Here is a 413623-nt window from a genome sequence, read left to right as displayed (position 1 = left end):
GGTCTGGGAAGATCCCACATGCTGTGGAGCAACTAGGCCCGTGAGCCACAACTACTGAGCCTGCGCGTCTGGAGCTTGTGCTCCGCAACAAGAGAGGCCGCGACAGTGAGAGGCCCACACACCACGATGAAGAGTGGCCCCCGCTTGCCACGATTAGAGAAAGCCCTCCCACAGAAATGAAGACCCAACACAGCAAAAAAAAAAAAAAAAAAAAAATAGAAAGTAGCCTACAGCTTATGTGAACAGGCTCAGTATGCTATCAGTATTGAAAACAGCCTTTAAGAGGGGAAAAAACTGCAGCAAATACAGAAAATTGGTGAATGAATGTCAATTGGAAGTGCTTCTATCAAATTAATTGGAAATCTGGATCATGACCAAGAGAAAACAGGCCTAATTTACACCTTTCCCAAACATTGTTCCAAATCCATCATTTGGGTGTTTCCAAAAGTCTTATTTTTCTCTGGGGGTGGGGGTGGGGCAGGTGGGTTGGTGGGGGTAAGAGGATATTGTGTACTGTCTACAAGTGCTCTAGGAATGTTTTTAAAGCTTATTTTTTTATTTGGCAACTTTAAAAATTATGTGAATATATCCTGCATCATCCAAAAAGCCACCTCAAAGCTGAATCCTGCCTCCCCAAGAATAATGATCATGGGAGCACCAAGGACCACCTAAAGTCACAGAACTTAACTTTGTATGTGGGAATAAGTATGGCTAACTGCTATTGTTTGGTAACACCTAATGTCAAGCTAACTGTTCTGCACTGTTTTTGTACTGAATTATTTTTATCAGTTATAAAGACAATTTCCTTTTACCAAGAGAATCTATAGTTGAAAGGCATGTCTTTCACAGAAACAGACTTCAGTTTAAGGTACTAACATTGAAGCCAATTTGATATAAGAACACCATGGTATGGTAAAGAAATGTACTAATTTAATTGTCACAAATTATGAGAAATAACATAAACATGGACTTAAGATCTAAATGTACTCACATCCAGCAAGGGACAAATAGAAGTTTTCAACAGTTTAAAATTTCTAGTTAGGGATTAAGAAAAGGAATAGGGAAACCTGAGTTACAGTCATGTCATTTTTAAATGGGGTGTACAAATCACTTCCAGTATTTACAGATAGGCCTCAGTCTGAGAGCAGGCTCAGTGTTTGAACTATTACTATTTTAAACATCTGCAAAAATCAAGAACTTCAGATATTTTTCTTCTCCAGTAATTTGATTAGATGCCATTGTAATATAGAATTCAATAACAACACAATGCTAATCTTGTTTTGAATAATCATGGAAGCTTTAGAGTTAAAATGATATATTATTGACAGTGACATCTAGGATTGTTCCTTGGTAGAGTTTTGATGAAGGGTGAACTGATTATAATGAACTATTTTAAAAGCTTTGAAATTATTAACGCTATTCTGTACAACATACTTATATAAGCAGGCATCCTCTGCCTCTGTAGAACTGAAGCTCAAACACACAAAGTAAATATATTACACCTAACAAAAGGTAATTTAGTTTCAACAAAATATGCATATTAAAACAGGTCCTTGACTTATATTTGATTTTATAATATTATTTGCTTACTTGCAGATTTGTTTCACATTTCTGTAAAGAGTCACAGATACAAGGACTTGATAAATATGGACAAATATAAAATAGCTAAGTAATAGTAAAACACAGATAGTTTAAGTCCAGTGGGAGACCCTCCAGGTAGCTCCCATATCCTTTGGGGGTCCCACCTGTCATTGCACACATCTCAGCCTGCTGGCACCACAAGGTGTTTAAGGCTCACCTGTGCCCTCCTTTCCCAGGACTGTAATCAGGCATTTCTCAAAAGCAGGGATTCAGAAGACAAGATCTGGGCACAAGTAAACTCATTGTTACTATGGTGCTATTGCTTCTATGCCCTTCTACTGGACAGAATTAGGAAATACATTTTTAAAACATTATAAATTCATATTGATTAGTTCATACTTATATCTCCAATTCAACTTCATTAAAGCACAAGATTCTTCCTCACCTTCCCAATTCTACATTTGTCTCTCCTTTTTCTTACAGCAAGAACCCTTGTTCCCAACATCAATATTTTTACTCACTCTCTCAACGTGATACGCATACAGGTTTCAGAATTAACTCTTCAGTACTATAATAAACCTCAATACTTATACATAAAGTTCAAGATTTCTGTTCTGTCCTGCTCTCGCTTCTTCCCAAACACCTCAGTCCTAGAGTTATTAGATGGAGCAGAGTAAGACAAGCACCTCTATGAGATGGGGGAGCCATCGTGGCTCAGTATAAGGAGTAGAAGCCCAAGGTCCCTGAGACCTGTTCATGTGATCTGGCAGGTCAAGACTATCTTTAGAATAACACTGAGATATTATTTGCTTTTGCACTTTTATTGTCTGACAAGAACACTATGGAGTTCTTCAAAAGCTACAGGACTTCACAGACAGAAAAAGAGAAATATCATAAGATATCGCTTATATGTGGAATCTAAAAAGAAATGAAAAAAATTAATAAAAAATTTTTAAAAAGAAAAAGAAATGATACAAATGAACATATTTACAAAACAGAAACAGACTCACAGACTTAGAGAATGAACTTATGGTTACCGGGGGGGAAGGGTGGAGGGAAGGGATAGGTAGGGAGTTTGGAATTGACATTTACACACTGCTATATTTAAAAAGGATAACCAACAATGACCTACTGTTTGGCAAAGGGAATTCTGCTCAATGTTATGTGGCAGCCTGGATGGGAGGGGAGTCGGGGGAGAATGGATACATGTATATGTATGGCTGAGGCGATTTGCTGTGCACCTGAAACTATCACAACACTGTTAATCGGCTATACTCTAATATAAAATAAAAAGTTAAACAAAAAGAATAAAATGGAAATATGAGTCAAAAAATAAAAGTAAAAATAAATAAATATCCATTTTAAAAAAAGCTACAGGACTTCATAACAGTATGAAGCCTAGATTTTCTTCATATATATATATTTCTCCATATATATGTAGTCATATGTATTTCTTCAATCAAATTAACATAATGCAGTAGTTTGAATGCAGAAGCAAATGTGGAATCTAGCTGCCTTCTAGTAAGCCAGACATTAGTGATTTGTAGAAGTGTAAAACAGTGCTATTGTACTTCTCACTAAATCAGTTTTGTTTTGGAAAATAATTATTTTTCATAAAACTGTTTTATTTATGTTAACATGCAATGGGTTTACTATTATTATTTTTAATGAAAAAAATTATTTAAAATATTTTTATTAATATATTTTTTAAATTTGTTTTATTTTCTAATTGGTAAATATTAACTCAATAAATTAAAAACAAATTAAATTAATAAATAATTCACATAAATTACAGCTCTTTGGAGCCCCCCATAATTTTTAAGAGAGTAAAGGAGTCCTGGGGCAAAAAAAAAAAAAACAACCCACAAAAACTGAGAACCAGTGCCCTAACACAACACTGATAAGGAAAAAAAACAAGGAGTCAGAACTCCGAAAGATAGGAACTTACATAATAACCAAATGTAGTGAATGTGTCTTGTTTGAATCCTAATTCTAAAAAGTAAAAAAAGACATTTCTGCGATACAAGGAAAATTGAACTATGTACTATTTATTTATTTATTTTTTTTTTTGCGGTACGCGGGCCTCTCACTGTTGCAGCCTCTCCCGTTGCAGAGCACAGGCTCCAGACGCACAGGCCCAGCGGCTGTGTCTCACGGGCCCAGCCACTCCACGGCATGTGGGATCTTCCCGGACCAGGGCACGAACCCATGTCCCCTGCATTGGCAGGCAGACTCTCAACCACTGCGCCACCAGGGGAGCCCTGAACTATGTACTATTAGATGACATTAAGAAATTTAAATTTTGTTTGGTTTGAAAATGGCATAGTGATTATGAAGAAAAAAAAAACAGGTGAAATGAAATGATGACTAAAATTTGCTTTAAAATACTCCAGAAGAAAAAATGTAGCAGGGAGTAGAAGCAACAAAATTGGGAACTGTTGATAATTCAGGGTGATGGATATTTAAGTTAATGATAATACTCTCTACATTTGTATTACGGAAATTTTCCAAAATAAACTTTACAAAAAAGAGAAACAACCATAAAAACTTAGAAAATACTGATTTGAAGATTTCCAGGGGTACATGTCATATAGAGATTGAAACTAATTTTTAACCGATAAAGTTCAATTTCTAAGTACAGTTAATGAGAATTTCAGTAGATGTTCAAGTACTCCTTCTTCTACTTCAAAAATTTTCCCAGATTATTCTGCAGATATCTCTGACTCTATGGGAAATCCCAGGAAACTCTGAAGTTGCAAAATAAATTTAGCTACTGGAATGTGAAATACCTAAGCTAATTAGGGGATTCTAATAAGAAAAACAACTTAGAGTAAAACTGGAAGTGAGTTTTTTTTTATTCTTAACCAAGTAAGATCAGTTAACATTTTCTAGCAAGAAAGGGAAGCTTGCTCAAGTATTAAAGTCTTCTAGCAACAGGTTAATTAATCAATTTAATTACACAACTGTCTTGGGCAAAGCAGAATTTTGCGAGGTAAAGTATGTATATAATAGTGTTCCCACACTTTAATGTAGTTAGAGAGCTAAGAGACAGGAAGATTTAACTATACAAAATAATAAAGTGTCCAGTGTGCAACAGAAAGGATAAAAAGTTTCCCATATGTTTGAGTAGGGGCTATTCCATCCTCAGCACTAACCTTACTCCATCCCTTGATCTTAAAGCAAGACAGGTGATGAAAACTACTCACTCCACATAGACTCTTGGTAAAAATGGCCATTCAGAGAAGACATTTAACTAGAAAATAAAGCTATTCATAAAATAATAAAGGAGGCACATGCCAGTTATCCTATACTTTAATCATGAATGTAAATGGAAAACCAAGGACTACCAGGTATATATACGAGGAGAACCAACATTATAAAACAGAAAGACCTCCCTGCCTCCCGAAAAAAAAGGGAAAAAATATAACAATTTTAAGATCTTGGTAGAAACAAATAATTCAAGGTATAGAAGAAAAAAATTTTAAGACAAAAGAAAATTTATAATTTACTCAGAGTTAGAAATTACATCCATAACACTAAAATAGAAAGCAATGAAAAAGGAAGAGAACAAGAAAGTGCTTTTAGAAATTTTTTTAAATAGCCAAAATAAATATTTGGTATAATGACTGGAAAACAAAATTTTGGTAATCTCCCAGAATAAGAAGACCAAAACATGGACTCTATGAAAGACAGGAGACACGCAGAACAAATCCAGGAGATTCAATTAATGGGAACTTCAAAGCGTAAAAAGAAAATGATGAGAAAAAAAGTTATCACGGGATAATTTCAGGGTTTAGGGACAAATCTTCAGATTGAAAGTATCCACCAAGTATACATTAAAATTATTTCTTAGTAATATTTTTAAAACGTACCTAGATGCACCATTTTGAAATTTTAGGTCAAGGATAAAGAGTAAGTCCTAAACAAAAACAAAAGAATAAGAATGAGACTGGCACAAGACTTCTCATCAGCCACATTATATACTAGAACACTGTAATAAATTAAGTGCATTACTGGCTCAAAATAATAATCTCACCATATCAAACCCTTTGCCTTATAAATTTGTAGTCTTCTCTCATCTGACTCTTAGCTTAACTACATGACTTGCTTTGACCAATGAGTTATTAGCAAAAGAGATTTGAAAAGGAGCTTGTATGTGTTCAGCCTTTCTCTTGGATCCCTGCCACTGTCATGAGAACATATTCAGGCTAACATGGAGGGAGAATAAGAGAGTGATATGGAAAATAGCTCAGTTACTCCAGATGAAGTCATCCTAGACCAGCCTACAGCTAGCCAATTCCCAAATATGTGATTCCATTTAAAATCAGCAGTCACAGAGCTACTCTTAACAGATCACACTCATAAGTATCCCAACTGAGACTAAAAGAATTGCCCAGATAACTCATAGAATTGGGAGCAATGATAAATGTTTGGACTTATTTAAGGTACTTTGTTATTCATCATTGTTGTGGCAATAAGTAACAAACAGAAACACAAAGGACCAATGCCCTCAAATTTTCTGAGGAAAAGCTTTAAAGCTAAAATTCAATACCTAGCCAAACTATCAATCAAGAGTGAAGGCAAGAACAAGACATTTCAAACATGTAAGAATACATACCTATTTCTTTTCACATATCACTTTCTTAAGAAATTACTTACAAAAGTTTTCCAGGAAAATGAAGGTTAAAGCAAGACAGACAAGGCACTGTATCTAGAAAACAGTGAATCCAATCCAAAATGTTTAGGATAAAAGCCATGCTGTAGGCCCAGGGAGAATGTCAAAAGACTGGATAAGGAGGACACAGACTCCAATCTTTAAGAGGGGTGCAGGGCAGGGACTCAATAAAACAGTAAATATGACTGAGAGATTAGAAAATGGTGAGAATGTAACATAGAAATAATAGTGCAGGGGTGACATCAGTGAAAATGGAAGAGTAAAGACATCTGAAAAACCTCTCCTTCATAAAAGCAATGAGAACACCGGTAAAACTTGCCAAAATCAACTTTTATAGAACTCTGGAAATTAACCAAAGGCTTGTAGCAATCCAGGGAGCATTTGTTCAAAACAAGTGACTGAATCTCAGTAAATACAGTGAGTTCTGTGGCATTTTAATTTGTCCTATTCTCATCCCCCACTCTCTAGCTCTGTAGTGTCCTTGGAAAGCAACAACCCATGATCATGGTGAAAACCAGCAGCTTGGCAGCCACTCTATGGGGTTTCTCTTCCCCAGAACACTGCCATTATTTGACCTGTCTGGTCATCTCCTGGAAGACCCCACTCACAAAGATATCTTTATTTGATCTTCTTCAAATCTCATCCAAAGACAACCCACAGAATGGGAGAAAATATTTGCAAATGAAGCAACTGACAACGGATTAATCTCCAAAATATACAAGTAGCTCATGCAGCTCAATATCAAAGAAAACAAACAACCCAATCCAAAAATAGGCAGAAGACCTAAATAGACATTTCTCCAAAGAAGATATACAGACTGCCAACAAACACATGAAAGGATGCTCAACATCACCAATCATTAGAGAAAAGCAAATCAAAACTACAATGAGGTATCACCTCACACTGGTGAGAATGGCCATCATCAAAAAATCTACAAACAATAAATGATAGAGAGGATGTGGAGAAAAGGGAACCCTCCTACACTGTTGGTGGGAATGTAAATTGATATAGCCACTATGGAGAACAGTATGGAGGGTCCTTAAAAAAGTAAAAATAGAACTACCATATGACCCAGCAATGCCACTACTGGGCATATACCCTGAGAAAACCATAACTCAAAAAGAGTCATGTACCACAATGTTCATTGCAGCACTATTTACAATAGCCAGGCCATGGAAGCAACCTAAGTGTCCATCATCAGATGAATGGATAAAGAAGATGTGGTACATATATACAATGAAATATTACTCAGCCATAAAACAAAACAAAATTGAGTATTTGTAGTGAGGTGGATGGACCTAGAGTCTGTCATACAGAGTGAAGTAAGTCAGAAAGAGAAAAACAAATACCGTATGCTAACATATATGGAATCTAAAAAAAAAAAAAGGTTCTGATGAACCTAGGGGCAGAACAGGAATAAAGACACAGACCTACTAGAGAATGGACTTAAGAACACGGGGAGTGGGAAGTGTAAGCTGGGACAAAGTGAGAGAGTGGCATGGACATATATACACTACCAAATGTAAAATAGATAGCTAGTGGGAAGCAGCCACATAGCAAGGGGAGATCAGCTCAGTGCTTTGTGACTACCTAGAGGGGTGGGAGGGAGATGCAAGAGGGAGGGGATATGGGGATATACGTATACGTATAGCTGATTCACTTTGTTATACAGCAGCAACTAACACAACGATGTAAAGCAATTATACTCCAATAAAGATGTTAAAATAATAATAATAATAATAATAAAAACTCATCCAGTGTGACAATTAGATCCTCACATGCAAAAGAATGAAGTTGGGCATCTACTTCACACAATATACAAAAACTAACTCAAAATGAATCAAAGACCTAAGAGATAAAACTGTAAAATTATTGGATGAAAACAGATATAATTTCTGTGACCTTGGATTAGACAATGGTTCCATAGATATGACACCAAAAGCACAAGCAAAGAAAAAAAATAGATAAGTTGGACTTCATTAAAATTAGAAACTTTTGTACTTCAGAAGACACTATCAAGAAGGTGAGAAGACAATCCATAGAATAGGAAATCATACATCCAGTAAGAGTATAGTATTCAGAAAATATTTTTTTAAAAACTCTTAGCAACTTATCAATAAGACAACCCATTAAAAAAGGCACAAAGAATCTGAGTAGACAAGTCTCCAAAGAAGATATACAAATGTCCAAGAAGTGCATAAAAAGATGTTCAATGTCATTAGTCATTAGCAAAATGCCAATCAAAACCATGATGAGATACCACTTCACACCAACTAGGATGGCTATAATTAAAAAGAGAAACAATAACATGTGTTGATGAGACTGTGGAGAAATTGGAACCCTCATACATTCCTGGTGAGGATGTAAAATGATGCAGCTGCTTTGAAAGCAGTTACAGTTACTCAAAGGTTAAACACAGAGTTATCATATGAGTCAACAATTCCAGTCCCAAGAGAAATTAAAACCTATGTTCACACCAAAACTTATAAAAATATTCATAGCAACAATGTTCATAATAGCCAAAAAGTGGAAACAATCCAAATTTCCATCAACTGATGAATAGGTAAATATAATATAGTATATTCATAGAATGGAATATTATTTAGCCACAAAAAGGAATGAAATACTTATTCATGCTACAATATGGATGAACATGACAAAACATGGATGAAAACATTATGCTAAGTCAAAGAATCCAGACACAAAAGATTACATATAGTATGATTCTATCTATACGAAATGTCCAAAATAGACAAATCCAAAGACAGAAAGTAAATTAAATGTTGCCAGCATCTGGGGTAGAGAGGAATGTGGAATGACTGCTAAACAAGTTGCTTTTGGGGAATGATGAAATTATTCTGAAATTAGATAGTGGTGATGATTGCACAACTTTGTGAATGTACTAAAAGCCATTGAATTGCAGAGTTTAAAAGGTTAAGTTTTATGATGTGTGAATTAAAACTTAATTTAAAAAAATAATGCAGGATAAGAATCCCAAAGCTCCATCTCTTCAAAAAGTCACTTTCTAAATATGTAGCAAACTGAAATGGGAAATAATGTTAAGCAATTGATACAGTATAAGAAAACAGAATTCAAGACTTCTGGTTTCTGGTACAACATAGGAGTTTAGAATTCACCACTCCATACTAACAACAAATAAAAAGCAGACCACTCCATCCTAACAACAAATAAAAAGCGGAACAAATTGAAGTATTCACAACTTTTCTTAGATGCAAAAGAGAAGTAAAGTCATGAGACAAACTGCTGCCCCCCAAATTGGAGAGTCTGGTAAGTGAATTCAAACAGTCACAACTTACAAGGTAGAAACTCACAAGCTGAAATCTTTACAGGAACCACTGCTATGGTAGAAAAATCAGAACTATAATTGGTGAATTTTTGGAAGCTCAGAGTGAACAAATCTTACAGTAAAAAAACTTTAGGAAGACCTAGTTGTAGGAGAGCCTCATTCTTTTATGGCTTTTATCTCTAAGATATTGTACAGGTTCTTACAGTAAATATCAGAGAAAAATCCCCTAATGCTTCCAGCAAGGAACAGGGAAAGGAACTAATTTGAATACACTGGAACACACTGTTCTTCTTAAACAAGGTCTGCCCTCCGGAGAAATTATTTGACCAGAGCCTAATCTGCTAGAGTTTTATCAGAGTCCAGCTGACCTGGAGGAAGGGAAATGCACAACTCCAGCCCTTTCTAGCCTTCCATGTGGGAAAAGGGAAATAGCCATCTCCAGACCACTCAAGCCATACTGTTTCACCTAAGGTGGGGGGAAAGAAGACAGAAGCATTTGCAAAGTTCACAGTCCAGAGGGACAGACTGACTAAAAGCCTGAGACGTAATCATAGGGCTGTAGAACACTTCCCCTTTCCCCATACATTATCCCCATGTTACTAAAGGCCTACTTACATAAGTTCCTTTCATCTAGTACATCTATGCTTGGCTATTTTTAAAAATTACAAGACATACTAAAATTTTAAAAAAAAGTTGGAAGGGACAGAGCAAGCATTAGAAACAGACATGGCAGGGATGTTGGAATTATCAGACCAGAAACTTAAAACCACTATGATTACTATGCTAAAGGCTTGTGATGAGAAAATGGCTATTTTGAGTTGCTGTGTAGGCATTTTACAGTATAAGAACCATGCTCACACCCAAAGTCTGGACATTTAGATAAGGATCTGAGCTTAGGATTCCTGCCACAAGTTCCTACTTTGTTTTTCCCAGGGCACCTTTTAAAATAACTACTTAGAGTTGAGCCCACAAAAAGTTAGTGACCTCAGCCCCAACCCCCTTATAAATAATAGGTGCTGTCTTCTATCTCTTGCTTGTCTGTAACCTGGGATGGAGGACCACCCTTCTCCCAGCTCACTGCACAGACTGCCTCCCTTGTTTCTGGGATTTGTAAGTAATAAATCTTGTGACTTTACTTCCTCTATGTGAGCGTTTTAAACTGCATCTTCAATCAAAATGTCCCCATGGTTTTCACTTCCCCAGAGTGGGAGCCCAGATGATGAGGGAGTTACCTGTTATGTGGATGGCTTGTGCCTCCTCATTCAGCAGGTCATAATCTGTATATTCTTAATTTAATACACCAGCTACAGGCCTACCAATACAAGGCTTTAATGAATAAAGTAGACAGCATGCAAGAACAGATGGGCAATGTAAGCAGAGAGATAAAAATTCTAAGAAAAAAACAAAAGGAAATGCTAGAGATAAAAAACACTGTAACTGAAATGAAGAATTCCTTTGACAGGTTTATTAGTGTACTGAACATGGCTGAGGAAAGAATCTCTGAGTCTGAGGATATCTCAATAGAAACTTCCAAAATGAAAAAGAAAGACTGAAAAAAAAACCCCACAATGCTCAAGGACTATGGGACAACTATAAAAAGTATAACACATGTATAATGGGAATATCAGAAAGAGAAGAGAGAAAGGAATAGAAGAAATATTTGAAACAGAAATAAGTGAGAATTTCCCCAAATTAATGACAGACATCAAATCACAGATACAGGAAGATCAGAGAACTCCAAGCAGGATAAATGCCAAAAAACTATACCCAGGCATATCTTATTCAAATGGCAGAAAATCAAAGATAACTAAAAAGTCCCAAAAGAAGCCAGAGGAAAATATATCTTACCTGTAGCAGAAAAAAGATAAGAATTACATCCGACTTCTCCTCAGAATCCATGCTGGCAAGAAAAGAGCAGAGTGAAATATTTAAAGTGTTGAGAGAAAAGAATCAAAAACCATAATTCTGTACTCTGTGAAATTATCCTTCAAAAATGAAGGAAAATAAAGACTTTCTAACACAAACAAAATTGAGGGAATTTGTTGCCTCCTTACAAGAAATGTTTAATAAAAAATTCTTCAGAGAGAAGAAAAATTATACATCAGTAATTCAGATCAACATAAAGTAGCCACAAAAAAACTTACAGCTAACATCATACTTAATGATGAGAAACTCAAAGCTTTCCTATTATGTACAGGAATAAGGCGAGGATGTCCCTTCTTACCACTCTTTTTCAAAGTTATACTGGAAGTCCTAACTAATGTAATAAGAAAAGGAAATAAAAGGTATACAAATTGGGAAGGAAGAAATAAAGCTGTCTTTGTTGGCAGATGACATAATTATGTAGAAAATCCAAAAGAATTGACAAAAATCTACTAGAACTGATAAGCAACTAAGGCAAGGTTTCAGGATACAAGGTTAATACACAAAAGTCAATCACTTTCTGTATACCCACAATGAATAAATGGAATTTGAAATTAAAAATACAAAACCATTTACATTAGCACCCCCAAAACTGAAATGTTTAGGTATAAATCTAACAAAATATTACAATACCTTATAAGGAAAACCACAAAACTCTGATGAACAAAATCAAAGAACTAAATAAATGAAGAGATTTTCCATGTTCATGGATAGGAAGACAATATTAGTAAGACACCAGTTCTTCCTAACTTGATCTATAGATTCAAGGTAATCCCAATCAAAATCCCAACAAGTTATATTGTGGATATTGACAAACTGATTCTAAAGTTTATATGGAGAAGTAAAAGACCCAGAATAGCCAAAAAAATATTTAAGAACAAAATTGGACTACTGATATTATCCAACTTCAAGATTAATTATAAAGTTACAGTAAGTATGCCTGTGTGGTATTGGCCAAGAATAGGCAAATAGATCAATGGAACACAGTCCAGAAATAGAACCACCTAAATATAGCTAACTGACCTTTGACAAAGGAGTAAAGGCAATACAATGGAGAAAGAATGTCTTTTCAACAAATTGTACTGGAACAACTGGACATTCACATGCAAAAAAAAAGAATCTAGACACAGACCTGATACACTTCACAAAAATTGCCTCAAGTTGGATTAGAGACCTAAAATAAAATGCAAAACTATAAAACTCCTAGAAGATAAAATAGGAGAAAACCTAGATGACTTTGGGTGTGGCGTTGACATTTTAAAAACAACACCAAAGTTACGATACATGAAAGAAAGAACTGATAAGCTAGATTTTATTAAAATTAACTTTTTCTGCTCTGCAAATGACACTATCAAAAGAATAAAAAAAGACAGGGCCAGAATGGGAGGAAATATTTGCAAAGGGCATGTCTGATATACAACAAACTCTTAAAACTCAACAATAAACAGAAAACCCAATTTAAAAATGGGCCAAAGACCTTAACAGACACCTGATCAAAGAAGATGTACAAATGGCAATAAACATGAGAAGATGGCCATATCATATGTCATCAGGGAAATGCAAATTAAAACAACAAGATACCACTACACACCTATCAGAATGGCCCAAATTCCCGACTGACACTATTTTTATGTCACCAGATGCTGGGAGGATGTAGAGCAACAGGAACTCCATTCATTGCTGGTGGGAATGCAGAACGGTACAGCCACTTTGGAAGACAGTTTGGTGCTTTTTTACAAAACTAACATATTCCTATCACATGATTCAGCAATCTTGCCCCTTGGTATCTACCCAAATGATTTGAAAACTTATATCCACACAGAAACCTGCACACAAATGTTTACAGCTGCTTTATTCCTAATTGCCAAAACTTGGAAGCAACCAGGATGTGTTTCAGTAGGTGGATGGATAAATAAACTGTCAGACAATGGATTATTATTCAGCACTAAAAAGAAATGAGCTATCAAGCCATGTAAAGATGTAGAGGAAACTTAAATGCATATTACTAAATGAAAGAAGCCAATCTGAAAAGGCTACATACTGTATGATTCCAACTGTAGGACATTCCAGAAGAGGCAAAACTATGGAGACAGTAAAGTGATCAGTGGTTGCCAGGGATTAGGGAGGAGGGTGAGATGAATAGGAAGAGCACAGAGGATTTTTATGGCAGTGAAACTACTCTGTATACCATAATGGTGTATACATGTCATTACACATTTGTTCAAATCCATAGAACGTACAACACCAAGAATGCACCCTAATGTAAACTATGGTCTTTGGCTGATAATGATGTGTCAATGTAGGTTCATCAATCATAACACATGTACCACTCTGATGGAGGAGGTTGATAACAGGGGAGGCTATACATGTGTGGAGGCAGAAAATACATGGGAAATCTTTGTACCTTCCTCTCAATTTTTCTGTGACCCTAAAACTGGTCTAAAAAACTAAAGCCCTTAAAATACAAATACACATATATATACTATTATACATAATTATATTAAATTATATAAATAAACCATATAATAGTATATATATAAAACACCATAATATATACTATTATTTTTATTTCCTCATAATCATTTCTTCTTAACAAACAAACAAAAAACCAGAAAATTCAATAGGCCTAGAAACAAAGCACATGTTCCTTCAGGGCCTGGGGATCACAACATTGCATCTCTAGGGAAGGAAATGTAATGGGGATCCAGCTGTGGAGATAGATAGATATATAATAATGCTATAATAATATAGCCAGTATTTATTGGGTTTGAACCTTTAGAGAAAACCAAACAGAAAACTTAGAAGTGGTTGCAGATAGAAGGTAACTGTGGACTACAATAAAGATAGAGGAAAGGGTAAGGGCACTGATATTCTCATTTTACAAGAGAAGATCAAGAAATAATACTAAAAGTTGAAGGACAAGAAATAGATGCTTACATAGATTAAAATTTCAAAAGTAAAAAAATAAAAGAATTACAAATATAAATACTGAAACATCAGAAGAAGAGGAGGGGTAATGAATCCAAAGACATATTATGTTTTATGTTGGGAAGTCAATAGACATGAAGTTGGTAGATCAATAAATAAATACAGTTATAAGCACATTACCTGAAGTTTTTTTTCTTAAGTGGCCACTTGGAGAATAAAACACAGTTAAAGTATATTTCCTCTGAGAACAGAAGTGCAGGTGGGGAAGGAATAAACAGAAAACTACTGCTTTCAGAAGTTGTTCTCTACTGCTCTGATGCCATGTACTTGAAGTAGTTTAGTTTAAAGGAGTTAATGGGAGTTCACGACTCACTGGATCAGTGGTGAAGGAGAAAGGAATGAAGGCTGACCTTGTTAGAGCCCAAGTGATTGGGAAAGGGAAGTCAAAGACACAGAAAACCAAGATATGAAATTGGTAACTGATTTGAGGGAAGAAGATAAGGACACTGGGAGATGCAGTAAGAATACAACAAGTGGTTAAATAAGTGTCTGGAAAAAATCTGGAGTAAAATATGAATTTGAGAGACATTTACATATATGTAAGAGTTAAACTGATAACAACAAAAGTTTGAAGAGGAAAACAAAAAAGAAAGAAAAACGTTTAGAAGCATCTCAGTTAAATTTAGAGCACCCTGGTGAAAGTGCAGGAGGAAGAAGAAAGAGAAATGCCATACTGTTAATGGGGTCCAAGGAATGAGAAAGTTCACCAAAATGTGTCCACAATTATAAACACTGACTCCATCAATGATAATCAAAAGAGCAGAAAATACAAAGATGCCTCTGGCATTCACAGACAATACTTAAAAAAGGCTCATGGAAGTTGAAAGCTGATCCATGGCTTTCCTCACTATTTATAATTGGCTATCTCACAACACAGTTGAAAAAAAACTGCTATTTATGATTTTAACTGCATAACACATTAAACAAAACAAAAACATTCTGCCAACTCTATTCTAAATCATACTCATCTATTGTGATTGGCTCCAAAAGCATACCATTTGGGAGAACAAATACATGCAATCACAAGAAGCTTAAAGTTAATTTTTCTTCAAACCCAGTGAGGTAATCTTTGGGAATCACATCAGACAACATTGCTATGAAAAAAAAAACTTGGAAATATTCACATTTTGCTTATTTTTATATGAAACTTTGTGCACCATTCACCTAGGATCTCCAGAGAGAAGGCATGCAATCATGAGTGTCATGGAGTTAGTATGAAAAGAATGCTTACTATGGTAAAGGTCTCAAGTTACAATCTACAGTTTGAAGGAAGAGTGCATTTGAAGATGAAACCAGGGGGCCTTATGCATAAATTATAAACACAAATATTTTTGTTTCTCAGTGATCATATCAAAAGCTCTGTTTTTTGCTTCATCAATCTAAGCTTCATCAGCTTAAAATTCTGCCATGCCCATCCTCCTCCAGCTATTGTCTTCTCTCTGTAAAGGCCACACATATTTAGAGCTGCCCAAAGTGGTCTCATTTTCCTACTTCTAACTGACTCCCCAACCCTTCCAGTTTTCTTCTATTCCATCACTCCATCCAAGTAGCTCTTGCTAATATGAGTTAAAGGCCCTGATGTTTCAGCGCTTCCTATTTCATCTATTGTGCTACATTCAGCACCTTGAATCAGTCCTTCATTCTTGAAATACTTTCTTCCCTTTGTTTTCAGGACATAGCACTTCTCTGTCTGCCTTGCAGGAACATAGTCATCTACCAGGTTTCAATTACCCATCTATAAGCCCAACACTGTAAAATCTCACCCATATGTACAACTATTTCCTCAACACTTAACACTTGCATGACTGGGGCATCTCAAAATTGATCTTACGTTATTCACCCCTGAGCCTGATTCTTCGTTTCCTGTCTCAATGAATGGATCCACTATCCATTAAAGTATGCAAGCCAAAAAACCCAAAACTGTCTTTGACACCTTCTCCATCCCCCTGCTGTATTCAACGGGTCACAGATTTTGCTTTCTAAATGTCTCTTGAATCCACACAGCTCTCTTTCTCCACTATCACCCATTAATCCAGGCTGCCATGGTCTCTTACCTGAAGAATGCTAGGGTAGGTTCCTTTGTTATCTCTTCCTATAGGCTTTTTCTTTCTTTCAGAGCATTTATCTCAGTTTGTAATTACACAGTTAATTTATGAATCCCACCCCCCTGCCCCCGCTATTGTTTACAATGCCAGCCTCCTAACAGGTCTTTCTACAATCACATAGTATTCCTTCCAAACTACAACATTTTCCCCATTTGCAGGGAGAGTCATCTTTTACAAAGTGTAAATCTGACCTTGCACACAACCCTAGTTCTATCAAGCCCTTGCTAAATCTCCTTCAGTGTTTTTGCAGTGTTTCTAGGCTGCAGACCAAAATTCTTAACATGTTCAACCAGGCCCTGCATGGTCTGCCCCTGTCTATTGCTCAGTCTCACTTCACAAAACTCTTCTCTCACTCTGAGCTCTGCCACGCTGACATTCTAATTCTTCAAATGGGTCACACTTGCCCCCACCCCACCACAGTGCCTTTGCACATGCTTACCCCTCCTCAGCCTTGTTTACCCAGTTACCTACAGAGTCTTCAGCTGTGGCTCAACTACTACCTTTCAGAGAAGCCTTTCCTGACATATGCTAGGGTAGGTTCCTTTGCTATCTGCTCCCGTAGGCTGTTCCTTTCTTTCAGAGCATTTATCTCAGTCTGTAATTTCACATTCAATCATGCAGTTATTTTATGAATGCCCTTCTTGCCCATTAGTCTGTAAGCTCCATGAAGTCAGGAGCTTCTTTGTTTGCTTGCCATCTTATCTCCAGCTCCTGGCAAAGCTCCTGATGTATAGGGTGCTCAGTAAATATTTGTTGAATGACTATATGCATGAGTAAATAGATTGGGCTTAAAAATAAGTATATGGCTCAGAAGTCAATCCCTCATACCAGTTCAGACCTGACTTTCCCCATCTTTTAGCTTAAAATAGGTTCTGTTAATTTTTTTCTTATACATCTACAGCCATAAAGATTGTTCACCAAAAAGAAATGTTACAGTGCCCATGAATATATTATCTTAATTTCAGACCAACAGAGAATAGTGATGACATGAATACAAGGTTTTTCATACAAATGTTTTAGATAATGCCAAATAAATCCTATAGCTAGACTAAGGGCCTGCTTATATGACTTTCAGAGACATCTGGGTAAATTACTGATCCTTGTTCTGGTCCTACTTCATAGAATTCAGGAACATATTTGGGGTCAGTCCTCTTTTGCCTGGGGCTAGAGGAGGGAAAATAGAAGGCTTCAAAATAAAGGGTGAAATGTCTGTTATGACTTGAGTAGACTTTAGTCTGGCAATCAAATGTTCTAAAACTCCAAAACTGATGACCTATCCCTAGCCGAGATGCAGAGCCAGCACCATAACTTGTAAGGCCCAGTGCAAAATGAAAATTCAGGGACCCTTGTTCAGAAATCAGGATAAAAACGTTTTCTTTCTTTCTGCAGTCTCTCAATTGACCTGTCATTTTGGGCTTTTGTTGTTATTTTGCTATTTAATGTTACTCTCCCTCGGACACAAAGGGGTATCTCCAGTGCCTAGGTCCCTCCCCTGTGACTGGGTGAGGCACAAATGCCCTAAACTGGCCTTCTCCACTCCCAGGTCTCCACCGGGGATGGAAGGCAACATCAGTCACTGAATGGGACAGGAGAGCAGGTGGCAGAGAACCCAATCTGGGGAGGCAGGGAGGTGACAGGAGATGGGACTTCACATGAGCCAAAGCTCCATGTCCCCAGTGCACGTTTCATCATCCTATCCAAATTTACTTGTAACACACAAATTCAAAGATAAATTATTAAGAATTTTAAGATTGTGCCTATAGAGCATTAAATCCCAAGTGCAGAGTCCCATTCTGAGTTCGGGCCCCATGCAACTAATTGCACTTGTCACACATCCATGAAGTTGGCCTCTTGCCCAGGTGAGATGGTATCTAGCCTAATTTAACATTACAAAGAAGGGTGGAACAGAAGGGGAGGAGTGATGCTCCCAGAAAGTACAATATACCCTCAGACATTCAGACATCACCATCTGAAACTCTGCTCATAGGTGCTTCCTGCCACGGGACAAGAAGATTTGTGCCTTTTGGGGAAAATATTTTGGATCTCTGCTGAGTAACCTAACTCTACTAACTTTGTCGTGTATCACTCAGATAAGTGCACCTTGTGTAATTTATCCAAGTGTTGTCAGTGTCTGGTGTTTCCTCAAATCTAGCAGACATGCAGCCAAGAACCTGTTTATTTAAGAATTAATCTAGAGCATATGCTCTCTTAGGGCAGGAATGATCATCATCTTAACTTTAATTTACAGTATTTTGCATAAGCTGATGTCCAATAAATGTTTCCTGAGTTGAAATAATGGTGACTGCTCTTCAAATTACTCTATACCTAAGATAAAAGTCAACTTTTTTAAAGTGGATGGTAACTAGAACTGTCAGACAAGTCAATCTATTTGGTGTATGAATGTGTATGTATGTGTGTGTGTACACACACACACACACACACAGAGTCTTAATTCTATACATTTGTTCTCAGAAGTTCAGTGTGGCTATCAGGACCAATCCTACAAATAAACAGATTGAAAACTCCCACAAAGTCTTAATCAGAAGGAAATCTATTTCAAGGAAGTCCTGGTTAAAATGCAAAATAACTAAAATAATATTTACAAAGAATATTTAAATAACATGAAGAAGAGTTTATGGTATAATTAAATGAAAAACCAAGAGGAGCTAATATAATACTTCAAGTCTTCAAAAGAGACCATTTACTTACATACACAAAGTAAAAAGATTGGAAGGAAATGTTATCCAACAATACTAGCATTTGTCTCTAGGTGTATAAGATTATGAGGGACTGAGGGGATTTTTTAAATTTATTTTTTGTATTTCTTAAAATACAAAAAATTTCTCCCTCAATAAGCATATGTTGCTTTTATAATCAGAAAAATATATAAAAAGCAAAGCTTTGAAAGAATAACTTTGTCATTTAAACCAGTAGCTAAAAAATTTTTTTAATAACAAAGGGTGTTTGTCATCAATAACATGGTCCCCCAATATATTTGAAAAACTAAGTGGAGACCAGCTTCCTTAGGCAGTTTAAATCTTTATCACCAGACAGAAAATACTTCATCGTTTGGAAGTAGTCCTGAAGGGTCACTTAGAAACTAGCTTATTTGAGTCCAAATCCCATCCAGTGATTGTGAAATAGGCATGTAAAGTGGCCTTTTATCCCATTTCTCTGATTCATATTTTATTCAAGATATTGGTACTATTTAAGTAATTCTTGGTTGTGCCTCAGTAGCAAATAAATTCTGCAATCTCAGTGGCTTAACTGCAAGGGTTATTTATTTATTTATTTATTTATTTATATCAATCCAATGCAAATCGGTTGGGCAAGCAGTGACTTGGGGCCCCAGGCTCTTCAATCTTGCAACTCCAGCATCTTGGATTTCTCCAGTTACAGAGATAAAAGAGAGAAAGAGATGGTAGTGCCACATTGGTCCTTAACTGCCCTGGCCAAGAAACCATCTCTTTACATATATACTTTTTTGCCTGAAGGAGTCACATTGTTCCCACCCTAACTGCAGAGACTGGGAAATGTAGAAACGTGCAAGAATATTTGGTTATTATTAACAGTGTCTGTCACAATATTTAATTTTAAATTTCAAATAACGTTAAAAAAGGACATAAGATTTACCACAATACGACAAAGTTTAAGAGAGGTTATAAAACACTATATTAGCAAAAAGTAATTTTTTAAAGATGAATGTACTTGAAAAACTTCTAAGAGGATATGACAAGACAGATTATTGATATGAAGTGGGGTTGAGGGTGAGATTAAATAGAGTTAAAAGCATGAAACGATACCCTAAGATCTACTTACCATCCTCTGATTTCCAGAGGTCCTATGTTGAGACAAAAGAAAAAAAGTGGGGCTTTTAAAATGTCCCACCAGAAGCTGAGAGTTGCCACAGTTTGTTACAAGATTTTATTTGATTTATGCTGCTTACAATAAACTTCAAAGAGATTCATGCCAATGATTCCTAAATGTCACATAAACACAACTGCATATAAACATCAGTCTGGAACTCTAGCAACCTGTACAGATCTGGTGGATATTCAGCAGAACAAACTAGCAAAGGACTTTACTCTCAAGCCTTCACAACTGAGCATAACTTTGTCCATTTTTCTACTTATTTAGTAGAGTGCCCATTTAATGTTTCTATTTCCAGGCAGCAATGTATGTTCTCCATAGTTTTACACATCAGTTTAGATTTCTCAAGAACACTGTGAATTTACGAGAAAGACTGTTTTCCAATCAAGTACACTGTGCCTAGTATTGTGCTCTGTATACTCAGCGGTCTTCTATAAATGTTGGAGATTGATGCATAAGTATGGTAAGTAAAATCAATGGGAGACACACTTGAAATAAGATTCTGATAATGCATGTGCATGAAATAATTTTTAAAATGTGGCCTCATTCCTATTACTTGGATTAAGTGCATTAGCACCAAAATGTGAGATAAGTGGTTCCCATATCATATTGTCCTATAAGTGGCCAAGAAAGATTTAAGGTAGAATAATGCTTAACCAAGTTATATTTTTCAGATATTTGTAAAGGATGATCCTTGCTCTTCCACTTTAACAATAGGAGGGAGGGAGTGAGGGAGGGAGGGAAGGGAGGGAGGAAGGGAGGGAGGGAGGAAAAAGTCTGTTTTGCACTATTTAAAGAGCAGTTGGTACTGTCTTTAGATCATGGGTCTTCAACTTTGTTCTCCTTATTGCCATCCAGACAGTATAAAACCATTGAGAGCAAACTACAGAATTCTTATTTGTTGTTAACTAGACAATGTGAAATCAATAGCTTTATTCATTAAGGGATGGAACCTCTGAATAAATGATTTTGTTTGGCTCTTATTAACTTACTAGCCTCTTGAAAAAGAATGAATCATCAGTTTACTTCATCAAGAAATCTCTAAGAAAGTTTAAGTTTAAATAGCTTTTGAACCTAAAATGGCCAAAGATGTAAGCCACCTGAGCACATCCTTTAATAATTTTATCTTGGTTCAGAATGACCCAAATTAGTATATGAATGAAGGAGTTGCTCCATCATTTCAACTCCCTTATCTTGGACACACTGCTGAAACAATTAAATTTAACTTCCAATCGTGGGGAATTAAATAGGCATGATTTGGTAAGAGCCCTGCTCCAACTTTTTTTCTTTCTCCTACAATAAGTCAGTGAAGTTTATAACTGAAACCAGTCTCACAGACCTTTGACTCTGCCATTTTCTCAGCACAAATGTTCCTGCACTATTGCTCCGCTGTTCTGGAACAGATGACGTGCCACTCACAGGACAGTCTTTACACTGCTAAACCTCTCATAACTGTGTGGCAGAATTAAGAGCTTCTCTGACGTCCTAAAAGCAGAGAGGGCTGGGGCCAATTACATGCTTGGGGGCTGTATTTTAAGTGTCTGTTTACTAGTCTGTTTCCCACATTAAACTGTGAGCAACAAGAGAGAGTCCCTTGTAAGCATCATTGTGTTCTATTTCCAGCATGTATCTCAACACTGACAAAAGTTTAATTCCTTCTTTTTTTTATTTGAAAGGTGCTCATGGAATACTAAATTTTAGTTAAATCAATACATTCAGAAGCCATGGGGCAGAAACAAGCATGTAATTAAGTTATTTGAAGACTTTCTCCCTTCTATCCAAAATTTTTTCCAAATGCTAGTCATCTAACAAAAGGATCTCCTCCTTGTGTTCTTGGCCTTAGCTAATGTTGAAAAATAGAAAAGGAGATTATCTCAGATAAACCATTGCCATGAATTCAAGCTGCATGAAGAAAGCTAGGAGGAGCTGAAAAGACTTGGAAATTTTAAGTTATTTTACTCAAAAAAAAAAAAAAAACTACTAATACGTGACAAACCGCAGCAATGCATTTGATGCTAAAATTCCTACTCATATTTGCAATCCACATTTAGTTTTTGGATAGCAGTCCTCTCCCTCTCCTAGTCTCCTTCCTGTCACGCACTTTCCTAGATGCAACAAGATTTCTGTTTTGAAGTTTTCTACTATGGAAGGAGCTAAGTCCACTGAGTTGGGAGCATTAAAAAAAGAAGAAGAAGAAAAGGGAAAAAAACTGCCACAGCCTGTCACTCAAAACAGGAATGAAACCTGGAAGTGCGTTAATTAATTCTAGATGTCTGTTTCCCTTGAACATGTCCTCTTGGCCAGTTTCCACATCGTTCATACACATGAAATACATAACACTGTAAGATACGAAATAAGATTGACAGAGAAAATAGGAATTGAAAAAGAAAATATTTGTCCATAAGACATTTGACTGGAAATAGGGAGACTCACCTCCTATTAAGAAGCTGCGGCCGTGATCTCAGCCTGGAGCGATGCCCGCCAGCACTCGACTCTAGCCCAGTGGTTACTGAACGCCACCACGCATTAGACTCAGCTGGAGAGCTTGCTAAAACACAGTTAAAACACAGATTGTAATTCAGAAGGGCTGGGATAGGACCAAGAATTTGCATTTCTAACAGGCTTTCAGGTGGTGCTAATGTTGTTGATCCATGGACCACGCTTTGAATCGCACTGCTCTAGACTACAGAGTTAAAAATAACAAAACCAAAAACTATTTTCACTAAGAATCAAAAGGATATAACAATGCCTAGTTGTAAGGAATAAGATGCCAAATTTTTTAGCTTAATGGTGGTGTCATTGACCTGCTTGGAAATTAAAAAGAAAACCAGTAAGAAGAGTGAGAGATGAGTTTTGTTTTTATAAATGCTGGATTAGAGGTGACATCAGGATATCTATATGTCCCTGACCTGTCAGAGGGCAGGAAATAGATGGCTGTCACAGGCATAGAGTTAGAATTCAGGTTTAAAGATAAATATTTGTGAGTCTCATCAACTCAGTAGCTAAACCCAAGAGCCCATAAAGACTGGGGTCTGGGAAGAAACCAGAGAGCTATGCACAGAACCTCAAAGAATTCAATATTATGGGTTAGGAGAATAAAAGACATCAAAGGAGGGCTTCCTTGGTGGCACAGTGGTTGAGAGTCCACCAGCTGATGCAGGGGACGTGGGTTCGTGCCCCGGTCCGGGAAGATCCCACATGCCGCGGAGCGGCTGGGCCCGTGAGCCATGGCCGCTGAGCCTGCGCGTCCGGAGCCTGTGCTCCGCAGCGGGAGAGGCCACAACAATGAGAAGCCCGCGTACCGCAAAAAAAAAAAAAAAAAGACATCAAAGGAGAGAGAAGGGCTGGTTACAAGGATTATGATGGAAGAAGAGGAGCCAGTAGATGAGTGAGTGCTGCAGACATTTAAGGAAGGGAGTTATGTTTATTAACAAGTGGTCTCTGCTGAGTGTTTCAAAGAGAATGAGGAGGATGAAGACCAAAGAGAGACGCTCCAAGATTAGGCTTTACAGTCCCTGAAAAACTCCTGAAAGCATTGTATCAGCTGCCCGGAGCAGAATCCAAACTGCAGATGGTTAAGAACAAAACGGGAAAAGAAAAAGCAAGGCAGTCAGCACGATTAAAAGGGAGAATAGTATTGAACATAAACTTTGTTTACAGAACTAGGAGTCGGTGACATGTGTGATGTTTACAACTTCCTTTTTCTTTTTCATTTTAAATTTCCAAAGAGCCATGTATAGGTTGCGGTAGGCTAGAAAATGGTTCCTTGAAAGAGAGCCACATCCTAATCCCTGAAACCTGTGCATGTTACCGTCCATGGCAGAAAAGGGTCTTTACAGATGTGATTAATTTAAGGGTCTTGGGGAGAGTAGCCTGGATTATCCAGCTGTCTCCTAAATGCAGTCACAGGTATTGCAATAAGAGGGAGACAGAAGGACATTTCATACACCAGAACAAGAAAGTAATGCGACAAGCGAAGCCAAGATGTTATGCTGACAAAGGCTATGCTGATGGAGGAAGAGGCCACGCAACAAGGAATGCAAGGAAGCTTGCTCCAGAAGCTGGAACGCACAGAGGGAGAGTGGTCCTGCTGACAGGATGTCAGTACCTTGATTTCGGCGTCTGAGCCTCCAGAATTGTAAGGGAATAAATTGTGTTGCTTTAAGCTACCAAGGTTGTGGTACCTTGTCACAGCAACCAGAGGAAACTAATATACAGGTCAATACTCAATATTATCTGGCAATAAATTTAGTCCATTCAGTCACCTACTCAGACCAAAAAAAAAAAACCCACTCTGAGAAACTATGAGATATTTCTCAGTGGAGGGTCATGATATTTTATTCCTCTTCTCTCACCCAATTTGGTAAGAAATAGATTTGCTCTGTTGCATGAACTTGGAGGCTATCACTATTTAAATAATTTGAAAAATTAGAAGATATGGATTCTATCCTCTAAAATTTTAGCTTTTTAAAAAAACAGGGTAGCCAAAACGGGTTGTCCAACTAGCAATTTAATCAGAACACATGCCAGAAAGTACAGTCATCAGTATTTCATAACACAGATGCTGAGATGAAAATCTCATTTTCCCAGGAACCATTTTTTTAAAAAATCAATGAAAACAATTCTGACAGGAAAAAAAATGAATGTTCGCTTCGGCAACACATATACTAAAATAGGAAAAAATGAAATTTAAGCATAGCTAGGAAATTCCAGAAAATCAATGTTGTATGGAAACTGAGAGTTTTGTCTAAAAAAAGATACTTTGTATTCAATAGTACTCTTTAAAAAAAATCATCACTTATAGCAACTCAACAAAAAAACAACTCAATTAAAAAAATGGGCAAAGGAATCAGATAGACATTTTTCCCAAGATATATTAATAGCCGATGAGCACATAAAAAAATGTTTGACAGTACTGACCATTAGGGAAATGCATATCAAAACCATAATAAAATACTATTCACACCCACTAGTTATTATTAAAAAAAAAAAAGAAATGTTGGCAAAAATGTGAGGAAATTCGAACCCTTGTGCATTGCTCATGGGAACATAAAATGGTTCAGTCACTATGAAAAACAGTATGGCAGTTCCTCAAAAAATTAAACATAGAATTACAGGTTAAGGCTCAGCCCCACAAGACTGCCCCCCACTTCAGATGCCAGTCACAAGTCTGGGCCTCCCCTACTTCTGGACGACTGGCTATAAATCAGAGATTCCCACAGCCCTTTCCTTAGGTCAATAATTTGCTAGAATGGTTCACAGAACTCGGGAAAACCCTTTACTTACTATTACAGGCTTACTGTGAAGGATAGAACAAGATAGCCAGATGGAAGAGATGCACAGGGTAAGCCACAGGGGGTGGGCAATACAGAGCTTCTATGCCTTCTCCAGGACTGCCACCTCCCAGCACCTCAATGTGTTCACCAACCCAGAAGCTCTCCCTTTGTTTAGGGGTTTATGGAGGCTCCATTGCATAGGCATGATTGATTAAATCATTGGCCATCGGTGATTAACTCAATCCCCAGACTCTCCACCCTCCCAGGAGGTCAGGAGTGGGGCTGAAAGTTCCAACCCACTAATCACTTGGTCAGACCCTCTGGCAACTTGCGCCCTCCTCTGGGAGAAACCTCATTAGTGTAAAGTTAGGTGCGGTGAAAATAACAAAAGCTGCTTCTCCTCACCACTAACACTCTAGAAGGAAGGGTTTCACAAGATTTGCTCCAGGAACTGGGAACAAAGACCAAATGTATATTTCTTATTATACATAATATCGAGAGGCAACCGGAATCCAGATGTCAGCACTATTGTCATTTACTCCCATGATTAAATCAATATTTCTCATGCCGGAGTTCTCCCTGGTGAGCATGATTTTGCCTGTCTCTGACAGTGAAAGCATTTAATGAGTGCCTGTCCTCTGTATATCTGAGTAAGATGGAGATAATGATTCTTTCTAGGGTTTTGATCATTAAATGGGAGAACACAAGGCATACAATTAGAATACAAAGGCATTCCATAAGTTAGCTACGTGTATGTGTAAGGTATTTTTAAATTTAATTTTTATTTTATTGGAGTATAGTTGATTTACAATGTTGTGTTAGTTTCAGGTATATGGCAAAGTGATTCAGTTACACACATATATATACATATGTATCCATCCTTTTTCAGTTTCTTTTCTCATATAGATTATTACAGAATATTGAGTAGAGTTCCCTGTGTATACAGTAGGTCCTTGTTGATTATCTGTTTTATATATAGTAGTGTGTATATGTTAATCCCTAACTCCTAATTTATCCCTTCCCCCAAACCTTTGTATAAGGTATTTAATTGGACATTTTCTGTGTGCAAAACTTAATCCCCCAGCAACCCTATATGAAACTTTTATCCCAATTTTACTGACAAAGAAACTGAGGCTTAGAAAGGTTAAATAGATTTTCCTAGGTCACAAGACTGATTTTATCCCAAATCTGTGGAATTCCATTCCTTCATTTACACCATCCTTTACCCTACAGCTAACAACCTGAGAAAGATAACACTGTTGGAAATATCTGATGTGCATTAAAACCAAAAATCTTTTAAATGTTAATATTACTTAAATGGAATAATAAATTGGTTTGCCCTCTACAAAGGTTATTTTAGTAATACATAGCAAAAGACTCAGAGTTTTGTGCTTTCTCTTTACCTGAGTCCATTAATTGGAACCTAAAGAAAAATAAAAGATGTTTGTGAGGATTTAGGCACAAAAATCTTCACCAGAATTGTCAATAATTGTGAAATATTGGAAAGCAATCCAACATACCTAATAGGAATCGATTAAAGACTCTGACAGAATGTTATGCAATTATAAAAGTCTTATAGACATATATTTGACACATCAACACATAAAAATAACATAAACAGAGTGGACTTCTATGCACTCATAAAATAATCTAGAAACATATATCCCAAAAAGTGAACAGTTATCTCTAGGTCAGATGGGATATAAGTGGTCATTTTCTCTTTTGCTTATCTGTATTTTCTAATTTTTCAAAAATAAATATATACTACTTATCTACTAAAAGCACGGCTTAAAATGTTTTTCCTAAAGGGATGACTAGTAAGATATTAAATAAAGAAAAATTGGGGGAAATGATCATTCTGAGAAAATAACTGATAGAATTATAAGTATTTATGGGACGTTTCTATGATCAATAAAATTCTATATTGACATTCTTTTGTTTGTTTGTTTTGGCCACACCCTGCAGCACTCTGGATCTTAGTTCCCTCACCAGGGATCAAACCAGTGCCTCCTTCATTGGAAGCATGGGGTCTTAATCACTGGACTGCCAGGGAAGTCCTGATAAAATTCTAAAATGGAAATTATGGAAGGGAATTAACAAGGAAAGATCAATAGGGTGCAATCTGAGAGAAAGCTCAGAGATCTAAGTGGGATAAGTTGACAAGAAGGTGGCAGTCCTTCCCTAGCTTTACTTGACTTCACGTATAGCGCAAGACAACATCCTAACCAATCCCTGAGCAGCAAAGTGGTATAAATCAGTATTTCCAAAGTGTTTCTGAGGAGAACACAAGTCCTACCAGACAAATGGGAGTGATAATAGTCTATAGTCAGATAAGACTGTGAAGTGCTTGGCTTTAAAAAGTTAAACCACTTTCTTTACTGCAGGACTCCTCAAACCCTTGGATATGCTTTATGCATTGTCAGTCACCAAAAGACTGATCTAGCATGCATGCAGCATTCACCAAATAAATGGAATTACAGAACATTGTTTTTGTGGCTTCTTTCTCAAGAATAGTATTCCCAGAAACACTTTGGAAACCCAGATTTAAGAAACAGGAAAAGGAGCTGCTTCAGTAAGAAAAAGACTCACCAAGAGGAAAGTGAAATGGATTCATAAAGTTTAATAGAGATGTTTTCAAAAAGTGTCAGGCAAAACCCAATAGAAGAAATGAGGAGGCTGTGACTGTTAAAAAAGAAGAGAAAGATCCAGTGCAGGTTAAAACCACCAGATTCTGATGTGGTTCAGGGAAGACTTTATTGAGTTGGCTCAGAGCTTCAAAGCCTGTGTCCTTGACTGACCCGGACTGACCCTTTTCTTCTCTTCTCTCTAGGCTGTCCTTATTCAAATACCTAATACAAAGTAATATGATAAATATCCTGTTGTGTAAACAGGATATTAAAATAGGACTCCTAAGTCTGTTTTGGCTGACACCTCAGAGTGATAGGTGTCCACTATTGCCACACCCAAGCAATAGAATAGCAAGGTTGTGGGGGGCCTGAAAAGAGGTAACAAAGAACCAGTTGTGTAACACTTGGCTTACCAAACACTTCTAGCCTTTTAGAAAAGAATAGGAAGCTAAATGGCAAGAAGATGTCTTTAGAGAGAACTGTTGGTGGCTTATGAGCCTAGGGAAGTGGGTCCTTAACTTTCCTCAAACCACATGAGAGGATCTTCAAGACCATTTGAAGGGCTTGATATGGATGCCTTTAGTTTGGGATACACAGTAGAGTCCCCAGCTAAGTGTCAGACACCAGGCTAAAAGTGCGAGGCTGTGGCTGGAGCCCCTGCTCTGAAGACAAAGCAGACATGAGAGCTGCACTTAGCACAGTCTATCTTAGCTCATGCTGTTATAACATAATACCATAAACTGCATGCCCTAAACAATAGGCATTGACCTCTCATAGTTCTGAAGGCTGGGAAGTCCAAGATCCAAGTGCCAGCCCAGTCCAGTTCTAGTGAGGGCCCTCTTCCTGGCTTGTAGATGGTGCCTTCTACTGTGTCCTGACATGGCAGAGAGGAAGAGGAAGCAAATTCCCTGGTGCCTCTCCCCATATAATCCCATCATGGCAGCTCTGCCCTCACAACCTCATCTAAACCTAATTGGCTCCCAAAAGCCAGGCCTCCTAATACCATCACATTTAGGGGTTGGGGGGCTGGGGGACACAAGCATTCAGTTCCTAGCAGTCTGCAATCCCAGTGTTAGCACTCCTCCTGGGCTAGAGATGGCCAGGTGTTAGAATCTGACCAAGAGGGCTGCCTGGAAGGATGAGGACTTCAGCACAAAAAGACTAAAGTTGTACTGCCAGGAGTTTAAAAGACGAGGAGGAATTTTACGTAACCAGCTGGAGAAAATGTATTGATGTTAGTTATTGAACCACAGATAAGGCGTTGCTAGCGTTTGGTGGGGAGGAGGTCCCTGACACCCACAGAACTGCCTCCCCCACCCTGCCCCCGTGAGGGGCAGCTTTATTCACCATGGCTAGAGGAAGCCAACGTCTTCATAAATCGGGACCAGTCAAGTAAAACCTTCCTTGCTCCTTACCCTTTTCTCCACTCCTCGTATTTCAAACCTGGAAGGATTCGAAGTCTAGGCTACAAAGTGAGGGGAAGGAAAAAGAAGCTGGCATGCAGAAGACAGAAACAAAAATGAACAGATCCTACCCCTCTGACTGAAGTCTGGAGCGGAGGTAGAGGAGAAGTTTTAACTTAGTTCTGACTATTTCATGACTCTCCGTATTTTATTCACTGAAATGAGAGTCTTTGAATAGGAATAGAAGGCTTACTATCTGAGCATGAGATTTCAACTAGAGATAAAGAGAAAACTATCTTCACAGAATGGATGAGGGGTGGATAGTACACGAATAAAAGTACTTTTGATTACACCTTAACTGTTTTGCTCCTTCAACGTACAAGTTCAACTTATAACCCTTAAGAAGGATTAAACTGGAAGTTCATTTTTATTCCTAACTTGTTTTGTAAGGCCAACTGCCTTTGTCTCCTTACTACCCATTACTACTTATAATCTTGAAACTCATTTTCTGTAGAAACTGCCAATACCAGTTATTGGTGGGGTCTGTCAAATAATGTTTAAATTCCATTATAATGTACACTGTTTCAGAAAAATCAAATCCAGCCCCATGTTAGAAGAATGATATACGGTGACACAGTTGGTTTTATCCAAAAAAAAAAAAAGCAAGAATGATTTCATATCAAGGCATTATTAATGTAATTCATCACATCAGGTGGTCAAAGGAGAAAAAAATATTGTAAAATTCTTTAAATCATTATAGATTTTAGCAAATCTTGGAAAATGAAGAAGAGTAATACCTTCTTGTGATAAAAATCTCAAACTTTCCATGTCATCAACTTATTCAATGATTGAACACTAAAGTCATTTTCTTCAAAGTCAGAAACAACTTATGGTTTGGGAATCAATAAAAGATTAAGGGGCTTCCCTGGTGGCGCAGTGGTTGAGAGTCCGCCTGCCGATGCAGGGGACGCGGATTCGTGCCCCGGTCCAGGAAGATCCCACATGCCGCAGAGCGGCTGGGCCCGTGAACCATGGCCGCTGAGCCTGCGCATCCGGAGCCTGTGCTCCGCAACGGGAGAGGCCACAGCAGTGAGAGGCCGGTGTACCGCAAAAAAAAAAAAAAAAAAAAAAAAAAAAAAAGATTAAGGATATAGAATAGAAAGCCTAAAAGAAAGATTCAAATATAAACAAAGAAATCTGGCCAGTATCATTTCAAATCAATGGGAAATTGATAGGGACATTAATAAATGGCATTGGAACAATGGCTAACTTTTCAGGGAAGAAAACAGAAGACCACTTCAAATACTTTTCCCACAGATTTAAGATATAGATAAAAAATGATCATAAGTACCACTAGAAACTATAGGACCATATTATCTTGGGGCAGAGAAAGCTCAGCTAATAAAAGGTAAAAGTCGCATACACATAGAAGGATATATTTGACTATAGAAATTTTTTTCTATACAACAAAAGTTACCGTAAACAAATGCCCACTAGGGGGCATTCCTATGAAAGAGGGCTAGGGACAAGTAAACCACAGCAGATCTATTCTCTGTCACAAGGTAGAATCCAACCATTTCAGACTCCATCACTCAAAGTAGAGGACTGAATAGTCATCGGATTCTGCATGTGGACCTGGCCGGGTGTTTTGCTTCCACCCACCTCTGATAAAGACTAGTGTCTGGGTTACACAATCATGAGATGCTGTGATAAAGAGCTGGCAACACAACACCCTAATTACTTCCAAGACAATTAAGTAAACATAGTATCATTTCATGGTGTAGCTGGGGTAGGGAAATAATTCTCTACTATGGTTGAACATTAAAAGCACCTAGAAGACTTTTAAGACATGTGATATAGGAAGAGCAGGACCTACCCCAGACCTACCCCTAATCCAATTCACCTGAAGTGACACAAAGGCCCTTTTTTTTTGAAGTTTCCCAGTTATATAATCTTTCATCATAAAACAAAGGGGATGTATTTATTCCTCAGCAGCAAATCTGTGGCATAGGAAGCCTTTAAAAAAAATGATGATTGGGCTTCCCTGGTGGCGCAGTGGTTGAGTCCGCCTGCCGATGCAGGGGACATGGGTTCGAGCCCCGGTCCGGGAAGATCCCACGTGCCGCGGAGCGGCTGGGCCCGTGAGCCATGGCCGCTGGGCTTGCGCGTCCGGAGCCTGTGCTCCGCAGCGGGAGAGGCCACAGCAGTGAGAGGCCCGCGTACAGCAAAAAAAAAAAAAAAAAAAAAAAAAATGATGATTTATTCTCTAATCAGAGATACACAGAGTCTTCTAACCTGAACAGCCCTACTCAATGATTCTGAAAGTAGAGACACACCTTCCTTCATGACAGATCTGGTTTCTGGTTAGAAATGACTTAAGAAGCTACAATTTAGAGTCCCCTGAACCCTAAAAACCTCTTACACTTCAACATCTTTTCCTCCTTGTAACTTCATATTTAATTGTTATAATTTTAAATCTACCGTTCTCTGTAGTGAGAGACTGCAATGCAATGATTAATTAGCTAAAGAAGCTTCATATTTGTATTTTTGAAGACAGGCATAAAGGACTTACAAGATCAGACAAGACATATGGCACACATTCATGTTGACACAATGAGAGCTCTTGAGTTATTTTTCCAGGTCAATACATTTGCCAGGCAAAACAAAAACAGCAACAACAGAAACCTGTCAGGGAGGCAGGAAGACTTCAGCATGAACTCCTAGATATTTTGTACATAAGTACACAAACATCTTCACACACAGTACATAAACCCTACTCGATTTCTCTCTGGAGAGAAAAACACGCTTCGATTTCAGCGTTGTCTCTAGTGACTGAGGAACGTGATCCCTAATCGTCACTGAAATCTAACAAATGCCTTGGGCTAGGTTAACATCCTACGGCATTTTGCTCAATTTCTTAGGCTTTGCAAAATTATTTGACCTTTTAGTATATTTATCCTACCTACACTAGATAGTTTGAACTAGTTTCTTAAAGGCCAAGAATGTTTCTTTAAAAAAAAAAAAAAAAAAAAATCTTTATCCTACAGCACCTGGTACCAATTAGCAGTCAAATAACAACTGAATAACATTTGTTTAAAATCTTCTTTACCCTAAAGCAGGAGCTCATGTGCATGTGAATCCAAGTACACATCCTTGAGTAAATGAAGTCTCCCCAAATTCTATTTGTCATACGGACCTGTCCTGTTAAGATACTCAGATAAGGGAGGAAAAGGGGACAGGCAGCTGGAAGTGGTGGCAAAGACAGCTTCTTGGCTTTGGGGTCTCAGAAGCAAGTTCCCTCAGTTTCTCCATTCTCCAACATTCTCCACTGCCATGGGGTGGTTTCAGAGGGCATCAGGGGCAGCAAACATCACCAAGGGAGAAGCCCAAGGACCAGAAGGAGAATAGGTTAGGGTAACTGTGGTTGTCATATTGATCTGTGGTCAAATGGGCACTCCTTCGGGGGAAACCCAGAAATATTGTACGTTGAAGGAGCAAAACAGTTAAGGTGTAATCAAAAGTACTTTTATTCGAGTACTATCCACCCCTCATCCATTCTGTGAAGATAGTTTTCTCTTTATCTCTAGTTGAAATCTCATGCTCAGATAGTAAGCCTTCTATTCCTATTCAAAGAATCTAACAAGGGAGAGGGTCCCTTGTTAGCAGGGGTAGGAAAAGTTCTACATAGGCAGTTGTAGGCACAAACAGAAACTTGAGCTTCCTGGTGTCCTTGTGCCCATTTGTATCCTCAGGCTGGTGAAATATGGTCATGCTGAGTTGTTGCCATGTGAGAATGCCAGAGACGTGCCACGTGTGCTTTCTCCTGATGCTCCCAAGCCCTCCATCTATTTTTGTTGTGCCTCCCTGCTATCCCAGACCCCTCCTCTAACAGCACAAACCATATATGGATGAGGGTTGGGCTTGGAGAGTCAAGGTTCAAACCTTAGATTGTGTGAGATATTCAAAGCTCATGCGCTTTCCTCTACACCATGCCATGTGTGGGTCAGACATGCAAATAATGGAAACATAAAGTAGACGGTACCTTTTACAGAATTTACTAACATTAAGGAAAAAAGGTATCCAAAACAAAGAAATCTGGCAAAAGGAAACCTGCATATCTTTTCAAAGTCATCCTTGAACATCATCTAAGAGGCCCACTCAAGGATTATTTCTTTCCCTGGGAGAATATACCTGTCTCTAACTTACTATTTAATATGATTCTACAAGGTTATGTAAAAACTTGTCAACTTTTGCCCAGAAGAGATGCAAATCATTTCTGTTCAATAGAAAATAATAACCCCAAATATTATGATTTTATTGCCCTTTAGGATATTAACCAATTTGTCTCTAACTTAGCCAATTTATTTTAGCATGCCATCCCCAATAAACCGTAAAATTCTCTGTTCATCAAACAGAATTTTTTGAACCAGCTTATCCTGCTTGTTCCCTCATTCATGAGTTAAGTAAATCTTTGACAAGTGCTCACTGTGTACTTACAGAAGTGTCACGATAAGTTTTTGAAAATCATGCTTTGATACTACAACACACTGTGAAGATCTAGCGTAAGAAGTGCTTTTATGCTGTAGCGGCCAAGACAAAGGAAAGGCTTCACAGATGAAATGGCACTGAGGTGACCCTTGAGGCATGGACAAGATTTCACCAGTGGCCATAGGAAGGAAAGCCAGTGAAGGCACAACTTCAAATATTAACAGGTTTACATGGAAAGCTGACAAAGAGGTTCTAACCTAGATCATTTAGAAATACTTATTTTAGACCCATTTTATGTAATCTTCTAAATTAAATATTATCAAATAGAATCCATCAATGAAAATAATACATTATGACCAAATAAAACTTATTCCAGGAAGAGAAGGGATGTTCAATATCTGAAAATCCATCGACATAATAAAGTATATCAAGAAATTATAGAAGAGGGCTTCCCTGGGGGCGCAGTGGTTGAGAGTCCGCCTGCCGATGCAGGGGACACAGGTTCGTGCCCCGGTCTGGGAAGATCCCACATGCTGCGGAGCGGCTGGGCCCGTGAGCCATGGCCGCTGAGCCTGCGCGTCTGGAGCCTGTGCTCTGCAACAGGAAAGGCCACAACAGTGAGAGGCCCGTGTACCGCAAAAAAAAAAAAAAAAAAAAAAGAAAGAAATTATAGGAGAAACACCATGTGATGTCAATAAATGCAGGAAAAAAGATTCAAAATTAGATCACCATTTCTAATAGAGACAGTAAGTAAAATGGAAACTTAAATATAATAAAAGTTATTTATCGAAAATCAATGGCAGATATCATAAATAATGAAAAATAAAGCCATTTTTCTCTGTCTCTCTCTTTTTTTTTTTTTTTTTTTGGCCACGCCTCAAGGCTTGTGGTATTGTAGTTCCCTGACCAGGGATCCAACCAGGGCCCACAGCAGTGAAAGCGCATAGTCCTAATCACTGGACCACCAGGGAATTCCCTAAAGCCATTTTTCTTAATACCAGTACTAGACAGGGTTGATGGCTACAACCATTATTATTCACTGTTCTGAAAATGTTAACAAATGCCACACAAGTTTTAGAAGAATCAAATACCATGTAAAAATCACTGGAAAACAAGTTTAATCCCTTTGCAGACAAGACTGTTTTTTAAAAAAGGAAAATAGAAAAAAGAAAGAATTTACATGAATTGGTGAGGTGGCTAGGTACAGGATAATTTGTTTAAATCAATAATTTTCCCTGTTTAGCAATAATCACTGAGAAAGGGAAATGAGAAAGAATTTTCCTTCTTTATGACAACAAGGAAAAATACATAGGAGTAGATTTAACAAAAATTTTATATGAAAAAAATTTTAAATCCTATTGAAAGACACAAAGTAAGATATGAAGAAATGGAAAGATGTGTACTATGTTCCTGGATAGGAGAAACAGTATTATGGGAACACAGATTCCTCCAAAATTAACATAAATCTAATGGAACTTCAATTAAAAACCTACCAGAGATGATTAAATTATACATTAAAGTCTTTATAGAATCTTACTTCCCCTACAACCTATCTTGTGTTTGGAAATGTTCACAACTTCAGTGTATAGCCTTTTTTTTCCTCCACCAAATTTCCACCAAGGGGAGGGTTATGCTATAGTCCCAGGTTTTCAGCTATCTTTCTACCTCTTCTGTGTGGTTGCTGTCCTACAGAAAACTCTATTATGTACTAAAAGAGGCTGAGAAGGGACATTTGCTCTGGTTTAATGCATGGAGGAAGGCGGGGGGCAGAGAGGGAGGGATGAACTAGGACCAGTAGTGTTCCTCTTTGTACTAAAGTTTGTTTATTTTTTCTAAAATATTTCTCGGAAGGCATCTCACTCTTTACCATGAAGGCCCCGTCTCACTTACATGATAAATGTACACTCCTTTTAACATAACCTAGACCTCGTTTCTTGTGCACAAATAACTTTAGCCTAAAAGAGCATGTGCCCATTTCTGCCCTGGGCACTTCATATCGAAGTTTTCCTTCCTCAGTGAACAATGAAGAACACCTTGTTCACATGGGCTCTTTCTAATTCCTATTTTTCTCCTCTTGGTCCACAACTGGTTTGCAGCATGACAAGAGTGTGGCAGCACCTCAGTTCATGCAGCCTGAATAAAATCAGCTAAGCAGGAGAATGGATATTTGGAGGTCAAGTTGTCCCCAGAGGAGTTTAGAAGGACAGAAGCCGTGTGAAATCTGACACTGCCTTCTTCATACCCCAATCTGGGGCATTTTGCCCACAGCTCCTGGAGACCCCTCTGAGGTCCTCCCAGAGAGATCCCAGAACCTCTCAATGACAATATGCACTCTTCTTGCTTAGCTGAAGTAATGCTATGTTAAGCTCTATTTCCTCTCATGAACACATTGCTTTTTTTAATGGGTAGAAAACATTGTTTCATTCAAAGACTTTGCTGTGTTGATACTATAATTTAAAGTTTTATAGAAAGACAGCTACAATGAATTTATGATAAGTCTGTCATTTCAACTTCCTAAAACCACAAATAGTATACTCCCCTGGGCGTCAGTTTATTTAAATTGCAGGGATTTGTTATTGTTGTTTTTAAATAAAAGAGCTTCACGGCTTCAAGAATCTCTGTTGAAAATTAGTCTTTGGAAAATCAGCCATCTGCACAGAACAGTTAAAAAGAAGCCAGACCACTTAATTTGCCTAATCGAGAACTTGAAACCTTCATCCTCAAACTCATAACATTTTCCAACTCATTAAAGGAGGAATTGCTTGTGCCTGTCATCTACAAACAGCACCACTGGACACGACAAAAGATAGCAATCTAAAAGCATCCTTTTGGGTAATAAAACCACAGCTGCTGTCCAGGCAACAATACTGTTTATTATATTCAATTACCAAAACAAAACAAAATATAACGTGTTTAAAATGGGCCAGCTAATAAACACCCATTACTTACTGCATAAGCACTGTCAGGAAATATTTTACATCATAAACATCAGCTGACACGGAGGACATTTTTGTTATTCTCACTAAACACAAAGCTACTTCTCAGTCAATAGTTACTCAATTTGTTCTTCAAATCCCACTCCTCCTTCAACGATAATCATTTATGAGCATCTATGTGTCTAGCACTAATCCTTCCTAAATGATCTGTATTAGTTAGTGAGTTTTAGTTTTTCATATCCCAAAATGTACCTTTCACATCTGACAGTTTTAAGTGAAAGGCAACTCCTTGTGATGCTAAAAGGTTATTCTTTAAGTTTATGGTCACATTTTAAACCTAATCTCCTGAAGTGAATTCATTTTAAGCAAATATGAATTCACTCCTATGACAGATTTCTCTAGAATAGCTGTCTCCTGGAGTCTTCTATTAAAACTAACTCCAAACAAAGCTCAAGGCAAGAAAAAACTCCAAAAATCTTTCTACCATTCCAAAAGCAACTTTAAAGTTCCAATGAGTGAAATAGAGTTTGACTAGTTAATTACACTCTATTAAACACGCCAACAGCTTTATCAAAATATCTATGTTCACCAGCAAAGGAAGGCAGGTTGCTTACCTGCTTCTTGACTTTGACTTGCTCTGCCAGCAAGTTTGTTGGAAAGGTCAGGACTTTTAGCGATGACTCAGATGGTGACGGGATCATGTGGGCTCTGAATGGTCCCCCACTTCTTCATGACGCATTGCAGAAAGCCATGAAAGCTGTTCAACCACGGGAAATGACTGGGGAAAGAGGAACTCGGCTGACAAATGAATATCATTCATCTCACCCCACAATAGCGTGTCAAGCCAGCTTCCACTTCTGATCTGCTTCGCCATCTCCTTGAAACCTATTGCAAGCTGAATTCATCTTTTTTAAGACAAACCTGAGCCTAGCCAAGTTCTAAATTCCTTGAAGCACAGGTTTTCAAAAGCTCTGGAGTGTATTAAGAATTACCTGGAGGGTCTCATCCTAGCTCCTCTGAATCAGTATCTTTGTGGGGGTGGGGATTGGGAATGTGTTTGTTTATATGCTGCCCAGATGTTTCTGAAAGAGTTGGTATTATTTTAGGAACACTGGTTTAGGACAAAAAGAAAAGAAAAATCCACTCCCTAATGGACAAGTATAAGAAATGACTGCTTTACTTTATAGTGAAAAGAATTCAGATTGGTGTTTAATGCCTCCTGGAATAAAAAGCTACCAGGAAAAAAAAAAAAAGAGTTGAAGTCTAGCTGAGGCTGAGAGCTAGATCACATCTCACTTAAATCTAGATCAGGTTATATCAGTGTATCTTCAAAAGTGATACTATCCACTCTACTCAGATAAACCACAAAGAGATGAAAAGGGAAAGAGATGACACCAGCATAACAGTGATTCCTACAGTATTAAGCTCTTTGTGCAAAAAGAGCTTGGACTAAGAACATAATTATGAGAAGAGCAAAGGAACTTGTGTTCCACAGAAGCAGGAGCTGAAGCACTTAAAAGCAAAGGCTCAGCACTCTCTCCAAAATGGGTGGGGTGAAGGCATGGATACATAAGATGCCAGCTGTGTCTTTCATATCTCGGACCTCAGCTGAGTGCTTCTCTTAATGCGGGAAAGCCCTGTGCAGCAAGAGGCCACACAAATACATGCCTTCTGTAAACCAAGGGGACATGAGCTCACTGTGTAACCCTCCTTCACCTTTCCCAGCTGTCTTCCCCTTGATTAGCTCCTTCTTGGAAAGGCCTAGCATAAGCCCATTGTACTTTGCTGGATGATAAAACTGCGAATGTATTGAAGTAGATGTAGGCATTAACTTCACTTTGGGGAATCTAATCCAAACACCAAACTGGCCTTCTAACAAGCATCTTAAGGAAGAGGTAAGACCAACATTTCGCCCTTTCAGTCACCTTTCCAGGAATTCCCTTGGAGGCACACCAATGCTGAATCTCTATTTTTCTTCAACACTGGTTGTCAGGAATGGCATAAATCTCTGATTGGTCTGAAACCAAACCTGCACCAAGCTGCTATAAGATAAACCTGAGGCTTCTGAGATCTAGCTAAGACTTCTTATGAAGAGATCAGGAACTCAAACCAAGGGCTTCCCTGGTGGCGCAGTGGTTGAGAGTCTGCCTGCCGATGCAGGGGACACGGGTTTGTGCCCCGGTCTGGGAAGATCCCACATGCCGCGGAGTGGCTAGGCCCGTGAGCCATGGCCGCTGAGCCTGCGCATCCAGAGCCTGTGCTCCGCAACGGGAGAGGCCACAACAGTGAGAGGCCCGCGTACAGCAAAAAAAAATAATAATAATAACCAAGGCTGAGACTGGGCCAAGGAGAAAATACCCAGGAAAGGGCTAAGCCTTGGCTCACCATGGGTGGGCAGTGACAAGGCAGTCACCTCAACATGTGAGATGTCCTTGTCTATTAGAGGCAAGCCATCAGGTTGGGAGACATCTAGGAAGGACAGAGGGAACACATGATCAATGGAAGGGTCAGAAAACATTTTTAGGAGCATGTGATCCACAGGAGTCAGTGTAAGCAAAGAGGGCCTTGATAAAACTACCGTGTAATTACCCAGTAAAGCTCCTGGATCCTTGCATTTGAAGAACAAGAAAGCTCAAATGGTGAGAGTGAAAATGTTTTGGTATTAAGAAACCCCCACCGAAAGCTAACTTATAAAGTTATGTATCATCAACTAGGCCTATCACCCATACAAGACGAGTCCAAGGAAGGCAGTGGCCTTGTGTGTTTCAGTGTCTAATTAGTTGAAACATTAATTAATTTAGTTTTATCATACTTAGATTGATCAGTATAAATCTATGATGAGTGTCTATCCCATATTTCAGATACTTCCAGGAGTGATGAAACAGAGATTACGTCAACCAAAAGTGAGCTAGACAACACTGTATCCAAACTTACTGTAGCCCCCACTATCTTTACACTGACTCTAAACTTCTAGGCCTGACTTCCAGACATTTTATGAATTGACCCTTCTTTCAATGTCCAAGGTTATTTCCCAGCATCGGCCTCTGCTCCAAGCATGAAAGCCTCATTGCATTTTTACAATATGTCACAATCTCAAGGTCACATTTCTGCTTCCCTCTGCAGAGTTTCCAACCACCTTCCAAGTCCTCCTTGAGACCTGCTTTGCCCACATTTGGGGGGTTGGACTGTATTGTGAATATCATAGTTGGAAGTGAAACTGGGTCCTGACTCTCTGCAAAGGCATTGTTATCTATCTTAACCAGTTCCTTGAATCTAGTGTGCACCCAGTCCCAGCGTACTTCCCGTTCCTGGTATTTCCATTAAATAGAAAAAACAGACAATTGATGCCAGGTCTCTCTCTCTCTCTGTCTCTTTCTCCTACAACTAAAATACTTACACCAACTTTTCCAATAGTACATTTTATTGAGCAATGGGAACAAACTGTTAAACCAGTGGGAGATCACAAGAAATCCCAGGGACCTAGTAGCCTAAGTTACTTGGACGGCAGATACAGGTCCCAGACATTATTTGTATCTTTTGAATCTCTTTGGAACTTGAAAATACTATTTAAGCATATCAAGCTATTTTCTTAAGTGTTAATGATGATAGGGGATCAAATTGCAGATTGAGTAATGAAAGATTTGGAGATTTAGAAATAAAGAAGAGGGAAGAGCTTCAAGATGGTGGAGGAATAAGATGTGGGGATCACCTTCCTCCCCACAAATACATCAAAAATACATCTACATGTGGAACAACTCCTACAGAATACCTACTGAACACTGGCATAAGACCTCAGACTTCCCAAAAGGCAAGAAAATCCCCACATACCTCGGTAGGGCAAAAGAAAAAAGGAAAAACAGAGACAAAAGAATAGGGACAGGACCTGCACCTCTGGGAGGGAGCTGTGAAGGAGGAAAAGTTTCCACACACTAGGAAGCCCCATCATTGGTGGAGATGAGGGTTGGGCAGGGGGGAAGCTTCGGAGCCACTGAGGAGAGTGCAGCAACAGGGGTGCAGAGGGCAAAGCAGAGAGATTCCTGCACAGAGGAATGGTGCCGACCAGCACTCATCAACCTGAGAGGCTTGTCTGCTCACCCACCAGGGCAGGGAGCTGAGGCTCGGGCTTTGGAGGTCAGATCTTAGGGAGAGGACTGGGGTTGGCTGCGTGAACACAGCCTGAAGGGGGCTACTGTGCCACAGCTAGCCAGGAGGGAGTCCGAGAAAAAGTGTGGAACTGCCTAAGAGGCAAGAGACCATTGTTTAGGGGTGCGTGAGGAGAGGGGATTCAGAGCACCGCCTAAATGAGCTCCAGAGACATGCGCAAGCCACGGCTATCAGCTTGGACACCAGAGATAGGCATGAAATGCTAAGGATGCTGTTGCAGCCACCAAGAAGCCTGTGTGTAAGCACACGTCACTATCCACACCTCCCCTCCTGGGAGCCTGTGCAGCCCGTCACTGCCAGGGTCCCATGATCCAGGGACAACTTCCCCAGGAGAACACACGGCGTGCCTCGGGCTGTTGCAATGGCATGCTGGCCTCTGCCACCGCAGACTTGCCATGCATTCCATACCGCTCCTTCCCCCTGGCTTTAGTGAGCCAGAGGCCCCCAAGCAGCCGCTCCTTTAACCGCCTCCTGTCTGGGCGGGGAACAGACACCCTCAGGCGACCTACATGCAGAGGCAGAGCCAAATCCAAAGCTGAACCCCAGGAGCTGTGCAAACAAAGAAGAGAAAGGGAAAATTCTCCATGCAGCCTCAGGAGCAGCGGATTAAATCTCCATAATCAATTCGATGTACCCTGCATCTGAATTCCTGAATAGACAAAGAATCATCCCAAAATTGAGACAGCAGAATTGGGAGCAACTGTAGACTTGGGGTTTCCTGCATGTGACTGAGCAGTTTCTGATTTTTATGTTTATCTTAGTTTTTAGTGCTTGTTATCATTGGTGGATTTGTTTATACGTTTGTTTGCTCTCTTCTTTTTTCTTTTTCTTTATTACTTTTTTATTTTAACATTTTTTTAATTTTTTATTTTAATAACTTTATTTTATTTGATTTTATTTTTCCTTTCTTTCATTTTTTTTTCTCCCTTTTCTTCTGATCCGTGTGGCTGACAGGGTCTTGGTGCTCCAACTGGCTGTCAGGCCTGAGCCTCTGAGGTGGAAGAGCAGAGTTCAGGACATTGGGCCACCAGAGGCCTCCTGGTGCCACATAATATCAATTGATGAGAGCTCTCCCAGAGATCTCCGTCTCAATGCTAAGACCCAGCTCCACTCAAAGACCAGAAAGCTACAGTGCTGGACACCCCATACCAAACAGCAAGACAGGAACACAACCCCACCCATTAGCAGAGAGGCTGTCTAAAATCATCATAACATCACACATACCACAAAACACACCACCAGATGCAGTCCTGCCCACCAGAAAGAAAAGATCCAGCCTAATCCACCAGAACGCAGGCACCAGTCACCTCCACCAGGAAGCCTACACAACCCACTGAAGGAACCTTACCCACTGGGGGCAGAAACCAAAAACAATGGGAACTATGAACCTGCAGCCTGTGAAAGGGAGACACTAAACACAGTAAGTTAAGCAAAATGAGAAGACAGAGAAATACACAGCAGATGAAGGAGCAAGGCAAACACCCACCAGACCTAACAAATGAAGAGGAAATAGGCAGTCCAGCTGAAAAAGAATTCAGAATACTGATAGTAAAGATGATCCCAGATCTTGGAAAAGAATGGAGGAAATACAAGAAACGTTTAACAAGGACCTAGAAGAACTAAAGAGCAAACAAACAGTGATGAACAACATAATAAAGGAAATTAAAAACTCTCTAGAGGGGATCAATAGCAGAATAACTGAGGCAGAAGAAGGCATAAGTGACCTGGAAGATAAAATAGTGGAAACAATGACCACAGAGCAGAATAAAGAAAAAAGAATGAAAACAATTGAGGACAGTCTCAGAGACCTCTGGGACACATTAAATGCACCAACATTCGAATTATAGGGGTCCCAGAAAAAGAAGAGAAAAAGGGACTGAGAAAATACTTGAAGAGATTATAGTTGAAAACATCCCTAAAATGGGAAAGGAAATAGTCAGTCAAGTCCAAGAAGCACAGAGAGTACCATTCAGGATAAACCCAAGGAGAAACATGCCAAGACACATAGTAATCAAACTGGCAAAAATTAAAGACAAAGAAAAAATATTGAAAGCAACAAATGACATACAAGGGAACTCCTATAAGGTTAACAGATCGCTCAGGAGAAACTGCAGGCCAGAAGGAAGTGGCAGGACATATTTAAAGTGATGAAAGGGAAAAACCTACAACCAAGATTACTCTACCCAGCAAGCATCTCATTCAGATTCAACGGAGAAATTAAAATCTTTACAGACAAGCAAAAGCTAAGAGAATTCAGCTCCACCAAACCAGCTTTACAACATATGATAAAGAAACTTCTCTATGCAGGAAACACAAGAGAAGGAATAGACCTACAATAACAAACCCAAAACAATTAAGAAAATGGTAATAAGAACATACATATCAATAATTACCTTAAAAGTAAATGGATTAAATGTTCCAACCAAAAGACATAGAGTGGCTGAATGGATACAGAAACAATATCCGTATATATGCTATTTACAAGAGACCCACTTCAGACCTAGGGACACATACAGACTGAAAGTGAGGGGATGGAAAAAGATATTCCATGCAAATGGAAATCAAAAGAAACCTGGAGTAGCAATACTCATATCAGATAAAATAGAATTTAAAACAAAGAATGTTACAGGAGACAAGGAAGGACACTACATAATGATCAAAGGATCAATCCAAGAAGAAGATATAACAATTATAAATATATATATATATATATAGGAGCACCTCAATACATAAGGCAACTGCTAACAGCTACAAAAGAGGAAATCGACAGTAGTACAATAAGAGTGGGGGACTTTAACACCTCACTTACACCAATGGACAGATAATCCAAACAGAAAATTAATAAGGAAACACAAGCACAGATTCAATGCAATCCCTATCAAATTACCAATGGCAGTGTTTATAGAACTAGAACAAAAAATCTTAAAATTTGTCTGGAAACACAAAAGATCCCGAATAGCCAAAGCCATCTTGAGGGAAAAAAATGGAGCTGGAGGAATCAGACTCCCTGACTTCAGACTATACTAGAAAGCTACAGTAATCAAGACAATGTGATACTGGCACAAAAACAGAAATATAGATCTATGGAGCAAGATAGAAAGCCCAGAGATAAACCCACGCACCTATGGTCAACTGATCTATGACAAAGGAGGCAAGGATATACAATGGAGAAAAGACAGTGTCTTCAATAAGTGGTGATGGGAAAACCAGACAGCTACATGTAAAAGAATGAAATTAGAACACTCCCTAACACCATACACAAAATAAACTCAAAAAGGATTAGAGACCTAAATGTAGGACGGGACACTATAAAACTCTTAGAGGAAAACATAGGAAGAATACTCTTTGACATAAATCATAGCAAGATCTTTTTTGATCCACCTCCTAGAGTAATGGAAATAAAAACAAAAATAAACAAATGGGACCTAATGAAACTTAAAAGCTTTTGCACAGCAAAGGAAACTACAAACAAGACAAAAAGACAACCCTCAGAATGGGAGAAAATATTTGCAAATGAATCAATGGACAAAGGATTAATCTCCAAAATACATAAACAGCTCATGCAGCTCAATATTAAAAAAAACAAACAACCCAATCCAAAAATGGGCAGAAGATCTAAATAGACATTTCTCCAAAGAAGACATACATATGGCCAAGAAGCACATGAAAAGCTGCTCAGCATCACTAATTATAAGAGAAATGCAAATCAAAACTACAATGAGGGGCTTCCCTGGTGGCGCAGTGGTTGAGAGTCCGCCTGCCGATGCAGGGGACACGGGTTCGTGTCCCTGTCCGGGAAGATCCCACATGCCACAGAGCGGTTGGGCCCGTGAGCCATGGCTGCTGAGCCTGCGTGTCTGGAGCCTCTGCTCCGCAATGGGAGAGGCCACAACAGTGAGAGGCCTGCGTACCGCAAAAAAAAAAAAAAAAAAAACTACAATGAGGTATTACCTCACACCAGTTAGAATGGGCATCATCAGAAAATGTACAATCGACAAATGCTGGAGAGGGTGTGGAGAAAAGCTACCCTCTTGCACTGTTGGTGGGAATGTAAATTGATACAGCCACTATGGAGAATAGTATGGAGGTTCCTTAAAAAACTAAAAATAGAATTACCATATAACCCAGCAATTCCACTACTGGGCATATACCCAGAGAAAACCGTAATTCAAAAAGACACATGCACCCCAATGTTCACTGCAGCACTATTTACAATAGCCAGGACATGGAAGCAACCTAAATGCCCATCAACAGACAGATGGATAAAGAAGATGTGGTACATATATACAATGGAATATTACTCAGCCATAAAAAGGAATGAAATTGGGTCATTTTTAGAGATGTGGATGGATCTAGAGACTGTCATACAGAGTGAAGTAAGTCAGAAAGAGAAAAACAAATATCGTATATTCATGCATATATGTGGAACCTAGAAAAATGGTACAGATGAACCGGTTTACAGGACAGAAATTGAGACACAGATGTAGAGAACAAATGCATGGACTCCAAGGGGGGAAAGTGGCTGCGGGGGGGGTGGGTGTGATGAATTGGGAGATTGGGATTGACATATATACACTAATATGTATAAAATGGATAACTAATAGGAACCTGCTGTATAAAAAATAAATTTAATTTAATTTAAAAAAAAAGAGAGATGTACCACAATATTCATTACGGCACTATTTACGATACCTAGGACACAGAAGCATCCTAAGTGTCCAATGACAGATGAATGGATAAAGAATATGTGGCACATATATACAATGGAATATTACCCAGCCATAAAAAGAAATGAAATTGAACTATTTGTAGTGAAGTGGGTGGACCTAGAATCTGTCATACGGAGTGAAATAAGTCAGAAAGAGAAAAACAAATACCATATGTTGACACATATATATGGAATCTAAAATGAAAAATCGTTCTGATGAACCTAGGGGCAGGACAGGAATAAAGACACAAACGTAGAGAATGGACTTGAGGACACGGGGAGGGGGAAGGGTAAGCTGGGATGAAGTGAGAGAGTGGCATGGACATATATACACTACCAAATGTAAAATAGATAGCTAATGGGAAGCAGCAGCATAGCAAAGGGAGATCAGCCTGGTGTTTTGTGACCACCTAGAGGGGTAGGATAGGGAGGGTGGGAGGGAGATGCAAGAGGGAGGGCATATGGGGATATAAGTATATGTATAGCTGATTCACTTTGTTATACAGCAGAAACTAACACAACAATGTAAAGCAATTATACTGTAATAAAGATGTTAAAAATTTTTTAATTAAAATAAATAAATAAAAATAAGAAAGAATGACCTCATGTGTATTCTTTTTTTATCATTTGGAAAATGTTTACCTAATTCCTGCTGTATGTAAGGCATTGTGATAAGAGCTGGGGCTACAACAGGGAGCCAGTCAGGCATGAGGAGTTGCCCAGGTAGTAAAGGCTTTATCCGGAGAGCTCAGAAAACAAGATACACTCTCTCATGCCCAGCATGGGTTTGAGCTGGGTAAACACACTAACCCTTCAGATTCTTGCTGGAGCCATGACGTTGAAGTACCCACACACCCCAGGCCCAGATCCACCACAGCGCTGGCTTAAAGAAACTCCTCTGGCACCATAGATTGCCATCAATGACCGAGGTCCCTTTCCAAGTTTTCAAGGGTGACAGCTTCAGTTTCAAATCAGATAAGGCCATAAAGTGGGACATTTTTAGGGGAGTTTAATTTGTCAGACTGCAATTTTCTGAAGGACTTGCCTCACTGTTAAGATAATATCTGGTAAGTGTGTTACTGTCTTCAGAAGAAAAGTATAAATATAAATACCGAACTCCTGGTGTGGTTTTTTTCTCATTGTCTATATTCTAACTATTTGAGTTGCCATTCTTAGACTCTTTTGATTTGCAGGATCCTGCATTCTTGCCATTGGTATGTAATCTGTCTACAGAGTTGGGGGAGGGGGGGCAATTTCGCCATAAGGCAGGGGTCTGAATGCTGCATTCCTTCCAGTTGCATGATTGGATGAGGAGCAGACTGGATATGGGGAATTACATGTAGCTGAAACTGTGTCTCATGACATATAATTTTCCCTCAGGGAGAGTAGCACAGGCCCAGCATAATGGTAGTGGGATTCTGGGGTCCAGGCCTTTATCGTGTCAATAAGTGACAAATCCTAAGGTGAGTTCAAATCCCAGGAGATGGATCAAAACCAGGAAAGCATCACAAAAAGACAAGTACTATATGATTCCATTTATATGAGGTACCTGGAGGTATCAAATTCACAAAGACAAAAAGTAGAGAGGTGACTGCCAGGGGTTGAGGGGGGGGTCGGGGAGTGGGGAGTTATTGTTTAATGGGTAGAGTTTCTGTTCTGCGAGATGAAAGGAGTTCTGGAGATTGGTTGCACAACAATGTGAATGTACTTATCACCAATGGACGGTACTCCTAAAAATAGTTAAGATGGTAAATTTTACATTATATATGTTTTACTACAATTGAAAAATGAAACAAAACAGGAAAGCTAAGTGTACTGGTAGATCAAAAATATTTAGTAAAGACAAAAATGGATAGCAAAGCCCCAAAACAGACAGGATTAGGACAGACATTGGCTCAGAGCAGGGGCTGCAGGGAAGGGACAGTGTCCAGGACTGTTTTTGAAATCAGAGTTTTATATTCAAAATTTGCCTTTGTTAGAAGCTGACTATGCAATGCCATCTGGTTGTCCTGGTTTAGAGGCACCAGTCATGGTGAGCCTATCAGACAGTAGTAAACACCTCCCAGCTGGAAGTAGACAGCAGAGGAATATACCTCAGAGATACAGGGTCCTGAACCTTTAGATCCAGCTTAAGAACGGGGCAAAACTTTTCAAATTGTACCTAACGTATTGTCCCTTTGGACCTCACCAAATTGGGCAAAAGCCTCAGAAAGGAAAGCATTCCTTCCCTGGTTAATGGCCTTCAGGAAGCAGCAAGAGGAGAAGGAAAGGATTTGGATGGCGTGGCAAAAAGAATCAAAGAAAAGTATCGAGGGTTATAATGTCCCATAAAAATTTTACTACTTGTTTAGAAAGTCTTTGTAATGTTCGCAATTTTGCCACTCAAAAATAATCTGGTCACTCCAAATTTAGACCAGATGAGATTTTCAGGCTGCAACCCATAATATCACATTCCAGAGGCCCAGATTCAAATTTCCAACTGCCCGAGGGCTATGCACACTTAGTTGTGCCCTCTGAACTTCAAGCTCAATTTGCAAAATTGAAGACAGACCAAACATGTTTTTCCTTTGAGTCCCCTTTCTCAGTAATGGCACCAGCATCCTCAGAGTCACCCCAGTGTGAACTATTGGCGTCAAAGGAATTCTCCTCAACCCACACCAATTTGGTTACCAAAGCCCTTCAACTATGCTTCAGTGATACTTGCTCCCCACCCCATCTCCTCCTATCCCCTGCCTCCGCCACTGCCCTAATCTGGCTCTTAAAATTAATCTTTTGCTTGGTGTGTTGCTAAAGCTTCCTAACTGGTCCCAGCTTAGGCTCTTGCTTTCCACTCCAACTTTAAAATAGCCACCTGGGTTACATGCTTATATTCCCTCTTTAAATGCCTTCAGTGGCCCCCAAGTGTTCACAGACCAAAGTGAAAACTCCTCAGCCTCAATTTCAGGTTCCCACACAACCTTTCTAAAACTCCTCCTTAGCCCTATCACTCACCATGTCTCTTTAGGTACCTATGTTGTGCCATATCCAGCTAGTCACGATTACCCAAACGTGTTAGGAAATTTTACATGTCCATACTTTAAGTTGTTCCCTCAACTAGAAAGCCCTTATTATCTTCCCCATCTTTTTCACTTGTTGAAATTTTACCCACCTTTTTCAATTCAGCCCAAATACCATCTCTTCCATAAAACTTACCATATGTCTTTCCATTAGAATGAATCATTTCTTGTTCACACTCAACTGTTATTAAATATCTAATACTATGCGTTGGGTATCAAGCCACAGATCCTGTTCCCAGAAAGCTTACAGTGAGCTATAAAAATATACACTCTAGTCTCTATGCTATTCTTGCCTATATTTTTATTTACATTTATTAACATTTTATCTTCCCAGCAAAATCATAAATTTTTTAATGGTAGAAATCATGTCTCATTAATCTCTTTAAGCACCATTGATTGACCTAGTATTAGTGTTCTGATGTTAGCAGGAACTCAATAAAAGTCAATTAAATGAATGATAAAAATAAGTAAATAAACACCTGGAATAATTCATCTTACCATGCCAATTTACCATATCATTACATTCTGGCCTTTAAAAGCAACAAAACAAATATTTTCACCTCTGGGTTTAATCCTCAACCAGGAACTCAAAGTTACTCATTTTCACATTTTAAAAATCCAGTGTATTTGCCAAGTTATATTTGAAATCCAGGCATATATGCATCCCAAAATTTCATGTACCTTCCTAAAAGGTCCTTTTTATTTTTTAACAGCAGTGCTAGTGGATTTATTTGCCAGCTAGAGAATATTATATGTGTCCATGTGTTGTGGACATCTCCAAGAAGAATTCAGAAAAAAAATTGCTCTTCTCCTGAGTGTTGAATTATATTTTAATTTAGGTTCTGTGGAGATACTGAATGTGCAGGAATTAGCAGCAGAATCTACTGCTAATATATTTAATTTTTTTAGGTAGATAACTGTACAGCTTTGAGGAGAGGCAGTGCTAGAGAAAATTCCACAAAATCCATCAGAGAATTTTCTATCATTTGTGAACATTTCCCTTAACCAATATTCAAAAGGTTAATAAGAGGATAATCACATGCTTTTTCTAGCCCAGATTGGCCATGTGACTTGTTTAGACCAACAGAACATTTTGAGGCATGACATGACTAAAAGCTTGTAAAGCACTTGCACAATTGGCCTTGGTCCCTTGCATTTCTGCCATCTCTGTGGGAAAAGCTTCCATGGGGGAACTTGATGGTCCCAGGAAGTAGAGACACATGGAACAAGCTGCTCCAGTCAGACCGCCCCAACTGGGCCCAACCTAGAAAACGCACAGACGCATAAGCTAAGTAAATGCTTGTTGCTGTAAGCCACTTAGATTTTGTGGTTGTTTGTGATGCAGCAATAATATAGTGAGTTAATAACTCCCTTCTCCATATCCCTCTAATCTGGCAAACAGCCATCTTCATCCTCACTTTTTAGACTCAGTCCCATACCTGATGTCTTGTGCTGGCCATCTTTTATTTCTCCTCCAAATCCACTCTCCATCCTTCTGCATCCTGCCTTCTACCCTGGGACACTGACCTGGATGAACTGTTATCAACAGCCTTCCTTCTCTCAGACTTCCAGTTGTGATGAGCCAGTGGAGAGCCACAAAAAGAGATTGCTGGGAGGGAGGAGAGTAAGGACAGGGCATTTATTCCCCTGAATCCCTGCCTCGCTGTGCCCCTTGACCAAGGGTCACTTCTCTCAGGAAGGCCTCCACTACATAACCCTTTCTGAATTCTGGGAACAGTTCCCACCCTTATCTATTTGGGCCGACAGTGGTAACAGCCCAATTGTCACGAATCCCAGGTTACTGCACCATCTCCTGTGGTGCCCTACACTCCAGAACATTCACCTTTACAGACAGTCCCTTTATAAATAAATCTTTGTGGAAATATCCTAATTTGAGTGTTCTGTCTCTTTCCTGTTAGGGTCCTGACTGATATATGTCTCCTCTGGGCCTCTTACACCTTCTGCCAAGCATCACTTTTCTGAGGGCAGCTTATCGATTGGATCCTTCACCAGCTGTCGTCATTTAGACCCCTGCTTTATTGGTCCACCCTGTCTGATTTAAATTCTCTGATCTTGGACATTGTCGATGAGTCAGTCATTGAACCAACGTTGACTGAGTGTGTATTAAGCATTACTAGACATTAAGAAATCCCCACCTTAAGGACTTTATCATGTAGTGGGAAAGACAGGCAAATCAAATTAAAATTCAGTGTGGCAAGAATGTGATAGGGACATGCATAAAATGCTTTCAAAGCCACAGAAGAAGGGAATCTAACACGGGATGTCATGAGGATAAAGAGCGCTAAGCTTGGAACATCAGAGTTAGAACAGAAAATGAACTCTGCAATCACACTTATACAAGAATAGACAGAGCTAATGGAGATTGTTTGCTAACTGCACAGTCTGGCTATTTAACTTCACAGCAATGATCTATTATTATCTCTCAATGTTCAGTGGATTGCTAGAGGCAAAGTTTAGCATGTATCAGAATCACCTGGAGAGCTTCTTAAAATACAAATTTCTGAGCCCCATCCTTAAAAATTCTGGTTCAGTTGGTCTTGGGGAATTCTTGGATCAAGAATTCCCATTTCTAAGAAATTCCTAAGTGATGCTTGGAGGGACCACACTTTGAGCACCACATCTTAGGGGTTCTGGGGAGGACTGAGTAAAGGAAGAGAAATGCTTGTAAAGGAAATCACAGGAAAAAATAATATTTTTCTGAGCTGAAGAAAAACTTCAGTGTTCAGAGCAAAAAAGCACCTTGATAATCAGAAGACATAGTGAAAGAAAATATATCTAGAATATGTTCTAGTGTGATTTCTGAATTTCAAAAATAAAGAGAAAAACCTAACAAATGAAAAGACAAAATAAACATATTACTGACAGGAAATGAGCAGCTACATAAAACATACTACTAGGCAGAAATGGTATAATCTCTAAAGAATTTATCAAAGAATTGTGACCTTAGAATTAAATATAGAACCAAATTGTCATTTAAATGGGAGGACAAAGGAGAAACACTTTTGAATGTGTAAGGACTCGAAAAATTCACTCATTCTTTCTGAAAAATATTACTTAAGGGTGTCTCTCAGAAAAAAAAAATGATTTAAAATTATCAAAAAGTTTTTAAAGGGCAAAACGGTATATAGTAAATAGCAGAGAACAATGAGACCAGTGGGGAAAAAATACTTAATTCTAAATAATTATTGAATAATATGGCTATAATTTTAATATAATGAAGAAAGGATACCCCAATCTAAAATATGACACAAATGAACTTATCTAAGACACAGAAACAGACTTGCAGACATAGAGAACAGACTTGTTGCTGGTGGGGAGGGGGGTGGAGGAGGGATGGATTGGGAGTTTGGGATTAGCAGATGCAAACTATTATATATAGAATGGATAAACAACAAGGTCCTTCTGTATAGCAAAGGAACTATGCTCAATATCCTGTGATAAACCATAATGGAAAAGAATATGAAAAGAATGTGTATATATGTGTATAACTGAATCACTTTGCTGTATAGCAGAAATTAACATTATAAATCAACTATACTTCAATAAAATAAATTTTTAAAAAAGATTCCCCCAATATACAAGGCACAATATTTTTTAAAGGCACAAACTGAAATTCCAGATGATTTCAACAAAACGTTTAGTGAGGGGTGGCAGTGGCAGGGAGCTTCTTAAAGCTAGAGGTTAGCTGCATGCTACAAATCAGATGTGCCCACTCTGGACTTTAAATTGAGAGATGGTGACACAAGGGAATAAGATCCATGGGCAACTCTCCCTCATGGAGTGGCAGTTGAAGAAAGATGGACTTTCTGGGGTAGGAGAAGTAGTCGTACTGGTTTTGATATCCAGAGTCAGCAACTTTGGTGCTGCTAATAGAGATTCAGTGCTTAAAGCTTGGCCCTCATGATGATGGAGCAATATTCTCACTGGGCCTCTTTCTCAGACATAATTCAGGGGCATTGTCCTTGACTGCTTAGCCTCTGATGACCTAAATAAAGAGGTAAACTGAGGCAAGCTCAAAATTATCAAAAAGATAAGTTTATTTGGGAATAGCAGAGGAATTGCAACATGTTAAAGGTAAGGTAAAAGATGGTAGGAAAACTAGGGAAAGGACAGTTGAAGGCCTGATTGACATGATTTAATTAAACATAGAGTAAAAAGAAAAAAAAGATTTTAAAAACAATGAAATTTACACAGGCCCTGGATATCTTGGGTAAGCTGTCTACTATAGATGCTGTCTACATCAGTCCCTAGAAATTTTCAGTTTCAAGTCACCAGTTGGTACACAGGACCTATCAGTTTTTAGGACTTGCTTTAGATATGATACATGAATCCAGGAATCTATTCCTTGAAGACTGGCTGCACAGGATTTAGTTAATAGCACCTGGTAGGGGCCTTTCCAGTGCGGTTGAAGAGAGTCTTTTTGGAGATGTGTTTTCCAATAGATGAAATGTCTGGCTGTGAGGTGTAATGTTTGATGTCTTCATCTCCTGGGAGCACACTGTGGAAAGCTTGTTCTACCAAAGCATAATTATTTTCTATGGACTTGATCAGGTCTTTGCAAAATTGAAGTATATCCCCCTTTATTAGCTGTGGGTGAAAAGAAGCAGGGACTAAGTGTATCGGCCCTCCTGTAATTATTTCAAAAGGTAAAAGTTTATGTATCCTGAGGAAATAGATCTAAGATTTAGAAGAAACAGTGGTAATGCTTTTGGCCAGGGTAATTGGAGGGTTTCAACTAATTTAGCTGAGTCTTAATAATTCCATTTATAACATTCGATCACTCCTAAGGACTGAGGAGGATAAGCACAATGCAAGTGCTGCAGAACTTGCCAGACGGCACAGAATTGCCAAGTTTTGATCAACAAAGTGGGTTCCTCAATCACTATGAAGTTCAAGGGGGTGTTCCCCAAGTGGGAATAATTTTTTAAATAGGATTTTACCTACAGAAGATGCACTCACCTGTTTACATGGGAAGCCTTCAGTTCAGTGTGAAAACATGCAAACCATTAATAAAACATACTTGTATTCATGAGATGGGGGCAACTGTATGAAATCCATTTGCCAAACCTCAAAAGGTCTATTAAATGGTAAATTAAAATATCCAGGGGCAGTACAAATAGGTTCCCCTGGGTTAAATTCAGGACAGATAGAACAAGCAAGATAAGCACTTTTTGCAGCCTTGCAGTGTTGGTTTCCCCACCAACATTGATTCATGAACATTATCACTTTATCAGTTGACCAATGATTTAACTCATGTATGGTAATTAATAATAAAAATTTTAGATTTTCTGACAGCACCAGTTCATTATTGGGTCTGATCTCCAAATTTTAGATCTCCAATTTTGCTTTTTCCTTTTCAGGGGCTATTTGTTGGATTTCCCTGGTTAATTCTCTTATGTTGTTGCCAGAGGAAATAGTTTTCTGGACCATAACAAAGGTTTGGTCCATGGATCCTATAAAGCAGCATTTTCTGCATAGACATCAGCGAGGTGGTTTCCTTTGGTTTCCAGAGAGTCAGACTTAGAATACCCAAGAACGTTAAATAATAGCCAGAGCTGCTGGCAGGAGTACAGCGTTTAATAAGTTTGGGACATAAGGGCCATTTTTAATTTTGTCTCCACTGGAAGTAAGAAAGTCTTGTTTCCATAATATTCCAAAATCATGGGCTACTCCAAAGGCATATCAACTATCAGTATAGATGTTTGCAGTTTTACCTAGCTAGAATACATGCTCAGGTAAGAGCATATAATTTGGCTTTTTGGGCTAAAGTGGTCAAAGCTAAGGGTCTTTGCCTTAGTGATTTCAAAAGGAGTTGATGTTGCATATCCAGCATGATATTTACCATTTTCATCTTTCAAGTAAGGGCTATCAGTACTCCATGGGAAATTAACATATGTTAAAGGGGGTTTCTTGTAACTAGGGGTTACTAGGTGATCCATCAAAGTTAAACAGTCACGAGGGGTTTTGTCCATGGAAGAAGGAGGAAGGGTAGCAGGGTCAAGATTGTTACAATGAACAAGGGTGATATGGGGGACATTTAGCAAGAGAATTTCATAAGAAGTAAGATGGCTTGCTGAAAGGTGTTGGGTGTGGTGTGAGTCCAAGAGAGCTTCGACAGCATGAGGTAGAAAGACGGTCAAAGAGGGAGGATCCCTTGACTATTTCTTCAGTGGCCTTTAACAGAAGGGTAGTAGCAGGGATAACCCTGTGGTATGGAGGGTAACCTCAGGCTACAGGATCTAAGATTTGTGACCTAGAGGTCAGTGGTAGCCCCCATGTTTTACAATAAGTACTCCAAGGGCATCTCCCTCTTTTTCATATACAGAAAGAACAGGATAGCTTGGATAGCCAAGAGCAGGTGGATTTATTAAGCTTTCCTTCAAGGTTTTAAAGGCTAAGTCATCTTGGTCTTCCCAGATAATGGGATCAGGTTTAGTGGTTTTTAATAAGACATTCAGGGGCTGGGTGATTAAGGAGAGGTTTAGAACCAATTGTGACAATAACCAGCTAGCCCAAGAAAACCCTGTAGCTGACTTCTGGTTTTAGGTTTTGGGAAGCTCAAGATGCTATGAAGCTTATCAGGATCTAGGTATAACCCTTCTCCTGAGATTAAATTTCCTAAATGCCCAACTTGAGTTTGAACAAATTGCAATTTTTCACTTGAGACCTTGTGTCCCTTAGTGGTTAAGAGTTTTAAAAAGTGAATACTGTCTTCTTGTGAGGAGGCTTGAGAGAATGAGCAGAAAAATAAATCATCTACATATTGTAGTAAGGTGGAGCCTCCAGAAAATTTTATATAATCCAGGTCAGCTCTTAAAATTTGTGAAAAGCAAGAGGGGTTTTCAGTAAAACTCTGGAGCATTACTGTCCAGGTATATTGTTGTTCTTCCCCAGTAAAGGCGAAAGGATATTGGCTAGCCTTATCAATTGGAATACTAAAGAATGCACTGCATAAATCAAAGTAAAAAATTTGCTTTCAGTAGGGATGGACGCTAAAAACACCACATGGGGATTAGGAACAACAGGATGGTGAAGAATAACAATATTATTTATTGCTCAGAGATCTTAGACAAATCTCCATCCTTGACCATTAGGTTTTCTTACAGGTAAAATAGGGGTTTTACAAGGACTGATGCAAGGGATAGTAAGTCTCTGTGCTTTATGAGTCTTCTATGATAGGTCTTGTGCCCTGTAAAGCTTCTTTGTTTATAGGGTATCAATTCTGGGGAGAGGATTTAAGGAATGAATTTGGCTTTTAACGAGGAGACTCTATAAATTCTGCCCATGTCTGTGGAGGAGTTTGCCCACAAAATAGGGGACACTAAATCTAATAATGGGGATAAGTCTGAAGTTTGGGATTCCCTGGTTTGTAAAGTAATATGAAAGAAAAATGGTTTGGATTTTCTTGGGGATGAGATTCTGAGATTCAAGGGCTTTGAACTCAAGAGTTATATCTCCTTTCAAGAGAAAGAAATAGCAGCATGATATTTTTCTAGGAAATCTCATCTTAGTAAATGGACAGGAGATGATTCACTGAGGAGAAATGAATGTTTATCTTACAAAGATCCCAAGCAAAAGGGTATAGGTTTAGAAATACGGACATGTTTTCATTTATTCGAGGCCACCACTATTTGAATAAATGTTCTACTCTGAGAAGAGACTGTTTAATTGTAGTAGGGTTGGAGCACAGAGAGAGCAGCTACCTGTGTAGATGATTATTGTAAGGGATTCATCCCCAATCTAGAGAGTAGTTTCCCACGGCCTATGTAACAGTAGGATGGGAAACAGTCCCTGTCTTTCCTCGGAGTCCCATCATTGGGATGAGTCTGACCCTCGGCTCTTGGAAAGCTGCAACCAGCTAGACCTTTTTGATCTGTAGCAGTCCTTTTTCCAATGGCCAGTTTTTTTTTTTTACAATAACGACAGAGCCCAGGAGGGAAAGTTTGGGAGATTCCATTTGTTGAAGTTGAAGATTTAAAATTTTAGTTGCCCTTCTTTTGGAATCATCTTCTAAGGTGCAGGCTAACTGATTAGCTAGATTGACAAGATCAGAGGTGGGCATTGTTTCCCATTCTATGCGAGTTCTCTTGACTAACAGGGATAGATCTGTTTAAACCATTTATAAACATTGATTTAAAGGCTACCCTGGTAGATTCAACATCTATAGCAAGTCCAGAATTTTCTCTAAAGACAATTTGGAGTCTGCTGTAATAATCATAAACAGATTTGGCAGGCTTTTGGGTACATGTCTGAATTTTGTTCCAGTCTACTGGTTTAGGGAAAGCTCTTGGGATGGCAAGATGTCACCTTTTGGGTACGGCATGAGCTTGGTCATATAAAAGAGCCAGTGGTTGACTTACTTGGAATTCTAAGGATTGTTTGGGGCTTTCTCAATTAGCAGTTTTCATCCAATGCTGGGCTTAACCTTTTCCAGAAAGCAAGTGCATGAATTGATAAAGACTGGAGAAGCCAGGTTGGTAAGTCTGAATCACAACACTGAATTCTTCTGCAAATCTATGAGGATCTTCAGTTACCTTAGGAAAATCTTTTATTATAGCTCAAGATTCAGCTTTGGTCCATGGAACGTAAGAAATTAATGGTTTAGCAGGATCCTCAAAAAACCTAATTTTTGAAGGGAGAGTTGGTAAGTTTCAGCATTAGAGAGGAAGGAAAGTTCAGATAAAGGAAGGGGGTTAGAAGAGGGCAAAGGTGTACACAGAGGAGGTGGAGCAATAGGGTGAGGGAAACCTCGGCTCATGCTGCGCAGGAAGAGACCTCAAATGATTTTTTATCTCCTTTCAGTTGTTTATTTGCTTCAGCTAACTTAGAAACAGTATTTTGTAAAGAGGCAATTTTTGAACCCTGAACACATTTAGAAGCCTCTATGTACCAATTAAAATAGCTATCTCATTAAGTTTGTTTAGTTCTATTGCCACAGTCTTCTAATTTACTCTGGAGAGAAACAAGTTTGGGGAGATCAAAAATTCCCCAAAATGGCCATTGAATTTCTAAACTATCTTTACTAAGGTTGGTCCATTTAGTCAAAAATGCACGTGAGGGGCTTCCCTGGTGGCGCAGTGGTTGAGAGTCCACCTGCCGATGCAGGGGACACGGGTTCGTGCCCTGGTCCGGGAAGATCCCACATGCCGCGGAGTGGCTGGGCCCGTGAGTTATGGCCGCTGAGCCTGCACATCCGGAGCCTGTGCTCCGCAACGGGAGAGGCCACAACAGTGAGAGGCCCGCGTACAGAAAAAAAAAAAAAAAAAAAAAAAAAAAATATATATATATATATATATATATATATATATATATATATATATATATACGTGAGGAGAGACCATAATTCTGTAACGTACAACTGGCTAAAGTCCCTGAAGGAGGGCCACCCTTAGAGCATTTAAATGACTGGAATCCCATACATCATTGGTTTTTTTGAGAGCAAAAGAAAAATTCCTAAATAGCTTGATGGGTATGCTTTCAGAGTTGAGAGTTATGTTTTGTTCTAGAGTGTGCCTTTCACAAGATTCTTTAGATTTTTTTTCCAGGGGATGGCCTTTGTCCTGTTTATCTGACCCATGACCAGGTGCCCCTTGTTGCATGAAAATTGTCTTGCAGTTGGGGGGTGACTTAATGTCAATCCAGCCTTATCCTCTCACGGAGTCTTTTGTCTCAGAGACCAAAGTCTGTCATAAGGAGGTGGAAGTGTTCTAATAGCATTTATTTGCTCCACTCACATCCACTTATATTGTTTTTAATTGTTGCTCTCAAGAATTCCAAAGGAATTAAACCGAAATTCTAGCGTACTTCCAGTAAGAAAACAAATGAGTATTCATCAGAGGATAAAGACTTCAAACAGATCCCAAATAAAGTCAGAAAGCTCAGCCAAAGGGGGGGGAGCTCAGAATCTGAGAACAGACTTTCCAAACCGAAAGTAGATGGTAACTCAGCGGAGTGATGAGGGCAAGGGACTTGGTGTGGGCACCTTGGTGTGGCAATTTTGAGGCCAAGGAAAAGCTGCCTGTACCTTGCTACGGTTTGCCTGTCCTGATTTGTAATTCCTCTCTGCTATTCCTGAATAAACTCATCTTTTTGACAATTTTGAGCTTGCCCCAGTTTCCCACTTTATTTAGGTTGACATCTCCAAGCCTGGTTCTCCAATCCTCATTACAATTCTAGAAGACGGCCAATCTCATTTGTAAATTGGACCATTAAGTTGGCAATAAAGACTGAAAAGCACCAGAAAACAAGTGTCGTAACATTCTGAAGTGAGAAACCAAATCAAATCGCAGAAGTTTCCAAGCAGGCAGCAGAGAAATGTTTCCTCTGCTTAAGTTAACCAGATTTAATTTCTACTCTTTGAAGTTAAGATACCTGACAGATACAATCTTAACCCCTGACCAAAGCTGATTTGTCAAAGGATAGAAATCTCATCCTAGCTTGACTTTCTGGTTATGCAGTTTTGAAAACAAAACCTAGTGGCCTTAAACAATAATTTATTTCCTCTCAATGTTCAGGTGGTTGCTGGACTCAGCTGGAAGTGTCACTTGGCATCTCTCATGCAATTGCAGTCACATATCAGCCAGGCCTGCAGTCATATGAAGGTTTGACTGAACTAGACGTCTAAGAAGTCTCACTTATATACCTGGTAATTGTTACTGGCTATCAAGGGGAGCTCAGCTCAGGCTGTCAACCAGAGCCTCTGTACCTGGCATCTCCATGCGGTTTGAACTTCTCACAGCATAGGGGCTGAGTTCCAACAGGGAGTATCCAAAAACTAGAATTGTAAGAGGCTCAGGTAGAATTATCAAGGCTTCAAAAGCCACATACCATCATTCCTATTTAAGATAGAGTCACAAAGACACCTCAGATTCAGAGAAGGAGCTTATATAAGGGCATTAGGATATGCAGCAAAAAGGCCCTCCAGTGATGTCTGTATTCTAATCCCTGGAACCTGGAAATATGTTACCTTACATGGCAAAAGAGACTTTGCAGATGTGATTAAGGATATGGACATTGAGGGACTTCCCTGGTGGTCCAGTGGTTAAGACTCCATGCTCCCAATACAGGGGGCACATGTTCGATCCCTGGTCAGGGAACTAGATCCCTCATGCATGCCACAACTAAAAAAAAAAGAAAAGAAAAAAGAAAAAGATCCCTCATGCTACAACTAAGACCCGGCGCAGCCAAATAAATAAATAAATATTTTTTTAAAAAAAGGATATGGACCTTGACGTAAGGAGATTATCCTGTATTATCCAGGTGTGCCTAATCTAAGATATGAGTGCTTCAAACTGGAGAAACTCTCTCAGCTCCACAGAACCAGAGAGACGGCAGTATGAGAAGGACTTGGCCTGTCATTGCTCACCTGAAGATGGAGAAAGGGAGCCATGAGCCTTGCATGCAGGTGACCTCTAGAACCTGGAAAAGGCAAGAAAATGGATCCTCCCTTAGAGCCTCCAGAAAGGAGCTCAGCCCTGCTGACATACTGATTTTAGCCTAGTGAGACCTATGTTGGACTTATCGCCTACAGAACTGTAAGATAATAAATTTATGTTGTTTAAGCCACAAAATCTGTGGCAATTTGTTATTAAGTATAATAATAAGAAACTAATACAGCATGGGACTTCCCTGGTGGTGCAGTGGTTAAGAATCTGCCTGCCAATGCAGGGTTCGATCCCTGGTCCGGGAAGATCCCACATGCCACAGAGCAACTAAGCCTGTGTGGCACAACTACTAAGCCGGCGCTCTACAGCCCGCAAGCCACAACTACTGAAGCCCGCATGCCACAACTACTGAAGCCCGTGCACCTAGAGCCTGTGCTCCACAACAAGAGAAGCCACCACGATGAGAAGCCCGCGCACCACAACGAAGAGTAGCCCCCACTCACCGCGACTAGAGAAAACCCGCACACAGCAACAAAGATCCAACACAGCCAAAAGTAAACTAAATAAAATAAATAAATTAATTTTTTAAAAAAGAAACTAATACAGTGTGAATATCAGGAAATATAGCTCATTGGGAGATCATCTTTGGACACCAGCTCCCCCACCTGATCTATGAGTCCTTTCTTAGGAATGTAGAATTAGAACTATAAGACCGCTCACCCTCTCAGATGAAAAATACCTAAATCCAGAAATTGCTGGTAGTAGCCCATTTTCTAACATGCACTCTGTAATCAGAATACACCATTTAGTGTTTAAAAAATGAATTGATGATATCAACACTAATTGAAAAGTGAAAAATCTCAGACCCTTAACATTCTGTATTTCTTGTGTTGTGCAAAAGAGGTTTTATTTATTTATTTAAACAATCAGTCTATTTCCTTCAACAATGAAATCATTTAAGCCTAGAAACAGTCAATTTTGCCTTAACTAATAAGTTCCTTGGGCAAGAAGGAAATGTATACACATGACTTGGTAGATATAAAATGAATATTCCTTAAGCAGGAGCTAGAATAGAAAGATATCCTGTGCTCTTGGATTGAAAGAATTAATATTTTTTAAATGGCCATACTGGGGCCTCCCTGGTGGCGCAGTGGTTGAGAATCTGCCTGCCAATGCAGGGGACACGGGTTCGAGCCCTGGTCTGGGAAGATCCCACATGCCGCGGAGCAACTAGTCCCGTGAGCCACAACTACTGAGCCTGCGCATCTGGAGCCTGTGCTCCACAACAAGAGAGGCCACGAAAGTGAGAGGCCCGCGCACTGCGCTGAAGAGTGGCCCCCACTTGCCGCAACTAGAGAAAGCCCTCGCACAGAAATGAAGACCCAACACAGCCAAAAATAAATTAATTAATTAATTTTTAAAAAAAGTGTCTTAAATGGGCCATACTACCCAAAGCAATCTAAAGATTTAATGAAATCCCTATCAAAATACCCATGACATTTTTCACAGAGCTTTACTTATATTGAATCTTGGTGAATAACTTTTGCTGGATTGAATCCCAAAAGGCCAAGCTAGAGAAAAAACGGTTTGGGGCAGGGGAGTGATATTGTATTAAAATAGAAGGTTAACATTCTTAACCTGACAAATTCTACAGTCATTTACACCACAGTCTACCCAATAGCTACTAAGTAGGCAAAAGAAAAGTGAATCTCTGAGCTGAAAAGGTTAATGACAAAACCAATTCTATTCTTTTCATAATTTTTATTTCAAAATCTTTGGTCTAACCTCCTGAGATTTTGCCAAGCAAAAGCTGGAAGACTGGCTAAAACCGTGTCACGGTGTCCACATGCTTGATCTTTAGCACACTGTCCAAGGCAGTATGAACCAGAAATATCCATGCACATGCCATTAGCCACAGAGAGCCTACTTGTGACTCACCTGCCATGAGCTGACAGACTGAGAGAGGGACAAGAGGAGCTGAGGTCACCATGTGACCGTGTTGATGATATCCTACGACTTCCATTCCAAGAATATCACGCAGGAAATTTATTCTATTTATTATCATCCCCTTGACAATGTCCATTATGGATCTCCACAGTATGGCAGCTGACAATACCCATACAAGCCAGGGGTAAAAAACACCATGTGCTTTGCCCACAAGTGAATGGCTATACAGCCTAACGGTGACGGGAACATGCTCTGGATTTAAATCCTGACTATACCTCTTACTAGCTGTATAACATTGGGAAAATGACTAAACTTATCTGTGCATCAGTTTCCTCACCTCTTCTAAGGGGATAAGAATAGTACTCACCTTGATTTTCCCCACTATTGTAAATATCTTAAGGATATTACTCTATTTACATAAAATAGGATAGTTACTGGCCACTGTGGTAGTAAGTACACTAAATAAATGTTAGTTTTCACTGTTATCATTATTACTGTTTTAATTAATGAAGAGACATACGCTGAAATGAACAATACCAAGAAGACAGACAGATACTCTAATTGGGACTATCTGCACACATAATCATGAAAACTCAAATAAAATTAATAAAATCCAGATCTGTACTTACCAGATTCATCTGGCAAAAGTTCCAAATATCTTTATTCGTAAAAGTTAATGTATGACTTTTCATGTCACCCCCAAGAAGAGCTCTTTAACATTTAATTTATCTAGTATTTTCATCCTCCATCATACTCTGGACAGGCTAATTAATATAATATCAATGGCTGGCCTGGCATATTCTCCTCATTATACCAACAGTCTTTTAGGGAAAAATGAAGAGGTGAGAGGGGAATATTGGGGCTCAGAAACAAACAGTGGTAAGTATGGGCAAACGATGAACAGCCAAAACCAGGCAAAACCCCAGATAATTGTCACCTGATCACTTTCTAAATAATTGTGGGTTGAGTTTAGTGAACAAGAATATGAAGATATATTTAAAGCTGTATGTTTTCAACTACACAGCATAAGAAGTGATTTGAATTTCGTGTAGTTAAATTTCTACAGCTCTTGAGACTACATCTCTATGCCCAAATGGTAAAATAATCAGCAGATTCCATAAAATAGTATTGCAAGAAGTCATTTGATTTCTAGCAAAAAAATATATATATTCTTGGCTTTCATAGTGGTATTTGGAAGGCTGTTTTAGAATAAATTTTATTAGCCTAGAAAAGACAGTAAATGAACATCCCAGCTGTTATTCCATGAAATAAAGCAATGTGATTGTCCTTCTTGGGTTTTTTTCCTGCTTCATTATATATATATATATTTAATTATCAAATGTCAACTAGTCCTTCCCAAAATTCAATTTTTAAACTATATTAACTTTAAAGAGTTGGACCTGAGGGGAAAGTGGCAGTGTTCCTAAAGGGACAAGATATAGTAATACATCTTATTGACTGTCTTTACATGGTTGATTTCCAGAACTATTGTTTTTCCACTTCTGGAATTCATATCAGCAATGTGGATCTTCTTAAGAAAACCATTTTTTAAGCACAACCAAAAAATTGCCTGTTGATTCTCTAGGTGTCTCACACTGACTGTGGCTTTGTCTTGTTTGGGTTTATACAAAAATTTGGCATGCTGGCAATATTTATGTGCAGAGGGTTAGAGCTGAACAACCTTGAGTTAGAGATGAACAACACTTGAAAGCTTGTAGCTCATGTTTGATGCACTGTCACACCTTTATGACCTCCACCCTAGCAAGCCACAGGAATATGAAGAGTCAAGGAATCTGTGCTCAGTAATTCATTATTACCCAAGGGGTTATGAATTATATTTCATCCTCATCAGGTGAGATGATACAAGAAGTGTCAAGGTGTGCACTAGGACACAGGTTTTCTCCATGTCTCCTCATATTTGGGATTTCCTCATACTCTCAACACTGAGCCCCACTATGTTAGAAAAAGCTAGATTCCAGGGTTTTTCAACATGGTAAACATTAAGTAGTTTACAAATAGTGAGAACTGAAAACTCCTTAATTTGTTTTCTAACTTGTAATGTCTAACAATATGAAATTGAGCAATTAACTTATGCTTGTCTGGCTGCTTTACTTTTTCCAGGAAAGAGATATTAGGAAAGGTTGTGAGAGCTAATAAAACCATGATAGTCTACTTGGGAATGTTTATGAATTATCCCTTCTCTAAACGCAAAAATTCTAGTCACATCAGACTCTAATTGTCCATTGCACAAAACAATGAAAATATCTTGAAATTTTTATCAACTTAATGTCTGCGAATATTTTCTTAAAAACAAGCAGCTCACACATACCTGTAATGGTGGCCAAATGATTTTTCTAGTGTGAATTTTGTCAGCAAACCCTCTAGAATAATCTGGGACCAGAATGTTCATCACAAATGACCTCATATCCTCTTCTCTATTTCTAAGAACAGGACATACGTGTGTGTACATGTTTAGGGCCACAATACAGTACTGTCAGCACATGAAACAACCTGAGATTTCTTAATTTTGCTAAAATGTGATGATAATTACAAAAAAAAAGATGAGAAAGGGAACATGGTGTTCAATTTTACTTTTGATCTTCTAGTTAAACATCAAAGCAACTCTGTACACGTTAGAACTTTACTTTCCCTCATGAGCTAATAAACTCCTCCTAAGACGTGGAAATTGCTCTGCAAAGCATACTATGAAACACTTACCAAATCGAAGTAGCAAAAATATTTCAATAACTCAACATCCTTAGACACTTTTAGTGGGAAAAATAGTTGGAAATGTCAAGCCACAGTATTGCCAGACTTTACACGTGGACATAAACATTTGTTCTAATGTCAGAGCTATTTATTGAAGCTGTGGAATAAAAATGAAACACTTTTCATATTAAATGCAATGAATCATGTACATGTACCTAATGGTGAAAATTCTAAATATTGTGAAATGCAAATTCCCATTCCAAATTTAAAAGATGTGTATTAAATACTACCTTGTTTGATATGTATGTTTTAATGTATGATTGTTTTATACAACAATTCTATAGAAAACACAGTATTGAGTAGTAATAGGACAAGAATTAAAATATATTTTTTCCATACTCAATGAATTTGCTAAGTTTTTATTTCACTCAAATTGTATTTGAATTGAATTCTAAAACACTTCTAGAATAGGGGAAAAAATCCTCCAGCTCTTAATAAATATTTTGTGAATAAATGAATGAATAAACAAAATCTAAAAACGAAAGTTAAAAAATAATAACTGTAAAATTTTAAAATAAATTAAATCTTTATATTTGTTAAACTAGTTAAGAAGGAAGATGTTACAGTAACCTATTAATGTGTCTCATAACCTTCCTCAGTCTCTCTCCAGAGGCTGTGAAGGAGCTGAAATTAGGCTATACTCCAGAAAGGTGTATCAATTTATAATCCACCCCAACCTACATGAAATGGAGCATATCCCTGAAAACTCACTTTACTGTTACAACTGACATAGAGTATATTATAGAGAAAATTTGAAGGCCCTGGAAATAGTATTTCAATTAAGATACTGCCAAATATATGTAAAATAGATAGCTAGTGGGAAGGAGCCGCATAGCACAGGGAGATCAGCTCAGTGCTTTGTGACCACCTAGAGGGGTGGGATAGGGAGGGTGGGAGTGAGGGAGATGCAAGAGGGAGGAGATGTGGGGATATATGTATATGTATAGCTGATTCACTTTGTTATAAAGCAGAAACTAAAACACCATTGTAAAGCAATTATACTCCAATAAAGATGTTTAAAAAAAAAGATACTGCCAAAATTTAATTAATAGCCACTTAATGAAGACAGAGTACTTAAAAATTCATCTTAGGGTACACTTTTACTCAATTACATGATAAGAGGAGAAGGAGCATCTTGTGCATCTAAAAGAGTCTGTGACTTGATTTAAAGGAAATCTTCCTCTAAATTTCAATAAAAATACAGTTTCCTGACCTTGAACAACAGGGTTTGAACTGAGCAGGTCCACTTATACTTGCATGTTTTTTAATAGAAAGACTGAAAAATCACACAATCTGCCATTGGTTGAAGAGTGAATACGGAACTATGGATACGGTGGAACTGTGTATACGGGGGATTTTCAACCATGTGGAGGTTCAGCACCCCTATTTCCCCACGTTGTTTAAGGGTCAACTGTACGCTTTTAAACAAGCACTTTTCAAATTTTATTGTGTTTACAAATCACTTAGGGATCTTGTTCAAATGCACATTCTTCTTCCTGCAGGTCTGGGAAGTGACCTAAGTTTGTTTGTTTCTTTTTCTTTTGAACAAGATCCTGGTGATGGTAATGCTGATGGCCCTTGGACCACACTTTGAATAGCATTTTGAATAGCTGACAAACCACTTTAGAGTATCTTAAAATCACCAGTGTCTCTAGAAACTTTTACTTCAACTCAAGATCCTGGTTTCTCAAGTGAGGGAGCTAAATTTTTATTTCTGATTCTATTAATTCTATTTTATAAAACCAGTTATTCATGTAAAGTACCAGAAAGACAGACCCAAGACATTTAGCAGGTTTTCTACTAAAAAAAAAAAAAAAACTGGGAGCTCTGCCCACCAGAGCAACAGCCAGCTCTACCAACCAACAGTCCCTCCCATCAGGAAACTTGCTCAAGCCTCTTAGATAGCCTCATCCACCAGAGGGCAGACAGCAGAAGCAAGAAGAACTACAATCCTGCAGCCTGTGGAACAAAAACCACATTCACAGAAGGTAGACAAGATGAAAATGCAGAGGGCTATGTACCAGATGAAGGAACAAGATAAAACCCCAGAAAAACAACTAAATGAAGTGGAGATAGGCAACCTTCCAGAAAAAGAATTCAGAATAACGATATTGAAGATGATCCAAGACCTTGGAAAAAGAATGGAGGTGAAGATCGAGAGGATGCAAGAAATGTTTAACAAAGATCTAGAAGAATTAAAGAACAAAGAAACAGAGATGAACAATACAATAACGGAAATGAAAACTACACTAGGAGGAATCAATAGCAGAATAACTGAGGCAGAAGAACGGATAAGTGACCTGGAAGACAGAATGGTGGAACTCACTGCTGCAGAACAAAGAAAAAAGAATGAAAAGAAATGAAGACAGCCTAAGGGACCTCTGGGACAACATTAAACGCAACAACATTCGCATTATAGGGGTCCCAGAAGGAGAAGAGAGAGAGAAAGGACCCGAGAAAATATTTGAAGAGATTACAGTTGAAAGCTTCCCTAACATGGGAAAGGAAATACCCACTCAAGTCCAGGAAGTGCAGAGAGTCTCATACAGGATAAACCCAAGGAGAAAAATGCCAAGACACGTAGTAATCAAATTGGCAAAAATTAAAATCAAAGAAAAATTATTGAAAGCAGCAAGGGAAAAATGACAAATAAAATGCAAGGGAACTCGCATAAGGTTAATAGTTGATTTCTCAGCAGAAACTCTACAAGCCAGAAGGGAGTGGCAGGACATATTTAAAGTGATGAAAGGGAAGAAACTATGCCCAAGATTATTCTACAAAGCAAGGATCTCATTCAGATTGGATGGAGAAATCAAAAGCTTTAAAGACAAGCAAAAGCTAAGAGAATTCAGCACCATCAAACAAGCAAACAAATGCTACAACAAATGCTAAAGGAACTTCTCTAAGTGCAAAACAGAAGAGAAGAAAAGGACCTACAATAACAAACGCAAAACCATTAAGAAAATGGTACTAGGACATGACATATCAATAATGACCTCAAACGTGAATGGATTAAATGCTCCAACCAAAAGACACAGGCTGGCTGAATGGATACAAAAACAAGACCCATATATATGCTGTATATAAGAGACCCACTTCAGATCTAGGGACAAATACAGACTGAAAGTGAGGGGATGGAAAAAGATATTCCATGCAAATGGAAATCAAAAGAAAGCTGGAATAGCAATACTCATATCAGATAAAATAGAATTTAAAACAAAGAATGTTACAGGAGACAAGGAAGGACACTACTTAATGATCAAGGGTTCAATCCAAGAAGAAGGTATAACAATTATAAATATATATGCACACAAAATAGGAGCACCTCAATACATAAGGCAACTGCTAACAGCTAGAAAGGAGGAAATCGACAGTAGCAAAATAATAGTGGGGGACTTTAACACCTCACTTACACCAATGGACAGATCATCCAAACAGAAAATTAATAAGGAAACACAAGTTTTAAATGACACAATAGCCCAGATAGATTTAATTGATATTTATAGGACATTCCATCCAAAAACAGCAAATTACACTTTCTCCTCAAGTGCGCACGGAACATTCTCCAGGTTGGATCATATCTTGGGTCACAAATCAAGCCTCAGTAAATTTAAGAAAATTGAAATCATATCAAGCATCTTTTCTGAGCACAACACTGAGATTAGAAATCAAATACAGGGAAAAAAAGTTAAAAACACAAACACATGGAAGATAAACAATATGTTACTAAATAACCAAGAGATCACTGAAGAAATCAAAGAGGAAATCAAAAAATACCTAGAGACAAATGACAATGAAAACACAACAATCCAAAACCTAAGGGATGCAGCAAAAGCAGTTCTAAGAGGGAAGTTTATGGCTATACACATGTACCTCAAGAAACAAGAAAAATCTCAAATAAACAATCTAACCTCACACCTGAAGGAACTACAGAAAGAAGAACAAACAAAACCCAGAGTTAGCATAAGGAAAGAAATCATAAAGATCAGACCGGAAATAAATGAAATGAAACAAAGAAAACAATAGCAAAGATCAATAAAACTGAAAGCTGGTTCTTTGAGAAGATAAAAAAATTGATAAACCATTAGCCAGACTCATCAAGAAAAAGAGGGGGAGCATTCAAATCAATAAAATTAGAAATGAAAAAGGAGAAGTTACAACAGACACCACAGAAATACAAAGCATCTTAAGACACTACTACAAGCAATTCTATGCCAATAAAATGGACAACCTGAAAGAAATGGACAAATTCTTAGAAAGGTATAACCTTCCAAGACTGAACCAGGAAGAAATAGAAAATATGAACAGAACAATCACAAGTAATGAAATTGAAACTGTGATTAAAAACCTTACAAAAAACAAAAGTCCAGGACGAGATGGCTTCACAGGTTAATTCTACCACACTTTAGAGAAGAGCTAGCACTCATCCTTCTCAAACTCCTCCAAAAAACTGTAGAGGAAGGAACACTCCAAAACTCATTCTAGGAGGCCACCATCATTGTGATAACAAAACCAGACAAAGATACTACAAAAAAAAAAAACTACAGATGAATATCACTCATGAATATAGATGTAAAAATCCTCAACAAAATACTAACAAACAGAATCCAACAACACATTAAACAGGATCATACACCATGATCAAGTGGGATTTATCCCACAGATGCAGGGATTCTTCAATATATGCAAATCAATCAATGTGATACACCATATTATCAAATTGAAGGATAAAAACCATATGATCATCTCAATAGATGCAGAAAAAGCTTTTGAGAAAATTCAAAACCCATTTATGATAAAAATCTCCAGAAAGTGGGCATAGAGGGAATCTATCTCAACATAATAAAGGCCATATATGACAAACCCACAGCAAACATCATTCTGTGAAAGAGAAAGGTGAAAAACTGAAAGCATTTCCTCTAAGATCAGGAACAAGACAAGGATGTTCACCCTCACCACTATTATTCAAAATAGTTTTGGAAGTCCTAGCCATGGCAAACAGAGAAGAAAAACAAATAAAAAGAATACAAATTGGGGACTTCCGGGTAAGATGGCGGAAGAGTAAGACGCGGAGATCACCTTCCTCCCCACGGATACACCAGAAATACAGCTACACGTGGAACAACTCCTAAAGAACACCTACTGAACGCTGGCAGAAGACCCCAGACCTCGCAAAAGGCTCGCCCAGCACTCCGTGCCCCTCACTCCCGCCCGGCCTGAGTGAGCCAGAGTCCCCGAAGAGGCTGCTCCTTTAACCCTGTCCTGTCTGAGCGAAGAACAGACGACCTCCGGCGACCTACACGCAGAGGCGGGGCCAAATCCAAAGCTGAGACCCAGGAGCTGTGAGAACAAAGAAGAGAAAGGGAAACCTCTCCCAGCAGCCTCAGAAGCAGCGGATTAAATCTCCACAATCAACTTGATGTACCCTGCATCTGTGGAATACATGAATAGACAACAAATCATCCCAAATTGAGGAGCCAGGAGTCAGTGCTGTGCCTCTGAGGTGGGAGAGCCAACTTCAGGACACTGGTCCACAAGAGACCTCCCAGCTCCACATAATATCAAACGGCGAAAATCTTCCAGAGATCTCCATCTCAACACCAGCACCCAGCTTCACTCAACGACCAGCAAGCTACAGTGCTGGACACCCTATGCCAAACAACTAGCAACACAGGAACACAACGCCACCCATTAGCAGAGAGGCGGCCTAAAATCATAAAAAGTCCTCAGAAACCCCAAAACACACCACCAGACGTGGACCTGCCCACCAAAAAGACAAGATCCAGCCTCATCCACCAGAACACAGGCACTAGTCCCCTCCACCAGGAAGCCTACACAACCCACTAAACCAACCTTAGCCACTGGGGACAGACACCAAAAACAACGGGAACTACAAACCTGAAGCTTGCAAAAAGGAGACCCCAAACACAGTAAGATAAGCAAAATGAGAAGACAGAAAAACACACAGCAGCAGAAGGAGCAAGATAAAAACCCACCAGACCTAACAAATGAAGAGGTAATAGGCAGTCTACCTGAGAAAGAATTCAGAACAATGATAGTAAAGATGATCCAAGATTCTATTTCCAAGATCCAAAATCTTGGAAATAGAATAGACAAAATGCAAGAAACAGTTAACAAGGACCTAGAAGAACTAAAGATGAATCAAGCATCGATTAAAAACACAATAAATGAAATAAAAAATACTCTAGATGGGATCAATAGCAGAATAACTGAGGCAGAAGAACGGATAAGTGAGGTGGAAGATAAAATAGTGGAAATAACTGCTGCAGAGCACAATAAAGAAAAAAGAATAAAAAGAACAGAGGACAGTCTCAGAGACCTCTGGGACAACATTAAGCGCACCAACATTCGAATTATAGGGGTTCCAGAAGAAGAAGAGAAAAAGAAAGGGACTGAGAAAGTATTTGAAGAGATTATAGTTGAAAACTTCCCTAATATGGGAAAGGAAATAGTTGATCAAGTCCAGGAGGCACAGAGAGTCCCATACAGAATAAATCCAAGGAGAAATATGTCAAGACACATATTAATCAAACTGTCAAAAATTAAACACAAAGAAATCATATTAAAAGCAGCAAGGCAAAAACAACAAATAACACACAAGGGAATCCCCATCAGGATAACAGCTGAATTCTCAGAAGAAACTCTACAAGCCAGAAGGGAGTGGCAGGACATAATTAAAGTGATGAAGGAGAGAAACCTGCAACCAAGATTACTCTACCCAGCAAGGATCTCATTCAGATTTGATGGAGAAATTAAAACCTTTACAGACAAGCAAAAGCTGAGAGAGTTCAGCACCACCAAACCAGCTTTACAACAAATGCTAAAGGAACTTCTCTAGGCAAGAAACACAACAGAAGGAAAAGACCTACAATAACGAACCCAAAACAATTAAGAAAATGGGAATAGGAACATACATATCGATAATTACCTTAAATGTAAATGGACTAAATACTCCCACCAAAAGACACAGATTGGCTGAATGGATACAAAAACAAGACCCATATATATGCTGTCTACAAGAGACCCACTTCAAACCTAGAGACACATACAGACTGAAAGTAAGGGGATGGAAAAAGATATTCCATGCAAATGGAAACCAAAAGAAAGCTGGAGTAGCAATTCTCATATCAGACAAAATAGACTTTAAAATAAAGACTATTAGAAGAGACAAAGAAGGACACTACATAATGATCAAGGGATCGATCCAAGAAGAAGATATAACAATTGTAAATATTTATGCACCAAACATAGGAGCACCTCAATACATAAGGCAAACACTAACAGCCATAAAAGGAGAAATCGACAGTAACACAATCATACTAGGGGACTTTAACACCCCACTTTCACCAATGGACAGATCATCAAAAATGAAAATAAATAAGGAAACACAAGCTTTAAATGAGACATTAAACAAGATGGACTTAATTGATATTTATAGGACATTCCATCCAAAAACAACAGAATACACATTTTTCTCAAGTGCTCATGGAACATTCTCCAGGACAGATCATATCTTGGGTCACAAATCAAGCCTTGGTAAATTTAAGAAAATTGAAATTGTATCAAGTATCTTTTCTGACCACAATGCTATGAGACTAGATATCAATTACATGAAAAGAGCTGTAAAAAATACAAACACATGGAGGCTAAACAATACATTACTTAATAACGAAGTGATCACTGAAGAAATCAAAGAGGAAATCAAAAAATACCTAGAAACAAATGACAATGGAGACACGACGATCCAAAACCTATGGGATGCAGCAAAAGCAGTTCTAAGAGGGAAGTTTCTAGCAATACAATCCCACCTTAAGAAACAGGAAACATCTCGAATAAACAACCTAACCTTGCACCTAAATCAATTAGAGAAAGAAGAACAAAAACATCCCAAAGTTAGCAGAAGGAAAGAAATCATAAAAATCAGATCATAAATAAATGAAAAAGAAATGAAGGAAACGATAGCAAAGATCAACGAAACTAAAAGCTGGTTCTTTGAGAAGATAAACAAAATTGATAAACCATTAGCCAGACTCATCAACAAAAAAAGAGAGAAGATTCAAATCAATAGAATTAGAAATGAAAAAGGAGAAGTAACAACTGACACTGCAGAAATACAAAAGATCATGAGAGATTACTATAAGCAACTCTATGCCAATAAAATGGACAACCTGGAAGAAATGGACAAATTCTTAGAAATGCACAACCTGCCAAGACTGAATTAGGAAGAAATAGAAAATATGAACAGACAAATCACAAGCACTGAAATTGAAACTGTGATAAAAAATCTTCCAACAAAGAAAAGCCCAGGACCAGATGGCTTCACAGGCGAATTCTATCAAGCATTTAGAGAAGAGCTAACACCTATCCTTCTCAAACTCTTCCAAAATATAGCAGAGGGAGGAACACTCCCAAACTCATTCTACGAGGCCACCATCACCTTGATACCAAAACCAGACAAGGATGTCACAAAGAAAGAAAACTACAGGCCAATATCACTGATGAACATAGATGCAAAAATCCTCAACAAAATACTAGCAAACAGAATCCAACAGCACATTAAAAGGATCATACACCATGATCGAGTGGGGTTTATTCCAGGAATGCAAGGATTCTTCAATATACGCAAATCAATCAACGTGATACACCATATTAACAAATTGAAGGAGAAAAACCATATGATCATCTCAATAGATGCAGAGAAAGCTTTCGACAAAATTCAACATCCATTTATGATAAAAACCCTGCAGAAAGTAGGCATAGAGGGAACTTTCCTCAACATAATAAAGGCCATATATGACAAACCCACAGCCAGCATCGTCCTCAATGGTGAAAAACTGAAACCATTTCCACTAAGATCAGGAACAAGACAAGGTTGCCCACTCTCACCACTATTATTCAACATAGTTTTAGAAGTTTTGGAAGTTTTAGCCACAGCAATCAGAGAAGAAAAGGAAATAAAAGGAATCCAAATCAGAAAAGAAGAAGTAAAGCTGTCACTGTTTGCAGATGACATGATACTATACATAGAGAATCCTAAAGATGCTACCAGAAAACTACTAGAGCTAATCAATGAATTTGGTAAAGTAGCAGGATACAAAATTAATGCACAGAAATCTCTGGCATTCCTATATACTAATGATGAAAAACCTGAAAGTGAAATCAAGGCAACACTCCCATTTACCATTGCAACAAAAAGAATAAAATATCTAGGAATAAACCTACCTAAGGAGACAAAAGACTTTTAGCTCAAAATTATAAGACACTGATGAAAGAAATTAAAGATAATACAAATAGATGGAGAGATGTACCATGTTCTTGGATTGGAAGAATCAACATTGTGAAAATGACTCTACTGCCCAAAGCAATCTACAGATTCAGTGCAATCCCTATCAAACTACCACTGGCATTTTTCACAGAACTAGAACAAAAAATTTCACAATTTGTATGGAAACACAGAAGACCCCGAATAGCCAAAGCAATCTTGAGAACGAAAAATGGAGCTGGAGGAATCAGGTTCCCTGACTTCAGACTATACTACAAAGCTACAGTAATCAAGACAGTATGGTACTGGCACAAAAACAGAAATATAGATCAATGGAACAGGATAGAAAGCCCAGAGATAAACCCACGGACATATGGTCACCTTATCTTTGATAAAGGAGGCAGGAATGTACAGTGGAGAAAGGACAGTCTCTTCAATAAGTGGTGCTGGGAAAACTGGATAGGGACATGTAAAAGTATGCGATTAGATCACTCCCTAACACCATACACAAAAATAAGCTCAAAATGGATTAAAGACCTAAATGTAAGGCCAGACACTATCAAACTCTTAGAGGAAAACATAGGCAGAACACTCTATGACATAAATCACAGCAAGATCCTTTTTGACCCACCTCCTAGAGAAATGGAAGTAAAGACAAAAATAAATACATGGGACCTAATGAAACTTAAAAGCTTTTGCACAGCAAAGGAAACCATAAACAAGACCAAAAGACAACCCTCAGAATGGGAGAAAATATTTGCAAATGAAGCAACTGACAAACGATTAATCTCCAAAATTTATAAGCAGCTCATGCAGCTCAATAACAAAAAAACAAACAACCCAATCCAAAATTGGGCAGAAGACCTAAATAGACATTTCTCCACAGAAGATATACAGACTGCCTACAAACACATGAAAGGATGCTCAACAGCTTTAATCATTAGAGAAATGCAAATCAAAACTACAATGAGATATCATCTCACACCAGTCAGAATGGCCATCATCAAAAAATCTAGAAACAATAAATGCTGGAGAGGGTGTGGAATAAAGGGAACACTCTTGCACTGCTGGTGGGAATGTGAATTGGTACAGCCACTATGGAGAATGGTATGGAGGTTCCTTAAAAAACTACAAATAGAACTACCATATGACCCAGCAATCCCACTACTGGGCATATACCCTGAGAAAACCATAATTCAAAAAGAGACATGTACCAAAATGTTCATAGCAGCCCTATTTACAATAGCCCGGAGATGGAAACAACCTAAGTGTCCATCATCGGATGAATGGGTAAAGAAGATGTGGCACATATATACAATGGAATATTACTCAGCCATAAAAAGAAATGAAATTGAGCTATTTGTAATGAGGTGGAAGGACCTAGAGTCTGTCATACAGAGTGAAGTAAGTCAGAAAGAGAAAGACAAATACTGTATGCTGACACATATATATGGAATTTAAGAAAAAAAATGTCATGAAGAACATAGGGGTAAGCCAGGAATAAAGACACAGACCTACTAGAGAATGGACTTGAGGATATGGGGAGGGGCAAGGGTAAGCTGTGACAAAGTGAAAGAGCGGCATGGACATATATACACTACCAAACGTAAGGTAGATAGCTAGTGGGAAGCAGCCGCATAGCACAGGGAGATCAGCTCGGTGCTTTGTGACCGCCTGGAGGGGTGGGATAGGGAGGGTGGGAGGGAGACGCAAAAGGGAGGGGTTATGGGAACATATGTATATGTATAACTGATTAAATTTGTTATAAAGCAAAAAAAAAAAAAAGGTTCTGAAGAACCTAGGGGCAGGATAGGAATAAAGACACAGATGTAGAGAATGGACTTGAGGACACGGGGAGTGGGAAGGGTAAGCTGGGATGAAGTGAGAGAGTGGCATGGACATATATACACTACCAAATGTGAAATAGATTGCTAGTGGGAAGCAGCCGCATAGCACAGGGAGATCAGCTCGGTGCTTTGTTACCACCTAGAGGGGTGGGATAGGGAGGGTGGGAGGGAGACACAAGAGGGAGGAGATATGGTGATATATGTATATATATAGCTGATTCACTTTTTAATAAAGCATGAACTAACACACACACACAAAAAAAGAATACATATTGGAAAAGAAGAAGTAAAACTGACAATGTTTGCAGATAACATGATACTACACATAGAGAATCCTAAAGATGCCACCAGAAAACTGCTAGCGCTAATCAATGAATTTGGTAAAGTTGCAGGATACAAAATTAATGCACAGAAATCTCTTGCATTTCTATACACTAATGATGAAAAATCTGAAAGGGAAATTAAGGAAACACTCCCATTTACCATTGCAACAAAACGAATAAAATACCTAGGAATAAACCTACCTAGGGAGACAAAAGACCTGTATGCAGAAAACTATAAGACACTGATGAAAGAAATTAAAGATGATACAAACAGATGGAAAGATATACCATGTTCTTGGAATTGGAAGAATCAATATTGTGAAAATGACTATATTACCCAAAGCAATTTACAGATTCAATGCAATCCCTATCAAACTACCAATGGCAGTTTTTACAGAACTAGAGCAAAATAATCTTAAAATTTGTATGGAGACACAAAAGACCCCGAATAGCCAAAGCAGTATTGAGGGAAAAATATGGAGCTGGAGGGATCAGACTCCCTGACTTCAGACTATACTGGAAAGCTACAGTAATCAAGACAATGTGATACTGGCACAAAAACAGAAATATAGATCTATGGAACAAGATAGAAAGCCCAGAGATAAGCCCAGAGATAAATGTATGGACACCAAGGGGGGAAAGCATGTGGGGGTGTGTGTGATTAATTGGGAGATTGGGATTGACAGATATACATTGATGTGTATAAAATGAATGACTAATAAGAACCTGCTGTATAAAAAAATAAATGAAATAAAATTCAATAATTCAGAAAACATAAAACAAACAAACAAATGTTTAAAATGTCACATTGCATTCAGCTCCTCCTAATTGATCTTATTTAGAGATTTCTGCAGCCCACAGTGTATTACAGAAAAATCAAAATGAAATATTATGATGGATGTGTGTATTTTTTTTTTTTGTGTGTGCAGTATGCGGGCTTCTCACTACTGTGGCCTCTCCCGTTGTGGAGCACAGGCTCCGGACGCGCAGGCTCAGCGGCCATGGCTCACGGGCCCAGCCTCTCCACGGCACGTGGGATCGTCCCGGACCGGGGCACGAACCCGTGTCCCCCGCATCGGCAGGCGGACTCTCAACCACTGCACCACCAGGGAAGCCCCCGGATGTGTGTATTTTTATGGAGCAGGGAATTAGGGTGTCATATTCATCTCCTGGACGACATCCATTGCCAGTTGGCTAAGCTTAAGAAATTCTGAACACTAGTCTTGCCAGAATTCTGCCCCCACAACCTGGCTGACAGCTTTATCAACAACTAGGAGGCAGAATAGGCCCCAGTCTGGCTTCCCATCTCTGTAGTGCCAACTGCAGTTCGAATGTTTGGGCTTCAGCAGTAACAGAAGCAGACAGGCCCTAAAGATCTAAAGTGAACAGATACTGCTTTTACTAACAACAATAATGAAAAAACCAATCTCTGACATTCAGAACGTGCATGCACTTTTAAGGCAATGATGGCTTAAGCACTCAGTAATACAAATTCCTCAATGATATTTACTGAATATTGTATGTGAAATATCAATAATCATTACATTAGGAAATAAAAATCACCTTCCTCAAACAAATATACCTTTTAAGTTTCTAGAAGGTAAACCATACCAAGAAGAAGAGAATAATGAACACAGCAATGGATCAGGCCAGATATGTCAAATCCCTCTTCACCTGCATGAATAGTCAAAGCTGAGTAAGATGACACACTATAGAAAGATCCTGTAAAGAAAGTTGATGCAAACTTATTATTCCTTAACTCTTTTTGTTGAATGAAGTAATGCTAGTTATTCCAAGTTGTCCAACAAGCTTCTCTATTATTCATCCATCAGTTTCCCAAAGAGGTTGGCTGGAGGTGACAAGAGGGAAATGACATCAGCAAAGACCCCCCAAAGAGACAGCTGAGCAGTTCAGTCTCGGCAGTTCTGCTTCAGGGGCAAGGTTGTTCCAGAGGCAAGACTGGCCAGAAAGTTACAACTAGCTGCTTGTAGGAACAAGCTAGTAAGCAGTAAAATATTATTAAATTTATTGTTATTTAATAATGAGACTTGGCTAAAAGATAGGTAAGACATCCATTAGGTAGCAATCATAAAAAAATACTAGAAAATAACAAGTGTTGGCAAGGGTGTGGGGAAATTGGAATCCTTGTTGCATTGTTGGTGGGGATGTAAAATGGCATAGCCACTGTGGAAAACAGTATGGCAGTTCCTCAAAAGTGAAATATAGAATTACCATATGATCCAGCAATTCCACTTCTGGGTATATACCCAACAGAACTGAAAACAAGGACTCAAACAGATACTTATACACTAATGTTTATAGCAGCATTATTCACACTAGCCAAAATGAGGAAACAACCTAAATGTCCATCAACAGATTAATGGATAAACAAAGTGTGGTATACATGTAAAATGGAATATTATTGACCTTTAGAAAGGAATGAAATCCTGATACATATTACAATATGGATGAATATTGCAAACATTATGCTAAGTGAAATAAGCTGGACACAAAAGGACAAGTATTATATGATTCCACTTACATGAGGTGCCTGAAGTAGGTAAATTCATGAAGACAGTAAGAAGAATAGAAGATACCAGGTGCTAGCGCTGGGGAGTTATTATTTAATGCCTATAGAGTTTCTGTCAGGGATGATAAAAAAGTTCTGGAAATGGATAGTGATAATGGTTGCACAACAGTGTGAATGTTTTTAATGCCACTGGATTGTACACTTAAAAATTAAAATGGTAAGTTTTAAGTTATATGTATTTTACCACAATAAAAAAATAGAAAAAATTAATCTATTGAATATTTAAAGAACCTGATTTAAATTTTCCTCTTTTATTTCATTTTTTATTCTTCCCCATAAATTAAAATTTTTAACAAGAGCTAAGTATAGCAAGTGGATCTTAGAAGACAGGCACATGTACTTGGTACCATTTTCTTTGTTTTCTTTGCTCTATTTGATTAGTGCCTGTGCTAATACAAAGGATTAGACTCACACAAATCAAGATCTTACCCAGTATCAAGCTTTCATAATGACGTAAAAGAGTCAGGTAATCCATGGGCTCAGACAAAGCAGAGAGGATTTGGGGACATTGAGGTGGCCCCCCTTCTTATGATGAGAACTCACTCTCTGGTCCAAAATGATAGATGAGCTCTCCAACGGAGGATATATAGGGTTATCTCACAGAGTAAGGGAACATTTTATTTATGATACATCTGTTTTATACCCTAGCTTTCATGTCAGTTTTCAAGGACATCTTACTAAGAGCATCCTGCTAGCATAGATCATTAGCCTAATTACCTAAAGGTCCAGAATCACAGTGTCTAGGATTGGGTTACCTGCCTTCTTCCCTCTCATCCTAGGTGAAGCATCCCCTGCTAGTCAGGGGCAAACTGGGTCACAGTCCAGTTACATTAACTCCTTCCTTGTCATTAAAAAATTTATTCTGATTGCACACATGAACTAGTATGTACATATTTGTCTTTAGAAATAATCATTTAATGTACAAACCTGCTATGATATTTTCATGGGAGTTTCTACTCCTAAAGCTTGATGTCTAGACCTCTACATTAGGAACACTCGCCAGACAAGTGCATCAAATATCCCCTGGTGAGGGTGAGAAGGAAAAGACTGGGTTTCTAAGTACTCACATAGCTCAACAAGGTCTCAGATCCAGCAATTCAGAGGTAAGGAGCTACAGGCAATGAAAACCTAAAGTAAAAGGAACATTGCTTTCACATCAATCACATTTCAGGCCAAAAGGCATTGAAGGAATGCATGCTTTGTTGTCTCAGAAGGGTTTTCCAGGGTCTGCATAGTTTATTCCATCTTTCCCATTCTCTGCTGTTAACCTTCCACATCAGAGTTTTTGTTCTCCACCTCCCTGCTTGGACTGCAGGATTCAGACATTTCTGTGCGTCCCAGGTCAACCTTGCCTTTAACAAGAACATAAATTTCTCCTTGCCCACAATTCTTGGTTTGGCCTCAGCCCATTCCATCCAGGTCCCACCTCTCGAGACATAAGGCTGGGTCAGAGGACTAGGTCTCCCACAGATCTGGGAAGAAAACCTGGATAAAACTGGTGGCAGGAGCAGCTTCCACCCCAACCTGACCACCATGCAGAAAACTTGACCCTTTCACCATCACTTGCCCTCAGTACAGGGCTTCTCTCTGCTCTGTTTCTCCTACTGAACCAAATCTTTTGCAAATGTAGGCAAAACAGCAGTAGCAGGGAGAAGCCTAGGCCCTTAAAACTCTCCTCAAAGTGTCTTAAAACTCTCCTCAAAGTACCTTGATGGTGGTGCTGAGTCTGGACTCTACCATCACTACCTAAAATTCTGAGATTAATAGTGGCACCAGGGAGCCACAGGAATGGAACCAAAGCTGGTGCCTCTGTTGTGAAGAAGAAGAACTGGCTTTAACTGGGAAGAAAGAGTTAAGATACTCCCTCTCATCAAGAAATAACAGGGGAAATAAATAAGAAGACAAACAACTAACCTAAGACCAAACTTCAACATCAATTTTATATGTGCCCCTGTCAAGGGGGCTACAATATGTAGTCCCAACATGCTTTGTGGTAGGATTCATCTGGGTTCAGGTATTTCTGGAATTCTGATTATACAGGCTTTTCAGAAACTTATACTGCCAGACAATTCACTCATGGGAAGAAAACGATTTGGTTTAAGCTATAGAATATGTTTTCAAGAACTGCTATGTTGTGATCATACCTGTCCCTTATAATCTTTACATTTCAGTTTCTGAAGAAAGAAAAGCAGGATTTTCACTTTATTTATATGCGTCAGAGAAGTGCAGGAAAACATTTCCATGAAACTTACTGTGGCTGACAATCTGCTCAGTTGCAGCAATGTGTTTGATATGGGCTCTGGACACAAAGCAAACCCCCATAGTAGAAAATGACAACTGATGCTCTTGCGAAAGCCTGCCAGTGGCTGGTGACCATGACCTGCCTAATCCTGAGTGCTTGTCTCTTAGTGGTGGTTCCCTGTGTATGTGTGTGTCCCACCAGAGTTATCTGGGTGGGTGGTCTATGAAATATTTGGAATTTATGGACAACCTTGCCTACAGACAGGCTACTACTTTAAATGCTATTGCTTTCTGTTTGATTGTGGAGTGGTACCTGGTTAATTCTCCACAGAATCAAATCAAACACTAATAATGCTATGAGATTCTGGTTACTATTAGTATAATTCATTTATGTGCAAGAGTAAGACGTGCCAACACATAAAACATATCCTTCAGAGCCAAGGTGAAAAGGGAATCATTCTTTGCCACTTCTTCAAAAAAGAAGAGGAAAGAAGAAAGTGAGATACTTTCTTTCTTTCTGTGTAATCCCATAGATAGCTTCTCTTTTCTGCTAACAGTTATATTCTCTCTCCAGAGTTCTAATGTATGTAAAACCACTGCATAATATTTCTCAAAATTTTAAATGTCAATAAGTATTTCAAAACAAAACAATCTATTTTTGAAAAAGAAATATTTTCTCATTGTGAAAATAATTATTCAAATGCCATACTAAGCCATTATATCTTCAATTTAGAAAATGTAAATACCCTTGGAAGAATAATACCATAATGTATTTGACATTATTTACACTTAGTATGAATGAAGGCTATGAGAATTGGCTTTTACTGGGAAGAAGAAGGAATTAAGACACTAACTCATCAAGGAAGAACAGAAGACTGAAAGTAAAGGAATAGAAAAAAATAACCCATGCAAATGGAAATGAAAAGAAAGCTGGGATAGCAATACTCGTATCAGAAAAAACAGATTTTAAAATAAAGTCTGTAGCAAAAGACAAAGATGACCATTATATAATGATAAAGGGGCCAATCCAAGAAGAGGATATAGCATTCATAAATATATGTGCATTTAATATAGGAGCACCTAAATATATAAAGCAAATATTAACAGACATAAAGGGAGAAGTTGACAGTAATACAATAATAGTAGGGTACTTGAATATACCACTTACATCAGTGGACAGATCAACCAAACAGAATATTAGTAAGGAAACAGTGGCCTTAAATGACACATTACACCAGATGGTCTTAACAGATATCTGTAGAACATTCTACCAAATAAACAAACAAAAAACCCCAGCAGAATACACATTCTTTTCAAGTGCACATGGAATTTTCCCCAGGATCGATAACATGTTAGGCCACAAAATAAGTCTCAATAAATTTAGAAAGTTGAAATTATTTATATTAAACAACTTTTCCAACCACAACAGTATGAAACTAGAAATCAATTACAGGAAGAAAAATGGAAGAAACACAGACATGTAGAGACTAACAACATCTTACTAAGAAAAGAGTGACTTGACAAAGAAATGAAAGATGATATCAAAAAATACCTTGAGATGAATGAAAATAGAAATGCAACTTTCTAAAATCTATAGGACACAGCAAAAGCAGTTCTAGGAGGAAAGTTTATAGTGATATAGGCCTACCACAAGAAACAAGATAAATCTCAAATAAACAACTTAACTTTCCATCTGACAGACTTAGAAAAAGCCCAAAGTTTACAGAAGGAAGGAAATAATAAAGATCAGAGTAGAAATAAATAGAGACCAAAAAAGAAAAAAAAACACACAATAGAAAAGATCAATGAACCTAAGAGCTGTTTTTTTTGAAAATATAAACAAAATTGATAAACCTTCAGCCAGACTCACTAAGAAAAAAAGAGAGGCCAAATAAACAAAATTAGAGGTGAAAAAGTAACAGAAAAAGCCATAGGTACCGTAAAGTGGCCAGTCCATCATGGTATAGTTTAAGGCTGTCACCTAATGGAAAGGTTTATAGAGCAAATGTTCTCTCAATACTTAAAACACAACCTGAATGTCATTACTTTCTTTTGATTAAATCTCCACTAAATGATCCTGAAAATAGAATATACTACTGAAATATGGTTTGAGTACTTCAATATTCCAGGCTTGTACATAGCCATGCAGGCTGTGCTTGCATTAACAGCATCCTGAGCAACAATACATGTAGGAAAACTGATAGTGACTGGTATTAAGATGCTGTCACTCCTGTCCTTTCTGTGGCTACAGGACATGTGATTGGCAGCAGAGGTAAGCACATTCCAGTTACAAGGTGAGCTGTACTGTATTTCATTCAGCAACTGCTGAGAGGACAAGAAGTATGAATTCCTCTAGGGCAATCCCTGGAAACAGCTATGGAAGTAAAGGAGTGCTACAGTTATGTCTGCCCAGATTTAGTAAAAGAATTTAACAAGTATGACACAGAGGGGCCAAGCAGATTAAACAGTATACTAGAATCAAGGCAATCTCAAAGAAAGAATTTTCATTGACGTTGCTTACGGCAGACCCTTGGAACCTGAAATCTTTTTTCATCCAGAATTTGCTAATCTAGGATTTACCTACCTAACAAGTAGTAAATGAAGTAATTCAGCATTATCTTATTGGTGTCAGAGTTCTCTCTACAAGGATACTGACCTCACTTAACTGGATGTGCAGAGACTTTGTCACTCTTATATTTTGAAGGAAAAAAATGACCAAGTAAAAAGTACATTTCAAAAAGTAGCTTCAGGGCTTCCCTAGTGGTGCAGTGGTTGAGAGTCCGCCTGCCGATGCAGGGGACACGGGTTCGTGCCCCGGTCCGGGAAGATACCACATGCCACGGAGCAGCTGGGCCCGTGAGCCATGGCCACTGAGCCTGTGCGTCCGGAGTCTGTGCTCCGCAACGGGAGAGGCCACAACAGTTAGAGGCCCGCGTACCGCAAAAAAAAAAAAAAAAAAAGTAGCTTCATACACAACAATGTGAATGTATTTAATGCCACTGATCTGTACACTTAAAAATGGCTAAAATGGTAAATTTCATGCTATATGTTACCACAATAAAAGAATTTAAAAATTTTTCTAACTTTAAGAGGCTTCATGACACTTGCCCTTACTCATTCATGGGCCAAGGAATTCCAGTAATTAGGAAATGCTACCCTCCACACAAAAAGAAAATTGGTTTTTGTTGCAAGTGCTTTAGAACTAAGAAACTAGTACAGTTGACCCTTGAACAACAAGGGTTTGAACTGTGCAGGTCCACTTATATGTGGATTTTTTTTCGATAGTAAATACTACAGTTCTACACAATCTGTGGTTGATTTAATCCATAGATGTGCAACCACGTATAGGGAGGAACCACATATACGGAGGAACTATGAAGGGCTGACTATAACTTATACACACATTTTTCATTGAGTCGAGGGTCCACGCCCCTAACCCCACATTGCTCAAGGGCCAACTGTCTATTGGATTAAGTTTAATTCCTTGGACTCTTTTCCTTGATAAAAAAAAATTTTTTTTTAAATAAAAACAGCCTGTTGGATCTTCTTTTTTTCTTTTAAAGAAATGCTAGGGAGATCAGCTCGGTGCTTTGTGACCACCTAGAGGGGTGGGATAGGGAGGGTGGGAGGAAGGGAGATGCAAGAGGGAAGAGATATGGGAACATATGTATATGTATAACTGATTCACTTTGTTATAAAGCAGAAACTAACTCACCATTGTAAAGCAATTATACTCCAATAAAGATGTAAAAAAAAAAAATGCTCACAATATTCAGGTATTACCACACCAGTTTCAGCCTCTGTTTATTGAAATTTCTTCCTGGTTCACATGTCTAAGCACATGCCACTGACCCAACCTGTGAGAGGCAGACACAAAGTGGTGTTGCAGGTGCAAACGGTTGTCTACTTTGACTGCTCTTCTAACCCCTCTCCTACGACAGAAATCACTGGCAATGCCAATTAAATCTCTATCAGCTGATTTTCGGGTGGTTCTAATGCACCTGTTCCCTCTTTGTTCTTTTTTTCTTTTCTCTTTCTTTTTTACTTTATTTTTTTCGTGGGCTTTGTGTCTGGCTTCTCTCACTTAACAAGGTTTATCCACGTGTAGCATGTATCAGCACTTCATCCCTTTTCATGACCTTAGTCATTTCAGGTAGCTATAACAAAACACCATAGACTGGGTGACTTTAACTACATTTATTTCTCATCGTTCTGAAGCCTGTGAAGTCCATGAAAAAGGGGCTAGCAGATTGGAGATTTGGTTCTTGGTGAGGGCCCTCTTGCTGACTTGCAGATGGCCAACTTCTCACTGGATCCTCACATGGCAGAGAGAAGATGCTTTAATGTCTTTTCCTTTCCTTATAAGGATACCAAGCCTATTATGTGGGCTCCACTCTCATGAGCCCATGTAAACCTAATTACCTTCCAAAGACCTCCTCTCTTCATATCATCACATTGGGGGTAATGGCTTCAATATTTGAGTGGCGGGGGGGGGGGGGAGTAGGGGAGACAGAAACGTTCAGTCCATAACATGACCCAATAATATACCATTGTGCAAACAATACTACATTTCATTGATTCATTCATTAGTTGACAAGCATTTAGGTTATTTCCACTTTTTGATTATTATGAATAATGCTGTTATGAACATTTGTGTACAAGTTTTTTGTGGCCACATGTTTCAATTCTCTTGAATGTGTACCTAGGAGAGGAATTGCTAGTTCATGTGGCAACTCCATGTTTAACCACTCAAGGAACTGCCAATCCGATTTCCCGAATGGCTGCACCATTTTACAATCCCATAAGCAATATACGAGGGTGCAATTTCTCCAAATCCTCACCAACACTTATTGTCTGCCTTTTTTATTATAACCATCCATCCTAGTGGGTGTGAAGTGGTATCTCGTGATTTTTGATTTGTATTTCCCTAATGTCTAATGATGATGATCACCTTTTCTTGTGCTTGTTGGTCATCTGTATATCTTCTTCAGAGAAATGTCTATTTGAACTCTTCATCCATTTTTAATTGGATTATTTGCCTCTTTTTTATTGAGTATAAGAGCTCTTTATATTTTAGATAAAAGTCCCTTATCAGATATATGATTTGCAAATATTTTTTCCCTTTTTGAATTGTCTTTATCTTCTTGATAGTGTCCTTTGAAGCACAAAAGTGTTGTTTTTTTTTTTTTAATTTTGATGATAAATTGCTTTTTTAAAAAGCTTTTGGAGGTCTGGATCCAGAATAATGTTTTCCTAACACCTAATGAAAAGTTTCATAGAATTTTATACCAGGTAGGAAGGTAATTCAGGTGTATAGTACAAGAAGAACAAGAGAGTTTAATTGATAATTAATTAAAGGGGAAAATATTTTGATGCATAGAAAATTAAATTTCACATAGTTAATATATAAGAATAAAGGCTCTGTAATATATTTTTACTTCTTTTCATATGTGTAAATGCACATTTTGGGGTGGTGCATTAGAACCACCCCAAAAGGAGATATTAATCTCCTTTCACAGAAAACTGATTGAAAGGAGTTATTTTATAAACACAAGCCAGAGGAAAAAAATCTATGCTTGCCCCTAACACTGACTAACTGAAACTGAAGGGGAAACAGAGTCGTTTACTCAGGTAAATATGTTGGGGATCTATAAATGATGAATAGCTTTATTAAAGAAGTTATTAACTTTATATCCTGGACTACTGCTAATGACATTTTAATAAAAGTTGCTTTTGAAATAAACTTTTCTGGTTAATTTCTCCACTCTCTTTGGAATCTTTGGTAGGTAAAAAAATAAGCTAAATTCACATCTGAAAATTTTATAACAGTTTATGCAGAGCATACAAAGTTAACAGCTTATAAATTCTCCTTACCTCAAGAAAGGAAATGGGCAGAAGTAACCATGAACGACTTCTGTAGTCGCTCCTGCTAAAATACTTCTCCAGTGTACTTTTAGCTATTCATTTCCTTCTTTTTTCGAGTTATAACAGACATATAGCATTATATTACTTTCAGGTGTACACATAATGATTCAGTATTTTTATATATTGCTAAATGATCACCACAATGTCTAATTAATATCTATCACCACACATAGTTACAAAAAATTGTTTTCTTGTGATGAGAACTTAAGATCTACTCTCTTAGCAATTTTCAAATATACAGTATAGTATTATTAACTATAGTCACCATGCTATACATTACCAGGACTTTTTTATAAGTGGAAGTCTGTACCTTTTGACCATCTTCATTCATTTCACCCACCCTCCACCACCCTGCTTCTTCCACCCACCAATCCATTCCCTGTATCTATGAGTTCAGTTATAATTTTTTTATATTCTACATAAAAGTGAAATTATATGGTATTTGCTTTCTTCTGTCTGACTTATTTCTCTTATCATAATGCCCTTAAGGTCCATTTGTGTTGTCACAAATGGCAAGATTTCATTCCCATTTATGGCTGAATAATATATAAAGCACATTTTCTTTATCCATTCATCCACTGATGGACACAGTTCTTTCCATGTCTTGGCTATTATAAATAATGCTACAATGAACATAACGGTGCACATATATCTTTTCAAGCTAGTGTTTCGTTTTCATCAGATAAATACCCAGAACTGAAATTGCTGGATCATACTGTAGTTCCATTTTTAATTTTTTGAGGAACCTCCATATTATTTTCCATATTGGCTGCACCAATTTACATTCCTACCAACAGTGCACAAGGATTCCCTTTTATTCATCTTCTCACCAATACTTGTTATTTGTTGTCTTTTTGATAATAGACATTCTGACAGGTGTGAGGTGATATCTCATTGTGGTTTTGATTTGCATTTCCCTGATGATGAGTGATGTTAAGCACCTTTTCATGTACCTGTTGTCCCTTTGTATGTCTTCTTTGGAAAAATGTGCGTTCACATCCTCTTCCCATTTTTTAATCAGATTGGTTTTTTGCTATTGAGTTGTATGAGTTCTTTATATATTTTGGATATTAACCCCTTATCAGGTATATGATTTTCAAATATCTTCTCTCATTTGGTAAGTTGCCTTTTCATTTTGTTGATGGTTTCCTTTTTTGTGCAAAACCCCTCTGCTCTTTAATGATAATATTAAACAACAAGATGGCACAATTTATGGACAAATATTTTTCATAATAAAAAGTATCCTTTGTATTGCTCCATTGTTGCAATAATATGAAATTTAATTTTGAGAAAGATGCACTTAGGTTTTGGTGGTACTTTCAAGAAAACACTAGTTCTCAAAAAATTTGTTATTTCTAGTTATTCCCAAGAAAAATGCTGAAACATTAAATGAATCTAAATATTAAGGGCCCCATGTGAAGCCGCATGCTAAGCCTCAGCTCTAGTGAGGCTGTGCAACACCTTGATTTTAAACTTCTAGCCTCTGTGAGAGAATACATTTCTATAGTTTTAAACCACCAAGTTTGTAGTACTTTGTTACAGCAGCCCTAGAGAAGAATACTCTAGCTAACAGTCTCCTCATTGTTCATGAAATACATCAACCTGTTTCCCACCTCCACACCTTTGCTTAACTATTCCATCACCCCAAATGCCATACCTTTCACCTTTCCACTTATCCTTCCTAGCCTTCAGGACCTCTCTCAGTCCTACTTATTCCAAGCAATTTTCTCCAGCTCTTCCTACCCACTTATGCTCTTAACTGTTCATCGCAATATATATTATATACACTCTTCTCGTACTACTTAAGGTTCTATGTCTTGTTTCCCTAAACAAATTGAAAGTTCCATGAATGCAGATTCTTATGTAACCTTAAACTTAGCAAGCATGAAGACATATTTAATTACTGCATAGCGTCGGATAGACCAAGATAATGGGCCTCACAGCTGTAGCACCACCGATATTAAAAACCAAATCTCAGTGACCTTGCTGCAGACTCCTCCCCAGATTCTACACCTCACAGGCTGAACTGCTATAACCCAGTTAGAATGGAATGAATGAGAGCCCAGGTCATTCCCCTGTTGTGCTGTTCAGAGCTAAAATTCCACCCGAAAAGCTATTACTGTCACCTTGTCGTTGTTTTGTGAAATAAAAAGGGGATCTATGAAAGGTTACCACAGCAAAGCTAAAATTCCTACAGCATTATAGTAATAGTGTTATCAAAGATCTTTGATGCATTTAGGTTGCATAGGTCTGAGGTTGCTGATCTTGCTATTAATCGAAGAGAAGACTAATAGTAAAACAAAATGAATGAAACAGACCTCAGGAAAAATATTCCAATCTTCCTTTGTGATCCAAGCATGAAGGAAACATTTTCTCAGAGTGGAATGGCCTTGAATGGATATTTGCAAATTATCTTTCTTTTCTTCCTTCTTTGTTCCCAGCCAATGGCTTTAGATAAACTCTGTTATCATATCTTCTTATGTACCTATTTTCAGGAGTCTCAGGTAAGAACCCATGACCCAACGCCTTGCAAAATGTAGGAAAGCTAACTTGCTGCAGGGAAGAACCTTGAATGCAGTTATGGACCAACTGTCAAAGATGCTGTTAGGACAAGGTACACACAAGACACTTCCTCCTCTGGCCTCTCTAAATACAGTATGAGTTTTAATGGGACTAAGTGGGTGGAACTGGGAAGTTACATTATCAAGACAAAGTCTTCATGGAAGTTCCCCTCTCTGAGTCAGACTTGGGCCAGGACACTGCCTGCTTCCCATGGAATAGTGGAATCCGTGTGATCAAAAAAATCTTAGGGATTCTCCAAGCCAAGAAGTCGTTGCCTCCCCTAAATTATCCCACAATCCAAAGGGGAATGGCCACTAGATCCTGATGAAACAACTCTTTAACTTACCACCAATACTAGCTGAGCAAAGATTTCACACCCAGCCACCATGAGTCCCATAGAGAGGACTCCACAATTCATTAACCCTCTTCCGCTATCCTCCCCACCACGGGTCACAGCCACTGGAGCTACAGAACTGCCACAGTGAGAGTTTTCCCTCTCTTCTATTTTATACTTGGTCAGCATGATTTCCCAGAAAACTGAGTTTCAAAAGACTCTCACAATTTCTCCCTTTCCCTCCCTCTCCTTCTCTCACTCTCACTCTGTGTGTCACACACACACACACACACACACGCACGCACGCACACATGCATTTGAAGGGCTTGGTTTGGCTCATTATTTCCTTTTCCATAATTTCCATTCATTCAATAGGTTACCAAGTATCAAAAAAAAACCAAAAAAACTTTCTAAGACACTGGGAAAAAAGCTTTGGCTTCATGGTGTGTCAATGTTTATGATATGCAGGGCCCTCTTGCTCTGTCTGTGGGTATAGCACACACACGCACAGAGCTGGCCAGATGGCTGACAGGCACGAATGCCACCAGCCACCAACATGCTGGGCCTTCAGGCCTTCACAGTGAATCGTCTCTCAGGGACCTACAGTCTTTCCTGAAGTCTGATCGTTATTGTCAACACTCCAGGTCTACAAATAATTCTGTACATTCTAGAATAGTGGTTCTCAACGTGGGTGCACGTTAGAATCACCTGGAAATTTTTATTTAAAAGGTGATGTCTGCCCATCCTAGAGATTCTGGTTTGACTGGCTGGGAATGGTCTAGGATCAGTGGATTAGTCACCAGGAGGCTATGATGTATGGCCCAGGTCAAGAGAACCTGGGGAGGTGGGGAGTGGGTCAGTGTTCCAGCCTCTTTTTCCAAAAGGCCCACAATCTCTATATAAATTCATATTTGCAAATAAATTGGGGAGGAAAGTGAGATGCTGACTAATTCCTCTCACCATAGGGATTTTAACCCTCTCTGCCCACCTATTACAACTATTTCCCTTTCAATTATAGCCAAAAGCAAATATAAAGAATTTTGTTGTAAACAACATTGTTTCTCCTTCCATTTACTGCCTCAGTAGGAAGATGTAACTGTTGGCATTGCATTATTATAATAAAGAGAGAAAATACACCATTCCAAGTGACATTAGAATGTGTTGATCATGCAATCTTGTCCTCTATTCGCTCATTTTTATCTAAATTCACAGCAGGAAAAGGGGTCATAATTTTCCTATTTTGTGCAACTATAGGCTATTTTAATAAGAAGCAAGCATAGATAATTATCTGAAAGGTCTTCTATTATAAGAAGCAAATCACTTCTCCTAAAAATACTAGTAAATAACACCCTTATGTGACATATAGTCATAACCCTGCTCCAAGGGAGGACAAGGCCAATTTATCAGATTTTCATCTGCCTCATTAAATTCTCCACTCGTTTCAGAGCCTGCAATTTAATTGCAGAGAGAAACTATAAATGACCCTGCAGAGTGCATGTGGAAGAGTTAGCCATCATCTTTATTTATAAGTTATTCTAAACAAAGAAGCTAGCAAATATGAACACAGTCGATATCTCCCAGGCCACACCAACTGGGGGTAAAAATAGGGTCACATATGTTATAAACAGGAGTTGTTGATTTTGTTCTCCATCAACTCTGCCAAAACTCTGGTCCCCTCAAAATAACTCTCAAAGAATTCTGGGAGTCTTAAGGGGCTATGGGAACTAAGGCTTGTATTTGCTATGGATGTCTGCCCTTTTCCTCTGTCCTGCTCAAGCTCACTAAAGTGAAAGTGTCTCAGACATAGAGAACAAACGTATGGACACCAAGGGGGGAAAGCGGGGATGGGATGAATTAGGAGACTGGGATTGACATATATACACTAATACGTCTGAAATAGATAACTAATGAGAACCTGCTGTATAGCACAGGGAACTCCACTTTGCTGCACAGTAGAAACTAACACAACATTGTAAAACAACTATACCCCAATAAAAAATAAATTAACTAACTAAATAAATAAAGTGAAAGTGTCTGTTTCGGAGGACTCCAGAGTTGTGAGCTACACCATCACCACCTTTATGCCTGGAGCGGTTACTATTACACAGCCGATGCTGACTGACACACTCTATACCTGTGGAGGTTTCTCTTTTGACTCTTTGTTGGAGTCACCTTGTCACAGGACTTAAGTGTGACTCCATGGAGTCTGAGCTGGAGAATTATATGGATGAAAGGCATTTGCTCTGTGTAAGATCATCCCTCCTCTCTGGCTTTGCGCCATTCTCCCAGAATCAAGCATTTTTGCCTTCATTTTCTCCTATGAAATTTTTTATTGGAGACTCTTCAGTTTACCTATTCACCCCTCCCCACCCCAGTCCTCCAGATGTACTCATTCATTCATTCACTCAACAGTTAGGCACTGTTGAGGACACAACAATGGCCTGGACGGGTACAGTCTTCTCTTCATAGACCAAATGCCATAAGCAGGTTCTCTGGTGGGGAAGTTGAGGATTCTGTGAGCACGCAAAGGACAGGCGCTTCCTCCCATATGTGTGTAGTCAAAGAATGGTTCTCAGAGGAAAGAAACGCCTCAGAACGGAAACTAAAAGAAGGAGTAGGAGCTGGGCAGGCAAGGCAGAGCAAGAGCCAGGGCGCAGAGAGAGAGAGTACTGGGAGGTGGGACAAGGAAGGCGCAACTCCAGACATAAAGAGCATCATGTACAGAGACTCAGAGGGTAGGCAGAACATTGCAAATTCCAAAGATAATCCCAGAAGACTCACTTCCATCAGAAGTTTTACCTTTCTGCGCCAATAACTTGTAATCAGAAAGGGGAAAAAACAGCTGATTGGGCTTGCTCTTCTGAGTGGTTTTTTTTGAGGTGTTAATTAAGTAGGGACAGGCTCTGAAGTCAAATGGAAATAGAGTTGCCAGATAAACTACAAAATGCCCAGGTAAATTTGAATTTCAGATGATATATATATATATATATATATATATATATATATATATATATACACACATACATATATATTCAAAAAATAATTTTTAGTACAAATACCTCAAATATTGCATGGTATATACTAAAAGTTATTTGTTGTTTATCTGGAATTCTAATTTAACTGGATGTACTATATTTTTATTTGCTAAAGCTGGCAACCGTAGACCATGAAAATGACCAAAAACTTGGTCACATTCACTGGAAAATCAATTGGAAAAAGAAGAGATAAGATTACAAAAGCAGACATCAATGGTAAAAACATAAAAAAAAATGCAACTCACAGAAAAAAAGATTACAGCAGGTCAAGCAAATTTCCTTGTCTGAATTCTAAATAACTAAAACCCATGGAGAATGTCTTACAATAGCATATAGAGGGTTCTTTGCCACAAGCACTCTATAAGAACAGGATTGCAGAGGAAGGACCCCTAAGACTGAGTCCCCAACTCACTAGAAATTATCATCCAGCCAATGAAACTGACACCAACAGAAATGAGACCTGCAGTCATCAAGCATCAGGGTCAGCCAGCCTTGGACTCCCGGTCACACACAAACAAGGTGGTGACCTCATCATGGTTCTTGAGAATTCTGGTGGATGAAAGCACATCTAAATGCATGTGTGTTTGTCTTCTGGCGGCTCATTATAATAGAGCCTTGTGCCCATGTCTTGTGGTCCAGTCTCCATACATAGGCCCCACCTCTGACTCTGAAGAAAATGGATGAGAAACAGCATGTCCACTGGGAGGAAGAAAGTTTACAACAGCAGAAAACAAACAAAATAGACCGGGAATGGGGAGCAAAAAGGATTTCTGCTTTCTTAGTCCTGATATGAAGAACAGTAGTGTTTGATGAAGAAAATGGGAAGAATAAATAAATTTATTCATAAATAAATTTTCCATAGATAGGCTTGTAGCAAATCTAAGTTTTTAATGGACACAAGAGAAAGACTGAAGATAGAATATTTTTCTTCTTTTGCAACTTGAATAAACTGTTGACCTTAAGTGGAAATACACTAAGTTTGAGGACAGATGAGAACAAAACCAATAAATTTCATAGGACTGTAGTGAACACCAGATGGTGAAAAAGTCTTACCAAACCAGACATCTGCTTTCATCTCTAAGAGACAAGAGAGATGTACAAAATATTTTTAAAGGATACCAAAAAAAGAGGCATTAGAGATGACAGAGTGCAAAGGCGCAGCCTCAGATTTCAAATCTAGAGGTACCCGCATGGTCATTTGTCCATATACTCCTTACCCCCAGCCTTCTGCCCCAGACCCCTGAGCTTCCACAGTAGCTGGTAGTCTCAGTTCTTCACATTCAATCCCAATCTGAAATTATAGTCTAGAGTCCAGCTTTGAACTATTCAAAGCTGAAATGCCTAAAACCCCCTCTTCCTATTCCCTACCCCTTTCAATCCATCCTCCCCTGCAATAAAACTAAGTATACTCATTCCGGGTTCCAAGATGGAGACAGCCTCTTCTTTCCAGAAGCAGGCACAGCAGTGGGGTGGGTCATGTAGGTTGATCTTCCCACCCAGTTCTTTACATCAAGTTAAAATAAAAAGTAGTTTTCACTCATGAGGTTCATATGCTACACTAGACTTGAATATATATGTTGCATTTTTTTTGCAATTAAAAAGTAGGGTTATTTGGAAACATTCCAAAACATATAATAAAAAAAAAGGAAAGTTAAGCTTTGCTTGTATGAAACAATGTACAATAGAAGTGAGCCATGTTAAAAATAATCTCAGTTGGATGTTCTTATGAACCAAAGCTTCATTAGAAACCATGCTTTCGGATCAAATCATCTGCTGCAAAGTGAACACAGCCTTAAAACAGGTGATTAATTCCTATTCTTTCTTCTTTTTTAAGAAATAGTTTTTTTTATTTCAAAAATAATATCAAGGGACTTCCCTGGCAGCCCAGTGGTTAAGACTCCACACTTCCAATGCAGGGGGCACGGGTTCAATCCCTGGTTGGGTAACTAAGATCCCACATGCCCTGTGGTGCAGTAAGTAAGTAAGTAAGTAAGTAAGTAAATAAATAAATAAATAAATAAATAAATAAATAAATAAATAAGAAAGAAAGAACAAAAACAAAACAATATCAAAAGTTTGGGAAACCAAAAGCACAAAGAAGAAATTTTAAATCACTCATAATCCTATTACTTAGAAGTAACCACTATTAATTTATGTTGTTATTTAGCCTCCTAGTCTTTGTTCTGTATTTACATAATGTTATTATAAAAATGAAATCATCCTGTGCTTATTGCTTAGTAACAAATTTACCAACAAACATATACAGGCGACACGCTTACATCATTAAATATTCTTCTAAAACACATAGGTAATTTTTTTTTATTAAAGTATAGTTGATTTACAATGTGTTAGTTTCAGGTGTACAACAAAGTGATTCAGTTATACATACTTCTTCAGATTCTTTTCCATTATAGGTTATTACAAGATATTGAGTATAGTTCCCTGTGCTATACAGTAGGTCCTTGTTGTTTATCTATTTTATATGTAGTAGTGTGTATCTTTTAATCAAGCACCGTAAAATATTGTACACTGAACGTAAGTGAAAAGGCACTAAATCTGAGAAGAGATGAGACAATACATTGATTTTATCTTACAGATGTGCCTTGATTTATTTAACCAATCCTCCTCATTTACCAAGAATTTAGATTATTCCCCACACTAGTTCCCTCGCTCTCGCTCTCTCTTCCCTCCCCATTAGCAATAATAAATATGACATCCTTGTAGCTAACCTTTTTGCACATCTAGTTATTTCCTTGAGATAAATTCCTAGAAGTGTAAGTGCTGGGTCAAAGGGAATTTACTATGCTTCCTGAACCAAATGTTTCTGTTTTCCTCCTGAATTTTTCTAGAATTAAGCAAGATCTCCACATGGGCCATTTTGGTGATGTATGCAGTTTACAAGCATATTTCTTCTTGCATAATTCATTTACAATTTCTAATTTCATTGTACCAAGTGGCAGATGTTAAACACATGTCTATTAAACTTTTTAAAAAATCAGTCACCATAACTTTCTTATGCTGACAACTCCAGTCATTTCCAGTTCATTAAACTGTGTCGCAAAATTAAATCAATTCACGAAAGCAACTAAACCTTGTAAAAGCAAGAAAGAGCTCATTTCTGTCCCAAGTAGTATAGAGAACTGTATTATTCTTAAATCTGAAATCACTGCAGGCACACACAACAACATGAATAAATCAATAGGCATTGTGCTGAGCAGATGAAGTCAGACACAAAAGAGCACATATTTATGATTCTGTTTATGTAAAGTTCAAGAATAAGCAGAACTAATAGTGAGGGAGAGAAGTCAAAATAGTGGTGACCTCTTGAGGTCATGGAAGATGACTGACTGGGAAGCAGCCCAAGGGAGCCTTCTTGGGTCCTGGAGATATTCTATCTATTGGCCCGGATGACAGCTGCACAGGTATATGGAAGAAACTATTGAAATGTACATATAAAAAATTAAACAATATATTTAAAATTTGTGTACTTTTACTTTATGTACTTTACTGTTGTATGTTGTACTTTGATTTTTTTTAAAAACTCCAAAAAAATCAAGTTCTAAATCAGTGGTTTATGTATTCGTTTCCTAAGGCTGTCATAACGAAGTACAACAACTGGTCAGCTTAAAACAACAGAATTTTATTCTCTCACCGTCCTGGAATCCACGAGCTGAAAACAAGATGTCAGCAAGGCCATGCTCCCTCGAAAACCTGTAGGGGGAACTCCTTCCTTGCCTCTTCCTAGCTTCTGGTGGTTTGCCAGCAATCTTTGGCATCCCTTGACTTACAGATGCATCACTCCAATTCTCTGTCTTCATATGATGTCCTTGCTGTGTCTCTTGCCTTCACATGGCCGTATTCTTATAAGGACACCAATCATATTGAATTAGGGGCCCACTCTTCCCATTTCACCTCAACTAATTACATTTGCAACAGCCCTATTTTCAAATAAGGTCATATTCTGAGGTACTGGGGGTTAGGATTTCAACATACAATTGGGAGGGGCATGAACCCCATAACCCATAAAAGTTTACACTCTTCTTGTACATTTTCTTCCAAAAATTTAAGTTCTGCAAAAGGAACCAAAATGAAGGAAATGCTGTCTGGAAGGTTTTATATCAGTCAGCAGTAAATAAACTCTATTTGCAAGGAGATTCCTCAGGAAATCCTCAGTCAGGGCTACAGATCTGTTCTTAGTTTCCAGAGTATGCATCAGAGGGAGGGAAGACACTTGTGAAAAATTACACAAGGGGAATTTGAAGATATGAAGAAAGAGCTCACAGGCATAGCAATTCAGTGCAGTACTTCTGAAATACTAAGATATGTTATGGTTCATTGTTGTCCCAGTATCCAGCCAGCTGGCTGCCTCAAGGAAAGTTTTTTGGCAGCACAGAAAACAGCAGTAGACAGTCAGCCTCTCTGGGTTTTGTATTCCAGAATGAGAAGAAGGTTAGGTGTGTAGCCACAATACCTTGGGCAAAATTTTGGAGGCAGAATCTCATCTCTGTCCCTTAGACGTGAGAAGGATTCTTTTGGCATTGGGATGGAAGAAAAAAGAGAAAGGGGGCTTACTTTCTGATTCCTAGTAGACCTGCTCAGGTTGGGAGGGGGTCAGATGCTGGTGAGGGAAAAACTGCAGCAGAAAAGACCATGGACAGCCTCACAGGTATTTCTGTCCCAGGTTTGGCCCAGCATCAGCAGAGGGCCCAGGGCCATGTGAACAGCTAAGGGTCACCTCAACAGAGACCTACAAAAGCCAAGAATTGAAGGAGCTTCTTGCCCACACGCAGCAACAAAAAAAAGTGATTCATTAAATTGATTACTAAATCTGACATAGTTTGTCCCCATTTATAAGACATTTCAAATAAATAAATGCACAAATCAGAAAAATACATCCCTTGTCAGATCACAAATTTCAATTTTGGGTTCAGAGATCATAGTCACCAAAAAAATCCAGCAAAAGGGAAAATTATTCAGTGTTTCTAAGAGCACCAAGAAGGACAGGAACTAAAATTGAATTAGAGCTGAAACTTGGAACCAATGATTCAACTTTTATCAACTGTTTAGTTGATATCTAAAGAAGAAGAAACCAAAAGTATCTGGCATGCTGTCCAGGATATAAGAGCATAAAAGGGACTCAGACCAACAAGAGCTGGTCAGTCTTGCCCACAAAAAGGAAACTGGCAGAAGAAAGCAATAGGTGGGAAGCAAAGCGAGATCCGTGAAAAGGATTCCAATGGTAGCTGGGCACGCCTTGCTGCTTCTCTTAAATCCATCTGCCAATATTATCTTAACCATGAGCGGCTCCCCAGCTGTAAAAAATGTACTCTGCTAACAAAACCACTTTTAGAAGAACATCGACCAAAAGCAGACGTATTTATACATACACAAATTGATGCTGTCTTTGCAGACAGGACTGGCCTGTATCCATTTGATATGTTCATTGTTAAATAGTTCTACCTACGCATTTTAGCAACACTGAGTATTTCTGCCCTTCACCTGACCTCTTAGATGACCGGGATTTCTGAACCAAATTTGGAAAGTCTGATCTGACAAGGGAATCTTTTTTTTCTGACCTGTGAATTTATTTGTGTAATGTATATATATTTATAGTCTTATAAATGAGGATCAATTATGTCAGATTAAATTAGAGGTTTATTCATTTTACTGAAAAGAATAAAATTACATGAAACTGAGTCTTAGCAAGAAAATCCAGGACATATGGTCATCAGACAAGGAAAACTGGGCTTTGTAGAGGAGAGAGCAGCAGTCATCTGGAAACTGTCCCTTGTTTCTGGCAGCAGAGGAGTTTACCTCCAGAAAATTGATCACTCTGTGAGTGCAAGGTCCAGCTCGGCCTCATGTGCCAAGGAAGACCTAACTATCATCTGATGATGATAATGAGAAAAGAATGATTCCACAGGCTGAAGCAAAGCATGTGCTCGGATCCAATTTCCTTTGACTGCATTCAGACAGTCCCTGGTCTACTGTCAGCAGGCCCCTATGTGCTCCTTTCCAAGCTAAGCATACTTGTGCTGCTCCATGGATGTCTGAGGTCTCTTTCTAACAGACCTAACCATGAGATGGACTTTCCTGCATGTTTGCCGATTCTGTTAGTTACATCTCGTGCTTTGCATCTCAAATTAATTCACCAGCAGATGAATATTTTGGCCAGAGCCAAAATAGTGAATATTTCCATTTCTAAAACATCATTACAGAAAATAAAAATTACTTCCATTCATTGATTATTCTCCACCATGGACCTATACATTTAATCTTTAAAATAAATAAGCTGATATCTTGGTTGAGGGTAAACGTATGACAGTTCTGAAATCATGAAAAAAAATAAGTGAAATTGATTCTTCTGATGCTATGCAGGAGACCTGACATCTAATAAAACATGCTCTTCTATAGATGAGGACCTTGACTCACAAAGCGCTTAAGGCAGCAGCTCTCGAACTGAACGTGTATCAGAATCTCCTGGGACATGTCAACTCCAGCATCAGAGATTGCTGCAGTGGGTCTGGAGGGGAGGGCCAGGAATCTGCCTGCAGGAGGGTATAACCTACATATTTAACAATCACCCCAGGTGATTCTGTTGCAGGTGATGTCCAGAATGCACTATGAAAAGATATTGAAACCACCCCCAGAGTCATGAAAACAAAACCAGCAGAGTCTGAGCTTAGAATGTGGGGACTGAGATGAGGGATAAGGAAGGTGTCCGGGCTCTTGGGCCTGACTCTCCCTCCTCTGCCCTGCTCCTCACTGCCAGGCTGTCCTTGCACTTGCCCTGAAAGCTCTGTAAGTTAAGATTATATTGGAATTAAAATTTGAACGACATGGTGCAATATATACTTCAATGTATACCACTAGATTATTATGCCCCCATAATAAACATCAGGTAATTTTATTACCTTTATATCACAGGAGATTGAAATGACACTCAAAATAGTTAACTGTCCAAAATCACATAGCAAGAAAGTAGAAGAGCCAGACACAAACTTACTCTGTAGGCACACAATCCTACTGCTTCCCTGAAGGGTCCAAGGGGGATGAATCAGCTTTTCCTACTTAAAAGTTTGCCACCATCAAGTGGCTCCAATTTCTCTCCTAGTCCTTCCATCAGTCAGTTAGTGACATTTATTTGGCACCCGCTGTCTTCAGAAGGCCAAATACAGGAACTCAAAGGCCCCCAATTGCTCTTACAGGAGCTCAGGACACTCTAAGGCCTGAGAGTACTTTTCATTTGTACCAGTTGACTTTTTCACTTCTGCAGGAGCACATCTGGCCTTCTGGATGGAGCTAATAGTGGGTTATAATAAAACTTTTTTCCAAATTGCTTCCTGATTTGTATTCAGTTTTTAAAGCACAACATGGTCTGGAGTATTTAACTCTTACTAAAAGCAGAACTGGGAATTCTCTTGAAAATAGAACTGCCACTTGTAACTTAAGCCCCAATGCAAAATCCAGAGCCTTTAGAACTGACTACTGAGTGACCTCAAACTTGAGAGAAAAGATATTCTGTACCCTTGAGGCACAAATGCCCTCTCCACGGCCAATCCTGTTACCCTCAGCCATCAATCCAGTACCACTCCCTTCCTGTGGGTATAAAAAGACAGTTGGGAAGGAGTGGGAATTTTCTAGAAGTCTATGGAGAGGTTTTTTGGCTTTTCCTCCCCTTCCTTGAGAGGTAGGAGTAGTATTGCTAAAAGTGAATGTCCTGTAATACGAGGATTAACCTCAGCAGTCTTCACACTGTGGGCCCCTGGCTGTCTCCTAAACATTTTCAGGGGGTTCACAAGGTCAAAACTCATTTCATAAGAAGCCTAAGATATTACTTGCCTTCTCACTGTTTTGATTTTTGCACAGATAGTACAAAAGCAGTGGAGAGTAAAACCCACGGGTGCCTTAGCAGGAATCAAGGCAGTGGCACCAAACTTAATCATTGTATTCTTAACCTCCACCACTCACAGTTAGGAGAAAAATGATACCCACAAGTAGTAAATGATGTAAATGTAGTAGTAAATGATGAAGTAGTAAAAGTTATTAATTTTATTATACCCTGTCACTTGATTACCTGTCTTCTTAATATCCTGCAAGAAAATGAAGGGAAGTACACGTAAAGCACCTCAGCTGCATACTGAAGTACCCTGTTGTCTTCAGGGAAAGTATTATGTGATGGAGTTGTGAGCTGAGGTAGCTGATCTTTTCATGGAATACTGTATTAGTTTCCTATTGTTGCTATAACAAAATGCCACAAACTTAGAACAACACAAATTTACTATCTTACATTTCTGGAGGGCAGTAGTCTGATGTAGATCTCACTGGGCTCAAGGTGTCAGTAGTAAATTCCTTCTGGAAGCTCTAAGAAAAAAATCCCTTTTTTTGTTTTTCTGGGAGGCCTTTTCCAGCTTGCAGAATCCATCTGCTTTCTTCAGCTCATGGCTTCTTCTTCTAATTTCAAAGCCAGCAGGAAAGCATCTCCAAATTCCCTGCCTCCCTCATTCACCTATAAGGACCCCTGTGATTACACTGGGGCTCAGACTGGTCATCCAGGACAGTCGCCCTGTCTTCAAATTCTTACCTGAATCACGTCTTCAATGTCTCTTTCACTAGCAAAGTAACATATTCACAGGTTCCAGGGATTAGGACACAGACACCTTTGGTGGACCATTATTCTGCTTTCCGTAACATTATTTTTACTTGAAAGAATGAATAATAGACAAACTATCATTTTTCAGACTTGGGTATTTGGCAGATACTTTCTCAAAATCATCAAGGTAAGCCTCTCACTTCTAGGAAAACAGCTCATAGTATTTGTTACCAAAAATAAAATTCAAGTTCTCAAGTGAAAATTAAAATTTTGGAAAATTTGTGTCTACCACAATGACCCTGAAAAATTCCTGATACTTAAGGACTTTTCTAATGAGATTGGTATGTGACACTTTGGATATTGCATAATGAAATATGTTCACAGTTGGAAGATCTGATTAGGTGAACCAATATTTTTCAAATAGTCACTGCATATTATGAAATCATGCATGGCTTAATGATTATTCAATGTGCAAGAGGGATCAATGGATTTTAATGCAACATAGTATGAAAAGTTTGTTGATATGCTTTTAAATTCCACATTGCAACCAACCTCTAAGAAACTACCACTTTCAAATTTTGGTATAGTATTTAAGAAGATTACTCACATCTGTAATAATCTATATGGGAAAAGAATCTGAAAAAGAATAGGTATATGTATAACTAAATCACTTTGTTGTACATCTGAAACTAACACAACATTATAAATCAAATATACTCCAATATAAAAGATAAATAAAAAAGAAAAAAAAAGAAGACTACTCAGAATTACCTGAAGACACTATCAGAATATTCCTCCCTTTCCAACTGTGTATCTGTGTCATGCCAGTTTTTTTTATATCTCAATTTTAAAAAGATCACAACTTTAAAGACTAAATGCAGAATAAGATATTAGAATCCAGTTATAATCTATTAAGCCAGGCACTACAGCTATTTGCAAAACTGAAAAACAATGCCACTCTTCTCATTGACGCTTGTTTGGGAAAATATAGTTATTTTTCATTTAAAATAATCAAGTTGATAACAGCCCCAGACGCACTAAACATTTGGGGACTTCCGGGGAAGATGGCGGAAGAGTAAAACGCAGAGATCACCTTCCTCCCCACAGATACACCAGAAATACATCTACACTTGGAACAACTCCTACAGAACACCTACTGAACGCTGGCAGAAGACCTCAGACCTCCCAAAAGGCAAGAAACACCCCACGTACCTGGGTAGGGCAAAGCGGAGAGATTCCCGCACAGAGGATCGGTGCCGACCAGCACTGACCAGCCAGAGAGGCTTGTCTGCTCACATGCCGGGGCGGGCGGAGCTGCGAGCTGAGGCTCGAGCTTCGGTCGGAGCGCAGGGAGAGGACTGGGGTTGGCGGCGTGAACACAGCCTGAAGGGGGTTAGTATGCCAAGGCTGGCCGGGAGGGAGTCCGGGGAAAAGTCTGGACCTGCCGAAGAGGCAAGAGACTTTTTCTTGCCTCTTTGTTTCCTGGTGCGCGAGGAGAGTGGATTAAGAGCGCTGCTTAAAGGAGCTCCACAGAAGAGCGCAAGCCGCGGCTAAAAGCACGGACCCCAGAGACGGGCGTGGGACGCTAGGGCTGCTTCTGCCGCCGCCGCCAAGAGGCCTGTATGCGAGCGCAGTTCACTGTCCACGCACCCCTTCCGGGGAGCCTGTGCAGCCAACCGCTGCCGGGGTCCGGGAATCCAGGGACGGCTTTGCCGGGAGAGCGCACGGCGCGCCTCGTGCTGGTGCAACGTCACGGCCGGCCTCTGCCGCCGCACGCTCGCCCCGCCTCCACGCCCCTCCCTCCCCCCCGGCCTGAGTGAGCCAGAGTCCCCGAAGCGGCTGCTCCTTTAACCCCGTCCTGTCTGAGTGAAGAACAGACGCCCTCCGGGGACATACACGCAGAGGCGGGGCCAAATCCAAAGCTGAGCCCCGGGAGCTGTGAGAACAAAGAAGAGAAAGGGAAATCTCTCCCAGCAGCCTCAGAAGCAGTGGATTAAAGCTCCACAATCAACTTGATGTACCCGGCATCTCTGGAATACATGAATAGACAACGAATCATCCCAAATTGAGGAGGTGGACTTGGAGAGCAAGATTTATGATTTTTTCCCCTTTTCCTCTTTTTGTGAGTGTGTATGTGTATGCTTCTGTGTGCGATTTTGTCTTTACAGCTTTGCTTCCACCATTTGTCCTAGGGTTTTATCCATCCGTTTTTTTTTTTTTTAATTTTTTTCTTCATAATTATTTTTTATTTTAATGACATTTATTTTATCTTACTTTATTTTATTTTACTTTATCTTCTTCTTTCTTTCCTTCCTTCCCTCCTTTAGACAACAAATCATCCCAAATTGAGGAGATGGACTTTGAAAGCAAGATTTATCATTTTTTCCCCTTTTCCTCTTTCTGTGAGTGTGTATGTGTATGCTTCTGTGTGAGATTTTGTCTGTATAGCTTTGCTTCCACCATTTGTCCCAGGGTTCTATCCGTCCTTTTTGTTTGTGTGTTTGTTTGTTTGTTTTATCTTAATAATTATTTTTTATTTTAATAACTTTATTATACTTTATCAAACTTAATTTTATTTTACTTTATCTTTCTTTCTTTTTCTCCTTCCTTCCTTCCTTGCTCCCTCCCTCCCTCTGTTCTTTCTTTCTTTCTTCCTTTCTACTTCTACTAATTCTTTTTTTCTGCCTTTTATTCTGAGCCGTGTGGATGAAAGGCTCTTGGTGCTGCACCCAGGAGTCAGTGCTGTGCCTCTGAGGTGGGAGAGCCAACTTCAGGACACTGGTCCACAAGAGACCTCCCAGCTCCACATAATATCAAACGGTGAAAATCTCCCAGAGATCTCCATCTCAACACCAGCACCCAGCTTCAGTCAATGACCAGCAAGCTACAGTGCTGGACACCCTATGCCAAACAACTAGCAACACAAGAACACAACACCACCCATTAGCAGAGAGGCTGCCTAAAATCATAATAAGGCCACAGACACCCCAAAACACACCACCAGACGTGGACCTGCCCACCAGAAAGACAACATCCAGCCTCATCCACCAGAACACAGGCACTAGTCCCCTCCACCAGGACGCCTACACAACCCACTGAACCAACTTTAGCCACTGGGGACAGACACCAAAAACAATGGGAACTACGAACCTGCAGCCTGCAAAAAGGAGACCCCAAACACAGTAAGTTAACCAAAATGAGAAGACAGAAAAAAACACAGCAGGAGAAGGAGCAAGATAAAAACCACCAGACCTAACAAATAAAGAGGAAATAGGCAGCCTACCTGAAAAAGAATTCAGAATAATGATAGTAAAGGTGATCCAAAATCTTGGAAATAGAATTGACAAAATGCAAGAAACATTTAACAAGGACCTACAAGAACTAAACATGAAACAAGCAACAATGAACAACACAATAAATGAAATTAAAAATACTCTAGATGGGATCAATAGCAGAATAACTGAGGCAGAAAAACAGATAAGTGATGTGGAAGATAAAATAGTGGAAATAACAACTGCAGAGCAGAATAAAGAAAAAAGAATGAAAAGAACTGAGGACAGTCTCAAAGACCTCTGGGACAACATTAAACGCACCAACATTCGAATTATAGGGGTTCCACAAGAAGAAGAGAAAAAGAAAGGGACTGAGAAAATATTTGAAGAGATTATAGTTGAAAACTTCCCTAATATGGGAAAGGAAAGTTAATCAGGTCCAGGAGGCACACAGAGTGCCATATAGAATAAATCTAAGGAGAAATATGCCAAGACACATATTAATCAAACTGTCAAAAATTAAATACAAAGAAAACATATTAAAAGCAGCAAGGGAAAAACAACAAATAACACACAAGGGAATCCTCATAAGGTTAACAGCTGATCTTTCACCAGAAACTCTGCAAGCAAGAAGGGACTGTCAGGACATATTTAAAGTGATAAAGGAGAAAAACCTGCAACCAAGATTACTCTACCCAGCAAGGATCTCATTCAGATTTGATGGAGAAATTAAAACGTTTACAGACAAGCAAAAGCTGAGAGAGTTCAGCACCACCAAACCAGCTTTACAACAAATGCTAAAGGAACTTCTTTAGGCAAGAAACACAAGAGAAGGAAAAGACCTACAATAACGAACCAAAAACAATTAAGAAAAGGGGAATAGGAACATACATATCGATAATTACCTTAAATGTAAATGGACTAAATGCTCCCACCAAAAGACACAGATTGGCTGAATGGATACAAAAACAAGACCCATATATATGCTGTCTACAAGAAACACACTTCAGACCTAGAGACACATAGAGACTGAAAGTAAGGGGATGGAAAAAGATATTCCATGCAAATGGAAACCAAAAGAAAGCTGGAGTAGCAATTCTCATTTCAGACAAAATAGACTTTAAAATAAAGACTATTAGAACAGACAAAGAAGGACACTACATAATGATCAAGGGATCGATCTAAGAAGAAGATATAACAATTGTAAATATTTATGCACCCAACATAGGAGCACCTCAATACATAAGGCAAATATTAACAGCCATAAAAGGGGAAATTGACAGTAACACATTCATAGTAGGAGACTTTAACACCCCACTTTCACCAATGGACAGATCATCAAAAATGAAAATAAATAAGGAAACACAAGCTTTAAATGAGACATTAAACAAGATGGACTTAATTGATATTTATAGGACATTCCATCCAAAAACAACAGAATACACATTTTTCTCAAGTGCTCATGGAACATTCTCCAGGATAGATCATATCATGGGTCACAAATTAAGCCTTGGTAAATTTATGAAAATTGAAATTGTATCAAGTATCTTTTCCAACCACAATGCTATGAAACTAGATATCAATTACAGGAAAATATCCGTAAAAACTACAAACAAATGGAGGCTAAACAATACACTACTTAATAATGAAGTGATCACTGAAGAAATCAAAGAGGAAATCAAAAAATACCTAGAAACAAATGACAATGGAGACACAACAACCCAAAACCTATGGGATGCAGCAAAACCAGATCTAAGAGGGAAGTTTATAGCAATACAATCCTACCTTAAGAAACAGGAAACATATCGAATAAACAACCTAACCTTGCACCTAAAGCAATTAGAGAAAGAAGAACAAAAACACCCTAAAGTTAGAAGAAGGAAAGAAATCATAAAAATCAGTTCAGAAATAAATGAAAAAGAAATGAAGGAAACGATAGCAAAGATCAGTAAAACTAAAATATGGTTCTTTGAGAAGATAAACAAATTTGATAAACCATTAGCCAGACTCATCAAGAAAAAAAGGGAGAAGACTCAAATCAATAGAATTAGAAATGAAAAAGGAGAAGTAACAACTGACACTGCAGAAATACAAAAGATCATGAGAGATTACTACAAGCAACTCTATGCCAATAAAATGGACAACCTGGAAGAAATGGACAAATTCTTAGAAATGCACAACCTGTCAAGACTGAATCAGGAAGAAATAGAAAATATGAACAGACCAATCACAAGCACTGAAATTGAAACTGTGATTAAAAATCTTCCAATGAACAAAAGCCCAGGACCAGATGGCTTCACAGGCGAATTCTATCAAACATTTAGAGAAGAGCTAACACCTATCCTTCTCAAACTCTTCCAAAATATAGCAGAGGGAGGAACACTCCCAAACTCATTCTACGAGGCCACCATCACCTTGATACCAAAACCAGACAAGGATGTCACAAAGAAAGAAAACTACAGGCCAATATCGCTGATGAACATAGATACAAAAATCCTCAACAAAATACTAACAAACAGAATCCAACAGCACATTAAAAAGATCATACACCATGATCAAGTGGGGTTTATCCCAGGAATGCAAGGATTCTTCAATATACGCAAATCAATCAACGTGATACACCATATTAACAAGTTGAAGGAGAAAAACCATATGATCATCTCAATAGATGCAGAGAAAGCTTTCGACAAAATTCAACACCCATTTATGATAAAAACCCTGCAGAAAGTAGGCATAGAGGGAACTTTCCTCAACATAATAAAGGCCACAGATGACAAACCCACAGCCAACATCATGCTCAATGGTGAAAAACTGAAACCATTTCCACTAAGATCAGGAACAAGACAAGGTTGCCCACTCTCACCACTCTTATTCAACATAGTTTTGGAAGTTTTAGCCACAGCAATCAGAGAAGAAAAGGAAATAAAAGGAATCCAAATCGGAAAAGAAGAAGTAAAGCTGTCACTGTTTGCAGATGACACGATACTACACATAGAGAATCCTAAAGATGCTACCAGAAAACTACTAGAGCTAATCAATGAATTTGGTAAAGTAGCAGGATACAAAATTAATGCACAGAAATCTCTGGCATTCCTATACACTAATGATGAAAAATCTGAAAGTGAAATCAAGAAAACACTCCCATTTACCATTGCAACAAAAAGAATAAAATATCTAGGAATAAACCTACCTAAGGAGACAAAAGACCTGTATGCAGAAAATTATAAGACACTGATGAACGAAATTAAAGATGATACAGATAGATGGAGAGATATACCATGTTCTTGGATTGGAAGAATCAACATTGTGAAAATGACTCTACTACCCAAAGCAATCTACAGATTCAATGCAATCCCTATCAAACTACCACTGGCATTTTTCACAGAACTAGAACAAAAAATGTCACATTTAGTATGGAAACACAAAGGACCCCGAATAGCCAAAGCAATCTTGAGAACGTAAAATGGAGCTGGAGGAATCAGGCTCCCAGACTTCAGACTATACTACAAAGTTACAGTAATGAAGACAGTATGGTACTGGCACAAAAACAGAAAGATAGATCAATGGAACAGGATAGAAAGCCCAGAGTTAAACCCACGCACATATCGTCACCTTATCTTTGATAAACGAGGCAGGAATGTACAGTGCGGAAAGGACAGTCTCTTCAATAAGTGGTGCTGGGAAAACTGGACAGGGACATGTAAAAGTATGAGATTAGTTCACTCTCTAGCACCATACACAGAAATAAGTTCAAAATAGATTAAAGACCTAAATGTAAGGCCAGACACTATCAAACTCTTAGAGGAAAACATAGGCAGAACACTCTATGACATAAATCACAGCAAGATCCTTTTTGACCCACCTCCTAGAGAAATGGAAATAAAGACAAAAATAAACACATGGCACCTAATGAAACTTAAAAGCTTTTGCACAGCAAAGGAAACCATAAACAAGATCAAAAGACAGCCCTTAGAATGGGAGAAAATATTTGCAAATGAAGCAACTGACAAAGGATTAATCTCCAAAATTTATAAGCAGCCAATGCAGCTCAATAACAAAAAAACAACAACCCAACCCAAAATTGGGCAGAAGACCTAAATAGACATTTCTCCAAAGAAGATATACAGACTGCCAACACACACATGAAAGAATGCTCAACATCTTTAATCATTAGAGAAATGCAAATCAAACCTACAATGAGATATCATCTCACACCGGTCAGAATGGCCATCATCAAAAAATCTAGAAACAATAAATGCTGGAGAGCGTGTGGGAAAAAGGGAACACTCTTGCACTGCTGGTGGGAATGTGAATTGGTACAGCCACTATGGAGAACAGTATGGAGGTTCCTTAAAAAACTACAATTAGAACTACCATATGACCCAGCAATCCCACTACTGGGCATATACCCTGAGAAAACCATAATTCAAAAAGAGTCATGTACCAAAATGTTCACAGCAGCCCTATTTACAATAGCCCGGAGATGGAAACATCCTAAGTGTCCATCAACAGATGAATGGATAAAGAAGATGTGGCACATATATACAATGGAATATTATTCAGCCATAAAAAGAAACGAAATTGAGCTATTTGTAATGAGGTGGATGGACCTAGAGTCTGTCATACAGAGTGAAGTAAGTCAGAAAGAGAAAGACAAATACTGTATGCTGACACACATATATGGAATTTAAGAAAAAAAATGTCATGAAGAATCTAGGGGTAAGACTGGAATAAAGACACAGACCTACTAGAGAATGGACTTGCGGATATGGGGAGGGGCAAGGGTAAGCTGTGACAAAGCGAAAGAGAGGCATGGACATATATACACTACCAAACGTAAGGTAGATAGCTAGTGGGAAGCAGCCGCATAGCACAGGGAGATCAGCTTGGTGCTTTGTGACCGCCTGGAGGGGTGGGATAGGGAGGGTGGGAGGGAGACGCAAGAAGGAGGGGATATGAGAACATATGTATATGTATAAATGATTCATTATGTTGTAAAGAAACTAAAAAAAAAAACTCACTGAAAGCTGTTATACACATGGTTTTGTTTTGTTAGTGTTACAGTGTTAATCCAGATTAAAATAGCATTTTAATAGCTATTGAATAGATGCATGAGACAAAGTCCAGGAAAGCTCCACACACAGAGCTTCCAGTTGTCCCCTCCAGTGCATTCACAGACAACATTAACTTTCCCATTAATAATGTGTGACAATACACACTGAGTATTACCAACAGGCAAGCTCACCCAAACCTTGGTGACCAGAGCCTTTACTGAGGCTCACATGGCTGACCTCCACCTCCAGCCCCTCTCGAGAGTCAGCTGATACCACACAACCCAGAGTCCCCACTACAAACTACATTGTTAGACTATCTGGTGTGGCCCAAGGTCCCCAGACAAACAAAGAAACTTTTATCAGGCAGAATATTTCAAAGGCTTAGAGATTACCTCCCAGGAGTCAAGGTCAAAGGCCAGACCTCTCTCTGAGCAAAGTTAAATTCTTTACTACACAGCAGGGAAGGGAGATTCAATTCAATGAAGCTGGTGGAAATGATGGGTAAAAAGTAAAAATATTTCTTGTTTGTGCTCCACCCACTGACCACAGGGATGTGGCCTTACCCTTCTTACCCATGACCTGAGCTTTCCTCCTTTGAGCCTCTCTTGGCACTGGTATGAGTGACTGTGCATTGGTGTAGCCTGTATATACCCCTCGCCATCTGAGAACAGAAAATACCAACTAGACAGAATCAGGCAGGAGTTAATAAAAAAACACATGGGATGGAATTCCAGCATAACATCCTCTCATTTTTATTAGCTCTTCTTAAAATGCAAATATAGTGGGAAAGTTAGGACATCGGTATCTATCATTCTAGCTTCCATATGCATTAGTTTTATCCTACTGCCTTGCATCCTGAAAGCTGAATTAAAAGAGTTGTTTGGGAGAAATAGAGATTAAAATATGGTGAGTCATGGAAGGCCTTTCATTCAAGCAGATGAGTCTTTGAAGCCACTTCTGTTGCTAACTTTTCTTGCTAATAGTGTCCAAAACTCCTAGAATTTCTCAAGAGTTACCCAGAAAGAAACTTCTCAAGTGATCATCATTTACTAGTGTCTACCCAGAGCATCATATTGAGAAGGATTCTGAAGCCACACCTGAGCTCTGTTAAAAAAAAAATGTGTGGTAATCCATTAGTAAGGTCTGTAAGACCACAGAAGAGGAGAGTAGCAGGATCTGTGCCTCATATTTCTTATCCTGATCTAATCCTTTGACTTCAGCCCCATATGCTGCTCTTGAGGGAAGCAGCACCATTTGTAGATCCTCAAACTAAAGACTTTGATGCTTCATCCTTTCCCCGCTCACTGACCAATCCAGCCATCCGGTCCAAGTTTCTCTCTTTGTGATAATGTTTAACTCCTAGTGGCCCAGAGACTATGTACCATCCAGCAAGCACCACTGACTCTGAATTCAAGAGCAACAATTGTCTCTTCACAGTTGTGCTTAGGGCTAATTCCTCAGCATGTTCTGAATGCCCAGACCCAAAAAGGAGATGGCAGAAGTGGGCTTAATTTCTCCAGAGCAGTGCTGCATATCTACCCCTTGTGACTGAGAAGCATCAAGTTTTAGCTCCAAGGCTCTGACCATGTCACCAGCAGCAGCACAGCTAAAATTTGTGTATTTACTATGTGCCAGACATTAAGCTAAGCACCTTTAATGTTCTACAAACTCTGTAAGTTGCATATGACTATTAGCCCCATTTTATAGAGGAGGAAACTGAGAGGTAAAGAGGTTAAGTAACTTGCCCAAGGTCTAGCAAGGTTTTAAGTGGTTCACATGAGTCCAGAATTTCTACTCTAAATATTACATTTTATTGCTTATATCTTGGAAAAAAGCAGTCAGGCACAATTGTGTTCTATGGTTTTAAGTCATGCAGATTACATATTCTACTCCATAATAAATCTGAGTGTTTTAATATAAAAATTATATTATTTCCCAAACATCTTAGTAAAGTTGATACTCCAACAAGAGATGACATATTTATCCTGAGGCTCTGTTCCCTGAGGAATTTCCTCCTGGAGTTTGGGTACAGTGTGAGAGAAACAGCAACAGGGCATTTGATTTTGCTCTACCTATACCAAGTGATAAAATCTGTGAACTCAGAAAGCGGATGACGTGATGATGTTCTCCATCCATCCATCCAACCATCCATCCATCCATCCCACATGCGTTTCTATGAACAATGGGGTGGAGGGTTCAAAAAAGAAAGAAGGGCTAGGATACTCTAGGCAAAAAGAAAAAGAGAAATAAATATTTTCACTTGTAATAAATATACAGATTGACAGCATTTGAAAATCACTTCCTACTTTCACAGAGAAAATAAAAGAAATAGTCATTAATTATAGGGAGCCATTAAGTTGGGTCATATAAATGGTCATGAAAGTAAATAGTTTTTTTAGAGCTCTAGGCCTCACTTCTTACTCCTCAGCTCAAGACCCTCGAGCCTTTGTCCTGTCACCTTTCCTAACATCAGTGACATGTTTCACGTCTAAGTACTTGGAGGTAAAAGTTCTACATCATCTCAAATCCCCATAACCCAAAATGTTTAGGGTTAATAGCAACAAAGCATGGTGTAGCAAATTACAGATAATTACAAGCATGAAATAACACAGAGCATATGTCAGTAATATACTCAATACTGAGGCCAAATTCCATAAAGATCAATTCCCTGGAGATTTCTGGGTCAACTCTCTAGAACTGAATTGTGTCTGCCCCATGATACAACATTGCATACTTTCAGTTATGTGTCATCTCCTAAAGTATGTGATCTTAAACTCCAGTATTTGATGAGTAAACTTCTGAGATGTATATAATTAATCCTATGTGAGAAACTTGGCCAATATAAACTGAAAACCTAAAGGCTGACCTTTAGTTGGCTTTAGCAGGTGATATTCTATATATAGACAAAATAATCAAATAAACCAACTAACCAACCAGAATAACATTTTTTTTTCTTTTTCTGTATCCAAGAGTGCAGGAATGTTGTCCCATGAACAGACGGTAGCATTTTGACTGTCATACCAGCAACATATTGTTTACATGTGGTTTTGCTCCTCCATCCAAGTGCTGAGCCAATGCCAGACCTACACAAACCTGAGGCCTACAGCAGGAACCCAAGCTTGCTCACATAGGAGGAAAGTAAAATGACATGTGGAATCCCTGCTCCCAGCCTTTGACCAGCTGCAGAGGCCAGGCCTGAACACCATCACAAAGAGAGCTGGCTATCAGCTTTGACCATCCTCTGGCGCCTTGTCAGCAATGGGCAAAGGCAGGCCTGCCACCAGGGAATGCAGAGGAGGAACAGGGAGCGACAAACTCAATACTAACCAGGTTGTTCCCAGGCAGAAGTAAAGAAGAAAATGCAGGTCTTCAGGTCACACCTGCACTCCTTCCAGCCCCTTTACTACACCACTTTCCACTGTTGGAGACCAAGTAGTACTTGACCAGTAGATAACTGAATACCTGACATCTACCTCTAATACAGTGTATTCGTTTGCTAGGGCTGTCACAACAAAGTATTACAAACTGAGTGACTTAAACAACAGAAATTTATTGTCTCATAGTTCTGGAGGGTAGAAGTCTGAGACCAAGGTGTTGCAGGGTTGGTTCCGTCTGAGGACTGTGAGGGAAACTCCGTTCCACGCCTCTCCCCTGGACTCTGGTGGTTGGCAGTTCTGTTTATGGATCCATCATTCTGATCTCTGCCATGATGTTCACGTGGTATCTTCCCTGTGTGTTATGTCTGTGTGTGTCTGTGTCCAAATTACCCCTTTTTATAAAGTTGTATTAGATTAGGGCCCACCCGAATGATCTCATTTAAATTTGATCATCTGCAAAGACCCTATTTCTAAATAAAGTCACATATTCAGGTGTGTTAGGACTTCAACATCTTTTGGGGGACATAATTCAATCAAAAACATGCGAGAGGGGCTTCCCTGGTGGCGCAGTGGTTGAGAGTCCACCTGCCGATGCAGGGGACACGGGTTCGTGCCCTGGTCCGGGAGGACCCCACATGCCACGGAGCGGCTGGGCCCGTGAGCCATGGCCGCTGAGACTGTGCTCCGCAGGGGGAGAGGCCACAACAGTGAGAGCCCTGCGTACCGCAAAAAAAAATAAAATTAAATTAAAAATAAAACATGCGAGATAAAAATATCTCGTAAAGAGGTGAACTGGACTCTGTGACTCAGCCTAGAGCCTAAAGGCTCCCTTCTCACAAAATAGAGACTGCCTGCAAACAGGAAGGGAAGAGTGAGTCAGAGCACGGGTTAAGGTGCAGTTATCTGCCCTCTAGTAGTAATAAGTGACCCAGTCAATGCCTGGGTTCTAAAAGGCAGGGTGAGGATTCTTGGGAACATGTTAAATTTAAGTGGCCACATCAGAGAAGACGTTACCCATCTCAAGTCACAAAAACACTCGTTATTTGTTTTGTTCAAATGGCAAGGACCAGGATGCAAGGATGTATATATTTTTGTGCGAGTCCTGGACCTTTTACCCTCAGTTCTATTTTTATCCCTTCCACTCCTCTACATTCCGTCTCAGGGGGCTGACTCTGCAGGCTTTGTTTCCCAGGATCCTATGACAGGTGGATTCTGGCCAAGTCAGGCCAACGGGAGGTACTGAGAGTAGATGGGAGTGGAAGAGGAAGGGAAAGACCTCTCCTCCTCAAGTGGCTTCTCTTGTAGCAGCTGCACATCCTCCATGGCTCAGGTTCCCTCCAGACAGACCAGTATTTCTCAAACTTCTTCCAGATGACCTGACCTCCTGAACATACTACATCCCCCTTTTGGCCCTCTAGCCTAAGGGTGTTAGTGGTTTCTCTGGGTTGCCTTACTGACCCCTATTTGTCTCCAGCTTCCCCATCAGCAGTTTAATCTATTCCCTGAATTAAATCTCCTCTGTTAGAATCTGAAAGCAGCAACACCCCAAAGGCAATGAGCACACTCAGAGCCAGGTCTTGATCTCTATAAGTCATTCTCCACTAAAAGGAGTCAGAGATATTTAGAGATATGGCTAACTTCAGCGCTGTGGTAGGGAAAGATTAAGACGAGCCTGGAATATCTTTTGGGATCATAATGTAAGAAAGTAGTCAAATAATAAAGGGGTCATGTCAAAAGGACACAGAAGCCAGAATGAAGTGGCTCCCTCTGGACAAAATAGGGACAATTTGAACATCAAGGTAATGATAGTAACATTATAATTCATTAAACAAATTATGAAAACAAGACTTTGTACTGATATGAATGTATTAATTAAAGTTTGATGAGGAACAGGATATTCACATAGTCTCAAAGTAAACTATCTCTTCAAGTAGTAGCTATAAAGGGGGAAAGATTAGCTTTATGGTAGAGAAGTCTGACAGACTACAAGAAAGTGATCAAAGGGAACATGATCAATAACAGGACAAACCAAAAATGTGTGCCACCTGATGGGATGCACTGAGAACACAGCATCACTCCTATGTAACCTGAATCTAATCATGAGGAAACATCAACGCCAAATTGAGAGATATTCTACAAAGTAAATGGCCTAGAATCTTCAAAAGATCATAAAAGTTTATGGTTGTTTCAAAGTAAAAAGAAATAAATAAACCCCTCTGTTGAAAGCTTAAAGTGATTTCTGTTTTCTGTACACTTGATTGACATCCTTACCTTCTAAATAGTAAGCTCTTATAGGCAGAGAGCTTCTTTATATCTTCCACAACACAAGCCCAGTGGCATGCACATAGTAAATACCAAACACATATTTGTTGATTTGACCAATGGAAGAACTCGATAGTCCATTTTAGTGAATTTGTAAACTTCAACTGGCAAAGCTAGTCAGTCCAACTGACTAAACTGGTCTGAAGGTTCCAAAGTCAATTATCCATCCTTATGATCTGTGGTAACATGCTGACTGTTGGGCTTCATTTTAACCCCAGCCTAAGCATTGGTTATTTGGGTTTAATAGCATGCTTTTATTTAAACCCTCACATTGTCTTTTTGCCTACACAGCAACCCTGTGAGACAGGCAGGGTTCGTATCTTACCTCTACTCTATAGATGAGGACAAAGGAGAGAGAGTGAAGTGATTCAGCCAAAATTACCCAGTTAGGAAGTAGCAGAGCAGAGATTTAAACTCAGCTATTTCCACTCCAAATCTTCCACACACATCTCTGAGCGTGTAAAGAACTAGGAAAGGAGTGTTCCTGTAGGTGACTCGTCCAGCCAATTGTTCCAAACAGGATTTGAGTAGCTAAGGGTGTCAACAGCTTCAAATCCACATATGAAGGGTCACATGGTTAGATGATAATGTCTACCTCTTAAAGTAAGCTCCCTCTCTCTTTGACAGAGAATTTGAGTAGCATCTTACCAACACAGACGTAAAGACCCTTCAGATGATATAGGCAATAACACATTTATAAATAATTGTACTATAAAACCTCTTAGACATCAGAAATGTGGGGCATAAAAAACTAAACAGTGATTTTCAAATGCTTAAAAAGGCATCTTGCTAATAAATATTCTACAGATTAACAGTAAATAAATCAAGAAACACAAACACTAGGCTTGATATTGAAGCATGTCAGCTACATAAATATTTACATTTTGAAAAAAGAATGCATGGGTACAAATACTTAAACTAAATTAGGTTCTATTTTACACTTTGCTCTGTTTTCCAAATTTTTCACAGTGAGCAACTTCTACTTAATCATCTGCTTTATCATTGCTATATTCCCAACACTAAGTAGATTACTAAGTGGATCTTTGTTAGATTAATGAATCAAAATATCAATCAAAAACAGAATAATAAACTAAAATGTGGAGTCAAACTGTCTATAGTATTAAATTTTTACTTCACATACTTCTCTTCATGTTTACGTTTTGGAAATCAATACTGCTTCAGATTACCAGACATTCCAACAAGATGTTAAAAGGCAAAATTGTAGACATTGCTGAGTTAATATTTAGTACAACATTTAATAACTCTACTGCAAAAAAAAAAGAGCTTGTCAAAAAAGGCAGGTATAGGAATGTAGTCAAAATGGAGACTTCAAAACAAGAAAAATATAGTCCTGCTTAGCTAGAGTTAGGAAACTAAGCACTGACCTTATGCTTTCCCTTTTTCTCTTAAGTGACATTAACATAATTTCTAAGGATACGCAGGTGTGGCACCAGACTTCCCTGATGTATAGTGCAAAGTGGCCCAGTCATCTGACAAATCCTGTGGGATTAAAAGTGGAGCCTGGAGAACATAGACCAAGAAAAATGATGCCCCCATAAAACAACTTGTTCATGGGACTTCCCCTTCCATGCTCCCAATGCAGGGGGCCTGGGTTCAATCCCTGGTTGGGGTACCAGATCCCGCACGCATGCCACAACTAAGAAGTCCACACGCCGCAACTAACAGCCCACATGCTGCAACTAAAACATTCCCATATGCTGCAACTAAAAGATCCTGGGTGCTGCAACTAAGATCTGGCACAGCCAAAATAAATAAATAAAGTAAATAAAATAACAATGATTCTTTTAAAAAAAGAAATAACTGTTCATTTAAAAAAAAACTTTAAAAATAAAACAACTCGTTCACTATATAGCATATTCATGTAAGAACAAAGGCAACTAAAAAAGTCACAGAACTCTGGAGCTGGAAAGGATCTTAGATGTTACCAAGTTCAACCTCCCCCACCCCCACTCCTACTTGCAGATGAGGACTCTAGGGCTAGAAATGGTGAAAGACCCACCCAGGTAGCAGAATTAGGAATAGAAAAATAGTTGTCGAAAGTCCCAATCCAGGACTCCTTCAGCTTCTCCATATTTTCCATAATTTAAATTTAAAATGCAAATATGGTGTAGAGTAAGGTTAGGAAACTTTTTCTGTAAAGGGCAAGACAGTAAATAATTTAGGCTTTGTAGGCCATATGTTCTACTATGGTCACTCAAGTCTGCCACTGTCGCATGAAAGACACCAAAGACAAAACATAACGAATGTTGTGCTTGTGTTCCAATAAAATTTTATTTACAACAACAGGCACTGGGCTGGATATGCCCTGTGGGCAGTAGTTTGATGACCCCTCCTGCTCTAGAGGAACAGCACTGCACTTCCTACAACTTTGGATTCACTGTCTTCAGATTCATTGTTCAGTCTATGCATGTGTGAGTGTGGAATAAGAGTTGCATTTTGACCCATATCCCCAAAGCGTCTAGAAAAGACAAAAGACTCTCCCCAACCAATGTCATAAATTATTAAAATCACATACTTATACACATATCTCAGAGAAAGTAAGTGTGAAAGGGTGGGGAGACAAGCCAATGAGTGAAAGTTCTGGTTATGAATCACCTGACTCTTTTTCCTCCTAGCCATTTAATTAATGAGATCAGATCAAGTGGCCAAGCTTCTGTGTTTTTTGGTATTTAGGGTACTCATTAACTACCTATAAATCTCTGCTGCTCTCTGGTGGTAACATGAAACTGTTAGAAGACATTCCAGTTAAGTTGAGTACAGTAGAATTTAGAAACTGAATTTATAAAATACTCTAGGAAAATTAAAGAACGAAATAAGAGTGAGATGGAGAATTTTCAAACTTACTAGACAGAATTATAACCAAATCCCTAAAATACTTCTATAAATGGTTTTCCTTGGTCTTAAATCCTGATTTTTTACTATCAGGACAAGAACCAGTTTTTCGGACACCAGAAGTTTCTGTATTTTTTTCTTTCTCTAAAGCAGGAGCATCATAATTGATAAACCATGGCTCAGAAGCAGCTTTAATTCTTTCAGAATTTTTGGATAGGGCACAAAAAAGTACAGCATAGAGTCAAAGGAGATTAAGTGTCTACCTGGCAGTTGGCTGATAGCAAAGGAGTTTTTAATGGAAATTACAATTCCAGGTGACATGTAGCTAAACGACAGCAGATTCTACTTCTCTTTAATGCTGAAAAAAAAGATACCTTATTTCTAATGGCTTAATCACACCAGAGGAGCAGAGAACCCAGCTGCAGTTTTCTCATCACTGAAAACTGTCCTTTGGTGAGGGATTCACATTTCATATCAGAAAACAAAGTCAGACCACTATATTCATATCAGCACGTTTGTGGTTCCTAGTGACTCAAGCCAAACAAGGAGGAAAGGGATTGCAGAAACCAGGGATAAGGAATAGTAGGAACAGGATAGCTTGAATAATCTGAGCACCAGGGTCATGCTCTTCCACACACTGCAGTTAATGCATTCCAGCTCCGGCACAGAGACTAATACATTGTAGGGACTCAATACACCATTACTGAATCGGTGGAGAAATAAATGAATTAACCATTAGTGTTTATGAGAGTGGTTTATAAACTACATAGTACTCTACAAATGATCATTTTATCCATATTAGAAGTAGAGAAGAGGTAAATAACAAATCAGGACATAATGACAGAAAATGGCATGGCTAATATGGAAGGAAGTTTTTTCCAAACTCATAATTCCATGACTCATTTCTCAGTATCACAATATCACAGAACATTGGAGTTGCAAGGGATTTTAAGGCTTTTCTTGTCCAAAAATCCATCTGATGGTCTTTATTCACAATATTCCCACCAAGCATTGGTTACCCAGCCTCTGCTCAAACACTTCCAGAGACAGGGAACTCAACACCTGCAAATACATTTTGTATTTTGGGTGGGAAAGGGAGTTGGAGCAGCCAGCAAGGGTAGAAAAAGAAGATTCCGGAGCTGTGCTGTTTAATATGGTAGCCAGTAGCCACAAGTGGCTATTGAGCATCTAAAATGTGACAAGTTCGAACTGAGGTATGCTATGATTTTGAAGACTTAGTACAAAAAAAAGGATGTAAAGTATTCCATTCATTCTTTATAATGATTACATGGTGAAATCATACTATCCTGTGTACCTTCAGTTAAGTAAAATACATTATTAAAATTAATGGCACCTGTTTCTTTTTATGTTTTTAATGTGATTGCTAGAACACCTAAAAGTACATATATAGCCCACATTATATTTCTACTGGATAGCACTGGTCTAAGAAACACATTTTGTCTTTCTCTCAGTTTAGCCAAATAAAAGTGATGGCTTTAGGAGACACTGATTTGGAAACCCTGGTCCACTTTTACTATGGAAATCAAAATCTTTACTTTACAATTTAAATCCTGTCCACACTTTTGTGGTGCTTTTGTCTATGTATGTTCCCTTGGCTATGAAATAGAAATAATATTTTCTTCTCTACCTCCACAGAGAGCCATAGACTCATTATGAGCCTCTCATAATTATAGACTCCCATTATCCTGGAGATGGTGTATAAGAAGAATTGCCTCAGCTCAGTAAAAAGAAGAATCTTGTAACAGAATAAGAATGGTCAACTTGGCTAGACACTATCCCAGACAGCAGGCAAATCCTACATTTTATAGTATCTAAAATGTCATAGCAGCTAAAAATATAAAAGGAAAAAAAAGTTCTTAGAAGCTCCGTGATAGAATAAAACAATAAATCTTAATCAGTTATTATAAAATGTACTGTTATTTTACTATATGACTATAGCTTATACATGTAATCACGAGTAATAACCCTTCAGTTAAAAATGCATATGATATTTAGGACAAGCATAATCCTTAGGTAATACAGTGATAATTCAGTTCTTAAAAATCCATTTGAGTAGCATTTGACAGCATATCTGTACTTTAAAAGTTTAAGCCCTTTAATTTATTCCAGGGATGCAAGAATGGTTCTATATCTCCAAATCAATCAATGCGATAGACCACAGTAACAAAAGGAAAGGTAAAAATCATATAATCATCTCAATAGACACAGAAAAAACGTGACAAAATTCAACATCCATTCATGATTAAAAAAAAAAAAACCTCATCAAGGTGGGTACAGAGGGAACGTATCTCAACATAATAAAGGCCATTTATGACAAACCCAGCTAGCATAATACTCAATGGTGAAAAGATGAAAGCCTTTCCCTTAAATTCAAAAACAAGACAATGATACCCACACTTGCTATTTCTATTTAACATAGTATTGGAAGTCCCAGTCACAGCAATCAGACAAGAAAAAGAAATAAAAGGCATCCAAATTGGAGGAGGAGAAGTAAAACTGTTAATATTTGTAGACGACATGATACTATATATAAAAAACCTTAGAGTCTCTACCAAAAAAAAAAACTATTAGAAATAAGTGAATCTGGTAAAGTTGCAGGATACAAGATTAATATACAGAAATCTGTTACTTTTCTATACACTAATAATGAATTATCACAAAGAGGAAAAAAATCCCATTTAAAATTGCATCAAAAAGAATAAAATACCTAGGAATAAACAACCAAGGAGGTGAAAGATCTATACTCTGAAAACTATAAAACAATGATGAAGTAAATTGAAGATGACACAAAGAAATGAAAAGATATCCCATGTTCATGTGTTGGAAGAATTAATATTGTTAAACTTTCTATACTACCCAAAGCAATCTAAAGATTTAATGCAATCCCTATCAAAATACCCAGGACATTTTTTACAGAACTAGAACAAATAATTCTAAAATTTATATGGAACCAAAAAGACCCCAAATAGCCAAAGCAATCTTTTTTTTTTTTTTTTTTTTTTTTTTGCGGTATGCGGGCCTCTCACTGTTGAGTCCTCTCCCATTGCGGAGCACAGGCTCTAGACGCGCAGGCCCAGCGGTCATGGCTCACGGGCCCAGCCGCTCCATGGCATGTGGGATCCTCCTGGACCGGGGCACGAACCCAGGTCCCCTGCATCGGCAGGCGGACTCTCAACCACTGCGCCACCAGGGAAGCCCGCAATTTTTTTTTAAAATATCTTTATTAGAGTATAATTGCTTTACAATGTTATGTTAGTTTCTGCTGTACAACAAAGTGAATCAGCTAGATGTATACACATATCCCCATATCCCTCCCCTCTTGAGCCTCCCTCCCACCCTCCCTATCCCACCCCTCTAGGTCATCACAAAGCTTTGAGCTGATCTCCCTGTGCTATGCAGCTGCTTCCCACTAGCCATCCATTTTATATCTGGTAGTGTATTCCAAAGAAATCTTGAGAAAAAAGAACAAAGCTGGAGGTATCATGCTCCCTGACTTCAAACCTAACTACAAAGCTACAGTAATCAAAACAGTATGGTACTGGCACAAAAACAGACATATAGATCAACAGAATAGAATACAGAGCCCGGAAATAAACCCACAAACTTATGGTCAATTAATCTATGACAAAGGAGGCAAGAATATACAATGGAGAAAAGACAGCTTCTTCAGTAAGTGGTACTGGGGAAATTGAGCAGCTATATGTAAAAGAATGAGATTACAACATTTTCTCATACCATATACAAAAATAAACCTAAAAGGGATTAAAGACCTAAATGTAATAAGACCTAAAACCATAAATATCTTAGAAGAGAACACAGGCAGAACACTTTTTGACATAAATTGTAGCAATTTAAAAAAATCTGTCTCCTCAGGCAAAGGAAACAGAAGCAAAAATAAATAAATGGGACCTAACTAAACTGAAAACTTTTGCAAAGGAAACCATCAACAAAATGAAAAGAAAACATACTGAATGGGAGAAAATATTTGCAAATGATATGACCAATTAGGGATTAATACACAAAATATATAAGCAGCTTATCCAACTCAATATCAAAAAAAAAAAATTCAAAAGTGGGCAGAAGACCTGAATAGACATTCTTCCAAATAAGACATACAGATGGCCAACAGGAACATGAAGAGATGTTCAACATTGTTAATCATCAGGAAAATGCAAATTAAAACCACAATGAGATATTACCTCTCACCTGTCAGAATGGCTATCAACAAAAGAACACAAATAGCAAATGCTGGCAAAGATGTGGAGAAAAGGGAACCCTAGTACACAACTGGTGGGAATGTAAGTTGATATAGCCACTATAAAAAAACAGTATGGAGATTTCTCAGAAAACTAAAAATAGAACTACCATATGATCTGGCAACTCCACTTCCAGGTATATATCCAAAGAAAATAAAAACACTAATTTGAAAAGATACATGCACCCCAATGTTCATAGTAGCATTATTTACAATTGCCAAGATATGGAAGCAACTTAAGTGTCCATCAACAGATGATTGGATAAAGAAAAAGTAACATATATACCATACAATGGAATACTACCCAGCCATAAAAAAGAATGAAATTTTGCCATTTGCAACCACATGGATGGACCAGGAGGGTATTATGCTTAGTGAAATAAGTCACAGAAAGACAAGCACTGTATGTTATCACTTATATGTGAAATCTAAAATTGAAACAAACAAATGAATTTAATAAAACAGACACAAACTCACAGATATAGAGAACTAGTTATTACCAGTGGTGAGAGGGAAGGGGAGAGGGGCAAGATAGGGCTGGGGGATTAAGAGGTACAAACTACTATGTATAAAATAAATAAGCTACAAGAATATATTGTACAGCACACGTAAGATAGCCAATATTTTATAAATTTAAACAGAACATAACATGTAAAAATATTGAATCACTACGTTGTACACCTGAAATTAATATAATATTGTAAATCAACTATATAAAATTTTAAAATACAAGAAAACTTACATATTTTTTAAAAGTTTAAACCTTTTAAAATGGTTTGCTGAATAGTCTGGAGACAGTGAGTTAAATATGAAATCATTTCACTTTACTCATTTTACTCCATCATGAATGTGTGTAGGCTTTATGAGTGACTCCCACTAGCTTTAGAGAGGAAGCACCACCTCCTTACACACACACACACACACACACACACACACACACACACATACACAGGCTAATGACCCAACTCCAAGCATTTCCTCTTTCCCACTCTTCAGATTAAAGAGATTTGGGTTGGGACCAGAGGGGTCTATACTGATTTGGGAAGGGTCACTTCTCCCTCTTCATAAGCTCTGGAGGGTTATCTGCTCCCAAGCCTGGAACAACAGAATTTAGCAACTGATGTGTCAGAACTGCCAACTGTGAAAAATGATTTTAGACAATATTTGAATTGCCATGTGATCCTAACATTACTTACACAGGAAATGTAAAAATGCATTTTCTGACATTTATGGCTATTAACTTCAAATTTAATAACAAAATGATAATTAATTGTGACTATCTTTGTCTTTGGAGGTCTTTAAGATCAGAGAAAAACCTTAACTATTTGAGCAGAATATTCCTTTTTAGGGCAATGAAATAAAAGTTCTCCCAGCTCTATCCAGCTACACAGACCTAGGTCACTAAGCTATTTCATGCAGCCCTTCAAGGGTAAGAATTTCCTCATCTTCGGGGGTCTTTTCTTGGGGTATTTCTCTTTATTTTAGGGCAGAGAGTTTGACTGAACTACCGAGTTAAGCATTTTTCTATCAGGATAAGTTCTAGGCATTCCAGGAAATCTAGTTTGATTTCCTAAAGAAAGAGAAAATAATTCATTCTTTTATATGAGTGAGGGAACAAAACAGCAGTGAGATTTCTCCTTGCCATTCACACATCTCTTATATGGACCAAGTTCTCTGACCACTTGTAATAACTGCAGTAAAAGTAGAGGCTTCTCCTCATTCCATTCTAACAGAATTTGGCCATCACATGGAATATTGAATAATTCTACAAAGCTTGAAACAATCTAGATCAGTGGTTCTCAAACTTAGCAAGCACCAAAATTAGCTAGAGGACTTGTTAAAACACACAGTGTGTGATCCACTCTCCTAGTTTCCTATTCAGCAGGTCGGGGGTGGGGGGATCTGAGAATCTGCATTTCTGACATGTTCGTAGGTGGCACTAAAGCTACTGGTCCAGGGACTACACTTTGAGAATCACTGATCTAGAACAGATTATTCCAATAAAGAAATGCAAAAATAAACATGAGCAAGAGCTGTTCTTTCAGAATTCAGATAGAAAGCTCCCCTCTAAAATACTTTCAAACAACTTATTAAGGTCATTTTTCAAATTATTAAACCTAAGCATCAAAATCTGCTTCATAAAGATGGTTTTCCTATGCTTGATCAAATAACTTGTGAATGCAGAGCATAACATTTGATATGAAATATAGTCATTTTCCATGGTGATTATTTCTACTAGGGAAAGCCCTGGAAAAATGAACTATATTCCTTAAATTTTAAACAGTGTAAAACATTGCCATTTCATTATTACATGGCTTTTTTGTTGTTGTGCTCCTAATACACACTTTCATGCTTAAATCCACTCAGTTTCAAGTAACTGTAAAAAAGTCTTTGAAATATTATCAAACGCACCTAGAGTTTATTTAAAATCTAGTTCACCTTGAAAAATCTAATAATTTTCTAAATTATCTAAACTTTTCAGTGGCACTTCAGGATTACCAGAGGCCCCGCAACTTTTAAAAGACTAGATATCCAGGTTTTCAAATATTAATTACCACTAAAACATTTATACAAGCCACTAATGAACATTAAGATGACCGAGGCCACTAATTAAGCCTCTAATGAATGGTTAAGCGATCTTTCTAAAATAGTATTTGGACCAGGTCTTTTAGAACACTTAGCCAAGGTCTTCCTGCCAGAAGAACACACTCCCTCATCCTCCAGCTGCCCTATTCTCAAGGAGCTCAAGAAGACAAGATCCCATGGGACAAGAGGAAGAGCCTGAGCCATGTGCCTGGGGAGAACATATCCTCTCCTCCCTGAAGAGCACAATGACCCAGGCTCTCATCAGGAGTCGACTGGATGCCCTCTTGTATGTGAGAAAAACTCACGGGGGTTGAGGGGGTGAAGGAAAGCCCTTGCAAACTGCTTGGCCACTGCCTCTTTGGAGTGTACCTACCCAGCTTCTACCTATGTGAAGATGAAATATTTCTGGCTGTATCTCTTTTCAGATCATCATGTGACCTGAGCACCATTCAAAAAAAAAAAAAAGAGCTGCAAATGAGGCATGGTTATAAATAAATGTAATTAAGGCCAAAAAGGGGGGAGAAAAATAGACCTATCAATTTTATGGACAACAAACGAAGCCTGAGCCATAAAAGTGATGCAGCTGCTGCTAATATGAATACGTCTCAGGTAAAGAGATGTCATGCCTATCTTCCTCAACGGGAGACAGGCTACTTCTGCTTCTACTTCTTCTACTGCTGCAGGAATGCTGTGGTAATGCTGCAAACTCCATCTTAGGAAAGTCATCAACACACAGGAGAGCCCCCAGAGGTGACCAGGATGATGGAAGGTCTGAAAAGCATGTCTTTGGGGGAACATCTGAAAGAACTTAGAATGACAGGAAAAGAGTTGGATGTGGGGGGAAGGGACACAGGGACACATACACGTCCTCTGGAAATATCTGAAGAGCTGTCACAAGGAAGAGAAATTACACTTGATCTTTTTCTCAGCAGGTGAAAGAATAGGAACCTACGAGAGTATCAGGTAGATCAAGAACACAGATTTGAAGTCAGGCAATAGATTTAAGACCTTGTTCCAGCCACTGCTGAACATATAAACTTGGACAAACTGGTTAATTTCTGTAAGCCTCAGCTGTTCATCTGAAAAGAGGGATATTAGAAGTACCTACTCCTGGGTAAGGATTAAATGAGATAACAGGTACAACAGACTCAGCACAATGCCTGATAAGTGTTCACATAATATTGGTTTGAATCAATTAATTAAACAGAGATGCCTGAAAATGCAATGAGCTGCCTCTAGAGGGGGGTTTGAGCACAGGCTAAATGACCATCTGCCAGGGAAGCAGCGGTGAGAATCCTGCACTGGGTAGAACTAGGTAACCCGTAAGAACCGTTCCAATGCAACAATTCTTCACCGTTGTTAACTAGCACTTCATTTTCTCTCTCCTGTGCCATGCAGCACTTCATTCATAACCTTATTGCAGGGTTGCTCAGTTTCTCATCATTAGTTATAAACATATCCATCACCCACCTAGTGTGTGAGTGCCCCAAGGTCAGACTATGGCTCATATGTCTTTGTTCCCCGTGCACCTCGCCCAGCACCTGGCATAGAGCAGGCATTCCATAAACACCTGCTGAATGAAGATACTCAGGGCTAGGCCTGTTCTGGGCTCGTGGCTCCTTCTCTACCTGTGTGGCAATTCCTCCAGGAAAGGGTCTAGCTAATAGTTAGTCCTGCAAGTTTTAGAATTCTTGTGATTATACTGGAAACATCACTCAGTGGACCTTAAGTTTCTGGGTGAATACAGTATTCTAAATGCATAGTATCAAGTTTGGATAAGTTCCTCGTTCCCAGCATGTGACCTCCCCTCCTAGGCTCCCAGACCATGGCTCTGTGAGTTCTCCTGCACATTCTCCACAGCCACATTTTCCATATGAACTACTTTCCAGTAGTTCAGTTCATACCCATGGAAGAGGCATAATACTGCAGTCCAGCGTGGTATGTCAAAATTAACAACATCTGCTCATTTATCAGAAAAGCATGTTTGCGTAATTACCAACTCTGATTCTTCTAGTGCCTAAGCTCTTCCCTGGATAAAACTGAGGTATCTTTCAGAGCCCCAAACTTATTAACCTTTAATATATTTGTCCAAGTACTTACCAAAATATTAATTTTCCTTTAGTTACTCAATAAAAACTTGATGAGCAAGTAAACAGTAACCTGATGGCACAACAGAAATAAGACAGCTTCCAAATGTGCTTAAATTATAGCCATGGCGTAGCTTAGGCAATTAGAGAAAGTATGTCAACTATGATTCGTTGCAGGAGAAAAGTTTTAATACTTTATACTCTGAATAAAACCTGTTCTGAAAGAACCAAAACTCTCCAAACCACCTAAAAACTCACAATGGGATATAAATAAAAGCAGTCCATGAACTGCCAGTCCTGTTAACCCACAACACATTGTCATGTGATCCTAAACATCCTGCCAGTGGGTCGGTTCCAACACCACATGCTCTCTGCCCTGGAATGTGGTGAAGGAAAGTCTAAAAGCAAAGTCAATCTTGGCAAAATCTCTTGTTCTTCCATGTCTTCCAGAGACATGAGGCTCCGGGAGCACTCAACTCCCCACCCCTGCACATGACTAAATCTGACTCTTTTAAACTTCAGAACAACAATTTCCTTCTGCTTCAAACAGTACGTGCAGTACCCAGAGCACAGAACCTACCCAAACTGCAAAAACAAGAAAGCATATATTTTCCATCAGGATTAATTTCCTCAGCAATAATTTGTGTGTGAAGCCCATTCTTCTTCTATAAACTGTGTATGAGGTTTTTGGTGAGGAGATGAGAAAAAAAACACTTTTCCTAAGACAGTGTCTGTCTAGATCTCCATATAACTTTCTAATTCTTTGTGTCATTTGTTGTAATTCTTTGTCATTTATGTCCTTACTGAGGAATCATCTACACCCACATGCGTATCTATATATAGTCTGTTACATTTGGCCAGTGACAATCAAAAAATCTTTTATATGCTTTTCTGACAATTACTGAGAGAATAAGTTAGGAAATGTGAGACAAAATGGTAACCACTCTAGTACCTATTGACTCTGTTGATGTTTATTACTTATTATTACTGTGATATATGTGGTGAATCATTAGTAGGCTCAATAGTTTTGTGTTTCTGTTCCTCCGTGCCATGAGTTTAGGGTTGCATGGGTTCAGAGTAATTTTCCAAAATGAGAAGAATTTCCTAGATAACATGGTTAAGAGAGTATCTTGTACACAGAGTTCATTAGTCAGGGCCACTTGGCGAAACCAATTTGACAACTGTAATGACCAAAGGAAAGGCCTGCACAATCATTACACCTCATAGAAAGTAATGGGGAAAGACCTGACATAAATGCTGCCCGCAAAAGCCAGCAGGGTGAGCAGAACACAGAGTATCTGAATATCATTTAAGAAACACCAACCCTCAGTCACACTGAGCAAGGTCATACAGTACTCTGCTTACATATGCAAGGAAGTTTAAAAGAGGAAGGAAAGACCTGACAGAGGTATGCTCTTTACAGTCACCAAAATAATGTCAAGAATTTTCACAGCCCTTCACCTGGCAGTGAGGGATCTTGAATGTAGCCAAGCAGACTGCCTAACATAAAGCTGAATTTGGAACAGTACTTATAAATGTCCATAAGTAAAGTGGAAGTCACTCCAGCAGTGATAAAACCACACTCAATAAAGACAACTTTTACAACATTTTTTCATAAACCTGTATATCAAAGATGCTAAGATCACCAGCCATTTTCTTTGTAAGGGATTACAAAGCTCTTACTGTTCACATGGCTAAAACCAGAGGTGAGATTATACAGTATGGCTCCTCCAGATGGAAAAGACCCCTTATAAGAGGTATTTCCTTGAGAGAAACAATTACGCAGTACTAGTAATTAGTGCTGCTCTGTGCATAATAGTGAAATAGTCTAGCTATAGAAGCTGTTAACAAATTCCCCAACATATTCTAGAAGAATTCCAAACATACAAAAGAAGGAAATGGTGTCAGCCTACCTGGATCAAGCCTTTTCTTCAATTCACTTAATCTTCTCAAAAAGAAAAAGTAAGGGAAGGAGGGAGGGAGGGAGGGAAGGAGGGAGGTTGGTTGAAACAGAACCTGGATATCAATTGTATGTACCCAGAGGATCACACTGGTTACACCATGAACAAATAATGATGGTAAGCAAGACTGAGGGGAAATGAGCCATGAGAATGAGGCCCTAAAGTAGTATATATTCCTAATGCATCCACTCTGTATTGTTCTTCTTAAGATCCTTGCAAAGTGTGACCATGCCCAAGTAGAACAACAAATACAGGACACTATAGTGAACAGACAAATATTTCTCAATCTGTGAAGAGCATTCCCAGTTAAGGAATTCTTCACTTAGAAATTCCCTTTGCCCCTTAAATATTCTATTGCTTTATAGAAACCTTGCTAAGATTCCAGATTTGCTAATGATATAATCAATAATTACTATTATATAGTTTTTGCATTTTGTGATATAATTTTTCATAAATATTATCTCATTTAATACCTGTGAGGTTGGTCTTACCATGATTCCCAACTAACAGATGGGGACACTGAGGCTCACAGGGGCAAATTTTCTTCCCCAATATCATGCAGCCTATGAAGAAGTCAAGACTTGAACTTGGATTTTCTGAGTATGACTTCTTTGACCTTTTTTCTACATCATGTTCTCTGACCAATGATGAAGAGATCAAAGTTTAAATTTTAGAGGCAGCCATACAATATTTCAAAATACAAGTGAAAGCAAGAGATATATAAAACCATAACTATGCAACTTGTACTCATTCTCTCAAAACAAAACTAGTTTTCAGGCTTCCTGCTGCTACTTTATTTCTACTGTATTCTCCTTTCATAAAAGTCAGGTACTGCCAAGTCATCATTACCTAACAAGAAAGGCTCTCCTTGGGAGATCTTTGCTGGAGGATGATTTCCAAAATGTCAAGAGACTTTTAACTTCAATTTCTGGGCTAGCATATTAGTATGAATATAAATTTCTATTTCTTACTACTGACATTCCATCTAAAAATGTTGGAACTGAGCTTTGCCACAAAATACCAGCTGTCATGGAGCCCTGCTCATAAATGATGTCCCATACCGAAAAGAACTGCACTCAAATTGACAAAGGAGCTTTTGTGGTTATCACAGAAGGCAAGAATTTCCAAACTAATCTTAACATCATGCCAAGCTGTTGGTAGGTCTTTTCTCTAAAAATAAGCATTTTCTGTCACTTCTATTACTATGGAGGCTACTGTGAGTCTTTTATTCAGTACCCATGACCCCTACTTACATATAAACCTCAAAGGACAGAATTGCTCGCTGATACCACTAACATAACCATATTAAGTGCAGCCCTTTGCTGGAAATTTTTATGTAAGAAAAACTATCCAACTCACCTTTGCAAGCTGATCAAATCATTAGTTAATTGTCTCATATCTTAAGCTGGGTGTGGATAGAAAAACGGTGGAGAAATTTAAATTTTGACAAAGACTGAGCATGAATCACCTTTCCATAAAGGATGTCTTTCACGGGAAGTTACATAGTTATCCAAAAGGCTGTTGTTTCTAGCCCATTATGAAAGTGTTCACATGAATATATTACCTTCAAACTATGTCTGCAGACTTGACATTGATTTTGATACGAAAAGACTATAAATCACTATAAAACATGCCAGGCCACTCAGTATAGCCCATGAAATACACATACATTTCTATGTAAATTGACCAAGGAAGGATAATCAAGAATGTAACATTGACTTGGAAAAATCATTCCATGGAAGACATTTTTGATGGCATAAGACTCCTACTCAAAACAGCTTGAAACAATCCTGGCTCCATCTTGCAGTACTAGAAAATGAATCACAGACTTTAGAATACAAGAGACCTTATCATCTGGTTCAACCTCCACAGTTTAGTTGGATGGGAAGGAGGCAGGATGACATTTGTGTCTTTTTTATGTGCGTTCCAACTTTTTTTTACTTTTTATTACATTTTTTAAACACACTTAAAGGTAGGGAGACAATAAACTCTGTTGTATGAGTACCAATCAATCTAATTGAGTTGCCAATCTTTTAACCTTCTTACCTTTTTCCATGAGGAATTCAAACCCAAAGAAGTGACTTGACCAAGGTCACTTAGTTATTTTGTGGCTGATCCATGGCTGAAAGTTAAGTCCTAACCAGCCCCATTCCCCAACTGGTGCTTTTCCCACTCTTTCCTCATAGCTCTTGCCATTTGTAATACATGGATTGGTCAGATACTTTCATTTCTATTTTTATCACCACACACACAAGGAAAGTACCAGTATGAATGAATGATGTAGAAGATGAAGGACATCCTGGTCTGGACTGTGAGAACACCCTGGCCAACTAAGTTATTCAAAATGCCTCGCCAGGGGCTTCCCTGGTGGCGCAGTGGTTGAGAGTCTGCCTGCTAATGCAGGGGACACGGGTTCGAGCCCTGGGCTGGGAGGATCCCACATGCCGCGGAGCAGCTAGGCCCGTGAGCCACAACTACTGAGCCTGCGCGTCCGGAGCTTGTGCTCCACAACAAGAGAGGCCGCAATAGTGAGAGGCCCGCGCACTGCGATGAAGAGTGGCCCCCGCTTGCCACAAATGGAGAAAGCCCTCGCACGGAAACGAGGACCCAACACAGCAAAAATAAATAAATTAATAAATTAATAAACTCCTACCCCCAACATCTTAAAAAAGAAAAAGAAAAAAAAAAAAAACGCCTCTCCATGTTCAGCAACAGGAAGAAGTTCCACTGACTTACAATGGAACAGTTTTCAACAGCTATGGTAACGGCCTTCTCCCAGATCTGGCTGAGAACGTTCCACAAACTATAATATACTGTCTTAGTTTTTGGCTACATCTACTATTGGCTTACTTTCAACACAAGAGACCAGAATCAAATCAGTGTAAAGCTTTATCATTACAATTAAGTTGCCAGATCCTGTGTCATCCACTCTATCCTTTAAATCAAACCAAACTACCCATGCAGCATTCAGCCGGCAGTCTATAAAAACAAGTCACAGGTGATCCTACTCTATAAACCTGGTATCCCCTTGTTTTGTTCCTTAATCTTGCTCTTGCTCCACTCTATCCCAGTTTGGGCATTTCCAACCCCCCTCTTACCACTTGTACTCTGTGATTAACTTTGTCTTAACCAATTTGGTATCTTTGTTGCACTTTAAAGAATCAATTCACTGCTTGGTTTCTCTTGGCCCTAAGTGCCTTAACTCACCCTTTCTCTTGCCATTCCTTTGGAATCCAAACCCCTACAGAGAGGGATTTAGGAATATATCATATGAAGCCAAGGCTGCTGACAGGTATGTGGCAATTCCATGTTTATGGGCTGGGAAGTCATTATTCCCTCCCAGGGAAACTTGGCTACCATTACTATTTGTTGATACTTTTTCACATAGACCAACCAAGAGATCATCTCACCCACAAATGTGAAGAAAGAAATCATTGTTTTCTGCCTTTTACAACTGGTGACGGTAATAGAAATACTATACTCATCTGATAACCTAGGAACAGCCTCAAAAATAGATTCCAACAGGCTTATTAAAAGAATTAATCTTATTACTTAATTTCTTTGCCAAGGAGTTCAAAATTTCTTTTAAGTGTGTGCAATCATTTGTTATAATGTTTGAGGTAAAATTCCCCAGAGTAACGTCTGCAGCAAAAGAAGACCTGTTTATCTCTATCCCATGCTCCACAACCCAACCCAACCCAACCTTTTAAACATTAAGACACTATTCTATTCATTTCTAAGGAAGGAACGTTCTAAGGAGTGTTTCTTATTCCTTCTTTGACATCTATCGTTGAAGAGTAAATAAGTCAATAAAGAAATATATGGTCAAGGCTCTAAAAAAATACACTAACCCACTATAGGTAAGGCATAGATCTGGATTTGTGTATGTATGTGTGTATGTGTACACACATGTAGTGCGTGTGCACATGGGGGTGCATGGATGCTCACATACATGTTTTGGAAGCAAATTAATTTGCATTTATTCATTCTCTTAAACTCCCAATTTCCCCCATTTCAACAGCATAAATTTGAAATTGGTGAGTTCACAATTAGAAGCAAAGTCTGTTGCCAAAGAGCAGAGCAAAGCTAACCGGTTCACATGGGAACAACACAAAAAACAAAACTCATGATGTTTGTCTTGGTAACATTATGAGGCTGGAACATAAATAATTCATTAATCTTAGAAGAAAGCCTTATATTCTTCAAGACTAAACTGTTAACCTACCATTTATTCTCTTCTCACCTTTAAATTTGCCACCTAGCATTCTAATATAAACAAAACCAAACCAAACCTCAAAAGAATGGGCTGATGGACAAGCAGAAACCATTTCTAAAGCTGGACATATAACCCTTTCTGCCATAAAGTAGTACAAAGTCTAAGCATTTCTGTTTCTATTTAAAGACTCCATAATGCTCTTTGTGCCTAAAACTTGAAATTTTAGTCACCTGACTTTTATTTTTCTTTTTCCTCTACTCCATATCCAACTATTCTTTAAATATTGCCAACTTTGCCCATATAAAATTTCTTCAATGCATTCTTTTCTCTAAAATATTCCACATCCCTACCCTCTTCACATTATGCCTAGACTATGGCAACAGCCACTTAACTGTCCTCCTTGCCTCTATTCCTTTTCTATTCTAATAGAAAGGGAAAGAAAGTCCCAGGAAAGGGAAAGAAGAGTCCCCCAAGTGCTGCCATCAGCATGTTTCTTACTTCCAAAGGCTTCCCAGTGTCTGTCGGAGTAAGTTTACAATGCTCTGTCTGGTGCTCCACATCTTATAGCCACCGCCCCTCCTACCCATCTGAATGTATCCTCCCCAGCTTCCCAGCCTAAATGCTCTGCCCAGGTAGGCCAGTCTCCTCACCTGCCCTAAACAGCTACTCTTGTACTACTCGCCCACAATGTCCACTAGAACCTAAATTCAATCTAGGGCCATGTTCAGGACTATCCTCCCTGGTTCAGCCTACTGACCCCACAATGAATTCTTTCTTCCTCTGACTCTCCTGAGCACTAGAGGTAGTCTGCTACACCCAATCTTGTACTTGATTTTATTCTGCGTTTGTGCCCTGTCTTCCCAACTAGATTGCAACTCTTTAAGAGCAAAGGTTGTGCTTCATACATCTTTGCCTATCCCACAACAATATGCTGAGTGTGTAGAAGTATTTAATAAATAGTTGCTTTTAAAAATATTCTTGAAGCAATGAGTTGGGAAAATCTCTGAAGAAAGGTGAGTCTTGAGATATAATCTAAAGTAATGGAGATGAACTGAGGGAAAGAGATAAACATAGTTTCTCCTTTAATAAAAGTATCAAGATCAAATGAATATAATTCATCGCTCTATACTGATATTTTACATATAATTTTTACGGGTTTCTCATTTTGTATAGAGTGTTTATAAATCCTAGTTCAAAACAAACTTTTATCAAATAAAACATATATTTTTCTAAACATTAAAGTATGGCCATACACTCAACACCCAAAAGTTTGTAACTCAGAATAAAAAATTAAGAATATTTTTAAATAACTGAAGTAAAAATGCATTTTTTAACAATGATCTTGGGACTTCCCTGGTGGTGCAGTGGTTAAGAGTCTGCCTGCAGATGCAGGGGACACTGGTTCGAGCCCGGGTTCAGGAAGATGCCACATGCCGCGGAGCAGCTGGGCCCGTGCACCACAGCAACTGAAGCCTGTGGGCCTAGAGCCCGTGCTCCGCAACAAGAGGGGCCACTGCAATGAGAAGCCCATGCACCGCAGCAAAAGGTAGCCCCCACTCACTGCAGCTAGAGAAGGCCCCTGCGCAGCAAGGAAGACCCAATGCAGCCAAAAATTAATTAATTAATTAATTAATTAACTTTAAAAAAAAAAGATAACTAAAAAAAAACAATGATCTTATATTCAAGTAAAAAGTAAGTCAATATCACAAAACTGACTTATACTAATTCACCTCTGATTTTAAAAATAACAGATTAAAGGACGCCCTGGCCAAATTAACTTGCACCAAGCTCTTAGCAAAGAGGTGAATGGAAAGTCAGGCCTGGACATGCTCTCATGCTGGCCACGGAGAGCCCCTCCATGCCAGCAGCAGGCCCAGCCTGGCCAACGCCCATGCAGGCAGTCCAAGACCCTGCTTACAGACACGAGGAGACTGGTCAATGGAAAGAACGTTCTGTGTTTGATTGCCAAGAAAATGTGATAAGAAAAGCCTTGAAACCTCAATGAAATAAATCTACTTCTAAAAATCTTTCTTAAAGAAACATTCAGAAATACAGAAAATACAATGGTATTCCTTCCATTATTCATTCTGACAATTTTAAAAATCAGAAATAATCTAAAAGTAATCACAATACGTGAATGAATGGCTAATGTAAGTTTTGGTAAAGCCATCCGAGAACTCTCAAAGCACGTGCTGAAAGTGGCCAGACAGGTCACCTAGACAAGTGAAGTAGGCTAGGTGACGTGAAGTCTCCTGTTTAAAATATATTGGCAAGTAATTCAAATATTTGTGAACATCACAAAGGCCAAACAAAATATGTCTATGGGCCAGACTTAGCCACACACCACCAGTTTGATCTCTGTGGTGAAATGTTTTTGAAAATTATGTGATTAAAGAATTTTTAATGAAAATGCTCTTTGTATAATATTAGGTTAAAAGGAGGAAGGGGAGTGTAGTCCTAATTACTTAAGAGACATGGGAAAAAAGACCAGCAGGGAAAATATCAAAATCACGATAGCTGTATCTGGAGAGAGACTGTGGGATGATTTGTTTTCTTTACACTTTTCTGTATTTTAAAAATTCTCTTCAAATAAGTATTTATTACTTTATAATATTTTTTAAACTATCTTAAAAAAACAAAAACATGCATTTTCTCAGCCTTTCTTTTGGTTCAACATTAATGTTGCATCACTAATTGGGCAATGTCCCTAAAAGGGGGCAACTCAGAAAGGTTGACATTTATTCTTTTTCCCAACCCATCATGTTAAATTTTGTATGTAAAGGGCTGTTTGTGAGGCCCTAAAATTTTGAATTGCTATAATGCTGAATAATTTAATATCATTAATGGGTTGGAAATACTGCTGAAGGCAGTTATGAAAATAATGCAAAGAAATAATACATATAAAGCACTCAGCCCAAACACACTCAGTAAATGGTATTCCGAAATACCTGCCTTTGGTATTTGCCAAATACCTCGTCTTGCTTGTATGCTGACCTCAGCTCACCTTGATTCTGAAACCATTATCTACGGCTCAATTACTAGCTTTTCTGAACATACTCCTCACCTCCTTCCTCTGCCCCCATCACCACCTGTGTTTCAGATTCTCATCATCATGAGTGACAGGAAACCATGTTCCTGATCCCTTCCAGGTTCTCCTTGACCAAGCCCCCAACCCCTGGTTATCATAATCCAGTAATAAAAATGTGATTCTAACATCTTTAGGGAAGCTTCGTTCAAATATTGGCTGGAAGTTTGTAAAGTGTGTGTTTATCATAGCCTGCTTTCCCTTCTTCCCTTTTTGCCCCCAATTAGCCAATGTTTATGACTTATTCTAATCTTTATTTTCCACTCTGCACCATTCTGGAACTCTTTGGAGAAAAGGTATTTGGAGATTTAGAAGAGCATGTTCTCTTATCCTCAGGAATAAATGAGATGAGACAGTGGATTAATCCTACCTTTCTGTTTTGATTAGACAAATATAGAAGTTATTTTGCATTTTCCAAACCCATGTCAGGAAGGTATAAAATTTTACCATGGGTCAATGAGGGTTGCCTGTGGTCATATTTTTCAATAATTCCAGAATCACATAGGACCCTCAAACAAGTAGTAGACCTTCAAAGACAGGCATATCAAAGAGAACCACAATATTGTTACAAAAAACTTAATTCCTTTGGGAATGTAAATTTGATGATAATATTCACGTGTAGACCAGCTGATTTTTTTTTAGTGTTCATCTTAAGAAGAGTGTCTAGTTTAGGGGCTAGGAGGAAAGATGTCATTATTTATCTGCCACATCTTTACTCACCACTTTTAACAACAGAATGTACTTTTAGCCTCTGTTTGCAGCCACTTAGCCCAAACGCTCTCCCATCTACCCGACACTGTGCTGCACAGCCTCAGACACAAGTTTTCTGTGAAGGTGATGACTTTGAAGCACAGATGCTGAGCTCACATAGTAACCATGAGTACACACAGGTCACTACAGCCAGGGCAGAAGAGGATGCCAGAGCTACAAGCCATCAGAAACTCAAAACATGTGGAGGGACAAGAAAGCACAGTAAGGGGAAGGGCAAGGTAGAGACATTCCATGTACCCATCAACATAAGAGCACCTCCCACCCCACTGATGGCTGAAACAGGAGTTAGGTTTCCAGGCCCGGGTGGCTTGTGAGTTCTGTATGACATGGTCTAAGTTTTGGCAAGTAGACTAATACTAGAAAATCGAGTCTCATGACACCTTTGTTGGCTAGAATTACTGTATTTTCCAGTCTCCTAGAAAATAAAAAGGCAACTTGAAGCAGGAAAGTTCTCAAGATATTTTACTTGCTGTTTCTGCTTCTGATGAATAGTTTTATAACTTGGGAATGAGATTATCTGCCCCTTAAATCCGTATAAAAGTTGAGAGGTTAAAAACATCATCTTTCGATTGACATAGTTTAGTAATAAAAGATGGCCTCAACAATGAACATTTTAGGTAATAATTTAACCCAACCTTCCATTCCAAATCAAACTGTACCGGGGACAAAACTTTCTAAGACAATTAGATGTAAACCCTGGAGCAACCAAATTGCAAGTTAATGTGTTTGTCTCTGCAGGTTGCCATGTAACTCTCATCTTTCCCCAGTGAGTTCTGGAACAGACAGCAAGGACCTGGTCCTCACTTGGTGCACTGCTGAGCCCTCCCAAGTGGGGGTCAGTGTGAGGTCCTGATGTAAACGTGTACGTGGAGAGCAGCACAGTGTGTCACAGGCCAGAGACAAGAAGAAACAATGAAATGCCATCAATCAGTGTGGCTCCCACCTCAGCACTGAAGAAATACTGCCAAAGCCAGTGTTTTTATAACATGTTCACTAACATTATCATATACCTGCTCTCTCCATCTTGGTTTAATAAAACTGAAAAGAATCACCTGACTTTATAGACCTTTCCAAACAGTCAATTTTATATTTTAAGCCAAAATTAAAGGCTGTCCTCAAAATAGAATAATGTCTAAACCTGTTCATTAATGGAAAGTCCATTTAAGCTTGCAGCTTCGCAATTCCAAGTTAAATTCTGATCTTGAAACATCACTGGCAAATATGAAAGTAAAATAAGAAAAAGTGGAGCAATGGAAAAAAATCTTCCCTGGCTCAAGAAGGTATTTCCAATCCTCAACATGTGTTTTTGAACTTTCTTTTATGAGGAAGAGAGATCATTCCACTACTGTCATGGACAGCACTTCATAAGGAAAATAAATTTCTCTAGAAATAAGTTATATTTACATTTACATTTTTAAAAGAAACAGGCAGCATTTTAAAGGGGCAATTCCAACCCAACAGTCTCCTTATCTATATACTTTCAAGAGTATCATGTGCCCTGGAAACAGGCCATTAAATCCATTTTCCTGGTAGTAACTGCAACATGAACTATTGATGGATTATTCATCTAAAATGAAATTGTCACTAAATGATAGAATTGTCTACTAAATGGTAGAATGGTAGAATGCTCATTTTATCTGTGGCATTCCAAATCCAAACAGTATTAAAAGAGAAAAGGTAAAGAACTATTCTTTCTTTAATTTAGATCATCAACCTTCTCTCATAAGGTACTAAGACACCAGAAACCACAGATTCTTTAAGAAAAAAAATATTTCACAAAAGCTTTCTGTATAAAAACTTTAAAAACGTGTCCATAGCAAAATAAAAAAGGCAGGGAGAGGTTCACCTTGACCAATTATCGCTAAAAAGCAATTAGAAATTACATCAGTATCTGTTTTTAGATCAATACAATTTGGTCTTTCCTCAAACTTTGAAATCTTTCTAACCTATTTTTCTGTACCTTCCAAGCAATAGCAATTTAAAATCTGAATCAAAAATGAGTTTCCCTCATTCATGATAGGAAAGAAAATATTTAACATTTGTTTTGTTATCACATAAACTTTTTTTTTTCGGTACGTGGGCCTCTCACTGTTGTGGCCTCTCCCGTTGCGGAGCACAGGCTCCGGACGCGCAGGCTCAGCGGCCATGGCTCACGGGCCCAGCCGCTCCACGGCATGTGGGATCCTCCCAGACCAGGGCACAAACCCGCGTCTCCTGCATCGGCAGGTGGACTGTCAACCACTGCTCACATAAACTTTTGATGGTTTCATAGTAGCAGCAATACCACCCTCACTGAGTATTTGACAATTATGTGACACTGAGCAAAACTAATACCCATCCCCTAGGAGCATGGAGCCAAATACATGCTTCCAAGCACCTACATCACAGAAGGGGAAGGATGGAACCTTCATCCTGGAGGAACCTGACGTGATGCCTTCTCTTTTCAGGGCCTTTCCTTTGGGGCACAGGGATACCAGTCACTCTGCTGGGATTAAGTTACTTAAATAGGAAGACAAGCAATCTTCCCCTCATGGTAAACGTTGGGAAACTGAGAGGTAATACCAACATTGGTTGCTGCTATGTACAGGATGAAGAAGATCAATTTTGAAAGTGTATCATCTCTAACTTTCACAAAACTTAATTACTAGAACTTAAATAAAACGGACAGGTTTAACCAACTACTCATCCTTCTTCGTGGTAGTGTTTTTTTTAAAAAATGGGAAGAACTGAGTCACACCTTCCTCTGTGCCCTGCTCCCTCATGCCTTTATTTTATTCTGCCCTGCACAACAAAGAAATAAAAAAGGAATAAAATTACTTTTTTTTAAAAAAACTGTTTTTTAAGATTAAACGATGTCTTCTATATGTGTCATACTCCCCACTCCAAAAGAAAGTAGAGTTGAATTTCTTCCTACAAACCCACCTGTCTCCACAAGCTCCCCAGTCTTCGCTCCTCTGCCAGCCACAGCACCTGAAGCTTTCTCTACCATCCAGCACCATTCCCCACACTATTCCACCTCTTCATCCTGCCTTCCTCCATGAGTCTGTGGTTAAGAAATGCAGACAGTTTATTACATCTCAATGTAGCAGTCCATACATTCTAATAGGATTTTGTAAAACGCTTACTACTTTATGATCTGCGAATTACTCAATGAGAATAAGATTGATATAAATGTATGAATCTGATCTCTTGAAACATTTAGGGTTCTTTTTAAGTCTCTATAAACTATTTCTTTAAAAATGGTTTGTAACTTCCGGGGAAGATGGCGGAAGAGTAAGACGCGGAGATCACCTTCCTCCCCACAGATACACCAGAAATACATCTACACGTGGAACAACTCCTACAGAACACCTACTGAACGCTGGCAGAAGACCTCAGACCTCCCAAAAGGCAAGAAAGTCCCCATGTACCTGGGTAGGGCAAAAGAAAAAAGAAAACACAGAGACAAAAGGATAGGGATGGGACCTACACCAGTGGGAGGGAGCTGTGAAGGAGGAAAGGTTTCCACACACTAGAAGCCCCTTCGCGAGCGGAGACAGGGGTGGCGGAGGGGGAAGCTTCGGAGCCACAGAGCAGAGCGCAGCGACAGGGATGCGGAGTGCAGAGCAGAGAGATTCCCGCACAGAGGATCGGTGCCGACCAGCACTAACCAGCCCGAGAGGCTTGTCTGCTCACCTGCCAGGACGGGCGACGGCTGGGAGGTGAGGCTCGGGCCTCGGTCGGAGCGCAGGGAGAGGATTGGGGATGGCGGCGTGGACACAGCTTGCAGGGGGCTAGTGCGCCACAGCTAGCTGGGAGGGAGTCCGGGTAAAAGTCTGGACCTGCCGAAGAGGCAAGAGACTTTTTCTTCCCTCTTTGTTTCCTGCTGCGCGAGGAGAGGGGATTAAGAGCGCTGCTTAAAGGAGCTCCAGAGACGGGCGCGAGCCGCGGCTAAAAGCGCGGACCCCAGTGACGGGCATGAGACGCTAAGGCTGCTGCTGCCACCACCAAGAAGCCTGTGTGCGAGCACAGGTCACTATCCACACCCGCCTTGCGGGGAACATGTGCAGCCCGCCATTGCCAGGGTCCCGGAATCCAGGGACAACTTCCCCGGGAGAACGCACGGCGCGCCTCAGGCTGCTGAAACGTCACGCCGGCGACGCAGGCTCACCCCGCACTCCGTACCCCTCCCTCCCCCTGGCCTGAGTGAGCCAGAGTACCGGAAGCAGCTGCTGCTTTAACCCCATCCTGTCTGCGCAAAGAACAGACGCCCTCCTGCGACCTACACACAGAGGCAGGTCCAAGTCCAAAGCTGAGCCCCAGGAGCTGTGAGAACAAAGAAAAGAAAGGGAAATCGCTTCCAGCAGCCGCAGAAGCAGCGGATTAAAGCTGCACAATCAACTTGATGTACCCTGCATCTGTGGAATACATGAATAGACAACAAATCATCCCAAATTGCGGAGGTGGACTTGGAGAGCAAGATTTATGATTTTTTCCCCTTTTCCGCTTTTTGTGAGTGTGTATGTGTATGCTTCTGTGTGAGATTTTGTCTGTATAGCTTTACTTCCACCATTTGTCCTAGGGTTCTATCCGTCCTTTTTTTTTTTTCCTTAATAATTATTTTAATAACGTTATTTTATTTTATCTTACTTTATTTTACTTTATCTTCTTTCTTTTTTCCTTCCTTCCTTCCCTTCCTTCCTTGCTTCCCTCCTCCCGCCCTCCCTCCCTTCTTTCTTTCTTTCTTTCTTTTTCTCTCTACTTCTACTAATTCTTTCTTTCTACTTTTTCTCCCATTTATTCTGAGCCATGTGGATGAAAGGCTCTTGGTGCTGCAGCCAGGAGTCAGTGCTGTGCCTCTGAGGTAGGAGAGCCAACTTCAGGACACTGGTCCACAGGAGACCTCCCAGCTCCACATAATATCAAACGGCGAAAATCTCCCAGAGATCTCCATCTCAACAACAGCACCCAGCTTCACTAAACGACCAGAAAGCTACAGTGCTGGACACACTATGCCAAACAACTGGAAAGACAAGAACACAACCCCACCCATTAGCAGAGAGGGTGCCTAAAATCATAATAAGGCCACAGACACCCCAAAACACACCACCAGACGTGGACCTGCCCACCAGAAAAACAACATCCAGCCTCACACACCAGAACACAGGCACTAGTCCCCTCCACCAGGAAGCCTACACAACCCACTGAAACAACTTTAGCCACTGGGGAAACACACCAAAAACAACGGGAACTATGAACCTGCAGCCTGCAAAAAGGAGACCCCAAATACAGTAAGACAAGCAAAATGAGAAGACAGAAAAACACACAGCAGATGAAGGAGCAAGATAAAAACCCACCAGAGCTAAGAAATGAAGAGGAAATAGGCAGTCTACCTGAAAAAGAATTCAGAAGAATGATAGTAAAGATGATCCAAAATCTTGGAAATAGAATAGACAAAATGCAAGAAACATTTAACAAGAAACTAGAAGAACTAAAGATGAAACAAGCAATGATGAACAACACAATAAATGAACTTAAAAATACTCTAGATGGGATCAATAGCAGAATAGCTAAGGCAGAAGAACGGATAAGTGACATGGAAGATAAAATAGTGGAAATAACTACTGCAGAGCAGAATAAAGAAAAAAGAATGAAAGAACTGAGGACAGCCTCAGAGACCTGTGGGACAACACTAAAAACACCAACATTCGAATTATAGGGGTTCCAGAAGAAGAAGAGAAAAAGAAAGGGACTGAGAAAATATTTGAAGAGATTATAGTTGAAAACTTCCCTAATATGGGAAAGGAAATAGTTAATCAAGTCCAGGAAGCACAGAGAGTCCCATACAGGATAAATCCAAGGAGAAGTATGTCAAGACACATATTAATCAAACTGTCAAAAATTCAATACAAAGAAAACATATTAAAAGCAGCAAGGGAAAAACAACAAATAACACACAAGGGAATCCCCATAAGGTTAACAGCTGATCTTTCACCAGAAACTCTGCAAGCCAGAAGGAACTGGCAGGACATATTTAAAGTGATGAAGGAGAAAAACCTGCAACCAAGATTACTCTACCCAGCAAGTATCTCATTCAGATTTGATGGAAAAATTAAAACCTTTACAAACAAGCAAAAGCTGAGAGAGTTCAGCACCACCAAACCAGCTTTACAACAAACGCTAAAGGAACTTCTCTAGGCAAGAAACACAAGAGAAGGAAAAGACCTACAATAACGATCCCAAACCAATTAAGAAAATGGGAATAGGAACATACATATCGATAATTACCTTACATATAAATGGATTAAATGCTCCCACCAAAAGACACAGATTGGCTGAATGGATACAAAAACAAGACCCATATATATGCTGTCTACAAGAGACCCACTTCAGACCTAGAGACACATAGAGACTGAAAGTAAGGGGATGGAAAAAGATATTCCATGCAAATGGAAACCAAAAGAAAGCTGGAGTAGCAATTCTCATTTCAGACAAAATAGACTTTAAAATAAAGACTATTAGAAGAGACAAAGAAGGACACTACGTAATGATCAAGGGATCGATCCAAGAAGAAGATATAACAATTGTAAACATTTATGCACCCAACATAGAAGCACCTCAATACATAAGGCAAATACTAACAGCCATAAAAGGGGAAATCGACAGTAACACATTCATAGTAGGGGACTTTAACACCCCACTTTCACCAATGGACAGATCATCAAAAATGAAAATAAATAAGGAAACACAAGCTTTAAATGAGACATTAAACAAGATGGACTTAATTGATATTTATAGGACATTCCATCCAAAAACAACAGAATACACATCTTTCTCAAGTGCTCATGGAACATTCTCTAGGATAGACCATATCGTGGGTCACAAATCAAGCCTTGGTAAATTTAAGAAAACTGAAATTGTATCAAGTATCTTTTCCGACCACAATGCTATGAGACTAGATATCAATTACAGGAAAAGAGCTGTAAAAAGTACAAACACATGGAGGCTAAACACTACACTACTTAATAACGAAGTGATCCCTGAAGAAGTCAAAGAGGAAATAAAAAAATACCTAGAAACAAATGACAATGGAGACACGATGACCCAAAACCTATGGGATGCAGCCAAAGCAGTTCTAAGAGGGAAGTTTATATCCCACCTTAAGAAACAGGAAACATCTCAAATAAACAACCTAACCTTGCACCTAAAGCAATTAGAGAAAGAAGAACAAAAAAACCCCCAAAGTTAGCAGAAGGAAAGAAATCATAAAAATCAGATCAGAAATAAATGAAAAAGAAATGAAGGAAATGATAGCAAAGATCAAAAAAACTAAAAGCTGGTTCTTTGAGAACATAAACAAAATTGATAAACCATTAGCCAGACTCATCAAGAAAAAAAGGGAGAAGACTCGAATCAATAGAATTAGAAATGAAAAAGGAGAAGTAACAACTGACACTGAAGAAATACAAAAGATCATGAGAGATTACTACAAGCAACTCTATGCCAATAAAATGGACAACCTGGAAGAAATGGACAAATTCTTAGAAATGCACAACCTGCCAAGACTGAATCAGGAAGAAATAGAAAATATGAACAGACAAATCACAAGCACTGAAATTGAAACTGTGATTAAAAATCTTCCAACAAACAAAAGCCCAGGACCAGATGGCTTCACAGGCGAATTCTATCAAACATTTAGAGAAGAGCTAACACCTATCCTTCTCAAACTCTTCCAAAATATAGCAGAGGGAGGAACACTCCCAAACTCATTCTACGAGGCCACCATCACCTTGATACCAAAACCAGACAAGGATGTCACAAAGAAAGAAAACTACAGGCCAATATCACTGATGAACATAGATGCAAAAATCCTCAACAAAATACTAGCAAACAGAATCCAACAGCACATTAAAAGGATCATACACCATGATCAAGTGGGGTTTATTCCAGGAATGCAAGGATTCTTCAATATACGCAAATCAATCAACGTGATACACCATATTAACAAATTGAAGGAGAAAAACCATATAATCATCTCAATAGATGCAGAGAAACTTTTGACAAAATTCAACACCCATTCGTGATAAAAACCTGCAGAAAGTAGGCATAGAGGGAACTTTCCTCAACATAATAAAGGCCGTATATGACAAACACACAGCCAACATCGTCCTCAATTGTGAAAAACTGATAGCATTTCCACTAAGATCAGGAACAAGACAAGGTTGCCCACTCTCACCACTCTCATTCAACCTAGTTTTGGAAGTTTTAGCCACAGCAATCAGAGAAGAAAAGGAAATAAAAGGAATCCAAATCGGAAAAGAAAAAGTAAAGCTGTCACTTTGCAGATGACATGATACTATACAGAGAATCCTAAAGATGCTACCAGAAAACTACTAGAGCCAATCAATGAATTTGGAAAAGTAGCAGGATACAAAATTACTGCATTCCTATACACTAATGAAAAATCTGGAAGTGAAATCAAGAAAACACTCCCGGAGCTTCCCTGGTAGCGCATTGGTTGAGGGTCCGCCTGACGTTGCAGAGGATGCAGGTTCATGCCCATGTCCAGGAGGATCCCATGTGCCGCATAGCGGCTGGGCCTGTGAGCCATGGCTGCTGGGTCTCTGCTCCGTGGCGGGAGAGGCCACAGTGGTGAGAGGCCTGCATACCTCAAAAAAAAAAAAAAAAAGAAAGAAAACACTCCCATTTACCATTGCAACAAAAAGAATAAAATATCTAGGAATAAACCTACCTAAGGAGACAAAAGACCTGTATGCAGAAAATTATTAGACACTGATGAAAGAAATTAAAGATGATACAAATAGATGGAGACATATACCATGTTCTTGGATTGGAAGAATCAACATTGTGAAAATGACTCTACTACCCAAAGCAATCTACAGATTCAATGCAATCCCTATCAAACTACCACTGGCATTTTTCACAGAACTAGAAGAACAAATTTCACAATTTGTATGGAAACACAAAAGACCCCAAATAGCCAAAGCAATCTTGAGAACGTAAAATGGAGCTGGAGGAATCAGGCTCCCTGACTTCAGACTATAATTACAAAGCTACAGTAATCAAGACAGTATGGTACTGGCACAAAAACAGAAAGATAGATCAATGGAACAGGATAGGTAGCCCAGAGATAAACCCACGCACATATGGTCACCTTATCTTTGATAAAGGAGGCAGGAATGTACAGTGGAGAAAGGACAGCCTCTTCAATAAGTGGTGCTGGGAAAACAGGACAGGTACGTGTAAAAGTATGAGATTAGATCACTCCCTAACACCATACACGAAAATAAACTCAAAATGGATTAAAGACCTAAATGTAAGGCCAGACACTATCAAACTCTTAGAGGAAAACATAGGCAGAACACTCTATGACATAGATCACAGCAAGATCCTTTTTGATCCACCTCCTAGAGAAATGTAAATAAAAACAAAAATAAACAAATGGGACCTAATGAAACTTCAAAGCTTTTCCACAGCAAAGGAAACCATAAACAAGACCAAAAGACAACCCTCAGAATGGGAGAAAATATTTGCAAATGAAGCAAGTGACAAAGGATTAATCTCCAAAATTTATAAGTAGCTCATGCAGCTCAATAACAAAAAAACAAACAACCCAAACCAAAAATGGGCAGAAGACCTAAATAGACATTTCTCCAAGGAAGATATACAGACTGCCAACACACACATGAAAGAATGCTCACCATCATTAATCATTAGAGAAATGCAAATCAAAACTACAATGAGATATCATCTCACACCAGTCAGAATGGCCATCATCAAGAAATCTAGAAACAATAAATGCTGGAGAGGGTGTGGAGAAAAGGGAACACTCTTGCACTGCTGGTGGGAATGTGAATTGGTACAGCCACTATGGAGAACAGTATGGAGGTTCCTTAAAAAACTACAAATAGGGCTTCCTTGGTGGCGCAGTGGTTGAGAGTTCCCCTGCCGATGCAGGGCACACGGGTTCGTGCCCCGGTCTGGGAAGATCCCACATGCCGCGGAGCGGCTGGACCCGTGAGCCATGGCTGCTGAGCCTGCGCGTCCAGAGCCTGTGCTTTGCAACAGGAGAGGCCACAACAATGAGAGGCCCACATACCGCAAAAAAAAAAAAAAAACTACAAATAGAACTACCATATGACCCAGCAATCCCACTACTGGGCATACACTCTGAGAAAACCATAATTCAAAAAGAGTCATGTATCAAAATGTTCATTGCAGCTCTATTTACAATAGCCACGAGGTGCAAACAACCTAAGTGTCCATCATCAGATGAATGGATAAAGAAGATGTGGCACATATATACAATGGAATATTACTCAGCCATAAAAAGAAACAAAATTGAACTCTTTGCAATGAGGTAGATAGACCTAGAGTCTGTCATACAGAGTGAAGTAAGTCAGAAAGAGAAAGACAAATATCGTATGCTAACACATGTATATGAAATTTAAGAATAAAAAAAAATGTCATGAAGAACCTAGGGTTAAGACAGGAATAAAGACACAGACCTACTAGAGAATGGACTTGAGGATATGGGGAGGGGGAAGGGTAAGCTGTGACAAAGAGAGAGAGGCATGGACATATATACACTACCAAACGTAAGGTAGATAGCTAGTGGGAAGCAGCCGCATAGCACAGGGAGATCAACTCGGTGCTTTGTGACCGCCTGGAGGGGTGGGATAGGGAGGTTGGGAGAGAGGGAGACGCGAGAGGGAAGAGATATGGGAACGTTTGTATATGTATAACTGATTCACTTTGTTATAAAGCAGAAACTAACACACCATTGTAAAGCAATGATACTCCAATAAAAATGTAAAAAAAAAAAAATCATCTGGTGTTGAGACACAGTTTTTCGAGGCAGAAGCCCAGTGTGTCTCCCTTTGCCTGGCAGAGTATTGAATTGTAAAGCTATTCTTTTCTACTTCACCCCACCCCCCCAAAAAAGGTTTGTAAACCACTCATAGTTGCACCTAATCTGCTTGCTATTCATTAAATACATATGACCCATTATCTCAAGCTAATTGAATAAATATTGTAGAACAACTCTGCATCAAGCACTCTTTGGTTTCGTGAATAGTAAATGAGCAAGATATGGCCACAACATCAAAGAATTCAGTTTAGTGGGAGGTCAATGACATAAATAAAAAATTACAACACAGCCTTGGTGAATAGCAGAGTGGAAGCATATAAATGGTACAGAAAAAGGCATAAAAGACAGGGGTTTTTTTGTGGAGGCTTCTTCAAAGGCCCACCTGCTTAAAATATGCAGATTCCCCAAACCTGCCATGGTAAGTGCAATATTGACAATTAGAGTTATTCATTTGGAATAATAAATTACTCCCAGAAATCCTACATACAATATTCATATTACTAGGAAAAGCATGGTTCCTTAATATTGATTATTATATTAGCATAGCTTCATTTGTACAAAAAAAAAAATGGAACACAATATATGTGTGTGTTTTGGTGAGAGGATAACTTAAACGTCATGGGACACAGTCCATCAAGGACTAGCTCAGAAGAGACATACATTCCAAAGAACCTAGAAAGTGGACCAGTGTGGTGAACACATGACCTAAGAGTAACTCGGGCTTGTCCTGACTAGACTTATTAAAAACAGGGTTATTACTCACTGTTTCTTCTAAAATTAGGTCACTAATTAATCTATCAATAGGTATTTATTGGACACATTTCTCCAACTTTGTGTTTTTTTAATACAGTCTTTAGAGTCAAATCAAGACCATCCTTCTCTTTCTTAAGACTGATTTAGGACTTCCTCACGGCCTCTTGCCAGCAAAACAACATGCAAATGTAGGGAAAAAAACATAAAGTTGAGGTTTCTGATGCTGATGCTTAAGTAAGTGGTAGCTGACCTTCCCATGCAAATTTGCATCATACTGCTGTTATACCATGTTTATGTCTTCTTGTTCTCTTTTAGACAGGTCACCAATTCCATCTCTTGTTACAGGACAGCTGGTGCTAGCTACTCACTCCTAATCTTTCTTTAATCAACTCCATCAGCTTTCCTTCCACCCCTGCCTTAAGCAAATGAGGAAAAAATGAAAGTTTCTAAGACTTTAAAAGACCTTTCAAGAGAGGCCAAATAATAACTCAGCATTATTAACTATCAACAAAATTTGGGGCAACAATCGGGCTCTGGGTTTGTCTCCAATTCTCCAAGATCCTCACTACACAAAGGTTAATCGAAGAATGATTACCTTTCCCACACCATGCTCATATTGGGTGGGTGTATCTTTGAGTGGTAATTACAACTGAACTACTGCTACAATCTACAATGTTTTATTCTAATTGACAAAAAAATGTAGGGAAATTCTTGAAAGAGAAGTTTATTAATAATGAAAATGGCACAGTTATATACATGAGAAAAAAGACCTTTCATATACATAAAGACTGTTACATTTTTATTTCTAATTAGCTAGTATTAAGACTAGAGCATTTCAAGCAAACAGTACAGTAACATGAGCTTATCTGACCCATACTTTATGTACAGTATCATTATAAACAAGATGAAAAAGAAAAATCCTTCATTATCCATACTCCACACTGAACATATATTATGGTCACTTCAGAATCATCACATAGTCTGAATACATAAATAATTATACCTTTATTCTCTGATATCATGGTTACATTTTTCCTATTTATTCCCTTAATCACTAAAGAACCAATTATATATAAGTGAAGAAAAAAAAGTCAGGATAAGGAATCATTTAAACCTGGCTGTAGCTACAAATTGTGTGTTCTAACTTGTGTCTTATTACCCTGAGGGGAGTGATTTAACCTGTATCTTGTTAACTCATAGGGATAGTATAAGGTTTTACAAAATGCACGGCTCAAGGAAATTTCTAGGTAGATTCGTTACTTCAATTACTTTCTAGTACCCTCCCACCTTCCCACCTCCAGCCAGGATCTTCTGTGAAACACAATGCAACTGATTTTAGGATTGCGACCGTCACATCATTTTTCTGCATTCATTGCACGCTTGGGAATAGAATGAGCTAGGATGCATAACTCACTGCAGCTGGATTGTAAATCTGAAAGGCTGGCCCCACCCATCTTACTGGGAATTGTTACAAACATTTTAAGAGAAAAAAAAAGACCCATATTTTTCTTGGCTAAAATATCTCATTTAATAAAGATGTTATTCTCCTAAATCACCAGTTTTCTTATGGAGTAAATATGTTACCTTCTTTTCCCATTTCAAAATGAAAATTCAATTAACGGGCTGATAGATGTCAAAGTATCCATTATTGAAAACATGGCAATGACACGAAGACACCAGCTGCCTAAAACTCATGAAATGGAAGAAGGCAAACTTATAAAACAAGCATGCAAGTAAATAACTAAATCAGGTATCGTATTTGAGCCAACATGGTTTGAGAGCCTATAAAGAATATTTATGCAATTTTCATCTTTTTGTCAGAAGTAATATTGAGTCACGGTCGTTCAACTATATTAAAATTTACTATGTGGTAAAAAGCGGGGGAAGGGGAGCAGCCAAGCCATGATGACCAGGTACTGCAGGGAAAAAAAAAAAGAGGTGGGAATAAAATCATGTAAAACCTGCACTTGTTTTATTATGTAAAGTAAATGGGACTTTAGGGCACATAAATGTGAACAAATACCCTTAAAACATTGCCATGGTGGAAATGGAGTCCTATTTATCAAATAAATTCCCCATTATCCACAACCCATGAAAATAAGAATCAGGTTGTACACTCAACTATAAAGGTGATATCTATGAATCCAAAAAAAAAAAAGTTTGAGTCCTTCACCATGCACTGCATTATATTATTTTTAAATAAGGTGACAATTGTATTAAATATTATATTGCTAGATCAATAAGAATGTCCTAATAATCAGAACATTTCATTCCTCAATCACACAGCCTAAATAAGAGCTTATCCTAATACTTTTAGATGACTACATGCCATTAAATTACCTTGGGGAAAGCTTTTTTACAAAGCTCTTAACCCTGGAGGCACAGTGGTTAAGAATCCGCCTGCCAATGCAGGGGACACGGGTTCGAACCCTGGTCCAGGAAGATCCCACATGCCGCGGAGCAACTAAGCCCGTGTGCCACAACTACTGAGCTTGCACTCTAGAGCCCACGAGCCACAACTACTGAGCCCATGCGCCACAACTACTGAAGCCCACATGCCTAGAGCCCGTGCTCCGCAACAAGAGAAGCCACCACAATGAGAAGCCCACGCACCACAATGAAGAGTAGCCCCCATTCGCCACAACTGAAGAAAGCCCATGTGCAGCAACAAAGACCCAATGCAGCCAAAAATAAATAAATAAATAAAACAAAAAGAAGCTCTTTTGGGGTAGTTTTTTCTGTCAGACTGATAGCTCTTTTAGCCCTTTAAATGTGTTCATCTGTGGACCTTCACCATAGAAATGTCATTCTCTGATGTTTCTCACTATGGTTCAGTTATAACAAAGTTGGTCCAAAGTCTTTATTCCTGAACTGAGGCCCTCAGGTCTCTCCCTGAGAGTTCAGGAGTTCCTTCCATTTAATAGACGTGGAGCAGACATTCATATAGAGCCAAGAGATTTGCTCTTGCATGAAAAGTTCATACAAATGGATATTAGAGACAGAGACGTGTCAGCATTCTCAAATTCCCACTAACTACACTGCTTGGCTTCTGGAAAAGAACAATCCTCCTTCAGCCCAGTTTGTGCTTCTCCTAAGTGCTCCACGTGGTGACCTGCTCCATATCCACTTTATGTCAATCTAGAACTCTGCCAGCAAGCATTCATTCAAAAGGTTGCCTTCTAGGGTTAATTTATGATAAAAACAAATGTTCTTTTTCATCTAACACAAATAAGTTTAGGGAAAAGAGTTTAGAAACTTCAACAGAAACCTTAGGAAGTTTTACAAATAAAATTAAGCATTAAGTAGTGACAAATGTCATTAATATTTATGACACTTTAAAGATAATTATCAATTCCCTTTCAAATGGGCCCAGTAGAAAATGCCCCAGCAGTGGTTTGTACCTATGCTGCACTTTTAGAGAATCCATTATATGAGCAGGGAATGAAAGAGAATCCTGGGAAAAGGGAACTATCTACCTATACAAACACACATTCACAAAACCTGTGACCCATACATACTTTGCAAAATACCTGGATATCTTCAATACTTTTCAATAGCTTTACTGTGGCATGTACTCATCCCAGAGATTTAGTTTCTGGTGTCTTCATAATGAGTGAAATTGGCAGTCATCAAGTTGAGGGAAAAAAAAAAGTGAACCAAGTATTTTAGCTTATGGTCAATCTATCCCTGGTTAGTTATATCTGGTCAGAAAGATATCAAAATGTGTAAGATTGTCTTTGACTAACATGAAGATATCTAACATAAAACAGCTGTATCAATAATAACCTATTTGCATACACGACTTAATATTAGGAGTGATAGTCATTTTATCCTCTCTGTGCCCCCTCCAAAGCTACCATTCAAAAAGTACAAGGAGGGCTTCCCTGGTGGTGCAGTGGTTGAGAGTCCGCCGGCCGATGCAGGGGACACGGGTTCGTGCCCCAGTCCGGGAAGATCCCACATGCCGCAGAGCGGCTGGGCCCGTGAGCCATGGCCGCTGAGCCTGCGCGTCTGGAGCCTGTGCTCCGCAATGGGAGAGGCCACAACAGTGAGAGGCCCGCGTACCGCAAAAAAAAAAAAAAAAAAAAGTACTAGGAAAGAGGAAAACTTCCATTTTCAGTTAAAATTTATATGAGATATGGCCTTTTCCAACCTATAAAGGAAAAAAGGAAAAAAAAGTTTTTAATTGCAATGAAAGTCCTGCCATGTTTCATACAAGCAGGAGTGAATTTAGACACAAGGTATTCACAATGGAGAAGCTAACCTATACTACATGAGGAAATTCAGTGCTGTTTTCAAAATTAATACACCAGGAACTAGAGGAGAGCCAAGATTTGCCCAGGACCTGGTCAGGTATCAGCAGCAGAGTCAGGGAACCCATTAGTTCTGACTCAGCCCACCCATCAATCAGCAAAGTATATTCTTAGCACTGTGCTCTTGACCCGATACCCACTCCTTCCCTGTCCACTTGATTAAATTCATCTGTAGTCTTAAGGAGAACCCTCTAAACTTTATACATATGTGTTGACCTTCACAGCTAAAAAAATAGGAGATTAACATGATTAACATAATAATGTGGTTTTGATTAATAGGTTCAGGAAATTTTAAAACTCTGGTAGAAGCACAAAGCGCAGGCCTAAATCTATCCTCCAGCAAAAAGGTTGCTTTTTCTTCAGCAGTTTGATCCAAAAAAGCCTTTATATTTTAGTTAGGTGAATGTCTGACCATAAACTATGTTAAAACTACTTCAAAGTCTTCTCATTCCACCTGAAAATAACAAACATGCTAAAAAATATTCAGCTACTAAGCCTACCTCCTCCTGTAAGTCTCACCTTATCTTCCTGCTGGGAAACCTGAGGCGCAGTTATTAAGAGACACCCTTAGAGACTCAGAAGCAGACAGCATATGCAGCCCCAACTCCCAGGCCCGGCTTTTTCCTTATAGAACTTTCCAGAATTCATACAGTTTTTTTTTTTTAATTTATTTCTTTTATTTATTTATTTTTGGATGCATTGGGTCTTCATTGATGCATGCGGGCTTTCTCTAGTTGCGGCAAGCGAGGGCTACTCTTCCTTGCGGTGTGCAGGATTCTCATTGCGGTGGCTTCTCTTGTTGCGGAGCATGGGCTCTAGGTGCGTGGGCTTCAGTAGTTGTGGCACATGGGCTCAGCAGTTGTGGCTTGCAGGCTCTAGAGAGCAGGCTCAGTAGTTGTGGTGCACGGGCTTCATTGCTCCGCGGCACGTGGGATCTTCCCAGACCAGGACTCGAATCCATGTCCCCTACATTGACAGGTGGATTCTTAATCACTGTGCCACCAGGGAAGCCCCATACAGTTTTGATTCCCTTTAAGTACAGCTTTTGGTCTTTGTGGGTATAAAAACCATCACATCTCTTACTATATTCTAAAATTTAAACTAGAAAAAAATATTTGTGTCCCAAATTTAATTTTTTTGATAGAAAACGCTTCTTCCAACAGAGTTCCAAACTCAAGTTAATTATATGACATAGGGAATGAGTGATCTCCATCTTCTCTAGGCTTCTAATCAGTTGCAAAATAGGAGTTTTGGTTAAAGCTCTTCCCTGCCATGAAAAAAACAAAGAGCAATTAATTGAAAAAAATCCACAATGTACTGAAATGCCCTTTTGTTGTAATATATCATCAAGCTATAGTCCTAAAATCACCAATACCTTCTTTCTTTGCAGGAAAGCTGTCCTGTGCTTTGCTAAATTAAAAAAAAAAGAATCCAATCTACAGAGACTATGTAATACTTTTACTGAATCCTAAATCAAGTCCATTAATATTTTCTTGAGCTACTGGTAGATGAAAACTCCAGACTATGTGAAAGCTGAAAATGTTGTATGGATTATGTACCTTACATTTTTTCAATGCCATCTTCCCACTATGAACAACCCCCTTATAGTGTCTGTGTGAACATTCTTTTGTTTCACTGGATCTTCTTGTTTAAATCTTCTTTGTTACATGAATTTTTTAATATGTATTTTAATGCCAAACAGTTTACCAGAAGAAAGTGAAACATGCAGTCCATCTGTCTGTCCCTAATTAGGCTCTCCTGGATCCTCTCTTTGGATTTCTTAGCCTAGATGAGATGCATTTGTAATTCATGGAACGCAGATGGCTCTGAGGGGCTTATAAAAGGGTCTTAGGAAAGATAAAAAACATCAGTCATGTTCTTTCTATTGGATACCACAGAAGTGGAGCCATAGGCCATCTGCTGGCTAGAGATGCAGAGATTAGCAGGTATCCTGGTCTAAAGGGCAGAGTCCCAGTAATATTGCTCTGATAGCATTCAAGCAAGGTTGGCAGCAACTCCCATGGGCTAAGTCAGATGTTTAAAGGAGTCTCTACCATGCAAATGGAATTAGAAAAGCATCTTCTTTAGTTTCCTTTGATGTCAATTTGTCCCTTCCTATCAGAGGAACCATGCGTGAGGGGCTGCCTATCAGAGAAAGGGGATTTGGAGCAAAGGGGCAGAGGCTCCAATCAGAACCACATGTGTTATCCTGACCCTTTACCAATTTCTTCTATAAGCAGGCATGAATTGCTCTGGTTTTTCTCTTCTAAAAACCTGGTGCCATCATCTGGCCTGGGTGGGACCCATCCATGAGGAAGCACCTTTGTGAGGGCAGCTGTAGGACCAAATATCAAAGCCAAATTATAATCCCACCCACTACACTCAAGTAACATCTATAAATGTTCTCTTTACAAGATTATTGTATTTTTGTAACCTAAGTCTGGTTATGGATCCTGAGGAACAAGGGAAAAAAAACTACAGACATTTGCCCAAAATGCATGCTGAAAAAAGTAATGGAAAAAGGTAGATTGAAAAGTAAGATGAACCTGCTGTATAGCACAGAGAACTCTACTTCACTTCGCTGTATAGCAGAAACTAACATAACATTGTAAAACAACTATAGCCCCCCCAAAAAAATTTTTTTTAAAAGAGAAGATGAACTTAATAAAAGCAAGAGACACACTTTAATGAGATTTGTCTCATTCAAAGCATACTTAAAAGTATCTACAGAGATGGAAAAGGAAGTATATGTTAAAATATGTGAGAATTTATGGCTACTCAAATGGGTGGCATATATATTAATAAGAAAATATGACAGAGCCAGGAAGCTCTAGGCCAGAACAGAGTGTCTTTGTTTTCAATCTTCTCCGGCATTTGCCGTCATCATGATCTTGAGTAAGTCCCTCCATCTTTCTGAGGTTTCCTTTCCTCATTCATAAAACTTAAATAAGAAACATTCAACTTACAAAGGCATTAGGAGGAATAAATGAGGTAATCTGTGTGGATGTGTATTAACTGAAAATAACTCAGCAAATATTGGTTACCAACAAAACCCATGTAACAGGGACAGGAATTAAGTATTCATGCTTGTGGCACTAACTCTAAGGCAAACTTAAGAATCTGGGTAGGGGCGCTCTCTCAAACGCTTACATTTGATGTTCTCTCACAAAAGCTGCAAACTCAGGATCCCTGGCATACAGTTCCAAAATTCTCATTCTTTCTTGAATTTCCTTTAAAAAAAAAAAAAAGAAGAAGAAGAAGAAAGAAAAGGAAAAGAAAGTTTTTCTACATTGCATCAGAAAAACTTTAACAGCTTTTTAAAAAAGAGGTCTAATTTTTATAAGAGATTGTGGCTTTCTGAACTATCCAGGGAAGAGCTATAGAAAACAATGGCCTTTTCAGAAAAATGGAAGGTGTGGCTACTACATGAACTGCTCTGAATAACCCAGACATATATTTCTAAGGAGGTGGGGGGTGGAGGGAGAGAGCATTTGCTATTAATGATAAAGGACCCACTGGGTGGGAAATAAGGTACAGCGCAGAATTGTATACCCTCTACATATCACATCGACTGGGAGATAGCATGAGGTAAAAAACTAATCATGAAATAATTTTCAACCTTTCTTGCAACCTACTGTACACACATGAAAACACACACACACACACACACACACACACACACACACAGCAGAGCAGCAACTGAAAAACCAAGTTTCCTACCTCTCTGGAAAGCTCACTGTTCTCATACATTTGTCTGATTTCTTCCCTGCTCAGACCAGCAATCATCTCTCTGCCTGTGGAGCTGTAGAAGGGCCGTGGAGGGTAGGGTCCTTCGTACTGCTCGAGATCAGCCCCGTGACTTTCAAACACGGGGTTGTGCTTTACAGCTCTTTCCATAGATGAGAGGCTGTCAGGCTGCCTCCTGGAGCCACAAAAAGAAAAGTATGATTGAATCAGGTTCTTCTTTGGATGCTCAACTACTTGGAAGACTATTTACCTGGAGCAAGATTTTTGTTGAGGAAGAAAAAGAGGCTAACTGGATACAAATGGGGGACGAGGAGAGGTGACTGTGGAAAGTATCCAGATCAATCTCAAAAATTATTTACCAGGTGTTATCATTATTATCTCCTCAACTATCTGGTAAGTGCCTGTGGAACTGTTCCATGTCTCCTTCATCTTTATTTGCCCCACAGTGCCTGGCACCCAATAAATGCTGATGGGGAAATATGTCTGCCGATAGTATTTCATTAAATGAATACAGCTCCATTATTCCCAGGGTAGACAAATCAAAATCAGTGTGTAACCACACAAAGAATCTACTAGAAATAAAAATACAGGGGAGAATGGGCTTCAATTAAATTCAGTTCAGGTCTACAAATATGTGCTGAGCATTGATTATATGCCTAGGAACATTCTAGAGGCTGATGATACAAAGCATTGTTGGAATCTCTCCAGAAATGAGACTGCGGTCCAATGTAAAGTCAGACCCAATAAAAAAGTATAAGAACAATATGGAATTATGTCCTGGGTGCTCTAGGAACCTAGGAGAGGTGCCTCCTGGGCCTAAGCCAGAGGATGAGGGAGGTAACCTAGACCTGAAGCAGACCTGGAAGCACAGAAGCAAAGTACAGCCCGGGATTGTGATCACATTACAACCCAAAAGGTCCTTGGATCGCTAGTCTAGCAAGTAGAACCAGTTTTATTTCCTTGTTAATGAAGCTATGCTTAACTAAAAAGAGAACCAGATTCCATTTCTTGTCAGATTCTTATCTAGATTTAAAGTCTGCCTAATTACCACTGGAATGAGCCAAAGGGGAACGAACTAACAGATCTGGTCCTCACATAGGGCCTCCCCTCATCTCTATCACCCTTCCAACCCCTCCCCCACCGTGACCTTCAGTGTGCAGTGAGATTCATGCATGCCTCCCTGACTGTGCTAATGTTCATTCAACTAGCTAGAAAGTTTCCCACCCACTCCCTGCAGCAAACATCTACTCTTTGGTCCAGCTAAATACCATAGCCATCATTAAAACTTCTAAGATGTCCTCCCCTAGGCAAAACAAATTCATTCTTCATCTAGGCACCCTAGCAGCTTGTTCAAACTGTTGCTTATGTTTGTTTCCAATCTGACACACTTTGAGGACAGGGACCCTGTCTTTATTCAACTTTATAGCCCTCTCCCCTCCACGCTGATCCTTTCCAGTATTTGGCACACAGGAAGTACAAAATGAATGAATAAAAGGAATATTTTAGTCCATCAGAGAGCAATTGTCCTTACTTACCTGAAGGGTCTCTCTCTTTCTCTCCTAACATATTGAGCTTGAAGAGTCCTGATGAGGAAGAAGACGAAAGCAGCTGAAATGAGGACAAGTCCAACCATGGAGGCAATGGTGATGCCTATCACCAAGGGCTCGGACACAAACTCCTCACAGTGTTCACCTCGATACCACCAGTTCTCACCCACCCGGCACCTGGAACGAGAAGTGGCCAAGCCCCAAAATGGAATCACTCTGCTGAAAGTACCAAGTGACAGCAGAACCTACAGTGGGACTGGGAACAGGCAGAGAAATAAATGCTGACCACATGAAGCTTCAGTAAAGAGGTAAATATACAGGTTAAATGGTAAGATTTAAAGCTATGCATGAGACCTGGCACAGACCCAGGAAGTCCTCAATGACTACTTGTAAAGACTGATTAAAAGACTGACTAGACTTAAAGAAAGTCAACTTCCTTATTTATGGATAATGAAAAACAGGCTCGGGAAGGAAAAGGACTGGTGTTGGATCACACAATTAGTCAGCAACAGAGCTGGTCTAGAACCCAGGTTCCTAGACTCCTCACGTCCTTTCATCACACTGCAGAGATCCTCCAAACCCCAAGGCCACCCACTTGTGCAAAAATATCTTCAATTCCCAGAGCAGCAATCACTGCTTTTCAAAATCATATTCATTTCTCTGGAAATCAAGAGACTATTTTTCCTTTTAGTTTTCTAGCTAAACTTTACACATAGAAAAGTGTGAATCATTTCCACCTATTTCTTCTCTTTTTGGCATCTATACCAACATTTGCCCTTTTTGAAATTCACAAATTGTCCTCTTATTGATGTTTCCCCGGCTTATTCTCAGCATTCGCTCCTTTCACACCATGTGACTTTGGTTGGATGTGGTTGGGAGGTTGATTTGCTCTGCTCTTTTTAAGGGGAGTGACCAGGGAAGGCTACCTGAATCTGCTCATTTGCCTGCTGCATTTTCTTTGGTTCTACCTTTAAAAAATAGATCTTAGATACTTAAAATATATTTGTCACAATTTTAAATACTTGCTTTTCTTTATTTTTGAATATTCAGTAGGACCAAGAGCAGCCCAAAGCTGTTAAGGACATAATTCAAATAGAACAATAAAACTCCTCTGTTTCAGATACAGTGTAAAGTGTCAATCATATGCCTAAACCTAATTTGATCACCAATTGCCTTGTTATCACCACTAAGAACCATAACACAAAAATCCCCAACTCCTCTAAGTACTCTCCGTAGGACACTAGGCAATGTTTTTCTTACAGCTCCCTAAGAGCATAAGATAAAATAACCCATTGAACTGTGTATAATTCAGGCCTATGAACTGACTCAGTCCTCACAGGAGGACTAGATGGCACCCATCTATTTCCTAGATATAACTTCTATAATAAATATTGTTGTGATCATCCTAACATCATAGGTGCAGATCTCTTTTCTTCAGAGGAAGTATTTCTAATCTTGTGAAGCCAAAATCTCTAACTATAGCATACCTACAAATGGCCCCATGCCCAGGCATGATGTCACACTTTCCATCATTCAAGCAGAAGTCAGGCTGTAGGTCACAGAGACTCTGACAGGGCAGTTCTTCCACACTCAGGTACCCAGGGTAGCATCTGCACTCTGCTTCTCCACTCCAGGTGTTGACCAAACACTCGGAAAATTCATTGCATGCCTGAAACTTGCAAGGGTTGGCTTGATCACCTAAAACATCAAGCAAACCAGAAAACGATACAAGGAAAGGCAAAACACGGGAATTGGGGTACATGAAACCCCTCCACTAAGGCTCCCCCATCCAAAGTACCGTGAACATCCAATCCCCTTCCTGAATCACTGAAATACAACACCACCATCCACACCACAAAAAATTTCTGATTCATCCTTGATTGATGAGCTTTTGTCAAATTTCTCTGAAACTCAGAGCCAAACCATAAAACCCAATGACCTGGTGAGCCTCTACCTGTTTTACGTAGGAAGCATGTAGAAGCTTTAAAATCCACGTAATTGTAGATCTAAATTAAACAGTTTTCATGTACCATTCATTTCCACCAACCCTATCCTTCTGTCATCCTCCTCCATGCTGCACATGATGCTACATGCCCCACTCCCAGCCCACCCCACCGAGAACATGGATGGAGAGACAGTATCCAGAGAAGAACTGGTGGAAGCCTCAAGGATGGGTATAGCCCAATAAGAGCAGCCTAAGAACACTGGAGATTAGCAAAAGCTAATGTCAGAAAAACAAATCAGCCCTGCACCTCCTCATCAGGCCACCCCCAACAGTATTTTAGCTTCAGTAATTTCATTTTTCATTGATGGGATGAGAGAAAGTGACATTTTTTTAAATTAATTAAGACACAAACCAGTCAAAAATGATAAAAGACATTGACCATGGATGGGCCTTCCATCCTACCATGGTTCCGCTGTATGTTCTTCACTGGTGAATGACAATCTCTGAATTGCAAATGGTGACAAAGATACCACAAATAGAGGAAATAACTGTAAATGACCCATAAAATCATCTGTATGAAAAAGCATAAGAATTAGCCAGAAGACAAAGGGGAGGTTAAAAAACAAAGAGCATAGTCTCTTAGTTTCCAGATAAATTAATATTGCTCTCTGAGTCAATGATTTCCTTGCTACTGTGAAAATTAAAGACATTTTGCACAAATCTGTGGCCTTGCAGTTTGTAGGATCTCTGCAGCTGATCTTTCTTAGCCCTATGTGAGAATGGGGAGAGATACTGCGTTGAATAGTATCCCCCCAAAATTCATGTCCACCCGGAACCTCAGAATATGACTTTCTTCGGAAATAGGGTCTTTGTAAATGTAATCAGGTTAAGATGAGGTCATACTGGATTAGGTTACTGCTAGTCCAATACCTGGTGTCCTTATAAGAAGAGGGAAATCTGGACACAGAGACACAGACACACAGTGAAGAAGGCCGTATAAAGACAGAAGCAGAGATTGGAGTGATGCATCTATAAGCCAAGGAGTGTCAAGGATTGCTGGTGAACACCAGAAGCTAGGAAGAGGCAAGATAGGATTCTTTCCTAGAGCTTTCAGAGGGAACACGTCTCTGCCAACACTTTGATTTGGATTTCTAGCCTCCAGAACTATGAGAGAATAAATTTCTGTTGTTAGAAGCCACCCAGTTTGTGGTCCTTTGTTACAGCAGCCCTAGGAAACTAATACAGGAGACCAATAATAAGATGCTCATATAACAAGAAGAGCACACAAATGTGCTGACAGATGGCAGTTTCTACAAGGGAACTACACAGCAGGATTCGACTGTGTAGTTCCTAAGTCTTCACATCCTTACCCTGGTATTCATTCTGTGACTTTTTAATCAGAAAATAATCTAATCCTGGCCCAGCAGTGAGGTATAGAAGTGTATATAGGGGGTGGGAAGGATGATATTGCACAGTCCCCCTTTGTTGATGGAAATTCAAGAATTTCTGAGACACTACATGTTAAAACAAATTAAGCAAGAGACAAGTCAATCTTATCTTTAGCCAACCTTCAGATAAAATAATAGTTTAATCTGAAGGCTTTTAACTAAAAATATACAAGAATAGGAAAATTCTATTAAAAATTCTAAAACTTTGTGACCATTCCATGGGTGTGGGTGAGTGTCTAGGGAAAGGAAAAACAGAATCCATAAGAGGAAAAAGATACATGTTGCTCCCTTTTGATTCCAGATCAAGGAGAGAGGCCAAGACCAATATTTTAATCATGTGAATAAAAGACTGGAGTTTTAAAGTCGATTTAAAGTTTTAAAGTCTTTTGTGCAGGTTAAAGGTGGAGGCCCAGAATAGATAGCTCTTTGTTTGGAAGAGTACTTTAATGACTTTATGGGAAAACAAAGGTAGACTTGGAGCTAATCTTGGGATGGGAGACAGGGATCTAAACTGTAGAATGAATTACACTCTGGTTTTCCAGGGACAGGCTAAGAGAAGGATTGATGGGTCCCGGAGAATGAGAGTAGAGGAAATGTGAAGAAGGTCTGGAAATACAGCCAGAGTGGCCAGAGTAACATGGTAGCTGACTTAGTCCTGGAGAAAAAACTGGCCATTAAAAGACACCTTTGAAAGGGTGGCTGAGAAATTTTTGGATATTTACGCCTAACAGTAATATTTTTAACCCATCTCCTGTGCTACAATAAAAATTCCTCCATCACCCTCATATCATCAACAAATATCTGATGGAATCAACTGCCTTGTGTTAGAGGTACTTTGGGAAAGTAAAAACATGGGACCATGATCTGTGTTGGATTAACATAAAGAACAACCACAAGGGTCAAGACAAATGTGAGACTGGAAATTCAGCAGAAGGAAATCAGAGCTGGAGATGATTAAGAGACAGTTAAGTTCCCTGATAATTCCTAGAGATATTAGGGGTTGAGGGCCATGGATGCAGGTTTAACACAGCACACGGGAGGGACTAATGCAAATTCATTTGAATATTAAGGAAAAAGGTGACCCTATAAACCTGGATGATTTGGCATACAGCTGACATGTGAGTTACATACAAAACTGAGGTAAATGCACTTATTTATGTACTTCCCTTTAAAAAGAAGTGGGTAGACTTTTGCAAAAGTTTTATAATCATCACTGCTTGCATTTGTACGGCTAGTCAAATGTTTTTATACATGCTATTTGTTTAATCCTTAGAATAGCCCCATGAAATACATAGGCCAGGTAACATCATCCCCATTTGCTATATGAGGGAGTAAGGCTCAGAGATAAAACAGCTCATCTAGGATCACACAAATGATAAATGGCAGAGCAGAGGCAAGAAACCAGGCCTTCCAAATTACAATTAATTGCTTCTTCCACTACACCACATGGCAAAGAATGTGCAAATGTCCTTAAAGAACTCAAGTGGCAAGAGATTTGGCTATAGGGGGATTAGCTAAATCATTTTCCTCACTTTCAGTGAATAACAGTCCTTCAAGGATTTCAAAGGAAGGAATGTTTGCTTCTTTCCCGGTTAAAGAATAGGGCTGACTTCCAAACCAGTTTGAGAGTGAAAAGCACTGGAGAAATACAAACCCAGACATTCCACCTTACTCCTACTCAAAATCACTGTCCTCCGGTATATAGAAGGTAAAAAAGAACAAAGGTTTGAGGATCCAGCAGTACCCTCTGCATCCAAGTCTTCCAAACAAAAACAATGGTTCATTTCACTCATTCACAGTATTTTTGAGTACCTTCTACATGCAAGACACTGTGCGAGGTTTTGGCTACCAAGTGGTTAATAAAACAGACAAAGTCTCAGTCCTTGTGGATAGTTCAACTGGGCAAAATAGCTATTTAGCAAGTATGTGCATAAGTTACCATGACTACAATAGTTATAAACTCTACAGAGGGAAAAGAACCAACCTAGATTATGGGTGAATCAGTGAAAGTCCTGAGGAAGAGTCATTTGAACTGAGGCATAAAGGGTAAGTAGAAGTCAGCCAAGAGGGGAAAGAGATTCAGGCAAAGAAGACAGTATGCGCAAAAGGCTTCAAGTCAAGAAAAGTTTTGGAAATCTAAGGAACCCAAAATGAGCTAGTTTGACTAGAACATAGTGAGGAAAGAAGTTAGTTTCATTGGACGATACTGGGGAAGAAGATAGGGACCAGGCCTGTGGCTACTGAACCAGGCAGCCATTGAAAGTATTTCAAGCAGAAAAGTGAAATAATCTGATTATTTAGAAAGAGCACTCTGGCTACTGTCTGGAGAATGAATGGGAGGGTATGGGAGTGAGAGAAAAAGAGAGGTAGTGGAGAAACTGGTCCAAATGAGAGATGATGATGGCTTGGCCTAAAGTAGGGGAAGTGAAGACAGAGAAAAACACACAGATATATATACACATATATTTAGAATTCAGAATCAATGTAAGTTTGGTGAGTGACTGAAAGTTAGGGGTGATGGAAACTGAGATATCAGAATGACTTTCCAGGTTTCTGGCTTCAGTAGCTGAGTGGATACAGCTTGCATTTATCAAGATAGTAAAGCTGAGAAAGGTAGATTTAGTTGGAAGTTACAGAGATATGGAAAACAAGGGCTCAGTCTTAGCCTAAGGGCTTAGTCTAAGCTTGATATACATAGAATATATCCAAGTTGAGATAATCAAGTACATAGTTACATATTGATTCTGGAGCTCAGAATGTAAGTCTGATCTGCATATAAAAATGTGGAGAGTTATTGACATTTATATTAGGCTTACAATAATGGAAATTGATGAAACAACGTAGGAAAAGAACATAGAAGGCAAGAAAGGCCAAAGCTATTGGGCTTGGCAGCGTAGAGATGTAATAAGAACAGATCCATGGACAAGTAAAATAGAGAGCCAGATACAGCAGGTGGAAAAGGAAATGGGAGGTAAACATGTAAAGACAAGTGTGGACAATCCTTTTGAAAAGAGAATGATATTGACATCCTTGGAAGAAATATTTTACTAATTATCAGGATGTGGAAAATTTGTCAGACATAGTAATCTTTTACCTATAAGTATTGAATTCATCTTGATTCAGTGTAGAAGAAAATACACAAGAATAATAACTAGGTTCCACTAAGAAACCACCATAGTATTTAATATCATTACCTGATTCCACATCGAGGGAGTATTTATCAATAGCCAAGTTCATGGTTTGGTAAGCAGTGGTGCAAAAGTCTTCCAGAATCACGTATACAGCATTGGTGACATTAGGAGGGACAGACTTGGCGAACTTCATTCGGCTGTTCACCACAATACTGCCATTTCTGAAGTTCAGGATTTCTAAATTCTGGAACCCAGTGAGATTTGACTGGAGATAGGGAACCAGCTACAATACACAAAAATTGGTCAGTTTATTGACAAAATTTTGCATTTTGTTCAATACATACTGAAAACAAAGATGAACCCCTCCACTTTTCCAAATTCTATTCTATTTACGTTATTTAAACTGTTCATCAACAGAAGTATGAATTGTGAATTATTTGTGAGTCATGAGGTTTCAGTGTTATTTAGGAACCCCATGGAACTCACAGACAGTTTTAGACATCAGAGAGTTTATTCTCTCTGTTTCACTAAAGGATCGTGACAGTGAAGGCATTACAGGTACCCACAAAGCACTGGTCTCACAATAAAATGTGAATATAAATCTTAAACTTGTATCAGTCCCAGAAATTATAGAATACAATATCCAGTATCTAAGTTACAATATCCAAGAATACAATATCCAAGTGTGGCTCATACCATTTTGTGTTTTCCATTTCTTGTATCCACCTGTCTCATTATTTTCCTATGAACCCTAGGCCATTACAGTATTTGTAGATGATAGGAAATGAAAATCCATAGCAGACCACACTTTTCTTGGCTCAGATCTTATGCTCTGGGGGGAAAGAGGGGTGGTTCATACACAATTATTCACTAATGCCTGTATTTCATTTCTTATGCTTACCAGTTCTAAGAATCTTTGCTCCAGGGCTTTATACTCCAGAGAGTTTTTATTAAACAGATCTTCAGAAAACATCATGTTAGTCACTCTGAGGCTGAAGAAAACCACCAAAGCTCCTGCGGCTTGGGTATGACTCAAGTCATCACTTTTCGTTGGCTGAGCCACAATAGCCATCTCTGTGGAGTGAATACTTGTAGACATTTCCACATAACCACCAACCTTGCCATTTTCCTCTGGGATTAGCTCAGGATGATAGTAATCTGTGCCTATCTGGTCCAATTCTAATGAAATATCCTGTACGCCCATAACAACTTCATCTTCCAGCAGGGTGGAACTTGTGGTTGAAGGCAATTTGGTAGACTGTGTCATGGAAGCTTTCAACCAGAGCTTGTCAGTACTCTGTGGTGTACTTGCCAATGTGTCTCTGGGCAGTTTCCCTAGGGAAGAAGTTCTTACCCAAACTATATCTGATTCTGGCAATATGGTCCACAAAGTTTGCACATCTGGCTTCACTACTGCAATCTTGCTGTCAAACCATTCACGGCTGGATGATTCTGTAGTTTGTTCCATATCCTCCTTTAGAAAGGGTTCTTCTTGAACTGGTTTATCAGTAGAAGCAGAGATTGCTGCAGATGTCAGTAGAGGAGGTGATTTGGTAATTGAATAATAGTCAATGTCAGGTACTTCTGATGTGTGCTTAGATAGAACTGGAGATGCAGATTGAGTTGTGGTCTCTGCAAAGATGGACACAGTAGGTCCACCAAGGGTCTCATCCTCTGCAAAGTTTCTGGATCTATCAAAATGCCCATATGTTGAATGCTCAGTCCTTTGATCTATGGAATCTATTCTGTCATCTATAACTAGTTTCTCATCTATATCCTCAGTTGGCAAAAGTAAATCCTCTGAATCCTCAACTTCAAGCCATGACTTGGACAGTGGTTCAGTGCTCTTCTCTAATGAAGTCTTGCTCCACGGCCAAGTAATCAGACCTACCTTTTGCCCAGACCCTGAACCTAAACCACTCTCAAATATGAACTCTTTCTCCATAGATGTGTCTGGCATCCAAGTGTTCACTTCTAATTGGCCTTTGACTTTGGAGGCCAAAGAGTCCATGCCAAAAGGTGTAGTTACTTCTTTAGCAAGAATATCGAATGTGACAGAGGAGACTGGATATGGTGAGGATGTCAGAGACACCCCAGAGTCTTCCATGGATGGTATTATTTCTTTTGGCACAGGACGACTAAATGGGCTTGAAGGCAGTGGATCAATAGAAAGAAAATCTTCTGACCCTTTAACTTTAGTTAATCCTAAAAATAGAGTTTTCCATTAATTAATCTATATAGATGCCAAAATATATTCCCAGTCCTCCTAATAAAACCAGCTACCCATTTTTCCCCATTAGATTACTACAGACAGTTGCTGACTTTTACTTTGCCAAATCCAGCAAACAACAAGAAGATATGATTATGTTTTTGTGATATGGTACAGTCACTCATGATTATAACCCCCTTAACTGAGGATAACAAGACAACAGGTACTGAAAAAATTCATCTTCAAACACGTAATTTTTTTTACTCCCTGAAAATAAAGAACTGCTGGTAGCCATACTGACAACAAAGAGTGAATCTAGTAAAAACTTAGGAAGAAAATTCCCTAGGAAAATCCCCAAGGAATTCCCATCTCCTTGTTATGTTTATTTTTTTTATTTTTGGCCTCGCCATGCAGCTTGTGGGATCTCAGTTCCCCGACCAGGGACTGAACTCAGGCCACAGCAGTGGAAGTGCTGAGTCATAACCACTAGGCCACCAGGGAACTCCCCCTTGTTATGTTTATTATCCAACAGCCTTCAGGTTCACCCAATGTTCAAAATCCTAGACTCATTACTTATATCTTTGTTCATCTTCCTCTTTCACATATACTCCATCCCTGAGTCACATCCCACAACAGCTAAATCAGCTTCTTGACTTTCATTTCTTTTTTTTTTTTTTTTTTTTTTTTGCGGTACACGGGACTCTCACTGTTGTGGCCTCTCCCGTTGCGGAGCACAGGCTCAGCGGCCATGGCTCACGGGCCCAGCCGCTCCGTGGCATGTGGGATCTTCCCCAACCGGGGCACGAATCCATGTCCCCTGCATCGGCAGGCGGACTCTCAACCACTGCGCCACCAGGGAAGCCCTTGACTTTCATTTCTTAATCTCTGCTGTAGCTGCCCTAGTTCAGGTTTTCCCCTTCTCAAGCCTGATGAAAGCTAAAAATCTCTACTGGCCCCCAATTAATCCTATTAAAAGATACTGGAATAATCTTCTTTGAGGCTGTTTGTTTACCACTCAAATATTCAAGTAAGTAGAGTAGTTCTTAAATAGTAATATAATTAAATTATAAATTCTTTAACAGGACCTTCAAAATATCTATTACGTGATCCCATCCCAGTCCACAAGTTCATTTCTAATTATTTACCTATTTGGACTCTCCCTTCCAACCAATTAAAGCTGATTGTTCCCTTTCTCACGCAACTTTCCCAAGACATTTCCTCCTAATGAATGCTGCCATGCTTTTCTCCTAACCCTAGTCTCTCACTCTCTTCAAAACCTTTGTCATCTGATACAATAAAGAAGTACAAAAAGTCATTAGAATTCCTTACCATCTTCTAATGAGTGAGACCCAGAAGTCCTTTCTTCAGAAGCCACAGGCAAGCCAGTCTGAAGCACTGCTGGGGTGACAGAATGAAGAGTCAAGCTGCTAACCTCTAAAACCTCTGGGGAAGAACTGAGGCTCACCTTCGAGGGAAAGGCTAATTTGGGTGCAGACACTAAATCACCCAAAGGGCTTTCTGACCAGAGTTCCCTGCCAGTGGTTGAAGGAGGACCAGAGCTGAAATCAAGTGGTGAAATACTGCTCATGGTGAATTCATCTGCTGAGGGCCATTCAGCTTGAGGGGTATTATCCTGGAGGGGCAAAAAGAGGCTAAATCATATCATAGATAAAAGAAACACATAAAAATAATTTCAAATACCATCTATCTATCTACATTCCTGGATTTTCTAGGGACAAAAAGGCAATGTAATATTGGGGGAGGGAAGGGGAGTATAGGCTCTAGAATCAAACAGATCCATAATTAAATCCTAATTCAACCACCTACTGGTTGGAAAATCTAGAGAAAAATCATGTATCGCTTGAATCTCACCTGGAAAGTGGGAATAGATGAGATAATATATTTAAAAGATCCCAAACAAAGTGAGTCTGTGAGAGAAAATATTGTTTGCCTTGCTTTAGATGGCTCCTTTCCCTCTGTCTGATTAGCTTAAATACTTTAAATACATAGATGTTACTAATACCTGTAATTTGTTGTCAAAGACCTAAGCACGTTGCCCACAGAAGAAAGAACAATCAGTAATTTTATTCATCATTCTGAAAGGTATTAAATTAAGGTCTTTTATTTTGATAAGAAATTAAACACAGCCAAATGTGGTCTCTTACCTCGAGCAAATAGGAACATCTGTGAATTGGTATCACTCTTACAAAATAAAATTTTCTCTTTCCAGTGACTTTTTACTAACGTAGTACTAATCATATCTCAAAGTTTGGCTTCAGGAATAGAAAAGTAGACACAAACACAACCATTGAACATAGTAATTATTTAATGCTGTGAAGGTTAGTCCATGTAAAAAAGTTTAATGATGTTAATAGGTAAAACAGCCATAACACTGGATAGGAGTTTATATATTCCAACCTATGCTGAATAACAAAAAATAAGAAGTGTCATATGCATAGAAGGAATTCACAAGATATTTCCTAGATAAAAAATGAAAAAGGAAAATAGAAAAAATCAATCATTCTCTACTCTAAATAGCATTAAAATCACATGCAAGGACTTCTCTGGTGACGCAGTGGTTAAGAACGCACCTGCCAATGCAGGCGACACAGGTTCGAGCCCTGGTCCAGGAAGATCCCACATGCCACGGAGCAACTAAGCCCGTGGGCCACAACTACTGAGCCTGCGCTCTATAGCCCGCGAACCACAACTACTGAGCCCATGTGCTGCAACTACTGAAGCCCACGCGCCTAGAGCCTGTGCTCTGCAACAACAGAAGCCACCACAATGAGAAGCCCACGCGCCGCAACGAAGAGTAGCCCCCGCTCGCCGCAACTAGAGAAAGCCCACGTACAGCAACGAAGACCCAACGCAGCCAAAAAAAAAAAAAAAAGTAAATAAATAAATTTTTTTTTAAAATCACATGTAAGCTTTTTAAAGACACCAATGCCCACGCCCCACACCTCAGAGATTCTAACTTAACTGGTCTGAGGGTAGGACCTAGACATGGTACTTTTAAAAGCTCCTCAGTAGAGGATGCAGCTTGATCATGTGTTGGTTGTATTATTCCAGCCTGGGTTTCTAAAATACTTCTTTAGTTGTTAAATCATTATATTTCTCATCAACTGGAACCTTTAAGAAATTTTCCACAAGCATAAACCTGCCTGAAGACTAGAATTCATGGAATAGCTATAAACAAAATGAAGCCCATGAAAACCAAGAAACTCTGAATAGAATCCTCTCCCCGCTCTTCCAGGAGATTCCTGCCAAGGGTAGTGAATTTTCACTGGCATATACTCTCAAGCCTAATGTGATTTTTAAACAAAAGCATACAATTTTAAGGTGGCTACCTACACTTCAGTCCATGGCCAGGAACTAAACAACCTACTAGCCTATGGAGGGACTCAACCCACTGTCATGACCTAATTAGTCTTTTATGCTTTGCCTACACACTTCCCCTTGTCTCTCCATCAAGGGTCCATGTGAGGAAGCCTTAGACAGCACACTCTCCCAGTCACAAGGGAGGGAACATGAGGCAAGAAATCACTGAGCATGACCCAATTTATCCCCTCTTCTAGTGACAAATGCATAGTAGACCACTGCATATATATGGAGATACTCTCAGTTTCATCTACTATTTCTAAACTAAAAGCACTAAGTCAAGTAACTAATTTTCTTTTGTGGAACTCAGTGACACCAACACTTCCTACCTTGTTCATGCTCTTTTAATTAGGTCCTATTTTAAGTGGGCCACCCTGCTGGCTATTTTCATCTGCCACCACCCTAGCTCTTTCTCTTCCCTGATAATTTCATCACGCTGCTCCCTTACCAGCTGTCTTCTGTCTGAGTTTACACTTTTAGAAGCAGAAGATCAAAGGACAGGAAGAGTGAGAGGTTCGGGTATTTCTTCCCAGTTCCCTCCAAGCCTCAATACTGCGGACGTAGCTGCGTCCCTCTACCATTGCAACTTCAGCTCTCACTGGGCTCTGGTAACTGTAATCCAATGGATGGGAATGGCTTCTCTCTGTTATTAGTCTCATCATACTTCAAGATCCCTTTTTCACTCCCTTAACCCCTTAACAGAACAGGTGGTTCTGTTACTATTGAAACCCTGGCCGTGCCATGTTTTGTAGTGCAATGTATTTTTAAAATCCATAAAAGTTTGAATCACTTCTGTCAAAAGATGATTACATAATTTGTAATGAAATACAAATAGCCAGAAAAGAAGAATGAGAATCAATTAAAGTAACAACATGAACCAAAAATGGTATCATTCTGCTAAATTTGATTAGAAATAAAGAATCTAGAAAGTTAAGAGGGAAGTGATGAAAAGTGGATGGCACAATACTAGTGAATATTTTTGCCAGTGTAACTTTGATCAAAAAATGGAATAGAGGAAGACATATCTGAGCATTAGACTGGAGTCTGTGACCAGAGTCTGAGGAAATGAAATATATAGAGAAAGTAGAGAAAGGCAAGATATACGTCAAAGAAAGAGGAAGACCATCCTCAAAAGACTGGATGTAACTGCAAATCATCTATTAAAAAAAAGAGAACCATTTCAGGATAAGAAATTACCTCTTGGGAATTCTCTCGTCAGAAGTGAACATGAGGATATCAAGACTTGATTCGTGAGTAAGGCCAAAAAGATGATCTAATCAGGGGAAAGATTTCTGGCATTTTTCTAGTAAATTTTAATATTTTAAGAGTACATCATCACAAGGAGCGAACTTAACCTTATATAACTCTATGTAGTGAAGGCAGCTTGCAATCACTGACCTGCATACACAGTGCTCCTATATAACCCAGCACCAAATAGACACACAAAGTTGCTTTATATTTCTGACTAGAGGGTCTAAAACTTTCTGGGTCCTCAAGAATGGGCCAGAGTGATGTCAGCTGAGTAAGACATCCCCCACTTGTATTCCCCCTTCAACAGTAACAATTTGGCATCCTCCATGGACAAAAGTGCCTTTGTGGGAGCTGTGGGATCCAGCATCATACACCAAGGGACCCAGAAGGAGTCTAGCCCACTCATGCACTAGGTAAGAAGCATACAGACCTCAGTCCTGGCTGTGGACCCTGAGGTGGCCCGTGAACTGGCTCCAGCCCCTCTTGGACACAGTCTGGGAGCCCCTGGAGAACAATGACTTAGACAGTCACCCATGAATGACACAGCCTTTGTGGAAGTCAAGGAGTCCAACAGAGAATCTCCAAACACACCATTTGAGCAAAAAAGTCCAACTTTAGACACATTGGCGAGTGTAAGAGGAACAGTTTCCCTTTACCCACCTCATCCCTCCCTAAGGCAGCACAGCTCAGGGCCAAGAGAAACCCTCTCTGAACATGATTTCTGCACAGCGGAAAGGGAGAGCATGTGAGTGAGTCTCTGGCCTCCCCAGCTGTGCAGGACCTTGCTAAAGAGGTCTGTTTCTCTCTCACTCTATCCAGAGAACTGAGTTGTAAGCTGCATGACCAGGGGATGGCAAGTGGCTGAAAGACAGCGGCCAGGACTCTGAACATATCACAGGGATGCAGATCCTACTAACTGCATGACTGACTCCACCAGGAGGCCTGACCACGAGTTGCCAAGACACCTTGCCCATGGATACCCCTCAACTGGCCCATGGGCACCTCACCCCCACAGGCACCTCCTCCACCCCACGGCCAGCTTCTCGTGTGCACTCCCCATGGCAGGGAGAGCGAACTTTGGCAGACAGCTAGGGAGCAGGCCCAAAAAGCCAGCCTGAATCTATCTATAGGCCAGGGAGAGACGACAAAGTTAAGCTGTTGCACTTCCTTTAGGAAAGCTGTCAGTACTTAGCCTAGTGCACCGCAGGATCAAGAGAAGGCATACAAGCTTAAGAATTCTACCACAACAGGCAGCAAGAAGTGTGGAGAAGGTGTATCCATAGGAGGTCTGAGAAAAACAGAAAGAAAATATTCAAATGGCCAATAGCTACATGAAAAGATATTCAACATCACTATCATCAGGGAAATGCAAATCAAAACCACAGTGAAATATCACCTCACACCTGTTAGAATGGCTATTGTCAAAAAGACAAAAGTGCTGGCCACGTTGTGTGGAAAAAAAAAATTTTCCTCATAAAATTAAAAAAAAAAAAATTAAAAATACAACTACCATGTGATCCAGCAATCCCACTTCTGGGTATATGGCTAAAGGAAATTAAATCAGTGTGTCAAAGAGATATCTATAGTATTCCCATGTTCACTGCAGCATTAGTCACAATAGTTAAGATATGGAAACAACCTAAGTGTCCATCGACGGATGAATGGATAAAGAAGATGTGTTACATATATACAATGGAATATTATTCAGCCATGAAAGAGAAAGAAATCCTGCCATTTGTGACAACATGGATGGACCTTGAGGGCATTATGCTAAGTGAAATAAGTCAGAAGAATACTGTATGATATCACTTATATGTAGAATCTGAGAAAGCCAAACTCATAAAAACAACTGTAGAATGGTGTTTTCCAGACTTTGGGGATGGGGAGATGGAGAGATGTTAGTTAAAGAGTACAAACTTGCAGTTATAAGCTGAATGAGTTCTGGGTAGCTAATGTACAACGTGGTGGCTATAGTTAACAGTGCTGTGTTATAAACTTGAAATTTGTCTAAAGAGTAAATCTTAAATATTCTTACCGCCAAAAAAAAAAAAGGTAATTATGTGAAGTTACGGAGGCGTTAACTAACTCGATAGTGATAAGTACTTCACAATATATGTGTATCAAATCATCATACTACACACCTTAAATTTATACAGTGTTGGATGTCAATTATATCTCAATAAAGCTAGGGGAAATAAAAAGAATTGACCAGATGGAGAGAGCAACAGCTCAATTCCAGATAAATGAAAAGACAACAAACTGAGGTCCAGAATGTAGAAGTAAAACAAATAGAAGCTTTTGTTTTGCCAAAGGCTCAGTGCTTTATAAGGCCATCCTTTGGTTTATAAAAATCTTATGTTAGGAAGTGGGGCTGAGCATGCACATATGTTTGAATGTAACAAAACTATCAAATTTTATAACTAGAAAGACTCTTAAGAATCATTTAGTCCAAACTTGCCTATTAAAAATAAGGAACTGAGGTTCATATAAGTGAAATGTCCACAGTCGCAAAAAATAGAGAAAAAAAAGTCAGAACCAGATTCTAAGTTTCTAGATATAGTTCGTCCCCGTGCTTCACTCACTATACCAGACTGTTCATTGAGGAATACATACAAGTGTATAAACCCAGAGGGCAAAAGGATTTCCAGAGGAGAAACCGGAGCTAGCAGACTTGGCAGTCTATTCTCATTCAGGTTAGCATATATGTACAAATCTAAAAGACCCAGGTGAACACAAAGGAGAGAAAGGAGGAAAAACCATTTTCTAATATTTAAACATCTGCTATGTTGAATATGGAGGCTGTTTGTATATGAGGAAAAGTTTCTTTCTTTCTCATTCTTTTTCTATTATCTAAAACTATATATGTATTCAGTGAACAGTAAGAAGGTCATTTACTCAATACTCAATACTAAGTTCTGTCCCTCAAAAATGTTGGTATGATGATGAGAGTCATATCATACCAGGGAATTCACTTGTTTTCCTCTGAATTACCTAAAACCACTTATAGAGATGTGTTAAAGCTACCTGTGCTTCCAGCTGAGTCAGGCATATTTACATCCTTGTAAATTCTAAGTGTGCATTTTTTCGAAATTCTAAGAGAGATGGCTAAGCTCTTCGACCTATACTTAAGAAACCGAGTTTTATCAGACAGAGCCTATGATCTGACACACATTAGAAAAGCAGCTGAATCCTCAATGAAAAAGAAATCCTCAAGTAATATACATGATTTCGATATACCTATAAACTCCTTTTCAGTTCATAAAAGTTAAAATACACAATATCTTTAATAAAAATTAAGCCACAAGTAAACAACATAAATGTGAAAGTAAACAACTTGACTTTTTAAATAAAGAAGGAAGACCATCTATTCCAGACAAGTACCCAGTAAAAAAGAAAAGGCAGGGCAATGAAGCTCTCTCATATATTTTGAAAGATGAACACATACATGCCAGGAATAGCACTTTATTTATTTTTATATGAATAGATGTTCCCATAGTAACAAATTCAATTCATGAATTCTTCTTTTAGTTCAATGTAGTATATTAACAGGTTCAATATTATATTGGCCAGTTTCACTTCTGCTAAGGCCAACTGAAAAGTTTGCTAAGTGCTATAGGAAGCATACTGTGCAACAAGTGATTTTCCAAACCAGGAGGCCAAAAGGTGTCAAATTCAATATCCCAACATTCTTACCTCTAAAATAATTTCTAAAAATAAAATCTGATAAAAAAAATCTCATTTCTATTAAAGAATAGAGAGGGAGGAGTGGGAGAAGGGCGAGAAGAGAGAGAAGGGGGAGGAAAAGGAGGAGGGGGAGAAAGGGGAGGAGGAAATGGGGAGGAGGAAGGGAGGAGGGGGAGGAGGAGAAGCAATAATCAGCCACCTCTAATTAATCATTCTTTTCTTTCATTTTTTTTAATCACCCATTAACATTGCAATGTCTCCTCAAATTGAAAAACTAAGGAGTTGGCTTAAATGCAAATAGAACCACAGAAGAGGCAACATAAATGAACAAATGAGTCCAGGTAGTCAGTGTTTGCCATAATTAAAGGGGTAGCTTCTTTCAGCCAAGCTCTAGCCACTTTCTGCAATGGGAAATGTAAACCTAATGATATCAGATCTTCCGGTTTTCAAAAGAAGTTGGAAATTGCATTTTTATGCAAAATCTCCTTACTTTTAAATAGTGGCTTTTTAAAAATTTGGGGGGCTTCCCTGGTGGCGCAGTGGTTAAGAATCTGCCTGCCAATGCAGGGGACACGGGTTCGGGCCCTGGTCTGGGAAGATCCCACATGCCACAGAGCAACTAAGCCCATGTGCCACAACTACTGAGCCTGTGCTTTAGAGCCCATGTGCTGCAACTACAGAAGCTCGTGAGCCACAACTACTGAAGCCCACGTGCCTAGAGCCCGTGCTCCACAACAAGAGAAGCCACCGCAATGAGAAGCCCACGCACTGCAACAAAGAGTAGCCCCCGCTCGCCGCAACTAGAGAAAGCCTTTGGGCAGCAACGAAGACCCAACGCAGCCAAAAATAAATAAATAAACTTATAAAAATTAAAAAAAAAAAAATTGGCCCCAAAGCACATGCCTATAGCTGGATCCAGTCAGCTGGTCGCCAGTTTGCAACCCCTGGCTTATGCAGAAATTCCTGTCTTTACATCGTTCTAAGATATCATCACAGATCTGTAGATACAGAAGCCCTGAGTAGAATGCGATTAGAAGGAACGGAAAGTGTCATGTTTGCAGTGGATCACCACTCCCTGCCACCACACCTTGGATGAACTCCTATGACAGCACTACTTTATTTTTGTAGAAGTCTGTCTACAACCACCAGACTGGAAACTTCTTGTAGGCAAGGCCACACCTTATTCATCTTAGTTTCCCCAGCACTTGGCACATGAAAAGCACAAAATAAATATACTTGAATTAATAAGTGAATGAATAAACAAACACCAAATGAATGTAATCTCTGATGTCAATCCCCCTCTAACCCTTTTTCTCCAACATGGAACTTGGTGAAAAAGAGTATTTCCAGTGACTCCACATTTCAAAACTGAGTTGCTCTATACCTGAGCAGAAGTAATGGCTGTATATATTGGTTAAGCCAATTTGGGGCAGACTTTCTAAATTTCAATTGCTGGATTAAAGCCAGGAAACAAGTATTTGAAATTAATTAACATTAATTTCTTCTTTGCCATATGAGACAGAAAAGAAGTCTCAAGAGGGTAGAAGGAGCAGGGAATGAAGAAGAAGGGAGTCTCCATTCTGTGACTATGTGATAATAAAAGATTGTGTAGTCGTGTTGTAGACAGCTTAGTCTCTATAGGTGTTGTGGTTGTTGTTTTACCTGCACTTGAGGAAGCCACTTTCTTTTCTACTGGATGCCTCCCTGTAGATGACATGGCAAGTGGAGGTTTGAAGGGGGCAGAAGAGTGTCCAGGGGAGTTAGGTGGTAAGAACAAAAGGGAAAATTCATTCCATGCTGTTTCTGCGCAAATGGGAATGCTTTCTGCCCAAGTTAAAAAGAGGTCTGATTGGAAGGTGGGAGTGGGATAGATTGGGGTTGACATATATACACTACTATGTATAAAATAGATAACTAATGAGAACAGACGGTATAGCACAGGAAACTCTACTCACTGCTCTGTGGTGACCTAAATGGGAAGGAAATCCAAGGAAGAGAGGATATACGTATACGTGTGGCTGATTCACTTTGCTGTACAGCAGAAACTAACACAACATTGTAAAGCAACTATACACCAATTAAAACAAAAAAGAAATTCTACAACTTCAAAGTGCAATTTAAAAAAACACACATGTAAGGATAAATAACATTAGAAATAAATGGACTTAAATATGAAAAAAAAAATGCAGGCCTGATATACCATCCCTGTCAACTAGCCAATATTTCTACTCTGCCTTCTCTCCTTTCCATACACACACTGTTCAATATGCTTTGGAGTCTAAACTTTTTCTTCAATACAATCCTTGGAACAAAAATGTATACTCTGTATCTATGTACATCAAATTTATAATCTTGGCTATAAAAACTATTTCTGGGTAACTTTTAGAGAACAACTCAGTGGGCACTTATAGCTTAATTATCACCAAGCAAGTATGAACCATAAATAAGCTTTCTACCATGTGTGGACTCTGGCACTGCCAAATGTGTGGACTTCATTTAACCACTGCGGAAGGCTTAAATTATCTGAACCAATACTTGGGTCCCATGAGCTGACAACTATGAATAATGTCCCAAGGATGATGTAAGAGAATATGTGTAATAGGAACAGCTTGGGAAAGTCATGATGCCAAAGTAAGCAGGTAAGTGTACAAAGAAGAAAAGCTTGAGGGCCAGGTTCTAGGAGTAAAACACAGAAACATACTTACCAGAATAGATGGTAAGGTTTCCTGAAGACTTGAACTTTGGGTGTTCCAAACTTGGTCTTCACCTTGGGGAAGTAAAACTCCTCTCACTGAAGAAAGAGTAACATTAAAGAACATTTTTAGTTGAGACACAATTGTATTTGAGGTCCAGGGACAACTAAAAACCAAGTTTTTCCTTTTTATAGCTTACATTTGGGCAGAACAGATGGGGAGTCGCTCAGAAAATGCTTGATACTTTATTCAAATATTTTACTTATATTAGCACAATCTGTCTAAATTATAAGACTCCAACATAAAATAAATATTCTCCTCACCATTACATTTAGGACACTCCTATATTATTTTCTTTCCTTTCTCAAGCAATTTTTTACTCTTTTCAAGATTCCTATGAAGTAGTTGCTCTAAAACTGATTTTTTTTTCATTTTAGTAAGAAAGTTGAACTGAAATTCCAACTCATTTAGTTGATGCTAAAAATGGAGAAAATTATGCAAAACTATTTCCTTTTCTGCAGAAAGTGCCTTTGAAAAATGGGGTAAGACACCAGAGAATTTATCACTATACCAATACTAAGCCATAAAGTTAACAGAGTAGATTGTATAATTTAATTCAATAAGATTTACTGAATCCTTGCTAGTTACCATGGACTTTGATGAGATTGAGGCTATAAACATTAATAAAGCCAAGTTTCTTTAGTGGAAGTGTTCCCTATGTCACAGATAAATACATATTATAAAACAATATGAGGGGGCTTCCCTGGTGGCGCAGTGGTTGAGAGTCTGCCTGCCGGTGCGGGGGGCGCGGGTTCATGCCCCGGTCTGGGAGGATCCCGCGTGCCGTGGAGCGGCTGGGCCCGTGGGCCATGGCCGCTGGGCCTGCGCATCCGGAGCCTGTGCTCCGCAGTGGAAGAGGCCACAGCGGTGAAAGGCCCGCATGCCGCAAAAAAAACAAAACAAAAAAACAATATGAGGGGGCTTCCCTGGTGGCGCAGTGGTTGAGAGTCTGCCTGCCGATGCAGGGGACATGGGTTTGTGCCCCGGTCCGGGAAGATCCCACATGCCGCGGAGCGGCTGGGCCCGTGGGCCACGGCCGCTGAGCCTGCGCATCCGGAGCCTGAGCTCCGCAACGGGAGAGGCCACAACAGTGAGAGGCCTGTGTACCGCAAAAAAAAAAAAAAAAAAAAAAAAACAATATGAGGGACATTTATATAATGTATGTGAACACAGACAAAAAAGAAAATGATTTTGCCTGGAGGAGAGAAGGAATCAATAAAAGCTAAAAAGAAAGGACTGTCAGAAAGGTGATCTGGTGCATACACCAAAAATAGAAGCAGAATCTCTCTTTATTCACCTGTTCACTGACATAAAGGGATCAAACAGAAGTCAAAGACCCTATTTTTGGAAAATATAAGTATTTTCCAAAATTCTTTTTCAACTGTGTATTCAGTTATCTTGTCTTCTATGGAAAACAAGTAGCATGAGATCACAGATGAACATATCTTTTAAGGTGATTGAGTCACCTAGAAAGCTGCAGCCATTCAGAACTCTGAAGCTGGCATAACAAAGAGAAATGGATTTTAGGAATACAATTCTGAGCAACTGAAATGTACATCTACTGAAAGGTCAAAGCACCTGAATTAGTTTGTACTGGATATCCTAAAACTTTTGTTAAACTTGCTTGGAAATTCTGAGAGAACTGACCTCTTTTTTAGGACACCTTCTAGAAAGTAGCTTTACCCCAGGCTCCACATAAAAGGGAGACCTCACTACGTTGTTTATGGAGTGAGTTTCCTAAACAACCTCATTTTGCCTATGGCTTATCTTAATCCTCATGCCATTCTTCCACCAGAAACCCCTGATTGATCTACCCAAATTATCTGCATGGCTAAAGTGCCATTCATATCAGGATGGCTTCTGTCTCATGCAGTCTAGAGAGTGCCAGAACCATATATATTTTTGGAAATTAGTTTTCCCAGAATATACTGGAAAAGAAACTAAAACTGTACAAGGACTTAATGGTTATCCAACTTACCATCAATAAGCTGAAGGGAGTCAGGATCCAGATTCAAAGAGGAGGTCCCCAGCAAAAAATTCTGGTGCAGTGTCTCAGCAATATAATCTCTGAAGTTACTAATTGTATAAACAGCAGTGGGCTTATCATCCAATTCCACAAGACCATGGTTCTCCACCTTGTTGGAGTGAAGGCTAATTAGGTCCCAGGTGGTATTGCTGATGGCATCACCATTGAAGGTAACTGCGTAGTGAACATCTATGCCACTATGGATGAAAAGAGAAACAAATTAGGTCCCGCCAAGGAAACACAAAGAAAGGAGCTTTGAACCCACCAAGAACAAACATTAGACCTAGAGAGAGAGTCTCAAAAAGCATGGATTCCACCACCATTCTCTGAAGACTCTGGGCAACCTTTAGCCATCCCCTTCTTCCCAGAAGAACATGGAAAGGGGTCTAAGGAGGCCACAGAGTCAACCCTGCACAATACCTGAGCATATTCTTCCCCCATGTTCTCACCCCTTCAAAGCCAACTGCTTCTTTTCCCTATCAGCCTGTTTCCTTCTTTCCCTATTAGCCTTTTTCCTACCTGATTTAAAAAAACAAAATAAAACAAAACCCTCTAACTCTACTCAACAATGGGAAATCCTTGCATATCTCTTTATTACTGTTGCTGGATGAATTATGTACTCCACAATGGGGAGTGAAGCAATGAAGAAGCTTAATTACTATGAACTAAAACATAGTTGCCTATTGTGAAAGGAAAATATGAAATATTTGGAGATACAGCAAATTGATGACTTTTTTAAAATATCATGCTAGAATATTTTCTAATATGACAGTTATCTAAGTCTCTCAGGAGACATACTTTTGTTTTATAGCACAGACAATTTACAGTCCTATAAAGTTTAATAGTGAGTTGTAAAAAAAAACTACTAAAATGTGATGGGATTTTTGGCCTGATAGGAATGATAACTCCAAAGTTTATGATTTTACTAACCTGTAGGGCATTTAGCAATGTTGTATCTAACTTAACAATCCTTTCCCAATTAACTACATATACTTCTTTCAAATGCTCTAGAAACTAGCTCTCATTTTTCTGCTGGTTCCCTCCTTAATGTGCTGAATAAAAGTTTGACAAGTACTAAGAAATAACTTTGTCTGGGAATGGGGCCTTTTCACTATCTTTCCACAAGCAAACAAAGAGAAGATTTCTTGGAATAAAGGATAAAGTGAAAATAATTAGTAGGAGATGATATGTCATTTGATATTTTCTTAAATAGTCATTTTGAAGAAACATCAGAATATAAAATTTTTAAGCCAATAGAATTACTCCTTCTAGACACTCAGATTTATCTAACAGCTAAAAACTAACATTTTTGTAAGTGCTTACAATGTGATAGGTATTTCACAGGCTTTAATCTCACTTAATATTCATAATAACCTTATGAAGGTTTTATTACCTTCAGATTATTATTAAGAAACCGAGCTTTAAAGAAGTTAAAGGACTTGCCTAAAATTTCACCATATATAAGGGATAGAGTCAAGATTCAAACACGGATCTGCCTGACTCCAGCACCTGTATTCTGAACTACTTTGCTACACTCTCAGTAACTTTAATTAAACTATTACCAGAAAAAAGTCATTATGAGAATGGCTTTGCTCTACTCATCATTCTGGCTTCCAGCCAGTCTATGAGACACAGCCATCAGAGGCAGTACCCAGCAAGCCACACCAAGATCCCTCCAGAGGAAAGGAGAATACCACCCTCCCAAAGATAAACCACTGAAGGCAGATGTGCAATGGAAATAATCTGCCACCTTCAGACATTCTATAGAAGCAAAATGATGCCCAAAGCAAAGCACTCAAATAAATTAAGCACTTCCTCCTCTGAGCTCACTTATATATTCCTTGATTATAGCCTTTGCTGTTTTGTAAAAAGATTCTGTTTATAGTGACTGCCTTGCAGTCTCTCCTTGAGTTTCTATCTCCAATGCTTGGCTTGGTACCTTGCATTAAGTGCCTATCAAATTAACAGAAATCTATACCTGCCTGAATATAAAGAGAAAACTGCAGCCTAATTAAGGTATTCATATATCTCAAAAACAAGTGTCAGGATAATGAGAAGTGTCTCATAGAGTCTAGAAAAAGGGTTAGTCAACTAATTTATGCTACCATTAGTGAAAAGTTTCTGATCAGTGTATTGTGGCTTCTTTGTAACACAGATCCCTAGATTGGAGACAGCTACAACAGGCTAGCATGACTTTGATACTGGCCATTAGGATCACCCAATTTCCTTTCTCTGATCTCAAGCTTGCAAAAGGAACTTTTGATTATAATTCCCTACAGATTGTCCTATGGGGAAAGAATGCATGAGCTAAGCCAATGCAATAATTAGTCAGTTGGCAGATATATTTCTTGCTTTAAATAGATCAATCTGCATTGTATTTTGTGCTTTGGTAAGCATAAATTGGTCTCAGGAGACCTCTCCTTCCTGGGAACACTGGCAGTTCTGGTCTTGTCCAGGGCCTACAGGGGAAGCCATGAAGGTGTTACCCCTCACCTGCCACAGAAGCAGCCAGGCATGATACGATGTTCCTGTCCCGCTCTAAGGTCAGTAAGGTTTTCCTCCCAGATCTGATAAGCTACCACTTCCAACAGGGTGGTTTAGGGAGCTTTAAAGTGGTAATTGAGCATTTTGACACCCGGATGCCCTACTAAGTGGTGAGACATCTGCTTGTCATCTGTAAATTCCCTCAAACCCTTAATTTTTCATATCACAATATGTTGATTCATGAGTAATTCCTGATCTCCTTTTGTAAAGAAATGAATTCAGTAAAACATGCTAAAATAACCAAATGATGGCCCCAATGTGAAATAAAATAGTATTAGGGACACTTACTGGTCAGAACTTACTACATCACATGTGTCCCAAGCATTTAGGACACAATGCCTGGCTCATAGCAGTTCACTAAATACTTTTGAAAATAATGAAAAAACAAGCAGTCAATTTTATTCAGTAATGCAGGCAGATAAGACCATTGAATTTGTGCCACTTAAATGACAGTATGTGATACTCCTGACTTAATCTGAAGGGTTTTTAAGCCTCTAAATATGAAAGAGTAATTTTTCACCCTAAAGAGCACACATATTATCCTCATACATTTGTGTCTTCTGGGTAATGATTTTAGGGACACTGTTTCACAGCCAGAACCCAACTCTGTGAGGATGTGCATGCTCTTTCCAAGCTCTGTGGGATGGACCATGCCTACATCTCCAGAAAGGTGAGCTTCTCCTTGGGATCTATGCCCAACCTATAACATGTTAATATGGCTCTAAGACTCTAAGGCTCTAAGGAAGCAGTGATAAGGGAAAAAAATGGAGAAGAAGAAAAGGCTATGCCAGTTAGCACTTGAGCTACAAAGAAAATCAGACAAGGCTACAAAGAAAATCAGACAAGGAGAGTCAAGCCTTTACTGAGAGCCTACCATGTGCTTTGCGTGACTTTTAAATAGCATAGGGAGAAGACCAAGAGAAATGTTCCTGGATCAAGAAATCTGTGCAAATCAGGCAGTCTGGGTTAGATCACTAGCCTTACTCTTACTGGCAAAATATAATTTGTCTCCCAATGTTTCCCTTGGACTTCTAAAAATAACACTTCTAATATCATCTACCTTGTCTAGTAAGGATAAATTCTTTAAAGAAGATAAAATGCCTCACAGAGATACCGCAATTTATTACCAAGTTTTTGTCCTGGAAAGAGAACTCAAAGTAATGCTTGAGGTATCAGAAAACCATCTATTCTCAGATCCCAGAACTTCAGCATGACCCAGAACAGACTTAGTTCTGGCATGGTAAATGGAATAGAGAGACATCTCAGGATGAGGAACAGAATAAAAGACAGCCAAGAGAAAAAGAAAGTACATAAGACGCAGAATGCACACTGGTGACAAAACAGTATCTGACTGAAGAAAGCTATGCTGGCTCTCTGCACTCAGCAACTCCAACTCCAACTCCTTTTTTCTTCTAAACTGAAACAACTGCTATGTAGAGGAAAGTTTCTCTGTCTGACTGCTATTTCCAGAGACATCAATCATGTGGAGGTGAAATTTACCCTTATTCCTCATCTCTAACGCCCTGATTGGCTGTTTGACGTGAACAGGTTTTAAATAGAAAAAATAATGATATCACATCTCATGACAACTGATCAAACTAAAGATATTTCAGAGAAACTCAGACATCCCTTCTTCTCTCATACTTCTATTAGGAAGAAGGTGCATACTTACAAGGCCTGGAGTTGAATTTTTGAAGTGTGTATACCAGGCAGATATTTTGTTGATTCACTTCAAATGGGTCCTACTAACTTAAAATCATGTGTGCATCTTGAAAGAGGTACAAAGCAAATAGAAAATTTCATGTGTATATAAATACTTATGGAGAGAGAAAGGGGTGTTACATATTATATAAATAGACTATTTCTGCGCCACACATTCATTCACACACAGCTCAAAATAAAAGTACACCAGAAAGTTATGAATAAACTCCACCAACTGGTTAATATCTGACAATACTGAACAATTTTGGAAACTGTACTTAGGTTAACAATTCTATCATAAAATCTAATGGTTTCATATTGAATTGTTGTCTGTGTCCCGATAGAAAACTTAGCACTCAGCAACTGAATACCATTCTTTGATCACAGGATTAACATCAGAATTCGGGTTGTTTTAACATTCTAATCTCCCCAAGAGGGCAGCAATTAAACAATCTTTTGGTTGAATATTGACCATCAACACATATACCTATAATATAAACATACAGAGCAGTCTGCATATACTAAGAGTAGAGAAACCCAAATCCTGATTACTTTGGGCAAAATATCTGATACCCTCTAGTCACATAAGTTACGGCAAATCAGTTTGCCTCTCTAAGGCAAAATTTCCTCACCTCCAAAAGGAGAATGAATAGTCTCATTTTCACTATCTTACAGGGATATAAGAAAATAAAATGAAAAAACGAAAGAACCCGTACTTTGACATATCTCTGAAAGCACTTTTAATTAGACTGTGTCTTCCTAGATGATGGAGACCAACAGTTATTCATTTTTGCAGGCACAAGGTTTGCCCAATTAGCAGACACTTAGTGAATATTTGCTAAAATAATATAAAAGAAAATGAGGAAGTCAGAAAGCCCTTTTCAAATATAAGATATTATAATTATATCTTATATAAATGAAGGCATAATGACATGGATTGACCTGGAGTGTATTACATTTAGTGAAATAAGTCAGATAGAGAAAGATAAATACTCTATGTTATCATTTATATGTGGAATCTAAAAAATAAAATAATCGAATGAATATAACAAAACAGAAACAGACTCACAGATATAGAGAACAAACTAGTAGTTACCAGTGGGACGAGGAAAGGGAGGAGGGGCAAGATAGGGGTAGAGGATTAAGAAATACAAACTATTATGTATAAAATAAATAAGCTACAAGGATATATTGTACAGCACAGGGAATATAGCTAATATTTCATAATAACTTTAAATGGAATATAATCTATAAAAATACTGAGTCACTATGTTCCACACCTGAAACTAATACAATACTGTAAATCAACTATACTTCAATAAAAAGATAAAAATATTTTAAAAAGATATTACAATGAAGAAATATTACCGTATCTCTAAACATCTCTGTACTTAGCTTATGAATTTGCTTCATGTTTTCTATATTATGGTTATCAATCTTTCAAGAGAAAGTAAATTTTAAATAAACTTGAGTTCAAAGATAAAATGACAAGCAACCTTCACAAGGGGGATTGACTATGTTTTTATATTATGCTTCTAAGAAGTTCCAGAGAGCAGCTGTTTTCACAAATGAACTATGATAGAGATCAGCTTTCTCCCTTTCATTTACCACTTAAAATGACACTTGATTACATTATTCAATGACAATAGTATACTTGAAAGTGTTTTCATTAATGCCAGTTTTTATTCCAATTTTAAATTAAGTATAACTCAATATTTTAAAGTATTTGTCATAGGCTATATTGTACAGCACAGGGAATATAGCCAATATTTTACAATAACTATAAATGGAGTATAACTTTTAAAAACTGTGAATCGCTATGTTGTACACCTGAAACTTATATAAAATTGTAAATCAACTACACCTCAAAAATTTTTTTAATTTAAAACTAAAAATAAATAAATAAAAATAGATTAAAAAATAAAAGTACTTGTCAGTCAGCAGCCTATGACAGAAGTCTGTAAACTACAGCCTGTGAACCAAATCCAGCCCACTGTCCATGAGTTAATGGATTTTATATATTAAATGGTTGAAAAAAAATCAAAATAACAATATTTTGTGACGCGAAGATCACATGAAATTGACATTTCAGGGTCCATGAATAAGTTTTATTGGAACACAGCCATGCTCATTCATTTCCAATATATTGCTTACATCTACTTTCATCTGATAGTGACAGAGGTGAGTACATGCGACAGAGGCTGCATAGTGTGAAAAACTTTGAAGTATTTACTATCTGACTCTTAACAAAAAAATGTTGGCCAACTCATCTGTAAGGAGATGAACAGTGATATTGGAAGTAATAAAGGAATTAAGCCACGCTCCCTTGGACCTCGGGCTACCATATTTTCTGAACTACCTCCTCATTAGGTGGACAGTATAGAAAGTGCCAAAAGTTACTCTACCTGCCATTTTCCTTAGGGGATCTGAAAACAAAAATGGAAAGTGTTAAGCAGAGTTTAAGAGCGTTATAATTGTCATATAATTCATCAAAGTACAAGTTCTTAATGCATTTCCTCTGAAGTGTTTCTTTAAATGAAAATCCTTGTATATACTAGATAATGACAAATTCCTATACATTGAAGGAAGATAGCAAAGGTGGAGAAAATATTCTATTTTAAAATCGATAGTCTTTACTGTCTTCAAACTTGTTAAAAATACTTTTAAACAATTAATATATGGTTATCTCTTTATAAATAAACTCTTTTTCAGTAGATCAGCAGAGAACTCCAGCTGTTGGCACTAACAAAATTGGGAATACTTTTGGGGGGATACAATGTGTTATGTGGTATTAAAATGAATAAAAGAAAATCAGATGGTATATAGTAAGGTTCTAAGGGGTTGGGAAAGGTCAGGACTGACTAACTTATAGGATATTGCATAGCCTTTAATATTTATTTATTTAATATTTATTTATTTAATGTAGTAGAACTTCCCATGTGCTATGCATTTTACAAAAATTAATTCATTTAATCCTCATGAAAACTTATTAAGGACCATGAACATCCCCATATTACAGGTAAAGAAACTGAGAAACAAAACAACTAAATAATTTACCCAAAGCATTTAAAAGTATTTTTTAATAAAGCAGGATTAATATAAATTGTATAAATTATCTTTTTTATACAAAAGAGAAGATAAGGCTTGTTAATTTATCCAAAACCATCCAGTCAGCAGTGCCAAAGGCAGGATTTAAACCTAGGCAAGTTGATCCCAAAGGCCAAGTTGCCTTTCAAGTGCTGCCAAATGAGAAAGGACTTCAAAAGCGTCGCCTTCTCAGGCTCTCATGTGAGCTTTAGTCACAGCTGGAGGCGAGTATCCTGTGCAAAGGGCTAAGGCTGAACTGGGAGACAGGTCATGGTGTGAGAGTAGGTGGAGGGTCAATTTACCATGCTTGCCCCTGCCCCTGCACCAATAATTAGCCGAGTGTCCTTAGATAAAATACTTAAATTCCCTGTGCTCTGATTTCCTTATCAGAAAAAAAAGGAGGGTAACAGTAACTATTTCACAGCATGGCTGTTGGGATTAAATGAATTGATATAAATACTGGCACACTGTGCTCATAAGTGCTTGCTATTATTTCTGGAAAACCCAGAAGTTGTGACAAGACTATGCCAAAGATGCATACACTGTTAATTATGCTCATGCTCGCCTGCATCCAATAGGTGGGCCACAGCTACCACCCACATGCTCCAAACCTTCAGAGGACTCAGTCTAGCACAGAGGTTAAGAGCAAGAGCTATAAAGTCAGCCACTTTGTTTCAAAATCCCTCTTGTGCTCTAACTTAAAAACTCTCTGACCTTGGGCTAGTACTTCATCCTTTTAAACCTGTTTGCTCCTCTGCAAAATAAGTATTAATAATGATATTTTTGCTGAAAGAGTTGACGATTATGTGAGCTCAGGAATGTGAAGCGGCCAAAAGTATTCACTCAATAAATGTTCACAAGTATTATGCTGCAGGTCGTTAAGGAGGGAAGAAATGTCTTAAAAAGAGGTGTCTGATTTACCCAGAACTGTTATGTTGATGAACACATCCCTCCCAGAACGGCCATACACTGAGACGTCAAAGTCACCTTAGTGTAGCACTGACGAGCTTTAGGAGCATGCTGAGGTCACATCTAATCTGAATTCAGGCTCCCTTCAGTGCCAAATAAAAGCAGTGTGACTTGTCAGCAGCAAGCTGGGGACATGAATTCCTAAGTTCTTACCCTGGCCCAACTACAATTTAATATATCTCCTTGAATATATTATTTTGCCTTTTTCTGACTCAGTTTCTTCATCTGAAAAACCAGCATTAGGAATATGAATTTATAGGATTGACATATACACACTACTATATATAAAACAGATGACTAGTAAGGACCTACTGTATAGCACAGGGAACTCTACTCAATAATCTGTAATGGCCTATATGGGAAAAGAATCTAAAAAAGAGTGGATATATGTATATGTATAACTGATTCACTTAGTGGTACACCTGAAACTAACACATTATAAATCAACTATACCCCAATAAAAATTTTAAAAATAAATTTTCTTAAAAGGAATATGAATTTAACAAAATAGTATTGAATTACAGTATTCACATCATTTTGAATCATTGTTAGAGTATACATAATAAACACAAAAGGATATTCCATTTGAAATAAAGAGTTCCACAAAACATGTGCATTTTTAAAGTCTATTTACCTAAAGTCAAGTACATGAATGTCCTTGTAGCCCAGTAGCCCAGTAAATGCATCTTCCACCTGTTAAAAATAAAAATAAACTTTATAGCTATGTAGAAATGTAAAAAAAGTACATAGAAAAAATGCTTTTCAGAGTCGAATATAAAGTGCACTGTTTACAACCATTAGAAGCTTGTACACACACATGGATATATGTGGATCAGAAAGTTAAGAAAATTATAATTGTTACAATGTTAGAAAATAGTTTGTACATCACTGCCACATTTTCCTTTTTCATGTTGATTTTTAAGGTTTTGATGTGCTTTAATATTAAGTTTTTCCAAATTATAAAAAACACACTTTTATTGGCAAAGCACTGTTTTTTCCCTTATGTGATGAAATGTGAAAAAAGGGCTGGTTTCAAAGAAATTGTAATAACATTTTTTAATGTAATTATATGGATTAGAAATCTGGCCACACATGGACATATATACACTACCAAACGTAAAATCGATAGCTAGTAGGAAGCAGCCACATAGCACAGGGAGATCAGCTCAGTGCTTTGTGACCACCTGGAGGAGTGGGAATAGGGAGGGTGGGAGGGAGGGAGATGCAAGAGGAAAGAGATATGGGGACATATGTATATGTATAGTTGATTCACTTTGTTATAAAGCAGAAACTAACACACTATTATAAAGCAATTATACTCCAATAAAGTTGTTAAAAAAGAAAAAAAAGAAAGAAATCTGGCCACAGCACACACTCTAACACACAGTCAGGTGCTCATTTCCTCTAAATGTAAAATGTCTGGTGGTCTCTGTTTCCTATTCCTACAACACAAGGGACTGTGAACACAGCTAACATAAGAAAGAAATCTGCAGACCTGGGCTTAGGCCTTGTTGACTGCTTGTCACGAAGGAGTTTATAAAGCAGTGACTGGTCAAAAGATCAATTTATGAGCATCACAACTGCAGGAACCAGTTTTATCACTGAGTTTTTAAAATCAAGCCACATAAATCAATATAAGCTTAGTGACTAGAGAAGGGGGAAATGCTAGATTGGACCAAATACCTAAAAAAAATCAGTTATGCATAAATACATATTTAACAAAATCGAACATTTTATCCACAACATTTCAGAAGGTGACAATCTCACCAGATGAGTCACTAGGGGGCCGACACTAGAACAAGAGAAGTTGTTAGTGGACTTTGGGGACATCTCTGGGCATCTGCTTTTAAAACCAAGTCCACATATAATCAGGAGAATGGGATTTTTTAAAAATCTTGGTTCACCGAAGATATTCATGCCTTGCAGATAAAGAATCCAAACATGTGAAACTTTTTAGCTATAATAATTGCCTTGTTTCATTCTCTGAAAGAAAACTTAGAAGTACTATTAATTCTTGGAGGATGGGCCTGGGGATAGAATCTGCAGGACTAGGAATCCAAAGACTGAGGGTTGGTCCCAGCTGTTTTTACTGGCAGAGTGGCCAGGCACAAGTCTTCTTTTGTATGATTAATGCTGCCCTGCCCGCCCACATTAGTTTTTGTAAGATTAAAATGAATGTAGCTGAAAGTACTCCATTAATTGCAAAATGCTGTACAAGTGCATGTTATTATTAATACTAAACCCAACTCATCTGGGGTTTTGCCATCTCTTGATTCAAACGCATATATGTACTCTAATTCATCATACCCAGTTAGCTATGTACAGGTACCCAGTTGTAATAAAGTCATTCCACTTTATTAACATCAAGGTTAGTAACAGGTACAATTTACTGAGTGACTGCTATGTACCTGGTGCTTTGATAGAGTATTACTTCTAATCCTTTCAACAATACCAAGAGATACATATCTTTCCCATTATGTGGTTGAGAAAACTGAGACTCTGAGATGTCAACTAATTTGTCCAGATCATGCATTTGGTAAGTGACTGAATCCAAATTTGTTCAATCCCCAATCTTTCTACTGAATTACATGCCTCATCCTCTTTCCCCTGATAAATATGCTTTTAAAATTGGGACCAGGACTGGGAAAACTGTGAGGCTCACCACAACTTCTCACCTGAATTAAAATGAAGGGGACTCTGTATTGATATAAAGGAAGGAACACTTTCAAAGGAAGGAGGAGACCTGATTTTCCCTTCTACTCCTAGAAGCTGAAATGACCATGAACAAGTTACTTGCCCTCCTGGGTTTCATCTATAAAATGGAGATGATTACCCACATGGCTGCTGTTAGCAAATGGACATACAGCAGGCTGCAGAACACAAAGCACTATGCGAGGACACTGTGTTGATTCCGTGTCTGTTGTCAGGTATCCACACTCCCAAGCCTATCACAATGACCTTTCCCTCTCTGATGTCATTCTTGGTGATATCCCAAGTTTATCTTACTCTTCTCCTCATTAAAAAAAAAATAATAATAATAACAGCTCCCAAACCTCAATCCTCCCAAGCAGGCTTTATTTTTCCCTGTGTCTTGCAATATTACCTAAGAAATAATATTGAAGGAACAATTCCTGGACTGTGTCCTGAAGGGAGAGAGCTTGAGGGCCTCCTTCAGTTTGCAGTAAACATGGAGACAGGAACTTTCAGAAACATGACCCTGACTCTGCAGTTCCACACAAAGAAGTGGCTATTCGTAGACATTTTATTCCAGGTAAAAGGACAGGGATATAGAAAAAGGCCAGAGAAGGGATGGATTCTTCATCACCCTCAAATCATCTCAAGCCAATAGCTACCTATACCTCATAAAGTCCCTGCTGGAAATGTTTTTTCAGAGTGTTTATTAGACTTTCTCTAAATATGCAGTCATTCAGCACAATTGTTTACCCAAACACTGAGGCTTATTAAAGGTTGCTTAATCCAAGGGCAGAGAGAACCAAACAGCTGATCCAAGACACTATCTGATGCCAGGTGGCCACTGGCCTGGCTGACATTTCTTCCACACACCATACAGCCTCACAACTTGGCCACACAGCTAGGAAATTAATCGTCTGGCCTATATTCTCTGTGTCTGATGGCTGCAATAATGCTGCTTGGCTGAGAGATGCACATTTTTGTTTCTCGTCTAAACAGTGTAAAGAGAAGGAAATTAGTCCAAGGTAATGGAATTGAAAAATTTAGCCAAAGAGAACTCCATCAAGAGCAATGGAAAAGAAATAAACAGGAAGGAATGATGTGCCCTCTCACTGGACAGAGAGAGGAGATGGGCACTCAGTGCCTTACAGTCTACACAAGAGCAAAGGCACGCAAGAAGGGGGCCAAGAATGGGTCATTTTTGACTGAAAGAATCTTGAGTTCAAGTCCCTATATAGAATTCTTCTAGAAAGTAAAGTTGTGGGATGGTCTAATGCACAATTCTTTAAAGAAACCCCTTTTTTAAAATACTCCCAACCAAGGAACAGAGATAACAGGAAAATTTACTTTTCACTGGATGTCCTTTTGTCCTTTGAACTTGGTGCCTCATACTACCTATTATTAACAGTTCAAAATTTTTCATCTTAAAAAAAGAACAAATATTAAATTTAAAAAATTAAATTTAATGTTCCCTCAAGAAAAACCACACACTAAATACAGTTTCTCAAAGATACTCATTTCTCCAATATTGCCAAGTTAAAACCATGCCATAGAACACATTCTTCCTTGGCTGTGCAGCCAAAGTTGGAAATAGCATTTATTTGTTAGCAGATGGCAAACACATATAAAATTTTGTTTCAATGAAATAGTTCATCTTTCGGTGAACTTTTCACAGAGCTTTCTAAAGAAATGGCTAAATCACCACTCCCTGAATCAAAAAGATGGAAAGCTTAAATCTGAAATCTACCTTTAACCAGTGTTATTAATATGGGAAATTTACACCCCAGCAAACTATCTTGTATACAAAAAGAAAAAAAAGAATAAAAACATACAAAAAAATCACCCACCTCTGAAATAAACTCTTCTACAAGGCGCTGGTGGTGAAAGCTGGAAGGATCCTGTAGTTCTTCATTGAATTGTTCCCCCAAAAGGTGGATACTGAATTCTGCAACCTGCTCCACTGCTGGTTTTGTGGATTCTTCTATCACATTCTCAATTTCATTGCTAATCTGTATTTTTAGAGAAAGAACAATAAATGTCAATGTTCACTCATTCAGTCAACAAATATTTATTGATCACCCATGATATGCCAGACACTGTGCCAAAGGCAACTTCTGATGACGACTGTTTATATAATATTTGACTTTGAAACTAACTGGTGGACTTTAAGACATAGGCTAATATTAAAATTACTGTGTATCTGTACATTCCTTTGAATACACAGTGACTGGTTCAGGGAAGGATAGAAAATTTTGTTAGTAAATAAATAAAAGGAAAAAATTTTTAAAGAAGAAAAAGAGTTGAAATCATCATCTAAAAATAGTCTAGGGCTTCCCTGGTGGCGCAGTGGTTGACAGTCCGCCTGCCGATGCAGGGGACAGGGGTTCCTGCCCCGGTCCGGGAGGATCCTGCATGCCGCGGAGCAGCTGGGCCCGTGAGCCATGGCCGCTGAGCCTGCGCGTCCGGAGCCTGTGCTCTGCAACAGGAGAGGCCGCAACAGTGAGAGGCCCGCATACCATGAATGAATGAATGAATGAATGAATGAATGAATGAATGAATGAATGAATGAATGAATCAATGAATCAATGAATGAATGAATGAATGAATGAATAAATAAATAAATAAATAAATAAATAAATAAATAAATAAATAAATAAAAATAGCCTAGAAGGGTGGTTCTCAAATTTTTTGGTGTTAGGACCCCTTTAAACTCTTAAAATTCATTGAGGAACCCAAAGAAGTTTGGTTTTTGTGGGTTATATCTATAGATACACACCAAACAAAAAATTAAAAGAGAAATTTTAAATATATATATTAATTCATTTCAAAATAAGAAACTCATTACGTGTAAAAATTAATAACATATGTTTTGCAAAATAAAAAAATTAGTGAGAAGAGTAATGTTTATATTTTTACAAATTCTTTGAAGTCTGGCTTAATAAAGATGGCTAGATTCTCATATCTGCTTCTGCATTCAATATGTTGTTTTAGTTGAAGTACATGAAGAAAATCCAGCCACACGGATATGTATTGGGTAAGGAAGGAATACATTAATAGCTTTTTCAGATAATCATGGATAATCTTTTCTGATACTGTGCCAAACTCAATAAGTGGAAGTTTTTTAAAGGTTAGTTTCTATGTGGAATCTGAAACCACACCAACAAACATTTTGTACTCTGTAACATCAAAATCCAGGTCTTCCACAAGCCAAAGCTGGAACAATTTGAGCAACAAAATAAATAGTGGATTATAATCCAAAGAATAAAAGAAATATCCATGAGTCTGTACTGATATAAATAAATAATTTAATAAATAAACGCGAGAAGTGGCAATAGTTCCTTACCAAAGAATCCCAATTAACAAATGTAGAAGGAATGAGGAAAATAGAATATCACTACCAGAACACAACAGTAATAACTGTTGCATGCAAGATACACTTGTGCTCATCTAATCCAAGTCCCTCCATTTTAATACACAAGAAAAACAGGGATTGAGATGGAAGAATGTCTAGCCTAAGGGCTAACAGCAAGCCAATGGCAGAGTCAGGAAGAGAATGCCGGGCTTTTTCCACAGTATCATCTTTCTTCCCTGATGGATCATATAACCACAGACCTTCAAAACTTCACAACTGGAAAGAACCTCGAAAATTTCACCATCCTTTCTGATGCCTGAATTCTCTCTACATTATCCCCCCAAAATATCTATTCATCCTCAGTTTAAATGGCTCTGATGAGAAAGTCTTGGAAAGACTTTCAAAGGCAGGCCATTACATTTCCAAAAAAGGTCTCTCATGGTTGTAAAGTTCTTAATAAAACCCAAATATATTTCCCTGTAAATTCCCACTGATCTCAGTTCTGCAACCTGGAATGCATATAAAAAGTGTAGTCCCCAGATAGTCCTTCAAATAAGTATAGGCAGCTGTCATCTTCCCTGATTTTTCACTAGTTCCTTTCCTCTAGAGACTTCTCAAGCTCTTAATGTCTTCCTTAGAGTGTGGTACACATAAATGAGGTTTGATCAATTAAAATATGGTACAATTAAAATATGGTACAACTATCACCTTCCTTATAGTAAATTCTAATTTCTATTAATGCAGCCTAAAAGTATACTTGCTTTTACTAGTTTTTTTCCCCTCAGTACTCAGCTTTTTTCCCCAACATACTGCTGAGTCATGTTGAAACTAACAAAAACCTTTAGTCTTAAGGAATTTTGTACAAGACTTTGTCTTCTTCCATATTAAATTTTCTCTCACTAAATTTGAACAGAAACTTCTACTTCTATTATTACTATAAAAGAAATATCCTTAGTAACCTTACTGCTACAGAATGCCTAAAATGCTAAATAAATATTTTTAATGTTTTTAATGCATAGCTGGTTTGTAAGAAAATAAAGAAAGCCCAAAGGGATCAAAAAAGACAGGTTAGAAAAATCCAGAGAGCTGATTCAGTAATCTATGTGTACATAGTATATCTAGTGATCCCTTGTGACCTAGGCTTTAGTTTTAAATACCACAAAGGGATAGAATATAAATAGCAGGTCCACACATGTTGAAAAGTCAGATCAAAGACTCTTACATAAAGCAAGGATTTTAAAAACTCAATAGACAGTTTGAACAACAAATTAGACTAAGTTGAAAGAAGAATAAGTGAACTGGAAGACATTTCTGAATGCAACACAGAGAGACCAAGAAAGTTATGAAACAGTGGTTAACTGACAGAAGGTATAAAATGAGGAGGTCAGACATATATCTAATCATACGAGGTAACAGCTGAAAATTTCTTCTATATACATTTTTGTGAAACTGCAGTATCCTCAATACTGTATTATATACTATTATATCATAGTTATGGTTAGAGTAGTATATGATACAGTATTTGGGATACTATATAATACTAAATGATATAGTATTGGGGATACTATATACACAAGCATACCCTTTATTGCACTTTGCAGATACTGAATTTTTTAGAAATTGAAGGTTTGTGGCAATCCTGAGTCAAGCAAGTCCATCAGCGCCTTTTTTCCAAAAGCATTTGCTCACTTCATGTCCCTGTGTCACATTTTGGTAATTCCCACAATATCTCAAATGTTTTTATTATTATTATATTTGTTATAGCGATCTGTGATCAGTGATCTTTGATGTTACTACTAGACTTCCTCAAGGCTCAGACGATGGATAGCAGTTTTGAGCAATAAAGTATTTTTTAATTAAGGTATATACATTGGTTTTTTTTAGACATAATGCTATTGTACACTCAACAGACTATAGTAGAGTTTAAACATAACTTTTATATGCACTAGGAAACCAAAAAGTTTGTGTGACTTGCTTTATTGCAATATTCACTTTATTATGGTCGTCTGGAACTGAACGCACAGTATCTCTGAGATATGCCTGTAGCAGTATACTATACTACAGTATACCTTCAGTAGTATACTATATAGTATATGGGATTCTGCTGTTTCACAACAATGGGGATAAGAGTGTGATTATGTTTGTTTATTTTGCTTTGGATTTGTTGTACTTCCTTAAAATGAAGCTTTATGACTATTATAAATTTTGAGAAATTCTCAGTCATTATCTCTCATCATGAGATATAGATAGACAGAGAGAGAGCAATATCTTAAAAGTAGGACAAAAAATAGTAAGATTACTCACAAGGGAATAAGAACTAAATTGTTAGTTGAGCTCTTAGTAGCAACAATAAAAGTTAGAAGACAGTCAAATAAAACCTTGAAAATAAAAAACTCAATCTAGAATTTAATATAGATTTTAAGTATCTTTCTAGAATAAGAGGATAATAAAGAAATTTTCAGGTGACCAAAAACTGAGATTGAACCAGTGAGATATTCTCACTAAAGTAATACCAGAAGCATATATTTCAGAAGGAAAATTAGTCCAGAAGAAACGTCTAAAATGCAAAAAAGAGTTTTAAGAAAATAAAGTGATAAACATCTGGGTAAATGTAAAACAAACTTTAACTGTATAAAATAAATATAATAAAATAAATTTGTGGGATTAAAAAGAGAGAGAACTAAAAGGGAAAGAACAAAAATACTGAAAAATAGCATATAAAATAGTAGGGTGATCATTTGAATCATTCTAATGTTCCAATGTTCCTGTATTACTCAGGGTAAGGATAAAGATTCTAAAAAACTTAAATTTTTCTAGATTAAATACACATAATAACACACAGGGTAAATACTAACAAAACAGAAATAAAGTATATAATTTCTAAAATGGTATCTGGAAAATGTATTAGGAAAAAACTGAACTGTAAAACTGTACATTAGGCTTCATTTTGAACTAGAGGTATAGGCAATCTAATTCCTGTCATGTATCCCTATACTATTTTGTTTTCCTACTGATTCTATAAATCACCTTCAAATCACCCTCTCTGTTTTAGAATGTTCCAATTGATTACACACAATGTCTTCATTTCTATTATAGTGAATTCTATCTCATTCTGTAAATGTTTCCAGACCTAAATCATAACTATTCTGCCTCAAGTTCAGAACTACAGTATAACTTTTTATTCAAATATTTATCAAATGCCAATATTTTCTAGTACCATCTAATTTGGACACAGTTGTACTAAGGGTAAATATATTGATTCAAGGAGTCCCAAACTACCACCAGCCTTGTTCAGTGACAGGGAAAGTGGTGGGGCAGAGTGGGGTGACTTAACCTGAATTCTCAGAAGTTAAAATGTCCAAGTTGGTAAGAAAAGGTGTAAGGTAACAAAATTGTACCTTTCTAGTGAGTACGTTCAATCAGAGTTTGCTTATATTAAGTAATCTAGGATTTATGCATATTTAACAAAATTTCTAACAAAATGTTTCTGTCTTCCTGGAAGTGTATACTTTTTAAAAAATTTTGAATGTGATAGAAAGCCAACTTAATGTTTAGTGGACAGATTACTATTAATAATGATGCATTTAAAAAGCATGGTATTTCTTTAAACTACATAAAATCTATCTACTTCCCCTCTGAAGAAGACTAAGTCCTGATTTATTAAGAGACAGAAGAACATAAGCAAAAACCCTCAAAGTAAATTATGTACACAGCCCACAAAAGACAGTGGGCTTACCATGATGACAGCTCCCCAGGCCCCTAATCATTTCACTTAAAATTTGAAGCCATTCCTTGCCAAAAGCAGATTTACTTGGCTCTCTAAGGAATCGCAGATTTTTTGTACTGGTTTTAGAATCTACATTTCCATAAAGGGAACCACCTGAAGTTTTGTGTAGTCTGGCAATGGACTATAAATCTCTCTTAATCCCTATTCTCCATGTTAGAAACTAAATAACAAAACAGAACATCACTCACACTCTCTTCTGGCCGCTCCAAGCTGCTCTCTGAGATACCTTCATAGAAGGTCACCCCTGGATATGGAACACTGAGACTGGCACCTAAGTAGAAAAACAAAGACATGTGCATGAATTCAGTCCATGACTAAATCAGAATTCCTATCAGGAAACAAGAAACTGATTTCCAAGGCATTTCTAGAAGTCATTTACTTTTTCATCCTAGAAATTCTGTGCATTCTAACCTCAAGACACATTTATCCAGAGTCTCCTCAGCACAAGAAATAAATATGACTCATTCAACAAGCATTTATTGATACGTACTATATGTCAGGCTCTATGCAAGCCTCCAGGCTTGCATAGCCCCTATCCTTAAGGAGTTATCTAATAAAACTAACACTCTCAGACAGGGGAAGTGGGTGAAGGTTGGAATTGGCCATAAGTTATAATCTTTTTTTAATTGGGGTAGAGTTGCTTTACAATGTTGTGTTAGTTTCTGATGTACAGCGAAGTGAATCAGCTACATGTATACATATATCTCCTCTTTTTTGGATTTCCTTCCCATTTAGGTCACCACAGAGCATTGAGTTCTCTGTGCTATACAGCAGGTTCTCATTAGTTATCTATTTTATACATCGTAGTGTATATATGTCAATCTCAATCTCCCAATTCAACCCACCCCCCTCCCATAAATTATAATTACTGAAGCTGGGCCTCATTGTGCTATTTTTGTATATGTTTGAAATTTCCAACATAGAACAGCTTTTTTAAAAAAAATTAAAAATAAAGAAAGCAACTACTAATTTATAGGAAATATAGAGGTCAAAGTAAATGTTAAAGTACACCACAGAATGCAATCAGAAAAAATTCTTACTCTGGAAAACTCTACAAGACAAATGACAAATGGTGGAGCTAGAAAGGTCCTACCTTTTGACATAAGCAGTGATCACAGGGTGTTTGCCATAAAACAATTTTTTAGGTTGTACATTTCTTTTAAGCAGTTTTCCGATTTTGTATTATACTTAATAATTAAAGATTCTTAAGTACCCACATCATAATGTCATAAAATAAGTGAAAAAAGAATTAATTTTTCTTGAGACTCTTGAACAACACATAGAGAGAAACACATGGTGTTTTTAAAATGTGAGCTGACGGTGCTTTGTGACTGCCTGGAGGGGTGGGATAGGGAGGGTGGGAGGGAGACGCAAAAGGGAGGGGATATGGGAACATATGTATATGTATAACTGATTAAATTTGTTATAAAGCAAAAAATTTAAAAAAAAATGTGAGCTGAAAAATTTGCTTCCTTTCAATTAAATAATAAATTTTAGAAGAAAAGTGAATAAAGGCACAAAAGCATACCTCCCAATGTTGAGGTATCACCAACAGGAACTGGAGATGACAATTCAGGGCTAGGAAAAAAATTGTTTGGAGTTATTAAATGATAGAAATGTGAGGGGTTATTTTGGGGTTTGTTTTCCAAAAAGGATTCACCAGATCTCCAAACAATGATTCCCAAACCAAAGTACCGAGTAGCAAATTAAAAAAAAAGTCTTTACAATTGATTTATCTTACATTTTTTGATGCTACTCAACTAGAATCACCCTACATAAAGTACTCCCTTACTTACTATTTCATAACACTGTTTTGTTTCTTCTCAGTTCTTATCACTATGGGAAATTATTCTGCTCTTTTATCTACTTTTTGGTCTCTGTCCACGCCCTAATCCTCTAGAATGGCATTGTCTAATATGGTAGCCAGTGGACATATGTGGCAATTTAAATTAATTTAAAATTAAAGTTTAAAATTCAGAACTTTATCCACACTAGCCACATTTCAAGTGTTCAACAGTCACATGTGGCTAATGGCTACTTTATTGGACAGCCCAGAACATGTCCATCATCACAGAAATTTCTATTGAATAAGACTGCCTCAAGAATCTAAACTCCATGAGATTAGGGACCTTACCTGCCATATTCATGCTGTATCTCCACCCTAAAAAAGAACCTACCATTTAGTAGGCACAGAATAGATATTTTGGGAATAAATAAATAAATACTATTGGCCAACCAGTGTAGTGTAGAAGGCACTTGACATACAGTTGTGAACAAAACACCCATGGTCTAAGAAGGTTACTGTCTAATAGAAAACAGATAACAAATACATGATTACAAACTCAACAAGTGGTACAGACACGAAAGCACTGGCTGCTAAGGCGAACATATAAGCCCAAATCTCATCTCATTTGAGAGATCACAGAGTCATGAAACTTTTTAATATAAAACCAGTCAAGCTTAGAGAAGTGATTTGCTATAGGCCACATTGCTCTCAGGTTTCAGGTCCCCGACTATCTTTTTACCATGTTGCCCTGCAACTGCAAGCAAAGATCAGAAGATATCAGAGGATAATCTGAGAAAGCCCTTGCTCTAAAGAAAAGAAGGTGGGTTTCTGCAAGTCCAAATTTCCATATACCCCCAAAATATACAATTTAAATTATAGTAATTGAAAACTCTCTTCAATTTTCCATAAGTCAGCTTTCGAAGGTGACTTAATCACAGTCAAAATGCCTCCCTCTCAGACTTGCTAATGTCTCAGTGAGTCCCATCTTCACTTCAGAACCACCGCTTTAAATTGTTCCCCTGCTCTAAACTAGATCATGGTGGGGCGGGGGGAGGGTTGCTCTCAGCCACCAGATAAACATGGCACACATCTTGAAGCATCAATTTTTTTACTCGAAAGTAAAAGCATAGGCAGGGAGCTAAGTAAAAACTGATATGGAATTTAGAACATCTTAATATTAAAACAAGTGTGGCTATAGAGTAGAATATAAAGTTTAAATGAATATTAAGATAAAATATGATAGTTTCAAAGACATTTCAAGACTGGAATTGGAGTGGGGGAATCAACTAGCGCCATGTTCCCTAAAGCTCCAGGCTTTGGTAGAAAATTTGAGAAATATAGGTTAAAAAAAATCTCACCATAAGGATTCTTTTGGTTTTAGAAATGCTATCTAGAAAGAATAACATATTAAACCAGTACACCAAACCTACCACTATTGGTTATTTTTCATCCACTTGCAGGAAACTGCTTACTAAGTGAGCTGTCATCCAAAAGAACCCAAAGGAATAGGACATCTGGATAAGTCATTTTGATGAATGATGAGTAGAGGAAGACCTGGATGATGAGAAAGCACCAAGAGGCTTCTTGGGTTGCAGGAGACGGAGCTTAAAAAACTAGGATTCACATGCATTTGGAAGAGACATTAACATCATCAGGCTTGAACAGGATTTATCAACTGTCCACAAGGCAGAATCCCTCCCAATACCTTCACTTTATAGATGAAAAATCAAGGTGCAAATGGGTAAAGCAATTTTCTCAGGGTCACACAAAGACTTGATGACCCAAGGCCATACCTAAAATTCCTAACCATATCCAGTTCGCTTTTCAATGATAATAATAGCAAGAATGACTACAACTAAATTTATGTCAAGCATTTGTGTCAAACATTGTGTTAAGTGCTTTATCTTGGTTAACTCACTTAATTCTGGCATCAATCTTAAAAGGAAGACACTATTATCCCCATTTATGCATATGAGGAAACTAAGGATAGAAGAGATTAAGAATTTGCTCAGGGTCACACAGCTAGCCAATGAAGGAGTTATGATGTAAAATAGGCCCACTTGATTCCAGAAACCTCACTCTTACCCATATTAATTCCACATCACATGGAATTTATGTGACCCATATTCCCTAGAAAAGCAACCAAGATGGTTTTACTTGGTCTTAATGATAGTGGTGTACATAAACTAAAAGACCTAAAAGTCAAAATGTGTAAGGACCAAGAAGGAGGAAGGGAAACCCAGTCAAAGCTGGAGAGCAATCAAGTATGAAGAACAAAGAGGTCAAAGTAAAACAAAGCACAATACTACAGTAACTAGAATAGGAAGTTGGGATGGCATGGCAGAGAAACCAGACCTCACCTGGGGTTGGTCAAATTGTCCCCCAAATTAAAATCAAATTTAAGCTAATTCTCTAAGTAAACACTCAGAATGGAGAAGTCTGCTCACTTCAGTAGAACTAGATTTCACTTACTAAATTCAAAATAACATTATTTTAATGATGGTAAGTAGGCAACTCTCAGTAACTCAAATCGTTTGTCTAACACTTAATCCCTCATCCTCCCACACTTCCTTCAAAAGACAGTAACAAGAATCCTTTCACATTTTCTCATTAGGTGTGCTTCCTGCAGGGATACCCTAAAATGTGACTCACAACAGAACTAGAACACAGAGTAGTATTGAGTTTGGAGACAGAAATGCTTCATTTCTAGGCCAACCCACAAATTTGAAGTTGGTCAGCTAAGACCTTTAGCTTAATACCAGCAGCAAACGACCCCCTACTGTCTCATTTTCTCAGTTTATCCAGCTCATAATTTATTCCTCACAACTACTACCTAATCATGTCAGTGGAATTCAGATGGAATTGTGTCAAAAGATATCATAGCCACATGGAATATATGTTTAAAAATACAGTAAAACAAGCCACCAATACTTTCATATCTAGATTACTACTCCCCTTTACAATTTACTATACTTTGCTTTGCTCTAGAATCTGTTAACTGTAATGAGCATGTGACAACAAAAGAACATAAGGTAAGGAATTAGGAAATCGGGGTTCTAGTCCCAGATGTATCACCAACTTTGTGTATAACTTGGGAAAATACCTCAGTTGCTCTGGGCCTCAAGAATTAATCTCTAAAATAGGAACATCTCCTGCCCTACCAACTTCACAAGGGTGCTGATGAAAACTAAATAAAATATTATATGCAGAGGCATTAGGAAAAGAGGCAAGGTGCCATTGTTGGGGGGGCGTACCACAGAGGCAAGGTGCCATTGTTGGGAAGCGCACAAGGAGAGGGGTGGGACCGCCATAGAAGCTTCTTTCTCTGCAGCAGGGCACTGCCTACACGAGCTCCAGGTGCAAGCTGCTGCTGCCATCTTGGACTCGAGAGGCGGCTCGGACCCACTGCCCCCGCCTTCCTCAGAGCATGTGCATAGGGCCACGCACCTGCACACCCTCTATCAAGGGGATAAAGGACAGCACATGCTGAGGAAAGAGACAGCAAGCATTCAAACCAAAAACAGCCCTCACACCAAAAAAATATTAAACCCACACGAGCTATGCAGGGATGATCTGGCATATAAATAGCCCTCCAAGACTACAGTAGATGATTGTTTCTCCTAAGCTCATAGAATGAGAGAAATATAAGTAAAATGAAGAAGCAGAGGAACCACTCCCAGTTAAAAGACCAAGAGAATTCCCCTGAAGGAACAAACAATGAAACAGACCTCTTCAGTCTAATAGACACTGAGTTCAAAAAGGAGGTAATGAAAATGCTGAAGGCATTAAGAAAGGTTATCGACAGAAATTCAGATTACCGTAAAAAGGAACTAGAAACTATAAGGAGATACCAAGAAAAATTAGAAAATTCATTTGCTGAGACAAAAGCTGAGCTAAAGGCAATGAATAGCAGAATGAATAATGCAGAAGAAAGAATAAGTGATCTGGAAGATAGAATAATGGAAATTACCCAATCAAAACAGCAGACAGGAAAACAAATGAAAAAAATGAAAGCAATATAAGAGACCTATGGGATAATACAAAGCATGCCAATCTATGCATAATAGGGATTCCAGAAGGAGAAGAAAGAGAAAAGGGGATGGAAAATGTATTTGAGTAAATTATGACTGGAGCTAAGGGGAGATGTTTTCAAGATGTCTGGCTGGAGACAAGTGCTGGAGGAGGGCTTTTTGTAAAACAGGTAACCTGGGAACACTTGAGCATGTTTAAATGCTAATGAGCAGTTAGTAACAGGAGAAGTTGAAGACTCAGGAGAGAGAGAGAAAAACAATGACAGGTTGGTGTCTAAAGGGTAAGATGGGATGTGAGGTCCTGAGTAAGGTGGAAAATGCTTTTTTTTAATAGACTTGCCAGATGATAGTAGGGGGAAGGTTAAATTGGTACACAGCAGACTATTTGGTACAAACCATATGTTAGCAGATAGGTTAGAGTTCATGTAGAAGAAGCAATTTAAATTACAGACAAGTATTGTGGTAAGCAGAATAATGGTCTCCCAAAGATGTCCACACGCTAATCCACAGAACCTGTGACTACTGTTAGGTTACATGCAAAGGGGAATTAAGGTAGCAGATGGAATTAAGGTTGCTAATCAGCTGGCCTTAAGGAAGAGGGTGTATCCTGGTTTATCTAGGTAGGCCCAATGTAAATGTGGAAGAAGGAGGCAGAAGAGTGTCAGAGTGATAGAATGTGAGAAAGTCTCGACCAGCCACTGCTAACTTTGAAGATGGAAGGGGGTCATAAGTCAACGAGTGTGGGCAGCCTCTAGAAGCTAAAAAACACAAGAAAACAGATTCTCCCCTAGAGCCTCCAGAAAGGTAACGCAGACCTGCCAACACCTTGAGACTCATGTCAAACTTTTGAACTACAGAACTGTAAGATAAATTTGTGGGGTTTTGTTTTTGTTTTTGTTTTTGTTTTGCGGTACGCAGGCCTCTCACTGTTGTGGCCTCTCCCGTTGTGGAGCACAGGCTCTGGACGTGCAGGCTCAGTGGCCATGGTTCACTGGCCTAGCTGCTCCGCGGCATGTGGGATCCTCCCGGACCGGGGCACGAACCCGTGTCCCCTGCATCGGCAGGCGGATTCTCAACCACTGCGCCACCAGGGAAGCCCAAATTTGTGTTTTTTTAAGCTACCAAAGCTTGTGGTAATTTGTTGCAGCAGAAATAGAAAACTAGTACCAGAATCTCAACACAGAAAATGAGAGTAATCTCAAGAAAATCATAAAAATAAATTTAAATATAGAAAAGTGACGGGCAAATTAAGGGTTTTAAGGGATGACTATAATATTCAGCTTAAAGAAAGAGGGGCTTAGTGAATTCCTACACCACTCCTATGGTTTCATTCCCAGTGTTACCTAACTCCAGGTCACCTCATTTCAGCAAGTACCATTTCAGCAAGTACCACAACTTTTCATCCCACCCCAACCTGGTCTGCTCTAGTTTCATGGGAAGGATACCAACTTTTAAATTCTCAAAATTCAGTTATATTGTTGTTCATCTGTATTGCTATTTTTACTCATGCCCTATTTTCTAAGGATGGTGCATAGTATTTTGAGTCTCCTCGTTTATCTAGGACATACAGTGACTTATCAATAAAATTATGTGACACAGCCAGTTCTCTTATGATGTTTATTTATGAATGGTTCAACATGATTAACACATCAGGAAAACTAAGCATAATAAGAATTTCTCTTCTACACATACACAATTTCATTACAAGAAATAGTAGGTGAATGCAGAAAACTGCACCCAGTTGAAGTGAGCTATGTAGGAATACACAAACTACACCTCAAACATCTTCCAGCTACCTCTGTTCACCTCATGTGTTATGACACCAATCCCCATATGGTATTACAACTTTCCATCCTATTTCAGATAACCTTCCTTCCACCACTTTATAATAACTCACAAGCTACAATCTTTCCAATGTCCATTTTCACAGGTAAACTCCAAGGCTTCTTCCAGGTTAAGAGCCATATTTATTATGGTTTTTATATACTTCTTAACCATATAAGATATGTAAGATGTGCTATCATTTTTATTACGTACAGCCATGAAGATTACTGGCACTGGTAGGACCCACAAGATTATTTAGTCTACTGCATCATGTGTTGCAATGGCAATCACAAGTAACCTCCGAGCTCTGGCTCTCAGAGGTGAAGAACACACATTTAAAGCACCACATGGCCCCACATCTAAGCAGGAGCTCAATCCCAGGCCCCAGCATAGACTCAGTGGTACTGTTAGCTGTATGAAGTGAGACCACAAGGAGTCCCACTTTCCTCCTGTTTACTCATGTTTGATTTGAAACTTACATATACCCCACTACAACCCACAGCTGTACTCCAGCTATGCTTTTGCCTGGACTCTGCTGCCCAGGCTAGACCTCCGGACACTGACTCACCTAGTTGGTTTTTCAATCTAATTTGAGGCAAAATTCTGGACTCTGACCTGAATTGCATGCCCTAGTGATGTTTTTCAAAAAAAATCACTTACATGCCAGCATAATCTAGATATTTTGAGTATGGATAGAATTGGAAATCTTTAGTCCCTGTAGGCTCAAAATCCCTCACCTTCCATGATCTGCTTTGTTCTGCTACTGTTCAGGAGCCAGAAATGACCTTAATCCTAAGCCTAAAGGCCCACAGAGCCAAGACTCATACCACTGGAGGATTCATCAAGGCTGCGCTATTCCTATGCTTCAACATCATAATCGTCATTACACAATAAAGTGACCCACACCACAACCCATCATTTAGTACACCATCCTCCACTGAGGTGTACCATTTTAGATCAATATTATCATTAGCCTGTAAGCCTCAGCAAGAGTAGATCATTTGGTATTCCATTTCCAAAAATGTATTTTCTCACCCAAGAGAGAGGACCAAGTCTGCCTCCTGGGAAGGTCAGACAAGGTCAAACTAGCACAGTGGCTGCAGAGGTGGTCTGGGAAGGGAAGTTGCCTCAAGATGAGGAAAAGCATTTGAGACTTACCCACAGGCCTGGTCATTGCAGGAATTGGCAAGAAAACAGGAAGGAATCATCAAATGTGGGGTGAGTCTGGGAATAGGTATGATACATGTCTGTTGCCAAGCATGAACTTAGGCAAAAAAGACACTCACCTGCTTACAGTTTCCTTTGTGTATGTCAGTCTCTAAGGAAAACAAAGATACAAAAATGACCATGTGAATTAATGACAGTTAATAAGCAGTAAACAAAATGTATCGCATCTAGAACACTAATGCCATAACACAGAATCTATGTTATTATCTCTATGGCTAGAGAAATAGTTAAAGCAAGGTACTAATGATGCCAAGTTTGTTTTGTGACTGCAAGAATGTCCTGACACTCAAGTCTCTGTGTATGTGCACAAAAGTCCCTGTGCTGTCTTAATGGGCACAGATTAACAGACTTCACCTGCTAATCATTCCAAAAAGATCTACAGGTAAGAGATTGGTAGAGTTTTACATTAACCTTCCATGGACTTAGAACCAAACTGTTTTGTGATCTTATACATTTATAGAAACTCTCATCACAGACCAATATAATCATGTGGATAAAATAACTATGAAATCTGATTCTCTAGAATTCAGACAAAAAGATAAATTGTCTGATAAACAGTTGGATTATTCCTCTGGGGCATTCCAAAGCAAATTGTCTCCAAGTTTCCTCTAAATTAGTGGTTTTATTTTGAAACCAATACGATAAAAAGAACACTAATTTGGAATCAGAAGAATTTCATTTTCTCTTTCTTAGCTATGGAGGTAAATTCCGAAATCTCTCTGGTGCTGGGCCTCAATTTCCTTATCTGTAAAATGGAGACACTATTACTCTAAATAATTCCCAAAATATTTATAAATAACTCAGGCTCTTACTATACAGACTCTCCTAGAATGATCTCAGCCACTCTTTTTTGCTTCTTTTTTAATTTCAACCATACAGCAGCTTCAACTATGATTTTATTTCCTTTAATTAATCTCTCTCAAGATACATATAAAAATATAGCAAAATCATCATTTTATCAGGTTATACTATTAGCTTTAAAATTTTATAGGCCAGCATGGTGGTTATTTGTACAATTGCTGGCATTCTGAGTTCTGATAAAGGGTGTCAACCACATAAATTCACCACCTATGTGTAAACAATTGTTGTTATATTTAAAATCAAGCTAAAAAAACCCCAGAATGTATATATATATAAAACTGAATCACTTTGTTATACAGCAGAAATCAACACAACGCTGTAAATCAACTATATTTCAATTTAAGAAAAAAAAAAAGGTAAAATCAAGCTTCCTTCAGATTTTGAACAGCCAGTGATTGCTTAAGTAATGTTCTCAGCCACTCTTATGATTTCAATTACTACCTCAAGGCTGGTGATCCCTAGAGCTCTATTTATAACCCAGACCACTCTTCTTGGCTTCATGCCTAAATATCAAGCAATTCACATTTCACAAATGGCTCAAAACAACACATTAAAAAGCAAACTCACTCTCCCTGTCAGCATCTACAAGCTGCTTCTCTGCCTGAGTTCTCAGTTTTAGTCATCCAAGCTAGAAGCTGGGAGGCTTCCTGGGCCATTCTTTCATCCTATCCCACTCCCATCCAATCCATCACAGAGTCCTACTAATCTTTTTCCTACTTACATCCCCTATGCTCCCTTTCTCTATCTCATGGTCTAGTTAGGAATCTCATCCCCTCGGCCCTGGAATTGTGACTGATCTCTGCTCATCTTGTCCCCTCTAATCTATCACATGGCGTATAGAAACCATAATCATTTTACAATTCAAAACTGTCCAATCAGCCCCCATGACTTACCTACTTACAACCCTTCAATGGTTTCCTATCAGCTATAAACTTGTTAAGTTATCCACCCCTCCAGTCTGGTCCCCTGTCAATTCTACTCTTCCGATATATTGGCCCACATATACATATACAACTAATAATAATAAAATGTAAGAAGTACAACATTAAAGAATGAATAAAGAATTATGGAGTTCAAAGGATTATGGGAGCTAAATCTGCTAGGCTGGGGGTTGATTCCTCACAAAGGAGGTTACATCTGAGCTGAGGACATGTAGGACTTGAACAAAAGGAAGAAGGATATAAAGGGCCTATCACACAGCATGAGCAATCTACCACATATATCTAAACAGTTTCATTCTCTTGTCATGAATACATGCATGCAACATGAAAAGGGGAAGGTGGGCAGATAATTTGTCTATATGCATGCTTATTTATCCTTTGCTAAGAGTAAACTAAATCTAAAACAAGGAAAACAAGTAAGAAATTCATTAATTAGAATCACATTTATACTTTACTAAACATTTATCCAATGACCTATATCCTCTATCTTAATTAGAGTCGTTTGCACCACTCTGAATTGATAAGATGAAAAACCCTGGCAAGAATGTTTGACTCTCACAGATTTATACTCTTAGCCTAAATCTTTGCTGAGTATTATTTCCAAATATTTACACTTATAAACAAGCGTGAGGCTCTTGCTGGGTTAACAATGCTTATTATAATGGCCAGAGCTAGGGATACCAAGACTAAGCCATCCTGTGGTAGGTCACTTGAACAACCTAATTCAACAAAAAAGAGTAATGCAGGGATTTGGCATTTGCTCTTTCTTCCTTTAGGCCTGAGCTATGTGTACGCGCTCCTACAACAGTCCAGTAATTTCTTCCCTTGTTACTACATTTACCTTCATAATTAAGCTTCTATGTTCCACAGACTGACTAAAATGTGTGCCCATTTCAAATATAGTTGTGATTCCATCCTCACACAAATTCATCCAGTAATGATATTCTTCACGCCCAGGAAGTCGATCCCAAAAAGTCCTGAAAGCTTCCCAGACAGCTTCCTGGCATACTGAAAAACAAACAGAGAGGTATTTTTACAGAAAGCACTTCGGGGTTCTCACAATAATAGGGGAAAATATGTGTGTGTGTGTGTGTGTGTGTGTGTGTGTGTGTGTGTGTGTGTGTGTAAGGGTGGCAGTATACGTAACTCTGGATTTTCTGCTCAATTTTTCTGTAGACCTAAAACTTCTCCAAAAAATAAAATCTATTAATTTTTAAAAAGATGTGAGAACTAAAAAGAAAAGAAAATGATATTCAGAAGAAACATACTGCTGTATTAAAATGAAAGCTAATTTAATGTATCTGCTAAGTTATTTCAAAGCATCAACTCTGAAAGGACACTAAACAGGCTGTCTGCACATTTTATACAGCACTAAGTGTATTGCTATCCTGTAACCATTTCAGTGTCCTGATGCAGGGCACTGCGCACAACAGATGGGATGAGAGAGAAGAGGAGGAGGGTGGTAAGGGAGAAAGATGGATTTAAATGGACAGAGATCAAGGAAATTATTTTTCATCTCAAGAGGACTGAATGCTAATCCACCAGCATATCGAGATAGAGGCCCTGAACTCACTGAGTCAGAAGGATCTCAATTCTAGCGCTAGCCTCATTGTGTATTAGCTTGATAACTGAGAGTAACTGACCTAGCCAGTCAACATTTCAATGTACTCATCTCATTTTTTTAATGAGATGAATAATAACTGCTTTACTTAATTTATCTGTGAGAGTATTTTATAAACTACATAGTGCTACATGAATATTAAATGTTACTATCATATTGGATTCTGGTTGTCCAACAGTTATTTGATGGAAGAAGAATCTCAGACTAAAAAAAGCTCTTAGGCTTTAACAGAGATTAAAATATATGAATATTGAAAGTTTCTCTATCAACTGATTTTTCAGGGTTAAATTGAATGAACCTTTGGTTGCAAACTTAGTTTCTTTTTCAGTGAGCTAACTACATTCTTAATCCTGTTCTTTAGAACTTTTGACCCTACAGCATACAGAAGACTCCAACAGAGACTGACTGAGGCAGAGGTGACCACTTGTAGATTCAAGTTCTTCCTTTCTTCCTCTTTAAACTTCCAAATGACAGCTTAGTACACACCAGAAGACAATGCAAAGATGAAAGTCTGGGTTGGTAAAAACAAACAAAAAGCGAATGTTTACAAGATCTGGTTATGAGATGAGATGATTCAAAGAAAGTATTAAAAGTACTGTAAGACCAAATAACTATATATCTATGAGAAAAAATAAATCTCAATAATGTCTTCACAATATACATAAAATAATTTGAAATATGAAAGCTAATACTTTGAAGGTCCTAAAAGAAAACACAGAAGAATATATACATGAGCTGAAGATAAGCAAAGATTTCATAGACAGGACTCAGAAAGCAACAACTATAAAAGAAAAAACAAAAAACCGATATTAGAATTCATCAAAACTAAAAACTTCTGCTCATCAAAGATGCTATTAATAAAAATGAATAGGTAAGCCATACCTCTGGCAGAAAATATTCAAAATACATATATCTGTAAAGAACTAGTATTTAGGATATTTAAAGGATTTCTACAACTCCCTAACAAAAAGGCAAACAATCCAATTTTTAAAATATGGAAGAGACTGAAGCAGACACTTTACAAAGGACGAGATACAAAGAGTCAATGAGTATGTGAAAAAGTGCTCTGTCATTCATTCTTCAGAGAAATGGAAATTGAACCACCCACACATGAACCAGAGAGGCTAAAATTTTTTACATTGACAATATCAAATTTTGGAGAGAATGTGGAACAAACACAACCCTCATTTTTGGCAAGAATGAAAAATAGTACAACCACTTTGGAAAAAGTACTGGTAGTTTCTTATATAACTAAATATACACCAAACCTATGACCCAGTAACCCCCCTCCTAGGTATTCCTTCAAGCAAGACGTAAGCACATATCCACAGAAAGACTTATGTTCAATGCTAGAGCAGCTTTATTCATAATAACTTAAAAAAGAAAACAACTCAGGTATCCATCAACAGGAAAATAAACAAACATATGGTCACATAATGGAATCAAAAGGAACAAATTACTAATTCATACAAAAACATGAATGAATCTCAAAAGGCTGAGTCAAAGAAGCCTTACACAAAAGAGTTCATACTATTCTACTTATATAAAGTCCTAGATAGGTGAAACTAAGCTATGGTTTAAAAAAATTAGAAGAGTGGTCACCTGGTAGTTGGGGTTGAGAAGGGAGGACTGTCTTGGAAGGGGAATAAGGGAACTTTCTGTGGTGGCACTATCCCCAAATTTAAGAGAGGTTTGGATTACATCAATGTGTGCATTAGTCAAAACTCACCAAATGATATTCTTAAGATTTATGCATTTCACTCTATGTAAATTCCACCTTCAGAAAAGTAAACAAATATTAAGCTCTAGTTAATGATATTCATGCTGAAGTTCTACAGGGAAATGAAATGATATCTTTAATTTATGAAATACATCTAAGAAATAGGATGGTTGGATAGATAGATATGTGATAAAGCAAATATAAAATGTTAACTGTAGAGCTAGGTGATAAGACTATGGTGTTCACTAAACTATTCTTTCAACTACTTTATATGTTTAAAATATTTTCATAAAATCTTAGAAAAACATTATTGTGTGAGGAAAAATGCAGCTGGAGCATCCAGAAGTGTAGAAATCATACCAGGTTTCATAGCAGGCCTTCCCTTGGCATCTCTCATGAATTCACAGAAGAATAGCATAAGCTGCCTCCTACAAATTATGCTTTGGGGGATGTCATTTCCTGAAAAAATCTCCTAAGAAATCCACTTAAAAACTTACAGAATAAACAAGTTTAGCAAGGTGTCAGGATACAAGGTCAACACATATAAATCAGTTGTATGTCTATACACTAGCAATGAACAAACAAAAAATGAACCTAAGAAAACAGTTCCATTTACAAAAGCATCAAAAATAATAAAATACTTAGGAATAAATTTAACAAACAAAGTACAAAACTTACACTCTGAAAACCAAGAAACACTGTTGAAAAAAATTAAAGACGACATAAATAAATGGAAAAACTTTCCATGTTCATGAATTGGAAGATTTAATTGTTAAACCCCCAACCCCTGCAGATACCAAAACCCTCAGATACTCAATTCCCTTATATAAAATGGTGTAGTATTTGCATGTAACCTATGCACACACCCCCGTATATGTTAGATCACCTCTAGATTACTTATAATACCTAATGCAATGTAAATGCTATGTAAATAGTTGCCAGCACACGGCAAAATCAAGTTCTGCTTTTTGGAACTTTCTGGAATTTTTTTTCAAGTGTTTTTTTGTTTTTTGTTTGTTTTTAAACTTTTTATTTTATATTGGAGTATAATTGAGTAACAATGTTGTGTTGGCTTCAGGTGTAAAGCAAAGTGATTCTGTTATACATATAAATGTATCTATTCTTTTTCAAATTCTTTTCCCATTTAGGTTGTTATATAATATTGAGCACAGTCCCCTGTGTTATACAGTGGGTCTTTGTTGGTTATCCATTTTAAATATAGCAGTGTGTACATGGCAATCCTAAATCCACAGTTGGTTGAATCTGTGGTTGCAGAACCCACAGATACAGAGGGCCAACTGTATCTTCAAAATGATCTGCAGGCTCAATGCAATCCTATCAGAACCCTGGTTTCTTTACAGAAATTAACAAGCTAATTCTAAAATTCATATGAAATTGCAAGGGACCCAGAAGAGTATAAACAGTTTTGCAAAAGAATAACAAATAGATAAAATGGACTTCATCAAAATCAAAACCTTTTGTGCATGGTGAAAAATAGACCTTTTGTCTTTTGTGAAAGACACCATCAAGAAAATGAAAATACTTTCAAATCATTTGTCTGATAAGGGTCTTGTATCGAGAGTGTATAAAGAATGCTTACAACTCAATGAAAAACAAGATAAATAACCCAAATTTTTAAAAGGCAAAGGATTTAAAGACATTCTTTGAAAGAAGATATTCAAATCCAAGAAGCATATAAAAGGATGCTCAACATTATTAGTCATTAAACAAATGCAAATCAAAACCACAAGATGCCACTTCACACCCATTAGGATGGTTGTAATTTTTTTTTTTTTAAGGAAATTATAGTGCTGGCAAAGATGTGTAGAAATCAGAACCTTCATACACTGCTGGTAGGCACAGTACATCTATTTTGGAAAACAATCTGGAAATTCCTCATGTGGTTAAACATATGACTCAGAAATTCTACTCTTAGATATACACCCAAGAGAAATGAAAACAACCCAAATACCCATCAGCTGACAAATGGATAAACCAAAAGTGGTGTATCCATACAATAGAATGTTATTATTTGGCCATAAAAAATAAACTACTCATACATGCTACAACATGGATGAACCTTGAAAACATTATGCTAAGTAAAAGAAGCCAGTCACAAAAGACCATATATTATATTATCTCATTTATATGACAAATCCAGAATAAGCAATTCTATAGAGACAGAAAGTAGATTAGTGGTTACTTAGTCCTGGGGGGAGGGGAAGGGGAGACAGAGTGGTAAGAAAGTGATATCTAAAGGGTGAGGGTTTTTTTGAGGTGATGAAATCTTCTTAAACTGAGTGTGATGATAGTTACTCGTTTCTGTGAATATACTGGAAAACCATTGAATTCTATACATTAAATGAATTAATTGGTATGTTAATTATATCTCAGTAAAACTATAAAAAATGCAATTCCCTCCAGAAAGGTAATACAGTTGACCTTTGAATAATGTGGGTGTTAGGGGCACAGACCCTCTGCAGTCAATTCACATATAACTTTACAGTTAGCCCTCCTTATCCACAGTTGCACATCCACATATTTAACCAACCCTGGATCATATAACACTGCAATATGTATTTACTGAAAAAAAATGTGAGTAGAAGGGGACCCTCACATTTCAAACCCATTTTGTTCAAGGATCAACTGCACACCCTTAATGTATCCAATGGTTTTCCAATTGGGAATAAAAGAATTCAAAACACTTACATTCTGATACAGGAGGAGAATTGGGGGGTAGTCTGGAGTATTCATGCAGCTCAGAGAGGGGAAACCTAGATAGGACAGTACAGGCTCTACAGACAAGAGCAAAACCAGCACTATTTCAAGGAAAGAGGTACTAAGGTGGGCAAAACTCCACCACAGACAAATGCCACATACTTCACTATTTGGCCTATTTGTTCAGAGGTCCTTGTCAAATGATTTTCATGTAGCCTTTAGTTACCACTGGAGATAACTTTCTATTTTTGAGAAGATAACTAATCTACAAAAGCCTCTCTCTGGCAGAGAAACTTGTCCTGGAAACGGGTGGAGGAAGGGTAAATGTAATGACAATATTCTGAAGAAGGAAATGCCGGCATTTAATCTGTCTTTAATCCTGTTACTAGGACTCAGGCTGTGCATCTTATCTAGTACACAGAAATCTAGAATGGAGCAAAGTCTTTTTTTTAGGGTAATATAATTTCCTTTCAGAATCGTGGAGCCCAAAGCATGAGAACAGTTAATTTGGTGCAGTAAGGCAAGAAAAAGAAATAAAAGGCATACAAATTGGAAGATAAGAAGTAAAACTATATCTTTATTTGCAGATGAAATAATCACCCATGTAGAAAACCTTAAGGAGTATATTAAGAACCTACTAGAACAAATAAGTGATTTTAACAAAGTTACAGAATAAAAGATCAATACACATAAATCAGTTGTATGTCTATATGCTAGCAAGGAACAATCAGAGACCAAATTTTTTTAAAATAGTGTTAACAATAGCATGAAAAAAGTGAAATAAATCTGACAAAAAGATGTGTAAGATCTATACACTGAAAATTACAAAACACTGTTGAGAGAAACTGACAGAGATCTAAATAAATGGAGGGATATATCCACAGATCAGAAGAGTCAATATTGTTAAGATTATAATTATTCACAAATTGATCAATAAATTCAACACAATCCCAATCAAAATCCCAGTAGCCTCTTGTATACAAATTGGCAAGATGATTATAATATTTATATGGAAGACAAAGGACTTAGCATAACCAAACAAATTTAAAAAAGAACAAAGTTGAAGGACTTGCACTATCTTATTCAAAGACTTATTATAGAGCTTACAGTAATCAAGACAGTTAGGTATTGGCATAAAAACAGACAAAGAGATCTGTGTAAAAGAATGAAAAGTGAAGTAATAGACCCATCATATACAGAAGACTGACTTTCAACAAAGGTTCAGTGGCAAGGAAAGATAATCTTTTTAATAAATGATGCTGGAACAACTGGCTATGCAAAAGCAAAAATATTTAACTTTGATCCATATACATCAAATACAAAAATTAATTCAAAGTAGATCATAGACCTGAATGTAAAACCTAAAAATTATAAAATTTCTATCAGAAAAAACAGGAGAAAGTCTTTGTGATTCTGAGCTGAGCAAATTTAGATGTAACACCAAAAGCAAGCATGATGCAAAAAAACCCTGATAAACCGGACTTTATCAAAATTTAAAACTTCTGTTCCTCAAAAGACATTGTTAAGAAAACAAAAAGACAAACCAAACATCGGAAGAAAATTTATGCAAAACATATATCTGACAAAGAACTGGTATTTGGAACACATAAAGAACTCTTACAACTCAATAATAGAACAAAAAATCCAATTTTTTTTTAAAGGAGCAAAATATTCGAATAGACTCTTCACCAAAACAGATATACAAATGGCAAATGAGCACATGAAAAAGTGCACAACATCATTAGCCATCAAGAAAATGCAAGTTAAAACCACAATAGATGTTACTTCATATCTGCTAGAATGGTTACAGTTTAAAAAGACTGACTATACCAAGCATTGCACAGATGTGGAAAAATTGGAATCCCAATATACAGCTGTTGGTACAACTACACTGGAAAACAGTTTGGGCAGTTTCTTAAAAAGTTAAACATAGAGCTATCATGTGACCCACCCACTACACTCCTATTAACCAACAGATATAAAAAGCATATGTTCACACAAAAAACTGTACAAAAATGTTCATGACAGCTTTCTTCGTAATCCCCAATAACTGAAAACCACCCAAATATCCCAAGATGCAGTATATCCATAAAATGGAATAATACCCAACAGTAAATGGTAACAAACTACTGATACACAAAAAAATCATGGATGAGTCTCAAAACAAACTGAGTAAAAGAAGCTAGACAAAAAAAAAAAAAAGAGTACACAGTATGAAGACAATGAAAATGTGTAGAAAATGCAAACGATACATAGTAGAAAAAGTGTAGAAAATGCAAATGATACATAGTAATAGAAAGCAGATTAGTTGTTGCCTCAGCACTGAGGTCAAGGGAGGTGCTGAGGGAGGAAGGGATTATAAAGGCATATGAGAAAATGTTTGGAGGTAATTGACAAATTCATTATCTTGATTGTAGTGATAACTTCAAGGATAAATACATGTGTCAAAACAAATCAAATTCTATGTTTTAAATATGTGCAGTTTATAATCCACCAATGTATACCCTAATAAAGCCATATATTTTTTTAACATCTTTATTGGAGTATAACTGCTTTACAATGGTGTGTTAGTTTCTGCTGTATAACAAAGTGCATCAGCTATACATATACATATATCCCCATATCTCCTCCCTCTTGTGTCTCCCTCTCACCCTCCCTATCCCACTCCTCTAGGTGGTCACAGAGTACCAAGTTGATCTCCCTGTGCTATGCAGCTGCTTCCCACTAGCTATCTATTTTACTTTTGGTAGTGTATGTATGTCAATGCCACTCTCTCACTTCATCCCAGCTTACTGTTCCCCCTCCCTGCGTCCTCAAATCCATTCTCTACATCTGTGTCTTTATTCCTGTCCTGACTCTAGGTTCTTCAGAACCATTTTTTTTTTTTTAGATTCCATATATACATGCTAGCACACGGTATTCGTTTTTCTCTTTCTGACTTACTTCACTCTGTATGAAAGACTCTAGGTCCATCCACCTCACTACAAATAACTCAATTTTGATTCTTTATATGGCTGAGTAATATCCCATTGTATATACGTGCCACATCTTCTTTATCCATTCATCTGTCGATGGACACTTAGGTTGCTTCCATGTCCTGGCTATTGTAAATACAGCTGCAATGAACACTGTGGTACATGACTCTTTTTGAATTATGGCTTTCTCAGCGTAAATGCTCAGTGGTGGGATTGCTGGGTCGTATGGTAGTTCTATTTTTAGATTTTTAAGGAACCTCCATACTATTCTCCATAGTGGTTGTACCAATCTACATTCCCACCAACAATGCAAGAGGGTTCCCTTTTCTCCACACCCTCTCCAGCATTTATTGTTTGTAGATTTTTTGATGATGGCCATTCTGACTGGTGTGAGGTGATACCTCATTGTAGTTTTGATTTGCATTTCTCTAATAATTAGTGATGTTGAGCATTCTTTCATGTGTTTGTTGGCAATCCGTGTATCTTCTTTGGAGAAATGTCTATTTAGATCTTCTGCCTATTTTTGGATTGGGTTTTTTTTTGTTATTGAGCTGCATGAGCTGCTTGTAAATTCTGGAGATTAATCCTTTGTCAGTTGCTTCATTTGCAAATATTTTCTCCCATTCTGAGGGCTGTCTTTTCGTCTTGTTTATGGTTTCCTTTTAAAGCTATATTTTAAAAGGTCCAACTACTAATACAATTTTTAAAAGGGGGATACTATTACTTCCTACTCCAAGCACCCTAAATATCTCTTTAATTTCACAAATGATTAGGTTAAATTCAGTTGCTTCTTGCTTAAATGGAGATATTTTTCAAATGTGTTATACCAACTAGCAACTGATACCAAATTATCTATGAAGGAAAATCTGGGCAAACCATTACACTAAATTAGCTTGGTGGAAAGACCAAAGATTTCTGGTTGGACAGTGAGTGGATCTTTTCCTCCAATCTCCAAACAATTGGTTTTAAGGGCATAATCCAATTATCTCCTCCAAATCTCTTCAAAATCAAGACCTATGTTGAAATATTCATTTTTCCTAAATTTCAAAACAAATAAAATATTTACTCTTTATCATGACAGTAACAGCTATATCAACATTGTTATAATCTTGATGTGCAGTGTCAATCATTTTAGCTTTGAGGTCCCTTTCCAATGATCTCATCACAGAATCTGTATTTTAAAGTCAATTATTCAAGGAATGCTTTATTTTTCTTTTGGTTGGCTTCTTTTTCAATAGCATCTCTTGAATGTATAAACACAAGGGCAAAGAAATTAAAAGGTATAATCATATTCCTTAAATGATTGATTATTTCCTCTTCACTATTTAACCAGAAGCTATCTAGGTATTCTCGTATTCTTACCTATTTTAAAGTAATATTACATAAAAATCCAGGTAGTAGAAATCATATTTTGATAAATTAAACACTCATTCTCATTCATCTTCAGTTCCTTTTTCTCTTCCCACTCTCTTTGGAATTTCCCACTTCTGGTATATGCCCTACTCACAAAAGGCCAGGTCAATGGATTTCCATTTAAAAAGTGAAAGAAAAGTTTATTGCTTAGTAAGTTTGATAGTCCAAAATACAGCTAAGAGATATAAATACACTCTGAAAAAAAAAGTTCTAACATACTGTGCCACTTTAAGAAACTAAAAAATCAAACATATAAATATATGTAATATCTGATATTAAATTTTTTATTTTAAAAGCATTTGCTTTGATAAGGAAGGAGGGCAGAAAGGACACGATAGAGGAAAATAAAGAAGAAGACAAAGTAGCAGCTCAGACTGAAGGTTTATATAGCCCAGTCCCTGGAAAATAGTAAATGATCAATAAACATTTGTTGAATACATGCATGAATGAACAAGCCTGATTTCACTAACATTTCATTATCTATATCCACTTTAATTTACTAGCATCGCATCCATATTATGGCTTTTTATTGGCTCTTGAGCAGCAAAAAGCAAAGTTTGGGAATCCTTCAAATATCTAAGGGACATATTATGGTCAATTAAGCAATTCTAGTTAGTAAATATGAGGAACAGAGAATGAATTAATATAATAAAAGGGTATGAGATCAAGGATAACACTGTTTAATTGAAAATAAAATAATTATGTAACAACCTAAATGGGAAAAGAATTTGAAAAAAGAATAGGTACATGTATATGTATAACTGAATCACTCTGCTGTACACCTGAAACTAACACAACATTATTAATCAACTATGCTTCAATATAAAATAAAAAGTCTTCCAAAAAACAAAAGTGCAGGACCAGATGGATTCACAGGCGAATTCTATCAAACATTTAGAGAAGAGCTGACACCTGTCCTTCTGAAACTGCTCCAAAAAATTACAGAGGAACACTCCCAAGCTTTCTACGAGGCCACCATCACCCTGATATCAAAACCAGACAAAGATATCACAAAATAAGAAAATTACAGGCCAAAGCGCTGATGAACATGGACACAAAAATCCTCAACAAAATAATAGCAAACTGAACCCAACAACACATTAAAAGGATCATACACCATGATCAAGTGGGATTTATCCCAGGGATGGAAGGATTCTTCAGTATATGCAAATCAAACAATGTGATACACCATATTAACAAACTGAAGAATAAAAACCATATGATCATCTCAATAGATGCATAAAAAGCTTTTCACAAAATTCAACACTGATTTATGATAAAAACTCTCCAGAAAGTGGGCATAGAGGGAAACTACCTCAACGTAATAAAGGCCATATACAACAAACCCACAGCAAACATCATTCTCAACAGTGAAAAACTGAAGCGTTTCCTCTAAGGTCAGGAACAGGACAAGGATGTCCACTCTCACCACTATTATCTAACACAGTTTTGGAAGTCCTAGCCACATCAATCACAGAATAAAAAGAAATAAAAGGAATCCAAACTGGAAAAGAAGTAAAACTGTTGCTGTTTGCAGATGACATGATATTATACATAGAAAATCCTAAAGACACCACCAGGAAACTACTATAGCTAATCAATGAATTTGGTAAAGTTTCAGGTTACAAAATTAATGCACAGAAATCTCTTGCATTCCTTAACACTAACAATGAAATATCAGAAAGAGAAATCAAGGAAATAATCCCATTTACCATCACATCAAAAAGAATAAAATACCTAGGAATAAACCTACCTAAGGAGGCAGAATCACATCAAAAAGAATAAAATACCTAGGAATAAACCTACCTAAGGAGGCAAAAGACCTGTCAGAAAACTATAAGATATTGATGAGGGCTTCCCTGGTGGCACAGTGGTTGAGAGTCGACCTGCTGATGCAGGGGACACGGGTTTGTGCCCCGGTCCGGGAAGATCCCACATGCCGCGGAGCGGCTAGGCCTGTGAGCCATGGCCGCTGAGCCTGCACATCGGAGCCTGTGATCCACAAAGGGAGAGGCCACAACAGTGAGAGGCCCGCGTACCGCAAAAAAAAAAAAAAGATATTGATGAAAAAAATCAAAGATGACACAAACAGATGGAGAGATATAGCATGTTCTTGGATTGGAGGAATCAATATTGTGAAAATGACTGTACTGACCAAAGCAATCTACAGATTCAGTGCAATCCTTATCAAATTACCAATGGCATTTTTCACAGAATTAGAACAAAAAATTTTACAATTTGTATGGAAGCACAAAAGACCCCGAATAGCCAAAGCAATCCTGAAAAAGAAAAATGGAGCTGGAGCAATCAGGCTCCCGGACTTCCGACTATACTACAAAGCTATAGTAATCAAGACAGTATGGTACAGGCACAAAAACAGAAATATAGATCAATGGAATAGGATAGAAAGCCCAGAGATAAGCCCACACACCTATGGTCAACTAATACATGACAAAGGAGGCAAGGATATACAATGGAGGAAAGACAGTCTCTTCAATAATCGGTGCTGGGAAAACTGGACAGCTACATGTAAAAGAATGAAATTAGAACACTCCCTAACACCATACACAAAAATAAACTCAAAATGGATTCAAGACCTAAATGTAAAGCCGGACACTATAAAACTCTTAGAAGAAAACATAGGCAAAACACTCTTTGACATAAATCGCAGCAAGATCTTTTTTGACCCACCTCCTAAAATAATGAAAATAAAAACAGAAATGAACAAAAGGGAACTAATGAAACTTAAAAGCTTTTGCACAGCAAAGGAAGCCATAAACAAGATGAAAAGACAACCCTCAGAATGGGAAAAAATATTTGCAAACAAAGCAATGGACAAGGGATTAATCTCCAAAATATACAAACAGCTCATGAAGCTCAACATCAAAAAAAAAACAACCCAATCAAAAAATGAGCGGAAGACCTAAATAGACATTTCTCCAAAGAAGATATACAGATGGCCAACAAATACATGAAAAGATGCTCAACATCACTAATTATCAGAGAAATGAAAATCAAAACTACAATGAGGCATCACCTCACAGCAGTCAGAATGGCCATCATCAAAAAATCTACAAACAATAAATGCTGGTGAGGGTGTGGAGAAAAGGGAACCCTCTTATACTGTTGGTGGGAATGTAAATTGATACAGCCACTATGGAGAACTATATGGAGGTTCCTTAAAAAACTAAAAATAGAACTACCATATGACCCAGCAACCCCACCTCTGAGCATACACCTGGAGAAAACCATAATTCAAAAAGATACATGTACCACAATGTTCACTGCAGCACTATTTACAATAGCCAGGACATGGAAGCAACCTAAATGTCCATCAACAGAGGAATGTATAAAGAAGATGTGGTAGATATATATACAATGGAATATTACTCAGCCATAAAATGGAATGAAATAGTGCCATTTGCAGAGACGTGGATGGACCTAGAGACTGTCATACAGAGTGAAGTAAGTCAGAAAGAGGAAAACAAATATCGTATAATATTGCTTACATGTGGAATCTAAAAAAATGATACAGATGAACTTATTTACAAAGGAGAAATAGAGACACAGACGTAGAAAACAAATGTATGGTGGACACCAAGGGGAAAGGGGGAGTGGGATGAATTGGGAGATTGGGATTGACACATATACATTACTATGTATAAAAGAGATAACTAATGAGAACCCACTGTATAGCACAGGAAACTCTACTCAATGCTCTGTGGTGACCTAAATAGGAAGGAAATCCAAAAAAGAGGGGATATATGCATACGTATAGCTGATTCCCTTTGCTGTACAAAAAAAACTAACACAACATTGTAAAGCAACTATACTCCAATAAAAATTAATTTTTAAAAATGAAAATAAATAAAAATAAAATAAACTCCTAGTTTTGTTGCTTTAGGGTCCATTGTGAGAACTGCCACCATTTGAGAGGTAAAAAGTTTTGTGTATACCAACTAGAATAGCTTGAATCTGTAGAATGGCTAAACTATAAAATATAGAAATTGATCATATTTCCATGCATATAAAATAACTAATTAGCCAAGTAGGTAAGTATATCTTAGTTAATATCTAGATATTTAGATATATTTAGACAAATTACTGTAATGCAGAAGTAAAAGTTATAATTAATTTATCCAGCAACATAAACTGGTATTTTTGAAGTGCTTCAAAAATTTTAAACCATGTCCTCTCTTAAAATAATGTAAACTTTCCTCTGAAGCTGTATAAATACTATACTCTTAGCAAGTCCTTTTTCCATGGCTAGTAGAAAGACAATATTTGGCTCAGTCTCTATCAAAAGCATCACAAATTTTGAACTATAATGTTCAAATACAATAACTGTTTTAGAACTATGTTTGAATTTTATCATAAAGCCCAAGGGTTTGAATGTTTGCTTACCTCGGACTTTAAAATATTTCACATGGTTTGCCATAGCCTCTGTAACATTTTCATCTGGGCAGGTTTTCACACCATTAGGAAACAGAGTAGATCGCTTTCTTCTGAGCAACCACTGTCTCTCAGTTTCTCTGTGGTCCATAGGTTGTTTCTTTTCGATAGACAGAGAAGAGTCTGTGGATTCTGAGTCAGTCAGGAGAAAAGAAACTGTACTCTTGGGTTCTTGGCTCTCTTCTAAAGATAAGTAGGTTTGTGCTACAGAGTGAAAGCATAAACAAAGCTTCTGATGATGAATGGAGACATAGAATGAAAGGTAACAAATGAAGAAAAACTGACATTTGCACCACATTTGGATTTTGAACTCAATGCTCGAATTATAGACATGTGTGCTTAAGGAGGGGAGAAGTAAAGCATTCAATTTTATCTCCATTTAATTCCTAGTCCTTTATTTCAAGATTGTTAGTTATTGAAATCAAGTATACATCCAATTTCAACACAAGAAATAAGAGGAAGTAAGCTTTGAACCAAGAATTACTAATGAAGAGGAAAACCAATATTATTGGAGAGATTTTCATACAGTTTAAATGAAGCAATATCAAAGACTAGAGTACTATTTGATTCAATTTCTTACAGCAGTCATATCAAATAATGTTATTTTTAGAGAAAATATACTGCAGATCTAAAGATCTAAAGATCTAAAAAATAACGTAGATTTTAAAATACCTGTTAATGATGGAAGGTTTCCTTCTATCAGGACAAATATCAGAATACCCAGAGAAATCTTCCCAAAATGAGGAAACATAATCATTTGAGCCAAAACCAAGAAAGAGGCCAAAATCCTTAATTGAGCACCCAAAGGCCTGAAACTTCCAGTAACAAATTGTTACAGAAAAGGTCTAATATTTAAACAGTTTATGTTCAAAAACTGACAACCATTCCAAAATCATTATAAATTGGCTAAATAAAAATGGTGTCCTTTCAAAGTACCTCTCACTTCTTTTCTGAAATAACCAGCATGCTATGAAAGCAGGAGAGATAAGCTAATTAGGACAGATGGGGAGAGACAATTTCTTTACTCTAATCTAGCAAGCTAAGCTCTTTATTAACACTCTCCTTGCCTTTAATAAGCACTCCACTTAAAAATGTTTCCAAAAAATATAATAATGTTACACATGTAATTCACTGAATTTTACAACTTTTCTCAGTCTATTAGTCAAACCTGATAGACTCACATGTTCTCTGGGTTCTTCTACAACCTATGATTTTTAAGCATAAAATGCCCAGACTGACTATACCTGTCTATGTCCGAAATACAGAGCTACATACAAAATAAAGTTAGTTTTCTTGGTGCCGTTTCTTGTAAATTTCCCTCGATTAAAAAATTTGAAAATCTTTCACTGTAACCACTTACGTCTCCTTCCTTATCTATAAAATAGGATAGGAATAGTAAAGCTAACTCATGATAGAGATATTGTGAGCATTAAACTAGTTAACACACAGAAAATGCTTAGAAAAGTACCTGGCACCTACTAAGCATACAATATAAATGGTAGCTACATAATAATAACTTTGTTGCTTAATTTGCTACTACACATGAGGGCCAGTGTCTTTATCAACATGAGTAATTCTTAACCAAGAAAGGAAACTTTTTTTTATCTTTACCACAATGGGGGACCAGATAAAAATTTTGTATTAGGGCAGTTGTTTTTATCAAATAAATATAGTAGAAAGGAATTAAATTAGTCAAAAACCCTGTGGAAGCTATTATTTACTATCAAATAGCAATGAATTTATATCTTATGTACCTCTGGTGAAGTTCTCTGGAAAAAACAATGTTTTGTAAAGATCTAAAGGACATTTCTCTTCAGAATCCTAAACTAGCCCTGATCCTGATTTCTCCAGTTCCCAAAAGGGACGAACTCAGCTGTAAGAGAACAGACCACCTGGGTGGGTGCAAACCACACCAGCATACGAAAGCCTCATACACATAGAACCAAGTCTTTTAACAGCCCCTGGGCAAAGTTTGCAAATTTCCATAAGGACAAGGTTAGTTACAAGAGACTCTACAGAGGGAAGAAGGGGCCCAGGTTTTCCAAAAAGAGTTTTAAAAAGTTCTGGTCAAGGAGGGCTTCGGGGTATGCATGTCTACTCACAGTTCTCCCAGTCCAGACAGTTCAACAATTAGAGGTCATTTTTACAATAAAAGATATATATATATATATATTGAATACAACTGACATTTCACATTCATTTTAGCTTAGTACTTTTCCAAAGAAATAGTATTATTGAAAGAAAGAAAACACAAGATAATTTCCTATTAAGAAAGGGCTTAAGCTTGGTGTTAAGCTAAAAGTAATTAAAGCATAAATTAATAACTTTATACGGCTAAAAAGTAGGTGACAGTGGAAAGATGATAGAATGTAGATTGGAATCAAATGAAAAAGGGCTCTGTATGATAAGTCTAGACCTATTTTCTCCCTAACACACACACACACAAAAGCTGATTTTAAGCGGTATTAAACTTTTTCTTAAAAAAAAAAAAAGAGCTACCATTTTTTTATCCCAGGAGTTGTGAGAAACAGTATTATCTTCTCTAAGAAGGCTTTCCCTGTCTAGTGACAACCCTCTTACTACCTCTCTACCACCTCTCACTATCTCCTCCCTCTCTCTCTCTCTCTCTCCCTCTCTCTCTCTCTCTCTCTCTCTCTCACACACACACACACACACACACACACACACACACACACACACGAAGGCTGAACACCCTCCTGTGCTCCCAAAAAACTCTATGATTGTTTCTAACAGGCATATTAAAACTGTTCATATGTCCATTTCTCCCATTAGACTATAAATGACTTAGGAATAAGAGCTGTCATTCCGTTTTTTCTACCTTGTACATTGCCTGCTAGTAGTAGATGCTCAACAATGTTCCCTGAACTATCAAAATTACCACGTCTGTTAAAACAGTTAGAAAAATTAATCTAAGCAACAATTATATGACATGCACTGAGTAACATACAATTTAAAATCTATTTCTAAGACTGGCTCACGTTTCTTAACGAAAAAAATTACACCTCAATTTAATGAATTGGAAACATGTTTAATATAAAATGTTGATATTCTCAAAGCATTATTTCCATATGAATTTAGGAAAATGAATTTTAAACAATCTTCAAAACATGGTAAAGGATAGTGGTGTCTTTGAAAAACATACAAACAAAAAAGTTAAGAAGTCACAAGGAGATGTATTAGATACTTGCTTTCCCAAAATTAGATATACAAAATAATTGTCATCTAAAAAATCCCCTCCCCCCACACAGAAATTCGGAATGAAACATGTAATTATAACCATCTTTATAGGAAATCTCCAAAGGACAAATATCTTTAACAATATAAAGATGATGACAAGATTAACAGAAACTTAAGGACACTAAGGCTTAACTGACAACCTCAATTCACAAGATTTTGAAATAAAATGTTCCAACTTTTAGCTTCATCTTAAATTGCCTTTGCGTCACTGCTTTATATACAGTAACAATGTAAATCTAAGAGATGCTTAAAACAGAAGATTAAAAAACATTTTTCTTATCTGAGAAAATACAATATAATCATCCCCTCAAAATATTCCTGATAACATTAGAAAGTTATGAAGTGTTTAATCATATGTAATACCACCATCATCACATTAATTCAGAACTGCTACCTGAACATTTAATAAAAACTTATGCTCCATGGGGATCACAGGTCCTGAAAAATTACAACTGAAAAATACAAAAGCAATGAGAGCAATCTGGCTTTTGCAGATGAATACTGGGTAAACAGCTATAAAATTATGTATTTAGTCCTAACAATTAATATAGAAGACTTTGAGGATATTTTTTTAATTAAAGTTATGAAGTCACTAATTTTATCTTCTATACTTACAGAAACTGTGTACATATATTCTGGGATGTCAAAATAGGACAGAAGTCAATATTTATATAGCTATACCTCAAATAAACTAAGTTGAGCTACATATACAATTTTTAAAAACCTATTTTGGATAGCTAAATTTTTCTTCCAAATTTCACTCTGAATGAATGAACTAAATTCTCAGATCCCCACACATGACATCAAAAGAAATGGAAAACAAACAACAATTAGAATAATGGTTCCACTTAGCAACTGAGAAAAATAAGCCGCGCATTGAAAGAGTGAATTTTTATCACCTTCCTAACATTATGTCTTCTCTCACACTATACAGAAGGGATGCCGTAAATGGCATTTTCTGAAGCCTTGATACTAAATTCTTTAAAAAAAAAATACACAGTATTCATATTGCATGCTTGAGCTGCAAAGAACAGAATTACAATATAATGTGACTTGTCAACGAATTTGACAAGCGCTGGGGCTGGCACCAGGGAGGACCTAACTCCCTTCAACTCCCAGTTATGTGGAAGTACAGATCACATCGTTTTATTATCTATAAAAACATTCCCACATTACATATGCTATTGCATAATCCAAGCATATTTAATCAGAAAAATATCAAATATTTATGAAATTTTAATTTCTATCTAATGACTTTATCTATATCACCCCCATTTCCACTCCATCTATGAGATCCTAACAATTCTAATATTATATCTTATATATTTTAAATAATGTACAGTGACTTATAAAACTACTGCAAGTTATTTGCTTCTCTGTGAGCTGGCTAACACAAATGCTGATAAGCAGCTTTCCGGTAATCGTATAGAACATCTGTGTCATGTTTGTACAGATTAACTAGCTACTGCTGCCCTTCTGTTGCTGTAAATGAAGTTTCAAAATGAGCTCTCGAATATCTTCCCGTTTGGTCTTTATTACATGACGAGGAAACCATTTCTCCAAATGAATTGGAAGTTCAAAGTTAACAATAGGATCCTAATGAGAGAAAAGACAGAGTGCAATCACTTTAGCAGTATAATTCAAATTTGTTTTAAGCTCAGTTTTGTAAGAAATGAGAAATTGCTAACTTTTTTAAATAACAGCTTTACTGAGACGTATTTCACATAACATACAATTTGCCTAAAGTATTCAACTGAATGATTTTCAGTATATTCAGAGTTGTGCAACCATCACCACAATCAATTTTAGAACATTTTCATTAAACTGCTAACTTCTGAACATCAAAATTAAACACCATATGTTCTGCTACAATGCATGTTTAAGTGAATTAGTGCAAAGAGAATTAGTAAACAGAGAATGATTCAGTACAATGCAGAAGTCAGGCTGGTTTGAACACAATCTTTTCCAACATGTTAATATTTTGAAACTATTAAAACGAAGAGGAAGCCTTAGCAGTAAATGAAGAATCTCACATAAAAAATAGAAAATCCTGCAGAAGTACCTTCTTTTAGTCCACGAAATAGCCAATTTAGTGGCTTAAGGAACTGATATATTTTCCATTATGTTAAGCTTAATAAGGAAGTTGCAAGTTGCAACTGCAAAGACAATTCTGCCTGTGTTTAAAAAAATAAATGAGTAACTGCTGAATAAGACTACCCCTAGATCATGTTTATAAATTTGATGAAACTATTAGAAGCCAGATGTAAGAAGGACTTACATCTTAAAGAAGAAATTAAGAGTCCCAGAATATAAAGCTGAAATGAAGGACTAACTGTGATTCTAGGGGCAAATCTCAGTGGAGATTTAACTGTGTAAGTATTTTTATTAGAATTAAAATTGTTTTTCTTATGGCCTAGTTACAAAGTTCCACAGGTTTTGAATGGTCAACCTGAAACCTATTTTCTTCAATCCACACTCTGTTATATTAGTGCACAAATTTGTGAAACACAAGATTTAGTGTTCTGAGGTTTTCCCCCCAGCAATCTTAAGTGGTGCTACCACCTATATTAGAAGTATGTTCTACTGACTGAGGCTACATAATTATATAACAGACTGAATTACATAACAGACTCAGACTATGTTATGTAATAAGGCACTTTGGATATCTAAAAACAAAATCAAATCTGTTTGAAAAGAGTATTAGAAGGCCAGAACTGTCACCCTATAATGAAGTTCCAGTCTAGAATAAAAAAGGAAAAAAAAAACAGCATAACATGTTTAGTGGTTTCCATAATGTGTACCATGTTCTACTGTATATTATCAATCCTCCCCAATTATACCAAAAGTTATAACTGCATACTATAACCCTCATGCTTTGAAAGTACCTTTAAGGATTCTCCAAACAAGCTTCTGGTCAAAAATACCTTTTGCTATACCCATCTTCATAAATAATACTGGTTATGACTGAAGTAATGAGCTAACAGTTCAAAAAGCAGAGTGATCCCTTGCTATTTAAAATTTCTTTTTAACGTTGCTACAGTTCCTATAGAGTCTCTGATGAGCTAGAAAATAATACCCATACTTCTCATTGTACTTATGTAGCTTATGGTTTTCTGAGCTTCTTCAATACACAAGTCTTTTAGTTTTGAAAATTTTTCTTCCAATTTGTGTCTGCCTTATTCTCTCTCTCCACCCCTAATCCTTCTGCAACTCCAATTACATGTAAATCAGACTTTGTAACTGTATCATACTTGTCTCTTATGCTCTGTTCTCTTCTTTACATTCTTCTTCCTCTCTGAGCTACAGTGGGATACTTTCTATTGTCCTTTTTTAAAGTTCCCTTATCTGTCTTCTGCTTTATTCAGTCTGCTATCAAATCCATACAGTAAGTTCTTAATTTCAGATATATCATTATGCATTTTCAGTTCTAGAATGTCCACTTGACTTTTTTTTTAGCAGATTCCATTTTCATCCATTTTGTTTATCTTTGACTATTTTCTCCAACATATTAATCAAATCATTTTAAAGTTCTTATCTTCTAACTCCAATATCTGGGTTATATATGGTTCTATGCCTTTTTTTTTCTTATTTCTTGATTACCTCTAACATTTTCCTGCTTCTTTGCTTGCCCAGTAATTTGTGATTATATGCTGGTAATTGTGAATAAAAAAATGTATTTATGTCTTTACATACCTTAAAGAAGCTTTCCACATATTGCAGTAAATATACTCCACAATCACTGCTATTATCTTGTTTAGGAACTTTAGGGCATAGGTCCACCATGTTTGTTTTGCTGAATTCACGATGAGTTTTTCGTTTAACTTCCCACTCTACCTCTAAATACCTTAAACCATCAAAAAGTAGAGTGACTCGAGTAGAAATTTCTTTACTATTATGCAACACTTTCACAAAAATGGAAAAACATTTGCTGCCAAATATATTGCCTCCAGCCACATTTCAAAAGACTTTAAACCTTAACAGCACAAATTATAATATGAGGCTTCAAAAGTGCTACTTTAAATAAAATCATCTTAGTTTCAAACTAAAAGCCAGACTTTTTTCAACAACTCAACTTTCACAACTCATATACATAAGTTACTTATATTACAAAGTAAACTAAACAAATTATTTTTAAACTTTAGATGCTAGTTTTTTCCAGATCCTGTAGGAAATTTAAAAATTACAAACACACATGCACACACAAAATAAGAATGTGAAAGAGTTCTTATTTTTTTCTAAAGTGTTAACTTTTGACAACCACTAATATTTGCAATGCTCCTTTGTAAAATTATGTCTTTTGCTCAATTGTGAATACAAATTCCAAATTTACTTTTGATATAATCCTTGAGAAATATTTTACACATAATGGGGATATTTGTTATTAATTAGATTTACAGGCCTCATCTCAATAAATAATAAAATATAATTCCTGATATAATCTTTTCAGTAATTCTTAAGGCAACTTAAAAATTATTGAGATTTTAGTAAAATTGTCATTACTTACTCTCGTAAATTCTGAACTGTGTTTTGTATAGAAGCAGCTTTCAAGGAGTCTAGTATGAGAATGCATGGCCTATGAAAATCACAGGAAGAAATCAAGATGTATATATTCATATATGAAGTAAACCTATGTATCTGAAAAGACTATTATTATAGCATGTACATACCTTTTACACATTTTCTTTGGTACTGACATATTCATCTCAGGACTCTGAAATAACATGAATTTTTACAACTTTGCAATTAAAGCTCGTGTGAATAAATTAATATTCAGTTACTCTTTAAAATGTTTCAAACAGGGACTTCCCCGGTGGCACAGTGGCTAAGACTCTGTGTTCCCAATGCAGGGGGCCTGGGTTCGATCCCTGGTCAGGGAACTAGATCCCACATGCATGCCGCAACTAAGAGTTTGCATGCCACAACTAAGGAGCCCGTGTGCCGCAACTAAGGAGCCAGCAAGCCGCAACTAAGGAGCCCTCAAACCACAACTAAGGAGCCCTCAATCCACAACTAAGGAGCCCACCTGCCACAACTAAGGAGCCAACGAGCCACAACTAAGGAGCCCACAAGCCACAACTAAGACCCAGTGCAACCAAATAAATAAATTAAAAAAAAAAAGAAATAGAAAATGTTTCAAATAACTTTAAAATTAAAATTTCAAATAAGAGTTCTTTTCATCATCTAAAGTGAGCCAACTTCATTTTTTTTTAATTTATAGATTTCTTTTCTTATACTGGTGAAACAGTAGTTTATGCACTTTTACATGTGACCTCAAGAAGTTATGGAGCTTTAACATGGCCTAAAAAACAACCTGGAACTTGAATTACTTCTATTCAGAGTTGCCATCTTAAGCAAAGATAAAGAAGTTAACTGAACCTGTCCTTATACACATTCTCTTAACTGAGTATATGATATCAATAGAGACAGACTTCTTCCCTTTGAAGCACAAGAAGCAGATTATTAATGTATACTAAGGGATAAGAGATGGGGTATTTTGTTATTTTTGTTGATTAATTTAAGAATCAATAGATCAAACTTTCTTTAATATGCAGAACTTCTCAGCACCTTTATTATTCTAATATAACAGTGAATCTCTAAGAGAGGAATAGGACACAGGTTTTACCCAACTTAACTGACCTTAGAATCCTTTTTATCATAAACTGCATCTTAGAACAAGTATTCCATGGAACCCAATTTGGGAAACCTGGCTCTAGAGGCAAGAAGGAGCTCCCCTATTCTGCGGCTGTGACATAAGAAAAGGAAACCTCCTTCCTTCTGCCCACCCTGTACCAGTGACAGTAAAGACACAGGCCTATGCCAGGGAGGCTGCTGCTGTCTGTATGTATTAAAAAATAATTAGGTGGCTACCTTAATCAATTAAGATACCAAATCTAGGCCATGAATATCAGTTTAGAGGTCCATTTAAAGAAAAGTTAACCGTAACTATCTTAGCCTCAGGAGTCATATGGATTGACCATGAGTCTACTTTGAATGATTTTTACCAACAATTTACAATAATAGAAAGTGGAATATAAAATATAGGTAGTTAATTACTCTGAGTGCAAAAACTGATGACATAATGAAGAATAAAAGTACATTTTTCCATAGAAATTGAAAAAGTAGTCGACCAAAATGATCAGATAAACTATAAACAAACCTAGGGAGTTAAAGTAAGCTAAACAGATGCAAAAAGAATAATTTCTCTTGTTTTCTTTTCTACCCCAACGAAATACTCCAAAAAATCATAAAACAGCGTAATTTAATTATGGTACACCAATATCCATCATAGCCCACCTAGCTATGCCCTATTTTCCAGATAAAACTGTTATATTCATGAGTTTTCCTTCTTTCACATTTATAAAAACACACTTACTTGAGAATCTTCTATACCCAAGGATAGTGCTGAAGAAGTATGCAGATCATTATCTAGTTAGAAATAACAAAACAGTTATGTGTGTTTATTTTATGTCTAATACAAAGTATTTAGATAAGTTTAAATTGTAATTTGTATGCATAGTAGTAATTAAAAGGAAAAAATACCTGGGAACTATTTTCTTTTATGGTTAATGTTACAAAAAAATTCAATCGATGGATAAAACTGACAATGCTTAATTGGCTGTCATCACACAATACATACACCCCAGAGCCAGAACCTGAAATACCAGTTAGCTGGGGCCAGTTTCCTGTAAAAAGACAATCTTCATAGATTGCTTACTTATCAAAATCTCTGCTGTTTTAATGTGGAGGAGGGTTAATTTGCCTAGTAATAATTCTTCTAACAAATGATCATAGAGTGTTGCATAAATACACTTTTGCAGCATAGGAGGGTTAGACAAAATAGAAAGTAATCAGTTGCTTTATCAGTCTTTCTTTTTCCCCCACAAGAGATAGGTTTTGGCCAGTATTAATGGTAATGGCTATTATTAATTCTGCTTGCTGCTTAGGCTACAGCTATAAAATACAACTTGATTTTTTTTTCTCAAAGAAAGTAGGCTTATTTGCTTACTTAAGATTTGGGCTGTAACATAAGAAAAATCATGGAAGAATTATAAGAGACCTGATATTACCTAGCCAAATTACTAGTGTCAACAGGAATTGTGTTAATTTATATTAAGAAAAAGAAAAAAGGGGAGATTTCAAGCTATGCCTGAAGATTCATGGCATGAATTCTTAGAAAGATTATTTTATAAAAACTGCTATGATAAAACTTGATATAACAGTAAAACCTGACAATTACATTTTGTTTATGCATGAGTCTTGGGTATCGTATCTATCATGAAAATTTCAGACATTTCTTCTAATAAACTAAATGATAAGAAATAATTATACTATCCTTTAACTTCATATTGTTCTCTATAATCATTTTACTGTTGCCAACATTATTAAAAACACCATCCACATTAAGTTTATCACCTATTGTTTTGTTGTCATGTTGGGATTGCTGAGCCTGGGAGTGCTGGGATATAGTCTGTGGAAAATCTTCATACACAGCTTCTTCTAACCATGGAAAACAAATGACTGCAAGATACCAGTGAGACCTGTTGAAAAGAAATATAATCTTAATAACACAAAATCTAAACAATGTAGAAGAATACGTTCTAGAACTATAGCTGAGAAGGTGGGTAAAACAAACATCAATTTTGAAGAAGTCCACTGTAGTATCTGAACACGCATTCCAAAACTAATTTAAAAAGCACTAAGACTTCTTAGGGTAAAATCTGAGTAAGTCAAACTTATTTACTTTTATATTAGTGTTTCCTGTTGAGAATCTGCTTTAATAAACAAACAAAGAGACTTATAGCATCACCTTTTTTCTGTTAGTGCTTAAAGAGCTTGTTCTCTTAAATATTTGAAAATTTATCCTAAAAGCTTTTGATTTTTTTGTTTAGAAAATCTTTTCTTGAGTCCCACCTCAAAATAAACTGAATGTCTAAGCCATTATAGTCTTGTGGGCATTTGTCATTTTTTCTTCCCACTATTTACAATATAAGTACTGTCAAACCAAAATCCAAGATAAACTCATTATTTTAGCTACTTCTTTAGAAAAAAATTAAAAATAATACCTGGATTTATCTACCCATACTTTTTACTGATTATTAATCTAAAAATGCACAAAGTATTTTTCTGCACTCTCTGATTTTTTTTTTAATAATCTGAAATACTCACGACTCATTTACAGGCACAAAGATGTAATCTTTATTAAAGATGTTTATGTGACGAGTCCATGTTCTTACTCTCTTATGTCTTCTCTGAGCCATTCTGGGAACAAAAAGATAGACATATTTGATAGATAAAAAATTAAAAATTTAAGATAAGGATTTCAGGGGTCTTTTTTATACACTGAAAAATGCTAGCTTTAGTTTATTTAACCATCTTCTTCAAGGTACATAATATTTAACAGACTAGGAAATTATCTCATGTTATTAACTCCTGGCTGTTTTTAAATATGATCACTATTTATAAACAATAAAGTTTATTGTTTAGATAAACAATAAAATGCTTTACAGATTCCAAAAGTGTCTCAGCAACTGAATATAAATAGCTATACCTATTTATTCTATTTAGTTCCACCTGGGCTGATATAAAATATTATCATTAAACCTTAACAGAATTGTCTAAATGTTATATCTGTGATAAGGGAGGTGTTAAAACTTAATGGAAGAGGAGGGATGAGGTATATAGTCTTAGATTTTTAAAGATGAGACTCATCTCCCTTTATTTCATTTATAAGAATATTATAGGACAATGAGTTAAGCATACCCACTATCCATCCTTTATTTCTTTGACAAATATTTATTAGGTTCCTAAGAACAAATAATGAAAATCACTCACACTACCCTAAAAGGATTTACAAAATAATGAAGGCAGAAAAAAACTACAACAAATAATTAAAATATAAGTGTCATAAAGGATACAAAGGAATTATGGTGATGGCATCTAGGAAAAACATGAAGAAAGGGGTTGGGACACATGAATAAAAATTCCTTTTCTTTACCTCATTAGGGAAGTTAAAGAAGGAAGATATCAAACCAAATTTGGATGTCAAAAAGGATTCTAGGAAAGGGATAGCATTTCACAGTGGCATAAAGGAGATGGTGATATGTGACTTCTGGCTCAGTCCCACGAAGGACCTCTTTTTAGTCAGAAAATTAAACAAACCATTAAGTTCTTATACATTTACATACCAAGTAACACAAGAAACAGACGTCTTTGCCCTATCCTTGTCCAAGTGAATATCTAACCAAACTCACAGGAGTAGACATTGGGAGCAAGATGGGGCTAAAAGATGTGGTAGGAATTAGTCACTATGCAAAAGATAAACTTCATAAAATAATGAGTCATATGTTTACCAAATTTTCTTATTTCAAAATGACCCAACCATTACAATGATTATAAATTATTATTTTTACCTAGTGCAGAGTCTCTTAATTTGTTTTCCATCTGAAAGATCTTAAGGATAGACACCTGGTTTTCTTTTGTCTTGTTATGTTGCTGTTTGATAGATTTCCTGATTCTGCTAACCTTAGTTGATTGGGAATACATTAGATATTGGATGGGGTAAGGATGACAGGAGAGAATACAGGGGCCGCAATATAATCGCTTATTCTCTGTTCCTAACTGTATGGAAAATCCTCAACTAATGTCTAACAGTTCTCTCCCCATTCAATAACATACATTATTATCTTTTATTTTGAGTTCCTAGTATGTTCTAAGAACTGATGAGCAAAATGCACCAGGCATAGAGTAGAAAATAAGACAGATGAAGTCCCTGACCTCATGGAGCTTGTATTTTAGAATAAGAAACAGAAAATGAACAAACAAACAAAAAAATGATTAGAGATCATGTTGTAAAATAAATTAAAAAGTGCCAGAAGAAGAAATTTCTGTCAAAAAACGAAAGAGCTTAAGCATATTTGAAAACTGAAAGGAGGTAGGCTGAGCTGAAGTGTGGTAAATGAGGGGAGAGAATGCTGTGAGATGAATTTAGGGACATGGACAGAAGCAGATCTTGCAGGATCTCAGTAATGACTTTGTGAATCATTTAGTCTGCTATTTCCTAACACTAGTAGTTTGAGTTTCCTGTAGGATTTATTGGCCATAAATTATGCTTTGTATCCCTTGTCACTTTGCTTCTGGGTTCTTTTTTTTTTTTTAACCGATGCAGGGATTCTTTGTGTGAATACTAATTGTATACATATCAGGCTAAGCATTAGTATGAGTACTTGTGTGTGTGTATATGTATGTATGTGTTCATATGTATATGTGTATGTGTGTATATAAATATATATTATGCATAAGATACATATAAGATCTATCTCACACTGGAAGATGCCACTCATCTAACTCAGTTTTGTATTATGTTTATATATGATCATTCATACAACATCTAAATTTTTTCTAATTTTTTAATTAAAAAAATTTTTTTTAATACAGCAGAATCTACCTTTTCATTTCCTCAGTTTCTACGTGGGTATGCCAAATGCATAATCTCCACACTGACTAGTAATCTTAAAACAAAATGTGGGATTAAGTGCATGGTGCCAACCATCTGTTTCTATACTCATAAAATAGAAGAGGAGGGCATCAGAAATGTTAAATATCAAATTTATTTAATAAATCTTCCCCTTCCATATATCCCTCTCCATTAACCCTGATTATCAGGAATATTTTCAGACTGTGATTTTCTCCTTAGTTGACCCTGGCAGGCCTTGTCTACCAACACAAACTCCAAATCCACAAAGACACTCAAAATATAGATGACTACACATCCCAGTTTGTCTAGGGCAGCCCCAGTATACATGGGTTGCCCAGTGTAGCTATTAATAGAGCCTCCTTTTATTCTCAAGTGTCCCAATTTAGGCCATAAATTATATAGTTGCAATACTAAAAATAACAGACAAAGCTTGAACTTTGAAACTGGAAAGCTATATCTAACTTCGGATAACTTATCTAACTTCTTTAAGCTTCAATTCATAACAATAATGGCATTATGTCATAAGACTACTGTAGAATCAAACAAAATAACTTTATGTTCACTGCCATGGCTCCAAGCAGGTACTCAATAAATGTTAATACTCTCTCTATTCCTATCCTCCTTCTCCAACAATACAACAAATTCAGACAGTTTACCCATTTAATCACCTTCTTACTTGCTTATTATTCCTATTATTTTAAAGGGATGAAACAGCTCTCACAGCCATTTTTTCAAAGGCAGTCCAGTACAACAAAAACATCTCTGGATTAGAGGTTAAAAGATAAAGATTTAAGTACCAACCAGTTCTGTCACTTACCAGAGTTCTGCCAATCTTTATTGGCCTGCTTCCTCATTTGAAAAATGCCTTACATACCTAAAAGCACTGTTATGGGAAGAAATAATGTACAAAAATGTACCTTGTAAAGTGGTAGACAAATGCTTACATTAACTTTTAAAAAAATAAAAACTCTTAATTTTATCATGGGCCTACCATATAGATTATCACATGAATTGTTAGGGGCAGGGAGAGGGATGAAGTGGCTCCAGGCTCACAACTATCCAAGTTACTGCTAAGATACAAAAATTACTCCTTCCTCCTTTTTGCCTAGCCCCATCCACTGCTCTATAGGTTTTAGAATTAATCAAAAAAATACCTGGACAGAAATTCAGCTGAATTGTGGGAACATGGTATTTTTATAATGTTACATCAGTTTAATTAAATAGTAGTATGTTAGTGAGGGTCCAACCAGGAAAACATAAACCTCCCTATATATTTAAGACAGATAAAATGTAATGCAAATAATTGGCTACAGTGATGATAGAAAAAGCGCCATGCCACAAAAGGCAATCAGTGAGGCAACCAGAGCTTAGCATAGTAGGATAATGCTACACCCTTATGCTGAAGGGCAAAGTGAAGAAGTAGTACCTCCAAATGGAAGCTGGAGCTCTATCAGGTCTGTCCAGTGAAAGAAGGACCCACAGAGGAACTAGAACCACTACCAGAATAACTGCCCAAGGCAAAGAGGGTAAGGAAGAAACATCCTGACTTCTTCTTTCCTTGCCTCCCAACCTCCAATATCCCCCACAGAACATGCAATTGGAAATGCAACCTGTAAGAGTCAGCCTCCCTGTGATAGGGAACAGAACAGTGGAAGGGTAAGAAATGCCTCTCAGAGCAAACAGGCCCAGCACCTGCAAAAGTGGTAATACTGTTCACTCTAGGAAATACTGTAAGAAGTTATTTCGCTAAGTCCATCAAAATAGTATGTTTTCCTCTTTAAACTTAAGTACACTGAAAGACTGACTTACGAAAGATTTGGATTATCTTCTGTTAAATTATTTTCCTTTCTTGTCAAGCATTTGTAGAAAAAGCTACTAAAAATGTGACTTCGTTCAACAAGTTCATCTGACACCTTCTCCAATATAAGATACCTGCAAAGTAACAACACCACAAAAGTAAATTATTTTTAGATTTTATCCGGTCTTCCTCCAATTATCTGTGTTCAGAAAATCTTCATTTTTATGTTCTATTAGAGTCAAAGCAATCTTGCAGTTTGCTCTGATTTCAGCTTTTTTTTGTTCTTTAGTTACCTCACCTTCTATCAAGATCAATTAAAGCAGAAATTTTCCACATATTCATTTACTTAACAAATATTTCTCAAATTCCTAATATGTGCCAAGTACCATATTTATACTAGCGACATAAAATGAGAGGGGGCAAAAAAAGTTCCTGCCCCCGTAGAGCTTACAATCCAGAAGAGTGATGGTACAAGGAAATATTAATCAAATCATCATGCAATCAAATACAAAATGGAAACCACGACGTTCCTAAATAAATCTAGAGAAATTTTAATAACTCTGAGACATGACTAATCTCTAAATCCTTAGTCCATTTCTTTACTAAAACAATTCTTCAACACAAGTTTATAATTCAATCACTTAGTGATTAAATCTCTCATAATTAGAGAACTCTACTATTAATAGTTTATAAAGGTTAATAGTTTATAAAGGTTCAAAATGATCTTGGAATTGCTTTTAAAAAAAAACATAAAAGACAAACACAACCCGAATTTTTTTTTAATGTGGTTATGTGGAGGGTATACTATGTGGAAGGCGACACAAAGAATGCTTTTGGTGTGCTGCAAGTGTTCTTTACCTTAATCTGAATGGCGATAACAGGGGTACACACATATGTGAACATTCATGAGCTATACACTTAAAATTTGTGTACTTTTCTATTTGAAAGTTATTCATCAATATTAAAAATAAATAGAAAGTAGTTTAAAAAATAAAGTAGAATCCCCTCTGAAAAGAAGTCAAAGAGTCAGAGATACAGGCAGTTCAGTGAAAAGGAAGTATAGAAAAATACTCTTAGAACTGAATTTGAAATAAAATTTTATTAGTTAATTCCAATAAAACATATCAAAATTAACATCAAAGATGATCCAATTCATCTCACAAAATATAAATTTGACACTATTTAGGAATACAAAAATAAGTAAGATATAAGATGCTCAACCTTTAGAAGGAAAATAATCATAATGCTACCCAATAACTTTAAAATAGGGCAAAATATTATATGAACCATAAAAGAGATACAAATAAGGTATTATGAGAGTTAATAATATCTGTTTAAAATCAGGAAAAGTTTTCAAGAAGGTAACCCTTGTGAGAAACCTTGATAGAGGAATAAAATTTCAACAGGTTAAGATAAAAAGAATATTCCACGAAGCAAGAGTAACACAGAATTAAGGCAAAAGAGTGAATAAGGATGGGCTTTGTTTAGTAAACTGTTTATAATTCAGTTTTGCTGGACTATGTAATAGGTGCAGGGTTATAAGTAGATGGCAGAAAAGACAAATTAGTGTCATATTATCAAGACACTCAAATGCCTGACTGTGTTTGAACTCATTTTGACAGGTAGTGAGAAATTAATAAAAGTTTCTAGTGAGAATTGCATTCGTGGAGTAAAGAATAATAATGGTGGTAATAATATACTTAACAGATAGGAAAACAGAGACAAAGGATATAGGAGACTGTTTTAAAAGAATAACAATTTATGTAAGATAAGTAGTACTAAAAAGATCATGATGACAGAAGAAAGAGAATAAATAAATTTGAGAGACCGAATCTACTACTCAGGCAACTGAGTATGTAGAGAAGGAAGGGAGGGTGAAGAGTCAATAATAATGAAAACTTTACTCCCAGCCAAGATGGAATAATAGGGATCAGATTTACACTACTATTTGAAACAAGCAAAAAATCAGACAAAACACATGAAACAATAGTTTTTAAAACACTGGACATCAGGCAACAAAGAACAGTGACCCTTGAGAAATGGTGAGCTCTGTAACTGCCTCAGCTTACTGCCTTGATAAGTTTCCAGGCTGCAGCACAGAAAGGAATAACCCAGGTGGAATATGGCAGATTCCTTGAGTTGAGGAGATGCTGAGAGTCAGGAGAGACTAAGGCAGCGAGAGTTTGCAGATCAGAATACTGCAAAAGAAAAAGCACTATAGACAGAGAACTCCAGACATCTGCAGAGAGTCCTCCTCAAGAATTTAGCAGAATATTGATCACTGCATGTACGTAAGGAAAATACCTAAGACTGGGGAAAGAACTATCTGAAAAAAGTAGAGGGAATGGTACCCAGCATTCACGCAGGTTGTGGGAATACTGCCTGCTGCTACCAGCCAGGCTGGAAAACCTCATTATTCATGAAGCACAGAGTACAGTATTCAGAAGGGTCTTTCCTCAATAGTGGGGATTAATTTGTTGGTCTTGCTTAACAAATCTTAAAAAGCAAGATCTTTAAAAGCATCAAACTGTTTCCAAATAATCTGTCTCAAAACACAATTCAAGAATATTTATAGGAATATACCAGCACCAGTAAAAAAATCACCAGACATGCAAAGAAGAAAAAAAAAAATACCACTCATTATGAAGAGAAAAATCAGTCAATTGAAACCAACCCAGAACTGACAAGGACGCTAGAATAAGTAGAAAAAGACATTAAAACAGTTGTTATATAATAATTATATTCCATATGTTCAAAAAGTTAGAGACATGAAAGATATAAAAAAGACCCAAACAGAATTTCTAGAGATTAAATCTACAATGTCCAAGATGAAGAGTAGATAATAACGTGAGATTTTTGAGCCTATCCTTAGTAGAATAAGGATAGCACTATTAGTAAAACGATAGGGCTGAATAATATGATAATAATAAATTGGTTTGGGAAGGGTCAGTGAAATAATTAGGAGACATCTTGAAATGTTAGAAATGTAGGTATAGGGATAGAGTACAAAACAAGGGCTAGAGACAAATTACCGCTGCATGAAAGTTTCTTTCTTACACATTCCTTCAGCTTGGCTATATAAAAAGTTGAAAACTATTTTTTTTTTTTTTTTTTTTTTTTTTTGCAGTACGTGGGCCTCTCACTGTTGTGGCCTCTCCCGTTGCGGAGCACAGGCTCCGGACGCGCAGGCTCAGCGGCCATGACTCACGGGCCCAGACGCTCCGCGGCATGTGGGATCTTCCTGGACTGGGGCACGAACCTGTGTCCCCTGCATCGGCAGGCGGGCTCTCAACCACTGCGCCACCAGGGAAGCCCGAAAACTATTTTTAATGGAATAGTAATATGGATTTTTTAAATGACAGTTAACTTTTACAGCACTTAAAGACACAATAGAGAACTACAGAGTTGTTTCTTTCTGGTTCCCAAAGTGGTCTGAATTATATAAGTACTTCCTTCACTATAATAATACTATAGTCCAAGAAGTATTAATCAGGGACTTCCCTGGTGGCGCAGTGGTTAAGAATCTGCCTGCCAATGCAAGGGACATGGGTTCGAGCCCTGGTCCGGGAAGATCCCACATGCCATGGAGCAACTAAGACCATGCACCACAACTACTGAGCCTGTGTTCTAGAGCCTGTGAGCCACAACTCCTGAGCCTGCATGCCACAACTACTGAAGCCAATGCACCTAGACCCCATGTTCTGCAACAAGAGAAGCCACCGCAATGAGAAGCCCGCACACTGTAACGAAGAGTAGCCTCCGCTCACCGCAACTAGAGAAAGCCCACGCACAATAACGAAGACCCAACACAGCCAAAAATAAATAAATAAAATCTAAAAAGAAGTATCAATCAATAGCAAGCAAAAACAGAAACAAACAAAACAAAACAACAGTAACTCTTCTGAAGTATATAGTATCTATGGGAAGTAAAGGAATGAAACTGAATTAGTCAACACCAGAAAACTTTGGTAGACAAAAATTTTCAAATCTGAAATTTTGGCAGGTTATTTTTAGCTAGAGTTAAAATACTTCAGAGATAAGGATATTTAATATTCACATCAAAACCTGTAAAACAAATGACAAGATCATTTATCATTGTACTTACTTAAGGTAGAAATCAATGATTACATCATTAAGAAACTCTCCTTCTTCTAAGCACTCCAGATCTTCATTAGTTACTCCTAAGCCCCCTTTAGTAGGTGGTGGAGGATATACAATCAACCTTAAAAAGTAAAAATAAAATTAAAATATACTAATATTGAAAACTCTAGTGTCAAAGGGATTTGTTATATAGGACAATAACAGGGCAGTAGTATTCAATAACTAAAATGTGTAGGGTAAAAAATATTTGACATGATACAAGCAATTATATTTTCCTTCCTTTGTTTTCACAAGCTACTAATAGTACTCTCATTGAGTATCTTTTCATTTCCAATCCTTCCCATGTGGGCTAGTCTCAGTATTTGTCTAATCAATAGGTTATCTCACAGTCAATTACAATACAGTTGAGGATGTCTCTCTTCTGTACAATTTTTAACTTTCAACAAACTGAAGTAATAAACCATAGAAGATTCTCCTACACTCCAGTTTCCAATGCTAAGTTTGAATCCCCAAGACTAAAAGAGTCAACAGTCAAAAACAATGCTCTCCTACTGGTGGCTAGTCTACACCAGCAGGTGGACAATGAAGAATTACCATGGGAGCTTAGGAGGCAACTTTCTCATAAAAAAGTGCTTATGATGCATAAGTTAAAGAGAACATAAAGGATATAAATAGAGCACAAACAGAAAGAAATGGAAAACAAAATGACAACTAATTGGCATTATTCCTTTGGCATCCTCTCTTAAAGCTCAGAGATAAGAGCAGTGTGAGTTCTGACTATAATCTTGGAACAGACAGGGTGGTACTCATTGCACAAATATAGTCAATAATAAAGGTATAATATGTACTTGTTGAACTAGAAAGATTCGAGAAGATAAGAATCATCTGCAGTTGATTTAATCTTGGTAACCATGGCACCTAAATCAAATAACACAGGAAAATTTTAAGTGCTAAAACGAAAGTTACTATTTTACTGGCTATTTCCCTATCCTGTGCTTTCCTTTTTTTTTCTTTTTTTTAACAGAGAAAAGGTATCTTGTAGAGGAACAGAAATCACTCTCAAGTGCACAAACTCCCTTATGCTGCCTTACCACCATGAGAAGACACATAAAAGACGAAATATGAACAAAGAAGTAACTTCTGAAAGGGAAGTTCTGATAAAGTACCCTAAATTGAGGCACACATTAATAAGCAATTTCACTTTTCCTATTATATATTCAGATACGGAATATATAATCTTAAAAACCATACACTTCTATTCAAATATTTTCAATAAATGCTTTAATCTTATCACATTTGACATCTTGGCTACCATTTCTGTCTTATTAACATAAAACTAAATGATAGTTTTCTTAATAATTTAACTTTTTAATAATTATTTCTATTATTAACTGTCAGCAAGAAAGTAAAACTCAAAACATTTAAAAAGGAAAAGTACTTAAAATCAGCAATGTAAATGAAAACTACTAATTTGCCCACCTATTACAAACGGGATATGACACAGTACATACTTCTGAACAGGTCCAGTGTGCCTCACTTCTCGCCATTCTTCATCTGGATTCGATGTAATAGAAAGTGAGTAGCAACCACTACTTTGCTTCTGCAGTAAGGTGTAAGTAGGCTTGGCTGTATCTGTATTTGAGGGCTAACAGAAAATGGCAAAGAAAAAGGTCTTATACGTGCATAAACACATATTAACTCTCAAAAGGACAAAGTCAAAAGTTAGACTGGTAAGAGAAAATGTGACTAAAAGAAATATTGATACATACCAATGAGTTATATATATACTCTTAGAATTTCTATAAAGATATAACTAAATACAAAATAATACTTTGGATCAAAAGATACTATACAATGATCAAAGTTTAACCTGAAGTGCTACTTACAGGCCTGGCTTTATAATTAACTTAGGAATCTGAAAACAGTGTTCATTTTGTTCAAAATGAACAAAAGAGGTGATAAATAGTAGGAAAAAATTTAAACGAGAGACTGAGAAGAGTTTATAAGAACATAAATTGATATTTTATTATTAAATGGAAAACTATGATACAAATTTGTATATACAATGTAATTACCAGGCAAAAATTTTACAACATTATGCAAAAGACAGTGGTGAAGTCTTACATCTTGACTTCCACTAATGTGGCTTTCTACAGACCTTTAAAAAAACAGATTAGCCCCAGACCAAACCCACATGAGTGTGTGTGTGTGTGCGTGTGTGCACAAGCCCATGTCACAGCAAACTTAATAAACGCTTTTCTTTCTAGAGGTATTTGGCAGAGATACACAAGCCACATGTATATTAGCAACCTCCTATAAAAATAAACACAGCATTTTAAAATTTACCATTAATTGTTTCAAGATACTTTTAGACTTACATTGATAAAAGAATTGCAAAAAACAAAGAAGCCTCTAACAGATCCCCCTAATATTAACATCTTTTTAAACCACAGTACAATTATTAAAACTAAGAAATTAATGTTGGTATGATACTATAAACTAAACTACAAACTCTATTCTGATTTTACTAGTTTTTCTGCTAACAAATTTCTTTTGTTTCAGGATCCTACAATGCCTCAATCTTTCCTTGTCTTTCATGACCTTGATATTTTTTAAGACTGTTGGCCAGTTACTTTGTAACTGGGTTTGTCTGATTTTTCTCACAATTAGACTGAGGTTATACAATATTGAGAAGGAACAACACAGAAATGATGTACTCTTCTCCGTGCATGATGTGACAGGTACATTAGGTCAATATATCTTATTACTGGTAACGTTAACTTCGATCACTTGGGTTGAGGTGATGTCTGCAACGTTTTTCCACTGTAAAGTTACTGCAGTGGAGAAAAAAAAGTTACTTCTTTTTTGTAATTAATTAATATTTGGGGTGAGAGATTGATATTGTGCACATAACCTGTTTTACCTTAAGTTTTCATCCATTAAATTTAGCATCCCTCCGTGGACCTTACCTGCAACAATCATAACTATGATTTTTCTAGAGGTGGTTTTATATTTCTCTTGTTCCTTTTACATTTATTAATTGCAACACTTTTCTAAGAAAGAATTGTCCCTTACCCACCTTTTATTATGTTTTCATTCATCCATTCAGTTATTTATTTGTATCAATATAGATTAATTGGTATCATATCTTATTTTTTCATAATAATCACAGGCTATCATTATTGATTTTGTTGATCTAACTGTTCTAGCTTTGGCACTGGGAGTTCCTTTAGGTTGGTTCCTGTGCCCTTTTGACAAAACACAGCATTCTGAAATCATGCTCATTTCAAAAAAAGAATTTTTATCGAACTGCCTCCCTCCCCCTCACTAATTATATTAATCATATGCTAACCTGAGATATTGATTTCATCTTCATTTCTTCAGCAGTAGCAGCAGGGAAAGAACAAGTTGAAGCACAGTAATAATGAATAAAAGAGCTTTCTTTTGAAGAGAGGTTCTGAAATAAAGGAAGTGCCTGAACCCAAGACAATGGATAAGAAAGCTCTAATTCTCCATTGGCTGTACTTATTTCTGTCATAATGTCTTGCAATTTCAATTCTTCTCTCTGTGAAATAGAACTGTGTAGCTCAAGGAAAATGAATTCAGTGGATTTTGCTATGAAAGAAAAAAGAAATCAGTTTTTGTCAGTAGTGTTATTTTTCAAGGGGATTATAATTAAAATAATTATTAGTAACAGTAAGGTTGGTATACAACTCAACAAACTATTTTGTATGTTAGTTAATAACCCAGGCAAATTAAATCCCCAAACAGGCCATTAGTAACCTATAACCAAAACTCACAATTTTTAAACTCCTACTACATTAGAATACGAACTCCACAATGGCATTGACTGCTGCATCTCCAGTACCTGGCATTTACTAGGTGTTCTTAAATGTTTGTTAATGAATGTATGAAAAAGTAAATGAATGATGACTAAGCAATTATTTTTCTCTAGCCTTCTTCATATATCAAATCTACCAATTAAAAAAATTTCCATTCAAACACTTCCTTCAAAATCATTTTCTCTCCTCAAATGACATTCTCTCCTCCCATAATGATTATAAATAGTTTGTGTATTTTTCCAAGTTCTCTGCTATTTAATCATGAATCTTCCCAATTAATTTGGAAGTAATGAGGACAGCAAAATAAGTAATTTTAAAGACATAAAATTTAGTTCACTACTTAACATCTTTAATGTGCAAGGGAGTAGGAGGGGAAATGGCAGAGAGCTTAAAGAGATAAGAAAGAAACTTACCAATTTGATTTATCCAATTCTAAACCAGACTCCTTTAGGAGTTGGAAACTAACAAAGTTGGGAAATATCTCAAGATATTTATATATTGATAGATGAGTGTTATGGGAGCATCAGAAAAGTGTTCAACCCAGTCTCAGAAAAATGATACATAAGTAAATAAACTGATTTATCTTTTTTAGAAACTATAGAAAATGTTGAAGATAAAGACTTCTGTATTTTATTTGACTTTGCCACTGATTAGTTCTGTCACAGTTCATTATGAAATAAGGGCAAGAAACCCTTAAGACAGGTAGCCAAGGATGTCAAGTGACTAAAAGATAAGGTAGTCCTTTTATTTTAGAAGGTAATTTTAATTGGTTGAGTAAAATTATAAGGAGAAATTAAATGAATAAAATATCTTACATAATATCAAGGGATAAATTATTTTGAATTCAATTAACTTATTTCAATTCAATGAAATAATTACATTCTACTAAATTATTTTAGAGGAAAATTACTTTATTTATAGGACTTCTCAGATTATTCTGAAATTTAGAAATCTTTTTATACTTACATTGCTGGCTAAATATAGAGTTTTCTAATTGGGTCTGAATCTCTTGAAGATAATCTGAGGAGACCCAAAGAAAGAGGATAGCATGACTTCTTTTACTATGATCATCATCTTTATTTTTCCATAACCCAAACCGCTTTAAATGTGTAGTATCCACTAGCAATGAAATCTCATGCAGGGACACTGTAATAAATAAAAGATAACAAGGTAATAAATTAATCTATTTAGGAATACACTCCATATGCACTGTATGACTCCTCTTTAACACAATGTATTTTTTAAAAAGAATTATATGCAAGGTTTTTCAAAAATATCATTTCCAGTACATTTCAGTAAACTTGGCTGAAATATCTAAACAGTATTATTACAGTAAAAAAGATCACATAAATTAGAAAGGGCCAAACAATTTTTAAGTGATAATTAAATGTAGGAATTTAGCCTCTTACACTATATGATCTCGGACTATCTTATCAATGCAGAAAAATAAGCATAGTATAACTGAAAAAACTATATAATTCTATCTTGGTTAATACTCTCAACCAAGACTGCAAATGCTATCATAAGCCACTTAACGCCTATTTTTCTTCTCCTCAAACATCTGCATTCCATTACACAGACCAGCCATTACCCAAAGATTCCCCAGAGTCATATGAGCTTCTGAATGGTCTAGGATGAAATTTTTTTGGTGGCGCCACATGGCTTGCGGGATTTCAGCTCCCAGACTAGGGACTGAACCCCGGACCCCGGCATGGCAGTCAAAGCCCAGAATCCTAACACTAGGCCACCAGGGGACTCCTAGGATGATATTTCTCCTAAAATTCTTCTAGGTTTTACTTCTCAAAATTTCTAGGTAATTGCTCTGAATTATCACTCTTTTTCCCTCTCAGTGAGCTAAGAGAATCTCCTCTGAGGACCTTATTTTTTAATTCAAAGAAACATAGAAAACTGGTGTAAAGAAGTCCTGAGGTCATCTGGTCCAACTTAAGAAAACAAGCAGCTGAACTAGGGATACAAATATCGGTTAAGTATAAACCCAAGATGGTTACCTATTTGAAACAAATCTCTTACTACTCCTCCCCCCATGTTTTCCTAGCTCCATGCTACTTAAAATGTAGTCCTCAGCCAGTGACACTATCATCACCTGGGAGCCAAATGGAAATGCAGAAATCAGGCCCCACACTAGATATACTGAATCAGAATCAGCAGTTTAACAAAAAAAAACCAGGTAATTCACATAAACATTAAAGTTTGAAAAGCATTTTACAATAAGCATTCAAACTCATTAACTCGTCATCTTAATGTTCCCAAGATAGCCATTCTATTTTTTTTTTACTTTTTCTTATAAATTAATCCATTTTAAACATTTTCTCTTTATTTCTTTCATATTTCCTCCTTCCTTCCTTTATTCTTTTCTTTCCTTATTCCATTCTTCCAGGTCTTTTTCTTGTTCCCTTTCTGTATTTCTATTTCTCTTTTGTGCCTGTCTGTATGCATGCCTCCTGACTTCCTCTCTTCCTATCCTGTCATGTCCTATTCTAACCTACCTTCCCTCTTCTTTTACTCCCTATTTACTGGCTCCTTTTTCTTTTTTTTTTTTTTTTTTTTGATTTGTATGCCTTTTTTAAATTGAAGTATAGTTGACATATAATGTTAGTTTCACATTACTACATAATGATTTGATATTTGCACACATTATAAAATGATTACTATGGTAAGTCTAGTAACCATCTGTCCCCATACAAAGTTATTACAATATTACTGACCATACTCCTTATGTTGTACATTACATTCCCGTTGCTTATTTATTTTATAAATGGAGGCTTATACCTCTTAATCCCTTTTACTTATTTCGCCCAATTCCCCACCACCCTCCTCTATGGCAACCAGCTGCTTTTTCTCTTCATCTTTGAGTCTGCTTCCCTTTTGTTTTTAGATCCTACATACAAGTGAGATCATACTGTATTTGTCTTTGTCTGACTTATTTCACTTAGCATAATACCCTCTAGATCCATCCATGTTGTCACAAATGGCAAGATTTCATTTTTATAATGGTTGAGTAATATTCCATTGTATATATATATAACACATCTTCATCCATTCATCTATTAGAAGACATTTATGTTGCTTTCACACCTTGGCTATTGTGAACAATGCTGCAATGAACACTGGGGTGCATGTACTTTTTCAAATTACTGTTTTGTTTTCTTTGGGTAAATACCCTGAAGTGAAATTGCTGGATCGCATGGCAGTTCTATTTTTAATTTTTTGACCAATCTCCATACTATTTTCCATAGTGGCTGCATTAATTTACAATCCTAATGTGTGCCAACAGTGGAAGAGGTTTCCCTTTTCTCCACATCCTTTCCGGCACTTGTTATCTACTGTCTTTTTGATGATAGCCATTCTGACCAGTGTGAGGTGGTATCTCACTAACAATTGGCATTTCACTGACAATCAGTGATGTTGAGCATCTTTTCATGTGTCTATTGGTCATCTGCATGTCTCCTTTGGAAAAATGTCTATTCAGGTCCTCTGCCCATTTTTTAACAGGGTTGTTTGTTTTTTTGATGTTGAATTATATGAGTTCTTTGTATATTTTGGGTATTAACCCCTTATCAGATATGATTTGCAAGTAATTTTCTCCCATTTAGTAGGTTGTCTTTTCATTTTGTTAAAGGTTTCCTTTGTTGTGCAGAAGCTTTTTAGTTTGATGTAGTTCTACTTGTTTATTTTTGCTTTTGTTGCCTTTGCTTTTGCTGTCAGATGCAAATAACTGCTAAGACCAAAGTCAAGGAGCTTACCCCCTATGTTTTCTTCTAGGAGTTTTATGGTTTCCGGTCATACATTTAAGTCTTTAAACCATTTTGAGTTGATTTCTGTATATAGTAGAGGTAGAGGTCCAGTTTCATTCCTTTGCATGTGGCTGTTCAGCTTTCTCAACACCATTTATTGAGAAACTATCCTTTCCCTATTGTATACTCTTGGCTCCTTTGTTGAAAATTAATTTACCATATATATGTGGGTTCATTTCTCGGCTCTCAGTTCTGTTCCATTGATCTCTGTGTGTGTTTTATGCCTATATCATACTCTTTTGATTACTATAGCTTTGTAATACAATTTGAAATCAGGACGTGTGGTGCCTCCAGTTGTGTTCTTCTCAGGACTGCTTTGGATATTTGGGGTCTTTTGTTATTCCATACAAATTTTAGGATTTTTTTTTTCTATTTCTGTGAAAGACTCCATTAGATCCTGTGAAAGACTCCATTAGAACTTTGACAGGGATTACAGTGAATCTGTAGACCGCTCTGGGTAATATGGACATTTTAACAATATTAATTCTTCCAGTCTATGAACACTGTAACTCCTCCATTCTGAAAACTGTCAGTGAAACTGGCAGCAAAGACAAACAGATTAAGTTAAAAGTAAAGAGTGAGAACCTTCAGAAAAACTTCTCAGCATTTCTTCCTCATGCAGCTCACAGCCCCAAATAGTTGATACTATTTCTGTGAAATCTAAATAGTTATTACTAATCCAAATGTTCCAAGCTCTTAGTATGAAAGTTAAATATTCTTTAGGAAGGCTGCTTTAAATAGATTCCCTTAAAAAAGCCAGGGGGCATTTAACACCATCACAAGAAAAATTTACCTCATTACCAAATTTTCCCAAAATATTTAGTTTATTCTGTTACAGGGCTATGACAGACACTGAAAGTAGGAGTTGCCTATCATTTTTCCTACCTACTGTTAGGGATTTTAGTAACAGGACCCTAATTTTATGAGGAAGCAAGATACCCACTTCTTAAAAACTCTATTTCCTAGCTTCCTTTGCAAATAGATGTGTGGTCATTTGACTACATTCTAGCTAAGAAAATATAAGCAGAAGGTTAGGTGGTATGCACACCCAAGAAGACTCCTTAAAAGGGAAAGAGATTGGCAGTATGTATTCTTTCTACCATTTTTCCTTTTCTCCTGCTCTCTACCTGGAACATTAAAACATGATGGCTGGACTTCCCTGGTGGCAGAGTGGTTAAGAATCCACCTGCCAATTCAGGGAACATGGGTTCGGTCCCTGGTCTGGGAAGATCCCACATGCCATGGAACAACTACGCCTGTGCGCCACAACTACTGAGCCTGCGCTCTACAGCCCACAAGCTATAACTACTGAGCCCGCGTGCCACAACTACTGAAGCCCATGCGCCTAGAGCCCATGCTCTGCAAAAAGAGAAGCCACCGCAAGGAGAAGTCCGCGCACTGCAATGAAGACCCAACGCAGCCAAAAATAAATAAATGAACAAATTTATTTAAAAAAAAAACATGATAGCTGGAGTATGAGCAGCCATATGGACCATGAGACAAACTAGAGGATTAAAGTCATGTGTCAGGGATGACAGAGTAAGAAAATGAAAAGAGTCTGGGTCTCTGATGACCAAATAAACACCATATCAGCCCTGTTCAGTCTACCTCTGGAATTCTTAAATGTGAAGAAAAAATAAACTATTTTCTTTAAGCCACAGCCAAACATAATTAACAGCTAATATAAATATGAATAAATCAATTTTTTCCCACAGCTGCTGCAGAAAAATAAACATTTAGACCCCTAGATTTCCCCACCTACAAAAACCTTTCACATGCATGCCTTGTTTTATTTATTTATTTATTTATTGGTTGCACCAGGTCTTAGTTGCAGCAGACAGGCTCCTTAGTTGCAGCTCTCCTGCTCCTTAGTTGTGGCATGTGGGCTCCTCAGTTGCAGTTTGCTGGCTCCTTAGCTGCAGCATGAGAACTCTTAGCTGCAGCATGCATGTGGGATCTAGTTCCTTGGCCAGGGATCGAACCCAGGCCCCCTGCACTGGGAGCATGGAGCCTTAATCACTGCACCACCAGGGAAGTCCCTGCATGCCTTGTTTTTTAAAAAAATTTTTTTTATTTGGGGATTTAGCACAGATAGGATTTGAAGAAGCTGACTAATATTTTCCTCTTCCATTATAAAATCGTAAACCCATTACCACCGACAAGAGTATTTTTCCACAATTTTTAATTAAAATCATCTTTTAAAGATCATTTGGAGCTGATTCACTTTGTTATAAAGCAGAAACTAACACACCATTGTAAAGCAATTATGCTCCAATAAAGATGTCAAAAAAAAATCATTTGGGAACTTCCCTGGCAGTCCAGTGGTTAAAACTCCACACTTCCAATGCAAGGGGCCTGGGTTAGATCCCTGGTTGGGGAACTAAGATCCCACATGCTGTGCAGTGTGGCCAAAAAAGTATTAAAAAAAATTATATATATATATATATATATTCATTTGGGATAGAAAAGCTATAAAGAAAGCAACATTTGAAACAAAGTACAAAATATTAATGATGAAAACCTAAAATATCATTTTTGATGTCTGTTTGTATCATAAGAATTTAAGAGGTAGCTCCATTACAAAGGTCTTTACCTATAGATTTTAGTTAGATGTAGTGGGACTACATCAAACTACACAGCTTCTACATGGCAAAGGAAATCATCAACAAAATTAAAAGGCAACCTACTGAATGAGAGAAAATATTTGCAAGTCACATATCTAATAAGGGGTTAAAATTCAAAATATATAATGAACTCATACAACTCAATAGCAAAAAACCCCCAAACAATCTGACTGAAAAAAAAGGCAGAGACACTGAAAAGACATTTTTCCAAGGAAAACATACAGATGGCCAACAGGTACACAAAAAGGTGGTCAACATTGCTACTCATCACGGAAATGAAAATCAAAACCACTATGATATGCCACCTCACGCCTATTAGAATGGCTATTACCAAAAAGAAAAGAAATAATGATTATTGGCAAGGATGTGGTAACAAGGAACTCCTGTGCACTTGTGCACTGTTGGTGGTAATGTAAACTGGTGCAGCCACTATGGAAAACAGAGCGTTCTCAAAAAAATTGTTTTAATGGTCCAGCAACTCCACTTCTGGGTATTTATGCAAAGGAAAGGAAAACACTAATTAGAAAAAATATATATGCACTCCCATGTTAACTGCAGCATTGTTCACAATAGCCAAGATATGGAAAAAACCTAAGTGTCCATCAATGGATGAATGAATATGTGATAAATAATATGTGATATATATACAATGGAATACTGTTCTGCCAAAAAAAGGAATGAAATCTTACCATTTGCAACAACATGCCTTGAGGGCATTATGCTAAGCGAAGTAAGCCAGAGAAAGACAAATACTGTATGACATAACTTATAGGTGGAATCTTTAAAAAAAAAAAAAAAAAAAAAAAAAGCTCATAGATACAGAGATCAGATTGGTAGTTGCCAGAAGCAGGGGGTGGACGAAATGACAGAAGGGGATAAAAAGATATAAATTTCCAATTATAAAATAAATAAGCCATGAGGATATAATGTACAGCACATGGTGACTATTGTTAACAATACTGTATTGCATATTTAAGATCTATTGCATAGATCTTAAAAGTCCGCATCACGCACAAAAAAATTTTTGTAACTATGTATGGGGATGGATGTTAACTTGACTTACTGGGGGAATCATTTTGCAATATATACAAATATCAAATCATAATGTTGTACACCTGAAATTAATATAATGTTGTACGTCATTTATGCCTCTATTAAAGAAAAAGAAATCGAGAGGTAGTTCTGTTACCCAGGTCTTTATCTACAGATTATAGCACTATCTTTTATGAAGTTATTTCCTCTTGAATCACAGGCCTTGGTTTCTTTAGATAGCTAATGTTATATTATTCCACAATAACTTATTAAAATTTCCTAATTAGGAATATCAGTATGTTTATTTTTATATATTATATATGCCTTACATATTCTTACTACTTATAGTAGCTTCCTAATCATTAGATTCATTATTATAACATACAGTTGTGGATTCTGTACATGGGTATCTGGGGAGTCCAACTAAAGTTACTTCAATCTCATCTTCAGTCTTGAAACACAGGTTTCCTCTTCCCCAGTTCATTTCTGAAGTGCTATTTGTATATATTGTTTTTGTTCATTCTTCTCATAATTCATTCTCTAAAGAGACTATTCTCTGTTGCTTATTATTTGTTCTCTTAATGTTATTTATTCTGAAAGGTTTTTATTTGGAAAGAGAATGAGAAACTTGTTTGAGTCTCTACAAATTATAGGTCCATTTTCCAATCCACATTGCCTTACTCAGATAAGAAACAGTTCTGCCTGTTTAAATCTCTTAATCCCTATGCAAAACCATTTTACATGTTTGTGTGCAACACTAAAAATTTTCCTTATACTTCTTTACTTACAGTTTCTCTTTTCATCCATTTTATGTATCAAAAATCTTGCTATCAAAACTACTTTCGTTAATCCCAAGAAATTGCCATGAGTCCCTTCATATTACTTGAAGTCATTAAAACAACAGTATAAAAATAGTATATTTTAAGTGTTATAAAACATTTTAACACCTTTTGAAGCTGCTAAAAACAGTATTAAATTGAAACATATTATTAACCTTATTTTTACATAAATTCTACACTGGAAAAAATTATGAAAAACTAATTGCAGAAGTATCTCAGATTTTTGCTGACCAATTATTTTATACTCAAAATTACAGTGAAAAGAGGTCATAAGACAATGATAGCTTACCTTGAAATGGAATCTTAATATACTTTGTCGTGAACTAAAGGAAAAATAAAAAAGCAACATACGAGTTACCACTCAAGATGTGTTACTATTCAAATTTTTCAAAATTTTTTTCTTTTTTAAACCACAAGTACATAAGCAAAGTCTATATTAGAAGTCTTAAGTCTTTTCCTCAATAAACCAAAAAGGTGTTTCACTGTAAAGACTTAGTTTTATGGAAGTTTAGGAACCCTGTGCAAGTAACTTAATTCTCAATATGCTCATTTATAAAAACCAGTAAGACTTTACTTAATATACTTTTCAAAAATGTTTCCTGAATATTTTTTTTTTAAAAAAAAGACAAAGTCCAGAAGAAACTGCCAAAAGACCTCACAGGGTGTCACTGACTTTGGTAAATAAATCACAAAGCAGGATTTGATCCTTAGCTTTGCTGACATTCCTAGCATTAATTTTTCTTTGTTCCATGTTATAAATTCCCTCTGACTAAGGATTCAGCAAGGTTCCTGCTCTTTCTGCTCCTTCTGTGACAAGATGCCAAATTTTCTCTAGGTATCTTTTGTATATATCTGACCTCAAGTGTTGGGGGTTTTTTGGGGTTTTTGGGTTTTTTTTTTTTTTTTTTTTTTTTTTTTGCGGTACGCAGGCCTCTCACTGTTGTGGCCTCTCCCGTTGCAGAGCACAGGCTCTGGACGCGCAGGCTCAGCGGCCATGGCTCACGGGCCAGCTGCTCCGCGGCATGTGGGATCTTCCCGGACCAGGGCACGAACCCATGTTCCCTGCATCGGCAGGCGGACTCCCAACCACTGAGCCACCAGGAAAGCCCAAGTGTTGGTTTTATAATAAAGCCTCAAGAGTTGTGGAGTACCTAAATCTTACATGTACCACCTAAAATAGATGTCCTCTGAAGTTTGTCAAATCAATTCATGCCTATTTATTTATTACATGGTTAGGTTTCTCTTTTGATCAATACATTTATGAAATTGTTGACCAAATCAGGGATACAGTCTGTGAGTACAAAATTGAAAATGGCCTTGGTACATGGGTACCTAAATTAACTACCAACAGAGTTCCAAATAAGTAGCAAACAATGTTTGGTGAAACCACAGATTTAGTAAGACTCCATTTTTTTTTTTTTTTTGCTAATTTAAAAATTATTTCATACTGTAGTTTCACAAATATAAAACTCACATTTCATAGTGTAAGTCAGCCACTTAAGCAAAATTTGAGCAAAAGGACAAATGAGTTAAAAGCTGAGCAAGGGGGCTTCCCTGGTGGCGCAGTGGTTGAGAGTCCGCCTGCCGATGCAGGGGACACGGGTTCATGTCCCGGTCCAGGAAGATCCCACATGCCATGGAGCAGCTGGGCCCGTGAGCCATGGCCGCTGAGCCTGCGCGTCCAGAGCCTGTGCTCTGCAACGGGAGAGGCCACAACAGTGAGAGGCCCGCATACCGCAAAAAAAAAAAAAAAAAAAAAAAAAAAGCTGAGCAAGGGGTTCAAATGTTGCCTCTCTTATCTCTACCACCTACACAAATAGTAAGTAAACTTAGGTAACGTACTGAACCTCTCAGTTTTTGATAAGACCCTTAATCAAGGGGAGCTATTATCATTAGACACTAGCATCTGATTAAGTATGTTATCCAGCTTGATTTATTCAAATACACCTTATTATTATGTCACCTTCACATAACTGCTATATATATTTGGTATATATTTCCCCTTGCTAAATTCTTTCAGGCATGTTTCACTGGGTCTTTAATCTCATAAAATATATCTTAGCAATTGTAAATAACTAGTTATAGAAAATGAATATAAGGAGTGTTTGCTTTTGAGATTTTATAGTCATTACTATGAAATTACAAATTAGAAGTAGTGCATCTATATATCTTTGGCCTCTTTCTACATTATTGTTTCATTCTCCCACCATAAGCACCCTTGTCCTATGAAACCTTTCTGTTTGGCAAGGATCACATACTCATTTACACCTTTTCTGATGACTAAGCCAACATGTACTCTCTCCCAAAGGCAAAGCCCTATTTGCAGCAAAAACTGAATCCCCAGTTAAGAAAATCAGAAAGATGTTTTTGTGGCAATAAGGTAATCCCAAGTTCTCTGAAATCATACCACATCTACTTAAACTTAAAAATAAAGCTGAACATAAGAGCTATTTTATAGCTTCTTACAACAGCCAGTACAGTTCTTTGAACATAATATACACTTAATAAACATTTTTCCTACTATTAACAAAAGTGAGATCTAAAAAATTAAATGTGCAGCATTCTCTACACTAAAAAAAGGTAATAATAACTTAAATGTTCCACTATAAAAAAAAAAAAAAGGCTCTAACTTATGTAAGAGTTTCCCACTACAGGTATTTCTCTGGCTCAGCTAAACTGTAACTGTCATGACAGTGAGAACAATATCTCCAGTGTCCATAACAATATATAGCAGACACCCATTAAACATATGGAAAATGACTAACTTTAATTCTCTAATATATTACCCCCTCAAAAAAAGAAGTTCTTTAATTTCTAAATTACAGAGCATGATGAACTCTGTCTGAAAAAGAATATATATTCACAGTTTTTTGAAAAACTTGAAAGTTTTAAGACTTTTACCCTTTTCCTGTTTTATGTTATTCATCATATTTTTAAATTTTAAAATTGCTTACAATCTCTCCATAGCAACCTACCTGTTTTAATTTTTGCAGAATTCTTCTCAACCTTTCTTCGCATGCATATATTTTACCTGCATATATTTACTAAACTACTTTCCTATAATTAGACATTTAAGTGTTTTTATTTTAATCATAGTTTAAGTGCTCCAACAGACATGAGACAAATTTTTAAGACCTACTTTATGACATTTATGGAATATTTGCAGTACTTTATTATTTGTAGTAGCAAAATTCTGGGACAATTGAAATGTCCAATGGTGAGGAATTAAGGACAATCCAAATATTCCAAAATAGGTACATGAATTACATTAATTTAATATGATTATGGTGAGCTACAAAACAGTATGTATAATGTTATATCCTTAGGTTTTAAATATATATGTATCTAATATGAAGAATATGGAATGATATACACTGTACAGTTAATGGTAATTGTCTCTGTATAATCAAGATTACAGGTGTTCGTTAAATTGTTCCTTTACTCATTTGTAGTTTTTTGTTTGGTTTTGGTTTTTGCCCATAACAAGTCCACTGACCATATAATAGCATAATAATACATTAATTAATGAAAACCCCTTGCTGAATATTTATATTAAATCCCCCCCCCCCCGGCTAATCAGTTATCGTCACATATTTAGGTTACCCAACATTTTGCCATTACAAAGAACTCAACAGAAAAAACTGGTTAAACCTGAATTTAAAATGAAAAAGCTATAAAATGCGGGGTGGGGGGGGGAATTGTGAAAAGTGAACAAAATTCCTTAAAGAAAATAATTGTAAAATCACTCTGGGCATAACAAAATTATTAATATCTGAAAACTAGTGATCAGAGAATATTCATTTTAAACAGAATAGCTGTGGTGCTTTCAATCAAAGCAATTTTAACTGTATCACCAGCTACCGTTATTGGTACTTCCCAGAATTTGTACATGTTTACTCTACTGGGATTAGTTAGGTCTTCCCCCTGCATGGTCTCCAAGTAAACATCTATTCTGTGTCTTAAATCATATGCTGTCCTCTCTATGAAGTCTTCCCTGATTCCTCCAGACAGAGGTACTCACTCCCATATGTGCACTTCCTGTACATATTTGCATAGTACATTTTACTATAATGTAAATATCTATTTACATTTCTGCCTGTTTCATTAGACTACAAGTTCCTTGAAGGCAGAGATCATATCTTACCATTTTTATATTCCCTGCCTTATCCATAACAGAGTGAAATATTAACAAAACTTCTAGGAAAATACCTGAATTATAACCTGACATAGTCAATTCAATTCAACTAATGTTTATAAGTGCTTATTTAGGTTTGAGCCATTTATGTAAAGTGTAAAGGGGAGTAAAAGCATGACTCTTCATCACAAGATGCTTAATGGCTAATGGAGAGGTTTAGGCAAGAATACAAACAAAAACACATAGAATAAATCCTACAACAGATGTACAAACAAAGTGCTGTAAGTACTTAGTAAAAGGAGAAGTTAATTATGGCTAGGAAGGAGATATCAGGAAAAGGTTTTCTGGAAGAGGAAGTATTTCAGATAAGCCTTAAAAGATTTTAACAGGCAGAAAAATAGTGAGAAAATATAGAGAACTGAGCAAAATCCAATATGGCTTTCATATACAAAATGTGATGAGTTAATACTGAAAAAAAGTGGAAAAATAGAATAGGAACTATTCCTGGAGATCCTTAAATAACAAGTTTGGGAATCTGGAGAACAATTTAAACCATCAAAATGAGATTTCTTCTTTTTCCTATTAACTATACCCTAAAGAAAAATTTACTTTACCATCAAGTAAGTTTTAGAGCCCAAAGAATATCAATGTTACATATGATTTTTTTCATACATAATCCTCATTAGAGTAGTCAGATTACAGATATGATTTTAGGGCATTCCTCTATGGTTTCAAGATTTCACAAGTAAAGACATGTTTCAAAATAGGTATAATGACATATTCAAAATGTCCTATATAAAATTAATCTCAATTCTATTTTCATTTGCACTAAAAAAAGAGAAGACAATCTGAAAATGCCTTGTCCAAAAAGCAAAGCTAAAAAAAAAATTAAATATACTTACTGTAACACAACCTTTAGAAGCTCCTTTTACTTTACCAATATAAACAGAAGTAAATATAAAATCCAGTTGTAGATCCATCTCATTACTAGGTATAACACAGGAAATGTTTTCCATGACAGGATTATATGGACATAATTCAGATGAAGTCTAACAAGGAAAAAATTATAAAATGCATATAAACCTAAGTATTATATAAATGCTGACAATGATTTTCAAAGTCAAATACTTCTTTAAATTACTATTAATGAATCTGTGAAGGACTTTACACTGTTCATACTGTGAAGAAATAGTTATCTAGATTTTTTTCCTTAAAAAGTATATGGTTGGACTTCCCTGGTGGTGCAGTGGTTAAGAATCTGCCTGCCAATGCAGGGGACACAGGTTCGAGCCCTGGTCCAGGAAGATCCCACATGCCGCAGAGCAACTAAGTCCATGTGCCACAACTAGTGAGCCCGCGTGCCACAACTACTGAAGCCTAGAGCCAGTGCTCCGCAACAAGAGAAGCCACCGCAATGAGAAGCCTGCGCACAGCAACGAAGAGTAGCCCCCCCTCGCCACAACTAGAGAAAGCCAGCATGCAGCAATGAAGACCCAAAGCAGCCAAAATTAAATAAATTAAATAAATAAATTTTTTTAAGTATATGTTTACTTTGAGAAAATTACTCTAAAAAGCTGAATCCTAAATTAATTCCACAGGCCTAAGTTCCAGAAATACATTCTCCTCTGTATCAAAGCCATTTCAAAGTCAGTATTCTCTAATAGGCTTTATTCATTTTTAACTCAACAGAAATAAATTAAAATGTATATAATGTTTAGTTTAAAATGAGTTTTTAAATACATTATCTCTCTTAATCACCACAACCACCCCATGGGGCAAGTTTTTTTTTTTCATTTTGTATTTTATAAGTAGAGTTAATATATGTTTGGATTGGTTAAGTGACCTGCCCATGGTAATGCAGTTAGTAAGAAGCAAAACTAATGGGCTTCCCTGGTGGCACAGTGGTTGAGAGTCCGCCTGACAATGCAGGGGACAAGGGTTCGTGCCCCGGTCCGGGAAGATCCCACATGCCGCGGAGCAGCTGGGCCCGTGAGCCATGGCCGCTGAGCCTGCGTGTCCGGAGCCTGTGCTCCGCAAAGGGAGAGGCCACGACAGTGAGAGGCCCGCATACCGCAAAAAAAAAAAAAAAAAAAAAAAGAAGCAAAACTAAGACAAATGCAGGTTTCTAACTCCGGGTCAAGGGTTATTTCAAGCACATAAAATTGCTTCCATAAACCAAGACAATGCTCTCAGCTATTGCACTTTTACTGAGCAATGAAGGAATATAAGTGCCTAAGAACCACCTGTTACATCAAATCTATATACTTTATTACATGCACTATGGCTGAGGATAGCCAACCAGCTGCCTAAAACCTCAAAAATCATACCACTTCTGCTCAAAAAATTCACAACTCTGCTTTTAAATTACAATAGACTACCAGGCAGTATCAGCAGCAGCAATTTCCCACCATCTCTTTGGAGTTTTACACTGCTTTCAGATGACTTTTTCCACTCCACATTTGCCTAGCTGTTACACATTATCCCTCTTTAACCTTAACATCACTAATAACCAAACAAATTACGACTAGAGCAATTATGCATGTGTACTCACTCTCTTCCTACCTCTAGAAAATGTGATTAATCCTCACCTGAAACATGCACATTACTCATTATTTTTAACCCAGCTCACAATGCCATTTACCTGCCTAATAGAATTTCTTTATCATTCTCAGCTTTTATTGCTTACTGAACTCTTCTTATCCCCTAAGTAAAAAAAGGGGGAATCTAATCAACTACAGATGGTTCTAATCAGTCAAATAACTGCCTGTGTGTTTTAAGTGATAAAATGAGAAGATGTATTAGAAAGAATTCCTTATTGGGCCTCACATTTGGTAAAGACAAACTGCCTCTTAAAAATGGTCAATCTATGTTTCTCATAACTTCATTTAAACTTGGAAACAAGGGAGGGTGTGGAGGTTTATTCTGCCTTATAGATTTTGGTAGATCTCTACATTATTTGCTGCTTGGCTGTGATCATATGCTGTCAGTTCTACAAGAGATGTCATTTTCCTTTAATACAGCCATTTCATACTGTACTGTCAATTTATATACTGCCAAGGGAACTGTAATTCATTTAGAATTTTGAACTCATTATCAACACTGTTTTAATTGCAAAACAACTAAGCCATCAAGTAGGCTATTGGCCCGACTAGGCAACAATTGTTACATTTTAACAAAAATTCAGAACACAATTCCTGAGGTAATCTCTCTATGGAGTACCAAATGCAACAGAAACACCCATGAGGTACTTCCCTGGTGGTCCAGTGGTAAAGAATCCACCTTACAATGCAGGGGACTCAGGTTCAACCCCTGGTCAGGGAACTGAGATCCCACATACCGCAGGGCAACTAAGCCCACACACCACAACTACTGAGCTCGCGAGCCTCAACTAGAGAGCCCACGTGCCGCAAACTACAGAACCCACGTGCCCTGTACCCTACGCACCACAATTAGAGAAGAGAAAACCCGCACACCACAACTAGAGAAGCCCACATGCCACAATGAAAGATCCCACATGCCTTAATGAAGATGACGCAAATAAGACCCGACGCAGACAAAAATAAAATAAATAATTAATTAATTTTTTAAAAGAAAGAACGAAACACTAATCAGCCCATCAGACTGTTTACATGGAACTGACCAAATTCTTCACCACACTCTATAGAATAACAGCCTCTGACATTATTCAAAAACAACCAACATACATTAACCATAATTCTGCACTGGTGGTCTACCGATAATCATTTCTTTAAAATAGGATAATCAGAGCTGATAATATGAATGAATACTGACAATAAATAACTTGAACCTTACTTTAGAGCTATATGTATGTCAAAAACACCACTGGCTGACATTAAACCAACAGACACTTCCACTTACTATTTTCTATAAGAGAAAGAGACAAAGTACTTATCAAACTGATAGGTTTGTGACACTGTTCTAAATGCTTTCATATGTTGTTTCACTTAATACTCAAAAAATAATCTTGTGAATTAGGTGTTATTATCCTCATTTAGCATATAAGGAAACTCAGGCTTAAGGAAGTTAAGGGGCTTGCCCAAATGACAAAGCCAGGATTTGAACACAGATCTGTGTATCTCCAGAAGTCAGGTTCTTTCCTCTATCATGCTGCCTTAACAGCATGTGAGGGAAAGGAATAATTCCAAGTCACCATTGTACTGTAAGACCAGACAAATACTGGAAACTGTTTAATTCTAGAAAATGTTTTGATAAAGTACTTAAATGTCCAATGAGAACCATAAGAAAAGAATAAATATCAAGTCAGAATATTTAGACTGAAAAAATAAAAATGGCCAGAAGAAAAATGGTATTAAGCCTTTCACTTCAAATAAAGACAATTACATACTTCCCTCAAACTAATATGAAAGTTGTCTCAAAATTCAAACTAAGAAAATTCATAATTTTTATATAATATTCTGCTTGACACAAACAAAAAATAGTTATTAGCCAATAGTGTATATTTCACTGTTAATCTGTGAGAAGACAGAAATAAATTACCCGTACAGATTCACATGTAATCAGTGGTAGTTCTGACACTGCTGGCTCAGAAGTACTCTCACTTTCATTAGAGATGGCATGATCTTGCTTAGGTTGTAATTTAAGAATTTCTGAACTTTTATGTTCAATGGGTCCTTCTTCATCACTGGAAACAACAACTAAAAAGGTAAAATGTATTTTTTAAATGTGTCACAATAATCATATATAAAAAGAGAACTTTGTAATTCATGCAATATATCTTTCATAATCCCACTGAACTGAATCATCTAACTTTATTCAATTTAGAAACTGGCCTATCAATCATTATCTAATGTATACTAGTCACATACAATGTTTCCATGTCAGCACTATTATTTGGCAGTTATCTACAACCTTACCTTCTGGAGGACGAAGATATTTAAAAATGGATAGAGCCATGAGGAGAACTTAGGACCAAATTCTAGTTCTAATAATGTTATTATGCCATCATTCTAAATTGTACTTTAAATCCTGTTACGTTAGTTGCTTTTAGGAGGGGAAAATGGATGGCTAGGGAAAGATGTGGGAGACCAGTCACTGGATATCCTTTAGAAACTTTTTTGTACCATGTGACTGCATCAAATACTGGAAAATTAAAAAATCAAAATTAATTAATTAAATCAAAATTAATGACAATAATTAAACAGCACTTAAATGCTCTGTACTTCAGCTTAATCAACCAAAATGACAATAATAATGGTCCTTACAGAAACTTATAAAAAACTACTGATGAGATTACAGTACACTAATCTAAAAAAAAAATTACTTCTGCTTCCAAATACTCCATTACTTACCTAAATCAATATTACAAAATAAATGAAGGAAGTCCCAAAACCTCAAGTCTTTTTTTTTCTGAAGTTAATATATTCCACAATGATGTAATAAATAACTTATTGCCTAGCAAAATTTGTTTGAGAGGAGAAAGAAAACAAATAAGTAGAGGAGAGAAAATTATTATCCTGTTACTTACTTGGTTCAGCAGAGATAAATGATTGGTTCCCTTCACTATGTTCACTTAAAACAGGTTTTTCTATTGTGTTCAATTCACTCTCATCCTTCTCGACCACAGGACAATTCCCCACAGTATCAGTAGAAATAGAGCTCTCAAAAGTTTTAGTGGTTGAACATTCAGAGGTGATTTGGGGAGCAGCACTCAAAGCCAACTCCTGACTACAATGTGAGGATAGTTTAGTAAAATCACTTTCTATGGATTCAAGCATAATTTCTTCAAGCAGTTTTGGGTCCTCCTGATAGTTTTCACTTGGCTTTTCCAACTCAGTGGATACTGCTGGGTCATTTTCTTGTTCTTTCTGAACATAAATAAATGCATACAAAAATCAGCATTTTTCAAATTTGGCTAACATAAAGAGTTTTTTTAAGTTTAAACTCCTAAAGAAGAATATAAAAGTAAAAACATTATATCATTTCTATAACTATAGAGGTAGAAAACTACTCAATTATACTACATTACTCCTGCCAGTGTCTCTCAAATATATAGAGTTTGGTCTGTCCAATCAGATGCCTAAACATTTTACAAAAGGATGGGAAGGAGAAACTCCCATATTTACAAGTGGTTCAGAGGTCTTCCACAGTCTTGTCAACTTTAAATGAGAGGAATTTTTTTTACAGTTTTATTTTGCAAAAGAGGCCATTTGACATCATATGACTTTAGTAACAAAAAAGCAAAAAAATTAAAAACTTAAGAGGATAACAATATGAAAAATTATGAAAATCAATCACTGCCTTCATGTCTCTATTACTGTATAAATCTAAATCATGTTTATAATTATAACTCAAAGGCACAGCAAAGTCCTGAAATGCCTTGTGAATCAAAGAACTCAAAAAGCTGTCTCCTCATACTTTTATTGTTAACTGCATACTAAGTCTTTGAAAATAGGTAATGTATGCATTAATGTATGTATGGTAATTCTCTACAACAAATTCCCTAAACTCTTGAAAAAGAGATGTCTATAGAAATAGGAAGTAAATTACTACTGATAAAATAAGTCAGGTAATAATTTCACAGAGCAAGTGAAAAAGCAATTGACTGGACAGTATGAATAGTATTTGGCTATAATAAGGGGGGGAAACAGGTCTGAAAGATATACATCAAACTACTAACTAAGGGCTGGTTATCAGAGGAGAAATACTTTTAACATTTTTACTTGTTCATAATACAGTCAGCCTTCTGTATGCACAGATTCCACCAACCGCAGGTTCCACCAAATGCAAATGGTAAATATTTCCAGAAAAATAATTCCAGAAATTTACAAAAGGCAAAACATGAATTTGCCATGCAGAGACAACTATTTACATAGCATTTACATTGTATTTATAGCCATTTACATATCATTTATGTTGTATTAGTTATTATAAGTAATCTAGAGATGATTTAAAATATACAGGAAGATGTAGATTATATGCAAATATTACACCATTTTATATAAGGGATTTAAGCATCTATGGATTTTGGTAAGTGCAGGGTCCCGGAACCAATACTATGTAGATACTGAGTGATGACTGTATTTGAAATTTGTTCCCATAACTGTATTACTGCAAAAAAAAGTTGTATTTAAAGTATTTTTAAAAAAATAAACAGAATCAAAAAATGGGCAAAGAAAAGAAAGAAATATGATGATAAAAGCAAAAAGCCAGGAGAACATTATTTGGCCACAGTCAATTCATTTTTATCATAGCACAAATTGTTTCATATGACATCTAAATACCTCTACTTACTGTCTGTTCTGCTGACTTATACAAAGAAGTAGGATTAAGAGAACCAGGTAAATTACTTCTAAGACTTTGTTTTCTCTTCCTGGAAATCAGAGTGGGTTCCATTTTTGAATCAGAATATGTATTATCCTTGTTTCTGCTCCCCTCTTCAAGATGATCACAACCTCTACTTCCCCTATTGAGGTCTTAAAAAAACAGAAGAGACATAAATATGGCCAAAAAGTAAAGAAAGAATCCCATTTAGAAGAGCTCAAATAAAATCATCAAAATTACTACACTACTTTCAAAGCTAGTTTTTTCATAGTCCACTGCTAAATTCTCATACTAACATGGATGAATATAAAGACATATCCCATTTTAAACTGCATACATAAAGCAAATATTCATTGTACAAAAAATATAAGATATGGGAAATATATTAAAAGGTAGTATTCTTTAGTAACCAAAGCAAAGCAACCAAACCATGTTTTTCCTTTTCCCATGACTGCATTTTACTATGATACAAAAAAAAAGTCTTAATAAAATTTTGAAAGTTAGTCTCTTAAAAAGTTTTTTAAATTCACTGTGATTTTAGAAATTACAACTAATTTAGCAATTAGTTGTCTTTTTTAAATGTAAGTTTTATATATACATATTTTTTAAATGAAAAGGGACAATAATTTGCAAGAGTAGAGTATTGATCACTGTTCTTTTAAAAGGAGAAAAAATACCTTTCCTCAGCAGGTGACTGTGATAAATAATTATTCATAAGGCTAACAATTTTCTTCACAGTTTATTTCTTTTTTTAAAAAAAATCAAGACCCTATAATTTTAAACCTCCAATAAATTTATCACCCTACAGAAAAGGAAGTACTCCCTTTTTTAAGTCAAAAAAGCATTATTTTGAAACCCATATCAAGTATTAACAAACCTGCTTAGTATTTCAGTTATCAAATATATGTGCTGTAAAAAAAAAAAACCTTCCAAAAGGTTCTACCTAACTAACTGAGGGTTATCCTAACTAACTGAAGGTTATCCTGAATTATTTTGCTCTCTGAATCTACACCATACAAGTACCAACTCAGAGTTCACACAAAGCAAGTCCCAAAGCAGCTTGCTTGAATTCATAACTTAAAATCTATGTAACATTGAATGGCCTGACCTCTCAATTCACTCAAAGTTCTTCAACACTATACACCTTCTCTTCAAACTATTCTTGCTCTTACTCTAGCTTTATAAACATCTAATGACTAACATTCATAATTTCTCTTTGTCTTTGTTTAAAAGGCAGGCATCGGGACAGGACTGAGGGCAAAAACTCCAAGACTGTTAACAGTCTTGCAATTTCTAAAGACAACACTCTTAACTGCCTCCCCCCAGGAAAATAAACTACCCCCAAATTATCAACACAGTATTTTGAAAAGCACAATAAATTTTATTTCTAATTCTGTAAACTGTAAAGGTAGTCAAAGACAATTTCTACTTATAAATACCATATCAAGTTATAATTTGTAACCATAAATGCTACAGCAAAAACTGAAGAGGGATTAGCTCAAGATGGCGAAGTTGAAGGACGCGAGCGCATCCCCTTTTTATGAAAACACCAAAATCACAACTAACTGCTGAACAACCAGGGACAAAAAAACGCTGGAACCTACCAAAAAAAGAATACCCTACATCCAAAGACAAAGAGGAGGTCACAGCAAGATGGTAGGAGGTACGCAACAGCAATAAACTCAAATCCTATACCCGCCAAGTGGATAACCCAAAAGTGGACAACAATTATACTACAGAAGTTACCCCACAGGAGTGAAAGTTCCGAGACCCACATCAGGCTTCCCAGCCTGGGGGTCCAACAACAGAAGGAGAAGTCCCCAGAGAATCTAGCTTTGAAGGCTAGTGGGGTTTGATCAAAGGACGGCCACAGGACTGGGAGAAACTCCACTCTTGGAGAGCACACGCAAAGTCTCGTTCAAACCAGGACCCAGGGAAAAAAGGAGTGATGCCGTAAGAGACTGGGCTAGACCTCCCTGCTATTACTGAAGGGTCTCCTGTGGAGGCGGATGGTGGCTGAGGCTCACAGTGGGGAAAAGGACACTGGAACCCACAGTTCTGGTAAGTACCAACTGGCGGGAGCCCACCCGGAGGCCACCATTAGCCCCACTAAACAGCTTGTAGGCTCCAGTACTGGGTCACCTCAGGCCAAACAAGCAATAGGGTGAGAAACCTGCCCCACTCATCAACAGACAAGCGGATTAAAGTTTTACTGAGGGCTAGGGGTAAGACGGCGGAAGAGTAAGACGCGAAAATCACCTTCCTCCCCACAGATACATCAGAAATACGTCTACACGTGGAACAACTCCTACAGAACACCTACTAAACTCCGGCAGAAGAACTCAGACCTCCCAAAAGGCAAGAAACTCCCCCACGTACCTGGGTAGGGCAAAAGAAAAAAGAATAAAGAGACCAAAGGGTAGGGACAGGACCTGCACCAGTGGGAGGGAGCCGTGAAGGACGCAAGGTTTCCACACACTAGGAAGCCCATTCGCGGGCGGAGACTGTGGGTAGCGGAGGGGGGAAGCTTCGGAGCCACGGAGGAGAGCGCAGCAACAGAGGTGCGGAGGGCAAAGCGGAGAGATTCCCGCACAGAGGATCGGTGCCGACCCAGCACTCACCAGCCCGAGAGGCTTGTATGCTCACCCGCTGGGGCGGGGCTGGGAGCTGAGGCTCGGGCTTCGGTTGGATCACAGGGAGAGGACTGGCAGCGTCAACACACCCTGAAGGGGGTTAGTGCACCACAGCCAGCCGGGAGGGAGTCGGGGAAAAGGCTGGACCTGCCAAAGAGGCAAGAGACTTCTTCTTCCCTCTTTGATTCCTGGTGCGAGAGGAGAGGGGATTAAGAGCGCTGCTTAAAGGAGCTCCAGAGACGGCGCGAGCCACGGCTAACAGCGCAGATCCCAGAGACGCGCATGAGACGCTAAGGCTACTGCTACCGCAACCAAGAAGGCTGTGTGCGAGCACAGGTCACTCTCCACACCTCCCTTCCCGGGAGCCTGTGCAGCCTGCCACTGCCAGGGTCCCGGGATCCAGGAACAACTTCCCCGGGAGAACGCACGGCGCGCCTCAGGCTGGTGCAACGTCCTGCCGGCCTATGCCGCCGCAGGCTCGCCCCGCATCCGTGCCCCTCCCTCCCCTCGGCCTGAGTGAGCCAGAGCCCCCGAATCACCTGCTCCTTTAACCACGTCCTGTCTGAGAATAGACGCCCTCCGGCATACACGCAGAAGCGGGGCCAAAGTCAAAGATGAGCCCCGGAAGCTCTGCGAACAAAGAGAAAGGGAAATCTCTCCCAGCAGCCTCAGGAGCAGCGGATTAAATCTCCACAATCAACTTGATGTACGCTGCATCTGTCGAATACATGAATAGACAGTGAACCATCCCAAATTGAGGAGGTGGACTTTGAGAGCAAGATTTATTATTTTTTACACTTTGCCTCTTTTTGTGACCGAGTGGATGAAAGGCTCTTGGTGCTGCAGCCAGGAGTCAGTGCTGTGCCTCTGAGGTGGGAGAGCCAACTTCAGGACACTGGTCCACAAGAGACCTCCCAGCTCCACATAATATCAAACGGCGAACATCTCCCAGAGATCTCCATCTCAACACCAGCACCCACCTTCACTCAACGACCAGCAAGATACAGTACTGGACACCCTATGCCAAACAACTACCAAGACAGGAACACAGCCCCACCCATTAGCAGAGAGGCTGCCTAAAATCATAATAAGGCCACAGACACCCCAAAACACACCACCAGATGTGGACCTGCCCAGCAGAAAGACAAGATCCAGCCTCATCCACCAGAACACAGGCACTAGTCCCCTCCACCAGGAAGCCTACACAAACCACTGAACCAACTTTAGCCACTGGGGACAGACACTCAAAACAACGGGAACTACGACCCTGCAGCCTGCAAAAAGGAGACCCCCAAACACAGTAAGATAAGCAAAATGAGAAGACAGAAAAACACACAGCAGATGAAGGAGCAAGATAAAAACCCACCAGACTTAACAAATGAAGAAGAAACAGGCAGTCTACCTGAAAAAGAATTCAGAATAATGATAGTAAAGATGATCTAAAATCTAGGAAATAGAATAGAGAAAATGCAAGAAACATTTAACAAGGACCTAAAAGGACTAAAGATGAAACAAGCAACAATGAACAACACAATAAATGAAATTTAAAATACTCTAGAAGGGACTGAGAAAATATTTAAAGAGATTATAGCTGAAAACTTCCCTAATATAGTGAAAGAAGTAGTTAATCAAGTCCAGGACGCACAGAGAGTCCCATACAGGATAAATCCAAGGAGAAATACACCAAGACACATATTAATCAAACTGTCAAAAATTAAATACAAAGAAAACATATTAAAAGCAGCAAGGGAAAAACAACAAATAACACACAAGGGAATCCCCATAAGGTTAACCACTGATCCTTCAGCAGAAACTCTGCAACCCCAAAGGGACTGGCAGGACATATTTAATGTGATGAAGGAGGAAAAACCTGCAACCAAGATTACTCTACCCAGCAAGGATCTCATTCAGATTTGACAGAGAAATTAAAACCTTTACAGACAAGAAAAAGCTGAGAGAGTTCAGCATCACCAAGCCAGCTTTACAACAAATGCTAAAGGAACTTCTCTAGGCAAGAAACACAACGAAGGAAAACACCTACAATAACGAACCCAAAACAATTTAAAAAATGGGAATAGGAACATACAAATCGATAATTACCTTAAATGTAAATGGACTAAATGCTCCCACCAAAAGACACAGATTGGCTGAATGCATACAAAAACAAGACCCATATATATGCTGTCTACAAGAGACCCACTTCAGACCTAAAGACACATACAGACTCAAAGTAGGGGATGGAAAAAGATATTCCATGCAAATGGAAACCAAAAGAAAGCTGGAGTAGCAATTCTCATATCAGACAAAATAGACTTTAAAATAAAGACTACTAGAAGAGACAAAGAAGGACACTACATAATGATCAAGGGATCGATCCAAGAAGAAGATATAACGATTGTAAATATTTATGCACCCAACATAGGAGCACCTCAATACATAAGGCAAATACTAACAGCCATAAAAGGGGAAATAGACAGTAACACATACACAGTAGAGGACTTTAACACTCCACTTCCACCAATGGACAGATCATCCAAAATGAAAATAAATAAGGAAACAGAGCTTTAAATAATACATTAAACAAGATGGACTTAATTGATATTTATAGGACATTCCATTCAAAAACAACATAATACACATTTTTCTCAAGTGCTCATGGAACATACACCAGTATAGATCATGTCTTCGGTCACAAAGCAAGCCTTGGTAAATTTAAGAAAATTCAAACTGTTATCAAGTATCTTTTCCGACCACAATGCTATGAGACTAGGTATCAATTACATGAAAAGATCTGTAAAAAATACAAACACATGGAGGCCAAACAATACACTACTTAATAACGAAGTGATCACTGAAGAAATCAAAAAGGAAATTAAAAAAATACCTAGAAACAAATGACAATAGAGACACGACGACCCAAAACATATGGGATGCAGCAAAAGCAGTTCTAAGAGGAAAGTTTATAGCAATACAATCCTACCTTAAGAAACAGGAAACATCTCGAATAAACAACCTAACCTTGCACCTAAAGCAATTAGAGAAAGAAGAACAAAAAAACGCAGAGTTAGCAAAAGGAAAGAAATTATAAAGATCAGATCAGAAGTACATGAAAAAGAAATGAAGGAAATGATAGCAAAGGTCAATAAAACTAAAAGCTGGTTCTTTGAGAAGATAAACAAAATTGATAAGCCATTAGTCAGACTCATCAAGAAAAAAAGGGAGAAGAATCAAATCAATAGAATTAGAAATGAAAAAGGAGAAGTAACAACTGACACTGCAGAAATACAAAAGATCATGAGAGATTACTACAAGCAACTCTATGCCAATAAAATGGACAACCTGGAAGAAATGGACAAATTCTTAGAAATGCACAACCTGCCAAGACTGAATCAGGAAGAAATAGAAAATATGAACAGACAAATCACAAGCACTGAAATTGAAACTGTGATTAAAAATCTTCCAACAAACAAAAGCCCAGGACCAGATGGCTTCACAGGCGAATTCTATCAAACATTTAGAGAAGAGCTAACACCTATCCTTCTCAAACACTTGCAAAATATAGCAGAGGGAGGAACATTCCCAATCTCATTCTACGCGGCCACGATCACCCTGATACCAAAACCAGACAAGCATGTCACAAAGAAAGAAAACTACAGGCCAATATCACTGATGAACATAGATGCAAAAATCCTCACAAAATACTAGCAAACAGAATCCAACAGCACATTAAAAGGATCACGCACCATGATCAAGTGGGGTTTATCCCAGGAATGCAAGGATTCTTCAATATATGCAAATCAATCAACGTGGTACACCATATTAACAAGTTGAAGGAGAAAAACCATATGAACATCTCAATAGATGCAGAGAAAGCTTTCGACAAAATTCAACACCCATTTATGATAAAACCCTGCAGAAAGTAGGCATAGAGGGAACTTTCCTCAACATAATAAAGGCCGTATATGACAAACCCACAGCCAACATCATCCTCAATGGTTAAAAACTGAAAGCCTTTCCACTAAGATCAGTAACAAGACAAGGTTGCCCACTCTCACCACTCTTATTCAACATAGTTTTGGAAGTTTTAGCCACAGCAATCAGAGAAGAAAAAGAAATAAAAGGAATCCAAATCCGAAAAGAAGAAGTAAAGCTGTCACTCTTTGCAGATGACATGATACTATACATAGAGAATCCTAAAGATGCTACCAGAAAACTACTAGAGCTAATCAATGAATTTGGTAAAGTAGCAGGATACAAAATTAATGCACAGAAATCTCTGGCATTCCTATACACTAATGATGAAAAATCTGAAAGTGAAATTAAGAAAACATTCCCATTTACCATCGCAACAAAAAGAATAAAATATCTAGGAATAAACCTACCTAAGGAGACAAAAGACCTGTATGCAGAAAATTATAAGACACTGATGAAAGAAATTAAAGATGATACAAATAGATAGAGAGATATACCATGTTCTTGGATTGGAAGAGTCAACATTGTGAAAATGACTCTACTACCCTAAGCAATCTACAGATTCAATGCAATCCCTATCAAACTACCACTGGCATTTTTCACAGAACTAGAACAAAAAATTTCACAATTTGTATGGAAACACAAAAGACCCCGAATAGCCAAAGCAATCTTGAGAACGAGAAACAGAGTTGGAGGAATCAGGCTCCCTGACTTCAGACTATACTACAAAGCTACAGTAATCAAGACAGTATGGTACTGGCTCAAAAACACAACTATAGATCAATGGAACAGGACAGAAAGCCCAGAGATAAACCCACGTGCATATGGTCACCTTATCTTTCAAAAAGGAGGCAGGAATGTACAGTGGAGAAAGAACAGCCTCTTCAATAAGTGGTGCTGGGAAAACTGGACAGGGACATGTAAAAGTATGAGATTAGTTCACTCCCTAACACCATACACAAAAATAAACTCAAAATGGATTAAAGACCTAAATGTAAGGCCAGACACTATAAAACTCTTAGAGGAAAACATAAGCAGAACACTCTATGACATAAATCACAGCAAGATCCTTTTTGACCCACCTCCTAGAGAAATGGAAATAAAAACAAAAATAAACACATGGGACCTAATGAAACTTCAAAGCTTTTCCACAGCAAAGGAAACCATAAATAAGACCAAAAGACAACCCTCAGAATGGGAGAAAATATTTGCAAATGAAGCAACTGACAAAGGATTAATCTCCAAAATTTACAAGCAGCTCATGCAGCTCAATAACAAAAAAACAAACAACCCAATCCAAAAATGGTCAGAAGACCTAAATAGACATTTCTCCAAAGAAGATATACAATTTGCCAACAAATACATGAAAGAATGCTCAACATCATTAATCATTAGAGAAATACAAATCAAAACTACAATGAGATATCATCTCACACCGGTCAGACTGGCCATCATCAAAAAATCTAGAAACAATAAATGCTGGAGAGGGTGTGGAGAAAAGGGAACACTCTTGCACTGCTGGTGGGAATGTGAAATGGTACAGCCACTATGGAGAACAGTATGGAGGTTCCTTAAAAAACTACAAATAGAACTACCGTATGACCCAGCAATTCCACTACTGGGCATATACCCTGAGAAAACCATAATTCAAAAAGAGTCATGTACCAAAATGTTCATTGCGGCTCTATTTACAATAGCCAGGAGATGGAAACAACCTAAGTGTCCATCATCGGATGAATGGATAAAGAAGATGTGGCATATATATACAATGGACTATTACTGAGCCATAAAAAGAAACGAAATTGACCTATTTGTAGTGATGTGGATGGACCTAGAGTCTGTCATACAGAGTGAAGTAAGTCAGAAAAAGAAAGACAGATACTGTATGCTAACACATATATATGGAATTTAAGAAAAAAAATGTCATGAAGAACCTAGGGGTAAGACAGGAATAAAGACACAGACCTACTAGAGAATGGACTTGAGGATATGGTTAGGGGGAAGGGTAAGCTGTGACAAGGTGAGAGAGTGGCATGGACATATATACACTACCAAACATAAAATAGATAGATAGTGGGAAGTAGCTGCATAGCACAGGGAGATCAGCCTGGTGCTTTGTGATGACCTAGAGGGGTGGGATAGGGAGGGTGGGAGGGAGGGAGACACAAGAGGGAAGCGAGATGGGAACATATGTATATGTATAACTGATTCACTTTGTTATAAAGCAGAAACTAGCACACCATTGTAAAGCAATTATCTCCAATAAAGAGGTAAAAAAAATGAACTTATTTACAAGACAGAAACAGAGTCACAGATGTAGAAAACAAACTTATGGTTACCAAAGGGGAAATATGAGTGGTGCGGAGGGATAAATTAGGAGCTTGGGATTAACATACACATACTACTATATATAAAATAGTTAACCAACAAGGAGCTACTGTGTAGCACAGGGAACTCCACTCAATATTCTCTAATAACCTATTATGGGTAAAGAATCTGAAAAAGAATGAATATATGTATATGTATAACTGAATCACTTTTCTGTACACCTGAAACTAACACAACATTGTAAATCAACCATACTCCAATAAAATTTTTTTAAGTAAAAAAAAAAAAAAAAAAAAAAAGGAAAAAAGAGTCATGTACCAAAATGTTCATTGCGGCTCTGTTTACAATAGCCAGGAGATGGAAGCAACCTAAGTGTCGATCAACAGATGAATGGATAAAGAAGATGTGGCACATATATACAATGGAATATTACTCAGCCATAAAAAGAAACGAAATTGAGCTATTTGTAATGAGGTGGATAGACCTAGAGTCTGTCATACAGAGTGAAGTAAGTCAGAAAGAGAAAGACAAATACTGTATGCTAACACATATATATGGCATTTAAGAAAAAAAAGTGTCATGAAGAACCTAGGGGTAAAACAGGAATAAAGACACAGACCTACTTGAGAATGGACTTGAGGATATGGGGAGGGGGAAGGGTAAGCTGTGACAAACCGAGAGAGAGGCATGGACATATATACACTACCAAACGTAAGGTAGATAGATAGTGGGAAGCAGCCGCATAGCACAGGGAGATCAGCTCGGTGCTTTGTGACTGCCTGGAGGGGTGGGATAGGGAGGGTTGGAGGGAGGGAGACGCAAGAGGGAAGGGATATGGGAACAAATATATATGTATGACTGATTCACTTTGTTATAAAGCAGAAACTAATTTTAAAAAAAGAATTAGAATATTGACTGCATTGCCACTTAGTATTCCCATGTCTAATAATACTATCAATGGAAAACAGTGGAAACTCAATAAATACATGACTACTGAAAAAAAAAAGATGTGGCACATATATACAATGGAATATTACTCAGCCATAAACAGAAACGAAATTGAGTTGCTTATAGTGAGGTAGGTGGACCTAGACTGTCATACAGAGTGAAGTAAGTCAGAAAGAGAAAGACAAATACCATATGCTAACACATATATATGGAATCTAAGAAAAAAAATGTCATGAAGAACCTAGGGGTAAGACGGGAATAAAGACACAGACCTACTAGAGAATGGACTTGAGGATATGGGGAGGGGGAAGCGTAAGCTGTGACAAAGCGAGAGAGTGGCATGGACATATATACACTACCAAATGTAAAATAGATAGCTAGTGGGAAGCAGCCACATAGCACAGAGAGATCAGCTCGGTGCTTTGTGACCACCTAGAGAGGTGGGATAGGGAGGGTGGGAGGGAGGGAAATGCAACAGGGAAGAGATATGGGAACATATGTGTATGTACAACTGATTCACTTTGTTATAAAGCAGAAACTAACACACCATTGTAAAGCAATTATATTCCAATAAAAATGTAAAAAAAATAAAGAAGTTTTACTGAGCACAACCCTGCCCACCAGAAGGATGAGACCCACCTCCACCCACCACCAGTCCCTCCCATCAGGAAGCTTGTAGAAGCCTTTTAAATAGCCTCACCCACCAGAGGGCAGACAGCAGAAGCAAGAAGAACTACAATCCTGCAGCCTGCGGAACGAAATCTACAATCACAGAAAATTAGACAAAATAAGGACTTCCCTGGTGGCGCAGTGGTTAAGAATGCACCTGCCAATGCAGGAAAAGGGGTTAGAGCCCTGGTCTGGGAAGATCCCACATGCCACAAAGCAACTAAACCAGTGTGCCACAACTATTGAGCCTACACTCTAGAGCCCGTGAGCCACAACTACTGAGCCCGCATGCCAAAACTACTGAAGCCCATACAGCTAGAGCCCGTGCTCCACAACAAGAGAAGCCACCGCAATGGGAAGCCCACGCACCACAACAAAGAGTAGCCCCCCTCGCCCCAACTAGAAAAAGCCTGTGTGCAGCAACAAAGACCGAATGCAGCCATAAGTACATAAATAAATTTATTTTTAAGAAAAAGAAAGAAAGAAAATTAGACAAAATGAAATGGCAAAAGTATATTTCCCAGATGAAGGAACAAGACAAAACCTCAGAAAAACAACTGAAGTGGAGATAAAAAACCTTCCAGAAAAAGAATTCAGAATAATGATACTGAAGAAGATGCAGGATCAAGGAAAAAGAATGGAGGCAAGGATGGAGAAGATGCAAGAAATGTTTAACAAAGACTTAGAAGAACTAAAGAACAAACAAACAGAGATGAACAATACAATAACTGAAATGAAAAGTACACTAGAAGGAATCAATGGCAGAATAACTGAGGAGATAACAGAAGAACAGATAAGTGACCTGGAAGACAGAATGGTAGAAATCACTGCTGCAGAACAGAATAAAGAAAAAAGAATGAAAAGAAATGACAGTCTAAGAGATCTCTGGGACAACATTAAACACACCAACATTCACATTATAGGGGTCCCAGAAGGAAAAGAGAGACAGAAAGGACCTGAGAAAAAATTTGAAGAGATAATTGCTGAAAACTTCCCTAACATGGGAAAGGAAACATTCACCCAAGTCCAGGAAGAGCAGAGAGTCCCAGGCAGGATAAACCAAGAAGAAACACACTGAGACACATAGTAATCAAACTGAAAAGAATTAAAGATAAAGAAAAAATATTAAAAGTAACAAGGGAAAAATGACAAGTAACATACAAGGGAACTCCCATAAGGTTATCAGCTGACTTTTCAGCTGAAACTCTACAGGCCAGAAGGGCATGGCATGATATATTAAAAGTGATGAAAGGGAAGAACCTACAACTAAGAATATTCTACCCAGCAAGACTCTCATTCAAAAGCTTCACAGACAAGCAAAAGCTAAGACAGTTCAGCACCATCAGGCCAGCTTTGCAACAAATGCTAAAGAAACTTCTCTAGGCAGGAAAGAGACCAGCAATTTAAAACAACCTTGTACATATATAGACTACTATATCAAAACCTCATGGGAATAGCAAACCCCAAAACTACGATACACACACACACACACACACACACACACACACACACACACACAAAGAAAAAGGAAAAGCAACCCAAACACAACACTAAAGATGGTCATCCAACCAGAGGAAAAGAGAACAAGAGAGGAAGGGAAGAAAAAAGACGTACGAAAACAAACCCAAAACAATTAAGAAAATGGCAATAGGAACTTACATATCGATAATTACCTTAAATGTAAATGGATTAAATGCTCCAATCAAAAGACATAAAGACTGGCTGAATGGATACAAAAGCAAGACCCAGGGCTTCCCTGGTGGCACAGTGGTTGAGAGTCCGCCTGCCGATGTAGGGAACAGGGGTTCGTGCCCCGGTCCGGGAAGGTCCCACATGCCGCGGAGCGGCTGGGCCCGTGAGCCATGGCTGCTGAGCCTGCGCGTCCGGAGCCTGTGCTCCGCAACGGGAGAGGCCACAACAGTGAGAGGCCCGCGTACCGCAAAAAAAAAAAAAAAAAAAAAAAGCAAGACCCATACATATGCTGTCTGCAAGAGACCCAGTTCAGACCTAGGGACACATAAAGACTGAAAGTGAGAAGATGGAAAAAGGTATTCGATGCAAATGGAGATCAAAAGAAAGCTGCAATAGCAATACTCATATCAGACAAAGTAGACTTTAAAATAAAGACTGTTATAAGAGACAAAGAAGGACACCACATAATGATCAAGGGATGAACCCAAGAAGATATAACAATTGTAAATATATATGCACCCAACATAGGAGCACCTCAATATATAAGGCAAATGCTAACAGCCGTGAAAGGGAAAATGACAGTAACACAATAATACTGAGAACTTTAACACTCCACTTTCATCAATGGACACGTCATCCAGACAGAAAATCAATAAGGAAACATAGGGCTTAAATGACACATTAGACCAGATGGACTTAACTCATATTTATAAAGCATTCTATCCAAAAGCAGCAGAATACACATTCTTCTCATGTGCACATGGAATGTTCTCCAGGACTGACCACATGCTGGGCCACAGAGAGCCTTGGTAAATTTAAGAAAATTGAAATCATATCAAGCATCTTTTCCAACCACAACACTATGAGATCAGAAGTAAATTACAAAACAAAAACTGTAGGCAATTCCCTGGTGGCGCAGTGGATAAGAACCCATATGCCAATGCAAGGGACATGGGTTCAAGCCCTGGTCCAGGAAGATCCCACATGCCGCAGAGCAACTAAGCCCACATGCCACAACTACTGAGCCTGCGCTCTAAAGCCCATGAGCCACAACTACTGAGCCTGCATGCAACAACTACTAAAGCCCATGCATATACAGCCCATGCTCCACAACAAGAGAAGCCACTGCAATGAGAAGCCCACACACCACAATGAAGAGTAGCCCCTGCTTGCCACAACTAGAGAAAGCCCGTGTGCAGCAACGAAAACCAACACAGCCAAAAATAAATAAATTAATTAAAAAAGAAGAAAAAAGAAAAAGAAAAAACCTGTCAAAAACACAAACACATAGAGGCTAAACAATATGCTACTAAACAACCAATGGATCACTGAGGAAATCAAAAAATACCTAGAGACAAATGAAAACAAAGCACAATGATCCAAAACCTATGGGATGCAGCAAAGTTCTAAGACGGAAGTTTACAGCAATACAAGTTTACCTCAGGAAACAAGAAAAATCTCAAATGAACAACCTAACCTTACACCTAAAGCAACTGGACAAAGAATAACAAGCAAAACCTAAAGCTAGTAGAAGGAAAGAAATCATAAAGACCAGAGCAGAAATAAATGAAACAGAGACAAAGAAAACAATAGCAAAGATCAATGAAACTAAAAGCTGGTTCTTCGAGAAGATAAACAAAATTAATAAACCTTTAGCCAGACTCATCAAGAGAAAAAGGAAGGATTCAAACCAATAAAATTAGAAATGAAAAAGGAGAAGTTACAACTGACACTACAGAAATACAAAGGATCATAAGAGAGTATCCATAGGGCAATAAAATGGACAACCTGGAAGAAATGGACAAATTCTTAGAAAGGTACACTCTCCCAAGACAGAACCAAGAAGAAATAGAAATTATGAACAGACCAATCACAAGTAATGAAATTCAAACTGTGATTTAAAAACTCCCAACAGGGCTTCCCTGGTGGCGCAGTGGTTGAGAGTCCGCCTGCCGATGCAGGGGAAACGGGTTCGTGCCCCGGTCTGGGAAGATCCCACATGCCGCGGAGCGGCTGGGCCCGTGAGCCATGGCCGCTGGGCCTGTGCGTCCGGAGCCTGTGCTCCGCAACGGGAGAGGCCACAACAGTGAGAGGCCCACATACCACAGGAAAAAAAAAAAAAAAAAAAAAAAAAAACTCCCAACAAACAAAAGTTCAGGACCAGATGGCTTCACAGGCGAATTCTATTCAACATTTAGAGAAGAGCTAACAGCTATCCTTCTAAAATTGTTCCAAAAAATTGCAGAGGAAGGAAAACTCCCAAATTCATTCTGTTACCAAAACCAGACAAAGATACTACAAAGAAAAAGAAAATTACAGGCCAGTATCACTGATGAATATAGATGCAAAAATCCTCAACAGAATACTAGCAATCAGAATCCAACAACACATTAAAAGGATCATATACCATGATCAAGTGGGATTTATCCCAGGGGTGGAAGGATTTTTCAATACCTGCAAATCAGTCAATATGATACACCACATCAACAAATTGAAGAATAAAAATCATATGATCATCTCAATAGCTGGAGAAAAACCTTTTGACAAAATTCAGCACCCATTTATGATAAAAACTCTCCAGAAAGTGGGAATAGAGGGAACATACCTCAACATAATAAAGGCCATATATGACAAACCTACAGCTAACATTATACTCAACAGTGAAAAGATAAAGGCATTTCCTCAAAGATCAGGAACAAGACAAGGATGTCCACTCTTGCCACTTTCAACATAGTTTTCAAAGTCCTAGCTACAGCAATCACAGAAGAAAAAGAAATAAAAGGAATCCAAATTGGAAAAGAAGAAGTTAAATTTTCACTGTTTGCAGATGACATGATACTATACATAGAAAATCCTAAAGACGCTACCAGAAAACTACTAGAGTTCATCAATGAATTTGATAAAGCTGCAGGTTACAAAATTAATACACAGAAATCTGTTGCATTTCTATACACTAATAACAAAAGATCAGAAAGAGAAATTCAAGAAACAATCCCATTTACCAACACATCAAAAAGAATAAAACACCTAGGAACAAACCTACCGAAGAAGACAAAAGACCTGTACTCCAAAAACTATAAGACACTGATGAAAGAAATCAAAGACGACATGAACAGATGGAAAGATATACCATATTCTTGGATTGTAAGAATCAATATTGTCAAAATGATTATACCAACCAAGGCAATCTACAGATTCAGTGCAATCCCTGTCAAATTACCAATGGCATTTTTCACATAACTAGAACAAAAAAATCTGAAAATTTGTATGGAGACACAAAAGACCCAGAATAGCCAAAGCAATCTTGAGAAAGAAAAATGGAGCTGTAGGAATCAGGCTCCCTGACTTCAGACTATGCTACAAAGCTATAGTCATCAAAACAGTATGGTACTAGCACACAAATAGAAACATCAATGGAATAGGATAGAAAGCCCAGAAATAAACCCATGCACCTATGGTCAATTAATCCATGACAAAGGAGGCAAGACTATATAATGGAGGAAACACAGTCTCTTCAATAAATGGTGCTGGGAAAACTGGACAGCTACATGTTTAAAAAATTAGATTAGAACATTCTTTAACACCATACACAAAAATAAACTCAAAATGGATTAAAGACCTAAATGTGGGACTAGACACTATAAAAACTCTTAGAGGAAAACATAGGATGAACACTCTCAGACGTAAATCACGGCAGTATCTTTTTCGATCTGTCTCCCAGAGTAATGGAAATAAAAACAAAAATAAACAAATGAGACCTAACTAAACTCAAAAGTTTTTGCACAGCAAAGGAAACCATAAACAAGACAAAAAGACAACCCTCAGAATGGGAGAAAATATTTGCAAATGATGTGACCGACAAGGGATTAGTCTCCAAAATTTCCAAACAGCTCATGTGGCTTAATATCATCAAAACAAACAACCCAATCAAAAATGGGCAGAAGATCTAAACAGACATTTCTCCAAAGAAGACATACAGATGGGCAAGAGGCACATGAAAAGATGTTTAACATTGATAATTATTAGAGAAATGCAAATTAAAAGTACAATGAGATGTCACCTCACACCAGTCAGAATGGCGATCATGAAAAAATCCACAAACAATAAATGATGGAGAGGGTGTGGAGAGAAGGGAACCCTCCTACACTATTGGTGTGAATGTAAATTGGTGCAGCCACTATGGCGACAGTATGGAAATTCCCTAAGAAGCCAAAAACAGAGCTACCATATAGTCCTGCAATCCTACTCCTGGGCATATACCCAGAGTAAAACATGGTCCAAAAGGATATATGCACCCCAATATTCATTACAGCGCTGTTTATAATAGCCTAGACACAGAAACAACCTAAATGTCCATCGACAGAAGAATGGATAAAGAAGATGTGGTACATATATGCAATGGAATACTACTCAGCCATTAAAAAGAATGAAGTAATTGCCATTCACAGCAACATGGATGGACCTAGAGACTGTCATACTGAGTGAAGTAAGTCAGACAGAGAAAGAGAAATATGGTATGATATCGCTTATATGCAGAATCTTTAAAAAAAAGTTGCAAATGAACTTATTTACAGAACAGAAACAGACTCATAGACTTAGAGAACAAACTTAGGGTTACCCGGGGGAAGGGTGTGGGTCGGGGGACAGTTAGGGAGTGTGGGACTGACATGTACACACTACTGTATTTAAAATGGATAACCAACAAGGACCTACTATACAGCACAGGGAACTCTCCTCAATATTCTGTAACAACTTAATTGGGAAAACAATTTGAAAAATAATAGATATATGTATACATATAACTGAATCACTTTGTTGCGTACCTGAAACTAACAAAACATTGTTAATCAACTATAATAAATATAAAACTGAAAGTTACAAAAAACTGATGAAAGAAATAGGGCTTGAAAAAAACTCTATCATACAGGAGTTTTCCTTCTAACAGTTTACTAATTGCACATCAGCCAAGACTCTCGCATGGGAAACAGGGATAAATTTATTAGGTAGAGCTAGACATTGTAAAAACAAGACTCTACCTGATAACAAATACAATTTTACTTGTAAATATTACTAGCATATAAAATTAAAGAGGTAACAAATTCCTATAAAAAAAAAGATGTTAAATATTTCCAATGTATTATATTCAAAAAAGCAAATGCTACAAGGCAAACAATGTACTACAAAAGAAAAGTACATCTAGTGTGGGGAATATAGTCAATAACTATGTAGTATCTTTGTATGGTGACAGATCATAACTAGACTTATCGTGGTGATCATTTTGAAATGTATAGAAATATTGAATTACTATGTCATGTAACAGGAACTAACATAATGCTGTAGGTCAATTATAATTCAAAAACAAAGAAACTCAGAAAAAGAGATAATATTTGTGGTTATCAGAGGCAGGGGGAGGCAGAGTTGCAAGACGGCAGTCAACATGTACAAACTTCCTGTTATAAGATAAATAATTTCTAGGGATGTAATGTATAACATGATAAACATAATTAACACTGCTGTGTGTTATATAGGAAAGTTGTTAGGAGAGTAAATCCTAAGAGTTCTCATCAGAACGAAAATTTTTTTTCTATTTCTTTACTTCTGTATCTATATGAGAAGATGGATGTTCACTAAATTCATTGTGATAATCATTTCATGATGTATGTAAGTCAAATCATTATGCTGTACACCTTAAACTTATACAGTGCTGTCAATTATATCTCAAAAAAACTGGAAGAAAAAACTGTTTACAATGGTATACCTGGGATTTAATTCAGAACTCTCATTAATTTATGGGCTCACATTAAACAATTGGTATTAGACACAATTATCTATAGGATGAAAATACAATGAGTTTCAATAAAGTTTCAATAGCTAATTTTCTTAAAAACACTTTACTTAAGAGGAGAACCTTCAGGGATACTAAGAAACTATAAAGTGTTTCTTTTATTGTGCATTTTCCCTGCTGTAAGTCTAAACTTCCACTGTGACTTTGAAGGAATACTGAAGGGCACAAATTAGAAAGCTTTTTATTTAACTATTCCTACTCTACCCAAGAAAGCAATGAAGGTTTAACAGTGTCTTGATAGTATCTGATTGAGCCCACTTGTACAAATATAAGCCCACTTATATTTTTATATTGTAATTAAAGATAATTATTTCTGGGAAAAGGACAATTTGTAAAAAATAATAATAATAATAAGTGTCCTTCATTATATGCAGATAGTACTTAGTGACCAATTGAAAGATTATGTCTACAGAGTCACGATACTTTAGAGATTGCCCTCATAAGAGTTGCAGCTGGTTTCTTGTACACATCAAAGATATTAGTCTAGTTTCCTTTTAGGTTTTCCTCCTCTATGAAAAAGACTATTTAAAATGTGAAAACAGCTGTGTTTCAAATGAAGTACAAAGAATTTTTACATAGTGTCACTGAAGGACCCCATTTCTTGTGAATAATTTATAAAATCATTCAGAAAACAAAATATCTCAACTAGTTTGAAGCTATCAATAATCCAAGAGACCCCTGAAGATGTTAGTTTCACATTTGACTAATGTATAAATTTGTTTTGGTGAAAACTTTTATAAATTATTTTACGATCTTTATAAGAAGAGACAAAAAGGACAAAAGAAGTCAATTCATTAACCCGACAGGCAAGGAGGCCTACAGTGAATTTTCAGAAGTCTGGGATGTATTTACCTTTAAATTTGGGCTAATAGTGGCTTGTATTGGCATCCTCCTAGAGTCGAGAGAAATTCTAATGAATAAAGAATGTATTTCATAGTAGGAGGATAGACAGTGGGAAGCTAATAATAATAATCAAGTTAGCAGTAATATCATTTACTAGACATATCCACAGGAGTGACATTTAGAAAGAGTCAAACTAACATTATAACTTGATAGCTATGTGCCCAGCACCAACAAAGAAAAAAGAAAGAAAATAATAATATTCAAATTTAACTTCTGGATTTTGTAAATAAATCAAGAGATGTATACTACAGTATACAAATGGTAAATTTAGCAGTTTTCTTTGTGTCACTAAAAAATCTCTTTACTTTCATGTATAAAGTTAGTTAAAAATATATTATTAAAAATGCAACAGACAAAAATTCAATTGGCAACAGTTTTCTGAGGTTCACAAACCTTTAGGTTGAGTATCAGACATTACAAGAGAAATGCTATCATCATCTCTTCGCTTTTCTTTAGTGTGTGCAGCCTGCTTTGCATAATTATTGTCTGTCTGACTTGGCTGTGAACTCCTGCAAAACAAAATAATATTATACTCAATTCTTCTGAACACAAATGAATTTAGAAGCCAGCTGACATATATTCAAGATAAAAATAACAGGTTACAAATGGCATCCCATACAGCAGAGGATGTGATCTGAACAGTAAGAAGAATATTAAAATATGACTTGAGAAATAAGTTCTCATTCCTGTTCTACCTTTAAATTCTCCATGCTTCTTTGGAAAGAAAAAACAAGATAAGCACAACACAGAATTGTGCACATGCAAAATGAACAAAGAATAATAGAAGTATTAAATACATCGAAGAGGTCTAAAAAGTAAAAATTCCACAAACACAAGTACATGATAATCACACTTATGTGTAATCAAAAAATAAGTCAAAGGTAATTGTTAATATGTTTCAAGCATGGTTCACATATCAAAAGTTATGTACAAAATAAAGTTTGGAGTGTAGTTACAAATTTTACCTACAGAGAAAATAATTTAAAATATGACCTACTGGGGCTCCCCTGGTAGCGCAATGGTTGGGAGTCCACCTGCCGGTGCGGGGGACACGGGTTCGTGCCCCGGTCCAGGAGGATCCCACATGCTGTGGGGCAGCTGGGCCCATGAGCCATGGCCACTGAGCCTGTGCATCTGGAGCCTGTGCTCCGCCACGGGAGAGGCCACAACAGTGAGAGGCCCGCATACCGCAAAAAAAAAAAATATATATATATATATATAAAACCTACTGGTTAAATACATAAAATATAATACTGTGTGAAAAACAAGTTTTGGATGATGAGCATAATATCACTATTAATGAAAACATAATACAATAGTAGTAGGGGATTTCAATACCTCACCCCACTTTCAGTAATCATTAGATCATCCAGACCAAAAAAAAAAAAAAAATCAAAAAGGAAACATTGGACTGGACCATAAACTTGAACAAATAGACCTGACATGCATTTATAAAATATAAACACAGAACATTCTCCATGATAAGTCACATGATAGGCCACAATGCAAGTCTTAGCAAATTTAAGAAGACTAAAATCTACAAAATATCTTTCCCAACCAAACAGTATAAAATGAGATATCAATAACAGGAGGAAAGCTGAAAAATTCACAAGTATATGGAGGTTAAACAATATGCTACTGAAAACCAACTGGCCAAAGAAAAAATCAAAACTTGAAACAAATGAAAATGTGAGCATAAAATGTCAAAATCTATGGCATGTTCTACGAGGGAAGTTAATAGCAATAAATGCCTACATTAAAAAACAAGAAAGAACTCCAATAAACAACCTCACTTTACACCTCTTGGAACTAGACAAAGAACAAATGAAGCCCAAACTAAGCACAAGGAAAGAAACAACAAAGATCAGAGCAGAAGTAAGTAAAATAGAAATAAGAAAAACAACAGAAAAGATCAACAAAACTAAGAGCTAGTTTTTCTTTAAAATAAAGTTGACAAACCTTTAGCTAGACAAACCGAGAAAAAAAAGACTCAAATAAATCAAAACAGATCATCAAGAGACTACAATAAGTAATTATATATCAACAATATGGATAACCTAAGAGCTGGTTTTCTGGGGGCAAAAAACCTTTTAGCTAGACTAAAGGAAAAAAGAGAAGAAAAAGAGAGAGGACTTGTAAATAAAATCATTACAACTGGTAGCACAGAAATATGAAGTATCATAAGTGACTATTACAAACAATTGTACATCAAGTCATATAACCTAGAAGAAATGGACAAATATCTAGAAACATACAACCTACCAAACTGAATCATGAAGAAAAAGAAAATCTGAACAGATCAATAACAAGGAGACTAAATTAGTAATCAAAAACCTCCCAATGCAGAGAAGCCCAGTACCAAATGGTTTCACTGGTAATTCTACCAAACAATTAAAGAAAAATTAATGACAATCCTTCTCAAACTCTTCCAAAAATTTTAAGAGGAGGGAACACTTCTATACTCATTTTGCAAGGCCATCACTACACTAATACCAAAGCCAGTTAAGAACACTACAGGAAAAGAAAACTATACACCAAATACCCTTAATGCATAGAGATGCAAAAATTCTCATCAAAGTATTAGGAAACCAAATTCCACAACACACGTTAAAAGGATCAAACACCATGAGCAAGTGCAACTTATTCCAGAGATGCAAGAATGGTACAATATCCAAAAATTAATCAATGTGATAAACCACATTAATAAAATGAAAGATAAACATCATCTGATCCCTCAAAAGATGCAGAAAAAACATTTGACAAAATTCAACATCCTTTCCTGATAAAACCCTCAAAAACCTGGATATAAAAGGAACATACCACAACATAATAAAGGCCAATGCCACAAACCCACAGCTAACATCATATTAAACAGTGAAAAATTAAAAGCTTCACCTCTAAGATGAAGAACAAGACAAGGGTGCCCACTCTCACCACTCTTATTCAACGCAGTACTGGAAATCCTGGCTAGACAAATTAGACAAGAAAAAATAAATAAATAAAAGGCATCCAAATCAGAAAGGAAAAAGTAAAACTGTCATTATTTGCAGATGATATGATCTTATAGAAAGAAAATCCTAGAAAATCCAGCAAAAAACTGTGAGAACTAATAAATGAATTCACTAAAGTTGCAGGATACGAAGTCAACATACTACAATCAGTTGCATTTCTATACACTAACAATGAACTATCTGAAAGAGAAATTAAGAAAAAATCCCATTTACAACTATAGCAAAAAGAATAAAATTATACTTATGAATAAATATAACCTAGAAGGAGAAAAACCTGTACACTGAAAACTATAAGATACTGATGAAAGAAACTGAAGACACAAATAAATGGGAAGATATTCTGTACTCATGGATTGGAAAAATTAATTTTGTTAAAATGTTCATCCTACCCAAAGCAACCTACAGATTCAAAGCAATCCCTATCAACATTCTAATGGCCTTTTTCACAGAAATAGAACAGTCTTAAATTTTGTATGGCACTACTAAAGACCCCAAATAGCCAAAGCAATCTTGAGAAAGAAAAACAAAGCCAGAGGAATCACACTTCATGATTTCAAACTATATTACAAAACCATAGTAATCAAGACAATATAATATTGGCATAAAAACAGACACATAAATGAATGAAACAGAATAGAGAGCCAGAAATTAATCCATGCATATATGGTCAACTCCTGTATGATAAAGGCGCTAAGAATACACAATGGGAAAAGGAGAGCCTCTTCAATAACTGATGTTGGGAAAACTTGACAGCCACATGCAAAAGAATGAAACTGCATCAACATCTTATACCATATACAAAAATCAACACAAAATGGATTAAACACTTAAATGTATGACCTGAAACCATAAAACTCCTAGACGAAAACATGAGAGTAAGTTCCTTCACAATGATCTTGGCAATGATTTTTTGGATTAAACACCAAAACAAAGGCAACAAAAGAAAATTAAAAAGTGGGACCAAAAAGCTGCACAGCAAAGGAAACCTTCAACAAAATTAAAAGGCAACCCATGGGGCTTCCCTGGTGGTGCAGTGGTTGAGAGTCCGCCTGCCGATGCAGAGGACATGGGTTCGTGCCCCGGTCCGGGAAGATCCCGCATGCCACGGAGCGGCTGGGCCCATGAGCCATGGCCACTGAGCCTGCGCATCAGGAGCCTGTGCTCCACAATGGGAGAGGCCACAACAGTGAGAGGCCTGCGTACCGCAAAAAAAAAAAAAAAAAAAAAAAAGGCAACCCATGGAATAGGAGAAAATATTTGTAAAGCATGTATCTGATAAGGGAGTTAATATCCAAAATATATAAAGAATTCATACAACTCAACCAAAAAAGTAGAACAATTTCATTAAAAAATAGGCAGAAAAACTGAACAGAAGTTTTTCCAAAGAAGACTACAAATGACCAACAGGTACATGAAAAGGAGCTCAACATCCACTAATCATCAGGGAAATGTGTATCAAAACCACAGTGAGGTATAATCTCACATATGTGAGAAAGACTATTATCAAAAGATAAGAAAGAAGTGTTGGCAAGGATGTGGAGTGCTGTGAGAATGTAAATTACTGCAGCCACTATGGAAAACAGTATGAAGGTTCCTCAAAAAATTAAAAATAGAACTAATATATATGATCCAGCAATTCCACTTCTTAGTATGTATCCTTAGGAAACAAAATCACTCTCTCAAAAAGATATACACACCCCCATGTTCACTGCAGCACTATTTGCAACAGCCAAGACATGGAAACAACATAAATGTCCATCAATAGATGAATGGATAAAGAAAATGTGACACACACACACACGATGGAATATTATTCAGTCATAAAAAAAGAAATTCTGCCATTTGTGACAACATGAATGAAGCTTGGACAAAGATAAATACTGTACAATCTCACTTATATGTGGAATCTAAATTTAAAAACAGACGAACACACACCTAGATACAGACAACAGATTGGTGGCTGCCAGAGCCAGGGGCATGAAATGACTGAAGGTGGTAAAAAGGTACAAGTTTCCAGCTGTAAGAGAAATAAGTCCTGGGGATGTAAGGTACAGCATGATGACTATAGATGACAATAGTGTACTATATATTTGAAAGTTGCTAAGGTAGTAGATCTTAAAAGTTCTCATCAAGAGAAAAAAAACTGGGACTTCCCTGTTGGTCCAGTGGTTAAGACTCTGCAGGGGGCCTGGGTTTGAGCCCTGGTCAGGGAACTAGATCCCGCATGCTGCAACTAAGAGCCAGCGCAGCCAAATAAATAAATATTTTTTTTAAAAGAGAGGAAAAAAAACTGTAACTATGTGCGGTGATGGATGTTAACTAAACTTACTGTGTTACTCATTTTGCAGTATATACATATATGAGATCATTACGTTGTACACCTAAAACTAATACAGTGTTCTGTCAGTAACATATCAATAAACTAGTTTTTAAAAGCAAACTGATAAACAATTGGGAAAGCAATTTGGTACTAATTAGAATAGCCATAGAATGAATTCAATCTTTACCAACAATCTTCTCACCCATGATAACTATAATTAACAGAACAACTCATTATGGTATTATTTAAGTGGGTAAAAATTTTGAAATAAAAAACTATATAAAATTATTAACCTACAACATTCCTTTATAGTAGAATATATTATACAGTAATTACTCCATTTTCAAAACTATTTAACAACATAGAAATTTTTTAAATTTTATTGAAGTACAGTTGATTTACAATGTTGTGTTAATTTCTGTTGTATACCAAAGTGATTCAGTTATATGTATATATATTCTTTTTCATGTTCTTTTCCATCATGGTTTATCACAAGACATTGAATATAGTTCCTCGTGCTATACAGTAGGATCTTGTTGTTTATCCATCCTATATATAATAATTTGCATCTGCTAATCCCAAACTCCCAATTCTTCCCTCCCCCACCCTCACTTAGAAATTTTTACATTTATAAAAGTACTAAAAAGTCAGACACCAAGAATAAATCAAAGATCCCTGTACAATAAAATATGAAGTACGTACCAAGTGACCTCAGGAAGATTGCGGAGTAGGAAACACCTACCATGTTCTCACCTAGACAACAACTGCACTGGCAGAATCTGTATGATGTAACTACTTTGTAATTCTGGAGTCTATGGAAGGCTTACAACTTCCAGTCAAAAGGTTCAACAGTAAATTGCAGTTAATTTTGGTCAATTTAGGCAGTTTGGATGGTAGCAGTTACCTATGCCCAGCTTGGAGGCAAGCAGCAATGCCCAAGTTCCTAGAACAGTTTGCACAGGCTTACAATTACCAACATGAGCAATAAGGACCTCATCCTCCAAATATTGGGAATCTGTATTCTGATCACTGATTGCTATCTCTGATCATGGATAAGCAGACATAGAGACAGGCAGCCATTGCCGCAACAACCACCACCATTGTTGTAACAATCTGCGCAACCACCACCATTGTTGCAACAGTCTCCCCATCCAGCTAAAACAACTTCCAAGAGATTTAAAGAACTAGCACCTATTTTATTTCCTCCCTTCATTTTTCCCATTTTCTCCTTATGGGAACCAAACATTTAAGGACTAGGACATTAAAACGTAATCACATGTACAAGGAAATTTAGAAAGTCACAGACATAACCGGGGAAAGACACAGGTTCAGAAAAAACCTGAAAAGACCTTTTGTTTACATATCAGGCTGATCCCTGGAACAGGGACATGTTACAACAACTTAAAAAACTAACCAACAAAGGGAAAAAATCCAGCAAACGCTGGGGAAGGGAGAGAATCTGATTTTCAGACTTGGCATCTTATAAGATCCAAATGTCAAGTTTTCAACAACAACAAAAATTCATAAGACATACAGAGAAACAGGAAAGTATGGCCAATTCAACAGAAAAAAAATTAATCAACAGAATCTGTCCCTGAAAAAATCCAGTTGGCAGATTCAGTAGACAAAGACATTAAAACGACTATTTTAAAGATCCTCAGGGACTTCCCTGGTGGTACAGCACTTAAGACTCCGTGCTTCCAAAGCAGAGGATGCAGGTTTGATCCCTGGTTGGTCAGGGAACTAAAATCCCACATGCTACGTGATGCGGTGAAATTAAAAAAAAAGAAAAAGAAAAAAACCTTGGACAAAAGTCAAGAAAATAACTTATGACAAAATGAAAATATCACTAAAAGACAAAATACACAAATGAACCAAAAGGAAATTCTGGAGCTAAAAAAGTATAATAACTGAAATGAAAATTTATTAGAGAGATTCAAAAGCAGATTTGAGCAGGGAGAAGAAACAAGAAGAAACGGTCACTGAACCTGAAAATATGATCATAGAAGTGACCAAATCTGAGGAACAGAAAGAAGAAAAAAAATTATTTTAATAAATTTATTTATTGATTTATTTATTGGCTGTGTTGGACCTTCATTGCTGCGCACAGGCTTTCTCTAGTTGCGGTGAGCAGGGGCTACTCTTCGTCGCAGCACCCAGGCTTCTTTTTGCAGTGGCTTCTCTTTGTTACAGAGCATGGGCTCCAGAGCACAGGCTCAGTAGTTGTAGCCCATGGGCTTAGTTACTCCGCGGAATGTGGGATGTTCCCGGACAAGGGCTCGAACCCATCCCCCTGCATTGGCAGGCAGATTCTTAAGCACCGCGCCACCAGGGAAGGCCCAGAAAGAAGAAAAATTTAAGAAAAGTAAACAGAGCCTAAGGGACCTATGAGACACCAAAAAATGGACTAATATACACACTGTTGGAGTCTCAGAGGAGAAGAGAAAGGGGCAAAGATATTATTGGAATAAATATCAAGAAGAATTCCAAATTTGATGAAAAACATGGAATATAAATACCCAAAAAGCTCAAGGAACTACATGTAGAGTAAACTGAATGAGACCTACACCAAGAAATGTTATAATCAAATTGTCCAAAGACAAAGGCAAACAGAGAATCCTGAAAGCACCAAGCAAAATATGACTCATCACACACAAAAGATCCTCAATAAGATTATGAGCAGATTTCTCATCAATAGCCATGCTGGCCAGAAGGCACTGAATTGGTATACTCAAAGGACTAAAGGAAAAACCTGTCAACAGGAAATCCTATATCTGGCCAAACTGTCCTTCAAAAATGAGGACAAAATTAAGACATTCTAAGACAATCAAAAGCTGAGGGCATTCATTACCACTATAAGAAAAACCAGCCCTATAAGAAAAACTAAAGAGAGCCCTTTGTGTTGAAATGATAGGACATTAGACAGTAATTCAAAGCCATATGAAGAAACAAAGATAATTGGTAAAAGTAAATTCATAGACAATTATAAAATCAGGTATTGTAACTCTGGTTTGTAACTTGCCCATTTACTTTCTACATGATTTAAGCCAGGGGTCCCCAACCCCCGGGCCATGGACTGCTGTTGGTCCACACGGCCTGTTACGAACCAGGCCTCACAGCAGCAGGTGAGCAGCCAGTAGGCAAGTGAAGCTTCATCTGCCATTACCCATCACTCCCCATCGCTCCCCATCGCTCGCATTACCACCTGAACCATCACTCACATTACTGCCTGAACCACCACCCCCCACCCCCATCCATGGAAAAACTGTCTTCCACAAAACTGGTCCCTGGTGCCAAAAACGTTGGGGACCATTGACTTAAGAAACTAGTGCATTTTTTAAATTATTAGACTATGCTTTTGAACAAACAATTCATAAAGATATCATTTTATGACATCAGTAATTGAAAGGATGTGAGGACAGAGCTATAAAGGAGCACAGTTCTGAATGTTATGAAATTAAGCTGGCATAAATTCAAATTAGCATGTTATAACTTTAGAATGTTAAATGTAATCCCCATGATAACCACAAAGAAATCAGCTATAGAATACAGACAAAAGGAAATGAGAATGGAATCAAAAAGCTTCACTACGGGGGCTTCCCTGGTGGTGCAGTGGTTGAGAATCTGCCTGCCAATGCAGGGGACACGGGTTCGAGCCCTGGTCTGGGAGGATCCCACATGCCGCGGAGCAACTGGGCCCATGAGCCACAATTACTGAGCCTGCGCACCTGGAGCCCGCAAGCCACAACTACTGATCATGCATGCCACGAAGACCGTGCTCCGCAACAAGAGAGGCCGCGATAGTGAGAGGGCCGCACACCGCGATGAAGAGCGGTCCCCGCTTGCCACACCTAGAGAAAGACCTTGCACAGAAACGAAGACCCAACACAGCCATAAATAAATAAATTAATTAATTTTTAAAAAAAGCTTCACTATGAAAAAACAAGTTAACACACAGAAAGACAGTAACGTAGGAAATAAGGGGCAAAAAAGCTATAAGGCATGTAGAAAACAAATATCAAAATCACAGAAAGTCCTTCCTTATCAATAACTGCTTTAACTGTAATTAATTCAACCCCAAACAAAAGATAAAGACTGGCAGAATGGATTAAAAAATATGATCCAAGACTACTCTACCCAGCAAGGATCTCATTCAGATTCGACAGAGAAATTAAAACCTTTACAGACAAGCAAAAGCTAAGAGAATTCAGCACCACCAAACCAGCTTTACAACAAATGCTAAAGCAACTTCGCTGGGCAGGAAACACAAAAGAATGAAAAGACCTACAAAAACAATTAAGAAAAGGGTAATAGGAACATACATATCGATAACTCAATTAAATGTAAATGGATTAAATTCTCCAACCAAAAGACACAGGCTGACTGAATAGATTCAAAAAAAAGACCTGTATACATCCTGCCCACAATAGACCCACTTCAGACCTAGGGACACGTACAGAATGAAAGTGAGGGGATGGAAAAAGATATTCCATGCAAATGGAAATCAACAGAAAGCTGGAGCAGCAATTCTCATAACAGACAAAACAGAACGTAAAATAAAGACTATTACAAGAGACAAAGCAGGACACTACGTAATGATCAAGCAATCAATCTAAGAAGATATAACAATTGTAAATATATATGCACCCAACACAGGAGCACCTCAATACATAACTCAAATGCTAACAGCCACAAAAGGGGAAATTGACAGTAACATAATAATAGTAGGGGACTTTAAACCCACTTTCACCAATGGACAGATCACCCAAAATGAAAATAAATAAGGAAACACAAGCTTTAAATGATACATTAAACAAGATGGACTTAATTGATACTTATAGGACATTCCATCCCAAAGCAACAGAATACACTTTCTTCTCAAGTGCTCATGGAACATTCTCCAGGATAGAGCATATCGTGAGTCACAAATCACGCCTTGGTAAATTTAAGAAGATTGATATCATATCAAGTATCTTTTCCAACCACAACACTATGAGACTAGATATCAATTACAGCACAGAAACTGTAAAAAAATACAAACACATGGAGGCTGGACAATACGCTACTAAATAACCAAGAGATCATTGAAGAAATTAAAGAGGAAATCAAAAAATACCTAGAAACAAATGACAATGAAAACACGACCAACCAAAACCTATGAGAGGCAGCAAAAGCAGTTCTAAGAGGGAAGTTTATAGCAATACAATCCTACCTCAAGAAACAAGAAACATCTCAAATAAACAACCTAACCTTACACCTAAAGCAATTAGAGAAAGAAGAACAAAAAAAACCCCAAAGTTAGCAGAAGGAAAGAAATCATATAGATCAAATCAGAAATAAATGAAAAAGAAATGAAGGAAATGATAGCAAACATCAATAAAACTAAAAGCTGGTTCTTTCAGAAGATAAACAAAATTGATAAACCATTAGTCAGACTCATCAAGAAAAAAAGGGAGAAGACTCAAAAGAATTAGAAATGAAAAAGGAGAAGTAACAACTGACACTGCAGAAATACAAAGGATCAAGAGAGATTACTACAAGCAACTATATGCCAATAAAATGGACAACCTGGAAGAAATCTACAAATTCTTAGAAAAGGACTACCTTCCAAGACTGAACCAGGAAGAAATAGAAAATATAAACAGACCAATCTCACTGAATTTGAAAGTGAGATTAAAAATCTTCCAACAAACAAAAGCCCAGGACCAGATGGCTTCACAGGTGAATTCTATAAAACATTTAGAGAAGAGTTAACACCTATCCTTCTAAAACTCTTCAAAAACATAGCAGAAGGAGGGACACTCCCGAACTCATTCTACAAGGACAGCATCACCCTGATACCAAAGCCAGACAAAGGTGTCACAAAAAAAGAAAACTACAGGCCAATATGACTGATGAACATAGATGCAAAAATTCTCAACAAAATCCTAGCAAACAGAGTCCAACAGCACATTAAATGAATCATACACCATGATCAAGTGGAGTTTATCCAAGGAATGCAAGGATTCTTAAATATACACAAATCAGTCAATGTGATACACCATATTAACAAATTTAAGGATAAAAACCATATGATTATCTCAATAGATGCAGAAAAAGCTTTCCACAAAATTCAACACCAATTTATGATAAAACCTCTCCAGACAGTAGACACAGAGGGAACCTACTTCAACATAATAAAGGCCATATCTGACAAACCCACAGCCAACATCGTTCTCAACTGTAAAAACTAAAAACATTTCCTCTAAGATCAGGAACAAGACAAGGTTGCCCACTCTCACAGCTACTAGTCAACACAGTTTTGGAAGTTATAGCCACAGCAAACAGAGAAGAAAAAGAAATAAAAGGAATCCAAATTGGAAAAAAAGAAGTAAAACTGTCACTGTTTGCAGATGACATGATACTATACATAGAGAATCCTAAAGATGTTACCAGAAAACTACTAGAGCTAATCAATGAATTTGGTAAAGTAGCAGGATACAAAATTAATACACAGTTATCTCTTATATTCCTATACACTAATGATGAAGAATCTGAAAGAGGAATTAAGGGAACACTCCCATTTACCATTGCAACAAAGAATAAAGTATCTAGGAATAAACCTACCTAAGGAGACAAAAGACCTATATGCCGAAAACTATAAGACACTGATGGAAGAAATTAAAGACGATACAAACAGATGGAGAGATACACACCAAGTTCTTGGAGTGAAAGAATCAACATTGTGAAAATGACTATACTACCCAAAGCAATCTACAGATTCAATGCAATCCCTATCAAATTACCAATGGCATTTTTCACAGAACTAGAACAGAAAATTGCACAATTTGTATGGAAACACAAAAGACTCCGAACAGCCAAAGCAATCTTGAGAAAGAAAAACGGAGCTGGAGGAATCAGGCTCCCTGACTTCAGACTATACTACAAAGCTACAGTAATCACGACAGGATGGTACTGGCACAGAAACAGAAATATAGATCAATGGGACAGGATAGAAAGCCCAGAGATAAACCCATGCACATATGGTCACCTTATCTTTGATAAAGAAGGCAAGAATATACAATGGAGAAAAGACAGCCTCTTCAATAAGTGGTGCTGGGAAAACTGGACAGGTACATGTAAAAGAATGAAATTAGAACACTCCCTAACACCATACACAAAAATAAACTCAAAATGGATTAAAGACCTAAATGTAATGCCGGACACTATAAAACTCTTAAGAGAAAAACATAGGCAGAACACTCTATGACATAAATCACAGCAAGATCCTTTATGACCCACCTCCTAGAGAAATGGAAATAAAAACAAAAATATACAAATGCTACCTAATGAAACTTAAAAGCTTTTGCACAGCAAAGGAAACCATAAACAAGACGAAAAGACAACCCTCAGAATGGGAGAAAATATTTGCAAATGAAGCAACTAACAAAGGATTAACCTCTAAAATATAAAAGCAGCTCATGCAGCTCAATATCAAAAAAACAAACAACCCAATCCAAAAATGGGCAGAAGACATAAATAGACATCACTCCAAAGATATATAGATTGCGAAGAAACACATGAAAAGATGCTCAACATCACTAATTATTAGAGAAATGAAAATCAAAACTACAATGAGGTATCACCTCACACCAGTCAGAATGGCCATCATCAAAAAATCTAAAAACAATAAATGCTGGAGAGGGTGTGGAGAAAAGGGAACCCTCTTGCACTGTAGCTGGGAATGTAAATTGATACAGCCACTATGGAGAACAGTATGGAGGTTCCTTAAAAAACTAAAAGTAGAACTACCATATGACCCAGCAATCCCACTACTGGGCATATACCCTGAGAAAACCATAATTCAAAAAGAGTCATGTACCACAATGTTCACTGAAGCTCTATTTACAATAGCCAGGACATGGAAGCAACCTAAGTGTCCATCAACAGATGAATGGATAAAGAAGATGTGGCACATATATACAATGGAATATTACTCAGCCATAAAAGGAAACGAAATTGAGTTATTTGTAGTGAGGTGGATGGACCTAGAGACTGTCATACAGAGTGAAGTAAGTCAGAAAGAGAAAAACGAATACCGTGTGCTAACACGTATATATGGAATCTAAAAAAAAAAAAAAAGTTCTGATGAACCTAGGGGCAGGACATGAATAAAGACAGAGACGTAGAGAATGGACTTGAGAACACGGGGAGAGGGAGGGTAAGCTGGGACAAAGTGAGACAGTAACATTGACATATGTACACTACTAAATGTAAAGCAGATAGCTAGTGGGTACCAGCAGCATAGCACAGGGAGATCAGCTTGTTGCTCTGCAACCACCTAGAGGGGTGGGAGAGAGATGCAAGAGGGAGGGAATAGGGGGATATATGTATGCATATAGATGATTCACTTTGTTATACAGCAGAAACTAACACAACATTGTAAAGCAATTATACTCCAATAAAGATGTTAAAAATAAATAAATAAATAATAACCTGATTCATCAATGGGCAAAGGAGTTGAATAGACAGTTCTCCACAGAAGATACATGAATGGCCAATAAACTCATGAAAAAGATGTTCAATATCAGTAATTACTAGGGAAAACCATATCAAAAGCACGAGATATCACTTCATACCCATTAGGATGGCTATTATGCAAACACAGAAAATAACAAGTGTTACCAATGATGTGAAAAAACCAAGACCCTTGTGCACTGCTGTGTCAATGTAAAATGGTGCAGTTACTACAGAGAACAGTGTGGGGGTTACTCAAAAAATTAATAATAGAATTAAATGATCCAGCAATTCCACTTTCGGATATACACCCAAAATAATTAAAAGTAGAAACACAGATACTTGTACACTGATGTTCATAACAGTGTTATTATTCACAATAGCCAAAAAGTGGAAGCAACCCACGTATCCATAGACACATCATACTCCAGAAAGGCAAAAAGGAATCAAAACAATTAGAAAAGTTATCTCCAGACTATTATTCTGGGTCTAATACCTCACTTAAAACATCACAAATTGAAACTGTAGTTCACTGACCTATATATATATATATATATATATATATATATATATATATTTTTTTTTTTTTTTTTTTTTTTTTTGCAGTACGCAGGCCTCTCACTGCTGTGGCCTCTCCCGTTGTGGAGCACAGGCTCCAGACGTGCAGGCTCAGCAGCCACGGCTCACGGGCCCAGTCACTCCGTGGCATGTGGGATCTTCCCGGACCGGGGCATGAACCCGTGTCCCCTGCATCGGCAGGCGGACTCTCAACCACTGCGCCACCAGGGAAGCCCCACTGACCTATTTTTATACTTGGGGTTGAGGAAGTCTTTCCAAGAATAAACCAAAACACTGGGGTCAAACACTGACAGGTTTTACAAAATAAAACTTTAAGCATCAATACTACAGAAGTTACTATAAACAAAGTAAAATTACAAACAGGAAACCTAAAAAATTTTTTGCAAGACATATAACAAAGAGTTAGTACCTTTCATAAGAGTTCTTACAAATCAGTAAGAAACAAATGAAACACCCCAATACATGCAAAGATTAAAGAAGAAACTCATGTGAGAAATACAAAATCCATCTTCACAAATAAGAAATGACTGAAATGAAAACAATTTATTGAAAACAATTATATTTATTTTTGCCAACAGGTCATCAAAAAATTTCAGTGATATCACTTAATTCTGGATAAAATACAGGAGAATGGCACTATAAGATTTATAAGAATAAATACACAAAGACATATATATAAATCCATTTATTGGGACATTCCTGGTGGCGCAGCGGTTAAAAATCCGCCTGCCAATTCAGGGGACACGGGTTCGATCCCTGGTCTGGGAGGATACCACATGCTGTGGAGCAACTAAGCCCATGAGCCACAACTACTGAGCCTTCACTCTACAGCCAGCGAGCTACAACTACTGAGCCTGGCCACAACTACTGAGTCCCGTGTGCCTAGAGCCCGTGCTCGGCAACAAGAGAAGCCACCACTATGAGAAGCCCGTGCACCACAACGAAGAGTAGCCCCCGCTCGCTGCAACTAGAGAAAGCCTGCACGCAGCAACGAAGACCCAACACAGCCAAAACTAAATAAATAAAATAAATAAACTTAATGGACTTCCCTGGTGGTGCAGTGGTTAAGAATCCACCTGCCAATGCAGGGGACACAGGTTTGAGGCCTGGTCCGGGAAGATCCCACATGCCGCGAGGCAACTAAGCCCATGCGCCACAACGACAGAGCCTGTGCTCTAGAGCCCACGAGCCACAACTACTGAGCCCACGTGTTGCAACTACTGAAGCCCTCGCACCTACAGCCCGTGCTCTGCAACGAGAAGCCATTGCAGTGAGAAGCCCATGCACCACAACAAAGAGTAGCCCCTGCTCGACACGACCAGGGAAAACCCACACACAGCAACAAAGACCCAATGCAGCCAAAAATAAATAAATAAATAAATTTATTAAAAAAATAAATTTATAAAAAAGGATAACTCCATTTATTATGGCATTGTTATACAGATAAAAAATGAAAAATACCCTAAATGTCCACCCATAAGGAAGTAGATATATGTAAAAGAAGATAAAATAAATCTCTATGTACTGATGTAAAAAGTTATCAAATTAAAAGATAATAAGTGATTTTTCTCATTTACTCCTCCAGCATACCTAGGTATTATTATCTTATCTTACAGATGGGTTAAACTGAGGTACAGAGACAGAGAAGTTAAGCAAATTGCCTGAGCTGCGATTCAAGTCTGTACTAAATAAGTTAATACAGGTATGGCATTTATCACAGTGTAATATCATAGTAAAGACTTAATAAATATTAATTAAAATTTGTTATAGGAATAATATAAAGGTTAATAATTAAGTATCCATATGTTAAAATAATAAACTGACATCTAGAAAAAACAAATATGCTACTTCAAGGTGACCATTTTAATTTAAATTTCCTATTCACTTTTGGTGTTTTCTATTAATCCTTTATTTTTGGCATAAAACACAAGACTTTTTTTCCTATATAATTACATTCAGGTTGTCATTAAAGTTGGTAATAACAGCTCTGAACAATAAAGACAAGCTAAGGCTAAAGTAAGACTTTTAGCCTTCATATAACATTTTTTCATATGTATCATCAAGGGCACAAGCATTGGGTTTTCAGAGGAAACCTCCTCAGTTTTCAGCCATAGCCCCCATTCTTCAACCCACCAACTTCTAGTTGCTACTTGACATTCTATCTTTGTAACAAAGTTGGCCACATTCTCTACAATAACAGAACAGTAACAATAATGTCAGAACATCATGTTTCCTTCTGAGAAGATCTAATTTCTATTTACTCCTTCTGATTTTAAGACAGGCAAACTAGGAGAAGGTTGGTTACAAGAGTCCCCTCCTCAAGCCTATCCTGTGTTCATCCTGTATTTAGTTTTAATGGGGCATATCTACTGAAGTGATGATATGGCCATACTTAAAATTTATGGGGCACTCTGGATTCTCCTCAAAATGAACTCATTTTAAGGGAAGAGAGAACTAGTTTGGTTTAAGGAGTACAGTACTCCTTAAACCACATGGTAATACTAGTATGGCTGTGGTAACTGTGACTACCATTTATTGGTTACCTATCAAGTTCTAGGCATTTTACATAGGTTATCTCCTTAAATCTGCACAATAATCCTATAAGGTGTGTATAATTATCCTTGTTTTAAAGATAGAATAGGTAACTTGCCCAAGGTAAGTCAGCATGTTAGCAGTACTGCTAAAATCTGAATCCAGGCGTCTGGCTCCAAAGTCTATGCCTATTCTAAATGCAAGAATCAAAGAAAGAAAATTACCACCAAGAGAATGAATTTCCAGGGTCCATATCAAATACCACCTGGAAATTTCCTTACTATTTGGAAAGGACCTTAGGAGACCTAGAGTTCTCACTGAATAGATTTTACAAAGAGCCAGAAATTTTAGAGGTGTTACTAGTAAACCTTAGCCCCAGGTTGGTATAAAGCCTGAAAAGTATAGATTACAATTTGATAGTTTCACAGAATCCTCACAATAGTGTTATTTTTCATAACAGCATGAATGTGTACTGATGTCATTTGAATTCCATGGTAACAGTACATAAGTGACTTTCTCTACAGAAAGTATCTTCAATAATAATTTTTTTTGTATTTTATGTTCATAAAGATTTCTCACAAGTGAGACTTTAAAATGATTACACACAATTTTGTGAGGTTAGAAACATTATTCAAAATTATTTCTCTTGTGCTTCCCTGGTGGCGCAGTGGTTGAGAGTCCGCCTGCCGATGCAGGGGACACGAGTTCGTGTCCCGGTCCGGGAAGATCCCACATGCCGTGGAGCGGCTAGGCCCGTGAGCCATGGCCGCTGAGCCTACGTGTCCACAATGGGAGAGGCCACAACAGTGAGAGGCCCGTGTACCACAAATAAAATAAAATAAAATAAATATTTCTCTTTTTACAACTAAGGAAACCAAAGATCAAGGTTAAATGACATGAACATTAACCCAAGTGCACAAAATTCAATATGTATTGAGCTAAGCACTGGATATAAATGTACATAAGATATGATCTCTCCTTAAGGAGCTCATGGTCTAGTACAGGAGGCAAATATAAACACTTATAGTGCAAAATGATAAATGCATTTCTACTATCTTTGACTATACATTAAATTTATTAGTAACTGGATAATGCCACTGGAGCTTTTTTTTCCAGCAAATTCAGAAAAAGTATAAAGTTAAAATTGTCACTGAGAATCTACTAAGTAGAACCTAAGTGAAACACAAAATATTTTCCAAAAGGAGAAAAATTCATAAAATTTATAAGTTCATAAGAAATAAACAGAGTTTATAAAAACAGAATGTGTTAGAAATTAAGAAATTTGTTATAGATATTTTAAAAGGCAACCATAAATACTCTTTAATGTAATTAGGATTACAAGAGAAATACAAACCAGAAGTTACCTTTTGGTTGGGGGTAGAGGGACAATTAAGACTGGGTCAATAATTTTTAACTCAGATCAAAACTATTTATTGTACTGGTGGAAAGCAGAAAATAAAATAGAGAAGTTCACAGTAAACGAAAGTTAAAAGATCTAGTACTATTTACTAACTGACATCCCCTAGCTTTTTACTGCACATTTTTTTCTTATTTACAGCCCCCAAATGAGCCTTTCCTAAAGCTTAAAACAAAAGCAACTGCTGATTTCCATTTCTCTTATTAGTACAGTAAGCTATGTTTATTAATGGAATTCAGCTATCTCAAGCCACTTTTTGTGAGGAATGCATTCAGTCATTCATTCAGCAGATATTTAATGGCCAGGTACAGTTCTAGAATATGAGTATACAAATAGTGAATAAGAAAAGATGGAGGGATGGATGGACGGATGGACGGACAGATGGATGGATGGATAGAGAGACAGCCAGATGGATGGATAGGACAAAGAAGGAGAAGGAATAGACAGATGTCAGGAGAATGAATTTCAATTATACCAGACAAATAAACTGAAATAGGTAACTAAATGTTCATTAAGAGTCTGCCTCCATTTTCCCAAAACACAAGTAGAGTGACCGGTACTGTTTGAAACTGATTATTAGCTTTGGACTGTTGGTTCCAATAGCCATTCCAGCCACCAGGGGAGAAAAGTTATACTAGCCATCAGAGCACGGCTGCCTCTCATTTAGCAGTAACATATCTGTGGGGGAAGAATAGAGGAAGGCTCATGAGAATAAGTAAAATATTTATTTTGAGTAAAGTTATCACTAAACATACCTTTCAGATAAAAAGGAGCTCTTGTGAGGATTTAGATTTTGACAAGATTCTAGGCTGCCATCAGATGATGAAGAAAGCTGCTCTGATTGCAAGTTGTCTGTATCACCCAAACTGGCCTCAGTTACAGGTGAGGTCTTTATGTATTTTCTTCCTAACTCCGTTCCCAGGACATTCGTCAATATAACTCTGGGTATCCTGTCATATAAAATAACAAACACTGTACTGTACTGAAATTTGCAGTAAAAAAAATTCTAGGAAGTTGAATTTTCAAGCATTTTCAACTCAGTACAAGTAAGCTATTAGAATTATAACACCCTGGAAATCAGCCCATAAAAACTCAATATGTTGGATGAATACTCTTTTTTTGTTTCTAGAAATACTTATATCTTATAAATTGGCATAAATTTGCATGCCACTATAATGGCTTAACTGTACTTAGTGGATGCTATTGGGGTTGCTTAAAATTTTAACCAATTTTTCTCAAAAAATGCTTTCTTTTTCTTTTCCAGTAGTTATTAAAAACACAGATACTACAAACCAATTCAATAAATCTTTATTCTTCTCCTTCAACAGAAAGGTCCTTGGTAGATAACAATACTCATAATTGGTAAATGACAAATGCTAAATCCAATAAGGAAGACATCATTCAGATTGCATCTATGGTAATGATAGAGTCCTTAAGTGAAACAGCACATATACTGATGGTAATAAATACGCTTTATATAATAGCACCAGGGAAAAGGGTCAACAAAATAAATGTTTAGTAAAGTGTAATTTTGAACACTCCAAACTTTTTTATAATCTTCTCCTGGTTAGCCAGCTGTTACTATAAACAACTGATGTTCTTTTCCACACTACAATGATGCCCTCAAGGCAACTATATGACCTGAATTGACTGGCCCAGGCCAAATTATTGTGATTTTTTTACTTCACATTAGTGTATTTTTTAAGTTTCCTATCTCCTCTTTATCAGATGTCCCCCTTGACTGTTACCCATATGTCATTTGAAGCACTTTTTGACCTTTTGTGAGAGACAATAGATAACACCTAGAAAAGACCAGAGTACTTTTGTTTAAGTAAAAAAATGTGAGCGTCCCTGTACTTTGTTACATTTGCTGTAGTTCTCAGAGGTACTCTATTTTCACTACATAGAGGCACTGTGTTCTTTTCACTATGTTCCAGATAATGTAGAATTTCAACTCATAAGGAGAACTTTAAAATAACTTAGCCTTCTCTTTATTTTAAACATGAAGAACTCAAAGCTCAGAAAAGTTAAATGGTTGCCCAAGTATAAGCAACCCCTCCTGAAAGAAGAACCTGGGCCAATTATCTTATGGTTCTTTTAATTTTATTCCATTACACTGCATCCTCAATACTAACCTGCCACAGCATCAAGATAACTGAGCTTTTCTGTAGATAATTCAGGAAACCTTAAAAATATCCATTTCCAGCACAACCTCCACAAAAAAAAATGTACTGGGTTGATTAAGCAGTATATGATCTAAAAACAAGGCTAGTAGTAAATACAACTCTCTGAACTCAGAGTTTGAGTGAAGGAAGAAAGCAAAGAAAGTTAGCCATTTAGTACAACCACTAACTGTGGGGAGAGGAGGACAGAGATATTTTTCTATCTCTTCTCATGATTTAAATCTCTAAGAATCCTATTTATTATTGTCTGCTTTGTATATTTGATGCCTGACAGAACCCTTCTTAAAATCCTGGAATTGAAGGAGGAATGAAGACAATATAGGACCAGTAAGGAGTCTCAAGATTTCTTCTGTCTGACCTCATACTAGGAATTGCTGTGAAATAAATCACTAAAGAAAACCCAACTACAGTTCTCAATGCTTTAGGGAAAATGCAGGAATATTAGAAGAGAAAATTTTATTGGGTAAGAACTTTTTTTTCCAAATAGTTTAGCACAATTAAAATTTTACTTACTTTTAAGAGATGAGAGAATCTGATACACTAGTTGATAGCTCATTTTAAGAGCAGATGATACACTCTTTTTATGGTCCCCTATCATTACTGAATTCTAAAATGTGGCTCATAATGAAAATAATCCAAGAACCGTAGTGTTTAAATAAAGAGAAAATTTGGGGCACAGAGGAAGAAATACCAAAGAAATATCAGCTATAATTTAGTACCTCTGTTTAAATGCCTGACTATAGTATGTTTAAATGTGTTTTTAAATGTTGAGTCCCTAAAAAAAAAAGCTGTCTCTCCAAATACGACAGAAAGAGTCCATAGAAGATAGTCCTATAAAAAGTACTGAAGAGAATAATCAACAACAACAACAAAAAAATACAAATATCAGCAAGGAAAGGGAAAAATTATAAAGATTAGAATTAGCTTCTGAATAATAAATGATCATTCTATTCTTTTATGGTTTGTTTTGCTGCTAGATTTTGAAGGAAGAAAAAGTAGAGCTATGATAAAAGAATCTTAGAGGATAAATGAGAATTTTTAAGCTAAACAAATAGCTGAAAGTCTTTCCTAGAAGAGAAAAATGTCAAAATTCACCCAAAAACCATTTGAAAAGATTATATACCAAACTGCAGTAGAACCCGCATCTCTAAAGCACAAGAGCCCTAGAGGGCCTCTGAAGCCATCAGAAGGTTCAAGGAACTATCTCATCATGTCTACCATGATACTCCTTTCAATTAGAAAGCATTCTACTACTATGTGAACAAGTGCCACAAGAAAAAAAATTTTTAAGTAAGTAGAATATTTAAAGGTTAATAAATAAGACATCACATAAAATATGTAATAAAGTCCAATTCCTACTTATTAAAAAATTAAAGGTCAGAAGAATGAAAAGCAGTATGGCACAGAGGTTAAGAGCAAGGACTCTGGAGTCAGACAAACATAAGGTTGGGTTCTGAATTCAGCACCTAGTAACTATATAACCTTAGATAAGTTACTTACCATAATTTATACCTCTTATCTTCAATCTCCTCATCTCAAAGATAGGGAGAATTATAATATCTACCTTAAAAAATTATTAAAATTAGATGAAATAATAGATGTAAAGCAGTTTAGCACAAGTCCTGGCACACAGTAAATATACAATAAATGGAAGCTCACTTTAGTTTTCCTACTATTGATGTCTTGCTCAAACTTATAAATTATCTTTTCAATTAGTGCTTGATTGTCATAATTCATCATGCTCTGCAATCTTAATGAAAATATTTTATTAGAAAAGCATATAGTTAAATAGTTAGCAATGCCTACAGTACTCCTAGCTCTTCATAACACTCACCATAGCCCAAACATCTTTCATCAGCTATTCGCAACTTATGTAATTTGTGTACCTTGAAGAAACAGAGAGCTTTGTATGAAAGCCTTACAGAAAACAAATCTATAAAGTAATAACTAAGTTCATAATACCTAAACTGTCTTTTGGTGTACAACTTATAAATTAGCACTGCCACGGAAATTCTAGGGCTAGCCAGCATTTCAAAAGATTCTGAATTTTCACAAGAAATATATAAAGGTGCATACTTCATCTCTCATACTATCACAATATATAAGGAAGGACTGAAAAATGTCATTTCACAAGTCCATCCAATTTTTTCCCAAGTATGCAAATAATATCAGTAAGTAAAACAGAATTTGTTTAACTTTACTTACTGATATTATGAAATCACACTTCAACATATAATATGTTAAACCAAAGGAGAAACAAATTTTGTAATGCAGTGAGATGAAACAGAAAGTATACCGGCCTGAGAATATCATTTATTGATTGTTTCTCTACATGGTTATTTTCTCTGGTTCTTAATTTTTTCAATCACAAATTGTGAGTTCCTCCCCCACATATTGGTAGCAAGGTAGATATAAGATTGAAATAATTTAATAAATGGGGAAAAACTCTGAAAAACTGATAAGAGCTAATAAGACATACTTGATGCTAAGAGCAAATTTTTAAAGAAATGGAACCCTTGTTGAAAGATAACAATTACATCTGGTAATAAAGCTATAAATAACAAGCAAAAAAATTACAGTGCTAATTTAGTTTTATTTTGCTGTAATTTAGATGAATGCTTTTCTAAAACTGTGCTATGTAACTTATTTTTTTCTTGATCAAAACTTTTTTTTTCTTTTTTCTTTTGTTAACAATGGTCATTTGTTTATTTAGGCTGCACCGGGCCTTTTTTAGGGTTCCTATAAATCTATTCTTATCCCAGATGATATAATTCAAAATATTACTTTCTAAATCAGTTTCTTAAGCTACAAAGAAAAAAATTTTTAATTTTTGAATTACTTTCTTAAAGAGATTCACAGATTTCCTAAGTTTGCTCTTTTCTTTTACTAAGCTATATTTTAAGTGAATAAATTATCACTCAACTAAAACATTACTGGCTTAAAGAAGTCTTAAGGTTACAAGAATACCGGGGTGTCCAGAAAGTCTTACCACCACAATATTTGGAATATGTAATTTTCTAAAACTTCAAACATAGGCAAACTTAAGAAAAACATGAATAAATATAATTAAGCCATTTAGGGGAATTCCAAGAACCAGGAACTAACTTTTTTTTAACAGAATATAGTTACACTGTGTCGATATTTCTCTAATAATCTCTGGTGCCAATAGATGAAAGCAGGAGAAAGATGGTTTACCATCTCAAAAGTTTTGCACATGTCTCCCACTAGGCTCTTTCTTGCCTAATGTCCAAAGTTTATAAGGATCTGGAAATATTCTCCCAGAAAAACAAGATATGAACCACATACAGAGATAAAACCTACACTAAAATATGGTTTACTTGTTTAAAAAGAAATGTATGCATCCCACATACTGCTAGTTTGATATTTCTAAAACTCTTGACCCTTTTCTTCATTATTTAACAAGATTGATTGGTATCATGTGTTTTCTGTTTTTCTTCTCAACTTTATCCAGAAATTAAAAGGCTAAACTATCTTCATTAAAAGGCAACTTACTTAGATCACTACCTTTAGATCCTAGAATGCAAATAAAATTTCAAAAAAATGCCACTTCTTTTCTGTACAGCTGAAACTAACACAACATTGTAAACCAACTATACTCCAATATAAAATTAAAAATTTTTAATTAAAAAATAAAAACAAGTAAATAAAATTTTTAAAAAGTAAAAAAATGACATTTCTGGGAATGAATGAGTAATTTTGGTTTACTCAATAGTTAAACTTTAAGTTAAAATTAAAAACCAATAAATAGGGCTTCCCTGGTGGCACAGTGGTTGAGAGTTCGCCTGCTGATGCAGGGGACACGGGTTCGTGCCCCGGTCCGGGAAGATCCCACATGCCGTGGAGCAGCTGCGCCCGTGAGCCATGGCCGCTGAGCCTGCGCGTCCGGAGCCTGTGCTCCGCAGCGGGAGAGGCCACAACAGTGAGAGGCCCGCGTACCGCAAAATAAATAAATAAATAAATAAATTTTTCCCCCTTTCATCTTTCTGAAATAATGAAATCCTAGCTAAGTAAAATGAAAATAAGACAAACAGCATCATGTCAAACTCTCAGTGTCCTAGTCTAGACAGCAAGCCCCACAAAGAAAACATCTATCCAAAGCTATACCCTAAACAGTTCTCCAATTTTCTTATTTGAAGCTTGTGATATCTCTTCTCCTGATTGTCCCCAAAATTACAGAGCAGATAGTTGGTTCTGATGGAGGAAAAGACATTTCAATCAAGGAGACTGGAGATGTAACTCTGCTGAGAAGCAATCTCTTTCTTATAGTCAGGAAACATGTATTGAGCGTTTAGTATGTGCCCAGTACTGTGCAAGGAAAAATAATAAAATGTAGGGTCCCTGCCCTCATGAAGCTTATTGTCAGGGAAGCAGAGAAACTAAAAATCACAGTATAGTGTGATGAGTGCTATGATACAGGAACAGGCTGCTTAGCAAGACAAAGAAAGGGATCAAATGCAGATGTGGCAGGTGGAATCAAAGAAGAAATGAGCTCAATGTTAAATATAATGAGCTCAATATAAGTCAGTAAAGGAGAAAAGGAGAATTGTTCCCAAGATAAGAGAACAAAAAGCATGAGCTCAGAGAAATAAAACAGCATTATACATTCAGTGAACTACCAGTAGTTTCCTAAATCTAAAGCACAGAATGAATATGGAAGAGTGGACAGACACAAAGCTAGAGATAGTCAAAGGTGAAATCATCATGGACCTTGTATGCCAAGGTAAGGAATTTGAACTTTATCCTAAAGTTTATGTGGAGCCATAGGAAGATGTTAAACTGGAGAGTGACAAGTAACATCTGCCTTTTAGAATGAATACTTCAGCAACAATACAGAGAAATAACCTAGAAGAAAAAGACTATGCTCCGGAAGCCCAATCAAATTACGATCCTAATAATAAAGGCACAAAGTTATCAGGGCTTGAACTGAGGCAGTGGCAATAAAGGTGAAGAAAAGATCATTTCAAGACAGATTTAGGAGGTACAAATAACTAGACATGATAAATGATTGGATACAAAGGATAAGGAAAAAAGAGGAGCCAGGACAATTTCCAAGTTCTAATTTGAAGAACTAAGTGTAAAGAGGAGTCATATATTCAGACAGGGAGGAGATACAGAAATAGGAACAAGTCTGAGAACAAAGACGATGCATCCACTTTGGAACACGTTAAATATAGGACACCTGGAGCTGAGGGAAAAAATCTGGACTAACTAGTAGTTCATCCCAGTAAGTGAACAGAACAACACACACACAGTAAAAACCAAATTAGAATCTTATTGGGACTCTTTACTTCACATTATATTTAAATTTCATGGACACATAATCTAGCTGCTAACAATTTCTGGTGAGAAAAACTATTCCAAGAGAATGAAACATTACACTTTTCCAATCATGCTGATCTAATTGAAAAAAGGACAGACATGGGATAAGGGGACAGATGTCATTTGGAAGAGAGCTAAAGCTTCTTTTCAAGAGAATCAAAGGGATTGGAAGGGTCATGCCTTTAGCCCCCTTTATTTAGATCCAGCAGCACAGTAAGGGAATAGCTCACCTGTACTAAGGAGGTAAAACACTGGACTCCAGGACAGTGAGAGCAAACTGCTTCATAAATTACTGAAGCTAAGTTGTCTGACTCTAAGATTTTGGGTGCTTTAGAAAGTTAAATTTACATCAGATATGATCAAGTATGGAAATTCCTGTTATATAGCTTTTTATGTTTTTGCCTTTTTTAAAAGAAGTGTCCTTGGTGAAAAGGGAACCCTCCTCTGCACTGCTGGTGGGAATGTAAATTGATACAACCACTATGGAGAACAGTATGGAGGTTTCTTAAAAAACTAAAAATAGAACTACCATATGATGCAGCAATCCCACTACTGGGCACGTACCCTGAGAAAACCATAGTTCAAAAAGACACATGCACCCCAATGTTCACTGCAGCACTATTTACAATAGCCAGGACATGGAAGCAACCTAAATGTCCATTGATAGATGAATGGATAAAGAAGATGTGGGACATATATACAATGGAATATTACTCAGCCATAAAAAGAAATGAAGTTGAGTTATTTGTAGTGAGGTGGATGGACCTAGAGTCTGTCATAGAGAGTGAAGTGAGTCAGAAAGAGAAAAACAAATACCATATGCTAATGAATATATACGGAGTCTAAAAAAAAATGGTACTGATGAACCTAGTGGCAGGACAGGAATAAAGACGCAGACATAGAGAATGGTCTTGAGGACACGGGGAAAGGGAAGGGTAAGCTGGGACGAAGTGACAGAAGCATCAACATATGTACACTACCAAATGTAAAATCGATAGCTAGTGCGAAGCAGCCGCACAGCACAGGGAGATCAGCTCGGTGCTTTGCGACCACCTAGAGGGGTGGGATAAGGAGGGTAAGAGGGAGACGCAAGACGGAGGGGATATGGGGATCTATGTATGCATATGGCTGATTCACTTTGTTGTACAACAGAAACAAACACAGCATTGTGAAGCAATTACACTCCAATAAAGATGTATGTTTAAAAAGTGTCCTTTTTAAAAAAAACAATTAATGCATAATACTATGTTCAGATGTTTTGACAGAGTTCTTTAATATTTAAAATAATTGTGCTGAAAGTTAACAGGTTTTCACTGGATCTTGGCTTAAAGCACTTATAAATTGTTATCAGATTACAGACCAAATAACCAAAGCACCATCTAGCTAATGACAGGATATTCTAATTGAAAGCAAAATACCTCCCCTAAAAAATACTCATTTAAGGGTTAAAACTGTAAGTGGAAATACATTTAAAATATTATTAATATGTTACAGATGACAAATTCCCAGAGCTAATTCCTAATTTTTAGCCTCAAACTTCATATATAATTCTTTTTTAAAATATAGAACAAAACTTGTTAGTTTTCAAAATTAAACTGCATATTTATTATCAAAAATCTGGGAGTAATATTTCAAAATCATCTCCTTTTTTTAAAAAAATGCATGTAAAATACAAGGAAGCTCACAAAGTCAAAAGTAGTAAGGACCCAGGTTAAATAATATTTAAAAGGTATGTTAAAGATTCAGAAAATTAAAAAGATCTACAGATAGACAGATACACATACCTGTTTTATTTTCTGCATCTTTAACATACTTTTCAAAAAATATTTAATCTAGGTCCTTACACATCTATATATATCTAGTTCTTCACTTTATATCATATGTGAATCTCTAAAAATATGTACATGTGAATCAAATTATTAAGCTAAATGCACTAAGAATACTTGCTTTTAAAAATAAATCTATGTCAATCTAATGAAATGTAGAATCATTAACTTTGTAAATTAAGATTGTCAACTTTAAGATTTGAGGGAGTCACACCTGTATATGCAGATTTTCTTAAAGATCATTTCCAACAATCTTATTTTTAAGACTATTGGACTTAAATTATTTCAAATGCGGTAAGTTGAACAAAATCAATACTGAACAACATACCTTTCAGATAAATTAAGGCTTTGGTGAAGAGGTTCTAATTTTTGACATGTCTCTAGGCTGTCAACAGATGTCGAAGGCAATGAGTCTGATTGCACCTTGTTGGCATCACATAAATTAGCATCATTTTTAGGTAGGGTCTTTCTGAATTTTCGTCCTAAATCCGTCCATAGGACATTCGTCAACATAACTTTGAGTTGCCTGTTACACACATAAATAATTAATACATATAGTACTAAACAATATATAATACATGAATTCATCACAAATTGTAACAAATGAAAACCTCCAGGAATTCTAAATTCAGTTCTTCAAGAAATTAACCAGAGTAGTAAATATCATAAGTAAAAAATATGCCTAATCATTCTCAAATATACACGAAAAACTAAAGCACATTTCACCTAAATTGGGACTTTCTTCAGAATTCTATCTAGTATACTACATATGTGGTCACACACACGTACAGCTGTTGGATTGCTGGTAACCAATCTGTGCCTGATCACACTATAAGTGGAACAACAACACACATCTGCACATCATGTCACACAGGCAACCACTTTCTGCACTAAAAATGTATTCTTGTTTTAGTATTTGATTTGGAAAACATAATTAAAACTAAGGGTAACAGTACAACATCTACAATCTTAACCCTACACAGTCTTAAGATACATTTAATTTTACCTTATTTCTAAAAATATGTCAGCTTAAAACACTTACTGTACCTACACCAATTTCAAAAGTAAAACTGATAAATCCAAACACTTCCAGCTCTGCCTCATTACATTTTGCCCATTACTCATTCAACATATCTATGTGCTGATAATACTTGAAGAACTGTGTTCAGTTCTAGAACCATGAAATATAGTTTCTTCAGGACTGTGAACAAGCTACCAAGTAGATGTGAGACAATGTCAAATGAGGAATGGCTGGAAGAATTGGAAATGTGTGATCAGAAGAGTGTCTATTCTATTCCCTAGTACCAGTTTTAGGCACTGTTTGTTTAACAAATGTTAAGAATATTAAGAAACAGAAAGCAAAGTGTTCGTGTATTTTTAATATAAAACAGAACTCAAAGAAATCACTTGTTTGCCGCAGCCACTTGGGGCTGTATCTTCAGATCATCTGGAAGAAGCGGGATAGAAGTCTCCAGAGGAACCTCTGTAGAACGCACTGAAACTCCAAACACTTTAAGTTTATAGATTTCAGAATTATCATTAAAGAATAAAGAGATGAGTGACATTTCTACGAATGAATAATAATTCATTCTTCGTTCAACAAATACTTACCAAATACCTTCTAGCAAAACAACTGTACTAGTAGAATCTGGAGATTCAGCAACAAACAAAAGAGTTACAGTTCCTGCCTTCATGGAGCTTACATTCCAAAGAAGAATTACCCGATTAGTTATTTAATTACAACTATGATGAGCAACATGAACAGAAAATACAGGTGCTGCATTTCTTCTGAACCAGATCAGGGAAGGTTTTACTGAGAATATGACATTTACGCTGAAACTGTCCAAAGGAAACAAGTGGAAAATGGAGAGTGGTTCAAAAAGGAGGACAAAATGTAAATGCTCAGACATGAGTAAAGCTTGTTCAAGGAAATTAAAGGACTTACCTGGCTCAAGTGCTTAGCGTGAAGAGGAAATTTGTATAAGATAAGGATGGGCAGTTAGGCAGGACCCTGTGGACTATACTGAGGATTTGAAACTTTAATGTCAACAACAATATCAATCCCCTAGCTTTAACAAGAGAATCATGAGACCAGAGCTGTATTTTTAAAAGATGACTTTGATCTTTTATGAATAATAAAGAAAACACCAAGAGAAAAGGGTAATAATGAATTTAGAGAGGAAATGGTGACTTAAGGATAGTTTAATGGAATGGTGGGAGCAGAAATGGGAAAGAAGAAAAGGGACACAGACACAGCAAATGTAGGCAGTTGACAAACAGCTACAAAAGGGGGATATAGGACAAGAGCTGAAGATAAATGTGAGCTGCAAGAAAGGTCTTCTTAGTTATTGGTTGGTTAGTTAGCTTCAGATAGAAAATATCTGTGTAAGTTTCAGTGCTTATGGGAAGAGGTCAACAGACTAGGAGAGGTTGAAGATACAGGAGACAGGATAATTAACTTTATAATTAAGTTTCTTAAGAAGTAGCATAAAAAGAGCTAATATTTACTGAACATGCACCATATACCAGGAAGTATGTTAAGACCTCTACAATGATTTACACTTCATTTAATCCTCACAACTACTCTGTGAAGTACAATGGTAATTATTCTTCTGCAACTGAGAAGACCAAGAATAGAATGATTAATAACTAAGTCCATAGTAAAATGGGTGAGTGGTGAGAGCGGGATCCAGATCCACACACTCTCAACTCTGTTGCCAGCACTCTTAACTGCTCCACTGTGCTGGTTTATGTTGGGAGAAGAACCCCTTTTCCTTCTTCCAGAAACCAAGATCATTTTTTCAAAGTGATACAAAAGGTAAAAGAACACAGGCTTGAGGGGAGAAAAGGCTTCAAATCATCACTGGGGAGAGGGGGAACACAAGCTGACTAGAGAAACACAGTAGGATTTTCTTGAAGTTGAGGAATCCAGTAGGGTTAATAACCACAAATTTACAAGGGCATAAACATACTGTGTTTTGTGATTTTTTTTCCCATCACTGCTCAGCCACCTTGGTGTCAGCACAATGCAAACAGATAATTAGGTTCACAAATGATTATTAATTACGAAGGAAAAAGGCACCTTTATAACTAAAAATCTGGTAGCTACCACCTTAACCAAGTGATCAAATGTAAGGCCACCAACAGTGGGACAAGCAGACATTACGTATCCCCTGATATGATGCAATAAGCAAATGACATCAGCTATGAAGTACTTTTGCCAAAAATGTTAACATGAACCTAATCATGAGGACAAATCCAATTATAAAAATATAGAATGTAGGAAATTCTACAAGACAATTGGCCTGAACTCTTCAAAAAAGTCAATGTCATGGTTTAAGGGGGTCAGGCGGAGGCAGGGGCTATTCTAAGATTAAGAGACTAATGAGATATAATAACCAAAAAATAAAATGCATGAACCTCAATTTGATCCTAGATTTTTTTAACACAAGGCATTTTGGGGGACATTTAGAGAATTCTGATTCTAGACTTTATATTGCATGATAATATGAAATTATTATAAATTTTCTTCATAATGTATTGTGGTTATCATGTAAAAGAATTTTCTTGTTCTTAAGAAGTGCAGGCTAAAGTATTCAGAGGTGAAGTGCCTGACATCTGTGACTTACTTTCAAATGGTTCTGGGAAAAAAAATGTGTATATGAATGTGCATATGTGATATGCACTTACATACATATATGAAAAGAGACTGAGAGAAGGCAAATTTGGGAAAACGTTAACAACATCTTGTGTGTTTGTTATACTCTTAACAAAATAATCCCGCCTGGAATCCTGTACCAAAAAAATATGAAATGGGAAAAAAGTTATGCATGAAGATATTCATCACAGTATTATTTATAAAAGCAACAAAATGAAAGCAAACTTAAATTCCCAACAATAGGGACTTCCCTGGTGGTCCAGCGGTAAATAATTCGCCTTCCAATGCACGAGACACAGGTTCAATCCCTGGTCGGGGAATTAAGATCCCACATTCCGCATGGCAACTAAGCCCTCGCACTGCAACTACTGAGCCCGCGCACCTCAACTAGAGAGAGGGGAAAAAAGAAACCGCATGCTACAACGCACACACATGCCACAACTAGAGAGAAGCCTGTGCACCACCAACGAAAGATCCCATATGCCGCAACAAAGATCCCATGAGCCACAACGAAGACCCGACACAGCGAAAAATTTAAAAATATTTAAAATTAAAAACATAAAAATTCCCAGCAATAGCAGAATAGTTAAGTAAACAATGATAAAGCCACTTAATGGAATATTACTTATTAGTCTCTTAAAATCTTCTACTTTAAATTTTAAGAGTGACTGGCTGTGTTTTTTTCTATCAACTTGTCTTTATTCCTATTTTCTACATTAAGCGAGTACTATACTATTTATATAAAGAGAAATCTCAACCAATTAATTTTGTAAAGAATGGTAAACATCTTTACCTAGCCAAAAACTATCTATTGATGAGTGAAAAAAAATTATTTTTTACATTCAGGACTACTCTTTTATAGGTTTTACAACTGTACAACTTAAAATTCTAAATGATCAAATGAAAATACTTCTAAAATCTTAAGGATATATAAGGTATACTTTTCGTCTGAGAAAACTACTGACTATTAGTAATTTGCTAAATTATTTGGGAAAATATCCCAGTGGTAATTTTAATAATTTTAAATATGAAAATACCCAATGTTGGGAAATGCCATTTTTCTATTCACCCACACCAAATAAGAATCACCACTGGTGATTTTACTGGTAATTCTAATAGTTGGTTCTAAGTGAAAAAGGACAATCTGAAAATACTTATTTCATGTTCATAAATTTGCTTTACTGTAATCTGATTGACTAATAATATCCTAAGGCAGAAGTCAGCAATCTTTTCCCCCCAAATTTTTCCCCCAAAATTAAAGGTAAAATTTTTTTTAATTTCTAAATATTTAAATATATTTGAACACTTCACAAGAAAGACATATGAAGAGCGAATATGCACACAAAAAGGTGCTCAATATCATTAACCTCATCTTTCCAGTCTTTAAAAAAAGTTTGTCTTGGGCTTCCCTGGTGGCGCAGTGGTTGACAGTCCGCCTGCCAATGCAGGGGACACTGGTTTGTGCCCCAGTCTGGGAGGATCCCACGTGCCGCGGAGCAGCTGGGCCCGTGAGCCATGGCCGTTGAGCCTGCGCGTCCGGAGCCTGTGCTCCACAACAGGAGAGGCCACAACAGTGAGAGGCCCACGTACCGCAAAAAAAAAAAGTGTGTCTTTTCAAAAAAGGGGGGAGGACAGCAAAATATTTCAACAGACACTTTAGAGAAGATACAAAAGAACAAAAAGCACATGAAAAGATGCTCAACATCATCATTCATCAAGGAAATGCAATTAAAACCACAATAAGATATCACTACACATACATTAAAAGGGATGATGACAGAGATTGACCATACAAGTGCTGGCAGGAGGGTGGAGGAAGTAAAACTCTTCTGCACTGCTGATGGGGATGTAAGGTGGCACAATTACTTTTGGAAAACATTTGGCAGTTGCTTAACAATGTTGAAAATGTACTTTCAATGACCCAGCAACCCATCTTCTAGGTATTTAACCAGAAGGAAAAAAAACATGTCCACACAGGCACTTGTACATGGATATTCACAGCAGCTTTATTAATAGTAGTATTAATTTTTCACAGAACTAAAACAAAAAAAAAGTTTAAATTTGTATGGAAATATAGAAGACTGCAAATAGCCAAACCAATATTGAGAAACAGAAAAGAGCTGGAGGAATCAGGCTCCCTGACTTCAGATTATATTACAAACCTACAGTAATCAAAACAGTATGATACTGGCACAAAAACAGAAATACAGATCAATGGAACAGGATAGAAAGCCCAGAGATAAACCCATGCACATATGCTCACCTTATCTTTGATAAAGGAGGCACAAATATACAATGGAGAAAAGACAGCCTCTTCAATAAGTGGTGCTGGGAAAACTGGATGGCTACATGTAAAAGAATGAAATTAGAAAACTCCGTAATACCATATACAAAAATAAACTCAAAATGGATTAAAGACCTAAATGTAAGGCCAGGCACTATAAAACTCTTAGAGGAAAACATAGGCAGAACACTCTATGACATAAATCACAGCAAGATCCTTTTTGACCCACCTCCTAGAGAAATGGAATTAAAACAAAAATATACAAATGGGACCTAATGAAACTTAAAAGCTTTTGCATAGCAAAGGAAGCCATAAACAAGAGGAAAAGACAACCCTCAGAATGGGAGAAAATATTTGCAAACGAAGCAACTGACAAAGGATTAATCTCCAAAATATATAAGCAGATCATGAAGCTCAATATCAAAAAAACAAACAACCCAATCCAAAACTGGGCAGAAGACCTAAATAGACATTTCTCCAAAGAAGATATACAGATTGCCAACAAATACATGAAAGGATGCTCAACATCACTAATCATTAAAGAAATGCAAATCAAACCTACAATGAGGTATCACCTCACACCAGTCAGAATGGCCATCATCAAAAAATCTACAAACAATAAATGCTGAAGAGGGTGTGGAGAAAAGGGAACCCTCCTACACTGCTGGAGGGAATGTAAATTGATACAGCCACTATGGAGAAGAGTATAGAGGTTCCTTAAAAAACTAAAAATAGAACTAACATACAACCCAGAAATCCCACTACTGGGCATATACCCTGAGAAAACCATAATTCAAAGAGTCATGTACCACAATGTTCATTGCAGCTCTATTTACAATAGCCACGACATGGAAGCAACCTAAGTGTCCATCGACAGATGAATGGATAAAGAAGATGTGGCACATATATACAATGGAATATTATTCAGCCATAAAAGGAAACGAAATTGAGCTATTTGTAGTGAGGTGGATGGACCTAGAGACTGTCATACAGAGTGAAGTAAGTCAGAAAGAGAAAAACAAATACCATATGCTAACACGTATATATGGAATCTAAAAAAAAAAAAAAAAAATAGTTCCGATGAACCAAGGAGCAGGACAGGAATAAAGACGCAGACAGAGAGAACGTACTTGAGGACACAGGGAGGGGGAAGGGTAAGCTGGGACGAAGTGACAGAGTAGCAATGACATATATACACTACCAAATGTAAAATAGATAGTGGGAAGCAACCACATAGCACAGGGAGATCAGCTCGGTGCTTTGTGACCACCTAGAGGGGTGGGATAGGGAGGGTGGGAAGGAGATGCAAAAGTGAGGGGATATGGGGATATATGTATGCATATAGCTGATTCACTTTGTTATACAGCAGAAACTAACACAACATTGTAAAGCAATTACACTCCAATAAAGATGTTTAAGAAAAAAAAACAGAAACAGACTCAGAGACATAGAAAACCAATTTATGGTTACCAAACGGGAGGGAGAGGTGGCGAGGGACAAATTAAGAGTATGTGATTAACCGGTATAAACTACTATACATAAAACAGATAAGCAAGAAGGATTTACTGTATAGCACAGGAAATTATATTCATTGTCTTGTAATAACCTATAATGGAATATAATCTGAAAAAATATACAACTGAATCATTTTGCTGTACACCTGAAACACAGTATTGTAAATGCTTGAATTTAAAAAATTACTGATCACAGATCACCATAACAAATATAATAATAATGAAAAAGTTTGATATATTGGGAGAATTACCAAACTGTGACACAGAGACACAAAGTGAGCAAATGTTTCTGGAAAAATGCTACCAACAGAGTTGCTAAATGCAGGGTTGCCTGCAACATTCAATTTGTAAAAAATGCATTATCTCCAAAGCGTGATAACGTGAAGCACAATAAAACAAGGTATGCCTGTACCTTATGACTGGTATCCTTATAAAAATGGCAGAAACAGACATACACAGAAGGAAGACAACATGAAGACATACAGGAAAAACATGTAAATATGGAGGACTGAATGCATGAAGAAGAGAGGAGAGGGACATGGAACAGATTATTCCTTAATGCCTTCAAAGGAAGCACAGCCTAGAGGACACCTTGATTCACATGAAATGTGAATGGATTAATAATCTAGTCAAAGGTCGAGATGGTGAGAGTAGATTAAAAAAAAAAACAACACCTTCTGTGTTCTGAATGTTTGTTTCACCTCAAAATTCATATTTTGAAATCCTAACCCCCAAAGTGATGGCAGTAGGACGTGGGGCCTTTGGGAGGTGACTGGGTCATGAGGGTAGAGCCCTCATGAATGGGATTAGTGCTCATAAAAAAGGTTCAAGAGAGTACCCCTTCCACCTTAAGGATACAGTAAAAAGATGGCCATCTAAGAACCAGGAAGCCCTCACCAGATATTGAATCTGGGAGTGCTATGATCCTGGGCTTCCCAGTAATTATAATACTTTTGAAAAATAAATGTTTTTTGTTTGTAAGCCACCTAGTCTTATGGTATTTTGTTATAACAGTCTAAACAGACTAAGATAAGGTCCAACGATATGCTCTCAACCAGAGACACACTTTGGACTCAAAGAAATAACAGGTTCAAAGTAAAAGGAGGGAAACAGGTATACCATGCAAACAGCAACCTTAAGACAGGTGGAATGGCTCTATCAGTATTAGACAAAATAGACTTTAAAGCAAAAAAAGAAAAAGTCTGTAGAAACAATGAGGGACATTTCATTGACAAAAGGGTTAATTCATCAGTAAGATATACTGACTATAAATACACATATACTTAAAACAGGACCACAAGGCTCATTAAGCAAAAACTAACATAAAGGAGAAATTAACAATTCAACAGTAATAGTTCAACACTTAAAACCCCAGTCTTGATAGAACAACAAAAAATCAGCAAGGATACAGAAGGCTTGAATAACACCATCAACCAACGCATCCACAGACCACTCTAACAAACAGGAACAGAATGCACATTTTTCTCAAACACATGGAACATTCTCCAAGAAAGACCACATGCCAGGCCACAAATAAACCTCAATGATTTTACAAGAAGTGAAATCATACAAAACGTTCTCAGACCACAGTGGAATTCAATTAAAAATTAACAACAACAAAACTAAGTCATGAGGATATAATGTACAACATGGGGACTATGGTTAATAATACCGTATTGTATATTTGAAAGTTGTTAAGAAAGTAAATCTTAAAAGTTGTCATCACACACAAAAAAAATCTGTAACTATGTGAGTGATGGATGTTACCTATACTTACTGTGGTGATCATTTCATAGTATATACAAGTTAAGAATCATTATGTTGTATACCTGAAACTACTATAATGTTATATGTCAATTATATCTCAATAAAAGAAGAAAATCTTTGAAATTTAAAAATACATAGAAATTAAACAATTCACACTTTCAAAAGAAGTGAACCAATCATACCAGAAATTAGAAAATACTTTTGAGCTTAATGAAAAGAAAATCACAACATGCCAAAATTTATGAGGTGCAGCTAACGCAGTGCTTAGAATAAAACTTAAAACTAAACACCTATACTAGAAAAGAAGACATCTCAAATCAATAACCTAACCATGTACCTTAAGAAATTAGAAAAAGAAGCACAAACTATGTCCAAAACAAAGAGAAGAAATAGAAAATAAGATTATAGTGAAAATAAATGAAATAGAATATAGAAAACCTAGGAAGAATATTGATAAAACCAAAAGTTGGTTCTTTGAAAAGATCAACAAAATTTACAAATATCTAGGCAGACTGAACAACAACAAAAAAAAAAAACAAAAGAAAGAAAACACTCCCCCGGAGGAAGATGGCGGAAGAGTAAGACGCGGAGATCACCTTCCTCCCCACAGATACATCAGAAATTCATCTACACGTGGAACAACTCCTACAGAACACCTACTGAACGCTGACAGAAGACCTCAGACCCCCCAAAAGGCAAGAAACTCCCCACATACCTGGGTAGGGCAAAAGAAAAAAATATTAGACAGAGACAATAGGATAGGGACGGGACCTGCACCACTGGGAGGGAGCCGTGAAGGAGGAAAGGTTTCCACACACCACAAGCCCCTTCGCGGGCGGAGACTACAGGTGGCGGAGGGGGAAAGCTTCGGAGTAGCGCAGGAGAGCACAGCAACAGGGGTGTGGAGGGCAAAGCGGAGAGATTCCGGCACAGAGGATCGGTGCCCTCAGGCACACACCAGCCCGAGAGGCTTGTCTGCTTGGCCGCCGGGGGCGGGCGGGGCTGGGAGCTGAGGCTCGGGTATAGGCTTTCAGTCAGAGCGCAGGGAGAGGACTGGGGCTGGCAGCAGGAAGAGAGCCTGAAGGGGATAGTGCACCACGGCTAGCCCGGAGGGAATCCGGGGAAAGGGTCTGGAGCTGCCGAAGAGGCAAGAGACTTTTTTCCCTTTTGTTTCCTGGTGCGCGCGGAGAGGGCATTAAGAGGGCTGCTTGGGGAAGCGCCGGAGACAGGCACGGACCTCGGAGACGGGTGTGGGACGCTGGGGCTGCTGCTGCCGCCGCCGCCACGGGGCCTGTGTGCAAGCGCGGGTCACTGTCCGCCCCGCCTTCCGGGGGGCCTGTGCACCCCGCCACTGCCGGGGTCCCGGGACCCGGGGACGGCTTTCCCGGGAAAGCGCACGGAGCGCCTCGGGCTGCTGCAACGTCATGCCGGCCTCTGCCGCCGCAGGCCCGCCCCACACTGCGCGCCCCTCCCTCCCCTCTGCCTGTGAGCCAGAGCCCCGGAATCAGCGGCTCCTTTAAACCCGTCCTGTCTGAGCGGAGAACGGACGCCCTCCAGCAACCTATGCGCAGAGGCGGGGCCAGGTCCAAGGCTGAGACCCGGGAGCTGTGAGAGCAGAGACAGGGAAATCTCTCTGTGCAGCCTCGGAGGCAGCGGATTAAAGCTCCACGGCCCATTTGATGTGCCCTGCATCTGTGGAGTGCATAAATGGACAGCGAATCATCCCAAATTGAGGAAGTGGACTTTGAGGACAAGATTTAAGACTTTCCCCCCTTTTCCTCTTTTTACAACGAATTATCCCAAATTAAGGAGGTGGACTTAGAGAGCAAGATTTCAGACTTCTCGCCGTTTTCCTCTTTTTACAACGAATTATCCCAAATTGAGATGGACTTGGAGAGCAAGATTCTTGATTTTTCCCCCTGCTCTCTTTTTGTGAATGTGTATGTGTAATCTTCTGTGTAAGATTCTCTCTGTATAGCTTTGCTTCCACCATATGTCCCAGGGTTCTATCTGTCCGTTTTTTTTTTCAATAATTACTTTTTAATTTTAATAACGCTACTATATTTCATACTTTATTCTATTTTACGTTACCTGCTCTTTCTTTCTTTCCTACCTTCCCTTCCTCCCTCCCTCCCTCCGCTCCTCCTTTCCTTCTTTCTTTTTCTTTCCTCCCTCCCTCCCTCCCACCCTTCTTCTTTCCACTTTCTTTTTCTTTCCTTCCTCCCTCCCACCCTCCTGTCTTTCTTTCTTTCCTTCCTCCCTCCCTCCCTTCTTCCATTCACTCTTCCTTTTGCTTTCATTCCTCCCTCCCTCCCTCCTCTTTCTTTCTTTCTTATCATCCTTCCTCCCTCCCTCCCTCTTTTCTTTCTTTCTTCCTTCCTTCCTTTCTTCCCTTCTTCCTTTCTTTCCCTCTCTCTTTCTTTCTTCTACTAATTCTTTCTTTCTACTTTTTCTCACTGTTATTCTGAGCCGCGTGGATGAAAGGCTCTTGGTGCTGCAGCCAGGAGTCAGTGCTGTGCCTCTGAAGTGGGAGAGCCAACTTCAGGACACGGGTCCACAAGAGACCTCCCAGCTCCACATAATATCAAGCAGCGAAAATCTCCCAGAGATCTCCATCTCAACACCAGCACCCAGCTTCACTCAACGACCAGCAAGCTACAGTGCTGGTCACCCTATGCCAAGCAACTAGCAAGGCAGGAACACAACCCCACCCATTAGCAGAGAGGCTACCTAAAAACATAATAAGGCCACAGGCACCCCAAAACACACCACCAGACGTGGACCTGTCCACCAGAAAGACAAGATCGAGCCTCAACCACCAGAACACAGGCATTAGTCCCCCCCACCAGGAAGCCTACACAACCTACTGAAACAACCTTAGCCACGGGGGACAGACACCAAAAACAACGGGAACTACGAATCTGCAGCCTGCAAAAAGGAGACCCCAAACACAGTAACATAAGCAAAATGAGAAGGCAGAAAAACACACAGCAGGTGAAGGAGCAAGATAAAAACCTACCAGACCTAACAAATGAAGAGGTAATAGGCAGTCTACCTGAAAAAGAATTCAGAATAATGATAGTAAAGCTGATCCAAGGTTCTATTTCCAAGATCCAAAATCTTGGAAATAGAATAGACAAAATGCAAGAAACAGTTAACAAGGACCTAGAAGAACTAAAGATGAATCAAGCATCGATTAAAAACACAATCAATGAAATGAAAAATACTCTAGATGGGATCAATAGCAGAATAACTGAGGCAGAAGAACGGATAAGTGAGGTGGAAGATAAAATAGTGGAAATAACTGATGCAGAGCAAAATAAAGAAAAAAGAAGGGCTTCCCTGGTGGCGCAGTGGTTGAGGGTCTGCCTGCCGATGCAGGGGACATGGGTTCGTGCCCCGGTCTGGGAGGATCCCGCGTGCCGCGGAGCGGCTGGGCCCGTGGGCCGTGGCCGCTGAGCCTGCGCGTCCGGAGCCTGTGCTCTGCAATGGGAGAGGCCACAGCAGTGAGAGGCCCGCGTACCGCCAAAAAAAAAAAAAAAAAAAAAAAAAGAAAAAAGAAAAGAAAAGAAGAGAGGACAGTCTCAGAGACCTCTGGGACAACAGTAAACGCACCAACATTCGAATTATAGGGGTTCCAGAAGAAGAAGAGAAAAAGAAAGGGACTGAGAAAATATTTGAAGAGATTATAGTTGAAAACTTCCCTAATATGGGAAAGGAAATAGTTAATCAAGTCCAGGAGGCACAGAGAGTCCCATACAGAATAAATCCAAGGAGAAATATGCCAAGACACATATTAATCAAACTGTCAAAAATTAAACACAAAGAAATCATATTAAAAGCAGCAAGGGAAAAACAACAAATAACACACAAGGGAATCCCCATCAGGTTAACAGCTGATCTCTCAGCAGAAACTCTACAAGCCAGAAGGGAGTGGCAGGACATAATTAAAGTGATGAAGGAGAGAAACCTGCAACCAAGATTACTCTACCCAGCAAGGATCTCATTCAGATGTGATGGGGAAATTAAAAAGTTTACAGACAAGCAAAAGCTGAGAGAGTTCAGCACCACCAAACCAGCTTTACAACAAATGCTAAAGGAACTTCTCTAGGCAAGAAACACAGCAGAAGGAATATACCTACAATAACAAACCCAAAGCAATTAAGGAAATGGGAATAGGAACATACATATCAATAATTACCTTAAATGTAAATGGACTAAATGCTCCCACCAAAAGACACAGAGTTGCTGAATGGATACAAAAACAAGACCCATATATATGCTGTCTACAAGAGACCCACTTCCGACCTAGAGACACATACAGATTGAAAGTAAGGGGATGGAAAAAGATATTCCATGCAAATGGAAATCAAAAGAAAGCTGGAGTAGCAATTCTTATATCAGACAAAATAGACTTTAAAATAAAGACTATTAGAAGAGACAAAGAAGGACACTACATAATGATCAAGGGATCGATCCAAGAAGAAGATATAACAATTGTAAATATTTATGCACCCAACATAGGAGCACCTCAATACATAAGGCAAATACTAACAGCCATAAAAGGGGAAATCGACAGTAACACAATCATAGTAGGAGACTTTAACACCCCACTTTCACCAATGGACAGATCATCCAAAATGAAAATAAATAAGGAAACACAAGCTTTAAATGATACATTAAACAAGATGGACTTAGTTGATATTTATAGGACATTCCATCCAAAAACAACACAATACACATTTTTCTCAAGTGCTCATGGAACATTCTCCAGGATAGATCATATCTTGGGTCACAAATCAAGCCTTGGTAAATTTAAGAAAATTGAAATTGTATCAAGTATCTTTTCTGACCACAATGCTATGAGACGAGACATCAATTACAGGAAAAGATCTGTAAAAAATACAAACACATGGAGGCTAAACAATATACTACTCAATAACGAAGTGATCACTGAAGAAATCAAAGAGGAAATTAAAAAATACCTAGAAACAAATGACAATGGAGACACGACGACCCAAAACCGATGGGACACAGCAAAAGCAGTTCTAAGGGGGAAGTTTATAGCAATACAATCCCACCTTAAGAAACAGGAAACATCTCGAGTAAACAACCGACCCTGCACCTAAAGCAATTAGAGAAACAACAAAAAACCCCCAAAGTTAGCAGAAGGAAAGAAATCATAAAGATCAGATCAGAAATAAATGGAAAAGAAATGAAGGAAACGATAGCAAAGATCAACCAAACTAAAAGCTGGTTCTTTGAGAAGATAAACAAAATTGACAAACCATTAGCCAGACTCATCAAGAAAAGAAGGGAGAAGACTCAAATCAGTAGAATTAGAAATGAAAAAGGAGAAGTAACAACTGACACTGCAGAAATACAAAAGATCATGAGAGATTACTATAAGCAACTCTATGCCAATAAAATAGACAACCTGGAAGAAATGGACAAATTCTTAGAAATGCACAACCTGCCAAGACTGACTCAGGAAGAAATAGAAAATATGAATAGACCAATCACAAGCACTGAAATTGAAACTGTGATTAAAAATCTTCCAACAAACAAAAGCCCAGGACCAGATGGCTTCACAGGCGAATTCTATCAAACATTTAGAGAAGAGCTAACACCCATCCTTCTCAAACTCTTCCAAACAATATCAGAGGAAGGAACACTCCCAAACTCATTCTACGAGGCCACCATCACCTTGATACCAAAACCAGGCAAGGATGTCACAAAGAAAGAAAACTACAGGCCAATATCACTGATGAACATAGATGCAAAAATCCTCAACAAAATACTAGCAAACAGAATCCAACAGCACATTAAAAGGATCATACACCATGATCAAGTGGGGTTTATTCCAGGAATGCAAGGATTCTTCAATATACGCAAATCAATCAATGTGATACACCATATTAACAAGTTGAAGGAGAAAAACCATATGATCATCTCAATAGATGCAGAGAAAGCTTTCGACAAAATTCAACACCCATTTATGATAAAAACCCTGCAGAAAGTAGGCATAGAGGGAACTTTCCTCAACATAATAAAGGCCATATATGACAAACCCACAGCCAACATCGTCCTCAATGGTGAAAAACTGAAATCATTTCCACTAGGATCAGGAACAAGACAAGGCTGCCCACTCTCACCACTCTTATTCAACCTAGTTTTGGAAGTTCTAGCCACAGCAATCAGAGAAGAAAAAGAAATAAAAGGAATCCAAATTGGAAAAGAAGAAGTAAAGCTGTCACTGTTTGCAGATGACATAATATTATACATAGAGAATCCTAAAGATGCTACCAGAAAACTACTAGAGCTAATCAATGAATTTGGTAAAGTAGCAGGATACAAAATTAATGCACAGAAATCTCTGGCATTCCTGTACACTAATGATGAAAAATCTGAAAATGAAATCAAGAAAACACTCCCATTTACCATTGCAACAAAAAGAATAAAATATCTAGGAATAAACCTACCTAAGGAGACAAAAGACCTGTATGCAGAAAATTATAAGACACTGATGAAAGAAATTAAAGATGATACAAACAGATGGAGAGATATACCATGCTCCTGGATTGGAAGAATCAATATTGTGAAAATGACTCTACTACCCAAAGCAATCTACAGATTCAATGCAATCCCTATCAAACTACCACTGGCATTTTTCACAGAACTAGAACAAAAAATTTCAAAATTTGTTTGGAAAAACAAAAGACCCCGAATAGCCAAAGCAATCTTGAGAACGAAAAACGGAGCTGGAGGAATCAGGCTCCCTGACTTCAGACTATACTACAAAGCTACAGTAATCAAGAGAGTGTGGTACTGGCATAAAAACAGAAAGATAGATCAATGGAACAGGATAGAAAGCCCAGAGATAAACCCACGCACATATGGTCACCTTATCTTTGATAAAGGAGGCAGGAATGTACAGTGGAGAAAGGACAGCCTCTTCAATAAGTGGTGCTGGGAAAACTGGACAGGGACATGTAAAAGTTTGAGATTAGATCATTCCCTAACACCATACACAAAAATAAGCTCAAAATGGATTAAAGACCTAAATGTAAGGCCAGAAACTATCAAACTCTTAGAGGAAAACATAGGCAGAACACTCTATGACATAAATCACAGCAAGATCCTTTTGGACCCACCTCCTAGAGAAATGGAAGTAAAAACAAAGATAAACAAATGGGACCTAATGAAACTTCAAAGCTTTTGCACAGCAAAGGAAACCATAAACAAGACCAAAAGAGAACCCTCAGAATGGGAGAAAATATTTGCAAATGAAGCAACTGACAAAGGATTAATCTCCAAAATTTATAAACAGCTCATGCAGCTCAATAGCAAAAAAACAAACAACCCAATACAAAAATGGGCAGAAGACTTAAATAGGCATTTCTCCAAAGAAGATATACAGACTGCCAACAAACACATGAAAGAATGCTCAGCCTCATTCATCATTAGAGAAATGCAAATCAAAACTACAATGAGATATCATCTCACACCAGTCAGAATGGCCATCATCAAGAAATCTAGAAACAATAAATGCTGGAGAGGGTGTGGAGAAAAGGGAACACTCTTGCACTGCTGGTGGGAATGTGAATTGGTACAGCCACTATGGAGAACAGTATGGAGGTTCCTTAAAAAACTAAAAATAGAACTACCATATGACCCAGCAATCCCACTACTAGGCATATACCCTGAGAAAACCATAATTCAAAAAGAGACATGTACCAAAATGTTCATTGCAGCTCTATTCACAATAGCCCGGAGATGGAAACAACCTAAATGTCCATCATCGGATGAATGGATAAAGAAGATGTGGCACATATATACAATGGAATATTACTCAGCCATAAAAAGAAACGAAACTGAGCTATTTGTAATGAGGTGGATAGACCTAGAGTCTGTCATACAGAGTGAAGTAAGTCAGAAAGAGAAAGACAAATACCGTATGCTAACACATATATATGGAATTTTTTTTTAAAATGTCATGAAGAACCTAGGGGTAAAACGGGAATAAAGACACAGACCTACTTGAGAATGGACTTGAGGATATGGGGAGGGGGAAGGGTAAGCTGTGACAAAGCGAAAGAGAGGCATGGACATATATACACTTCCAAACGTGAGGTAGATAGATAGTGGGAAGCAGCCGCAGAGCACGGGGAGATCAGCTCGGTGCTTTGTGACCGCCTGGAGGGGTGGGATGGGGAGGGTGGGAGGGAGGGAGATGCATGAGGGAAGGGATGTGGGAACGGATGTATATGTATGACTGATTCACTTTGTTATAAAGCAGAAACTAATAAAAAAAATTTAAAAAAAAGAAAGAAAACACTCAAATTACTGAAATGAGGAATGAAAGACAGGTCATCACTAACAATATTACAGAAATTTTAAACAGTATAATAGAACACTATAAACAAATGTATGGCAACAAATTAGATAAATAAAATACACAAATTCCTAGAAAAACGGAAGCTACCAAAACAGACTCATAAAAAAAAATAGAAAATCTCAACAAACTTATAACAAGGAAAAATCTGAATTTCTAACTGGAAAACTTCACAGATCCACACACACATACACACACACACACACACACACACACACACACACACACACACACACCACCACCACCACCACCGATGAATGACCAGATGGATTCACTGGTGAATTTTAGCAAACATTTAAACAAGAATTAATACCAATCCTTCAAAACCTCTTCCAGAAAACAAAGGAAGAGACAACAGTTTTCACCTCATTCTACAAGGCTATTATTAGCCTGATTCCAAAGCCAGATAAAGACAACATAAGAAAATAGCAAGTTATTTTCCCTTCTGAATACAAACATAGATATCCTGAATAAAATCCTAGCAAACTGAAACCAGTAACATGTAAATGGGATCATAAATCAGAATCAAGTGAGATTTATCCCAGGAATGCAAAGTTGGTTTAAAATCTAAAAATCAATTTATATAATACATTATATTAATAAAGGATACAAATTACATGATATAAATGCAGAAAAAGCATTTGACAAAATCCAACACACATTCATCATAAAAAGCCTCCCACAAATTAAGAACAGAAGGGAACTTCCTCAACATGAAAAAGGGCATGTCTTAGTCTGTTCAGGCTATAACAAAACATCACAGACTCAGCAGCTTATAAACAACAAACATTTATTTCTCACGGTTCTGGAGGCTGGGAAGTCCAAGATCAGGGTGCTGGCCAACATGGTCATGCTCTGGTGAAGGCCCTCTTCTGGGTTGCAGACTGTGGGCTCCTCACAGTGTCCTCACGTGGTAGAAGGCACCAGGAAGCTCTGTGAGGTCTCTTTTATAAAAAGAGCACTAATCCCGTTCATGAGGGCTCCACTCTCATGACTTAAGCACCCCCTCAATGGCCCCACCTCCAAACACCATCACATTGGGCATTAGGATTTCAACATATGAATTTTGGGGAGATATTGTACAAACATTCAAACCATAGCAGGGCATCTATAAAAAACCCATAACTAACATCATACTTAATGGTGAAATACTGAATGCTTTCCCTCTGATAGTGGGAACAAAACAAAGATTTCCACTCTCACCACTTCCATTATACATTGTACATTCTAGCCAGGACAATTATGCAAGTGGAAAAAATTAAAGGCCTCCAGCTGAAAAGGAAGCAGTAAAGCCATCTTTGTTTGCAGATGACATGATCTTGTATATACAAAATTCCAAGCAATCTACTAAAAATTTCTAGAACAGGACAAACAGGGTCACAGTATATAAATCAGGGTCAACATATATAAATAAATGGGATTTCTACACACTAGTAATGAACCATCTAAAACTAAAATTAAGAAAACACTTCCGGGCTTCCCTGGTGGCGCAGTGGTTGAACGTCCACCTGCCGATGCAGGGGACACGGGTTCGTGCCCCGGTCCGGGAAGATCCCACATTCCGCTGAGCGGCTAGGCCCGTGAGCCATGGCCGCTGAGCCTGCGCGTCCGGAGCCTGTGCTCTGCAGCGGGAGAGGCCACAACAGTGAGAGGCCCGCGTACCACAAAAAAAAAAAAAAAAAAAAAAAAAGAAAACACTTCCATTCACAACAGCATCAAAAAGAAAATACTTGGGAATAAATTTAACAATAAATGTCCAAGACACACTGAAAGTTACAAAACACTGTTGAAAGAAATTGAATAAGACTTAAATAAGTGGAAAGATATATTCATGAATCAGAAGATTTAATTTGTTAAGACAGCAATACTCCCCAAATTGGTCTACAGATTCAACACATCCTCCATCAAAATCCTTGTTGGCTGTTTTGCTCAAAATGACCAACTGATTCTAAAACTCAGTTGAAAATGCAAGGAACCCAGAACAACCAAAACAATCTTGAAAAGGGACTTCCCTGGCAGCCCAGTGGTTAAGACTCCATGCTTCCACTGCAGGGGGCATGGGTTTGATCCCTGGTCAGGGAACTAAGATCCTGCATGCCGCACAGTGAGGCCAGAAAATTAAAAAAAAAAAAAAAAAGTCTTGAAAAATATTATGAAGTTGGAAGACTCATATTTCCCAATTTCAAAACTTACCACCAAGTTGCAATAATACAGTGTACAGCACACAGTGGTACTGACATAAAAACAGACATATAGATCAATGGACTAGAATTCCAAATCCAGAAATAAACACTTATATTAATGTCAACTGATTTTCAACAAAGGTACCAAGAAAAATTCATACCTCTTCAACAAATGTTGCTGGGACAACTGCATATTCACAAACAAAAATATAAACTTGGATGCCTATCTCATGCCATACCCAAAATTAATTCAAAATGGATAAAATACCTAAATCTAAGAGCTAGAGCTATAAAACTCTTAGACGAAAACCCAAGAGTAAATCATCATGACCTCAGATTAGGCAACAGTTCCTTAGATATGACAACAAAAGCACAGCAACAAAAGAAAAATAGATAAATGGCATTTCATCAAAGTGAAAAAAACTTTCGTGCTTCAAAGGACACCATCAAGAAAGTGAAAAGCTGAGTGAGAGAAAATATTTCCAAATCACATATCTAATAAGGACCTGTATCCAGAATATATAAAGAACCCTTACAACTCAACAATAAAAAGATAAACACCACAATTTTTAAACAGGCAAAGGATCTAAACAGCCATTTCTCCAAAGAAGATATACAAATGACCAACAGGCATGTAAAAAGACACTCAATGTCATTAGGAAATATGTATCAAAACCACAATGCAATTATCATTTCACACCCACTAGGACGACTATGGAAAGAAGGAAGGAAGGGAAGGAGGGATGGAAAATAAGTATTGATAAGGATATGGAGTCACCGATATGTTTATTTCCTAAGGACAATTCACTTGAAAGGTGAGAATTCACACTAAACAGCTTACAGAGTGCTCTGACATAAAATCAAGAATTCCAATTAGGACTTCCCTGGTGGCACAGTGGTTAGGAATCCGCCTGCCAAATGCAGGGGACACGGGTTCAAGCCCTGGTCTGGGAAGATCCCACATGCCACAGAGCAACTAAGCCTGTGTGCCACAACTACTGCCTGTGCTCTAGAGCCCGCGAGCCACAACTACTGAGCCCATGTGCCGCAACTACTGAAGCCCACGTGCCTAGAGCCTGTGCTCTGCAACAAGAGAAGCCTGCACACCTCAACAAAGAGTAGCCCCTGCTCACTGCAACTAGAGAAAGCCCGCACACAGCAGCAAAGACCCAATGCAGCCAAAAATAAATAAATAAACTTATTTAAAAAAAAAGAACTCCAATTAGTCTTCTCATTTGTGCAAACTCCCAATAATTGTAATTTTTACTTTGTTACTGTCACTTTTTATTCATTCACTATTCTAAAAAAGATAATACCCTTTTGAAAAATAACAACTTTTTAAGCATTTACTGATGTCCAATACTAAAATTTAGCTCCGATTTCCTGCTGGTAATAATTACAATTTGAATCCCATAGATATTTAATTCCAGCATATCCATTATTCATTAATACTATGACTTTAAGACCACAGTTGCTAAACGGAGCACAAATGATGAATCCAGCATCTTAACGAGTCTATATGTAACTCTTGCTTTATTAGCTAAAGCTTTCAAGATGTTATAAACACACAAAAACAAGGAGTTAAGATGAATTAGAATCACAGAAAGAGCTTAGAAGGAACAGTAGAGGCCACTGAACTCAATCACTGTATTTTAAAAGTTGTGGAAATATGAGAACCAAAAAGGTTAAATGAATCATTCATGGTCACACTATACATAGTATAGGCCCATCCTATATCACACACATACATGTATCTTACCTTTCTGGTGATGTCTTAGAAGTGACAGGACGCCCACGTACACCTTTCTTACTTTTATGGTCTACAGAGAGGACCTTATTTCTTAGGCTCCTTTTCCACTAAGAAAAAAAAATGGAATTTGGAATTTCAATAATAAATATAGCAATATGACAATTAAAAGGCACTTACATTTTCTTTTTATTTAGAAATTCAAGATAAACAGCCAAAGTCATAACAGTTCACAGAGGGGGGAAAATGCAATCTACAAAACACCTGGCATCTTTTGTTAGTGAGGATATAAAAGTCCAATAAATAACAGAAGAAAGACATTTATGGATTTTCCTGGCAGTCCACTGGTTAAGACTCCACATTCCACTGCAAGTGGTGCAGGTTCAATCCCTGGTTGGGGAACTAAGATCCCACATTCCATGCAGTCAAAACATAAATAGATAGATAGATAGATAGATAGATAGATAAATAAATAAATAAAGGGTCTGGACTTAATTCGTTAAAAAAAGAAAAAGAAAAAAGACATTTAAAAATGTAAAGGTAATTTTAGTCAGGAAATAGACATTTTAAGATTCAAAAGCTTACACAACTATGAAAAATGGTGAATGTGTTTAAAGGAAATAAAAATAATTACATGCCAAGTTAAACAGTCTGTGATTCTGAAATAACTGCATTTATAAACAATTAGAAGGGATTATAACTGATTCCCTATGAACTGCTGCATGGAAAAACTTTAGGGAAGAGTCAGATATCTTACTAACAGTGTTTAGATTTAATCCAACTACAAACAAAGTTAAAATTGATTTAGTTAATATAGAAACAGGGCTTCCCTGGTGGCGCAATGGTTAAGAATCCGCCTGCCAATGCAGGAAACACAGGTTCAATCCCTGGTCTGGGAAGATCCCACATGCCACGGAGCAACTAAACCCATGCGCCACAACTACTGAGCCTGCACTCTAGAGCCTGCAAGCCACAACTACTGAGCCCGCGCACACAACTACTGAAACCCACACGTCCTAGAGCCTGCACACCGCAACTATTGAGCCCTCATGCTGCAACTACTAAAGCCCATGTAACTAGAGCCTGTGCTCCGCAACAAAAGAAGCCACCGCAATGAGAAGCCCACGCACCACAACAAAGAGTAGCCCCCACTCATCACAACTAGACAAAGCCTGCGCGCAGCAGAGACCCAATGCAGCCAAAATTTAAAATTTTTAAAATATATATAAACAGTGTGGGGACTTCCCTGGTGGCGCAGTGGTTAAGAATCCGCCTGCCAATGCAGGGTACATGGGTTCGAGTCCTGGTCCAGGAAGATCCCACATGCCGCAGAGCAACTAAGCCCATGCACCACAACTACGGAGCCTGTGCTCTAGAGTCTGTGAGCCACAAATACTGAAGCCCACTCGCCTAGAGCCTGTGCTCCGCAACAAGAGAAGCCACCGCAATGAGAAGCTCGCACACCTCAATGAAGAGCAGCCCCAGCTCGCCGCAACTAGAAAGCCCGCATGCAACAACGAAGACCCAATGCAACCATAAATAAATTTATTTATTTATTTATTTATTTTTAAAAAGAGAAACAGTGTGAATCTGGGCAAATAAATTACTTATCTTCTCTATGTGTTAGTTTCCTTACGTTATAATGGTTACTATCTCACAAGGATATTTGATGATTATATATGTAATAAGTTTAAAATACTGTCTTCCTTCCTAAATAGACATTTCTCCAAAGAAGACATACAATGGCCAAAAAGCACCACAACAAAGAGCAGCCCCGCTCGCCGCAACTAGAGAAAGCCCACGTGCACCAACGAAGTCCCAACGCAGCCAAAAAAAAATTAATTAATTTTTTTAAGAAGTCTACAAATAACAAATGCTGGAGAGGGTGTGGAGAAAAGGGAACCCTCTTAACACTATTGGTGGGAATGTAAATTGGTGTGGCCACTATGAAGAACACTATGAAGGTTCCTTAAAAAACTAAAAATAGAGTTGCCATATGATTAGCAATCCCTCTCCTGGGCATATATCCAGAGAAAACTGTAATTCAAAAAAATACATGCACTCCAATGTTCACAGCAGCACTATTTACAATGGCCAAGACATGGAAGCAACTTAAATGTCTATTAACAGATGACTGGATAAAGAAGATGTGTGTGTGTGTGTGTGTGTATACACATACAGTGGAATACTACTCAGCCATAAAAAGAATGAAATAATGCCATTTGCAGCAACATGGATGGACCCAGAGATTATATTAAGTGAAGTAAGTCAGAAAGAGAAAGACAAATACCATATGATACCACTTATATGTGGAATATAAAATATGACACAAATGAACTTATTTATGAAACAGAAACAACTCAGAGACATAGAAAACAAACTTATGGTTACCAAAGAGGAAAGGGGGTGGAGGAGGGATAAATTAGGAGTTTGGGATTAGCAGAAATAAACTAATACATATAAAATAAACAACAGGGTCCTACTGTATAGCACAGACAACTATATTCAATATCCTGTAATAAATCATAATGGAAAAGAATATGTATACATATGTATAACTTAATCACTTTTCTGTACACCTGAAACTAACACAACAATGTAAATCAACTATAGCTAAAATATACTGTCTTCCTCAAAGAGATATTTGTACACCTATGTTCATAGCAGCATTTTTCACAATAGCTACAAGGTGGAAACAACTCAAGTGTCCCATCAATAATAACACCAATAATAATGAAATGTGTCATATACATACAATGAAATATTACTCAGCCTTAAAAAGTACGGAAATTCTGACACACGCTACAACATGCATGAACTTTGACAACTATGAGATAATAAAAAATATTTATCTTGGTCTCTGGCCCCAGTTCCTATACAGAGCTCCTAAAACCCTTGTAATTTCCTTGGTGATAGGAGCACCTTTTGCTATAATATCTGGTTTTTAACCCCAATCCCTGACACAGGGCTCCTAAAACCCCCACAATATCCTGGGTGAAAGATTTGCCTTTTGTATTAATGAAGCGACTCTGGGTGAGATCCTGGATGGCTCCTGGATAGGGGCTAGTCACCAGAAAAACCAAGCCAATATTACAAGCTTGGAATTCTCATCTTTGCCCCCCCATTCTCTAGAGAGGAGAGAGGGACTGGAAACAGAATTAATTATTGGTCATGCCTATGTGAACAAATCTCCATTACAATCTCAAAAATATTATATGAGGTTCAAAGAGCTTTCAGGTTGGTAAACACATCCATATACCCGGAAGGTGACACACCCCAACTCCACAGGGACAGAAGCTCCTACACTCAGGACCCTACCAGACCTTGCCCTATGTATCTATTCATTTGGCTATTCATCTGTATCCTTTATCATGTCCTTAAATAAACTGGTAAATGTAAATAAGTGTTTCTCTGAGTTCTATGAACTGCTCTAGCATAAATTAATCAAACCTGAGGAGAGGGTCATGGGAATCTCAGATTTATAGCCAGCTGGTCAGAAGCACAGGTGACAACCTGGAATTGTGACTGGCATCTGAAGTGGAGTGGGAGCAGTCTTGGGACTGAGCCCACAACCTGTGAGATCTGAAACCATCTCCAGGTAGATAGTGTCAGAATTGAGATAAATTGTAGGACACCCAGCTCATGTCCCAGAGGATTGCTTGGTGGGGGAAAACCCACAAACATCTGGTGTGAGAAGTGTTGTGAAAATGAGAGTAGTATGAGAGTAAAGGAGAAACACAGGAGGAAGATGCGTTTTTCCCAACGCAATGACATTAGGTTAAGTGAAATAAGCCAGTAACAAAACGACAAATACTCTATGGTTCAAGTTATAGGAAGTATCTAGAGTACACAGAGATAGAAAACAGTAGAATTTTGGTTGCCAGGGGATGGGAGAGGGGGAAATGGAGAGTTATTGTTTAATGGGTAAAGTGTTTTGGTCTTGCAAGATGTAAAGAATTCTGGAGATAGATGGTGGTGATGGTTGCACAACAATGTGAATATACTAAATGCCAGTGAACTGTACCATTAAAAATCGTTAAAATGATAAATTTTATGCTATGTGTTTTACCATAATTGAAAATACATTTTAAAAAGTAAAAAAAAAAATTAAGTAATGAAAAACAAAATAAAACAGCCTTAACCATGATAGCCCTCAATAAACACTGTCATTTTTATTCTCCAGGCATTATTATCTCATTATCACCACAGCCCTACATGGTATAAAACTCATCACTTTATAAGTGGGAAGTGAAGCTCAGAGAATAAACTTCATCAATTAACCCAAGTCTGCCTGACATAAAAGCCTATGCTCCTTCCAATGCTGTAATTCTAAATTACACAAATTCTCAGAAATCCTTTCTATCAAGATATCAAGCTAAACACATTGTCACTCCCATTTCACTACAAAATGTAAACTAGATTAAAAATACATTTTTCCTCCATTTTCAGTATCACTGTCTTAGTTCTGCCTCTTACTTCTGACCTGGACTCTTGCAATGTTCTCCTAATGGGATTCCCTGCAAATGGTCTCTTCTCCTCCCCAGTCCAGCAGCCACTCCATCATGAAAGTTAAATCTTTCTAAAATGAAAATCTGATGTCATTCTCCTGCTTAAATTCCTAAGTATTCCCCACTACCCAAGGAGAAAAAAAAAAAAAAGAACTGAGTTCTCTTTCTCACTTCTGCTTCCCATGAATCTTCTATTCTGACAACACTAAACTATATGTAGTTCCCTGAAAGTGCATGCCATTCAGATCCTTTGACATCTTTCTGTACATGTTTCCTCTTACTAGAATGTGCTTTGCCCTCCCCAATTCTCCTTGTCCATTTAAGTCCCAGATCAACACCACCTACGAAGCCTTCCTCACTCTCTAGAAAAGTAAATCAGTATCTCTGCTGTAACACTATTTTACATACCTCTATTACTGATAACAGTACTCACAATGAATTACATTATTTGTTTACATCAAACTGCAACCAGGACTGGGAATAATTTAGCTCACAAGCTAGACTCTCAGAACTACTGGTTAACTAGTTTCCCACAACTGTTTCACTAATTTCACAGTAAATGCAGCTTTCACATTTTTTGTTTCCGAATTTTTTTCTACCCTACTAATAACGCTGTAATTAGGTTTTACCTACATTTGCAAAATGATGAGAGTACTAGTCTTTGAGTCTCATATTCTGTACAGAAAAGAAACATAATTCCCACCAAAGGGGGAAAAAGGATGAGAAGTTTTAAACTATTACAAAAAATGAAACAAACACAATGAGACAAAATGAAGATAACTTTAATAGGAGAGGAGGGGAATTGATGAAAATTTTATTAACTCTAAATAACAGTAAGATGTTTCAATGCCCATCTCCAATCCTACCACAGCCAAGGGTAATCTGGAGTGTATCTACAGACATTATCAAAGGAAAACAAAAATTCACTTAGACTTTGATAAATTGTTTCTTATATTTAATATGACACTAGAATGTTTTTTCTTTCCAAAGTTGGATTAGAATTGCAGCCTGGATAATAATTTGTATTTTTCAGAGATACAATTTTTCACTTAGTCTATGAACCTATATACAAGCTATCTCTGAAAAGAAATCAGATAACCAAGAATCCTCCCACAATCTGATTATGAATGAGAATTTATTCATATACATATTTTGTAAGCTATCTGATCACAAATAGGAAGGTTGAAATAGTATGAATAATTGTAATTTAAATATGAAAAAACTTATAGAAGAATAAAAGACTTTGCTTAGAGACAAGACCAAATCATTTAGTTACCTGATTTTTAAGCTCTCATTCTAGCAGGGACATCAAAATAAAATACTATGATAATTAAAACCAAATGTTCCATAGGAACTTGACTAAAATTTTTCTTGGACAAATCAACTCTACACCCATTCTAAGTGGTGCAGCGTTCACAGTCTCAACTGAGTACTTCCTTACATACTAAAAACGAACCAAATCTGCATCCTGAAGAAAACATCAGCTTTGCTAACAACTACTTATCCATGTCACAGCCTACTGTAATAAAGATGGATGATGACTTTCCAACCAATTGAGATCATTGGTCAGGATTTAACTTTTATATCAGAATTTCAATTCTATTGACTATTCATCTAATTTCCAAATTAGCAACATATAATGTCAACACTGAAAACACTTATCAGAAAACATAAGCTGAAATTATTTGGTAACCAACATCTAATGAACAGCTGGATAAATTGGTGAGGTAGGGGGAGAGAGGCTATCTGGGGAATCCTGTATTCTCTTCAACAAGTTTTCCCTGATGGTAACACCTTGCATAACTGCACAGAAATATCATCACCAGGAAATTGACATTGAAACAATCCATGACCTTATTAAGATTTCACCTGTTTTACATGCACACACTTGTGTGTGTGTGTTTGTATGCGTGCATTTAGTCCTAAGCGATTTTATCACATGTGCACATCTCTGTAACTACAACCAAACTCAAGATATAGAACAGTTGTGTCATAAAGATCCTTTCTGTTACCCTTTTATAAACACATCTGCCACCCTCCCCTTCCACTAACCCCCTACCCTACAGGGTCAAATGATTTAGTTACCTAATTTTGAAGCTCTCATTCTAGCAGGGATTTCCCAGAGTTTTCCTAGACATTCAAATGAACATTTAAGAAGAAAATAAAGTGAATTCTACACAACCTATTCCATTAACTAGAAATAAACAATTCCCAATTCAATCTATAAAGCAAACATTATACTGATACCAAATCAATATAATGAGAGTATAAGAAAACTAAAGACCAGTATCCGTGATAAGTACAGGCAAAAATACTCAACAAAAATCAGCAGATCAAAATCAGCAATATACAAAAAGAATAATACAGCATGACTAATTAGGGTTTATTCTAGGATAGAATGTTGGTTTAATATTTGAAAATCAAATCAATCTATGATTTAAAAAAGAAAAAAGACCCTTCTCTACATTGTATACAATAAACTCACTTTAAATATAAAGACACAAACAGATTAAAAGTAAAGGGATGAAGAAAGATACACCATTCTAAGAGATCAAAAGACAGAGTAGCTATATTAATTTCAGACTGAGATTTCAGAGGAAAAAACAGTATCAAATTTGGGGATACAGGGATAAAGAGGAATATTACATAATGATAGAGGGGTCAATTCGCCAAAAAAAATAATAATCCTTAATGTATATATGCCTAACACCAAAATACATAAGGCAAAAACTGATAGAAATATTGATACAAGGACAAATAGACATATCTACAATTATAGCTGTAGACTTCAAGATCCCTCTATCAGAAACAGATCCAGCAGGCAGAAAATCAGTAAGGAAATAACTGAACTGAAAAACACCATCAGTCAACTATCTAATTAACATTTATAGAATACTTCATCTAAAACAGAAGAATACACATTCTTCTCAAGTGCACATGCTTAGAGGGAAATTTACAGCATTGAATGCATGTATTAAAAAAGGAGACAGGGCTTCCCTGGTGGTGCAGTGGATGGGAGTCCGCCTGCCGATGCAGGGGATGCGGGTTCGTGCCCTGGTCCGGGAAGATCCCACATGCTGCAGAGCAGCTGGGCCCGTGAGCCATGGCCACTGAGCCTGCACGTCCGGAGCCTGTGCTCCTCAGTGGGAGAGGCCATGGCAGTGAGAGGCCAGCGTACCGCAAAAACAAACAAACAAAAAATAAAAAAGGAGGCAATTCTAAAATCAATAATGCAAACTTCCAGCTTTGGAAATTAAAAAAAGAAGCACAAATTTATTCCAAAGTAAGCAGAAGAAAAGAAATAAATAAATAAAAGAGCAGAAATCGATGAAATTGAAAAACAAATTAATGAAATTGAAAACAAGAAAGCAACAGAGAAAATCAACTAAATCAAAGGTTGGTTCTTTGAAAAAAATCAATAAAATTGATAAACTTCTACCCAGGTTAACTAAGAAAAAAAACAGAAGAGACAGATTACTAATATCAAAAATGAAAGAGGGGCAATCAGTACTGGTCCAATGGACATTATATAGACATAATACAGAAATGCTATGAACAACTCAATGCCCACAAATGTGAAAACTTAAATGAAAATGGACGAATACCTTAAAAGATACAATTGATCAAAACTTATGTAATCTGAATAGGCCCATATCTATTAAAGATATTGAATCAATTGAATCAATATTTAATACCTTCCAAAATAGAAAGGACTAGGCCCAGTTTCGTTTATCAGTGAATTCTACCAAACATTTAAGGAATCAATTATACAAATTCTCTATAATTTCTTTCACAAAATAGAAGCAGAGGAACACTTCCAAACTCATTCTATGAGACCAGCCTTTCTATTTTTCCTTTTGTTTATTTATTTATTTATTTATTTATTTATTCATTCATTTGGCTGCGTCGGGTCTTAGTTGCAGCATGCAGCATCTTTGTTGTTGGCATGTGGAATCCTTGGTTGCAGTGCACGGGTTCTTTGTTACGGCATGCAGGCTTCTCTCTAGTTGTGGCGCTCAGGCTCCAGAGTGTGCAGCCTCAGTAGTTGTGGTGCGTGGGCTCTCTAGTTGTGGCAGACTGGCTCTAGAGCTCACGGGCTCAGTAGTTGCAGCACATGGGCTTACTTGCCCCACGGCATGCAGGATCTAGTTCCCTGACCAGGGATCAAAACCACGTCCCCTGCACTGGAAGGTAGATTCTTAACCACCAGACCACCAGGGAAGTCCTGAGGCCAGCCTTAATACCAAAACCAGAAAAATACATTATAAAAAAAGAAAACTACACAATATCTCTTATGAACATAGGTGCAAATATTCTCAACAGAATCAAATCCAGCAAAGTATAAAAAGAATTATATATCATAAACAAGTGAGACTTATTTCAAATAAGCAATGATGGTTAGGCATTTGAAAAATCCATTAATGTCAACAAGCTAAAGAAGAAATATGAAATGGTCATATCAATAGATGTGGAAAAAGCATCTGACAAAACCCAAGAGCCATTTATGATTTTTTGTAAACTCTCAGAAAACTAGGAATAGAGGGGAATATTTTTAAGAATATCTACAACAAACCTACAGCCAACATCATACTTAACGGCAAGAAACCATATGTTTTGATGCTAAGATTGAGAACAAGCAAGAATGTTCCCTCTCATCACTCCTATTCAACCTCATACTGGAAGTCCTAGATAATGCAATGAGACAAGAAAAGGAAATAAAAGGGATACAGATTGGGAAGGAAAAAATAAAACCTTTACTTGAGATGACATAATTGTCTATGTAGGAAATCCCAGAGATGAATTTGAAAAAAAAAAAGAAAAAACTTCCTTGAACTAATAAGCAATTATAGCAACAGTGCAGGAAACAAGATGAATATACAAAAATTAATTGCTTTCTTACATGAAGGTAAAGAACTATTAGAATTTGAAATTAAAAACAATACCATTTACATTAGCACTGAAAAAATTAAATACCTATGTACAAATCTTTAAAAGTGTGTAAAATCTATATAAAAAGAACTATAAAACTCCAATGAAAGATATCAAAGATCTAAATAAATAGATATTCCATGCACATGAATAGGAAGACTCAATACTGTCAAGATGTCAGTTCTTCCCAACTTGATCTACAGAATCACCACAATTCCAATCAGTATGCCAGCAAGTTATTTTGTGGATTTCGACAGACTGATTCGAAATTTTAAATAGAAAGATGAAAGACCCAGAATAGCCAATACAATATTAAAGAACAAGCTCAGAGAACTGATACTCCCACCTTAAAGACTTACTATAAAGCTACAGTAACCAAGACAGCATGGTACTGACAAAAAAACAGACAAATAGATCAATAGAACAGAACAGATAGCTGAGAAAAGGATCCATACAATGTAATCAATTAATTTCTAACAAAGGAACAATGGCAGTTCAATGGAGAAAGGCTAATCTTCAACAAATGACACTAAAAGAACTGGCCACTCATGTATGAAGAAATAGAGACACAAATCTTATACCTTTCACAAGAATTAACTGAAAATGGATCACAGATCTAAAGGTAAATTGCAAAACTATAAAATTCCTAAAAGATAACATAAGAGATAATCTAGGTGACCTTCAGTTGAACAATTACTTCTTAGATATAATACCTAAAGCACAATCCATGAAGGAAAAATTGAAATTTGGGCTTCATTAAAATTAAAACTGCTCTGTGAAAGATACTGTTAAAAGAATGAAAAGTTAAGACACAGACTAGAAAAAACTCTTTGCAAAACACATATGTGATAAAGGACTGGTATCCAAAATATACAATAACTCTCAAAACTAAAAAACAAGAAAACAAACAATTTAAAAAGTGAGGGAATTCCCTGGTGATCCGTTGGTTAGGACTCGATACTTTCACCGCTGTGGGCCCGGGTTCAATCCCTGGTTGGGGAACTAATATCCCACAAGCCATGCAGCACAGCCAAAAAGAAAAAATGAGCCAAAAATGGGAACACACACTTCACCAAAGAAGATATACAGACGACAAATATTCATATGAAAAGAAGCTCACCAAAACATGTCATCAGGGAATTACAAGGTAAAACAAAGAGATACTACTACATACCTATTAGAATGGCTAAAACCCAAAACACTGACTACCCCAAATAGTTGGCCATGATGTGGAATAACAGGAAATCTCATTAGTTGCTGGTGGAAATGCAAAATGGTACAACCATTTTGGAAGATGCTTTGGCAATTTCTGACAAAACTAAAATACTCTTAACATACAATCTAGCAATTGCACTCCTCAGGGTTTACTCAAATAAGCTGGAAACTTCTGTCCACACAAAAATCTGCACATTAATGTTTAGTGCAGCTTTATTCATAATTGCGAAAACTTTAACGTAACCAAGATGTCTTTCAATAGATGATAAAGAAACTATGGTACACCCACATAATGGAGTATCATTCAGCAATAAAAGAAATTTTTAGAACAGTGAAATTATTCTGAATTACACTGTAATAGTGGATACATGTCATCATCATACATTTCTCAAAACACATAGAATATACTATACAAAAAGTGAACCCTGGGCTTCCCTGGTGGCGCAGTGGTTGAGAGGCCGCCTGCCAATGCAGGGGACGTGGGTTCATGCCCCGGTCCGGGAAGATCCCACATGCCGCGGAGCAGCTGGGCCCGTGAGCCATGGCTGCTGAGCCTGCACGTCTGGAGCCTGTGCTCCACAATGGGAGAGGCCACAACAGTGAGAGGCCTGCGTACCGCAAAAAAAAAAAAAAAAAAGCATCTTGATTAGTTGCTAATAAAACTCTTTAAAAAAAAAAAGAAAGAAAAGAAAAGAAATACTGGTTGAAAACTTCCCTAACCTGCGGAAGGAAACCAACATCCACAGTCAGGAAGCCCAGAAAGTTCCAAATTAGGTGCATCTATAGAGAGCCACACCAAGTCACATTATAATTAAATTGTAAAACGTTAAAGACGAGGAGACAATCTAAAAAGCAACAACTTCTTATATACAAGGGAACCCCCATAAGACTATTAGTAGATTTTTCAGCAGAAACTTTACAGGCCAGAAGGGAGTGTCTCAATATATTCAAAGTGCTGAAAGAAAAAAAAACTGCCAACCAAGGACACTCTACCCAGCAAAGTGTCCTCCAGGACTGAAGGAGAGATAAAGAGCTCCAGACAAGCAAAAGGTAAAGTTCCAGAGAAGCACCACTAGACCTGCCACACATGAAATGTTGAAGGGCTTTCCTTAAGCCAAAACAGGAACTAATTAGTTACAAGAAAACATATGAAAGTATAAATCAGAGTGGAAATAAGTGACTAGAGACTAAAGAGATAATAGGAAAGATCAATGAAACTAAGAGCTGTTTTTTGAAAAGATAACCCAAAAATGGCCTTTAGCTAGGCACAACAAGAAAAAAGGAGAACTCACAAAACAAAAACATCAAAAATTAGAGAGGAGATATTACTACTGATCTCAGAACTATAAAAGATCATAAGAGACTACTATGAATTTATGCCAACAAATTGGACAACCTATAAGAAATGAATAAATTTCTAGAAACATAACCTACTAAGACTGAATCATGAAGAAAGAGAAAATATGAACAGAACAATTACTAGTAACAAGACTGAATCAGTAATCAAAAACCTCCAAACAAACAAAAGTCCAGGACCAGATGGAGTCCCTGGTGAAGTCTATCAAACATTTAGAGAAGAATTATTACTAATCCTTCTCAAACTCTTCCAAAAAACAGAGGAGGAGGAAACACTCCCGAACTCATTTTATGAGGCCATCATTACCCTAATACCAAAACCAGACAAGGACACTACAAGAGAATTACAGGCCAATATGCTTGATGAACACAGATGCAAAAATCCTCAACAAAATATTAGCAAACTAAATTCAACAATACATTAAAAGGTTCACACATCATGAACAAGTCAGATTTATTCCAGGGATGCAAAAATGCTTCAACATCCACAAATCAATCAATGTGATATATCACATTCATCAAATGAATGATGAAATCATATCATCATATCAATAGATGCAGAAAAAGCATTTGGCAAAATTCAACATCGATTCACCATAAAAACTCTCAACAAGGCAGGTATAGAGGGAATGTACCTCGATTATGTATGACAGGACATGTATAACAAGCCCACAGCTGATGCCATACTCAACAGTAAAAAGCTGAAAGCTTTTCCTCTAAGATCAGGAACAAAACAAAGATGGCCACTCTCACCACTTTTATTCAACAGAGTACTAGAAGTCCTAGCCAGAGCAATTAGGCAAGAAAAAGAAATTAAAAGTATCCAAGTTCAAAAAGAAGTAAAACTGTCTCTATTTGCAGATGACAAGATATCACACATAGAAAACCCCAAAGATCACACCAAAAAAACTGTTACAACTAATCAACGAATTCAGTACAGTTGCAGGATACAAAATCAACATACAAAAAAACAACTGCATTTCTACACACTTACAGTAAACTACCTGAAAGAGAAATTAAGAAAACAGTCCCATTTACAACTGCAGTAAAAAGAATAAAATATCTAGGAGTAAACAACCCATACACTGAAAACTGTAAGACACTGATGAAAGAAATTGAAGAGATACAAATAAATGGAAACATGCCATACTCATGGACTGGAAGAATTAATAATGATAAAATGGCCATACTACCCAAAGCAACTTACAGATTCATGCAATCCCTATCAACATTCCAACAGTATTTTTCACAGAAATGGAAAAAACAATCTTAAAATTTCTTTGGAACCACAAAAGACCCTGAATAGCCAAAGCAATCTTAAGAAGAACAAAGCTGAAGACACCATACGTCCTGATTTCAAACTATATTACAAAGCTATAGTAATCAAAACAGTATGGTACTGGCATAAAAACACAAAAATAGATCAACTGAACAGACTAGAGAGCCCAGAAATAAATCTACACATATATGGTCAATTAATTTATGATAAATAACCCAAGAATATACAGTTGGGAAAAGACAGTCTCTTCAATAAATTATGCTGGGAAAACTGAACAGCCATATGCAAAAGAATGAAACAGGACGACTATTTTACACCATACACAAAAATCAACTCAAAATGGACTGACTTGAACATAAAACCTGAAACTATAGAACTCCTAAAAGATAACATAAAGGGTAAGTTCCTTGATATCAGTGTCTTAACAATGATTTTTTGGATTTGACACCTAGGCAAAGGCAATAAAAACAAAATAAACAAGTGAGACTACATCAACCTAAAAATGTCTGCACAGCAAAGGAAACCATCAAAAATATGAAAAACCGATCTACAGAATTGGAGAAATTATTTCTGAAACATATAACTGATAGGAGGCTAACATCCAAAATATATAAAGAACTCATACAACTCAATAGCAAAAACAAAAGATCTAATTTAAAAATCGACAGATCTGAATAGAAATTTTTCCAAAGAAGACATACATATGGCCAACAGGTACATGAAAAGGGGCTCAACATCACTAAACACCATGGAAATGCAAATCAAAACCACAATGAACTACCGCCTCACACCTGGTAGAATGGCCATTATCAAAAAGACAACACATAAAAAGAGGAGGCAAGGATGAGGAGAGGGACTTCCCTGGTGGTCCAGTGGTTAAGAATCCACCTTCTGGGACTTCCCTGGTGGCGCAGTGGTTAAGAATCTGCCTGCTAATGCAGGGGACACGGATTCAATCCCTGGTCCAGGAAGATCCCACATGCCATGGAGCAACTAAGGCTGTGTGCCACAACTACTGACTCTGCACTCTAGAGCCCATGAGCCACAACTACTGCAGCCTGGGTGCCTAGAGCCCATGCTCCACAACAACAGAAGCCACCATAATGAGAAACCTGCCCACTGCAACAAAGAGTAGCCCCCGCTAGCCGCAACTAGAGAAAAAAGCCTGCATGCAGCAATGAAGACCCAACGCAGCCATAAATAAATAAATATATAAATTTATAAATTTATTTTAAAAAAAGAATCCACCTTCCAATGCAGGGGGTGCAGGTTCAATCCCTGGTCGGGGTGCTAAGATCCTACATGCTGCAGGACAGCTAAGCCTGTGTGCCGCAACTAATGAGCACGCATGGTCTGGAGCCCGCGTGCCACAAGAGAGCCCACATGCTACAACTACTGAGCCCGTGTGCTCTACAGCCCATGCGCCACAACTACAGAGAAGCCCGTGTGCTGCAACAGAAGATCCCGCGTGCCACAACTAAGACCGGACACAGCCAAATAAATAAATATTTAAAAAGAAAAAAAAGGATGTGGAGAAAATGGAACCCTTGTGCACTGCTTGCAGGAATGTAAACTGGTAGAGACGCTATGGAAAATACTATGGAGGTTCCTCAAAAAAATTTTTAAAAACCACCATATGATTCAGCAATTCCATTTCCACTTCTGGGCATTTTTCCTTAGAAAACAAAATCACTACCTGAAAAAAAAAATTATCGGCAACTCCATGTGCACTGCAATATTATTTACAATAGCCAGGATGTGTAAACAATCTTAAGTGTCCATCAATGGATGAATGGATAAACAAAATGTGGTATGTGTACATATATATATATACACACACACACACTTTAATGGAATGTTATTCAACCATAAAAAAAGAAGGAAATCCTTTGCAAATGAAGCAACTGACAAAGGATTAATCTCCAAAATTTATAAACAGCTCATGCAGCTCAATAGCAAAAAAACAAACAACCCAATCCAAAAATGGGCAGAAGACTTAAATAGGCATTTCTCCAAAGAAGATATACAGACTGCCAACAAACACATGAAAGAATGCTCAACATCATTAGAGAAATGCAAATCAAAACTACAATGAGATATCATCTCACACCAGTCAGAATGGCCATCATCAAGAAATCTAGAAACAATAAATGCTGGAGAGGGTGTGGAGAAAAGGGAACACTCTTGCACTGCTGGTGGGAATGTGAATTGGTACAGCCACTATGGAGAACAGTATGGAGGTTCCTTAAAAAACTAAAAATAGAACTACCATATGACCCAGCAATCCCACTACTAGGCATATACCCTGAGAAAACCATAATTCAAAAAGAGACATGTACCAAAATGTTCATTGCAGCTCTATTCACAATAGCCCGGAGCTGGAAACAACCTAAGTGTCCATCATCGGATGAATGGATAAAGAAGATGTGGCACATATATACAATGGAATATTACTCAGCCATAAAAAGAAACGAAACTGAGCTATTTGTAATGAGGTGGATAGACCTAGAGTCTGTCATACAGAGTGAAGTAAGTCAGAAAGAGAAAGACAAATACCGTATGCTAACACATATATATGGAATTAAAAAAAAAATGTCATGAAGAATCTAGGGGTAAAACGGGAATAAAGACACAGACCTACTTGAGAATGGACTTGAGGATATGGGGAAGGGGAAGGGTAAGCTGTGACAAAGGGAAAGAGAGGCATGGACATATATACACTACCAAACGTAAGGTAGATAGATAGTGGGAAGCAGCCGCAGAGCACAGGGAGATCAGCTCGGTGCTTTGTGACCGCCTGGAGGGGTGGGATGGGGAGGGTGGGAGGGAGGGAGATGCATGAGGGAGGGGATGTGGGAACAGATGTATATGTATGACTGATTCACTTTGTTATAAAGCAGAAACTAATAAAAAAAAAAAAAAGAATCTGCAGGTAGCAAGTGATTTAAGCGACCTGGCAGAGAATACAATTACCTTTTTTCCTTTTTTAATTAATAAAGAGATTTTACTAATAAAAAAAAAAAAAAAAAAAAGAAGGAAATCTTGCCATTAGCAATAATAACATGGGTAGACTGTCAGGGCATTATACTACGTGAAATAAGTCAAACAGAGAAAAACAAATACTGTATGATCTCACATGTGGAATTTTTTTTGAATCTTCATTCATTGATACAGAGAACAGATTTCTGGTTGCCAGAGGCAGGGGTTGAGAGCTGGAGGAAATGAGTGAAGATGGCCAAAAGGTACAAATTTCCAGTTATAAGTCCTGGGGACATAATGTACAGCATGGTGAATTAGTTAACAAAACTATACTATACATTTGAAACCTGCTAAGAGAGTAGATCTTAAAAGTCTCATCATGAGGGGAAAAAAAACTGTAACTATGTATAGTAATGTATGTTAACTAAACTTACTAAACTTACTGTGGCAATAATTTTGCAATTTAAATATGTATCAATCATTATGGCTTTCAGAGACGGTGGAGCTTGGGGAGCTCCCGGCTGGGAGAAGGACGTCAGACCTCACTGTCTTCCCAGCCTTTCAACCCTCCTCCAAAGCCCCTAGATAAAATGGCTTGATCCCCAAAATAAATAAATAAATAAATAAATAAATAAAATCATCTTCTACACCTAAAACTAATACAGTGTTACATGTCAATTACATCTCAATATTAAAAAATGTATCAGTATTTGGCACACCAATTGTAACAAATGTACCACATTAATGCAAGATGTTAATAATAAGGAAACTGTGTGTGAGCATAGGGAAGGGCAGAATGAATATATGGGTACTGTTTGTACTATCCCTTCAATTTTTTGGTAAACCTGAAATAACTCTAAAAAATAGTCTATTATTTTAAAAAAACAAGTAAACTGACAGCACCAAGTACTGGTAAAGTTACAGAGCATCCAGAAGTCCCGTACATTGCTGGTGGGAATGTAAAATGATATTCTAGAAATCAGTTTGCCAGTTAAACATACACTTACATATGACTCAGGAATCCCACTCCTAGGTATGTGCCCTAGAGAAATTTAAAAACTTCTGCTCACAAAAAAGATCTGTATACAAATATGTATAGCATCTTTATTCCTAACTGCCAAAAACTGGAAACAACCCATATGTCCTTCAGTGGTTAATGTCGGAATGGTTAAACAAACTATTGATATATACAACAACATGGATGAACCTCAATGGCATTATACTATGTTGAAAAAGCCACTCTCAAAACAAAAAATTACATACTCCATGATTGCATTCATGTGACATTCTGGAAAATACAGAACTATAGGTAGAGAAAACAACAATGTTACCATGGGTTAGGGATGGGGATAGGGAGTAACTAGACAGCACCAGGGAATTTTTTGGAGTGATAGAACTGCACGGTATCTTCACTGTGATGATAGTCATATGAGTCTATACAGATCTTGTAACTCATAGGACTGTACACCAAGAAAAAAACCAATAAATAAATACAAATACACACACACACACACACCCCTTTATAATGTTGGTGGCTGCAAAAATGTATACCTTTGTCAAAATTCAGAGAACACTTAAAATGGATTAATTTAATTATATGTAAATTAATTGCCAATAAAAAATATTTTTAAAAGGGCAAAAAATTTGAACAGACACTTCACAAAAAAAGAAAACATACAACAGCTAATCAACATATGAAAATATTTTAACACCATTAGTCACCAGGGCAAAGCAAATTAAAACCAATTAAAAATAATCCCAAAAGTCCATCAACAGAAGAATTAGATAAATTGTGTTATACTCATAGAATATTACTTAGCAGTAAAAAGAAACGAACTGGGCTTCCCTGGTGGCACAGTGGTTAAGAATCTGCCTGCCAATGCAAGAGACACAGTTTTGAGCTCTGGTCCGGGAAGATCCCACATACCGTGGAGCAACTAAGCCCATGTGCCACAACTACTGAGCCTGCACTCTAGAGCCCACAAGCCACAACTACTGAGCCCACATGCCACAACTATTGAAGCCCGTGTGCCTAGAGTCTGCAACAAGAGAAGCCACCACGATGAGAAGCCCACGCACCACAACAAAGAGTATCCCCCGCTCACAGCAACTGCTGATAGATAGAAAACAGGAATGAGTTTCAATATTTTACTAAGCAAAAGAAGGCAAACACAAAAGAGTATACACTATACAAATAGGCAAAACTATCTTACAGATATAGACGTCAGAAAATTGGTTGTCAGGGACAGGGTGGGAATAGGGACAGCGGGCAAAGAGAAGATACAATGGTAAGGGGCATAAGGGAACTTTCAAGGCTCATGACAATGCTCTATTTCACTGAGATATTGGTTGCATATGTTACATTAGTCAAAGCTCATCCAATTATACACCTAAGATCTGTGCAGCCTGCTTTATATAATTGTATCTCAGTTAATATCAAAAATAAACAAGTAAGTTAAAATTCTGCTGAAGATTATGGAGAGTGGCATTTATCCCTTTTTCTTTCACTGAAACCTACGGCATGTGGGAGAAACAACAAAGCAAGATTTTGGTACTGCCTCAAACCCTACAAACTATGAAGCACACTTAACAAATACTGTTATGTCTAAAGCAACATGGGAGCAAGGTAAAGCTGACATATTTGCCACTTCAAATCTCAAACAGGATGTAGATTTCCCAAAAGTTAAGTATCACTATCCTAAGGAACACGTGCAACTAGAGTGGGAAACTAGTCATAGGAAAAGAAAATATGTCTCTGAGGAGGCCTTGTTTCACTCAGTGGGTAGAGAGAAATAGGAGAAAATAAGCCATTACTTCTCAGGAAAAGGAGACTGCTGAAATGAAAAGGAGTTAAGGAAAGAGAAGACGGCAGATTATATAACATAGAGACTTAATACCTAAAGGGCTCTCTGGGGACTTCCCTGCTGGCACAGTGGTTAACAATCCGACTGCCAATGCAGGGGACATGGGTTCGAGCCTGGTCCGGGAAGATCCCACATACCACGGAGCAACTACTAAGTCCATGTGCAACAACTACTGAGCCTGTGCTCTAGAGCCCACAAACCCCAACTACTGAGCCCTCATGCCACAACTACTGAAGCCCACATGCATAGAGCCTGTGCTCCGCAACAAGAGAAGCCACTGCAGTGAGAAGCACGCGCACCGCAACAAAGAGTAGCCCCCACTCACCGCAACTGGAGAAAGCCCGCGCGTAGCAACAAAGACCCAATGCAGCCAAAAATAAATAAATAAAATAAATAAATTTTTTTTTAAAAAGATCTCTCTGGTGATCCACATCTGCCTCTTGAAGGCCAAATACTAAAGGAAGATTATATGACCCAAGGGTAAAGGAAAAAACACATTTAGTAAGACACTCCTTAAGAAAACAAACCCAACAAAAAGCATCCATCTACTTCCAAGAGACTGTGTGTGTGTGTGTATTTCTTATTTTTACTCCATTCAGTATTCTAAAACATAAAGTAAAATATATAAATGCAGAGATAAAATTTTCTTAAAATAATGTATTTTGGGGACTTCCCTGGTGGTCCAGTGGTTAAGAATCTGCCTTCCAATGCAGGGGAAGCAGGTTCAGTCCCTGGTCCAGGAACTAAGATCCCACATGCCATGGGGCAAGTAAGCCTACACACTGCAACTACTGAGCCACGTGCCACAACCAGAGAGCCCACGGACCGCAATGAAAGATCCCCAAAACTAAGACCCAATGCAACCAAAACTAAATAAATAAATATATTTTTCAAAAAACTTAAAAAATAATAATGTATTTTTTTCTTCTACTGACAACAATTTTACTGCCTGATAATATCCAGTAATAGTAAACCTGTAGAAGTATGGGAGCTCTCACTGGTGGCAATATAAATTGGTGCAAATCTTCTGTGAGACAATTTTGCAATATTCATTAAAATTTAATATACAAACTTCCTTAGACCCAGTAATCCCACTCAAAAATGGTTCCCTGTTCACGAAAAATGAAGGTCTTGCAATATTGTTTCTGTCAGCAAAACTCTAGAAACAACCAAATTGTCTAATATCAGTGCACTAAGTGAATAAATTATTGTATATAGTATATTTTTGGAGTATTGCAAAGCCAATAAAAAATAAATAAAAGAGATAGATCTAAATGTGTTAAAATAGAAGAAAAAAATTAACAATATTACTAATATTACAGTATTACTATGTATTTCATGATCCCTCTTAAGCAATGATCAAAAAATAATATAGAGTCGTATGGGGGCAATACGCTTTCTTTTCCTTGAAAGTAATGAAAAAAAAACTGTCAGTAGTGACTGCATTTAGGAAATAGTCCCATTTATTATTTCCCTTTTTTGTACCCTGTATAAAAAGCAAATGCATTATTTAATTACTAAATTTTTAAATAATGTTAGGGAATTCCTTGGTGGTCTAGGGGTTAGGACTCCGTGCTTTCACTGCTGAGGGCATGGGTTCAATCCCTGGTCAGGGAACTAAGATCCTGCAAGCCATGCAGTACGCCAAAATAAATAAATATATAAATAATGTTAAAGCAACTAATACTAACAACAGATCTTTCCTCTGAGAACAAGTTATAATAAATGGTTAATTTTTCTTGTCTGTAACAAAAACACATATATTCAAGGTGACTTAAAGTCTGTTATCCTAAAATTCTCCTGTTATGAGCTGAACTGTCTCTGCCAAAATTCATATGTTGACATCCTAACCTTTAATATGACTGTATGTGGAGATAGGGCCTTTACATAGGTAATGAAGTTTAAATGAGGTCATAAGGGTGGGACCCTAATCCTATAAGACTAGTGTCCTTATAAGAAGAGGAAGAAACTCTAGGGATGTGGGTGCACAGAAAAGAGGCCATATGAGGGACAAAGCAAGAAGATAGCCATCTGTAAGCCAAGGAGAGAGGCCTTAGTGAAATGAACCCTGCCAACACCTTGATTTTGGACTTCCAGCCTCCAGACCTGTGAGAAAATAACTTTCTGTTGTTTAAGCCATCTGACCTGTGGTCTTTCGTTATGTTAGCGCTAGTAGACTAATACATATATCCTCAAATGGAGGATTAGAAAATCTTAGAAAAATTCTATTTTTAAAACCTTGACCATGAGTTGTGCCAGTCAAGAAAATAAAAAAAAAAAACTTATAAAGTGCTATCTTAAGCTTTATTCATGAGAACTCTATAGTAATACTTAATAGTGATAAAATTAGTCCAGATTTATAATCAGAATAACTTTTAAGATATAGTTGTGTCAGACTGGGATGAATTGGGAGATTGAGATTGACATCTGGGTCAATCAACTTCATATGCCGCTGCATATGAAATAGATAACTAGTGAGGACTTCCTCTATAGCACAGGGAACTCTACTTGGTGCTCTGTGGTGCCCTGGATGGGAGGAAATCCAAAAGGGAGGGGATATGTGTATACATATGGCTGGTTCACTTTGCTGTGCAGCAGGAGCTAGCACAACATTGTAAAGCAACTGTACCCCAATAAAAAATAAATATTTTAAAAAATATATATATATACACAAACACACATATAGTTGTGTCACCCTTTAAGATGTACCCTCTCAAATTTATAAAATGGAGAAAAAGAGCAAAGGATTCTAATAAGATTAATATTCTCATAAATTTAAAATATAATATATATTACAATAATGAGATTTAAATTCATGAAGGAAACAACCATGCATAATAAGATGTTCTTAGATTTAAACTGAAAAAGACCCTAACCTCAAAGCATCACTTCAACATTTGCCAGAAATAAATTTAAAACCTGCAATTAGAAAACCAAAAAAAAGACATATAAGAAAATTAAAATTCAGCTTTATTAAATTATTTTAAATATACCAAGTAACACCACATGCTTAAAAGGAAATAGTTTTTATTTACCCCCTGCAAAGAAAGATCCCAGCGTTCTGAGCTTCTGAGTTTGGAAAATGGTGACTTAACACAAACATCCTCTGGTTTTGCATTTAACATCTTTTTTATCTGAAACCAGAATGAGAAAATAACCAGTTTAACTGCAATATAAATAAGAGCTGAATGAGCTAACAGAACCATTATATTACTTGCATTAATATTTTGGTATTAGTTTTAAAGAGTTTTAAATTCAGTACTTAGTTTATAGGTAGTCGAATATAATTTTATAAAAAGCCTCTCTCATTCAGTAAAAAAGTAGATAAATGAAGTATCACAATAACGTTTTTTTTTAACATCCTTATTGCAGGATATTTGCTTTACATTCTTGTGTTAGTTTCTGCTATAACACAAAGAGAATCAGCTATACGTATACATATATCCCCATATCCCCTCCCTCCTGTGTCTCCCTCCCACGCTCCCTATCCCAACCCTCTAGGTGGTCACAAAGCACCTAGCTGGTCTCCCTGTGCTATGCAGTTGCTTCCGACGAGCTGTCTATTTTACATTTCGTAGTGTATATATGTCAATGCCACTCTCTCACTTCATCCCAGCTTACGCTTCCCCCTCCCTGTGTCCCCAAATCCATTCTCTACGTCTTGTGTCTTTTTTCCTGTCCTGCCCCTAGGTTCTTCAGAACCTTTTTCTTTTAAACTTTCTATATATATATGTTAGCATACGGTATTTGTTTTTCTCTTTCTGACACACTTCACTCTCTATGACAGACTCTAGGTCCATCCACCTCACTACAAATAACTCAATTTCGTTTCTTTTTATGGCTGAATAATATTCCATTGTATATATGTGCCATATCTTCTTTATCCATTCATCTGTCGATGGACACTTAGGTTGCTTCCATGTCCTGGCTATTGTAATTAGAGCTGCAGTGAACATTGTGGTAAATGACTCTTTTTGAATTATGGTTTTCTCAGGGTATATGCCCAGTAGCAGGATTGCTGGGTCATATGGTAGTTCTATTTTTAGCTTTTAAGGAACCTCCATACTGTTCTCCAGAGTGGCTATATCAATTTACATTCCCACCAACATTGCAGGAGGGTTCCCTTTTCTCCACACCCTCTCCAGCATTTACTGTTTCTAGATTTCTTGATGATAGCCATTCTGACTGGTGTGAGGTGATACCTCATTGTAGTTTTGATTTGCATTTCTCTAATGATTAGTGATGTTGAGCATCCTTTCATGTGTTTGTTAACAATCTGTATACATTCTAAGGAGAAATGTGTATTTAGCTCTTTGGCCCACTTTTGGATTGCATTGTTTGTTTTTTTGTTATTGAGCTGCATGGGCTGCTTGTATATTTTGAAGATTAATCCTTTGTCAGTTGCTACATTTGCAAATATTTTCTCCCATTATGAGGGCTGTCTTTTCGTCTTATGGTTTCCTTTGCTGTGCAAAAGCTTTTAAGTTTCCTTAGATCCCATTTGTTTATTTTTGTTTTTATTCCCATTACTCTAGGCAGCGGGTCAAAAAAGATCTTGCTGTGATTTATATCATAGAGTGTTCTATGTTTTCCTCTAAGAGTTTTAAAGTGTCTGGCCTTACATTTAGGTCTTTAATCAATTTTGAGTTTATTTTTGTGTATGGTGTTAGGGAGTGTTCTAATTTCATTCTTTTACATATAGCTGTCCAGTTTTCCCAGCACCACTTACCGAAGAGGTTATCTTTTCTCCACTGTATATTCTTGCCTCCTTTATCAAAGATAAGGTGACCATATGTGTGTGGATTTATCTCTGGGCTTTCTATCCTGTTCCACTGATTTATATTTCTGTTTTTCTGCCAGTACCATACTGTCTTAATTACTGTAGCTTTGTAGTATACTCTGAAGGCAGGGAGCCTGATTCCTCCAGCTCCATTTTTCTTTCTCAACATTCCTTTGGCTATTAGGAGTCTTTTGTGTTTCAATACAAATTGTGAAATTTTTTGTTCTAGTTCTGTGAAAAATGCCATTGGTAGTTTGATAGGGATTGCACTGAATCTGTAAATTGCTTTGGGTAGTATAGTCATTTTCACAATGTTGATTATTCCAATCCAAGAACATGATATATCTCTCCATCTGTTCGCATCGTCTTTAATTTCTTTCATCAGTGTCTTATAGTTTTCTGCATACAGATCTTTTTTTCTCCTTAAGTAGGTATATTCCTAGGTATTTTATTCTTTTTGTTGCAATGGTAAATGGGAGTGTTTCCTTAATTTCTCTTTCAGATTTTTCATCATTAGTTTAAAGGAATGCAAGAGATTTCCGTGCATTAATTTTGTATCCTGCTACATTACCAAACTCACAGATTAGCTCTAGTAGTTTTCTGGTAGCATATTTAGGACTCTCTATGTACAGTATCATTTCGTTTGCAAACAGTGACAGTTTTACTTCTTCTTTTCTGATTTGGATTCCTCTTATTACTTTTTCTTTTCTGCCTGCTGTGGCTGAAACTTCGAAAACTATGTTGAATAACAGTGGTGAGAGTGGACAACCTTGTCTCCTTCCTGATCTTGGTGGAAATGGTTTCAGTTTTTCACCATTGAAAATTATGTTGGCTGTTGGTTTGTCATATATAGTCTTTATTATGTTGAGGTAAGTTCCCTCTATGACTACTTTCTGGAGGGTTTTTATCATAAATCAGTGTTGAATTTTGTGGAAACCTTTTTCTGCATCTATTGAACTTATCATACGGTTTTTATCCTTCAGTTGGTTAATATGGTGTATCACCTTGATGGGTTTGCATATATTGAAGAATCCTTGCATTCCTGGGACAAAACCCACTTGATCATGGTGTATGATCCTTTTAATGAGCTGTTGGATTCTGTTTGCTAGTATTTCGTTGAGGATTTTTGCATCTATGTTCATCAGTGATATTGGCCTGTAGTTTGTTGTTTTTTTTTTTTTTGACACCTTGTCTGGTTGTGGTATCAAGATGACGGTGGCCTCATAGAATGAGTTTGCAAGTGTATCTCCCTCTGTTATATTTTGAAAGACTTTGAGAAGGATAGGTGTTAGCTCTTCTCTAAATGTTTGATAGATCACCTGTGAAACCATCTGGTCCTGGGCTTTTGTTTGTTGGAAGATTTTTAATCACAGTTTCAATTTCAGTGCTTGTGACTGGTCTGTTTATATTTTCTATTTCTTCCTGGTTCAGTCTCAGAAGGTTGTGCTTTTCTAAGAATTTGTCCATTTCTTCCAGGTTGTGCATTTTACTGGCATATGGTTGCTTGTAGTAATCTCTCATGATCCTTTGTATTTCTACAATGTCAGTTGTTAGTTCTCCTTTTTCATTTCTAATCCTATTGATCTGAGTCTTCTCCCATTTTTGCTTGATGAGTCTGGCTAATGGTTTATCAATTTTGTTCATCTTATCAAAGAACCACCTTTTAGTTTTATTGATCTTTGCTATCATTTCCTTCATTTCGTTTTCATTCATTTCGGATCTGATCTTTACGATTTATTTCCTTCTGCTAACTTTGGGGTTTTTTTGTTGTTCTTTCTCCAACTGCTTTTAGGTGTAAGGTTAGCTTGTTTATTTGAGATGTTTCTTGTGTTATGAGGTAGGATTGTATTGCTATAAACTTCGCTCTTAGAACTGCTTTTTCTGCATCCCATAGGTTTTGGGTTGTCGTGTTTTCATTGTCATTTGTTTCTAGGTATTTTTTGATTTCCTCTTTGATTTCTTCAGTGATCTCTTGGTTATTTAGTAGTGTATTGTTTAGCTTCGATGTGTTTGTATTTTTTACAGATTTTTTCCTGTAATTGATATCTAGTCTCATAGCATTGTGGTTGAAAAAAATACTTCACATGATTTCAATTTTCTTAAACTTACCAAGGCTTGATTTGTGACCCAAGATGTGATCTATCCTGGAGAATGTTCCATGAGCACTTGAGAAGAAAGTGTATTCTGTTGTTTTGGGATGGAATGTCCTATAAGTATCAACTAAGTCCATCTTGTTTAATGTATCATTTAAACCTTGTGTTTATTTATTTTCATTTTGGATGATCTGGCCATTAGTGAAAGTGGGGTGTGAAAGTCCCCTACTATGATTGTGTTACTGTCGATTTCCCCTTTTATGGCTGTTAGCATTTGCCTTATGTATTGAGGTGCACCTATGTTGGGTGCATAAATATTTACAGTTGTTATATCTTCTTCTTGGATTGATCCCTTGATCATTATGTAGTGGCCTTCTTTGTCTCCTGTAATAGTTTTTATTTTAAAGTCTATTTTGTCTGATATGAGAACTGCTACTCCAGCTTTCTTTTGATTTCCATTTGCATGGAATATCTTTTTCCATCCCCTCACTTTCAGTCTGTATGTGTCCCTAGGTCTGAAGTGGGCCTCTTGTAGACAACATACATACAGTTCTTGTTTTTGTATCCATTCAGCCATCTATGTCTTTTGGTTGGAGCATTTAATCCATTTACATTTAAGGTAGTTATCGATATTTATGTTCCTATTACCATTTTCTTAATTGTTTTCGGTTTGTTTTTGTAGGTCTTTTCCTTCTCTTGTGTTTCCTGCCTAGAGAACTTCCTTTAGCATTTGTTGTAAAGCTGGCTTGGTGGTGCTGAATTCTCTTAGCTTTCGCTTGTCTGTAAAGGTTTTAATTTCTCTGTCAAATCTGAGTGAGATCCTTGCTGGGTAATCTTGGTTGTAGGTTTTTCCCTTTCATTACTTTAAATATGTCCTGCCACACCCTTCTGGCTTGCAGAGTTTCTGCTGAAAGATCGGCTGTTAACCTTATGGGGATTCCCTTGTATATTATTTGTTGTTTTTCCCTTGCTGCTTTTAATATTTTTTCTTTGTATTTAATTTTTGATAGTTTGATTAATATGTGTCTTGGCATGTTTCTCCTTGAATTTATCCTGTATGGGAATCTCTGCACTTCCTGGAGTTGATTGACTATTTCCTTTCCCATATTAGGGAAGTTTTCAACTATAATCTCTTCAAATATTTTCTCAGTCCCTTTTTCTTTTCTTCTTCTGGGACCCCTATAATTCGAATGTTGGTGCATTTAATGTTGTCCCAGAGGTCTCTGAGACTGTCCTCGATTCTTTTCATTCTTTTTTCTTTATTCTGCTCTGAAATAGTTATTTCCACTATTTTATCTTCCACGACACTTATCCGTCCTTCTGCCTCAGTTATTCTGCTATCAATTCCTTCTAGAGAATTTTTAATTTCATTTATTGTGTTGTTCATCATTGTTTATTTGCTCTTTAGGTCTTCTGGGTCCTTCTTAAACATTTCTCATATTTCCTCCATTCTATTTCTAAGATTTTGAATCATCTTTACTATCATTACTCTGAATTCTTTTTCAGGTAGACTGCCTATTTCCTCTTCATTGGTTTGGTCTGGTGGGTTTTTACCTTGCTCATTCATCTGCTGTGTATTTCTGTCTTCTCATTTTGCTTAACTTACTGTGTTTGGGGTCTCCTTTTCGCAGGCGGCAAGTTCATACTTCCTGCTGTTTTTGGTGTCTGCCCCAGTTGGTAAGGTTGGTTCAGTGGGTTGTGTAGGTTTCCTGGTGGAGCGGACTGGTGCCTGTGTTCTGGTGGATTAGGCTGCAACTCATCTTTCCGGTGGACAGAACCACAGCCAGTGGTGTGTTTTGGGGTGTCTGTGAACTTACTATCATTTTAGGCAGCCTCCCTGCTAATGGGTGGGGTTGTGTTCCTGTCTTGCTAGTTGTTTGGCACAGGGTGTCCAGCACTATAGCTTGCTGATCGTTGAGTGGAGCTGGCTCGTAGCATTGAGATGGAGATCTCTGGGAGAGCTTTCACCGTTTGATATTACGTGGGGCCGGGAGGTCTCTGGTGGACCAATATCCTGAACTCGGCTCTCCCACCTCAGAGGCTCAGGCCTGACACCCAGCCAGAGCACCAAGACCCTGTCAGCCACGCAGCTCAGAAGAAAAGGGAGAGATAGGAAGGGAGACAGGGAGGGAGGGAGGAAGGGAGGGAGATAGGGATAAAAGGAAGGCAGGCAGGCAGGCAGGAAGGAAGGAAGGAAGGAAGGGAGGAAGGAAGTAGGAGAAGAATATAAAATAAAATAATTAAAATAAAAAAATTTTTTAATATTAAAAAGAAAAAAAAGGAAAGAAAGAAGAGAGTAACCAAACCAAAAACAAATCCACCAATGATAACAAGCGTGAAAAACTACACCCAAAAAAAACAAAAAAACTGATAGAACCCTAGGACAAATTCTAAAAGCAAAGCTATACAGACAAAATCACTGAAAGCATATGCATACATACTCACAAAAAGAGAAAAAGGAAAAAATATATATATATATTTAAAAAAAGGAAGAGAGCAACCAAATCAATGAACAAATCTACCCATGATAATAAGCTCTAAATACTAAACTAAGATAAACATAAATCCAGAAACAAATTAGATGCAGAATGGAAACCCCAAGCCTACAGTTGCTCCCAAAGTCCATCGCCTCAGTTTTGGGATGATTCATTGTCTATTCAGGTATTCCAGAGATGCAGGGTACATCAAGTTGATTGTGGAGATTTAATCTGCTGCTCCTGCCCAGAGGTGCAAGTCCCATCCCTATCCTTTTGTCTCTGTTTTTCCTTTTTTCTTTTGCCCTACCCAGGTACGTAGGGAGTTTCTTGCCTTTTGGGAAGTCTGAGGTGTTCTGCCAGCATTCAGTAGGTGTTCTGTAAGAGCTGTTCCACATGTAGATGTATTTTTGATATATCTGTGGGGAAGGTGATCTCCACGTCTTACTCCTCTGCCATCTTGAAGGTTCCCCCCATAATAACTTCTTAACTATTCTTACTTGCAGTTTCTTCCCCTTCTAATCTTTCAAACGCTATCCCCAGAGGTCTCTAACACACAAATCTAATTATGGCTACAATCTTAAAATACAACAATAGCGCCCATTACTTATATATAAAACTTAACAATCTGGGCTCTTTGACATTATCCAAATATCACAAACTCTACACCCCAACCCCACTGAGTTTGCTCAACCTTCTTCAAGCATACATCTCTACACCTCTGTACGTACTGCTCCTTCAAACTAGAATGCTCTTCCCTCTATTTCTCCCCTGTTAAATACCTCAGATTCTGCACAAAATTATTCTCTTATCCACACAGTCAACACTCCCACACCAAGGCATTCCTTTCTCTGGGTGTTAGTACTTGGTAGTTTGTATTAACACATATCATACTATATTATAATTATTTGTCTACACGTCTGTCTTCTTCTCCAGACTGTGGAGGTCCTTAAAGAGAGTACCCTTAGTCACCTTTACATCTCCAAAGTGTATGGCTCATGATACTGAATAAACAAATGAATGGATGGATACAGTGTAGCCACAAGTTTGAAATCATTTGTTTAGAACTTAAAATAATTTAACTTTCACATTATAAATGATGGTTAAGCATCAAGTTCAGCTTATTACATAACATATAATAAGCACTGTATCAACTACAACCAGTGACAACGATAAAATGACTTCAATGAGAGTAAAGCATAAGTTAGGAGGATAAAATAAATGTGAATAAAGGGTATCTGAACACTTTTATTTCATTAGTACCCTGGAGTTAATCCTCTTGGGCATCAGTAACATCTTAATTATTTATATTTAATTTATATAAAAGGTACCTCTTTATAATTCTTCATCTGCAAAAACATTATCTCTAAATCAATCATTTCCTTTGTATTCTTAATTAGGGAATAACAGTTGTTTTTTCAGGGAGTAAGACAAGGGCTTCAGGCTGTTCACACCCATGGATCCTTTGTGAGTAGGATATTTAGCCTACATTAGATACTGTGGCATATTGTGTTTTCCAATCATGGCCATATCAATATTCTACAACCCACATGCTCTTCTTACAATGTGATACTGACCAGTTCTCCAACATCAGGTGCAGTCTATGTTCCTTCCCCTTGAATCTGGGCAGGCCTGTGATTTCCAAGGCTAGATCATAAAAAGCATTATGGGGCTTCCCTGGTGGCACAGTGGTTGAGAGTCCACCTGCCGATGCAGGGGACACGGGTTCGTGCCCCGGTCCGGGAAGATCCCACATGCCGCGGAACAGCTGGGCCCATGAGCCATGGCCGCTGAGCCTGCGCGTCCGGAGCCTATGCTCCACAACAGGAGAGGCCACAACAGTAAGAGGCCCGCGTACCGCAAAAATAAAATAAAATAAAAAAATTTTTTTAAAAAAGCATTATGTATAGCTACACTGCTTCAGCCTAGCTTTCATGTAGCAATATTTTTGTGTTTTCCCTTCCTTCCTCCCTCTTTTTTTCCATCTCTCTCTGTCTCTCAGTATACATGCCTTGGGAGCCCTAAGCCATAGGTTAAAAAAAATCTTGGATACCCTGAAGCTGCTGTGCTGCAAAGATTTCATGAGAAGGCTAAAAAGAACAGATATATACCAAGATATATGAGGCTTCCAAATACAGGTATCAAGGTAAATGAGTGAGTGATCCTTTAAGATGATTCCAGGCCTCAGCCCCCAAGCAAACCTAGCTAACTCCAAATGAAACCAAAAAAAGCTATCTCTGAACCCTAGCCAGACAGCAGGTTCATGAGCCAAATAAGTTTAAACCACTAAGTTTGGGGATAATCTGTTACACAGCCCGAGTAATAACCTAAAAAGATACCAAGTTCAAACTTGAAGGAGAGCAGGTGATATTTTTTAAAGAGTTGGGTATAGGTGTTGAGTATTTTGTAAAAATAAAAGACTGCTGATGTCTTCTGTGGAAGATTTTATATTCTTTTTTCACAGTAATTAGTTTTTATTATTTTACCTATGAGTGGATTAGACTCAATGTTAATAAATTATTTACCCTAATAAATATTCATGTATACTTCCATTAGGATGGACACAAAATATAATTTACCCTATCTTCGAAAAAAGGAGCTCTCTACTTCCCCTAAAAGTATAAACATATGAAATCTGGAAATTTATTAAAACTCTAAACAAGCATCAAAAGGTTTGAAAATCAAAGTACGGTAGACACTTGAACAATTCAGGAGTTGGGGCACCGACCCCTGCGCAATTGAAAATTTGAGTAACTTTATAATCAGCCTTATGTATCCATAGTTCCATATCCTCAGGTTCAACCAACCACAGATCATGTAGTACTATAGTATTTATTTTTAAAACTTCTGTGTATAAGTGGACTGAAGCAGTTCAAATACATTGTGTTCAAGGACCAACTGTATATACATACAAACATTTATGAACATGGACATAGACTATATATTATTTATAGTATAGAAAAAATAGAAACAATGATAATAAAAGAACACATATAAAATTACTGTAAAGACAAATAATGAGATACTATACAGTAGTTATTAAAAAATATGTTCCAAAATAACAAATGATATAAGAAATTATTTCCAATATAAGTAATAAAGAAAATCAATCTACAGAATGATCTCTCTTTTATAAGGCAAAAAAAAAAATCCATGTATGGAAAACAAATGTGAAAGGATATGCACAAAAACATTTACCAGTGACTAGCTCTGAATGCTAATATAAGGAGTGATGTTTTATTTTCATTTTTGTGTTTTCCTACAGTTTCCAAATGTTTTACTTTTTAATAGGAATATCACACAACCATTAAAAGCAAGAAAAAATAAATACACATTTAAAGCTCCAGAAAAACCTCTGCTGCAGCTTCCTGGTCAATAAATTACAGATCTAGATCTCTCGGTCTAATATTGTATATGCGTGACAAGCAGATTTTAGGTACAACTAACTACTCTGTCAAATTTTTCTACACTCACTTTTTTCTTAATGATTAAATCATAAAAATAATGTCTGTCTCTTTACAACAATCTGATCTATTCATAGACAAATTTTAATCATGATCTCAATTGTGTACAATCAACAGAGATTCTAAGCCACTAATGATTCTACAAAGCCTATATAATAATTCCTTTACAAGAATCAGAACGGACTCCTAATACTTTCAAATATTTTCAATACTCTCCTAATACTTTAAAGATCGAAATTTAATCTTTTAAGGCAAAAAAGGGTTCTAAACCCCCTTCCCTTCAAGTTATACTTAAATACATTGATAGAACTCTAACAACTTCCCAAAAACAAAGCTCAAGAACATTTATTTTATTTTACTTACTAATGTTCAAATGTAATACTAAACAAGCCTTTCAGCAAATCAATTCACACAGTCACTTTGAGGTTCATTTTATACCTAATTCATTACAGTATGCCCTCAAAAAGAGAATGCTATCAAAAGAAGATAATGGGTGGGGGGGGTGAATATGCTGGATTCTATCGACAAGTTATGCATTGCTAACATATGCTCCTTACAAGCTGAAATGATCTCTGCCATATTCTTAATATAGAACTTCAGAACCTTAATCACTTATTTCTTCAGATACTACTTAGATGTAGAACTATTATTTAGGGAAATTTTGGGGTCTGCTCAAAGATATGGCTATGACTTACCAAGGAAGAATGAAAGTCTTGGTTTTTAGTTTTCAGTATCAACTTCCTCATTTACAAAGCCAAAGACTATAGATCTCCCCATTAGCAGAATTCAAAGTGTTCACACTCTTACTCTACATCTATCCAGAGATATAAGCCTTGAGTTAATCTAGTTCCAGTACCTATCAAAAGGCCAGGAATAATTAGTAGATAATGATGTTCCAAAGATTTAGCTACAAGGATAATAACTGCAGTACAATTTATAATTTTTAATTGAAAACAATTCAAAAATATAATGACAGGATAGTGGTTAAATTAACTGTGATACATCCCAGAAGTAGAATATAATGTAGTCACTGAAAATGTTTACCACTGCTTCCCTGGTACTTATGCCTAGTATAGTGTCCAATACATGTTAAGCACCCAATAAGTATCTACTGAGCAATGCTTTAAACTTGATTTCGGAAAATGTTTATAATATATAGTTAAGTAGAAAAAGTAAATAATAAAATAGTATTTTGTGGTTTTCAACCATTAATATTTAAATATTTGTTTATTATAGATAGATATACAGATACGCAGACAAATTAGTAGGATATACACTTAAGTGTTAATTTTAACTGTGTCCAGGTGGTATTCTTTTTTTTTTTTTTACATTGGTCTTTATTTTTTATTTTATTTTTTTTTTAATTTTTTAATTTTTTTATTAGTTTCTGCTTTATAACAAAGTGAATCAGTCATACATATACATCTGTTCCCACATCCCTTCCCTCATGCATCTCCCTCCCTCCCACCCTCCCCATCCCACCCCTCCAGGCGGTCACAAGGCACCGAGCTGATCTCCCTGTGCTCTGCGGCTGCTTCCCACTATCTATCTACCTTACGTTTGGTAGTGTATATATGTCCATGCCTCTTTTTCGCTTCGTCACAGCTTACCCTTCCCCCTCCCCATATCCTCAAGTCCATTCTCAAGTAGGTCTGTGTCTTTATTCCTGTTTTACCCCTAGGTTCTTCATGACATTTTTTTTTCTTAAATTCCATATATATGTGTTAGCATACGGTATTTGTCTTTCTGTTTCTGACTTACTTCACTCTGTATGACCGACTCTAGGTCTATCCACCTCAGTGTCCATCATCGGATGAATGGATAAAGAAGATGTGGCACATATATACAATGGAATATTACTCAGCCATAAAAAGAAACGAAACTGAGCTATTTGTAATGAGGTATTCTTTTTGTTCAACTGAATTTTCTAATTTCTTCACAACAATCTAGTATTGATTTAGAAATATTTTTTAAATACTTAAAATATATCAGAGTCTTGTCCCTATACCAATCAAAACTTTAATCCTTTCAGTGATTTATTTCCCTAGCTGCCTTGAGAGAAAAAGCAATAATATTAACTGCTAACAAGAATTTAATATGCCAATATTCTAAAAAATTCTACATTTTTAAACAGCAGTACCACAACTTTATGTGCATATTATGGTTGAACAAATAAGAAAATATACTGTAGATACTGAGAGACAGAAAAGTTAAAAATAAGCAAAGAAGGAGACTTCCCTGGTGGTCCAGGGGCTAAGACTCCGCAGGGGGCCAGGGGTTTGATCTCTGGTCAGAGAACTAGATCCTGCGTGCCGCAACTAAGAGTTCACATGCTCCAACTAAAGATCCCGCGTGCCGCAACAAATATCTCTTGTGCCACAACTAAGACGCAGCACAGCCAAATAAATAAATATTAAAAAATAAATAAATAAGCAAAGAGGGTAGGCTAAAATAAGCCCTGTGGTATTGGATTGGAATCAGAAGTAACAGTACTGAACTCATGGGGGTTTCTTTAGATGTATAGATAAGCAGATAGAGAAATAAATACAGATATGTATGTATACGTATGAGTTAGTATACATATATTCTTCTAGTCCTGTCTACTGAGAGAGCCTAGAAATGATGACACCCCAGCAGCAATTAGCACATCTAGCACCCTGACCTGGGTTTCTGAATACTATTCTTGAATTTAAAAAAAACAGAGCTCCTTGGAAAGTATCTTATAGTACCAGAAAGTAAGGAAGAGCTCAAAAAAAAAAAAAAAAAAATAGGAGCATGTCAAAAGGGCACAAGAGCCATCCTGAAAGAACTTCCAAAGCCAAAGTTGGAATACTTTGATCAACAAAACCAGTAATGACAGTAGTAGATTATAACACATAGAATAAAATAAATACCTATAAGTCCATGTTGATATACGTAAATAATTGAATAAATAAGTGAGACAAGAGGGACAGCTGTCCCTTCCAGAAGAATTTTAATAAATATAGAGGGAATGAAGAAAATAGAAAGTCACCAATAGAATATCATATTTTAACTGTTGCAAGCAAGATCCACTGTTAAACGCTAAAACGGTGGGTGAAAGTTTAAGAAGAAACAGTATATTTGCATAGATTCAAAATATCTCTCCCAATACAAACTTCCAATTGTAAGATAAATAAGTACTAGGGATGTAACATACAACATGATAAACATAATGAACACTGATGTACGTTATAAATAGAAGTTGTTAAAAGAATAAATCCAATGAATTCTCATCACAAGGGAAAAAATTTCTCTCTATTTCTTTAATGTTGTATCTATATGAGATGATGGATGTTCACTAAACCTACTGTGGTAATCATTTCATGATGTATGTAAGAAAAATCATTATATTGTACACCTTAAACTTATGGAGTGCTATATTTCAATTATACCTCAATAAAACTGGGGTAAAAAACACAAGATATCTCTCCCTAGATATCTATTTATTAAAGATAAAGAATAACTTTACAATGGAGTAACCATGCAGACACCATCTTAACCAGGTGATCAAGATTGACATCACCAGTAATAAGACATATCATCATTATGTACCCCTGCTAGGACACACTGAGAAGGGCACAACACTTCTGTGGTATTCTTCTCAAAAAGGCACAAACTTAATCTAATCACACATGATTAGAAACATAAGACAAACCCAAACTGAGGGATTCAACAAAATATTGCCTAGTATTCTTTAAAAGTGTCATGGTCATGAAAGAAAAAAGACAAGAACTGTCATAGACGTAAGGAAATCAATGCAATGTGAGATCCTGAATCCGATCCTAAAACAGAAAAATGACATTAGTGAAAAAATTGAAGAAATTCAAATAATGTCTATAGTTTAAAATATACCCATGTTAATTTCTTTATGTTGATAACTGTACTATGGTTATGTAAGACATTAACACTGGGGGAAGCTGAGTGAAAGGTAGATGGAAACTGTACTATTTCTGTAAATTTAAAGTTACTTGAAAATTAACAGTTTTAAAAAACATTGCTGTACAACTAAAAATAAGATAAATGTATTTAGTCAGTACATTCATAATACAAATTCATAATACAAATTATGAATTTCTAATGGTGGAGCTTCAGAGCAAGATGCATAAAGCAATGTCCTAAAGCAAAGCATTTCACTTCACTGAAGGTATTAAGCAGAAAAGAAGTAGCAGTCAATACAGAGGTATTTAAAACCAGGTATACATACACACAAATAAACTCAAATTGGATTAAAGATCTAAATGGTGACTTCCCTGGTGGCGCAGTGGTTGAGAATCCGCCTGCCAATGCAGGGGACACGGGTTCAAGCCCTGGTCCGTGAGGCTTCCACATGCCGTGGGACAACTAAGCCCGTGTGCCACAGCTCCTGAGCCCACGCTCTAGAGCCTGCAAGACACAACTACTGAGCCCGCATGCCGCAACTACTGAAGCCCATGTGCCTAGAGCCCGTGCTCTGCAACAAGAGAGGCCACTGCAATGAGAAGCCCACGCACCACAATGGAGAGGGGACCCCGCTTGCCACAACTAGAGAAAGCCTGCGCACAGCAATGAAGACCCAATGCAGCCAAAAATAAATAAATAAATAAATAAATAGGGTTTTTTAAAAAAAGACCTAAATGTAAGGCCAGATACTATAAAACTCTTAGAGGAAAACATAGGCAGAACACTCTTGACATAAATAGCAGCGATATCTTTTTGGATCCACCTCTTAGAGAAATGAAAATAAAAACAAAAACAGGGCTTCCCTGGTGGCGCAGTGGTTAAGAGTCCACCTGCCGATGCAGGGGACACGGGTTCGTGCCCCGGTCTGGGAAGATCCCACATGCCGCGGAGCGGCTGGGCCCGTGAGCCATGGCTGCTGAGCCTGCGCGTCCGGAGCCTGTGCTCCGCAATGGGAGAGGCCACAACAGTGAGAGGCCCATGTACCGCAAAAAAAAACAAAAACAAAAACAAAAACAAAAACAAACAAATGGGACCTAATTAAACTTAAAACCTTTTGCACAGCAAAGGAAATCATAAACAAAAAGACAACCCTCAAAATGGGAGAAAATATTTGCAAATGAAGCAACCAACAAGGGATTAATCTCCAAAATACACAAACAGCTCATGCAGCTCAATATCAAAAAAACAAACAACCCAATCAAAAAAACAAACAGGGACTTCCCTGGTGGTTCAGTGGTTAAGACACCACACTTCCAATGTAGGGGGTGGGGGTTCAATCCCTGGACAGGGAACTAAGATCCCACATGCCATGCAGTGTGGCCAAAATAAGAATAAGAATAAGAATAATTTTTTTAAATGGGAGGAAGATCTAAATGTACATTTTTCCCATTTTTCCAAAGAAGACATACAGATGGCCAAAAAGCACATGAAAAGATGCTCAACATTACTAATTATTAGAGAAATGAAAATCAAAACTACAATGAGGTATCACCTCACACCAGTCAGAATGGCCATCACCAAAATATCTACAAACAATAAATGCTGAAGAGGGTGTGGAGAAAAGGGAACCCTCTTGCACTGTTGGTGGGAATGTAAACTGATACAGCCACTAAGGAGAACAGTATGGAGGTTTCTTAAAAAACTAAAAATAGAACTACCATATGACCCAGCAATCCTGCTACTGGGCATATACCCTGAGAAAACCATAATTCAAAAAGAGTCATGTACCACAATGTTCACTGCAGCTCTAATTACAATAGCCAGGACATGGAAGCAACCTAAGTGTCCATCAACAGATGAATGGATAAAGAAGATGTGGCACATATATACAATGGAATATTACTGAGCCATAAAAAGAAACGAAATTGAGTTATTTGTAGTGAGGTGGATGGACCTAGAGTTTGTCATACAGAGTTAAGTAAGTGAGAAAGAGAAAAACAAATACCGTATGCTAACACATATATATGGAATCTTAAAAAAAATGGTTCTAAAGAACCTAGGGGCAGGACATGAGTAAAGACGCAGACGTAGAGAATGGACTTGAGGACATGGGGAGGGGGAAGTAAGCTGGGATGAAGTGAGAGAGTGGCATGGACATATATACACTACCAAATGTAAAACTGATAGCTAGTGGGAAGCAGCCACATAGCACAAGGAGATCAGCTTGGTGCTTTGTGCCCACCTACACAGGTGGGAGAGGGAGGGTGGGAGGGAGACACAAGAAAGATGAGATATTGGGATATATGTATATGCATAACTGATTCATTTTGTTATAAAGCAGAAACTAATACACCACTGTAAAGCAATTATACTCTAATAAAGATGTTAAAAATAAATAAATAAATACTGAATGAAGATGACCTCAGTGGCCAAGATGTTAGATTAACCATGACCTTTGGGTTAGATAGATATTATTTGTTAAGTGTGCTATAGTCCATATATATATATGCCCTGTATTGATGTTTCCTGGTTGGCATTTACTTAATATTAAAAATTCATACTTTATTATGAAAAAAAATCTACAAACAATAAATGCTAGAGAGGGTGTGGAGAAAAAGGGAACCCTCTTGCACTGTTGGTGGGAATGTAAATTGATATAGCCACTATGGAGAACAGTATGAAGTTTCCTTAAAAAACTAAAAACAGAACTACCATGTGACCCAGCAATCTGACTACTGGGCATATACCCTGAGAAAACCATAATTCAGAAAGAGTCACAATGTTCACTGCAGCTCTATTTACAATAGCCAGGACATGGAAGCAACCTAAGTGTCCAGAGACAGAGGAATGGATAAAGAAGATATGATACATATATACAGTGGAATATTACTCAGCCATAAAAAAGAACAAAACAATGCCATTTGCAGCAACACAGATGGACCTAGAGATTGTCACACTGAGTAAAGTAAGTCAGACAGAGAAAGACAAATATCATATGATATTGCTTATATGTGGCACCTAAAAACTGGTACAAATGAACTTATTTACAAAACAGAAATAGAGTCACAGATGTAGAAAACAAACTTATGGTTACTAGAAGAGAAAGGGGTGGGGGGAGGGATAAACTGGGAGACTGGGATTGTCATATACACACTACTACACATAACATAGATAACTAATAAGTTCCCTGTATAGCACAGGGAACTCTACTCCATACTCTGTAACGACCTATATGGGAAAAGAATCTAAAAAAGAGTGGATATATGTATAACTGATTCATTTGCTGTACACCTAAAACTAACACAACCTTGTAAATCAACTATACTCCAATAAAAATTCTTAAAAATCAAATACATAAATAAATAATAAAACTGGGTATAATAGCAATGTAAAATTTCTTTTTTAACTCCCACATCTACCTCACTTAAACTAAATCCAGAATTTTTTTGGCTGAATGGCACGGCTTGTGGGATCTTAGTTCCCCGACAAGGGATCGAACCCGGGCCCACAGCAGTGAAAGCATGGCGTCCTAACCACTGAACCACCTGGGAATTCCCTAAATCCAGAATTTTTTCTTTTTTTTCTTTTTTTTCTTTTTTTTTTTTTGGCTGTGTTGGGTCTTCATTGCTGTGCGTGGGCTTTCTCTGGTTGCGGCAAGTGGGGGCTATTCTTTACTGTGGTGTGTAGGCTTCTCATGGTGGTGGCTTCTCTTGTTGAGGAATATGGGCTCTAGGAGCGCAGGCTTCAGTAGTTGTGGCACACAGGCTCTAGAGTGTAGGCTCAGTAGCTGTGGCGCACAGGCTTAGTTGCTCTGCGGCATGTGGGATCTTCCCGGACCAGGGATAGAACCCGTGTCCCCTGCACTGGCAGGTGGATTCTTAACCACTGCACCACCAGGGAAGTCCCGGAATTTTAAATGAAGAAACCACACCCCACAAATCTGAAGTAAGCCAAGGTAGAAAAAGAGTATCCAAAGCCATGCTCTCTGTGTAGTCTTGTAAAGTACTCTTGATTCCTCTCACAGCCCTCCTTTATGATTTCTTCTTCTCCCTCTTTGTTCCAAAAAATACACCAAATTAAAGTCCTCTGTGTATAATTAGAATGGTTCAGAGAAAAGTCTCTAATAAATTATTATTATGCAAATCAAGGTACTATGGCATTTAAATCACAAAATTCTATAGGAAAAAAAGATTACCTTTCTAAATACACAGATTAAATTTTTTTAACACCTCCTATGTAGGTAGAAACTTCATTTTACTTGTTTTGCTACTCTTGGCTTATATAAAAGAAATAAATAAATGAAAAAAAGTATGTTTAAAAGGACATACATATTCCAAACTGTAAATTTCAGCACATGACTTGAATACAACTCTTCAACATCTACAGTATCATAAATGAATGAATCTCAGGTGCTCTAATATATTCAGTCATCAAAGAAATGAGTTCTGTTCTATATAAATCTAAAATAAGACTTGGAAAGTATACTGTAAAATTTTACAATGATTTAAACAAGGCTGGTCCCAGAAAGGGTTTCCTAGCTAACCCTTGGTTAATTAGGATATACCATTCCCCAAAAAACACTGATTAATTATGGATTTACAGTATTTTCTTTAAAATTTTATTAAAAAGACAAATACCAAAATACTTTCAATATTATTAACTCTAAAGATAATGCAAAGGTTAAGAGCAAAACTAATACATACCTTATGTAACTCCAAAGATGAAGGCTTTTTCCTTTTCCCTTCTGTGACAATTTCTACAAAGACATAGTAAAAATTATCATTTAACATTAAATGAGATAACATAACAGAATAAATCTTTTCAGTTATCTTTTGCTTCAAATTAACTTCTTGTTACATTTACAATTTACATTGATACATTTTACAGAACCTGAAGGACTAAAGGTCAAAAATAATCAAAGAGTAGCAGATTCTCACAAAATTTCTCAATTAAACAATATACATATGATGACAACTGAAAAAAGAAAGAAAGTTGGTTCTAAGAACTCAATAAGAAATTCCTTGGCAAAAATCCTAGTATCCAGTAGGTATTCGATTTATGTTGGTTGAACCATAAGACCAGATAAATTCTTATAATGGGGGGTGGGGGGCCCACAGGGGAGGAGAACAGAAGGTGAGGGATACATATCTAAGCATTCATGCAACAGAGAACAGCTTAAGTCTTTCCTCACCAACATTTTTCAGACTTCTACAGGATTTTCTTTTATGATTCTTTCATTCAGTCAGCAAATAATTACTGAACGTCTATCATGTGTCTGGCACTGTGCTAGCCAGTGGGTATAGTGTAGTGAGCAAATTAAACACAGCCTAAGTCTTCCTGGAACTTACAATTCACTGAAATTTCTCACAAATTTCATAATAAAAATGAATGGTAGAGACCTACACAAATGTGATCACCTATTTATGACAAACACACCACTGCAATTCAGTGGAAAAGGGATGATCTTTTCCATGAGTAATGCTGACACAATTTGATAACCAAACAAGGTAAACAAATAATAAACATCACACTATATCAAAATTATTTTTAACTTGATCACAGATTTAAATGTCAAAGACAAATAAAGCTTCTAGAATAAAAATGAGGGGAATATCTTCATGACCTTGGGGTTGGCAAGGATCTCTCAAACAAGACTCAAGTAGTACTAATCCATAAAGGAAAGGATTAATAAACTCAACTTCATTAAAATTGAAAACTTCTGTTCACCAAACCTCATCACTGAGTGAGAAGGCAAACCACAGACTGGAACATTATTTATAATTCATGTATCTATGTACAGCATGGTGACTATAGTTAATAATACTGTATAATACATATATCTGTCAAAGGACTCATAACCAGAACACATAAAGAACTCCTATAAAGCAAAGGCAAGACAACCCAATCTTCAAAATGGGAAAAAGCCTTAAATAGGTACTCCATAAAAAAGAATGTCCAGGGGCTTCCCTGGTGGCGCAGTGTTTGAGAGTCCGCCTGCCGATGCAGGGGACACAGGTTCGTGCCCCGGTCCAGGAAGATCCCACATGCCGCGGAGCGGCTGGGCCTGTGAGCCATGGCCGTTGAGCCTGCGCATCCGGAGCCTGTGCTCCGCAACGGGAGAGGCCACAACAGTGAGAGGCCTGCGTACCGCAAAAAAAAAAAAAAAAAAAAAAGAATGTCCAAATGGCCAATAAACATATGAAAATATGCTCAATTTCATTATTACTAGGGAAGTGTAAACTAAAATGGTAAGAGAATACCATTACACAGCCCTTGGAAAGGGTAAAATTAAAAAGAATGACAATACCAAGTATTGGTAAGAGACTAGAAGTCTCATATACTGCTGGTGGGAGTGTAAACAAATACATCTGCTTTGCCAGTCAGTATCTACTAAAGTTAGACACCTGCCTACTCAATGTCCAACAATTACATTTCTAGATATTTAATCAAGAGAAATGAGTGCCTGTGTCCACCAAAAGGCATGTATAAGAATGCTAAGTTATCTTTGTTCTTAATAGCCAAAAACTAAAAACAAACCAACTGTCCATCACTGGAGCATGGATAAACCTTTTCATACAGTAGAAAACTACAAGCTTTGCACAGTGGCAGTATCGTAGCCAAAGAGGTTTATACGAGGCGCAATTATTGTTAATTGAAAACTACATAGTAATAAAAAAGAATGAATTACTGCTGTGTACAACACGGATACATCTCACAGACATTACATTCAGAAAACAGATGCAGAAGAATGTATGATTCTATTTATGTGGAATTCAGGAACAGGTAAAACAAATCTATGTTGATACTAGTTAGGATAGTGAAAATACCGAGCAGGGAAAAACTACTGACTGACTGGGATGGGATACAAGTTAGCCTTCTGAGATGCTGGAAATGTTCCATATCTTGATCTAGGTGATAGTTATACAAGTGTATGTATACAAGTATAAAAATCATCAAACTAAAGATATTGTACTGTGTCATATGTAATATCTCAACTTAAAAATTAAAAAACCTTTAAAATAACAGTTATAACGAATGGGCTATAGCTTATCCAGAAATCTAATAGCTGAAATAATTTCTCTCATTTCATGAAAATAGCATGAATTTCACCATATGCATTTCCTCGAGCAATCACTGATGTAAAAATTATTTTAACTTCTATACTTAAGCTTTCGATAGATTTAAATAATTTTCAATAAAGTAGCATTTCTCAGACTACCAAAAATATATAACATTTAGATAAATGGTAAGAAAACCTTTCTTATATAAATTCACTTTCTAGTCAACTTTCAATTTAATAAAATATATGTATTTTTTAAAAAAGGAATATCAGTTGCTTAAATCACAGACAGACTCATTGAGTTAAAAATGCTTCTATCCTATTTTGCAGAATGTTTGTACACTTCTTTTAGTGACTACTATTGTGACTTCTTCCCAAAATTTTAGGGGTTTTATAACTAAGTTGCTCCATCTGATACTAGGTTGGTATTGGAGCATTTTAATAAATGATGCATCGCTGCTTGTGACTGTCTGGTATAGCACAGTGCTCTAGAGTAAAAGTATTAAAGTCCAACAACCTAAATTTATATCTTGGCTTACTAGCTGTGACTTCTCTGAAACTCAGTGTCTCATCTCTAAAAAGGGGAGAATATCCAGCTTTTCAATTGCCAAGATTAAAGTGACATAGTCCAGTCTCCCAAAAGAAATAAAAGCAAAAATAAACAAATGGAACCTAATCAAACTTAAAAGCTTTTGCACAGCAAAGGAAACCATCAACAAAACGAAAAGACAACCTACAGAATGGGAGAAAATATTTGCAAATGATGTGACTGACAAGAGCTTAATTTCCAAAATATACAAACAGCTCATACAACTCAATATCAAAAAAACAAAAGAAAAATAAAACAACCCAATCAAAAAATGGGCAGAAGACCTAAGTAGACATTTCTCCAAAGAAGACATGCAGATGGCCAAAAGGCACATGAAAAGATGCTCAATGTCGCTAATTATTAGAGAAATGGAAATCAAAACCACAATGAGGTATCACCTCACACCAGTCAGAATAACTATCATGGAAAAGTCTACAAACAATAAATGCTGGAGAGGGTGTGGAGAAAAGGGAATCCTCCTACACTGTTGGTGGGAATGTAAGTTGGTACCGTCACCATGGAAAACAGTATGCGGGTTCCTTTAAAAACAAAAAATGGGGGCTTCCCTGGTGGCACAGTGGTTGAGAGTCCGCCTGCCGATGCAGGGGATGCGGGTTCGTGCCCCGGTCTGGGAGGATCCCGCGTGCCGCGGAGCGGCTGGGCCCGTGAGGCATGGCCGCTGGGCCTGCGCGTCCGGAGCCTGTGCTCCGCAATGGGAGAGGCCACAGCAGTGAGAGGCCCGCATACCGCAAAAAAAAAAAAAAAAAAAAAAAAAAAAAAAAAATGGGGACTTCCCTGGTGGTCCAGTGGTAAAGAATCCTCCTTCCAATGGAGGGGACATGGGTTCGATCCCTAGTTGGGGAACTAAGATCCCATATGTCACGGGGCCACATCTACTGAGCTCGCATGCCTCAACGAGAGAGCCCACATGTCACAAACTACAGAGTCCATGCGCTCTGGACCCCACACGCCACGATTACAGAGCCCACGTGCCCTGGAACCCGCACACCACAACTAGAGAGAAGAGAAGCCTGAGCACCACAACAAAGACCCCACATGCTGCAACTAAGACCCAACACAGCCAAAATAAATAAATAAAATAAAATAAATACTTTTTAAATAATTAAAAAATAAAAACAAAAAATAGAGGGGCTTCCCTGGTGGCACAGTGGTTAAGAATCCACCTGCCAATGCAGGGGACACGGTTCGAGCCCTGGTCCAGGAAGATCCCACAAGCTATGGAGCAACTAAGCCCATGCTCCACAGCTACTGAGCCTGCGCTCTAGAGCCCGCGAGCCACAACTACTGAAGCCCGCGTGCCACAACTACTGAAGCCCACGCACCTAGAGCCCATGCTCTGTAACAAGAGAAGCCACTGCAATGAGAAGCCCACGCACTGCAATGAAGAGTAACCCCCGCTCGCAGCAACTAGAGAATGCCCGCACGCAGCAACAAAGACCCAACGCAGCCAAAAATAATAAAATAAATAAATTAAATTAAAAAACAAACAAACAAAAAATAGAGCTACCGTGATTCAGCAATCCCACTCCTGGGCATATATCCAGAAAAGACGAAAACTCTAGTTCAAAAATATACATGCACCCCAATGTTCATAGCAGCACTATTTATAATAGCCAAGACATGGAAGCAACCTAAGTGTATATCAACAGATGACTGGATAAAGAAGATGTGGTGTGTGTACATATACACACACACACACACACACACACACATATACATATAATGGAATATTACTCAGCCATAAAAAGAATGAAATATTGCCATTTGCAGCAACATGAATGGACCCAGAGAATATCATATTAAGTGAAATAAGTCAGAAAAAGATAAATATATGATATCACTTGTATGCGGAATGCAAAAACTAATACAAATAAATCTAAATACAAAACAGAAACAGACTCACAGACATAGAAAAAAACTTATGGTTACCAAAGGGGAAAGAGAGTGGGCGGAATGATAAATTACAAGTATGGGATTAACAGATACAAACTACTATACATAAAATAGATAAGCAACAAGGATTTACTGTATAAAACAAGGAACAATATTCAATATCTTGTAATACCTATAATGGAAAATAATCTGAAAAACATATATACAGCTGAATCACTTTGTTGTACACCTGAAATTAACACAATAAGTCAACTATATTTCAAAATAAAGGGAGATCGTCTATATTAAAGTATTTAGAGTATATCGGCAAATACTACAAAATAAATGATAACTATTATTATTACAATATTTTTTTCTAAAATACCCCTCTTTAAGAAACCTTAACGTATTTACATTAGCATACAGAAAAATCGCTCTAATTATTCCCATTATATATATATGTCAAATAATCAGAAAGCGTGACTTTTCTCAAGGAGCTTGTGGAACCATTCATTCATATATTACATAAACATTTATTTTAAACAACAGTAATTACCATTGCCAGGCACTATGCTAAGTACTTTACACAAATTATTTTATTTAATCTTACAAAAGTCTTGTGAGTTCAAAAGTAATGGCATTATCCCCGTTTTATAGATGAAGAATTTAGGTTTGAAAAATCCAAATAACTTGCCCAAGGTCACCATGTTAATCCATCACTGGTCTGATTCCAGAGGTGGAATTCTTAACCAGAACACTCTAGGCATACTGGATGCTATGGGGATAGGAAATGAATAAGACAGTCCCTGTCACAGAGTTAACAGTATAACAGCAGAGATTAAACAATTCAGCAAGCTACAATATATGATGGAATCTGGTAAACATCACATGAGGCGCAAACACCCATGGAAATTCAAAAATAGGAATATTTTTTAAGTTTGAGTTAATTAGGAGATAGTTCTTGAAAAGGCACAGTTGAACTGGGCTTTGAAGTAAGTTTTAGATAATAAGTTTTAGACAGGGAGAAATGGGTGGAAGGACAGTGCAACGCTAAGTGCAGCCAAGACATGAGTTATCAATATAGGTACATGTGATGAAGCAGCTCACATTAGCCAGCCTCCTAAATTATTGAAGACTCACATTAGAGTAATACATCTGAGAGGCAGGTTTGAGACAGCACCATTACAGCAAAGTTCCAGTCTGAATCTTTAGAGCTACTCAGTCCTATACATACCCCACTCCCTGTGTTACCATATCCCCCCTCTAATCTACTTTCCAATCCTCTGCCTTCTATCACCAGGCCTGGGAATCACATTCACCACCCTAGATTTCAATTCCTACAGCTTATTACCTTGCTATTCTCTCATCTCTTAGGTAATGCCACTCTACCCTTTCCACTACATTCTTTTTTTTTTTAACTTGACCCTCGAGTACATGTCTTTTTAATATTCTCTTTGTTTTGTTTTTCTTTTTATTGAGGTATAGTTTTCATCTACACTCTTCTCTAGCTCTTGCCCAGCCCACCAAATTCCTTTCCAAAGTCAATACAATTTCCTTAAATTCTGAATCTTCTCCTTGAACATTTCCTCCACCTTAGTTTAACTGAATCCTTTTTATTACATAAATTATACATTATACATCTTTTTATTTACTACACTATTTTTTTAAGACTCTCTCAAGAAGATTCTTCTCCCACTTATAAACACAGGGGAAGGGATTAACAACCTCCTCCCCCCGCCACCACTTCCAATTAATATACATCCTTATTGCAATAATTCCTCCTTTAAAATTCCCATAACTTGTATGTATTATTACCTCACCCATATTGTAATTGCCATGTACTGACCCAAGACCCTCTCCAACATTCCTAGAATATTCTGATACTTGATTCATAGTTTTCCTATCATTAAAACCTACCATCATACCGAAGCTCTAAAACTTTCATAAATCAAATCACTCAATACAATGGACTCATCTTAATTTACTCTAGTCCAACAAACTTCTTCATATCACATTCCCATTTCAACAACATGCATTCACAAATGGATTTAATAGGGTTACACTTCTCAAGCTCACAAATGTGAACCTCTCATTCGACAACATACTGTCCTTTAACCCTTCCATTTCCTCACTCGCACTGATCCCATTTTTTACCCCCACATCGTATAATACCCTTTAACCCTAAGTAAAACTAAATTCCTTTATTCCCCCCAAATTCTTGCTCCTAGACTGATTAGCACTGCTAAAGAAAGTCATATAATTGTAGTAACCACAACTGGTACTATCTATAGACTCACAGGTGTTTTAACAAATACTTTTTCAAAATTAGTTAATAGCTCTTTTATTCATCCCTAATTGACCTCCTACTCTGTTTTGAGCTCCCAATACCACCTGAAAGTCCCTCTTTCTCAAAAGATGATCTTGCCTATTTCACTTAGAAGCCATGACTGCAATATCCTTAACTTCTCAAAATTTATCTATATCTTTATCCATCTTCCCACCTTTACACAAGTCTTATTTAACAAACTGTCCTGAGTCAATCCTCCCCCATTTCTTCTAAGACTTCACCCTATCAATTATCTCCTACCTGATATCGTTCTCTCTCCACTGAACCCTTTCCCATGCCATACAAACCTGATTTTTATAGTCTTTTTAAAATAATCATTTCTACTTAATTTCATACTCAAGCTTGTTCCAAAATCTTTCCTTCACATCTCATCTTCTATTTCCTCACCACCACTCATTCATTTAGCCTCTTGAAATCTGGCTTTTGTCCCTACTGCTCTACTAAAATCAGTGGTAAAAAAAAAAAAAAAGTGACCTACTAATTGCCAAATCCAGCATCCTCATACTGCTTTAACTCTCTGATTTACATTGCATTCACTCTCCCTTGCTTCCCAAACCTATCATACTCCTTCTAATCTGCCTAACTGCTCACCAGTGTCTCTTCCTCCTTACTTTGAAATTAAATATATGTGATTCAAGATTTTTCTCACTCCATACTCTTTCTGTGGGTAATTCTATCCATTCCAATGGCTTCAGCTAACATCACTGCAAATAAAGTAGTTTCACCAGGATTAATTGTAGATTCTGGTTTTGAACTTCAATTATGGTTCATCAGACACTGCATAATATGCAGCCATCACCTGGACCTACTGAAAAAAGAAAGGTGTATCATCATGGGACACTAGATCCTCACGCTGAAACTGGGGGAGGAGGGAAGAGTTTCAAAATCAAGCAAGTTTGAAAAACACTGCATGCTCAGTCAATCTCTTGGAGAGGCAGAATGTATAGTAGCATAGCAAAAGCTCTAAAAAAATCCTGCAGTAAATAAAATTTTCTTATAACTACAGTTGTCCCATTTATTTGTCCCTGAAACCTTTTTTCCAAGTAAGGTTCACTAACATCCTATGACAGTAAAAAAGATTAAAATTATATGTTTTGTAATCAGAAAGACCAGATTTTGAATCCTGGCTCTGCTTCTTGTATTGATAACAGTTGCTTACCCTCCCTAAATTCCAGGTTCCTCATCTGTATATCAGAAATAATAACAACCACCTCAGAAGGTTTTTGAAAGAATTATAACGTCTGTAAAATTCTTAGCACGCTGTTTAGTACCTAAGTACTAAAAAAACTTATCTATCCTTAACTGCAAATGAGAATGAACACAGATCTCCAAGGTTGTTGCCTGAACAGTTGATAACTTGAAATTTACTTCAACTTTCCTGTTTTAATTCAAAACTTCATTTGGAAGTTGTGGTCTATGACTCTAATATATCTGTTATACTTTTGTTGTTATTAAACATTTCTAATGGTCATTCTCCCTTGAATGACCCATGCACTTTATTATTTCATTCAACTGTCACCAGACCTGTCTCTGGTACCAATAATTTTTTATCTGTGTCCCCATCTAATTCATTGCTTTGATATGCTGGAAACCTGGAAATAAGATATTCATCTTTATTGGGGTAATAAATAACTTAAACACATAGATTCAATATAATAGGAAGAAAGCCTTCAGAAGCTTCTCATGAGTGAACTTTAGCATACAAACCATGTGATTTCTCCTCTCATGCTTAGAGGTGTTTTATGCTTGATTCTTGATTCATGGCCACATTCCAGAAAAGTAGGGTAATCAGACTTTTTGTGGTTCTTCTACTTACAGAATTTTTCTTTATTAACTCATTTAAAAACAATAAACACAATGCATGTTAATGTAACTATTTTTTAAATAACTTTAGTTTCAAAACATTGAGAAGAATGGCATTATTTTACTTTTTGCAACTCTCTTTAACATCTGACTTAATAAAAGACAGATGATTTCCTCTATATGCTTCTGCATTCAATTTGCTGTGATACACGTCATGTAGCCTCTGGAAAACTGTCCTGTACACAGGCAGAAGATTAAGAGGGAAAGGCAAACAATGTCTTAAAATTATGAAAAACAGTGTAAGCTCACAGACCCAAAAGGGACTCAGGGAACCCAGAGGTTCCCAGACCACACCTTGAGAACCAGTGCCTAAAACAGATACAGCCATGCCAGAAGCCATCCAACTCTTACAGTTGTCAGTTATATGAGTCCACAAATGTTTGTTTTTTTGTTTTGCTTAAACCAGCTGGAATTGGGTTTCTGCTACTTGCAACTAAAAGAGTTTTGAGCAATATACTATGTAACCCTTCATAGTTCTTCCTTGTTCAGGAGAAAGTTTAGGAAAGCCTAGTGCAGTCTCACAGAGGAAACTTGAAACTTCATGTCTTGTTTTCTCTCTCTACTGCTATCCGCCTTCCTTATACCTCTAACTTAGAATTCTTCCTGTTTTATTAATCAAAATTTTACCTTTGGGTACTTATGAGATTCTCACGATGATAAATGTCACTTCCAGTCATTCAAGTTCCAGTTAGCAACCCTCCTAATGAAATGGCAACTGCATGCACACAAATGTCACACAGAATTCAGAATCCCTTTAAGCCAACTGATTGTTCTATTTCTGAGAATCTATGTGAGAAAATTAAATATACACTATTTTTTAAATATACACTATTAAGAAAAGAATCATTCTTAAAAATTAATATTCATCTCTTAAAACCAGATGAATACTGGAGAACAGCTAGTTAATATTAGATCTGAGAATGGTTTTTACTATACGTTAACAATTACTTTTCAGAAAGGACAGCTCCAAAAGGGAAGTCAGCAGAAAAAGAAATCCTCTCCAGAGGGATAGCTCACATAAATATCAACGTCTTTTAAGAATTAACAATTTTACTCTCAAATTTTACTTCCCGCAACTACTTGCACCAAATTAACTGTAATAAATAAATAAATAAATCTAAGTGTAACCAGGTAAAGAGGATGGGATTTGCTGAAGGACAAGGCTAATATCTTGCCCTTACCCCCAAAACAATGTACTAAGCCAAGGAGAAATGCATTTATTGAAAAAAGGCTGTGCATGTTAAACTGAGGTATGATTACCCCTAAAGTTCTGTGTGAGGAAGCATACAAATGACACCAGATAAACACTGTGCATATTCCTTATGTGTCAATTTCACTTGAAGGTTTTAGGGGAGAAAAAAGTATATTAAAACAAACACCGATCTATTGGAGGCATATACATACATACATATGTGTGTATATATCTATATATATAATACATACGTATACTTTCAACGGCAAAGAATATCTCTAGAATACACACACACACAAATGGTAGTACTGGTTGCTTATGAAGAGGAATTTCAGGCTTTCGGCTACTTCAGGCAATGTCCCAGAGATCCATGTTCACTCTCCTTTGCAGCCAAAAAAGTTTGAGGCACACTGCCACAAGGGCACTCCTAAATAAATTTAGAATTGTCTAAATAGACTGCATAGACTGTCTATGCAACAACAGACGCCACAATAATAAATAAGAAAATTAAATGAAATAATTGATTCACTGAATGTTAGTGTACTAGAGTGTAAGCTTATTAAAGAGCCCTTGTTCCCTCCTCCTCTGGTAAGTCCACAGGACTTAACACAGAAACTGCGGTACCCTTAATGGGTGAGATCTTTGACAAAAACTTGCTGACTGGGAGGGGCTCGACCTCGCGTCTTACAACTCCACTTTTGTGTTTCTAAGATGTAGTACCAAAACTGAAGACAGTCATTTACGCCGCAAAACAATTTCGAAAACAAAAACACGCTGAGAATAAAAACACAACGAAACATGGCTTCAAATCCTTTGTTCGACTTTTGAATCGCTTTTGGAAGAAGGGGGTGGCTAGAAAAGAAAAAGGTTATTAAGCGGGCCGGCTCAGAAGACCAAGCAAGACACGTTGTTTGCAGCACTTAGACGGGGAACTAAATGTCAATTAACATGGCCTGCCTTTCCTTCTTTGCTGCTTTTACCTGCCAGGAGGTACAGAGGGGAGAAAGAGCCAAAGTCGAGAATCAAAGAGAGGAAAGTAGGACCAAGGCGCTGAGAAGCTGGAAATGAAACTGGAACACTGGTGGAATTACGAGGAAGGCGTGGCAGGAGAGCGGCAAGCCAACCGGGAAGAGCCGCAGGCCGATGAGACCCAAGTAGGGTGCTCGCGGGAGAAGGATGAAATTGAAACGGGGTGACGGGGTGAAGAGCGGCCGAGGCTTTGATGACAGCTCGGAGTGGGTCTTCGACTCCCAGGGGCCCGCGAGACCCGGGAACCCTCCATTGTGCGCGCCCCTCCACCCCACTCCACTCCACTCCCCACTCCCCTCCCCCCCGCCCGAGCCCGAGCCCGAGCCCGAGCCCTCGCAGCTCCGGGCCGCAGCACCCATCGTCGCCTGTTCCCCCGCTTTGCCCGAGGTAGGAGACAATATGCTCAGCCCTCCTCCGACCCTTTCTCACCGGATGAAGATCGCCGTCGCCCGGCCTTCCCCTTGTCCATCTTCTCCTCCTCCTGCTGGAATCGCAGTCGCTGTCACCTCAAGACCCCTCAGGCTGGGGAAGGGAGGGGGAGGGGAGGGGGAAAAAAAGCCAGGAAAATGTGAACTGCGCTTGCGCAAGAGCCGTCGCCGGCCCTCAGACCGGAAATTAGCCACCCCTCCCACCTCCACCCGGAAGTCACTTCCTGGGAGTAGTTTTCTCTGCGGCTACAGCTGCAAGTGCTTATTAAGTGCAGATTTTTTCATTATCTCTGCCCCTGTTGGAAACTGAGTCTGGGTGCTAGGTTTTAGCCCGAGATCGTCAAGGCTTTGTTGACTCTGAAGATTAAGTGGACTAAAAACTAAACCGGGGAAACTTTAGGAATTCCTCCACTTCACTGAATCCCGCGAGGGGACCCCAGAAATATGAGAACAAAACATTAGTCCTTTTGTGCTACTACGTTCCTCATGGACTCTCCCATATATTTGTCCTCAAGGCGCTTCCTCAGACTCAGACAAAAAGATTTTAAGACGACAAAAATCAATAGCCTAGCTGCTGGTTTAGCAGTTGGAGTGGAAATCAATTTGGTCAGCTGAGGAGAAAATGTCAGAGAAATAGAAAGGATCTCTTCAAAATTCAAACTCACCATTTTTAAAGGCCAGGAAAAAAGATAAGCTGCACCTCAATTTTTTAAAACATAAAATGCTGAGATGCTAGAAAGTGGGTGGGTGTAAACGAATTTGTGCTGCTAATTTTTATTACAGTACTTAAAGGAATAACCCTGACCTCGAACTCAACGACTAGTACTTGTAGACTGATTTTTTTTTTAGTCCTTTCATAGGACCCATCAGTTTAGAACATTGTCCTACTTTATTAGCCATAATGTACATATTTGAATAACTTTTTTTTTACTGTGTAAGCTTTAATCACAATAAGTTTTAACAAAATTCAGCAGAGCGCTCCAGAGGCAAAATGATACTGGAATGTTCCAACAGTTTAACATCCGCTCCTCCTCCCCCATTTTACCAAGGCCGGTAAAGGGACTCGTCCAACTCATTACCAGAGCCCAGGTTCGTGCTTCTTGAGCCTTGCTTCTTAATTACAGTGTGGCCTGTGCGGAGCTAGAAGTAAGCCTCCAGGTGATGATGCCTATTGGGCCGGGGGGAGTGTCTTACAGGGCAGGAATGGCTGAAAAGCAGAAATACTTCAGGGCTTGATGAGAATGAAGTTCACTACAAGGATTTCATTTAGAAGCCCTAGTTTATTTCTGTTTAACAAATAAAAACACTGCCTACTGAAAAATATCTGAATTTTAAGTTTCCTCATAAATCAACTCTTTTAACTGAATGATTTAACTCAAGAATCATACTGGCTCAATTCATCAGCCAATATTATACGAAACTAACTGCAAAAGATGGAAATAGAGCTAAGAGATGGGAACATAAAAAAGGAAATTGTAAGTAGGCCTAATCCATTTCAGTCCAAACTGACAGCTTCCTTAAAAGAAGTTTTAAAGTTTAGCAGTAAGAAGTGAACCTGTGAGAAATGAAATTATAAGAAATAATCATATCATTCAGCTTGCAAATATGGCATTTAAACTTGTCATTGAACCAAATACAGCATTTCTGCTAATAAAGACTTACTGGGTTAGTTTTGTTTCTTTGAATTGGAGCTGGTTTTGAATAACATATTTGAAGATAAATGGCCTTTAAGCTCAAGAATTTTAAATTTGCTTTTTATTTTTAAATTTGCTTTTTAAACTAGTATTTTTATTGTTTTAGTTTTAACAATCTCTACTACATAGTTGACTGTATTGCAAACAACTATAGGACGAAAAAATTCAGTTTTTTACTTTTGAGGGAGTCATTTAACAACCTTACTTTTCCTTTTATGAAAGACTAATTACACAATCTTTTCTTTTATAGTGTTTTATGATGTTCAGGAGAAAGCTTCCTTATTTTAAAATAAGGAAGAAAGACCAAAAAAAGTGAATGATTCTCTTCTCTTAGTATGTTTGTAAATAAGATCATTTATTTTATGTATGTTTAGCTCACACTGTATAGAGCCTTTTAAATTAAGATTATTTGAGATTAGAAATTCATCAGCCCAGTATTTTATAGGAGGAGAGGATGGACTGGTTTGATCTTAATGAGTATGGTTCTTTATTGAGTGTTAAAAGTGCATATAAAGTGTTTAAGTTAGGTATTCATTATATTTTTGCTTTGACTAACTATACTAACTATTAAAAGCAGTGGGTATGGTTTTTTAATAGGTTCAAGACATAGTGGCAGTGTGAAATTGATCAACCTTTATTTTACCCCTTAATTAACAATTTCGTTGAGGAGAGCCTAACGAAATCTAAAAAAAGACCCTTCTCTTCACAGGTGAATTAATTTTTTAAAAAGCTAACCTGGGGTAGTTACAAGGGTGTCTTTATAATAGTTCACTAAATTAGTTTTCTAAGAAACTTTCCTAGGAGATTCTGTTACATACTCAAATTTGGGCAACCCAAGATTTCTAACATCTGATTTTTTTCTTTCCATCACTAATATCCTATTTTCTGTCTTTGCCTCAGGTGGCTTAAATTAATCTTCTTTAGTCTTTCCTGGGGAGAGGTAGGCAGGGGGAAGAGATTTAGTTTGCTCTTCTTTGAATCTTTTACATATAAAATTTCATAAGCTCTATTATTTTCTAAAATTTACTAAATGGAATTGTATACAGGCATAATTATTTTTCTGAAAAAACCCTCATAATTGCATTTATGTGTTGGGAAAATAAAAATAGTGCTGCTTTTTACCAAAACAGTAATTCTTAAAAGATGTTTTCCAGGGGTTTTTTTGTTTTGGTTTAGTTTGGTTTTCTAAATATATAAGTAAATAAAAACATGTTCATTGAAAAAAAAGTATCTTTAGATATTTTTTTCATTTTCTTAGTGAAGTATCACTCATCTGTGCTTCTTAATGTCATAGGATATACAACAGGACCTCTTTCTTAAATACACCAAAGGACTGTAATTATTGTAATAGGGTATATTACTGTGTAACCTGGGGTTAGACCCTAACTTCTCAGGTTGTAAAATTATATTTTCATAAAGGCTTACTGATCACTTGTAAAGAATGTAAAATATTGTTAAATATAACCACTTTATGGTCCTAGAGAAGGAGTTTGTTAAAACCAAAGTAAGCTAATTAAAATTACTTGCATCTGTGATTCTGTTGCCCCACCCATCCTCTTCTTGTCAAATTCATAGAGACAGAAAGTAGAAAGGTTTGCCAGGGGCTGCTGCTAAGGGGAAATGAAAAATTATAGCTTACTGGGTACAGAGTTACAGTCTTTCAAGATGAAAAATGTTCGATGGATGGATGGTATTAATGGTTGCACACAATGTGGGTGTACTCAGTGCCACTGAACTGCCCATGTAAAAATGGTTAAAACTGTAAATTTTTTAATGTATTTTACCACAATTAGTTAAATAATTTAAAATAATTATGTTTTGCTATAGGCATGGCTATAACAGCAGTGTCACCACCTGATACAGGTTACTAAAAGGACCTAACTTGAAATTCTCATTAATGATTATATACTCCTTTCCCTTCTTAAAATGACTAGATTATTCGATATAGAAAACTAAGTGACTAACAAATCCCCTCACCAAATTTTTGGTGAATGGATGAAAAATACTGTGCATTTTTAAAATCACTGGTAAAAAATGAATCATCTCTCAGGTTTGTAGAGCTGCCTGAGTTATTTTGGGCATGTCAGTTTACCTTTGAAAGCCTCACTTCTCTATAAAATAAACATATTAGCTAAGAATATCAAAATCCCTTGCAGCTCTGACAATCTTATTCTATTTATTTATTTATGGCTGAGTTGGGTCTTTGTTGCTGCACGCGGGTTTTCTCTAGTTGCAGTGAGCGGGGGCTACTCTTCGTTGTAGGGGCATGGGCTTCTCACTGAGGTGAGTTCTCTTGTTGCAGAGCACGAGCTCTAGGCGCCCAAGCTTCAGGAGTTGTGGCTTGCGGGCTCTTGAGCACAGACTGAGTAGTTGTGGCACACGGGCTTAGTTGCTCCACGGCATGTGGTATCTTCCCAGACCAGGGCTCGAAGCTGTGTCCCCTGCATTGGCAGGCGGATTCTTAACCACTGCGCCACCAGGGAAGTCCGACAATCTTATTCTTAAAGCTAAGTTATGTTATTCCAAACCACTCTTTAGAAAACTAAGTATATAAAACAGTTTTTCGGGCTTCCCTTGTGGCGCAGTGGTTGCGAGTCCGCTTGCCGATGCAGGGGACGCAGGTTTGTGCCCTGGTTTGGGAATATCCCACATGCCGCGGAGCGGCTGGGCCCGTGAGCCATGGTCGCTGAGCCTGCGCGTCCTGAGCCTGTGCTCCACAACGGGAGAGACCACAACAGTCAGAGGCCCGTATACAGCCAAAAAAAACACAAAAAACAGTTTCTCTCCTTTATTTTAATGGACCATCTTGATTTGCAAAAGAGAAAATAAATATATATAGATGCATAGGATAGTCTCTAAGAATAATTCATAAATCAACATTTATTAACTTTAGAATTATAGAAGGAGACTCTATAATTTTTCAAAAGCTTTGTGTGCATCTTTCTCCTGTGTATACAGCTAGAGTATTTTTCTCTTTACTTTCTTATGCCCTTAGCAAAAATCGTAAAATTCTAACAACATTTAAGTGCCTACTATTCACCAGGCACTATTCCAAGAGCTACTGAACAAAACAAAACAAAGTCCTTGTCTCTGCTGTCATGGAATTTTTTTTTTTTTTTTTTTGGCCGTGCCACAAGACATGTGGGATCTTAGTTCCCAGACCAGGGATTGAACCCGTGCACCGTGAAGTGGAAGCACAGAGTCTTAACCACTGGTTTACCAGGGAAGTCCCAAACTTATATTCTAATGGTAGGGAACAGACAGTAAGCAAGTATATGTCAGTTGGTAATAAGTGCAAAAAAAAGAAAAGAAAAGAAAACTGAGTGAACTGATGAGGATGATTATAATTTTTGTGACTTTCTGTTTGAATTTAAAAAATCCCCCCAAAAAAAAACTAGAAAAGGAAGAAGGAGGAAGGGAGGGGAAAATGAAGCATCATAGATAGACAGGGAGTAAGGAAGGATTAGAGGGGATTGCCCTTTCAGATAGAATGCTCAGAGAAAGTTTCTCTGATCAGACAACAGATGGGCAGAAACTTGAAGGAAATGAAGCCCTATAGATATCTAGGAGAAGAGTGTCCCAATTTGTGGGCATAACAAGGGGGATGCCCTTAAATAGGAGCTTGCTTTACAAGCTGGCGGCAAAGAGACCAGGTGTGGCTAGAGTGAAGTAAGCAAGAGAGTGGTGGGAAATGACACCTGAGAAAGAGCTAAGAGCCAGATGATGTAACTAGATGAGTAAGCAAGTGAGAGAAATGGAGGGAAATGACCTTGGAGAGCTAAGGGTCATGGGGGACCTTGTAGGCCATGGTAAGAATTTAGGCTTTTATTCTGAGTAAGAGGGGAGACAATGGAGCATTTTGAACAGGGGTGTGATATCCAATTTAGATGTTTTGAAAAGATCATTCTAGCTGCTGCGTGTTAAACAGACTACCAGGAGATAAGAGTGTATGCAAAGAGATTAGACGGGAGGTTTAACAATGAAGGTTAGTGTTGATAGTGACTTGCACTAGGCCTAGGGCAGTAGAGGTGGAGAGGTAACAAGTGGTTAGATTAGAGATATATTTCAAATAAGGGAGCCTACAGATTTGCTGATTGATCAGATGTGGAGTGTGAAAGAGAGAAAGGAAGGTTGCAGCACAAGCAACTGAAAGAATGGAGTTATTTATAAGATGGGAAAGACTAGAGGGAGAGTAGATTGAAGGGAGTGCTTTGGATGTGTTAAGTTTGAAATGGCTATTTGACATCCAAGTAAATATATCAGGTAGACAGCTAGATATGAGAGTTGACAAGTTTGAGTATATTAACCAAGCAAAATATGCTACAATAAATTCTAAAGAATTGTCTACCTTTTCATTCTACAGGATACTCTGCACCTTGCTCTGTTCACCCCACCTATACCTGTCCTTTATATATCTGTTTTCCAGTTTGCAAACTCCCATTCTTTTCCCCTGAGAATTGTTTCTCAAACAACTAGGGACACAAGCACTTAAAGGTGAAAAAGAGTAACTGAATGCCGTATACTATGTGCTATTAGAAAATACTCATTTTATTTTACTCTCTGATTGAAAGAAAAGTTAGCTAACAAGCTTCTTTAGTTCATTGGTTTAGTTTAGTTTAGTTGGTTTAGGTTTAGTTCATTGAGTTTTAAATATTCAGTATCTTTCTCTTTATTTCGGTAGAGAAAAAGGCAGTTTCCAGCACAGCACCTGAATAAACAAAGTATTTTTAGATCTAAGAGATTACTGCTTTTCTGGGCAAACCTTCTCATCCATGCCAAAGTATAAAATAGACCCTCCTTTTTGGAGAGCAATTTGGCAATATCTGGTAAAATGGAAGATGCTGATATGACCTAGAAATTCCACTTCTAGGTATATTGCCTTAAGAAACTCTTGATATGTGCACAAAAATATAGCTATGTTTGTTATAGCTTTGTTTATAATAGTGGAAAATTGGAGCAACCTAAGTATTTTTCAACAGGAAAATGGTTAAATAAACCATGGCATATTCAAGCAATGGAACACTATAAACTGATAAAATGAATGACGTAGGACTATGTTTATTAATGTGGATAAAAATCACAGTGTTGAGTGAATAAGGAAGGCTGGACAAGAGATATATGTTTTTTTATTTCACACTTCTCAAAAAGGAAGATCATCCTATCTTAACAGAAACTTCCATGTGTGAGACAGTACATAAAATGGTTTTTACCTATATTAGTTAATTTAATTCTCACAGCAGCCTTGTGAAATAAATGTTATCCTATTTTGCATTTATACATTCAAAAAATATTTATATAATATTTGTCAGACACTGTTCCAAGTACTGCAGATACGGCAGTTAATTAAACTAATTTCCTGTTCTCATAGAGCTTTTATTCTAGTGAGGGGAGACAGATAATTTTTAAATATACAAACAATTATATATCAGGTGGTAATGTAGGCTATGAAGAAAAATAAAGCAGAGTAGCAGGATAGAGGGTAATAAGGATTGCTATTTTAGATAACATAAACTAAGACTCACAAGTTGAAGAAACAAACTTATAGAGGTAAAGAAACCTGCTGAAAGTCACTCAACGTAAAATTTGGAGCTAGGATTTAAACTTAAATCAATCTAATTCCAGAGGCTCCTATCTGTCATTTACACTCTAGGAAAATATATTAATTACATAATAGCACCTGAAATCAGCAACACTGTAAGGAAAAAAGTTTGTAAAGAATAGAGAGCAGGATTTCCCTGGTGGCGCAGTGGTTGAGAGTCCGCCTGCCGATGCAGGAGACACGGGTTCGTGCCCCGGTCCAGGAAGATCCCACATGCCGCAGAGTGGCTAGGCCCGTGAACCATGGTCGCTGAGCCTGCGCGTCTGGAGCCTGTGCTCCGCGACGGGAGAGGCCACAACAGTGAGAGGCCCGCATACTGCAAAAAAAAAAAAAAAAAAAAAAAAAAATAGAGCTGTGTAGATAGGTTGGATGCTTTGAACAAACACACACCTTCATAAAGTATTAATTGGAAATCAGGGAATAAGATTCAGAAAGTGAGAAAAGAGTTAAGAAATCAAAGCAAGCAAGCACCATTTTGATTTTGCCTTAAGCCTTGAGAGCAGCTTGAGTGGCACTGAAAATCATTTTGAGTGCTATTTATTGGAAGTAGGTTGTGGTTGCCAGTGTGAGTGTTAAGAAATTAAGGAGTGAGAGTATTAATGAATTTGTTAAGAACATGAATTGGAGTCAGATAGCCTCGGTACCCAACATTTATTTAACAGTTGTTTGGCACAAGCCACTTAACATTTTTTGTTGTTTTTGTTTGTTTGTTTGTTTGTTTGCCTCAGAATAGAGTCTATTTGAGATTTTTTTCCCAGGACTTAACCTTTCAAAGTCTTTTCTTTTCCCTTTGGGCTATGTTAACTAAGTTCACTTCTCAGTCACTTTTTTTATTTTCAAATATCAGAATAACCATATCTTCTATTAGTAGATAAATTGATCATCATCTACACTGCCTGGTTCACATTTCACTTCTACTGCCATCCCCTGCCATTTATTTAATAGCAAAAATGTTTGAATGCTTACTGTGGAGATAAAGACCAACCAGATGAGAAAAGCAAAACCTATTCATTCTGAGCTCACTATAGCAAGGGAGTCAGCCACCATCACTTGCATTTTGGCAGTGACTCAAAGGCAGGCAGAGGAGTGGGAAAGCTTTGTAGTGGAAAAAAAAGGGAAGGCTGCTGGTATGTCCTGACTGGACACTGTTGGCATGAGGAAGCTGAATGCAAGATAACTAGAAGGGAGGCATCCTATGTGACTGTTTAGGGGTGCATATTTGGCTTTCTCTGGTGGGTTCTAAGTTGGAAGCAGGGATAAAAGTTAGGGAAGCTCTAAGTTATTAATCAAGTCTTGGCCATTTTGGACCCATTGTAACCGAAATTATTGTTTGGCTTCTCAGATTGTCACTAGAGGTAGCAGTCTGACTTCCTGAGATTCTGACTTATGAGACTGGCTTCCTGGGCTGTTTATTGGATCAACAGATAAGGGATTGGCTTCCTGGGCAAGTTGCTGCATGTTGTGGGTCAGAGTTCTGTTTTTATATACGGTCTGGCCATTGTCTCTTAGTGTATTCAGTTTCTCACTACTTTGCATCATTCACAATTATTTTGAGTTAAAATCTTTACCATAATGTTAATGTCTTCTTAAAGTGCTTAATTTAGTATTATTTCCTACAGGAAGACCTTAGCAAGATGAAATTTTTATTTTATTTTTTCTGGTACTGACATAATATTGCTTTTCACTTTCAGTGGTTACCAGTGACTCAGGAACTGAGCTTCCAAAAATTTATCGAACAATCTGATTTACTAGAGGAACTTAAATATGACTTCAATGAAAAAGCTGAATTGAGACACACTGAGACACATAAGCCTTTTGTCTTTAACTATTATAAAAATGTCCTGGAGAGGAATAGCAAGCGCTACCAGGCCCTTGGCCATTTGCTCGAACAATACATTTATGAACTTTTGGAAAAAGTGTGCAAATTACAAAAAGTATATATCCCACCAGAGGCTGATAAGGAACAAAGAAGCTTCTTTTTCATGAGTGAGAGAGCATTAACAAATCATCATTCTGCTCTTCTTGTCCTTCTTCAAGACCGTGGGGTCTTTAGAGCTGGTCAGTGGAGTCAGCAGGCAGTAATACATCATGGTCTCCAACATGGAAGTCAGATACCATGTATTCAAATGGCATTGCAGGCACATTATGATGTAATTGTGCTAAACCCCAATGACAATTTTGTGGACCTACAGACAGAAAAAGAGTGGAAAGGCCTTTTAACACAAAATGAGTCCCCTTCCAGAAAAATGGTTCAGACTGAGAGCTTTTTATCTCTCCAGCAGTCTCTCCAATGTATTCCAAAAAGATGCAGCAACACTCCTGAAGAACATATGGCTTATATTTGGGATTACTTCATTTCAAAGGCTGAAGGCAAGGATGTTGCCTTCCTTGTACATGGTTATGGAGGCTTGGTTTTTATGGACTTGCTTGTTCGTAGAAAGTGGGAAGTAATGAGCAAAGTATATGCTGTTGCACTTATTGACTCTGAACATCATGTAGGACACCAGCTGGGGAGTGACATCCAGTTATTAGCATGGATAAAGCACCACTGCCGTGAATGGGTGACAAGTCCAAAGCCTTTGGATAAACCTGAAGCTACTGTTTTGAAAAAGGAGTTTCCCATGGTTTCTGCTGGTACAGAAAAACACAACTTAGCCCCTTCCTCTAGCCTTCAGTCAATTTTTAAATACTTTAGAAAAGCTTTGAAAGCCAAAGCAGCTATTAATTTCTCTCGAGTGCCCATAGTAACTAGAAGCTCCACAAAAAGAAAGCAAAGTGCTTAAGTTACTTTTTTGCCATCTAAGATTGTTCTGTCCCACTGAAACTTTGCTAATGTAGATGCTAGAAGAAAAAGAATACTTCCAACTCATAGGCAGTATGTTCTGGCTTGACATTTGATTTGTTAACTTTTTTTAAAAGTGAGTATATTCTCTTCAGTAGCCTACTGATGAACCAGGAAGTCAGTCAGTACTATCATTAATATTTTACAGTATTAGTCAAATTAAGAGTAGTCTAGTTAGAGGATCTTCTTTTGAAAAGATTTCTCAGTTTCATAGAAGGACACCAAAACTGTAGTTGATAGAAATTAAAGACTAAGTCAATCTTTGACTTCTGCATTATTAATGCTGTATTAAAAATATAAGTGAACATAAAAATTAAACATCATAAGCAACTCCATTCTTTGTATGTTTGTGAGTTTTTTTGTTTAAGTTTGTTGATCTCGTGTGTGTGTTTACTCATACCTTCAGCTAATATTTGAGTGTCTACTATGTACTAGTCAATACTAGTGTTGGGCACACTGGCAAACAAGGCCAACGTTGCCTTTAACCTTATTTGGAGTTCACAATGAACAACAAATTGCAAGTGTGAAGAGTGTTAAGAAATAAAGGGTGTCATGGAACATCTAGCATGAGAGCTAATAGCCTTGGGGTTCAGGGAATACTCCCTGAGAAAATGATGCCTAGTTTGAAGTTATCTGAAAAAAACGAAGTCATAGGCAAAGGAATCACATGTGCAAAAGTCCTGAGGCAGGAGGAACAAGTCCAGTTCAGCTGGAACTAAAAGATTATGGGGAGTAGTGTTAAAGAAAAAATTATTCATGACATGCATTAAAGACAGTAAGGAAGATTTATTTAAAAGGGATTGTTGCAATGGGGGTTTTATAGTAGGGGAGAGAGATTGGGCTCAACTCCAAACACAAGGACAAGGGTGGGGCGGGGCGGTTATAGCCAAGTAGCAGGGTGAGGGTCAGTGAATGGAAAACTACTAAGTAAAAACATTAGGGATAATAGATATTCTTGCTAGACTGACTCAACAGGATTCTTACTGAAGGCGGCCAGGGGTGGTAAGATATTGACAGTGGAGGATGAGGAATTTTATCAGATATAATAGAGGACGTTCAGATACCAAAGGTGAGATTTTCACTAACTGACTCAGCAGAATTCCTACTAAAACTGGACTAAGCAGACCAAGGTCAGAGCCCAATGTCAGAGCCTAGTCAAGAGGAGGGCTCAGAGGAGCCAGACTCTGATTTGGTAAAGGAGAGAGGTTTTGTCAGTAGCTGCAAAGTTAAGTTAGAGAAATAAACAGGCAGCTTACTCAAGGCTGCAATGTCCATGTTAAGAATTTTTACTTTAGGACTTCCCTGGTGGCACAGTGGTTAAGAATCTGCCTGCCAATGCAGGGCACACGGCTTCAAGCCCTGGTCTGGGAAGATCCCACATGCCGTGGAGCAACTATGCCCATGTGCCACAACTACTGAGCCTGCCCTCTAGAGCCCACAAGCCACAACTACTGAGCCCGCATGCCACAACTACTGAAGCCCATGTGCCTAGAGCCCGTGCTCCACAACAGGAGAAGCCACAGCAATAAGAAGCCCACGCACCACAATGAAGAGTAGCCCCCGCTCACCGCAACTACAGAAAGCCCATGCAGCAACGAAGACCCAACACAGCCAAAAATAAATAAATTTAAAAAGAATTTTTTTTTACTTTATTCTAATGACAATGGAAGCCATTGGATTGTTTTAGACAGGAGAATATTATCAGATTTACATTTTATAAAGAATATCCCGATTGCAGTTTAGAGAATAGAAGGAGAACAAGCTTGGAAGCCAGGAGACCAAAATAATCTTGGCAGTAGTTTGAGAAATGCTTAATACTTTTTTTCAATTGAAGCGTAGTTGATTTACAGCATTGTGTTAGTATTAGGTATACAGTAAAATGATTCAGTTTTTTTGAGGATTATATTCCATCATAGGTTATTACAAGATATTGAATATAATTCCCTGTGCTATATACAATAAATCCTTGTTTCATCTCTATTTATGTATAATATTGAGTTGGCCAAGAAGTTTGATTGGGCTTTTCCATAACATCTTATAGATGTTACATTTGAAAAACTGACTCTGCCATATCTAATAGGACAAATTTTTCTGTACATAGCTCTTTCTAGTGTCTTCCTAGTGTTCTTATTCCTAGTTTTGGGGTTTTTGTTTTTTGTTTTTTGTCTGCTCCGTGCAGCATGCGGGATCTTAGTTCCCCAACCGGGGTTTAAACCTGTGCCCCCTGCAGTGGAAGCGTGGATTCTCAACCACTGGACCGCCAGGGAAGTCCCTCCTAGTGTTTTTTTAACGTAGTATACACTATAATTCCTGTTATGGACTGAATGTTTGTGTCCCCGCCAAAATTCATGGTGAAATCTTAATCCCCAATGTGATGGTATTAGGAGGTGAGGTGTTTGGGAGGTGATTAGGTCATGAGGGTAGAGCCCTCACGAATGCGATTAGTACTTTTATGAAAGAAACCCCAGAAAACTCCCTTCTACAATGTGAGACACAGTGAGAACACAGCCATCTATGAAGCAGGAAGCAGGCCTTCACCAGACACTGAATCTTCTGGTGCCTCGATCATGGACTTCCCAGTGTCTAGAACTGTGAGAAATAAATATTTGTTGTCTAAGCCTCCCAGTCTATGATACTCTGTTATAGCAGCCCGAACAGACTAGGACAATTCCTTAACAGCATAGACATAATATCTCAAATTTCTCTTTCTGCACCATGTCTTGAGTGGCATAATGAAAAAAAATAAAAGGCACTGAATGTAAATCAGGATATGCAGATTTTAAATGACCCCCAGGGGGAATCCCCTGGCAGTCTATTGGTTAGGACTTGGCGCTTTCACTGCCTCAGGCCTGGGATCAATCCCTGGTCGAGGAACTAAGATCCCGAAAGCCATGAGGTGCAGCCAAAAATTAAAAATAAATAAATAAATAAATGACTCCTAGCATTGGATAAACCAGTTACTCTCTCCCAGCCTGCATTTCCCATTGTGTAAATAAGATGAGCTTTAGAAGTCTCTACCAACACAGATAGTCTATCTAGAATGTATTTAATGCACTTACCGTGAAAAGCACCAAAAAAGTAAAAAACAAAAAAAAGTGTTGCCATAAAAACTATTTTGTCTTATATTTAACTAACTGAACGTTGATGTTTCTCATAACCCCCAATTTACTATTTAATGTGGTAGTCAGGTGTATTAGTTATCTGTTGCTACATATTAGATTACCCCCAAAACTTGGTGACTTAAAACAACAAACATTTATTATCTCACAGCTTCTGTTGGTCAGGAATTCAGGAGCGATTACCTGGGTGATTCTGGTTCAGGATCCCTCAGAAGAGCACTCAAGACTGTCTGAAGGGCTTTCCTGGTGGCACAGTGGTTGAGAATCCACCTGCCAATGCAGGGGACACGGGTTTGAGCCCTAGGTCCAGGAAGATCCCACATGCCGCAGAGCAAGTAAGCCCATGCGCCACAACTACTGAGCCCGCATGCTACAACTACTGAAGCCCACCGCAATGAGAAGCCCACGCACCGCAATGAAGAGTGATGCCGGCTCGCCACAACTAGAGAAAGCCCACGCGCAGCAATGAAGACCCAACGTGGCCATAAATAAATAAATAAATACATTTATTTTTTAAAAAAAGACTGACTGAAGCTGCAGTGATCTAAAGTTGGGCTGGCTGTTGGTAGGAGGCCTCAGTAACTCGCTATATGGACTTCTTCCATAGGCTGCTTCTATTAAAAAATTAACCTGACACTTGTTAAAATGGTAAGGAAGACTTTACTCAAGACTATTGCAGTTAGGGACATTGCAGTAGGGAAGAGAGATCAGGCTCAACTCCAAAACAATAAAGATAGCTAGGAATTTATAGCCAAGAAGCAGAGTGGGGATATCAGTGGATGGAAAACTAAGAGGAGACCTCAAGGGTAGAGAGATTCTTGCTAAAGGCAGGACAAGGGCTTAGATATGAAGAGTGAGGAGTGAGAAACTTGATAAGATATCAAGGTTGGGGGATGACTTAGCAGAATTCTTGCTAAGATTGACCTATGCAATCTCACAGAAGGTCAAGGTCAAGGACTAATCCCAGGAAAGGGCTCAGAAGAGCCTAACTAAAGTCTGGTCAAGGACAGTCTTTGTCACTTGAATGTCCTCACAACATGGCAGCCAGTTTCCCACAGGATGAATCATCCAGGTGAATAAGCAAGCCAGAAACTACACCGCCTTTTATGACCTACTCTCTGAAATTGCATACTGGTCTACTTTTTTCCTACTTCTTGGACATGAGTCACTAAGTTCAAGGGAAGAGGAATTAGACTCCACCTCATGAGAGAGTGTCAAAGAATTTGGAGACATATTTTAGACTATCACATCAGAAATGATGCCAAATGAAATAACGGTATAGCAGCTCAACTCAATTGTTGCTTATAAGATTATCTTGGTCTGGGAGCATTTTTATCCTATTTTAAAGTTTTTCTTGTTTTGGTAAACAGCTGTGTATTTAGAAACTGGTTTCCTCTTTCTCTGCAAGACATCAGAATTTTTGCCACAAATACTTGTGTTGAAAATAAAGTTTATTTTAATTTTCTCTCCTAGGGTCACCCTAAACTATTCCCTTACTCTGACTTCCGATGTTGCTCTATTTTTGCAGCTTGAAGTCAAAAAAGGATATCTCCAGATTTTTGGCTATAAGCTGCAGACCAGAGATGTGTCCTGATAGAGAAAAGACTGATAAGGGAGGACTGCAGGAAAATCCTAAGACTTTCTGACATCAGTATGTGATAACTTTTTCCCTTCTTGTGGAAAATAGAGGTAATAGGCTATGATCATTGTAAGCGAAGTACATCAAGATTTGTGTGTCACTTCCCAATACCAGACTAAACATATTAAATTTTAACAAAGAAAAAAAGAACATATTGTGAATTTGCTGTGGGAAGTCTCTGTTAAAGAAGACAGCAAGAAATTCTCTTACTTCCTTTTCAATGCTTCTTCAAAAGCAGCAGTTCTCTAACTTTAAAGTACATCAGGATAACCTGGAGGTCTTAAAGACTGCTAGGTATCACTGCCAAAGTTTCTGATTCAGTAGAAGTGGTAGGTGGGGCCCCAAAATTTGCCTTTTAACTAGTTCCTAGGTGATACTGATGCTGCTGGTCTGAGGATCACACTTTGTGAACCACTGTTAGGAAGATTAGGGGTGGCCAGGGAGGTAATAACGTTAAGTCTATCTCATGTGAGGTAAAAGTTATGATGGATTATCATCTGGATTATCATCTGGACCAAAGTTCCTCCCCTGAGGAAAGCAACAAAAGGGGTTTGTTGACTGAATTCATGTTTTACGGTCCCAAAGATCCAAGTGCACTGACACATTTGTCTTTCCCTCCTGTAGGAAAGGAAGTGGTGTGTCTCACTTACCTTTCAAGAACAATACTTTCCGTTTCTACCACATAATTTAAGGGCAAATACAAATTAACAGTAAGAGGTGTAATTCTCCTCGTTGAAAATAAAGGAAGGCATTTCTCCCCCTCTCCCTTTTCTTTCAGAATTTCTTTCTTCATCGTTTTCAAATGTATGTAAATATTTATAATGGCTAAATTATAATGGCTAAATAAGCCTCCTGCCAATCTCACCACTCAGGAATGGTTTCTTCAAGAACCTGGAAGCCATTTTTATATATATATAATATAATTTTTTCAGGGCTACTGATTTTTTATTTTTTTTAATTTTATTTATTTTTGGCTGCGTTGGGTCTTCATTGCTGCACGAGGGCTTTTCTTTAGTTGCAGCGAGCGGGGGCTACTCTTTGTTGCAGTGCATGGGCTTGTCATTGCGGTGGCTTCTCTTGTTGCAGAGCACAGGCCCTAGGCACATGGACTTCAGTAGTTGTGGCATGCGGGCTCAGTAGTTGTGGCTCACAGACTCTAGAGCACAGGCTCAGTAGTTGTGGCGCACGGGCTTAGTTGCTCCGCGGCATGTGGGAATCTTCTCGGACTAGGGCTCAAACCCGTGTCCCCTGCATTGGCAGGCAGATTCTTAAACACTGCACCACCAGGGAAGCCCAGAAGCCATTTTTCTGAAATGCAGAGATCAAGGAAGATAGCTCCCCTATCTCACAGTTCTTGTGAGAGGGCACGAGCCTAACTCTGGTGGACGCCTTTCTCCAGTTAGCAAAACTATGTCCTGTCAGAAAGATGACGTTTGTTTTTTCTCTGGATAAAGCCAATTAACTAACAAAAGTGACCTCCCCAATTACCATGGTAAAGTTAGGATGAACTATGCATGAAAAATATGCTCTCAGGTTCTCTTACTTGAGGACTATTTATTGTTTACTTTGAAAACACATATGTGATGGGGTGTATCTGGCTATATAAGGGGATGAGATTCCCCTTTCTGTCTTCACAATCTCTTCTGCAGATTGCCTGTGATGCCCACCACATTCTGGTTTAATGTTTGTTCAAAAATAAGTGTTTTCTTTCTCTACTACCTTTGTGGAGAGGATTTCTGAGTTGGGAGAGATCTTGTTTTTAGTTGTATTTCCCAAATAATACATCCCAGTTCCTAAATCATAGAACAATTCGATAATAGAAGACACCACCTTCAGGCTGAGAGAGGAGTGGCCAAGGTATTGCATAGCGATGAATTTTGCAAGGCATGAAAGGACAGAAAATTCTTTTGTTTGGATTCTGGCTTTCAAATGTCCTAAAACTTTCATCTCATTAATTTTTTTTTTTTTTTTTTTTTTTTGCTGTACGCGGGCACTCACTGTTGTGGCCTCTCCCATCGTGGAGCACAGGCTCCGGACACGCAGGCTCAGCGGCCGTGGCTCACGGGCCCAGCCGCTCCGCAGCATATGGGATCTTCCTGGACCGGGGCACGAACCCATATCCCCTGCATCAGCAGGCGGACTCTCAACCACTGCGCCACCAGGGAAGCCCTCATTAAATTTTTAAAAATCAAAATAGTGTCCGGCCCAGAAAGGAGAGGCCTCCCTAATTTTAGCAAACCATAGGACAGATATGCCTACACCAAAAGGAAAAGAGAAACTTCAAACGCTACTAAATACCGAGTACAAAATTGAGTTTTGAAGCAAAAACAATACCATAATTACACCCTGACTGTGATTCCTAGATGATCTCTCATGACCCACCTCCCTGTACTCCTGCCACACACTCTTGTGGTCATGGCCTGAATCTTGGCATTACCACAACATTCACAAAAGCAGATGATAGCTGACTCTTCTGCAATGTCCTATCAGTTCAGTTTGCTTACTCAATTACACCTACTAACCTGTTTCTCATCTCCTTTGAAACCTCTGGCCAGTTGTGTATTTACTTTCTATCAGTCTCTCATCCCATGTTCTATCATTACTGTACTGGCCTCTCATTATGCACCTGAGGCTCTGTAGACCACTCGTGCAGCAACTCTGATGCCAATATCTTTAACAACTTTACCCCATTTCCCTTCTATAAACTTAATTGTACCTGGACCTCTTAGCACTTAGCAGTGTTGGCAAAATGGGGGGAGGGATCATATAAGATAGACTGATATCACTATAAATTCATGACCCCCAAACTGAATTAGACCATAAACACTGCCTAACAACATGACTGTCATTCCCTAGTCAGCTCACACTTCATTCTTTCTTTTTTTAATTGTGATTTTAAGAAACACATAAGTTTACCATATTAACAATTTTTAAGCTCAGTAGTGTTAAGTATATTCGTGCTGTTGTGCAACAGATTTCCAGAACTTTTTCACCTTGCAAAACTGAAACTTTTATACCCACTAAAAAACCCCTTGTTTTCACCACCACCCTCCAAGCCCCTGGTAAACACAATTCTACTTTCTGCTTCTATTGTTGACACAAATAATCAACAATCAAACTATAATAAGGAATAGAAAAGAGTTTTATTAGAACCAAACTGAGGACTATAGCCTGGGAGGCAGCCTCTTAGCAGCTCCAAGGATCTGCTCCATTGAAGCATGGTTTTCAGCAGTTTCAAACCTTATTATTAAAACAAAGAACATACATCAAACATGACAGGGGTACATTCCTTCAAGGTTTCAAAAGAGACAGATTAGTATGTATTCAATGAGACAGCATAATCCTGGTGTCTGGGAAGGGAAGCTTATCTTCAAGAAAGTGTTAATGGATGCCACAGGAAGAGAGCTATTTATCCTTATCTTCGAAGAGGACATTCTTTATCTTAATGGTTAAAGTAGATGTGCTGTATAAGTGTTTGACAGGCCATAAGGCAGGCTGTGTTTTAGTTCACACGAAGTTCAGGCAGAACCACGTATAAGCCAGAATGACTTCCTTATACAGCAATATGTGAAAAACTTCTCCATCACTGAGTGTGTCACATTCACTCTTCGTAACAATTTCAAACCTTCTCCCATTCTTTGCTCTCCAGAGATTCTCAGCAGACTACCTCTTTCACAGAAATGAGAACTCTCAAATTACAAGTGCCATATCTACAAACTGGCTTCCATCCCCACCTAAGTTTCTTCCCTTCTTCCTGTTACAAAGGAAGTGGTATTTCCTCCTCCTATCCAAGACCAGTTCCCTCCATCTGTCCTCTGAACCCCATCTCTTTCAATCTTCTGAGGAAGTTCACCCTTCTCATCCTTTCTTTCCTTATTCCCTTGCTAACAATCCTATCAGCTGGTCAAGTCTCTCCCAGGCACAGTAAAAATAACAAAAATTTCTTGGACACCACACCGGAGGCTGAGCCTACCGAATATAGCCTCTGCCAAGATTCATAAAAACGTTTAACCTTGATGACTCCATTTTCTCATATTCCACTCATTCCTTACCCACTCTCACCTGGCTTCAGCCCCCAAACCTCACAATGTGGTCTCAATGGTCTTTGTATTGCTACTGTCAGTGCATGTTTTTCAGCCTGCGTTGCACGACAGTGCTGCTTTCCAGGCCGGAAGGCTTGCCCCTTTGGCGTGACATCATATGGCAGCGCCGGAAGGAGGGGGCGGGATTTCCGGCTGCGGGTCTCGGGTCAACGACGGATACTGTGTAGAGTGATAAGTAAGCTGGGGGTCGGGTGCAGCGCGGATCCCTGGGCAGCATTTCCCGGCAGAATCCTGTGTTCTCTGGGGTTCCTTGTGGTTTGCACCGGCGGGAGCCACTGTCTTTGCACTCCTGGTACGGGCGGGTTTCTTGTCTCCCAGTGTGTGTGGTGAGGTGGGAGGACGCGGGAGACCTAACATACTCATACTGGAGCTTGTGCGCTAAGAAGGCCCACAGGTAAGAGGAAGCCCAGTGATTTAATAAACTAGAAGTACAATACCTGGGACGAGAGCAGTGTTTCCCAAAATGATATCCTTGTTCCCCTTTTAAATATTTGGGGGTTTTGTTTCTTTGATACTCTAAAAATATTTACCAGTTACAAAGACAAAACTCAAAAGACTTTTTCCGAAATCAGTGTTTCTCGTATTGGGGCTGAGAACTCTCGGTTAAATATTTCCAGGAGTCTAAAGGAAATTGTATTTTCTTTAAAAGGTGTCTGAACTTGCTTTAAATGTGAGAAGCATTGACCCGGAGTATTTAATCGAAAAATACTTGAATGATAAATGTGAACTATATACTGCCGAACATTGGGTTCGATGTTACTATAAATACAGTCCTTGTCCTGACAGAGTTTACCACATAGTGGGGCTAATAAGTAGCCAGGCAATTACAATGCAGTGTTACAAGCAGTATGGTGCAGAAGTACAGGGTGCTAAAAGAACTAATAGAAACACTTGATCTAAAGTTTGAGGTAACAGATAGCTAGATATGTAGCTGAAGAGGTAAGCAAATGGTGATTTTGTGAAAAAACTTTATAAGCCATATATATAAGTTTAGACTTTAACCTGGCAGCAGTGAGTTTAAAAATACACATTGAGGATGATGTGAGTGTATTGATCAGATCTGCAGTAGCTCCAAATGGTTTAGAGATGAGGGAGAGCAAACCTGGAGGCTAGGAGATACAATTAAGAAAATGAGGTTGAGGGAATTCCCTGGCGGCCCAGTGGTTGGGACTCCGTGCTCTCACTGCAGAGGGCCCGGGTTCCATCACTGGTCGGGGAATTAAGATCCTGCAAGCTGCGCAGCGCAGCCCCCCGCCTCCAAAAGAAAAAAAAGATAAGAAAATGAGGTTGAAGAGAAGTGACTGGATTAGAGAAGTATTTAGAAAGTAAATGAATATAACTCAAATTAGGAATGGAGGGTGTGAGAGGGGACAGTTATGAAATGACTCCCAGTTTCTGCCTTCAGCAAATGGATGGATAGTAAGTGTCCCTCCCTGAAATAACGCAGAAGGAGAAGCAGATTGGGAAGGGAAGAGAGACAGATTTCAGTTTGTTGCATTTGAGGTGTCATCTGATACATGGTGATCAAAGTCAAGGAGGTAGATCAGAGTTCATAGGGAAAATGTTTAGATTGAAAAAAGGGCTAAGGACAGAACTCAGAAGCACATCCAACTTGTGTGTGTTGGGGGTGTGGGGGGAATGGATCTGAGCATCATTGCACAGGTCAGAGACCCAGGAGCATGCAGCGTCATTAAATGAAGCCAAGGGAAGAAGAAACTTTTCAAGTATTTTAGTTGCATTTTGTGAAAAGTTGAATTCCTTTTTTTGCTTCAAGTCTAGCACTAGTTTCACATCTTTAAGTATCTTCATTGTTTTGTGGACATCCAGACCTTTAGGATAAAATTGTGGAGCTTATATATATTTGCCCTAATTTTGGATATTTTGTTTGGCAATAACATTATTTGCTGTAAAGTCTAAATTGGAGAAGGGAGATTGTATGTATGTATGTATGTATGTATGTATGTATGTATTGCGGTACACGGGCCTCTCACTGTTGTGGCCTCTCCCGTTGCGGAGCACAGGCTCCGGACGCACAGGCCCAGCGGCCATGGCTCACGGGCCCGGCCGCTTCGCGGCATGTGGGATCTTCCCGGACCGGGGCACGAACCCGTGTCCCCTGCATCGGCAAGCGGACTCTCAACCACTGCGCCACCAGGGAAGCCCTATTTTTTTTTTTTTAAATCAGTAGATCTCTCCATATTTCTGTTTTGAAAGCATATAAGAGCATTGGTACAGCAGCTGCTAAGTGCTTTTTACTAGTTGCCATTTTCTGTAACTTTTCTGCCCTTTGGCTTCATGTATTGCTTGTTAAGGATCTTGTGTTTGGGTCTGTATCTGGGCTTAGTAGAAAGTGGAGAAGAATACAGCACCATAATCTCAGCCATATAGTGGTACATAACTTTGTTATCCGGTAACATTGATCTTCTGGGTCCCTAGATACAAATCTGAAAAGGATCTTCAGGGTATCCTTTTGCCTAAAACAGTAGTGAAGTTCATATCTAAAATAAGAACCCAAATAAGTTTTGAACTTTTTGCCTAGTGAATGATCACAGGCTCTAGGGCACAGGAGTCTAAGAAAAATTAATGGTGCAAAAATAAGTTGGACTAAGATTCCACTTTATGTTTCAGAAATCAATTGCATTTTGGTATCTCAAATTTATACTTGCACAGTTATGTGAGAGGTTTTTAACTTTTCATTACATTTTTTTTTATAGGGCTTTTCTTACAGGCCTGTTTTCCTCAAAATGAGTGTCAGCATCACCTTAAGACCTTTTGCCAGAGTTTTGGTGCCATTTACCCTCCATAGGAAGAGAAAGGTTTTATATTCAACAACTCTGCAGAGATACACGTCTTCCAAAATACCAGCTGTGTCCTATCCTAATAAGGAGAGTACATCACCTCCTGAAGAGCTGGAGTTGGATAAGTGGAAAATTACAATGAAATCTAGTGTGCAAGAAGAGGGTGTTTCAACAGTCTCAAGTAGCAAGGATGAAGATCCTCTAGCTGCCACCAGGGAATTAATTGAGATGTGGAGATTGCTTCGCAGAGAAGTACCAGAACACATCAGTGAAGAAGAGCTCAAAACCGTTATGGAATGTGTTTCTAAATCGTCAAAAAGAAAATATTTAAAATATTTATATGTTAAGGAAAAAATGAAAAAAGCCAAGCAAATAAAAAAGGAAATGAAAATAGCAGCAAAAGAACAAGTAAAAAAAGATCAGCTACCAGAAACCACTAAGGAAGATAAACAGCAAAACTTTCTGTTTCTGCGACTTTGGGATAGGAATATGGACATTGCAATGGGCTGGAAGGGTGCCCAGGCCATGCAGTTTGGACAACCTTTGGTTTTTGACATGGCTTATGACGACTATATGAAACCAAAAGAACTGCAGAATGCTGTTTCCCAACTTTTAGAAAGTGAAGGATGGAACAGAAGAAATGTTGATCCTTTCCATATTTATTTCTGCAGTCTTAAAACAGGTGGTGCCTACTATAGAGAGTTAGTTAAACGTTATGGAGAAAAGTGGAACAAATTGCTTTTAACAGCAACAGAAAAGTCTCATGTAGATTTATTTCCAAAGGACAGTATTATATATTTAACTTCAGATTCTCCCAACGTTATGACTACTTTCAAGCATGACAAAATTTATGTAGTGGGATCTTTCGTTGATAAGAATATGCAGCCCGGCACATCCCTAGCCAAAGCAAAACGGCTGAAGCTGGCAACAGAATGCCTTCCATTAGATAAATATTTGCAGTGGGACACTGGCACCAAAAATCTCACCTTAGATCAAATGATACGTATTTTGTTATGTCTGAAAAACACTGGTAGTTGGGAAGAGGCTCTGAAGTTTGTTCCTAGGAGAAAACATACTGGTTATCTGGATATTTCTCAGCATTCTCAAGAGTTTTTCAACAGAATGAAGTCAAAGACTTTTAATTCATTTCCAAGAGGCTCTGTAGATAGACACAGAAAAGGTAGCTTGAATGAGAATATTTGATAGCTTAAAAAGTAAATGGATTAGGATTACAGTTTGTTTTTTTTTCCCCAAAATCAGCTGAAATTTTTAGGAAGCCTCTGCTGAAGTAGCACAGGTAGTACTCACACTCCTGTTTCTTTCTCTTTTTTTTTTTTGAATTTTATTTTATTTTTTATACAGCAGGTTCTTATTAGTTATCCATTTTATACATATTAGTGTATAAATGTCAATCCCAATCTCCCAATTCATCCCACCACCACCACTTAGGAATACAGTTCTGTTAGTCTGTTTCATCCTGAATGGAATTCACTTGCTCTTTCTTTTAAAGGTTGTCTTTCCAAACTAACAAGTATTATCTTTCTCCAATTAAATATCTGTAAAACTTTGGAAATATATTTTGTTTACTGTAAAAAGAAACAATCTTAGAAAGTAAAAAGAGTTGTCCATGTTTGTTTGAGCCCAGTAAAATAATTGTACCATTGGTGTGGCTTTTTATGACTACTTTTGAGTCTCAGGCTGCATTTTCCTTCTTAAATGTTCTTTTAGCCATGTCAACAACTACCCTTTCATCGAAAATTGATGAAACTTAAGGTGGTGGTTCATTTATTTAACATTTGGTACAGTGCTGGGCATGTCATAGGCACTAATGTATATCATTTAACTGAGTCTTGGTTAAACAAAAAGTTAAGACATCCCTTGGCATGTCATGAGATTGGGCTGTATAATGAAAAATGGGTTCGTGGGGTAATGAAGAATGGGTTCGTGGGGATAAAGCTCATTTCTTGTCCTCTTAGAAGAAAAGGGTTTATTTGAAGAGTGTTCCTACAGTACTTCCCTGTTGTAGTGTAGATGGCTTTTCTTTTCAAGGAGATACTTCCTTTTTTCCAGCCATGTGATTTGAATGGAAGCTGCCATATTTTTACAGACCTTGCTCCCCTGGCCACAACTGATTATCTCAAAAAAGACACCTCACTCAGGGCTTCCCTGGTGGCGCAGTTGTTAAGAATCCACCTGCCAATGCAGGGGACACGGGTTCAAGCCCTGGTCCGGGAAGATCCCACATGCTGCAGAGCAACTAAGCCCATGCACCACAACTACTGGGCCTGCGCTCTAGAGCCTGCAAGCCACAGCTACTGAAGCCCGTGTGCCTAGAGCCCATGCTCCTCAACAAGAGAAGCCACCGCAATGAGAAGCCCATGCACCGCAATGAAGAGTAGCCCCCGCTCTCTGCAACTAGAGAAACTGCATGCAGCAACAAAGACCCAATGCAGCCAAAAATAATAAAATTTTAAAAAAAACTCAAGCTTTGAGATGGGCATCTGACTTTGACAGGCCAGTTAGAATCCTTTTACAGGATTTTTGGACTTCTCAAGATAGCCTGTGTTAATTCCTTTCTAGTGGTGAACTTTGAGAGGTAGGAAGCTCTAGTGGCCATGCCCTTTTCTGTGAAGGAAGCCAGGCATACAGAAATGAACTTAGGAACCATATTCATTGTAGACTTCTTACACCGTTAAAATGTTTGAAAACATGGGAAATAGAAATGTATGGCCAAATGTTTCTACCTGGTTTCTGAATTGGGCGTTAGCATGAATGAGGTATGCTATCCAATACATTTCTTAAAGCAGGACTCAAATCTTTTACCAAATACTAAGTACCTACTCTGTGCCAAATAGTTACTATGTAGTTTACATGAATTTAAACAACTAAGTTCAGGTACTATCATTAACACCTTTTTTTATAGATAAGGGAAATTTACTCAAAATAATTGAGCCTCTAAGTATTGTCTCAGAATTCAAAAGGTCTGACTTTAACCTATAAATTATGCCCTCTATAATAAGGCGAGTACAAAATGCAATGGAAAGACACGAGATGCCTAACCTAAACTCAGGGGATCTGGAGAGGCCTTGAAAAGGTGATATGTAAACTTAGAATTGATAAGAAGTGCATTATGAATGAATTTCAACTCTTAAGACCCTACTGAGTAGCAAGGTGCTAATACTTGAACTGCTTGAGATACATGGAAAGTAAAATAGCTAGTGGTTAAGAAAAAGGGATTAGGATTGCCTGACAGGATTGGCACTAGAGGAAGGCAAACAAGGCTCCTAGTGCACCTCACGAGTCTCCTGTGTCCCAGCCCTGCTCTCTGGGTTCCAGCTCCACCCTTATGGGTTCTGACATTGCCTAGATTGATTAATCTCTTGAAATTTCAGTTTTCCTCATCTATAAAAAGGAGATTAGAAATGGTTCTTGACTCATATAAAACTTAATATGGTGTCTGTCTGGCACATAAGTGCTAAGTAAATATAATTAATTCAGACTATACATTCAAAATGTATAGAATTTCTAATACGGTATATTCAAGTT

General features: G+C 37.7%; 4 protein-coding genes across 7 annotated transcripts; 2 read left to right on the top strand and 2 right to left on the bottom strand.

Annotated features, from left to right (window-relative positions):
• Window positions 1-156903: 156903 nt before the first annotated feature.
• On the bottom strand, window positions 156904-225336 carry IMPG2 (interphotoreceptor matrix proteoglycan 2; the record flags this gene model as incomplete). 2 transcript variants are annotated; one of them, XM_079704636.1, is made up of 18 exons in its annotated part: window positions 156904-156987; window positions 157478-157679; window positions 159040-159228; window positions 160539-160749; window positions 165639-165858; window positions 166477-167780; window positions 169114-169417; window positions 178806-178891; window positions 180832-181076; window positions 187530-187550; window positions 189815-189873; window positions 193719-193880; window positions 199199-199281; window positions 200539-200588; window positions 207938-207969; window positions 210522-210688; window positions 224532-224783; window positions 225252-225336. In XM_079704636.1, 18 exons carry the CDS (start codon window positions 225334-225336, stop codon window positions 156904-156906), a joined length of 3756 nt encoding a protein of 1251 aa, XP_079560762.1. The 2 variants fall into 2 exon arrangements, with proteins under 2 accessions (XP_079560762.1, XP_079560761.1); XM_079704635.1 differs by lacking the exon at window positions 225252-225336 and having other exon boundaries at window positions 224532-224877.
• Window positions 225337-229295: 3959 nt separating this feature from the next.
• Window positions 229296-388324, bottom strand: SENP7 (SUMO specific peptidase 7; the record flags this gene model as incomplete). Of its 3 annotated transcripts, XM_079704829.1 has the most annotated exons (24): window positions 229296-229433; window positions 231531-231681; window positions 232342-232410; window positions 232505-232548; window positions 234211-234263; window positions 235251-235375; window positions 236004-236096; window positions 240121-240243; window positions 244215-244331; window positions 245722-245855; window positions 247563-247825; window positions 249019-249198; window positions 256652-256685; window positions 261400-261546; window positions 265016-265173; window positions 266004-266343; window positions 267770-267951; window positions 287183-287298; window positions 305900-306094; window positions 314822-315019; window positions 336054-336151; window positions 358210-358305; window positions 376586-376638; window positions 388285-388324. In XM_079704829.1, the coding sequence occupies 24 exons, from the start codon at window positions 388322-388324 to the stop codon at window positions 229296-229298; spliced, it is 3147 nt and encodes a 1048-aa protein (XP_079560955.1). The 3 variants fall into 3 exon arrangements, with proteins under 3 accessions (XP_079560955.1, XP_079560956.1, XP_079560957.1); XM_079704830.1 differs by lacking the exon at window positions 305900-306094; XM_079704831.1 differs by lacking the exon at window positions 314822-315019.
• A 1392-nt stretch (window positions 388325-389716) lies between these two features.
• LOC307053416 (putative protein ARB2BP) lies at window positions 389717-398359 on the top strand (the record flags this gene model as incomplete). The annotated part of the gene is made up of 2 exons (XM_079704803.1): window positions 389717-389806; window positions 397268-398359. The coding sequence occupies 2 exons, from the start codon at window positions 389717-389719 to the stop codon at window positions 398357-398359; spliced, it is 1182 nt and encodes a 393-aa protein (XP_079560929.1).
• A 9132-nt stretch (window positions 398360-407491) lies between these two features.
• TRMT10C (tRNA methyltransferase 10C, mitochondrial RNase P subunit) lies at window positions 407492-411266 on the top strand (the record flags this gene model as incomplete). Its single annotated transcript, XM_079704883.1, is given in 3 exon segments — window positions 407492-407571; window positions 409994-411241; window positions 411243-411266. Coding segments are annotated over 2 exon segments (1242 nt in total). The 5' UTR covers window positions 407492-407571; window positions 409994-410023.
• Between the last annotated feature and the right edge of the window lie 2357 nt (window positions 411267-413623).

The sequence above is a fragment of the Hyperoodon ampullatus genome, assembly GCF_949752795.1.
Source record: "Hyperoodon ampullatus genome assembly, chromosome: 5".
Classification (NCBI taxonomy): Eukaryota; Metazoa; Chordata; class Mammalia; order Artiodactyla; family Ziphiidae; genus Hyperoodon; species Hyperoodon ampullatus.
The sequence above is the reverse complement of the archived record's forward strand: the minus strand, read 5'-3'. Positions and strand labels throughout refer to the sequence as shown.